Source organism: Schistocerca serialis, chromosome 2, assembly GCF_023864345.2.
Source record: "Schistocerca serialis cubense isolate TAMUIC-IGC-003099 chromosome 2, iqSchSeri2.2, whole genome shotgun sequence".
Taxonomy (NCBI): Eukaryota; Metazoa; Arthropoda; class Insecta; order Orthoptera; family Acrididae; genus Schistocerca; species Schistocerca serialis.
Window position 1 is genome coordinate 32,618,059 of NC_064639.1, and position 576,716 is coordinate 33,194,774.

Consider the following 576,716-nt stretch of genomic DNA (forward strand, 5'->3'; position numbering starts at 1 on the left):
ACGAGAAATGAGGTCTCTGAGATGATGGGTCTCTGCCTTACTCTGGTGCATGTAGTCGAAAAACTCATCCGTTGGTGGACTGATCCATCACAGAAAGAGCCTCTGCGCCAGTCACGACGGAAAAAGAAATGCTTCTGTTCTGCGAAAGGCACCTGCAGTCACGAGACGGGGTTGACGAAGACGGATGGCTTACGGTCGCGTGTCTGCGAAACGCAAGCTGTGTATTCATCCTCCAGAGCACCTGCTCACCACAACATGAGGAACTGCTTCTTAGACGCGGAAGCTTATTTCATATTCCCTCGCAAATGTCTGCAGCCAGTAATCATTCTTAAAAGAAACTTTAATCTTCGGAAAACTGAGAATAGGTCATTTATGCTTCTCACGAGTTCTAAATTCGAGCAGATTCCTCAAGAAATTCTTTAAATATTTTAATTAAGATTGCAGGTAGTCGTGACCTGATATTGACTTAGTTGTTGATATTATAGAGCAAATTTCTAGCACTGCCCCTCCGCTAGAACAAATGTCTAATACTGTTTTTCTATCCACCCATAACTGAAGAAAAGGAAGATGTAAGTATAACGTGCCATCGACATCGAGGTCGTTAGAGACGGAGTACAAGCTCGGATTGGATGGGAAAGGAAATGGCCAGTGCCTTTTCAAAGAAACCATCCTGAGATTTGAAAAGTCAGTTAGATTACTTTCATGCTATTTTCCCCTATTTATTGTTCTTTACGTCATACATTTGCACCTCTAAATTTACTGTCGTATTTCAAAATTTATCGGGGAGGAGACTGAGCATTGGAATATGTTATATTGACACATAAACACCAACAATTTGCCATACAACATTTTCAAACACAGTTTTATATGTAATTCTTATCATACAGTTTCCTATTGAACCCACACCCGTCTCCTTTGCGTAGTCTATATTATGTCTTAAGATATTGTCATCTCCTTCCCTTTTGGTATGAGAGGATGAATGAAAGAGTGAGAGTATTTGTAGTTGCACGCTCGGTGGTGGAAGAGAAGTTGTCTGCTAGAGAACAGTAGGACCAACGTCTGAGTAGGTAGATAAGATATCTAAGGCAGAGGGGTTTGTCTCCTTGGTGTGGTTCTGTCCGCCCCTTGTCAGGTTGGCAAAGGAAGCTACCTCTCTGGTCACTTTGTATTACATCTGTGGGACACCCTCGGATGGGGCCCATGCTAGTCAGTCTGCGGGCGGTTTCTTAAGTGGTAACATCTCCGGCTAAGCGCGTGTTTGGTGAGTCAGAAGGATAATGAAATTCTTAAGTCTTCAGCCTGACTGAAATATTAGTTACTTTTCTTGCAGATCTACATCGAAAATGTTTTATATATTATGTTAACTCGGGATGCAGTGCGATTTCAGTGTTGGTTTCGGAGTGTATTGCGGTAGTTGCTTTGTTTCCACTTCAATAAAGGAAAGTGGAAGAACTTTGTCATGAGGCGTAATTCTGATTAAATCATCGCTCTTTAGTGTGAAAGTGCGTATAAGTGCTTCTCTCGTTGAAATTCTTGAAATTAATAATTTCTCTTTGTGTTCAACCCACGTCGTGTGTGCTTTGTGTTAGCAGTACCACGTGCTCGTAACAATTTTTGAGCCATCAGGTCAATACTATGCCGTTATTAACCCAGTTCGGAAGTTTCTTTTGTAACTAATGTGTTTGGATTTGATTTCGTCATTAAAATCAGTTTTCCTATTTCACAATTTCTAGAAAGATTTTTACAGAGCATTTTGGTAAGATTGTGGATATATCGAAACACGTGATCTTTGTCTAAACTCCCAATACTAGTCTGTGGTTATCCATTGGGAACACGACTGCTTCAGGTGCGGAATTTCTTTGCTTAAATAGAATGGATTGGTGATGGTTCAGTTTCTTTTTTTTTTAAGTGTGTGTGTGTGCTTGTTTGAATGCGGTATCCCATCCTGTTCCCCATTCTTTGTTTCCTATTCTTTGAAAATCACGTTTTATGCTAATTGAGCCCCCTCTGAGTAGCACTTTTCTTAAATAATTCTCAACAGTAAATAAGGCACCAGCTTTGAGGCAGACTTAGCATGTGTTATACGTTTTATGATGATTGATGAATTTTAAAATTTTATCATGTTTGATGAATTTTAAAACAAATATCAAAGTTTAAACTTACTTTACTTTTCTTTAATTTAATTTTCGCCATCATCGAATTACTTAAAATAATAAAACTATAAAAAAATGAGCTGATGGTGTGGGTGAATATTCCATAGATTTAAAAATTCATAACAGTACTAAAACTTTGTCAGTCACCCACGCATACTGTTGTGAATTGGCAGGAGAGCCAACCCAGAAATATTAGAGGAAGCCGAAAGGAACGCCTTTTATCTCACGCAGGCTGGCGTGAGGTCTGAAACAGGAGAAGGAAATTAGAATTTAGAAAAATGGAGGAAGCTGGTGGAATACTTAACTTTAATCCATTAAGGGTGAACGTCGGTCTGACGGTACATGATTAACAAGGTCAATAGCAACTGATAATGGCGCCTTGCTAGGTCGTAGCAAATGACGTAGCTGAAGGCTATGCTAACTATCGTCTCGGCTAATGAGAGCGTATTTCGTCAGTGAACCATCGCTAGCAAAGTCAGTTGTACAACTGGGGCGAGTGCTAGGAAGTCTCTCTAGACCTGCCGTGTGGCAGCGCTCGGTCTGCAATCCTGATAGTGGCGACACGCGGGTCCGACGTATACTAACGGACCGCAGCCGATTTAAAGGCTACCACCTAGCAAGTGTGGTGTCTGGCGGTGACACCACACATACTTTCCACGCTAGGTTTGAAAGGTTTTAAAAACGCTAGGCTCATTATAAATTTGCCTGGAAAGATTTAGTGGAATCGAGGGAAACCTAGATCTGGATGACCGGACGTGGATTTCAGCCGTGGTCCTCTACAATGCGGGTCCAGCGCGCTAACCAATTCGCTCTGTACACCCAGAACGGAATGGCATCCATGAATAAGCGCCGCAGCCGCTAATACCTGCTAGATCCCACTGTGTTCTGTCTCTCAAGCTCATCTTGGCTACTTGTCGGATGTCTGTAACAGTGTTACATTACGCAGTCGAAAAAAAAAACACTGCGTGGGAGTCGAGATCTGTAATTACTCGCTACCTCCTAGTCATTATCCCGTCTTACCAGGTCGGCTTTCATGGTTTGACATATTCTATTTACAATATTGTGTCCTTATTTCTTTCTTGTTGCCACAGTCATCTGTTAAGCTTGGAGGTGTGAAGCTACCGTAGGCGACCATACTTTAAGTAAGTGTAGACTACCGTAATTTTTTCCCAGTAGCTTTGGTCAGTTACGATCGTACCCACGTTACCTGTACGTTGGGCGTGTTGCATACTTATCTGGCGTGAGCTCACAATGATCGCTTTCTTTACGCATGTGATCAGCGTCTTACTAGACTACCCTACAAACGAAAAGCAGTGAAAGTCAACAAACTAAGTGTGGATATAGACTGGTGTTCAAATTAAAGCAACAAACGGAAATTTTGCAAGGTTGTGTTTATTTTGCCACAAAACAGTATGAAGAGGTGATAGTAAAGTAGAAACAATGTAAAGAATACAGATCGTTAACAACTTCAGTATGTATAAAGTTGGACAAAAATGTTCTTCATTTTTTCCAACTTAACGGATTTGCACTCACATTCCGACAACTGGTTATTGTGCTCTGTTTGGCGTGTGACACCTCTGGCAACAGTACTAGGCTGACAACGACGGGACACCCGGTGGATGATATCATCAACTTCATGCTGAGGCAATAAAGCCCATTCTTCCTGCAGAGCTGCTCGCAAGCTCTGGAGTGTGGTTCGTGGATGCTGACGTGATTGCAACCTACCTCCCTGGTACATCCCAGACATGCTCGATGGGTTTCAACTCGAGAGAGCGAACAGGCCACGCCATGCGTGCAGTATCATCCGTTTCCAAGGAAACGTCAACCATGCGTTTTCTATGAGGTCGAGCATTATCGTCCATCAACAACCGCAGATGAGGTCCCAAGATCTCTTCACGATACCTGACAGCAGTTAAACTTTGCCGATTCACCCGTACAACTTCATGAAGAGGTGTTTGAGTGTTCAACATAATCCCTGCCCACACCGTTAAGGATCCTCCTCGATATCGGTCTATCTCTACAATGTTTGGGTTCCGAAATCGTGGCCTCCGTTCCCTCCAGATGCGAATGCGTCGAGAATCACTACAGTCAGACCAAATTGGGAGTCATCTGCGAAATGGACATTGGCCCACTGGTAGACTGTCCAAGAGGTCTGTTGGTGATTCCATTCTACACTTTCCCTTCTGTAAAGACGCATCAGAGGAACACATACAGAAGGTCTCCGACATTAAGGCTAATCTGCCGATGCGTTCTGTACACAACACGTCCAGTGGATGTTGCGAGGTCAGATGCCAGATGCCCTGTACTACTGAGACGGTACCGTCGTGCTGTTACGGCCAAATAATGATCCTCTCTTTTTGATATCACATATGGTCGGCCGTCCCTGGTCTTGGAGACACTGCTTCGGTCTCTGTAAACTGTCACCACATCCGAGAAACAACGGAACGATTCACGTTAAGCCTTCGGGTCACATCAGTTTGCGAGTGTCCTGCTTCCATTCTTCTTACGGCCCTCCACCACAGAGAGTCTGCTAGGCGTCTTCTTTGTGTCACACTGCACCGTCTGTAAGCGTGTACACAGCGATTGTGGATGTGGGACTACCCGGCAAACACTGCCCCGTTTGATAGGTGCCCTGACATCGTCGCTGACGTAGTTGTCCACTGACCGGAATTCCATCTTCCGCGCAGAACACGATTGTAGGGACATGTGTTGACATTTAGTATGATTATAGCGTGAATTAGACACAACGTGGGGAAATAGAGGTTTGTTACTTTAATTCTGGAGACCAGTGTATAAAGGACTAGGAAACCTATGGAACATTTTTGTTCTACATAGTTATCCTCCTATCAGTTACTTAAGAATGAACAGTATTTATAGAAAAACTGAAATTGTCAATGTTTAATTCAGGTTTTATTTCAAATTTGTTGATCTCTAACGTAAAAATAAAGAAAACAATATAGATTTATCATATTGCCATAGAAAACGCAAATTCCTCAACGAAACAGGTTTTCGCATTTTTCAGTAACAACAGGAAACTCTTGCCTGTGATCATGGTGAGGAACTTTCTTTTGAGTACAGAATAAGAATAATAATTACATATACTATTATGTTTCTGCATGTAAACTGTAGTTGTATGAAAATTGATTGCTTTGGTTGCATAAAAGCCCAGAATTTATACGATTAACTAATTTTTCTTACTTATAAAACGCACTTTGTATTCTGTAAGGATATAAAATATGCAGTGGACTAACACTGAATAATATGCGGTTCTGATTATGTACAAAACAAAATCCAAACAAACAAAAAAACAAAGAGAAGCTATCGGCTCCCAGCTCCTCTGTCACACATTCATTTATGTTTCTCTCCCTACCGATTCTACCAAGACTTCCAGTCATCGTACCATTTACTACGTCATGTATGTAATTCGGTAGTTTTGGTAGAGCGGAACTCTGGTTGAGCTTGAGGGAAATTGCCTGCGCCATTTGTCTGTGAATTGTCGTATGTTTTACCGTATCTTCTGACGGTAGATTGGACACCGGCCTTGCATTTGCTAAACGAGCGCGGAAAACAACCATGAAGCACCACATTCGGTCTTTTCGGTCCCACCAAAGCAACGCTCGTAATCCACAGCGTGAATCTGATCCACAACTGGCTCACCTCTCATCTCGTAGGTTAGCGCACTGTGTCTGAAGCTGTACGAGCATTGCCACGTAATTATACCAATTACAAATAATTTCCAAACTCAAAATAAATTACCTTTTGTGACGTGCTGTCTCTTTATACAACTGTCTTAAAAATCAGCCTTCATCCTCAGGCTACAGATCATGTAACATGTGCGTGCGGCACACCTGCTATCCAGGGTGTTCACTCTGCCATGATACAATACCTTCTGTCCAGGTTCTCAACAGCTACTACTGGTCAAGCTTACGACTTGACTCAGCTGTTAAGCTAATTGCTTGCACGCACTCTACTCAATAAAGCAACCTCTGGAAAGCAGAGATTGTGTATTGCTCATGTTCCCAGCATGCAAAGATGTTTAAAGTGACAACTATCCGAATAATATGATAATTTTCATTGTATTTGCATTCAAAAATGCATGAAGTGTTAACATTCCAAACAAACTCTGATTTACTACCACTTCACTTAACATATAAACTTCAAAAGTGAAATGGCGAAGAGATTCCTGATCGAATGTTTACGAAAAGGAAACCTCACATTGCCGCGTTTGCCGTGTGTTACTGTATTCAGACTGGCTGCGATTCGGATCTTCTAAACGCTGACCGGTAAAAATGCTCCTTGGAACACAGTAGTCCCCTTCCCTCGTCTATTCTCTACTCGTTTAACAATGAACGTGCGTTCTACCATTTTACACAGAAAAAGTTCTCACTCTCTTTCCATCTCCCTCTTTGATCGGTGAGACGGTTCCTCACCAGTACAGTCCAGCTTCTCTGTCAAACCTTTAGTTTATTCATGGTAGCCAATTCCAGTGATTCTTAAGTCACGTAAACATTTGCTTTTTGTGAAGGTAAACGTCAAGTGATATCTCGCCCTTTCAAAGGTCCAGAAACTGCGGGTCCCCATTCCGTTCTTGAGATGTTCTTCTGTGCGGCATCCAGTGCCTTCCGGAGAAAAACTCAGCTTTCTACTTTTGTGCACAATAATGTCCTCAGCTGAAGACATTGCTTCTCCTTTCATTCCTGTGTTGTAAATGTTAACAACAGTGGTGCTTGTGCCACAGGGGATCCTATTTGTGTTTCTCCGCGATACTTCGAGCACCCGGTGCGGCATTATCGGCATTACGAAAGGCTTTCGAGCGACTCATGCAGGCGGTTCTCTGCACTTCCGCTGGCACGTCCTCCCAGAAGTGGTTCCAAAGGTGTTGGCCTACTTTACTCTCTGGCTGCCTTAGCGATTCTGCAACATCCCAGATCTGCTTTGAACGCCTTCTCATTTTCATAAGGCTTGCAATTCCAAATAAAGAGTAAATGAAGAGTAAGGGTGCATAAGTCAGATAGCGACAGTTAGTGTTGTTGTTATCTGTTACATCCCTCGGCATGGATTAAATATTCTGATCAAATGGGTCTTTAGTTATGATTTTAGGTATGTTATGGGACTGTTCCCGGAAAAGCGTTCGCATAGCAGTGTCGAATCAAGATGGCTATATCACAGCTATAAAAGGCATGCGTCCTCCATTTCAACAGGTGCAATTTAGTTACAACTGTGAGGCGAAATTTTCGTGGAGAGTGCGACAATGCACCTCATACTGTTCAATCCACTCGACAGAGGCACCATCGGTTTCAAGACACTGGTTGAGCATGTAAGTGGAAGTCTGCAGGACGCTTCCGTGTGCTCATTCAAGGTGGAGAGTGCATTTAAATGCATTTTGCAACTGGTCTACCTGATCATGAAAGTAGAGAATTAGCTATTCTTCAAGTTTCGTGATGCTGGTAAAAACATCGGTTAGAATAGTATGAATTCATTCTCGGCGTGATGGAATATGACAGCTTCCTTTCATGTACAGTGTTCACTCATGAGGTTAAGTTTCATTTAAGTGATAAAGTGAACCACCATAACGTAAGAATTAAATAAACAGAGCGGCCATGTTCGATAGTCGAACACGAGCGAGACTATCCAAAGCTACGAGTGTCTTGAACCGTTTCCCAAGAAATGGTTTAGGCCCGTTCTTTTCTTTGGAAAAGAGAGTTTAGGGAATCATGTGTCTGACTATGTTGGAGATCTGGGTTTTTTCACAATCACGAGAACCAGCTGATTATTTTATTTCTCAGTAGTACACAGATCAACCACATTATCGCCTGCTTGTAAGCGCTTTTCTTAACAGCAAGCTGTCTCCAGGATGGATTCGCCGCAAGGTCGTAGGGCTCTCGCATTCCAACATTACTCTCAAAGATCACCTGACACGGTATGTAATTTTTTGACGTGGTTTGCGAGAGGCTATGTACCTGACCTTGCAACAACTTTGAATAGTTTTCTGAAAGGAATTTCCGTCAGTTGACAGCTAACAGTTCATTTACTGTACACACTCATGATTTCGGCTTTGTAGCCGTTCTCAAATGCTTGCTGAAATGTTAAAACATGTTAACATGCTTGCTGAAATGTTAAAACACGTTAACATTTTACCACGCACTTGACAATGGCTACAAAGCCGAAATCATGAGTGTGTATAATAAATGAACTATTAGCAGTCAACTGATGGAAATTTCTTTCAAAAATTCTGTATGAATGTGGCCCCGCATGAAGGGAAGATCGTTAATATTGATAAGTTCGTATATCTATACATACGGAAGAGATACCTTAGTGAAATCGGGTAGTTCTTTTGAAAACAAAAACTATGTTCGTAAAAAAGCTTTTATTGCTCATATCGTAGTTGATACGCGAGCTGATTACTAGTTTCAGCAAAGTTCTATTGCCATCTTCAGATGATCGGATAGTTGAATTATAATGTCAGTAGGTATGGCACATTGCCATCTGGCGATTTCTGTGAGTTTACCTCCATGTTTTCAATCACCAGATGGTGATGTGCCAAACCATGATTCACGTATCCGTTCATCCGAAGATGGCAATATTGAATGATTACCGTCAAACCTCCTTGCCTAGGGACGCCAGATGAAAGTTGATGTCGTCAAGCCCTGAATGAAAATTGCGCAACGGATAACTGGGGAGGGGAGCTTTAGAGCGCTACCTAGAGAGCGTGCCCTTTCTGTACGATACTAGGCAAGGGGCTGGAGGGCTCACACGCTGATGTGTGGGTCCCTGCATTCTATAGCTTTAATTTTAAATGAATTCCTTTAACCTGACTCCTTCGTGATTTTTAGGATATGTTAAAGATTGAAGACAATTGATTATCTATTTATTTTAAACATTATCACTCGATTTTACAGCGATTGCAGCAATTGTTCCAATTTACAGATATTACCATTTTACAACTTACAGCTGGGGTATATTTTATACTAATCTGCACACACATTTCTACGGGTAAGACGGAATTGCGTTGGCCAAATGTATACCGCCAAAGTCTCCCAATATTTTACAATTGACATCCACTATGTGAGGAGGATAACAGGCAAACTGGCGACCAGACACTATAACACAGGGGGTCAAATTTCCGAAATTAAACGAGAACATTCTTTTCTTTACACAATCCGAAGCTTGAAATAAAAGAATTAGTGCAAATATTCTAATACCTTTCTTCCACGTGTGAACATCGAGACAGATGCACTGAGGAAATGTCTGCTCACTTACCCGTCTTCTGTAACACCCTCAGAATATCGCGGGCACCCTGAGGTCTTCCTGGGCCCCGGTGGAGGGGGTGGTAGAACCACTTGGCCGTGACCAACCTCTCCACCCCAAATCTTGTGACACTGGAACGTCTTTGACTTTTGCCTGCCTGTGCTGTCTCTCTGACCCCCTACCCAGGAGTGAGGTTGGCACTACTATACTACAGAACTACTTCCCAACAAAGATTTGGCCACGCTCTATGGAAAGGTGTGAGGAGGATTAGGAAAGTTCATGTGCAGATTCACATTCACGTACAAGAAATGCATAATACACGACACATATAAATACGTAATATGAAGCCTCACACATTTCTTTCCACCCCTCCACGTGGGTTCTGCTGCACCCGCGGCCGGCCGCGTCGTGCAATAAAATTGGCGGCGGAGCCGCCTCTGTTTGTATTTCCCGGTGCGAGCGACCAGCGAAACCTGCTGCTTATGGAGCGGAAACGACTGTACCGTTTCAATATAACTTAGCGATTTATTTGACGTCCAAAAAGGCGTTTCATTGGCTTCTGGACCGAGGGCGAAGCATTTACGAAGCGGCTAAATTTGTAAGCAGTCTACGTGCCTCCATGGCTAAAGTATACCGTGGTTGGCTAAATGGCGCCCTCCGAAACCGGCACCAAGACGAACTGTGGTGCACAACGGGCCGTAGATGAGGGGGTGAACGAGGGCTGCCGACATGTGTACGGGCGAGCAGACGTGTAACTGTTGAGCAGCTGAAAGCCCCTATAAACAGACTCAACGACCATTCAGCGAACGTTGCTGTGTATGGACGTCTACAGCAGCCGTCTGGTTCATACGTCCGTGCTAACCACTATTCATTGGCGACGAAGACTGGAATTTGCACGCCAATAGCGCAACCGGTCACCCACCGACTGGCGACAGATGGCTTCTTCAAATGAATCACGTCTTATGCTCCATCGGTCAGGTAATACCTGGCGTGTACGTCTGAAATCAAACACCCTGCGAACAATCGTCGGAAGTGCCGAACCATAGGAAGGAGCATTATGGTCTGGGGGAATGTTTTCGTGGCATTCCCTGGTGATCTCATCACTCTGGAAAGCACAGTGGACCAATGGAAGTATGCATCTATACTTGCAGACCATCTTACCTCCAAATGCAGTTTTTTCCTCGGTATGTTGACAATGCAACGTTTCACACAGTGCACAGTGTACATGCATGCTTCAAAGAGCATTTAAAGAGAATTGGAATGTAAACGAGAATCTGTAGGACCACCTCGGTCGGATTGTTCGCGCCATCGATCCTGAACCGAGAAACCTTGTGAAGCTGGCCACGGCACTTGAGTAGGCACGGCTGCACATCCCTTCAGGTGGCTTCCAGAACCTCAGTGACTCTCTTCCTGCACGTCGCACAGCGGTCCGCGCTGTCAAAGGTGGTTTTCCAGCTTCTGCCCGGTAGTCACGTTAATGTGGCCGGACAGTGCAATACTCGCGGAACACTTCTTTGCGCGATCCCCGGTGAACGTTCAAGCTGCCTCGTAGTAACATGTTGACTGTATGGTAGCTCTGCATTTCCCTCATCAGTTGCTGTAGTTCTTTATTAGCACATTTCATTCTTCACTCCTCCAGCACCTTAAATTTTTTAAATGATGTTTACAAAGACAGATCTTGAAGGCTTGATACAACCATGTTTCTTCTCAGAATAAAACCGCACCACTGTTCTATTACGGGGTGGGGCAAATAAAAGTGACCCCGACGAGTCAATACAATTGGACGCGAATTTGTGGCAGCATTAACGGCGAAGGAAAAGACCTACGCTTACTTCCAACTGGATGGAGTTACTGCCCATTCAACCGGCCGAACCTTGAAGCACATTTACCACTCTTCACGCCTGAAGAGTTGTTAGCAATATCAGTCAGGTCGCGGCGCGAGCTGGCCACGCAGATCACCTGACACCTGACACCTGACAGTGTGCAATTACTTGGAGCCCCCAAGTCTAAGATGTGTGGCAGCAGCACTCATAGTCTTCAAGAAATGAAGCAAAACATTTCCGATGAATTTTATCGGTTCCTTCGCTGACCGCTGGCAGCATGGAAGAGTACGTCTCGCTTCAGTGTTCCCGCGCGAGTGCCGCACTTTGGTGTCACGAATGACAGTTACCTTACGTGGGCTGCATGGAATCAGACCGTACCCCTCAGCATGAAGAAATCTACTGACGGCACGCCTATCACACCTGGCATCAAACATGAGGCGATCGACGGCCTCACTAGAGACACCGCACAACGCATCTGCCCAAAGCTTCATTGGGTTGTCATTGTCGTTTTAATGTCGCGACTTTGAAAAGAAAAATAGGCTTTGTAATTTATTTCGCCGAAAACAAAGTTAATTCGACAACTATAAACGTAAAACTTGCATACATGAGAATATTCGCTACATTGTCGGCCATTACTTGGCAAAAATCGCACCTCGCTGTACACTAACTGAAAAAAAAAAAAATTAAAGCACCCAGGAGATATAGTCGAATGGCAGTGTAACTTCGCACACCTACTCAAAGTCAGTGGGTACGTAAATGATCAGAGTGTCTTAATGTTGCTCTTGTTTGGTGTCGTGTCCAAGCGTGATAGTGTATATAGGGAGTGTGAACAGCGTTTGATGTTGACTGAACACTGTGGCAGACACAGAGATGCTGCGTACTCGTGTGAGACACCGTTATCAGCATCTGATGAAGTTTCAAAGGGACGTCACAGTGGATCTCCATTTGGCTGGCAGATTTATGAGGCATCCGCATGTGACAGTGGCAGCGGCCCGGTGTTTCACTGCACGGAACGAGAGGACAGGAACTCATCATCGAGGATCCCATCGACGACGTATGACAACCACAGAGGAGGGTCGCCGCACTGTCCATCAAGGACACTGTTGCCCCTCAACATCCACAACCGCCACCTGACAATAAGTAATGTACCATCTGCAACAATCTGTGCCAGCAGGCACCACTGGCCGGAGACCAGTACCAGGAGGCCTGGAAAACACCGTCCGGTATTTATATTTAAAATTAACATAAATAGTCACAAGCGCAATGAACTGTTTCTTGTATTTTTATTTTGTATTTGTAAGAACTTAAAATGAATTTCCAATATTGCTTCACTGTTTACTAATTTTTGATTATCACAACAAATATTGTGCGACTTTTATTTCTACAAGCAAGTTAAAATCTTTGTAGAGCGCTTTCAGACTTGTTCGTATTTGATTGACAACGACGACAAGTTGCTTCTCGTGAAAATGCTATTAAAATACATTCACTCTTAGATCACCGAATTGCGGCATCAGTATTTACGAAAACGTTGCATTGCACATTGTTTGCATCAAAATTGTCGGAAGGAAGAGAAATTTTTCAAAAAGTCAACGAGCTTCGTTTTTCCTTACAAGCTCTGTACTCACACGAAGTGTTGAGTGCTTTTGACAAGAGATATCAACTGGATTCCGTATCTCTACATTTCCAGAAGGCTTTTGACACTCTTCCTCGCAAGCGGCTTGTAATCGAATTCGAGGCTTATCGATTGTCGTCTCACTTATGTGACTAGATTAGTGACTTCCCGTCAGAGAGGTCTCGGTTCGTAGCAATTGACGGGAAGCTGTCGAGAAAAACATGTAATTTCTGTAATTCGCCAAGGCAGTGTTATAAGCCTTATATTGTTCCTTATCTACATAAACGATTTAGGCGACAATCTGAGCAGCCGTCTTAGGTTTCAAATAACTTCCGGGAATTCAGCCAGGTAACACTTTCAGCGACCGCCGATATTTCGGCGGGAGAACACCCCGCCATTTTCAAGGCAAACTGCAACGGACAGGCGGCGTACATGCAAATTCAATACCTCGGTTCTCGGACAGAAGCAGGAAAGATAACACACACATACACTGAACACTAGTGCCACCAAAGATGACCAAAGTCAGAGCTATCGATAGTGAGACTATGAATTCGCAGGTGAGGTAGCATTGACTCTGTCGCTCTGTTTTTTGACAAGGGAGAGAGCCGGATTCCAAACAGAGTTCAAACAGAAACCTCCATCCCTGTTAACGAGGTTGCTCGCTAATTTAATCTCAACTGCCTCCCTAATAACACTGTCCCAATGGCTGGACGTGCATGCCAATATCTCGGTGTTATTATACAACATGGGGTGACCAGTATCCAAGCAATGTTCGGCAACAGCAGATCTATTTGGCTGCTGTAATCGTGTGTGCCGTTTATGCTCAGTACATCGGTCCTCCACGGTCCTGATAGTTTGACCAATATATGCCACGCCGCAGCTACAAGGAATACAATATACACCCGCCTTACGCAGTCCAAGATCATCCTTGACGGAACTCAAAAGTGCTCTAATTTTGGATGGAGGTCGGAAAACACATTTCACGTCGTATTTCCGTAAAATACGACCGATCTTGTTGGACGTGTTTCCTACGTAAGGCAAAAAGGCAGTAGACTTAGGTGTTGACTCAGAATTATCATCAATCACCCGATGTACAGTAGGTCGATAGCGCAACGCATGTTCAATCTGTCTATCACTATAACCATTTTGACGAAATTTAACAACAAGATGGGACAGCTCAGCTGGTAAAATCTCAGCGTCAGAAACGACATGTGCCCTGTGTACCAAGGTACGAAGTACCCCTTCACGCTGAGCCGGATGGTGACAACTATTAGCCTGTAAGTACGAGTCGGTGTGAGTACGTTTCCTGTAGACTGCATGTCCCAATGATCCATCATCCTTCCTCCTAACCAACACGTCAAGAAAAGGAAGGCAACCATCCTCTTCCACTTCCATCGTAAAACGAATGTTCGGGTGGATCGAGTTCAGACGTTCTAAAAAGACATTCAAATTCTCCCTACTGTGAGGCCAAACAACGAAGGTGTCGTCAACGTATCTAAAGAAACAGGCGGGTTTCAAAGGCGCCGACTCCAATGCACGTTCCTCGAAGTCTTCCATGAACAAATTTGCGATCGCAGGAGACAACGGACTACCCATCGCAACTTCATCTGTCTGCTCGTAATACTGGTCATTAAATAGAAAGTAGGTGGAGGTCAACACATGCCTAAAGAGATCAGTTAATTCAGCACCAAACCTGGCCTCAATTAACCGCAACGAATCAGACAGAGGAACACGAGTGAAGAGAGAGACCACATCGAAACTCACTAAAATATCAGAGCACTTTTGAGTTCCGTCAAGGATGATCTTGGACTGCGTAAGGCGGGTGTATATTGTATTCCTTGTAGCTGCGGCGTGGCATATATTGGTCAAACTATCAGGACCGTGGAGGACCGATGTACTGAGCATAAACGGCACACACGATTACAGCAGCCAAATAGATCTGCTGTTGCCGAACATTGCTTGGATACTGGTCACCCCATGTTATATAATAACACCGAGATATTGGCATGCACGTCCAGCCATTGGGACAGTGTTATTAGGGAGGCAGTTGAGATTAAATTAGCGAGCAACCTCGTTAACAGGGATGGAGGTTTCTGTTTAAACTCTGTTTGGAATCCGGCTCTCTCCCTTGTCAGAAAGCAGAGGGACAGAGTCAATGCTACCTCACCTGCGAATTCATAGTCTCACTATCGATAGCTCTGACTTTGGTCATCTTTGGTGGCACTAGTGTTCAGTGTATGTGTGTGTTATCTTTCCTGCTTCTGTCCGAGAACCGAGGTATTGAATTTGCATGTACGCCGCCTGTTCGTTGCAGTTTGCCTTGAAAATGGCGGGGTGTTCTCCCGCCGAAATATCGGCGGTCGCTGAAAGTGTTACCTGGCTGAATTCCCGGAAGTTATTTGAAAGTTGTATACGCCAAGACAAACTCAGCTCTCACGTCTTAGGTTGTTTGTAGATGATGCTGTCGTTTATAGTCTAGTAAAATAATCAGAAGATTAAAATAAATTGGAAAACGATTTAGAAAAGATACTTTATCGTGCGAATATTGGCAACTGGCCCTAAATAATGGAAACTGTGATCTCACCAACATGAGTGGTTTACACGATAAATCAATCGAATCTAAAGGCCGTAAATTCAACTTAATACCTATGAATTACAATTACGAACAACTTATATTGGAAAGAACACATATAAAATGTTGTGGGGAAGGCGAACCAACGACTGTAATTTGTTGGCAGAACACTTAGGAGATGCAACAGATCTACTAAAGAGCTTGCCTACACTACGCTTGTCCGTCCTCTGTTGGAGTAGTACTGCACGGTGTGGGATCCTTATCAGATAGGACTGACGGAGTACATCGAGAAAGTTTGAAGAACGGCAGCACGTCTTGTGCTATCGAGAAATGGGGGAGACTCTCACAGTCATGATACAGAATTTGGGTTGGACATCATTGAAACAAATGCGTTTCTCGTTGTGGCGGGATTTTCTCACGAAATTTTTGTCACGAACTTTTTCATCCGAATGCGAAAATATTTTGCTGACGCCGAACTACATAGCGAAAAACAAAAATCATAGTAAAATAAGGGAAATCAGAAATCGCACGAAAAGATATAGGTGTTCATTTTTCCGTGCGCTGTTCGAAAGTGGGATAATACACAAATATTGTGAAGGTCGTTCGATGAACCTTCTGCGAGACACTTAAGTGTGATTTGCAGAGTATCCACGTAGATATAGATTCGTTGTCCTTGCGGGAATTCTGCATTCATTCCATGTAGTAAATGCCGTTTTCATTTATGTTTTCCTTGTCTGTGAAAAATATCATCATGCAACTTGTAATATCGAAAGCACATCCGACAATTAATCGCACATTACCGTCGTGTTCTGTCATTTTGTAATTCACTGTTTCACTGAATATACTTACTTACATTTTTATTGATCTATGTTTGAAATGGACTTTCCATGCCGTCCCTCATCATTGAAACTTGTGTCTGCAAATCGAAGCGTCCAGCTGTAAAACAGTTCTCGGTGACTCATCCGACTGCAGGTATGAAGGATTTCGGAAATCACGAGAGATATACATTATTAGGAAAACTTTATGCGTTTGGTCGTTTAACTGTCGATAGTTTTTGTTGTGACAATAAAATTTAGCAAACAACCAAATAATATTGGAAATTCAATAAAAATTCATGTAAATACACGTATCTTTTCATCATATTGCCTTTGAAATGTAATATCTATGTAACGATATGGCTGGTGCTGAAAAAAATATAAATAAAAAAATGACTCGACCCAGCAGCTCGAACGCTAACCACATGACCGCTGCCATCTTATCTTCAGGGTCGCAACTCACATGTGCATGACTGACCAGTAAAACTTCTCTTGGCGATTTTCTCGAAATTGCATAAGTAGTACGCCTTGCATATTATGTTGTCCTAACGGGCTCCTAAAAGTGTACAACGTTTAAAATAAATTCGTGATCCGAACGTCTTGGCCTCCCGTTACCATTGCAAATGCATGAAATTATCTGAGAGAGATCAGTCACGAAGCAGTAAAATAAAAGACATAGGTACGGCAAGTCTGCAACATTACTAGGAAATTCCAGAAACTTTTATTGGTCAACTTCAATGTTGGAAATCATGATTCTAGTAAAGGCTTCATGCAGATTTTCAAACAGACGCAATGCGAAGTTGCTGGTTCGTATTTATCTTAATTTATCGTAAGAGGGTTGAATGGAAAGTAACGCCTCCATCTTCGTTAATTGGGTTTGGATGGGAATATTTTAATAAATCAAACGCAAAAATAGTCCTTAGAATGTGATCTTTAATTACCAATATTTACTTTTCCACATAATCACCAGCCAATTGGATTCATTTCTGCCAACGATGAACAGGTTTTCTGAAGCCTTCACGGAAGAAGTCGACACACTGTTTCCGTAACCACAGTCCCACAGTTCTCTCAACGTCTTCATCAGAAACATAATTATGTCCCCGCAGATCGTCTTTCATTATCGGGAACAGATGGAAGTCAGATGGTGCTAAATCTGGACTGTATGTAGGATTCCGTACGGTGGTGAGATTCAGTCTCTGAAGTTCCGTTGTGGTGGCACGTGAAGTGTGCGATTTGCCAAGCAAAGCAATAATGTGACCCGCAGCGTTCTTGTGAAATGCCGATTGTGCTTGCAGTTTCTGTCTGAGTGATCCGACGATGGTCCTGAATTAATCTGTCAACATTTTGCTTCACACATACTCTTTGTCATGCAGGACGGATGTTCCCGCCTTTTTTTTAAAAAAAAATCTCATTTTGTTCGCTTCATCTGCTCGGGGCGGACGTCGTAAGACATACGTTTAAGATCGTTTTTGATCGATTAACTCAGTTTTTTTATTTCAGAGGGCAGCTAACCCTCTGACCGAACACGATGAGCTACCGTGTCGGCATCCGCCTCAACATCTTTAAACTTACTCGCCCAACGACGCACAGTACTCACATTAACACAACCACCATAAATTGCTTTCATTCTCTGATGAATCTCCTTTGGGGTGACACCTTTGCCGTCAACAATTCAATGATTGCATGTTGCTTAAATCGCACTGACCGACTGTCTGCGCAGAGTTCCAGACTTTACACTGTAACAACACAACTGTCTAATGCTAAGGCTTCCCGCCAACTGGAGCTGTAGAGAAGAGGCTACGGAACAAGCCAGTACCTGCCGCATACCAATGCTACCAACTGTTGAAGAGTTACGAAGGTGGAGGCATTACTTTTCAGTCAAGCCTCGTAGAAATGGGTAAAGATGAGCGTTGGGTCTGCATTTTAAAAAGTGTACGGCACTGCCTCTACACCCAAGTCGAGAGACTTTCATGGCAACTCTACACCAGCAGGCAACATCGTACGTTAATTGGATTTAAGAGCGTTTTCATGAGTATCGCAAATTTGACATTTTACATAACAGCATGTACCTTTTTTTTTCAAATTAATGGTTGAAATCAGTCATCGAATAATAGGTGAAAGACGGTTGCGTTATTATTCATTTTCTTACGAGTACTTTAGACTTGGCCTTTTACAGATATCCGATTGACTAGTCTAGTCTTTTATGTTTTCAAATCAGTGGTACGTAAAAGTTGTGGAATAAGGTACTGAGTATTGTCCTTTATGGTTGCATAATACCTGAGTGAAATATTACGTACGAAGACGTCACATACAGCGTGGAGAAAAACTGTGTCACGAAATTTTAGCCATGGATACCTCATGCCAGTGGGAACCAAAATTACTAATGTTGTGTGGGTCGACGACGCACCATTTTTAAACTACGGAAACTTGGCGCCAAGCGCTCCGATTGACCGTGGGATTGCCCTGTTGCCGTTCGTCGGTTGACGGGCAGCGCTGTGGTTGTCGGTTCACACATAAAAACGTCCCTCACCCCGCCACTGCCCCAACGTCTTCCGCACGCGTGTTGAACAGGTCTTGCTGTTTGTCTCCACCTCACGTCAGAGGCATTCACACGCAACCTTCGCTTCGGAACACACACACGTCACGTGCGATTTAGTCGTACAGTAGCATGGCGGTACAGTACTTGTTTGAAGAACAGCGAGACACGATTTTTTTTAATGGGCAAGCCGACGGTAATGCGTGCGAAGGTCGATGGTTGTATGAGGAACGGTACCCAGCAAGACGCCACCCAACCCGCAAACGTTTACAGCAAGTGACCGGCGACTTGGCGAAACAGGCTCGTTAGGGGGATTTCGTGATGATGCTGGAAGACCTTGAACACGACGGGATGGTGCATTTGAAGAGACTGTTCTCGAGCGCTTCGAGCAAGCACCTACGACAAGTACTCGAGCATTTGGACACGACATGGGGGTCCCTCATCGGTTAGTCTGGGAAGTTTTGAGGGATGACGGCCACCCTGTCCGTGATCTAAATCCTGTGGCGGACTATGAACACGTATCTTGCCGGTGGTCTCTACGAGGTGTTGCACGAGATCCCGACTTCCCAGCCATTGTGTTGTTTACCGACGAGTGCACCTTCCACCGGAATGGCCTTTGCAACACTCATTACTGGGCAAAGGGAAGTCCTCGCCTGACGTACGCCCACGGACACCTGGAAGGGTTTTCGCTCAACATTTGGGCAGGCATTGTGAATGACCATCTGATTGGACCAGTCTATCTATTTCCTCGACTTACCAGGGCAAATTACCTCCACTATTATCAAGAAACTCTACCCGACCTGCTGGAAGATGTTCTCCTGGACATACGGCTACGCATGTGGTTGCAGCATGATGGGGCGCCCGCACATAACAGTCGTGCTGTGCGCGGACACTTAAATAGACTCTTCGACAATTGGCCAGTTGGCAAAGGTGCTCGTAGGACATGGCCCCCGCGATCACCAGACCTCACGCCACCAGACTTTTTCCTGTGGGGATTCTTCAAGGTTCTAGTTCACCCTCCCCCGCGGACGCGAATCACCTAGAAACGAAGAGGAATTAATGGATCCCGTTCAACATGCCGCCAATCACATCAGGCCAATGCAAGGAATCTTTCAAAGATTTTGGCAAAACACCGTTCGACGTTACCAAGCTTGTGTCGCGTCAGAGGGTCGGCAGTTCGAGCACCTGCTTTAAGTAAACAATGTCCTAGCTACAAAAAAAGGCCCCTTTCAGGGCCGACACAATGAGTAAAAGGCTTTCTGCACGCGATCTAACAGCTGTTGCCCGGTACGTCTTATCATGGAACTACAATGGACGTGTCGGGACCCTGGCGGATTAGCCCCTAGCCCACTAGAGTGGAAGGCGGGCCGCTCTACCACCGAGCGTACGGGCCGCCTTGGATACATCACATCATACGTTGTCCAGAGCGTCCTGCAACAGGGCAGTCCCATGACCAATCGGAACACGTGGCGCCAAGTTTCCGTATTCGAAAAATTGTGCGTTATCGACCTACACAACACTACTAAATTTCTTTGCTACTGCCATCAGCTATCCAGGGTTAAAATTTCGTGACACAATTTTTCTTCATCCTGAATACAATGAACGACACTTTTGTTAACTCCAGTGAAAAACCGTTCGAGGAAGGGGATTTCAAAATCGTGTGGAATCTAAGTTTAAACATAAACAGCACTGGAACTGAATATGACATTTGGATCCACCGTTAGAGACTGAATTACAAAGAAAACGTTGGGTTAATGAATGAACAGGTACACCCAAGAAAACGAAAAGAGGTTTATGTTTGGAAAAGGCGGTGTGGTGTACTTTTGGGCGTCAAAGACCGTTGGGAAAAGACTAAAGCGGTGGCCGTCTCTCATTATAAAATTACTGGACTGTCTTCATAGTGAGTTAAAGCAGAAGTGATCGATAATTTTCTCTTCCATCACGACAGCTATTAATGAGCTCACTATATACTGACAAATGTGGAAGAAAAACATGCGCGAAGTGGATATCGAAATAGTTCCTCACCCAGGCTGTTCCGCACACTCTATGCCACGTGATTTTCTTTAGGTAGCCTCAACAAATTCGCTTAATGCTTTACCCGTGGTGAAAACTTGTATAGTTTTAGAGTTATAAGGTGTAATGATCAAATATCCTTTCCGAATAAATCAAAAATTATTATTTGTTGAACGAAATGCATTAGTCAATCGATATTGTGTTGAGAAATAAGTTATTATTTACAAATAAATGTTACTTGTTAATTTTGCCGTTTGTTAGGAAACGTATTTATCAACTCTCCTATATTCAGAACGAAAATAATTTGGTCACATTTTTTCAACGAAGTATAAAAGGAAATACTAATAACATGGTCAAAATATTACAAAGCTACGTTACAATGATCGACTGAAAGAATGTACCAAGATTCGAAGGTTAAAATGGAAACAATAATCCACGCGTTCGTAAGATTAATCAATAGCTTCAAGGCAGGCAGAGCTCGAAGTCTTGGAGTGGCGCCTGCCTAGGAACGTTAATCCGAAATGGTACCTTCCCGGCTTGGAAGCTGTGAAGTGGCAGCCCCATCACCAGGCGCTCGTAACGCGGCCGGGGGACTTGACACATTCTGGCTCTCTTCAAAAATCACGGACTCGGATGAAAAAGGATGGATCATGGAGACGACCTAGGCAAGTCAAGGATAAATGATTAGGTATCACAGATAAGTTGAAAACTGCTACATAGAGCCTAAGAGGGATTGGAAACAATGAAATGAAGGTAGACCACAAATTAAACAAATTCGTGTAGCTATTATAACAGAAACAAAAAAGGAGTTGAAAAACACAATAGATCTTGATTACTATACTGTCATATACAGTGGAGTACCTCAGAATACATGAACGAAATGTGGGGAGGCAATCTTAGTAAAGAATGAATGGAAAAGATATACACTCCTGGATATGGAAAAAAGAACACATTGACACCGGTGTGTCAGACCCACCATACTTGCTCCGGACACTGCGAGAGGGCTGTACAAGCAATGATCACACGCACGGCACAGCAGACACACCAGGAACCGCGGTGTTGGCCGTCGAATGGCGCTAGCTGCGCAGCATTTGTGCACCGCCGCCGTCAGTGTCAGCCAGTTTGCCGTGGCATACGGAGCTCCATCGCAGTCTTTAACACTGGTAGCATGCCGCGACAGCGTGGACGTGAACCGTATGTGCAGTTGACGGACTTTGAGCGAGGGCGTATAGTGGGCATGCGGGAGGCCGGGTGGACGTACCGCCGAATTGCTCAACACGTGGGGCGTGAGGTCTCCACAGTACATCGATGTTGTCGCCAGTGGTCGGCGGAAGGTGCACGTGCCCGTCGACCTGGGACCGGACCGCAGCGACGCACGGATGCACGCCAAGACCGTAGGATCCTACGCAGTGCCGTAGGGGACCGCACCGCCACTTCCCAGCAAATTAGGGACACTGTTGCTCCTGGGGTATCGGCGAGGACCATTCGCAACCGTCTCCATGAAGCTGGGCTACGGTCCCGCACACCGTTAGGCCGTCTTCCGCTCACGCCCCAACATCGTGCAGCCCGCCTCCAGTGGTGTCGCGACAGGCGTGAATGGAGGGACGAATGGAGACGTGTTGTCTTCAGCGATGAGAGTCGCTTCTGCCTTGGTGCCAATGATGGTCGTATGCGTGTTTGGCGCCGTGCAGGTGAGCGCCACAATCAGGACTGCATACGACCGAGGCACACAGGGCCAACACCCGGCATCATGGTCTGGGGGGCGATCTCATACACTGGCCGTACACCACTGGTGATCGTCGAGGGGACACTGAATAGTGCACGGTACATCCAAACCGTCATCGAACCCATCGTTCTACCATTCCTAGACCGGCAAGGGAACATGCTGTTCCAACAGGACAATGCACGTCCGCATGTATCCCGTGCCACCCAACGTGCTCTAGAAGGTGTAAGTCAACTACCCTGGCCAGCAAGATCTCCGGATCTGTCCCCCATTGAGCATGTTTGGGACTGGATGAAGCGTCGTCTCACGTGGTCTGCACGTCCAGCACGAACGCTGGTCCAACTGAGGCGCCAGGTGGAAATGGCATGGCAAGCCGTTCCACAGGACTACATCCAGCACTACGTCTCCATGGGAGAATAGCAGCCTGCATTGCTGCGAAAGGTGGATATACACTGTACTAGTGCCGACATTGTGCATGCTATGTTGCCTGTGTCTATGTGCCTGTGGTTCTGTCAGTGGCCGGCCGAAGTGGCCGTGCGGTTAAAGGCGCTGCAGTCTGGAACCGCAAGACCGCTACGGTCGCAGGTTCGAATCCTGCCTCGAGCATGGATGTTTGTGATGTCCTTAGGTTAGTTAGGTTTAACTAGTTCTAAGTTCTAGGGGACTAATGACCTCAGCAGTTGAGTCCCATAGTTCTCAGAGCCATTTGAACCATTTTTTTTCTGTCAGTGTGATCATGTGATGTATCTGACCCCAGGAATGTGTCAATAAAGTTTCCCCTTCCTGGGACAATGAATTCACGGTGTTCTTATTTCAGTTTCCAGGAGTGTATTATAGTATTATCCTTTGTCAACGAAAGAATTGTCACAGATAAATTTAAAACTGACAGAGGATATTTGTTGTATGCAGGTTTATATACACCTGAAAAAGGGAAGGGAACAGAAACACATTTGCTCTATGACCAATTGCAAACAGTCCTAAATAAGAGATATCAGGTTCTCATCTGTGAAGACTGAAATGATAGAGTAGGCAACATACTTTTCTCAGGAGTTGTAGGTACAGTCGGAGACACAGTATTTAGGAAGAAAGTGATTCATAAGGATATATGGTGTGCTATGGTTTGTAGATCTGTAACAGACTCTGCAATCGCAAACGACGGCGTATGTAATCAGATGCAAGATGTACATGTGCACCGAGGAAACAATATCTGTTCCGATCACTGTTTAGTTATCGCAACAAGGCAATGACAGCTAAGCAGAAGAAACTTGGGACAAGAAGACAAACAAAGCTTGAGGACGTGTTTAAGGCGTACCTTCTGGTACAAAAGAGTATTGGAAAATTTTAGCAAAGTCGGCTACAGAAATATCTACTAGACATTCCAGCTGTTCAGGATACAATGAAAGAATGGCAAAATACTAAAGAATTCATAGAAACAGCCGCATATGACGCATTGTGTATCGCAAAGACCGTCGAAGAAAAAGATAGTTCACAAAAAATTCCTGCAAAATAAAACACCAGAACGTGGAGAGGAGTATAAGCGAAAACGGAACCGCGCCAAACAAATAACTGGACTAGCACATCAAGAGTCACAGGATCAAAGAACAACATATAAACGGAAGACAAGCTTTTGCGTATAAACTAATGAAACACTTAAATAGAACAAAGAAATATACTGCAGAGCTAAATGTAATTTTTGAAGATAAGTGGAAAGAATTTTATAAAAAAAATTGTGGTAAACAAGAGGTAAAGAACTGAAGGAGGCGGAGGAGACTACGTCACATAGCAGTACGGTGGATTCAATACAGCAGAAGAACTGCAAGTACTTTTAGGTAGTACAAAAAAACTGGAAAGCATATGGACCAGATGGCATTAACATGGAACTTTTAAAATATGCTCCTCACTTTTGTGATTTTAGATTATTACATTTATTTGATGAATGCTTGCACTGGAATAAAATCCTAGACACTTGGAAAGTATCTGAACTGATATTAATTTTTAAACACCGTTAAAGAAACAACTGTGGAAATTATAGCGGAATTAGCCTCCTCAACTCAACATATAAAATATTTGCAAAAATTATGAATAATCGTTTAAGAACCGTTAGCAGGGACTCTGCTATTAGAAGAACAATGTGGATTCCGGAAAGGTCGTTCTTGCAGTGATAATATATTTACCATAAAAATAATTTTAGGGGGTCGACGAGAATTCAGTTTAGACATACACATATATTTTTTATTGACTACGGAAAAGCTTTTAACATTGTGAACAGAAAGAAACTATAGGGCATAGTGATTCAAGCTGGATGTCCTATACATCTTACTGAATCTACACTCCTGGAAATTGAAATAAGAACACCGTGAATTCTTTGTCCCAGGAAGGGGAAACTTTATTGACACATTCCTGGGGTCAGATACATCACATGATCACACTGACAGAACCACAGGCACATAGACACAGGCAACATAGCATGCGCAATGTCGGCACTAGTACAGTGTATATCCACCTTTCGCAGCAATGCAGGCTGCTATTCTCCCATGGAGACGATCGTAGAGATGCTGGATGTAGTCCTGTGGAACGGCTTGCCATGCCATTTCCACCTGGCGCCTCATTTGGACCAGCGTTCGTGCTGGACGTGCAGACCGCGTGAGACGACGTTTCATCCAGTCCCAAACATGCTCAATGGGGGACAGATCCGGAGATCTTGCTGGCCAGGGTAGTTGACTTACACCTTCTAGAGCACGTTGGGTGGCACGGGATACATGCGGACGTGCATTGTCCTGTTGGAACAGCATGTTCCCTTGCCGGTCTAGGAATGGTAGAACGATGGGTTCGATGACGGTTTGGATGTACCGTGCACTATTCAGTGTCCCCTCGACGATCACCAGTGGTGTACGGCCAGTGTATGAGATCGCCCCCCAGACCATGATGCCGGGTGTTGGCCCTGTGTGCCTCGGTCGTATGCAGTCCTGATTGTGGCGCTCACCTGCACGGCGCCAAACACGCATACGACCATCATTGGCACCAAGGCAGAAGCGACTCTCATCGCTGAAGACAACACGTCTCCATTCGTCCCTCCATTCACGCCTGTCGCGACACCACTGGAGGCGGGCTGCACGATGTTGGGGCGTGAGCGGAAGACGGCCTAACGGTGTGCGGGACCGTAGCCCAGCTTCATGGAGACGGTTGCGAATGGTCCTCGCCGATACCCCAGGAGCAACAGTGTCCCTAATTTGCTGGGAAGTGGCGGTGCGGTCCCCTACGGCACTGCGTAGGATCCTACGGTCTTGGCGTGCATCCGTGCGTCGCTGCGGTCCGGTCCCAGGTCGACGGGCACGTGCACCTTCCGCCGACCACTGGCGACAACATCGATGTACTGTGGAGACCTCACGCCCCACGTGTTGAGCAATTCGGCAGTACGTCCACCCGGCCTCCCGCATGCCCACTTTACGCCCTCGCTCAAAGTCCGTCAACTGCACATACGGTTCACGTCCACGCTGTCGCGGCATGCTACCAGTGTTAAAGACTGCGATGGAGCTCCGTATGCCACGGCAAACTGGCTGACACTGACGGCGGCGGTGCACAAATGCTGCGCAGCTAGCGCCATTCGACGGCCAACACCGCGGTTCCTGGTGTGTCCGCTGTGCCGTGCGTGTGATCATTGCTTGTACAGCCCTCTCGCAGTGTCCGGAGCAAGTATGGTGGGTCTGACACACCGGTGTCAATGTGTTCTTTTTTCCATTTCCAGGAGTGTATTCAAAAGCTTATACGTGGACACAAAAATAACAATAAAAGGCGGTAATAATAAAACTGAAGACATCAATACCAATGAGGGAGTGTATCAAGTCTGTCGCCTAACCTTATTTAATGTATATATAAATGATTTGATTGAAAACTGGAGACAGGAGGTAAGTCCGGGTACACAGATTAAGAGAAGTAAATTGTTAATATCCTTAACTGCACGGATGATGTTGCCATTTTGGAAGAAAGTGAAGATGTGCAGAAAGCAGTCTAAAAATTACATCAATTATAGGAAGTAGAATATAAGCTTCGAATGCCAAGAAAGAATAAGATCATGGCACATCTTGGGATATACCATACTCGCTCAAAAATAATAACAGATAATACACCACTTGAGCATGTCTCCAACATTAATTTTTTAAGATGAGGCCTAAGTTATGACAAGGACAAGGACTTAAAACATTAAGATTAATAAATTCAGTCAATATGCAGAATGGTAAATAAAAATTCCAGAACAAAATACGGAAGAAAACAAAAATAAAATTTCATAAAATCATGGTTACACAGGTATTGCTACATGTTGTTGTTGTTGTGGTCTTCAGTCCTGAGACTGGTTTCATGCAGCTCTCCATGCTACTCTATCCTGTGCAAGCTTCTTCATCTCCCAATACGTACTGCAGCCTACATCCTTCTGAATCTGTTTAGTGTATTCATCTCTTGGTCTCCGTCTACGATTTTTTCCCTCCACGCTCCGCTCCAATACTAAATTGGTGATCCCTTGATGCCTCAGAACATGTCCTACCAACCGATCCCTTCTTCTTGTCAAGTTGTGCCACAAATTCCTCTTCTCCCCAATCCTATTCAATACTTCCTCATTAGTTACGTGATCTACCCATCAAATCTTCAGCATTCTTCTGTAGCACCACATTTCAAAGGCTTCTATTCTCTTCTTGTCCAAACTATTTATCGTCCATGTTTCACTTCCATACATGGCTACACTCCATACAAATACTTTCAGAAACGACTTCCTGACCTTTAAATCTATACTCGATGTTAACAAATATCTCTTCTTCAGAAACGCTTTCCTTGCCGTTGCCAGTCTACATTTTATATCCTCTCTACTTCGACCATCATCAGTTACTTTGCTTCCCAAATAGCAAAATTCATTTACTACTTTAAGTGTCTCATTCCCTAATCTAATTCCCTCAGCATCGACCGACTTAATTCGACTACTTTCCATTATCCTCGTTTTGCTTTTTTGATGTTCATCTTATATCCTCCCTTCAAGACACTGTCCATTCCGTTCAACTGCTCTTCCAAGTTCTTTGCTGTCTCAGACAGAATTACAATGTCATCGACGAACCTTAAAGTTTTTATTTCTTCTCTGTGGATTTTAATAACTACTCCGAATTTTTGTTTTGTTTACTTTACGGCTTGCTCAATATACAGATTGAATAACATCGGGGAGAGGCTACAACCCTATCTCACTCCCTTCCCAACCACTGCTTCCCTTTCATGTCCCTCGTCTCTTATAACTGCCATCTGGTTTCTGTACAAATTGTAAATAGCCTCTCGCTCCCTGTATTTTACCCCTACCACCTTCAGAATTTGAAAGAGATTATTCCAGTCAACATTGTCAAAAGCTTTCTCCAAGTCTAAAAATGCTAGAAACGTAGGTTTGCTTTTTCTTAATCTAGCTTCTAAGATAAGTCGTAGGGTCAGTATTGCCTCACGTGTTCCCATATTTCTACGGAATCCAAACTGATCTTCCCCGAGGTCGGCTTCTACCAGTTTTTCCATTCGTCTGTACAGAATTCGCGTTAGTATTTTGCAGCCGTGACTCATTAAACTGACAGTACGGTAATTTTCACATCTATTAACCCCTGCTTTCTTTGGGATTAGAATTATTATATTCTTCTTGAAGTCTGGGGGTATTTCGCCTGTCTCATACATTTTGCTCACCAGATGGTAGAGTTTTGTCAGGACTGGCTCTCCCAAGGCCGTCAGTAGTTCTAATGGAATGTTGTCTACTCCTGGGGCCTTGCTTCGACTTAGGTCTTTCAGTGCTCTATCAAATTCTTCACGCAGTTCCATATCTCCCATTTCATCTTCATCTACATCCTCTTCCATTTCCATAATGTTGTCCTCAAGAACATCGCCTTTGTATAGACCCTCTATATACACCTTCCGCCTTTCTGCAAAATGGTTCAAATGGCTCTGAGCACTATGGGACTCAACAGCTGTGGTCATAAGTCCCCTAGAACTTAGAACTACTTAAACCTAACTAACCTAAGGACATCACACACATGCATGCTCGAGGCAGGATTCGAACATACGACCGTAGCAGTCGCGCGGTTCCGGACTGCGCGCCTAGAACCGCGAGACCACCGCGGCCGGCCGCCTTTCTGCTTTCCCTTCTTTGCTTAGAACTGGGTTTCCATCTGAGCCCTTGATATTCATACAAGTGGTTCTCTTTTCTCCAAAGGTGTCTTTAATTTTCCTGTAGGCAGTATCTATCTTACCCCTAGTGAGGTAAGCCTCTACATCCTTACATTTGTCCTCTAGCCATCCCTGCTTAGCCATTTTGCAGTTCCTGTCGATCTCATTTTTGAGACGTTTGTATTCCTTTTTGCCTGCTTCATTTACTGCATTTTTATATTTTCTCCTTTCATCAATTAAATTCAGTATTTCTTCTGTTATCCAAGGATTTCTACTAGCCCTCGTCTTTTTAAGTACTTGATCCTCTGCTACTTTCACCACTTCATCCCTCAAAGCTATCCATTCCTCTTTTACTGTATTCCTTTCCCCATTCTTGTCAATTGTTCCTTTATGCTCTTGCTGAAAATCTCTACAACCTCTGGCTCTTTCAGTTTATCCCCATCTCCTCAAATTCCCACCTTTTTGCAGTTTCTTCAGTTTTAATCTACAGTTCATAACCAATAGATTGTGGTCAGAGTCCACATCTGCCCCTGGAAATGTCTTACAATTTAAAACCTGGCTCCTAAATCTCTGTCTTACCATTATATAATCTATATGATATCTTCTAGTATCTCCAGGGTTCTTCCATGTATACAACCATCTTTCATGATTCTTGAACCAAGTGTTAGCTATGATTATGCTCTGCGCAAATTCTACCAGGCGGCTTCCTCTTTCATTTCTTAGCCCCAGTCCGTATTCACCTACTATGTTTCCTTCTCTCCCTTTTCCTACTCTCGAATTCCAATCACCCATGACTATCAAATTTTCGTCTCCCTTCACTACCTGAATAATTTCTTTTATCTCATCATACATTTCATCAATTTCTTCGTCATCTGCAGAGCTAGTTGGCATATAAACTTGTACTACTGTTGCAGGCGTGAGCTTCGTGTCTATCTTGGCCACAATAATGCTACATGGAAGTGAGTAATGGAACTTTAAACAAAGTGATAAAAGGGAACTACAAGCAGCAGATTTCTTAGGAAAGTGAGAGGGGTTACTAGGCAAGACCGTATAAGCAATGAAGATGTTAGGAATGAATGAGATACTTACAATATCGATGAAAAAATTGAACAATATAAAACCTAAAGAAAACATCACCTGAAAAGAATTAGTGCAGAGAGATTCGGAGGGCTGGCCATGCTGTACGCACCAAGAGTAAGAAGGGACATAGGAAGACTCTGAATCAGGCGGCAATGAGAAGTGAAGGCGGAGGAGGCACAAGTGTTAAAGCTTCGAAGAGCAGAAGAAGAAGATGCAACTGGATTTACAATAAAGAAATTAATTTAATGATCAAAGGAGACATTGGTGACTGTGAAGTCGTTTACTCTCCGCATTCTCTTGAACATCAACGGTCGTAGCCTGTCTGGAGCTGGCCGCTGCCGCGGCGGCACATTCGCCAGGAGGGGTGGATGTTGTGTGAGTGACCTGCGTTGGGGTCCGCTGCCGCTGCCGCAGCCCTCGTCGCCGCTGGCTGCATTAGGCTGATTGAGCTGCCCGTGTTTCTCGAGCTCCTAGGGGTGTTTGCCTTTTACGCATTATTTGCGTCCCCGAGTGCTTTCTCACTCTGCAATTACACGGCAGCCTCCACACAAGAAGTTTTAGGCCGGCGGGTCAGGCGTAAACACGGCGAGGCTGTGCCACAACCCAGCGCGCGTCGCGTGTACCGCAAACGCAGAGCGAAAATGTTCGTCAAGCAGAGAGAGAGTATTCGTCTCCAAAGTGAAAGAAAAATTCGGAACGTAAAGAGCACAGCGGAAAGTTGTCACTGCTTGAAACGTTCCTTCCGTCTCTGCTCGGAGTTTTCGTGGCATTAGGAGAAGTCCACGCCCACCATCTCCTCCCTCTTCCTCTTAAAAGGTCGTTCTGTCACGGGAAGCGAAAACGCACGTAGACGAGTAGCTGGTGACATGACAACGTGGGATTCCACGTTCCACTTCAATGCGAAACGTGAAACAAAGAGTCTGGTAAGTCAGATTTTTGCCTCGCATAGAGGAACGTCACCAGTAGACTGTGACGCGTTTCACGGTACAAGCAGAACGAAGGAGTTGCCATATTGGATGGCGTTAAATACAGTATTTCGTGAGTTTTCTCCATCGTATGTGTTATGAATACAAGCTATTTCAAAGCATCAACCAACTAACGATCTTTTAAAAACTTGTCGTTTCAACTACGTTTCGTTATGATAAAATAGCGGGAAACTACACTTCGGTAGGTAAACGCTTCCTGTAGTTGATGTTTTTAGAGTTATAATTTGGGTGCTACAAAAGAATAGCGATTCAGTGCTACGGCACAACGACGATTAATCAAAAGTGCGTCTTTTCAGTGCAATTTGAATATTAAATATCAAATAATGACACATGTACACAGAGTCTGCAGACAGTGCATGTCATTTAAGGAGGTCGGTTCGTACGTCGCAGCGTTAGTTCAGTTGGTAGCATCATAGACTTAGTTGTGGCGTCGAAGTTACCGGTTTGGGTCCACCTCCTCCCAATTGTTTTCTTCTCTTTTCGTTTTCTCAAAGATTCCTTGTCTTTCTTATCATTTAATAGAACTATCATCTCAAAAGCCTATGTTGTTTATTACAGGTAACGTATATGCTACAGTTCTTATTGTAAAGGGCGAAGACTGGAATGTTCCCACAATGTCCAGGATCCTTAACCCCACTTAGTTACACACTGGAAGTTTGTTCTATTATGAAACTTACTGTAAAATATATATATATATATATATATATATATATATATATATATATATATATATATATATCTGGTTGACGGACTGGCTCATGTTTGTATCTTGACGGTAAATACGTTTCTCAGTGATGGTGAGAAGTTTCCAAAAAAAAGCTCCTTTTCCATTCGAATGAAAATACGAAGCAAACCTCGATCTTGAAACTTGTGTGAATAAGTATGTTATTTCAGAGTGTTGGTAGTCAATGTAACGTCGAAAATGGATATTATTCATGTGCAAACTGACATTAGACACTACACCTTAACTATATTCAATTTGAAACCGAAAATGGAATGAAAGTTCTGTTGATTTAATGAATATCATCCACTATTATGTTTCTCAGATCGTTGTACAGCATTATGTAGTGTTCCTCTTTCCAGTAATTCGCTGTTCGAGCCATCGACGAGTCCACTCTTCTCTGATATTTGCTAACACAGTTAACGCATCTATTTTACGCGAGTCCACTTCCGTAAAGAAGCTGTGTGGTTTGGAAGCCAAATAAAACCGACGACAGTCGCCGGAGAGCGGTGCCACGGTCTCTCGTGAGGTCGGATAGGCCGTCCACGTCCACGTCAACGTTGGCTGCCTCGTCCCGTGTGTGGACGCCTTAGCGATGTGTGGCGCACGAGACAAACTATGCCACGTATTGCTCTGCGTACAGCGGAAATGTCTATTGGCGAAGCCTGATCAATTCTCTACACTGCTACAATACGGAGTGTAAAAGAACTACGTATACATAACTTCAGAGTATTCAGAGGGGATACAATGAAACACCCCCTTTGTGTGACAAAAACATCTCAGATGCACTACTTCCCTCCTAGGGACTCACAAAGATTTTCATGCTAGTCATGTTCATAGACGGTTTTCTAAACTCTGCGAAATGAGTATTGTTTTAGACATGTTGCAGAATATGTTGTCTGCTTACATTAATGTGCAACTGGCATCTACCGGCTAATGATCAATTAACGCGCAGATATTTCACGAATAACGGCTCCAACTTGTGCCGAACGGACGACGATCTATTCTAGATCGTCTATGTGTGTCTCGTACACAAAACGCTTCATCCCCCCCTCCCCCCCTCCCCCCCCCCCCCCACACACACACAAAACATCGCAGTAAAAGTAACAGATGACCTCAAACTTGCCATGGTTGCACAAGGGATGACTATCATGTGTTTCAGCAGAGCCTTTAACACTGTCGACTTCGACGTTTTACTCGGCAAACTTAGCAGCCTAAATTTCTCGCCAAGTCCAGTGCAATGGTTTCGCTCGTACCTGACGTCTCGCCAGCAATGCGTCATGTTCGGTACCATAAAGTGACAATGCAGGCACTTAGCATCCTGAGCTTTACTTAAGACCACGGTTTTAACAGACTGCTGTCATCTTCAGGTCTTAAACTTTTGGTAGTAAAACATGCTCATTTTAGGCTGAACCTCACGCGCAGGGAGTCAAGTGTTTAGCGAGGACAAACCGTTATAATGTGCTGGTTTTTATCCACTTGAAGTCCTGTGCGTGAGGTTCAAGGTTTACAAGAAGGATTTTAAGACCTGAAGATGACAGCGAGGTCTGTGAAAACCGGTTGTCTTAAATAAAGAAATGTTTTATGCGACCTTGGCTGTTGAATGGTTGTTAACCTCCAGTTGTATTTAAGTGTAAAACCAATAAACCTGAAGACAGCTATCAAAAATGTCAATACCTCTGTATGCACTATCAAAATGGACCAGAAGGGTTAAATCTCAACCCATCGCAAACAAAAACGATACTGGTTCGTCAGTGTAGGCTGCTTAGCCCGACATACAAGGGATCCCTACCATCTTCAATCTTAAATGGGACAAATTTAGCTGCGCGGGATTAGCCGAGCGGTCTTGGGCGCTGCAGTCATAGACTGTGCGGCTGGTCCTGGCGGAGGTTCGAGTCCTCCCTCGGGCATGGGTGTGTGTGTTTGTCCTTAGGCTAATTTCGGTTAAGTAGTGTGAAAGTTTAGGGACTGATGACCTTAGCAGTTAAGTCCCATAAGATTTCACACACATTTTTGGGACAAATTTAAATTTCTCTCCGTCAGCAACAGTGTAGGAGTAATTATAGATGAAAATCTACCACATAAGCGTAACGTGGAAGAAATCAGAATCTCTCCACGCTCTATGAATATATGGAAAGCTTTTTCCTCTTGACCAGAAAAAGAAATTTGTTCAAACATTTATACTTCAAATTATTGGTTACAGCTACGTTATTCAGCAAGATGTTTCTCACCCGATTATAACGACCGTGTTCATTATATCTGTGATGTTCGACTCTTGGAGCACTTTTCACCATCATATGAACAGCTATCCAACCAGATTTTCTTCAGCTTGCAGTATTGTTAGCTGATGCAGTCTCCTTAAATTTCGTTTCCTCAAAACTCGCTACATCAGAAAACATCTGTTTCGTAGGGCTATAAGTCTTTTTATATCTGCCACTATCATTATTGTGGTTACTGTCATTATTATTATTATTGTTATTAGTGGCAGCAGTAGTAGAAGTACTGGCAGTATTAACTTTATTAGTTCATAGTATTGTTTACTAACATTGTCACTATAGACACGGAAATCATATTAATACGATTTGTCTGATGTAAGGAAGGTACAGTGTGTGTTTGAAACACTGGTACGATGTAAGAGATGGCCTGATGATCCTAATCAGATCAGTGTGATTAAAAAAATAAATAAAAATAAATCAATTAGATTGAGATCGGAAGAACATGGTGGCTACAGTACTGGCCCAACTAGTGGCTAGCGTTGCTGCCTCTGGATCGCGGGGTCCCGGATTCGATTGCCGGTCGGGTTGGGGATTTTCTCTGCCCTGGTACTGGGTGTTCGCGTTGTTCTCATCATTTCATCGTCATCATCATCATTCGAGACTGTGGCTCGATTGGACTGTGTAAAGAATAGGGCTGTGTAAAAATTGGGACTTTGTACGGGCGCTGATTACCGCGCAGTTGAGCGCCCCACAAACCAATCATCATCATCATCACTGTCCCAGCTCTCCCAAGCCGACAGTGGGGGAAAACACTGTCCAAAGGTTCTCTGACGTCAACGTCAGAGTGTGACGGGGCCTCGTTACGCTGGACCATCACTCATTGCCTGGCTGCAACCGGGTAATTTCCTCCACCGAGCATGTTAGGCAGAGGATACGGCCCACTCAACAGCAGTACCAGCCTAAAAATTGATGGTACATGTCTGTTGATAGTGGAACACAGAGGTTGCCTTAGAATTTTTTAACTCTCAGATGAGGCTAGTATGGCTGTTCAATATTTCTTATCTTGTGAATGCAGGCTCGTCAGTAAACAAAACACACCTCTGGAAGTAGGGATGTTTTCAGTTTGGTGTACGTAGGATATTAGAATTTCATGGGCTGGAGAAAGTCATATGCTGATAGTTCTTGCACCTATTGACACTTGAATACTGATACTGCCCGTCTCTTGCAGGACATTCCAAACATTGGCGTTGGAGGAAATAAGTTCTTGGCTATGGTGTTGTCCTTAGTTCACCGTAATCCAGCTTCCTCAAATTTAATAAAATGGTTCAAATGGCTCTGAGCACTATGCGACTTAACTTCTGAGGTCATCAGTCGCCTAGAACTTAGAACTAATTAAACCTAACTAACCTAAGGACATCACACACATCCATGCCCGAGGCAGGATTCGAACCTCAGACTGCAGCGCCTAGAACCGCACGGCCACTGCGGCCGGCTCAAACTTAATAATTCGCATACTGCGAAGTCAAGCAGTTTCGCGTCAGTCTGGTCTAAGAAGTCCTTTTTCACGATGACGGCCATCAAATCTTCGAAATGTGACGTGATATGGTAGCCTCCTCCCTGGAACTCACTCTGCATACAGGCACCATGCTGCTCGGCTCTTGCATCGTGCCTCCCTGTAAACGACATGCATGTCAGTGAACTCGACTGGAGTGTAATCATCCTTCAAGAACATGTGAACATCTACAGAAACTTTCATACAAACACAACATAAATAACATAATGTAGTTGTTCCACTGGACTGAAAAAATGTGCAACTATAACAGTTAAGACACGGGCTCCAGCTAGCTACTAGCAAACTCCGTCGATAATTTCGAAGTACCTGCCATGGTTAAGTTGTGCAACACGCGATCTCAGCAACGTATAAAACTTCTTTTGTTGTAGTGCCTAGATCGCTACAATTTCGTCATATAACCGGTTTCAACTCCACTTTGCGATTATCTTCAGGCCATATAGTCGTTACCAACGTGGCTCTACCAAAATCAAAACAATCATTATAGGGGGTCCCAGGAAGAAAATCCTTCAGGGATACGACGGGAACGATCATTTAAAGAAAAAAGTATCATATGGACATATACCCTATGCCGAATGGTTTTCGCGACAGGTATACATTTAACGTACATTGTTATTTATTTTCTGTACTATTCAGTACATTGTCAGGTTTACTCACGTACACACGTACAACAGTTAGTAAATAAGACAACATGAATTTTTCAATTGAAGAATGCGTATTTTTAACACATTTACCTCTAAGCATAATCGTAAATGTAATATTACAGCTTTTGTACAGTTCACAATAAATGTTCGAATAACCCACTGTCAACATCAACGCATTTGTGAATTCTTGGGAGAACATGTTGTTTTTTGATGTAACTCTTCAGGCTTTCCCGGCGATCTAATGACATCTTGGGTTGTCGGATGTTCTACCGGGTATCAGCGTCGTACTTGCACGATATTTCGGTCATGTAGCTCGTAACCTTCATCAGGTGCGACCTGAGACTGCTCCTCGAGTGGACCTGGTCCAGTATTTATGCCTGTGGCCTTCCCCTCCACCAACGGCTGCAGGCGCTTCCTCTGTGGTCCGCGCCTAGAAGCGCAGCGGACGGAAAACGGAGCAGCAACGCTCCAGCAGGTCGCAGGGAATGGGCGCGGCCCACAGAGGAAGCGCCTGCAGCCGTTGGTGGAGGGGGAAGGCCACAGGCATAAATACTGGACCAGGTGCACTCGAGGAGCAGGCACCTCACCGAGCTCCTACTGCAGCACGCCGCCACGAAGACCCAGAGTGTCCACCTATGAAGTATTCAGCTTGCCTCGAGAAACCACACAAAACACCATCGCAACAACCTTCAAACAATTCGCCAGCTCAAATATGAAGGCAAACATTGTAAACATCAATGTCAGGAGAGGCCTCTCCACAATAATAAAATACGCGTCCGAGGAAGCTGCGCCAACCCTGCAAACCTTCTTCCGCAACCACCTCTCCCCAGCAGTTAAAGTGCAACTGCTACCACCCAGGGAACCACTCCAACGCAGGCAGCTGAGCAAGCCCTCCCTTAGCGCAGTAATGAAGGGTGTAGAGCAAGAGGTGGATGAGGAAGAAGTGAAACAACAGCTGATCGAGCAGGGATTGAAGGTCCACAAAACCTGGCGAATCACCTCCCGCGAAACTGGTGGGGCAACGATGAAATTCCGAGTACTGACTCACGATCCTGACACCATCGACAGAATGTTAAACGATGGTGTCAGGATTGACTACAAAGCACGAGCGGTAGAACCATCAAACCTTTTGACCCCCCCCCCCCCAGCCGGCGCAATGCGGTCGATGTTTGTCATTCGACCACAAAACGCACGGCTGCATGGCCAAGCCAAAATGCCCACAGTGCAGCGGCGAACACACGCTCTCAAGGTGTAACGTGCCTCCACACAACACAAAATGCGTGAACTGCGGAGAGAGCCACTCTGCACTATCACTGAAATTCCAGAGCCGACCGAAAGAAGCAGTTAGCACATATGCACAAGCCGTCATAAAAACGATTGACGAACCTGCCCCACGCCCCCAAACAACAGCGGAACTGAAAGAAGAGGCAGTCATGAAGGAAGACTTCATTCGCACACTTGCTACCGTCCTGCTCAACGTCTTCCAAGACAGGAAACACGAAATTAAAACTGTCTTGCGCCAAACTATTAGACAACTCCTAAACAAAGATCTGGAAGTGATACAAAGCAACAGCAGGGTCCACGTCACAATTACAGACACGGCGTAAACAACTCCCCCCCCCCCTCCCCTACAACGGTCAGAAGCACTATGGCGGGACTGGCAGAGAACGACAGCGCCAACATCATGTTTGTGAATGTCCAAGGGCTGCGAAACAGAAAACATGCACTTATGCACAGCATGCATCAACACAAGATACACATCCTTGGCGTGGCCGAAACATGGCTACGCCCACAATACTGCAAACTAAGCAGATACACCTGCCATTCCAAAAACAGACCCGACGGCAGGGGGGGCGTAACAATATACACAGATAGCAACATCCCAGTCATAGAGGTGCCCCTCCCGCAGCAATTACAGGATACGGAAGCTGTCATGGTGCAAATCAGGACACGACAAAGATACAAGCTGACTGTCGCATGTTTGTACAATCCACCCAGACACCCCATCCCACAAGACTTCTTGCAGTACTTGATGACGAACCACAACAAATTCAACCTGCTGACCGACCTGAACGCACGCCACACCCAACTAGGCTGCACAGCAACGAACGACAATGGACGAGCACTCTTTGACATACTAACAACCGACCCGATATCCAGACTTGCACTCGACGAACCAACGTTCATCGGACACCGTGGCTCCTCCACCCCAGACCATATCCTCCATAACCCGATCCTAACCAATAACCTCTCCAATCCCTTCCTAGGAGACCCCATAACCAGCGACCATCTCCCCATCATATTTGCCACAGCCGCTATAAACCCACCACCGCCTCATCCCACACAACGCAATATCCGCCTATATACAAAAGCCGACTGGAGGAAATTCCAAACCATCATACAAGACAAACTAGCACTGCCAACTACCCCGACAGACAACGCTGACTTGGAATACCTAAACGAACGACTAGAAACCACCTTCACAACAGCAATAGACGAGGCAATCCCACAAAAGACAATAGAGAACTGGAGGCCCACCATTCCGGCGGAGGCGCTAGCGATCCTAAGACGGAATAGGCAACTACAGCGCGAAATTAGACGTACAAATAACCCAGACTTAAGACGGCAGTGGAACCGACTAAACGCACAAGCGAAACGCATAATCTCCCAGCACAAACAAAAAGAGTGGGACGACACCTGCCGCCAACTCAACTACAAAGAAGGCAGAAAATTCTGGAACAAATTCAAGACGCTGACTGGACAAAAGAAACCCCCCAACCAGACACTAATAGTAGACAACGAACCAATCACGGACCCTAAAACACAAGCAGACACATTCCAGAACGCCCTCCGAATCATCCACTCCTTCCCAACAGACGCCAAGTTCGACAACGACTTCTACCGACACGTAGAGAACCAACTCCCTGACCTACTAACAAGTCCAACAGCAGAAACAGAAGACACCTCCGAACTGACCAAACCTATAACAGACGCTGAAATCACCAACGCAATACGGACCGGACGAAACTCAGCCCCAGGACAAAACAACATCAAACGTATCCACCTGCAGAACGCCCCCCTCCCTGCCTTAACCCCAATCCTCTCACTGATGTTCAACTACTGTCTAACGACAGAAACAATCCCGACTGCGTGGAAGACAAGTAAGACCATAATGATCCCCAAACCCGACAAACCACGAACGGACCCCCTCTCCTTCCGACCTATCTCACTACTGGACGTTATAGGAAAAACTTATGAACGTATACTGACCGACAGACTGCGAAAATATGTGGACAACAAACAACTACTCCCCCTACTCCAAGCCGGCTTCCGCCCCAACCACTCCACCACAGACCCACTTCTGAAATTGACATGTGACATCACCCAGGGCTTCAACAGATCGCACTGTACGCTAGCCATATTCCTGGACATCGAGCGCGCCTTCGACCGTCTATGGCACAATGGGCTCCTGTTCAAACTGCTCAAACTCGGCACCCCACCGAAATTCGTACGCCTAATAAAAACTCAAATCACCGGACGACACTGCAGAGTACATGTGCAAGACGCCACCTCTGAGCCATTCACCCCAGAGGCGGGAGTCCCGCAAGGTGCAATATCATCCCCGCTACTGTACGCGCTATACACACACGACATACCAACCCCAACAGACCAACACGAAAAAATCGCCCTATATGCAGATGACACTGCATATTGGTGCACAGGACTCAGAACTGACGTAATACAAAGAAAAGCTGCAAAATACCTGACCAAACTAGAGACATGGATGACTAAATGGAGAATCCGACCTAACCTGACGAAAACACAACTAGTCCTATTCCAACACCGCAACCTGACGAGAAAACGACAGCAACAACAAGAAGACATAACACTCCGACTATGGAACGAACCCCTACAACTGACTGACAATGCGAGATACCTCGGTGTCTACCTAGACAAGCACCTCAACTACCAAGCCCACCTGTAATACTTGCTCAACAAAACGAGGAGACGACAACAGCTAATCCGACAAGTGCAAGGACGACTGTATGGCTGCTTCACCAGGACAGCCATACACACATACAAGACATACATACGACCAATATACGAATACGCCGCTGCACCACTAGGCGGAATACCAAAGACAATAGCAAACAGACTGTACTCGACAGAACGCCGACTACTACGCAGCATAGCAAAACTACCATGCCGCACCCCTAGCGACGAAGTATACGAGGCGACAGAAATAACCCAACTGCAAACAAGACTGACAAAACTCAGGGCAAGATACGTCTCACACATCCTACACAAACGACCCGATGTGGAAGACATTCTGACGACCAAGCCACGCACAGCAAGACGCCCGAAAAAGAAATACATTTACCCGGCGCGTACAGTAGCACAAAATACAACAACTGAGTTCCCCGAGTTAGCACCCACAATGACACAACTGACAGGAGGCGAAACCACCCTACCCCACCTAGACAAAAAACAATAGCACAGCAACAAATTACCTAGTGCACCACGGCAGCCCCTCACACTCAACACACAACACACCCCATAGAACAAAACACAATAACATTAAGGAAATCATAGACAAGATAAGAACTATTGTTAACAAAAAAACCAGCTCCAAGTACCACCAAAGGGAAAGGAGAATATGTAAAACTAGATATAAGGCAAAAAAAACATTGTAACAACCAGCTCCAAGTACTGCAAAACAGGAAAGGAGAACTTGTAAACATTAGTATTAAGATTAGTCTAAGCTAGAATATATCATCCAAAACAACACTGCCCCACAACATACTCCATCACGTAGAAGTTTTACAGAGGGAAAAATAAGTGTAAGCGCTGTAAAAAATCCTCCATTAGAATAATGCGTCACTTCCAGTTATAAACTAGTTTGAATTAAGTAAACAATTAGTTTTATTAAGTTAGTTATATTGTTAAACATGTTCAGTTAATGCATAACTAAATCAATCAATATTCTCCCACACTATATACACCAAAAAGTAATGTAAAATTAAAGATACCCAACATAAAATAATAGCATGTAATCAGATATATAAGAAAAATGGAAATAAATAAAATAAAAATTGTACCCCATGGCTGATAAAGGGCAAACAGACAAGTCCTAAAACAGCCCGCCTTCTCCCCTCAGGAGAAGGAATGAAAAGTGCAAAAAAAAAAAAAAAAAAAAAAAAACACTCGAGGAGCAGTCTCAGGTCGCACCTGATGAAGGTTACGAGCTACGTGACCGAAATATCGTGCAAGTACGACGCTGATATCCGGCAGAACAGCCGACAACCCAAGGTGTCGTGTTGTTCCTGCTTGTCTGAGTGCCTCTGCACGTTCCGCAATGCGCGCACCAGTGACCATGATGCGCTCAAGCAGTTCATCTCGCGTGTTCACCTATCTTTTGTACACCTCAGACTTCACCCAACCCCACAAACGAAAATCTAATGGAGTAAAGTTAATTGTTCTACCACGATCAATCTAATTAGGGTAAGTGCGGCTCAGATGTTCCACTAGCCCAAAAACCAATGTACAATAAATGCGTTCCCTCTCGGAATAGGGTATATGTCAGTATGAAGATTTTCCTTCAGATGAGCTTTCCTGTCATATACCTGAATATTGACCATTCCTCTGGGATACCCCGTACAATAATGTCACATACGAGTACTACAATTCTAGTCTCCATGGAAACAAATTTAATCTGTTGGCTTCCAAGTCCGTCAATTTCATTACACACCACGTGCACCTACCTAATGGCTCCACTTTGTGCTACGAGGCTTCTTCTTGCTGACCACGTGCCCGCTCACTAAGCTGCGACATTCACCGAGAAAACCGTAAGATTTAACGTAATAATACTTACAAGTACGGTGAAGTTTTTCCAAGTTTTCTGTACTGGCTACACTCCTGATCACTGAAGATCACTCACTGCTGACTTGATGTACTTAACACTGAAGACATCACACTCACGCCACAGGTCCTACTATTTGTCTCCCACATCTCTCGATTTTGCTACCTCCAAGCCGCTCCATGACATTAATTTAATCCCCTAAGGCGCACCAGTGCAGGCAGTTTCTGTGACTATTTTCTGCTCCCATTAACAGCACTTCTCTGGAAAGTGCTCTTTTCTGTCAGGATTCTTCAAAAGTTTATTTCCAACATTTACTAGAAGAACACGTATAGCAGAATGCTCAGACCACAATCAAGTTATAAAGGATTACGTAAATACTGACGCATTCTCTCCAGGCTCGAGAAGACCCACTTCCTCCAGATACCAGAAACTAGTCGTGGCCAGCGCAATAGCAGCACTAGCAGCATGTTGGTCCAGCTATGGAACGCAATACAGCAATGATTCAGCATGGCAAGGATTCAACAAGACCTCAGCAGATTGCCGGAGATTGTGGCAGCAGACGATCAAGCACAAGTTTCGCAATTCCTGTAAATTATGGTCAGGGATTACTGGGTGTGCAGCTGGTTCCCGATAGCGTCCCAAATGTATTCCTTCGGGATCAGACTACACGCATTTGGCGACCTTGATATCAACATGAGTTCATTATCATGTTCTTCAACCCACTGTAGCAGGTTTCTGCCCGTGGGGCACTAACAGTTATACTGCTGGAAGATGGCATAGCTATCGGGGAAAACATGAAGCATGAAGGATGTAAATGGTCTTCAATAATGTTAACGTACTGCACAGCTGTCATCATGCCCTTGGTTCCTACCAAAGGACCCACGGAAGGCCACGTGAACGTCTCTCATAGTATAATACTGCCCGTGCAGGCCTTGGATCGTGACGCAGTGTATATCTGGAGCAAGCTTTTGCTAGATGACACGACCACCGACCTGATATAACAAGAAATACGATCAATACGACCACGTGGCACAACTCCAACGATCTGTGTCCCAGTCTCTATCATTGTGTGTCCGCTCCAATCGCACCTGACCATGTTGTCAGGACAGCATAGGAACACCCAAGTATCGTCATCGTCTATTGCAAGGCTCCCCTTTCAGCTATGTGTGCTGAACGGTATGCCCCGAAACACTTGTACGTGCACGGGCGTTGTCCTCAGTCGCCAGATATGCCACAGACCGCCGGCTATCCTGCACTACAAAACGGGCAAGCCTCCAACCGCCACGTTCTGCGATGAGGCGTGGGCGAATAAAACCTTTTCGCGTACTCGTGATCTCACAGTCCTTCAGTGTATTTCCATTGATCCTCAAGGCAACTATACGTAAACAGCTAATATGCTTCGCCGTTGCCGAAGTGCTCCAGACGCCAGCCCATAATAACGCGCCCTACGTCAGAGTAGCTTATGTCGGTGGATTTGCGAGCCTGCTGTCGCTAGAATGACTTCCCATTCGTCTCTGCTCGTTTATATCCACTGCACAACAGAATTAAGGGATCTTTTTCTTTTTTTTATAACCTCGTAATTCGCACCGACTGCGACGCTTAAGTTTGAAATTTCGCTCAAAGATAATGGTGCAAAAGTGTGGCGCCTTGCAAAGTCACCCACAGGCTGGGCGTCGCTTCAGACGTTAATAATGCTGGCTGACACATAGGAAGAGAGGGCCACAGGTCAGAAGTTCACTTGGGGTGTAACGCGGGTTACTGAAGTCACATTCGCAAACTTATCAGATGGTGGGCCCGATTTGTCTAAATGTAGCCTTGGGCACAAAAATACAGCCTTGGCACCACTTCACCAAAATTCTACGAACACCTCCGTGCACGTGTCACACAATCGTAACGTCATCAGATCCCGTTTTACCCACATTTCCCCCTTTCTTTTGACGCCTCTGCGTAGTAGGTGAGAACTACGAGTCACGGCTTCGAAATCACGTGATTTTCCTATGAGTGGCCAAGGAAACCATTCCAGACACACCCCTGCTCACAAGGGAGACACCCCATAGCCCAGAGGACAGCCCGTCAAAAACTGAACGCAAATCAAGTATGAAAAGAGGAATAAAACACACACACACACACACATATATATTATTATTATTATAACGATTGTTCCCCTTTAGGAGAGCGATTGAACTTGAATTCATAATTTCATATTCGGATGTTTTTCTTCTTTGCTTCCCAAAACCTCCTCATCCTCTCAGAATGCTCCTTCTTCCGTTCCTCTGTCCATTTTTTACCAGGCTGACGCGATGTTCTTTCCCTAAACTTCACACTTGTGATTTTATGCCGGCACTCGGTGTGATCTTCGATATTTTTTATGTTGATCTGCTGCAGATCCCTCTGGACTTCTTTCAGCCATTCTGTGCCACATTTACTCCTTGTTATAATATTGAATAATTTCTTTGCTGTTCTGGAGTCTTCCATCCTGTAGATGTGTGTATAAAATTTGGCTCGGCGCTTTCTGATTTCATCTGTTACTACGTTGATCTTTCTGTAGAGTTCGTTTTGTGGTCTCTTCATCCAAATGCCATTTTTGTTGATTGGACCGTAAATCTTCCTGAGAATTTTTCTTTCCTGCTTTTCTATTTCCTTAATTTTTGAATGACCTTCAATCAACATTGTTTCAGCTGCATAGATTGCTTCTGGAAGAATCACTGTTGTATAGTGCCTTAATTTTGCGTCTGTCGAAATGCACTTCTTGTTGTAATGCGTCCATGTTAGCTTGTAGGCCTTCTGGAGCTTGGTGATTCTTTGTTCATTGGCAATTCGGTTTAATCCTGAGGACTGTATAGTTTCACCGAAGTATTTAAAATGGCAGACTCGTGCAATTTTACCATATTTTGTTATTAAAGGGTATTTATTTTCTGGCTGCCTTTCCATATATTGGGTTTTTTCATAAGATATCTGTAGTCCCGTTTTTTGTGAAATTTCATGTAGTTTTTCCACTGCGTTAATCGCTTCTGTTCTGTTATTGGTGATAATTGCAATATCGTCAGCGAAAGCAAGGCACTTGACTTTAATTCGGTTCTCTTTCTTGATACCAATTTGGATACCCTTTACGTGAGGTTCCCATTCCCTGATTATCTTTTCTAGAACAATATTGAAAAGGATTGGGGATAGTCCGTCCCCCTGTCGGACTCCAGATTTGATTTCGAAGGGTTCTGATACTGCGCCCATGAATTTCACTTTGGCCGTTGTTCCTGTAAGTGTCTGTTCTGTGATTTTTCGTGTCTTTCGGTCGATCCCAAATTCTTCCATGATTTTAAACAGGGTTCCACGGTCCACTGAACTATATGCTTTCCTGAGGTCGATGTATGTAACTACTGTGTTTCTGCATTTCCTCATTTGTAATATTGTCTTTAAGCACCAGATCTGTTCCGCACATGAGCGTCCTTTTCTGAGTCCGGCCTGGTATTCACCAATTAGTGTATCTGCTTGGGATTCTATCCTGTTTAAAAGCGCTTTGGAAAAGATTTTGTAAGCGACTGGGAGCAGGGAAATTCCTCTGTAATTGTTCATGTCTGTCTTGTCGCCCTTTTTGCGTAGCGGGTGAATTTCCAGTCCTCTGGTATCTGCTCCGTTATCCATATGTCTGACATTATATGGTGGAATTTCTGCATAAGTATAGGATCGTTTAGTTTCCGGAACTCAGCAATGATCCCATCTTCTCCTGGTGCTTTGTTATTTTTCAGCTGCTTGACTATCTCCATAATTTCTTCAAGATCCGGGGCATGTGAGTCTGGGTGTGTGAATACTGGAGAAGAGAAGACGAGTTTTTCTTGGGGTGGTTCGCAGTTGAGGAGGGAACTGAAATATTGGGCTAAGATTTTGCAGCTATTTTTCGTGTTGGTTTCCAAAGAGCCATCGGCTAGGCGCTTGGTATCCCTGTAAGTTTTCTCTGAAAGTCTTATAAAAATTTCTTGTATTATTTTTGATGAAATCCTGCTGGATTTCAGAGAGTCTGTTGTCATATCCCCGTTTTTCTTTTCTAATTATTTTTTAGGTCTGTTTTTGAGTTTTAAGAAAGTTCTCTCAGTTTTCTTCAGTTTTGTGACTGCTAAATTTTTTCCATGCAGTTATTCGGTTGTCGGTTGCCTGATCACAGGTTGCATTCCACCAGCGATGTTTCCTGTTGCGAGGGGGTTGTCCTAATTTGAGGGCTCCCTGAATTTTCTCTGTTAGTTTCTTCCAGTCTGTTGATTTTTCTTGATTAATTTGCATGATGATTTTTTCTTTGTTGAGTTGCAGATATTCCGGATCTGGTTTGGTACTTTTGGGTGGCCTTTTTAGCATTCTGTTGGGTTGGAATTTTGTTTTTATTTGGAGAAGATGATGATCTGATTCAAAGACACCTTTGCGGGTTCTGATGTTTTGAATTTCTTTTATGTTTTCATTGGAAATTGCGACATGGTCTATTTGGTATTCACCCTGTCTAACAATGGGTGATCACCATGTGGTTAATTTATGTGCAGGTTTTTGAAACTGGGTACTCATTATTTTACGTCCAAAGTTTCTGCAGAAGTCGATTAGTTTTTCACCATTCTTGTTGGTACGTTTGTGTTTGGTGTGGGGTCCAGTGGTATCTCTGAATTTTTTTTCCTTCCCTAATTGTGCGTTAAAATCGCCTTTAAGGTTTTCACATGGTGCCTAGGTACTTTATTTGTTGTTTCTTCTAGTGTTTCCCAGAAATTGTTCACTGTTTCAGGGTATATTTTATTGTGATGATTTGTGGGGGCGTGCACATTGATCAGAGTGTATGCTTTTTTAGCTGATTTTACTGATAACAGGGAGACTCTTTCATTGGGAGACGTGAAGACAATAACTGAGTCGAGTACGGAAGTGTGTACGGCGAATCCTGTTCCGAAAAGTGGTAGTTTGTCTCTTACTTTTATGGCAGATTTCCCCTTGTAGATCCTGTAATTCTCTGTGTTAAAGTGTCCTTCATCTGTGAATCTTGTCTCTTGCAGTGCAGTGATTTTCAGGTTAAATTTTCCCATTGCGTTGGTAAGCTGCTTTAATTTGCCTGTTTTAGTGAGGGTGTTCACATTAATTGTACCAATAAAATTTTTACATTTCGTTTTGAGAGTGTGAGGAGTTTTTGAGAAGCTCCGATTCTTCTCCGCATGGTGTCCCTGATCCCCCAGAATCCGATGATCAGGTGAATCCAGTCTATCGACTGGTGCCTGGGGTAGTGATGACTTTGTGGTCGTCTTTTCCATCATGCGTTCAAGTTGAATTTTAGTTGTGTGTATATATATATATATATATATATATATATATATATATATATATATATGGCACAGGGGTGACTTGAACATGGATCTCCCGCTTTGCAGTCCAACATCTTCAAGTTGAACCGTTCACTGTTTCTGCTATGCTTCTTCTTCACACTTCAGTACACCTTCTTCCTGCTTTCGTGCTTGAGCTGTGTTCATTTTTTGACGGTCCATCCACCGTGCCGTCTTACCGCTAAATCTAAAGAGGGTGTGGTGGCGAATTTCCCTCGTCAGAACAGGCACGAAAAGGCCTCAGGGGTGGCATAACGGACCTCAGCGAAACCACGTTTTCTCTGCGGCGTTGATTCGCACACACTTCGCGGTCGACAACAACAGTACGCAGTGCGATGGGTAACAGCAGCACGCCCCTGACAACCTCTGACACTGCACGCACCCCCGGACGTTTTAGTCTTCTATAAAGACATTGTGGGGCTGCATCGTCACCATTAAAAGTGATCGGACCTCTTTGGAGTGCAGCTAGACCACAATTTTTCCTATCGTATATAGCCTGGATCCACCAGGAGCCGTTCAAAACTATTCGATGAAATTTGAAGGTGATCAGAAGCAACAAAGAGTGTTTACGCTTTTTCATCCCTCCTATTTCGCGTCCTCCTGTTGCGTGATCACGGAGAGATGCGACATTCACACATGCGTGAAGAAAACGGTAAAGAGGCCCTGTAAGGTCCCCCACCCCACATACGCCGCCATTCGTTAATAGCCTTGATGAGAGTCCCACGGCTGCAGGCAGGCAGGTTACGCTGCTTCTCTCTCGCCGCTATACTGTCGCTCGTGCGGCCATCCGGAATCGGTGAGTGTCAGAGTGGTTGTCGTTCTGCGAGGAGCCTAGAGTACGTCACGGGTTCTGTCTGTACAGGTACATTTTTAAATTTTCAAAAAGTTGGGTGGGTGCTACAAAAGGTTATGGTGTGCGGACATTTGCCACACAGGACATTTGCCACGATTTTACCTGCTCCGAAGGGTTGGGCCCCTTGTGTCCCTCCCCCCCCCCTCCTCCTCCTCCTCCTCCTCCTCCTCCTCCTCACCCACCACCCGACCCCGTGGGCTGTGTCCAGTCACCGAACCTGCACACTGGTCGCAACAAAAGTCATTACGCTGTTTGCTTTCGAAGTTCCTAACGTGACCATCAGTATGGAAGTTATTACAACGAACAAGGGCAGGCCTCCTGCTCATTACAAAGGTTACGCGTATCTTAAACAGAAGGAATCTGAAGAAGGTGGTGTTACGTGGATGTGTTTACACCGAAAAGCGGATCATTGCAAGGGAAAGCTGCGCTCGAAGAAAAGTGTTGGAGGTATTAGAACATCTCTGTGGGCCACCTGGCGATGCGGCTCTGGAAGTAAGAAAGCAAGTGGTATGGACGAAGAGAAGGTCTCGAGAAGAAACTACAGTTATCGGAGATGTACGAGGATGAAATGGGAAATCTACAAAATAAAGGTTATGACTTTGTTACAGTGATACTTACTTCAGAATCTATGAAGAGGACCATGCGTCGTCGACGGAGTCAAGCGCGGGGGAACCAACAAGAGCCTAAGAACCCTTATGAAATTGAACTACATGAAGATCTATTAAAATGGGAGATGGCAGTAGTTTTCTTCTAGAAGACGATAGATTAGAGGAGAGAATAATGATTTTTAGTGGCAGCAAAGGAAAAGAAAGTTTAAAAACATGTTCCCATTTTTTTTATGGATGGAACATTTAAGAGCTGCAGCAAGCAGTTTGCACAAATCTACACCATACACGTAGACTTAGGAAGCCCGACTAAAGAAACAAACATTCTTCCTACTGTATTTGCATTGCTCCCTAATAAGAAGAAAGACACATATGTTCGTCTGTTTCGTCTGATAAAACAGGCAGGCCCTGAGTGGTGTCCTAAAGAAGTGAATGTCGATTTTGATGCAGCTGCGACATCGGCCATTCGTCAAGTTTTTCCCACAATTGAAATACATCGATGCTATTTCCTTATGAAGAAGAGTTTATGGAGAAGAATTCAAGTTCTCGGTCTAACTGAGGAGTACCGCCAGAACGAAGATTTAAGACTTCACGTCAGAATGTGTGCAGCGCTGGCATTTGTAAAACCGGAGGACGTAAGCAATGGATGCATTGAGATTCATGCAGAAGCTCCTGATAATGGAAGGCTCTCTCAATTTTTTGACTACTTTGTGGACAACTGGCTGGAAAATGAGGATATCAAAATAGAAATGTGGATCTGCTACGAGAAAGGCACCGAACGACGAATGCTGTTGAAGGGTGGCACAACAAAATAAATAGCATTACTGGAAACCCTCACCCTAGAATCACCTATTTGGTGGAGTGCTTGAAAAAGGAAGCAGAGCTCACAAACTGCATGTACACCAATTTGGAAATGAATCTTGAAGGTAAGAAGAGGAAAAAGAAGTACTTGAAGCTGGACGACAGGATAGAGAGAACAGCAAAGAATTATGAAGAGACTGGCAACATTAGGCCTTGCTTGAAAGCCATTGCCCATATTCAGAAACTGGACTAAAATACGTTAAGAATAATGTATTAAAAAGACTCTGAAGACCACTGAGTCCTCGCAGATTACTGATTTAAAATTAATGAAACATCGAAGCAGCATTATCGGTGCTAATATTAAGTTGTGCTGGTACTGCGAACGGCTGAAAGCAAGGGGAAACTACAGCCGTAATTTTTCCCGAGGGCATGCAGCTCTACTGTATGATTACATGATGATGGCGTCCTCTTGGGTAAATGGTCATTTATCATTTTGACAGTCCACAGCCTGTGCAAAGTGTGATAGGAATCAGCCTTTATTGCAAAAATTAAAGAGTGTTTCAAGCCTCACAAAAGTATTCCTAAATAGATTAGCGATGCAACTAGCTGTTCCCAGCTCGGTTCACTGGCGCGTAATCAGGAAGCAGTGAAATTTAGCTTAACGAAGCCAAGATGATCCTCCTGTAACCAGAACTTACAGGTACATCTAACTTTTTTCAATAGCAATTTCCTATTTAAGTAAGAGCTCCTATTGTTCCCCCCCCCCCCCCCCCCCCCCCCCCCATGAACCATGGACCTTGCCGTTGGTGGGGAGGCTTGCGTGCCTCAGCGATACAGATAGCCGTACCGTAGGTGCAACCACAACGGAGGGGTATCTGTTAAGAGGCCAGACAAACGTGTGGTTCCTGAAGAGGGGCAGCAGCCTTTTCAGTAGTTGCAAGGGCAACAGTCTGGATGATTGACTGATCTGGCCTTGTAACAATAACCAAAACTGCCTTGCTGTGCTGGTACTGCGAACGGCTGAAAGCAAGGGGAAACTACAGCCGTAATTTTTCCCGAGGGCATGCAGCTCTACTGTATGATTACATGATGATGGCGTCCTCTTGGGTAAAATATTCCGGAGGTAAAATAGCCCCCATTCGGATCTCCGGGCGGGGACTACTCAAGAGGATGTCGTTATCAGGAGAAAGAAAACTGGCGTTCTACGGATCGGAGCGTGGAATGTCAGATCCCTTAATCGGGCAGGTAGGTTAGAAAATTTAAAAAGGGAAATGGATAGGTTGAAGTTAGATATAGTGGGAATTAGTGAAGTTCGGTGGCAAGAGGAACAAGACTTCTGGTCAGGTGACTACAGGGTTATAAACACAAAATCAAATAGGGGTAATGCAGGAGTAGGTTTAATAATGAATAGGAAAATAGGAATGCGGGTAAGCTACTACAAACAGCATAGTGAACGCATTATTGTGGCCAAGATAGATACGAAGCCCACACCTACTACAGTAGTACAAGTTTATACGCCAACTAGCTCTGCAGATGACGAAGAAATTGAAGAAATGTATGATGAAATAAAAGAAATTATTCAGATTGTGAAGGGAGACGAAAATTTAATAGTCATGGGTGACTGGAATTCGAGTGTAGGAAAAGAGAGAGAAGGAAACATAGTAGGTGAATATGGATTGGGGGACAGAAATGAAAGAGGAAGCCGCCTGGTAGAATTTTGCACAGAGCACAACATAATCATAACTAACACTTGGTTTAAGAATCATGAAAGAAGGTTGTATACATGGAAGAACCCTGGAGATACTAAAAGGTATCAGATAGATTATATAATGGTAAGACAAAGATTTAGGAACCAGGTTTTAAATTGTAAGACATTTCCAGGGGCAGATGTGGACTCTGACCACAATCTATTGGTTATGACCTGTAGATTAAAACTGAAGAAACTGCAAAAAGGTGGGAATTTAAGGAGATGGGACCTGGATAAACTGAAAGAAGCAGAGATTGTACAGAGATTCAGGGAGAGCATAAGGGAGCAATTGACAAGAATGGGGGAAATAAATACAGTAGAAGAAGAATGGGTAGCTTTGAGGGATGAAGTAGTGAAGGCAGCAGAGGATCAAGTAGGTAAAAAGACGAGGGCTAGTAGAAATCCTTGGGTAACAGAAGAAATATTGAATTTAATTGATGAAAGGAGAAAATATAAAAATGCAGTAAGTGAAACAGGCAAAAAGGAGTACAAACGTCTCAAAAATGAGATCGACAGGAAGTGCAAAATGGCTAAGCAGGGATGGCTAGAGGACAAATGTAAGGATGTAGATGCCTATCTCACTAGGGGTAAGATAGATACCGCCTACAGGAAAATTAAAGAGACCTTTGGAGATAAGAGAACGACTTGTATGAATATCAAGAGCTCAGATGGAAACCCAGTTCTAAGCAAAGAAGGGAAAGCAGAAAGGTGGAAGGAGTATATAGAGGGTCTATACAAGGGCGATGTACTTGAGGACAATATTATGGAAATGGAAGAGGATGTAGATGAAGATGAAATGGGAGATATGATACTGCGTGAAGAGTTTGACAGAGCACTGAAAGACCTGAGTCGAAACAAGGCCCCCGGAGTAGACAATATTCCATTGGAACTACTGACGGCCGTGGGAGAGCCAGTCCTGACAAAACTCTACCATCTGGTGAGCAAGATGTATGAAACAGGCGAAATACCCTCAGACTTCAAGAAGAATATAATAATTCCAATCCCAAAGAAAGCAGGTGTTGACAGATGTGAAAATTACCGAACTATCAGCTGAATAAGTCACAGCTGCAAAATACTAACACGAATTCTTTACAGACGAATGGAAAAACTAGTAGAAGCCAACCTCGGGGAAGATCAGTTTGGATTCCGTAGAAACACTGGAACACGTGAGGCAATACTGACCTTACGACTTATCTTAGAAGAAAGATTAAGGAAAGGCAAACCTACGTTTCTAGCTTTTGTATACTTAGAGAAGGCTTTTGACAATGTTGACTGGAATACTCTCTTTCAAATTCTAAAGGTGGCAGGGGTAAAATACAGGGAGCGAAAGGCTATTTACAATTTGTACAGAAACCAGATGGCAGTTATAAGAGTCGAGGGACATGAAAGGGAAGCAGTGGTTGGGAAGGGAGTAAGACAGGGTTGTAGCCTCTCCCCGATGTTGTTCAATCTGTATATTGAGCAAGCAGTAATGGAAACAAAAGAAAAATTCGGAGTAGGTATTAAAATTCAGGGAGAAGAAATAAAAACTTTGAGGTTCGCCGATGACATTGTAATTCTGTCAGAGACAGCAAAGGACTTGGAAGAGCAGTTGAATGGAATGGACAGTGTCTTGAAAAGAGGATATAAGATGAACATCAACAAAAGCAAAACAAGGATAATGGAATGTAGTCTAATTAAGTCGGGTGATGCTGAGGAAATTAGATTAGGAAATGAGGCACTTAAAGTAGTAAAGGAGTTTTGCTATTTAGGGAGCAAAATAACTGATGATGGTCGAAGTAGAGAGGATATAAAATGTAGGCTGGCAATGGCAAGGAAAGCGTTTCTGAAGAAGAGAAATTTGTTAACGTCGAGTATAGATGCGTCAGGAAGTCGTTTCTGAAAGTATTTGTATGGAGTGTAGCCATGTATGGAAGTGAAACATGGACGATAAACAGTTTGGACAAGAAGAGAATACAAGCTTTCGAAATGTGGTGCTACAGAAGAATGCTGAAGATTAGATGCGTAGATCACATAACTATTGAGGAGGTATTGAATAGGATTGGGGAGAAGAGAAGTTTGTGGCACAACTTGACCAGAAGAAGGGTTCGGTTGGTAGGACATGTTCTGAGGCATCAAGGGATCACCAATTTAGTATTGGAGGGCAGCGTGGAGGGTAAAAATCGTAGAGGGAGACCAAGAGATGAATACACTAAGCAGATTCAGAAGGATGTAGGTTGCAGTAGGTACTGGGAGATGAAAAAGCTTGCACAGGATAGAGTAGCATGGAGAGCTGCATCAAACCAGTCTCAGGACTGAAGACCACAACAACAACAACTCCTATTGTTGTCACGTTAAGATAACTTAGTTCTACTTTCTAATATTATGGCCATACTATTAAGTAATTCTGAGTTCTAAAATTATTTTCTGAAGCTTCAGAGTCGGAACTATCACCTACAATATCATGGTTTGTTAAACTGATAGTATACGCTTTTGTAAAAGAAAATGGGAACTGAACCTTTGAATTGCACCTAAAATTGACATCCCAAAATTGATCTCATCTTAAGGTTGACAATTTTGGCACCTCAAATATTTTTTTATTTACGCTTAGCTGCAAACATTTGTATTAGATGTAAATCTACTTGAGTACATTTAGATATAGACCTTTAAAAATTAAAATTTCTTACTAAATTGTTGATTACCTTTAAACAGGCCAGTAAAAGCAACTGAAACTAGGCAAGGAGCTTACTATTGAAAATTAATTGTTACTAAAGAATATCAGAAACAATGTATTAGTCCTACTTTTATTATACATTAGAGACTTTTTGAAAAAATATTCGATCATTTCCTCTGCCACTGACAGTTCAGACACCTCTGCAACATCAGTTATTTGATAGTGTAATTTGAGTTGCTTTGCAACACCAGGAATATCTACTTCTATATTATGTTTGCAGCTGTTCTCATTTCTAATTCTGGAATATTTACTTCGTCTTCTTTGGTGAAGGAATTTTGGAAAACTGCAATTTGTAACTCCACTTTAGTGGCACTGTCATCAGTAACATTACCGTCGCTGTCGCGCAGTAAAGGTACTTACTGAGCCTTTCCGCTGGTTTAATTAACATAGGACCAGAATCTCTTTGGATTTTTCGCCACATTTCTAGAGAGAATTTCGTTGTGGAAGCTATTAAATGCATCTCGCATTGAAATCCGCTCCAAATTTCGAACCTCAGTAAAACTTCGCCATCTTGGAGATTATGCGGTCGTCTAAATTATACGGGCCTTTTTCGGTTCTCCTACAGCAGCTTTCTGTCGTGTTTTGTGTACCATGGGGGATCAGTTCCGTCTCTTATTAATTTATTTGGTATAAATCTCTTGAGTGCTGTTGGTACTATTTCTTTGAACTGAAGCCACATACGGCCTTCACTTACATAGTTTGGAAGGATTGGAGAGTGTGTCTTAGAAAGACGTCGACCGAATTTTTAGCTGCTTTTATAAATAGATATATTTCGTGTGTAGTCTTGGTGAATTTCTTTGTTACGGAATTGAGCCTCGCTACGACTCGGTGTTCACTAATCCCTGTACCCGTCGTGATGCTCAGGATTATTTGTGGCTAAGAGGTGAAGTGTGTTTTCGTAACCATTTACAATTTCAATGGCCTCGTGAACTAATTGTTCAAAATAATTTTTAAAAAAGCTTTTAGAACAATTACGGAAGTGGTTTTCTATCTACAATAGGATCTGAAACTGTATTTTTGTCAATATACGGAAGGTAGATTGAAGTCACTGCCAACTATAATTGTATGAGTAGGGTACCGGTTTCAGCTTCGATAAACCATGGAATCCGCAATTTCTGTAATAAAATGACAAAGACGTTGCGTCGGTGCAGTGATACATCGATATCATCATGTGGATCGACTGTGCAGCCATAGATCTATTTCCATGCACATGCCATACCTCTTTGCCGCCGATTAACGTCCCTGGTGCCTTGTATATCTGTGCTTACAAGGTTCGCTACATCTGTCATACTGTTACTTGTGGTTGCAATGTTTTGTTAAGAATCTAAGACACTGCTCCCACAAAAAAGAACTAAGTGACCTATTCGGTCATAAGATCATCGTGTTGTGTTATATTACGTTCATTCTCGTTACGAGACCTGTCTATTTACAGTAAATTAACCGAATAAAAAAGGTGAAATGTATTTGCGGCGTTTCGTAGTTCGGTTGTCTCTTTTAATTTTTAAGTTTTATGCTTATGTAATAATTCATTATTTTAATTTTTTCTCTTACACTAGCCTTAAGCTAGTTATAAATAATGACGGGCCAGACAAGAACATTCACACCAATTTCGTTCCTTCTTCTTCTACGTTTTACGATTTCAAAGGGATGTCTACTAGATAGGTGTACACGCTATTAGCCAAAACAGTCGTTGTTATCACCACCGTATCATCACTACGCTGTTAAAAGACTCCATCGCAGAATGAACATTGCTCGTTACTCCCATAATGAGAGAAGTGCTCCTCCGCTGAGGGAATGTGTGAGCAATATGAGGCGTACTTTGGCAGCCCCAGGGCCGGCAATAACGCGCTTATACGAGGCAGGGGCGCGTGCGTTGCCGGTACGCGAAATCTGGACCCGCCTTATATTAAGTCCCTTCTGTGCCGTATAAACAGAGCACAGATTCTATCGCGCTCCGGACTACAGTGAAATCCTCTTTATTAAAGTTTTTAATCTTATTTGTGAAATGAAATTCTATACACAGATTTCACTTCAAAAACCAGTCTTCAAAAATTGTGCAGTTAACACGAAACGCATAGTCGGTAGTGAAAATAAAGGAAAAATCGTCTCACAGAAGACGGAAAAAGTGGTGAGGCTCACTTAGATGATACCGCAAAACGTTTCGACCGCACCTACACTTGCTCATGTTAAATGACGCAGCTTCTACATCGACATACATACTGTGTAAGCCACTGTATGGTGGGTGGCGCAGGGTACTTAGTACAACTAACAGTCATTTTCTTTCCCGTAATACTCGCAAACAGAAGGCGGGGGAAGCGACTATCTACAGTATATGCCTCCGTTCGAGCACTAATCTCTCTAATCTTATATTTGTGTTCCTTACGCAAAATGTACATCGGCGGGACTACAATCGTTTTGCAGTCAGTTGCAAATTCCGGTTCTCCAAATGTTCTCAATATGGTAGTGCTCCTCGAATAGAACGTCGCTTTCTCTCCAGTGAGTTCCGGTAACATCTCCGTAATACTTGCGTCTTGTTCGAACCTACCACTAACATATCTGGCAGCCCTCCTCTGATTTGCTCCGACCACTTTCAGATTCCGAACACTCGAAGAGTGTTCAACAGTGGGTCATACCAGTGTCGTGTACGCGGTCTCCTTTACAGATGAACCACACTTTCCTAAAATTCTCCCAATTCACCTTCCCTACTACCGTCCATACACCCTCTACTCCCACCCCTCCTCGTCATACGCACGTGGCGTCAGGAGTACTGTGTTAAGACGCGTACGAACAATCTAGTGATCAAGGACTCACACCTGTTGAGACTTGCTGACGCATTCACACTTGCACATGTCTTATTTTTCATACAGTAGTGATGACAACTGCACATGTGTCGGGTTTCTGCCAGAGTAGGCCAGCCGTGTGCTAGTGCACTTCCACGAATGACTACACAAAAGAGAGTCTGTAATGATACAGAAATAAACGTGTGGCGGATTTAACAATTTTTTTGAGCCATCAGACTGCTTTGAAGCGGCCCGCCACGAATTTCTCTCCTGTGCCGACCTCTTCATCTCGGAGTAGCACTTGCACCCTACGTCCTCAACTGTCTGCTGGATGTACTCCAATCTCTGTCTTCCTCTACAGCTTTCGCCCTCTACAGCTCCCTCTAGTACCATGGAAGTACCTCAATCTCACCTCAGCCACCTTCAAATGGTTCTGAGCACTATGCGACTTAACTTCTGAGGTCATCAGTCACCTAGAACTTAGAACTAATTAAACCTAACTAACCTAAGGACATCACACACATCCATGCCCGAGGCAGGATTCGAACCTGCGACCGTAGCGGTCGCTCGGTTCCGGACTGTAGCGCCTAGAACCGCACGGCCACTCCGGCCGGCTCAGCCATCTTCATCAGCACATGTAGCTCCTGCAGTACAGTTCAATAACGTGGGCTGATACTACTCCCATGACATACCTGTAATGGGAAACAGGCTAAACATAGGGACTTGAAAATCATTTGTTTGTCCCTTATGTACAAGTTTCCATCCAAAGAAGATCGATAAAATAGGCCAATACTACTACAACACGACACACTTGTCATTCAGGGCATCATACAGTGTAACCATGGTGCATAGGATCCAACAAGCTCCAGTTATAGCTATTATATCACAATAATCATACAGCGCTTCGTGAATGAGGCGGTCTCTACCGGCATTTGTTTGTACTGTGGCTGTAACTGTGTTCATTACCAGCTGTAGACTCCCAGATACAATTCTAGCAATTTTTGTCGTCAATCCTCTGACTGGTTTAATGCATCCCGCCTCGAATTCCTCTCCTCTGCTAACCTCTTCATCTCAGAGTAACACTTGCAAGCTACGTCCTCAATTACTTGCTAGGTGTATTCCAACCTCTGTCTTACTCTACAGTTTTTGCCCTCTACAGCTCCCTCTAGTACCATGGAAGTCATTCCCTCATGTCTGAACAGATGTCCTCTCATCCTGTCCCCTCTCCTTCTCAGTGTTTTCCACATGTTCCTTTCCTCTCCGATTCTGCGCAGAACTTCCTCATTCCTTACCGTATCAGTCCAGCTAATTTTCAACATTCATCTGTAGCACCAAATCTCAAATGCTTTGATTCTCTTCTGTTCCGGTTTTCCCACTGTCCTTGGTTCACTACCATACAATGGTGTACTCCAGACGCACATTCTTCCTCAAATTAAGGCCGATATTTGATATTAGTAGACTTCCCTTTTTGCCATTGCTAGTCTGCTTTTGATGTCCTTCTTACTCCATCCGTCACTGCTTATTTTACTGCCTAGGTAGCAGAATTCCTTAACTTCATCTACTTCGTACCCATCAATCTAGATTTTAAGTTTCTCGCTGTTCTCATTTCTAGTACTTCTCATTACCGTAAACACGGGCTACTTTGACCCTAGGGGCCTTCTTGGGCCCAAAAGCAAAATAAAATGAAACAAGTTCTGTTGAGAGATTTGTGGCAGTATCTGAAATGGTTTCTGTGGTTCCGCTAGGTGGTATCATCAATCAAGGTGCCTGATAGTTCAAGTGATACCCCGGTTTGCCGCTAGGACGCAGCAACACAAGTTGTGTGTCTAGTGTAAACACATGGAATTCTAACCTTAAAAACTTCTTCCTGCAGGAGACGCATTTCTTCAGGAATTTCTAATGCACGTCTTTTAAAATTCTTTTTAGTTGTTTATACCGTGCTGTAGTTAGAACTCTGTAAAATACAACGTGTCTTCCCATTTTCATATACCTGTAAATCAGTTCTGGTAAACCATAAAGTATGACCTACTTTGGCCCAGATTTTTTTTTTTTTTTTTTGGGCCAAAGGAAGTTGTACTTTTACAAGCCCAAAAACAGCATGCAAAATGGGTACCAGTAGTGAATATATTTCTGTTGCATGTGTTTGGTTTCAGCTTGTTCAAGATGCCCTACAACTACACCCGTCTTCCTGGGAGCCGAAAATATGCTGACTACAGCAACGAACATCTTCAAACTTGTTTAGAAACCTTCCAATCTGTTGAAATGACACAAAGGCAGGCTGCTGAACGTTTCCGAATACCCAAAAGCACCACTAAAAACAAGTTGAAGAATGCATTTTCACTTTCTCCAGGCCACCCTGAAGTATTTTCGCAAGAAGAAGAATTAGCTTTTGCTAGTCACATCGACAAAATGTGTGAATACGGTTTCCCACTAGATGAACTTGATTTGAAGTATGTCGTAAAATCCTACCTAACTAGTCAAGGGAAGACTGTACAATGTTTTTCTAACAATGTTCTGGGTCGTGACTGAGTTAAGTCGTTTTTAAAGAGATACCCTCAGTTGACAGTCAAGTTTTCGTCTAATATCAAACGAAATCGAGCTCAGATTGATGAAAAAATAATAACAGAGTACATTGAGAATTTGAAAGAGGCTGTCAATAATGTATCGCCAGGTAAAATTCATAACTACGACGAAACTTGTATGTCAGATGACCTTGGAAAGAAAATAGTGATTTGTAGGAGACGGTGCAAGTTCCCAGAACGGATAATGAATCCCACCAAATCTAACATAAGTGTCATGTTCTGAGGTAATGCCAGTGCCTCCTTATGTTATATATAAAGGAAAGCATATATGGAGTAGGTGGACTGAAAACGGCCCTGAAGGGGCACGATATAACAGGACAAAACAAGGATGGACTGATGGTGTAACTTTTGAGGATTTGTTTTCAACACATCTACTTGCTGTTCTAGAAAAACAAGAATGCAAAAAAGTAGTCATCGGTGACAATCTCAGTTCACATATAAGTGTGAATGTTCTTAAACTTTCTGAAGAGAACAACATCCAATTTGTCTGTCTGCCTCGGAACTCTCCGCATTTAACACAGCCACTTGATTTAGCTTTCTTTAGGCCTCTCAAAATCAAATGGAGAAAAGTTCTTACAGAGTGGGAGCAATCAGACAGTGGCAAAGCTGCATCCACGCTATCAAAAGGCATTTTCCCATAATTTTTAAAAAAGGCCTTACACAGCATAGAGTCGAATGTACTGGATAATCTTTTGGCTGGATTTAAAAAGGCTGGAACCCACCCGATCAGCAAACAAGAGATTGTCAAGCGATTGCCATCATACAATGCTTCTGTTAACCTTGATTTAATAAGACAAACATTTGTCGAACACCTTAAGGAAAAAAGACAAGAAGTTGTTGCGCCGCGAAAAACAAAATATCTTCACTTGAAAACCTTCAGTGTCAACAAAAGCAGCAGAATGAAATAGACATGAAAAAGAAAGTAAAAGAAGCTTTGAAAAACCAGAAAAAACTGAAAAGTAAAAGAAGAAACTGGAAAAAATTAGATGGAAACAAAAAGAAAAGAAGGGGTAAAAGATCGGCAAGCCTTTCATTAAAAATTGACGACGATGACAATTTCAGCTTAGTCTCCTCATGTCACAGCGACCTGGTTTTTTCCAGCAGAGATGAAGACTCTTTTAGTGTCAATGAACCAGATAAACCAATTAACCTAGACGATTCAAGACCCAGTACAAGCTTCCCAACTGCAAAAGCTGAAGACCCAAAGGAAGCAATGAAGACATGAAGGAACTTGTAGAAAAGGACAAATTTGTTGTTGTTCATTCGAACGGACTCCGATTCCCAAGGTTGGTGCTCTCTGTGACAGAGGAGGGAGCGACAGTGAACTGTATGGCGCCGACCAAGAAATTTTGAAAGTGGCCCCAAGAAAAGGATACGTTATTTTACCAGTGCTGTGACATTGTAAAAGTTATTCAGCCACCAAAGCTCGTAAAAAGAGGCCTTTTTAAGGTTGATTTCATTTAAACATAAAAATTCCTTTTTTTTAAAAACTTGAACTTTTAAAAAATTTTTTACACTTTGACTTAGCTATGTATTTTTAACATGGTGTAAAATATTACTATAATCGTTAAATAACGTGTGTTTTTAAACACCCAGAGCTTTCTTTGTCACTTGCCTTTATACCACGCTTTTTCTACTGAAAAACTACCTTGGGCCAAAGTTACCCTATCCTTAGCGTAACATTGACGCAAAATCAAAAAATTTCAAGAAATAGAAAAAGTTTAGTTTAAAAAGTGTGCAGCATCTAAAATACAAGATGTTATAGTTGTATAAAAAGGTTACCAGAACTTAAATTAAGTAAAAAATGATTTCTTTGAAGGGTAAATCGTATGAAATTGTTCAAAAGTGGGCCAAACTAGCCCTTGTTTACGGTATCTTCGTCTTTCTTCGATTTACTCTCAATCCATACTCTGTACTCATTAGACTGTTCATACCATTCAGCAGATCACGTAATTCCTTTAACTCTGGATAGCAATGTCATCAGCGAATCGTAGCATTGATATCCTTTCACCTTGAATTTTAATTCCACTCCTGAACCTTTCTTTTATTTCCATCATTGCTTCCTCGATGTACAGATTGAACAGTAGGGGCGAAAGGAGTTTTTAAAATGAGCACTTCGTTCTTGGTCGTCCACTCTTACTATTCCCTCTTGGCTGTTGTACATATTGTATATTACCCTTCTCTCCCTATAACCTACCCCTTCTTTTCTCAGAATTTCGAACATCTTGAACCATTTTACACTGTCGAACGCTTCTTCCAGGTCGGCAAATCCTATGAACGTGTCTTGATTTTTCTTTAGTGTTGCTTCCATTATCAACTGTAACATCAGAATTGATTCTCTCGTGCCTTTACCTTTCCTAAATCCAAACTGATCTTCAGCTAGTGCATCCTCAATTCTCTTTTCCATTCTTCTGTATATTATTCTTATAAGCAACTTGGATACATGAGCTGTGAAGCTGATTGTGCGATAATTCTCGCACTTGTCAGTTCTTGCCGTCTTCGGAATTGTGTTAATGATGCTTTTCAGAAACTCAGATGTTATGTTGCCAGACTCATACATTCTACTCACCAACGTGAATAGTCGTTTTGTTCCCACTTCATTCAATGATTTTAGAAATCCTGGTGGAATGTTATCTATCCCTTCTGCCTCTCTTGATCTTAAGTCCTCCAAAGCTCTTTTAAATTTTGATTCTAATACTGGCTCCGCTATGTCTTCTAAATCTGTTTCTTCTTCTATCACATCAGACGAATCTTTCCCCTTATAGAGGCTTTCAATGTATTCTTTCCACGTATCGACTCCCTTCCCTGCATTTAACAGTGGAATTCCCGTTGCACTCTTAATGTTGTCACCCTTGCTTTTAATGACACCGATGTTGGTATTGACTTTCTTGTATGCTGCGCCAGTCCTATAGACAATAATTTCTTTTTCGATGTCTTCATATTTTTCCTGCAGCCATTTCGTCTTAGCTTCCGTGCACTTTATTTCATTCCTCAGTGACTTGTATTTCTGTATTCCTGAGTTTCCCAGAATATTTCTGTACTTCTAGCATCTATCAATTGAAGTATTTCTTCTGTTACCCATGGTGTCTTCGCAGTTACCTTCTTTGGACCTATATTTTCCTTCCCAACTTCTGCGATGGCCCTTTTTAGAAATGTCCATTCCTCTTCAACTGTACTGCCTACTGAGTTATTCCTTATTACTGTATCTATAGCCTTATAGAACTTCAACTGTATCTCGTCATTCCTGAGTACTTACATATCCCACTTCTTTGCATATTGATTCTTCAGCCTACTCTTCATCACTATTACATTGTGATCTGAGTCTATATTTGCTCCTGGGTGTACCCTACAATCCAGTATCTGATTTCGGAATCTCTATCTGACCACGATGTAATCTACCTGAAATTTTCCCGTATCACCCGGCCTTTTCCAATTATACCTCCTCCGCTTGTGATTCTTGAACAGAGTAATCGCTATTACTAGCTGAAACTTGTTATTAAACTCAGTTAGTCTTTTTCCTCTCGTATTCCTTGTCCTGAGCTCATATTCTACTGCAACCTTTTCTTCTACTCCTTCCCCTACAACTGCATTCCAGTCCCCCATGACTATAAGATTTTCATCCCCCTTTAGGTACTGTGTTACTCTTTCATTATCCTCATACACTTTCTCTATCTCTTCATCTTCAGCTGGCGACGTCGGCATGCATACCTGAACTATCGATGTCAGTGTTGGTTTGATGTAGATCCGAAAAGAACAACCCTGTGATTCAACTGTTCACAGTAACACACTCTCTGCCCTAGCTTCCTACTCATAACGAATCCTACTCCCGTTATACCATTTTCTGCTGCTGTTGATATTACCCTACCCTCATCTGACCAGAAATCCTCGTCTTCTTTCCACTTCACTTCACTGACCCCTACTATATTTAGATTGAGACTTTGCATTTCCCTTTTCAGATTTTCTAGTTTCTACTACATTCAAGCTTCTGACATTCCACGCTCCGACACGTAGAACGTTATCTTTTCGTTGATTACTCAATCTTTTCCTCATGGTGACTCCGACTTGGCAGTCCCCTCCCAGAGATCCGGATGGGGAACTGTTCCGGAATCTTTTGCCAATGGAGTGAGCATCATGACACTTCTCCAATTGCAGTCCACCTGTCCTGTGTATACACGTTCGTGTCTTAAATGCAGTGGTTTCCATTGCCTTCTGCATCCTCATGCCGGTGGTCATTGCTAATTCTTCCATATTTAGGGGCAGTTTCCCACCCCAAGGACAAGAGAGTGCCCTGTTCGCTCCTCCGCCTTCTTTGACAAGGCTGTTGGCAGAATGAGGGTGATTTCTTTTGCCGGAAGTCTTCGGCCTCCGATGCTAATCATTAATCAAAATTTAGGCAGCGGTGAGATTCGAACTCGGTAGCGAAAATGTTTTTGATTATGAATCAAAGACGCTACCCCTAGACCACACTGTTTAAGAGGGTCACTGGTCAGTAATGGTGTGCCGATATCCCCTTTGGCATTTTAGGAAGCGATATGATCATGCCTTCGCTAAAATTTTATGCAATGCCTTTGTCTGGGTCCATCAATTCCTGGCATATGCATGTTAGTTTCGGTAACATTTGGCGTTTAAATCTGCGGTATAGCTCCACCGGTATCCATCTGGGACAGGAGATTTGTATTCTGGCCTTTCTTCAGTGCATTGTCTTACGTCAATTCAGCCAGCAAGCTAATTTCCTCCACGTGGTCGATCTTGCTGGCTATTTCCGGCAGTAGCTCTTCCATCGCTGCCCATTGATGAGGCGGAGGAGCGTAAAGCTTCTCATAATATTTCTTCAGCTTAGCTTTAATCTCTTGCTGTTGCAGCAGCAGTCATCTGTCACCGCTGTTGGTAGTTCAGTGACGAGCTTCCTACGGCTACGCTTTCGCTCCCTAATCACCTGATACACATAAGGTTGTTCACTTTGGACGTTATTTGGACGTTGTGCTCTAATCCGTCACCCTTGTATCTTTTTTCCGTGTTAACTCCGTAATCGTGGCCTTTACTCATTGTATTTTCTGGTTACTGTCGATGAACAGTGATCTCTGGCCGGAATGAGTCAGGGAGGACCTGGAAATAGAAGTTCACCGCGCAGTTGCACCATTCCATTCTTTCACTGGAGTATATCATGAGGGCCTTCCTGATCGCCGGTTTTGCACTATTTAAGCACCACTCCAGCACCGAGGTATTTTGAGGAAACTTTCTTTGATAAGCTGCCCATGTCGTGTGAAAGGTTTCAGGGCATTCCGGTTCGTCCAAGAGCAAGATATCCAACTTCCAGTATCCCATCCCACAGTACGTCCCTTGTCTTTGGAGATTTATTGTACAAATGGGCACCGCGTGGCCAAAAAAAAACTGTCGGTCGTATCTCTGTCTGAAAAAGTTTGTGACTTAACGCTGGCGTCACGTAAATGCGGTCAAGTGTGCTTACTGAGCGCTTCGTGACGTGTGGAAATCCTGGTCAGCGCCATTTACGTGCCCCCAGGTCCCGCATTATAGTTCCAGGCAGTAGTTAAAATGGGACGTCTGGTCTTTCGGGCCAGGACGCTATTGTAGTCATTCCCGAAGATATGTGGTCGTAACTACCAGCGAATAATGGGGACATTTCTCCTTTCATAAAGTCCACCCGTTTACGCCTGCTGCAGAAATTGAAAAGGGCCTCGATGTTAATAAAGCTTGCGTCCTGTGCGATGAGCGCAACACCTCGGGCTGTTGTCAGTACTCCGCGTCTTCCGCCACTATTCCTTCCTTTGTATAAGTACTGCTGTCCCGAGGTCTCGTACCGTTTCTGGATGAGTGACAGTTGTATATCTATTAATCTTGCGGAAGTCTACGTTCGTTACATCTTGCGGTAGGACAACATCTGACTCGGCGGCGTACGACATGTCACATAGAGTCTGGAGTTTCAAGCTGTTGCTTTTACTGTAATTATTGATGTATGCTTGTGCAGGCATCATGAGGGGAGGCTGAGTGTTCCTGAAGCGGCTGTTTAGTTTTTCTCACATCGGCAGGTCATTGCCCCGTCCATGTAACCTCTGACACCTATTGTCGTTACTTCATTCGTGGTTTCACCAGACAGACCACATTCCACTTCATCCGCCTAGCTGCCTGTCGCTCTGAGGCACCTCGGCACCTTCTCGCCGCTGCGTTGCTGCACGGGTAGCCCTTCAGTGTCGCTCCTTGTTTCCTGTCCGCTTCTACCTGGTTTTCTTTCTCGGCCGACTCAGGGATGGCTGCCGGGAAGGTACGTCGCGGGTTTCGTCTTCGTGTACCATGTTCCTCGCACGGTGTGGACGATCCTTTCTGCTATCTCAGACATTTCCCTTGCTTTTTGGCACGTCTTCGGGGCCACTATCCGATGTTGTCTTTTTCTATTTTCGTGGTGAGTGCCGCGGTCTGCCCGCGTCATCATCTGAGAGCGTGCTCGGCTCAGGGGCCTTCGGTCTTCCAACTCCTGTCGCCCGATATGTTCAACAGCGACCCCTTTGAGTTGTTCTACTCCATCGCTGGTAGCCCGCCGGTCCGCTGATTCAGTGAATGATTCTGTCGCCTCTTTGTGATTCGTGTCCATCGGTGCAACGCGGCCTCCAGTGGCTCTCACTCCTATATCCTCTTCCTCGGCTTGTAAAGGTTTTGTTGCCGTCCCCCTGACTGCTTCTCCCACTGGTAACTGGGCCACGCTCTTCTGCACACATACTCAGACCGCACACGTCTTGAACACGTTCGTGGCTGCCCTTCAAACAAAAACTATCGCGTTACATCCACACACGTTAATATATGAGGGTACATGTCACTGGAGGTCAATCTTAACCTGTATAACACCGTTAGGACAGGGAAGATTTGAAAACTTCTCCATTTTTCCGACGTGTTACTCAGGGCGGTGCCGTATGTGTTTGAAACTGACTGATATGCTCTGTAGCCACTCCGAAGAGAAGTTCAGATATCCTTATAGTCTTGATTTCGAATCCCGTCGTTTCTGCTGTTACGTCCCCCACATTCCATTACAGTGTTTGAATTTAAAACGTCCTTCCATTAAGGCTACGGCTCTTCCACAGCGTTCTGTGCTTATCATCTTCACGTAGACCGTGCGACTAACTATCGACAAGAGAATCCCGATCGTTTCTGGAAGCTTAGTTTTACCACATCTCGCAAAGTCATCTCTACTTCTAAAGGCATTGGTCGTGCATAGTGGTCATCAAAAGCAAATTTCAGAGTGTCCTTACAGAACTGGGATGCTATCGGTACATCAATGTTATATACAACATGTTCTAGCAACTTCTTTTCCACCAAGTTTATTCACCACTCTCCTGTATAATGGAATGACGTCAATGAAAATTTGTGCTGAATCCGTACTCGAACCCTGCTGTCCCGATTACCACGACGCTCGCTCTACCATTTGGCTATTCGACCACGACTCACGGCGAGACCCAAATTTCCGTATGCCGTCAACCATGCGTCTACAACCTGTATCGTACATCCACTATCTATATTCCCACACACGGAAGATATTTTATTTGAAAATTGCTTGCACGGTGTCGACAGATAAATATAATATTTCAGTGCCTGTTATAAAATGACTTTTATCTTAATAATATGAGTATGTATATATGTGTTTGGAGAGAGAGGGAGATTGATTTTTGATTGAGATTTTTACTTTAAGTCGTAACTGGTACCTGAATTTTGGTTGCTGCCTCCTTGAATGATCAGCTTCTGCACCAGTTGGTGACGTATTACAATTGGGAGGAAGTTATCGTTCTTTAGGGTTTAAAATACGACTCTGTTAGTTACTTGGCCGGATTGCGGGTAGTTTGGAGCCTAAGTTTTCGTAGCTTTTCATACCTAAGGGACCACTGCTGTAAGTAAATAAGATCAAACAGCATTCTGCTTTTCGTGAGAAAAGGAGATTGCTTGGCACACAAACTTCCTTCAAACTACACGTCTCGCTACATCAAAATTGATTAGTGGACTTCAGCACCATACTATTGTACAAGAACATAATCCAATTACTGTAATTAAGAAATTATGAGAGGTTGTTACTTATTGAATGAAAACTATAGAGAATGCATTTCTTTTCCTGTATTTTAGTGTACTTCGTACACTTACAATTCTGTCGATTAATAGACGGCGACGACAATGAAGTTCACTTCCTATTCCAAAAACAATATATTTCTATTCTTCACTTCCAGAAAATTTGTATACATAAATGTTTGGCAACTCTTACACATACTTTACTCGGTTTTATCACTAAAATATCAATTTTCATTAAATGTAACAATACGTTCTGAGCGACGGCCTAACAACATGTCCTCTTTCCACAAGATACAGATTAACAGTCCTCTTTCTTTTTGTAATAAATCAATCGTCTTTTTTTTTAGAGTCCGTACTCAAAGATTCACAACTACTATCGTTGCGGGGATTGCGCGCTAAAGAGTTTCTTGCTGTCCAGCTGCTCTTCACTTCACTGCAAGTACTTTTTGAATCACATTTACATTTACGGTATTGAAATACATTACTAAGATTCTCGGAATAAAATCAGGCACAAATTAGTTTAAAAAAAGGGCAGTGTGGCTCACATAACATTACACTGTGTTGTTACGAATTATGATGCAGACTCCCTTCGGACATGCATGCAGCGTAAGTCCGCGCAGCTCACCTGCCATAAGCAGACGAGACTTGCTACCCACAGCATAGAAGAACTCGTTAATATGGTTAAGAAGTGATACGCTACAGTTTTTTATGATATGGAAGTGGAAGAGATTAAACATTTAAACATATAACACGTCAGCCTCAGTTGCAAATAGAAACCAATCTTTACCTACGTTTCATCCAAAGTAATTTGGCCTTCTTCAGAAGCCAGTGACACTAAACTATTGCATGCCAAAGTTTGGCCATGTCAAGTATACAACTGTAGCACCGTAGTACCCAGTCGTAAATCTACATTACTTAGCTGAAGAGAAACAGCAGGCCCCACTGCGAGGACGAGACTAGTAGGCCGCGAGAGCCGCGCCGGAACTAATCGCAGCGAGCAGCTTACCGTGCACCGCTGACGGTCATGCGCGTGTGCGCGTGGAAGTATAGATGCATAACAGTAGCTACCTTTACGTTAGGAATTGGATTAATATAAATATTAAAACTGTTAATGGCGCAATATGTAACCGAACTTACTTCTGAGGAGAATTTGAACCCTATAAACGGATTCGGAGCCCATAAGAAAGACTAGCTATTACTCGGCAAAATTATTTCTCAATTTTGAATACATTAATATTCGACTAAAAGTAGAGTCAGGCGTCGGCGACTGCAAAGGCAACGTAACATCGTGGCCGGTAAAGCAAAGGTGAAAACCTTTGAAAAATTTCTTATTTCTCAGTTGTAGCTGGTCATTAAGTAGATTTTCTTTATCAAGCAACACGTGTTTTAAAGATTTGCAACTCCTCAAGGATGTCAAGACTAGTGCCTTTAACCTCGCAATTTAATAGGTCTGTGTTATTTGGTGGATTGGGAGCATGGGCCAGTTGAACAAGGAGCTCGGCAAAAGTCGAGCCACGCGTGCCATCACCACTTTTCCTGGGTATATGTTCTCCATATCTAGCTGAGAGCGCTCTCCCTGTCTGACCGATATAATAACTCGGGCAGTCACTACAGGTGATTTTGTATGCCCCAGAACAAGATAATTTGTCATTAGTATTCTTTAACGAGTGGACCAAGTTCTTTTTGAGGCTGTTATTCGTAGAATATGCAATCTTAAAGTCGTGGCTCTTTAAGAATCGTCCTATTTCATAGATGCTTTGCCTATGAAGGCAATAGAAATGAAGCTAGTGGAGTTATCCTCTAGTGCGACACCTAGTGCAGATGAGGTTGCAGTTTTTCTACCTGTTTTCTTGTTAAAGAGCTGTCTCAAAATTTCTGGTTTCTATCCATTATTATAGGCGATAACTTCTAGGGTTTGTAACTCGTTCTCCATTGCGTCTGCTGAAAGAGGAATGGCGACCGCTCGGTGTATGCAAGAATGGAAGAAGGCCATTTTGTGGGATTGGGGCTGTGAAGAGTCGGCTGGGATGATATTATCGGAAAAGGTATTTTTCCGAAAGATGTTAAATCTAATACCGTTGTCCTCTATTGCCAAATATAGGTCTAAATAATTCATAGATCTATTAGAAGATTCATTTTCCAGTTCAGTGTCAATAGCTTCTGAAGAAGGCCAAATTACTTTGGCTGAAACCTAGGTAAAGATTGGTTTCTATTTGCAACTGAGGCTGACGTGTCGTATGTTTAATTACCACAGTTGGTGATGGGGCTGCACGATGTTAAAAATTCTTATATTCAACATTTAGGCATGAAAGCAAATTCTTTGTGTCTCTTTGTTTTACCACATTGATTCGTCCCTAAATGATGAACGTGTCATAGATGTATTCTTACTTTTGCTGCTCTTAATGGCAGCGGCGAGTGTCAGTGGAATCTGGTTGCAATACGGCGTGTGGTCTCACTACACGAGGCAATCAGTCTATGAAAAATTTATCAGCAGAGTTCATACGTGACTGTGCGAACTATTTCTTCTCATACTTACTCGAATATGAACAGACTATTGCTGGTGGTGCTGTGGAGTTTCTAAGTCCATACAGACAGCAAAAGAGGCCGGTGGCAATAACAGGCTTGTGTCCTAGGCAGAATTCTTTAAAAATATGTCTGTCTAAATAAACAGTAAAAAGCCTGTCTGCTCGTCCTCCTGTTGCTGATGGAACTAAAGCGGTAAGATAGACGTCCATGGAACAACTTTCGTATATCGTTTGCGTTGTCTTTTTGTGTACTTAGACAGACATCCAGCGATCACAGGCCGTGCAGACCACGCCCTGCTTCCACAAACTGCCTCCATTCCTTCCTGTTTTGTGCCCGGTTCCTCCAGGTGTCTTCGATTTCCAGGGCTGCTAGGTCATTCGCCAAGTCGTCCATCCAGCGCTGCCTTGGTCGTCCAATGGGGCGTTTGGTGTTTGGTTTCCCCTCTAGTGCCATCTTCGCCTGTCTTCTATCTGGCATACGGGGAACATGGCCCACCCACTGTAACCTTTTGCTCCTTATCTTCTGTAGGATAGTTGGTTGTCGTATCAGAAGGTAGATTTCCTAGTTTTTCCTCATCCTCCATTATCTAAAACTGGTCCCCCTATCCTCCTCATTACTCTTCTTTCGAATATTAATAGTTTTTCCTTTTCTCGCTTAGTCATGCTCCATGTTTCTGAACCGCGCATTACTGCTGCGCATATCACTGTGTTGTAGATTTTCACCTCAGTGTTCACTGAGATCGATTTAGAGCCAAGCGTCTCTCTGAGGGAATGCATGCATTTCATTCCCACTGCTATTCATTCCTTGATGTCCATTTTTATGTTGTTGTCCATGGTAAACCAAGATCCCAAGTATTTGAACTGGTGTGCTCTCTTCAACCTCTTGCCATCTATCTCAAGAAATTCTTCCTGCTCTTGTCTTCTTCCTAATTGTTTTGTCTCGATTCACTTTGAGCCCTACCTTCTGTGCATAATTGTCCATTTTCTGGTACATTTCTTTCAACTCGTGCTTTGATTCACTTAATAGTACTATGTCATCTGCATATGCGAGACGGTTCAAGTTACCGTCCATCCCTACTGCACTCTTTTATTACTTTCTCTAAGATGGCATTGAACAGAACACATGAGAGAGCATCCCCTTATCTGAGGCCTGTCTCAATCTCGAATGTTTCTGATGTGGCTCCTCGGAAACGTACTGCTGCCTTTGACCCTTCCATACAAGCTTGCACCATTCTCACTAGCTTCTCAGGGATTCTGAAGTCACGCATAGCACTGTATATGTTATTCCTGTGGATGCTGTCATGTGCAGGTTGAAAATCGATGAACAGGCTGTAGATATCTGTATCATGCTCCCAGTATTTTTCAAAAATTAACTTAGTGTGAAAATGTGATCTATTGTCGATCGGTTTGGTCGAATGGTTGCAATTTTCTGAGGATAATTATGGACAGCACCTTATACGATACATTCAACAAGCATTCCATTTTGCTACCCTTCTCGTATATTCGGCACATTCTTGTTTTGCCTCTCTGCCTCAACTTGTTCTAGCAAACTGGGTAGATATAATCTCTTCTCTGCTCTTAGAATTCGCTTTGTCTCCCTTCTGACGTTGATAAAATGTTCCCTTCTCTGCTCTTTCTCCCTGTCAGCTAGCCACTTCTCCCTCGTCTTCCTTCTCTTTTCTGTAGCCTTCTGGAACGTCTCGTTGAACTATTTCCTCTTCTTCATTATCTTCTTTCTCCCCAGTATATCCTCCGTTGCATGGTCCATGGTCTTTATTTCTTTCTGCCTTTCCTCCACGTTCTGTCTTGCTTCTAGGGTCTCTAGGACTTCAAAACGGTTTTTGATATCTATAGCGTATTGTTCTTTAAAGGCATCTTCTCGTAGTTTTTCAACATTCAAAGCAGGTTCTAGTGTCCCCTTTTTCTTATGCATGTAGGTGAACATGAGTCTAAGCCTGCACACAGTGAGGAAGTGGTCTGACGCACAGTCGGCTCCTCTATACGACCTGACGCCCATCACTCTGTGGGTATAGCGCTGGTCCACCAAGATGTGATCTATCTGGTGAGCACCATGTTCCCTTCTGTATTCTCTTGTGTTCGAAGTAAGTCGAACTTACTCTCGGGTTCTTTGAGATAGCAATGTTGATCATCCTCTGACCATTCTCACTGGTCTCATCATGCAAACTGTGCCTTCCTATAGTTAGTACGTAGAATTTTTCTTCTCTTGCTTTTCCATTATAATATTCCAGCACTATCCTGATATTTCTGGTTGGTGTACTCTCAGTTGTTTGTTCTAGTTGCTCACAGAACTCTTCCTTTTCCTCATCTGTTTAATCCTCAGTTACGCCATGAACATTGATGAATGTGATGTCTGACACATGGTTTCCAAACTATGTAGGATATTGTCTTGTTAACAGCTTTGAATTCCTTCACCGAATTTGCTGCTTTGTTGTATTTTACAAAACCGGTGCCGAATTAGTGTTCATCTACGCATCCGCCGTAGAATAGTGTGTATCCATCCTCTTTGTGAGTTCCTTCTCCCAGCCATCTTGTCACTGGTACCGCCACCAGGTCCAGTTTATATCGGTTAATTTCTGAGACCCTAGTCTGGGTGGTTCCTGGTCTATGCAGGTTCTGAACATTCCAAGATCCAAAATTAAAATTTCTAAATCGTATACCGTTTTTCCTTTGCAGTTTTCGTATTCCATTGTATACATCCATGTCCGAGGCAAGTGTGTTTCGTAACAAAGAATTTTTTTACAGTATTGGGTTGTTAGCCCAGTGCCCAACCCTCCTCTTTTATCCGGGCTTGGGACCGGCACTGGCTGTTGTACGTAGTGAATAATAATGATGATGACAGAACACAGTGAATGGTTGTTCGGCCTAATTGTCGAATGCCGCTTTCGAGAATGTTAACCACTGCAAGATGTTTGTGTCCAACATAAAGTTCTTAAACAAAAGGTAAAAGGAATCATGTATACAGGAAATAGATGTACTGTGTATCAGGCTTTCAGTTTATCGCAAATACCACTCATTTATTTGGTCCGGAGCTCTAGTCTTTCCATTCACGTATCCAAGTTTAAGGCAAATTTATACAGTTTTTTAAAGTTAATGTTATGCCTCTTAATCCCTGTCAAGTGGATGTTGGATACCCAAATACGCATAAACTTCCCAGAGCTGTAGCAGGCTTGCAAGGAAAATCACTTTACCTGCATTCTGCAAGCGTTTGAGAAATCTCACGCAGTTGCAGCTTGGTCGATATTAGAGGTTAGCCCGTGCGGTTGAAAAGAATTACATTAAACACTTGCGACATCATAAGCATGTCAGAGGAGATAACTCAACACTAGATCAATACGCCTGAACCATGATCTTACTTTCAAAACCTATTCTTAACAATTTACTTTATTTACTAGCGACTCATCAAGAACATTAACACATTTAATCACACTATGTGAGCGTCAAAGTAGTTGCCAGCGGGTAACTGATGAAAACAAATTAAATTTCTTTCAGCAAATGAAAATTTTATTCCTAAAAGCCCTTTTTTTTAAACAGATTTAAAATTATAATCAGAAAGCACCCTCTAAATATCAAGTTACAATATATTCAGAGGCAGAAAGAACAAATTTTGACAGTATGAGCTTTCGGGCTGAGAACCTTGCCGCTCCCTTTCAACAAGGCCGTAGTCACGACCGCTCACAACAACCTCTGAAAGACTACACTGGTGCAAATCTGCAACACACCACATTACTTTAAACTAAAAATTTTAACAACTCACACAAGCACACAAACTATGCACCCCGTAGGAGCGATGGAAATGGTACAAAACACTACAATTAAAAGATTAACTTGTCAGCGAAGGTGCAACTTGATTTAAAAAAAAAAAAACTCTTACGGTGGAAGGGTGGCAACTTTATGTACTAAAATGACCATTTAAATAAAAACCCATGAAATGCAGTCTTACATTAAATATACAAACATGCTCTACATTAAACATATACCGCCTCTCAAGATGATAGGCAAGATAAAAACACATTTCAGGAATTCGGTCGTTACACTCCAAGCAATAAATTCGTTAACACCGAATCCGACAAACATGACAGAGGCAGCTATTAACGTACGGCAGACCGACCGACAGACAAACAGACACTAACTGCCTAACAAATGCGGACGAGAGACAGACGAGCAAGCTGGGGACGAGAGACTAACCAAGAAAACAAGTAGAATTTAACGAGTAAATGAAACGACGTATCACGAATCACTTAACTTCTAATAAACTGCAATGCCTCCAGAAGACCTGGCGCAACACCCCCAAAACGCTATCCCGAACCGTCCGCTGCCAGTCGCTTCAACGGACGCATGAAGGCGCGCCGATCTCCCGTCTCAAGGCGTCGCAGCTCGCACCGGTCAGACCAATGTTGTGGGTTGAGTCCTGTTGCTCTCGTGTCGGCCGCGAAGCCACTACCCTTCGCTACACGGCGCGGCCCACTGGATTGACGTGCGACCTCACACGCGCCGACGCTCAAGACCAGGGCCGGCCAAACGCTGCACAGTGTGCAGACGTGCGGAAGTGCTGCACATGTGCGCACGTGTGCGACAGCGAGCGACAGCGACATCTGTTATTAGACATGTGTCCTAAATGAACGGCGGCGGCTCCACTTCCATGTTTATGTGGTACAAGCAAGAGCGCAACATACCCAGTCTCGTTTACCCCTAGTAACCGTAACCTTAACAGAGAAGTACTGAGAAAAGGCAGATACTGTGGAAAAGCAAATGACGGGAGATCTATGTTCTCAGTCGTTTAAAAATTACTGGGAACTGCAATTCTTTTTTGTAGCCGTTGGTGAAAACTCACAGTGTTTGCTATGCCGCCGAATAATAGGCGGCCAGCGTAAGTTTTCAATTGAAAGACACTACAATAAATATCACAAAGACGAGTGTAGTGTACTCAACAGTGAAGAACGGCAAGCAAAATTAAATGTCCTTAAGAAAATGGGTGAGACAGATCAACTCATTATCATTTCTCATGACCAGTGATAAACGTGTTTGGATTTATTCCTTTCATAATTAAAAATTATTGTTTACTAACTGTGCATTATTGCCTCATTCTGCTCCATGTTACATTGTTATCAGGAAAGTTGGTCATTAAACCGATTGTTCCAATGTATACTTACATTTAGGGATTTTTTTTTTTTATGTGTGAAGGGGTACGCCAGCTGAAGTCAATCAAGCGCAACATTCATCTAATTGTCGGTTATTATGCAGATTTCAGACGGAACTGATGAAAGATGTAGCAATAATGGTATTGAAATAGCGGGTGATCATCGAGAGGTCTGCGGTTATCATTCTGTTCAGAGGTCAGTGAGACAGAAATTATGTGGGAGTAACTGAGGGCACCGAGAATTAGTTATAGGAAACCTTGCATTAGTTTAATGTTATTTGAAATCATGAATAAGGTTCGTTGGAAGTCGCAAAGTGCTCTCTTTCTTAAATACTAGATCAAAAACATTACGCATATTTACGTGCCGACAGTCGAGCTGCCTTAATAAAAACCCACGGTTGTTAGCTATATTACTTGTCTTACTGGGTTAAACTGTTAATATAAAAGGAGACGTCTCAATGAGTAGACTGTACAGTATTTTAAACGTTTAATACGCGAAATACCTTCCCATGGTTGGCTTGCAAGCTGTGGAATGAGCACTAGAATGCGCCGATACAGAGTATCCCAGCAAGTGGATAATGCGACATCTGTGCGTAGAAACATGCACTGTGGTGTCACCGCCAGACACCACACTTGCTAGGTGGTAGCCTTTAAATCGGCCGCGGTCCGCTAGTATACGTCGGACCCGCGTGTCGCCACTGTCAGTAATTGCAGACCGAGCGCCACCACACGGCAGGTCTAGAGAGACGTCCTGGCACTCGCCCCAGTTGTACACCGACGTTCATAGGAATGGTTCACTGACAATAACGATCTCAATTGCCGAGACGATAATTAGCATAGCCTTCAGCTACGTCATTTGCTACGACCTAGCAAGGCGCCATTATCATTGGTTATTTATCTTGCCATGCCTGTACCGACAGACCGATGTTCTACAATTATGGATTAAAGTTAAGTATTCCAGAAGCTACGTACTTTTCTTTATAGCATTCATTACGTATCCTGTTTCAGACCTCACGCCAGCCTGCGTGAGTTTAAGAGCGTGCCTTTCGGCTTCCTCTCATTGTGTCTAGGCTATCTTGTCTAGACACAACATATTTGGCGACGAGGCTTAAAAGAGGATTTCGCGTTCGTATTGCACTAATTTACTTGTGTCATGGCTTCGCCACGATCTCCAGATGTACTGTCCGAATTTTATCGCTTGCAGAATCAGCAGACGCAGGCGTTATTGGATGCCCTTGGACAGCTCGTCCAGGGTCAACGTGCAATGCAAAACGATGCGGCAGCAGCCGCTCCACCGCTACCGCAGCCACAACACGCAGTTGCACCACCTTTTCGACATTTTGATGCAGAAATGGAAAGCTGGACGGAGTGGTCACGCCAATTTGGATTCCATCTCGCCGCCTACAGAATTCAAGGTAACGAGCGGCAGCCTCACTTATTGGCGTGTGTAGGGGTGCAGACGTACCGTGTGATAGTGAAGTTATTTCCCCGACGCGACGTAGCAACTCTGTCCTACGACGAAATTTTGTCGGCATTAGATGCATATTTCAAGGAATCCGTCAATGTAGTTGCAAAAAGGTATACGTTCTTTCGTACCAAACGTACGGCCGGTCAGACTAATAGGGAGTGGGTTGCAACTTTGCAAGGCCTTACTAGGGATTGTGCTTTTGAGTGTGAATTTGGACTCCCTTATTCAGACACTATGGTGCGTGATGCAATTGCACAGAACGTTTCTGATGTTCGTATACGGGAGCAAATTTTGAAACTAGTCAATCCCTCCCTTCAACAAGTGATAGACATATTGGATAGGCAAGACACACTTGACTTTGCTCAGGAATCATTTGCAACTCCGCCAGCCGTGTGTCACGTTAACCGGCCCGCCGGGCGAGCTGCACGGAACGGTAAACAGCCCTCGCGCACGTCCGCGCAGCTGCCGCCTAGCTCTCTACGTGTGCTGCGCAAGCAGACAAATGCAGTGAAAACATGCCCCTGGTGTGCTACTAGACATTCGCGTGACAATTGCCCGTCACGCCACGCTATTTGCTTTTTCTGTAATAAAAAAGGACATGTTCAGAGTGTTTGCCAGAAAAAGCTCAGAACGGACACTAACAACCATTCCACGCCCTTTGCTTCGCGCCGGAATCGAACCAAGAATACTCGGGCTCATGATCCTTCATGGAAATTCATGTAGTTCATTCCACTCCGCCCAGTGCCACTCTCTCTAACAGTGACTGTGTTCGTCCCATAAAAAGTGTGCGTCGACATCGACGGAAATCACGTCAAGTCGCAAGTGATTCTGAACCAATGTTGGTTCCCGTTGCACGAGACAGTAGCTCTTGTCGTCAGCAGGACAATAAACTTTTTGTAGACTTGGACTTTAATGGCAAGGTCATACCATTCCAGCTCGATACCGGAGCTGCAGTTTCATTGCTCAATAAAGACACATACAAACAACTGGGCACACCTCCCTTGCGTGCCGCAAATGTTAAGTTACATAGTTATTCAGGACAGGCTATCCCAGTGTTAGGACAGTGCAGCCTTCTTGCAACATACAAGGGACAAACGAAACTTGTCATTTTACGTCGTTCGTTCTTCTTCTGCAGTGAACTTGTTTGGTTTCGATTTATTTCAGTTGTTTAACTTGTCTACAGTAAATCAGGTCCTATCAGTGAACCAGACTGTGCCTTCAGCCAGTGTTTTTCGTCTATGTGAAGAATTTGCAGACATTTTTGCACTGGGCCTAGGTTGCGCTAAGAACTATGAAGCACATTTGGAACTGAAAGTCAACGCGCAACCGAAATTTTTCAGAGCGCGCAATGTTCCCCACGCATTGCGTGATGAGGTCGCAAGAACATTACACGATTTGGAATCACAAGGTGTGATTGAACGTGTGCAGGCTTCTCTTTGGGCATCACCCTTAGTAATTTTGCCAAAACCTTCTGGAAAATTGAGACTTTGTGTGGACTTCAAGGCAACAGTGAATCCACAATTAGTGATTGCAACTTATCCTTTACCCCCCGCCCGGAAGATCTTTTTGACAAACTGTGCCCGGGTAAATATTTTTCGAAGTTGGACCTAGCAGATGCCTACCTGCAAATACCAGTGGACGACGAATCCCAGCGCATCTTGGTGGTTAACACGCATCTTGGTTTGTATCGATTCAAAAGACTGCCATTCGGGTGTGCATCCACCCCTGCATTGTTTCAGCAATATCTGCAAACTGTTTGTGCGTCGGTCCCTACTGCAGCAAACTATCTGGACGATATTGTGATCTCCGGAAAGACGGAAGAAGAACACTTAGCCAATCTCAGAACATTATTTCAGGTCTTGCGACAAAATGGTCTTCACTTGCGGAAGGACAAATGAGTGTTTTTTGCTCGTGACTTACCATAGTTGGGACATGTAATCAATGCACAAGGCATACATCCCAGTCCAGAGCACCTCCGTGCCATACAGGACTTGCCTTCGCCGCAGAATTTGAAACAGCTACAGAGTGTGCTGGGTAAAATTAATTACTACCATAGATATATCCCGCATGCCTCTTCCATTTCAGCTCCGCTTCATCGCTTACGCCGTACAGGTGTTCCGTTCGTCTGGACGACGGAATGCGAACGCGCCTTTCGCCAGTTGAAATCGGCGTTGCTTTCAAATACTTGCGTTAAGCCATTCGATCCCCAGAAACCCCTTTTGTTGATGGTAGATGCATCGGATTTCGGGATCGGTGCTGTACTTGCGCACAAAGATGGATCGCATGATCGCCCTATTGCCTTTGCGTCCAAATTGCTCTCGTCTGCGCAAAGAAATTATTCATAGATCGAGAAAGAAGCTTTGGCTCTCGTCTTTGGTGCTACTAAGTTCCATGATTTCTTGTATGGTCGTCAATTTACCATCATCACGGACCACAAACCTTTGACGTCACTTTTGCATCCGAACAAGCCTGTACCTCCGCGTACAGCGCAGAAATTCATTCGCTGGTCTATTTTCCTCTCGCAGTACCGCTACGATATCTTGTATCGGTCCACTGCTAAGCACGGAAACGCTGATGCGTTGTCCCGTTTGCCTGTTACTGAGGATAGAGCATTCGATTCTTCCGAACTTGCTTGCATGTTCATTGATTCGGAAACCGATGACGTGGTCGAATCGTTTCCGATTGATTTTCGTCGTGTAGCTGCAGCCACAGCTGCTGACCCTGTCCTTGCTACCGTTTTGCGTTTTGTTGCTATGCAATGGCCCTTGTCAAAGTCACGGATCGAGGATCCGTTGGTTCGCAAATTTTTTGCTCACAAGGAGAGACATTTTGTACGACGTGGTGTTTTGCTGTTGCGTTCTGATAATGATCAGTCCAGGGTCGTGGTCCCACGTTCGTTACAGTCCTCTGTCTTACGGCTTCTCCACCAAGGACATTGGGGTATAGTGCGCACGAAACAACTTGCTCGTCAGCACTGTACTTGGTTCGCAATCGATGCTGCGATTAGGAATATGTGCTCTTCTTGCATGGCGTGTGCCGAACAACAATCCGCACCACCGCGGAAATTCTTTGCATGGCCGAAAGCCACTTCCCCTTGGCAACGATTACACATAGATTTTGCTGGTCCATTCTGGAATGCTCGATGGTTGGTTGTTGTCGATTCTTTCAGTAATTTTCCTTTTGTTGTACGGATGTCTTCCACGTCGTCAGCTGCCACCATCCAAGCGTTATCGGCTATCTTTTGCATTGAAGGTCTTCCACAGACTATTGTTTCCGACAATGGCCACAATTCATGTCCGCAGAATTTCAGTCATTCTGCAAGGCCAATGGTATTCAACATCTGACATCCGCGCCGTTTTCGCCTCAGTCAAACGGTGCCGCTGAACGATTGGTCCGGACTTTCAAGTCCCAGATGTTGAAGTTGAAAGAGTCGCATTCTCGGGAGGACGCGTTATTGCTCTTTTTGTCTTCGTATCGCTCTCAGCCCCGAGATGGTCGCTCGCCGGCTGAGTTGCTCCACGGTCGTCCTCATCGCATCCGCCGCATCAGGTTCCCGTGCAGCGACAGCCACCTGCTTTTGCTCCAGGCGACGTTGTATACTATCGCAACTATCGAGGTTCACGGCGTTGGCTCACAGGGCGCATTCTTCGCTGCCTCGGCCGCGCTATGTATCTGGTTTTGGGGGCCTCTGGAGAGGTGCGTCGGCATCTCAATCAGCTGCGCCTCTGTCGTTGCACGGGTTCTGCCGCCCCCCGTCTTCTTTCAGCGACGGTGCCGTCCGGTCAGCGCCCTGGGGACCCATCTACTGGCTCGCCTCATCCCCAGGTGTTACCGACGATGCCTTCCATTTTGCCCCATGGCGACGCGCCGCCGCCGCCGCCGGTCCTCCCGCCGGCGCAACCCGCAGTGGACGCTTCGCTGCTGCGGGCGCCTCCCTGGGTCACGCGCCGCCGATCGCTTCCCGTGACCAGCTGTCCTCCGACATGGAACTTTTGCCCGCTCCGGACCAGATGTCGTCTTCGCCCGTCGGGTACCCCGACGCGATGGAGGTCGACCCTTCGGCCCCTCCTGTCTCTCTAAGGGCGCATACACCGCATGTTGGCGTGCACCCTGGACTAGGTTTTCAGGCGTTTCCTAGCTCCCCTCGGACCGAATGGCCGGGTGCGGGTGGCACATCCTCGCCTGTTGTTAGGCTCCCCACCTCGTCGCATACGTCAACATGGGGTCCTCCCCACGGCGGGCGGAAGCCTTATAACACAACCGTTCGCCGATTTGCGGGGGAGGAATGTGGTGTCACCGCCAGACACCACACTTGCTAGGTGGTAGCCTTTAAATCGGCCACGGTCCGCTAGTATACGTCGGACCCGCGTGTCGATACTGTCAGTAATTGCAGACCGAGCGCCACTACACGGCAGGTCTAGAGAGACGTCCTGGCACTCGCCCCAGTTGTACACCGACGTTCATAGGAATGGTTCACTGACAATAACGATCTCAATTGCCGAGACGATAATTAGCATAGCCTTCAGCTACGTCATTTGCTACGACCTAGCAAGGCGCCATTAACATTGGTTATTTATCTTGCCATGCCTGTACCGACAGACCGATGTTCTACAATTATGGATTAAAGTTAAGTATTCCAGAAGCTACGTACTTTTCTTTATAGCATTCATTACGTATCCTGTTTCAGACCTCACGCCAGCCTGCGTGAGTTTAAGAGCGTGCCTTTCGGCTTCCTCTCATTGTGTCTAGGCTGTCTTGTCTAGACACAACATGCACTACATGAACGCTGACGGCTGCGGCGTGCAGGCTATGACCCGGAAGTTGCACATGTGCAGGAGCACCGCACGCGTGCAGAATTTCTGGCCGGCCCAGCTCAAGACGGACAAGTCATGTAGTGTCTCAATGCGCGACCGACCAACCGACCGATCCAACCGCCAATGACCGTTGCCCGAGCAACTCGAGCAGACTGGCGGCCTAACGCGCAGACTCAGATGCAGGAACTCAGCCCCGACCGGGCGACCACAAGCTGAGTTCTGTTACTGGCGGACTGGCAAGACTCTCATTTTCTGGCTTAAAGTTTGATCCCAACGACAGACACTGACTGCCCCACACTGACCCGGCTGACCAACTGAGCGACTGGCGAACTCATAACGCCCCTTAAATGCACGTGAACGGGCAACCTTTCCCCTTTTCCACCAGAGGGAGACACCAAAGCTCCGATTGCCGCAGCGGCGCCACCGCCAGAAACGGCAGGCGGCTGCTTCACACAACGCGCTGCGGAGCGCTCTTCAAAACAGCAATTTTTACTACGGCTCAACGCCATATCTGACGTTAAGCAAAAATCTCCTGAAAACATCCTAATTATGGCCGTCCGTCGTCAATCAGCACCTCGAGCACATTACGGTTAACCGGGAGTCGCCAGTTAGAGTTAAAGAGCAGTGCATGGGTAATCACATTCATAGGTCTATGCGTTTGTCTGTCTACGTTTGTTTCTTATCTATATAAGTAGCAATCAGCGCCCACTATTGTTCAAATGCCTCTGCCAACCTCTTACACTGTTCTCCAGTCCTGCTGTCACTATGACGGACCACCACATGACTGCAACTAATCTCATTATCATCAAAGTCGCCTTCCACTTCCCGTTTTTCATTTGAAGATCACTCTGTTGTTAATTTGTTTGTAAACAATTATAGCAACATCCACACAATGTCGATTCGCATCCAAGTGCTAAAACGTATACGACGGAAACCGGGGTAATATTATAAACCCCATGCAGAAATTGGAGACATTATGCCACAGAAGGGTTGACACAACTTCATTTTCAGTGGGACATCTTGCTAGACTCCATGAATGCATTTTGGTAATGGGAGTGAAAAGTGAAATAATAGTTCGGGACTGGTGGCGGGAAATATCAGGAGGCACATAACAGCGCATCTTGAGACAATATTTTGCCTATCTAGACCAGTGTTATCAGTGCTGAATCGTGGTTCTGCGCTACGTCTGCCGACCATACATTTACATCTACATACATGTTCCGCAAGCCACCGAACAGTGCGTGCAGAGGGTACCTTTGCACCACTACTAGTCGTTTCCGTTCCTGCTCCACTCGCAAATAAAGCGAGGCGAAATCGAATACCTATATGCCTCAGTCCTTGCCCAAATTTCTGTTATCCTATCCTTCGTGGTTCTGACGCGAAGTATACGTTGGCGACAGTAGAATCGTTCTGCAGTCAACTGCAAATTCCACTTGTCTAAATTTTATCAGGAGCGTGTCACGAAAAGAACGTCGTCTTCTCTCCAGGGATTCCCATTTGAATCAAATGGTTCAAACGGCTCTAAGCACTATGGGACTCAACTTCTGAGGTCATCAGTCCCTGAGACTTAGAACTACTTAAACCTAACTAACCTAAGGACATCACACACATCCATGCCCGAGGCAGGATTCGAACGTGCGACCGTAGCAGGAGCGCGGTTCCAGAATGAAGTGGTTAGAACCGCTCTGCCAGCGCGGCCGGCCATTTGAATCCACAAACTATCTCTGTTAATCTCGCGTGCTGATAGAACCTACCGCAACATGTCTAGTACCCTGCCCCTGAATTGCTTCCATGTCTTCCTTCAACCCCACCTGGTGGTGATCCCAAACACTCTAGCAATACTCAAGAACGGGTCGCAATAGTATTCTACACGCAATCTCCTTTACAGGTGAACCACACTTCCCTAAAATTCTCCAAATAAACCCAAGACAGCCATTCGCCTTCCCTACCACTACTCTCACGTGCCTCGTTCCATTTCATGTCACTCTGCAACGTCACGCTTTGATATTTAATCGAAGTAACTGAATCAAGCTGCTCACTATTAATGCTGTATTCGAACATTACGACATTGTTTTTCCTTCTCATCTGGATTAACTTGCATGTGTCTGCATTTAAAGCAAGCTACTATTTATCACATCAACTAGGCATTTTGTTAAGTCATCTTGTATCCTTGTACAGTCACAGAAACGACGACAATATCCCATACACTACAGCATCACCAGCAGAGAACTGCAGGTTGCTCCTCACCCTATCTTTCAGATCAGTTATGCAGACAGAAAATAACAGGCGTCCTGTCAGACTTGCCTGGGCACTTACGACTATACCTATGTCTGTGATAAACACTTGCCGCCGAGGACAACGTAATACTGGGTTCCAATCCCCGTCTCTGTACTGAAGTCGTCGATAAGCTCAAGCCTGTTTGTAGCTACAAGGTCTAAAATACTTCCAGTGCGTGCGAGCTGTCGAATTAGCTGCTCAAGGCTGTTTTCGGAAAACCTGTTCAAAAGTACTTTACACTTGTGAGAAGTAGTTGTGGCACTAGTACCGGTGGCGATGTAGTAGTGTCAATAGCCGTTGAGACTAAAACTTGTAATCAGTGTAATTAGTGTTATGACCACACGAAACTACAATCGTCCGGCCATAACTGAGGGTTCTTTGATTCCTCTGGGAGGTGACTCATTCTAAGTACAAGATATGAAATAATAATTCTCTTTATTACATGAATGATTAAAAAGACTTACTTAACTAGATACAGTCTTTTCCTAGAGGAGTGCTTGATAATTTACAACTGCCAGTGACTATTAAATCATCACATGATGCACTAAGTAATAAACTCTTCTCTTGAAGTGCAATGTAAACATTTACACACGTAGTTTTCCATCTGAGATTTGAATAACTCTTTATTCCTAGTCATTGGTGTTCACTGTTTCAGATGAGGTCACGATCTGGGGCAGCGCGCTACCGTACACGGCTCTATATTGACGTCCGTGCGAGGGCGCTGATGTGCTGAGAGAAAGGTCATGTGTTCTTCAGCCTGTCCTATTCGTCGTTGCGGATTGCAGGGAGTCATCGCTTCAGTGTATAAAAGCACACACAGAAAGATAAGTACGTAACTTGCTCCTTTCTGATGCGTCACCAACGGAGGATAACGCGTTACTTCGGTGTGTAGCTGACCGTTCAAAAGAAATGACAGCTGTGCTACAGACTGAGCGAATCTACAGGTTACAGTTACTGAAACGCGAAATTCCACCTCTTAAACAGAAAAACGCTCAAGGAATTGAAGAGTTAAATTAAACGAAGATACAGAAATAGCTAAATATGTAACTTGCTGTTCTGCTGGTGTGCTGCCCGCAGCTGGAACCTGACTAGGATGAGACGAAGGGTTGTTTGCCATCCAAAGTAGACAAGTGAGTCAGCGATTATGGTGGCGACCTGGAAAGAAATCCAACTCTTCGAACCTTTTGGAAGGCCCCAGAGATGTTACTGCTGGTGTCTTAGTGTGGGAAGACGTCAGGTACGAAGTAGGTCACAGCTGATAGTGGCTGAGGTCAGTCTGACGACACAACGGCACGTCACGGGCATCTTGCATCCTCATGCGTTCAGTTTCATGCGATAGTATCATGATCCTGTTTTTCGAGAGGACTATGCTCGTCCAGAAACGGAAAGTGTCTCTATGAAATCTAGTGATCAGCAGGATCCCCAAATCTCTCCATGATAGAACATGTGTGGCACCAGCTTGGATGTCAGCTTGTGCCACTGCCAGTTTGCAGCATGCAGTATATCAGTGGCCAGTTACACAACCGTGGCACGGCTTGCCTCAGGAGAGGATACAACGACTTTACGAGTCTCTTCTCAACCAAATCAGACCACAGGAGGTGCAGTAAAACGTTATATTTGTAAGTGAACTAATACTGCCAATTTCTTTATTAATTTGACTTAAATTTGTAATCACTGAAATAACATCACATATCCTGTCATCCTGTGAAGTTTCATATCGTATCCTCCTCCCTTTCCGCATGCTTCATTTCCTTCTCAGGCAGCGTATTTGAAGGCAAACACGATCAAGAAGTGAGCTGTAACTACTTGACGGGTATCAGCAGATGTGTGGCAGCACCGTGGAAGCATATGGCGTAAAGAGCACTCTATTCCGCAATGGATTTGAAATGATAGATGATGTGACTGTATGGTCTAAATACACTCCTGGAAATTGAAATAAGAACACCGTGAATTCATTGTCCCAGGAAGGGGAAACTTTATTGACACATTCCTGGGGTCAGATACATCACATGATCACACTGACAGAACCACTGGCACATAGACACAGGCAGCAGAGCATGCACAATGTCGGCACTAGTACAGTGTATATCCACCTTTCGCAGCAATGCAGGCTGCTATTCTCCCATGGAGACGATCGTAGAGATGCTGGATGTAGTCCTGTGGAACGGCTTGCCATGCCATTTCCACCTGGCGCCTCAGTTGGACCAGCGTTCGTGCTGGACGTGCAGACCGCGTGAGACGACGCTTCATCCAGTCCCAAACATGCTCAATGGGGGACAGATCCGGAGATCTTGCTGGCCAGGGTAGTTGACTTACACCTTCTAGAGCACGTTGGGTGGCACGGGATACATGCGGACGTGCATTGTCCTGTTGGAACAGCAAGTTCCCTTGCCGGTCTAGGAATGGTAGAACGATGGGTTTGATGACGGTTTGGATGTACCGTGCACTATTCAGTGTCCCCTCGACGATCACCAGTGGTGTACGGCCAGTGTAGGAGATCGCTCCCCACACCATGATGCCGGGTGTTGGCCCTGTGTGCCTCGGTCGTATGCAGTCCTGATTGTGGCGCTCACCTGCACGGCGCCAAACACGCATACGACCATCATTGGCACCAAGGCAGAAGCGACTCTCATCGCTGAAGACGACACGTCTCCATTCGTCCCTCCATTCACGCCTGTCGCGACACCACTGGAGGCGGGCTGCACGATGTTGGGGCGTGAGCGGAAGACGGCCTAACGGTGTGCGGGATCGTAGCCCAGCTTCATGGAGACGGTTGCGAATGGTCCTCGCCGATACCCCAGGAGCAATAGTGTCCCTAATTTGCTGGGAAGTGGCGGTGCGGTCCCCTACGGCACTGCGTAGGATCCTACGGTCTTGGCGTGCATCCGTGCGTCGCTGCGGTCCGGTCCCAGGTCGACGGGCACGTGCACCTTCCGCCGACCACTGGCGACAACATCGATGTACTGTGGAGACCTCACGCCCCACGTGTTGAGCAATTCGGCGGTACATCCACCCGGCCTCCCGCATGCCCACTATACGCCCTCGCTCAAAGTCCGTCAACTGCACATACGGTTCACGTCCACGCTGTCGCGGCATGCTACCAGTGTTAAAGACTGCGATGGAGCTCCGTATGCCACGGCAAACTGGCTGACACTGACGGCGGCGGTGCACAAATGCTGCGCATCTAGCGCCATTCGACGGCCAACACCGCGGTTCCTGGTGTGTCCGCTGTGCCGTGCGTGTGATCATTGCTTGTACAGCCCTCTCGCAGTGTCCGGAGCAAGTATGGTGGGTCTGACACACCGGTGTCAATGTGTTCTTTTTTCCATTTCCAGGAGTGTACAATAGGAAATTATAGTCTAACAAATAACCATTATGGCAACGGACTTGCCACAGTGGATACACCTGTTCCCGTCATATCACCGAAGTTAAGCGCTGTCGGGCGTGGTCGGCCCTTGTATGGGTGACCATCCAGGCCGCCATGCGCTGTTGCCATTTTTCGGGGTGCACTCAGCCTCGTGATACCAACGGAGGAGCTACTCGACCGAATAGTAGCGGCTCCGGTCAAAGAAAACCATCTTAACGACCGGGAGTGCGGTGTGCTGACCACACACCCCTCCTATCCGCATCCTCAGAACTGAGGATGACACGGCGGTCGGATGGTCCCGTGGGCCACTTGTGGCCTGAAGACGGAGTGCATATAACCATTATGTGTCTGCCTCCGTAGCTGCGTGGTCAGCGTAGATGGCTATCTGGGTTCGATTCCCAGTACTGTAAAGGATTTCTCCGCGGTAGGAGGAATGGTATGGGGTGCACTCAGCCCCGTGACGCCAATTGAGAAGCTACTTGAAGGAGAAGTAGCGGCTCCACGTTCTGGAAAGGCTGCAAAACGGCCGGGAGAGCAGTGTGCTGACCACATGCCCGTCCGTAACGCTGCGTCACGCCTCAAGGCACAGGTTGACACGGCGGCCGGTAGACATTCCTCGGCCATTCAAGACCTGCAGAGGAGTTCATGTAACCATTGTGAAAGGAAGCTCTGATGATTAACTCGGCTCCTTAAGGCTAATGTTCTAAGGAGAATTAAAGGTACTCGCGGCAAGTTGCGACACGGTAGCTTTCGCTGAAGCGCATGCCACTGGTCGTAGTCAATAGTTGAACTTGCTAGGAGTTGGTTATCAAACGATCGTTTTCGAAAGCTGCGACGCGAACTTTGTACTCTGGGCAGGGACACGCCTGCGCATACTAGGAAGTGTATTTAGGGAGCGAACTTGGCCGAGTTCCATCAGCGAGCCGAGTTAGTTTCAGTGGTTCCGGTGTAAATCGAGAGCAGACGACAGATGGGCGCAGCAGCTGCGGCGCTCTCACGGCTAACGGCTGCTGCGTTCGCGCAGAGATTACAGATGTTATACCTGTCGAGTATCGAAAGTTGACGACCAAAACGTTAAAAAATATATCGGCTCAACCACTTGTTTATAGTGTAAAACACTAAGACTGACACGTTTCGGAAGTCGAGCTTGCATCATCAGAATAATAAAAAGTAAAAGAATCTGTTAAAACTCGCTAAAATGGAACATGTACCAGGCACAATAAAATTGTCAATAAAATTAAAACTTCGTGGCTACTTCCCCTGTTGCAGCCGTGTCTTCCAAGGTGCATCTCCACATAGCCGTCAAAATACACTCCTGGAAATGGAAAAAAGAACACATTGACACCGGTGTGTCTGACCCACCATACTTGCTCCGGACACTGTGAGAGGGCTGTACAAGCAATGATCACACGCACAGCACAGCGGACACACCAGGAACCGCGGTGATGGCCCTCGAATGGCGCTAGCTGCGCAGCATTTGTGCATCGCCGCCGTCAGTGTCAGCCAGTTTGCCGTGGCATACGGAGCTCCATCGCAGTCTTTAACACTGCTGGCATGCCGCGACAGCGTGGACGTGAACCGTATGTGCAGTTGATGGACTTTGAGCGAGGGCATATAGTGTTCATGCGGGAGGCCGGGTGGACGTACCGCCGAATTGCTCAACACGTGGGGCGTGAGGTCTCCATAGTACATCGATGTTGTCGCCAGTGGTCGGCGGAAGGTGCACGTGCCCGTCGACCTGGGACCGGACCGCAGCGACGCATGGATGCATGCCAAGACCGTAGGATCCTACGCAGTGCCGTAGGGGACAGCACCGCCACTTCCCAGCAAATTAGGGACACTGTTGCTCCTGGGGTATCGGCGAGGACCATTCGCAACCGTCTCCATGAAGCTGGGCTACGGTCCCGCACACCGTTAGGCCGTCTTCCGCTCACGCCCCAACATCGTACAGCCCGCCTCCAGTGGTGTCGCGACAGGCGTGAATGGAGGGACGAATGGAGACGTGTCGTCTTCAGCGATGAGAGTCGCTTCTGCCTTGGTGCCAATGATGGTCGTATGCGTGTTTGGCGCTGTGCAGGTGAGCGCCACAATCAGGACTGCCTACGACCGAGGCACACAGGGCCAACACCCGGCATCATTTTGTGGGGAGCGATCTCCTACACTGGCCGTACACCACTGGTGATCGTCGAGGGGACACTGAATAGTGCACAGTACATCCAAACCGTCATCAAACCCATCGTTCCACCATTCCTAGACCGGCAAGGGAACTTGCTGTTCCAACAGGACAATGCACGTCCGCATGTATCCCGTGCCACCCAACGTGCTCTAGAAGGTGTGAGTCAACTACCCTGGCCAGCAAGATCTCCGGATCTGTCCCCCATTGAGCATGTTTGGGACTGGATGAAGCGTCGTCTCACGCGGTCTGCACGTCCGGCACGAACGCTGGTCCAACTGAGGCGCCAGGTGGAAATGGCATGGCAAGCCGTTCCACAGGACTACATCCAGCATCTCTATGATCGTCTCCATGGGAGAATAGCAGCCTGCATTGCTGCGAAAGGTGGATATACACTGTACTAGTGCCGACATTGTGCATGCTCTGTTGCCTGTTTCAATGTGCCTGTGGTTCTGTCAGTGTGATCATGTGATGTATCTGACCCCAGGAATGTGTCAATAAAGTTCCCCCTCCTGGGACAATGAATTCACGGTGTTCTTATTTCAATTTCCAGGAGTGTATAAAAAACTCTAAAATGGTGTCGCCTATGGTGTTCAACATCTAACCACATGGCTCTCTCCTCTATCGTCGTAAACCACCCGTGCGTCTTCGTTGATACCACACACCACGTCGCCAAACACGACACTGAAACGAGAGTGAGCTCACGCGCAAGTAAACAAGGAAGTCACAGAGATGTCTATACAAACAGATAAGCCGGCCGGAGTGGCCGAGCGGTTCTAGGCGCTACAGTCTGGAACCGCGCTGCTGCTGCGGCCGCAGGCTCGAATCCTGCCTCGGGCATGGATGTGTGTGGTGTCCTTAGGTTAGTTACGTTTAAGTAGTCCTAAGTTGTAGGGGACTGATCACCTCAGCAGTTAAGTCCCATAGTGCTCAGAGCCATTTGAACCATTTTGAACAAACAGATAACGTATACATGTTCCAAGGACATCATGAAACGATGGTATCCTGCCAACTACTAAAAATATAGTTACTAAAAGAAACCACTGAAATGTTTGAAAAAGTTATTTGTATCGCCAGTTAGCTGTTCATTCAGTGTGTTCTGATTATCCACGCTATGTATCGTAATTTCCAGCTGTTCTAGTAGATCCAGCTTTTTACCTTTGTCCTTTCTATGTAAAATAACGAGATCCTGATCTATTCCCAACATGGGGTGTCCCGTTTCCCAAATATGCGTGGCTACAGCTGACTTTTCGAAATTATTAAGCCGGAAAGCATCGCTATGTTCTTTGTAACGTACTTTAAAGGACCTACCAGTTTGGCCTACATAGCTTGCCTTGCATGTGTTACAATGAATTTTATAGACACCAGCTCTCTCATATTTATCGCTTTCTGCTGTAAATTATTTCTTAGTTTAAACCGCAGCGTATTATTGGTCTGAAAAGCGGTATCAACTTTAAAAGGTTTGAAAATGTTAGCCATTTTTTGCGAAATATCACCGGTATGGATAAAATCAAAATTGACGACCACTTTAATACATTTCTTTACCATGCATAATCGATAGACATACACGATCGATATAGATATTTAATCGAAAAAATGTAAATGAAGGAGCCAACGCTGAGCGAACGATTCATCTGAGTCTCTCGATCTAAATCAATAAACATTCAAAGAGTAAGTAGCAGCAATGATACATAAATTTTGCATAACCGAGTATTTATTTATTAGCTTAACGCCCGCTGTTTCGCTAGCCTACAGAGATTTCTTTCCTTGTCGTGGTGACTGTTAAATAGCTTTCACACATTGCAACACCTTTTAAAATTTTCTCGATAATTAAGGCCATACAAGCGTGGTCTTTCCAGAATGCGCATCTGACCAAAAAGCAGTTTTGATAGCTGAAGTCAGACGTCTTTGGTAACCCTGCCTTTTGAGTTCTTGAGGTGATATTTCCAAAAAAACTTTCATCTCCGACCACATCTCTCTTCAGAACTCAAATACCAATTTTCATACAGTTAATTTTAAAAATGTTTTAATGTGGCAAAATATTTTCAGAAAAAGTTTCATTCCCTATATCGACCCCTTATGGGTTGAATTTCCCGAAAACACGGAAACATGTATTTTTTTTATTTCCATCCCAGAAACCAAATACAAATTTTCGGACATTTAGCTTCAAAAAATATTTCCTGATGAAATATTTACGTAAAAATTTTCATCCCCTATTTGAATTTTCAAAAACACTCGAAAACATATCTTTTGTTAGATTTAACTTTAAAAATGCTTTCATAATAAATATTTTCATAAAACTTGACATCCCTTATTTTATACCATTAGTGCCTGAATTTCAAAAAACGATGAAACGTGTATTTTTTTTAATTTCTAAGATACGAAGCTTTAAAAATGCTTTAGTAGTACTTTCATATTGATTTATTTTTAAGATAAACTTCCACCTACTAGTTCATCCCCAAAAGTGATAATTTTCCAAGAATGCTGAAACAGGTGTTTCTTCATTTCTAACTGAGAAACCAAACAAATTCTCGTAGTTCTAGCTTCAAAGTTGCCATAATAGCGTCTACTTTAAAAAAATCTTTCCTCCCCTACTTCAGCACCTTAGAGGCACAATTTCGAAAAAAGAAAAACGTTCTTAAAGGACGCCTACATTGTAAGATCAACAGCTTTTCCTGATTTCAAGTTTCTATGCTTACAAGTACTCGTGGTCTAGGGGTAGCGTCTTTGATTCATAATCAAAAACGTCTTCGGTCCTGGGTTCGATCCCCGCCGCTGCCTAAATTTTGATAAATAATCAGCATTGGCGGCCGAAGACTTCCGGCATAAGAAGTCAGCCTCATTCTGCCAACGGCCTTGTCAAAGAGGGCGGAGGAGCGGATAGAGGTTCATGGCACTCTCTTGTCCTAGGGGTGGGAAATTGCCCATAAAGGCGCAAGAATCAGCAATGATCAACGACATGAGGATGCAGAAGGCAATGGAAACCACTGCATTAAAGACACGTAACGTGTATCCACAGGACATGTGGCCTGTATTTGAAGAAGTGTGATGATGATCTCTCCATTGGCAAAAGATTCCGGAATAGTCCCCCATTCGGATCTCCGGGAGGGGACTGCCAAGGGGGAGTTTACCATGAGAAAAAGATTGAATAATCAACGAAAGGATAACGTCCTACAAGTCGGGGCGTGGAATGTCAGAAGCTTGAACGTGGTAGGGAAACTAGAAAATCTGAAAAGGGAAATGCAAAGGCTCAATCTAGATATAGTAGGGGTCAGTGAAGTGAAGTGGAAGGAAGACAAGGATTTCTGGTCAGATGAGTATCGGGTAATATCAACAGCAGCAGAAAATGGTATAAGAGGTGTAGGATTCGTTATGAATAGGAAGGTAGGGCAGAGGGTGTGTTACTGTGAACAGTTCAGTGACCGGGTTGTTATAATCAGAATCGACAGCAGACCATCACCGACAACGATAGTTGCAAGCTGAAGATGAACAGATAGAGAAAGTGAATGAGGATAGTGAAAGGGTAATGCAGTATGTAAAGGGGGACGAAAATTTAACAGTCATGGGCGACTGGAATGCAGTTGTAGGGGAAGGAGTAGAAGAAAAGGTTACAGGAGAATATGGGCTTGGGACAAGGAATGAAAGAGGAGAAAGACTAATTGAGTTCTGTAACAAGTTTCAGCGAGTAATAGCGAATACCCTGTTCAAGAATCACAAGAGGAGGAGGTATACTTGGAAAAGGCCGGGAGATACGGGAAGATTTCAATTAGATTACATCATGGTCAGACAGAGATTTCGAAATCAGATATTGGATTGTAAGACGTACCCAGGAGCAGATAGATATAGACTCAGATCACAATATAGTAGTGATGAAGAGTAGGCTGAAGTTCAAGACATTAGTCAGGAAGAATCAATACGCAAAGAAGTGGGATACGGAAGTACTAAGGAATGACGAGATACGTTTGAAATTCTCTAACGCTATAGATACAGCAATAAGGAATAGCGCAGTAGGCAGTACAGTTGAAGAGGAATGGACATCTCTAAATAGGGCCATCGCAGAAGTTGGGAAGGAAAACATAGGTACAAAGAAGGTAGCTGCGAAGAAACCATGGGTAACATAAGAAATACTTCAGTTGATTGATGAAAGGAGGAAGTACAAACATGTTCCGGGAAAATCAGGAATACAGAAATACAAGTCGCTGAGGAATGAAATAAATAGGAAGTGCAGGGAAGCTAAGACGAAATGGCTGCAGGAAAAATGTGAAGACATCGAAAAAGATATGATTGTCGGAAAGACAGACTCAGCATACAGGAAAGTCAAAACAACCTTTGGTGACATTAAAAGCAACGGTGGTAACATTAAGAGTGCAACGGGAATCCCACTGTTAAATGCTGAGGAGAGAGTAGATAGGTGGAAAGAATACATTGAAAGCCTCTATGAGGGTGAAGATTTGTCTGATGCGATAGAGGAAGAAACAGGAGTCGATTTAGAAGAGATAGGGGATCCAGTATTAGAGTCGGAATTTAAAAGAGCTTTGGAGGACTTGCGGTCAAATAAGGCAGAAGGGATATATAACATTCCATCAGAATTTCTAAAATCATTGGGGGAAGTGGCAACAAAACGACTATTCACGTTGGTGTGTAGAATATATGAGTCTGGCGATATACCATCTGACTTTCGGAAAAGCATCATCCACACAATTCCGAAGTCGGCAAGAGCTGAAAAGTGCGAGAATTATCGCACAATCAGCTTAACAGCTCATGCATCGAAGCTGCTTACAAGAATAATATACAGAAGAATGGAAAAGAAAATTGAGAATGCGCTAGGTGACGATCAGTTTGGCTTTAGGAAAAGTAAAGGGACGAGAGAGGCAATTTTGACGTTACGGCTAATAATGGAATCAAGGCTAAAGAAAAATCAAGACACTTTCATAGGATTTGTCGATCTGGAAAAAGCGTTCGACAATATAAAATGGTGCAAGCTGTTCGAGATTCTGAAAACAGTAGGGGTAAGCTATAGGGAGAGACGGAACATATACAATATGTACAACAACCAAGAGGGAATAATAAGAGTGGACGATCAAGAACGAAGTGCTCGTATTAAGAAGGGTGTAAGACAAGGCTGTAGCCTTTCGCCCCTACTCTTCAATCTGTACATCGAGGAAGCAATGATGGAAATAAAAGAAAGGTTCAGGAGTGGAATTAAAATACAAGGTGAAAGGATATCAATGATACGATTCGCTGATGACATTGCTATCCTGAGTGAAAGTGAAGAAGAATTAAATGATCTGCTGAACAGAATGAACAGTCTGATGAATACACAGTATGGATTGAGAGTAAATCGGAGAAAGACGTAGGTAATGAGAAGTAGTAGAAATGAGAACAGCGAGAAACTTAACATCAGGATTGATGGTTACGAAGTCAATGAAGTTAAGGAATTCTGCTACCTAGGCAGTAAAATAACCAATGACGGACGGAGCAAGGACGACATCAAAAGCAGACTCGCTATGGCAAAAAAGGCATTTCTGGCCAAGAGAAGTCTACTAATATCAAATACCGGCCTTAATTTGAGGAAGAAATTTCTGAGGATGTACATCTGGAGTACAGCATTGTATGGTACTGAATCATGGACTGTGGGAAAACCGGAACAGAAGAGAATCAAAGCATTTGAGATGTGGTTCTATAGACGAATGTTGAAAATTAGGTGGACTGATAAGGTAAGGAATGAGGAGGTTCTACGCAGGAATATGTGGAAAACACTGATAAGGAGAAGGGACAGGCTGATAGGATATCTGCTGAGACATGAGGGAATGACTTCCATGGTACTAGAGGGAGCTGTAGAGGGCAAAAACCGTAGAGGAAGACAGATATTGGAATACGTCAAGCAAATAATTGAGGACGTAGGTTGCAAGTGCTACTCTGAGATGAAGAGGTTAGCACAGGAAAGGAATTCGTGGCGGGCCGCATCAAACCAGTCAGTAGACTGATGAAAAAAATGCTTAGCGGTTCAGGCTGGCAGTAATGAGTCAGTCAGTGATGACATTGCCCTTTGTTTGTATAGATTTATTTATTTCACCTGATCTGGTTAGGACCAACAGACCGTCTCCTATATAGGACCAGGTTTGCACACACACCTTAATTACGTAAGACAGGCCAATTTTGATATGATAAACAGTATTAAAATGGTGTCAGTGTCTATGGTGACAATATGAGTAAATAATACTGACTATGGACAAACAACGTTAATAGTGGCAGTGCTTGTACTACTCCTACTGCACCCACTAGTAGTGATAACAGCAAAAATAATACTAATCATAATAACAACAATAATGTTAGTGGCAGATATAAAAATAATTATGGGTGCACAAAATAGATGTTTTTTGATATAGCGAGTTCTGAGGAAACGAAATTAACGGAGGCGGCATCAGATAAGAGTACTGGTTGGAGAAAAGGATGTGCAAGTGTAACGAATGTCTAGAGGGACAATGGTAATCATTATTGTTCCTTTAGTAGATACGATATTAACTGTCTTATGAAGCTGGAGATGTTATTCAGTTCTCTAATATAATGTGGGATTGATTTCAGAGTCGGTTTACTGTTATGGAGAAGGACTTCGAGAACGGTGGAGTGGGACAGAAGGATTTTCCTCTGATAGGGTTTTTCTGCCATGTTCTTCAGACAAGAGCATTAAGGCCGAGGAGAGACATGGCGGAAAATTTACGTTGATAAGACAGTAGAGAAGACGGAGGGTATGGAAATCTCTGCGCTTGTTTGCCCGCAGTCAGTACAGCCGTACATATGACGGTGAAATATGATCAAAGAGTCGAACATCAGAGATATAACGAACACAGGCATTCAGACCAGTTACAGACGTCCTGCGCTTTCCTGAGAAAGGTCTTGCAGGACAACGTCACTGTAGTCAGTATTTGGAAGAATAAGTACTCGTACAAATTTCTTTCCCTGTTCAAGAGGGAAGGGCTTTTCATATTTTTGTAGGGACTGGAGAGATGCTAGTGCCGTCATGCACACAGCAGTCACGTGTTCAGTCTAATTTAGATTTTCATCTGTTATTACTCCTACACTCTTTGCTGAAGTAGACAAGTTGATATTTGTCCCAAATAGGGTTGAAGATGGTAGGAATTTCCGATAAGTCGAGCTAATGCGATTTGGATGGGTTGAGGTTTAACGTTAAATCTTGCTCTCAGTTTGACAGTGCTCACGGGTCGGTATTGAGATTCTCTATAGCTGTCTTCAGATTTATTGGTTTTGCACTTGGATACAACTGTAGGTCATCAGCGTACATGCGGTATTTTCAGAAGGACAAGACTGATGACATATCATTGACATACAACGAAAAGCGGCAGGGCAGTCAGTATTGCCTCGTACGCTGCCTGTCAACCACCTTCTCGTGGCACGGTTCTATGCTATTCCCTTCATTTTAACTATGGCTTACCACTATTAACGCGCTGTTTGTCTATAATTTAACGTGAGCGATGGGGAGTGGCTCAAAGCAGTTACTGTTCCTCTATGAGTTGTTAAACAGAACCTCTGTCACCTAAGGATGCGCCTTCAATCAACGCGAAACGGGTCGTGACTTTGAATAAAAGTATTTTCCGGCCACCACTACGGATCATCTCATTCAAAATGTAGAAATTTGGCTGCGGTTGCCCGCAATTTAAAATAACGAACCCTGTACTACCCTGTACTACCTCTCTCCATTGTGACTTTATGGTGCTGGACAAGACACATTTATGGCAGAATGTCAAGTATGAGCTAAACCATTGCACTGCATTTGGCGAGAAATTTCGACTGCATTGGTTTAACTAGTCACCGTTCCCAGTCCACGGGGAAAACACTTGTGCTTAAGGAGTGGTTGAAGTATATGTTATAGCGGGCGGTAGTGAGCCAGTGGTAAGGCTCACCACTAGGACTGTGATGGCAATCGTGTCCAGAAGATGCTGATCTGATAAGCATGATGTTCTTTTCTTTTTTTCTTCTTTTTTGACGGTATTGCAAGTAAAATTCTTTTGAAAGAATTTTTCGTGGTTGCAGTTGTCTAGCATGTGGTGTAACAATGGATACAGAAATACCACGTGAACCAACTATCGAACTGCGTCACCAGACAGGTCAGATGTCACAATAAATTCAGTGCGTCGAGACCACGACAGTCAGAGACCTGCAGGATTCGAAGGAGCGACAGCAGGACAATACGGCGGAGAAAGGCCTAGAAGCCAACAACATAAAACAGAGCAACTGCTGGCAAAGACGCCACCCAAAATATTCCAGAGCATCTTAGCGATATGTAAGTGTTCGCACTGTCAGCTTGTACGCATCTAAAGACGAAGATCCTTTTACTTTATTTGTAGAAACCAAAGACGAGAACGTAGTCAGCATAAATCTTATGGCTCCTAGCAAGCTTATTGTGTTGGAATGTAGCTCGTTATTCAAATTACTACTGAACAGGGTATCACAAGCAATGTAGAAACCTTGATAACAGAGGGATAACTGGTTACTGAAATTGCATGCTGTGAAGACATTGCAGTGAAATATCAAATGTGAAAGGGGAAACGTTAAGAAAGCCGACACCAATCTGTGTTTTGACTTTTAGACTTCGGTGCGTCTCACAGTTCGTTTATATTAATATAGTTATTTACCAGTGGAGATCTATATTCCGTCCGTTCTGCAATACTATAATGTTTTGAGTTTTGTATATGGTTGCAAACAGTACTGGCGTACCAGAAAATGCCAAGCAGTCTGTATTTATAGAATTGACTAAGTACGAGTACAAGATCGAAGTATTCTCACCGATTTCTGAAAACGTCCGTAATTCTTGATTCGGTATGTTCTTTGCACAGGGTTCTAAACTGCAGTTAAATCTCCATAATGTATCACATTGTAATGATTTATTACTGTTGAGAGTCATACTCTGCATCACGTTGTTGCGTCATTATCTTCGACTATTTGCGAACTATGTTATGTATCGTATCGTATTCATGTGATTCGCGGTGGTTTTCTTATCTCTGTTAGCGACCACAGGTCATTCCATCAATTTCAACCCTCCGTCGTTTTTCGGTTCTACTCACTATTTACAAGAAATTATGAAAGAATAATCTGGCCATTTTTAATCCCTGTTCTGTCTGTTTTTTCCCGTGGATGACTGAATTAAAGGTATTTGTATCGTACTCACTGAATAACTGTTATTAATAATTGAGATTCCTAAGTCATTGTTCATTATTCGGAAGGAGACGTCAGTCGATGAAATTAGTAGTTATTATGCAAAACAATTTTCCACTTGTCCATAAAAAAATTATTACTTATTATAGTATGTGATAAATTTAAGTTCCTATCACAAAGGTCTTATAATTGAGACGAATAAGCATCACTTTCATTAGGGTGAAAATTCGTACCTGCATCTTAGCGAGATTCTTCCAAGAGTACTTTCATAATAGCTTACAATAAAATTGTAAACCGTCACATGGAATAGTCGGATATAATACCATTTATTTTGCTTGCACATACAATACATAATACAATGAGTAAGGAAGTCCTGTAACAACTGTTTACTAACAATGCTTATCACAGTGTATTGCTTAAGAATAAGCAAAGTAAATGCAAAGGCAAGATAAAATGCAGTAATAAAATGAACAATCAGATTTAAATAAGAATTGCAACGGAAAGCAGCAGAGGAAATAGAAAGGAGGAAAGAAGGTTAGGATTTAACAAATCATCTGAGAGCGACGTCACTTTTCTTTTTTGCATATCAAAAAAGGTATTTCTGAATTCACATATTATAAGCAATGCTAAAATGACGCCATTTTTACGCCCTACATCTACTGTCGTTAGAGACGGAACAAAAGATCGAATTGAATGAGTATCGGGAAGCAGATCGGCCGTGGCTTTTTCATAGGAACTGTACCGCCACTCACATTAAGCAATTTAGAAAACCCACAGAGAAACTACATCAGCAAGTCCGGTCGGGGATTTTAGTCCCGCGTCGGCCGGTGTGGCCGAGCGGTTCTAGGCGCTACAGTTGGAACCGCGCGACCGCTACGGTCGCAGGTTCGAATCCTGCCTCGGGCATGGATGTGTGTGATGTCCTTAGGTTAGTTAGGTTTAAGTAGTTCTAAGTTATAGGGGATTGATGACCTCAGAAGTTAAGTCCCATAGTGCTCCGAGTAATTTTTTCTCAGTCCCGCTTCTCGTTTTATGTGCCTAAATACCTTTACCGTTGCGCCACCTCACTCGATAGTCAAGGAACAAAACGCGCTATTTGATTTCAGAGTCAAATTCAGTCCTGTATACGCAATAATTGGGTGTTAGCGATATATGTAGGAATCTCATATCGTATTTATGACTGCGGAGAATGTTCGTACATTGTGGAGTCGTGTCTGCGTTATTAGGGATGTGTGTCGACATCCAGCCTACCGTTTTAGATTTGCGCCAAGGTGACAGCTGGTCTTAACGTATCACAATTAACTGTGCCACATACCCTCACCCCACGTAATACTGAAGACTCGTTTGGAGTCTCACCCACGCCATTCCTGCAGAGTCTAGTGATCAGGAAATTCGGGTTCCCCTGACCGGCCAAGAAGCACAGGTGAAAATTGCTTTCTCCTTCAGGATTCGAAGCGGTTACCATGTTGCAAGGCAAAATTACACGACAAGGTTTACTTGGTAAAGAACAGAAGAGACAGGGGGAGATGAACTCGACTATAAGATGGTTAAATTAAGATGCAGAAAACAAAAATTGGACCGCAAAACAAAGCCAGATATCGATATAGACACAAATCATAGCGTTACAGTGATCAGCAGCAATCAAGAAAATAAATACATGATGTAGTGGAATGCTAAAAGTTTGAGAGAGAATGTGACGAAGTAGAAATCTTATGAGTCGCTTAAAAACGACTTAAGTCAAAGCGTCGAGAGAAGTTCAGTAGAAGGATGGAACATAATCAAGAAGTTAATACGACGGTTGTCCGGAAAGTAAATAACGTTAACACAACATGCCCGGCGCCGACCACGACCGCAAGCGTGCCATACTAGCTCCTTGCCCTGTCTCAGAATGAATCGAATTCTGTCGCCGAGCAATCACTGCTTCTTTGTTCCGTACACTTCCTTAATGGCGGCACCCATCAAAAATCCCGCCAAATGCAAAGTGCATAGTGTTGTACTGGAGCCTACACATAATGTTTTTTATGGCATCAATCCTAAAGGTGGGGAGAGGGAAAATTGTACTGAAAAGTACTGTTTTTTAAATGGTATACAATAGTTTGGTACTTATTTTCTGATAGTGGCTATCGAGACGAATCCAATAATGTGTAATAGTAAGGTCTTTGAAGGTCAACGAAGGTCAAGAAGGTGGCATGAACGTCCATTTACAGAAGGCGTTCGAAGTGATGACCATTGATATCAATGCAATGCTGCAATCTTCTTATCATGGATTGAGTAGTATTCCTTATCACTTCAGCACTTAGCGAAGCACATGCTCTGACAATTCTCTCTCGTATATCATGCAAATAGTAAATATTCGCCGAATACGGCGTATCCATCTAATGTGCTATTGACATGTAAACACAGTTCGACGGTTTAGCAATATAACACTAATAAGAACGGTAAGACTAGTATCGTCGAATCAAGCGAATGTGAATGATGTATTCCTTCGAAGAACAAGTTGATACGCTTCTCATTTACGGAGAATGCCAACGAAATTCAGTGAGAGCTAGAGACTTATACGCTGAAAGATATCCTCAACGTACTCGCTATACAAGTCGTACATTTAAATACGTGTATGGTAAACTGAGAACAACTTGATCTTCAACGCATCGGAAACATATCCAGCAAAGAAAGTTACTAACGACGAAACAGAAATTGGTACTCTTGCCACTGTGGTTCGATATCCTTGTGTTAGTTAGTGTCAGATCGCAAGAGAATCTTGCATGAGCCATAGTAGTGTTGTTCGTGATCTACAGCGACATAAGGATCATCCTTACCATACCAGTCTCCACCAAAAGTTAACTGGTACGGATTGTATTCGTCGCGTTGAATTCTGCCGATGGGTTCAACTTCAGATTCAGGACGACACATTTATTAATTTGATTTTATTTACTGACGAACCATGGAAATGTTAGTTTGCATAACACGTATTATTGGGCAACTGAAAATCCATTTTGGCTACGGCAAATTGCACACGAAAAACAGTGAACGGTGAACGTATGGTGTGCGATTCTGGAGTAGGCCCCTATTTCATCGAAGGAAATCTGAATGGTAGGAAGTACACCACACTCCTGCAAGAAACATTAGGTCTGTTATTGGAAGAAATACCTTTAGGAACAAGGAACAGAATGTGGTACCAACACGATGGGCGTCCGGCACATTTTTCGCTGATGGCTGGAAATGAGTTACATTTGTATGGAGTGTAGTCATGTATGGAAGTGAAACATGGACGATAAATAGTTTGGACAAGAAGAGAATAGAAGCTTTCGAAATGTGGTGCTACAGAAGAATCCTGAAGATTAGATGGGTAGATCACATAACTAATTTTCAGAAACGACTTCCTGACACTTAAATCTATACTCGATATTAACAAATTTCTCTTCTTCAGAAACGCCTTCCTTGCCATTGCCAATCTGCATTTTATATCCTCTCTACTTCGACCATCAGTTATTTTGCTCCCCAAATAGCAAAACTCCTTTACTACTTTAAGTGTCTCATTTCCTAATATAATTCCCTCAGCATTACCCGACTTAATTCGACTACATTCCATTATCCTCGTTTTGCTTTTGTTGATGTTCATCTCATATCCTCCTTTCAAGACACTGTCCATTCCGTTCAACTGCTCTTCCAAGTCCTTTGCTGTCTCTGACAGAATTACAATATCATCGGCTAACCTCAATGTTTTATTTCTTCTCCATGGACTTTAATACCTACTCCGAATTTTTCTTTCCTTTCCTTTACTGCTTGCTCAATATACAGATTGAATAACATCGGGCCGACCGAAGTGGCCGTGCGGTTAAAGGCGCTGCAGTCTGGAACCGCAAGACCACTACGGTCGCAGGTTCGAATCCTGCCTCGGGCATGGATGTTTATGATGTCCTTAGGTTAGTTAGGTTTAACTAGTTCTAAGTTCTAGGGGACTAATGACCTCAGCAGTTGAATCCCATAGTGCTCAGAGCCATTTGAACCATTTGAATAACATCGGGGACAGGCTACAACCCTGTCTCACTCCCTTCCCAACCGCTGCTTCCCTTTCATGCCCCTCGACTATTATAACTGCCATCTGGTTTCTGTACAAATTGTAAATGGCCTTTCGCTCCCTGTATTTTACCCCTGCCACCTTTAGAATTTGAAAGAGAGTATTCCAGTCAACATTGTCAAAAGCTTCTCTAAGTCTACAAATGCTAGAAATGTAGGTTTGCCTTTCCTTAATCTGTTTTCTAAGATAAGTCGTAGGGTCAGTATTGCCTCACATGTTCCAACATTTCTGCGGAATCCAAACTGATCTTCGCCGAGGTCGGCTTCTACCAGTTTTTTCATTCGTTTGTAAAGAATTCGTGTTAGTATTTTGCAGCTGTGACTTATTAAACTGATAGTTCGGTAATTTTCACATCTGTCAACGCCTGCTTTCTTTGGGATTGGAATTATTATATTCTGTTTGAAGCTTGAGGGTATTTCGCCTGTCTCATACATCTTGCTCACCAGATGGTAGAGTTTAGTCAGGCCTGGATCTCCCAAGGCCGTCAGTAGTTCCAATGCAATGTTGTCTACTCCCGGGGCCTTGTTTCGATTCAGGTCTTTCAGTGCTCTGTCAAAGTCTTCACGCAGTATCGTATCTCCCATTTCATCTTCATCTACATCCTCTTCCATTTCCATAATATTGTCCTCAAGTACATCGCCCTTGTATAGACGCTCTATATGCTCCTTCCACCTTTCTGCTTTCCCTTCTTTGCTTAGAACTGGAGCTCAAAATATTGTCTTTGAAATGATAATCGATCGCCATGAAGCGGTTTATTTGAATATATACGTACACGGCCTGTCAAAGAGAAATTATTTATGCACTCTCAGGTGCCTGTGCTGTAAAAATATTAAAACAAATCTTACGGCAGCCAACTATGACTTTTATAGGCACGATTCTTCTGCACTGCTGTAGTCATTGAAAGTTAGAAAAGTTACTACTTTCCGCATGGGAAAGGACTGCGTACTTACATGAAACAGTAATAACTCTTTCTACAATATATTTTAACAATTATTAAATTATTAGAGACATAATGTTCAATCGCCGACCGTTGCGTGCATTCCAGAACAAGAGAAATCTAATAGAGTATTCTTTGGTCTTGTACAGTGATTAACAAATAAAATCTTTTCATTCTAATTACACAGGACAAAGGGTTTCTTTTTTACTATACAGTTTCCATGCCTATTTCATCGATATTATTCTTAAATTAATTTTAGTTCCTTTCTTTCTTTACGCACGGCTCTATCAAGGTCTTTGCGTATAGTCAAAAGTATTTCAGCAAATAAAAATGTCCACTTTATTTCAAGTCATCACCAGGTATGGATAGAGTTTCATTAGTTTTTTGAGAGGAAAAAATGTTCGGCCTATCAAAATTTATAGCCAAATAAAGAATGTGCATGTTGCTAGTTAAATGGAAAGGTCTTCAGTGAGGAAATGAAAACATTGTGTTTAATCAGGGGAGAACCAGTGGGCACGACAAAGACGGAGTGACTGTACAGCAGTCATTACGGCATCAGCATGAACATAACCAGAACTCCAACGTCTGGCGTGTAGTTAGCAACAAGTGATTTTCACTTACTCCTGAAAGATGTGATTGTAGGAAAAATCAACATGGCGTACACCAAGATTAATCGTAACTTCAGGCAGTTACGAGTAAATGCGAAAGTGTTAATCTAGGAGGTGCTGATGGAAAGTTCTATTAGATGAACAACAGAGGGGAGACAGATGACAAGAGTACACCAAGAGCGTGTTCGATGAGAATATCTGTCCGAAATTCTGATAGAAGAGGAGGAAGTAGTTGATTTCGAAGAAAGAGGTGATGCAGTAGTTCTATGAGGAATGGAGAGACCGCAGACTGATCAAAGCACAAACAAGGCAGCTGTCGAAGTCTATGGAAAATAGAAAGTTATTTGGAGTCATTTGAAACAGGTAACTTACCATCAGATTCCTAGAAAAGCATTATCACTACATTACCAAAGAAGGTACATGCGGGAAAATGTAAAAATGTATTGACCCTATAGTCTGAAAAATCATACTTGTAATGCATTAATACACGTAGCAACTGGAAAAAAACTTGAAGATGATGTACTGGAGTAAGATAAGTTTGATTTCAAAAAGGGAGAAGGTACCAGCGAACCAATTATGACTTTGCGTTTGAAAATGGAAGGCAGGGTGAAGAAATACGCTACCTAATATCATGTAGCGCCCCGCGAGCACGCAGAATGGCCGTAATATGACGTAGCATGGACTTGGCTAATGTCTGAAGTAGTGCTGGAAGGAACTGACACAATGAATCCTGCAGGGCTGTCCATAAATCCGTAAGAGTAGGAGGGTGTGGAGATCTCTTCTGAACAGCACGTTGCAAGGTATCCCAGATATGTTCAATAATGTTCATGTCTGGAGAGTTTGGCGGCCAGTGGAAGTGGAGCTCAGAAGAGTATTTGTGGACCCAATCCGTAGCGATTCTGGAGGTGTGGGGAGTCGCATTGTCCTGCTGCAATTGCTGGAGTCCGTCGGAATGCGCAATGGGCATGAATGGACACAGGTGATCAGACGGGATGCTTACGTACGTGTAACTGTCAGAGTCGTCTCTAGACGTATCAGGGATCCCAACTGCACACACCCCACACCGTTACAGAGCCTCCACAGCTTGAACAGTCCCCTACTGGCATTCAGGGCCCTTGGATTCATGATGTCATCTCCATACCCGTACAAGTCCATCCGTTCGGTACAATCTGAAACGAGACTCGTCCGACCAGGCAACATGTTTCCAGTCATCAACAGTCCAATGTCGGTGTTGACGACGCAGGCGAGGCGTAAAGCTTTGTGTCGTGCAATCATCAAGGGTACACGAGTGGGCCTTCGACTCCAAAAGCCCATATCGATGATGTTTCGTTAAATGGTTCGGACGCTGAGACTTGTTGAGGACCCAGCATTGAAATCTGCAGCAATCTGCGGAAGGGTTGCACTTCCGTCACGTTGAATGATTATCTTAAGTCGTCGTTTGTCCCGTTCTTGTAGGATCTTTTTCCGGTCGCAGTGATGTCTGATATCTAATGTTTTACTGGATTCCTGATATTCACGATATACTCGTGAAATGATCGTACTAGAAAATCCCCACTTCATCGTTACCTCGAAGATGCTGTGTCCCATCGCTCGCGTGCCTACTATATCATCACATTCAAACTCACGAATCTTGATAACCTGCCATTGTATTAGCAGTAACCGATCTAACAACTGCGCCCGACGTTTGTTGTCTTACATAGGCGTTGCCGACCGCAGCGCCTTATTATGCCTCTGATGTCTTCTTCCACCACATGCCTGGAGATCAAGCCTTATCGCTGCATTACGTGTCAGTCTCCCTAACCACAGCCACTATGTCCAGCGACTTTTACATCTCGTGCAACTGGCGCTTTTTCCTTTTTTTTTTTTTCTAGTTCTCTCCATCCTTTTTGGCCCAAAATCTCTCTCAGAACAGTATTCGTTAATGTCAGGAGTTTTCTATCTCCTGTGTCATTGTCAATGGTTCTGCTTTGTATAGGATGACAGGTTGAATTACTGTCCTGTAGATCTTAATACTTGTGGATCTCAACAGAAGCCAGGGCTTTAGCAGCTTTCCGGGTCCGAACCTTGACCTGTTTCCAGCTTGGATTCTTGCGATTATTTCCTGGTCTACCTCATTCCTTTCACTGAGTACTGCCCAAGACATTTGAACTCTTTTTCCCTTTCAAAAATTTTACCTTTTGCATCTAAAGGTTTATCATCGTTCTCTCTGGCACACCATCTTCAGCCCTACTCTCTCTGCGTCTTCCATTAGCACTATTGCTATCCCAATCAATCTTGCTCATTCCGCACTATTAAAACTATACCGTCCGTGTAAGCCTGAGTGTTCCTTCTTCTACCCAGCTGTATTCCTGTCTCCAGGTTTGCTACTTTTGTCAGTGTTCTTTCCAAAACCAGATTAAATATAAGGAGGCGGCCGCGGTGGCCGAGCGGTTCTAGGCGCTTCAGTCCGGAACCGCGTGACTGCTACGGTCGCAGGTTCGAATCCTGCCTCGGATATGGATGTGTGTGACGTCCTTAGGTTAGTTAGGTTTAAGTAGTTCTAAGTTCTAGGGGACTGATCACCTCAGATGTTAAGTCCCATAGTGCTCAGAGCCATTTCAACCATTTTTAAACATAAGGGGAGAGAGGCAGTCACCCTGTCGCACTGCAGTCTTCAGCTTGAATTTCTCTGACATCTTTGCATTCATTTTCGCCATGCGTGTTGCCTCTTGCACACATGCTTGTCTTACTTTTATTAGGTTTCTAGGATTCTGCGCTCTTTCGAGTTCTTGTCAAATTGCTTGATTGTTCACACTATCATACGCTTTTTGGGAGGCAGAGATCGTCTCTGAGAAAAATTCCCAGCTGTTTGACTGCCTTTACCTTATTATATGTAGTTGGTATACGGTCATTTTCCATTTCTAAACCCTGTTTATTGAAATCCAAGTACCTCTTCAACGTATGTGTTAGTCGCTTGAGCAACAGTATGTTGAGGATCTTATAAGATGTGCATAGTGACGTAATTTCTCTACATCTGATGCATCTCATCGAGTGTCCTTTATTTAATATTGGGCAGACTCAGACTGCTTCCATTCTGCTGGGATACTTTCTTTCCTCCAAGTTAAACCGATTAGATTGCTGCCAGTACTACTTGTGTTAAATCAAACTTACGTTCTGCATTTGGAGTACTGTAGCGTCTAAGCACTTGTCCCAAAAAAAGCAATAGTGTAGAAGCCACATCCTTCAACACGGAATGGGAATTCTTTTAATTTTCGTGTCGTTTGGTGTTTATATGCCGCGAGCTTGAATCGCGCGCACTGAAACGTCTTTACAAGGCCAACCACAAAGACGATGTGACGCATTTGTCTTCTGACGAACGAAAATGAATGTTGGCTGAACTGAAGGTATCCACTACGGGAAAACTGAGCTAAGAGTAAACAGCGCAGTCGCAAATTCTTTTATGGTCGACATCGCCAGTTATATGAATTCATTAAGTTTCTTAGTGGAAAGGGAGTATCATTTAGTAACATATATGGCAGACAAAACTGGGCTACCAAACAAATATTAATCCTATGCGTGACATTGTTGCACCTCAGTTGCACCATTTACCTAGGTTTCAGTCGGGATAACCCAGCCTTCTTCAGAATAACAGTAACTACCGTTTGTCCGTAGTGGGTATCGTCAATCTAAAACTACAAATTATCGTCAGACTGTAAAAACTTATCTGAAGCTGCCTCGGCCCCACTTCGCGACCGCGATGCGGCAGCCACGAGTGCTGTACTGGAACTCAAACGGTAGTTACTGTTATTCTGAAGAAGGTTGGGTTATCCTGACTGAAACCTAGGTAAATTGTAGGTAAACGGTGCAACTGTTGATTATTAAAATTAAAATTAACATTTATACAGCCGCTGACAGGGCCGCGAAATGTTGAAGATATTTAACAACTGACTACGTTTCAGTAATTCAAACATTTCATCATAAGTTTTCAATGAGATTCCAAGACTTTTTACGACTTGGATTTGGATTTATTTGTCAGATCATTCTCAATTCTCCCTGCTGATGTACCTACTTACTTCAAACTTGACCTGATAGACGAATTGTGTGGCACGCGGATCAACGACCTGTTTGTCCAATGATGAATCTGCAACACTTTCATAAGTGTTACAGAAGGAACGATTAGTTACTGATTACCAATTTCGGAACGATCACTGGAAGCAGTTACTGCGTGGGAAACGATTTAAAGTGGAACGACCACATAATATTAACCGTACTTACAGCAGATGCCGAACTGAGACTCATCGGAAGAATCCTCAGGAAATGCCGTCCGCACACAAAGAAATCAGTTTACAAAACCGTCGTTCGATCAACACTTGAACACTGCTAGTCAGTTTGGCATCTGTAGCAAGTATGATTGGTAGAAGAAATAGAGGAGATCCAAAGAAGAGCAGCGCGCTGCGTTACAGGCTTATTTAGTAAGCAGGAAATCGTCACGGAGATTCTCAGCCATCTCAGTGGCACACGTTGCAAGAGAAGCGTTCTGCACCATTGTGTGGTTTACTGTTAAAGTTTCGAGAGCGTTCGTTCCTGGAGGAGACAACCAATGTGTTATTTCCTCCTACGATATCTCGTGAAAACATCATGAAGGTAAGTTTAGAGGGATTCGAGATAACACGGAGACGGCACACCAGCAATCGTTCTTCACGCGAACCATTCGCGACTGAAACAGACAAAGGGATAAGTGACAGTGACAAACGAAATAGCCTCTGCCACACACCGTAAGGCGGATTGTGGAGTTTGGATGTAGATGTACCCCAATGGCAAGAGCCTCCATCGCACAGAGAAGCCCCTAAAATTATTTCAGTGTTTGGTTCAGCATATGTGTACAAGCATTTTTCTGTATCTGTTATGAAATTGGGACAGTCTCAGCAACATTGGTGTATGACAGCTTTCAATCTGTGTAACTACGTGTGTTTGAGTGTATCACAAGCAATAACTCTAGGTATACTACATATTCTAAAACCGAAATGTGTAAAAACTTGCCGGTCGGGATGGCCGAGCGGATCTAGGCGCTACAGTCTGCTACCGCGCGACCGCTATGGTCGCAGGTTAGAAACCTGCCTCGGGCTTGGATGTGTGCGATGTCCTTAGGTTAGTTAGGTTTCATTAGTTCTAAGTTCTAGGGGACTGATGACCCTAGAAGTTAAGTCCCATAGTGCTCAGAGCCATTTTGTAAAAACTTATAAACATCACAACGATTGTAAAGTTTTTTGTAGTTCTGCTCATTAAACTAGAACTATCTAATGCACTAACTTAAGTAATAAAGCTATTGTTTTGGCAGAAAAATAAAAAGCTGAAAGCTACTGATAAAATCCTGTTTATAAAAGTACGCTGCCATATTCGCCTGTTAGAAACACTCGTGCTGTGCTGCAAACACGTCTTCCTACGTTTCTCGCGTGTTTAGCCTACGCCATATTGCCGTCTTGTTCACACATCTTCTCGGAACAGCGCATTTGTTGGGGAAGCCAGAGCGCTGAGCCGAACCGACTGCGCTTACAGAGTACGAGCGTGATCCGGAAGTGCAAATCTTGGACAGGCCCGATCTACGACATCTACAACACCCAAGTGGGAATAATAAAAGTGGAAGGTCAAGAAAGACAATTTCACCTCAGGAACAGTTTGAGACAGAACTGTCGTGTATCACCAGTGTTGTTTAACTTGTACATCAAAGAAACAGTGAAAGAAACGAAAGAAGATATCAGGAAATAAGTACAAGTTGAATGATAACAGGTTGTTGAAAGTAACTGACAGCACACAGTTCCACGATAAAGTGTACGGCATAATTTTAAATGTAACGCCCGCAGCGTCACCTCTGGTAGTGGTCTCGAATCTGTAGGCAATGCGCTTTTGAGGAGTGTATAGATAAATATATACTTTGAAGCAGCTGTCATATAAAATCAGAGCGATATGGACATCATTAGCGAGAGAATATGCAGAAAATCTAGTGAAAAGCATGCCAGAAAGGTCCCAAGCTATAATCAATAATGGCGCCGATTGGAGTACCGGTAACTATCAGGTAAATGTGCAAGTCGTAGTAACATGTATTTTCATGTAAACATGTGTTTTTATTTTTATTTACACGTCAAGTTCCACTGGACCAAATTGAGGAGCAAATCTCCAAGGTCATGGAACATGTCAGTAAATGAAATAACAACATAAAAGTAATTACAGATAAAAGTAAAATGTTCATCAACCCGAAAAAAGTAAAGCAAACGCAATCAACAGTACAACAAGAATCAGCTTAATTTTTCAAGGAACTCCTCGGCAGAATAGAAAGAGTGACCCATGAGGAAACTCTTCAGTTTCGATTTGAAAGCGCATGGATTACAACTAAGATTTTTTAATTCGAGTGGTAGCTTCCTGAAAATGGGTGCAGCAGTATACTGCACACCTTTTTGCACAAGAGTGAAGGAAGTGCGGTCCAAATGCAGGTCTGATTTCTGCCGAGTACTAACTGAGTGAAAGCTAATATTGTTAACAAGAAATGACAGGAAGGTGTATATATATATATATATATATATATATATCGAGAGGCCAATGTCAAAATACCCAGTCTCGAGAACAGTGGTCGACAAGAGGTTCGTGAACTTACACCACTTATTGTCCGAACCGCCCGTTCCTGAGCCTAAAATATCCTTTTAAATAATAGCGTCTTATTTCATACAGAAGACGGCATTTGATGTTATAGAGTGATATTTTCGGTGTCCCGAAATTTAATAACAACAATGCAAGCAATTTTGGATGTACTCGCAGAATACTCTTGTCGAGGAAACAAGTATACACAGGAAGGCTGAAGTAAGAACAGGCGGGTATCCAGAGTTCAGTTCTGGGGAAGATTGCAGTGTGTTTGTGAATAGGGTAAACATGTTTCTTCTTTGGCGCCTCTAATAGAGCGGTATGTAAGCTACTTTCCTGTGGATTTTCATGTCCACAGCGACCACTGAAAAATGTCTGTATCATGTAATGATTTAAGAACACTGAGGCACAGACTGTACTGCGCAACTATGAGACAGTTAAGGCCTAATCATGAATCAGATTGGCTGTGGATTCCCATTTTTCCTGTCACTAGTAGAATTGAGACTGCACAACATCGTGGAAAATGTTTACCAAATATGTGATCAATTTACGCCCTGGAATGGCACGAAAGTATCCTTCTAATTCGCTTGATAATTTCACATTACTTCAGTGTAGTATTCTGCATAATTCTCCCTAACGGTGTTACATCGAGTTAGTAAATGTAAGGTTTTGATTCCAGAAAAGTCGTTCCTCACACAAGTTACAACTAATCGCATCTACGTTGCGAAATATCTGTTCTACACTTCAATGCGGCATTGAGACAGAAGTGAACACAGGGAAGGCTCACCAGTTTAGTGGTATCAGTGAGGTCCGTGCCACCGTTGGATAAGCAGCAGCCAGCAGCAAGTCGTACTCTTAGCTCATTTATTTGTTTCATAGTTTAATTCCTAATTTCTTTGCGTGTTGTTGGGTACTTGCATAGTTTAATTCACAAATTTCGGCTGTTTTATAGTATTTGAGAGTTGTAACACTGCGTTTTAGTACCTGAATAGTGTAAATTCGCGTAGTCGTCAGTCATCTGTTTGTTTTGAACGGCTTGTGAGATAAAAGCGAGGGAAAAAATGCTAGGGATGGATAGGGACTGCGCCTGTTGCGTACGGATTCAGGGGGGAGGTCACAGTTCGTAGTGATAGACGGTAAATCATCGAGTAGAACAGAAGTGATATCTGGCGTTCCGCAAGGTAGTGTAATAGGCCGTCTACTGGTCTTGATTTACATAAATGATCTAGGTGATAATCTGAGCAGCCCCCTTAGATTGTTTGCAGATGACGCTGTAGTTTACTGTCCAGTAAAATCATCAGACGATCAATTCCAATTACAAAATGATCTAGAGAGAATCTGTATGGTGCGAAAAGTGACAGTTGGCGCTAAACAAAGAAAAATGAGAGGTCATCCACATGCGTACTAAAAGAAATCCGATAAATTTTGGGTATACGATAAATAGCATAAATCTAAGGGCTGTCAATTCGACTAAATACCTAGGAATTACAATTACGAGCAACTTAAATTGGAAAGACCACATAGATAATATTGTGGGGAAGGCGAAACGAAGACTGCGCTTTGTTGGCAGAATACTTAGAAGATACGAAAACTCACTAAAGAGAGAGCCTACATTACACTTGTCCGTCCTTTGCTGGAATACTGCTGCGCGCTGTGTGATCCTTACCAGGTAGGACTGACGGAGGACATCGAAAAAGTGCAAAGGGCAGATCGTTTCGTGTTATCGCGCAATAGGGGTGAGAGTGTCACTGATATGATCGCGAGTTGGGGTGGCAGTCACTCAAACAAAGGCGGTTTTCTTTGCGGCAAGATCTATTTACGAAATTTCAATCACCAACTTTCTCTTCCGAATGCGAAAATATTTTGTTGACACCCACCTACGTAGGGAGAAATGCTGATCATAATAAAATAAGAGAAATCAAAGCTGGAACGGGAAGATTTAGGTGTTCCTCTTTCCCCCGCGCCATGCGAGAGTGGAATGGTAGAGTAGTAGTATGAAAATGGTTCGATGGACCCTCTGCCAGCAGTATGAATTGCAGAGTAACCATGTAGATGTAGATCGATGCCGTCCTCTCATGCCAAGGTTGCATCAGATTTCGGTTCCTATCTGCACGGACGACCAGTACGCTGCGTCAGCATTTTCCCGCGTATTCAATCGAACTACGAGCTGCCAAGTCGAATATTGCCAGAAAGCCCATACACAAAATGTGTGTATGTATGTACAAAATCTCCTCCTAAACCACTGGACCTATTTCAACGAGACATCGTACACATATACACATATCACTTGTTGTACAGCTGTGGGTTTAAAAACCACCTACCTATCAAAGGGATGGGAGTGCAGATGAAAATGCAGTGTAGCTCATAACGCGCGCTTACCTGTACATTATTATGTCGTTATTCCAGATTGAGAGCACATAGTGTCGTATTCTCTTTAACCACTTTTATGTCGTCTCGTTGTCTCTGTAGAGCTGTACCTTGGGATGTTGGTTAGTGGACGGTATCCTCGTTCTATAACACAAACTGCATGCGATTAATAGCTGGGTTCTTTGTTCATAAACAAAGAGCTACTTAAGTTTCAAATGTTCAAATGTGTGTGAAATCTTATGGGACTTAACTGCTAAGGTCTTCAGTCCCTAAGCTTACACACTACTTAACTTAAATTATCCTAAGGACAAACACACACACCCATGCCCGAGGGAGGACTCGAACCTCCGCCGGGACCAGCCGCACAGACCATGACTGCAGCGCCCAAGACCGCTCGGCTAATCCCCCGCGGCACTCAAGTTTCCATGTGGTGTGGTAGTAGCTCTCTTCTTTATAGTCCTCGTAGCCTCAGTGCTGTTGAAGTAGAAGCTCGCTCCGTTCACTACACGGTTGCTATGTGCTGCCTGTCTCTGTGCTAGAGGCTAAGTCTGCGGCTCCGTCTCGGTGACACATTGGAACTCTCACAGCGTACAGACTCAAACTAACTGACGTAACAGGCTCGAAGTAACTGGCTAAACTGGCCATCCAGGACGCGGCGCGTCCGTAAATATTGGCGGGTGACAGGCCGTTGGAAGCATATTTCCTGCGAGTCTTGTCGTTGGCCTCTATTGATACTCTCGTAACCTCTATTATGCCGCATGGTGTTCTAGCGCCAGCGGACGCAGCACATTCCTCCCCCCCCCCCCCCCCCCCCCCCGAAATGCTGCACGGTTGTCTTGAAGTGAAGCTGCGAACGACAACTGGGAGTGAGGCAGGACACTGGACGTCGTGATGAGGCAAGAACCATGGAGCCGTGACTGCGCAACAACAGAAACGTCCTCCGAAAAACTGCTGCCAGGGCACACGTCCAGGACTGAGGGCGTGTGCCTCCTGGGGTATCCTGGAGGCACCAGCGGGCGGCTGCGAAGGCCGCGTGGTCCGGCGAAGCTGTGAATCAGTGAAAAGCAGACACGCACGAATTTGGTTCTGCTGGCGGCGCTGCAAACCATCGGGACCTGCAATTAAGTACATATATGAGCCAATGTGTTCCTGGATTATGTTTCTTTCCCAGCGCCAACGGGTGCCATAAACCCTAAAAAGAACAAGATTATGCGGCGCAAAGCGATACTTGCGGACCACTGGTGACGCCAGATGCTACGGAGAGTGTAGCGAGTGTAGCAGCGCCCGATGGCGGCGGGCGTGCAGAAGTTCCGCCGCTGATGGTCCGTCTCGTGGGTGGGGGCGATAGGAGCCGAGAAAGAGTTGCAGGGACTGTTCCCGGGTGTGGGTGGTGCGAAGCTTGGCCATCTGCAGCTTAAAAAAAGTGTAAGAGGCGTTCTGCTTCTCTGTCGGACTGCAGGTGAAACGGAGGACGTGTTAGATGACGAATCCCATTGCATCCACAAAGCTTTTCAAACTCACGTGAAGTGAACTGTGGTCCGTTGTCCGACACAAGTACTTCTGGCAAACCTTAGATGCAAAATATTGAGGACGACGATTGAATGGTGCTACGTGATGTTAGAAGTCATAGGCAGTGCAAATGGGAACTTGCTAAAAGAGTCTACCACGATGAGCCAACAAGTGCCCCAAAATGGTCCTGCAAAGTCTACGTGTACTGGTTGCCATGGCGATTGAATCTTAGGCCAAGCTGCAAATGTCTGCGGCGGAGCAGATTGGTACTCCGCGCATGTGCGACGCTGTGACGTCATCTGTTTAATGTGGGCTTCCACGCCCTTCCAGATACAGTGTTGGCGCGCTAAATGTTCAGTGCGAGCAATTCGCCAATGTCCTTGATGGAGCAATCGCAACACGTCCTTCTGCAACCCTTTTAGAATAAGCACACGCTATTGTCCACTACTCATTTTAAACTAGAATTACACCTTGTTGAACTGAAAGGGTATGCCGACGTGCCAAATATCGGAGCACAACTGAGTTCCGTATACGGTTCAGTGAACGAGGCAAAGACGTACATATATAATGCAGCAAAAACTTGATGACTGGATCTGCTTCCGTGGGCTGTGCAATTTTTCTGTGGTTCAAGGGGAAAGATTCCAGCAATTCAGAGTCTTCCGCATCGAATTGGCAACTAGATGCGGCAGATGCATCAAAATCAGGGTCTGGGCCTATCAGAAGGCGAGATGGGCGCCTGTATTGCCATGCTTTGCCGTAGGTCTGTACACAGTTTCATACAGACACTGCGAAAGCAACAAAGCCATCGTTGCAATTTTTAGCAGTGCACATAGGTACCGGCTTTGACAGATGAAACAAGGACTGCTAAGACTTGTGATCTGTCACTAAATAGAACTTGCGACCATACAAATAACGATGGAATTTTGTCACACCATACACGATGGCGAGAGCTTCTTTTTGAATTTGAGAATAAATCCACTGAATTTGAGCGAGCAATTTTGAATCAAAAGCAATAGGACTGTTTTGTGCACCTATTCTGTGCCAAAGCACGGCGTCGGTTCCATAGGGAGAACCGTCGACCTGAAGAACTACTGGCTTGGCAGGGTCAAAATGCACTAAACATCTATCACTAAGTAAAGCATTTTTGAGTTTCTGAAATGCGTCTTGACAATCTTTAGACCACACAAATGGCACATTTTTGTGACGCAAGCGATGCTATAGAGACGCGATCTGAGTGGCTTTCGGTATGAACCGTATGTAGTATGTCATCTTGGAATTCAGACACATTGCGAGGAACATGTAGGTCACGGATTACAAGCAAATTAGTCTAGAGGGGGTGCATACCCTGACTGTCTATCACATGATCTAAGTACTGTAGTTCAGTTTGAAAAAAGTCACTTTTCAAGACGACACTTGAGTCCTGCCTGTGCCAACGCTCGAGAAAGAGTACGCTTATTGGCAGTGTGTTTCTCTGGTGTACAACCTGAGACAACAATACCGTCAAGGTAGTTTGAACAAAATGGCACTTTTGGAATCAGCTGCTTCAACTAACGTTGAAAAATGGCGGGTGCGGAAGCACTGCCGGTGGGCAAATTCAAATACTTGAACAGTCCTGTGTATTTACAACAAACACTTTCTGAGATTCTTCATCCAACGGAATTTGCAAGTATGTATCACGCAAATCTATCTTACAGAAGTAACGTCCTGCGCCAAGCCTGCCCAAGAGTTCCTCAGGGCGAGGTAATGGATGTCTGCGAATGCGACCAGAAGCCTTAGGCAACAAATCTAGTAGACTTTCCCATTGACTAGCTTGAATAGAAGGAATTACACCACTATCTTGCAATTATTTCAGTTCACTGGCTACTTTGTCTCTCAAAACAATTGGAACAGAGCGGGCCCGAAAAAACTTAGGTTGTGCATTGTCTTTCAGTGTAACATGCACTACAAAGTTATTAGCTTTTTCCATTCCTTCAGAAAATAATTCAGGAAACTCTTTGAGCAAGCTAGCTACATTGTCTTCATTGTCTTTGGGAGCAAATGTAGAGACTGACAGCACATTGTCGTGGATGCTAAACCCAAACAAATCAAAATCATCTGTAATAATTTTTTCATAATGTGGGCCACAGTCATATATTTCTTTAAAAGTCAGTACCGACATTAGATCTTTTTTTTTTTTGCCGTGTTACATTTACACGATCATGAGTTCGGCTTTACAGTACCATTACCAAGTGTTTTAATGTTATACAATGCCTAAGATGGTATACTGTCGTATTTAAAATATACTATTAGACACATTGTCTAAAGGTCAATATTTCTGGTGAAAGCCTACTGCCATCACTCTAATGGCGTTACTGACTTTAAAGAAATCAAAGGCATCTGTGTTTAACTGAAATTTCACACGACGGCCAGCAGTGCGTAATGAGACACAGCACTAGGGAGGGAATGAGGCTCAATCTCAATCTTACTTTAGTCAGAACCTGTTGTAGGTTTGGAAAACACAACGTTCACTGCATGTGCAAGAGCCTGTTTTTTTTTCTGACAGCGGGCAAAACTGGCGTTTATTGTGCCATTGCAAACGAATTGCTTGGACATGGCCTTTTTTCCACATGTGAAACAAGTTGCGTTACGTGATGGCAGTCTTGTCTCTTATGGCGAGCAAAACATCTAGGGCAAGACTTTACCTAGTTCACCAGTCTGTTCACATGTCCACGTGGCTGTCTTCGTGGCTGTGTACGCGCTCGGTGTTGTGCTTGCTCGGGGACGTCGTGTGCAACGGGCGACTCGACCCGACAAATCGGGGCCTGGTCAAAGATTTGCAACACTCGAGCGAGTGAAGGATCAGAGTACTTTAGGATCTGTTGCCACATTCTACTGTCGGGGACACTGAATGTTATAGCGTCTAGAATCATAAGGTCACTGTAAAAAATGGCACAACTACACTTACATATACACTTCCTAGTCACGCCTGTCAATTCCGTATACCCCTGCGGTAGATCTGTTCCGGCTTTTTCTGGAAACGATGGAAGGGGGGGAGGGGGGGGGGGGGTCCTACCGCATTCCGTAGCATCTAGTAGTCAGGCCTACTAGGTGAGTGGCCTGCCAAGCGAGTGCAATTATTATTCGTACATCAGAAATATTTTCATGATTATCATACCCACCGCAACTATGCTTGAAATATGAGCCCTAGGGATTGTCAGTTAAGCTATAATTTATTCTCGTTCTTACTTCTTAATGCAACGGAATGGATAACGCATCTGACTAATAGCTAGAGCACATTTCTGATGACTCACTTCACCCTGGCAAGGCCACATTTGCTTCCTGTGGTATGTATTTTATACAAAGCTTGGACATCCCAGCAAGAAAATGGAGTTTATGCTAAAATACGTCAACAAAATGGCAGACCGCTATTTGCCTCATATATCTCCTTTTTTATTACTATAAATTCTTTCACGCTAATATTGAAAAATTCCTAGCACTACACTCAAACAGAATAGTTAAACAAGTGATTCTCCACCCAATGGGCATGATATAACATAAGCATTTTACTATCCTATGGTCTCGTAATGTTTCTGTCTATTGCTACTGTGCACATTATGGATTGGTAAGGAATATTTCGCTACTTCATTCTCTCCCACAGTCTCTGAACCTCATTCATTACCAACATAACGAATTTACTGACTTTCGTGCATTACTAGGAAAAATCATGCTTGTCCCACCGTATTTGAAACTAATTTTCTACTGTCTCATGCAAATCACACTGATTAAATACACGTAATAAATCACACTGCAGTATAAAACACATCTAAAAAACAAAATCTTTGGTTTTCTTCTCGTTCTGCTTTCCCACATCAAACACTAGTCATCCCAGATTCACACGTCACTGACCCACTTAATAATTTTCCTACCACAAACTCTGAAGGATTTATGCACATCTCCCTGTGCAATGCAGCCCACATGTAGTTGCCGGGTACATGGCTGACTCACCTTAATTCATTCTCACGAATGTATCTCAGAATGTAAGTTTTGGTATCTTATTTATCTCACACACGGATCCTCAACTGAATACTAGGACAAGCACTTCTCATTCTTTTTATTGTCTCATAGTCAGGTTGAGATTCACACTTTACTCACCACGTGGAAGTGCTTGTCTCTAATTCAAGTTCTGCACACGTAAATCTTCATTATTTTCAACTTAGATTTACACACGCAAGTATTACATCTTAATACTACCACACGCTAGTATTTCGTCTCATGATTACAACACGTGGTTTCTTTGTCACTCCCGAAGAATCGTATGTTCCCCATGAATTTTTACCTGCCTACCTTTTTCAGGGCAATTTACATCAGCCTCCCACGATAAGTTTCTGAAAAGATAAATTATTCGTTCAGCTACTCCTAAATATTCCACATGCATACCATTTTCATTTAACTTTGTTTTTCTGGAACACACATAGAGCACGTCTTCACACCTCAGGAACCAGCGACAGAGCGCTGAAACATGGCCGTTCATCGGGTCACCCCGCGCTTTCGCTGAAGTGGGCAGGTCCTTGCCACCGTATTGGTCAACCACATTCCAGGCCCTCTGGCGCTCTGGTATACTTCCTCTCATTGGTTCGGCCAAAGGTGAACAGAGAACTGTCACAAAGACGATTATAGAATCTATCTTCACTGTCTGTGGTCAGCAGATGACCAGCCATTCATTCAATTCAGAAACATTACCAAACTGGATTCGGGGATCTATTTTAAGGAAGTGCACATCTGAATAATTAAACATACAAATTGCCCTTCTTTCCTACATTGGTAACTGGCTTCGGTGTATTAAATAAAATTGTGTTATTCTACAAAAAACGCTGTTCTGACAAGAACAACAAAGTATGTTGTTGTACATCTTTTATACGTCGGGCAGTACTGTACCCTTTCAACGAAAAAACTGATATCTGGCTGCAGCTACTTGATCTTGCTGGTCATCGTACTTGGTTAATACAGCAATTACTTCGTCATAAATGAGTTCGTCGGAAGACGCAGTTAGGTTGGTTCAAAATGGTTCAAATGGCTCTGAGCACTATGCGACTTAACTTCTGAGGTCATCAGTCGCCTAGAACTTAGAAATAATTAAACCTAACTAACCTAAGGACATCACACACATCCATGCCCGAGGCAGGATTCGAACCTGCGACCGTAGCGGTCGCTCGGTTCCAGACTGTAGCGCCGAGAACCGTACGGCCACTCCGGCCGGCCGCAGTTAGGTTCAAATGGCTCTAAGCACTATGGGACTTAACATCTGAGGTCATCAGTCCCCTAGACGTAGAACTACTTAAGGGGCTCCGGAAAGGCTCAAAATCATGATAAGTTCAATTTTTACTTTTTTTGCGTTTTCTGAATCTGCAGATTATTACCTTTTAATAGATATATAATTTATTCAATTCCGAAGACTACAACTATTTTTAAATTTTTTTTTTGAAATGTGTTCTACATGGGCGTGACCCACTGTGGCGCTGTTAAACTGCTGTCAAATGGTGTTATTATTAACGTCCGTGTTCATCAGGTACATTTTAGTGATGTGAGATAAAGTATGTGTTGTGGCTAACCTGTGATGGTTCAATATATATCGCTGGTGTGATTGTCGATTGTTTCATGTTTATTTACTCTGTCGTTATCTCGAAAATATTCGTAATTAATTCTGTTTATTGAGCCTCTGTTTTGTTGAAGTCTAATAATGAGTAAAAGTAAAGTTATTAGAAATCCTCTGAAGGCTTTTAAGAAAAGGAGAAATGTTGGAAAGCCAAAGGTATGTGTTATTACTGTAAACAATAAAGACGATAACCAAGTGAGTGAACCTAACCTCTCAAGTACACCTGCCCATAGCAGTCAAAGTGGGAAAGAAAATACTTCACAGAAGAAGCTTGGTTCAATGAGTGAAAACTATGAATGTTTTATGGGCGAATCGGATGTGAATGAAATATTTGATATGTCGGTTCTCAAAGGAATTTTTTCAAACTGTGTAAGATGTATTCATTGTAGTGAAGTTGGTCTGGAACTCTCCATAATAAAGCACGTAGGACTTGCTAGTGAAATACAACTGAAATGTGATAAGTGTTCATACATGACCACCTTTTGGAACAGTGTTGCAGTAACTGCAACTGAAGAAAATGGTAGCAAAATCTACGAACACAACATTAGATTTGTTTATTCCTTGCGTTCAGTTGGTAAGGGTGCTACTGCAGGTGCAATTTTCTGTGGCATCATGAATCTTCCAAATCCCCCAACCAAGTTTACGACCTATAATAAATTAATAGGGTCTAAAGTAGAAGATGTCTGTATAGAATCTATGAAGAACGCTGTGGAAGAGGCAGTAATGGAAAATAATGGTAACAGAGATTTGACTGCAGCGTCCGATGGTACCTGGCATAAACGGGGACACACATCTCTTCATGGTGTAGTATCTGCCACCAGTATGTATACAGGGAAAGTTTTAGATGTAGCAGTAATATCAAAGTATTGTAGATGTCCACAAAAATATAAAGGTACACATGAAAATAATTGCAAAGCTAACTATAGTGGCAGTAGTGGAGGAATGGAAGTGGCTGGTGTTGCCAGTATATTCCAGCGTTCTGAGGCATGTGATAAAGTGCGATATGTTAATTACCTTGGTGACGGTGATTCTAAAAGTTTCAAACATGTTCAAGGACTGAAGCCCTATGGTGATGATGTTGTAGTGCAGAAATTTGAGTGTATTGGACACATACAGAAACGAATGGGAACAAGACTTCGGCGACTGAAAGCTTCGTACAAAAAACAAAAACTCAGTGATGGTAAAGGGTTGGATGGGAAGGGAAGGTTAACTGACAGTGTAATTGACAAAATACAGAACTATTATGGAATGGCTATTAGGCAAAATACACAAAGTGTCGACGAAATGAAGAAGGCTGTTTGGGCTCTTTTTTTTCATACTTCTTCAACCGATGAAAATCCCCAACATAGCTAGTGTCCCAAAGAAGAAGACAGTTGGTGTAAATATAACAAAGGATTGCTAACTGGTGAAGTGTACACTCATAAGCATAGTCTGCCTCATGCAATAATGGAGGTGATAAAACCTATTTTCAGAGACTTAGCAGCACCTGAACTGTTGAAAAAGTGTATTCACGGAAAAACTCAAAACCCCAATGAAAGTGTAAATAGTGTTATATGGTCGAGAATCCCCAAGACTGTATTTGTTGGAATAGAAATACTTCACTTTGGTGTGTATGATGCTGTTGCGACTTTCAATGATGGCAACATTGTAAGGTGCAAGGTATTTAGAAATATGGGAATGAAGATAGGTTCTAACAAGGTACGAGCGATGCTTGCTTTAGACAAGGAACGGCTTCGGGCTGCAGACAGGGCTGTAAAGAGTCTAGAAATACAAGCAAGAGTAAACAGGAGGAGGAACAAGAGGAAGCTGGAGGAGGAGTTTGCAGAGGATGAAGATAATCCATCCTATGGACCTGGAATGCACTAAAAAGTTAATCCAATCTTTGTCGCTCGATTCCCAAAACTTTTATTTTCTTATACTAATTACATGTTTTCTAAGGATCTTCCAAACATATTTGTTTCAAACTTTCAGTAAATGTTACACAGTACCTTTTGCATAATTTAACACAGCCTTTTTCCAAAAAACTGTATATTTTTGAATATATAAATAAAAAATTGCAAAAAAATGTTGTGAATTTTCATTACAATTGAAAAAAATCATATTTAATAACTGAACTAAAATTTTGTAAAATCCCTGTGTTAAGTTGTAGCCCATATTCCAATAAATAATCTGTAAAAAGTTCAACTTCCTACCTCAAATACTTTATGAGGAAAGATGTAATTTATAAGCGTTATTTTAACATTGCAAGTATAGGGCGTTCCGGAGCCCCTTAAACCTAACTACCCGAAGGACATCACAAACAGCCATGCCCGAGGCAGGATTCGAGCCTGCTACCGCAGCAGCAGCGCGGTTCTGGACTGAAACACCTAGAACCGCTCGGCCGCAGCGGCCGGTGGAGACGCAGTTAGGAATAGTTTTTGTATTAACCCTAACACTGGGGACTCCGTAGTCGAAAGAAAGTAATGTAGCTTCACAGTACCTTGAACGCGATGAACTGGGCAGTGAGCTTTGAACTGTATCAGGTATTTGTGCCATTCCACTTCCTTGTCGTTAAATTGCCGGAACGTAGGTATGCCAGGCTGCGACACTTATTGGGCGTGTCGGTCGGTCTGTTGTACGGCCGCCGTTGCTTCTGCAGTAGGAAGTTGTTGACCGTCGTCAGCATGGCAGCGATTTGTTGGTTGTGAAATTGAAAAGCTTATGTTAGATTCGTTACACTGGCCGTCCGCGGTTGACGCGCGGGGGCAGGGGGTGGAGGGGGCAGGGTATAGCAAAAAACAAGCAAGCAAAGCTTCTGAAAAAAGAAATTTGATTAGGTCTGAAGCTCCCCTGCTGGGATACCTGCAAGAACACAACAAATTTGCAATTAGAAAGCCCTGCAATCAGGAACACAAGACAAACAAGCAAAGTATGCTTCACTGAAGTTTCCTCGTCGCCAGTTTTATGTCGTCTCGTTGTCTCTGTAGAGCTGTACCTTAGGAAGCTATGAGAGGATGTTGTTGGTTGGTGACCGGTATCCTTGTATAACACAAACTGCATACAATTAATATCTGGGTTCTTTATTCGTAAAGAAAGAGCTACTTAAGTTTCCAAGTGCTGTGGTACGAGCTCCTTTCTGTACAGTCCGCGTAGCCTCAATGCCGTTGAGTTAGAAGTGCAGTATGTGCTGCGTGTCTCTGTGCTAGAGGCTGAGTCTGCGGCTCCACCTCAGTGACACGCTGGAAACCTCAGGGCGTCCAAACTCGAACTAACTGGCTAAACTGGTCCTCTGGTCCGCAGCGGGGATCGTACATACTGGCGGATGAGAGGGCGTTGGCGGCAAGTTTCCAGCGAGTCTTGTTGTTGGCCTCTATTGATACTGTCGTAACCTCTATGCCGCATGGCGTGCTGTTGCCAGCGTATGCCAGCACAATAGCAGGCTGGGCACTCCGTCTTCAGGCCACAAGTCGCGTATCGGGATCAACCGACCGCCGTTTCATCTTCAGCTGAGGATGTGGATAGAAGGAGTGTGTGGTCAGCACACCGCTCTCCTGGTTGTTACGATGGTTTTCTTTGACCGGAGCCGCTACTATTCGGTCGAGTAGTTCCTCAGTTGGCATCACGAGGCTGAGTGCACCCCGAAAAATGGCAACAGCGTATGGCGGCCCGGATGGTCACCCATCCAAGTGCTGGCCACGCCCGACAGCGCTTAACTTCGGCGATCCGAGGGGAACTGGTGTATCCACTGCGGTATGGCCATTGCCAGCAACAAAGCACCTTGCAGAAAACTTTACACATGATTTCAAACCTTTACGAAACGTGTTCTCGCTGACAACTCCCACAAAATTATGGAAGGAAAAAAGTGTATCAATTACCACATTTTTATTGTTAATGTAAAACTACCTCATGAAGCATGACGTTTGAATTTATTACTTCCTTACTAGCGACTCTATTCGCAACACATGAATGTACCTTCAAAGATATGTCATTGTGCGACACACAGTTCAGGAGATAAGACATCAAGTATGCGTCAAAAACTGCCGCATCATGCATCTCGTTTTAATTCATTACTTCTTTCCTACTAACACATTTCGCAGGCTGTAGCCACTAGATGTACCTGCAAAATTGTATCAATGTATAGGCTCATAGTTCAGGAGATCTGACGTCGTAAACATTCGACTATGTGAAAGTCAAACTGCACGGCGAGATTCGTTAGAGACTGTGGAGGAACGCCAAATATATTTACTAAAAAAAATGTTTTTGTATTCTCATGGACAATTCCTCACGTGACGCTAGAAGTGTTAAAGTGCGATGTGTTTTGCGCAACGAACATTAACATTTGGAAGAAAAAGAAATTATTTCTAGAGAACTAAAGATAATGATATCGAACCTTCTTTACTTTATCTGTGTTGGTCAATGAAAAAGAACCAGAGGCATTGTATCATGTTACTCACTCTCTTGTCTTCGATTTTTGTATGGATGAAAGGCGCCATTGTACGCTGGATAGTACTGTGTGTAAGTTCTGTAAAACTATTCAGAATATAAATAATATTTCCATGTTGTAACATCTGCTTTTTGTACAGTCACACCTTTCATATTAGTGAATCAATATTTTGGGTAAATTTGTTGTTATAGCGTGTGCTCAGGAGGGACCCACAATTTCTCTTGCAGCCTAGGTCGGCCATACGCCGGCAAAACAATTATTCCTATTAAATCATTTATTAAATGTAAATGTAAATGCAGTAGAGTTCTCTATTTTTCTCATTCAATATTCTGAAGCCAGTAAAATTAAATTAAAGCTACAATCATTAATATTTTCGTTGCATTGAGTTAAGTAAATTTTCGATTGGCCGCTTAGCGGCTAATGACGAGAATGTCCTTAGTTTGCATTGCTAGTGAAAAATGATCAAAGCAATTTATTACTTTTCATGAAAATATCTCAGGTATTAATTGTCGGTTTAGAATTGGTACATAATTAAAGCAGTTGTCATCAGGCCCCCTGGAAACAACTTTTTATTGCAGCACTTGTGAAATACGTTAAATGTATAAAAAAAAATATTTTTCCATGCTTGTACACGGACAAAGCCATGGTAAAAAAAAAGTCGTCCTAAACCTCTGAAACGATATTAATCAAATTTGGTACACATATCAGTTACGGTATTAAAGTTCTCACATCGGAGAGCAGCTTGATGATAATCTGACGATATTCTAAGGCGGAGCTGATGAAAGGGCGCGCTGATCACTCAATTGCAGGCAGCGAGGCGACGCGAATTCGGCGTCCTCTGCTGGACGGTGCGGCATCCCACAACTACATCTGGCGAGCTCTCTATAGCGGCGTTTTTTTTTTCTTTAATTTATTTTATTTCATCCCGCTTTCCTAAGATGGGCGGAGGGGTGGGGAGCAAGAGGGACGTGGGAGGGGGGGAACTGTCAGCGGTATAATATTCCACTCTTCAGCCAAGCGTATTATAAAAAATATAGACTGAGAAACAAAATTATTTTTCTTATTAATGACTAACTTTGTATCCCCCTTATTTAGGTAATATAAATTCTGATGAAGACTCCCTTAGTTTAGGAGTCGAAACCATGGTCAATTCGACTATAAAATCCATTGCAACCAGTGGGCTGTCTTAACTACAAAAAATATTTTCACGGTTGCTGCACACAGCTATGTTTAAAGTTGTAAAATGTTAGGTTGTTCCTCTATTTTAAATTAAAAATCAAAGAGAGACAGCTAAAAAAGCAAAATACACGTATTTTAAAAACACTTCAGTGTGCCGTTTGGTCTCCTCGCCCGGCAATTTGGAATTCGCTCCGTCGCGACGCCTTGTGTAGTTCCTCCACATCGCACGTGCCCGCTTTACGGTGCGGTGGCGCTAGCGGCGCCGGCGGTGGTCGCGAAGGGTGGTACACGCTTGGGTCGCCTCAGCACAGCGTTCGATAGGCCCACTAAGGCGACGAGACAGAGTTGGTTTTGGCGACGGTTGTGGGTCTCGGTAGCCCCGCCGTAGTCTGGTGGTCAGCTCTGCAGTTGTCCGTAGAGTCAAAATGTTGTTGCTCGCTGTTTCTGGTTATTGCATTGGCTACAGTCCAGGTACAGGCTTGCCTAATTTGTAGCGCAAACTAAACTAAAATCCGCCCGAACACGCCATGAACGCCCAACAGTACCGACCGGCCGCCGTGTCTTCCTCAACCCACAGGCGTCACTCTATGCGGATATAGGTAGGCATGTGGTCAGCACAACGCTCTCCCGGCCGTAAGTAAGTTTACGATACAGAATTTTTAGCCAAGAGTGATGGTCATTCAGTGGTAGGTCGTTCTCTGTTGTATGTAGCTTCACTGTTTCAGCAATGTGGTTAGCGGTATCTTAAAGTGGTGAACAACGACTCAAAAACGTCTACTTCAAGTTTTAAGAAGGGAATCTCGATATAACACGCCGCCGTCAAGAATTTGTGTGGTGCTGCCGTTGTGGACTACTGTAAGGAGTGGCTACCACAGCAACGATATCCTCCCCTCCCACACGGCCCCTCCTTCACCTCCTCTCATCCCGTCCTCCGACCCCTCTTCCTGTTTTTGGATTTATTGCTCTATGGAGCGTACAATAATTTTTTTGTATGACTAGCGTTGGGTTGGGTTGGGTTGTTTGGTGGAAGAGACCAAACAGCGAGGCCATCGGTCTCATTGGATTAGGGAAGGATGGGGAAGGAAGTCGGCCGTGCCCTTTCAAAGGAACCATCCCGGCATTTGCTTGGAGTGATTTAGGGAAATCACGGAAAACCTAAATCAGGATGGCCGGACGCGGGATTGAACCATCGTCCTTACGAATGCGAGTCCAGTGTGGCAACCATTGCGCCACCTCGCTCGCTGTGTATGACTAGGTTTGGATGGATTAATGAAGGGTATGTATAGGGTATAAGTAAAAAGATCGTTGTCTGTAGCGGGCGAGCTCATCGTCAGTTGTGCTGTAATGAGCGCCATGTAGCACATAACGACAGTCTAGGAGGATTACAAATGTTTGTTGCCGCGCGGGGTAGCCGCGCGGTCTGGGGCGCCCTGTCACGGTCCGTGCGGCTCCTCCCGTCAGAGGTTCGAGTCCTCCCTCCGACATGGGTGTGCGTGTTGCCGATAGCGTAAGTTAGTTTAAGTTAGCTTAAGAACACAACATGTCATTCTCAATGGAGAGAAGTCTTCCGAAGTAAGAGTGATTTCAGGTGTGCCGCAGGGAGAGTCGTAGGACCGTTGCTATTCACAATATATGGAAATTACATTGTGGATAACATCGGAAGCTCACCGAGGCTTTTTGCGGATGATGCTTTAGTATATCGAGAGGTTGTGACAATGGAAAATTGAACTGAAATGCAGGAGGATCTGCAATTAATTGACGCATGGTGCAGGGAAAGGCAACTGAATCTCAATGTAGACAAGTGTAATGTTCTGCGAATACATCATTTAGCTACAATATAGCAGGTCAGCAACTCGAAGCTGTTAATTGCATAAATTATCTGGGAGTAGTCATTAGGAGTGATTTAAAATGGAATCACCATATCAAATTAATCGTCGGTAAAGCAGATGCCAGACTGAGTCATTGGAAGAATCCTAAGGAAATGCAGTCCGAAAACAAAGGAAGTAGGTTACAGAAGGCCTACGCTTGTTCGCCCACTGCTTGAATAGTGCTCACCGGTGTGGGATCCGTACCAGATGGGGTTGATAGGAGAGATAGAGAAGATCCAACAGAGAGCAGCGCAGTTCGTTATAGGACCATTTAATAATCGCAAAAGCGTTACGGAGATGATAGATAAACTCCAGTGGAAGACTCTGCAAGAGAGACGCCCAGTAGCTCGGTACGGGCTTTTGTTGAAGTTTCGAGATCATAGGCCTAGTTCCACCGAGGAGTCAAGCAGTATATTGCTTATTCTTACATATATCTCGCGAAGAGACCATGAGGATAAAACCAGAGAGATTAGAGCCCACACAGAGGCATACCGACAATCCTTCTTTCCACGAACAATACGAGACTGGAATAGAAGGGAGAACCGATAGAGGTACTCAAGGTATCCTCCGTCACAGACCGTGAGGTGGCTTGCGGAGTATTGATGTAGATGCAGAAGTAGAGTGTAGGCTTAGGAACCGATGACCTCAGCAGTTTGGTCCCATAAGATCTTACCACAGATAAATTAATTATTAAAAATGTTTGTTACCATTACATTTTCCCATACGGTACATTTAATTTATATTGGTGAAATGCGCCATTTGTGTATATGAATCAGGTGTAAAGATTTACCTTTGAGATTCCTAGAGAATATAATATGCTTCTAGTATCCTGACCAGTCGTCTAATATAGGGTGCCTAGGAAGCTGTTCTCTCCGATCGCTAGACAACAATTCAATCAAATCATATTAATGGAGTTTATTACAGTAAGTTAAATTAACAATACTTCACATATTTACAAGGATGTGCCACAAATAAATGGTGACACGCTAATAATTAGTGTCCTTCGGTACATACAATTTCAATGCAAATAAAACAATGCAGTCCACAAATCACTGCGGTGGCGCTTGAGTGCCGGCTTGTCTCCTACCGCGGCCGCGGCTGTGTGGCGCGGCGCTTACGCTCTCTTCGTACAGATGCCATTCCTGCCGTGGTGTCGCCCTAGTCAGCGTACTATTCGCTCACGTCGTCTCACAGCCCTCTCTGCTCTTTTGTCCTTCTTCGACGTGCAGGAGCTTCTCGTTGCGCTGGAACAATGCTTTTTAAATTGCGTAAAATTTTCATGAGACTATTTTCAAAACATTTCAATGTATCGCCACGTGACGTCTACACAACAAATCACAAAGGCTCTGCGGCGCCTCAGTTTAGTCCACGTGTGGTCGTCGACATGGCGTGTAGTTCTAACACTGTGGGTGCTATGGCTGTTGTATTTTTACCTTTTATTCATTTAAGTACCCATCGGGGACAATGACAAATTATGTGGAGTTTATAAATATATTTCCACTTTGTCAATGACACCTGTAAAAGTTTTTGTAAGATTTGGATAGTTCCGAAAAAAAGATTATATCTTGTGTAGATCACTGATTACCTGTTTTCCTTTAACACAGTGTACTGCCAGTCTGAAGATGACAGCACGACTCTGTCGAACCTAGTAATTGGAATAAAGGTCTTAAAATCACGCGATCTTGGCTTTAAAAATACATATGTACTCGTACATAAACAGAGATCGTCCCAACAATATGTGTAAGTTATAAATTTTGCCCAATTGGCGCGTTAGATTGTCAAAATTCCGAGCTAGCTGGAGCACCCTGCCCTCAATGCTCCAAACGTACTCAAATGGGGAGGGATCCGGCACCTTGGTGGAACAGGCAGGATTCGGCAAGCACGGAAACAAGCAGTAGAAACTACCGCTGTGTGCGGGCTGGCTACGCTGAAATGGAAGCCCAGGATGGCAACAAAATGAAGCGTAGAATATCGTCCACACACCGCTGTGCTGAAAGGAAGCCGCTGATGGCGACCAAATGGGTTGAAGTGAAATGGCACGCAGATCATCACCCCTGGCTGTCAGATCGTATGGTGGCTGATAGGTGGGTATCTCACCACTGTCTGGGCTTCGTCTGGAATCTCACGGTGTCCAGTTGTCTTCAGTATGAGTCCCACTTCGTACTGGGCACCGAGGAGCATCCAAGACGTGTCTAGAGACGTCTCCGCAGAGGCGGGATACCAACCTGTCTGTCTCTCGCCATATGGCCCGACAGCCAGGACCGATTGAGTGCAGCGTCATTTCATTTCATAGAAGGACCCCTTCGATTGTCATGGGCGACACCCTTACTGCGATGCGGTATGCCAACAATATTCTATGTCCCTTTTCCTTTCCTTCAAGGCAACCCATCCTGGCCTTACATTTCAGCAATGTATGCCCACCTGCACATCGCAAGAGTTTCTACTATTTATCTTCCTGCCTGCCAAAATCCTATCTTGGCCAGCAAGGTTGCCAGATCTCTCCCCAATTGAGAACGTTTGGGGCATTACAGGAAGGGCCCTCTAACCAGCTGGGGAGTTTCACGACCTAACTTCACAGTGAAGCTACCACAGTATAAGGTAGGGCGATGGATAATGTTATCAGCCCCTTATACCGCAAAGGGTAAAACAAAAATGTTTGTAACAAAGTACCAAGGACCATACTAATTGAAAGAGTCAATGTCACCAGTCAGTGTCAAGCTTCTGTTGCCAATTAGAACAACGATAGTTCATGTTGGATGTTTACGAACATTTCAAGGCACTCCAGATTCATTTCCTCTCGGATCAACATCCTCAGCAAAGAGAAAAGAGAAAATAAGTGAGAGCAACTGTGATTTATTTTCAAAGAATATTCTTAAGAATTTATTTTATTTACTAGCGATTCATCAAGAACATTAACACATTTAATCACACTATGTAAGCATGGAAGTAGTTGCCAGGAAGTAACTGATGAAATCATAACCAAATTCCTTTTAACAAATGGGAATTTTATTCACTTTAATAGTGCCTAAAAGCATTTTTTAAAAGAAACAGATTTAAAATTATAATCAGAAAGCACCCTCTAAATGTCAAAGTTACAATTTATTCGGAGGCAGAAAGAAACAAGTTTTGACTGTATGAGCATTCGGGCAGAGAACCTTGCCACTCCCTTTTGATACGGCCATAGTTACGACCGCTCACAACAGCCTCTGAAAGACTACACTGGTGCAAATCTGCAACACACCAGATTACTTTAAACTAAAAGTTTTAACAATTTACACAAGCACACAAACTATGCACCCCTGTAGGAGGGATGGAAATGGTACAAAACACTAAAAATTAAAATATTAACTTTGCCACCGAAGGTGCAACTTGATTTAAACTTCTAAGAAAGTCTTACGGTGAAAGGGTGGCAACTTTATATACTAAAATGATCATTTAAATAAAAGCCCATGAAATGCAATCTTATATAAAATTCTAAAGGGTTGGTCAAACAAGTTAAGATGCTCTACAGTACAGAGATACCGCCTCTCAAGATGATAGGCAAGATCAAAACTTGTTTCAGGAATTAGGCCGTTACCCTCCAAGCAATAAATTCATTAACACACCAAATCCGACAAACATGACAGAGGCAGCTACTAACGTACGGTAGATTGATAGGGAGATTAACAAACAACCCGAACCGCAGGTTGCTCTAACCCGCCCCTATTCCACAAGGGAGAAACGGACCACCCAATTTACAAACAATCACCTTCCCGCGGGCGGGCAAACGGAGAAGAATGGTGGGATTACCCCAAAGCAAAACGGCTGGTGACCTCATCAAGAAAACAAGTAGAATTTAACAAGAGTAAATCAAACAACATATCACCAATCACTTAACTTCTAATAAACTGCGATTTCTCGAGGAGACCTGGCGCAGCACCCCCAAATCGTTCTCCCAAACCGTGCGCTGCCAGCCGCTTCAACAGGAAGGCGCGCCGATCTCCCATCTCACGGTGTCGCAGCTCGCACCGGCCAAACCGATGTCGTGGGTTGACTCCTGTTGCTCTCGTGTCGACCGCGAAGCCACTACCCCTCGCTGGACGGCGTGGCCCACTGGACTCACGTGGCGATCTCACATGCGCCGACGTTCAAGACGGACAAGTCATCTTGTGTCTCAGTGCGCGACCGACCAACCGATCGATCCAACCGCCAATGACCATTGCCCGAGCAAACTCGAGCAGCCTGGCGGCCTAACGCGCAAACTCAGATGCAGGAACTAAGCCCCGACCGGCCGACCACTCGCTGAGTTCTCTTACTGGCGGAGTGGAAAGTCTCTCATTTGCTGGCCTTAAGGGTGATCCGAACGACAGACGTACTAGCTCTCCGGACGACAGACAGATACTAACTGCTTAACAAATGCGGACGAGAGACAGACTAGCAAGCTGGGGAAGAGAGAGTGATCCAGACTGACCCGCTGGCGAGCTCATAGCGCCCCTTAAATGCACGTGAGCAGGCAACCTTTCCCCTTTGCCACCAGAGGGAGACACCAAAGCTGTGATTGCCACAGCGGCGCCACCGCCAGAAACGGAGGACGACTGCTTCACACTACGCGCTGTAGCGCGCTCTTCAAAACAGCAATTTTTACCACGGCTCAGCAAAGGTGATCATGAAGATTTTGCATGACCCTGTGTGGGAAATGGCATAATTATGGATTAAGGCCGAGGAAACAAGGACTAATATTGGGTGTATTTTTTGTTATGTTGTAGTGTAATAATGAAGCCTGGTAGCATTACAGGGAGACGGGAAGCAGCTTTGTCTTATGAGAAGGGTGTACAGTTATTGTAGTTTTATGCCTGCGTTTTATGAATAACGTATAAGAAGTATGTTAGGTGACAGCAGATCTTTCTGAAAGAGGAGGGAGAGTAAGTGCGGCCTTCTGTTGTCAGACTGCCGTGCGCCAAGGAAGAGGGTGGCAGTGAGGGTGAAGCTGACCATAGTTTTGGCGGTGCTTCAGTGGCTCACCTAAGGCGGAGTGCGGGCACTGTGAGATCAGCATTTGGAAAGCGCAGTACTTTTTACCAGGCAAGACGCTGGCTCTAGTCGTCAATCATTAGAGATGAGAAACGAGGTGAGGAGAAAATAGGATGTGCTTCGTGTTTACAGTGTGAAGCAGAGAGGAAATGTGAATTAAAAGAAGCATGGATTTGCTGTTTGATCGATGGGTATATGGACAGAGTGGAGCAGCGGAGGCATATGGATTTGCTTTGTGAGCGTCTTACTGTGGTGTGTCTGTGCTCGTTAGTTAAGGCTACATGTTTCCAAGGGAGGTGTGCCAGTAGTGGCGTTATTGGGTTCTTTTGCCACTGTGTGCTTCCAGCGTTTGCCTTTTGGCGCATGTGTCTTGAAAAAGTGCCTGCCACGTGTGTGTAATACACGGACAAGCTCATATTTCCTAATTATATTTCTCCCTTCCTCCCTCCCCCCCCCCCCCCCCCCCCCACCATCCCGAACTGCTCTTAGTTGGCCGTATTTATGTGTGCTGAGCGAGGTGAAGTGGTTTTGTTAAGCATGAGCCCGTTGAGCCTTTCAGGCTCTTAAGTCATTGGTACCCTCTTTTTAATCTGTTGTTCATTTGTTTAAATATTGTTTAAACTGAGAAACACACTTTTGAGTGTGTTTTATTTGCCCATAGCTGCCTTGTGTGTATGATATAGATTAAACCAGAGGCAGAAAAGATTACGACTAAGTAAATTGCACATTTTCGTGGTCCTGTAAATATGTTATTGATACCTCAATGGTATTTAAATTTTTTCCCAGTTGCTTAAATTGGAAATTTGTATTAAGGTCTTATGGGACCAAACTGCTGAGGTCATCGGTCCCTAAGCTTACACACTACTTAATCTAACTTAAACTAACTTATGCTAAGGACAACATACACACACACACCCATGCCCGAGGGAGGACTCGAACGTCCGACGGGGACAAGACCCCCCCCCCCCCCCCCTAGACCGCGCGGCAACAGTTGTTTAAATACTGTTTGAACAGAGAAGTCTTTTTTGCTAAATTATTATTACTCACTAACTAGCATTATCAATCTTTCAGTTCTTTTTTATAATTCTCTGAGCTGTAAGAGCCATTCACCCTGCTGCCACAAGCAAGAGTTTTGTAATAAAACGCGAAGTAGAATATCTGAATATTTGTAGTAATTAATTTTAACTGATGTTTTCAAACAAATACCTTTTCTGGTGCAAATGTTAAGTTGTGCTTCCCAGCACCTTACTGCTCCCAGCTCCCCACTAGCTGCCCCATTTTAGTGATAGCACAATCTGATTGTGTGATAGGGGGAGCGTGCTTTTACACCAAAAGAGACATTTGAGATGAAAATTTTAGTTATAAAGTTGTTTGCGTCTTGTGTCTGCTCTTGTATACTGTTCAAATGGTTCTCTGTTCCCAGGTAATACATTTTGTGTCAATGGAGACCCAAGACGTGCTCAAGAAGGAACATCTTTTTTATAAATCTTCTTAATACATTAAACAATGCAAAATCCATGAGGGAATGTGACAATATTATGAGAAGGACAGTTGCTACTCGCCATACAGCGGAGATGTTGCTGAGGCCTCAGCAGCCAGAGAATGTAATCATGTGTGTATGAGTTGCGTTTGGTGTGTGTGTGTGTGTGTGTGTGTGTGTGTGTGTGTGTGTGTGTGTGTGTGTTCTTACCTAGTTACAGTTATTTTGAGTGCAGGTCCATCTTGATCATTTAAGCAATCGGATACAAGACTTGTGTAAAGTTTACGCCGATACTAAGCAAGGCGCAGAATTTTAGATAGTTGCAAGATAGAGCTAGGGAACTTCAATGTCGCGCTAATTTACTGTAGTAGAAAGAAAGTCATGATGAACCGATAGGGTTAGAAGATTGTTAGTCATTTTCATGCGAACAACCACGAAAGTGTCATTTTGGTTCCACGTGACTACCATTTGTGATGTGGCAAACATCCCACCGATAATCAATTTGTTCCCACACTCGTTGCAGCAAATCGGGCATAGCCTTTAAACAATCAGTCTCATCGAAGTTCTTGTGTCAAGAGTAAATTGTAGGCCTGCTTGGTTCTTTAGCATATTTGGTGAAAAATTTATGTCGAACAGTTGTTGCAGAGTTCCTTTCTTGAAATCAAAACACACAGCGAGCACGCTCCTCACCAGTGAAAGTAGCCATTTTAGGTGTGCACTACACTGGCGCTCCTGGTGTCAGAATGGGATACCGATGCACTATGTGAATCAAAGTTGAAGTTGTTTGCCACAAAATGACACATCTACCGACTCTGTAAGTTATCTTAATAAATTACTATATCATTCCAAAGTTGTTTTGACTCATCCTGTACCTGGATGGAAGACCATTCGCAAGAGATTGTCTCTACTACACCTAGCACCTTTGGCGACTTAGGCCAAGTGTCATGAGAAATACATCGTATGAGTTTTGCTGATAAGAGAAGATTTCTTATTGACTATGAAAACACTTAATCTGGAGCCTTTTCTCATGAATATGATGTGAGCTGCACCTATAGTCTAGCACAGTAGCTCAGCATGTTCAGGCACAGGGTTAGCTGCCCTCTGTAATAAAAAAACTGAGTTAATGGATCAACGATAAACTTGAACAAGCGTCACGGGACGTCCGCCCCGAACGAACATAGTGAGAACAAAAAAAAGGGGGGAGGGATTGCGTCTTTGATTATTAATGGTAGCATTCTCTGTCCCTGGTTCGAACACCGCCACCGCTAAAATTTTGAATGCAAATTATCATGGATAGTCGGCTCTCAGCCGTGGCAGCGTGCGGAACTGCCCCGCGCGCCAGCCTGCGCTCCGCTCTCGGCGTTGTTTACTTCCGCGTCGCAGTATTGTTTTTAAGAGTCCGCTGCCACCGTACCGTACCGTACACACTTACCGCTGTGCAACGATCAAAGTAACGTTTCAGGCCGAACATTTACGACCCAGAGCCTTTGTAGTTGAACATTTCATAAGAGGGGATTTGGTTTGAACCCTCTGGATGTGATCGGAATTCATTTTCCCATCACAGGAAGTGTTGTATACATCAAGACGTCAACGGAAGCGCTTTGCGCTGAAGTTGTCCAGCGACATGCCACTTAACTAAAACTTAAACACTCTGATGGACAATGTAGGTGCAGTGACATGTGGGCCTTGTGGGATTCGATCTCCAAACTCTGCGGCTGTTTGAGCTCCCATTCTAGGTACCTCAAGAAGTGGTCAATGCCGCTTTCCAGCCATATGGAAATGTCTTAGGTCGTCTCGCGGAGAAGTGGCAAACATTTTTGACCTACCCAATGTTAAAGGCGTCCAGCAGAGCAAAATTGAGGTGACAAAACACGTTCCATCGTACCTGATGATTGGCGGTGTGTGGGCCAGCCATGAACGTGCTCCAGATGTGGCCAGGGATGACATGTCTGATGTCTGGTCCAAATGTTCACACTGACATTAGATACAGACACCTCTGCGTGAAGTGACCCCAGCATCGACATTCACGCCCCTCCCCGTCATCTACACAAAGGTAGTACAGAACCATGCCACGCCACTTCAGGATACACCTGAAGCCTCGTCAACGCCACCCACCACGCAACAAAACGCCAACGAGACCAGCATGGCATCCCCCTCCAGTACTTGCCCTGGGACCATCCAATCTCAGGACTGTGCAGACGACCCTGCTCAAACCACAAATGTCGAACTAGATGTCATGCCAACTGCAGACTTTATCCAGATGGATGTAGCGTCAGATGATGGGCGACCATATTTTGATTCGGAATAACACATCAGGAAACAGCAGTCGTCCAGGAAGAGCAAGAAATGCCGATGAACACCCTTCAGACGTCCTTCAGACGGCTTCACGAGATGACGACCAGATATCTGATGGCAACCTTCCATATTGTGTCGAGTCACATGGTGTGACCATTCCTGATGCCCCTCCTGTGATGAATCCTCTCTCAATCCAGAACACTAACTCAATGTTGCCACTACTTGAAGATGACAGATTCCCCACAGCTACTGTCGCAACGACTGCTTCCCCCACTCTGACAATAAATTACTGTCACATGTCTTCGACATCAGCATCCTGGGCTGATGATGTTGAAAAGAAGCAAATCAGACCACCAGCATGTCAGAGCGAGAGCATCCCATGGAGGCGCCTGAGCCATCGCCCTGCCAGTAATCGCGACCACTGCGACAGATCCAGCAGGTCTACACCCGCACGGTGCTTTCAGCACACATTCTGCATCGACTGCAAGGGACCGTACGCAGCAATATCGTGTCGCCACAATGAATCTTGTCACCATCTGCGCCCCACACAAAATGGCCATGTTACGAGACAACGTCTACTCTGCAGATGTTGATATTGCACTCCTAAAGGAGGTGTTGGTCACTGACTTTCCAGTGCCCATCAGGTATGTAGGCTATGTTTCTCATGCCTCTGACACTGGTAGTGGTGCCGCTATCGTCCTACGTGAGAGGATCCCTGCAGAGGATGTCGCATACCTCCCAACTGCACAGAGTATGACTCTCACCCTGTTTGGCGAGCGTATCATTAATGTAAGCACTATCTGATTCTGGCCACCTTCATGACCGACATACATTCTTTGCTCAGGAAGTCACTCCACTCTTCACAGGTCCACAAGATGATTTGGTGCTCAGTGGGGACTTCAGCTTGACACAAAGGCCTGCTGACTAGCTCCCACAGCATTCACCTTGTGCTGCTCTATCGACGGTCATCGATCAACAAAGCTCCACAGAACCCAACCCAGTTACGTATTTTACATCAGTCACTCATCAAGCCACGTGGACTGCATCTTCCTCACCTGCCTGCTTGCTGATGGCACCCACCATGCAGAAGTCTGGCCCATGGCCTTTTCAGACAATAAAGCATACATCTGCGATGTCACCCTCCCCTGACAGTGTGTATAGCACGATTGTGGTCTGTGGAAATTCAGTGTCGCCCACCTAACATCCCAGATTGTCGCCATGTTGTCTAGGATGCACGGGCATGATACTGGCGTCATCGTAACGCCTGTGACTCCGCCTTATCTTGGTGGCTGTCCTGTGGAAAGCAGACCCTCCATAAAACATTGATGAGCTATGGTAAGGAAGCCAAGGCATGGCATACCAATAACTTCCACTTTTATTATTCAATTCTTTGTGACTGTGCAACAATGCCTTTTTCACCAGCGAGACAGATGCTGGTACACCAAAAAAAGGCGCATATCTCCTTGATCACTTGCCATCACCTGGAAGGCACTGTAGTCCAATCTCAGACTTCTAATCGTATAGCTCAAGAACATCCATCGATGCACCACCTGCTCCAGCAAAGACAATGACAATGCAGGGCTCTGGTCCACGTCCTCACTTATGCAGAAGACAACCAGCGTGAGACCCAAGAAACCATAGGCCATGCTCTCCACAATCATTTCATAGGATTGTATGCAGCTGTACCGCATTCTGTGGAACTGATCACAGAGGTCACATAACTTGCTACGAGCTCCCTCACGGTTAAGGTAGCATATGAACTCCAAGAAGAGGTGACCACAGATGAAGTACTTGATGCTACCAAGGCGAGATCTAATAACACATCCACAGGGCCCTGTAGTATCCCCATCGATTTTTAAAAAAGTTTTAACTCTTTGTTGGCTTCCACATGGATGGCCATCACACAAGAGCTGATGTCCCTGATGACAGTGGTCCCTATCACCTTTCTAGAGGCCATCATTGTACCTGTTCACAAACTGCATGGGCGACTGAGTGTCCATGATTATCGATCAATGACATTTCTCAATAGTGATGTGAAAATATTTACATGGCTGCTGGCTCAAGATGGTCACATGTTACATCACCTCCAGCAAAGGCAAAAGTGGTGGTGGCAATTTTCCTTCCTTATTTTTGAATCTCTTTTATGTTTTTTAAACATTACCTGTATCTGCATTTTATAGTGATTTGCTAAATTGTAACACACTGAAAACATTATTATTTACACAGTTGTTTATTCCTTCATTGATATTGTGTGGTATTTTTTATTTGTTGTTGAGTCTGGAATTACTGTTTTAAAAATAAACGTGTGTAACTGTAAAAGGCAACCAATGATAACTGATCACGGCCCCCTCCACAATTGTAACCGATCCTGCCATCCCTTGACTATCATGTTTCAACAGAACTATCCTACATTAATATTACTATTTCTTATATTTTACTTTATTTGGCAAGGAACCATCATTATTTTCTACAATAAGACTTTTTAATCAACAGAAGGTTACTTTCACCTACCTGAAGACAAATATCACCTACCATACTAATGTGGCACTATTCTTTTTAGTTATGGAAAGGGTTAAGAAATGTATATGAAGACAGAAAAGAAAACTTATGTTTCACAACTATCCAGATGAAGGCTCTTTTGTGAGCAACAGCAAGGTACTGCTTGAAATGTAATAGCTCCTGTTACTGTCATTACATTTATCAACAACCTATATTTATATGCAAGACTAAAATAACTTTCAACATGAATATTTTCAAGATTTGAAAACTAACTAGCTTATTGTGGATTAGTGCATTGGTGTGAGGAATACTAAAGATTCTAAAAGACTATTTCATAAGATCGATGCATTGCCAACTGTATACAAGTGATTAATTTATCCTGTGGTTCAACGATGGAAATGGAACAGTTTACTACAAGGAAAGTAGTTCTCTACTTAAAGTATTGTTTGAAAATAAAACCATTGGATATAGTGCAGATGTAAGTTTGATTAATCCTTTACTTAATTCTTATAAATGTTAACTGTATGTGCATTGAATGCATATTTATGTGATCACAAAAAAAAATTTCATATAAAGTAAACTTATGGTGCGGTTTGCACAAAAAAAAGTGCACAGGAGAGAGAGAGAGAGAGAGAGAGAGAGAGAGAGAGAGAGAGAGAGAGAGAGGGAGAGAGAGAGAGAGAGAGAGAGAGCAGGTGGAGGGAAGGAGTACACTGAAGGCCTCTGTTAGGGGGGAACACGTGTCTGATGACATGATAGGAGTATATACAGGAGTCGATATAGAAGAGCTAGGGTATCCAGTATTAGAATCAGAATTCAAAAGAGCTTTAGAAGACTTATGACAATATTCCATCAGAATTTCTTAAATCATTGGGGCGAAATGGCAACAAGATAACTATTCACATTGGTGTGTAGAATGTAAGAGTCTGATGATATACCGTCTGACTTCCAGAAAAACATCATCCACCAAATTCCAAAGACTGCAAGGACTGACAAGTGTCAGAATCAGCTTAACAGCTCATGCATACAAGTTGCTGACCAGAATAGCATATAGAAGAATGGAAAATTAAGGATGTGTTAGATGACTACCAGTTTGGCTTTAGAAAAGATAAAGGCACCAGAGAGGCAATTCTGATATTGCGGTTGATAATGGGAGCAAGACTAAAGAAAAATCAAGACTCGTTCATAGGATTTGTCGACCTATAAAAAGCAGTCAGGAACATAAAATGCTGCAAGATGTTTGAAATTCTCAGAAAAGTAGGGATAAGCTATAGGAAAAGACTGCTGATATACAATATGTACAATGTAGACTGAAGAGGGAATCATAAGAGTGGGAGACTAAGAACAAAGTGTTCAAATTAAAAATGGTGTAAGACAGGGATGTAGTCATTCACCCCTACTGTTCAATCTGTACACTGAAGAAGCAATGATGGAACTAAAAGAAAGGTTCAGGAGTGCAACTAAAATTCAAGGTGAAAGGGTATCAATGATATGATTCACTGATGACATTGCTATACTGAGTGAAAGTGAAGAAGAATTACAGGATCTGCTGAATGAACATTTTGATGAGTACAGCATATGGATCAAGAATAAATCGAAGAAAGACAAAAGTAATGAGAAGCAACAGAAATGAGAACAGTGATCACGAAGTAGATGAAGTTATGGATTTCTAATAGCTAGGCAGCGAAATAACCCATGACGGTCGGGGTCAGAGCAATGATAACATCAAAAGCAGACTAGCACTGGCAAAAAGGGCATCCTGCCCGAGAGAAGTATACTAGTATCAAACATAAGCCTTAATTTGAGAAATAAATTTCTGAGAATGTACATTTGGGGCACAGCACTGTATGGTAATGAAACATGGACTGTGGCAAAAACAGAAAACAAGAGAATCAAAGCATTTGAGATGTGGAGCTATGGAAGAATGTTGAAAATTAGGTGGACTGATAAGGTAAGGAATGAGGGCATTCTCCGGAGAATCAGCAGGGAAAGGAATATATGGAAAACACTAAAAAGTAGAAGGGACAGGGTGGTAGAACATCTAAGACATCAGGGAATAACTTATATGATATCAGAGGGAGCTGTAGGAGGTAAAAATGGTAGAGGGAGAAAGAGATTGAAATACCTCTAGCAAATAATTGAGGAGGATGTAGGTTGCAAGTGATACTCCGAGATGAGGAATTCGTGGTGTGCTGCATCAAACCAGTTAGAAGACTGATGACTCAAAACTCATGGGAGTAAGCAATGTGGAAAAATTTCAAGAGCTGCTTCATGACCCCGACCGTCATGTTATTTTGCTAGACAGTGTCTGCTAGGTCACGGAAAAGTTAATGGAAGATGGTGATTTCGTAAGTGGGGTTGGAGGAGTTGAGCAGGTTGACCGCATGTGGCTTGCAATGAGTTACGCAGAGTTAATAACTCCTCTCTCCCCTTTATTTGTGCTGCTTGAAGCATGAACTGGTTTGTGGACTGCTGGATTCCGGCAGTAATATTCCTTATTGAATTACTCTTGGTATAACATGAATCAGCATATTTCTAAACTTCAAAATTAATGGCCAGACCTTGCCCTTGTTAGGTGAGAAACAAAATAATTTAAGAGTTGGGCAATTCTCATGTTTGGTCAGGATACTGTTGCCAAACAGCTGTCTGATGAATTATCGTTGGGTTGTGATTTTATAGATGAGTCAGGTTGTGCTTTAGACTACTCTGAGAAAGTTCATCCTAAAGGAGAGTGTCAGTTGTGTGGTCATGGCCAACATTCTGCCATTAATAATGTGGACTCAACTTATTTCCTGTTTGATATTGGACATTCAGGCAAATGTAACCAAGTTGTTATTACATTGGGTAGGTCAGTTTCCCGAAGTGCTGACAGGCCAGTTGGGAGTTACAGATAAGGTTGAGTACGAGATCCAACTCACTGACCAGACGCCAGTCCATCTGTCTCCCTACCATTCGCTGCCACCCAAGATCCTAGAACTACGCAAACTGTTGACAAGTTGCTTGCAGAAGGAGAAATTGGACCATCACTGTACGCCTCACCAATGTTTTTGCTTCCAAAGGGCAATGGTGAAGGGGATAGGCCTCTGATTGACTACACTGTTTTAAATCAGGAGGTCATTCTGGAGTTGGTGCCCTTTCCTTATCTTCACACATTTGACGTGGTATGTAGAGTGTGCTATTTCACTGTTTTGGACCTGAACCAAGCTTACCATCAGAAGCTTTTACCCAAAGAGTCAAAGCCTTTGGCTACCTACACAGTATAGTGAACAGCTGCTAATGGTCATTTCTTTGGCATTTTCAATCAGTCCTGAGGCTGAAAATGTACACAGTCCACTGCAGTGGGCAGTACCTCCTGGTGTTGTATCTCACATGCATTTGTAGCCTCATGAGTTATTGAAAAGGTCACAGAAGTGACACACTGAAAGATGTCCACTGCAGTGAAAATCATATGCCACAGTGTTAAGACTACTATGAAAATCAAAGAGCACCTGATATGGCCATCTCTAAATTCCAGTGTCAGGAATGCCAGTCAGCAAAGATAAATCCCAATATTCATTCATGGTTATTGCACTCTAGTTGGAAAGAGAGGCCAATGGATAAATTTTTTGTGGACTATTTAGGGCCACTTCCTCAAACTAAGGGTGGAAATAAGTACATCTCCTCAGTAGTGGATGCATTTACTTGCTTTATCTGGCTTGTCCAAAGTAGGGGAACAACAACCTCTCTAACCACTGATCAATTGGATAAAATATTCTCGTTCTATGGTGCCGCACAGGTACTAGCCAGCAACAATGCTGCTACTTTTATCTGTTATCTGTTTGCCAAACATGTTGATCAGAATCTTAAATCAGCTCTTATTATCTATCGCAGTCACTCTCAGAGTGGCTGGGACAAGTCTCTGGCTCAATTTTGTTGTCAGTTCTGTGGTGCATGAAGTTAATAAGACTACTCTTGCAAAACTGGTGATTCCTTATCTAATTAACTTTCCAATTGCCAATCTTTGGTCCATCAATGATCTCTTGGCAAAGAAAATTGATGCTGATATCACTGAGAAGAACTGGAGCAAAGTAATACACACATTCTCTTCTGACACAGGAAAGAGGCTCGTAGATATGAAGAGGGTAGGCAGCCTGTCTCATTAAGGGTCCGTGACTGGGTTTTTATATAGGATTTTTGGGCTCACAGCAAGGGTGCCACTGAGCTCACTGCTACACTCATGTCACACTTTGTTGATCCATATGAGGTTCTGGAGATGCACACTCAAATACGTCTCATGGTTAAAAATGTCACTATCAGTAAAATACATCAATTGCATGTTAGTCGAGTGAATATGAGTGCCTTGGGTGAGACTTGCCTGGCAATCAAAGGTGGTTGAAAAGGAAGGGTACCTTTCTGTGTATCCCCCCACACATTTTGACTTATACAGGTGGGGGGGGGGGGGGGGGGGGGAGAAGGATTGAGCCATGTGCATTATCAATTCCTCACTGACAGTGCAGGGCTACATCTTTGGCAGTCACTAAGCAACCTCTTTCCTGGTGTCTTGCAAGAGGGCATGCTCAACTAACCACAGTGACTTGACACTGAACTGCTTGGGCTCTTTGTCAGTTCCATCTTGCTGCTAGCTGTAAAAGGAAGTTCCTCAGCAGCTATAACTGGTCATTCTGTGCAAACTGTCAAAGATTTCAAGGTATTCTCCCATCTTGTAAGCAGGTCTCGGATTGCTAAGCTCACTTCTCTGAGAAACATGACACACAAGTTCCAACACAGCCCTGGTTTGCCTTTGTGTTTGGTCCATGGGTATATGGAAGGAATGGAGCAGCAGACACACGTGGATTTGCTTGGTGAGAATCTTGCTTGGTCCTGTGGCATGCTTATTCTCAGTGTCTAAGTGTACCCTCTTCCAATGGAGATGTACCAGTAGTGGTGTTGTTCGGTTCTTTTGCAAACATGCCACTGCAGCACTTGCCTTTTGGTCTTTATGAGTTCAACAAGTATCTGCCACATGTTGTAATGCAGGAGTAAGCTCAAGTTCCCTCATGATAACCCCTCCCCAGTGAACTGGCCTTTGTTGGCCACATTTATGAGAGCTGAACAAGATGACATGGTTTTGTGATGCATAAGCCAGCTGAGTCTTTCAGCCTTTTTCCATGCTTTTTTTAAATCAGTTGTTCATTTGTTTTAGTACTGTTTAAATACAAACAAAGGAAAAACAGTTCCGTGTATAAATTTTATTTGGCCAGTAATTGCCATTTAGTTTTACTTTTTAGCTTTACTTCTTGCATATGTCAATTGCAAATTCTTTTCTCTGTTTTAGTACAGTTTGTCTGATACAGATTGAACCAGGAGCAGCAGTGATTACAACCAAGTAAATAATTCACCTTACATACCACCTGTAATTATGTTAATTGATTTCTCAATCTTTTTAAATTGTTCCTCATTTGCTAAAATACTCTTTGAATAGAGAATCTCTTTGCTAAATTATTATTACTCACTAACTAGCATTATCAATCTTTCAATTCTTTTTTTAATTCCCTGGGCTGCTGCTACTGCTGCAAGCAAGTGCTTTGTTACAAAATGCTTAGTGGAATATCTGAATTTTTATGGTAATTAATTTTTACTGATGTTTTCAAATAAATGTCTTTTCTTGTTCAAATGTCAAGTTTTACTTCCCAGCACCTCAACACTCCCAATGCCCTGCTGGCTGCACCATTTCAGAAACAAAGCAGAAATATTTTGAAGGAAAGACGGAAAAAATAATTGACCATAGAAAGTGATAACAGATAATTGAAGCCAATAGTCCAAAACAGAACAAGTCAACCTTTTGGCGATACACATATTATTGGTATCAGTGTATTTGCACTATGTAAACCACTGACAATCAGAAGAGCACAAAATTCTCAACATAAATGTATTTTATAGTGTCAGTGATATTCATAACAGCACAGGTCCATGAAATTGCGCCACTCATACCTGAATTGTTACTGTGATTTTCCTCATATGGTGTTGAATAAAAGAAAGCAAGATACTGTCTACACACCAAATCAGTAGGTTAAGATAATCAGGGTTGCCACAAATTTCCCCAAGTGAAGTTCCCTGATATTTCCCTGATTTCTAGACAAATTCTTGCATTTTTCCCTGACAAATTTTGAGATTGATTGATTAATTAATTGAGAGGGTTTATGGGACCAACTGGTGAAGTCATCATCCCCGCAGTTCCAAATATACTCACAGAATAAAGAGGGTCCGCTAAAAGTGGATGGATTCAGTCAGGGGAGTCAAACTATTAAACAAGGAAGTTAAAAAACACACACAAACAGTAATATGCATGAAAGGTGAGACCAAATCTAAAAATTCAAAAAAAAAGAGCAGTCGTTCCACAGGGGAGTGGTCATGGGGTCCCAGATGAAGAAAACATGACGAGAGGCCTCAGCCACAAACACACTGCCCCTGCTCCAGGAGTAAAGCAAAACCTTGTTATTGTTGTTGTGGTCTTCAGTCCTGAGACTGGTTTGACGCAGCTCTCCATGCTACTCTATCCTGTGCAAGCTGCTTCATCTCCCAGTACCTACTGCAACCTACATCCTTTTGAATCTGCTTAGTGTATTCATCTCTTGGTCTCCCTCTACGATTTTTACCTTCCACTGCCCTCCAATACTAAATTGGTGATCCCTTGATGTCTCAGAACATGTCCTACCAACCGATCCCTTCTTCTGGTCAAGTTGTGCCACAAACTTCTCTTCTCCCCAATCCTATTCATTACTTCCTCATTAGTTATGTGATCTACCCATCTAATCTTCAACATTCTTCAGTAGCACCACATTTTGAAAGCTTCTATTCTCTTCTTGTCCAAACTATTTATCGTCCATGTTTCACTTCCATACATGGCTACACTGCATACAAATACTTTCAGAAACGACTTCCTGACACTTAAATCTATACTCGATGTTAACAAATTTCTCTTCTTCAGAAACGCTTTCCTTGCCGTTGCCAGTCTACATTTTATATCCTCTCTACTTCGACCATCATCAGTTATTTTGCTCCCCAAATAGCAAAACTCCTTTACTACTTTAAGTCTCTCATTTCCTAATCTAAGTCCCTCAGCATCACCCGACTTAATTTGACTACATTCCATTATCCTCGTTTTGCTTTTGTTGATGTTCATCTTATATCCTCCTTTCAAGACACTGTCCATTCCATTCAACTGCTCTTTCAAGTCCTTTGCTGTCTCTGACAGAATTACAATGTCATCGGCATACCTCAAAGTTTTTATTTCTTCTCCACGGATTTTAATACCTACTCCAAATTTTTCTTTTGTTTCCTTTACTGCTTGCTCAACATACAGATTGAATAACATCGGGGAGAGGCTACAACCCTGTCTTACTCCCTTCCCAACCACTGCTTCCCTTTCTTGTCCCTCGACTCTTATAACTGCCATCTGGTTTCTGTACAAATTGTAAATAGCCTTTCGCTCCCTGTATTTTACCCCTGCCACCTTCAGAATTTGAAAGAGAGTATTCCAGTCAACATTGTGAAAACCTTTCTCTAAGTCTACAAATGCTAGAAACGTACGTTTGCCTTTCCTTAATCTTTCTTCTAAGGTAAGTCGTAATGTCAGTATTGCCTCACGTGTTCCAGTATTTCTACGGAATCCAAACTGATCTTCCCCAAGGTCGGCTTCTACTAGTTTTTCCATTTGTCTGTAAAGAATTTGTGTTAGTATTTTGCAGCTGTGGCTTATTAAACTGATTGTTCGGTAATTTTCACATCTGTCAACACCTGCTTTCTTTGGGATTGGAATTATTATATTCCTCTTGAAGTCTGAGGGTATTTCGCCTGTTTCATACATCTTGCTCACCAGATGGTAGAGTTTACTCAGGACTGGCTCTCCCAAGGCCGTCAGTAGTTCCAATGGAATGTTGTCTACTCCAGGGGCCTTGTTTCGACTCAGGTCTTTCAGTGCTCTGTCAAACTCTTCACGCAGTATCGTATCTCCCATTTCATCTTCATCTACATCCTCTTCCATTTCCATAATATTGTCCTCAAGTACATTGCCCTTGTATAGACCCTCTATATACTCCTTCCACCTTTCTGCTTTCCCTTCTTTGCTTAGAACTGGGTTTCCATCTGAGCTCTTGATGTTCATACAAGTGGTTCTCTTATCTCCAAAGGTCTCTCTAATTTTCCTGTAGGCAGTATCTATCTTACCCCTAGTGAGATAAGCCTCTACATCCTCACATCTGTGCTCTAGCCATCCCTGCTTAGCCATTTTGCACTTCCTGTCGATCTCATTTTTGAGACGTTTGTATTCCTTTTTGCCTGCTTCATTTACTGCATTTTTATATTTTCTCCTTTCATCAATTAAATTCAATATTTCTTCTGTTACCCAAGGATTTCTACTAGCCCTCGTCTTTTTACCTACTAGATCCTCTGCTACCTTCACTACTTCATCCCACAAAGCTACCCATTCTTCTTCTACTGTATTTCTTTCCCCCATTCCTGTCAATTGTTCCCTTATGCTCTCCCTGAAACTCTGTACAACCTCTGGTTCTTTCAGTTTATCCAGGTCCCATCTCCTTAAATTCCCACCTTTTTGCAGTTTCTTCAGTTTTAATCTACAGTTCATAACCAATAGATTGTGGTCAGAGTCCACATCTGCCCCTGGAAATGTCTTACAATTTAAAACCTGGTTCCTAAATCTCTGTCTTACCATTATATAATCTATCTGATACCTTTTAGTATCTCCAGTGTTCTTCCATGTATACAATCTTCTTTCATGATTCTTAAACCAAGTGTTAGATATGATTAAGTTGTGCTCTGTGCCAAATTCTACGAGGCAGCTTCCTCTTTCATTTCTTAGCCCCAATCCATATTCACCTACTACGTTTCCTTCTCTCCCTTTTCCTACACTCAAATTCCAGTCACCCATGACTATTAAATTTTTGTCTCCCTTCACTATCTGAATAATTTCTTTTATTTCATCATACATTTCTTCAATTTCTTCGCCATCTGCAGAGCTAGTTGGCATATAAACTTGTACTACTGTAGTAGCTGTGGGCTTCGTATCTATCTTGGCCACAATAATGCGTTCACTATGCTGTTTGTAGTAGCTTACCCGCATTCCTATTTTCCTATTCATTATTAAACCTGCTCCTGCATTACCCCTATTTGATTTTGTGTTTATAACCGTGTAGTCACCTGACCAGAAGTCTTGTTCCTCCTGCCACCGAACTTCACTAATTCCCACTATATCTAACTTTAACCTATCCATTTCCCTTTTTAAATTTTCTAACCTACCTGCCCGATTAAGGGATCTGACATTCCACGCTCCGATCCGTAGAACGCCAGTTTTCTTTCTCCTGATAACGACATCCTCTTGAGTAGTCCCCGCCCGGAGATCCAAATGGGGGACTATTTTACCTCTGGAATATTTTACCCAAGAGGACGCCATCATCATTTAATCATACAGTAAAGCTGCATGCCCTCGGGAAAAATTACGGCCGTTGTCTCCCCTTGCTTTCAGCCGTTCGCAGTACCAGCACAGCAAGGCCGTTTTGGTTATTGTTACAAGGCCAGATCAGTCAATCATCCAGACTGTTGCCCTTGCTGATGTGTTGGCAAATGTGCCAACACCTTGTAGATAGAGGAGGCCGAAATGCACGCTATCTACCGCAGATGGGCGTGAATTCTGGAACAGGATAAGTAGTGAATTCTAATAAGAAAAGTATGCAGCTCCTCGAATATTTAACTTTTATTCCTTGTGTGAATACAGCATTCTTGATGAGACAATTCATACGATAACTATCAAACTATGTAAGGCTAATGGCGCCTTGCTAGGTCGTAGCCATGGACTTAGCTGAAGGCTATTCTAACTGTCTCTCGGCAAATGAGAGAAAGGCTTCATCAGTGTAGTCGCTAGCAAAGTCGTCGTACAACTGGGGCGAGTGCTATTCCGTATCTCGAGACCTGCCTTGTGGTGGCGCTCGGTCTGCGATCACACAGTGGCGACATGCGGGTCCGACATGTACTAAATGGACCGCGGCCGATTTAAGCTACCACCTAGCAAGTGTGGTGTCTGGCGGTGACACCACACTTGCAACTACTGAAAAGGCTGCTGCCCCTCCTCAGGAACCACACATTTGTCTGGCCTCTCAACAGATACCCCTCTGTTGTGGTTGTACCTACGGTACGGCTATCTGTATCGCTGAGGCATGCAAGCCTCCCCACCAACGACAAGGTCCATGGTTCATGGGGGGAGGGGGGGGGGGGGAGCAAAACCTTATATCTGGAAATAACACTGGGGACCAGTTCAACCATCCATCAATTGTCTGCTGTTATTAAACTTAAGGAAGTCTATACTTCGCGTGAAGGAGCAAAAGAAGGGGACATTCCACCAATATGTGGGATACCATCAGTCTGGCTCCACAACCATATTGTGGGGATGGTTTATTGTGCAGGAGGAAACAATCAGTGAGCCTGGTAGACAGAGCCTGGTAGATGGCATAAAGCAGTGGACTCCTTCTGAGAGAATCGGAAGGAAGAGCACCAAAGCACAGTAGTCTCCTCGATTGTGAGGAGTTTGTTACTGAGAGCAGTAGTGCACCAGATGTCATTCCACTTTTGGGCAAAGAAAGATTTGACATACACTCCTGGAAATTGAAATAAGAACACCGTGAATTCATTGTCCCAGGAAGGGGAAACTTTATTGACACATTCCTGGAGTCAGATACATCACATGATCACACTGACAGAACCACAGGCACATAGACACAGGCAACAGAGCATGCACAATGTCGGCACTAGTACAGTGTATATCCACCTTTCGCAGCAATGCAGGCTGCTATTCTCCCATGGAGACGATCGTAGAGATGCTGGATGTAGTCCTGTGGAACGGCTTGCCATGCCATTTCCACCTGGCGCCTCAGTTGGACCAGCGTTCGTGCTGGACGTGCAGACCGCGTGAGACGACGCTTCATCCAGTCCCAAACATGCTCAATGGGGGACAGATCCGGAGATCTTGCTGGCCAGGGTAGTTGACTTACACCTTCTAGAGCACGTTGGGTGGCACGGGATACATGCGGACGTGCATTGTCCTGTCGGAACAGCAAGTTCCCTTGCCGGTCTAGGAATGGTAGAACGATGGGTTCGATGACGGTTTGGATGTACCGTGCACTATTCAGTGTCCCCTCGACGATCACCAGTGGTGTACGGCCAGTGTAGGAGATCGCTCCCCACACCGTGATGCCGGGTGTTGGCCCTGTGTGCCTCGGTCGTATGCAGTCCTGATTGTGGCGCTCACCTGCATGGCGCCAAACACGCATACGACCATCATTGGCACCAAGGCAGAAGCGACTCTCATCGCTGAAGACGACACGTCTCCATTCGTCCCTCCATTCACGCCTGTCGCGACACCGCTTGAGGCGGGCTGCACGATGTTGGGGCGTGAGCGGAAGACGGCCTAACGGTCTGCGGAACCGTAGCCCAGCTTCATGGAGACAGTTGCGAATGGTCCTCGCCGATACCCCAGGAGCAACAGTGTCCCTAATTTGCTGGGAAATGGCGGTGCGGTCCCCTACGGCACTACGTAGGATCCTACGGTCTTGGCGTGCATCCGTGCATCGCTGCGGTCCGGTCCCAGGTCAACGGGCACGTGCACCTTCCGCCGACCACTGGCGACAACATCGATGTACTGTGGAGACCTCACACCCCACGTGTTGAGCAATTCGGCGGTACGTCCACCCGGCCTCCCGCATGCCCACTATACGCCCTCGCTCAAAGTCCGTCAACTGCACATACGGTTCACGTCCACGCTGTCGCAGCGTGCTACTAGTGTTAAAGACTGCGATGGAGCTCCGTATGCCACGGCAAACTGGCTGACACTGACGGCGGCGGTGCACAAATGCTGCGCAGCTAGCGCCATTCGACGGCCAACACCGCGGTTCCTGGTGTGTCCGCTGTGCCATGCGTGTGATCATTGCTTGTACAGCCCTCTCGCAGTGTCCGGAGCAAGTATGGTGGGTCTGACACACCGGTGTCAGTGTGTTCTTTTTTCCATTTCCAGGAGTGTAGATCTGTGTATCTACAGCTGGAGTTATGAAAGGGAATGGAAGGTGAGTATCAGTTTCTCTAGCCAAATGGTCAGCCAGGGCCCAGAGAAAGAAGACTGAGCAAGCACCACAGCCAAGGGAGGACATAAGGTCGTGGGTAGCAGAGACCAAAGGATGACGAGAGTAGCAGGCTGCCTGTTAAGTCAGTATATTATTATTATTATTATTATTATTTACATTTTATGGCCTTCATTGGACCACTCTCGCCAACTTCACACAAAGAATTTTTCAGTTTCCTGTCAGCCCAGTACTTCTTCACTCTCTCAGATCTCATCCTTCTTTCATCGGAAACCACCCTTCCTGTTGTCTGTTTGTTGATTCTCATTTGCAGTCTGGTTTGTTTGTCTGTGAGTTTCCTGATTTTCCCAGTTTCGTTTCTTAGGTCTTCCAACATAATCTGTAGCTCATCCATATCTTCTGTGATTTCTGTTATCCACTTAATGTTGCACCTACTATTCCACAATTTTTCGATTATTCTCCTGATGATCCTGTTCTCTGGTGTCCTGATTAGACATCCAAAAAAAAAAATGCATTTCTTCCTGATTGTACTCATTACCGGTTATATTTCATTTACACTGTTTCATTTGTAGCTACTCTCCAGTGTTCATCTTTCTGATACAATTTGTTCTTGCACGTTCTGATGCTTCTTCTCTCTATTTTGAGTATTTTGTCTATTTGTGCAGTGTTAGTTGTTTTGAAGATGGTTTCACTTGTGTTTGTTATTTCTGGTTGATTGACTCTTTTGTAGTGTTTTAATTTTGTTGCTATTGACAGGCTCTTTTTGTTGTAGGTGTTCTTGGTGATGTACCGTGCTCTAGTCAATTTGTTTATTCTGTTATTCCATGTTGGCTTTTCATTGAGGTTATATGTTATGATTTCTGCCAGATATTTACAATTTTCATTTCTTGGGTTCCAATGGCAATTTTGTTTATGAGTGGTGGGTAAGTTAGCATGACTGTTTTTTTTTTCAAAAGATATTCCAAGACCGATTTTCTGTGATATTTCCTGTAGTGAGATAAGTTTTTGTTTGGTTTCCCGAATACTGCTGGACATGAGAGCAAGGTCATCAGCAAATCCTAGACAATTTAAACATATGTTGTCTTTGGATCTTCCAATTTGGATGTTCTTTGGGTTAACCTTGTACCATTCCCTCATTATGTATTCTAAAGCACAGTCAAACAGCAGGGGTGCCAAGCAATCTCCTTGTCCCAAACCTGTTTTTATGGTGACTGGCTCAGAGAGTCCCCCCCCCCCCCCCCCCCCCCCCCCCGCCCAAATTAGACTTTTGATACAGTGTTGTTTAAGGTGAGTACTATCAATTTGATTAATTTTGGGTGGAGCCTGAAATTTCTTAAGCTTTTTAAAACTGAAGGTCTACGGATATAGTCATTGCTTTTTTAAAGTCCGCGAATGTTATTACAAGAGGTTTATTTTGTTTCTTGTACGAGGGTGAGTCAAATGAAAACCTTAAATATTTTTTAAAATACTATTTATTTTTGCAGAAGTGGTATAAAGCTGTATCACTTTTCAACATAATCTCCCCCACACTCAATGCCAGTCCTCCAGTGCTTACAAAGTGCATAAATTCCATTAGAAAAAAATTCTTTTGGTAGTCCGCGCAACCACTCATGCACCATGTGGCGTACCTCTTCATCAGAACTGAAATTCTTTCCTCCCATTGCGTCTTTGAGTGGTCCAGACATATGGAAATGACTTGGGGCAAGGTCTGGTGAGTATGGTGGATGAGGAAGACACTCAAAATGCAGGTCTGTGATTGTTGCAACTGTTGTATGGGCAGTGTGGGGCCTTGCATTGTCATGTTGCAAAAGGACACCAGCTGACAGCAATCCACGTCACTTTGATTTGATTGCAGGCCGCAGATGTTTTTGTAGGAGATGATTTTTTAGAAGATCTGTGTATGAGGCACTGGTGGCAGTGGTCCCTCTAGGCATGTAATGCTCCAAAATGATGCCTTTTTATCCCAAAAGAGAGTCAGCATAACCTTCCCTGCTGATGATTCTGTTGGAAACTTCTTTGGTTTTGGTGACGAGGAATGGCACCATTCTTTGCTCGCTCTCTTCGTTTCCAGTTGGTGGAAGTGAACCCAGGTTTCGTCCACAGTAACGATTCTTGCAAGGAAGCCATCACCTTCTCATTCAGAGTGGCAAAGAAGTTCTTCGCAAGCATAAACATGTCATTCACCGATTTCAGGAGTCAGCTGCCGTGGCACCCATCTTGCAGACACTTTGTGAAACTGGAGCACATCGTGCACAATGTAATGTGCTGACCCATGATTAATCTGTAAACATGCTGCAATGTCATTCAGTGTCACTCGGCAGTTTTCCTTCACTATGGCTTCAACTGCTGCAATGTTCTGTGGAGTCACAACTCATTGTGCCTAATCTGGACGAGGATCATCTTCCACTGAAGTCACATCATTTGCGAACTTCCTACTCCATTCGTAGACTTGCTGCTGTGACAAACATGCATCACCGTACTGAACCTTCATTCGTTGATGAATTTCAATAGGTTTTACACCTTCACTATGCAAAAACTGAATAACAGAACGCTGTTCTTCCCTGGTGCATGTCGCAAGTGGGGCAGCCATCTTTATATTGATACTGCGACGGTATGTGTGCATCTGCACTATGCTGGCACCTACAGGCCATTCTGCACACTGTTTGTAGCACGCTTACCAACTTACAGGATAATGGCGCGAAATTTCGATTTGTTATTACAAATTTAATATGCTATGGCTAATTTTAAAGTGATGATCTGTTCTGCACAGCTTCTCCAAGGCCTAAGGCCTCCTTGATATGCACCTAATTCTTTGATCCTCTTGTATAGGGTTGTGGAGAAAATCTTGTATGTGTAGTCTAAGAGAGAGAGATCTCTGTAATTATCTGGGTTACTTTTATCTCCTTTTTGTGGAGTGGGTGGATTATGGCTGTGGTCCAAAGTTCGAGAAACTTATCTGATATCCAGATTTTTATTAGGGCTATGTGTAAGAATGTTTGAACTGTATCACTGGCATATTTCCACATTTCTGCACAAATTTGGTCTTCACCACATGCCTGATAATTTTTCATCTCTCTGAGTGCCATTTTCACCTCTTGGATTGTTGGAGGATTTATGAGATCAGGTGGTTTCTTGATAGGTGTGTCTGTATTAATTGCTAAAAGTTCCTGGGGTTCTTCACTCAGTATATATTAAGACACTGTGGAGGAAGGCCTTGGTAACAAAATGGAGGGTCCTGGTAACAGCTAGCAGCTCTACTGTGAACACACTACATGATTCCAGCAATAAATTGTGCTCTAAGCCAGTAGGAGACCTGAAAGTGTATCCCAGTTTATCTATCATCTTAGAACCATCAATGTAGAAGATGATAGCAAGGATAGAATGTACAAGATACTGGAAGAGCATAGGGAGACAGAGACCTTAGGACCCTGGAATAGGTCGGTCCTAATTCGTGGTCTAGGCACCATACAAGAGGGGGGGGGGGGGGGGGAGGGGGGGATGAGAGGAAATACATGGGACGCATTTCAGTGAGTGACAATAGAGATTCCGACAGCAGGAAGTGAGACGCATTCCAACCGGCAATCCCACCTGTGGGCAGTGATCAGGAGGGAGACGTCCCTCGCTTGTAAAGAGGACAGGATACATGGGATGGTCACGGAATAAGCGAATGGCGACTGCATAAGAAACCAGGTGTTAGCTTCAACGTATTTGTAGAGCGGGAATCCCTGCTTCTGTGAGGGGTCTCTCAACAGGCCTAGTGTGAAAGGCACCAACAATGGTGAATGGGATAAAGTATTTTCAGAGTGGAAGGAGCCGCTGTGCCATAAACCTGACTTCCATACTCTAAGTTTCTTTAATTTACGTCTATGGTCACAATCTTTTTTGTTTAACAGATTACCGGTTTCGGTCTTTAATGACCTGTCAAACAAAAAAGATTGTGACCATAGGCGTAAATTAAAGAAACTTATTACATATACGGGTCACTGTATTTTTTCGCGACGATGTCGCAGCTTGTGATTCCATATTCTAGTCTGAACAAGACCAGGGTGTACAGTAAAGATGGACAAGTAGCATGGTCTGCACCCCAAGATGTGTGAGCCAGGAGGTAGAGGGCATTAAGCTTCCGCATGCATGTGGTCTGTAGGTGGTGAATGTGTGGTAAGCACGTCAGGTTTTTATCAAAAATAACACACAAGACATGGGACTGTGCTGCAACACTGAGGAGCTGGTTGCCTACATAAAGTTCTGGATTGGGGTGTAATAAAATGTGATGGTGAGAGGCCACGTCGTATGCCTTATGTAGGTCAAAGAAGATCATGATATGTTGCTGATGCTTAGTAAAAGCCTGTCGGATTGCAGTTTCCAATCTAAGTAAATAGTCAGTTGGAGATCGTCCTTCCCAGAAGCCACACTGATACAGGGACAAAAGGCCCTGAGATTCGAGTACCCAACATAATTGAAAGCTACCACCCCCTCAAGCAATTTACAAAATACATTCATCAGGCTAAATTGGGTGGTAGCTGTCGAGAGACGTTGGGTTCTTCCCAGGCTTAAGGACGGGGATAACTATGCTATCTCGCCATTGTTAGGGGAAGGCACCCTTGAGCCAAATGCAGTTGAAGACCCTGAGTAGATAGTGCCCTTGTGTAATTTCCAAGTGTTGGATCATCTGGTTCTGGATGGAATCCGGGCCTGGGGCAGTGTCTTGTAAAGAGGTAGGAGCCTGCAAGAATTCCTATTCAGTGTAGGGTTCGGTATAGCATTCAGCTCGGTGAGGGTTGAAACAGAGGGATGGGGGGGGGGGGGGGGGCGTCTGTTCGATCTGTGTTTGTGCTGGAGAAAGATTGCAGAATAGGAAGAGGATGTCGATGCTGTTGCAAAGCATGTCGCGATGTGTTGGACCAATGGATCAGTAGACACAGCATCTTGGAGGAGAAGACCCTGGAGAGTTGACTGTCGCTGGCGGCCCAGATTATTACAGAGCTTAGAACAAACCTGCGATGAAGAGCCATACATCTCCAGGGAGAAAACATAGCACTCTCAGTATTCCTGTTTACTGCACTTAATAAGGTAATGAGCCTTAGCATGGATCCACCACAGTACCAGTCGACGAAGAGGGTGACCTGTGGATAGGCGGACAGCAGTGCCAGCAGCATGAAAAATAGTGGCAGAGATGCCCTGTACGACCACATCAATGCAATTCAAAAGAGGTGTGTCAAAGTGCACAGCAGACGTATATAAATGCCAAGTGGCCTTGTGGAATGCCCAGCATGAGGGCCCGTTTGCCCGGTGGCTGCAGTGGAATGACAGAATCAACGGAAAGTGGTCACTATCACAAAGATGACTACAGGCAAGCCACAAGAGCAGGGGTGGAGATTGTGAGGTCAATAGCAGTAAAGGTTCCATTAGTGGCACTGATGTGTGTAGGGAAACAGTCATTGAGGAGACACAAATCTAAGTATGTAGTAAGGGTGGTGTGCTTTGAAGTCCCCAAGTAGAAGATGCAGGAACCGGAGTTGCTGTATTAAGGTAGATAGTTACCTGGAGAGAGGTAGATATTGCAAACGGTGATTGCGAGAGTCGTCTGCACTCTAACCGCTATTATTTCCAGGTTGGTACGAAGGGGGATCCAGTCACTAATGACATCAGTGCAAACCAAAGTGCAGAGCCCTCCAGACGCTATGCCTTGACCAGCACGGTTCCAACAGTATGCCCAATAACATGAAATGTTGGAGAGTGGTCATCAGGAAAGTGCATTTCTTGAAGAGCAAGATAGAACAAAGAGTAGGAGGAAACAAGGCGTTGTATTTCTGGGAGGTGATGATAATATCCATTCCAATTCCACTGGATTATGGTGTCATGAGACATAAAGAAGCCGAGGGGAGGTCATGTCACTTGGTCAGTGGTCGTCACCAACAGGGATGGGATGACATCCATGAAAACTGGATCTTGATTCTGGATAAGGTGGAGGCGGTGAAGCCTCCTAGGAAGCCAGGGAAGCCTCATCCTTTGACTTGTGCTGCTTCTTCTTCTCCCGTGGAGTGAGGGAGAAGGCGTTATCAATAAGCGAATTGGTGGCAGTGATACCATGATCCGACAGAGAGCAGGTGGCTTTGGGGCCCTCAGAGCACAGGTCCCTCCTCCGGCCTGAGGGTGCAAGCTCCCTGTCCTGAGATCACCAGGAAGGGGTGCTCTAAGACAGAGCCCCATCCCCAGCAGAAGCCAGAGAAGAAAATGTCCTCCCTGACCGAGGAGCAGGCAATCGGTGGTCCATCCTGTGAGTGTCCAGCATTTTTACATTTCCTTTTCTTGGAGAACACTGCCTTTATGTCATGTGCTCCTAGCCATTCTTTCAGAACACACACTTTCTGTGGCGCTATATTCAGTAAAATAGGAAGAGTCCTGGGTAGACGGGATGTAAGACCAATTTTTCATCCTCCTAAGAAAATTAAGGAGATGATGTGCTCTGTTAAGAACAGTCTCAGCCTCAGGGTCCCTGGAATTTATAATATCCCCTGTGAGTGTGGAAGCAATCATATAGGTCACACCATTCATACGATTTCCGACCACTGTGCAGAATACCAATGACATATTAAAAATACAGAAGTAGAGAAATCGGCAATTGCGGAGCACAGCCACACTAATAAACATAAAATACTGTTTGATGAAACAAAAATTTTGTCCCATGCCTCCACGCACTGGGATTCTGTTATTAAGAAGGCTGTTGAAATAAGAATAAGCAAGAAGAACTTTAACTGTGATAGTGGATATTATCTGAGCAGTGCACAGAAACAAGCACTCGATGCAGAGAAATCCTTGCAGTGTTTACATTACCACAGAAGCAGTGGCGCCACCAGCGCAGACACTGACAGCATCTGCGACAGCAGTACATAATCGCTGACCGATCAGAAGCTGTCCATAGGCTATATAAGGCCACCACAGCAGCAGTGAAGACGGTCAGTTGCTCCTGATGAGGACAATGGAGGCTATCATCGAAAGCTCGAGATTTTATCCCAAATTGATGCAGCAAGAAAACGGAGAATGTTTTACATATTAGAGCCATCATAAAAGACTTCTTCCTCACAATACTAACATCTGCTATGTTTGTAAACTGGATACCCCTATTTTCATTCCTCAATGTCGTGTAAGTTGACAGTATTCATGTCTGGCAGCCAATACTACAATTTGATATTACGCAGATGGTAGTGGAGTGTTTATTACTATTACTATCAGAAACAGTTTACTTTGTATTGAAATTGAAATTGAAGTAGATAGATCCTGTTAGTATTGATGGTGGTTATACTTAACTGGAATAAATTAATAACTGATTCAGTTTACTTATCCCCTCCCTGATAAATTCAGTTGCTCAACAGTTCAAAGAAAACTGTGGTAGGCATAAAACACCATCCAAAATCTTATTAAATGGTTTCTCCAAAAAATATTTTGAATAATCAGTTCAGGAGTGGAGACCATTTGAAGTGTAAATGGTTTCAAAAACATACTTTATCCCTTAGCAACAAATAATCCTGGACAAACACAGGGCATTTTGATGCATGTGGGGATTAGTGACCCCAAGGTTGTTGTAACAAGGCTGAATACCTTAAGATTCAAATTCACCAAAAATAAACAGAAAATAAATGTGGTTTGAAAGAGAGAAAAAATTTGGTAGATACCTTCCTGTGAGACACTCTCCACTCCCTGTCTGACTGTGTAAGTGCAGACCAAATGTTTACATTCAAAGAAATACTATTCATAGCAATTGAGAGGTATATACCAAATAAATTAAGAGATGGTGCTGATACACCATGGTACAAAACAGTCAGAACACTGTTATGGAAGCAACAAGAAAGGCACGCCAAATTTAAAAAAATACAAAATCAAAGCTGGCAACATTTCACCATAGCTCGAAACTTAGTGCCAACTTCAGTGTGAGATGCTTCCAATAGTTCACAAAATGAAGTCCAGCAGAAAATAAAAGAGTTAGGCTGTATGTAAAATACACCAACGGTGAAACACAATCATTGCCTAACTGTGCAACAGCAAAGGTAAAGTTAATGATAACAGTGCCACTAAAGCAGAGTTAGTGAACATGGCTTTCTCAAATTACTTCACTACAGAAGTTCAAGTATATATTCCACAATTCAAATAGAGAACAACTGTCAATGTGAGATGATATGTGTGAAGAAAAGCAGCTTAAATCATGCTTTGCAGCCCACGAATAAATATTTCTTTATAAATCTATCCCTTCTATCACAAAAATTATTTAATAAAATTGCAGCCAAATAGCCATATGCAGTTACTTCGCTCAACATTTTACATTTACATATTCATTTATAGATTTCACTCTTTTACTGCACAGTTCTATGTGGTATCGTTCACAGGCTTCGTTATACATTTCACACACACATGTTGTGGTTGGGTCATGATAAGTTTTGTTTTTTCAAATTAGGTGATGAAAACTGCGAGTAGAAAATCTAGTTACAACATGTCGCAGTTCGAAGTTTGGTGCTGTCCATGAGCGGTTCATCATTGCTTCGGTACCACAGAACTCTGGCCATACTTTTTCTCAGTTATCCTCCATGATCTTCAGTTGATTTCTGGAAGCCTTGGTGTGTGGCATCATATATCAAAGTTTGATGTCTTCAATTAGGAATGTCTCCCTCACTAGCAGGTACACTAGACTAGATCTTGTCGTCTCTGAGACATCTAGTGCTCTTTTTAGGTAAGTCGATTTAACCTTTTCTAGTGTATTTAGATTTTTTTCTTGACAGTTGGTCCCATATAACTTCCATCCCATAGGCCAGGATTTGCAATATTTTTGTGCTGAATAATTTCATGGCCGTTTCTAGACTGAGTAGGCGGATGTTTCTGATGTCCTGTATTGATATTATTGCTTGGGCTGCACATTCTGTTGTGTTTTGTGAAGCATTTGGCTGTTGGTTCTGTTGTATGTTTCGTGAAGCATTTGGCTGTTGGTTGCAATGTCACCCCTAGGTATTTAAAGTCTGATGACATTTTTATTTTTTGTCCTCTACAGTTGATCTTGGGTGTTTTGTCTCCTTTTCTGAAAATCACAATTTCTGTTATTTTTATGTGTAGTTTGTGTTCACTGCAACATTTGTCTATTTTCTCAATAATTTCCTGCAGCTTCTGTATATGTGTTGAACGTAAGGCTATGATGTCAGTGTATATGTATACATCATCTTCATTTTCTCCATTCTGCAGTACTTCTTCAGTGGCAAGAATGTACAGCAAAGGGCTCATTGGGTCATCCTGTAAGACCCCGTTCAATTGCAGAATGAGGTTCGAAAAAGAGAGGTTGTCTGATATTGTGATTAAGTTGTGTTCAAGGATTGACTTGATTATTCTTGCCCATACGCTATCTTCTCCCATTGTGTTTTCCAGTTTTCGGACAATGAGATCTCTTTCCAATAGGTCAAAGGCTTTGGTAAAGTCTATGAACACTGTGCAGAACATTTGTTTCTTTTGTAGCGCTTTGTTGATGTTGTTTAGAAGCAGCCTGACTGCTGTAGTGTTGATCTTCCAGATCTGAAGCCCATTTGTCGTTCTGGGATGTGACTGTCCACACAGGCTTTGATTTTTTTGTGTAATTGTCTTCATAAACATCTTGAACTGAATATTTTCCAGAGCTATGCCTCTGTACTTGTTTGTGTCCGTTAGGTTGAAATTCTTCAAAGTTCCAGGCATGTGTTCAATCTTTTTTACATTTTCCTCGTTTACAGGTTCCCACACATTATCTTTTACCTTTGTCTGATGTTTCTCTCTCTTTGGGGGTGTTTTGATTCCCCGTTTGTTCAGTATCTTACTGAAGTGGTCTTCCCATTCCTTCATGTCTATATTTGGTCTTGCAGCTGTGTATCGGTCTTTCTCTGCTTCTCTTTTTTCCTCTCTTTCTATGTATTCTTTTTTCTTCTCTTCTTTTAGTTTTTTGTAGATTCTCCTCTCTTCTGCGTATAGTTTGCATGTTTCCTCGTCATGCTGGTTTCTTAATCTGTTCTTAGAACAGTGTTCCTTTTTCCGTAGCATTCAGCATCGAACCATCTTTTGGCTGTCCTTGTTTTTGGGTTTGTTTGTGTCACTGGTCTCCTATTTTGCCTGTTGCTTTTTCAAGGTCTTATCCTTTATTAAAGTTTCTATTTGTTTTATTTGTTCTTGCTGGTTTGTTAATTTTTCTTTATCTATTTTTCTTTGTGTGACTTGGTGGGTCTTTCTTGCTGGTGGTGACATGACGTTATTTATTTTTATCTTCATTGGAATGTGCTTTTGTATAGGAGTGATGGAGTCATGCCATTGGTTTAATACGTCCTTTTATTTCTCCTCTTGTTAATGCGATGTCAATGCTGCTTTTCCCATTGCGGTATATATATGTAGGTATCCGTCTATCGTTCAGTAGGGTGAAACCATCTTCCTCTAGGGTTTCAATGACTAGTCTTGTTTTATAGTCTCCGCGTCTATTCTGCAGTCGAGATCGCCTGCAATAATGGTGGGTTTGCTGTCATATTGTCTGATGAGTGTGACTATTTCGTAAATTATTTCTACAGCATTTGTGTGCGGTTTAAAATAGGCTGCAATTATATTTATGTTTGCTGCTTCTACTAGCATACTATTTTCTAGTTTTATGATTTTTGTGTGTGTGTCATCCAGGGTTTCAGTAAAATAGATATTCCTCGCATGGGTCGTCGTCCTTCTCCCTTCTTTGCCATTAGGTGAAAATTGTAGAAATCTTTATGTTGCCAGTTGTCTATCAGGAAGGCTTCTGTTAGTATTACAAAAACCAATAATATAATAAATTTGAATTTCATAATAAAACATTTTTGGGAGTTTCACAGTGAAACCACTGAGTCATTATGATGATTTTCATGGCTACTTTTTTTTTTGTAAAATTCAGTGAAACAGTTCTTTGTTTTCATTAAAACACGCATCCACATACCAGGTTGATCTAATTTGATCGGTATTTTGGCAACATTACAGTGTGCAGACCTTTGAGACAGTCCTCTTCCTGGCTAATGAGATGCATTGTCAAGCACTTATCTGGTGCAACGAATGGCTTGAATCTGTTCTGCTCGATCCGAGACCTCTTGTGGTTAGAAGAAGATAAAGATGCTCCAACTAGGTCAGCAGTTACAGTGAGTCTAAACTGTCCTAAGGATATTTGCATGTGACCGCAATGTTCCTTATAAATGATGAAGGCATTTGCAACAGTAAGAAAAGTGACAGAAAATTCTGTCACCACTTTTTCCTTTTTCTACCACTCCGATATGTCTTACAAGTCTAATATAGGCATTGTAATCCTTTACAATTTCTGGACAACTTTCTACACAGGAACTTTACATTTCCAAGATGTGCTTGTTTTCAACACTGTGGAAATTTGAAAGAAACTTTACTGATTGCTGTGATACCCTGGCTGCTACATCAAAACTGGAATTCTCCCCAAAACACGTTCTTTTGATTCTCAAAGTATTTTGGGAACCCAACTCTCAGCTCTCCTTTTCCTCACTGCCCCACAAGCATATGTTCCATTTCCTCAGATCGAGCATGAGGGGTACAGGAGCAAATTAATTATCAAGTACATCTTGTGATATTTTCCTGCAAATTATAAACCGAAGTGTTTCACAACTCGGGAACCGAAACACTTTTCTATATCCTGGCCAATTTTCCCAGTACAGGGCTGAAACTTGGCTTCTAACTTTCAGAATAGCCTTCTCTAAGATAATCCAGTAGCGGGGGCACCTTTAACAGTTTATCGTAGCCTTTCTCCCCCGTTTTCGGCTGCTGATCATTATTCACATGTATATGCCCCAGCAACCACAAAAATCTGATCCAAGGTATGAGAACTGAAATATAGTGATTACAAAGAGCTGGGTGAGAAGACCAATAATTCCTATATGGAGGATATTTCTTGACAACCATTAATAAATTGATGACACTAAATTTCTTCATTTTGTCAAGTTGTCGGTCTGTCTAGTAAATCATCACCAAGTAAGCAGCCAAATATGTCAATGGAGTTGGGTTTGTCAGGAAGGATATTTGGGCCATAATTATGTGAAAATTCAATAGTTTCTTATGCAAGTATCTCTTGCACCCATTCGATACGCTCCAGTAGGTCTCTGTTGTCATTACACACATCACCATCACTTTCAACACCAACACTCACCCACATCTGCTCAAAGTTCAACTATGTTCTTTTCAGGTGAAGTTGTGACTGCTGATCAATTTTGTCACATTCACTTTTGATACCCACAGCAGCTGACTCTGGATCACCTGGAATTTCAGTATGTTCGTTAGCACACCAGTGCTGAGGTAATGAATCCTAAATCATTGGTTTCCTCTTGGTGGTGGTTTACTATCCATACTGACGCTCTATAAAGAAAAATGCCTGCATACAGACTTACCATATGAAAGTTGTTACACCCCGCAGGTTTCAAACTGAAACCATCAGTATTTCTGTGAGAAATGAAACTACTACTAATAATTTATTACTAAAATATCTTCCAAAGACTGTTAAATGAAGTATAATAACAAAGCACTACCTGAAATTCCAAAAGTCTGCTGTAGAGACGTCACAAATTGAGTGTGTAAGTAAGTTTGGGCTGCATGTCCCAGTAATTTGTGCAACACTACACTAAAAACACAGGTAACCTTCAGTAATCACTTTTCTGCTGCAAGTAGCTGTCAGCACGGACGCTAGGTGTGAATAATCAGTGTGTGTGCTGTCTTTGAGATAAAACCAGCGGTCCACATATAGAAGCAAAGCAAAAATACACTTTCAGGTTGAAACCACTGGGCTGGAAAGGGTCAAAAAAATAAACATCTCTCATCCAGACTGTAAACCACTTAGGTTCCTTTCAGAGTACATTGATGCAATAGCTCTATACTGGACAATCATATATATCCACAAACTCAACAGAAGGTCCATGGATCACGACTGGAAAGCTGCACAGATCACATTAATACTCAAGAAAGGAAATAGGAGTAATCCACTTAATTACACATCACTAACCTACATTTGCAGTACGATTTTGGAATGTATACTGCCTTTGAACATTATGAATTACTTTGAAGAAAACAGATTACTGATAAATAGCCATTATGCATTCAGAAAATATCTTTCTTCTGAAATAAAATTAGCTCTTTATTCTCGTGAAGTAAGGGATCTCAAACTGATACATTTTTATGTTTTCAGGAGACCTCTTCCCCGTCCCTCACAAGCAATTTCTGATCAAATTGTGTGTCTACAGGGTATCATTTCAGTTGTGTGACTAGAGTTATAATTTCCTGTCAAAACATTGGAGTTCACAGTAACCAACAGAAAATAATCGAGTATATCAGAAGTAATATATGGTGCTCTCCCAGGGAGTGATATAGGTCCTCTGCTGTTCCTGATCTATATAAATGATTTGAGAGACAATCTGAGCAGCTCTCTTAGGACTGTTGCAGATGATGCTGTCATTTACTATCTTGTAAAATCATCAGATGATCAAAAGCGATTGCAAAATAATTCAGACAAAATATCTGTATGATGAACAGTGGCAACTGACTGTAAACAATGAAATTGTGAAGTCATTTACGTGAGTAATAGAAGAAATCTGCTACATTTCTGTTACACAACAAATCACACAAATCTGAAGGCTGTGAAGTCAACTGAATTCATAGGGATTAAAATTACGAGCAACTTAAACTAGAACAATCATATAGATAATGCTGTTGGGGGAAGCTAGCTAAGATTGCAATTTATTGACAGAACACTTAAAAGATGCAACAGACTACTAAAGAGACTATCTACACTACACGCTTATCTGTCCACATCCGGGAGGCGGGGTGGGGAGGGGTGGGGTGGGGTGGGGAGGGGTGGGGTGGGATGGAGCACTGTGGATATAATATGCAAGTTAATGTGGCACCCATTAAATGATGACACTACTCATTGTGGCAGGACTTCTCAAGGAATATCAACCTCTAACTTTCCCTTCTGAATGCGAAAATATTTTGTTGGTGCCTATCTACAAAGGGGGAGCCCACATACAAAGGGAGAGTTACTCACTGTAATTAAATAACAAAAATTGGAGCTGAACTGGAAAGATTTAAATGCACTATTTGAGAGTGGGACGGAAGAGAAATTTAAGATCATCATCTGGATAACTGAAAGACTTCAATAATGTCAGTTTTCTGGCTCTGAGTAAATTATTTTCACCTTTATTTTTGCAGGCAATATTTTTACTTACTAAGTATTCCACTATCACAGCTTCAATTCTGCGAGTACCTCATTCCTACTTTCCAAATTTAACAAAATCTCTGCGCCACACATTGCTGGAAGTCCAATGTAAAAGTTCTGTCTGCAAAAGGCAAGGAGGCAGGTTCCAGTCTTAACAGTTTTAAATAACCATGCAGTCAATAAATTTCTTTTAAAATTTCTTCAATATTGCTAACTTTCACAGATTTCCAATTACCCATTACAGAGTTTTCACTAAATGCCTTCATGCCACACAGAAAATAATGTGATTGTGTAACTGTAGCCAATTCATAATTATGATGCATCTATTAATGCAAAATAGAGTTAAGAAAACCACAATGCTTTATTTCTTGATTAAAAAAACTTTACCGACAGCCGTATGTTTTCGTTTATTTTATTTTATATGCTACCAGTTTCGGCAGCTCAATATTGCCACCTTCCGGCCCCATACCCTATTATCGTATTAACAATCTTATCGAATGGTGCCTTAAAACTGGTATCATAAATCCGATCGTTACACAACAGATTCCTGTGAATGGGTGACATTGACTGAGCCTACATACAGGCCTCAAAACGTGGTCAAAGATACTACCTTACTCGTGTTGGCAAAGGTTTTTGAATCAAGAAATACGTACCAGCCGAAGTTCCTCAAGCCATAATGGACCAACAGAGAATGCTTCATAGTGCTTTTTGGCCTCAGGGAAAGGGTTTAAAATTTAACATACTGTTTGGAATTTTGAATGGAATAGAAATAAAATGCCCAGAAGGTACGATTAAACTCTATGAGGCCAGGCAACTGGCCTGCAGTAGCTGCTTGTTTTACTTGTGGACTCAACACATCTGCTCCACTGAGGACAGAAAAATATGTACAAACTGGCAATCAAAAATTTTTGATATGTAAATTTTTAACATTATTACTTCATTTGTAACTATAATGATCTCTGAGACAATGAAACCTGTTGTTAGTAATTTTACCAGTCATTTACTGTAACTACTTACATTTGAGAAATTTATGTCTTGGCAAAAATGTGACATACACAATCAGAGTTCTTGTAATTTTAAACAAGTCAATACCAATGAATACTATTTCACAAAAAAAGACAAGAGATCAGTCTCACAATAAACCTGTATTTCTAAAATTTTCATTTTGAAAGGCACTACATTACACCCAATAAACTTGACAGCCCCCTTTAATTTGCGTTTAACAAATTACAAGATAAATTCTTTTTTTACTAAATGAATTAATAATAAATGTATAATTATGATACTACTACAGTCTTTAAATTGTGAGTACTTACATTAGTACTTTCAATAGAATCTACTTAAAATACTGAGCAGGACTTTGGTAATATAAGTTGTACTTTGACAGAAATAAAGAGAAACTTTCTACAACAAACCAAACAATACTTCACAATCACAGCCTAGTCTGCCTAACACTTAGTGAGAGGAACACGGCAGATGATATGAACAATTAAAAAAAAAATGATTTCAGTGACATTTATAATTATTACAACCACAATATTTTCAGTCGCTGAATTTTGTATCAGAACAAAATTTCAGTATGTATTTACATTTCAAAGTAGGCGTAATAATGTTTGATCATAGATAGTTCACTGACTCTTCATCAAATAAAGAAATATGTCATCTGTAAAATAATATCACTTTGGCTTTACAGCATCTGATAAGTATTAACCAAATGCAGAGAATATAACTGCATGATTACCAAAAATAAACAGTCTGATAACCCGTAATGTAAGGGAGAGAGAATCTTATTTCCATGCATGAAGGTTTCCTCTTCTCAATTTCTCTCTTCCTCTACTCTTAACATGAAAGTGAGATAAACTGGAGCAAGATAAATACAATTAAAAGATATAGCACTTCACTTGAAAGACACAGATTATGTACATGTCATGTGTAATTTCAAACAGAGTTGGGAAATCAAATGAAATCTTCACAAGTAATTACTTTTTCTGAGCTTTCCTAATTAATACCACTACGTATCACATGCCATAACAGCATATGAAAGACATTACACACAAAAATAATTATAGCTAATAGAATAAACATTATTGCTTTAGTTTAGACTTTACAAAATTTAACGAAGCACTACATTTGAGTGCAATAATTTTAGAACAGTTCTGAGAATAAATTTGTAAAAGTAATGTCTCATTTCATATAAATTGAGGACACTATGAAAAAGCTAATGAATACAATTATGGTCCTGAGAATACTACAAACAACAATTTGCTTATGTAAATACATTAATTTTAATTTTAACAATGAAATGTGAATGATGACTGGCGAAGACAGATCAATCAATACACTATATAGACAAGAAAAGGCACAAGATCTATTTCTTCAATACAGCATCAAACTTTCTCTGTGAACTTCTTCATGCACTTTCAATAACCAGCTTTACAAACTATGCTATCAAAATTACAAATTTCCTTGTATAAATGCTAATATATTAATCTGTAAAGATCACAATAAACTGAAATTAAGGCTACCACAGACTAATAATTTTAGAAGCACAAGGAAGTAGAGTAACCAGTCTAAAGGAATTCTGATCATCTCCAGATTTCAAAAAAATCATTTTGTGCAATACTACCATTTATCAATAGTCCAAAATTATGCGATGTTTAAAAAAATCTGCCCTGTCAAATAGGAGTACTTATCAACTGTATCAGAAACTTCATGGATGATTATAACTTTCTGTGGAAAGTCTGAAATTCTAATGCTGTGGAAATTCACATTCATTATCTCCAGCAAAGGCTGGAATGAATACATTGTCATCGTGTACAATTATGTATGTACAAACTGTTACACCTGTACTGCACAGAAAAAGGGCATCAATATACTGGGGTGGTTCGTTGTAGGCCACAAGGATGCAAACCACTATTCTGTCATTCAGCATGGCATGTAATAATTATTGTATGCAAAAGTTAACAATAAATTTATTATGCTTACAACAGGACATTCAAAAATAAGTTAAATGAAGTATATGACTGGACACCCAGAAACATCACATCCAGTAACTTGCTAAAAGCCTCCTACGCAGGAGGTAAATTTTCAACTGGATGATTGACAAAGATACAGAATTCTTTGCTACATCCTTCAAATTTCGTGTTTTAAGAAAAGAAATCAAAATGTCGTTACAGATTCAGAAGATCCAAAAGGATTTATTGTAGATGTAGCTTCAGCATTTACTATACACTTGTGAAGTTCTAATCACAATGGTTAACATCGACATCCAATTGTTGAAGTCATATTTTACTACATCAGTAATTTAGAGACAAGTAGCCACCAGTTAGCTACTACTTCTGTTCAACATATGCCTTACTCATGGACATTAAGATATTGTTATCATACATGAAGCTCATTTCACCTCTTATTTCCACTAATTCAGTTTCTCAAGTGAATTTCCACTGATGAGTATGTGCATGTGAGATTTTCATTGTCTTGGTAACTCAATAACTCACTTGATAACTCAATAACTCACTGATAGCTCACAGTCTTGAATGTCACACTTTTAATACAATCAACCATTTCAGGAAATGCAGAGGAGGGAAAAATCAATTAAGCAGACAGATCCTATTACATCTTTCTCAAGTCTATTGCAAAACTGGGAGCCACAAATCACACTATATTCCAAACACAATGTTTTAAAATATTTTTCCACGGATAATTAAAAATTTTCTCCATAAGTAAAAAAGAACCAAAGAAAAAGTATAACAATGCCAAACCAGCTGCTGCATTTCAAATTGCAACAACAGTCAAATGAAATAAATAATTTTCTACCACTGTAATGGTTGTTCTAACAGATTTTTCTTCACAGCCCTAGGATGAGTCTTTTACTGATTCTAAGATAAAAATCATCCTTACATACGAAAAAGACTTGGGTAAAGAATAGTTTGCTTCCACACTGATGAAAACAGAAGATATTATAGAAAAACTGTAGCAGACTTTCAAGTACTGTGTTAGGGATTCTCAAATGGAAAACATTCAGAAAATTATCTATGACAAATGAATGCAACATCCCATTCCAAATACACTTTGTACTCTTACTGCTATATGTTCACTAGAATAAGGAATCTAAACATCAATCTCAGCACAAAATCAAAGAGTTCAAATACCGTACAGACATGAATAGTCTGTGCTTTGTTTTTACCCCGAATTTAAGGATGAAATGCTGGGTTGTGTAGATTAATTGTAATAAGGTTGGTACTGTCCAACTACAACAATAGATCCCTTTATACTATAGTGTTGTCGTGGCCTCAGTCTGTGACATCAATAGCACATTAGAAGTGACATATTAACCACTAATTAATTATGGATGTTCTCAATACTGCTCGTACACAGCTAAAAAAAACTTGAAATTATTGAAGGAGCAGAGAACATTGTAAACCGTGCAGTGGGAATAAAGTAGGATGTGAGCAAGTGTTTTATTTGCGAATGGTGAAAAAACAAAATGCGCCTTCAAGAAATAAACCGTAATCGCCAGGGATTTCACAGCCAAAAAGCAAAGCATATGGACCTCGAAAAAAGGCTCTGCAACTATGTGGGCGAGAAGTGACAATTTGGATGCCCAGTGACAAGTGAAAGGTGCCAAATCAAAGCATTGGCTTCAGCCAAAGAACTAAGCATCACCGGTTTCAATGTTAGCTAGGGCTGGCTATCAAGATTTTTCCATCACAATGGATTAGGCTTCCAGAGCAAAACTACCAATGCTCAACAGCTGCCAAATGATTGGAGGAAAAGTAGTGAATTTTCATCACTAAGTGATAAATTTGCACTGCAAACATTCCTTTATATTATTGCAAGTTGTTAATACAGATCCAAGGGGACTCCAGCGTCATGATACGAACTGGCAGCAATGAGTGGCAAAGGTGTAAAGTGATGTGTGTAACTGGCAATGGATGAAAGCTACCACCTGACGTAAAATGTAAAAGAAACTATTGCAAAAAGATCACTGAAAGCTATATTGGTGACAGTGAATCTGAAGGGGCGGATGCGGTTGACTGGGTGGCATGTTTGGCAATGTCACCTTGTAGTGTCACTGAATTTATGTACCATGTCAGTCCTGGGCAGCTTTTACAGACACATAATTGAGGAAGTGCGAGACAAGTTACAAAAAGGGGAAAATTAGCTGTTATTACCCCTGGATGCATAACATCCATCCTGTAACAACTCGACATGTGTGTTTATATATATATTAGCCATCCAAAGCTGCACTTAAACAGGAAGATACACAATGTATAAACAAAGACAAATTAAAACCAGTCTCCCCCCTCCTTAAAATTTGGGTGCGCAGATTATTTGGTGAAATATATTATTCGCATATATATGTGGTATAAGTAGTCATAGAATAGAAAACTGATTCCGGTAGGTTATGGTGTGACAACTGTATATGTAATTAAACCAATTAAGGAAGTCACTCTTTTTATTTAAGGCTTGCACACATTTTCTGGGGAATTTATGGAATTGTTCCTCACTCAGATCATTTTAACTTTAACTGCTCATATCCAACATTTAAGTGCAACTTTTAGATAACAATAACTTTTTATCAATGAAAATAAAATAACTGTCAAACTTGGAGCAATAACTGTTATGCTATGCAAAGCTAAGAATGTGTGTAGGAGAGAAGTAGATCTGCTACTAAGTTTTTCCACTTAATTGTGCAACTACAACATTCACAAAAAGTTCAGGAACTTCTATAATTCTTTCTTTGTAAAAAGAAGGAGTATATTAATTTTTTAATTATATGCAAGCAATTTAAAGGATTAATATTAATGCTACCTGCATTTGTAAGAGCATAGCCTCAATCTGTTTAAGACAATCTGTATAATTGTCAAGTGTGTTTCACATGCTGTATGAACACAATAATATCCAATACATTCTACTCAACTAGACATGGTATGTCAAAAGCTTTTGTTTTTATTTCTGTGGTTATGATTTCAAATACTAAAATGATTCAAAGAATTTGTGTTGTCACTACTAAATTACTGTCACTGTTTTGGTGTTGCCTAGACCATAACTGCATATTATAACCAGAGCTGTTAGCAAATTATCCTCTTGTGAACATCAACCTCTGACACTTTACACTAACTTATTGGATACAAAATAGCTATTTTGACAATCCTGGAGCTCTGCAATCATGAACGTGGTTGTAAGTGTTCTTATCCGTAAGAGAAACCAAATACTATCAAATCCAGTAAGAACCTCTCCAGTTATGGTCAGTCTCTGTTCATACTGATTGTGCTTATTATAAGACAAAATTAAACATTATACACAAATATACAATTAATAATTGAACATTACCTATTTAGCATTCTTCCCTACTGATAATCAGGCTGTGAAAATCTATTAAAGTGAAGTTCCTCTGATGGAAATTGTGTATATTAAGCCAGTTTATCATTAGGTCGTCAGTCACTGAAGAGATTAAAGCTATTTATTACAATTGCAACAAACAAGTTTCACATACATAACATTTACCCAACAGCTTTTTTTAGATTGGTGTCACAACCTAATAAGAGTATTACAGGACGCTGAGGTTCTTATGTGCCTCAAATATGAATCAAGATGGCTCATTTTCCATGAAAATGATTTTTTTTCCTTAAGAAGTTTTATGGTACATCAACAGAGTCCTGATCTTGTTCTTTTTCCAATTCAAGTGTTCCTTTGCCACATATAACTTGATTCTTCGTGATGGGTATCAGGGCAATGAGAATGCCTGATAAAACAATCCAAACACCAGCTAAGTAGAAGGAAAGATCCCAATAACCAGTCAGATCAAAAACCAAACCTGTAGGCATTACAAAACACATAAATAAAGCAGTACAATGAGAAGCTAAACACTAATTAATTTTAACTGTGCTCTATGTACTAATTAATTTTCATTTCACATAAAGCTTCAGCAGTACCATAAACTTAATGACACTTCAATACAAAATATAGCTCTGACTTGTTAAAACAAATGCATCATTCTCTAACTTAAATAGTTCATAAATACAAGAACAAATATTAAGTAAGACAGTCTCAACATAACATATCACAAATGATAATGCTCATTTGCCTTTCTCATCCTTAACTTCTTGTGAGTCAATATTAGTCAAGTACTGTTTTTTTAAGTGTTATCTTTGTTGTAGTCAAGTTCACAGATTTTATGCTTTTGTGGAATTGTGGCCTGCAAACACAGGAAGCTTACAATTGAGCAAAACCTGATGTTCATCGACGATGTCAAAGTTAATCTCAACATAAAACTTTCAGACATGGAAAAAAAAAAGTATGATTTGGCACAGTCTTCACTGCACCACACCTTTAAAAAAAAAAACAACTAAGCAGTATTAAATATCAAAGCTTGCAATTCCTCTGACTGCAAAAGGAGGAACATTTGCAGCTCTACAATCAGTGATGTGGAAACTATTCTTTTAAAATGGTTTCAAGGATGCAAAATGGCAGCATTCCTGTAAGTAGAACAATTCAACAACTGAAAGCTCAGAAAAATTCCCTGAAGGCCTGTTTTGAAAATTTCAGTGTGTCAAACGAATAGTTAGATCATTTTGAGAAATGTCAGTCTTTCATTTCAGTGTGTAAGAGGAGACAGTGAGGCTCTGGACACAGAAAATTTAGGCCACTGGAGAAACAGTATAATGCTGCAAATAGGGATGGGAGTGAGAAGTTGCCACTATTGATAATAAGGAAATTAAAACTCTTATTTTAAAAATTCTCATGAGTTTTAAAACATTAAGACAGTACCTTGTACTTAACAAGTATAACAGCAATGCCTAGATGACATAACGAATATTTACAAGATTTCTCAGGCATTTAGATGCCAAAATGAGTACAGCAGGTAGGAAAATAGTACTACTGATTGACCGATGCCTGTACATCCAAAGGAAACAACATTTATGAGAAATATTAATGCTGTGTTTCTTCCACCAGACTGCAGAAATCATCTGCAGCCTCTGGACTTGGGCATAATACACTCCATTAATGCCAAATACAAGATAACAGCCATCTAGAAATCAATTACATTCCTTGAGAGAAAGGAAGTGATGAGACTTAACATTTTGCGGGCCATGCACATGTTTATTGCTGCATCGAACTGTGTAATGCAAAGACTGTGTTAAATTGTTTTGCAAAGGCTAGCTGTGGTACATCAGTTGCTGATGAAGATGACATTGTTCCACAGGAAATCACAGATGTTCTTAAAAATGTGACATTCCAGTACTTTGTTTTTGTGACGATGATGTCTTCACTTCTACACTTGAGATGAACGTGACTGAGGTGTGAAATTCTAGTGAAGGAACACTGTGAGGTAGGAAGTGATGGTGGTGCCAACGATCATGTACTAGAGAAGTAAGAGGAGGAGAAGGCGGCTGTTGCATCAAGTTTCACAGGTGCTGTACAAAGACCTGAGACTGTCAGGGACGACATTTCGTCTTTTACTGTAGACTAGTCCATTACAACTGACATCAACAGAGTGGAGTGACAACTTCTATCATTACAGTGTGATGGCAGGAGAAAGCAAACAAGTCGTCTTGAATTTTCCTAAAACACAAAGAGTGTGTTCTGCAAAAATGTGATATACAGGGTAACAATTATTTAACTATACAAAAAACATAAATTAGTTACAAACTGCAGTGTGCACACACTTTATTCAGCATGTAAATGTCACTACAGATATTTGGACTTATGATAGTTTGATATGTCTGCCATCATTGGCGGTAAAGTGGTGCACATGAATTGTGAAATTCTGCATAACCTGCCGAAGTGTCAGAACATAGATGCCATCGATAACCTCCTGAATGGCTGTTTTTGGCTCAACAATGGTTTTAGGGTTATTGCTGTACATCTTTTCTTTAATATGGTCACACAAAAAGGAGTCACTTGTGTTCAGACCCGGAGAATATGGCAGCCAATTGAGGCCCATGCCAGTGGCCTCTGGGTACCCCAGAGCCAGAATGTGGTCCCTAAAGTGCTCCTCCAGGACATCAAACACTCTCCTGCTTCGATGGGATTGAGTTCCATCTTTCATGAACCACATCTTGTCAAAATCGGGGTTATCCTGGATAATGGAGATGAATTCATCTTCCAAAACCTTCATGTTCCGTTCGGTAGTTACTGTGGCATCAAGGAATAATGCACAGATTATTCCGTGACTGGACACTGCACACCACGCAATCACCCACTGGGGGTGAACGGACTACTACAGCACAAACGGCGGATTCTCAGTCTCCCAAATGTGCAAATTTTTCTTATTGGGGAACCCATCCATATGAAAGTGGACGTCGTCACTAAACCCAACCATGAATGCGCATACTAATTCCCGTAATGCCCCACGGCCAACCATGCAGTTTGAATGTTCTAATGCAAACCGTTCAGAAGTCTTGACAATTTTGTTTCATATAGTTCAATAATTGTCCCCCTGTTTGTGTAAACTGTATTTAAATTTGCAGCACATGACACAGATGTGAATTTTGCACAAAATACATGCAAATTTTGCCAGAAATAGACGCTATATTGTCTAGTCCTTAGTCAAGAAGAATGAGTATAAAAGATGGACACATTTCAGCAGAACACAATATGCCGATACATATGGGTATTATCAATGCAAGAATACATTACATTAAAGAAACTTCCTCTCAGTCTCACAGATATGAAGTTATTAAATGGATATCAGTCGACACTTCAAATTTGTCTTCACGTGCTATTTCCATTACAGGAATTATGTCATCGGCATTTATCACCAAGTGGTGTGATGTACAGCCCAGGAGGTCCCACTAGATGCCTGTCTTGAGTGCCACATTTAATTTCAAGGCATTATTATTATTATTATTATTATTATTATTATTATTATTATTATTATTACCCTCAATGAGACATGGGTTAGTACGTTTCACATGTTGACTCACGCCGAGTATACAGTACAGCACAACAACAACAAAATCATAGTCCTCCTTGTTGGCTTTGTTTACGGCTTCATTCCAAACTGTCTTGTTCCCGTAAGTAATGGGACTATCATAGAAAAAAATCCATGCCAGAGTTGTCACAGAATGATTTTCTGATTTTCTATTCCAAAATATCTGTCCAAATTAAACTGTAGTGATTGACAACACGCCAAAGAATCCACTGCATTAGTTAAAGCAATGTCAATGCTGTGCACAACAGCATGTAGAGATAATGTTATATAATGATCAAAATCAGACGTGGTATGATTTAATGGAACTCTGATGCTGTAGCACCCAATAGATCCTAAATAAAACTGGCTAAAGCAGAAAGGTACAGTGTAATACTGCCTCCTTCATACCACACACCAATTTCAATCTGGACAGTGCAAATAATGCAGCTAGTAGTAATAAAATGATTCCGCTCACTCAGTGAAAGAAGCCATGGCAAACAATTCAACTAAGGACAAGCCGTAAGATGTGGACCATATCGTGAGACATGCGTCCGTAAAGAATTGGTAAACACATCAAATGAATGACCATTTCCATCCACTTATCAGTTCCAAGTCAAAATGAGAGCAGCAAACAGTCTTCTTTTGCGATTGCTCTGTCTCCATCACAGTTATTGGCATTTATAAAAGGTAAACCGATGTTTGGCAAGAAGACAAAACAAACAAAACTACTTGATTTAAAAAAAATAAAATAAAATAAAATAAAGGCAGTGTTCTCTCAGAAGTGTAGTAATTGTATATTTACTGCATTTAAATTTGTAGCACAGGATATTGCTAATTTGTAAATAAATAGCAACTGTGTCACTCAAACATGCTTTAATTATGATTCTGGGTAACTCTCTCCATGTACTCTGACAAAATCCCCAATTAAGAATAACCCATATTTAAAGAGAAAATATTTGGGTCCCTACAGATCCGTTAAAAAGGGGTTTTACTGTACTATGTAAATGTGAAGTTGTTATACTAGATGTTGGGCTACTGCAAAACTGAATAATGTTTTTATGAGCAACTTTGACAAATATGTTGAGATAAATCACGTAAACTGAACTTAAGTGGACCTTAGAATGCGATTCTGATTTCACTTGGTTACTGACACAGCTACCTAAATGACAAAGGACCTACAATGGACAATGAGAGCAAAGGTAAGTGATGCTAATTCACTTCAACAAATGAATTGTAACTACTTCTCTATTATATTTTTCTGTTGGATTAACACTAAAGAACATAAACCAGACCCCACATTTAATAAGGTTTGAAGTGACATCATTTATTAACTTTCATAAAATTTCACAACATTCAGTAAGGATTAATGAAGGACATCACAAAGTCATTGCAAAATATTCCACTAATACTGATACTGAACAGTTGTCCATCAAAAATTCAGCTGCACAGTAAGGAGTTTCTAAAACGATGGTCAAAAAAGTCAGAAAAAGTTTTATCCAGAGATGAATGGTTTTGGAATTGATAGGTTATGTGTTCCAAAGCGAATGTGACTAATGCCATGCAGATTAATACCAATTGTTCCTAAAATATTTTTCAAATTCTGTGACCTCAGACCAAATTGGTGAGTTACAACAGGTTCATAGAAATGTGCTCTCTCTCTCTCTCTCTCTCTCTCTCTCTCTCTCTCTCTCTGTCTGTCTGTCTGTCGAGTGTATAGAGTTTTGTTTTGTGTAATTCTAAAATTCACATTAAATGACTGAAGTCCAGATGACGACATTGGGAACACAGGAAATTCAGAGGTGTGCTGCTGCATTTGTTACCAGTAGGTTTAAACAACACCCAAGTACTATGGAGACGCTTCAGGGACTTAAATGGGAAGCACTGGTGGGACGGTGACCTTCTTTTCAAGGAGCACCACTGAGAAAATTTAGAGAACTGTTATTTGAGGCTGACTGGAGAGTGATTCTACTACCGCCAACATACATTTCGTGTAAGGACCATAAACGTAAGATTAGAGAGATGAGGGATCATATGGAAGCATACCGTAGTTTTTCCCTCACTCTATTTGCAAGTGAAACAGAGAAGGAAATAACTAGTAGTGGTACGGTAGTTTGCAGGGTACGTATGTAGATGTAGAACTTGTCAGATTCTTTTGAATATCAGTGTCGCATTATTTTCTGGAACATTAACTCATTCCTCTTCTACCAATAACTTTGCTTTCCTAAAAGTTAAGCAATAGTTAACTTAAGCTCAGCTTATTTTTGATTCAGCTGATATCAAATACAAAGTGACACAGAAAAACAGGAAAATTTCCACAATCCAATACAACAAGACGTGAAGGAGGAAAGAAATTGCATTCACAGTAATTGAAACCTTACACCTTTGCCATTAACAAAACATTGATGGCATTTACCATTTTTTAAAAATTATGTCCTTTAGATGGCATCGTCCTGCACAAATACATTCATGAAATCTGCTGTTGAGATTCCCCATTGACCACTGCAACATCTAAGCTGGGATACTGTGAACTGCATCCCAAATTCTCCATTTTAACTCAGCTAAGATCTTGGTTGAGTCGTGTAGACTTTTCTTTTGAGGTAGCCTCACAAGGAAAAAAAAAAAAAAAAATCACACACGGATAAATCTGGCAATCTAGGAGGCCAGGAAATGTTACCAAATCTTGAGATCACACGGTTGCCAAACAATTCTCGCACATATGCCATCGATTGCCATGCAGTGGGTAATTTCACTCCGTTCTGTTGAAACAAGGCTTCTTGAATGACTGGAAAAGCTGTTCAATGCAGGTGTAACGGAAGTTTGTAACATCTCCACGTAAAGATCAGCATTGACAGTGACTGTGTTTCCCTGTTCATTTGCGAAGAAATACGGTCCAATAATCCCATGTGATGAAACACCGCACCGTACTGTCACTTTACTAGCGTCTAAAGGGTGCTCATGAACGTCACTAGGATTTGTGTCTGCCCAGTAAGGGTAGTTCTGTTTATTCACATAACCTACGAGATGAAAATATGTCTCATCTGACATCCACAACTTGTTTAGAAATTCACTGCCATTGTTTACTTTTGCTATCATTTGTTGACAGAATCCTAATCGTAACTGGTAATCGTTGTCCTTCAATTGTTGCACCATCTGTAGTTTGTACGGATGAAATTTTAAATCAAGATGAAGAATTCTACGAACACTCTCCAGAGACATTCCAACCACTGCTGCTTGCTGACAAATTGTATGCCATGGGCTCCATAAGGCAGACTCGCGTACAACATCAACGTTCGCTGGAGAATGCACACTTCTTGGTGGTCCTGTTGGTCTCTTAAGTTATTAATCCAACATTTTATCTGTGTTTTGATGGAACAGCATCATGCCGTCCTAAATTATAAAAATGTTGAAACTCCCTATGCGCCGCTACCAAACTATCATTGTTTTTATAAAACTTTTTTTTATGGCTAATGCATGCTGTTGTCTGTTCCATTGCTCCATGATTACTGAAATGGCGGACTGTTTACTCACTGTCACGAACCCGCAGTGCTGCCACCAGTCCATGGCTGCCACTACTCATTTCAAACATTCCCGTTAGTCTGTGTCACACTGTATTTCAGGTATGCGACTAGCTAGGTACCCCACAATCAAACAAATGATTCTCTTACCTCTCTGAAAACATGTACAAAGATGGCTACATAATTTTACTCTTTGTAAGTATTTCCTTGAGTACTGGGTTACCTAGTTCTGAATTAGAAGTTGGTGGATTTCAGGTTTTTAGTGGTCTGTGTATTAGCCATAGTGTAGTTCATATTGCGTAGTGCCTGACCTGTGAGAGGAATGTGAAGCCTGTTTGTACTGACGATTAACCATCACAATCCTAATATTATGCAGTAGAGCCTCCAGTAATGTCCTATACATTACATCAAAGATAAGTTGCTACTCACCTTATAGCGGAGATGCTCAGCCACAGGTTAGGCACAGCATAAAGACTGTCACAAATAAAGCTTTCGGTCAGAAAGGCCTTCATCAACACACACAGATGAAACCAGTTGTCTGATACTGCAGACACGTATGTGTGTGTGTGTGTGTGTTGCTGACAAAGGCCTTCATGGCCGGAAGCTATAGTTGTGTGAATCTTTTTGTTGTGCCTATTGTGACTCAGCATCTCTGCTATATGGTGAGAAGCAACTTTCCTCTCTAATATTGTTACATTCCATCCTGGGTTTTCCATTGTTTGTTTTTACTGACAAGATTGCTATTCTGAGTGAAAGTGAAGAAAAATTACTTGATCTCCCTAATGGAACGAACAGTCTAATGCAGGGGTTGGCAACACGCTAATCACGATCTACTGGTAGATGGCGAGTGCTTATTTGGTAGATCGTGTGAGTACTGAGAGTGCAAAAGAAAAATTGTTGAATAAAATCTTCAATTGTTTTCCATAGCAGTAAAAATGCGTGCTCGTTCGACACAAGTTGTTTTCTTTGTTAATAACAGTGTAGAACTGGTACCAACATCTACCTTGAACATCTAAAATTTTTTGCCTCATTAATTACATCAGCCGCCACCTGCGCGCCACTCGTTGCTGCACTGTGTCACTCATCTTTGTGAAATGTGTTCAATACATGTCAGGAGAAGGTAGTGAGTTTTGTGCCGTGTACTACCAACTTCTGTTATGTCACAGAGTGTGGAAAGGACATAGGTAGAACTTTTTTGTGCCGTCAGTAGTCAGCATTGAACATGAGTAGTTGCATACCTTGTTGACACTTTTTGAGAACGTACGAGTAGCTCAGCGACTTAACGCATAATGAGTTGTGTGTGTGTCTATATATATAGTATAATTTATCATTTTCATTCTGAATGGGAACACGAATTTTTCTGTAACAGAAATAAATGGTACATGCATTTGTTTATTGTGTGACGCAAAGATTGCATTTGTGAAAAACACAAACCCACGTGTTAACACCGAGTTTACAGGAAACTCTGAACTGAGAAAAGAGAAAATCAAGAAATTTAAAAGCAATTAAGTGTTCAACAAAGCATGTTTACGAAACTAGTAGACAAAATTGTTGCTGCCTCTCTTACTCCTTATCGTGTTTCGAATATATTGGCGAACAGGAAGAAACCCTTCGAAGATGGCGAATTCGTAAAAGAAGCATTTCAAGACGCTGCGGACGAGTTGTTTCATAATTTCATTAACAAGTCTGAAATAGTTGCTGCCATAGAATCCATTCAACTTTCATCAAGAACGGTCACAAGGAGAGTTGAAAATATGTCTAATGATGTTTTCTCTCAGCTGAAAACAGATTTAGATGAGTGCTGTTATTTTTCAATGCAATTAGATGAGTCCATTGATGCAACAGGTACTGCTCAGGTGCCAGTTCTGTAAGGATGATTTTTAATAACTTTACTGTCAAGGAAGAATTTTTGAAAGTAATTTCATTGAAAGGCCATATTGTTGTTTTTGTGGTCTTCAGTCCTGAGACTGGTTTGATGCAGCTCTCCATGCTACTCTATCCTGTGCAAGCTTCTTCATCTCCCAGTACCTACTGCAGCCTACATGCTTCTGAATCTGCTTAGTGTATTCATCTCTTGGTCTCCCTCTACAATTTTTACCCTCCACGCTGCCCTCCAGTACCAAATTGGTGATCCCTTGATGCCTCAGAACATGTCCTACCAACCGATCCCTTCTTCTAGCCAAGTTGTGCCACAAACTCCTCTTCTCCCCAATTCTATTCAATACCTCATCATTAGTTATGTGATCTACCCATATAATCTTCAGCATTCTTCTGCAGCACCACATTTCGAAAGCTTCTATTCTCTTCTTGTCTAAACAATTTATCGTCCATGTTTCACTTCCACACATTGCTATGCTCCATACAAATACTTTCAGAAATGACTTCCTGACAAATCAATACTCGACGTTAACAAATTTCTCTTCTTCAGAAACGGTTTCCTTGCCATTGCTGGTCTACATTTTATATCCTCTCTACTTCGACCATCATCATTTATTTTACTCCCTAAATAGCAAAACTCCTTTACTACTTTAAGTGTCTCATTTCCTAATCTAATTCCCTCAGCATCGCCCGATTTAATTCGACTACATTCCATTATCCTCGTTTTGCTTTTGTTGATGTTCATCTTATATCCTCCTTTCAAGACTCTGTCCATTCCATTCAACTGCTCTTCCAAGTCCTTTGCTGTCTGACAGAATTACAATGTCATCGGCATACCTCAAAGTTTTTATTTCTTCTCCATGGATTTTAATACCTACTCCGAACTTTTTTGTTTCCTTCACTGCTTGCTCAATATACAGATTGAATAGCATCGGGGAGAGGCTACAACCCTGTCTCACTACCTTCCCAACCACTGCTTCACTTTCATGTCCCTCGACTCTTATAACTGCCATCTGGTTTCTATACAAATTGTAAATAGCCTTTCGCTCCCTGTATTTTACCCCTGCCGCATTCACAATTTGAAAGAGAGTATTCCAGTCAACATTGTCAAAAGCTTTCTCTAAGTCTACAAATGCTAGAAACATAGGTTTGCCTTTCCTTAATCTTTCTTGTAAGATAAGTCTTAGGATCAGTATTGCCTCACATGTTCCAACATTTCTACGGAATCCAAACTGATCTTCCCCAAGGTCAGCTTCTACCAGTTTTTCCATTCGTCTGTAAATAATTCGTGTTAGTATTTTGCAGCTGTGACTTATTAAACTGATAGTTCAGTAATTTTCACATCTCTCAACACCCGCTTTCTTTGGGATTGGAATTACTATATTCTCTTTGCAGTCTCAGGGTGTTTCGCCTGTCTCATACATCTTACTCACCAGATGGTAGAGTTTTGTTAGGCCTGGCTCTCCCAAGGCTGTCAGTAGTTTTAATGGAATGTTGTCTACTCCCGGAGCCTTGTTTCGACTTAGGTCTTTCAGTGCTCTATCAAACTCTTCACACAGTATCGTATCTCCCATTTCATCTTCATCTACCTCCTCTTCCATTTCCATAATATTGTCCTCAAGAACATTGCCCCTGCATAGACCCTCTATATACTCCTTCCACCTCTCTGCTTTCCCTTCTTTGCTTAGAACTCTGTTTCCATCTGAGCTCTTGATATTCATGCAAGTGGTTCTCTTTTCTCCAAAGGTCTCTTTAATTTTCCTGGAGGCAGCATCTCTCTAACCCCTCGTGAGATAAGCCTCTACAGCCTTACATTTGTCCTCTAGCCATCCCTGCTTAGCCATTTTGCACTTCCTCTCAATCTCATTTTTGAGACGTTTGTATTCCTTTTTGCCTGCTTCACTTACTGCATTTTTATATTTTCTCCTTTCATCAATTAAATTCAGTATCTCTTTTGTTACCCAAGGATTTCTACTAGCCCTCGTCTTTTTACCTACTTGATCCTCTGCTGCCTTCACTATTTCATTTCTCAAAGCTACCCATTCTTCTTCTACTGTATTTCTTTCCCCCATTCCTCTCAATTGTTCCCTTATTCTCTCCCTGAAATTCTGTACAACCTCTGGTTCTTTCAGTTTATCCAGGTCCCATCTCCTTAAATTCCCACCTTTTTGCAGTTTCTTCAGTTTTTATCTACAGTTCATAACCAATAGATTGTGGTCAGAGTCCACATCTGCCTTGGAAATGTCTTACAATTTAAAATCTGGTTCCTAAATCTCTGTCTTATCATTATATAATCTATCTGAAACCTTTTATTATTTAGGCCATATAAGAGAAGATATATTTTTTGCCATGAAGCAACTCATTCTATCAGAGAAAATACCTATGCTTGTAAGCATGACCACAGGAAAGTTTTCCACTGTTTGTAAAATAAAACTGTATTTTACGCCAGCAGTATCTGTGTGGAAAGTTTTTAAACTTGAATGAAACTATGATTATGGTTGTAAAGATAATCAATAAAATTAGCACTCACTTCAAAGAAGACTTTTCAAAGATTTGGCAAATAAACTACAACTACAGTATGGAGATTTACTGCTCCACATTGAAGTACATTGGCTCAGCAAGGGAAAAGTGCTGCAACATTACCACAAGCTTTTAATGGCTATCGAACTGTGGAGAGGAAATTCTGGAGTTCTTTCCTCTCCAACCTCAACTCCTTTGGTTCCATCAGATTCACCTGGTCCTATTCCAAATCCCATGCCACTTTCCTTGACGTTGACCTCCATCTGTCCAACGGCCAGCTTCACACGTCCATCCACATCAAACCCACCAACAAGCAACAGCACCGCCATTATGACAGCTGCCACCCATTCCACATCAAATGGTCCCTTCCCTACAGCCTAGGTCTTCGTGGCAAACGAATCTGCTCCAGTCCTGAATCCCTGAACCATTACACCAACAACCTGAAAACAGCTTTCGCATTCCGCAACTACCCTCCCGACCTGGTATAGAAGCAAATTACCAGAGCCACTTCCTCATCCCCTCAAACCCAGAACCTCCCACAGAAGAACCCCAAAAGTGCCCCACTTGTGACAGGATACTTCCCAAGACTGGATCAGACTCTGAATGTGGATCTCCAGCAGGGCTACGACTTCCTCAAATCCTGCCCTGAAATGAGATCTATCCTTCATGAAATCCTCCCCACTCCACCAAGAGTGTCTTTCCGCCATCCACCTAACCTTCGTAACCTCTTGGTACATCCCTATGAAATCCCCAAACCACCTTCCCTACCTACCCTCTGGCTCCTACCCTTGTAACGGCCCCCGGTGTAAAACTTGTCCCATGCACCCTCCCACCACCACCTACTTCAGTCCTGTAACCCGGAAGGTGTACACGATCAAAGGCAGAGCCAGGTGTGAAAGCACCCACGTGATTTACCAACTGACCTGCCTACACTGTGAAGCTTTTTATGTGGGAATGACCAGCAACAAACTGTCCATTCGCATGAATGGACACAGGCAGACAGTGTTTTTTGGTAATGAGGATCACCCTGTGGCTAAACATGCCTTGGTGCACGGCCAGCACATCTTGGCACAGTGTTCACCGTCCAGGTTATCTGGACACTTCCCACTAACACCAACCTATCAGAACTCCGGAGATGGGAACTTGCCCTTCAATATATCCTCTCTTTCCGTTACCCACCAGGCCACAACCTCCACTAATTTCAAGTTGCTGCCACTCATACCTCACCTGTCATTCAACAACTTCTTTGCCTCTATACTTCCGCCTCGACTGACATGCTCTGCCCAAACTCTTTGCCTTTACATATGTGTGCTTGTGTCTGTATATGTGCAGATGGATGTGTGTGTGTGTGTTTGTGTGTGTTTGTGTGTGTGGGCGCCCTAAGGTAAGTCTTTCCGCTCCCGGGATTCGGATGACTCCTTACCCTCTCCCTTAAAACCCACATCATTTCGTCTTTCCCTCTCCTTCCCTCTTTCCTGATGAAGCAACCGTGGGTTGCGAAAGCTTGAATTTTGGGTGTGTGTTTGTGTGTCTATCAACATACCAACACTATCGTTTGGTAAGTTACATCACCTTTGTTTTTAGATGTATTTTTCCCACGTGGAATGTTTCCCTCTATTATATTCATAAGTTATACACTAAATATGATGGACACTGTTGACAAAACAGCTACTCAGATTTCACATTAAATGTAAAATAATTCATGTGTTATTAATGTAAGAATATACTTGAGAATATTACGAAATAAAGTTATTATGTTTCAAATAAATAGTGAAGATTTAAAACTTTTATTTTAAACAGGTGTTTTACAGTACCAGTATCCAAAAATTAAAAATGTAACAACTGAATTTTTAAAAGTAGATTACTTCGATATGCTGGTATGGAATAGTAGATCGTGAAGACGTTGTGGTTGGCTGCCCCTGGTCTAATGTATAGAGAGTATGGATTGAGAGTAAATCAAAGGAGGACGAAAGTAATGAGAATTAGCAGAAATGAGAACAGCGAGAAATTTAACATTACGATTGATGGTCACGAAGCAGATGAAGTTAAGGAATTCTACTACCTAGGCAACAAGTTAGCCCATGATGGACAGATAAAGGACATCAAAAGCAGACTAGTACTGGCAGAAAGGGCTTTCCTGGCCAAGAGAAGTTGGCTAGTATCAAATATAGGCCTCAATTTAAGGAATAAATTTCTGAGAATGTACGTATGGAGTACAGCATAGTATGGCAGCGGAACATGGACTGTGAGAAAACTGAAACAGAAGATGTGGTGTTACACACAAATGTTTAATATTAGGTGGACTGAGAAGATAAGGAATGACAAGGTTCTGCACAGAATCAGAGAGGAAAGGAATATTTAGAAAACACTGACAAGGAGAAGGGACAGGATGATAGGACATCTGTTAAGACATTAGGGAATGACTTCCATGGTACTAGAGGGGGCTGTAGAGAGCAAAAACTGTAGACGAAGACATGAGACTGGAATACATCCAAATCTCCACAAAGGAAGACCTTAAGCTTTTACCTGTGTGAAAACAACTGATTTTACTAGCTTTATATTTTTCCTTAACCTTTTCTGACCTATTTTCCAGCACATAGATGTAGTTACATCAACAAATGCAAGCCTCTAGGTTTCTTCAGGTATTGCTAAAATAAAGTTAGAAAATTGAAGATGTTCCATTTACGTTTATGGCATGTACAATATCATGAAAAGGGTAGATGCTACTCACCATAAGGACGACACTGTGAGTTGCAGAGACAAACAATGAAAGGACATTTACATATACACCTTCAGCCAAAGCTTCCTTCAAAAAATAGGAAAAACACCACACACACACACACACACACACACACACACTCAAAGCAGGGTGAGGCAGGGAAAGGGGAGGGATAGCAGGTTGGGGAAGAGGAATCAGCACAGCTTGGTGGAACATGCAGATACTAGAGGTGACAGCATGGGGCTGACAAGCACAGTGTTAGGAGGTTATGGTTGGTTGGTTGGTTGGTTGGTTGGTTGGTTGGTTTGTTTAGAGGCGGGAGAAGGGACCAAACTACAAGGTCATCGGTCTCTTGGTCCTAATAAAACAATGCCCCAAGTGTGAGAATAAAACGGACGAAACATGTAACACAAAACGGAAAGAAAGGAAAAGCCACAAGAGTGGAGGGAAGGCAACGAATACTAAAAGGAACAAAAGAGGACAATAAAACAACAGAGAGACGCTAGAAACAGAAGAGAGTAAAACATGAAAGCAGATTACAGTGTGGCCAACCACGAGAATAAAAAGGGAAAGCCAGCCACAACGCAATACATTAAAACCTCCACCCTAAAAGCACTAAGGTGGAGGACACAGAGGGACAAAGGACTTGCGCTAAAACCTAGATAGTAGTATAAAACCCACTATCGTGCATAAAATGTAAAACTAAAGATGCTGTGGAGGCATTGTTGCCCAACACCGAAGGCAGGGTGCTGAGGAAGTTAAAAGTCTGCCGGAGAGCAGCTGAAAGTGGGCAGTATAGGAAGAGGTGGACGACTGTCATTTGGGAGCCACAGCGACACTGAGGTGGGCCCTCGCGATGGAGTATGTAACCATGCGTTAGCCACGTATTGCCAATGCGGAGCTGGCAGAGGACAACTGATTCCCTGCGAGAGGCCTGCATGGAAGACTTCCACACATTCATAGTCTCCTTAATGACACGCAGATTGTTGTGCGTGCTGTTGTGCAATTCCGCCTCCTGAAGCCGGAAAACCCTACGGTGTAAGACAGAACGCAGGTCAGTTTCGGAGGTGCATATCTCCAGAAACGGTTTCCGCGTCACCTGTTTGGCCAGCCTGTCGGCAAGTTCATTGCCGGGGATTACAACGTGTCCTGGGGTCCACACAAACACCACAGAATGGCAAGGACTGTTCCAGGGCATAGATGGACTCCTGAATGGACGCTACCAGAGGGTGGCGTGGGTAGCACTGGTCGATAACTTGTAGGCTGCTCAATGAGTCAGTACACAGGAGATATGACTGGCCAGGGCATGAGTGGATGAACTCAAGAGCACGAGATATGGCCGCCAGCTTTGCAGTGAAAACACTGCAGCCAACTGGCATGAGTGCTGCTCAATATGTCCTCCCTGAACATATGCGAAGCCTACACAACCATCAGCCACTGAGCCGTCGCTGTAAACCACTTCATAGCCCAGGAACACGTAAGGAATCGAGAGGAAGTGACAGTGGAGTGTGGCGGGGTTAACAAAAGGTCCAGACGAAGCTGCGGCCAAGGTGTACGTGAACGAACCGCAAATAGAGGTGGAAAAGGGAAGAACTCCAGTTTGAAGAGAAGGGTCCGCATACAAACCGCAATCGTTAGCCTCAATCTGGGCTGCCGGCACGGGAGATGGACGGTCGAGTGTGGGAAAAGGAGACCGTAATTCAGATGCTCAGGGGAACTATGAATGTGTGCCGTGTAAATGGCGAGCAATTGCGCACGTCTGATCTGCAGCAGAGGGACACCAGCCTCCACCAGTACGGTCACCAGACTCTTCCTAAAAGCTACTGTCACTAATCCAACCCCACATTAGTGCACAGGGCTGAGTAAATACAATGCTGAAGGCACTGCCAAACCATAAAACACACTTCCATAGTCAATTCGGGATTGGACAAGGGCTCTGTAGAGCTGCAGCAGCATAGAATGATCTGCACCCTAATTGGTGTTGCTCAGGCAACGGATGGCACTGAGGTGCTGCCAGCACATCTGCTTAAGCTGATGAAGATGAGGGAGCCAAGTCAATCGAGCATTGAAAACCAATCCTAGGAACTGATATGTCTCCACTACAGTGAGTGGATCGTCATTATGGTAAAGTGCAGGTTCCGGATGAACAGTACGATGCTGACAGACGACACACGACTTTGCGGCTGAAAATTGGAGGCCGTGGGCTAGAGCCCGTGACTGCACCTTGTGGATGGCTCCCTGGAGGCATTGCTCAACAACAACAGTACTGGAGCAGCAGTACGAAATTCAGAAGCCATCTGCATACAGAGAAGGTGAGACAGAGGGCCCGACAGCTGCTGGTAGACCATTAATGACCACTAAAAATAGAGAGAGACACTCAATACAGAGCCCTGCAGGACTCCATTCTCCTGGATATGGATGGAACTATGGGAGTCACCAACTTGGACACAGAAAGTGCATGACGTATGCTTTACGTAAGTCAAAAAGACGGCACTCAGGTGTTGCCCTCTGGAAAAAGCTGTTCAGATGGCAGACTCGATGGACACAAGATTATCAGTGGTAGGGTGACCCTCGCAGAAGCCACAGGTGACATGGAGGCAGCAAGCCACATGACTCCAGGACCCAACCCAAACACCGACATATCATACGTTCCAGCAGCTTACAAAGAATGCTGGTGAGGCTGATGGGCCGATAGCTAGCAACATCAAGTGGGTTTTTACCGGGTTTGAGCACCGGAATGATGGTGCCCTCCTGTCATTGCGATGGAAAGATGCCATCACACCAGATCCGGTTGAAGACGACAAGGAGATGTCACTTGTAGTCAGATGAGAGATGTTTAATCATCTGGCTGTGGAAGCGATCAGACCCAGGAGCTGTGTCGCAGCAATGTGCAAGGGCACTGAGGAGCTCCCACTCTGTAAATGGGGTGTTATAGGATTCACTGCAGCATGTAGTGAATGAAAGGACGTTCCCTTCCGGCTGCCGTGTTGTATTGTGCGAAAGGCTGGGTGTTAATTCTCCGATGCAGAGGCTCGAGCAAAGTGCTCAGCAATCGCCTTTGCGTCAGTACATAACTCACCATTTATGGTAACACCAGGGGCAGCTGTTGGGGACTGGTACCCAAAAAGACGTTGATCTTTGCCCAGACCTGGGAAAGTTCCGCGTGGCACCCAATGGTGGAGACATGTCTCTCCCAATACTCCTTCTGCCGTTGATTGATAAGGTAACGAACACGGGCACGGAGCCGTTTAAAGGCTATGAGGCGCTCCAGGAAAGGGTGCTGCTTATGCCGCCGTAGAGCTCGCCAACGCTCCTTAATTGCTTCAGCGACTTCCGTCTACCACCAAGGGACTGCCTTACGCCTCGGACACCCTAAAGAGTGAGGGATCGCGTTTTCTGCCGCAGAAACAATTGTGCTAGTCACCTGCTCAACCATCACATCGATGTTACCAAGTGGGGGAGATTCAGCGGTGACAGCAGAGGTGAAAGTTCCTCAGTTCCCCTTGTCCAAAGCCCATCTTGGATGGCGTTCGCAGGCCTGAAGCTGGGGCAGTGACAGGAAGATGGGGAAGTGGTCACTACCAGACAGGTTGTCATGTGCTCTCCGGTGGATAGATGGGAGAAGTCCGGGGCTGCAAAGTGATAAATCAATGGCCGAGTAACTACCATGAGCCACACCGAATTGTGTGGCGGCCCCAATATTTAAGAGGCAGAGGTCAAACTGAGACAGTGAAGTTTCGACATCTCTGCCTTGGCCAGTAAGCATGGTACCACCCCACAAGGGGATATGGGCATTAAAATCTCCCAGATGTAGGAAAGGTTCAGGGAGTTGATCTATCAGTGCAGCTAGTACATTCAAGAGGGGTTTGAAGGTGAACATGATCACTACAGACCGAGTTTAGGACATAAACGCAAACTCCACCTAACACTATTATAGTCGCTACAGTTCCTGTAATATCGCTTATAGCCGCAGAGGGTAGGGGTCCACACTGCCGCAAACCAGGTTTCCTGGAGGGCAATGCAGATAGCAGGTGTAAAGCTTAACAGTTGCCATAGCTCAGCCAGGCGGTGGAAAAAACCGCCGCAATTCCACTGGAGGATGACATTGAATGTTCCATGCCTTCTCAGTCTCACGATAAGGCAGTTTATGCGTCAGAGTCATCTGCTGCCTCTGATTTGTTGCCTGAGCAGTCTATATCCATTGTGCATGACGGTCTGGCGAGATCTAGGTCCTCGGCGGTCGCCAAAATCTCCACCCCATCGTCAGCCACAGAGGTTGTAGGTAGAGGTGGCATTGGTGCCACCGCAATTTCCTTGGTCTTAGGGGTTTTCTTTTTGGATTTCTCTCGCTGCTCCTTGGGTTTCCTTGGCTGGGAGGACTTCACTGGCTCTGTCTGCGGAACAGAGGATGAGCATGAAGCCCTATGACCACCTGCTTTTGGGGTCTTCAGCAACTGGCAGGTGTCGTCTCTCCCACTAGAAGAAACCTGGGAAGGGAGTGACTCAAGGGACCCCTTCCTAGTGAGAGAAGCCGAAGAATACTTACACTTCTCCAGCTTAGAAGTGGGGACAGACGTCACCGATGATTTGGGGGGAGGGCGAAGGGGGGGGGGGTGTTGTTCCCAAAGTAGGTGGTGCAGGAGCAACAGAGAGGGAAATGCCCCCATCATCAAAGGGGCAGGTATAGTCTTCTGGCCCTGAGAGGTGAGCTGGGTTGGCGGAGCTCATGGTGCCAGAACTGCTTTCTGGAGAATCCTGCAGTCAGGTGAGCACGGCGAATGGTGCTCTCCGCAGTTGACACAGATGGGAGGCGGGGCACATGGAGTATTGGGATGTTATGGGCATCCACAATCTCGGCAAGTGACGCTGGAAATACAGCGGGAAGACATATGGCCGAACTTCCGGCACCTAAAGCACCACATCGGCAGATGGATATAGGGCTTTACATCGCACCAGCAGACCATCACCTTGACCTCCTCGTGTAATGTATCACCCTCAAAGGCCAAGAGGAAAGCACTGGTGGCAACCTGATTATCCTTCGGACCCTGGTGGACACGCCACACGAAATGTACACCTCGCTGCTCTAAATTGGCGTGAGATCATCGTTGGACTGCAAAAGGAGGTCTCTGTGATATATGACACTCTGGACCATACTTAAGCTCTTATGGGGTGTGATGGTTACAGAAACATCCCCCAGCTTGTCACAAGCGAGTAAGTCCCATGACTGGACAGAGGATGCTGTTTTGATCAAGAGTGACCCAGATCTCATTTTGGACAAGCCCTCCACCTCCCCGAATTTGTCCTCTAAATGCTAAACAAAAAAGTGAGGCTTCATCATCATGAAAGATTCCCCATCAGCTCTCTAACATACAAGGTACCAGGGTGAATAAGATCCGCTGCCATCCTTAGCCTGACGTTCCTCCCAAGGTGTGGCCAGGGAGGAAACGATTTGGGGTCGTACTTCTGAGCATTGAATTGAGCTCGTGAACACTTAGAGACTGCTGGTGTTACACCACCAGCAAGAGATGATGGACTACACTTGATCGTGTGTCATCCGTCCTGATGCCACCCACTCCGACCACTCTCCACGGAATTGCTTCCAGGTCTTCTTTCAATTTAACCTGGTGCAAATCCCAAACACTTGAGCAGTACTCAAGAATTGGTTGCACCAGTGTCCTACAAGCAGTCTCCTTTACAGATGAACCACACTTTCCTAAAATTCTCCCAACAAATCAAAGAAGACTATTCACCTGCCCTACCACAATACTCACATGCTCGTTCCATTGCGTATCACTTTGCAATGTTACACCCAGATATTTAATCAACATGACTGTGTCAAGCAGGACACTACTAATGCTGCATTAAGGGTTTGTTTTTCCTACTCATCCGCATTAACTCACATTTTTCTACATTAAGAGCCAGCTGCCATTCACCATACTAATTAGAAATTTTGTCTAGATCATCTTGTATCAACCTTCAGTCACTTATCTTTGACACCTTCCTGTACACAACAGCACCATCAGCTAACAACTGCAGATTGTCTCCCACCCTGTCTGCCAGATCATTTATGTGTACAGGAAATAGTAACAGTTCTATAACACTTCCCTAAGGAACTCCTGATGCCATGCCTGCCTGTGATGAACACTCGCTGTACAGGACAATATACTGTGTTCTATTACTTACGAAGTCTTCGACCCAATCACATATGTGGGAGCCTATCTCATATGCATGTACCTTCCTTCATCAACAGTCAACAGGTACTCCGTCAAATGCTTTTTGGAAATCTAGAAATATGGAATCTGCCTGTTGCTTTTCATCCACAGTTCACAGTATATCATGTGAAAAAAGAGCAAGCTAGGTTTTGCACTAGTGATTCTTTCTAAAACCATGCTGATTTGTGGGAATCAGCTTTTCGGTCTCTATGAAATTTATTATTTTTGAACTCAGAATATGCTATTAGAATTCTGCATCAACAGATGTTAAGGATACTGGTCTGTAATTCTGTGGATCCATTTTTCACCTCGTTATGTAAAGCAGTCACCAGCACTCTTTTCCAGTCACTTGGCACAGGTCACGAGATTTGCAATAAATTCAAACTAAATAAGGGTCAAATTATGTGAGTACTCTTTGTAAAACCGAACTAGGATTCCATCTGGACATGGTGACTTATTTGTTTTGAACTCTTTCAGTTGCTTCTCTATGCCAGGGATGCTTATTTTTAGAAACCTGATTATATGCATTTGCACGTTGCATTTGCATATTTGGCTACTTTTCACCGGTTATTGCATATTTTAACTAAAAACTAGTGACAATGGATATTTTTGCTCTATGTTTACAATATTTTAAAAAATTAGATGGGCAGTATCTAACTCGATCTAGTTTTGATGTCTCACAGATTGACCACAACCTAGAAGTGTGTGCAATTGCTAACCAAGAGGCCATTGCCTAGCGAAATCATTACGGGAGAGCAACACGAACAGGCAGTCAGTCAATGCTCCTGCACCTGCATCCCCGGTTAATCCCCTCTGCTGTCACACCATACACATCGGCAACAATTAAATTACTACGCAAGCTATTAGTCGCACGTCCATTGTTTAAATTTAGCTTGTACACAGTTAAACATGTTTACGACATGAAGTGCGTAATGTGTCGTGTGCCATGCCATCCAAAAAGAAGAAATGTCATTTCATGGATAGCTGACCATCTTACAACATTTACATATGACTTAATTGTTTTATACTGTCGAGTTTCCAAGAAAAACGTTTCATGCAATAAAGTTTCAAATAAACCAGCATGTCAAGACAAGTCTTCATATCGCAGGAATGCAGAAGAAAGGACCACAACAACAACTTCTGACAACAGCAAGTTGCAGTAGCAGGGATCTGTCCTAACGTATACAAAAACGCAAGTTTAACATGGATCTATGTGAAGTATTCATTGCAAACAACATTCTTCTTCACAAACTTACAAACCCTATCCTCAAAGGCTTCCTGCACAAATATTGCTTAAATCAAAATGTACCCGATGAATTAACATTGCAAAAAAATTACATACCGACAATTTACGCAAATGCTGTGGAAGAAATACGCAATGAACTCAAGGACAGCATTATCTGGATTTCAGTTGACGAAACTACAAACACATGTGGCTGTTACATTGCAAATTCAATTGTTGGTGCTTTAAAAGAAAAGCCTTTTTCTTCCTATTTAGCAGCCTGCAAAGAACTTGAAGTAAATCATTCTACAATTGCCAGATTTGTGAATGAGGGTATCAGAAAACATTTCCAGAGTCTTCTGCAGATGAAAGGGTGTTTGTGTTTATTTCAGATGTTGCTCCCTATATGACCAAAGCAGGAAAAACCCTCTGAGCATTTTATCCCAATCTGATTCATGTGATGTGCTTTGCTCATGGATTACACCACCTTGCTGAAGAAGTATGTCTCATGTTTGTGAATGTAAATAAACTGATTTCATCCACAAAGAAAGTGTTTCTAAAGGCTCCTGCTCGCATCAAGACCTACAAAGAAAAACTACCAAATGTGCCTTTACCTCCAGAACCAGTGGTAACTCGTTGGGGTATGTGGGTCAAAGTTGTGTTTTACAAAGAACATTCCGAGGCCATTAAGAGGGGTAGTAAACGACTTCAATAGTGCAGAGGCTTTGGCAGTTTGTCAGTGCAAGGAAGCTTTTAGTGATTCCGGTATTAAAAAAAGACATTGTTGTGATTAGTATTCATTTTTTTCAATATACCTGCAAGTATTAAAAAGATTGAAACCCTAGGTTTGGTGTAGAATGAATCTTTTCAGTTAATGAATAAAATTATTCCAGTGAACTCCTCATTGCCAGAGATACTCCCAAGAAAACTTAAAAGTTTGAAAACATTTTAAACCATAACCCAGGCTTTCAATCCTTCCGCCAAATTGACAGTTTTATTAATGGGACAGGTGAACTTTAACCAGAAACAATAAGTGCCAACATAGTACTCAAATTCAAATACCGCCCAGGTACCTCAGCTGATGTAGAATTGTTCTTTTCTGCTTATAAAAATGTTTTGAGTGATCGAAGACACAATCTTACTACCGAACATTTGGAATAGTACTTGGTAGTTTATGTTTACAATAGCAGAAAAATGTAAAATAAATTGTAAATGATGCTTTGGGCCTATAGTATTAATTATAAGTTAATTCTGTTCAAAAAAATTCATGGCTGTTCTCTAAATAAAATTTTTGAACATGTCCCTCTGCGTGCAATGTATCTTTAAGTTGGTTCTGTACATATTTTTTGTTAAGCTGCGACTCACTCGCATCGCACCTACTCGTTTCTGACAACAGCAAAGAAAGAACAATTCTTGAAACACGGTACGCGTCCCCATTTTGCAATTTTTTAGAAAATAATCCCAGAAATGCTCCATTTCTAACCTCTAACAGAAAGTATTCAGAACAGGATAACAGCGTTTTAATTGTATCGATTTTTCGCATGGCCGGCGCTCTTCCTCGTAACTGATATGCACAGGTTCGACTTTGTCAGATAAAATGCACGGACTAACTACCATGTTTTTTTACTATTTGATCTTGCATATTTCAACACTTTTCATGCATATTTTAAGGTTTTCATGATGCACATAATCCAGTCTCTACTTATTACTATGTCATCCATAAGGGACTCTGTGTGATTGTCAATGACTATGTTTGAACAATTCTCTTGCACAAATGATTTCTTAAATGTGGAATTTAAAACTTCAGCCTTCCTTTCACTATCTTTTATTGCTAAACCTGACTGGGCTACAAGTGACTGGATGGAAGCCTTACATCCGTTTACTGACTTTACATAGGATAAGAATTTTTTTTAGGTTATCCGCCAGATCTTTAGCCAATGTATGACACTGGCAGCTGTTGTATGATTTGTGCATAGATCTTTTCACAGACATACAAATATCTGCTAATCTTTGTCTGTCGTTATTTGCTCGTTCTCTTCTGAACAGAGAGTGTGGCAGCCTTTGCTTCCTCACCATTTTCCGAATTTCATTATTAAACCACGGTGGGTCCTTTCCATCCTTTATCCACTTACTAGGCATATACTTGTCCAGAGCACAATTTACAATCTGTTGAAACTTAATCCATAATTCCTCAATGGCCGTCATTCTGGAACTGAATAACTGAAGTTCACTGTCTAAGTGAGATGCTAACAACTGCTTCTCTGCTCTTTCTACTAGAAACACTCTCCTAGCCCTCTTGGCAGATTTATTAACTTTCATAACCATAGTCACTATGATGACATCTACATCTACATATACATTTATACTCCGCAAGCCACCCAACTGTGTGTAGCGGAGGGCACTTTACGTGCCCCTGTCATTACCTCCCTTTCCTGTTCCAGCCACGTATGGTTCGCGGGAAGAAAGACTGTCTGAAAGCCTCCGTGCGCACTCGAATCTCCCTAATTTTACATTCGTGATCTCCTCGGGAGGTATAAGTAGGGGGAAGCAATATATTCGATACCTCATCCAGAAACGCACCCTCTCAAAACCTGGACGGCAAGCTACACCGCGATGCAGAGCACCTCTCTTGCAGAGTCTGCCACTTGAGTTTGCTGAACATCCTTGTAACGCTATCACGCTTACCAAATAACCCTGTGACGAAACGCGCCACTCTTCTTTGGATCTTCTCTATCTCCTCTGTCAACCCAACCTGGTACAGATCCCACACCGATGAGCAATACTCAAGTATAGGTCGAACGAGTGTTTTGTAAGCCACCTCCTTAGTTGATGGACTACATTTTCTAAGGACTCTCCCAATGAATCTCAACCTGGCACCCACCTTACCAACAACTAATTTTAAATGATCATTCCACTTCAAATCGTTCCGTACGCATACTCCCAGATATTTTACAGAAGTAACTGCTACCAGTGTTTGTTCCGCTATCATATACTCATACAATAAAGGATTCTTCTTTCTATGTATTCGCAATACATTACATTTGTCTACGTTAAGGGTCAGTTGCCACTCCCTGCACCAAGTGCCTATCCGCTGCAGATCTTCATGCATTCCACTGCAATTTTCTAATGCTCCAACTTCTCTGTATACTACAGCATCATCCGCGAAAAGCCGCATGGAACACTATCTACTAGTTCTCTCACACACACACACACACACACACACACACATATATATATACACTCCTGGAAATGGAAAAAAGAACACATTGACACCGGTGTGTCAGACCCACCATACTTGCTCCGGACACTGCGAGAGGGCTGTACAAGCAATGATCACACGCACGGCACAGCAGACACACCAGGAACCGCGGTGTTGGCCGTCGAATGGCGCTAGCTGCGCAGCATTTGTGCACCGCCGCCGTCAGTGTCAGCCAGTTTGCCGTGGCATACGGAGCTCCATCGCAGTCTTTAACACTGGTAGCATGCTGCGACAGCGTGGACGTGAACAGTATGTGCGGTTGACGGACTTTGAGCGAGGGCGTATAGTGGGCATGCGGGAGGCCGGGTGGACGTACCGCCGAATTGCTCAACACGTGGGGCGTGAGGTCTCCACAGTACATCGATGTTGTCGCCAGTGGTCGGCGGAAGGTGCACGTGCCCGTCGACCTGGGACCGGACCGCAGCGATGCACGGATGCACGCCAAGACCGTAGGATCCTACGCAGTGCCGTAGGGGACCGCACCGCCACTTCCCAGCAAATTAGGGACACTGTTGCTCCTGGGGTATCGGCGAGGACCATTCGCAACCGTCTCCATGAAGCTGGGCTACGGTCCCGCACACCGTTAGGCCGTCTTCCGCTCACGCCCCAACATCGTGCAGCCCGCCTCCAGTGGTGTCGCGACAGGCGTGAATGGAGGGACGAATGGAGACGTGTCGTCTTCAGCGATGAGAGTCGCTTCTGCCTTGGTGCCAATGATTGTCGTATGTGTGTTTGGCGCCGTGCAGGTGAGCGCCACAATCAGGACTGCATACGACCGAGGCACACAGGGCCAACACCCGGCATCATGGTATGGGGAGTGATCTCCTACACTGGCCGTACACCACTGGTGATCGTCGAGGGGACACTGAATAGTGCACGGTACATCCAAACCGTCATCGAACCCATCGTTCTACCATTCCTAGACCGGCAAGGGAACTTGCTGTTCCAACAGGACAATGCACGTCCACATGTATCCCGTGCCACCCAACGTGCTCTAGAAGGTGTAAGTCAACTACCCTGGCCAGCAAGATCTCCGGATCTGTCCCCCATTGAGCATGTTTGGGACTGGATGAATCGTCGTCTCACGCGGTCTGCACGTCCAGCACGAACGCTGGTCCAACTGAGGCGCCAGGTGGAAATGGCATGGCAAGCCGTTCCACAGGACAACATCCAGCATCTCTACGATCGTCTCCATGGGAGAATAGCAGCCTGCATTGCTGCGAAAGGTGGATATACACTGTACTAGTGCCGACATTGTGCATGCTCTGTTGCCTGTGTCTATGTGCCTGTGGTTCTGTCAGTGTGATCATGTGATGTATCTGACCCCAGGAATGTGTCAATAAAGTTTCCCCTTCCTGGGACAATGAATTCACGGTGTTCTTCTGAGAGCCTGTATCTAATATTTTCTGGGTCTCATGAACAAATAAAGTGAGTTGGGTCTCACACGATCGCTGTTTCTGGAATCCATGTTGATTCCTACAGAGTAGATTCTGGTTTCCAGAAACGACATGATACGCGAGCAAAAAACATGTTCTAAAAGTCTACAACAGATAGATGTCAGAGATATAGGCCTATAGTTTTGCGCATCTGCTCGATGACCCTTCTTGAAAACTGGGACTACCTGTGCTCTTTTCCAATCATTGGAACCTGCAGTTCAAGAGACTTGAGGTACATGGCTGTTAGAAGGGGGGCAAGTTCTTTCACGTACGCTGTGTAAAATCGAATTGGTATCCCGTCAGGTCCAGTGGACTTTCCTCTGTTGAGTGATTTCAGTTGCTTTTCTATTCCTTGGACACTTATTTCGATGTCAGCCATTTTTTCGTTCGTGCGGTGATTTAGAGAAGGAACTGCAGTGCAGTCTTCCTCTGTGAAACAGCTTTGGAAAAAGGTATTCAGTATTTCAGCTTTACGCGTGTCATCCTCTGTTTCAATGCCATCATCATCCCAGAGTGTCTGGATATGCTGTTTCGATCCACTTACTGATTTAACATAACACCAGAACTTCCTAGGATTTTTTGTCAAGTCGGTACATAGAATTTTACTTTTGAATTCACTGACGCTTCATGCATAGCCCTCCTTACACTAACTTTGACATCGTTTATTTACTGTTTGTCTGAGGGATTTTGGCTGCGTTTAAACTTGCAGTGAAGCTCTCTTTGCTTTCGCACAGTAGTTTCCTAACTTTGTTGTTGAACCACGGTGGGTTTTTCCCGTCCCTCACAGTTTTACTTGGCACGTACCTGCCTAAAACGGATTTTACGATTGCCTTGAACTTTTTCCATAAACACTCAACACTGTCAGTGTCGGAACAGAAATTTTCTGTTTTGATCTGTTAGGTAGTCTGAAATCTGCCTTCTATTACTCTTGCTGAACAGATAAACCTCCCTCCCTTTTTTTATATTCCTAATTACTTCCATATTCAGGGATGCTGCAATGGCCTTATGATCACTGATTCCCTGTTCTGCACTTACACAGAGTCGAAAAGTTCTGGTCTGTTTGTTATCAGCAGGTCCAAGATGTTATCTCCACAAGTCAGTTCTCTGTTTAATTGCTCGAGGTAATTTTCGGATAGTGCACTCAGTATAATGTCACTCGATGCTCTGTCCCTACCACCCGTCCTAAACATCTGAGTGTCCCAGTCTATATCTGGTAAATTGAAATCTCCACCAAGGACTATAACATGCTGAGGAAATTTATGTGAAATGTATTCCAGATTTTCTCTCAGTTGTTCTGCCACTAATGTTGCTGAGCCGGGAGGTCAGTAAAAGGTGCCAATTATTTACCTAGCTCGGTTGTTGGGTATAACCTCCACCCATAATAATTCACAGGAACTATCCACTTCTATTCACTACAGGATAAACTGCCACTAACAGCGACAAACACGCCACCACCGGTTGCATGCAATCTATCCTTTCTAAATAGCATCTGTGCCTTTGTAAAAATTTCGGCAGAATTTATCTCTGGCTTCAGCCAGCTTTCCGTATCTATAATGATTTCAGCTTCGGTGCTTTCTATCAGCGCTTGAAGTTCCGATACTTTACCAATGCAGCTTGGACAGTTTACAATTACAATACCGACTGCTGCTTGGTCCCCGCATGTCCTGACTTTGCCTGGACTGCTATTTGATAGTCATACCAATATAAAAAGCTGACAATGATTGCAGCAGAGCTGGTGTATACCATAGCTGCTTTCATAGGTGGCCCACACGAAGCACTATGTGTGTGGATTGGGCAGGTCTTGCACCAGGATCTTCCTCTAAACAGCCCACAAACAGGTAGGCACAGGAGGGTGTAATGCGGGTGCCCATGGCTGTGCTGCTAATTTCTTTGTATACCTTCTCTTCATAGAGAAGTGGTAGAATGTTAGGAAATAGTATGACATATGAGGAATCAGGTAGTGTGTTTGGAGTCTGAAGGACACTGGGAGAAGTGGTGTTGAATAGCATCAAGACCACGGACAAGTGCAATGTTGGAGTATCGGGAAGTGGCATCAACAGTGACAAGTACGTATCCAGGAAGTAAAGAGGTGGGGATAGTGGGGAGTTGGTTGGTATCTTTGAAGTGGGAGGTTCTGTTTTGGGCAATAGTTTGGCGGTATTGATCAATGAGGACCAAAATTCTTTCAGTGATAGCACTACATCTAGCTACAATGGGGGCATCCAGGGCAGTCTGTTTGCGGATTTTGGGGAGCATGTATAAGGTGGGTATGCGGCGTGTCAGAGGACTGAGGAGGGAAATGAATTCAGGAAAGAGATTCTGGGAAGGGGGTAGTGTTTACAGGTGGAGGTGTCAGACAATTAGCACAGGTCTTCCATCAGTTGGTCAATACAATTCGTAACGACAGTGGTGGAACCTTTATCTGCAGCTAGGATGATAAGGTCAGGATCTGTTTTGAGGTTGTGTACAGTTGTCCTTGTGTCTGTTGAAAAGTTAGTGTTCTTAGAAAGAGACCTGGGGAAGGATGATGAGGCCGAGTTGTAATTAAGGAATTACTGGAAGGTAACCAGATGGTGGTCAGATGGGAGGGGTGGAGGTGGAGGAGATGCCTAAATGACGTTGCCTTGCCACATCCCCCTAAATTTCCTTCCAACACACCACTAAACCCGGAGCCTAAACACTGTTGTTAACCTTTCTACCAAAATCCACAGTCTCGGGGAAGTTTCAGTTGTGTCCAAAGGTCTCACCTTCACCCCTTCACCTAAATTTAACAATAATGGACTTAAAAGACCTAGTCTCCTTCTCCTGACTCCTCCAAACGAAACTTATTTGCCATCAATCCTTCCAACCAAAGCCAACTTAATTCCAACATTGAACCCTGCCTCTCCCACTTCACACCACCATCCAGCTATTATCGTCCCTCTCCCCCCCCCCCCTTCTCCCCCAACCACTCCCCTAGTAACTTTCCAGGAATTTCTTAACTCCAACTTGGCCTCATGATCATTCTCCAAGTCCATTCCTTAGTACATCAACTACCCAGCAGAAGAAAAGACAATCATACACAACCTCAAAACAGATCCCGACCTTATCCTAGTTGCAGACAAAGGTACCACAACTGTCATTATGAACTGCAGTGACTAATTGGTGGAAGGCCTCCACCAATTGTCTGACACCTCGACCTATAAACTCTGCCAGAGTGACCCCTTACCATAAGTCAAACTTAACCTCCAATCCCTGCTTAAAAGCCTTAAGTACTTCAAAGGACCCCCTCCCTGAATCCATTTCCCTCCTCACTCCTGTGACACTCTGCACACCCACCTTCTACATGCTCCCGAAATCCACAAACTAACTACACTGGGCATCCCATTGCAGCTGGTTATTGTTCTAACACTGAAATAATTACAGTCCTAATTGAACACCACCTCCAACCTACTGTTGAACAACACCTCCAATCCCTGCTTAGAAGCCTCCCACATCAATGATACCAACCATTTCCGCCACTGGCTCCTCCAACTCCAAAACTTTTACCTCCTATATCCCTGCTCATTACTGTTGACGCTACTTCCCCTTACACCATCTTACACCAACATCCCTCATGCTCATGGTCTTGCACCATGGAACACTACTTCTCCCAATGTCCTTCGGACTCCAAACCCACTACCTTCATTCCTGACATACCCCAACTATTCCTTTGTAGGAAAGGTATACAAACAAATCTGCGGCACAGCCATGGGCACAAACATGCCGCCTTCCTATGCCAACCTGTTTACGGGTCGTCTGAGAGGAAACCTTGCCAGCCTCCCAAAACCCCTGGTCTGGTTTGGGTTCATTGACAATATCTTCAGGCTCTGGACCCATGGCCAGGACACCCTGTCCTCATTCTTTCACAACCTTAGCACCTTGTTTCCAACCCCTTCACTTGGGCCTTCTCAACCCAGTGTGCCATCCTCCTAGACATTTATCACCACCTCTCCAATGGCTCCATCCATACCTGTCTCGACATTTAACCCAACAACCACCAACAGTATTTGCATTTCAACAGCTGAAATTAGAAACATCCTATACAGGATTCTTCCCACTCCTCCTAAAGTGGTGATCCATTGCCCACCCAACCTCCACAAAGTCCTCGTCTATCCCCCATACCACTCCATATCCCAACCCCTTGTCACAGGGATCATATCCCCATCAAAGACCCAGCAGCAAGACCTGCCCAATCCCTCCATCCAACACTTTAGTCCTGTCACAAGGTTATCCAATAACATCAGAGGTTGGGCCACCTGTGAAAGCAGCAATGGTATACTCCAGCTCTGCTGCAATCACTGTTCAGCCTTTTATGTTGGTATGACTCCCAACCAGCTGCACACGAGACTGAATGCCCACCATCAAACAGTCGCCAAGAGCAATGTGCACCACCCTTTGGCACATCATGCAGCTGCTCATACATTTTTTTCAATGGCTACTTCACAATCTGAGTCATCTTGATCCTCCTCTCCACCAGGAGCTTTTCTGAACTGCACAGACAGGAGTTACTGTTGCAATACATTCTCCACTCCCAAAATCAACCTGGCCTCAACCTATGATAACCTACTTCCTCACATCCTCCATCCAACCATTCTTGCCTCCTGTGGTGTCACCGCCAGACACCACACTTGCTAGGTGGTAGCTTAAATCGGCCGCGGTCCATTTAGTACATGTCGGACCCGCGTGTCGCCACTGTGTAATCGCAGACCTAGCGCCACCACCAAGGCAGGTCTCGTGATACGAGAGAGCACTCGCCCCAGTTGTACGAGAACCTAGCTACCGACCAGATGTACGAAGCCTTTCTCTCTCATTAGCCGAGAGACAGAATAGCCATCAGCTAAGTTAATGGCTACAAACTAGCAAGGCGCCATTAGCCATACAGTGATTGTAATTAAAGTCTCCTGTGTATCGTCAAGATCGATGTACCACAATGATATTAAAGATAAGTATTAATACAGCTACGTACTTTTCTTAATAACATTAATTACGTAGCCTGTTCCAGTACTTCACGCCCGTCTGCGTTAGTCTAGCGTGCATTTTCAGCCATCTCAACTTCACGGTGTCGGCCCAGCTACCGACACAACACCTCCCTTTGTCCTGTCACTTTCTCACCATTCACCTCCAATCACCCTCGTTGTCCGCTGCTCTCTGCCAGTACATCCACCTGTGTCTTTTTCTATTCTGCTCGTCTCCTTTCTGCTCCCCATTCTTCCACCTCCTCTCCATTACCCACAGCCTCCTGATGCTGTGCTTGTCAGCCCTATCCTGTCACCCTTAATCCCCACATGCTTCACCAGGCAGCACTGATTCTTGTTCCTCAATCTGCTATTCCTCTCCTTTCCCAGAACAACCCTTCTCCAAATTGTTGCTGCCGTTCAATGCACTTGTGTTGCAATCTGGCAGGGAGTAGCACTATGTGTGTGTGAGGTGGGCTTGCTTGTGTTAGAGAGAGAGAGAGAGAGAGAGAGAGAGAGAGAGAGAGAGAGAGAGAGAGAGAGCGAGAGTGTGTGTGTGTGTGTGTGTGTGTGTGTGTGTGTGTGTGTGTGTGTGTGTGTGTGTGTTTTCCTCTTTTCTGATGAAGGATTTGGCTGAAAACTTATATGTAATCATCTTTCTATTTTGCCTGTCTGCAACTCAGAAGTGTAATCTTTACAGTGAGTAGCATTCTACCCTTTTCATAATATTGTTGATATTCCAGACTGGATTTTCCATTGTTTTATTGCATGTAGAACATTTTAAAACAGTCAAAAATACAAAATCATCTATTTCATGAGTGTATCTTTCAGAAAATGTTTGAATGTTCCTCTAATCTTTGCATCACAGCATCCCATACAATGTTTGATCTTGTTGTCAAAAGCAGTAATGAAGTGTTGCTTGCTGGTTCACAGTCTTGCTTCAGTATCTGTACATTGTACACTGTCAGTTCTTTTCAGCGTGTAGCTTTAAATCTGAGAAACAAGGTTCTAAATTATTTTTTCCTCTTTCTGTATTGGAGGTGTGGGTATTAACTTCCTTGTCTTTTGGTACTTTTTGCACAGCACGAAAAAAAAAAAAAAAAAAAAAAAAAAAAAAAAAAAAAATAAACACTTCCACTATTTCAGTGATATGACTGACTAAATGATCAGCTCTGTTAAGAATATCCATTGTTCTCATGTATGCTGCAGCTACTCTGTCTATGAATCATTACACAGACACTGTGGTGTGTGTTGCCTGCCATCAGCATCATAATGTATACTCAACACTGCAAATGTCTATACCTGGCACCCAGATAACATTACTGATTTGTCTTAGTGATAGGTACATACTTAACTTTCCTTTTATTTTCATATTATTTCCTTATCTACCAAAGTGCAACAGACAAATTGCTTTGCACAGGTTCTATCAAGTCAGTGTTTTTTCTGCAGTTCATTTGCCAAAACAATACTTCTATGTAACATATCTGTGTGAATATGACTAAGTTTTGGAGTGACAATCACGTTCACAGTCAACTGCAAAACTGTTAGCAATGCCTTTACATTCATTTCTTCAATCATTCCACACACAATGGTCAGCATGTTGCCCAATTTCTTGCAACTAAGAACCACATGCAAAACATGGAAATTTGTTTAGTATGTCAATATTATCACTATTTCATGCAACTTTCACCAGTGTGCCAGCACTTCACTGCATTCACTACGCAAGTCAACATTTTTGGAGAAAATCACTACCCCCTAATTCATTCTGGTATTCACTTCATCTAGATCATTTATTTCACCATTTCACTCATGACTTCTACTGAGAAGTTTCTTAATTTGACTGCCATTATGATAAGTACGTATTAACGTAAATGTTTTGTCCATTGACAACAGCTCTCTAATCACTGTGGAGTAGCAATAAAGTCAACTGATTTGTGTTAGAACTTCTGAACAATCTAAGAGTTCCCTAGGAAAAAAAAATCATTAACTTTAGAAAGGTGTCAAATTTTTCTGTGCATCAGCCTCCTTAATATGTAACTTTAATTGTGATTTTTCTTTCTTTTTTTGCACAAAAATGTGATAGTCTTTCCTTTTTATTACAATGGGAAGATAGGTAAGCAAAATATGAAATACTGGAAAAGAATTCACATTCATATAAAATTAATATTGAACAAAGTAGGCTACATAAATGTGTCCAAAAAATTGAAATGGTACAAAAGTGAGCTTCACTTTAAACCACAAAGTGACTGACTAAGTATACTTTAAGTAAACTTATTACATAATTAAGTTTAGTGTAAATCACAGACCTTTATGGACACTGTCAAATGACTTCAGCAACCTTACAGACTGTACTTTTACACTTACCTCCTAATGGTGGGCCAAGAAGATTTCCAATTCCTTCACAAAGCAGCATCAGTCCATAAGCTGTTGTGAAACGGTCAAGAGGTATTAGCTGCACCAAAATGGCTGGAGTAAATGAAAATGAAGATGCAAAAAATAAACCAAATAGAGCTGAAAGTAATGCCAACATCCAGTATGAAGTAATGACTAGTGGCATTAATCCAGTTGCCACACCACACATCACTAAGCACAAAGCATATGACTTGGTTACATTCACCCAGGGTTTGTCACCAGCCCATCCAAGAGCAATCTGAAAAAGGCAAGCATCAGAGAAATTGATGTACAGAAGGCCATTAACAGTAACAAAACTTCTACTCTTAATTTTAAAAGTTTTAACAGACAGCACTTATAGTAGGTAATTTCCATTCAAAATGCTTTCAACCCATTTCAGTAAATTACTTCCACAAAACAATAATCAATTCTGGAAATCAACAAACTTACTCTAGCTATTTCAGAACCACATTATTTAGCCATTATCATACTTTACTTTGAAGTGGATATTCACAGGGGAAGGGGAGATGGGAGTGAAGGGGCAGGAGGGAGACAGGGAGGAGAAAGATGGGGAGGAGGCAGACAGACAACTGGACATTCCAATCTTTGAGCTACAATGACCTGTCCATTCACAGCCCAAAACTCTCAATCAACTGGTATGCAAAGCTCTATGAAATTTACAAATATATTTAAATAATTTAGGTGTAAAAGAGACAACATATCCTATGGTAGAAACTGAGTTGCCGACAAGTACACAAAAGAGGCACCTAGAGTTCAAAGGGTTTATCTAAAGGGTAGCCAATTTATTCTTTTTATGTGGTTGTCGATGTTTCCACACTTCTATTGTTCACTGAGTTGAGTTGCCTCCTTTACTCCTAAATTATTTACATGTTGATAGAACTTTTCTTACAACAAACACATTTATTGTACTTTCAACTGACGTACCATTCCAATGCAGTTAGTGAGACCAATAATACTGAGCAGGAGTGATGCTTCATTTTCAGTGTATCCATAGAGCATCATGTAATCAGCCAAATAGAAGTATGGGACGATAAACCATGTAAAAAGCAGGATAGTTGAAAGTGATGTAAACAGGAAATGCAGTTCCAAGAACATTGAGAAGTCCACAATGTCCCTCAAAAGGTCCAGTATATCAGAATACCATTTCTGTAAAACATAAAACAAATATGGATTATGGCAGATGGTAGAGTAACATCAAATTTATTTATATGTAAATACTGATAAAAGTTGAATGGTAACAAATGTTTCAAGTTTTCAGAAAATTCTCTTTCAATCTGAAAAGCCTTAAATGTTAACTGTAGCTCTAAGCGATCCACTTTGATTTATCTTTACTACTTTCTAAAGATTTTCACTGTTCAGACCACAGATACAACACACATCTCAATTCATATTTTGCTGAGGAACTAAAACCTACATCATAGACAAATTATATGCTCCTCTGTTTCCATTTTGACAGGTAAGTACTGTTCAAGTTTGACTGCAGAAATCAAACCTCTGAAATACCTAAAAAATAAATTAATGTTTTCTATTTCCACAATTCAGTATTTGTTTCTCACAGCCAATTTCAGAATACCATAGAGTTACACATGTTTTCTTACGATGTTAAATACAAGACACAGTATGGTGGGCTCTGGATTTAGCGTAACATAAAAATTCTTCTTCTAGTATTCAGTTATACACAGACTCGATCCAAGAAATGACAATTTCAGAAGGGTAAAAGTGTCTGTTTATTAGCATAGTAAGAACTCAGTCTCCAATGTTCACACTACTGGGTGGCGCTGATCTAAAGATACAAATGCCAAACTACACACAAAATTGCGTTAACTGACAGTCCGCATGAGGTGTGAGAGCCACACTATAAATAATGTTTCTGTAGCATTTTATTATATTTAAAGACAACTAATGCATTAATGCACGCACTACAAAATCATGTGATACCCACGCAAACAGTGAGAACCAGCAAAGCATAGTAAGGATGCACTTGGTTACCTAACATGTTTGTGTGCACACATGCACGCAAATATACAAGTAAGAATGGCCATGGTGCATTTCAGAGCTTCCATCAACAAAAACAACCACCAGTGTAATTACACTTGACAGAGATGTACCATCAATTAAAAGATGCAGCTGAAGATGTCTGGAATGTTGCAAAGAATAGCAGGTGCCAGCAGTAATCCAGATGTAAAATTCAGCACCTGTGCCAACTGAGGTTTGAGATGACTAGACAGAAACCAATTACAGGTAGTGCCATATCTCTGTAATGTCACGCCCATACATTTGGTGATCTTTCACATGGATCTTCCACACGAATATTGAACTTGTATCACCCATGTAGCATGGCGCTGGGAGTGAGTGTGGCATATGGACTAGGATACTGCATAAGTTGGGAAGGCAATGCCACACCACTTTGAAAGGAGTGGGAAGGGTTGTAGGTAGGACATTCCTCATCTATAAGCAAATGGTAAATAGTTAAACAATATGGTCCATTTGTTCTAGTCTGGAATGAAACAAGAGTGATGATGGGGTGCTCCTTTGCAACTGATCCTTGGCGGTACGCAGACAATTAAAGGGGTGTGAAGATAAATTGCAGGAAATTTATCTGCAGACTAATTTTGGAGTATAGTCTCTGTCTGTGAAGGCCTTAGCAATATTTTTAGTTTGTTGGGCAAGGGAAATTATGCCAATGCAGATGTGGCATCCACAGGTGGTCAGATTGTAAGGGAGTGAATTTTTGGTGTAAGGGATGGCAGCTATAAAAATGTAGGTACTGTTGGTTGAATGAGTTTGACATGGACCGAGGTATGGATGTGTCCATCAGAGAGGGAGTCAATAGAGTCAATATCTAGGACTGTTGCACATTTGGCAGAGGCAGCACAGGTGAAGCAAACGAGAGAAAAGGTGTTGATAAACTTTCAGTAGCCAAGGTAGCACAAATTCATCTTTTATTTTTGACAATTTCAATGGATATCACTGTCATCTTCTGGCCTTCAAAAATTGTTTGTTACTAAAAGTATTCATTGCAAGATAGAGCCTAATGCCATGCTGTCATTACAGCGGTTAAAATACAGCACTTCATACATAGGCTTGTCAGGAATAAAACATTTGCAATTAAAAGGCTCCTTGTGCGCATGGCCATGTTCTTAAACTTAGCACTTGCAGACAATTGTTAATTCTCAATAATCACAATATACAGAAAGATGCATATTTGCCCTTCTGTTTAGATTTGTTTGACTTGTTCCACACACTGAGGATCCACCTTCGATGAGGTATATGATGCAACTATGTGGTTCTTTAGAAATAACAATCATCTATGAGCACTACTTACACAGACACGGCCATGTGCACAAGGTGCTTTCTAACAGTAAATGTTTTATTTTTGACAAACCTTTGTATGAAGCACTATATTTTTCCCACCATAATGACATCACATGAGGCTGTAAGTCGCAATGAACGCATTTAGTACTAAACATTTTCCGAAGACCAGAAGATGGCAGTTATACAAATTGAAACCGAAATAAAGACAAATTTGTGTGTTCTTGTTACTGTTAAGTGTGCTACCGAGTAAAACAGATCATTCCTTATATTCCTCAACATGAGCAAATTCATGTCAAAAGGTGCCGAGTCTGAAGGAACAAGGATAGTGTCTTAGGCCTAGGTCCAGATCATGAAGCTTTAGTGTTAACATTACCAAATTGCTTCACAAGCTATGGAACCAGGTTGTTAGAGGAACAGATTACAATTCACAAAATGTTATGCAAACAAGGGACAAATTTGTATTGCTTAAAACTAACAGTGGGCCATTCCAAATATGGAATACCCTTAGGTTCTATGTTGGGACACTCTTGTTTATTTCTTTATAATGTAATATTCTGTTCTCCGAAGTCTTAAAAATACTGTATGCAAATACTTGAGGTACTTTGATGTATTACCAATGGAATGCTGCAGATTTTAGTAAATGATATCTAAATTTGTACTACAAAGACTGCAATAATGGAGTTCAATATATATTTTTATCCATAGGAAATGATACTGCAAAAAAGAACTGGACAAAATTACTGGGAACCACAATCAAAGATAATCTGAACTGGGAAATAGCAACACAGACTCCTTTACCTGTAAAAAACCTAAAAACAAGTTGCCAAAAATGTGATCAACAAACATTGTAAAGATATGTATGCGTTAAAAACTGCTGTCATCCAATTTCACCCGTGCCATAGAAATAGGAGGTGTACACTTAACCTTCCAAAATCAGGTGTGCTCACCAACCCAAGTGTATATATTTTAAAGCAATGTTCCTTGCAAAAACAATGCAATCAGGTTAAACTGTGACCTGCACCAACAAAATGAGGCAAAAATAAGAACTCCATGTAAGTAGCCCAAGAACGGTGTTACATGAAGAAATGCACTTCATGTTGGGCTGAAGATCGCCAGTGCCTTTACCAAAAATTTCGCACCCCTTCTTTTTATGAACTAGCTGGGGTACCCGGCTTCACTCAGGGAGTTGATAAGAGATTGTGTGGTAGTAGGAGTAAGAGGATACGCTTAAAAAGCTTAAGAGATAAATTTTTACTCAAAACATATTGTAATTATTTACAATATTTGTTTACAAACAACATTTTTCATTTTATCAGGCGTATGTATGTACAAATTTTTCGAATTTCTTACTCCAGAGCAAGATACGAGCATGAGAGAAGCAGGAGTCTTTGAGGTTGACGTCACAACATTTTAAAGTTTGTCCTTGTGCTTTTGTCAGTTGTAAAGCTGTAGGCTAATGTGACTGGAAATTGTAGTCTTTTAAATTGGAATGGCAGTTTAGTAGACATCAGTGGTATTCTGGGAATAAATAGTATGTGTCCTTTGTAATTTCCAGTCGTAAGTTCAGCTTCGATGATATTATTTGATAGCTGTTTGACAATCATCCTTGTTCCATTACACAGTTTTGATAAGTTGAAATTTCCAAGTATCATTATTGGAGATATAAGTCGAAGGCAGTGTAATGGCATTCCTGGTATTTGCAAAGAGATTAGAAATTCTGTAGTGGGTAAGTTCACACTTTCTTCAATGTTTACCACTGTGTCAATCTTTTTGTACATTCTCTCTTCACTGGTAATTTTCTTTTGAATATTAAAGTTGATATAGTCGCCAATATTATTTTTAGTTGCCAAAATTGCCCTTTCAAATAGCCAGTATGGATTGGCATAGTTGTTAACAATGTCCGGATAAATTTGGTAGACAAGTTCATTTTCAGCAGTGGCTATGTTGCAGAAATAACTGTCAAGTATTAAACAGTTGTTTTGTCCACAGGATATGTGCCTTCACCTGTTTGTTAAAGTTGTTGAGCAAAATGTGCTGCTGTTTCATCTTTTGATAGAATTTTCATAATTTCTGTTAGTCAAAGTATTTGAATGTGTTGCCAGAGATGTGATTTTTTTAAGCAAGCATTGGTCCCATCTGATAGTGTTGACTTTGGGATAACTGGAAGTGTTTGTCTAAAATCTCCTGAGAGTATGAGTAGAGCTCCTCCCATCACTTCATTGTTTCCCCGCAAGTCTTAATGTTCTGTCCATGGCGTCGAGTGATTTTTTTATGTGCCATTATGTTTTCATCCCAGACAATAATTTCAGCTCAATTTAGAAGTTCACCCCAATCCAGATGCTCTTGAGATTTTACATACCTATAAGTTTCAAAGTAGCGCCTGAGGAGCTTCTCAGAGAGACCATCCTTCCGAATAGGAGTGAAGATCCAGACGAGGTCACCAAGCTGGTAGACAACAGAGCAGTGGCTCACATCATACCTTCAGCAATCATTTTCTTGAGCCTGCGGTGTGTGGAGTCGAGCTAACTGCCAAGCTTCCTCTGTTCTGGTTGACATCTGGCCAATGTAGTCGTCGTCCACGTCATCAGGATGTAACAAACACAGTTCCATTGTCGTCGTCGCCTCCCACCCATGCACCACGAAAAATGGCATAAATCCTGTGGTGTCTTGTTTGGTGGTGTTGTAGACAAACATCACAAAAGGTAGCACCTCATCCCAGTTGCTCTGCTCAACAATGACGAACATCGATAGCATGTCGGCCAAGGTCTTATTAAGGTGTTCAGTACACCTGTTAGTTTGCGGATGGTAGGCAGTAGTCATGTGATGAATAATGTTGCAGCAACGGTTTATCTCTGTCACAAGATTCAATTGAAAAACTTTCCCTCTATCCGTAATTAACGACCTTGGGGCACTGTGTTTTAATGCAATGTCTTCTACGATGAATTGGGTTACCTCAAATGCTTCAGCTGTTTTACAGCTTTTGTAATAGCATAGCACGTCAGATAATCAGTGCAAACCATAATCCATCTATTGCCACTAGAAGACGTTGGAAATTGTCCAAGGAGGTCACACTGGAAAGGCGTTTCAGCTGGTGGAATTGGTACGAGTCAGCCAGGTGGTTTCTGAGGAACTGCCTTTCTTGTCTGGCACTTTCGACAGTGCGACACACAGTGACTGACAACCCTAAATAAACCTGGCCAGAAAAATCTCTTGCGGATCCTATCACATGTCTTAATAAATCCTAAATGTCCGGCTTCAGGTGTCTCATGGAATTTCTGTAGAACATCTAAGCGCATGTGTTTAGAAATGACTAGTAGCCACCTCTTTCCGAACGGATCAAAGTTTTTCTTGCAAAGTAATGAATTAACTACCTTAAATTGTCCTCTGACCGATTTCAGGCAAGCATCATTTGAGATATCTTGGCATCCTTCTCCTGCTCAGCAGAGAGATCCTGGAGTGCAGCGAGACAGTCACTATCTTCTTCAAAGTCTTTATGTTCTTGCACAGAGTTTCTTGAGAGACAGTCAGCATCTTGGTGTTTTCTTCCACTTTTGTACACTATGGTAATGTCATACTATTGAAAACGTAGTGCCCTCCTGGCGAGTCATCCTGTCTAATCCTCAAGACCCGTCAACCAACAAAGTGAATGATGGTCTGTAACAACTGTGAATGGCCTTCCATAGATATACTGTCTAAATTTGCACATGGCACAGATCACAGCAAGACATTCTCTTTCTGTGGGTGAGTAGTTTCAGCTTTTGTAAGTGTCCAAGAAGCATAGACTATAACCTTCTCTTTTACATCCGAAATCTGCACCAGAAAAGCACCGATCCCATACCCACTGGTATCTGTGTGTAGTTCTGTAAGTGCTCTCTCATCATACAGACCAAGTACAGGGTCAATCATCAGAGCTTTTCGCAGCACATCGAAAGAATCTTGTTGAGCACCATCCCAGATAAATTTAGCACTTGCTTCAAACAACTCTTGGCATGGCCTGGCTTTGATACAGAAGTCTTTGATAAAATGACAGTAATAAGAACACTTTCCAAGGAAGCTTCTCACATCTCTTCCTAAAAGAACAGGAAATTCCGTTATAGCTCCACGTTTTCTGGGTCTAGCTGCACACCTTCGTTTGACACAAGGTGTCCAAGTATTTTGAATTCTTTTGTTCCAAAGAGAGACTTTCTTGGATTAAGTTTCAGTCCGGCTTGTTGAAGGCACTTAAGAACGGCCCCCGGTCATTTTATGTGTTTATCAAATGTCTCTGAGAACACCATAATGTCATCTAAATAACGAAGACACATTGTCCACTTCAAGTGCCTTAGAAGATTATCCATCATTCGTTCAAAAGTTGCTGGTGCATTACACAAACCAAATAGCATTACCTTAAATTCATACAGGCCCTCCGTGGTGATAAATGCAGTTTTCTCACAATCAGCCTCATCTACTTCAATTTGCCAGTATCCAGAGTACATGTCCATGGTTGAGAAAAACTTAGCCCCCTTCAGACAATCTAATGTATCATCAATTCATGGAAGAGGGTAAACGTCCTTTTTAGTTATCTTATTAGGCTTCCTGTAATCAACACAGAAGTGCCAACTGCCATCCTTCTTCCTGACGAGAACCACTGGTGGCGACCATGGGCTCTGCAAAGTCTGATGTCATCCTTCATCATTTTCTCTACCTCGCCGTGAATTATTTGACGCTCCATTGCTGACACACAGTATGCTCTCTGGCTTACTGGTAGATGGTCTCCAGTGCTAAATTCGGTGCTTCACCATCAAATTGTCTAATTTCCTCTTCACCCGTGGATTGAAGCGTTCAGAGAACTTTTGAAGAATGGCAAGTAGCTTCTGTTGTTCCTTAGTGAGATCTGGTGATAGTCAAGTTAAAACATCTTGTCTCGTAGTGGTAGTGCTAATTTGACCCACAGACTCGGCATGGGAGGTTTGTATGATGCTCAGCTGTTCTGCAATTAACAGCTCATCGTTTGCTAAGCACATGCGTCAGAAGGATCTGCGGTTCTCGGCCACACAATTCACTGAATCTGTTCTTAAACGAGACGACAGAGGCTGGGATGGCCAAGTTATTCTTCAGTGTTATGCGTCTCTTACATTCCACTACAAGATCCATGGGTTGATGCATGGCATGACACGACAGCTACCTTTCTAGCACTGACTGCAGGAATGATCACTTCATCGAGCACACAGTCTCCACACAATCGGATGCGCATATTCCCGTCCACAGTATCTCATCTCGTCTAGCATAATCTTCGAGCAACCACAATGTATAATTCCTTGAGAAGCTTTCAAAAAGTCCCACCCGAGAATGACATCATGACTACACTCTTGTAAGATGACTAATTCCAAGGGCTGTGTATGGTCACTTATACCCACACGAATGACACATCTTCCTGTAGGTTTCACATGACCACCTTCAGCAGAGATGTTTTGCTGTCGACGAATACGGTTTTCTGCTACTGGCGACAGTACTTCTCCGATATGACTGAATATGATGCTCCAGAATCCACAAGAGCTTGGGCTGGTCAGCCTTCCATGAGGATATCGACGTAGTTTCCTATCATTTTTGTAGAGATCGACGATGGAGGATTTTTCCCTTCGGTGGCCTCATCTCCAAGGAAGGTCACACCCTTTAGTTTTCCAGGTTGCGGTGGCTTTGTGATCGGTTGGAGCTTCTAAATGGCGATGGAGACCTTGATCAGCATGTTGGTGAGCGTCCTCTCCAGTGGCTAGCTAGCGGCGATGACCACCTACGTCGTGCTGTACCCATATCTTCATGTTCATCTTCGTCATCCCGGAATTGGCATCGGCTAAGATCGGTCTGCTGCCTTCTGGCGCGGGCGTCATCAAATATTCACAGCCTTTCTCGACAATAGCGCACCACATGTCTCGGTTGTCTGCAGTGGAAACATACTGGTTGGTTATCCTGGATCGTCCAGACATCAGTCTTCTTTGGTGCCCGAACAGGTTCCTCATGCGGCATTGTAGGAACATAACTTCGCCTGGGTCTCTACTTTTTCACCATTTTAAAGGGAAATGAAGGACGAGAGACTGGGTTCAATGTCTGCTCCACTTCCTCCCTTATGACCTCTTGAACCGTTTTGTTTTTTGCTCGCCGTGCAATCCAAGTGCCTACTGGACTTCCTATCTCACTATCTGACGAATAACACTTGTGAAATCAGTTTCTGCCTCCATCATAGGCATAGATATGATGTTTGGAAGCCGTTCAAACTTCTTGAGTTTAATTCTTTTTTGGTGCATTGTCTCGATATACTGGCACCATTTTATGAATTCTTCTGCTGTCGAAACCACCTACAGGAGTAGGGCTTGATAGATGTCCTCACCAACACCCTTCATGAGATGTGCAACCTTATCTTCCTCCTTCATTCAAGGATTCATTATTTTACACAGCTCTAAGACGTCTTGAATGTAGGATGCTGTAGTTTCTCCTGGTCGCTGTGCCCTGTACTTTAATTTATCTTCAGCCTTGCACTTTTGTCGTCGTGTTGCCAAAATACTTGCGCAGTTCCGCCTAGAATACTTCCCAGTTTGTGAACTTCTCCTAGTTCTCATACCATTGCTTGGCAGTGCGCTCCAAGTAGAAAAATACGTTAGCCAAACACAAGGGGTCATCCCATTTATTAAATTTGGCTATACGTTCATACCTTCAGCTACTTGTTTGGATCTTGGCCATCGTCACCAGAGAACCGGAAGGATGTCTCATGTGGTGGCGCACACAGTTGCTGTTATCGTGATGTCGTCTTCTGTCTCCGATAGATTGCTATCTGTTGAATATGGCTAGAACTCTGGTTTCTCGCCACGTAAACGGCAGCTCTGTCATGGCCTAATGGGAGCCACTGTGTTGTCGATAATGTGCGGTATCACAAGTTCCAATACCCAGCGTCTCCACCAGAATAATGTCACGTAGAGGAAGGTGTAAGCAAATGAATGACAAACACTAACTTCACTAAAAGGTTTATTCAGCACTTGCACATACAAGAGTGCGGAGGGAGACCATCCCTACCTTAGAAGTAATCTATTCTGACACACATTATGATTTAAAAAAATTATGCACATCATCAGATAAGGTGCCAGATATTGTAAACCCCCCCTACACACACACACACACACACACACACACACACACACACACACACACACACACACACACACACACACAATTAAACGATGGAAAACTCCAGGTAGAAATATCAACAATGTGAGAAAAAACAGATTGCTACTTACTGTAAAGAAGACACATTAACTTGCAGACAGGCACAATTAAAACATGCTTACAGAAAGCTTTCGGCCACAGTCTTCATCAGTAAAATAAAAACAGCATTTATACACACAAGCAAGCCCACCTCAAGCGTACATGACCGCCAACTCCAGCGCCTCGGAACAAGGTGCTGGAGTTGATGGTCACGTGTGCTTGCCTGGAATGGTGTGTTTCTCTTTTACTGATGAAGGCTGTGGCCGAAAGCTTTAAACAAGTATCTTAATTGTGCCTTTCTGCAACTTAACATGTCTAAGCAAGTAGCAATCTGTTAAAAACCACAATTTCTTAACTTTCATCTGTTACTGGAAGTTTATCATTCACGACAGTTAAGATTTGTTTTGAAGGATGGGGAGTGAGATATAAGGGAGATGAGATGAAGAATGGGGCGGAGAGGGGAGGAATAAACACAGAAGCCACACACATCCATTGGAAGAATGCTAAGGAAATTTAATTTATCCATGAACATAGCAGCTTGTTAAGCAGATCTTTGGTACTGCTCCTCAATCTGACCCCATTACAGGTAATATGAAGTGACAGAAGAGCCCATAAAGGCAACAACTTTCTGTTGCAGCATCGTTTAGTAAGAGTGAGAACATCGCACAGATGCTCATCCATCTCTAAAGGCAGACTCTACAAAAGAGGCATGGTACATGGCAGAAAAGTTTGCTGTTAAATTCCTCAAAGTGTATGTTTGAAGAGGAGACTAAAACCATATTACTTTCTCACATGTATATCTCCCAAATGACTATGAGAGAAAAAATCAGAGAACTCAAGCAAGCCCATAAGGAGACTTACTGAAAGTCAACCCTCATCTATTATTTAGATCTGGAACAGGGAAGGGTGTAATAGTATTACCAGGAGTACTCTGTCACACACTGAAAGGTGATTTGGTGAATTTAGACTACATTACAGTTGTTTCTCTACATAACAAAAGAGGTGCAAGAACTGGCAATGTGCAAATACTTTTGGAAAGCTCCACACAAGAATATGGGAAACAAGCACCTTACAGTCACCACAAAAATGCCTGCCTATCAAGCATGTATGCTGGGCACCCTCATGTATAGTGCTGATGCCTGGGCATCTTACACGAAACAAGAGTGTAAGCCCAACACCTTCCACCTGTGGTGCTTACAAAACATTCTAGGCCTAACATGGAAGGACTATGTGGCAAATGAGATGGTCCTGAATGCTGTGAATGTATCAAAAATCACCACCACTCTCAGGGGATGTTGCCTGTGGGGGTTAGGACATTTATGTTGTACAGACTACTCCGTTTTCCCGACGCACACTACTTAGTGTGGTAGCATGGCAGCACATGCCAAGAAACCCCTTGGAAGACCTATTTTGTGCTTTGAAGATCGCGGTAAGCATGATATGCATGTATTTAATATCAGTTGTAACAAACGGGAGAAGCTAGCCAAAGACCTCAGTAGACAGAAGAAACTCGTCAAAGATGGTAGCAAGTTCCACGATAGGGTCTGGTTTGACAAATTGCTACAAAACAAGTGTGTAGACAAGAAGCGGCCTCTGATGAACCATTTCTTCGGTGGGGTACACACTTGCCCCACCTGTGGGCACTAAGTAGGTTCTCGCATTGGACTCTCGAGTCGCCAAAGAAGGCAACTTCATGATGCTACTTCAATCTTCCGTTAGGAAGTATACCAGTGGTGGTGGTGGTGGTGGTGGTGGTGGTGGTGGTATATGGGAGAGGACCAAACAGCAAGGTCATCACTCCCATGATCCAGGATGGCAGAAACCGAGGGACAAACACCACAAACAGCACAGTCCACTCAAGAGGAAAGGATAATATGCAAAACGAAGAGGGAAAAGGGACGTAAGGGTAGCAAGAAGATAAAAGAACAGGAGTGGTGTGGATGGTAATGGGGAGAGCAGGGATGCCCCAGCCACTCTGTGTGTGGCACAGCACCAGCACCACCACCCCTCAACTGTCCTGACACCACACCACACCAGGGGGAGAAAATACAAGAAAAAGGGGAGACAAAGCAGCGTAGCAGAACAGAAGAACAGAACAGAACAGATAAAAATGTAGGGAAAAGTAGATAGAACCCAGTGGGCGTGAAGGCAAGTCAGGGCCTCCTTAACTAACACCTACACTAACTGAGGGACTCAAATTCCAGGGGGAAATTCAAGAACTTACACCTGAGAGTACAAACCACTTTCACAAAGAAAACCAAGGACAGACGTAACCATGTGAGGGTCGTCCTCTAGGACTCGAGACAAGGTGGGAGAGCATATTTAGTGTGAAGGGCCAAAAACGCAAGGCAGTCCAGCAAAATATGGATCACCACTAGCAGAGCCTCGCAACTACAAGGATGAGGGGGTGGGGGACTCATTGTGCAGTAACCCCCATGAGCCAACCTAGTATGGTCAATATACAGACAGTAAAGGATGGTAAATTCCCATTGGGGAGGCAGAGGGAAGAACACCACATCGTGGGAGCCTCCTAGGAGTAGGCCCACAACTGGGCAAGAAGGGATTTGATGTAAAGCCACAAATCTGGCCCCAGAGGGGTTTACAGATAACGGGGTTAGATGGCACCAACCCAGCAGATGATGAGCAAGTTCATTACCTGTTATACTTACATGGCCAGGAACCCAAAAATAGTCAACCGAATAAGCAGCATCATTATGATCAGCCAGAAGCTCGTGGCTGGCAGAGACTAAGGGATGGCAGGGAAAGCACCAAGCGATAGCCTAAAGGCCACTGATTGAATCTGTTCATAACAAAACTCATGTGAGGGACAACCGTTTAATAAAACAGAGGACCCGACAGATGGACATTAATTCTGCAGTGACCACTCAGACATGGCAGGCATGCCAAAAGAAGATATGAAGGCCTGTGCCACATGATTAGCAGATTCAGAGCAATCAATGTAGAAAACAATGTCACCCTCAACTCCTGTGCCTGAGAGGTTAGCCGACAGCATTAATGCACTGCTTCCTGGACTCAGGTAGGTGCGCCGGCCCCGGATTGACGCCCTGCAGATTAACGAAGAGGAGCGGTGTGCCGGCCAGCCTGGATGTGGTTTTTATGCAGTTTTCCACATCCCCTAGGTGAATACCGGGCTGGTCCCCACAGTCAGCCTCAGTTACACAACTCACAGACATTTGACACACGTTTGCACTATTTCACGATTTACACTAGATGCAGACAGTTGAGGTACACTGATTCCATCCCAGGGGGTATAGGGTGGCAGCAGGAAGACATCCGGCCACCCCTTCAAACTAACCATGCCAAATCCGATTGCAACAACACTGACCCTGCTGGACTTGTGGGACAAAGGCATAAGAGAAAGAAGAAGAAACATCCTAAACTCCCCTAAGAGCATTCAAAACAAACAATGGAACAGAACAGCACTGGAGAGATGGAGGCTTTCGGGCCCCAGCAGAGAGCCATCTGAATCTGTGGTGAGGAACTGATCATTGGGTTGTGGAGATGGGGGGGGGATGTGGAAGTGGTTTGGTAGGAAGAGGACGTGGGGATGAGGACTAGGAGGAGAGATGGAAATCAAGGTGGAAAGAAGGAAGATGGAGCCCAACCCATAACCCCACTCTAAGGACAGGCAGTAGGTGGTTGACAGCTCAAAGCTGCAAAAGAATAGGAACGGCGAGCAGCAGAAGAGCGGATAGTGAGGGCACAGGAAACTACGAACTGGGACTGCCAAATCTAAAGTGGAGGGATCCCAGAGTGCCCCAGAAGATTATAGACAGGACTAGTGTGAAATGCACTGGTGGCTAAATGGACACCATGATGGTGAACTGGGTCCAAAAGGAGCGGCATGGAAGAGGTAGCTGATCCATAAACTTGACAGCGACAGCCCAGGTGAGACAGAATTAATGCCCGGTAATCACTGAGAAGGATAGAATGATCCACATCCCAAGAGGAAGCTAAGGACGCTGAATTTACACAAACAGCCAATCTTCGGATAACAGATATGGGGCAACCAAGTAAGCTTGTTGTCAAAAAGAAGAACCAAGAAAAAGAACTGGGGGACCAAGGTCAGGTGTTGGGCATCGAGGTAGAGCTCCAAATAGCTCCAAATCAGGGTAGACTGTAGTACAGCAGCAAAAATGCACCACCCTCGACTTAAGGGGAGAGAACTGAAAACCGTGCAAAAAGTGTCGACATGGAAGCATTTTCGATGGCATCCTGGAGATGTCGTTCTGCAGGGGCCACCAAGTGGGAGCTAGCCCAAATACACACATCATTCCCAATTGAGAGGGAAAATTGCCTCTGAGCCTAATACAGTTAAGCATCTGGAGGGGATATTGGTACTGTGAATGATTGAGGTGTTGAAGCAATTTGTTATGGATAGAATCAGAGCCAGGAGCTGAATCGCTGGAAGAAGAGAGGGCCACAAGAAACTCCTACTCAGTAAGAGGTTCACTGTAGGATCCCACCTGACATGGGTGAAACATAAGCAGGTAGGTTCAGCTCACTGTTTCTGGGGGGTGGAAGGCAGCTGGATAGGGGCCTGAAGCTGATGCCACCAGGTGTTCTGCAACATCTGGTGGATCTGTACAAATGCCAACTGGAGGCAAGGCCTGGAACGGAAGGCCGCCGCTGACAACTTTGGAGGGAGTGGAGTGTAGCCCACACCCGAGGAAGGGACACAAGAAACTAGAGAGGAGACAAAGCATTGTCAACACAACCATTTGCCATGTCTGATTAAGTTAACAGGCTTTGGTGTGAAGATGTTAAATGGTAATAAGACCGGCAGAGAACAGGTGCCGCTTCAGATGTTATTAGACACGATGACAACAATCACAGGTAGCAGTGGCAATGGCCATGCTCCATCACGGAACTGGCAGATGGCGAAAGGGGCCCATCAAGTGGGCAATGGCAAGGCTGGCAGTGCGGATTATTTTAGCACACCGATCACTGATGACTTCCCAACCTGACAAAGAAGGTGGAAACATGACCTGGGAGGTATATAGAGGCCAATCAACATGATGGAAAGCCCAGCGGGTTAACCTTGTCTGCAAGAGGCAGGAAGGGAATAAGAGAAATCAACAGGAAGTGGTCACTATCACAGAGGGCATGGTGTGGCAACTAGTGTACAGAAGGAAGAAAGGTGATGGGAAGAGAGTGAAAGATCAGTAGCAGAAAAAGTGCCATATGCAGCATTAAAATGAGTAGGGGAACTATCACTAAGAAGGAACAGGTCATAGGCTGCAAGAAATTGATCAATTAAGAGCCCCCAACTAGATGAAGAGGCACTGCCCTACAAAAGGTGATAGGCATTAAACTCTCCAAGGAGTAGGAAGGGAAGTGGGAGTCGCTGAAGGGGGCAGTTAGGGGAGCAGATGTAGGGGGGAGACAGAGACTGCTAACTGTGACGGCAGAGTCTATGTAGACGCAAACAGCAATTGTTTCCAATGGGGTATGAAGTGGGATCTGTGTACTAATAATATCCGTAGGGACCAAGGTGCAGACATCACTGGAAGTGCTAGAAGGGTGACCCAGTTCCGACAAAGCACAGAAATCACGAAGGGTCTGTGAGTAAGCATCAGTGAAATGACATTCCTGGAGAAAGACAAGCTATTGAGTAAAAGGCAATACAGGATTGCAACACTGGGAGCTGATGGTAGTATCCATTACAGTTCCACTGAATGACAATGGATCAGATATCCGAATGGCAGGCGAAAGGGATGGAGCCAGTCACACTGCTGGGTCACCATCCATTACCAAAGACAACGCGGTGATATCCATAAATGTCAGACTAAGGTTGTGAGGGGGGAGACGGCACCTCCAGGGGCACTGGGGCTTGTCCAGGGACTTACGTTTTTCCTCCTCCTCTTTCATATGTTGAGGAGGGTGGGGCACGTTGGGGGAGCAGGTTTCTGCACAATCCAGAACCTAAAGAGGGGAAGCGACCGTGGGGCACACAGACTGTGTGTCCCCTGGCTGCAGTGTGCTAGCAGGCTTCCAGCCTGAGACACACTGGGAGGGGACAGGGGACCCAGGAGGGGGACCCATCACTGGCGGGCATTGAAGGAGGAGGGCACATCTACAGCCAGGGAGAGGGAGCGCCACCCTGAAGGGAAGGCATGGGAATCACAGGAGGAGAGGAGAGGGTGAGGGGAGAGTTATAAGGAAGAGGGAGGAGTGGGAAAGGACATAACCAGAGGCAAAAGTAGAAGTCATCACCAAGGTTGAAGTCACTCAAATTTCTGATGAGCCTCAATGTAAGATAAATGATCCAGGGACTTATACTCTTGCATCTTCTTTTCTTTCTTATAAGCCGGGCAATACGATGAGCACAGATGGTCAGGACAACTTAAAAACACTGGTGACCTAACACAGGGGCTCCCCAAATGGAGTGGGTGTCCACAGTCACCACATAAGGATTCCGCCATACAGCAGGAAAACACTGGCGTGAAACGCAAGCACCGAAAGCAACTAATGGGTGTTTGGAAATACGGCTTCACATCACATTGATACATCTTGACCTTCTCTGGGAGGGTATCTCCCTTGGAAGCGAGAATAAAGGTGTCAGTATCAGTGTGGTTGTCCTTACGACCTTTCAGCAAATGCCGAACATAATGAACGCCCCGTCGTTCCAGATTGGCCCCTAGTTCCTCATCATTTTGAAGGCAGTCCATAAGGAAAATGACTCCCTGGATCACATTCAAAGACTAGTAAACTGTAATGAACACCATAATGTCGCCAAGATGATCAAAAGCACGAAGAGCTGCAGATTTGGCAGCAGTAGTTTTGATGAACAGGGAACTGAACCACATCCTACTGAGAGACTTCTCTTCGCCAAACTTGTCTTAGATATTTTGAACAAAATATAACGAGCTTGTGGTGGGGTGTCCCCATCCTTCCTACTACAGACAAGATACTGGGGAAAGTGTTTCACCCTAAGCCTGCAAGTCTAGCCACCCTCCCAGGAAGTAGCCAGGAAAGTGAAGGCCACATGAGAATGCCACATTTTTTGGAGCTTTGTATGCTTACTGCAAAAATCGTCCGCCCTGATACCACCAACTCCATTCAGGGGCTCCCCCCATGGGCACAACCCAGCCACCGCAAGGGCCATCTGGCACAGCAGCCATTTCCTGAGTTCCCTTGCTCCGCAATGACAAGTAACCATTCCTAGCCACACATGTGGGTGGGGGGGATGGGGGGCAACAGCTCAGGTATCAGAAGTGTGATTCCTGTGTTGTCAAGAGGCTCAGCCAGATGGGTGCCTAACAACCTCTACACGTGCTGGTGACCTAGCAGGTGGAGAGGGGCTATGGCAGGGAGGGAAGGAGGGAGGGAGCGACACCAGAGAGGGAGTTCTTCCCCAAATAGCTCACACTACAGACAAAAAAATTTAGAAATGGAGGTCAAACCCCACAGGGGACCAGAAACATCTAAAAGGAAGGAAGGAAGGAAGAGGAAGCCAGGTGGATAGCTAGGTCAACATAAGCAAGAACACCGAGAGAGTAGGAGGGGGCAGCGGGAAGGAGTGAGGATGGGAAGGGAGGGGCACAGGGAAGAAAAAGTAGCCCAGGAAGGAAGACTGAGCTACAATAGCTTGGGGACCCATGCACAAATTCATGAAAGAACCAGGAGGAGGGCGGCAGCAGCAACAACTACAAAAAGCTACATCCCTATGGAAGCATTCTAACCAGTAGCATACAATATTACAATATCAGTACAAAACACTCACCTCCTCTGTTTCCTTTGCTATGGTGGTCATAGAGTTACGATAGATATCAGGGCAGGATGACGCTCTCAACCGATACTTGTGTATTTTCAACATGGCACCTCTGTACATTACAGAATTCCTGCAACAATCAACGAGGAAAATGAGAATTTCATTGTTGCACAACTAATTTAATTTCTCAAATATTCATTTATATGCTCAAACCAATAAAAATAATTAACTTTTATTTAGCAGTATCTCAAATTATCATTTCCAAATCTCCTATCACTTAAGTCACCTTATAAATTGAAATTTACAAAGAAAAGGAAATCATGCCACTATGTAAACAATGCTCCCATTTGATCTCTCTTTAAAAATGACCTGTATGAGTAGCACTGTTTGCAAAATGGTATGCCCCAAATCTTCCTATCATTTACAACGTGAAAAGAGAAAGAAGAGAGAGCTGCTGCCACTACTGGAAGTGTTTTATTTCCTGGCTTGGCACTTGCAAGTAAGGAGGGGAGGGTGTGGGTACCTCTGCATGGCACTAGCCATTATGGAGGGCAAAGTGCATGTGATATGTGGAGTGTTACTGCCTTGTTATCAGCACTGTGGACATCTATGAGAAATTTCACGTCAAGGCTTTGTTAAAAATGGTAGTTAACATTAATTCCTTCACAGCTCTGGCCTTTAATTTCTGCTAAGTGTTTTGTACACTACTGTGACATCATATGCCTGACTTTTTGAACTTTCCTCTGAAGCTAGACCAAAGTCATTGTGGAGGCGACACCAAGATGTTTGATTAAGCTTCGTATACCGCTAAATCTCATGGAAATGCATCTTGGAAAGGCAATAAGATTTTTTTTAAAAGAAATGTGTTGGTAAAGAAGTGATAGAAACTGAAGTAACCATAGCTTTTGTTACAACTGCAAGTAACAAGATCACTAATTTTATTAAATTCTACAAGTGGCAATGCAGATCAGTGTAACCTTGAAACAGAAATACACACTAAAAGTATGCCTTCATTCAAAGGGAATGAACTTTCCATAGCAAACACCTAGATCATGTTGGCACATAGAAGTTTGCTTAATGAAGTTTTGCAAGGCTGACTAACAGTGAAACAAAAAAAATCAAACTGGGTTGAAAACATTACAAGATAGACCATTCACTTGTTAGCATTCTACTCCATTTCATTAAGTCTCCAACTAAGTTCCTATTCATTCCAAGCAAACTACTGCCATATTTCAGCAGCAAACTGCATCTTTTCTGTCCACGGCAAGATGAGCCCCAAAACCAGATGCTCTTAAATTTCATCAATTGACTCTTCTAAATACAAATTAAATATCAGTGGTAACACAGAAACCCTGCCACATACTTTTACTGATTTTGGTCTCTTATCATTCCATCAGTGCTAATTAATCCAATCTCCTTCACATAAGGAGATGGGAGTATACTTACAGCCTTACAGTAGATACCCCACTGCCTACGAATGGAAGATATTTTACTTTGTTCAATATAATCGCCTTCTCTAAACCAATAATGTACTGTACATTTTCTTGTTTTTCCTAAGTCCGTTCTGTCACTACGCCCAGTATTTTTGTATCTCCTACTTCTCATGGAACTACACTGCAGCTCTCCATACAATCATTTTTGCATCCATTCATTGGATAGAATTGTGATTGAGAATTAACACTTGTTATACGCACTAGACATATTATGTGGTAGGTATCTATCCACTTAAGCTTTCTTTGAAAGTGTAACAGTTACATTCTTTTCAGAATCACATGTCAGTTACTCTGTTTACACACACACACACACACACACACACACACACACACACACACACACACACACACACACACACACCTGTGTCAGCTGGAAACACAACGCCACAACTGCAGACTGACATGTGGAACAAGTTGAGGTGGGGGTTGTGTCGGGTGGGGTGGACAGAGGGAAAAGGTGGGAAGCAGTGAGAGGGTAATGCAACAGGGACATGTGGCAAGTGCAAGGGCGAAGCCTGTGATGTACTGATGTTGAGGCCACTGGGAAGGGGTGCACAATGAAGGAGACCAGGAGATGTGGACTGGGAGGGGATGATGGGACAGAGGAAGGGGAAACTTATGGATGCAGGTTGTGGGGACCTGAGACAGAGGCCTGAAGGGTTGTGACAGTGAAGGATATACTGCAAGAATAAATCACATCTGTGTAGTTCATTAAAGCTTGTTGTGGTGGAGAGAAGAATCCAGGTGACCTGGGCTATGAAGCAACCACTTAAGTCTAGCATGTTATGATCAAGCTGTATGTTGTGCAGTCATGTAGTCAACTTTGTTCTTGGCCTGTTCGGCAGTTTACCATTCATCCTAGTCAACACCTGTTTGGTTGTGATACCAACATGAAAAGCTGTGCAGAGATTTCCAAGAGTTGCTATACGACATGGCTGCTTTCACATGTGTCCTGACCTCCAATAGGACAGGATAAGACTGTTACAGAACTGGAGCACGCAGTTTTGGGTGCCTGAACTGGACAGGTCTTGCACCTGGGTCTTCAAGAGAGATCTGATCCCTGTGGCAAAGGGTTGGGTGCAGAAGTGGCATAGAGATGGACTAGGGTGTTGTGCATGTTGGGTAGGTAACAAAACACCACTTTAGGAGAAGTGGGAAGGATCTTGGGAAGATAGGGTTCAGTAGTTCCAGCCGAGGGTCATACTGTGTGACGATGATGTGCGAGAATATGGCATGAGAAATCTGTTTGCCGAGTGGGTTTATGGGGTAGTGCTTGTCTGTGAACACCCTCTTGAGGCCTTCGGTGTACTGGACAATGGAGTTCTTGTCACTGCAAATACACTGTCCATGGAAGGGATTTTTTTCATATGGCAGCTGTCAAGATGCAGGAACTGTTGGTGCTTGGCGGGTTTACAGTATTTACTTGAATCAAAGCCGCACTCGAATCTAAGCCGCACCTGAAAAATGAGGCTCGAAATTAAGGAAAAAAATTTTTCCTGAATCTAAGCCGCACCTGAAATTTGAGACTCGAAATTCAAGGGGAGAGAAAAGTTTTAGTCCGCACCTCCAAATCAAAACAAAGTTGGTCCATTGTAATATGAGACACAATTTAGGCCGAATGAATGACGATACAGTAGTTTGGTTCGAGTCGTAAGCTTAGCAGTTAAGCTTTATCAGGTAGCCATTACTATGTGTCAGGCGCTCCGTCCGTATTTATACGGGTACCCTTCCTTTTTCACGTGCTTCGTTTGGTTTGAATTGATTGCTTATTTTTCTTTGATCTGATAAGTGCCGTTTTCTTTGTTATAGGTTTTTACGTCACTCTAAGCTGAAAATTCATTACTGTACTGGGTCATGCATTGTTTGTTGCATTCCAATAATGAGTGTTTACAACCTGTCACCGCTCGCGGCATCGCTTGCTTTTGTGCGCGCTACCACTGCTTTAAAAAAAAGAGGAATCGCTTCATTAGCGAAACAATGGCAAGAGACTGCTATTTGTTGTTACTTACACTGATGCTTTCTTTGATAATGATCAACAAGAACCAAATAATACACTGCGTATGATACAAGATGTTCTGAACGAGAGTTTAGCGAAAATTTTTCTTTGTTTGAAAATCTTTGCAGACGCCTCTTTAGTACGTTACATTCTGCACAGAAATTAGCGTCATCTTAGATTTAAAAATCTAGTCAATTGCCGTGCTTCATTTCTGACTGTATCACTATTAGGCATAAGAATAATACGAATATATACAGGACATGATATGTATATTCTTCCGCATTTGCTGTTGTCTCACTCTAGTTTCGTAGTTTATTAGGCAGACAGGATTCAAATGAGATAGCAGCAAACACGAAAGAATACATGGCAAAATGTTTATATTCATATTATTCTTATGGTGAAGAGAATACTGCATGTGATTCACAATTCATAAAAGTTCCTATTAGCAACCATCTCTTCTCACAGGTAGGAAAAAATTCAGAACGTAGAGTTGGCCATATTGACAAACATCCAAAACAGTCTTGCCAGTTGGATTTTCGTAGTACAATGAAATGCTGCTACTTTCGAAGATGAACAATACAGAATTTGTATTTACTTCATTGGATAATGTATGAAAATGCAGTGGTCGAAACTCGGGGCGGAGAAAAAAATCTCGTCTTCCACTTTAAGTTAGTTGTGGTGGCACCTACCAACATTTTTAAGAATTTCCGCTTACTTTGCACTCGATTCTAAGCTGCAGGCGGTTTTTTGGATTACAAAAACCGGAAAAAAAGTGCGGCTTAGATTCGAGTAAATACGGTAATGTGGACAGAGGTGTGGTTGGAGCCATCACAACTCCTGGAGGTTGACACCTCGACTTGAGGAGGACCTGGTGAAACAGATGGGAGAATACATGTTGAAGTTGCGAAGGAAGGAGGATAGTGTGTCTTGCTTCTCAATCTAAATCATGAAGATATCATCACTGAACTTCAACCAGACCAGGATTTGGAGTTTTGGAAGGCTAGGAAGGTTCCCTCTAGATGGCCCACAAATAGATTGACCAAGGAGGGTGTCATGCAAGTGCCCATGGCTGTGCCAGATTTGTTTATAGACCTTCACTTCAAAGAAGTAGTAGTTTTGGGTCAGGCTACAGTTTGTATGAGGGGATTTGAAACCTGAAGCACAATAAGAGAGGGGAGTGTTCGGAAGCAGCAAGGCTACAGGCATGAGGGATGTTGGTGAATAGAAATGTGACTACTACTGCAGTGACGAGGTGGGATACTGGAGATACAGGGGTAGGGATGGTGGGGAGTTGGTGAAGGATGTGGTTAATACCTCTAACGTGGGTAGATAGGGTTTGGGGAACTGGTTGGAGGTGTTGGTCAACAAGAGCTAAAATTCTAGAGGAGCAAAATAACCAGCTACAGTGGGGCATCAAGTAGTGTTGGTCTGCACATTTGGCAGCAACTAGAAGGTGAGTGTGTAGGATGTCATCAGGGCAAGTAGGTAAGAGGTTCTGGGATGGGCTGAAGTACAGGGTGATTCAAAAAGAATACCACAACTTTAGGAATTTAAAACTCTGCAACGACAAAAGGCAGAGCTAAGCACTATCTGTCGGCGAATTAAGGGAGTTATAAAGTTTCATTTAGTTGTACATTTGTTCGCTTGAGGTGCTGTTGACTAGGCGTCAGCGTCAGTTGATGCTAAGATGGCGACCGCTCAACAGAAAGCTTTTTGTGTTATTGAGTACGGCAGAAGTGAATCGACGACAGTTGTTCAGCGTGCATTTCGAACGAAGTATGGTGTTAAACCTCCTGATAGGTGGTGTATTAAACGTTGGTATAAACAGTTTACAGAGAATGGGTATTTGTGCAAAGGGAAAAGTTCTGGACGGCCGAGAACGAGTGATGAAAATGTAGCACGCATCCAGCAAGCATTTGTTCGCAGCCCAGGAAAATCGACTCGCAGAGCTAGCAGAGAGCTGCAAATTCCACAATCAACTGTATGGAGAGTCCTACGAAAAAGGTTAGTTATGAAACCTTATCGTCTGAAATTGGTTCAAGCACTGTCTGCAGCTGATAAGATTAAAAGAATCGATTTCTGTGATTTTATCCTTGCTCAAATGGAAACAGATGAATCTTTCGTTTCAAAGATTGTGTTTAGTGATGAAGCAACTTTCCACACTAACAGGAAAGTCAACCGTCACAATGTCTGTATATGGGGCACTGAGAATCCGCGGGAAACAACTCAGTATGAACGTGACTCGCCTAAGGTGAACGTTTTCTGTGCCATTTCAGCCAATAAAGTTTTTGGTCCCTTTTTCTTCGAAGGTGCTACTGTAACTGGACTACAGTATCTGGAGATGTTAGAGAATTGGCTGTTCCCTCAGCTCGAACAAGAAGCACAACAATTCATATTTCAGCAGGATGGAGCGCCACCACATTGGCACTTATCTGTCCGTAACTACCTGAACGTCAACTACCCGAGGCGATGGATCGGCCGCCAGGCAGCCCGTGACAGAGCTCTTCATCACTGGCCTCCAAGAAGCCCTGATCTTACCCCCTGCGATTTTTTCTTATGGGGGTATGTTAAGGATATGGTGTTTCGGCCACCTCTCCCAGCCACCATTGATGATTTGAAACGAGAAATAACAGCAGCTATCCAAACTGTTACGCCTGATATGCTACAGAGAGTGTGGAACGAGTTGGAGTATTGGGTTGATATTGTTCGAGTGTCTGGAGGGGGCCATGTTGAACATCTCTGAACTTGTTTTTGAGTGAAAAAAAAAAAAAAAAAAAAAAAAAAAAAAAAAAAAAAAAAAAAAAAAAAAAAAAAAAAAAACCTTTTTAAATACTCTTTGTAATGATGTATAACAGAAGGTTATATTATGTTCCTTTCATTAAATACACATTTTTAAAGTTGTGGTATTCTTTTTGAATCACCCTGTATTTGAGTAGGGATGGAATCATTATGGTAGAACTTTTATTTGAAGGAGTCAAGACAGTTGGCAGAAGCCTTCTGTCATGCTCATCAAGACAGTTGTGGAGCCTTTGTCTGCAAAGGAGCATTATTAGGTCAGGATCTGTTGAGAGGTTGTGTATGGTTGTCCTTTTGTCTGCTGAAAGGTTTTTGTTCTTTGGAATGGACTTGGGGAAGGATGACGACACCAAGTTGGATGTAAGGAGTTTCTGAAAGGTGATTACGGCATGGTTAGATGGAAATATTAAAGTTGGATGGTGATATGAACTGTGTGAGGCTTCACGTTAGCTTTGGTTGGAGGAGTTGGTGGCAAGTGTTTCCACTGTACAGAATGGCAGAAGGAAAGTGGGTCTTTGACAAGTCCATCATGGTTATACTTCCGTGTGGATCTGAAAGTGGAGCCTATGGAGAGGACTGAGAATTATGTGGGATTGAGGTTTTTGGTGGAAAGATTAACAACAGTGTTTTGTGGGTCTGACTGGGTTCTGGATTTTTTGGAGTGTCGAGAGGGAGTTTTGGAGGATGTGATAAACTGGAAAAGGTCAGCTAAGCAAGATCTGTATCCTATGAGTGGTGGAGCAGGATGTCAACAGGTTGGAAAATTTATGGGAATGGTATCTGGAATTCTCTTCCAGGTACTGGAGAGCAAGGGTTTCAAATGGTTCAAATGGCTCTATGCACTATGGAACTTAACATCGGAGGTCATCAGTCCCCTAGACTTAGAACTACTTAAACCTATCTACCCTAAGGACATCACACACATCCATGTCCGAGGCAGGATTTGAACCTGCGATGGTAGCAGCAGCGCAGTTCCAGACTGAAGCGCCTAGAACCGCTCGGTCACAGCGGCCAGCGCAAGGGTTTCCATTTTGGAGACTTTGTGTATGTAGTGAGGAAGTGATTCTGAAGTGATTCTGAAGTGTCAGGTTTGTGAGTGACTGGCGATGACTTAATTCTGTCAGATTCCATGACTGATTTGTTCTCCCACCTGCTTCACATGGTCCTCCTCAACCCAACATGCCAGCTTCCTAGATCCTGACAACCTCTCTGATGGCTCTATCCACATGTGTGCACTGTGTTTCGTTGTTGTAAATGGTGCATTTCCAAATGCAATTCAAGTTATATTTTGGTTTTTTCTCCACACTAAAAAATTCCTCTCTTATAGTCTGGTGACCCATGCATGGTTTTTCTGCCGTGGCAAGAGCTCCATTGCCCAGTGTGCTGAAGGCCTTACAAAGGCCTTCATAGAGGCATTGAACCCTAAACCTAGCACCCAAAAAAAATTTCCTGTGTCACATCCTCACAGACCCCTAATGCTCCCACTATCCCAAGTATCAGCTACTAAGGAGTGCAATCCCCCCCAAAAGTCACCAAGTGTCGCCCTCGATTGGAACAATGAGCCATACTGTTCGTTAGCACTTTGATAATCTGTACTGTCGCGGAATAGTAAAGACTTGGAAACGTGGAATACTGTTAAAGTTTCGTTGCCTATGCCGAGAGCCAGAGGCAGCAAGTTAGCTAAGAGGATTGCACATATATCGGAATGTGTTGTCACGCAGGGGGGCAATGGCCTGGTTACACACAGCAGGCGAGAGAGAATTTCTTAGCACGCGGGTTTGTGTTAGACGGAGACTTTCGTAGAGTGCAACACAGAGGTATAGCGTCAGCTGTACTGCATTTCACAACTTCGCGTAAGTCTACCGCAACAACACGTAACTCTGTCGCAAGAACACCTACGGGGTGAGAACGACAGATGAATCAGCAGTATAAGTGGAACGAATGCGGTCATTACAAACGAGCATGACGTCAGGACGTTGCTCGTGCTTCCTTTAAATACGCCAGCTTTGATAGCAACAAGGCACTCGCACTCGCAGTTAGATGTGTACTGGGTCGCTGTGTAGCGCTCAGCTCGGTGATCGACATGTTAATCTTTATTAAGGAGATGTTGCAGTAAGGGCGGCCCATCCAGCAGCAGACGTGTGGGGACAGTACCAGCTCTGGTCCTCTCTGCTGCCGCTGTCAATCATCAACCCAGGATTAGCAGACATCGCGGCAGACTCGCTTGCCGCCAATGCTGACCACAGAAGTGAGCCGTCGTCAAGATCATGCGGGGCCTAGGCCCTGTGCATCTGCCGTCACAACCGGGTGAGCCGACGATGTTGGGGGACTGCAGCCCGTTCCGCCCGTCCACCATGGGCGAGCCACCAGGAGGAGCAAGGAAGAAGATGGGGTGGGATAGAGTACACTCCGCACTACAAGAACGCTTCTACGCCTCTACGCGCAGCAGCCTGCTGTCTGGCGTGAGCCGACCGGCCAGTCGGGTGCCGCCAGCCATGCGCAGTCGAAGTAAGGACATTCCTCCGCTACGTCACAGCACACAGCGCTGCGCTAGCAAGACTGTGTGGCCCGGATCTGGTGTCATCGCTACGAGTCACCGAGGACTCGGGGAAGGTCGTTGATATCACCAAGCCACATTGTACTCTGCAGGAATAAAGGTGTTATGAATTAATAATGTTTCTTTGGCGTTTCTGACGCTTCTACAGCCATTTCCTAGCATCCTGACAGCTGGAGAGGTCACCACTCGGCCATCCAGTCCACTGTAGGCGACTGGGACCACCAGGGTGCCTACATATCTGTCATCACACCACGAAATGAGAGACATCTTACCAGAGATCCTTCCACCCCTTCTGAAGTGGTGTTTTGTCGTCCACCCAACCTACACAACATCCTAGTCCATTCCTAAACCACTCTGATCCACAACCCCTTTCAATAGGGATCACATCCCAGTGAAAGACTGATGCAGGACCTGCCCAATCCACCCACTCATCACAACCCACTGCCATCCTTTAAGAGGCTTATCTTGTCCTTCTGGAGGCCAGGACACTTGTAAAAGCAGACATGTTGTATACCAACTCTGTGCCATCACTGCACAGCTTTTATGTCTGTAAGACAACCAAACAGCTACGCATCGGGATAAATGCACACTGCCAAACTGTGGCCAAGAACAAAGCTGACCATCTGGTTGCACACACAACATGCAGCTGAGCATAACATGCTGAATTTCAGTGGCTGCTTCACAACCCAGGCCATTTGGAGTCCTCCCCCCACCACTATCTTTCCTGAGCTACACGGGTGGGAATTACCTTGGCAACGTATCCTTTGTTCCCACAACATTTCTTGGCCTCTATCTTCAGTAATTAACAAAAAATGGAAAAGAAAAATCAGATTTTTTCCAGATTTCCCTGTTCAAAATACACTTTTTCCGTGTTAAGAGACAGTACACTTTCCCTTGGAATTTTATCAATCCTATGAATGGCTACGGTTTTATACAGCGGCATAGAACTTTCCGGCACTGTAGAAAACAAAACCCTGCAAAAATATGATCTGGGAAGATCTCTGATGTTCAGCAACATGTATGCTGCATATTTTTGTATTACGATATGCTGCATATTTCGGTATTATGAAAGTACAAATTTGATTCCAGAGATTGTGATGCCCTTTTGTAAGCCAATCATAGCTCATGTCACGTGATCCTCTCTGCCAATGACAGCAGATATTCAGAGCATATGACATGTGATGTAGTTAGTCTCGGCCAATAGCAACATCACTCTTAAGTAACATGAACACACAAATATGAAAAGTTAATGATTTAAATCAATGTACACAATGTTGTTGTTGTTGTTGTGGTCTTCAGTCCTGAGACTGGTTTGATGCAGCTCTCCATGCTACTCTATCCTGTGCAAGCTTTTTCATCTCCCAGTACCTACTGCAACCTACATCCTTCTGAATCTGCTTAGTGTATTCATCTCTTGGTCTCCCTCTACGATTTTTACCCTCCACGCTGCCCTCCAATACTAAATTGGTGATCCCTTGATGCCTCAGAACATGTCCTACCAACCGGTCCCTTCTTCTGGTCAAGTTGTGCCACAAACTTCTCCTCTCCCCAATCCTATTCAATACTTCCTCATTAGTTATGTGATCTACCCATCTAATCTTCAGCATTCTTCTGTAGCACCACATTTCGAAAGCTTCTATTCTCTTCTTGTCCAAACTATTTATCGTCCATGTTTCACTTCCATACATGGCTATACTCCATACGAATACTTTCAGAAATGACTTCCTGACACTTAAATCAATACTGGATGTTAACAAATTTCTCTTCTTCAGAAACGCCTTTCTTCCCATTGCCAGCCTACATTTTATATCCTCTCTACTTCGACCATCATCAGTTATTTTGCTCCCCAAATAGCAAAACTCCTTTACTACTTTAAGTGCCTCATTTCCTAATCTAATTCCCTCAGCATCACCCGACTTAATTAGACTACATTCCATTATCCTTGTTTTGCTTTTGTTGATGTTCATCTTATATCCTCCTTTCAAGACACTGTCCATTCCATTCAACTGCTCTTCCAAGTCCTTTGCTGTCTCTGACAGAATTACAATGTCATCGGCGAACCTCAAAGTTTTTATTTCTTCTCCATGAATTTTAATACCTACCCCGAATTTTTCTTTTGTTTCCTTTACTGCTTGCTCAATATACAGATTGAACAACATCGGGGAGAGGCTACAACCCTGTCTTACTCCCTTCCCAACCACTGCTTCCCTTTTATGTCCCTCGACTCTTATAACTGCCACCTGGTTTCTGCACAAATTGTAAATAGCCTTTCGCTCCCTGTATTTTACCCCTGCCACCTTTAGAATGTGAAAGAGAGTATTCCAGTCAACATTGTCAAAAGCTTTCTCTAAGTCTACAAATGCTAGAAACGTAGGTTTGCCTTTCCTTAATCTTTCTTCTAAGATAAGTCGTAAGGTCAGTATTGCCTCACGTGTTCCAGTGTTTCTACGGAATCCAAACTGATCTTCCCCGAGGTTGGCTTCTACTAGTTTTTCCATTCGTCTGTAAAGAATTCGTGTTAGTATTTTGCAGCTGTGACTTATTAAGCTGATAGTTCGGTAATTTTCACATCTGTCAACACCTGCTTTCTTTGGGATTGGAATTATTATATTCTTCTTGAAGTCTGAGGGTATTTCGCCTGTTTCATACATCTTGCTCACCAGATGGTAGAGTTTTGTCAGGACTGGCTCTCCCACGGCCGTCAGTAGTTCCAATGGAATATTGTCTACTCCGGGGGCCTTGTTTCGACTCAGGTCTTTCAGTGCTCTGTCAAACTCTTCACGCAGTATCGTATCTCCCATTTCATCTTCATCTACATCCTCTTCCATTTCCATAATATTGTCCTCAAGTACATCGCCCTTGTATAGACCCTCTATATACTCCTTCCACCTTTCTGCTTTCCCTTCTGTACCTACAAGAAATGCTAAGCTTTCACATGTAATTTTTTTTTTTTTTTTTTTTTTTTTTTTTTATGTGTTGCACTTTAACCCTTTGAGTAGTGCAGATGTGATATGCCGTGGCGCTCCACCTTGCCGCGGGGCCTGTGGACGTTGTTTGCTGCTGAAATGGGCTTTCCCATGGGCCCTGCAGACGGCATTCGCCACGCAGCCTGGCCAGTACTTGAGTCCTATGACGGCTTATACCGCAGCCGGTTCCACTGGCTGTGGGCCTGCTGATGTCAATAGCCACTCAGGGCTAGATGCCGGCCTGTTGCAAGTTCTATTGTCCCGTGCACTCCCTGGGATGGATTTACCCTATTTGTTGTTCTGTGCCACTGTCCCTGCTATATGAGAAACACTCTGCTACGGATTCCGCAGTTGCTATTCGACATTCGTGCTAGCGGATTCATGTGATCTTCTGCATTCTTCTTCTATGGTGTTGTTTAGCTATCTGCCATTTCATCAGGATTTTTAGAGTGCTGTCACTTTTGAGTTCCATAGACAAATGGCACATCAGCGTCGTTGCACTGACGAACAGATACTGGAGATACTGACAAGGAGTGACAGTGAGTGTAGAATCTTCAATGAATGTAGTGACAATGAAGATTCATCAGAAGAATCTCGTAGTAATAAACCTCCACATACGAGGGGCGTCCGAGAGATGGCACCACCGGCACGTATCGAGGCCATGTTTAGTTAGTACCATCTCTGGAAAGACAACACCAAGTTTCAGCCATATTGGTCTATTTCTTTGTATTTGGTGTTCGTGTGAATCAAGGAAGTCGAGTCAAGTGTCAAAAAATGGACGAAAAAGAATATCGTGTGGTGATTAAACATTACTTTATGAAAGGCAAATGCCTCAGGAGACTAAAGAGAAGCTTGATAAACATTGCAGTGACTCTGCACCCTCGATTAGAACAGTTTATAAGTTGTTTCAAAATTTTAGGCCCATGTGATGCTGAACGTTCTGGGCACCTGGTGGAGGTTACGACTCCAGAAATCATTGATAAAATCCATGATATGAAGATGGATGACAGAAGAGTTAAGGTGCGTGAGATTGCCAGTGCAGTGGGCATCTCAAATGAAAGGGTACATAATATTTTGCATACACATTTGGACATGAGAAAGCTATCCGCAAGATGGGTTCCACGATTGCTCAAGCTTGACCAAAAACGGAATCGTGTGACTTGTTTCAAGGATGATTTGCAGATGCTCAGGAAGAATCCACAGGACTTTAAGCATCGTATCGTCACTGTGGATGAAACATGGATATATTACTATACTCAGAACAAACAAGTGTCTAAACAATGGGTTACCAAGGGAGACTCTGCACCAGAAAAGGTGAAGACCATACAGGTGCATATTATTCATTGTTAGTGGACCATCTGTAAACCGAGCTGCAAGAAAAACACCAGCAATTGGACCGCAAAAAAGTCCTTTTCCATCACAATGCACCAGCACACACCTCAGCAGTTGTGGTCGCAATTATTGGAAAGAGGATTGCAACTCGTTTCACATCCCCCTATTCTCCAAACTTTGCTCCCTCTGACTACTATTTGCTCCCCAATTTGAAGAAACGGCTGGCGGGACAAAGATTTTATTCAAACGAGGAGGTGACTGCAACAACTAATAGCTATTTTCCAGACTTGGACAATTCCTATTATTCGGAAGGGATCAACAAATTAGAACAGCACTGGACGAAGTGTATAAGTCTAAAAGGAGACTATGTCAAAAAATAAAAAAGGTTTACTCCAAGCACGGAAGTAGTTTTTATTTTTGCATGGACTTTTCAAATGCCCCTCGTACTTCACCTAGCAGAGCTCGCCAGGACAGTTCTTCTTTAGAGTCTGAAAGTGAAGACAAATCAACCCGTAAAAGGCCACTCCACAGTGAGAATGAGAAGTCTGATGGGCACAAACGTGATTTCAGTCCAGTACTTCATGCATCTGATGACTCATCTTCAGGACATAATTGCCAGCTAGTGCCTGATTCAAGCGTTCTTTCCTTTTTCATGCTATTTCTATCAAAATATCTGTTGATATTTGTAGCACTTTAAACGAAGTGATTTTTCACTTTCACCATGGCAAATTCGTCTGAATCCGTTCATTTCTTGGCTATCCACCTGGAAAGATACAGGTTTTGAGGAAATGTATAGCTTCATTGGTATTTGACTTCTCATGGCTAGTGTTAAAAAGGTGAGAATAAAGGAATACTGGTCCAGAGATGAACTTCTGAGTACTCCAATTTTTGGCGAAGTTACGTCTCGTGACTGTTTTAAGTTACTTTTGAGAATGTTGCATTTTAGTGACAACTCGGTCAATCATGGAGATGACAGTTTGTTTAAAATTAGGAAAATAACTGATACAGTTCGTGTGGTGTTCCACAGTGCATTTAATCCATACTAAAAACTCATGTCAATGAAAGTCTATTATTGTTCAAAGGTCTCTCATATTTTTAAACAATGCATTTCTTCAAAACATTCATGCTGTGCGACTGTAGAACTGGATACATCTTTGATTTCATTGTATTCACAGGCACAACAACAGAAATTGAAGTCCATAATTTGGGGAATTCTGGCGATATTGTGGCAACATTAATGAAGCAATACCTTGAACGTGGACTTACCCTGTATGTCGACAATTGGTATACAAGACCAGCCTTGTTCCTCTGGCTTCACAACCAGAGAACAGCAGCATGCGGTACTGTACGTAAGAACAGGCACAACTTTCCAAAGCTACAAAAGAAACTGAAACGAGGAGGAGTTGAGCTTATGTCAACTGACGCAATGCTTGCCATCAAATGGCGCGACAAGAGAAGTGTTCACGATGATTACCTGCAACACTACAGAAATGCGTGACACGGGAAGGACAGACAAGATGACTGGCGAAAAAGTAATGAAGCTGCTTTGTTGATTACAATGCAAATATGGGAGCAGTAGACCACTACGATATCCTATTAAGCTCTGTTGCATCTGTGTGTAAATCTGTTAAATGGTAAAAAAAGTTCCCCCTGCAGGTACATGAATTAGGCGGCCCCAAGGGCAGGCTTGACACGGCCAGCCGCACACGTCGATGCAGCACTCAATGGGTTACAATGTATCACACAAATGTCCCACAAAATTTAAAATGATAACATAAATGACTGGTCTTCTGGGATCGAAATTCTTCTAAGTGGGTGGTCCTCAAAGTATTAAGTCTTAAACGAGAGTCAAATGCTCTGTGATATAAAAAATTCATCGCAAATTCTCATACATAACATAATTCGTGTTGTGTAAAAGGAAATTCACTTTACAGTAATGCTTCTCAAACCACCATTCACAATATTTCACTGTGACCTATTAGAAATAGGTTCATTTCAGCAGTTGCCAGTGAGAAAAAAAAAAAATAAAATAAAAAAAATAAAAAAAAAAAAATAAAAAAAAAAATAAAAAACAGGCGTTGCTGTGCGTGCGCAGCTACGATGAGGGAGGAAGCATATATGTTTATGAGTATAAAGCAGTAAGAGATCTTACATTATGTCTAAAAGAAACAGGACACAAAATGCACAATTTGGTTTTCAGTGCACAGTCGTATGTCCAGATTCCCAATGAAGTACACCCCAACCTGATATTAAGTTTTTCATTGCGGTTTTCAGGATGTAAATTTTCTTGGAGTAGAAGTACTTTATCATCTCATGTTTGGTTCTTTATTATGGCATAATGCTATACATGCAAGAACATTAAAGCATGCATTTGAAATTCAGCCAACAGTTGACACTAGCCAGTATTGTTGAATGAAACACTTCGTTTCAAATAAATTAATTGCCTCAGTGAGAAAGATTAATAACAGCCAAATTTCTTTAGCAACAAACATAAATAACTTCATTGTTTTGCAAGGCGATTAGTGCTTGACTGCCAGAAACGTGGAAATAAAATAAAATCAGAAAACTGAACTAATAACATATTTTAACCTTCCATAATTATGCGAATGTATTTTAATTCACTTGATAGCTCCCAGCCACAAAAATCTATTTTGTTTTCATTTGACGTGAGACCTGTAAACAAAGAGGAAACAGCAAAATCACTAAATGTAAGCATGGATCACATGGACATGGGAGACTAACAGACTTACCACCCCCCCCCCACCCCCCCCCCCCCCCCCCCAAACAACTACTCAAGACTGCTCTGCACATACACAAATCTGGCAGCTTGGGCACACCATAAAATTTTTTCCTATTAGCATCCAGCTGCTTGCTGCTACTACCAATACAGCTAACAGCAACACTTCAAGCAGCCAGAAGCAGAAGGTGCTGCTCATACGTGACTCTACAGCACAAGCACATAAGCCCGCTGGCAACTGCTCAAACGAACCTAATGTAAACAGTTGTGTCATCACACTCATTGGAAGCCATTTGTTGTTATGAAGTATCGCACAGTCTTCATCCTAAAGCCTTTGACATTTTTTGCTGTTAGCACACACACTTGTGCGTGCACTGTGTTTCGTTGTTGTAAATGGTGCATTTCCATTACAATTCAAGTTATATTTTGGTTTTTTCTCATTTATGTTTTACTGCTGCAGTATTATTCTGCAGTAGCGGGATACAGTAATATTCTTTGCTAGAGTACCAGTTCTCACCAGTCAAAATTACAAAAAAAATTGAAGACTGAAACAGTGAAAAACTCCCAGAATTCCAAAAAATTACCAGGTTTTTCCCAGTTTTCTCCTAGATGAAAAAGTTCCTGGGTTTTTCCCAGATTTTCCAGTCATTTCAGGGCATATACAACCTGTCCACTGTCCCCCACCATTCACCCAACAGCTTCCCCTTCCTCATCCTGCCATCCCCTCCTAGTTCGTGCCCCTGGTCACCTTCATTGTGTGCCTCCTCCCCTCTGATTTCAACATCTATGCATCAAATGCCTAACCTATGGCACCTTGGCACCTGTCCCTCTCACATTCCTACCAGCCAACTAGCTACCTCCCCCAGAGCCACTAGCTACCCACCCCAACCCCTCTTCCTGCCTTCTACACCTCCCCCTCTCTACCCACCCCACCTAGCACAATCCTCCCTAACCCTACATTATTTCATGTATCTGCAGTCCTGGCATTGTGCATCCAGTTGACACGATGTAGGGGACTGTGTGTATGTAAGTATGTGTGCGTGTGCATGCGTGCACTCTCTCTCTCTCTCTCTCTCTCTCTCTCTCTCTCTCTCTCTCTCTCTCTCTCTCTCTTCGTGTGTACTCTTACTCTAGCTCAAGAAAGGATTTACTCTGCAAGCTCTGAAGTATTCTTTGTTTTGTATATCTAAGGCAATACTTCTGCTTTTTGGTGAGCGGTCTTTATGCCTTAAAGTATTTAAATTCTACCAAAACTTACCAGTCAATAATTCTTCCTTTGTTCTATGGCCTGATGCCCATAAGAGTTGCATATTATTTTAGCAAACTTTTTCTATCGAGAATTTCTTCTGGTCAACTCTAAAGTTTACCTCAGTGTTTCTTCTATTTCCACTACCCAATTATCTTAAACGTTTTTTCATCATTATGCTCCTTATTCTGTGATCCCCGTGGTTATTATTAAATAGCCTATGTGAAGCATCTTCAGTTCCATGCTTTAATGTAAGTACTTATCTTTGACAACTATTTGCCATCAGCTCTTCTCTAGAATGTCTATATATACAGCTAATTTCATTTCCGGGTGACTTCTTCCCGTTCACTTTCAACATTTTTACTTTTTCATTACATATTAAATCTAGTATCTCAACCATTATTCGTAATGTTTTTTGAATACTAGTACCTTTACTGCTGCATTTTCAACAAATTTAAGGCTATTCCATCATATCTTTAAACATATTTTGTTAGGTCAATGATATTATCATGAGTTTCTTCAATGTCCCCATCATCCACACCCTTGGTTGGTATGTACATATTTGTTTTGCTGTTGTCTTCAGTTGAGAGACTGGTCTGATGCAGCTCTCCATGCTACTCTATCCTGTGCAAGCTTCATCTCCAAGTACCTACTGCAACCTACATCCTTCTGAATCTGCATAGTGTATTCATCTCTTTAGTCTCCCTCTACAATTTTTACCCTCCACTCTGCCCTCCGGTACTAAATTGGTGATCCCTTGATGCCTCAGAATATGTCCTATCAACCTATCCCTTCCAGTCAAGTTGGACCACAAAGTCCTCTTCTCCCCAATTCTGTTCAGTACCTCCTCATTAGTTATGTGATCTACCCATCCGATCTTCAGCATTCTTCTGTACCACCACATTTCAAAAGCTTCTACGCTCTTCTTGTATAAACTATTTATGGTCCATGTTTCACTTCCATACATGGCTACACTCCATACAAATACTTTCAGAAACGACTTCCTGACACTTAAATCTATACTCGATGTTAACAAATTTCTCTTCTTCAGAAACGCTTTCCTTGCAATTGGCAGTCTACATTTTATATCATTTCTACTTTGACCATTATCAGTTAGTTTGCACCCCAGATAGCAAAACTCATTTACTACTTTAAGTCTCTCATTTCCTGATACAATTCCCTCAGCATCACCTGATTTAATTCGACTACATTCCATTATCCTCGTTTTGCTTTTGTTGATGTTCATCTTGTATCCTCCTTCCAAGACTCTGTCCATTCCGTTCAACTGCTCTTCCAGGCCCTTTGCTGACTCTGACAGATTTACAATGGCATTGGCAAACTTCAAAGTTTTTATTTCTTCTCCACGGATTTTAATCCCTATTACAAATTTTTCTTTTGTTTCCTTTACTGCTTGCTCAATATATAGATTGAATAACATCGGGGATAGGCTACAACCCTGTCTCACTCCCTTCCCAATTACTATTTGCCATCTCAACTAATATAGCTGCCATCTGGTTTCTGTACAGATCGTAAATCGCCATTCACTCCCAGTAAGAGAGAAATGCATGTATTCAGAAAACATAATGTGGTTCCCCATTTGCCTATTCTCCCCCATGCAAAATTCACATATTTCTGTTACAACTAATACGGATATAACATTACAGAATTTAAACACACACACACACACACACACACACACACACACACACACACACACACACACACACACACATATATATATATATATATATATATATATATATATATATATGATATGAAAATAATAGAGGGAAACATTCCACGTGGGAAAAATATATCTAAAAAGAAAGATGATGAAACTTACCAAACAAAAGCGCTGGCAGGTCGATAGACACACAAACAAACACAAACATACACACAAAATTCTAGCTTTCGCAACCAATGGTTGCCTCGTCAGGAAAGAGGGAAGGAGAAGGAAAGACAAAAGGATATGGGTTTTAAGGGAGAGGGTAAGGAGTCATTCCAATCCCGGGAGCGGAAAGACTTACCTTAGGGGGAAAAAAGGGAAAAAAGGACAGGTATACACTCGCACACACACACATATCCATCCACACATACACAGACACAAGCAGACATTTTGCGGTGCGGTGCGGTGCCGCGGCGCGGTTTAGGCGCGCTCGCCGCGGATGCGGCGCGCGAGCTGGATGTCCTTGGGCATGATGGTGACGCGCTTGGCGTGGATTGCGCACAGGTTGGTGTCTTCGAAGAGGCCGACGAGGTAGGCCTCGCTGGCCTCCTGCAGGGCCATGACCGCGGAGCTCTGGAAGCGCAGGTCGGTCTTGAAGTCCTGCTGTGTCTGCTTGTGTCTGTGTATGTGTGGATGGATATGTGTGTGTGTGCGAGTGTATACCTGTCCTTTTTTCCCTTTTTTCCCCCTAAGGTAAGTCTTTCCGCTCCCGGGATTGGAATGACTCCTTACCCTCTCCCTTAAAACCCATATCCTTTTGTCTTTCCTTCTCCTTCCCTCTTTCCTGACGAGGCAACCATTGGTTGCGAAAGCTTGAATTTTGTGTGTATGTTTGTGTTTGTTTGTGTGTCTATCGACCTGCCAGCGCTTTTGTTTGGTAAGTTTCATCATCTTTCTTTTTAGATATATATATATATATAGACACACACACACCTGCATTCATATACAACAAGAAAACTTATATCTGTGCAATCATACACTTATCACCTGTGCATACGGATGCCTTTCAGGTAGTTTGATGGCCCTGTAGCCAGTGGAATTATATTCATTGGCTGTGTCACTCCTCCATTAGGCAGCAGTGGTGATGTGGCCAGCTGAGTAGGTTTTTCTGCATCGTTTCCTTCGTACTCACAAGCTGGAATTGATTCTTCTTTCTTGGGAATGTGCACCTCCATTGACACTGGGATACGGTGAGAAACTGAGTGTGATGTTACAGGAAGCTTGTTGATACCTTTATCTGACATACTTCTGCACGAAAGTAGGCTTGGATAATTTTCCATTATTACACTGAACACTCTCCTCTTAGTGCAGAGTGATTCCAGCACTTCCAGTGGAACCTGTAAAACGGTTAACTGTGTTATTTATGATTACTTTAATTCCTCAACTGTAAAACTATGTAGCAACAGATTTGGCTGCGCAATTATTTATGGCTACAACAGTTTCAGATAGTGACAAGTCATGTTTTCAAAAAAGATACAGATGTAAAAAATATTTTAACAAATCATTAAATATGAGATGTACCTCATAAATAGTGCACATAAAACTTTGCAGCTAACAAGCCCACAATTAAGTTCTACAGTTTTCATTATCTACTTTATGTAGCTGCTAACATGATTAAAATATTTGTCTACTGATATATCTGACACACAAGTGTCCTTCAGCAGGAAATGTGCACAGGAATATAATATTACCGTACAAATACACTGTGTTATGTAAGTCAAACAGGCAACTGGAAGCTATTCAATTCCTTCACAAGGCAGCAAATTCTCAAGTACCAGACATTTTCTGTTTCTTGTCATTCAATGGATTATAATGGAACAAACATTGTGGCACACATAACAAACTTCTGCAGTTCCAATGTTGTTGAATCAGTGGTAATACAACTGCCAGAAAACCTGTATTCATCAAAATTATGACTACCACCTGGACACAACCTAGAATGCCGTCACTGGGAAACTTCACGTTCCACGTCACTAATGTTTTGCTGTGATTTTGCAGAATCTGATTCACCTGATATTGATAAGGAGAACTTTCCCCAAGTACACTCCTGCAGTGATTTAGAAGTACCCAACACACGTACCAGTAGGGTCTTAATAGAAGAACTTAACAATACTTTATCAGTGACCAGAAGACTGTGCTGAAATATGATAGGCAATTTCTGACATCCAGCAATTCTCTTGTAATTTAGTAACAGCAGATGCATCAGAGAAAATTTGTAGGTAATTTTGTCAAGTGTTTACATGGGTACACCCTACAATAACATTTCACCTATGGAGAGAGCAGCCACCCTTGACTTATGAGCAGATGTGGATACCACATACTCAAAGCAGATAAAGTTAACATTATGATCAAGCCACGGGAGGTTGGTTGGTTGATTAAAGGGAGCACACTACTAGGTCATCAGTCCCTTTTTCCTTGAACAGAGAGGTCAATGTGTGTCTACATCAGAGATGGCCTACTGCGCAAAACCAATGAGAAGAAAACCCCAAGGTCTACCAAATGTCAACAAAGGGTAGGTAAGGGGGGAAAAAAATGAGGAAAGGGGGGATACAGGAAGAAAGGCGGAAAGGTGTCCTATCTAGGGAGCAGCCGGAAGCCCTCGAAAGCAGACTGCAATGAGAGAACATACATCACCCGTCACTTACCAGAGGTACAGCACTCAGAAATTGCCTAGGAAAGACTAGCAACACAAACAGGGCAAGAGAAGCACAGACAGACATGAGACGAACAAATTGAACGGATCATGCGAGAGGAGGGAAGGAAGAGCAGAAGAGCAGGTAGGGTGATGGCTGGGGTGGATCACTAAGCCCAGTCAGCCACAGCGTGGTCTAGGCAGAGGAGGCAACAGAGTTTTCTGCCAATTAATAAGATGTAAAAGTAAGTCAGCTGCTGAGGCATCATATCCTATCACCAGGGGTAGTGAGTAAGGGAGATCTAGAGTCTGCCGCAGGGCGACTATGTTGGGAAAGACCAGCAAAACGTGGACCACCATCAAATGAGAACCACCACAACAGTGGGGTGGGTCCTCATGATGGAGGAGATGATGAGTAATCAAAGTGTGTCCAATGCTGAGCCAACAAAGGACAGTCTTCCCAAGATGCCTGCTTGCAGGACCTCGACAGATTCGTAGTCTCCTTTATCGCCCGTAGTTAAGTTTGGTGAAGTCGGAATGAGCCATTCCAGATTCCTAAAACTTAATGGCGTAATACTGATTGGAGGTCTGTTTACAGAATACTGAACTCAAGAGTCGGCTTACTGGTAGCCAATTTTGCTATCAGTGAGTTTATTCCCCAGGATCCAAACGTGGCCCAGGTAACAGACACAGGTCACTGATATCCACATTGTTCAAGGGCACATAGGGAATCCTAAATTAGCATGACCAAGGGATGGCGGTGGTAAAACCAGTTGAGAGCTTGAAAACTGTTCAAGGAGTTGCAGAAGATGAGAAAGGACTCACCGGTGCAGAAATGGATACGCTCAAAAGCACAAGAGATGGCTACCAACCCAACAGGGAAAATACTACAGCCACTGTATCTGGCGAGGAGCACAATTCAGCACAAGCAAAGACTACATGACCAACAACCATCGAGCTATCAGTATAGACTACTTCTGAACCCTGGGATGGAAAAAATTGCTAGTGGAGGGCCTTGGGCTGAACCAAGTCTTTCGGACCTTGTGATAGATCAATACAAAGCTGTGGCTGAGGGAGGTCTATACAGTATTATTATGTGACATTATGAAACACTAACACTTTTCACTCCTAACCCTATTAAAGGAGGTAACCAAGAGAATGAGACCACAGAAATTAGTTCCACTTAGGTTGTACAAACTGACCATGATTCACATGGAATTCATGTCTATATGACCTATTCAGAGCACTACTGGAGCATTACACACACAACCTGTATCCATCGGACATGTAGCCTGTAACTGAAAACATGTCATGATCATCTCTCCATCGGCAAAAGATTCCAGAATAGTCCTCCATTTGGATCTCTGGGAGGGGGTTGCCAAGGGAGAGCCGACTATGAGAAAAAGATTCTACACCCAACAAAAGGATAACATTCTACGAGTTGGTGTATGGAACATCAGAAGCTTGGTTGTGGTACAGAAGCTAGAAAATCTGAAAAGCGAAATGCAGAGGCTCAATCTGGGTATAGTAGGGGTCAGTGAAGTGAAATGGAAAGAAGACAAGGTTTTCTGGTCAAATGAGTATAGGGTAATATTAACAACAATGGTATAATGGGAGTAAGATTCGTTATGAGTAGGAAGATTGGGCAGAAGAGTGTATTACTGTGAACAGTTCAGTGATAGGGTTACTGTGTTATCAGAATGAACAGTAAACTAACACCGACAACGATAGTTCAGATACACGTGCCGACATCACAAACTGAAGATGAGACAGAGAAAGTATAAGAGGATATTGAAAGGGTAATACAGTACATAAATGGAGATGAAAATCTAATAGTCATGCGAGACTGGAATGCAGTTGTAGGGGAAGGAATAGAAGAAAAAGTCTATAGGAGAATATGGGCTTGGGACAAGGAATGAGAGAGGAGAAAGACTAATCGAGTTCTGTAATAAATTTCAGCTAGTAATAGCAAATACTCTGTTCAAGAACCACAAGAAGAGAAGGAATACTTGGAAAAGGCTGAGTGATACACGAAGATTTCAGTTACATTACAACATGGTCAGATAGATTCCAAAATCAGATACTGGATTGTAGGGTGTCCACAGGAGCAGATACAGACTCAAATCACTATGCAGTAGTGATTAAGATTAGGCTCAAGTTTAAGAGGTTAGAAAGGAACAATCAATACGCAAAGAAGTACTAAGGAATGACTATATACACTTAAGTTCTCTAAGGCTACAGATACACCAATAAGGAGTCACTCAGTAGGCAGTACAGTTGAAGAGGAATCAACATCTATAAAAGGGGCAAAAACAGAAGTTGGAAAGACGATCACAGAGGGTAACTGCGAAGAAACCATGGGTAACATAAGAAATAATTCAGTTGATCAATGAAAGAAGAAAGTACAAAAATGTTCAGGGAAATTCAGGAATACAGAAATACAAGTCGCAGAGTAATGAAGTACAGGAAAGCTAAGGTGAAATGGCTGCATGAAAAATGTGAAGAAATCAAAAAAGAAATCATTGTCAGAAGGACTGATTCAGCAAATCGGAAAGTTAAAACAACATTAGGTGAAATTAAAAGCAAGGGGGTAACATTACGAATGCAAAGGGAATTCCACTGTTAAATGCGGAGGAGAGAGCGGACGGGTGGAAAGAGTACATTGGACGACTATGAGGAAGAAGATTTGTCTGATATGACAGAAGAAGGAACGAAAGTCTATTTAGAAGATATGGGAGATTCACTATTAGAATCAGAATTTGCGAGTGCTTTGGTGGACTTAAGATCAAGTAAGGCAGAAAGGATAGGTAACATTCCATCAGAATTTCAAGAATCATTGGGGGGAAGTGGCAACGAAATGACTATTCACATTGGTGTGTAGAATGTATGCGTCTGGTGAAATACTATCTGACTAACGGAAAAATATCATCCACACAATTCTGAAGACTGCAAGAGCTGACAAGTGAGAGAATTATCGAACAATCAGCTTAACAGCTCACGCATTGCTAACAAGAATAAGCTGAATGGAAAGAACAGTCTAATGAGTACAGAATATGGGCAGAGTAAATCGAAGAAATGAGAAATAGTAGAAATGATAACAGCAAGAAACTTAACGTCAGGATTGATGATCACGAAGTAGATGAAGTTAAAGAATTCAGCTACCTAGGCAGAAAACTAACCAATGACGGACGGAGCAAGGAGGACATCAAAAGCAGACTAGCACTGGCAAAAAGAGCATTCCTCCCCAAGAGTCAACTAGTATGAAACATAGCTCTTAATTTCTGGAAGAAATTTATGAGAATGTACGTTTGGAGCATAGTATTGTATGGTAGTGAAACACCGACTGTGAGAAAACCAGAGCTGAATAGAATTGGAGCCTCAGATGTGGTGTGGACTTGGGTTGCAACTGCTACTATTGAGATGAAAAGGTTGGCACAGGAGAGGAATTCGGGACGGGCCGCACCAAACCAGTCAGAAGATTGATGACTTGAAAAAAAAGGGCCTTAAACTACTTACAAATTGGCTAAACACTGTTTTTACTCAGTTCTATGGCAAGTAAATGTCCACATCACATTAGAGATCAGTCGTTTACAAAGAAACAGGTCCAAAGCAACAGGTTTAGTAAAAACAGAGCAAAGGCCAAGGAATGACATCTACGGAACTGTTTTCCACTGTTCTCTTCAGACTGGTCTCTCTTGATTGGTATCATACTTTTTCAGGTGGTCAACAATTTCTCATTTAGTTCTGGCATTCCTTATTCCTCCTTTGGTCTAATTCACTCTGCCTCGTTCTTTTTTACAGTGGTCACTCATTACTCTTCTATTTCCATCATACTTTATCCAGTAGTGAGCTATTGTCCATTCCATTCATAGCATTCATCACTGGTCACTCAATTTCAAAGCTTTTATCAAATTCCCACTTCTAGTTCTTTGTGTACACTGTTCAACTTCCACGAGTGAGAGTAAGTAAAATGTGATGACTCCAAGCAATCTTGTACACCTTATGCAGGTCAACAGATCAAAAAGAAGACTGTGATAGATGTTGGCATTTAGAAGGAGACTATCGGATTGCTTCTTCAAACCTAAGCAGATGGACAGTTGTTGATCGCCCCTTCCACAAACCACACTTATAGGGGGACAAAAGGCCCAGACATTCAAGAACCCAGCATAATGTGTGAGCAAAACATCCTTTCCAACACCTTATAGAATACACTGGTCACGCTAATCAACCAGTAACTATCAAGAGACATTTGGTTCTTGCCTGGCTCAAGGACTGGGACAACTATGCAATCTTGCCACTGCAGGGGGAAGGTACATTGGATCCACATACAGTTTAAGACCTAGCAGAGATGCTGACTTTAGCAACGTTTAGGGATCACCTGATTATGAATTTAATCAGAGCCTGGGGCTGTGTCACATGTCGAGGCACGAGCCTGAAGTAGTTCTCAGTCAGTGAATGGTTCATTACGGAATCAGCTGGTGAAGAGTTAAACAGTAGAAATGTAGCAGGTTAGGAAGAGGATGCCTATGCTGGCGTAAAATGGGTCGCCAGGTGTTCTGCAAGAACTGATGAATCTGTACAGAAAACACCCTGTGGGACAAGACCCAGAACAGTAGTTCATCAGTGGTGGCTCATAAGACCCTGGAGGTTGACCCACATCTGAGATGAAGAGGTTGACTTTCCCAGGGAGAAGATACACTTCTCTCAACATTCCTTCTTATTACATTTGATTAAATATTGTGCCTTAGCATGAAGTCAATTAAAAGTGATAAGGTTGGTCTGCAAAAGATATTGTTTGAATTGTTGCAGGGCTCAGCAGCGATTCTGAATAGCTACAGCAATGTCTCTTTTACACCAAAGCACTGGACGACATTAAGGGGGACTTGTAGAAAGGGGAAATAGTTCCAGCAGTCCGAGTGATCACATCAGATGCATTGCACATCTCATCAATACGATCAAACGATAGAGGTGGTGAATGTAACAGCAGAGGCATACAAAAACCAGTTTGCTCTGAAGTGCCAGAAAGTGGTCCCTGTCACACAGGTTATCATGAATTGAACAATATAGTGAATCTGCAAGATTAGAAGAGGCGATCATTTAATCTATAGTTGAAACGGTGCCATGGACAGCACTGAAATGGGTAGAACTATCACCTAGGAGTCACAGATCATGGTCTGTGAGATGTTGGTAAATTATTATTAATAATATTATTATTATTATTATTTATGGGGTTTTAGGGTGCTCAACTACTAAGGTCATTAGCGCCCAGTCACAAATGTAAGTGCACATATAATCTGATAAAACTAGGAGGGGAGGAGGGGGGGGGGGGGGGCACCAGAAAGTTCTTACAAAGACGCAGATAAAATAATTAAAAGAGTTAGATGTCTTTGGACAAGTCCGTCAAAGTAATAAAACGAAGAACACGAGCAGCTGTTCAAGCGTCATCAGCTAAAATTTCCTGTAAGGCAGATGGCAGAGACAGGAAAACACGAGATTGATTAAAACGGGGACACGACAATAAAAATGGCGCACTGTCAATGCATGACCACAAGGGCACTGCGGGGCGGGGTTACTGGATAGCAGGTAGCGCTGGCTAAACCGGCAATGCCAAATCCGCAACCTGACCAAAATGACCTCCTCTCGCCAAGATGGTCGGGAGGAGGTTGTCCAAGCTGTTGGGAACGGTTTTATGGCCCGGAGCTTATTTTCTTGAAGTGACGACCAAGTATCCCACCATAATGACACAAACCTCTTACAAACAACCTCACTAATGTGATGGAACACAAAGGGAGGCTGGCCGAGGCAGGAGGACTGCAGCCTCGGCCGCAGCATCAGCAGCTTCCTTCCCAGGCACTCCTACAGGGCCTGGAACCCACATAAAGCTAACAGGAGAGCCATCAGCAGCAAAAGAATGGAGGGATTGCTGGATCCGTTGCACCAAGGGATGGACTGGATATGGAGTTCCAAGGCTCTGAAGAGCACTGAGTGAGGAGTACATACGGAGAATGGCGGTGGCGGTGGACATACTGAACGGCCTGATAGAGAGCAAAAAGCTCGGCCGTAAGGCTGGAACACTGGTCGAGGAGCCGGTATTTAAAGGCGACGTCGCCGACAACAAAGGCACAGCCGACACCATCGTCTGTTTTGGAGCCATCAGTGTAAATAAAGCTGTTACTGGAGAGCAGCGCACGAAGTTTGACAAACTGTGAGCAATACACTGCATCCGGAGTACCCTCCTTCGGTGGCGTGCTGAGGTCACGATGAATGTGAACCGGAGCCTGGAGCCAAGGTGGTGTCGGGCTCTCACCCTCTTTGAAGGTGGTAGGGAGGGCAAAATCCAATTGTCGAAGCAGGCGACGAATGCGGACCCCAGGGGGTAGCAGGGCAGACACATACAACCTATACTGACGGTCGAGAGAATTGTCAAAGAAGGACTGATACGAAGGGTGGTCGGGCATTGACAACAGCCGGCAGGCATACCGACAAAGCAGTATGTCGCACCTGTAGGTCAATGGTAATTCGGCAGCTTCAGCATAAAGACTCTCGACGGGACTAGTATAGAATGCTCCAGTCGCAAGACGTAACCCCTGATGATGGACGGAGTTGAGATGGCGTAAAAGGGATGGCTCGTTGGCAAATTAAGGCCCCTCTCAGACAAAATGGTACTCTGCCACACGCAGTGGTGTGTGTTCAAGTCCCCAAGCAGGAGAAATGGGAGGAAAGCTGTTTGATTTATGTAGTCAATTCAACATAAGTAGCCCACTTGGAGGTATGTAAACATTTAAAAGGTAACATTAAGCTGTATGAAAAGTACAGACCCTCCAGATGCCCTCTAGGGACCAACACAGTTGCAACAGAACACACAATAACCATGGAGCATAGGAGAATGGTCATCAGTGAAATGTTTTTCTGGAGAGCGATGAAAACTGGAGAAGAGGAAATAAGGTGGTGGTGGCCCATGAGGTGATAGTAGTACCCATTACAATTCCACCGAATGACCCTGACTGAAGCAGGTTACACACGAAAGAGTCACGCTGGAGGCTCACTGCCCGCCACCAGCAGGGATGGAATCACATCCACAAACATCAGTTAAGAATCCAAATGTGTGAGGGAACGTGGCACCTACAGGGGCAATTGAGGAGCCTTAACCCAAGTCGTCATTGTCGTCTCCTCTTCCTCCTCCACAACCTTTTAGAACAACTGGATATTTACACCACGTAACATAAAGAACTGGATACACTCCTCAATGTATGAACTGTGTTTGTACCTAATGCATATTTTAACATTTGTAACAAATTACTTAGTCAAGTTAGTTGCAGATTCCTGCACACATCCTCCAGCTGGTCACGAGCCACCTTGTGAATGAGTGCCACACTGTGCTGTCTGGGTCACGTCTGCGCTTCCTAACATTTACCCACCCAATATGAACACCGTGCAGCTGGAAGAAGAGTGTCAGGGAGCTGCAATAAGAAACTGCCCTGATCGTCCTATGTGCAGTGGTGTACACATCTGGCAGTCTGAAGCACAGCATCACCACAACCAAAAAATACACCATAAAATTGCTATTCTTACTTCAAAAGGCCTCATTTTGTCCTAAATAGATTTTACTGTTTTAATGACATGTATTTACTTTCACAATTTGTGAATAACTGAATGAAATATTCTTGTAACTGTCAGTAAAACTGCTGAGATTTTTCTTATAAGGACACATGCAACTAGTGCAAAGAGTGGGGAAAGGAAAGTATACATGGTTGTATGTCATAATTTCCTGATTTCTGATTTTATATTTAGTTAAGAATTCATGAACTCTTATTCATCAAATACCATCCACAGGTAAGAACCATGTGCATTTTAGTACCACTTTCCTAACTTTACCAGTAGAGATCTACCAAAAATAACTGCACTTATTTTAGGTATTAATTTAAGCTTTTCTATTCTCTATTGTAGCATCTGAGGATAGCCTTTGGAGTCTGATATGGAGAACATTTGAACAACAGAAAGGTTGCAGAAATGCAGTCACATGGTCATAAATTTATGAGTACACCACCTGTGTAAGTGAGGTCTCATATAGAAGAGCTCATCAATATATGAGCAATGTAAAATTCAATCAACTGCCAACAACTGAGCCACCCAAAGACTATTTTTGATTAGTGAAGTTACATATGTGACATACCTCTGGTTAATCATGTTAGCAGTCCAATTGTCATTTTGCATAAGTTCTACAGCTATGGTTGACTGTAGCAAACACTTATGGGTTGACATACAATGGAAGAGCTGTTCAAGAAATGCTGCATAGCCACAGACAATTTAATTTATATTGAAAAGCACAATACACCAGAACAAATCATTTCCATGAGCTTATGACACTTTTGTTAAGCCCAGAGAGGACATATCCACGACTGATCAGCTATCCAATAACAAATAGTAAATATAAGAATTATTTTCTACAGACACCATAAACAACCCCCTGGCACTTTATGTATGATGTATGTACATAGCAGGCATCAAAAGATTTGTCAGTGACTTTTTTATCATCTAATAAAGGTCTATTAGCTAATAAAAACTGCTGATGTAACTGGAATTGATAACTGTCTGGGAAGTGGAAACGTTTGACCTAATTTCAAACATCATAATCGATGTTTTTGGAAAGCTTGCAGCTGCCATTTATTATTTAAATAATGAAATACTGCACTAGTTACGTATTTTGTCATGCTTAATGACGCGTTTCAAGGATTTTTAATTTCAAACCTCATAATCAATGTTTCTGGAAAGCCTGCATCTGTCATGCATTATTTAAATGAAATACTGCACTAGTTATGTACTTTTTCATGCCTAGCACGACGTGTTTTGGGAATTTTTTCTCGTTGTCAAGTGCAAATATGTAAATAAGTATTTTGTATTGTGTTTAAATATGTGTTATTCTGCGTCTCTTGCACTGTACTCGTCTTTTAAGGTTACCAGGTACTGTGCCTCATTAGTTATGTAGAAAGAACACACACACACACACACACACACACACACACACACACACACACACAAACAATCACTTACATTGTTGGTTTATGTAACATCACAAAAAACACTTACGCAAATACTGCACTTGACAACAAGAAAAAATTCTTGAAACACGTTTTGCTCAGCGTGAATACAATACATAACCAGTGCTGTGTTTACACTAAAACCATTTCAGCAACACAAAGTGAATGACTGTGTCAACTAGTGCTCCACGTGGCCATATGCCGAAACCGCTAAATACGCTTTGACAAAGGTATCACAATGATCACAACAATCACGAAACTGCATTTGCGCAGTAGAGACAGTTTGGAAATGTTTGTAATTGGTCATGATATCTTCATTCGAACGAACCTCATTATATACTCCCATCAGCCACCACGCCACAGAGCTTGGCAGCGGCGGGAGATACGGCACAAATTGTTACAACTTTTACTCATTTACCCATTAAAATCCGCTGAATCAAGTGCCCTGGTGTCAAGAAACTTAACCACTTAATATTTGTAAACACTACCGTACTGGACAGCCAACATTATGCCAGCATCATATTTTCTCCACAAACATTTTTTCATAATGCGTAAATCGTGGGAAAATTATAAATATGTTGACGCAAAATCAGGTGCAAATTAATATTGTGGGCATAGGAAATCTGTTGGGACCAATAAAAAATGTCATAAACAATGGGAAAATGTTAATTCTGGGAAGGTAAAAGCGGGGTTCTACTGTATTTATGTGGTGACAGTATTAAACATTCTCATTCTTCCTTTCTCCACTTAAATTATACATGTTAGCAGCGCAATAGCCTTTCTTTCTGCGAAAGTATTATTTTATTTTCCCCAGAAAGAGTGTGTGTGTGTGTGTGTGTGTGTGTGTGTGTGTGTGTGTGTGTGTGTGTGGAGGGGGGCGCCATGGATTATATACATTTCCAACTACAAAAATTCTTCAGAATTACATGTTTGTGGTTTATGGGCATTCACCACTTTTAGAATTCATCTCCTTATGTTTTTTATGGCAAGTAATTTTTAAAAATGTGTAACCATTTTAATATCAAAATGTAGCTGCTTTACAATGTAAAAATGCAGCTCATTCTATTAGAGCAGCTCAAAACACAGACTCAGCATTCACTGATATGGTATCAACTTTTGAAACATGTTCAAAGGATTCTCAGCATGTCACATTAAATTTTGTTCTATTGAGTGATATCGCACAACTTACGAAAACAGAAACCCCTGGCTCCCTCCTGCCAATACTTTTCTCCTATACAGTTGGTACAGCTACACTTTTAAATAAAGTTATATGCAGAACTAAATACTTGTCCCACAAAGTTATGTTTTGAGAAAGATGAAAACTTGTGAAATAACCACATATGATTGTACAATGTAGAAAGATATCTCTATAATTATTAAATTTTAATACTGTTTGTCCGACAATTCTCTGGTATACTAATTCAAGTCATTTCTGAAACATAATGATGGTGAATTCTCTCTTTCAGTTAAAACGATAATTGGATGTTTTAACACAGCCAATAACACTATTATTATGGCACTAGCCCTTGTAACAAGAATTTATTCCATGTTCACATGCAACCTATAGACTACGGAAATTTTTTGAAAGATTGCATATTAGTGTTTCAGTACATACCTTCTCACTTCTATGAATGAATGTGGGGAGATTTACAACTGAACTATAAGCTGGAGTTTTTGTACCATCCACCTCCGATTCTCCTGGGGGTAAGTCTGTGTCCTGCAAATTAGCAGCTAATGTCGTCAGCACATATTCTGGCGAATGGCCACTTGAGAGCATTTTGCGGATCCCATCTACACCCGGGAAGTCACCAGCATTATCTGATCGGCCAGATACAGAGGCACAACTTGAAGATGCTCGTCCAGATTTGTACAAGTGGCTTGTGGCTTGCTTTCTCTGCTCAAGCACCAACCAATCTGGATCACGCATCAGTGCTCCACATACACACATGTTGAAGAATGTACCAGCTAGGAGCAGCGTCGTCCCACGCCATCCATACTCTTCAATAAAGTAAGTCGTCATTGGTGCATAGATGAAGGTACCAATTCCAGTGCCACATGAGCCCAGACCAGTCGCTAATGTCCTCTTCTTATCAAACCAGTAAGCAATGCTAACAATTGCTGTCACGTAACACAGTCCTAATCCCAAGCCAGCAATCAGACCAAATGTAATGTACAACATCTCCACAGAATCAGCAAACGCACTCAATGTAAGACCTATGCCAGAAACAATGCCTCCTATAATGGTCATCCAACGGCAGCCATACCTAAAAAGTTAACAGCCAATGAGAAACATTTTACAAATTATTGGAATTGTCAGAATGAGAAAATGTATTGTTACTGTTATTAAAAGTAAGTTTATTTAGTCTATAAAAATATTTTTTACAACATACTTCCAGCAAAATTAGACAAATTTTGTAGCTGAAAGGGCTTCTGCAAGTATCTTAAGTCACTTGCTTCAGAGGAAAAACAGTAAAATGAACTCTAAGTTCAGGCAGCCAAATGTCCTGTTTCAAAAATTTAAAAAAATAAAAGGTTACAAAGCCTGAAATTATGAGACATTTAGAAATCAAAAAGCAATAATCACAGTCTGCTACATGGAATTTCTACGTTGGCACTGGAGAAGCTGAGAGAGTAACACAACAAAAATAACATACCCTTCCTGACCTCCTCCCAAACATTATTTCATTATTACTATTACACAAAAACGAGCTACAATTGCATTTATGTAAGACTTTTTTTGTTCTTTCCTTAACTGTTAATGAGTCTACAATTGTCTTCCAAAATCATACAGTAACATTTAACAATTTGGCATATGATTGCCTTTTCTGCAGCTCCTGTGACAGAACTAGAGAGTAAGTGGTGATAGCTGCCATGTCGGATGAAAACTTTTAAATAACATTCCCCGAAAAAGAGCTACTTTTTTCCAAAATTAGCAAATGCCACAGAATTCCGACAGAATTAAACATAGATTTGACCACACTGTTAAGTGGATGTTAAAAATCAAAGCTTCTTTTGAGAGATGGGAACAAAATGTACTGAGTAGTGAGAAGATACTGGCAAATTAATGCCCGAACTGACTACAAATTATTCAATATAACAAACACACTGCCAGTCTCGCAAATAATTTCTGTCATTACTCTCTAGATGATATTCATCTGGGGTCTTTCTTGCAAGACATTTAAGTTCCACACACATGCATTTCAGATTACATATTTACACTATAACAGAATCAGAATAATGAATGACTGACATAAGCACAGAAAGGGGTGGCAGGAGACGATTATGGTTCACCGTAGCATGCAAGAGCAATATTGCTCCGGTGGCAGCAGCTGTGCAGTTCCATACTGGGCACGTTCATATGTTTTCTGTTAATGTGTCGTACTGAGTTTACTTTGCAGGCCTTATCACTTTCTAAAGAAATTTTGAAGTTAGTTTCATACACTCTGTAGTACAAAAATATCACACACAAACAAAGCATGCAAGAACAAAACAACAATTACGTAACGAATCACAACTGTTGTCAATGGCTGACTTAACTTGCAGCTGAGATAGCAGAGCAATATGACGTGACTGTGCATGGGACAGAAGGAGGTACAAACACACTCTTGCTTTGGTTGCTGCCACGGTAGCTGTCCCATAAACAACTAGCTGTCACTGTTATTCTGATTCAGGTGTTTTAACTGTTCAAAATCTATTGAGATGAAAATAATATCTGAATAGTACCAACAATATTCAAGAAATTTATTTGTACTCACCTGTCTACCAAAGCACTTCCAACCGGTCCAGATAAAAGTGGGACTGCCATGAACAGACTTCCAATCCAAGATGTTTTGCTCTTGCTCTCACCAAAATGATCCAGCAACTGTATGAATAATAACCCAAAGGAGAAACTTACACCATCAGCAATCATGCTGATGACAAGTGATGCAATCACAACCACCCAGCCCCAACCTCCATCTGGCACTTTGGTCTTCTCTGAATGATCCTTGCTGGAGGGGCTACTGCTGCAGATGCTATCCTTTTCTGAATTTTTGTCTGCTGATGTTTTTGTACCTTCTTCAAATTTAACAGCACAATTTGCTGTGTCACTGATTGCTTTCTGGTCAGTGTGTAATGAAATGGTGGAGATGGGCTCCAAGATTGGAGATGTATCTGACACTTGAGATGGGTAAGAATTTCTACAACCGTTTTTGAAATCTGGAAAGTTGCCATATTGAGCCAGTTTACCATTAAATTCCTGTTTTAGTTTGTCACGAGGAATTATTTCTCTCACATCGAAAGCAATATCTACACCATGGCAACGGGCTGGCAATGACAAATCCACTGACAACCGTTTCTGGTGTGATGCATCTGTAGGTGTTTCCTCTGATGGTGGAGTCACCATAACGAAGCGGGTTGTTTATACACTTATTTCTCAATGCACTAAAAATAAGGAATTTTGAAACAGCAAATAAATAAGATCAGTTATTGGTAACTTGTAGCATCATGGTAATTCTATGTTCTTGTTTAAATCCATTCCCTAATGTTTCCACCATTGGAGCACCAAGTCAATTTAGAGGGATTTTGAACACCATTTCTGTCCATTGTCTGGGCCAGCCCTGCAGTAACTTCGTAATAGGATAACATTTGCCCAATAACTGTGGCCAAGAGCACATAAAGGACCACTGGCGTGGTCCAAGGAGCACGTGAGGCGAGCAATTCACAGTTTTGGTGGCCACCATGCGGTGTGTCTCTGAATGGCAACACCTGCAAGAACAAAGCAATCTTCATTAAACTGTGAAATTTTTAAACTAACGTGTAAATGCTTACACAAAGTAGTATAATTACGAACATTGTAACTCTTCACCAGGTTTCCTCCATGTGTGGTCATATGGCATTCCACTAGTGTTACAGAAGAAATTCTTGGATTTATTTTTGCAATTTGTATGGACTCAGCCTGAATAGAGGCTTGTTTTATCCAACACCCAATGTCAACAGAAAAAAATAATTTTAGTTCTTATTAAAGAGTGATTTTATGTCAACGGTTCTACGTAACTGGCACAAATTGTTGTAGCACAGCAATATTTAATTCAAGTTCATCTATTGACGGTAAGGATTGAACATGGAATAAGCCAGATTTGCCGATGGAACTACTTTCAAAATATAGTTACACAGACCCTCAATCATTGCTAGGACACAGAAGTGTCCTTGAATTAAATAGCACAACATGCTTACTCAAGGTTGCTTTAGTAATTGAAAATGTAAGAATCTGTAACGCGAATAAAAATTCGCTTTTCCATTGGCACTGGGTGTCATATAGAACGGCTGATGAACTGACTACCTAACATTACAAAACCAAAAGTTAAGCAAGTTCTGTACCACAAGAAGAAACATAAAACTCCCTCCAGATTCTGTCGGCACAACAGCACATGAAATAAATCCCCTTCATCCACTCTTTGTTTACTGTTCATAACTATGTTACAACATTTTTTTGCTGTATCAAAAGTGATACTAAAAGTAGTGTGAAGTTTTAAGGTGGTGCCCTAACAGTCAGTCTTATATGTTCCTCTTTTGCATACAAAGTAACATTAAGCTTCAAACATGGTATGGCGATATGACAGTCTTGTGCAACATTTAAATTCAACATACATATTTTTTGACATGCAGGTGATCACTGCTGCACTTAAGGACTGGTGTATGTGTGTCAACAACCAACACTTTCTCGTTTGGTAAGTTACAGCCTAGATGATGTGACTTACCAAACACAAGTGCTGGCAGGTCGATAGACACACAAACAAACACAAACATACACACAAAATTCAAGCTTTCGCAACCAACGGTTGCTTCGCCAGGAAAGAGGGAAGGAGAGGGAAAGACGAAAGGATGTGGGTTTTAAGGGAGAGAGTACGGAGTCATTCCAATCCCGGGAGCGGAAAGACTTACCTTAGGGGAAAAAAGGACAGGTATACACTCCCCCCCCCCCCCCAGACACACACACACACACACACACACACACACACACACATCCATCCGCACATACACAGAGACAAGCAGACATTTGTAAACTCTGCTTGTGTCTGTGTATGTGCAGATGGATGTGTGTGTGTGTGTGTGTGTGTGTGTGTGTGTGTGTGTGTGTGCGCGCGCGCGCGAGCGAGTGTATACTTGTCCTTTTTTCCCCCTAAGGTAAGTCTTTCCGCTCCCGGGATTGGAATGACTCTGTACCCTCTCCCTTAAAACCCACATCCTTTCGTCTTTCCCTCTCCTTTCCTCTTTCCTGACGAAGCAACCGTTGGTTGCAAAAGCTTGAATTTTGTGTGTCTATCAACATGCCAGCACTTTCGTTTGGTAAGTTAAATCATCTTTGTTTATATACACTCGCACACACACACATATCCATCCACACATATACATACACAAGCAGTCTGCTTGTGTCTGTATATGTGTGGATGGATATGTATGTGTGTGCGCGAGTGTATACCCGTCCTTTTTTCCTTTTTTCCCCCCTAAGGTAAGTCTTTCCGCTCCCGGGATTGGAATGACTCCTTACCCTCTCCCTTAAAACCCACATCCTTTCGTCTTTCCCTCTCCTTCCCTCTTTCCTGATGAGGCAACAGTTTGTTGCGAAAGCTTGAATTTTGTGTGTATGTTTGTGTTTGTTTGTGTGTCTGTCGACCTGCCAGCACTTTCATTTGGTAAGTCACATAATGTGTGTGTGTGTGTGTGTGTGTGTGTGTGTGTGTGTGTGTGTGTGTGTGTGTTCTCATTGAGGTGGTGATGGCGCTACATCTGTAGAATGTAGTGTCAATTTTAACCAACTATTGCCACAGATTACTGGAGGTCACACACTGTCCACTGATACCAGCCATCATCCTGAAGGTCTAGTTAGAGACGGTAAGTATCTCATGCACACCTAACTATAGTCCATAAATTTACTGGCAGGTGCTAAAATTAAATATTCCAATAATCATTGCCACAATGAAGTTATAGCCACCATCTCAAAGTACATTTAGATAATGTTCAGATGGCCCATGAAAGTGGGTGCTAATCTTCAGCACAGCAATTATTGCAACTTTGGGCTACTAATTTCCCAATTTTGTCCCCAGCACATATGCAATGTGCAGATTTGGCCACTGCACCATCAATGCTGAGCAGCACCGACTGTCACTGAGCTATTATGAAAGCAGTATGCAGCCCCTAAACACTTCCAACATCCCACTGATGAAATGCAGCACCCTAACTTAGTGTATCACACCTCATGGCAATTTCACAACGTAATGAACCTATGCCAATGGTAAAATAATTTTGAAATAATAATTTTTGCTTGATATAAAAGGTAAATTTTGAAATTTTAAATTTTCTGACTATTCCTCCAGAGAGTTATGTTCTACTGACAGTGTCTCAAAATTTTACTTCAAGTCAGATGGTTACGGAACACAAATGTTATTCATACCACTGCATGAACATCAATTTAATTAATGGATGTCACTGTAAGTCAGTCTTTTGTATAATCAAAGTTCCAGTTGCTTTTCCCCCTGTTGTTTATTCCCAACTTTGCAATGCTTTTTCTCAAGTTATTTATCATCTCTGTCTTCCCCTTGTCTTAAAATAATATAGTTTCCTTCCAACATTTCCCTTACTATTTCTCCATTTCTCGGCATTATAAGCTCACACCTCTATTTTGCAGTATGGATGTCCTATACCAGTTACAATAGTGTGCAGAGAAGTTTTAAGACCATTACTACTCTTCAAAGCAAATTCAATACTGCACGTAAACACACTGTAAATGAATGTAACCAGAACAAGACAATCGGCTGCTAATACAGCACACAAATATAAACCAACAACATTGACCACTACCACGTTTGGCTGTCAGTCACTTTGTTGTTTTGACTGAGGTACAGGGAAAGTACTGTTTTCGAGTAGTGGTGCATAATTTGTAGCAATCAGCACCATAACATTGCTGGAGTAGAGAAACTTGTCACACCTAAGGCTTACATTCTCGAGAATAGTAGAGATATGTCTTCCATCCCTGTCTGTCTCATTTACTTGAACTCTGAATAATTTATGACTTTTATTTTACTTATTTATATTTTATTTTTGCCATACTACGATTTGAGCAGGACTCAAAACTTTCGGAGGTAGTGCACTACAAATTACACAACAGGTGCATGTCTCATGGACTGACAAATTTCAACTTGTCACTTTTCTCTCATACCCTCCAAGGTCCACAGAGGATCTTCTGTCTCACTGCTAGAATTCATACACAGAGAGAAAGGAAAACACTGTAAATTTAACTTCAACACAATGTTATTTTGGGCTGAATTATATCAATTACATCTTTTGCCCCTCAGTGCTAGTCCTCCATCATTGTGGTTGAATTACTGTTGTGACTAAATGGTACTTAAGGGAAACAGAGAAAAGGTAAAACATTCAGTCAAGCCATTGTTTGTTGTTGTGGTCTTCAGTCCTGAGACTGGTTTGATGCAGCTCTCCATGCTACTCTATCCTGTGCAAGCTTCATCTCCCAGTACCTACTGCAACCTAAATCCTTCTGAATCTGCTTAGTGTATTCATCTCTTGGTCTCCCTCTACAATTTTTACCCTCCACGCTGCCCTCCAATACTAAATTGGTGATCCCTTGATGCCTCAGAACATGTCCTACCAACCGATCCCTTCTTCTGGTCAAGTTGTGCCACAAACTCCTCTTCTCCCCAATCCTATTCAATACTTCCTCATTAGTTATGTGATCTACCCATCTAATCTTCAGCATTCTTCTGTAGCACCACATTTCAAAAGCTTCTATTCTCTTCTTGTCAAAACTATTTATCGTCCATGTTTCACTTCCATACATGGCTACACTCCATACAAATACTTTCAAAAATGACTTCCTGACACTTAAATCTATACTCGATGTTGACAAACTTCTCTTCTTCAGAAACGCTTTCCTTGCCATTGCCAGTCTACATTTTATATCCTCTCTACTTCGACCATCATCAGTTATTTTGCTCCCCAAATAGCAAAACTCCTTTACTACTTTGTCTCATTTCCTAATCTAATTCCCTCAGAATCACCCGACTTAATTCGACTACATTCCATATCCTCGTTTTGCTTTTGTTGATGTTCATCTTATATCCTCCTTTCAAGACGCTATCCATTCCATTCAACTGCTCTTCCAAGTCCTTTGCTGTCTCTGACAGAATTACAATGTCATTGGCGAACCTCAAAGTTTTTATTTCTTCTCCATGGATTTTAATACCTACTCCAAATTTTTCTTTTGTTTCCTTTACTGCTTGCTCAATATACAGATAGAATAACATCGGGAACAGGCTACAACCCTGTCTTACTCCCTTCCCAACAACTGCTTCCCTTTCATGTCCCTCGACTCTTATAACTGCCATCTGGTTTCTGTACAAATTATAAATAGCCTTTCGCTCCCTGTATTTTACCCCTGCCACCTACAGAATTTGAGAGAGAGTATTCCAGTCAACACTGTCAAAAGCTTTCTCTAAGTCTACAAATGCTAGAAATGTAGGTTTGCCTTTCCTTAATCTTTCTTCTAAGATAAGGCATAAAGTCAGTATTGCCTCACGTGTTCCAGTATTTCTATGGAATCCAAACTGATCTTCCTCGAGGTCGGCTTCTACTACTTTTTCCATTCGTCTGTAAAGAATTCGTGTTAGTATTTTGCAGCTGTGGCTTATTAAACTGATTGTTCGGTAATTTTCACATCTGTCAACACCTGCTTTCTTTGGGATTGGAATTATTATATTCTTCTTGAAGTCTGAGGGTATTTCGCCTGTTTCATACATCTTGCTCACCAGATGGTAGAGTTTTGTCAGGACTGGCACTCCCAAGGCCGTCAGTAGTTCCAATGGAATGTTGTCTACTCCAGGGGCCTTGTTTCGACTCAGGTCTTTCAGTGCTCTGTCAAACTCTTCACGCAATATCTTATCTCCCATTTCATCTTCATCTACATCTTCTTCCATTTCCATAATATTGTCCTCAAGTACATCGCCCTTGTATAGACCCTCTATATACTCCTTCCACCTTTCTGCTTTCCCTTCTTTGCTTAGAATTGGGTTTCCATCTGAGCTCTTGATGTTCATACAAGTGGTTCTCTTATCTCCAAAGGTCTCTTTAATTTTCCTGTAGGCAGTATCTATCTTACCCCTAGTGAGATAAGCCTCTACATCCTTACATTTGTCCTCTAGCCATCCCTGCTTAGCCATTTTGCACTTCCTCTCAATCTCATTTTTGAGACGTTTGTATTCCTTTTTGCCTGCTGCATTCACTGCATTTTTGTATTTTCTCCTTTCACCAATTGAATTCAATATTTCTTCTGTTACCCAAGGATTTCTTCTAGCCCTCGTCTTTTTACTTACTTGATCCTCTGCTGCCTTCACTACTTCATCCCTCAAAGCTACCCATTCTTCTTCTACTGTATTGCTTTCCCCCATTCCTGTCAATTGTTCCCTTATGCTCTCCCTGAAACTCTGTACAACCTCTGGTTCTTTCAGTTTATCCAGGTCCCATCTCCTTAAATTCCCACCTTTTTGCAGTTTCTTCAGTTTTAATCTACAGGTCATAACCAATAGATTGTGGTCAGAGTCCACATCTGCCCCTGGAAATGTCTTACAATTTAAAACTGGTTCCTAAATCTCTGTCTTACCATTATATAATCTATCTGATACCTTTTAGTATCTCCAGGTTTCTTCCATGTATACAACCTTCTTTCATGATTCTTAAACCAAGTGTTAGCAGTCAAGCCATAACATATACTAAATGTGCTTAACAGCTCACAGCCACAACATTTTGTTGTAGTCAAACTACAGCACAGTTTCAATATGGCATACATGTTCATTACAGATACAGTTTCCTAACAGGGAGGAACATATCCTCTGTGAGGCCACGTATCATGAATGCATAACTTTCTTGAGACTTTCAACAGTGATGAGGGATGCAGAAGATAGAAGCTAGCACCCAAGTGTGTGTGTGTGTGTGTGTGTGTGTGTGTGTGTGTGTGTGTGTGTGTGTGTGTGTGTGTGTGTGTGTGGGGGGGGGGGGGGGGGTGGTATTGATGTTGTTGACAAAGGCCTTAATGGCCAAAAGCTATAATTGTGAGAATATGTTTGTTGAGCCTATCTGCGACTCAGCATCTCCAGCAACTTTCCTTCTCTAATATTGTTACATTCCATCCTGGATTTTCCATTGTTCGATTTCCACTATTTTAATGTAGACATAACTAATGAATGATACGCACCGAAAAGTTGTCATATATAAACATTATAAGTGTTGCGTACTGCTGCATCACAAATGCAGGTTTACAAAAAAAATTCAATAGTGTATAATTTGGCAAATGCACTGAGCCTGCTTGTGCACAGGATCATTTACTGCAAAGCCTGCAAACTGTTCGGACACTAACTCACGCAATTTCTAATAATTTGTCGAGTATGCTATCACCTACGTAGATACACCACAAGCTGTATTATGGAGTATGGTGGAGTGTACTTTGTGTACTACTGTTACCGTCCCTTTTTCTGTTCCAGTCCCAAACCGTCCAAGTGAAGAATAAATGTTGGTAAACCCTTTGTGTGATCTCTAATATCTCTAATTTTACATTCACTCTCTTTTTGAGAGATATACACTGAAGGGAGCAATATATTGGCCGACTCTTCTATAAACATATGTTCTAAGAATTTTAACAGTAAGCCACACCATGATACACCTCCCTCGTAGCATCTGCCACTAGAGTTGTCAGAGAACCTCCCTGACTCCACACTTACAACATGAAACTGGGACAGAACTTGCAGCACTTCTTTGGATCTTCCCTGTTTCCTCTTTCAGTGCTATATGGTGTGGACTCCAAACCGGCAAGCAATTGGTTGAAAGGTTTTGTACCCTAGACCTACCCCTTTTGTCATGGGTCTACACTTCCTGAAGATCCTTTCAACAAATCTTAGTCTGACATTTTCTTCACCCGTAAGTAGTTTTATGTCGTCGTTCCATTTTGAATCACCTTGTATGCACAACTGCCTATTTTTAATATGTGTGGTTCCTTCCAGTGATTGTTCATAATCAATAAGGTCCTATAAACTGGAGAATGACAACGGCAAATCTCCTATAATAGAACCCTCCATAGCAAAGCATTTTACTTCACACCATTCTGCATTATAAAGCATTCTACATCTACATCTATACTCTACAGACCACTGAATTGCATGGCAGAGGGTACCTTATGTCCCATAGAACTAATAAGGTTCCCCTGCCCTGTTCCATTCACGTACGGAATACTGGAAAAATCACTGTTTGAATGCCTCTGTGTGTGTTGTAACTAACATAATCTTGTCCTCATGATCCATATGAAGTGACTTGTAGGAGGGTAGAAGTATATTTGTAGAACCATCAGTTAAGGTCAGTTCTTGAAACTTTGTTAAGTAGGCTTTTTCGGGACAGTTTACATCTATGTACAACTGTGTGCCATTTTAGTACTTTAACATCTCTGCAACATTCTCCAACAAGTCAAACCTGTGACCTTCCATACCCCTGTCAGTCCCCCACACTAACTACATTCCTGGATTTGTCACACAAATGAATCTTAAGCAGTCTCCTCTGTAGACTGATTGCATTTCCCTAGTATTCTACAGCTAAACCTGTGCTATCTGCTCCACCCACGATGGACTACATCAACATTCCATTTCATGTCCTACAAAGTGTTACACCCGGGTACTTCTACGCATTTGCTAATTCCAACTGACATGACGATACTGTAGTGCCAGGATATATATATTTTTTTTTTCTTGATGAATTGATGAATTGCACAATTTTACACTTTTGAATATTTAAAGCAAACTGTCAATTTGTGCACCACTTTGAAAGACTACCAAATCTGACTGAATATCTGTGCAATTTTCAGAATGTACTTCATTGTAGATAAATGTGTCATCTGTGAAAAGTTCTGAGGCTCAGCAATGGATCCAACACACTTCCCTGGGTACACCCAAAGTTACATGATTCTCTATTCAAGATAATTTGCTGCATCCTCTCTACCAAAATATTTTAATCCAGTCACAAATTTCACTTGATACCCCATGGTGGTGGTGGTTAGTGTTTAACGTCCCGTCGACAACGAGGTCATTAGAGACGGAGCGCAAGCTCGGGTTAGGGAAGGATTGGGAAGGAAACCGGCCGTGCCCTTTCAAAGGAACCATCCCAGCATTTGTCTGAAACGATTTAGGGAAATCACGGAAAACCTAAATCAGGATGGCTGGAGACGGGATTGAACCGTCGTCCTCCCGAATGCGAGTCCAGTGTGCTAACCACTGCGCCACCTCGCTCGGTTGATACCCCATACAATCATATTTTTTAAAAGAACCGTAGGTGTTGTATTGAGTCATATTTTCCTTTTCCCCAGAAATCAAGAAATATCGGATCTATCCGACTGTCTTGATCCATGGCTTTCTGTGTATCATATGAAAAAAATGCACGTCAGGTTTTATATGATCGACATTTTTGCAATCCATTCTGGGTATGGAGAAGGTAATTGTGTTACAGATACCTCACTATGCTTGAGCTCAGCTCTAAGATCCTACAACAAACTGATTTCAAAGATACTGGATGGTAGCTTTGAGGATCACTTCTGCTGTTGTTCTTGTACATAGGTGTGATCTGTGCTTTTTTTCCCCAACTATTAGGCAGGGTTATTTGTTCAAGAAATCCGTAGGCGATTAAAGTTAACAAAAGGTCTAAATCAGTGGAAAAAATGGTATACAGACACTGACAGGTATTCCATCGAGCCTTGGGGCATTGTTCAGTTTAACGATTTCAGCTGTTTTTCAACACCTACAACACATATCTACTTCAATCATCTTTTCAGAGCTACGAGAATTAAAACAAGACAATTTTTGTTCAAGCCATTCTGCAAGTTGCTAACTCATACTTGAGAAGTCCACAAAGTTATCCTACATGAACTAATGAACAACAAATTTGGAAATACGGAGTGTGGACAAACTAAATATAAACAAATTTAGACGCCTTGCATAGCTACAACGTGTAAGTGAAGACAGCCATGCATGAATACCCACCCACCTCCCCAGGGGTCGTAACCCCTGCAACCCATAGAAGATAAAGATGCTTCAGTAGCTGATTAGCGTTTTTTGTCTTTTTTAAAAAAAATCTCACAGGATAGAACGAACAGATCAGAAAGATAAATATAATAAACTAAAACAGAAATTCGAGGAAACATAATTAAAATAAGTAATAAGTGTTTTTAAATTAAAAAAAAAAATCTCACGAGATAGAACGAACAGATCAGAAAAGTAAATAAAATAAGATTAAACAGAACTGGAGACAGCCACACTCAAACCAAACTCCGCGCCGTCATGATGTCACATACGACAACACCCTTACGTCACGGGTCAAAGCCGACGCGTGGGATCGGACGCTTCTGTCGACCCACAAATTTTATCTGAGAAACTGAACAGAGTAAGTTTCTATTAGAGGGTCACTGCACTTACAGCAAGAGGCTAAACCTTTGCATAAAGGAAATAAATCAGAAGAGTAGAAGAAAAAGCAGGACTATGAAGAAACTCAATAATACAGAGACACACATCTGAAGTACACACACAGCACAGATTAGCTGAAGTGTTTGATACCACTTCAACTACTGACAACTGACCATTTGCTTTTCAACCTAATCTAGACCTCAGGCTATGGTATAGATCAGTATTGCTGTTAACTTGCCAAAAACTAACACAGACACAAAACAAATATTTACAGTGTGTTATTCTCTTTTTATTTGTACACATATGACACCACATAGCACAATAATCAAATTATGAGACAAAGCCAATATCTGGCATTTGTAGGTTCAGTTGAGCACATACCACCACATGTCAAAGTTTTCAGTACTGTAGAATAATAGAGGGAATGCATTATAGTGGATAGGTTATTAGCTTATATTTCTGAAATCTGTTGCACAAAAACAAATTAAGAGACATGAATGAGTGGCATATAATTGAATTTGAAAGTTGGAAAAATAGTAAAAAGAAAGTAGTAGTAGTGACAAAGAAGTCGATGGAAGACCATAAACAGCAGGAGAGTAGATAACAAGTAATATGGGCTGCTGTTCACTAACCCCCAGGAATTTGTTAAAAAAGTGTCGGTAAGCAAATATTCAATATAGAGCACCAAAAGGTAATTTCAGAAGCACAACATACTTGGGAAACCTACTACCATCATCTGGTGATTCCATTAATGTCATTACCAGTCAGGTGCATCATATGTATTCTATATTATTAGAAATCTATACTACCTTATTATCCCATCTTTCCTATGTAACCATGTATAAAAGCAACACAGCATATGCATTCATACTGGTACTTGCAGCAGTGATTGACATTCACTACACAAATATGTTGAAAGTTTGTACTAACGCCCACACATTACTAGCTTCCAATTATTTAGTAATTTGTACTATACTCAACTGCCGTGATGGGTTATGCTCCAATGCCTAATTCCCCCAGTCCACAACTGAAAATCACCCTAATGAATATCATTCCAACATGCTCGCTATCTTATGTGCACATATCCTTAAAAATAATGGACATTTTTTAGCCAAAAGTTGAGATCATCTGTCAATTTTGTATTGCATAAACAACAGCAAGCATCACAAGTACAAAATACAAACATTACTATTTATGTAACAACCAAATTTACATACAACATTAATTAATTACCTATCCAATACCCATCATTGCAGAGATCCAGCCTTACACATATGGGCTACCCAAAGAAACCATTGGTAGACTGAATTAAGTTAGAACTTTATATCATCATTACAAACACACAGCTCACAGTAGGTGCATGGTACACTTCCAAATAAACATTCTTATAAAAGCTGACATACACAGATTAATATGATCATTTCTCACACATACACGAGAGAGAGAGAGAGAGAGAGAGAGAGAGAGAGAGAGAGAGAGAGAGATATTCTCAAGAGTTATTCCAATTTATGAGTACACAAATGAAGCATGAAGGGTATCAATGACAGATGCATTCTCTTTGAAAGTTGAAATTCTCAGCACACTCGACAGTTCACGTTTGCATTACACTACTTTCAAATTATAAGATGAAGCATTATGAAAGAAAATGGGAAACTGAAAATTATTAACTAATTCAAAGAATAATCACAATAGTAGACAAATCAATTGTTCATTAAAAGTAGCATACACTCCGAAATTATACTCCGGATTCTCCATTCAAGACATGGAGTTATCACAGATAATAAAAATAGTTATTGCAAAATAATGTATGTCAGCCTGACCAGGGTGTCAGAGCTGAGATCCGTCCGAGCAGCCACTGACATAAACATTGCTACAGTACTATTAAAAACCTGGACGTTTTGTGCGCTTGTGTAAATAATATCTGTCACTTAGTTTCTCACATTTTCCTCTGCTGAGTTTCAGTTTACGAACAGTTTTGTTTACCGTCCTGACATCACTGAGGAACTCAACATCACAAACGTTACAATACACTGTCAGTTTCGTAGAGTTCGAATAAAATTTAGCTACTTACTGATGCAATATGTATTTCCTATGTGGAAAGAAAAGCTATACTGGGCGTACTATTCAAAATATTTCGCTGCGCATCTCAGAGTACAGATCAACAACAATAAAAGAGTGATTCGAAACTTAGTTTCGTAAGAGCACAAAGTTGTTGATATGTTCACAAAAACGATAAAATATGCCTTGAGATAGTCTTCATAGATTCAAGCAACTTTACCTGCAACATTTCATTGTTGACGTTTCTCATCACACTCATTACCGTACAAAGCACTAATTTTCGCTATAGAAGAATGCACATAAAGCCTTTCTCAAAGACACCACATATCAAGAGGTTACAGTTGTTGGCTAGGCGGGTTGCAGTAAAACAGGAGCATTCAAACACTGCTACAATTAAGTTTAGGCTAATGAAGATGACAATAACTTACGTGGCTCATCCACAAACTGCAGGTGTGCTGCCCTTGACGCTAAGGACGGTTTTTCTTGTGAAAGACCACTCACCTATCTTCGAAACTAGCAACGAAGTGTCACGCACGCAGCAGTGTCAGTTGTTACGACTGACGGCTAGCAAAAGTCGCCGTGGCGGTACTATCGCTGGCGTAGGAGCCTCTGCGGTGACTTGCGGAACTAATTCTTCGATTACAGGCGCGCCATGAAATAATGCGCTGCAGTTTAATTTTCTTCTCCATCTGTAGCAGACTGAGAAATTGGGAATGCAAAGCAATGAATGAATCATGCTGGATCTGAAACCTACGATGTGGCTGTCGGAATCAAATAAGAAGCATCGTATACATAAAGATTATATTCCTCGCGTTGTCGAAGTCAGTTCCGGATTCAGTGTAGACAAGAACCTTTATCCAATAATGTAGTTTTACATGAAATTGTACCCGAAGACTCTGTACAGCATTATCACAACGGTTTAATTATTGTGTCCCAACATTGCTGTCGTTTGTCAATTCACAATAAACGGAAAAATTTACTTTAATGTTCCAAATCAGGCTTCTACGGAAAAATCCGAAAAACCAAAACTGCATCACATGGGCAACACTTGGAATCCTGGTACTTCACGACACCACATCTTTTACTCTTCGCCTTTCATTTTGGCTTTTGTGAGACCACCAGGTCGTAAAGTGAGAGATCTACCGCAGCTACGCTAATGTAACTGTTGTTAATATTTCTTCTAAACGTCTGCCACACACTATAAAATCTTTTGTAGAAAACCAGAAATCCATGACAATCGCAAAAAGCGCTAAGGAATTGTTCAGTTACATGTCATGTCTGATTTCTGTAACTGAATGAAGTCTTTTTTTTCCCTCGTTTGTATCAAAGTACGTTCATATTGCCATACTAATGTCACTTCAGAAATTAGCTGTAAACTCATCTGCTAGACTACGTTTCAGAATTCCTTGTGAAACGATTTTTTTTTTTACTTTGTTAATGCCAGTGATGAAATTTTTTACCTTGTTGTTTCAGTTTCGTGATTTGAAAACTATTTATTTTGGAAGAATGATCGAGTAAATACAGTTACTTTCGTGTCGGTACTTACAACTGTCTCGATTCGTTGTACAAGTGCCTGAAACCATTGGTAACAGCAATCCGTTCTGGAAATATGTAATTCAGAAAAGTAAAATTTTCAGCAAACATTTGCCTCAAAAGAGTACTTAACATGAAAATTGATAAATAAACAGAATTCCATTCATGAACGATGGACAAAGTGCAATAAAAAACATCCAAAACCGAATAAATTTTAAAATTTCATCGAAAGGACTTATTAAGACCGGTCCCGGTGGATGTTCGAGTCCTCCCTCGGGCATGAGTGTGTGTGTTTGTCCTTAGGATAATTTAGGTTAAGTAGTGCGTAAGCTTAGGGACTGATGACCTTAGCAGTTAAGTCCCATAAGATTTCACACACATCTGAACTTATTAAGAAATTCAACATTCATTCTTCCTTATACAAGTGGAGTCAGCGTTCAGTGTCTCACACAGACCTTTTATTTTATAACAAAAATCCTTAGCCTTGTAGTTCAGTGATGACCGTCGTTAAATGAGTCGACGCAGCATAAAATATGCACAGGAGAAATGAAGGTTAGGGCTAAAAGCAGCTCCATATAGAGATCGATGCGGAAAAGGACATAATGAGGAATTCACCAGGACTTTATTAAATCGACCATGGCTTTCGCATGGAGTTCTTTCTTTTCGAAATCACGGAAAAGTTTAACCTGTATGGCAGAATTTCAACATGAAGCTCTGCGTTCCCGAAAGGTTGGTGATTCTTGAAACACTGTGACATCTTGCTTGAAGCACAGTTACAATCGCATTCCTTAAAATGCAATGAGTGTATACCGTCACGCACAATAATCCGTTCTCTGGCAGTCTGGCATGTCTTGAAGTGCGTCTTTTCATTATTCTTTACGGTTAGCACCCAGACGATAGAGAGATCGTTAAGGAAGGATAATAAGGTCTGTGTTGTCTTGTGCAACCAACAGAGAGAACCGGAATTCAAAGCTGACTGCAAACCGATTCTACTGCCACTAACGTATATATCGCGTAAGGACCGTGAAGACAAGATACAGAAATCAGGGCTCGTACGGAGGACATTCGTTTATCCCTCACTCCATCTGTGAGTGAACAGGAAAGGTTCAAATGGCTCTGAGCACTATGGGACTTAACATCGGAGGTCATCAGTCCCCTAGAACTTAGAACTACTTAAACCTAACCAACCTAAGGCCGTCACACACATCCATGCCCGAGGCAGGATTCGAACCTGCGACCGTAGCAATCGCGCGCTCCCTGACTGAAGCGCCTAGAACCGCTCGGCCACCGCGGCCGGCTGAACAGGAAAGGAAATGACTAGAAGTGTCCTCCGCCATTCACCACGGTGGCTTCCGGAGTATGTATTTAGGTGAAGAAAGTTGAACCAGAAAGAACAAGAAAGAGTACAACTGTAGATACGAGTAATACCAATTCCGTTAGTTCTTCGCTAACCTTTGCGTGGGAACTATTCTTTGTATTCCTGAACAATGAAAACTCCAACTAGGAATATCAACAATGTAGGAAAAGACATATTGCTACTTACCGTAAAGACGACACGTCAAGTTGCACACAGGCACAATTAAAAGACGCAATTAATAGACAATTTAAACCATCCGGCCCGAGATGCCGGAATCGGTGGTCGTGTATGTTTGAGGTGTACTTTCTTGTGTGTGTGTGTGTGTGTGTGTGTGTGTGTGTGTGTGTGTGTGAGTCTCTCTTACTGACGAAGGCTGTGGCCGAAAGCGTTCGTGAGTGTTTTTTGTCGTGCCTGTCAGCAACTTCGTGTGTCTTCTCGGTATTATTGGTTAGTTTTTTGAATTAAATAAACACAAGTGGCACACACGCTTCGGTTAACAAACCCAAGATTGGTTTGATGCAGTTCCACATTCCCGTCGCTTGTCAGGCTGAAAGGATATCAGGATAAAGGATACTGCAAGCGGTCAAACGTGTTTGTCAAAATTGATGTTTGCTGTCTACTGGTTTGTAAAACAACGTGTGCACACGTGCAAACCAATTGATCAAACTGAACCTCCGTTTTGGAGTAACTGTCACACTATACGTAAGGTGTTGCGAAATATTTTGACATTAGTGGGTGACGTACGAAGTGCAATGCAAGACACAAAATTTAAATCTTCGAAATCTGGTCCCGCTGACAGATATCCCAAAATATTAGAAAACAGCCCCACAAGCAAATGGCTATTGTTCGATAAACGCATGTGTAAATAGTCTACATCTACATTTATACTCTACAAACCACCGTGAAGTGCGTTGCAGAGGGTACTCTCATTGTGCCAGTTACTAGGGTTTCTTCCATTCATGTATGGAGCGCGGAAAGAATAATTGCTTGAATGCCTATATGAATGCAGTAATTATTCTGACCATATCCTCACGATCCGTATGTGTGTGATACGTAGAGGGTTGTAGTGTATTGTATGCAGCTCGTTGTCGTGCGGTAGCGTTCTCGCTTCCCGCGCCTGAGTTTCCGGGTTCGATTCCCGGCGGGGTCAGGTATTTTCTCTGCCTCGTGATGACTGGGTGTTGTGTGATGTCCTTTGGTTAGTCAGGTTTAAGTAGTTCTAGGGGACTGATGACCATAGATGTTCAGTCCCATAGTGCTCAGAGCCATTTGGACCATTTTTTTTTTTTTTTTTTTTTTGTGGTATATTCCTAGAGTCATCATTTAAAGACGGTTCTTAAACCTTTGTTAAAAGACTTTCTAGGGATGGTTTACGTCTATCATAAAGAGTCTTCCAGTTGAGCTCCTTCACTATCTCTGTGACCCTCTCCACGGATCAAACAAACCTGTGACCATTCGTGCTGCCCTTGTCCGTATATGTTCAATATCCCCTGTTAGTCCTCTTTGGCATAGGTCCCACACACCTGAATAATTTCTGGAACTAGTCGCACGAGTGATTTGTAAGCAATCTCCTTTGTAGACCGATTGCACTTCCCCAGTAATCTACCAATAAAACGAAGTCTACCACCTGCTTTACCTTCGACTGAGCCTGTGTGATTATTCCATTTCATATTCCTACGAAGAGTTACACCCAGGTATTTGTACGAGTTGGCCTATTCCAACTGTGACTCATTGATATTATACGTTCTTTCGTTTTATAAAGTGCACAATTTTCCATTTCTGAACATTTAAAGCAAGTTGCCGATTTTTGCACCACTTTGAAATCTTATCAAGATCCGACTGAATATTTAAACAGCTTCTTTCGACAATACTTCATTATAGATAAATGCATTATCTGCAAAAAGTCTGAGGTTGCTATTAATATTGTCTGCAACGGCATTAATATAAAACACGAACAACAAGGATCCTAAAACACTTACCTGGGGCACAACTGCAGTTACTTCTACATTTGACGATGCCTGTCCATCCAAGATACCATGCTGTGTCCTTATCAAAAAGTCCTCAATGCAGTCACAAATTTCACTTGATGCTCCGTATGATTATACTTTCGACAACAAGCGTACGTGTGGTGCAGAATCAAATTCTTTTCGGAAATCAAGAAATGCTGCATATACCCGACTGCCTTGATCCAAAGCTTTCAGTATGTCATGTGAGAAAAGCACTTGTTCGACGTTTTCGGAATCCATACAGTTCGGCATTGAGGAGGTTATTCTATTCGAGATACCCCATTATGTTTGAGCTCAGAATACATCCTAAGATTCTACAACAAATCAGTGTCAAGGATATTGGACAGTAGTTTCGTGGATCACTTCAGTTACCCTTCTTGTAGACGGGTATGGCCTGTGCTTTTTTTCCTAAGAACTGCTCGTGGTTTTTTGTTCGAGGGATCTACGATGGATTATTAGGTACATATCTATCCATTGCATGGTCAAATATTCTTTTATATTGAACCATAGTTCCTCTACATGCTCCTACCCTGTCCTGAAAGTTTCAAGTTCCTCATTGAGTTATGGCACTACTGATTTTTTACCTATTTTACTGAGCCTACATATTCTTCTTCTTCTTCTTCTTCTTCTTCTTCTTTCGCTGACACCATAGTCCCGCAGCGATCGCAGGGTCGGCGTGGTTAGAACGAATTTGGCAAGGTTAGTTTCGTGTGGTGATTCCACAACCGAGTCATGGTCACTGGCACCAGTTTCGATGTGGACAGCTTCAAAGAGGTTGGGTCTATTTGTTGCCGTTAGATAGAACATATTTTTATCTTGAGTAGGGGCCTCCCCCATGAACCATGGGCCTTGCCGTTGGTGGGGAGGCTTGCGTGCCTCAGCGATACAGATAGCCGTACCGTAGGTGCAACCACAACGGAGGGGTATCTGTTAAGAGGCCAGACAAACACGTGGTTCCTGAAGAGGGGCCGCAGCCTTTTCAGTAGTTGCAGGGGCAACAGTCGTGGATGATTGACTGATCTGGCCTTGTAACACTAACCAAAACGGCCTTGCTGTGCTGGTACTGCGAACGGTTGAAAGCAAGGGGAAACTACAGCCGTAATTTTTCCCGAGTGCATGCAGCTTTACTGTGTGGTTAATGATGATGGTGTCCTCTTGGGTAAAATATTCCGGAGCTAAAATAGTCCCCCATTCGGATCTCCGGGCGGGGACTACTCAAGAGGATGTCGTTATCAGGAGAAAGAAAACTGGCGTTCTACGGATCGGAGCGTGGAATGTCAGATCCCTTAATCGGGCAGGTAGGTTAGAAAATTTAAAAAGGGAAATGGATAGGTTAAAGTTAGATATAGTGGGAATTAGTGAAGTTCGGTGGCAGGAGGAACAAGACTTTTGGTCAGGCGAATACAGGGTCGTAAATACAAAGTCAAATAGTGGTAATGCAGGAGTAGGTTTAATAATGAATCAAAAAATAGGAATGCGGATAAGCTACTACAAACAGCATAGTGAACGCATTATTGTGGCCAAGTAGACACGAAGCTCACGCCTACTACAGTAGTACAAGTTTATATGCCAACTAGCACTGCAGATGACGAAGAAACTGAAGAAATGTATGATGAAATAAAAGAAATTATTCAGATAGTGAAGGGAGACGAAAATTTAATAATCATGGGTGACTGGAATTCGGTAGTAGGAAAAGGGAGAGAAGGAAACGTAGTAGGTGAATATGGATTGAGGGTATGAAATGAAAGAGGAAGCCGCCTGGTAGAATTTTGTGCAGAGCATAACTTAATCATAGCTAACACTTGGTTCAAGAATCATGAAAGAAGGTTGTATACATGGAAGAGCCCTGGAGATACTAAAAGGTATCAGATAGATTATATAATGGTAAGACAGAGATTTAGGAACCAGGTTTTAAATTGTAAGACATTTCCAGGGGCAGATGTGGACTCTGACCACAATCTATTGGTTATGAACTGTAGATTAAAACTGAAGAAACTGCAAAAAGGTGGGAATTTAAGGAGATGGGACCTGAATAAACTGAGTAAACCAGAGGTTGTACAGAGTTTCAGGGAGAGCGTAAGGGAACAAATGGCAGGAATGGGGGAAAGAAATACAGTAGAAGAAGAATGGGTAGCTTTGAGGGATGAAGTAGTGAAGGTAGCAGAGGATCAAGTAAGTAAAAAGACGAGGGCTAGTAGAAATCCTTGGGTAACAGAAGAAATATTGAATTTAATTGATGAAAGGAGAAAATATAAAAATGCAGTAAATGAAGCAGGCAAAATGGAAAACAAACGTCTCAAAAATGAGATCGACAGGAAGTGCAAAATGGCTAAGCAGGGATGGCTAGAGGATAAATGTAAGGATGTAGAGGCTTATCTCACTAGGGGTAAGATAGATACTGCCTACAGGAAAATTAAAGAGACCTTTGGAGAAAAGAGAACCACTTGCATGACTATCAAGAGCTCATATGGAAACCAGCTCTAAGTAAAGAAGGGAAAGCAGAAAGGTGGAAGGAGTATATAAAGGGTCTATACAAGGGCGATGTACTTGAGGACAACATTATGGAAATGGAAGAAGATGTAGATGAAGATGAAATGGGAGATATAATACTGAGTTCGACAGAGCACTGAAAGACCTGAGTCGAAACAAGGCCCCGGGAGTAGACAACATTCCATTAGAACTACTGACGGCCTTGGGAGAGCCAGTCCTGACAAAACTCTACCATCTAGTGAGCAAGATGTATGAGACAGGCGAAATACCCTCAGACTTCAAGAAGAATATAATAATCCCAATCCCAAAGAAAGCGGGTGTTGACAGATGTGAAAATTACCAAACTATCAGTTTAATAAGTCACGGCTGCAAAATACTAACGTTAATTCCTTACAGACGAATGGAAAAACTAGTAGAAGCCGACCTTGGGGAAGATCAGGTTGGATTTCGTAAAAATATTGGAACACGTGAGGCAATACTGACCCTACGGCTTATCTTAGAAGCTAGATTAAGGAAAGGCAAACCTACGTTTCTAGCATTTGTAGACTTAGAGAAAGCTTTTGACAATGTTGACTGGAATACTCTCTTTCAAATTCTGAAGGTGGCAGGGGTAAAATATAGGGAGCGAAAGGCTATTTACAATTTGTATAGAAACCAAATGGCAGTTATAAGAGTTGAGGGGCATGAAAGGGAAGAAGTGGTTGGGAAGGGAGTGAGACAGGGTTGTAGCCTGTTCCCGATGTTATTCAATCTGTATATTGAGCAAGCAGTGAAGGAAACAAAAGAGAAATTCGGAGTAGATATTAAAATCCATGGAGAAGAAATAAAAACTTTGAGGTTCGAAGATGACATTGTAATTCTGTCAGAGACAGCAAAGGACTTGGAAGAGCAGTTGAACGGAATGGATGGTGTCTTGAAGGGAGGATATAAGATGAACATCAACAAAAGAAAAACGAGGATAATGGAATGTAGTCGAATTAAGTCGGGTGATGTTGAGGGTATTAGATTAGGAAATGAGACACTTAAAGTAGTAAAGGAGTTTTGCTATTTGGGGAGCAAAATGACTGATGATGGTCGAAGTAGAGAGGATATAAAATGTAGACTGGCAATGGGAAGAAAAGCGTTTCTGAAGAAGAGAAATTTGTTCACATCGAGTATTGATTTAAGTGTTAGGAAGTTGTTTCTGAAAGTATTTGTATGGAGTGAAGCCAAGTATGGAAGTGAAACATGGACGATAAATAGTTTAGACAAGAAGAGAATAGAATCTTTTGAAATGTGGTGCTACATAAGAATGCTGAAGATTAGATGGGTAGATCACATAACTAATGAGGAGGTGTTGAATAGGATTGGGGTGAAGAGAAGTTTGTGGCACAACTTGAAGAAGGGATCGGTTGGTAGGACATGTTCTGAGGCATCAAGGGATCACCAATTTAGTATTGGAGGGCAGTGTGGAGGGTAAAAATAATAGAGGGAGACCAAGAGATGAATACACCAAGCAGATTCAGAAGGATTTAGGTTGCAGTAGGTACTGGGAGATGAAGAAGCTTGCACAGGATAGAGTAGCATGGAGAGCTGCATCAAACCAGTCTCAGGGCTGAAGACCACAACAACAACAACTTGAGTAGGGTTCCTAACTATCTGTTTAGGTAGTTTTCAGAGAAGGCGTTTAGTTATGTTGTACGCGACGTCTTATCACACCAACCACTAACAAAACTGTAATTTTCCCAATTAGTTGTTGGATGATTAAAGACTCAGCCAATGGTTACAGTATTATTGGGAAACTAACGTACAAGCTAATTGAAGTGTTCTGTACATACAGTTCTCTGTTACATCAGGAGATGAGTGTGGTGGCTGATGGAAGGATCCAGGCACCACTGTGTGCCCACCCCTGATATTGAGTCTTGCCCAAACAATTATACATGCAGCTTCAGTTTCTACTTCGGTGGATCAGGGCGTCTTCTACGCCGTTACAAACACAAGGCCTCCATTTCATATTAGCCTATCATTTCGATACACACTTAAAACTTCCCCAGAAATCTCACTGCTACCAATGTCAGGTTTCAGCCAGCTTTCTGTACCTTGTATTATGTGAGCATCACTGCTTTTCAGGAGCGTTGGTAACTCTGACACTTTGTTGTGAAGACTTCGGCAGTTAACAGTTACAATTTTAATACGCTCACCTGTGGGAGTATTTCTTTCGATCTCACTTTGCCTCTTTCAGGTTTACTACAGCTATCGTTATCTGAATTGGATGGAGAGTCGCCTAATCTGAAAAACCCTTCTGTGCACCCCGCATGCAGTCAGCTACCTAAGTAACAGCCTCCGATTTTTACTGCACACCTAACCCATTTAGGGGAAACCTACAGTTCTCAACCCTATGGCGTAAGTCCAGGAAGCCGAAGTCTAGCTTGTCACAGAATCTTTGAAGTTCAGTCCATCCATTCGACTCAGAACCTAAGGGCCACGGTCAGTTCTGGGGACAATGCTGCAAATTGTCAGCTTCGTAGAAAGTACATGCACAAGACTGGTCTTCTCAACCTTATCTGCTATTCGCTGGAATGACCCAAGGATGACCTAGGAATCCAGACGACAGGCATCATTTTTTCCAAGTGCGCCACAATCTGCACTTGGTTGCACCCTGTTCCCTCAGTGGCTGCTGGAGTAGCCTTTTCAGCATGTTGAATGAGGTCCCAAGGCATACATACCAAGTGCACATGGTGTCCTTTCCTGTCCCTAAGGGGTACCACCGTTCGCTGTACGTTTGAACTGCCGGCGATTAATAAATCCCTACCCATTCGCGTTTGCCTCCTCTTCACACCGGTCAAAACATATGCCTCCAAAACAGATGAAGTGAGTCAGTCCCACTGACTCAGTTTCAGTGAAAGACTGCAACTCAAACTTGTTGGTTAGGGGGATCGGTACAAAACCCCAAGTCCTCCCTGATCCCTGTCCATCCTATACAGGACGCCTAGATCTGCCACTGAGGCGCCACTCGCAGTCAGGTGGACCAGTAATGACAGATTCTGAACTTTCTGCAGAGGAGGCAGGATCCATAGAAGAGGATAGTACTTGAGCTACCTCTGGTACGGGTATCACACGTACGTGACTCTCGGGAGCTCTTCCAACACACCGATTGGCGGCAGCTGCGAATAGTTTGACAGTAGTCATGTCGATTTCCAACCGCTACGGACGTCAACCAACTCATCCCATGTTTGAGAACAGCATTCTCAGTGGGGCTGCATTTTGGTTGGTGCCCCCATGTATTAAAGGACACTGAAAAAATAACTTTAAATCAAGTATACTTATTACAATTTAATCTGTCGAGCTAAAAAAATTGCTAATTTCCTATAAGAACTGAAGCAGACACACAAAACGAGTTGCCTTAAGCGACACAAAACCTTTGGTAATAACTACTAGTTTCCTAAAACGTTTTGAAATTAAGTACAGTTGTTAACAAACTCAAAAACAGAGTTAATTCACGATAAATGTAGGTAATACAGAGGGCTGCTCTTTAAGGGAACGAGATGTAACATAGACAGTTGGAATATCTGCTACAGTATTTCGCCGTATAAGGCGACCTTCAGGTAAGGAGAGGTATAAAATTTCTCGAAAGATACAAGTTTTATCGTTTGCCTACAAGTCGATCCCCAAATTATCAACGACCTGTAAATTTATTTTACAACAGCGATCATAAGAATACTGAGTCGGGTAGTGACCTTGAGTATTTATAAAAGCGTCGTACTGTCTATTCAGTTTTGCGGACATATCCGCTCTGTATTACTAAACAATAGGTACGGTTGCACATATAAATCAAAAGCTTCCTTCAGTATCGTTACCGTTTTGCCTGCAGAAGCACTTGCCGAATAATGAACTCATATGCAACTTGTGTTCAAACAGTTTGTACTGTAAGCGTAATCGGCGTAAAATTTGCAAAATGTGTGTCTAATGACGGAACCTACAAAAAAAAAAAAAAGGAAAAGCGAAGGAACATACAAGTTAAAGGTCCTAAAAAGGCTAAATAATCGAACAACTGTGTTGCAGCAAGGGCTTTCGATATAACGGAGAAGATGATAAGAGATTTGCGATTAATAAAGATGCAATTAAAACATGAAAATATAAAGTATTCTCTTGAGGAGAAGAATAGCTTGCTGGCCAGATTTAGAAAATAGCGTTGCGGAATGGGTTCGAGAACAGAGGCAGATTTGTTATGTTTTTATAAGAAATATGATTAGGGCTTACGCATTGAAGTGGGCACGAGCCAATCCAGAGCACGACAAAAAATTTAAAGCTACAGTTGGTTGGAGCAATCGTTTCATGAACAGAAAAAATTCTGGTAATAGGCAGAAAGAAAGGTTATGCAGAAACTACTAAAAGATCTCGAACATAAAGTTAGGAGTTTTGATAAGTTTGTTAATCATATGAGGCAACAACTAACACGGCACACCACATTAACAGAACGTCTCAATACACAGACGGACTGAAATGATGACAATCGGCAGATAAAACGTCTAGCACAGCTTGGACGCCATTCAGAACTTAATTCAGCTATACTGACAACGCATAATAGCCACAAAGTACGCGCACAGCGTTCGAACAGCCGCGGCTAGAAGAAAACGCTGCAGCCACTGCTATTGCACACCACGGACAGAGCGCCAGACGCGGCGCGGACCGCAGAGGGAACGGCTAGCACAACGTAGGCGTAAATACCGGACTCGTTCCACACTGGAATCAGTATCGGACAGCACCTGAAGAAGACTGCGAGTCACGCAGTTGAAATATCGCGCAGGAAAGAGTCGAATAATCTGCAGAAACCCGGTAAATCAACATGACAACGCTTCGCCGGGAAAGCCTGAAGAATTACTTTTTGAAATTGGTGAATGGACGGTTAATGAATGTGCCATGATGACTGCCATGCGTTATACGTAGTCAGAAAAGCAAGCACAACTTGGATACTCTACCTTTAACTACTTTAAAATCCAAAACCCACTACTATCTTGAGATACCTCCCAATGTCGTGTCAGGTATCTTTTTCCCGGCGCAGCGCAACAACCAGACTTGGTATGGGCTCAACAGGTCGTTGGAAGTCCTCCACAGAAATACTGAACCATTCTGCCTCTATAGCCGTCCATAACTGCGGAAGTGTTGCCGGACCTCTCGATAATGTTTCATAAATATTCGATGGGATTCATGTCGGGCGATCTGGGTGGCCAAATCATTCGCTCAAATTGTACAGAATGTTTTCAAACCTATTGTGATGTAACATGGTTGTTTGGGAACACGAAGCCCATGAATTGCTGCAGATGGTCTCCATGTAGCTGAACATAACCACTTCCAGTCAATGATCGGTTTAGCTGGACCTATGGACGCAGTCCATTTCATGTTCTCAGTCCGCATCTTTATAAGCTACCACCAGCTTCCACAGCGCCTTGTTGACAACTTGGGTTCATGGCTTCGTGGGGTCTGCGCCACGCTCGAACCCTACCATAGCTCTTACCAACTGAAATCGAGGCTCATCTGACCCGGTCAAGTTTTTCCTGTAGTCTAAGCGCCACCGATATGAACACGAGTCCAGGAGGGGCCTCGCACGCGGTGTCGTGCTGTTAGCACAGGCACTCGAGTCGGTCATTTGCTGCCACTGCCCATAAACCCCAAATTTCGTAGCACTGTCCTAACGGATACGTTTGTCGTACGTCCCACGTTGATTTTTGTGGTTATTTCACACAGTGGTGCTTGTCTGTTAGCACTGACAACTCCACGCAAACGCCGCTGCTCTCGGACGTAAAGTGGAGGCCTCCGACCACTGCGTTGTCCGTGGTGGGAGGTAATGATTGAAATTCGGTATTCTCAACACACTGTGGATCTCGGAACATTGTAGTCCCTAACAGTTTCTGAAATGGAATGTCCCATTCGCCCAGTTCCAATCGCATTCAGAGTCTGTTAATTCCCGTTGTGCGCCAATAATCAGGTCGGAAACCTTTTCATATGAATCAGCGTAAACCAACTGTGGATATAATGACAGCCATTCCTATCGAAATGTCCTCATTATGCCATCTACTTCATTCTTGAAATTATAATTTATGAAGGTTAATATAGATTCAATAAAACCTTATACTTCAGGAAATCATTACTCTCCTTTTCTTCAACGTAATTTCCGAAACTGGATATACTGACCAGGGGACTGCTATCCTTTTCATCAAAGAACTTGAAGCCGGTAGAGGTAGTGGCTAGAACTAAATTTTCTCTATTAGCACAACCACTGGGATTTTTGATAGAGATGGCTGACTTTTACTTATCCTTTTATTGTGACATTTCGTGTCAGGTAGGATATTTTTCTATTCCCTCACTTTAATTTCCGGTTTTCATTCGTTTGTGAAGTACAAAATGCTTAGGAATGTGTCATCCTCTTCACTATGCTTTTATACCTCACACTGCACAAAATTGCAAGTAAACCACATTCATGTAACACTGCTCACATACAACTCATTGCTGACAATCAAAAAACTGAGAGGTAGCTTCATTAACTGCCGACAACAATCTGGCATACTACCTGTCAGCTGAGTTTCGTGACAGTGCAAAACAGAGACGTTCCTGCTCACATGTGGTGCTTATTTGAAGCAGAGAGGATGAAATTAATTAAATGAAGGCAGTAGAACAATAATTACTCAATGAGTGCCTCCCATTGTTAGGTCCCGTATGTGGGAAACAGTTCCAATGACGGCGACTTCCTACTTTACCGGCAAGTATCGATCGGCGGCCAAAGGCAATAAATGAGGAGAAATATAACACACTTTAAATTAGCGTCTGATAGTTGTTAATCATTAGATAAATTTTGAAGGAGTAAGCCTTAAGTGTGTTTTGACGTGCAACTGTTTTACACACCAATAGGCGTTTTCCAATTGAGGTTTATGAATATGTGCGTGATGGGGGAACTGGAAGCAGTCGCGCCCACGTGTTTTCTTATCAGTGGGGGCAAAACATTTTTCCCATGAAAGTAATAAAGAAATTTTTAGGACAATGTTACCTGTGCATTCTCGTGGTCGTGCGGTAGCGTTCTCGCTTCCCACGCCCGGGTTCGATTCCCGGCGGGGTCAGGGATTTTCTTTGCCTCGTGATGACTGGGTGTTGTGTGATGTCCTTAGGTTGGTTAGGTTTAAGTAGTTCTAAGTTCTAGGGGACTGATGACCATAGATGTTAAGCCCCATAGTGCTCAGAGCCATTTGAACCATTTTTTTTACCTGTGCATTATTCTCTCTTGGCGTCTACAATGCACTTTTAGTAGCTGGTGGAGGTTATAGATAGAAATAAGCTAGTAGCATAACAGTAGAAAAAACAGCTTTTTTTTACATTCCCATTTTCCTGTCATTTAAGTTCTTTTCCGTTGGTCCTGTTGTTAACCCCTATCCTCTCAATTAATTGTTTTCATATCATTAAACATTTCGTACGGATAACTTTTCCACACTTTGCACTTTCGAACCACGAGCACAAGCTCCAGCATCGGTTTATGTTGAAACTACTCGCTCATCCACAACCTGTAGAATAATGCATAACATAAAACTGTACAGCTTGTTTCAAAATCTAAATCGCTTTGTGTGCTACGAGAAATATAGGTGGCATTTTTTAGAGGTCCTTTCAAAATATTTCCGCCGCGCGGGGTATCCGTGCGGTCTGAGGGCGGTCGCAGGTTCGAATCCTGCCTCGGGCATGGCTGTGTGTGATGTCCTTAGGTTAGTTAAGTTTAAGTAGTTCTGAGTCTAGGGGACTGATGACCGTAGATGTTGAGTCCCATAGTGCTCAGAGCCATTTGAACCATTTATTTTGTTCCCGTCGGAGGTTCGTGTCCTCCCTCGAGCATGGGTGTTTGTGTTGTCTTTAGCGTAAGTTAGTTTCAGTTGTAAGTTAGATTAAGTAGTGTGTAAGTTAGACACCGATGACCTCAGGTCATCCTATAGGACTTACCACAAATTACCATTTCAAAATATTTCCGCAATGTTTCGTCACCTGATTGCACACTATACTGCAATATATCATCAACAACACATTTGAATTTACGATTCCTCTTGAAAAGGCGAGTTATGTAATGTGCAACAGATACACAAGAAACAATTTACTTTGTTACTGCGATTTGGTTTGTACTAATTTCGCAAGATCCTCCTTGCCTTCGTTACGGCGTTCGAAATTTGTATGCATTTTTTTGCATTTGTGAAACTTTCTGAAATTGGTGAATGGGTGACTAACGAATGCGCCATGATGACTGTATATCTGTTGTCGAATAAACTGAACGTCGGTGTAATGACAGCTAGTTCAATCGAAAAGTTGTTTTTATGTCGTCTACGTCGTTTTTAAAATTATGAGTCAGCTTCCAATACATTGAATAAAATCTTATACTGCACGGAATCGTCAGTCTCCTTCTTGTTTTCAGGTGATTCCGGCATCGGAAATACTGACAACGAGACTTCTATGCTTTTCATCAGCTTAGTTTCGTGACAGCGCATTATACAGAAGCTCATGTTCAGATGTGCTTATTTGCAGTAGTGATAGTAAAATTAATTAAATTTGGAAATCTAGGAAATTTATAGTAAGTTACTATGGGACCGAACTGCTGAGGCCATCGGTCCATAGCCTCACACACTGCTTAATCTAACTTAAACTACACACACACACCCATGCCCGAGGGCGGACTCGAACCTCCGACAGGGAGGAGGCGTGCGAACCGTGGCAAGGCACCTGAGACCGCACGGCTACCCCGCGCAGCTAATTAAATGGAGGCTGTTGTACAACAATTACTCCATGAGTGCTCCCACTGTTAGATCGCATAGGTTGGCAGCATTTCCAAAGACGGTGACTTCCTACTTCTCCCGACAAGTAGCGATCAGCGACCACACAGCACAAATACACCCCATCAGCAAATGGAAAGAAATATAACAAAAACCGTTACTTCCAATTAGCGCCTGACATTTGCTAACCACTATCTGAATTCTGAAGGTGTAAACTTTTGTCGAATGTGTTTTGTTGTGCAACTGTTTTGTTGCACCAATAGCCATTTGAGGTTTATGAAGGTGTGTGCACCTAGTGACGTGGAAACTGGGAGGGTGATTTTTTCGTTCCTTAGGAAGGCAACATTTCCAAGATGGAACTTTTAGCGCAGGATTTGGGTGGAGCGTGGTTCAGGTGCGAGCTCAATTTTACTAATAACGTAAGAAAGACAAAGTACTCTGATAAGCCAATACATTGTGACCACGGCCCACTGCAAAGTTCTACATCTACATCTACATCCATACTCCGCAAACCACCTGACGTTGTGTGGCGGAGTGTACCTTGAGTACCTCTATCGGTTCTCCCTTCTATTGTCTCGTATTGTTCGTGGAAAGAAGGATTGTCGGTATGCCTCTGTGTGGGCTCTAATCTCTCTGATTTTATCCTCGTGGTCTTTTCGCGAGATATACGTAGGAGGGAGCAATGAGTGCATTCGCGGGCACTTGACATGGTAACAAAAGCATCTAAGCGCAGCAGACACAGGGGGGATTACTATAGGGAAGATACGGGCTGCTAATGGGGAAATCCACTGAGATAAGGGACTTTTACAGAGGGCGGATTATTGTTACGCAGACCCTGTGAACAAGTATCTCGAAAATGGCGAAGCTGGCCGAATGTTTATGCGGTACTGCTGTGAGCAGCTATGGAAAGAGGTAGAAGGAGAGTGAAACTACAACTAGGCGCCAAGTGGTTGGACGTGCTGTGCGGAGGATTGTCGGCTATGTAAAGTAGGCTAGCTGGCGCTCCGTGGTATCTCTGCCGAAAGAGCACAGTGGTGGCGCACGCGCAACTGGTACGGAGCACATCATTCATCGTACGTAACTGAGGAGTTAAGCCGGACAATTATACGTTTCATCAATTATACGATTATTATGATACAGTAATCATACACGCAACCATACAGCCACAGTTATGAGCGCATGTTATAAAACAATGTAACAGGACTACCTTGCATTTGTGTCTTGTTTACAACATATTCAAAGTTACCCGTATCTGCCAAATTCCCCACTGTCCCTTCTTCTTTAACTAAAAGTAACAATTTGGCGACGAAACTCCTTTAAAGGGAGGAAGCCCGATGACGTCACGGTCCAGGAATAGAAGACTAAGAGGAGAGTGTAACTTCTTGTCTGGTACGGTAACAGTGATGGGCAACATATTTCCCCACTCTAGCGAGCAGAGTCTACAAATTGGACAACATTTCCACTTGATGCAGTGAGTGACAGCCTTCTTTAAATGTAAGCTAATGCCCATAAGAGAGAGGATGAACACGATAACATCTGATTAGAAGATTACCAGTGAAAGTCTTGGGCACGTCACACCATGTAAGTATTTCGAGGTAACACTAAGAAGCGATGTGAAATTAGTATTAGGAAAGGCTTGGATTCTGGGAAAATACCATGCATCTGTAAGGAAACCGCATATAAGACTCTAGTACGACCATTTCTTCAACACTGGAGCCCTTATCGAGTAGGTATTAATCATTCGTAAATGCACTGCTAGGAACGGTATAGCCCATACTAAAATAAAGAATATCCTGTAAACAACCTAACTTTTTATTGCTTAATAAACTACAGCTTTATTGGTGAAATTAAGTAATTTACATATTACTGCAATGTACACTGTCAGTGATTAGGTACGAACTAATGATGTTTCTCAAATATCCTCCACTACATGGCAGGCACTCTCGTCTTTTCGATGTAATTTTCCTTAGTTTTCCGCCTGCTTAGCTGGCTGGTAACGTGCTCGCCTCCCATGCAAGTGGGCCCGGGTTCGATTCCCGGCTGGATTGGAGATTTTCTCCGCTCAGGGATTGGCTGTTGTGTTGGCCTCCTCATCATTTCACCCTCATCACCGGCGCGCAAATCGCCCAGTGTGGCGTCGAACGAAATGACACTTGCACTGGGCCTCTCGGCCAACGATGCCATACGCTCATTACCATTTTTTTCCTTAATTTTTCGGATTACTTACTCCCCCAGTTCCGAAATTACACGCTCAATCTCGGCCTTAGCTCCGGAAGTGACTGTGGTTTGCTGGCGTACGTTTAAGGCACAAACGACACAAGCCTCCGCTTAGAAAGAGCAACGGGTGCCAAGTGCAAGATTTTTTTACATTTCGTATCACAAGTAGTAGAGATAAAATTACAAGGATAATTGCGTACGATGGAAAAAAGGGAAGAATAGGCACAAAATGATAAGTAACTCGTGTGGAAACACGTTCTTGAACCGGCTGTGCGTACACACGATATTTCAAATACCCCTGCAGAAAGAAACACATGGTACACCCCAGGTGTTACATGCTTCACCCACTGTCCCTGCTGTCGAGACATCTTCGCGGGTACCGGGCGCGGTTGGGCCACCCTCTCCCCGAGGGGAGTGGCGGGTTCAGCGGCGTTCGCGGCGCACGAGGCGGAGGGTCAATGTGGAAGCTGGCCGTGTGGCATCGCCCGCTCTGCCTGTGAGTGGACATGTGGCCGCTCCTTCAGCAAGGTCCGAGCAGGCACACGGGGGGAGGGATTTATTAGTTATTGGGAGCTCCAACGGGTGGCAGGGACAAAGAATCCATTGAAAATTTTTTAAGTACTTTATCTGAAAACTATCTTGAGCAGTTAAACAGAGAACCGACTCGTGGCGATAACATATTAGACCTTCCGGTGACAAACAGACCCGAACTATTTGAAACAGTTAACGCAGAACAGGGAATCAGCGATCATAAACCGGTTATTGCATCGATGATTTCAGCCGTAAACAGAAATATTAAAAAAGGTAGGAAGATTTTTCGTTTTAGCAAAAGTGACAAAAAGCACATTTCAGAGTACCTGACGGCTCAACACAAAAGTTTTGTCTCAAGTACAGATAGTGTTGAGGATCAGTGGACAAAGTTCAAAACCATCGTACAATATGCGTTACATGAGTATGTGCCAAGCAAGATCGTTGTTGTTGTTGTGGTCTTTAAATCGTAAGAGATGGAAAAGAGCCACCGTGGTACAACAACCGAGTTAGAAAGCTGCTGCGGAAGCAAAAGGAACTTCACAGCAAACATAAACATAGCCAAAGCCTTGCAGACAAACAAAAATTACGCGAAGCGAAATGTAGTGTGAGGAGGGCTATGCGAGAGGCGTTCAATGAATTAGAAAATAAAGTTCTATGTACTAACTTGGCAGAAAATCCTAAGACATTTTGGTTCAAATGGTTCTGAGCACTATGGGACTCAACTGCTGAGGTCATTAGTCCCCTAGAACTTAGAACTAGTTAAACCTAACTAACCTAAGGACATCACAAACATCCATGCCCGAGGCAGGATTCGAACCTGCGACCGTAGCGGTCTTGCGATTCCAGACTGCAGCGCCTTTAACCGCACGGCCACTTCGGCCGGCTAAGACATTTTGGTCTTATGTCAAAGCGGTAGGTGGATCAAAACAAAATGTCCAGACACTCTGTGACCAAAACGGTACTGAAACAGAGGATGACAGACTAAAGGCCGAAATACTAAATGTCTTTTTCCAAAGCTGTTTCACAGAGAAAGACTGCACTGTAGTTCCTTCTCTAGGTTATCGCACAGATGACAAAATGGTAGATATCGAAATAGACGACAGAGGGATAGAGAAACAATTAAAAACGCTCAAAAGAGGAAAAGCCGCTGGACCTGATGGGATACCAGTTCGATTTTACACAGAGTACGGGAAGGAACTTGCCCCCCTTCTTGCAGCGGTGTACCGTAGGTCTCTAGAAGAGCGTAGCGTTCCAAAGGATTGGAAAAGGGCACAGGTCATCCCCGTTTTCAAGAAGGGACGTCGAACAGATGTACAGAACTATAGACCTACATCTCTAACGTCGATCAGTTGTAGAGTTTTGGAACACGTATTATGTTCGAGTATAATGACTTTTCTGGATTCTAGAATTCTACTCTGTAGGAATCAGCATGGGTTTCGAAAAAGACGATCGTGTGAAACCCAGCTCGCGCTATTCGTCCACGAGACTCAGAGGGCCATAGACACGGGTTCACAGGTAGATGCCGTGTTTCTTGACTTCCGCAAGGCGTTAGATACAGTTCCCCACAGTCGTTTAATGAACAAAGTAAGAGCATATGGACTATTAGACCAATTGTGTGATTGGATTGAAGAGTTCCTAGATAACAGAACGCAGCATGTCATTCTCAATGGAGAGAAGTCTTCCGAAGTAAGAGTGATTTCAGGTGTGCCGCAGGGGAGTGTCGTAGGAGCGTTGCTATTCACAATATACATAAATGACTTTGTGGATGACATCGGAAGTTCACCGAGGCTTTTTGCGGATGATGCTGTGGTATATCGAGAGGTTGTATCAATGGAAAATTGCACTGAAATGCAGGAGGATCTGCCGCGAATTGACGCATGGTGCAGGGAATGGCAATTGAATCTCAATGTAGACAAGTGTAATGTGCTGCGAATACATAGAAAGAAAGATCCCTTATCATTTAGCTACAATATAGCAGGTCAGCAACTGGAAGCAGTTAATGCCATAAATTATCTGGGAGTACGCATTAGGAGTGATTTAAAATGGAATGATAATATAAAGTTGATCGTCGGTAAAGCAGATGCCAGACTGAGATTCATTGGAAGAATACTAAGGAAATGCAATCCGAAAACAAAGGAAGTAGGCTACAGTACGCTTGTTTGCCCGCTGCTTGAATACTGCTCAGCAGTGTGGGATCCGTACCAGGTAGGGTTGATAGAAGAGATAGAGAAGATCCAACGGAGAGCAGCGCGCTTCGTTACAGGATCATTTAGTAATCGGGAAAGCGTTACGGAGTTGATAGATAAACTCCAGTGGAAGACTCTGCAGGAGAGACGCTCAGTAGCTCGGTACGGGCTTTTGTTGAAGTTTCGAGAACATACCTTCACCTAAGAGTCAAGCAGTATATTGCACCCTCTTACGTATATCTCGCGAGGAAACCATGAGGATAAAATCAGAGAAATTAGAGCCCACACAGAGGCATACCGACAATCCTTCTTTCTACGAACAATACGAGACGGGAATAGAAGGGAGAACCAATAGAGGTGCTCAAGGTACCCTCCGCCACGCACCGTCAGGTGGCTTGCGGAGTATGGATGTAGATGTAGATGTAGAGGTGTCGTCAGCGATCTAGATGGCCGAATCACGTTACCGCTCCGAAAAATTACATATTTAGGGAACCTCTGTCGTAACAAGTCCATTGACGCAATTGGTGTGTGTCAGGTTGCTTTTCATTTTGTTGAAAACAAACCGCTTCAGCATTCGCACGACCCAATTCATGACGCGAAAGCTCTCTTAATACGAGGGACATTCAATAATTAAAGAGACAAATTGATATAGAAATGAAACAGTTTGTAGGAGGAGTTTTGTACTTTAATGAGTTTAGGTTGGAATCAGTGAGTTAGGCGAGGATCAGCTGGTGGATGAAAATTGTTTTGTTTATAACCTGAATATTGCATGTAACAATTGTGTGTGCTCTTGAAGTTTCCATATTAGTTCAAGAACGTTCAGTAACCCATTTTTTTTTCTTTCTGAAGGTGAAAAACTGCCTAAAATCTTTTCTCTAATGGTTTTACAGTATGGTGAAAGTTGGTAGAACAGTTCAAAAATGGTCGAACCTCAGTGACTGGAGAGCTACGACGTGGCCAGCCAATTGAGGTATCAACCCGTATTGACGACATATTCGCAAAGACCAGCGTGTTACAGTTGAGCGTATAGCAAAAGCAGCTGCACTAACTGTTTACACAGTCCATAATGTAATCAGTAACAACCTAAGATACAGCAAAACAAGTGTATGGCGAGTCCTAAGGGAATTAACATAACAACACAAGAAAACAAGACTCAAAGCGGGTTCAGACCTGAAAGACCTCTATGAAGAAGAAGGTGACTCTTTTCTAAAAACGATTTTAACGTGGCATGATACTTGGGCTCACCATTTTGAACCGGAGTCCAAAAGACAAAGCAAGGAATGGAAGCACACCAGCTACCTCTCCCAAAGTAATTCAGAACCCAACCATCAACGCGAAAATCCATGTTGACATTTTTGCAGGATGCCCAAGGTGATTATTTGGAAGATCAACGTACAATAAAGAGTGCCTACTACTCAGACATGTCGATGAAGAAAGTAAAGCCACCGATGAGAGAAAAACATCGCAGATCTCAAAGAAAAGGCACGACATTGCTGTACGACAATGGTCGCCCTCACATCGCCCAGTTGACCCCAGAAACCATTGAAGAAAAGGTTGGGAGACACTTCCTAGTCCTCTGTACAGTCCAGAGTTGGCTCCCCAGGATTTTCATTTGTTTGATCCACTCAAGGAAGCATTATGAGGAAAAAAGTTCAGCAATAACGAGGTCAAAGAATTTGTGGGAAGGTGGTTCAAACAATAAGACAAAGACTTATTTCCATCAGGTATAAAAAAAAAACTAGTTCATCGTTGGGACAAATGTATTAGTACTGGTATTATGTTGAGAAGTAGTAAAGTCTCATTTTGTAAAAATACACGTTTTTTTCCTACATCCATTTGTCTATTTAATTATTGAATGTCCTTCGTATATTGCGGTAGCACTCGCCGCCCACTATTGATGCCTGTGCGTCACCAACTTCGAAGTAGTACGGCGCAGTTATGCCCTCAACCCAAATTCCATACCACACAGTGATTCGTTTTGTAATGGCTTCTCCATAATTACTCGAGGGGTTTGTGTGCCCCAAATCCTATAAATTTGCTTGTTCACCAAGCCATTCAGTAGAAAGTATGCCTCATCAGTGAACATTAGTTTCTTTATGAAATTGTTGGTTGCTGGTTCTGGTAATATCAAGTTGCTATAAACGTCAGTGAATAAATTTCGTCGGACTTACATCAACATTATCACTCACCATGGAGATGTTTTTCAAAGAACGACTAACCCGAGGACGTCTGGAGGGTTTAATATCTATAACTGAGGTAATTTTCACAAATTTAGCAATCAGTCATATCACAATTGACCTATTCGGTGCATCAAGTTGACAAAATATTCTACGGAGTTTGTCTCCGATCTCTGTACGACATTTAACACATATGTAAAAATATAAGTTTTAACTCTGACAATACACTGTTCTGTCATAACCGCCCCGTTACTAAACATTAAGAAAACAGTGAAAAATCGTTCATTGGCCAGTGCAGACAAATTACTATAACACAGATCGCGGGCATTCCAAAAAGGTGTGATCTTTACTGGATATCCTTTATAACAGAAATATTCGGGAAGAAAGACGACGCAGACCTCACGAATCCCTGTTGGGTATATTTATGGAAGTTTTGCCATTGTCGCATAACTCGCGTAGAGATCATGTTGTATAAGAGAGATTAAGGAACTTGCAGAAGCCTGCATGAAGTCATTTCTCCCTTGCTCAGTACGTAAATGGAATAGGAAAAAAAAGCCGATAATATGGATACGACGTGCCCTCCGCCACACGTTTGTACAGTGGCTTGCGGAGTAGGTTGTTGTTGTTGTTGTTGTTGTGGTCTTCAGTCCTGAGACTGGTTTGGTGCAGCTCTCCATGCTACTCCATGCTGTGCAAGCTGCTTCATCTCCCAGTACGTACTGCAGCCTACATCCTTCTGAATCTGTTTAGTGTATTCATCTCTTGGTCTCCCTCTACGATTTTTACCCTCCCCGATGCCCTCCAATACTAAATTGGTGATCCCTTGATGCCTCAGAACATGTCCTACCAACCGATCCCTTCTTCTAGTCAAGTTGTGCCACAAACTCCTCTTCTCCCCATTTCTATTCAATACCTCTTCATTAGTTATGTGATTTACCAATCTAATCTTCAGCATTCTTCTGTAACACCACATTTCGAAAGCTTCTATTCTCTTCTTGTCCAAACTATTTATCGTCCATGTTTCACTTCGATACATGGCCACACTCCATACAAATACTTTCAGAAACGACTTCCTGACACTTAAATCTATACTCGATGTTAACAAATTTCTCTTCTTCAGAAACGCTTTCCTTGCCATTGCCAGTCTACATTTTATATCCTCTCTACTTCGACCATCATCAGTTATTTTGCTCCCCAAATAGCAAAAATCCTTTACTACTTTAAGTGTCTCATTTCCTAATCTAATTCCCTCAGCATCACCAGAGTTAACTCGACTACATTCCATTATCCTTGTTTTGATTTTATTGATGTTCATCTTATGTCCTCATCTCAAGACACTGTCCATTCCGTTCAACTGCTCTTCCAAGTCCTTTGCTGTCTCTGACAGAATTACAATGTCATCGGTGAACCTCAAAGTTTTTGTCATCGGCGAACTTCAAAGTTTTTATTTCTTCTCCATGGATTTTAATACCTAACCCGAATTTTTCTTTTGTTTCCTTTACTGCTTGCTCAATATATTACACTAAGGTCCAGAAAAAAACCAGAACACCTTTAACGGCTAGAGATAGGACGTTCATATTCACAGTACATGCACATAAGTATCTTCTGCAGAAATGATTAGCATTTCAGTCACCTCGGTTCAGCGTGCGTCCTATTGCCTAATAGGCTCAAGTTCCGCCATAGGATCTGATAACATGTTCCAAGCGTGATAGCATCGACGTTTGTAAGGCGCGAATGGTATCCTGTGGTATACGCATCCATGCTGCATTCACCAGGTTCAAAGTTCGTCCTACTCTTAATTTTTCTTTTGTTTCCTTTACTGCTTGCTCAATATACAGATTGAATAACATTGTATACATGTGCATGTAGAGATGGTTCTGTCTGCATAGTACGTGCATTTGAGACACAGCAATCATATAGCAAGAACACAGGATTGCACAACAAATACAACTGTTTAGCTTTACGTGTAGTTGGATGCTTATTATTATTAGGAGATTAGACGCTGGTCGTAGTAAGCGTTATTTACCTGACATTTAAACATTGTTTCGCAGTTATGAAGATTACACGAGGGATGCTAATACAGGTAAAGTTGGCCACATGCTAGTACCAAAGGCCAGAACCATTATATTGTTTTAAATGTCAAATGTGTGCAACTGAAAGAAGATTAATGTTAATGAAGTAAAGATCCACGCAGTGGACACCAAGTGAAAAAGCTACTCCTTGTGTTTCTACTATAGACTGCCATAAAAATGCGAAGGAACTGTTAATCCCAACTCAGGGAGAAACTGTAGTCTAATTCACAATCGATTTACTTATCTTAAACATGACAAGACAACAAAAGTATTAAAGAAACATCATACAAAAAATATTTATTTAACAAAAGCCTTACTAAAATGGGATTTATGGTGGACAAAGTGATCTGCTGGCGATCGATTCACGACACTAACCAGAACACTACTGGTTCTATCTCACTTCATACACGTGAATCCAGGTTATGCCATCAAACTACGCCACCACCAAGCATCTATATTCTACCATACAAACAAAAAAAAAAAAAAAAAGGAAAAATATGGTTCGAAAGAACAGGGTGCTGAGAAATAGATACTATAGCCCTACGTCGCAGCAGCAAATACTTCACCATCCTGCTGGTCAAGGCGGTACACCACGATGCGTTCGGCGACTGAAGTCATGGACGGCGGCAATCTGTTATTAAATGCGGGTTCCCGAAAAATGCAAGTACGCCATCTCGCGTTCGGTTAATTCAGAACGCAGGTACTTCCCTAAGAGCCTCTGAAACCCCGATGGATTCCATTGTGCAGGTGGACCCGTTTGCTGGTCTGCCAAACCAATTTGACTCCGTGGCACGACTGTGCGTGTCGGAATACGTCAAATGTTTAGACGGCCGACTCAAGACAAATAAGTACACGCACACGTCACTCGTTGTGACCGTGATGATATAAGCAGTACCTCTAATGGTTCATAAGGTGACTGGCACAGGCTTTAAGTCGCACACTAGCAAAGGACACAAGTCTCACCATTTAAGTAGAGACCTGCAGTTCTTTACTAGCGAAGTGCCAGTACAAGAGACTTGTACAAGAGTGATCTTTCTTCCTTTCTTCCTGTCCCTCCTGAGCTCTGTTCCAGAAGCACATTTCTCTTTTTGACTTTCCCCACTGTCACGTAAGCCAATCATGAGCTGGAGCCTGCCATTCTAAGCTTGATTTGACCAATCAGTGACTTTAAAGTTAATTGGCAGAAAACGGAAAAAATTGAGCTTTGCGGCCTCTTTCCCACACGTTTGCCATGTCTTTTGCTAACACAATACAGGGTGAAACACAGTCCTCCATAAACAGCTTGTTACCTCACCTGCTGCGTCCATTTCAAAGTTTGGAAAGAACGGCGATAAACTCGCATTGACAAAACATGTTTTGAAACAGAGTCTCGACGTCTGGGCGCCAGTCTCCCTGTCCCATGTACATTTGCAGAACGTTTACATTTCTTTTGGCGGCTTGCTCGCTAACAAGGTCTACACTGCGCTGTCAGCGACTTTTAGGTGCTAGGCCATGTACCTGGACGTCTGCCCCCTCTCTGGCGCCAAGCTAATGTGTTTCTGCACAATACGACCACTGCACGCGGCCGTCTGGAAATGTCTCGTCATCGTTCCCCAGAAAAGAAACGCGCTTTGTCGGCCCACCAATGCCGTGCTTTTAATGCAGTCATTTAAGTCGGCATCCTGTTCCTTTGAACACAGGTAAAGCTTACTGTACTTCTTTCCCTAGAGCACACAAACAAGTCACAGTAGATCGTATTCCCTACACCAAATCAGAAGTGAGAGCGCCCTGCAATCTCTCACAACCAGCTAGCTAGAGACTTCGCAGCAGGCTCTGAGTTACATATCTGCTGTCAGACCGTGCATCGTCACCACCGAGAGATTGATCCACATGTCAGAAGAGTTCCAAGGCGCGTTTTGACCCGATGTGTGTGGTGTCTTGGTACTGAGAGTGGATAGCGGGATAGTGCCCTCTTGATGGACAAGACACGGATTAGCTCAAAGAGCGATTATCGACGTCTCTTTATTTGCTGCGCACTTTGGACATCTTATGACCTTTCACCCGTGGTGTAGAGGTAGCGTGTAGTGATCGCAACGTCTTCGGTCCTGAGTTCGAACTTCGCCACAGCTTCAGTTGTGAACAAAAATCAACAATGGTGGCCGAAGACTTCCTGCATAGAAAGTCTCCCTCGTTCAGAAAATGGCCTTATGAAAGAGAACGGAGGAGCGGACAGAGGTTCAGGACACTTTCTTGCCCTTGGGGTGGGAAAGAGCCCCTAAAGGCAGAAGAATCATCAATAATCAACGGCGTGAGGATGCAGAAGCCATTAAAGATACATAATGTGTATCCACAGCACACGTGGCCTGTAACTGAAAATGTATCATGATAATCTCTCCATTGGCAAAAATTCTGGACTAGTCCTCTTTTCGGATCTCTGGGAGGGGACTGCCAAGAGGGAGATGACCTTGAGAAAAAGACTGAGTAACTAACGAATGGATAATAACATCCTACGAGTTGGGGTGTGGAATAAGTTTGAACATGATAGGGAAGCCAGAAGACCCTAGATTTAGTGGAGGTCAGTGAAGTGAAACGGAAAGAAAACACGGATTTCTGGTCAGATGAGTATAGTGTAATACCAATGGGAGTAAGATTTGTTGTGAATAGAAAGGTGGGGCAGAGAGTGAGTTACAGTGAACAGTTCAGTGACAGGGTTGCTCACATAATCGACAGCAAACCAATACCGACAACAATAGTTCAGGTATACATGCCGATGTTGCAAGCTGAAGATGAAGAGATAAAGAAGGTATATGAGGATATTGAAGGGGTAATTCAGTATGTAAAGGGGGATGAAAATCTAACAGTCATGGGGGATTGGAATGCAATAGTGGGGGAAGGAATAAAAGAAAGGGTTACGAGAGAATATGGGTTTTGTACTAGGAATGAGAAAGCACAAATACCAGTTGACGTCTGCAATAAATTTCAACTTGTAATAGCGAATAATCTGTTCAAGAATCACAAGAGGAGGAGGTACGCTTGGAAAAGCCCAGGAAATTCACGATTTGTTAGATTACATTAAGGCCACGCAGAGATTCTGAGTCAGATACTGAATTTTAAGGCGTTACCAGGAGCACGATTTGGTGGTGATGAAGAACAGGTTGAAGTTTATGAGACTAGAGAGGAAGAGTCAGTGCGAAAAGAAGTGGGGTACGGAGGGTATAGGAAATGGAGAGATACGGTTGAGGTTCTCTGAGGCTATGGAGAATGCGATAAGGAGTAGCTAAGTAGGCAGTTCAGTTGAAGAGAGCTTACCGTGGGTAACAGAAGATCTACTTCAGTCCATCGATGAAAGAAGGAAGTGAAAAAAATGTTTAGGGAAATTCAGGAATACAGAAATATTTCACTCAGGAAAGGAAATGCAGAGAAGCTAAGGTGAAATTGCTGCATGAAAAACGTGAAGAAATCTACAAAGAAATGATTATCAGCAGGACTGACTCGGTATACAGAAAAGTGAAATTAAAAGCGAGGGTGGTAACATCAAGAGTGCAATGGAAATTCCACTGTTGATCGCAGAGGAGAGAGCTATGAAGAGGAAGACGTGTCTCATGACGTGATAGGAGAAGAGACAGAAATCTATATAGAAGAGGTAGAGAATCCAGTATTAGAATCGGAATTTAAAAGAGCTTTGGAAGATTGAAGATCGAATAAGGCAGAAGGGATAGATAACATTTCCAAAATCATTGGAGGGAATGGCAACAAAACGGCTATTCACGTTGGTGTGTAGAATGTATGAGTCTGGTGATATACCATCTGACTTTTGGAGAGACATTAACCACATACTTCCGAAGATTTCAAGAGCCGACAAGTGTGAGAATTATCTCAAAATCAGCTTAACAGCACATGCATCCAACTTGTTGACAAGAATAAGAATAGTGGAGAATGGAAAAGAAAATTGAGGTTGTGTTTTATGATGATCAGTTTGGTTGTGGGAAAGGTAAAGGCACTAGGGAGGCAGTTCTGACGTTGCAGTTGATAATGGAAACAAGACTAAAGAAAAATCAAGACCGTTCATAGGATTTTTCGGCCTTGGAAAAAGCGTCCGACAACATCAAATGGTACAAGATATTCGAAATTCTGATAAAAATTGGTATAAGCTATAGGGAAAGACGGGTGGTATACAATGTATACAACAACCAAGAGGTTGCAATATGAGTGGAAGACCAAGAACGAAGTGCTGGAGTTAAAAATGGTGTCAGACAGGGATGAAGTGTTTCGCCCCTCCTGTTCAATCTATAAATCGAAGAAGCAATGACGGAAATAACATAAAAGTTCAAGAATGGAATTAAAATTCAAGGTGAAAGGATATCAGTGATAAGAATCGCTCATGATACTGCTGACCTCGGTGAAAATGAAGAAGAATAACAGGATATGCTATATGGCACGAACAGTCTAATGAGAACAGAATATGGATTGAGAGTGAATCGAAGAAAGACGAAATTCACATGAAGCAGCAGAAATGACAACAGCGAGAAATTTAACACCAGCTTGTTGATAACGAAACAGATTAAGTTAAGGAATTCTGCTATCTAGGCAGCAAAATAAGGCATGACAGGCGGAGCAAGGAGGACATCAAAACCAGACAAGCACTGGCAAAAAGGGCAACAGAAAATGATGACTCAGATAAATAATCGGAAAATGATGACTCAGATAAATAAACAAACAAATAAATCAAGATGCTGCAACATTACAGAAAATGACCAGCATAGTAACTTCAGCATTCTCCTGTGTGACGGCATTATGTTAAGAGCATATACGCCACTGCATGTGTTTCTTAGGGATACTGTGTTTTGTATGGATGCAACGATACATGAAGCATTTTCGCATGCAACGGGATCTGGTGACCATCTAATGGGTGACGTTGCCCGACCACACAGAGCCTAGTGGACGTTACCTGCAATATGATGACATATCGTACGTAAAGTAAGCAGCTCGCCTCCGGGACTTAAATTCAGTTCGGGTTGATTGGCACGAAAATCTGAAGGCCTAACGTCGCCACCACGCAATAGAGTTGGTCAGACGACATAGATAACGGGCGAGTACGCCAGAGTTACCAGCAGTGCGCTCCCTTCGGTTACTTCCGGTGCTACTGTAGCAGCTGACGAGCAATCGGAGACCAAAAGAAGCAGATGGAGTGGGCAGTCACTTGACTGGGGTATTGGTGGTGTGTGAACGCGTTTAACGGGAGGGTAAACTGCAGCTTCCAGCTAGTCTCTCCTTTGTATATGCCGAACAGAGAAGCAGAGAAGACACCTGTTAGTGGACATTAACGTGGGGTGTGTCCAACATTCAGCGTTATGGTGGCTTGCAGTGTGATGAGAAAACTTTCAGTGGAGGGTGAATGTCTGCAGAGGAATGGTAGTCCATTCTTCCTAAAGTGCCGAAACAAATAAAACGTAGTGATTTTGGATGCTGGCGTATGGAGCGAAGCTGACATTCTAACTCATACCAAAGGCTTTCCAATGGGTTCAGGTCGCGACTCTGACCAAGTCGGTCAATTTCAGGAATATCACTGTCGACAAGCCATTGTCTCACCGATGCTTCGGTCCATTGTCATGTCAATACAAAAAATCGTCGTCACCGAACTATTCCTTTATTGTGCGCAGTACAGAATGCTGTAACATGTATTCACATCCTTCTGCTGTTAGCGCTTTCTCAAGTGCAACAAGGGGACCACACTAGAGCAGTGCATCCGCCTAAGCAGCGCTCGCTACTCATAGCTCGCCTCACACGCGTTTCAGAAGCACGAGGGCAGCAGCTTCAGCTCTCGGTGCCATGTGACGCACTCACAGAATGGCTTTGTCACATGGCTACGTAAACATAGACACTGTACAGCTTCGCCACAATGTAGCGGCTCTAACAGGCCCAGCAATCGTTGTAATGCACTTAGAGTTAGAATTTCTTTTTACAAGGGTGTGTTGAAAAGTGTCATCGATCATCCTCCATACAGTCCTGACTTTTCCAAAACCGATTTTCATCTTAGTCAAAATATCCACGGGTGTGCTGCCGGTCTATAGTGTCCAACGGGCACAATATTTCGGCGATCATACATGTCGCCATCATCAGGTGAACTGACGGACTGAGCTCCTGTGAACGTGCCGGCACGGAGATCCGTACGCTATGGCTGCTCAGAGGGAACTGGGTTCGGTCGCGGCGGCGGCCGATTTAAATACCCTCCGCCCGCGGCGCGCTCCCTCCGCCGTCCGCGCCCCGCGCCACGGTCGCGCGGTGGAACAGATTGCGACGGCGTCTGAGATGACGTCGGAGTGATGGCTCTGTCCGCCGTGGTCGTCACAACTATACGTTTGCTCGATTTACTCTTGATTAACCCGATCGCTGGTTCCCAAGCCTTGCTAAGATTATAGCCACAGTCACGGTTTATGAGGTCATCATTGGTGCGAATTTCGATGGCCTCTCTAACAACGCTGTCCCAGTATCTCGACGTCTGTACCAGAATCCTCGTGCGGTCATATTCCATGGCGTGATTTTCCGACAAACAATGTTCAGCGACCGCCGACTTGCTCGGATACATCAGGCGAGTGTGCCTCTGGTGTTCACGGCATCGATCCTCGACGGTACGCATCGTCTGACCAATATACGACTTGCCACATTGACACGGAATCTGGTACACGCCGGCCTTCCTCAAACCGAGGTCATCTTTGGCGCTCCCCACCAGTGCACGAGTTTTATTTGGAGGACAAAACACAGTTCCGACCCGGTGTTTCTTCAGAATGCGAGCGATTTTCCCCGAGAGTGCGCCTGTGTATGGAATAAAGGCAGTGCCTACCTCCTCCCTCGTGACTTCATCCATCTCAAGAGGTTGTGCCGCAGTGGTTGGGCGGAGAGCACGTTGAATCTGCCACTCTGAGTACCCATTTTTCCGAAATACAGTTCTCAGATGTTCCAATTCCTGGGGTAGACTCTCTGCGTCAGAGATAGTGCGCGCCCTATGTACTAGAGTTTCTCTTGGTCAAGAGAAGGGCTGACGGCACCCTAGGTCATGGGGTGTATCGGAAAACTACGCACACTGATCTGTATTTGCACGCAGACAGCTGCCACCACCCTTCACAGAGGAATGGGGTACTTAAAACTCTAGTACATAGGGCGCGCACTATCTCTGACGCAGAGAGTCTACCCCAGGAATTGGAACATCTGAGAACTGTATTTCGGAAAAATGGGTACTCAGAGTGGCAGATTCAACGTGCTCTCCGCCCAACCACTGCGGCACAACCTCTTGAGATGGATGAAGTCACGAGGGAGGAGGTAGGCACTGCATTTATTCCATACACAGGCGCACTCTCGGGGAAAATCGCTCGCATTCTGAAGAAACACCGGGTCGGAACTGTGTTTTGTCCTCCAAATAAAACTCGTGCACTGGTGGGGAGCGCCAAAGATGACCTCGGTTTGAGGAAGGCCGGCGTGTACCAGATTCCGTGTCAATGTGGCATGTCGTATATTGGTCAGACGATGCGTACCGTCGAGGATCGATGCCGTGAACACCAGAGGCACACTCGCCTGATGTATCCGAGCAAGTCGGCGGTCGCTGAACATTGTTTGTCGGAAAATCACGCCATGGAATATGACCGCACGAGGATTCTGGTACAGACGTCGAGATACTGGGACAGCGTTGTTAGAGAGGCCATCGAAATTCGCACCAATGACGACCTCATAAACCGTGACTGTGGCTATAATCTTAGCAAGGCTTGGGAACCAGCGATCGGGTTAATCAAGAGTAAATCGAGCAAACGTATAGTTGTGACGACCACGGCGGACAGAGCCATCACTCCGACGTCATCTCAGACGCCGTCGCAATCTGTTCCACCGCGCGACCGTGGCGCGGGGCGCGGACGGCGGAGGGAGCGCGCCGCGGGCGGAGGGTATTTAAATCGGCCGCCGCCGCGACCGAACCCAGTTCCCTCTGAGCAGCCATAGCGTACGGATCTCCGTGCCGGCACGTTCACAGGAGCTCAGTCCGTCAGTTCACCTGATGATGGCGACATGTATGATCGCCGAAATATTGTGCCCGTTGGACACTATAGACCGGCAGCACACCCGTGGATATTTTGACTATCAAATACGCCGGGAGAAACTCAAGAATCACGATTTTCATCTATTTCTGAATCTTAAAGAAGAGTTTCGAGGGCTTCTTCTTGACAGTAATGAAGCGGCACAGGCAGAGATGAGATTATGGCTCTATTGACAAAGTCAAACATTCTACAGCGGCGTTATCAACAAACCGATCTCTCGTTGGGAGAAATATTTTCGTCGCAGGATGTCTATGTTGAGAAATAAATATATAGACATGAAGAATAAAGACGTAGAATGTTAAAAACGTTTGTTTAATTTAAAAAGCTTCAAGGGTTCCACACAAAAACTCTGAGGCATTACTTTTCAGCAAGCCCTCATAGCTGTCGATTTTCTGTTTCTATGGTGGAAGCGTATGTTGTATACCTGAAATTCATTAATTATTATCACACTGATTGAATACAAACATGTTTAACGAAAATTAAACTGATAGTCGGATACTGAAAGTTACTGAATGTCATTGTTTTAGTTTGGGGACTATAAATGTGCATGAAAGAACAGCCGATGAAATAATACTCTCAATCAATCTTTTGCTAAAATCGCACTGACATTGAGACAATTTGAACTGAACAAACAAAGAAAAATTACGTTGAGGAGTATGGCAATAGATTATAACTGTCAACTTCATTTATAACTAACGAAAAACTTCAGTACACACTGTAGGCACTCGTGCGTAAATTAAGCAAATGAACTAACAGAACTCGTTGTCGTTGCTAATATTAACTGCAATGAACGGATGAAGGAAGGGAGCGCAAGGTCTAGTGGTAAGCAGAGACGGACGTTATTTGTATACATTTCGATCTGGATAATTATACAAATAAGTAGACAATTCAAATATTAGAATATTAGAATATTCGAATTTCCAGATAAGTAAATCATTGAAACACATTTGACGGATAAAGGTTAGTAGGAGTTCTCGGGAGTATGTAGCTTGCCGATATCTGCGTACCATTAAAACCTCGATAACTGCCGACTGAATTATCATCTCTGCTAACAAGCCGTACCTCCACGTCCTTGTCGCATATTCCGGGAAATGTATGGCGTACCGTGCGTGTGCGTTATGCAGCACACGAAAGAGGGCGAAAGGCAACTTTCCAGCGCCTTAAAACTGGAACATACCGACCAGGTTGGAGGCTGGAGGTTAAGTTGTCGTTCTGGCAACCCATAACTTGGAAAGCAATGAATCTGTGGGAACATGACAAATTACTATTTTTTTTGGTATAAGTGTGTAGAATGTTTGCCTGGCAACGTTGGCGTAATATTGTTACTATCTTGGGAATTTAAGAAAAGAAGAAGATTGTTCCTCTGTTGTTGTTGTAATTCAATCTTCATTGTGTGAGAAATAAAAAATAAATAACTGGAAACGTCCGTGTTATATTGAGTCCTTAATCAACTTAGTGTGCAAAAAATTGTTGACCCCGACGTCATTGGCGAGACATTTGCAACGTAATTTGCGGCGATTGTGTTTTAACCTGGATTCGTTGCATTTAATGTTTAAAAATACCCAAATCGTCAACAGAAAATAGACGTGAAGGGAATAATCCTGAATGTAAACTGGAAATTGACAAGGTAAACGTTAAGCTATCGCCTTTCTGGACTGAGAAGCCAGTCATTTGGTTTTGTTAAACGGAAGAGCAATTTACGATTCCAGGTACAGCTATGGAGGCGACTGAATTTCCTCAGTCAGCTGGAGCCAAAATTTGTTGAAAATATGTGGTACCTAGTTACAAGTGACGAGAACAATAAACATTCTCTTGCGAAAGAACGACTTCTGAGCATATTTAAAGAAAGTGAAGAGCGCGAGATTAAAAAAGTAAAACAAGTTTGAAGAGTTGAGAAGTCGTCAATACGAAGCGTAGACAATTATTATGAAAAATACGGGGCTTTGCAGGTACTAACGTGTCGAACAAGATCTTAAAAACACTTTTCCTTGACAAACATCCTAGTAGTAGTCGAAGTATTCTGACGAAACAGTGTATAAGAAAGCTCAAATAGCAGCTCGTATAGTCGAAATGGCACGCTGTTGAGGAGGTTCAAATCGCATCAGTTCAGTCAATTCCGTTAACATTGTAGTCCCTCTCAGTCCATGATCTGCTTTTAGGTACTGAAGAACTCGAATATGAGATTAAGATACTTCGAAAACCAAATAAGCAATGATCACGCAATAGAAGCAGGGCAAAATTCGGAAAAAACGGTAAATATTATGTGTAATATTCTTTTTACTGTCAAGTGTTCAGACCTTCTTCCCCTAGTTCACAGGGATTTACAGGAGTCAAGAAACATGACATAAAGGTGAGTGCTACCTGCAGCCCTCTGCTCTCATGCACGAACAGTGCAATTTGAGTTTCACACGAACTGTTTCTGATTGATATAGAGGCACTGTTCCTTTCCCCAAGATGTTAGCTGTACAAATATTGAGGAACCCACACTGGAGGAGGATGTCTAGCTCTCCACGTCGCTGCGACATGCCGAGACACGTCCATCCTTTTCTCCGAGAAAGTCATCTCAGTACGCCAAGTAGGAGCAAGAGAGCGAATGTCTACAAGGAAAAAATATGTAATTGTCACATTCAGCATTAGAACTATACTAACATTTTGGGGAACTTCACACTTTATTACGGTACGTGAGGCTGATATGAATTTTGCCAAGCATATGGCAATGCACAAATGATTGTGATTACAAAATTGTGTATGATATCAGAGTTTGAGATTTTCGTAAGGTATGAGGCCTGTATGCTCTGCCTGTAAGTGTACTGGTATGGAACAGAATGGAGTTTCCGCTGCGCATGCAAGATAGAAGATACATGGTGCTGTTCTCACAATGTGTGGGTCAGTAGCCGCAATAACTGCATGGGATCCATTTCTTTCATCCCGTTTCGTATCGCAAGCGTCACTTTCGCAGCAACATGTCCTACACGAACATGTCACAGCGTCACAAACACCGGAATTTTTTATAAATGATGTAAACAACTCGCCGAATATTATAATACATCGGTGTAGAGATGAAACACTCTTAGAGGACGAACTGTCGATACAAGGGGCACTTCAGTAGGGTTGAGATTAGCCAGCTCTGTGGCGCCCTGAGTGGTAGGAAAGCTTTTCCCCCTACTGTCTCCTTTTATCTCTGCCAGCAGACTGGACAGACGGGCTTTGAGTATTAACGCACCTCTCATCAGGAGACCAACGACGGTGATGTTTGGTTTGCGGGGCGCTCAGCTGCACGGTCTTCAGCGCCCGTACAAAGTCCCAATTTTTACACAGTCAAATTTTTTTGCACAGTCCAATCTAGCCACTGTCACGAATGATGATGATGATGATAGTGGTGAAGTGATAAGGACAACACAAATACCCAGTGCCCGGGCAGAGGAAATCCCCAACCCGGCCGGGAATCGAACCCGGGACCCCGCGATCCGGAGGCAGCAATGCTAGCCACTAGACCACGAGCTGTGCGCTCAGGAGAGCAAGTGCGGCTAGGTCTGATGAAAATGGTGATGGGGAAAGCACAACGACTGCCTTATATACGGTCCAGTCACATTAATACAAGGGTGAGTCAAACGAAAACCTTAAATATTTTTTAAAATATTATTTATTGTGCAGAAGTGGTACAAAGCTGTATCATTTTTCAACATAACGCTCAATGCAAGTCCTTTAGCGTTTACAAAGAGCATAAATTACTTTAGAAAAAAAATCTTTTGGTTATCCGCACAACCACCCATGCACCGCATGGCGTACCTATTCATCAGAACGGAACTTCTTTCCTCCCATTGCGTCTTTGAGTGGTCCAAACATATGGAAATCACTTGGGGCTAGGTCTGGTGAGTATGGTGGACGAGGAAGACACTCAAAATGCAGGTCTGTGATTGTTGCAAGTGTTGTACGGGCAGTGTGGGGCCTTGCATTTTCATGTTGAATAAGGACACCTGCTGACAGCAATCCACGTCGCTTTGATTTGATTACAGGCCGCAGATGATTTTTTATTGAGATCTGCGTATGATGCACTGGTGGCAGTGGTCCCTCTAGGCATGTAATGCTCCAATAGGACGCCTTTTTCGTACCAAAAGAGAGTCAGCATAACCTTCCCTGCTGATGGTTCTGTTCGAAACTTCTTTGGTTTTGGTGATGAGGAATGGCGCCATTCCTTGCTCGCTCTCTTCGTTTACGGTTGGTGGAAGTGAACCCAGGTTTCGTCCCTAGTAACGATTCTTGCGAGGAAGCCATCACCTTCTCGTTCAAAGCGCCGAAGAAATTCTTCACAAGCATCAACACGTCGTTCTCTCATTTCAGGAGTTAGCTGCCGTGGCACCCATCTTGCAGACACTTTGTGAAACTGGAGCACATCATGCACAAGGTGGTGTGCTGACCCATGAATAATCTGCAAACATGGTGCAATGTCATTCAGTGTCACTCGGCGCTTTTCCTTCACTATAGCTTCAACTGCTGCAATGTTCTGTGGAGTCACAACTCGTTGTTCCTGACCTGGACGAGGAGCATCTTCCACTGAAGTCACACCATTTGCGAACTTCCTACTCCATTCGTAGACTTGCTCCTGTGACAAACTTGCATCACCATACTGAACCTTCATTCGTCGATGAATTTCAATAGATTTCACACCTTCACCATGCAAAAACTGAATAACAGAACGCTGTTCTTCCCTTGTGCAAGTCGCAAGTGGGGCGGCCATCTTTATACTGATACTGCGACGGTATGTGTGCATCTGCACTATGCTGCCAGCTACAGGCCATTCTGCAAGCTGTTTGTAGCACGCTTACCAACTTACAGGATAACGGACCGAAATTTCGATTGGTTATTGCAAATTTGAGGTTTTCATTTGACTCACCCTCGTACCACAACCAACTATGTTCCACGTAAACGTGCAGTAGCTACTCACGGACGGTAGTTGGCAACACTGGCAGTAGAGGGCATACAAAGCATGCATGAGGGAAGCGGAAAAGAGCAGTCGTTGTCGTAATGCAGAAACGAAGTGATTTATGGCGTCTGAAAGGGTGCGATCGTTGGCTTTCGTGCCAAGGGTGGAAGCATATCCGAAACGGCTAAATTTGTAAACTGTTCTTGTGCCGAGTTGGTGAAAGTATACTTTTCATGGCAAAATCGCATTATCGGAAACCGAGGCAGAGGCAACTGTGGTACACCACCGGTCATAGATGACAGGAGTGAATGACAGCTGCAGAGACGTGTACTGGCGAGTGCAACTGTTGAGCTACTGACTGGCCAGGTGAACCAAGGGCTGCCAACAGTGACTCCTCAATGATGGTTGCTGCGTCTGGGTCCCTGCAGCAAGAGCGTGGCTCGCGCACCCACGCTGACGGAGGCTGGAATTTGCACGCCAGTGCCGCAAACGGACGTCCACTGATAGACGAGAAAGATGGGACACGTTTTATGCTCCGTCGAACATAGTCGTTAGCGTCTACGATAGGAAATGTCGGAAAACAAATACTCTGCAATCGGGACTGGTGTTATGGTGCGGGGAATCTTTCTGTGGCATTCTCCGAGTGATCTCGTCATTTTCGAAGGCACTCTCCGACACTGCACTCCCCTGGGCACCAGATTCACCGGATTTAAAACCATCTAGACCCTGTGGGACCACCTCAATCGGGCTGTTCAGACCATGGATCCTCAACGAAGAAACGTGGCGCAGCTGGCCATTGCACTGCGGTCAGCATGGCTCCACATCCCTGTCGGTATCTTCCAGAACCTCAGTGACTCTTCCTGCACGTCCGCACTGCAAAAGGTAGTTGTTCAGGCTTTGTGAGTGGTCACATTAAAGTTACTGGAAATTCTAATAAACCCATTAGTCTAGCTTAGTGTTCCATAAAGCCGACTGGAACATAGGCTGCCATGACGTAAATCAACGGTGGAGGGTCATTTGACCGCATGATACCCGGTTCTGCACCATCTACAACGCTCCAAAGCGACCATTTGGTTGTTCAAGAGAGTGAATAAAAATTTTCTGGGGAGATTATTATATAACCGAATCCTTCTCATCGATATTGCTGCTTCCAGCTACTTAAGGTGAGCTGTCTAGAGATAAGAGCTTGAGTAATGTAAGATCTAGACAACACCTCGAACCACATGTGTTGTGCAGAGACAGAGACAGTGTGAACACAGTAGTGGTCTGAAGAAATAGTGAGAGAATGAGCGAATCGGGTACATACAAAAAATAATGTTGAAGGTTTATCGAGTACTGGCGAAAATGTCTGTCTTCATAGCAATCTTTAAATCCTGTATCCTGCTAAATGTCACTGAAGTTAGATTCGTGTGTCTGAATGTGAGTTTAACTCCACAGAGTCCCCGAGGTGCTGTAGCTATAACACGCATTTCCATTGCACACTCTCCACTGAAGAAGAAGCGACTTATGGAAATTGCACCATGGCCACTTAGAGGTGTCCCCACTCCACATTGGCCACTACTGGAAAAGCGATTAGTGGGCGACGCACCACGGCCACATAGGAGTATGTCAACCTCACAGTGGTTCTTAAAGGACATCATGGTCACATAGAGGCATGCCCAGTAAAGGACAGGTGACTTGTGAGAATTGCACCATGGCCACATAGCCATAGGCCCACTCAACAAGTGATTTGTGGGAGTTACACAATGCTCACATAGTGGTAGGCCCACTGCACATTGGGCGTTAAAGGACAAGCGATTGGTGTGAATTGTGCCATAGCCACACGGTGGTATATCCACTCAAGACAGAACAGGCGACTTGTGGAAGTTGTACCACGGATATATAGGGGTACCCGCATTCTCAATAAGTGACAAGCGACTTGTGGGAGTTGCGCCATGGCCACATAATAGCATGCCCACTCAACATGGTCACTTAAGGACAGGCGACTTGTCGGAGTGACCACGTTGATGTATGCTCACTCCAGAGTGGTCACTATATGACAAGCGACTTATGTGAATGTGTCATGGTCAAATAGAGGTAAGTCTACTCCAACTGGTCACAAAAGGATAAGCGACTTTGTGAATTGTACCATGCCACGTAGAGCTATACCCACTGAAGACTGGTCTCTGAAGAACAAGTGACTTACAGGAGTTGTACCGCGGCCATATACAAGTATGCCCACTCCACTTTCGTTGCTGTAGGGCAAACGACTTGTGACAGTTTCGTTATGGCCAGATAGAGATATGCCTGCTCTAGACCGTTCACTAATGGACAAGCAAGTTGTGGGAATTGCGCCTTGCGCACATACAGGTATGCCCGCTCAAGAGTGCTCTGTGAAGGACAAGTGACTTGACGTTGCACCATAAGCACATCGCGGTATGCCCACTCCACACTGGCCACTAAAGGACAAGCGACTTGTGGGAGTTGTACCATGGCCATACAGAGGTAGGCCAGACTGGCCACTACAGGACGAGCGTCTTACGGAAGTTGCATCATGGCCTACTAAGGGACCAACGAACTAGGCGACGAGCAACTTGTAGGAGTTGCACTACGGCCACATCTGAAGTAGCCAAGCGGCGAAAGCGTGTGCAGGCGGTTGCTGAGCCTCGTGGCAAATCATCAGGATAATTTTTTACAAATCTAACTGAAGTATGACTGACTGCACACAACACCCATGGATGCACTGCATGAAGTGGCGGGGTATTTGATTGCGTTTGCCATCAGTATAAGCTACGATCCTACTTTCTACTGCCACCAGTTATCGAGAATGAGAGGCAGTTGGGATTTGCTGTCCTCTCTGCTTACGTGGATGATTATATCTCCATTGTCTAAGATTCGAGAAACTGTACCATAAAAAACTGCTGTTCTTCCTGGTTACGTGGATGGTTATATCTGTATTGTCTAAGGTTTTAGATACTATACCATAGAAAAAAACATATGGTAAAACATATTAACGGCAACCTCCACCGAACTTTATTGTTGCCATAGCAGACTCAACTTAATACTGCTAATCAGGAATTCATCAAATACAGCACAAACATATCAGGTATATGCATATCAGCTTATACTGATGGCAAACGCAAACAAATACCCCGTCACTTCATGCAGTGCATCCATGGGTGTTGTGCGCAGTCAGTCATACTTCAGTTAGATTTGTAAAAAATTATCCTGATGATTTGCCACGAGGCTCAGCAATATGATTCACCGGTCCATAAACATTCCTGTCACTGCTCCACTCTAGTTTAATAAAATGATGGAGGTTTTTGCAGCAATGCAAGAGAGGCCACGCATTCGATTCCATCATAAGTGCTGCTAGATAGATACACGATCATAAACACCGAGTCCCTGCCGTCTCTTGACGATCTCTTGTGTAACTTAGCCCTGTGCAGCTGAAATGTATGGGGCGTCCTCAGAATTTGGTGACAAGTGTATCAGACGATTCGACTACATATTGAACCTTAAAGATTGGCGGGTCTTGTTAGTTCATTTATTAAGCTAATAAAATAAATGATGGCCTTTAATGTTTTTGCGTGTTTTCAATGATGAATCTGGTCGTAAGATCACAGTACAGTATAACAGTAACTTCTTAAAAAATACAAGAGTCTTTTTGAAGCTCTGTAGGTGGTGTAGAGCTGGTACCGCATAGTAATCCTCCACCTCTGACGCGAGTAATGACAGTGAACTGACGTGTATGTGTCACTCGGCTATGTAGAAACAGTCCAGTAACGTGTGTCGGTGTGGAGACGTCAAAGTATGGCAGAAAGGAGTTATCGTGTTTGGACGTGCCATGAACACACCATTTGTTTGCGTAGCAACGTGATCTGTCCAATATGTCTACAACGAATGGAGTCAGTCACGTAGTCTGGAGTACAACAGAGACTGTTGATAGGTCCTAACCGACGCCCTGTCAATGAAATCGGTTTCATCCGTTGCCAGTGAATGCACATACACCTCAAGCAGTTTCCGAGGAAACACTGCAAAAGTGAGCTCCGCGTGACAGACACTTGGACTATGGTACCTGGCATATGGCCGTTGCTCACAGCACCACATGAAGCTGCACGTCTTGGGACATTGTCCAATCACATTAATGTGACCTCCTGTCGAAAGGCCTGAATATGATGCTCAAGGGTAGGTGCATACTTGTGTTGATCCACTGTGTCTTCTGGAATGACGAAGTCTCTCACGGAATACCGCGAAAACATTTCCCAGGCCATAAAGCTCCCTCCTCCGGCCAGGACGCTTTGGTTTCAGATATGTCACACCTTACACGCTAAGGGCCAGCTGTCCGATGGAGCATAAAACGTGATTCATCTGTCGCCAGTCAGTGGACGTGCAGTCGCGAAACTGGCGTGGGAATTCCAGCCTTCTATACAGTGCGTTTGAAAAAGAACTCCATAGTTTTAATGTGTCCTAGAACTTGTACAAAGTGACATACACTACTCTAGTTTGTGGTGTTTGATTCATCAACTCTCCAAGTTTGGCTGCCCTGCAGTTGGCAGGTCTGCTTGCCCTTGAGACGGCACCAGTGCTGTTTTTTCCTCGGTTCCTTTTAGGTCCAGACGTGCATGCGGTGCAGTGCAGAGCAGCTCAGCAACAATGTGTACTCTGCAAGAGAAAGTGCAGTGTGTTATTTGGCTTGCGAAAACTGAGTCAGCTATAACAGTACAACGTTAGACATCAGTATGGTGATGAACCACCTACAGAAAAAACTATCCGTCATTGGCTAAAGTCTTTCAAGGAAACTGGTAGTGATTTAAAAGCAAAGTCACCAGGTAGACCGAGATCTTCTGAAGATGTTGTTGAACAGATCCATGTTTCGTGTGTTCAGAGCCTGAAGAAGTAATTGGCCAGACGTAGTCTACAATTAGGAGTGCCTAAAGGTACTGTGTATGATGTTGTGCATTGTGTGCCTACAAATTGCAACTGTTACATGAAAAACCTACTGATAAAATCAAAAGGTATGAGTTTGCTGTTGACTTTCTATACAGAATTGATGACAATGTTATTTTAAAAAAAAATTCTCTTTTCTGATGAGGTTACATTTCATATCAGTGGAACAATTAATCGTCATAACTGCAGACTTTGGGGGGCAGAGCATCGACATGAAGTTATTCAGCATCAATGTCTGGCGCGGTTTGAGGGAAGATCATGTGATTGGTCCTTTCATTTTTGTACAAAAAACAATAAACAGGGAAGTTTACTGTGACCTGTTGACAGAGTTGGTCTTTTCCCCAACTGGCAATATTGAGGCGGAAAAGGGGCTTGTGTTTATCTGACAAGCTGGCTCCCCACCTCATTACAGTAGCCACGTGCGTGTGTTGATAGTCGCTTTCCAGGAAGTTGGATAGGCAGGGCTGGGCCAATACCTTGGCCACCACGAAGCCCAGGCTTAACCCCATTGGACTTTTTCTTTTGGGGCCACGTAAAAAACGTTGTGAACAGTGAAAAGATCAGAGACATCAATCATTTATGAAAAAGAATCGTCGTGGCGTGGCGGTTGGGACAGTTACACCTGAAATGTTGGTGAATACGTGGTTAGAAGTGAAGTATCGTCTCGACATGTGCAGGGCAACAAATGGATCCCACGTTGAAGTCTACTAACACTAAACAAAACTTGAATGAATTGTCTTCCATGAGAGATACTCATTGATGTGATTTTTCATTAATTTCCCCATTAAATTTATAGTTAACTAGGGAGGTTTTTTGCAGACACCCTGTACTTCGTCCACTGGTAGTGCTGCCACCTGCAGTCTGTGAGTGGTTATTCCACGTTGACGTCGAATATAGGCGATCGTCACGTTAATATTTTTGGACTGCGTAATATAGGAATTGGACAACAACTGATTGGAGATGTGGTATGTGATCCGACATCTCGCGATTTTGTCTGTTTTCAAATGATACAAGCCTATAACCTTTATTTGTGTCATCACTTGGGTCCACTCATTCTGGTTTCTGTGAATACGAAGCGGGATGATTATTTAAACACTCTCTTTGAGCGAATGTTGCACTTTTCTTCTATATGTTCATGATGACTATGTTTTGGACACTCCCAAGGTGACAAAAACCGTGTTCACAACAATGAATACTTTCCTCGTTTGACAAACACTCAGGCTCTGCATCGTACATCTGTTGTATTGGTGCGTAAGTTCGTAGCGTTTTTGCATATGTTTAATAAACACAACAGATGCACATAACAGAGATTTTAGTCATCACTAATATATTCTCCTTCACTATTTACGCACGCTGGAGTAACATTCGACGCCGCGACTGTAGAAATCACGTGATTTTGATTGGAAAAACTCGTCGAGCCCTGTTCAGAGTGCATGTTCATCCAGAATGGAAGTTCCTTCAAGCCTGTTCGATAGAGAGCGGCAAAGGTGAAAACGTGAGGTCGGAAGATCGCGTGAATAAGATGGGTGCGGAATGACTTCCCAACATAACTCCTATATAGCGTTTTTGTCAGTCTAGCAGAATGTGGGCGGAAGTTACCCTGGAGTAGCATCACTTCACGCAGTCTTCCTGGTCGTTGTTCTTGGACTGCGTCTGCAAGACGTCTTTGTTGTTCACAGTAAATGTCAGCACACATGGTTGCACTGCGGGGAAGCAATTTGTAGTGCTCCACAGCGTCGCTGTTCCACCAGATGAATGACATTATCTTTTGTGGATGCGCGTAGGTCTTCCTACGGAATGTTGCTGCTTTATTTGGGCTCAGCCATCCCCTTTTTTTCTTTATGTTAGCGTAAAGACACCATTTCTCTTCACCAGTGACGATACTGGGTAAGTATGACCGGTGTTGTTCACGAGCCAACTGATGACGAGCGAACAGTGACCCTCATATGGCCACCCACAGAATGTTGTGATTTTGGTTTAGAGCATGCAGTACCCAAACACCAGATTTTTGAATCTCGACACTGCATGCAAATGTCATACGATAGTGGAATGATTGCAGTTCACCATTTTTGCCAGTTATCGTGTACACTGACGGGAATATTGTGGATAAATGATTTTGAACGATCTTCGTCAAACCCCGAAGGTCTTCCTGAACCTGGAGAGTCATTGATGCCAAAACGATCCTCCTTAAAACTACAATAACATATTCTTGTGCTCTGTCCAATAACATTATCCCCACACATGACGCAGATGTTTCTGGCTATCTCCGCTGCTGTCAACCATCTATTGAACTCAGACAGAAGAATATGTCGAAAATGTTCCGATTTCTCCATTTGACATTCTATTTTCTAGCGTCTACAGCTCCACTCACTATCTCCAGATGACAAAATGACAATATGTAAACTCAAATAGCAACAGTGAACTACAAGTAAAAAATGACAATCGATAAATAAACCTATAGGAACCGGAATATCAACATACAAAACGATAAAGATACGAACTTATACACCAACCTAATACTATCCCACTAAATCATTCGAGATAAATCCCATACAAAATGTCTGGGACTGTTTGGAACAGCAGATCGAATGTAGCAATCAACATCCCCCTCCCCAAATTCGTAGCTCTACATCAGCGGTTTGCAAACTTTCTGAGACCTTTACTCCAGGGCCGCTCAGAGTGGCCGCGCGTTCAGAGGCGCCATGTCACGAAACTTGCGGCCACTCCCGCCGAAGGTTCGAGTCCTCCCACGGGCATGGGTGTGTGTGTTGTCTTTAGCGTAAGTTACTTTAAGTAGTGTGTAAGTCTAGGGACCGATGACCTTAGCAGTTTGGTCCCATAGCAATTCACACACATTTGAACATTTTTTTCACTCCTGACTGCAGTCATATATTAGTTAATACCTCCCCCCTCTCTCCCATTATCAAAATTAGTGCCTAACTGAACTTCTGTTTCAAAAGAATTTTCTCTGAACGCTTTTAATTTTAAAATGACGTGAGATACATGATATTCAGTTTTTGTAGGTGTTTTATTAAACCTAGAATTAAAGAGTCAGTGACACAGTTGGCACCACCTACTTCTAACAAGTCCTTTTTTTATACGAGGATCATTCAATAATTAAAGACACAAATCGGTCTAGAGAAAAAAGCGTTTATTTTTACAAAACAATACTTTTCCTACTTTTCAACATAATCCTCTTGAATATTTATGCAGTTGTTCCAACGGGCTACAAGCTTTTTTATTCCGACTGCAAGGAACTCTTTATCTTGATGTTTGAACCAATTTCGCACAATCTTTTTCACGTCCTCGTTGTCCTGGAACCTCTTACTGTGTAATGCCTCCTACAGTGCACCAAACAAATGGGTGCTAAGTCAGGACTCTAAGGGGGATGAGGCAGTACTTCCCAGACCATTTTCTCGATGGTTTCACGGGTTAGTTGAGCAATATGAGGACGTGTGTTGTCTCGCTGGAGAATCACACCTCTCCTCTGAGATCCACAACGTCTCTTTCTCTCACAGCTGGCTTCACTTCTTTTAAAAACAAATTCGAGTAGTATTGGCTGTTCATTGTACGCTGCTCTTCTAGCTAATCAGAAAATATTTGGACCTTCAGAATCCCAAAACGCCGCCAAATGACTTTTCCTGCTGATGCTTGGGTTTTGACTTTTTTTTTTTTTTTTTTTTTTTTTTTTTTTTTTTTTTTTTTTTTTTTTGAGCAGTGAGTTGGTGTGCTTTCGCTCCATGCTTTGTCTTTTTCATTCTGGCTCATAACAGGGAACCCAAGTTTCATCACAAGTTAAAATTTTGTTGAGGAAGTGCTCACCTTCTCTTTCATAATGTTCCTTTAGTTCTGTGTTCTGTGCACACTCTCAACTTGTTTCCTTGTGTAGGCTTCGTTAACTCCTTTGGGACCTATCTTGCACAAGTTTTGCGGTACTTCAGCTTGTTACAGATAATGTCATGAACTGTACCAGTACTAACTTGAACCTTATCAACTATTATTTCCACAGTCATACGGTGGTCGGCACGAATAATACCATCAATTCGACTTTCAAGTGACGGAGTTGAAACTGCAACTGATGGGCCTGAACGGTGTTCGTCAGTCAGTGAGTCTCTACCCACATGTAAAAATTTGCACGATTCATACAACCTTCACCATATACTTTAGACATTCACGGGTTTCTAGCCTTCAGCAAGTAAAAAACGAATAACAGAGCATTGTTAAACTAATGTGGACGTTTCAAGCGGACTCACCATCTTGCAATGTATTTTTGAGGTTATTAACAAAACAATGTTGATACATCAGCTGATCAGTGCTCATCCCAGTGATGCCAACTTAAAGCCATAAAAGTACCAAAGTAGCCCTACTAACAGTTTTTCCCCAGACCAATTTCTCTCTTTAATTATTGAATGACCCTCGTAGAATGATGAAGCAGGTCTCAGTGAATCGCAATTATTACCTGCAACTCCTTCTCAGTAAAGAAAGCTTACTATCCACGTACAGGGTCGACACTTGTTTCAAAGCATGCTTCCTGTGTACCACTCCTCTCCCAAGGACACTTGCTTCACCCACTTAAAGTCAACCAAGCTAAAATTTGTGCACTACACTTACTACTTGTAAATCACTTGACAGCTGACTCCTAACTTCTGAAACGGTAGGAACTGCAAGCCTTTGTCTGTTACTAACAACAATAACACTGTGTAGGTCCTACAGAAGTGTAATAGCCATTAAAACTGCTGTGTTGTGTTGTCAATTTTTTCATTTATTGCTGCCAAGAGTCCATTCTCAAGATATACTTAGGCATACGTGATAAATAGGTCGCAATTTTACTGCCATAGATGCATGGTACAAAGTACAAAGTTTGTGTGTAGTAGGTGGACTGTGCGATTTTATTCCCGGCGTGTAAGTGACGTCAGCGCAGTAACTATGGCGGCAGCTTGAAATGACAACTCTAAACAACAGATGTGTATTCGACCATCAGTTAGGGGAAGGCAGAGTTAAGTAGTGGATGTGTGATCGTAGTGTGTCAATGTTGTTGTGTCACATATCGCAATGGAGCGACACCTCTGAATAAAGTGTTGAAGACATTCTCAAGAATTTTTTGAAGAACAAGGAAGTGTGTGCAAGGTTTATCCCATACACCTTGACTCCAGAATGAAAACGATGGCTTCTGGACATCTGTCGCTATTTCTGAAATGCAAGTCAGGGACAATTTTTAAAGAAAATATCACCACGGGGACGAGACTAGGTATTATCAACTCGAACCTAAAACACTACAGCAAAATGCAACAATTCACGTGAAGGGCCAATGCTTTGACGTCATAATGGACATTCAAGCCAAAGTGACACGCGAGTTGAAGAACGTCCCAAAGAAGGACTTTTCTAACAATTTCCAATTTCATATGGGCGTATGGACGTACCGTGCATTGTAAGCAAATGAGGGGATACTGTGGAGAACACCTGAAGCATTAAAACCATCGCCGCGTGGGATTAGCCTTGCGGTCTAAGGCGCTGCTGTCATGGACTGTGCGGCTGGTCCCGGCGGAGGTTCGAGTCCTCCCTCAGGCATGGGTGTGTGTGTTTGTCCTTAGGATAATTTAGATTAAGTAGCCTGTAAGCTTAGGGACTGATGACCTTAGCAGTTAAGTCCCATAAGATTTCACACACATTTGAACATTTTATAAAACCATCATCTTAATAGTTCCCTATTTTTTTATTAATCCAGTGTCGAAACTTTTTGGGCCGATGTTTCACAAGCTGTAATCTCCACCACATTGGGTCACACGATAATGCTAGTGTTTAAATAAAATGTAACTATTGGTAACTTATGTAATCAGTATTCCATTCTTAAAAAATAGAAACAATAGTAACGATCTTTTAAAAATAGTTTTGTGGCTGAAACACAATTGAACCCTTCAGAAAATTTCATTTTACCTCTCTTGGGGCATATTAACCTAAGGTTGGGAACAAATGAGCGGCCTCGGCAGTATATGGCGTACCTCAGTAAACTTGTGGTCTGTCTTCTTCGCTGATCTGGAACCACTGTGAAGATTAGAGGCAGCATTGCACACTATTAGCGTGATGCCTTCTGGGGAGACTAATCTTCTGTGCGGTGTGCTTACGTGAAAACTCTTTGTTGAAACGCTCAGCATGTGATTTTGCTCCTCTCGTAACGCTGTAGTTCACCAATGACTTCATACAAGTAAGAACATGATGTCAATATTTTGTGTCTGTGTTTGTGTACTCCGGGACCATAACCTAGTGCTACACAGAAAACTTTCACGGAAAATGTGTGTATATGTTTGACGACGTAGAGTAACTCCTTCTGCGGGAGAACAGGGAGAGAACTTGTGTTGTTCTCACGAGAAGACTACCTGCGCCCTATCGCGTTAGCTTCTGTTGTTTTGATTCGGGCCCGGTGCGCGAGCCCCCAAGTTCTGACGTCACACGGGAGAAATAAGCGAGCAGAGAGAGTTACGGCAGAGGACACTCCACCCACCGACGTCAAGCCGCGCAGCTCTGGAAATAGCAACACGCGCGCCCGGTACAACTCTAATTCTGTTGACAGCTGGCAGGGAATATATGCACCGTGGCGATATAAAGGTTGGCACGCCTGGCCCTGGCGCCTTGTACCGCTTCTCCACTGTTGCCGTCGAACTGACTGCCAAATCCAAGACAAAAGGGCAGTGACGTAACTATCGAGTGTTTACCGCTCTGGATTCAGCTCTAGAATGTAGTCTTTCGACCAGTGGTCAGATTATATAATATGGAAGGTAGTACGTGGTATCACTGAATTTAGTTTCGGAAAGCATTTACTAATAGTCTTCCACCGAATTCTTCTTCATATTCTCACGAACGCTGTGCGGCGGAGGCATTGCAAATATGTTGATAAAAATCGGGTTCTCTGTATATGTTCTCAAACCACTACGAATTAATGCTCACTGGCCAGATTCCCATATTTCTGGAAATGAAGCCCACAGTTCATAAGCCGCGAACGCAGCATAGAAACTTTTATTGGTCTAAGATGACAGGTTTCAACAGTCGAGGATGTTATCAAGTGTGTGCATTGTATCAGCTGTGTGTTTTTTGTCAAGATATGTCAATGCGTGGAGTACCCTTCGTGATTTTACTTCATTTGACATAACTTGGCGCTTTAAGAACAAGTTCCGTGAGATCAGATGATGGCAGCATAAGACGTTGAAACAGTTTTCTTGGAACAATAAAAGTTCCTACCTGTAACCGCGGCGCACGAAGTGTGTGCTTCATTTCCACCCATAGAGATCGCCCCACACCACAAAATGTATACCTTACAAAATCCCAGATTTTTCCTGTACAGTTAGCACAGATACATATAAAATGAAACAAACCGTTGCATACCCAAGAACACATGCTGAATAGGTGAGATAAGTTGAACGGCAAGTAAAAACTAAATTTAAAGACGTATTGAACACGATTTTAAGCAAATCGACTGCAGTCTAGAAAGTAAGTCCATACAAGTGTGTTGCGTTTAAACAACAGTTAAATCACATCAACGAACGCCAGTGATGGAGTGTGAACAATTCAATAATTACCTTTTTAGTTTCAAGGATATTTTCTTACAAATTTTGTATGTTTCTTTACTCGCGGTGAGTTCTTTATGTGTCTTCTCAGTTATGCAGAGCTGCAACAGTTTTCCGTAAATTACGTTGTTCCGTTATGTTCGGACGTGTTGTTGCCTGTTATGTTTCTTTGTGAAGAAAACACTTTTATGAGTTCTGCGAAATGGAAAACAAATTTATTTCCCTGCGCTTGACCACAAACGTGGTGTTGCCTGATGGCTTCTACAGCATGGGAAGGAGGAGATGGCGGTGTAGTTAGCACACTGGACTCGCGTTCGGGAGGATGACGATTAAAATCCACGTCCAGTCATCCTGATTTAGATTTCAATGATTTCTCTAAATCCCTCCAGGCGAATGCCGGCATGGTTCCTATGAGAGGGCACGGCTAATATGCTTTCGCATCCTTGAAGCAATCTGAGTTTGTGTTGCGTCTCTAAGGGCACGTTAAATCCTACTCTTACTTATTCTATTATGGGCTCTATCTTATGGGGACCACTAGAACTGTGTCGAAAGGAAATGAGAGGAAACTCATCGTATTGATTGAACTACCAGTCTGGAAACAAAGCCTGCAGCACAGGAAAAGCGGTCAGGGTTCCTGCAAACTAAATCGTTTCTGCATAGCCTGCAAGTCGTCCTCCAATGTGTCTACACAAAACATTACCCAAGTACACGCGTGTTATGTTACAGAGCTTCTCGACCAAGACGGGAATAGTACTTTAAAACTTTTTTAAGAACCGGTAGGTCCTCTCCCACTCCTAATCACATTAATGATGATCACCTGTGTTCTGTCCTGTACTTCAGACAATACCGGAATGGCTACTTCATTACATGTTCCTGTCAGTCAACAATCTTATCACACGTCGCTCTAAGTTCAGCCTCGGTTATTTGTAGCAATGTAGTGACATTTCATAGTAAGACAGAGTTGTGCATCACTCATACAATAACGAATCTGTTTTATGAAGTTACAGACTTTGTTTATCAGAGAAACACTTCACTAAAAGCGAAGTTACCAGCGACTAGAGCGTTCCTACGTGCCGTTTCTGTCGCATGGCATTCTTTTTTTTTCCAAAACAGAGCGAAGTGATCCAGTGGACTCGTATTGGGAAGGAGCGACGTTTGAATTCGCATGCCGCCATTCTATTTTAGGCTTTCCCCGGTTTCCCCACGTAAACTCTGGCAACTGCCTGATTGCTCCATCAGACTTGGGGCGGACTGGTATCTCTTCACGTACTTGTACGAGTGTGCTGGCGCTCTCTCTCCAATGATTTTGACGTCGACGCAGCTACAGCCTGTCACATTCCTGCTTATTTACCACAAAGACTGCTTGCCGAATTTATCATCTAAAGAGTCATTTTCACGATCCTCACAGTTGTCCGCTCTCCCCAACATCTTATATTGCTTTGTTTTTCTCGACTACGAGGAAATGACTAAGAATATGCTTGTATTCGACCGAATCAGAGGGATAGTTGGCAGTGGATTTATATCATTAGTCATTACAGTCTCGTTTGATGTAGATAAATCGTGTGATTTATTCGAGATTCTAATCAGGGCTTGAGTGATTAATTACCGTTGAGGGAAGCTACGTTGTCGAAGTCCAAGAAACGAAGATCAGTGGAATAATACTGGACTTATGCATTTTACGATATTGCAGTGCTTGTGTTCTTCTGAATTACGATACAAAGTTCCTTCATCGTAATTCAGAATAACACAGGCACTGCAATATCGTGTTTATCCGCAGTCACTGGGCAAGCGACTTTCAAGTAAAATGTCCCACCTGACTGGAACATACCTAATGGATGTACGAGTACAGGTTGTAGGCGCATGATGGACGACATGTGCAAGTTTCGGTCTGGCCGTGAGTCGTGTACGGATAGCCAAATGGTAAGGCGACCGCTCGCGATAAGCGAGAAATCCCGGTTCGAGTCCCGCTGTGGCACAAATGTTCATTGTTGTCATTCCATTCTACAGCTGATGGTTGTCCATATTCGTAACTGCCAATACATTTAATACATTAGCATTTTAAGTCATACAGGCAAAGCGGCTTCAGAAACGGTATGGTACTCAATGCGAAAGTTACAAGCAAGATGTTATTTCGTTCACGGTCAACGCCAAGTAACTGCTTTGTAGTGGTCGTAGTTTTCTACGCCATACTTCTGAGGCCATGCTGACCCCACCTAAATGCGTTGTCCCTCGCGACCTGACGTGTTTGTAAGTCTCGCCTGGTAGAACTACAACATCGTAAACCGTTAATGACATTTTGCTGAATATTTTTGGAACATAGTTTGATGGCTTCTGTTGAGTCAAATCATCTGTTGTGTTGGACTGTGCACATGCATTGAAGAACTACAATCGGCCTCTTTATTCACAGGAGTCGATGGGTAACTTGAACGAAGTGGAAGTTGCGTTTCTGTACTTAAGAAAGGCCCTTGATACTTTTCTGCATTATCGGATAATCAATGAGGAATGCGGTTACGTAATATTCTCTGGGACACGCGACGAGCTAGACGGCTTCCTAACAGGTAAAACTTAATCTGTGGTTCTCGACGATGAATAACTCTCGAAAAAAAAGGGTGACATCCAGCGTATCTCAAGTAATAATAGCAGAGCCACTACTATTCACAAAACATCTGCTCAGCTGAAAGTAACAAAAGAAAAGTCAATCGCATAACTCAAAAGGTATTGTCAGTAACGCGTTCCGATATGTCTATAAATCCACAGACATAAAAGGGATGCATTCGCAAACGGCGAATATGATTGGACATAAGCTGTACAATTTATTAGTAACATTAAAATTGGCTCCCGTTGGGAATAGAACCCGGATTTCCCGTTTAACCCGAGCGGTCGACTTAACCACTTCACCTTCCAAACTGATCCAAACCCCGGTAAGGCACTATGTCCACGACCCTTAGTGTTCGCACACATTACGTCATTCCTGCGCAGGGAGAGACTGCTATTATTGTCATTTTGGCCCGTCTAGGAGTGTAATACAATTTTGCCATGTCTGTATTTTATAGAGTCCGTGTATTACTATGCAATGTCATTCAGACTGCACGCATGTCACTGCGCGATAGTGATGATAACGTTACTAATGACAGTGCCACTAAAGCGGGGCTACTGAACACGGCTTTGCGAAATTACTTCATCAAAGAAGACGAAGTACTTGTAAATACTTCAGCATTCGAATCAAGAGGAACAGCCAACCCGAGAAACTTAGAAGCAGATATCGTCGGTGTAGCGAAGCAGCTTAAATCACTTAATAAAGGCGAGGTCACTAGTCAGCTTGTGTACCATTAGGTTCCTTTCAGAGTATGCTGATACAATAACTCCATACTTAGCAATCATATTAGCATCATATTATATCATATCATCGCTCGTCGAAAGATCTGTACCTAAAAACTGGAAAGTTGCATAGGTCACACCGATACCTAAGAAAGGAAAGAAGAGTAACTCGCTGAATTACAGACCCATATCACTAACGTAGATTTGCAGTAGGATTTTGAAACATACACTGCGTTCAAACATTATAAATTACCTCGAAGAAAACGATCTCTCGTCACATAGCTAACACGGATTCAGAAAATATCGTTCTTGTGCAACATAACTAGCCCTTTTCTCTCATGACGTAATGAGTAGTATCGATAGGGATATCATAGTGATTTCATATTTGTAGAGTTCCAGAAGGCTTTTGATACCGTTCCTCTTAACTTCTAATCTAGTTGTGCGGCTGATTTCGTGATTTCATGCCAAAAAGATCACAGTCCGTAGTAACTGACGGAGAAACATCGAGTTAGAAGGGAGTGACATGTAGCGCCCCGCAAGGCATGTTATAGGTCCTCTACAGATCCCAATCTGTATCAGTGATTTATAAGATAATCTGGAAAACCATCTTAGATTGTTTGTAGAAGATGCAGTCATTTACCATCTAGTAAAGTCATCACAAGATCAAAATCAATTGCAAAATTATTACGAGAAAGTATACCGGGTGATCAAAAAGTCAGTATAAATTTGAAAGCTTAATAAACCACGGAATAATGTAGATAGAGAGGTAAAAATTGACACACTTGCTTGGAATGACATGGGATTTTATTAGAACAAAAAAAAGAAACAAAGTTCACAAAATGTCGGACAGATGGCGCTGGACAGCAAAACGTCAGTGACTGCGCATGACAATTGCGTATAAAAGGAGCTGTAATGAGAGAGAGAAGCCACGGGTTGTTTAGACGATATACCCCGTAGTGGCCGACAGAGCACAAGGCGTAATGCTGCTGAGACAGTTCGGGAAGAAATGGAGACTGTAGCGGGTTCGTCTATGCACGGGGAAGTCAGCGTTCGTGCAGTAGCACGTCGCACCAGCATTCCATACACTACTGTTTGGTTGGCACTTAGGCGTACCCTCCGATGCTATCCGTACAAAATCCATCGGCATCATGAACTGTTACCCGGCGATTTAGTGAAGCGGAGGGTATTTGCGGTGTGGGCGTTTCAAAAGATGGCGGAAGATGACGATTGGTTGAGTAACGTGTTGTGGACCGTCGAAGTTCATTTCACGCTCCGAGCGTCTGTCAACGCCCACAACTGCAGAATTTGGGCTACCGAAAATCATATAACTGTCGTGGAAACTCCATTGAACGACGAGAAAGTCATGGAATGGTTTGGATTTACCATATCTACCGTTATAGGGGCTTTTTTCTTCGGGGAAATGCGTGGTTCTGGTTTTGTAACCGCTACCGTGACGGGTGAGAGGTACGCCGATATGTTACAGAATCGCATCATCCCCAGCCTGGCTGATAAACACCTGCTGGAACGTACGATGCTTATGCAGGATGGCGCTCCACCCCATATTCTTAGACGCGTGAAAGATCTCTTGCGCGCGTCGTTTGGTGATGATCGTATGCTCAGCCGCCACTCTCGTCATGCTTGGCCTCCCAGGTCCCCAGACCTCAGTCCGTGCGATTATTGGCTTTGGGGTTACCTGAAGTCGCAAGTGTATTGTGATCGACCGACATCTCTAGGGGTGCTGAAAGACAACATCTGACGCCAATGACTCACCATAACTCTGGACATGCTTTATAGTGCTGTTCACAACATTATTCCTCGACTACAGCTATTGTTGAGGAATGATGGTGGACATATTGAGCATTTCCTGTAAACAACATCATCTTTGCTTTGTCTTACTTTGTTATGCTAATTATTGCTATTCTGATCAGATGAAGCGTCACCTGTCGGACATTTTTAAAACTTTTGTATTCTTTTGGTTCTAATAAAGCCCCATATCATTCCAAGCATGTGTGTTAATCTGTACCTGTCTATCTACATTATTCCGTGATTTATTCAGTTTTCAAATTTATACTGACTTTTTGATCACCCGATTTGTATGCTGCGAAAGGTGGTAATTGACCCTAACTAATGAAAATCGTGAAATTATCCACATGAGTACTAAAAGCAAACCGCTAAATTTGGATTGGACTATAAATCACACAAATCTAAAGGCTGTCAATTAGACTAAATACCTATTGATAACAATTACGAAAAACTTAAGTTGGAACGGTTACTCAGATAATGTTGTGGGGAAAGCGAACCAAAGACTGCGTTTCATTGTTAGAACGCGCTTATCTGTCTTCTGCTAGAGTGCGCGGTATGGGATCCTTACCAGACAGGGTTGACGGAGGCCATCGAAAAAATTCGAATAACAGCAGCTTGTTTTGTATTATCTCGAAATGGGGGAGACAGTGTCACAAATATTGTTCACAAGTTAGGGTAGCAATCATTAAAACAAAGACGTTTTTCACTGCACAAGACCTTTTCACAAAATTTCAATCTTCAACTTTCTTCGTGGAATGTGAAAATATTTTGTTAAGGCCCACTTACACAGGGAGGAATTTTCGTTTTCATAATGTAAGTGAAAGCAGAGCTCGCACGAAAAGATTTAAGTGTTCGTTTTTCCCGCAAGCAATTTGAGAGTGCAACAGTAGAGATTCAGTGGGAAAGTGATTCGATGAGTCTCTGCCACGCACTGCGTAGTGATGTAGTTGTAGATGTAGATGTATCTTGCGTCTATAGGCTGCTTACTAGATTTCAGCTGGCCGGTGTGGTCGAATGGTTCTAGGCGCTTCAGTCCAGAACAGCGCTGCTGCTACGGTCGCAAGTTCGAATCCTGCCTCGGGCATGGATGTGTGTGATGTCCTTAGGTTAGTTAGGTTTAATTAGTTCTAAGTCTAGTGGACTGATGACCTCAGATGTCAAGTAACATTGTGCTTAGAGCCAGGTTTCAGTTGTGCACGTTTTAGGGGTTTGGTAGTGTTCCGAACAATTGCTGATCCAAGATCTCACTAACAATAAATAAGGATCCTAGATCGACGAACAAAACCCGAGAACTAATTGACCTCTACTGTGCGCAAACTATACCTTCTTGGAATCTTCTTCTTCTTTTTCTTCTTCTTCTTTTTCACTTCATGCAGCAAGCTTACAGGCTGTTTCGTCTTCATTGTAGCCATCTGTTCCTCAATCGCTCTAATCTCTCTCTCTCCTACCTGTTTATAATTGTTACTTGTTTAATTAATCCGTCTTTGCCCATTCTGATGATTGTTGTTTCACTTTTAAGCATCCTTGACAATTCTTTTCATTTATGTGGTATTATAAGATTTTTTTATAATATTGTTTTACCTTTAATCTTTGAGGAACATGCTTTAACATTCCGTAAAATTTCGTTTCAGCCGACTATATTCTTCTTTTGTCTTTCTTAGTTAATGTCGAAGATTCGTTTCTATATATAGGAACAGGGGTAGCTATTACTTTGTATAAAATTTCAGCTTTGTACGCTTCCTTGCGCCGTCACTCTGTGTTTTTTTTCTTCTGTGCCACATATCGTTTGTAACTTAATTATTAATGACATAATTTTCATCTCCATAGCTCACATAGCGGTTTAACGGCTGAAAATGTGACAACTGTTTTACTGATTGTTCACCTAGTACTATTTATGAGCGTACTGGAAATTTCCCTTTGTATGCCATTCCTCTAGTTTTATACTGAAATTTTTAGATTGTAGTTCTTATATATTTGATTTAGACGATGTACTGCAAACTGGGGGTAATTTTCTTTGTTCCGAATAATGACTTGTTCGTCGGCAAATAGCAGACTATTTACGTGTACGTGTGTGTTTCCAGTTATTACGTGACGTATTATTTCCTGTTTCCACTTTCCTTGTCATCTAAGGATATTTCGATCTATGTTGATCCTGTCTCCTTTTTCCGTGTATTTACTATAATTTCTGTGTGTTGATGCAAACTACTTATTAGCTGTATAAAATGTCTCGAATACCCTCGTTTTTTACGGTTTCGTACCTCAATGTGTCTGTTTGCCTGTCTCGTTGTAAAGAACCCTTTTTCTCAGGAACAGGTAGATGTACCAAGCTCAAATTTTTGTCACATATAAAGCACTATGATCCCTTGCCGGTGTAACAGTTTTAATATTCTAAGTCAATTCAATCAAAAGACGCGATCGTTTATGTCAATTGTGATCGCTTTTCAGTTTCGGCTATTGATAACTTGATACCAGTATCTAAGTTTAATTTGTACAGCACCGAAGATGATCACTATGTGATCGAAAATCGATTCTGCTATCAACGAAACACCAATATTACGGCCAACGCTGACCTTCTTTTTAATTTAACATATATGGTCGTTGAGCACATAGCACTCCATGGAGTCGCCAATCAACACTCTTAAAATATATAAATGATATGATAAAAGGGAACACATCAAAAAAAGGTAAATGTAAATACAGTATTTTTTTCTCTTTACAAATTCTTATTTCATTGGCTAGCCTACGGAAGTCTGACCTCTATTATATGCAAATTTACGTAATTTATAGGCAAGCTTAGAGCCGGAATATGAATCATTAACGGACGCGTAAGAAAGACTAAAACGAAATAGTTCCGTGCCCATCACTACATGAGGTGTGGCTAGTCTTGGCTTGCCGGTGTTTGTTCCTTCGCATTTCCACTTCACACTCACGTGACCAACAGCAGTCTTGGGCAGCTTTAGAAGGCTAGAAATGTCGCTGGTGGATCCGATATTCAGGTGCCTAGTCCACATTCGGAGACACTGCTCACCTCACAGATCCAAAAATGGCTCTGAGTACTATGGGACTTAACTTCTGAGGTCATCAGTCCCCTAGAACTTACAACTACTTAAACCTAACTAACCTAAGGACATCACACACATCCATGCCCGAGGCAGGATTCGAACCCGCGACCGTAGCGATCGGGCGGTTCCAGACTGTAGCGCCTAGAACCGCGCGGCCACTCCGGCCAGCTCACCGATCCGTTGTGCTGTTGCTGCTTCTCTGCTGACAACACACATCATACCCCGCATCCTTCTATACTGGCGCATCCACGTGCCCTGAAGTCTTGTGGTCCATTCCTTATCGCACGGGTGTGTCCAGACATTTCCGATCATACAGTTTAGTTCTCAAAGACACGTCTCTTACTCGTTTTTTGCAGAGCGGGGCATCACCTCCTCTGTCTTCCGTGATTCCCCGGCGGATTGGTGTCGAGGTCCGGTGTGCCGGTCAGTCTGTGGATGGCTTTTAAGGCGGTTTTCCGTCTGCCTCGGCGAATGCTGCCTGGTCCCCCTTATTCCGCCTCAGTTACGCTATGCCGGCGATTGCTGCGCAAACACTTTCTCCACATACGCGTACACCATAGTTACTCTACCACCCAAACATTGGGGTTACACTCGTCTGTTGTGAGACTTCCCTGGGGGGGTGGGGTGGGGGGTGGAGAGAGGGGGGGGGGTGTGGAGGGGGGGCCGAACCGCACAATAACATTGGGTTCCGTGTGGGGCGGCGGTGGGGTGAGTGAAATCCTGTAGCCTGTTGTGGGGTTGTGAATCACTGCGGGTTACGGCGGGGACGAAGCTTCTCCGTCGTTTCTCTGTCCCCGGTTCAATACAGTACAATACAATACAGCTATGTGCGGCCGGCCGGCACTCGGAATATCGGACAAGTTTGCGTGACATTGCGATAATGACAGACTCCTCGCCGAACGACTCTCGGCGCTCTTGTTCACTGCCAGGTCTCCGTAGACATTCTGCAAGCGCCTATGAAGATCTGAAGCGCTGTGGTTTTCAGCCGGAAGGCAGCCGTAATTTTGAAGTCTTCGAACTTCATAAAACTATAGTGCCTGAAGCGGGAATATTCCACGATTTCCCACAACAAATTCTGCATCTTTTCCACCGAAATTTTGGGTAAAAAAATGTGGACTTACTGAACGCATCAATACCATTAACATCAACGTAAAATTAAGTTCAATTTTTTTTTCGTTTGAAACTGATAGCAGAATTTAAAAACTGAATGCACGTGACCTTTATTACAAAATTTATGCCAAAACCGTTGATTGTAATAAAGGCCACTTGAATTTTAGTATCAGTCTTATACAAAAAACTAAACTGGTAATTTGCTTTGATGTTCGTAGTATAGACGGTATTGCTCTACCCATATGATGTAAGCTGTGGGCCGGCCAGTGTGGCCGAGCGGTTCTAGGCGCTTCAGTCTGGAACCGCCCGACCGCTACGGTCGCGGGTTCGAATCCTGCCTCGGGCATGGATGTTTGTGATGTCCTTAGGTTAGTTAGGTTTAACTAGTTCTAAGTTCTAGGGGACTAATGACCTCAGCAGTTGAGTCCCATAGTGCTCAGAACCATTTGAACCATTTTTTGTAAGCTGTGGCTGCTTGCACTACTCTGTAAACAACAGCATCAGTTCGGCTCTGGCTATGTACGTGCTAAAGTCGTATAGTAACATGTGTTGTCGCAAGCTTGACAGGCGTATACGATGCAGTTTAAACGGTGCATTACCTAATATGTTGTTGCTATTGTAGTAAAACATTGTTTTACTTTACATTTTTAATTACTTATTCCTGTATATTTTCTTGAATTTTTATCACAGGGGATAGCTATTCATTCACTTAATTTAATTTGTGGTAAGTTCCTATGGGACCAAACTGCTAAGGTCATCCGTCCCTAGGCTTACACACAACTTAATGTAACATAAACTAACTTACACTAACGATAACACACACTCATGCACCAGGGAGGACTCGAACCTCCGACGGGGGAAGCCACGCGAACCATGGCTAGGCGCCCCAGACTGCACGGCTACCCCGCGCGGCTATTCATTCACTAACTGAACTCTAGATCTGCAATGAAATACAGATTGGATTTGTGCTTGATTACCGAATTCATTTCCCTCTGCGGAATATACCACAGTCGCTGCGCAATACTGTTCCAATGGAATCAAAATCGGTAACATTTATTTGCCTTAAGAATCATTGACAATATTTGCAAAAGTCCTTGAACATCTGCTGGTCTCTCTGAATTTCCCTATATGTTTGCAACGATGTTACGTTTCCGTAGACTTTTGTGACATGTGGGTACAGGCTTCATATCAATTTTGTCATCTATTCTTTCATTAACTCTCGCAGTGCCAAGCCGATAGATTTTACGGGCCGCACTACCTTCCAAAAGCGCAAAGCCCGTAGGTTCTACGAGCCAGCGTATTCTGTTGATTAAAAAGAACTGCGCGTTGTTTTCGCATCTCTATCGATGTACGATGTATACACTGTTATTTATTAGTTGCACGAATTATGGCGTAATGTGCGTCTTGTTTTCGCGGTATTTCGTACGCTATGAGTAATTGTTTTTGCCCGCGGTTAGAGTGCTTTATCGGCATTCTTTGTAAGAGAAATGGCTCGCCGTCGTTTATCTAATAAAGAAATTGACGATTTGCTGAATTTTTGAGACATTATCTATGCTCTAGATAGTAAAGATGATCTGGAGGACACAGGTGTCTTTGCAGGAGTTGCAGTACAATGTGTTGAGGCACAGAACTATAAAATGCTGGCGGAAACTTTTTTTTTTTTCATTTGCTCTTACTAGGAGTATCGAATGCCTTTTGGTTACACAGTTCATTTCAGACCAATAAAATGACAATAACTGATTTCATTACCAATCCTGCCAACAGCTTCAAATAACCAAAACGGATCTGTAGGCTGCCTGACACAAACATTTCCTGCAACATTTACCACCCAGAAGCAAAAACTATACTTCCCGTGTATTTTATGTTCGTTCTTTAAAATCAAAGATAGAAAGTGGGAAAAAATCTCGCAAGGATACACGTTATCAGTACGAACAGTGCTGTGTGGCACTGGTATGGAACACTGTTTTAAAGTATTTCATTTGAAAATACAGTATAAATTGATGTATAAAGTGGTATTGTATGTAAATATGATATTCATCGCTGAACATTATAAATTTATGACTATTTTAATTTTACGAAAACAAAGTCGTGTGTGATAATATGATTTGTTCATGTTGTACCAGACAGGATTTTGTTCGTAGTTGCATATTAAATAAGATAAAATGGGCTTAAAATAGCGTTAATTTTGCATTTATATGTTCGGTATTTTCCAAGATATAAATTTTTGAACACAGCTTAAATTACCTGGATTCTGCGGAAACGGTAGTAAGAGTGTTATGCGAAAAATGCCTCCCTGAACTTCTATAGGACGTTCAACACGCAGGTCGAATTATTAACCGTTGTACCTGTCAGTAAATCGCTTATAAATAAACTCGACGATTTTGCAGGTAGCTTTCTAAGAGTGTTCGTGGGACTAGTAGCCTAGGACGAAATCCTACGGAGGGGCACATATCTGCCTGGAAGTTTCGATCCTCTGAAACACGCTGCACGCCGCTTCAGAGTTACGAGTTTCTGTGTAGTAACGAACATTAAGCTATTGTTACGCCATTCTCTCGCGAGTGTGCTCATGCCGAGTGCTTCTCTATACACGAAAACTGTTCTTTTTTTTCCTTTATTGAATTTTTATTCCTAGCCCCCGCATAGGGGGAGGGGGGGCGGGGAGGAGGCTGGCAGTAGCTTAATATGTTGTTCTTCAGCCTACAGAAGAATTAAGAAACATAATGAGAAGATAACAAACAATAGAAACAGCGCGATAAAACGGCGACCTTTTAAAAACTGTAAAAAGGCGGAAAGTTGTGGAAGTTAAAATATAAAAACAAGGGGTTGACGATGCTAATTAAGACACACAGTAAGTAGACAGGCATAATTAAAAAAACACGGCGACAGTCTGGTTTCTGTTTGCAACACTTAGAAAAGGAGATGCACAACATCTAACACTCACGTAAACACTGCTCTATAGAGTAAACACGAACATGACACACCACAGCCTAAGGCAGATGGGGGAGGGGGGGGGGGGGAGGACCCAGACAGATGAGGGGAAAAGCGGAGAAGAGGAAAAAGCAAAAGGGGGGGAGCCAATGGAGGGAGAGGACACATACAAAGGGGGCAGGGCGGACGAGAGAAGGAGTAGGGAAGGCAGATGAGGGGGAAGTAAAAGAGATCGGGGGAGAGAATGGAGGCAAAGAGAGGGTAGGTGGGGAAATACATGATCACGATGGAAGGGGGGGGGGACAGGGAGACATGGAAAAGGACAGAGGTAGAGAAGGGGAGATGATGATCAGAGTTAATAGGAGGGGTAAAGGGAGAGAGGACATCATCCAGGAGGGGGAGTTGACAGAAGCCACATTGGGAAAGGAGATGAAGGGTCTAGGGGTGGAGGGTGGAGGGGATGCAACGGTGAAGGCTCAGCAGTGGGCGGGGTTGGAGAGGAGCAACCAGGGGATAAGGGGGCTCAAGTCTGTGGGATGTATAGAGGACTCGTATATGTTCGAGGTAAAGGAGCAGATGGAATCAGGTCATAGAGGATCCACGTGGGGGACAGGAGGCGTATACGGAAGGCGAGGCAGAGTGCATGGGGCTTGAGGATCTGGACAGACTTATAGAGTACATATCGCACTCCTCCTCAGTACAAAGAAACCATTGACAAAATCCATGAATGGTAATACCATGTGCGTCATTCCCTCAACAGTGACAAAATGGTGGAGGAGTTTTCTGATAAAATGCAGTTAGTGGTGATGCAGCGCCTTACATCAGACACAGCAAGCCAACTGGGTCTGGACGAGTCTACTGCGTTGTACCCTGCATTCTAGTGAAGCAATAGATGCAAGTCAGGTTTTTTTGTGTGTAAAATGGCTACGAAATGTGCTAAGAAGCTAGTAGTGCATTTCAGTGTTGATGAAGATGAACTGTGTTAAAGATACTGCGATGGTTTGATAAGTTTGGTAAATTTCCCTGAAAGAATAGAACACTTTTGTTGTACTTTCATGGATGATTGTTGTTATTGTGGTCTTCAGTCCAGAGACTAGTTTGATGCAGCTCTCCATGCTACTCTATCCTGTGCAAGATTCTTCATCTTCCAGTACCTACTGCAACGTCCAACCTACATCCTTCTGAGTCTGTTTAGTGTATTCATCTCTTGGTCTCCCTCTACGATGTTTACCCTCCACGCTGCCCTCCAATACTAAATTGGTGATCCCTTGATGCCTCAGAATATGCCCTACCAACCTATCCCTTCTTCTAGTCAAGTTGTGCCACAAATTTCTCTTCTCTCCAATTCTATTCAATACCTCCTCGTTAGTTATGTGATCTACCCATCTAATCTTCAGCATTCTTCTGTAGCACCACATTTCGAAAGTTTCTATTCTCTTCTTGTCTAAACTATTTATCGTCCACGTTTCACTTCCATACACGGCTACACTCCATACAAATACTTTCAGAAACGACTTCCTGACACTTAAATCTATACTCGATGTTAACAAATTTCTCTTCTTCAGAAACGCTTTCCTTGCCATTGCCAGTCTACGTTTTATATCCTCTCTACTTCGACCATCATCAGTTATTTTGCTCGCCAAATAGCAAAACTCATTTACTACTTTAAGCGTGTCATTTCCTAATCTAATTCGGAATAATTCTCTTAGATTACTTGGAAGAAGACAGAACCATAACTGCACCTTATTATTCTTCATTCTTGGACTGTTTGAAACTTAGGTTGGCTGAAAAAAAAAAAAAGAAAAGAAACAAGGTTGGCACGCAGAAAGGTACCCTTTCACTAAGATAATGCACCATCCTACACATCAGCGATAACAATGCAAAGGTGCATGAATTGGGCTTTGAATTGATTCCTCATGCACCTTATTCACCAGATTTAGTTCCAAGCGACTTCTTCCTGTTCCCTAACTCAAAACTCTGGCTAGCTGGGAAGAGCTTTTCATCAAATGAGGAAGTCATAGTTGCAGTCAAGAGTATTTTGCAGAGTTTATCAGAATCCATTATTCCGATCACACGGAAGAGCTGGAGGATCGAAGGACTAAGTGAGTATCCCCCAATGGAGACTGTGTCGAGAAGTAAGGTGAGTTTTTTACGAAACAAACCCAATTTCTTGCTTTTTTACCAGGCATATCGAACCACTCTCGTATACTGCTGCCTGCTCTTCTGCACTTTGCATAAGTGTGGAGTAAATAACTCTCTTTTCCATCGTCCACCGTCCATCTTCCAACCCAGGAGTTTCTTTTTCCTTTTTCACAAGCTTTTCATCAATACTGTACAGTATATTAGCACTTTGTTTAAAGTAAGAACACTTTGCCTGAACGCTGTTCCCAGATAGCGCATGTAGACTGAAAAGTTAATGTCCTCGCGTTCTCTTTCTGGGAAAACACAAATGGGCAACGTATTTAAGTTGTGCGTCCCTGTCCTCCCAAATCGCCCTTCCCTGTTCGCGTGGGACAAAATTCCTTCTCCACGAAAAACCCGGCTTAAGGGAGAACGAAGTAGAAGTAGACCAGTTACACACAGTAACCATCCAGAAGCGAGTGATATGCAGTGGAACATTGGGCGGGTCTCAACAGGAGAGTACGTTGTATACAGGCAGTTAGTTGTTGACGAAGGTCGGAGTGCACGGTTTAGATTCACAGATATGTGTGGCTCGAAAACTTTTAGGTAACAGAACCCAGTCTGTTGTCCTAGACGGCGGACGTTCATCAGAGACAAACAACGGTATCGTCAAGACTGCCCCTGGGAAGTGCGACAGAACCGGTTTTATCCTATGCATACATAAATGACCCCACGAACTGAGTCAGCAGCAATTTACGGCTGTTTGCTGATGACGCTGTGGTGTATGGGAAGGTGTCGTCGCTGAGTGACTGTGGGAATACACAACGTCACTTAGAAAAAAATTCTAGTTGGTGTCATGAATCGCTGACTGCTTAAACGTAGGAGAACGCAGGTTAATGCGGATGAGTAAGAGAACGCAAGTTAATGCGGATGAGTAGAAAAAACAGTTCTGTGAAGTTCGAATACAGTGTTAGTAGAGTGCAACGTGACACAGTCACTTCGATTAAATATCTAGGCGTAACTTTGCAAAGCGATATAAAATGAAGTGAGCATGGCAGTTTGGTTGTACGAAAGGTGAATGGGAGACTTTGGTTTACTGGGAGAATTTTGGGGAAGTGTGGTTCACCGGTAAAAGAGACGGCATATAAGACATTAGTGCGACTAATTCTTAAGTACTGCTTGAGTATTTGGGGTCCTCACCAGGTCGAAGTAATTCAAAAGCTTGCTGCTAGATATTTTACCGGTAGGTTCGATAAGCATTCAGGTACTCCGGAGATACTTCGTGAACTCAAATGGGAATCAGTGGAGGGAAGACGATGCTCTTTCAGCAAGACACAATCGCGCAAATTTAGAGAAATGGCATTTGCGGCCAACTGCGGAACGATTCAGCTGCGCGCCAAAGTACATTTCGCGTAAGGATTATGACGATAAAATGCGAGAAATTAGGACTCATAGGAGGGTTTTAGATAGTCGTTTTTCCCTCACTTTATTTACGAGTGGAATAGGAGACAAAATAGTTATGGTACGAGGTACCCTCCACCATGCACTATACGGTGCTTGCCGAGTATGGATGTAGATGTAGATGTAAGCATAATTTAACGCGGGTCTCACTGTCGATTGCATTATATCGATTTTCAAGTACTTATAACATAAGACAGCACACACTGCGGGAGAACAACTTCCAATCTACCTAATATGGCATAATTTACCTACAAAAGTGTATTGCATATTGGGTATTGTAAGGACAAATTAGTTAGTATTAAGAAAAATCAGAGCATTCGTAATAATGCTAATATGGCATAATTTACCTACAAAAATGTATTGCATAATGGCTCTTGTAAGGACAACTTAGTATTAAGAAAAATCAGAGGCTTCGTAATAAAGCTAGCTATCGGAATAAAATAAAAATGCTGCTGGCGAGCATGAAAGGGTACTTCGTTACAAAAGCTAGATAATATAAAAACAACCACCCATCACAGCAGTGAGTGAAAAATAGATTACACAGTATTACTTTAAAACATGTATTATAGAGCTTACAAACAGGAAAAGTAAGTTCATAACAGTAATAAGTTCTCAGACACTACTCAAAAGAGCAAAACAGCAACGCTATTATTACTTCTTTCTGCGAGGCTTGTATACAAAGCCGGATAACAGAGAGGTGGATAGAAATTCTGCTACAATGCCATTATGAGATAAACGTAGATCACAAACATGAAATGCTTTTTACAGTACTAGACTAGAAATGTACACACAAAAATAATAGAAAAATTGCTCAATTATGATAATTACAGATTAAAATATGTAACACAATAATCATTTAATCTTACGCGCATGACTTCTGGTTGCCATAAGTGTGCTTATGTTTCAAGTTCTTCTAATACATTCATACAACTGCCCTTTTCATTTCTATGAAAGATGGTGAGGTTGTCCTCTGTACGTAAGTGGTATAACTTTCTCTGATAAGTGCACAGTAGAAGATAACGAAGATCTCTGTAGCTTATGTTAAACCTTCGACTCGTCTGGTTCATATAACAACTTTTACAACTACTGCACTTTATCCTGTACATGCCAAATTCGTTTTATTTAGCGACTTTATCCATTTTATGCACAAGCCACGAATACAGTGGCTATCAGTAAGAAAATTAATATTTGCTTTTGTCTTACGGAAGGCGTATGCTATTTTGTCCAGCCCATGCAAAGGATTACAGCGTACGGTATTTTGTTTTGCTGTTACGGGATATAATATTTTTCCAAAGTTGTTTGTATCAGTTATCTGGAGGTAATTATAACATGATACAAAGATACATCCACGTTTAAAAATTTATAGGAAAGATACAATGACCAACAACACAATACCTGGAAATTCATGTCACCTAAACGTTCATGAAGAAGCAGTAAAAACGTCACTGTTGCACATGGCAAATGAAACACTTTTGAACCGAGAAAACGTGCTGCATGAAATGAACAAATTGGAACAGATTGCAACTGCCAGTGAATGCACTGCTTCCGTGTTTGACTCATTACTAAGCAAAGTACAGAAAGATCCAGATACAAATCTCACTATAGGAGAAAAAGGTAAAAAGAAATGTATGCCTAGCATCCCATACACTGAAAATATATCACAAAAGATCAAATGTATCTTCAAAATACACAAGGTAAAAAGTGGTTTCTTACGTCTAAAAACCGACAACAGAAGCCTATAGAGGGTGCGAAGCGTAATCATGACGTGAATTCAGATTCAGAAATGTACAAAATAACAGGAATGGTCTATGTGTTATCTAGGACAAGCGGAATGAAAATTCCGCAATAGATATACAAAGCACATTAGAGCCTGTAGGCAGAACAAATACCCAAAGCAAAATCTTAACCACCTCGTAGTTAGCGCTGCTGACTCGCGATCAAGGTGCCTGGGTTCGATTCCCGGGCAGGTCGTGGAATTTCTCCGCTTTGGACAGTTTGTACGAGTTGTCGTCATCATCATCGGCGGGCAAGTCGCCGAAGGGGCTTCAAATAAGAAGATGCCATATGACCATCTCATTTTTCATCAGAAATAGTCACACACGTGAAGAGTAGTCCCACGACAAAATGGGTCTTTTGGAAGAGCTGGAGATGCATTCACACGGCAAAAAACATGAAGACAAAATAATGAATGAAAAACTGCGAGGTGCCTCAGTGAATTTAATCTGATGATTCTATAGTATCAAATAATCAATTACAATAGTGATACATAGAAATAAGTACTTTTGTAAGTAATATATATTCAAATAATGATTCAGATTACAAACAAAAACTATCTTGTGCACTAAAGAATTGCAGATATACTCTCTGGGTGGTCTGTAACGTTGTCTTTGTTGACTGTGTGCAAAATACCTTTGTGACGTTGCCGTTATACATTTTCTATTTTTAACGTGTATTGTGCGACATAAATTGTGTGAGTTTCTGCGTAAGTCGGCTACAAGAAAATCGCAAGTTAAAAGTTTTTCTCGAAATTCGTCACTAACTCCTGATTAGTACTATTGCGTCTTAAAATCTACGATTTCTGTTCACGTCAGTCTCGTATTATCAATATAGGATGTAAAACAAGACATTTTGTACTTATTTTGTATGTGACATACCACTCAAGACTTTATAATTGAAATTAACCGGTCCATGAACTATAAATTATGACTTACTTTGAATAAATGCTGCAGTGGTAAAATTTACCATGGTTTAGTAACAATGTAACATTTTCCCCAATTTAATGCTCTTGTATTAACTATACATGCCGTATACTTCACTATGAATTACAAAATTGCGCGTGTTCATATGCTACAGTACAGGTAACAGAAGAGTGGATCATCTTATACGTCGAAAACACCACACATAAATTCCATAGTACACGAAATAGTGCACTTTAAATTGGAATCATTTGACCAAACGCGTCGTGCAAAAGATAGATAAAGGACAATCCTGATTGACAGTAGGAAAAGTTATTTTATAAACAAACACATTTTTTTTACGGTCGAAGGTTTTCAGCAGCCATTTCTAGTAAATGATAAAGAAAACAACATCTAGTGGTGAGATCATCATTCCATGTCACAGTCTCGAGAAACCGCAAACACTCAAATGTGTAAGTCAGGGGTGTCCAATCCGCGGCCCTTAGGCTGCATGAAACCCAACAAGAGAGCATCTATCACACGGTAGGAAAAAAAACATCTGTAAATACAACCAGTATAGTAAAAATGCTAAAAGCCCGTACTGTGAGAAACGTTACTGGGCCTTCAGTTATACTGAATAGCGACTGTTTAACTCCTAGTGGCAGTTTAATATTTACTTGAATAGACTGGTATTTTTCAACCAAACTAGTTACCTACATCTGTAACAGTACTGCGTATTTTGTAGCTGCACAATGAAAACTAGCATTTGCCATATAGTTTCCAGAAGTTTTTAGTTGTTGAATCTAGATAACAGTATAATTTTTAGAACGAATGACTAATGAGGTATGTGTCTATTTTCTTTGGGACTGGTAGGGATTCCCATTTTTTTGCTTTATTTTCTGTTTATTTTAGCCCAGATTCCTATAATATTCCAGAAACGATAACATGTTACTCCAGGACTGTTACTGGATTGATTAATTTCGTAATGGCGATTTTGGTGTGTGTGGCAACTCAATAAACATTCTCAATAAACATTTTAGCTTGTCGAATGCATTTCCAACAGAATCCACATCTCTGATCTAAACCTTAAATAAGGAGACAAAACCTACATGAAAATTATTTTCGTGTATTGTACTGTGATTGTGAAAATCGCCTCTTTATGGAATCGAAATCGTGTTGGATTGAGTGGAAAATTTTAAGGCAAAAATCGGAGTGACTTACAAACGGTTTATTAGGTATCACGAGCGTGTTATGGAGAGGCGCAGTTAAATCTATTGTGAGACCCTGTAAGAGCCTGGCTCATGCATTTTAGACACCTGTTTCTGCGGAAACAGGAAATTTAAAGGACACGCTAGGTATGTATCTTGCAAAGATTGTAAAGAGAGAAAAGGTAGGAAGATTAGGTCATTTACAAAAGTCTACACATCATCTGTCTTCCCTCACACTATTTGTGAATCGAATGGAAAGGTATGCTGTAGCTTACGAAGTTTGAACGTTGCCGAAGGCTTGTGTGTTGCACATCTCGCTCTCGCCGAGGCTAAAGCCGTGGTTAACTTGTTGCTCTCTGTCCGAAGACAGGTAGAAAGTAATGTTCTCAGGAAATGATGGAATGCAGATAAGGAAGACCAACTAGTCCAAAAACACTTACCTTTTTAAAAACATTCGTAGCTTAATTTTAACGAAATATTGTTGGAGATTTCCACGTAGAGAATGATTAATTACTTGGGATGGGAAAGACTCACGTCACAACAGCAACAGTTGTAAAATGAAGTCGCAGTGGAACTACACTAAAACTGCAATTCAAACCAGGGAAAATTTTTTAGGAAGCTGTGTTGAAACACTTACATATCACTTACCTCCTGCATTTAACAGGATACAATTTTCTTTGTTTTTTCTGGACGAGAAGATGAATAGGATACGAAGTCCCGTGGGCATGTAAACTGCTAGATATTGTGAAATATCTCAGGTGGATAACAATAGGAGGGGCTGGAATTGTCTGTGACTCTAGGTGCGTGACGTAAACAACAAGAACACTAAAACAGGTTGGACGAGAGGTTAGATGAAATCAGATCCCCACATTCTGGTGACAGGAATTGTACCACCTCACTCAATCTGGAGCAATTAGATGTTCTCCTGACTTGGCCCACAAGCATTCCGTTTTTAAGCAAGCAGTAGCTGGAAGTTATTGTTACATTAAGGTTTATCAAAATGACAATGATCACCGAGCCTAGGTCCAAAGACTTGTTGCTGTACAGCCAGACAGCTTCTCGTTAGTTTAGAAGATTGCGCAATATCTCCAAACAGTTTCAGAACGTACGTACTGGCGCCAGTTGTAATGTGTGGCGACAGTGCACGCTGAGGTTCCGCGGGCAGGTGAGCGTTTGGCCTTGCATCGGTCGCCGAGCGTGTCAGCAGATCGTAAAAGCGTAACTTGGTGCAATCACCACAGGGAACTCTGCCAAAAAAATAGAAAGAGTTGGCAGTTCTCTCACTCACGACACGTGACAAAAACCGCGACGCATCGCTGAGGACGTACGACCTAAGATTTCTAAAAGGCCTGAGAAACACAGAATCGGCGAAAAAATGTAGCAACTTTGCTACAAGAAGTTGGGAACGATAAAATGTAAATCTGCAACGTCAATCGCCTACACCTATAAAGATGAAATCAACAATTCAGCATCGTTTCGTCAATAAATACGAGTAAACATCTGACGCGTCTTATGCGTATGAACGCATTCTTAACACGAGATACAAATTGAGACAAAAAGTCAGAAAATGTTGCGAATAAAGAAATACTTGTGCGCTCTTGGCTTTAGAAAGTTGCTACCAAGTAAAACGGATCGCTTCTTGTGATTTCTCAGAAAACATTCAATCAGGACGTATGAGGTGATCTGCCTCTCAGCATCCTAAGACAAAATGAACGCTCTTCAAAACGAAGGCAAAAGTCTGTGAATTCTCTTATGCGAACAAAACATATGTGTACTACCTGAGAAAAAATTGCAACGATAAAAAAAATCAGCACTATATACAAAATGCTTATCAAGCTTGACTAAGAGTGGCACAAATAAGTTACTGAACTGTTAGAACGCTGCAAGTAGACTGAATATTAGTGTTTCGAGAAATCCCTTTTATGTCCAGTAGGGACTACTATCTGTAAAAGTCTCATATCAGAAACAGATGATGTTTCTTTCCGAGATATATTTTACACTGACGTATCCACGTGGTGCTATAGTTGACAGATACTGACACCTGAATGATATTTTAGCTCGGTTATCAAATGACCGTATCCAATAAGGGGCCAATAGTTAGCATATTAGTCGATAGACGCCGGCCTGAGTGGCCGTGCGGTTCTAGGCGCTACAGTCTGGAACCGAGCGACCGCTACGGTCGCAGGTTCGAATCCTGCCTCGGGCATGGATGTGTGTGATGTCCTTAGGTTAGTTAGGTTTAAGTAGTTCTAAGTTCTAGGCGACTGATGACCTCAGAAGTTAAGTCGCATAGTGCTCAGAGCCATTTGAACCATAGTCGATAGACAAATCAGAGGAAAAAAAAAGAGACAAAGTAAAAGACTTTGACATACGAAGAGCTGATTTGTAATATAGTATTATTAACTTTCTGAAAGCAGTATGTGGTTTCGCGTTCTAGTAGATTACAGATAACTGCTTTTTGGAACATCCACAATTAGTCTAACGCAGAGTGACATCCACGATACACTGCAATTATATGTTGCCTGTCTAATGTGGCGCTTCATTGTGAATACGTTAAACATAATACGAATGCAGTCATCGTTTCAAACAAAAGTAAACGAGGGCTGTGTGTCAATTATACCCATTCGATACTGACTGTATACTTTCTCCTGTTATAATCTACAGCACCATCAGTTCAGAGTCATATAAAAGCGTGCTTTTTGGGAACGGAGAAGGAAAAGGAAGGAAATAGAGATGAGGCCGGTGAAGCCATGTTAGGAGAAGATTGTGACAGAGCTCTGAAGATGAAGTCTAAAGAAGCCTTCAGAGTAGACGACATTCGCTCAGAATGGTTAAGACCCTAGGGAGGACCAATGACAACAGTCGTTTAGGTAGTACGCAGGATATATCAGACAGACGAAATAGCCTCAAATTTCACGAAAAATGTAATAAGCCCAACACAGATAGTGCATGCAGTTCAATCAGTCATTAGTGCACTTAACTGATTTTTGTACAGAAAATGGAACGACTACGAGAAGGAAATTGGTTAGGGTTCCTGAGAAACGTAGATCTCTATGAGTAATTGCTTACCCAAATTATCTAAGAAGACAGGATGAAGGGAAACAAACCCACAGTTACAACATCTGTAGATTTGGGAAAGCATTTTACAGTGGCGATTAGAACATATTCTTTGAAATGAAGAAGTAACGGAAGACAAGATGCAGACAGTTAAAGATAATCTGCATGTTATACTGAAACTAGGCTGCAGTTACAAGACTCGCTGGTCTTGAAAGTAATGCAATAGTTGAGTGAAACAGGGTTGAATTCTATCGTTCGTGTTGTCCAGTCTGTGGATAGAACAAGCATTGAAGGGAACTAAGGATAAATTTGGAAAACTAGTTCAGGGGAAAGGAACGAAAAGTTTTGGCAGTTAAACTGTAATTATGTCACACACAGAAAAGGATCTCGGAGATCAGTTGAACTGAATGGCTAGTGTCTTAAAGAGACACTACTCGTATAACATGAATATCAGTAGAAGCAAAACAGTGATAATGGAATTTAGTTGAATTAAGGCAGATGATGCTAGAGGAAGCAAAATAGCTAATAACAGTAGAGGTAATGAATAAATGACATATAAATTTTCAATTCGTAAGTCATTTCTGTAAGTATTTGTCTGGAATGTAGCCATTTACTGAAGTGAAACGTGAGGGGACAGGAAGTGACTAGAGCAATATACACCGACGATTTTCAAAGATAAAAATAAATTTGAAAGAAAAGGAAATAAAAAAATTAAAATGAAATGAATGCACAGCAAAAACTGCCGAATGATTATTTCTATGTTGTACACATGTAGGTATATACATGTGAAGCTTACTTGTCTCTTACCACTTCTGATTTCCACGTCACGACGGGTGAAAGCTGCTGTAGCTTCCCTTTCAACCAGTATAACGTTTCTTGTTTAATTATAATAGATTAGAATCCTGTGTAAAAGAGGATAGAAACACACAGAAGTAGTAAAGCCTACTAGTAATTACAGCTGAAGTTTGCGAACGTTCATCTTATATAAGTGACGTCATGTGGAGCTGTCCGATTATTATTTTGTTAAAGACTAATGTGACAGAAACATGCATTTGACAAGGTAGTGGTGGGTTTCTTGGGAAACGTCTACACGTCTGGTTTAGCAAAGACAAGCACGCAGCTGACCAGATCGTTATCCGTACACTGAAGTGGAAAACCAGAGCGTGGCGCAGGAGTTTCCCGTGCCGACCTGTTAGACCTGTTGCAACCAGTGACGTGACCTGGTTTGAAGTCAGTGGTCTCCGCAGATCGATCAATTCAATTAGCTAACGCTACCTGAGTGATTTCACGTCCTCTGCATACAGCAATTTCCTCTAAGGGTGGCGGTGTTTTCTTAGTGTAATTATTAGCTTATCTATCCCGCGGCAAGTGAAGTGTGACAACTGCGTAACACATCCACCCGGCAGGTGCTCCGTAGCGAGCTAGAGATTCTAATCGGCTGCTAAACCAGATTCTCTTATCCGTGTTGGGCTTTGGGAGAGGGGGGAGGGGAAGGAGGGGTGATGACTGTCTGAATGTGCGTACATATACATACAAAAAAAGTGCATTATACAGTTTTCGTTGCTCTAAGATCATAAGCAATCTTCACTGGAAGCTAATGGAGCGGATTCTTCTTCGTAAGTAACAGAAACATCTTCTCTGTTAAATTTGTTTACATCACTTAAAATCGTTGAGGCACAATTGCAGTTAAAAGAAAAACATTATCTCACATCTTGGTTTGATTCTAGGGCACTGCCACCCCAAGGAAATTTCGTCCGTTGGGGAAACAAAAGGCGAAAACTAATGAAAAACGTGAAGTAGCTGTCTGAAGATGAACCTGTCGGCTCGAAACCGGTAACGGCGCTGTTTAAATAAATAAATAGCATTGTAAAAAGTGGTTGGTTGCTGTAATATTCTATGTAAGAGTCAACCTGTATTCTCTTCTCTCATCCTCACGATCCCTCCTCGATATACACACTGAGGAGACAGAAGTTATGCCATAGAGGCCTGCACATTTACAAATGGCGGTACTAATTTTCTACACAAGTTATGAAAGGGAAGTGCATTGGCGGAGCTGTCATTTGTACTCAGGTGAGTCATGTGAAAAGTTTTCCGACGTGTTCATGACGCACGACGGCAATTAACTGACTTTGAACGCAGATTAGTGGAGTTAGAGGCATGGGGAATTTCATTTTGAAAATTGTTAGGGAATGTAGTATACCGAGATCCAAGAGTGTGCAGAGAATAACAAATTTCAGACAGTATCTCTCATCTCGGACGACCCAATGGCCAAAGGCCTTCACAACAACCAAGAGCAGTGAAGTGCTTTTGTTGACAGCACGACATCGGCTGCAGCGCCTCTCCTGGGCTCGTGACCATATCGGTTGGACCCTACCGGACTAGAAAACCGTGGCCTGGTTAGATAGAGTCCCGATATCAATTCGTAAGACATGATGGTACGCTTCGAGTGTGGCATAGACCACGAAGCTATGGTCCAGCGTTATCAACAAGGCACTGTGCGACTTGGTGGTTGCTCCATGACAATGTGGGCTGTATTTACATGGAATTGACTGGGTTCTCTGGTGCAACTGAACCACTCATTGACTGAAAATTATGTTCGGCTACTTGGAGACCGTTTGTAGCCGTTCATGGACTTCATGTTCCCAAGCAAAGATGGAATTCTAATGGATGACAATGTGTCTTATCAGCGGGCCACAATTGTTCGCATTTCGTTTGAAGAACAGTCCGGACAACTCGAGCGAATTATTTGGCCACACAGATCGCTCGACACGAATCAAATTCAAATGGCTGTGAGCACTATGGGACTTAACTTCTGAGGTCATCAATCCCCTAAAACGTAGAACTACTTAAACCTAACTAACCTAAGGACATCACGCACGTCCATGCCCGAGGCAGGACGCGAACCTGCGACCGTAGCGGTCGCGCGGTTCCAGACTGTAGCGCCTAGAACCTCTCGGCCACTCCGGCGGGCGCTCGAAACTAATCCCATCGAACATTTATGGGACATAATCGACAGGTCAGTTCGTCCACAAAATGGCGCACTGGCAACACTTTCGCAATTATGGAGGGCAATAGAGGCAGCATGGCTCAATATTTCAGCAAGAGACTTCCAACGACTTTTCATGTTTATGCCACATCGAGTTGGTGCGCTACGCCGGGAAAAGGGGTCTGACGCGATATTCGGAGGCATTCCATGACTTTTGTCACCTCATTGTAGTTGGTAGTAGCATAATGGTCGCACGATCCTCTTCTAACCGAGCAGGTTTCGAGAGAAGTATGTCGTTTTTCTCCCAAGGATTCCCATTTAATTTTACTGAGCCGGTCGGATAGACGTGCAACGGCTGAGCAACTGACCGTCCCGATGAACCGAGGGTCTATGAACAGTGTCTCCACAACGACCATCAGCGGACGTTGCAGTGTGTGAGTCTCTGCAGCAGGCGCCTGGTTTACGCACCCATGCTGATCGCCGTTCATCGGCCACAAAGTCTGGAATCTGCACTCCAGTACCGCAAGAGGACGGCCGCTGGCTTTTTCAGGTGGACAACATGTTATGCTCCATCGAACAGAGGCCTTCAGCGTGTGCGGCGAGAAGAGTCAGAGAGTAAACAACCTTGAAAGGTCTCTGTTGGATTCCTTTCATGTTAATTCTTTAAAACTGTTGTAATTTGCAGCATACATTCCACTTCTAAATTTACTGTGGTGTTTCTGACTATCTGGGAGGAGACTGAGCAGTGGAACGTGTTACTTTTACACATAATCAAGAACGATCTGTCACACTACTACACTTTAAAACACAGTTTATATGTAATTCTTGTCACACAGTCCCATACAGAACCTACATCTGCTTTCTTTTATATGCTATATATGATAAGATACTGTCATCCCCCTTCCGTTCTGTGTGAAAGGATGAATGAGAAAATGTATTTCTAGTTTAGTTGCATGCTTGATGGTAGCAGACAAGCCTGTCTGCTAGACAACAGTAGGACCAACGTCGGAACACGTAGCTACGCTTTCTAAAAGCAAAGAGGTTTCTATTATTAGTATGGTCCTGTTCGTCCCTTGTCATGTTGGTATAGGAAGCTGCCTCTCTGGTCATAAGATATCCGGCTAAGCGCGTCTCTGCTAAGTCCGTAGGACAATGGATTTCTTAAGTTCAGCCTAACTGAAAATTTAATCACCTTATTTCAGGTTTAGATCTAAAATATCTAATGTTATCTTAAATTGCAACGCAGTGTAATTCGAGTGCGAAGTTCAGAATATCTTCCAGTAGTTGCTTTGTCACTACTTTCTGAGTAAAATGGGACCACGTGTTGATCATCCGTAACTCTAAGATCATCAATCTTAAATGCGAATGTGTGTGAGATTATAACGTCTCGTCTTGACAATATTTTTCAATATAGCAACTTTTCTTTATGTTCAGCCCACGTCGGGTGTACTTTGTGACACCAGTACCACGTGCTTATACAATTTTTTGACCCATCAGGTTAATAGTAAGACGATAGTAACCAGTTAGAGGTTTTTCTTTTGTAATATGTGTTTCGATGAATTTATTTTAATTATCAAAATTATTGTGGAGTTACACTCTTTGTGTAAACCAAGTTGACCACGTGAAGCATGTGGAGTAATCATCAAAGTAGCCCTCAGCTATTCTTTTCGGGAAGATTTCACACAGAGTTAGTATGAATTTAGTATACCAGTGTGTGGTAATTTCATGACGGACAGGATTGCGCTACGAACGTAACTTCTTTGGGTGAAAATTGAATCGGTTGGTTGTGGTTAATTTCCTCTTGCATATGTTTCAACGTTTTTCGTGTGTTATTTTATGAATGCAATGTTGTACGCACTCTCCCAATCTTGGTTCCATATTTGATGTGTTCCGTAAGATTACAAACTCACATTTTCACAATCCTAAATAAGGCACGAGTTTAGTTATGAATCAAGTTTAATATGCTGAAATTTTAACGGAACAATGATCAATGTTAAAATCAAATATAAACTGATTTATTTCTTTTTATTTAAATTGTCTTTATATATATATATATATATATATATATATATATATATATATATATATATATCACCGGTTACAGTAAGATGAGTACTAAAAGATTATAATTAATGTTATCTGGTTGGGAATTTGGTAAGCTAGACTGGATACCTGGTGAAACAGTTGCTCAGTGATGCAAGGTTAACGTCCCCAGATAGCTCACAGCTTTTAACCCGCTTTTATTGTTTTGAATATCAGCACAGCTTTCAGCACAACTTAATGCATCAACATTACAACCTGTAACAATTATCAGAAAGGTCCAGGCTGGAGGAGAGAGCGTTATGGTCTGGGGAATATTTTGATGGCATTTTCTGAGTATCTCGTCATTCTGGAAGGAACAGTGGATCAACAAAAGTATGCATCTATCCTTTGGGACTATGTCCACCACAACATTGTTTTTTTCCTCGGCACATTGGCATCTATCAGAAAAACAGTGCAACGTCTCACACAGCTTTCAGTGTATGTGCATGGTTTTAAGAACACCAGGGTGATTTTGACATACTTCCCTGGCCACCGATCGCCCTGGATTCGAATCCAGTCGAGAATTTATGAGAGCACGTGGATGGTGCTGCTCAACCTAGAGACCTAGCAGAGCTGGTCACGGCACTCGAGTCGGCATGGCTGCACATTCCTGTCGGTGGCTCTCAGACACTCACTGACACTCTTTCTGCACGTCTCGCAGCCGTCCGCGCTGCAGAAGACTGCTATTCAGACTTTCGACAGGTGGTCACAGTAATATGACTGGACAGTGTAGAACAGTATGCCATAACGTGCCGTGTACTCCTCAGGCGGCGTACGAAAGCTTGCATCACGCGATTCTGCACTTCGATGGGATTTCCCTCACACCTGCACGTTTCTTTTCCTTGAGCTTCACTCTTCTGGTATCTGCACAAGGAGTAGCCAGTTCAAGGGACCCTACTGGTCAATTAATGGTCCCCAACGTGGAAACCAACCGACCAGGAAAATTACGCTGCAAGACATGAGCGGTCTGGCGAGCCGTATGAGCTGTTGCCCCATCCCATTGCAACCAAATGTCGTACAGTCTTTGAAAGAGGAAATCATTTAACATTTTGACATGGCGATCGCTAGTAATAATTACTGGACGGCCATGGAGATCCTCAGAAAACGTATGTCTTCCTTTGCACGCTCTGTGGTTGTTTAGTGGCTGCAGGATTGCGGAACACGTGCCATTCATTAGCAGAGAATTCAATTATTAATTTTATTTGTGAATAATAGATTTCAGCTATGAGTCATCCTTTGGAATTTTTATTGGCAGATCTAGATTTCAGCTAGCAACTAGCCATTTTCAATCCACTATCCATGCAGTTCCATGAAGTGTGTACAACAGACCAACAGGCATTACATGCATTGATCATAAAATGAATAGTGCATTGAAAATGGCTACTTGCTAGCTGAAATCTAGATCTGTCAAGAAAAATTCCAAAGGACGACTGATAGCTGAAATCTATTATTTACAAATAAAAATAACGGCCGCTGCGTGCAACAGCCTCTGAATGGAGGTTAACCTGATGAATTATTAATTTATTGTCCGCCCCGGTAGCTGAGTGGTCAGCGTGACAGACTGTCAATCCTAAGGGCCCGGGTTCGATTCCCGGCTGGGTCGGAAATTTTCTCCGCTCAGGGACTGGGTGTTGTGTTGTCCTAATCATTATCATTTCATCCCCATCGACGCGCAGGTCGCCGAAGTGGCGTCAAATTGAAAGACCTGCACCAGGCGAACGGTCTACCCGACGGGAGGCCCTAGCCACACGACATTATATATTATATTAATTTATTCTACTCTGAAGCAAATAGTAAAAATTATACATAATTTTGTTGCCTTGGCTGCAGCGTAAGTTGTCAACAGTAGGTTTGAATGTAGACATGTATGCAGATACAAAAGATTTATACATCTGTCATGTATCACTACAACATCTATTCAGATGATGTCGAGCCCTGGTCACTGTAAAGTCTGTAAATGTTATTAAACTCACAAACACAAAAAGAGGGCAGTCCATGAGTGTTGGAATTTAAGTACACACGCCACTGGAGCTGCGAAGAGAGGATGCCTGCACCTCAATGGAAGTGGCTAATCGTTCGTGGCAGGCAGCGCCCCCGTGCAGTGGTGGCGGGTGTAGGAAACGCGGCGGCACAACTGGCGCGAGTGTATCTGAAAGTGGGGCCGACCGGATAGCGGCAGAACGATGATGACGAACAAAGCCATTCCGAGCTACAAACCACATGTTCATAGTGCAGGGACTTCTCTTGCAGCCGGCGAGTATTATGCTGATTATGTGGCCCCTCCAGTATCTATAATTATGATTATTTTCACCATTGTCTAGATCAGGGTGGAACCGCGTGACCGCTATGGTCGCAGGTTCCAATCCTGCCTCGGGCGTGGATGTGTGTGATGTACTTAGGTTAGTTAGGTTTAAGTAGTTCTAAGTCCCATAGTGCTCAGAGGCATTTTTGTCTAGATCAGGGGTTCCCAACAAAATTTTCTCGAAGATCCCCTCATCGAGCATGATTGGTACCTTGTTATCACCTAAAACAGCCAAATTAAGAGTCTTTTTATACGTTTTCTATTTTTGGTATCTAGAAAAAACATTGACATATTCATTACTGAAAAAATATTGAGCTTAAAAGTTTTTCAACTTATCCCTCATTGTTATTGTTAAATTTTTGATTATTGCTCAAAATCTTTGTCTTCAAATCTGGGTGTTTACTATAACAAGATCTTTAAAAAAATAAAAATTGAGTATGAACTGAAAATGACAGGAAAAAATTAAAACTGAGTGTATTGGTCTTTCAAGTGCATTGAGTAGACAATTGTGAAAAATAATAAAACACTAATTTCATACAAGGTATAATTTATTTGAAATAATGCAGTTACAGCAGAGTACTCCATCAGTATACAGTTAGTTTTAATTTTCATTTTTTAATGAGATGAGCTCAATCTGACCTTTATGAGTCCATTAATTCTGAAATATTAGGTTCCAAACTTGAAACTTTCACCTGAAATCAGACTGCATGTCGAGCCGATTCCTATATTTGTTTTTCATGAAACACATGGAAGAAAATGCTTGCTCACACCGATGTGTGGTTGGAAATGGAAGGATCTTTTTCATTTCGAGTTTCTGTGTAAAGTGACTGTCAGTTGTCAGCTGCATAGAGGCAGAGCGCGCAGTTAGCGGCATACAGCAGAACTATTTCCCTCTATCTAATTCTAGTTTTGCGCTAGTGTGTGCTAGTCTCAGTTGGCTCTAGGAAGACGCTAGACGCAGAAGTTAGCGTTCGCTAAAGCTCTGCTCATGTAGGAAGCGGCCAAAACAAAAAATCTGTTATCATACGAAATATATTTAATATGATTTTTATTCTAACAGCATCTTGCGGACCCTTCTGGCAATGCTCGCGGACCCCTGGCGGTCCGCGGACCACCTGTTGGGAACCACTGTTCTAGATGAAAACGGGCCTTATCCAAAATCAGTATGTTGTTCCCATCTCCATATCGCCTGGTAAAGATTCCAGAAAGAGTAAGGCGAAAGTTTGTCTGCCAACTTTATCTTGTTCGTTTAGTTTCTGTACGACATGCAATTTGTACGGTTGGAAGTGCAGGTTATCACGGATGATGTTCGCACGGAATGATTCAATATTATCAGTGCCAAGCCAAGTCTTGTAGCACAAGGGTGTGGACTTCGAATCAGTGTCTGATGTACCTCTTCAACTCGTTCCGTGGTCCGCGGTGTTTTTCGTCGTCCTGGACTACTCTTCTTTGCAAAAGATGGAATAATCCGAAGTTATTGAACCCACCATACAATCGGCCGACTATCAGGGCTTTATCACGTCTTTTCAACTCGAAATGGCGACGAAAGATTAGGTTGACTGTAATGGGAGACTCGTTTATTTTTGACGTACGCCTCCACTTCAAATGTTGAAGCTCTGAGCTCTATAAGGCCATAATTAAAATGGCGATGCAAAACGTGCATACTTTTTTGACTCAGGCGCAACAGCGACTTTGTTCTACGTGACTCAAATACAACTATTCATTCTGCCGGATCCTCTACTACAACGAGGAGCCAAAGAAACTGTTACACCTACCTAACATAGTATTGGGCCCCCACGAGCACGCAGAAGTGCCGCAACATGACATGGCATGGACTCGACTAATGTCTGACGTAGTGCTGGAGGGAACTGACACCAAGAATCCTGCAGGGCTGAGCATTAATCTGTGTGAGTACGAGGGGGTAGAGATCTCTTCTGAACAGCACTTTGCAACATTTCCCAAATATGCTCAATAACGTTCATGTCTGGGGAGTTTGGTGACCAGTGGAAGTGTTTAAACTCGGAAGAGTGTTCCTGGAGCCACTCTGTAGCAATTCTGGACGTATAGGGTGTCACATTGTCCTGCTGGAATTCTCCAAGTCAGTTAGAATGCATAATGGAAATGAATGGATGCTGATGATCAGACAGGATGCTTACGTAAATGTCACCTGTCAGAGTCGTATCCAGACGTATCAGGGGTCCCATATCACTCCAACTGCACTCGCCCCACACCATTACAGAGCCTCCACTAGCTTGAACAGTCCCCTGCTGACATGCAGGGCCCATGGATTCCCTGGACTCGTCCGACCAGGCAACATGTTTCCAGTCATCAACAGTACAGTGTCGGTGTTAACGGGCCCAAATGAGGCGTAAAGCTTCGTGTCATGCAGTCATCGAAGGTATACGAGTGGGCCTTCGGCTCCGAAAGTCCATATCGATGATGTTTCGTTGAATGGCCCAGCATTGATATCTGCAGCAATTTGCGGAAGGGCTGCACTTCTGTCACGGTGAACGATTCTCTTCCGTCCTCCATTGTGCCGTTCTTGCAGGATCTTTTTCCGGCCGCAGCGATGGCGAAGATTTGATGTTTTATCGGATTCCTCACATTCACGGCACAGTCGGGAAATTATCGTACGGGAAAATCCCTACTTCATCACTATCCCAGACATGCTGTGTCCCATCGCTCGTGTGCCGACTGTAACACCACTTTCAAAGTCACTTAAATCTTGATAACTTGTCATTGTAGCAGCAGTAAACGATCTAGCAACTGCGCTACACACGTGCCTTCTATAGGCGTTGCCGACCGCAGCGCCGTGTTCTGCCTGTTTACATATCTCTGTATTTGATTTTTTTTTTTTATTTTTTTGGTTTGATGCGGCCCGCCACGAATTCCTTTCCTGTGCTTACCTCTTCATCTCAGAGTAGCACTTGCAACCTACGTCCTCAATTATTTGCTTGACGTATTCCAATCTCTGTCTTCCTCTACAGTTTTTGCCCTCTACAGCTCCCTCTAGTACCATGGAAGTCATTCCCTCATGTTTTAGCAGATGTCCTATCATCCTGTCCCTTCTCCTTATCAGTGTTTTGCACATATTCCTTTCCTCTCCGATTCTGCGTAGAACCTCCTCATTCCTTACCTTATCAGTCCACCTAATTTTCAACATTCGTCTATAGCACCACATCTCAAATGCTTCGATTCTCTTCTGTTCCGGTTTTCCCACAGTCCATGTTTCAGTACCATACAATGCTGTACTCCAGACGTACATCCTCAGAAATTTCTTCCTCAAATTATGACCGGTATTTGATATTAGTAGACTTCTCTTGGCCATAAATGCCTTTTTTGCCATAGCGAGTCTGCTTTTGATGTCCTCCTTGCTCCGTCCGTCATTGGTTATTTTACTGCCTAGGTAGCAGATTCAGAAGGATGTAGGTTGCAGTAGGTACTGGGAGATGAAAAAGCTTGCACAGGATAGAGTAGCGTGGAGAGCTGCATCAAACCAGTCTCAGGACTGAAGACCACAACAACAACAGGTAGCAGAATTCCTTAACTTCATTGACTTCGTGACCATCAATCCTGATGTTAAGTTTCTCGCCGTTCTCATTTCTACTACTTCTCATTACCTTCGTCTTTCTCCGATTTACTCTCAAACCATACTGTGTACTCATTAGACTGTTCATTCCGTTCAGCAGATCATTTAATTCTTCTTCACTTTCACTCAGGATAGCAATGTCATCAGCGAATCGTATCATTGATATCCTTTCACCTTGTATTTTAATTCCACTCCTGAGCCTTTCTTTTATTTCCATCATTGCTTTCTCGATGTACAGATTGAAGAGTAGGGGCGAGAGGCTACAGCCTTGTCTTACACCCTTCTTAATACGAGCACTTCGTTCTTGATCGCCCACTCTTATTATTCCCTCTTGGTTGTTGTACATATTGTATATGACCCGTCTCTCCCTATAGCTTACCCCTACTTTTTTCAGAATCTCGAACAGCTTGCACCATTTTATATTGTCGAACGCTTTTTCCAGGTCGACAAATCCTATAAAAGTGTCTTGATTTTTCTTTAGCCTTGCCTCCATTATTAGCCGTAACGTCAGAATTGCCTCTCTCGTCCCTTTACTTTTCCTCTCTCGTATTTGAATACGACTGCCTATTGGATTGGATTGTTTGGGGGAAGGAGACCAGACAGCGAGGTCATCGGTCTCATCGGATTAGGGAGGGACGGGGAAGGAAGTCGGCCGTGCCCTTTCAAAGGAACCATCCCGGCATTTGCCTGGAGCGATTTAGTGAAATCACGGAAAACCTAAATCAGGATGGCCGGACGCGGGATTGAACCGTCGTCCTCCCGAATGCGAGTACTGCCTATTACAGTTTCTTTAGCGCTTCAATGTAGAACAGTAACCTAGAACACATCGCACTAGCATCTTGTACCGATTTGCTTTACAGAAGTACTGCATTTTCCCAGAACACTTCCAATAAATCTAAAACTAACCCTAATACCCGTAAATACTCATACGATGTGACATGCTCAAGATGTTCACCATCAATCTTGTAATCGGTTACTATCGGGGTTTTTATTTCTCTTATAGGTATTATCTTACATTTATAAATATTTAAAGAGGGCCACTATTCATTACAAAAAGTGAAAATTTTGTACGTGTCTTTCTGCAACTCCTTATGTTGGGCAACGACGATACATTCCTGTATAAGACAGAATCTTCAGCGAACATTCTTCTAGTGCTGCAGGTCCTATCCGACAAATCACTCACGCGTTTGACAACATTATGGATCTTATTCCGCTTCCGTATGGCACACCAGACGTTATTTTCAATTCTGTCGAACTATCCCCATCCAGTAGAACGTACGGGGTTCTGTTAGTTAAATATCCATCGAGCTAATCACATATTTTCAAAGACACTGCATATAATTGTATTTTGGTTAGAAGTCAATGATGCAGTACTATGCGGAAAATATTTTGGCTCTTGATCGAAACAAATCACAGCAGCAAAGACCCCTGCAGCAACTTCATGGAGGTTAATAATGACTTTCTTCAAGATACTGGAGAACGATGCTTTCAGCAAATAATAATAGAATGTTACTTCTTCAGATTATACTGCGATATTTGGTCGTGAAAGAGAGTCTGCCTTAGTCCCTACACTGCATGGTGCAAAAATAAACAAACAGATTCAAATGAAATTGTGCGGTTCTTTTTGGCGCCACGATTTAAAATTACTTTGAAAAAAAATTGCTTGTGTAATTGTTAATTTATTCTGTAGCGACTTCAGTTGCAACAACCATCTTCACAGGAGAAAAACAATACTATAGCTGTTGATGAAGCTTCACAGTCGTTCGCTATACCAAGCAACTGATTTAAGCACCCACATGGGTAAAGCCGTTTCGTTTGGAGCGAAATGTTATTATTTTCTGCACTACAGTGTAACTTTGAATCATTATCGGAGGCCTTTGATACCGTTGACAATAAATTCTGTTAAAAAAACTAGAATGATTTGACTGAAATGAATATCTAGTGATCGGTTTGGAATGTATCTGGAAAACAGCGTGTAGAGGGTAGAAATACTATAGACGTAAAAAAAGCGAAATATTTAGGGAAATACGTATCAGATTCAAAATATATAAATACTGAGTCGCTCAGGGTAACATATTACGACCAATACTATTTTTGGTACAAGTCAATGGCTTTAGAGGTAATGTTAGATACAGGCAAAAAGATTCCACTTAAAATTCCGCAAGTGGCACCATCTAGAATGTTTAAAATTGGTGAACTAGAGATAAACTAACTTTAAGATATCGTGGATCATGAATTTTTGCTTTAAGCGGGAATATAATTCTGTAAAAGTCAATGTAGATAACAATTCCATACATTGTATAATGGACAAAAAATTTTTAGGGATGAATACTGACAGTCTCCTGAAGTGAAATGAATACAAAAAGGTACTGTCAAAGAGAATGTTAACAGTATATTGTGCCGTTAGAGTCCTGTCACCAGTTTGTAACATTTAGTGCCTTGTAACTAATGTCACTTCTCTATGCACTCAGTCCCTAGCTGTGGAATCATTCTTTTGGGGAACCAGTACTCAGAGCACAAACACAGTTTTCAAACTACGTAAAAGGATCGTAAGCACAACAACCAAAAATACTATCTGGGCTAACTTTACAAATCTGTTTATATGGCTCGAGATTCTAACTGCACAAATTACAAATATGTCATGCACATTCAGAAGAACATCAGTAATTACTATACTAATAACAATATTCCGGAACACGAAGCAGAATTAACTTACATTTAATGAAAAGAAGATAACGTCATTTTCTAGCGGGAAATAAACTGCTGAAGGAGATTAAAGAGACAACTATAAGTGTTACATTAAATCTTAAATAATGCATACTGTACAGTTAAGGATTATTTAGAGAACACAGAGAAGAGACTGGTAAGAAATTAGAATAAATTAATAATGAAAACCTAAACAGTTAAAATATAGCGCATCTATGACCAAGTTTTGTATTGGATAATGTAATAACTACCGTTTTGCTGACGTCAACAACTTGTCCACATGTATAGGAGCGAGGGGGGGGGGGGGGGGGGGGAACGGACGGGGCTGCTGACTCAGTTTTTCTACTTCGGACGACAGATGGGCCGGCCGGTGTGGTCGAGCGGTTCTAGACGCTTCAGTCTGGAACCGCGCGACCACTACCGTCGCAGGTTCGAATCCTGCCTCGGGCATGGATGTTTGTGATGTCCTTAGGTTAGTTAGGTTTAAGTAGTTCTAAGTTCTAGGGGACTGATTACCTCAGAAGTTAAGTCGCATAGTGCTCAGAGCCATTTGAACCATTTTTGAAACTCGTCTAGCGTGAAGGGGGAAACCAGATGGCGCTATGGATGGCCCGTTAGATGGCGCTGCCAAAGGTCAAACGGATATCAACTGCGTTTTTTTTTTAAATGGGAGCCCCCATTTTTTATTACATATTCGTGTAGTATGTAAAGAAATATGAATGTTTTAGTTGGACCACTTTTTTCGCTTTGTGATAGATGGCGCTGTAATAGTCACAAACGTATAAGTGCGTGGTATCACGTAACATTCCGCCAGTGCAGACGGTATTTGCTTCGTGATACATTACCCGTGTTAAAATGGACCGTTTACCAATTGCGGAAAAGGTTGATATCGTGTTGATGTGTGGCTATTGTAATCAAAATGCCCAACGGGCGTGTGCTATGTATGCTGCTCGGTATCCTGGACGACATCATCCAAGTGTCCGGACCGTTCGCCAGATAATTAAGTTATTTAAGGAAACAGGAAGTCTTCAGCCACATGTGAAACGTCGACCACGACCTGCAACAAATGATGATGCCCAAGTAGGTGTTTTAGCTGCTGTCGCGTCTAATCCGCACATCAGTAGCAGACAAACTGCGCGAGAATCGGGAATCTCAAAAACGTCGGTGTTGAGAATGCTACATCAACATCATTTGCACCCGTACCATATTTCTGTGCACCAGGAAATGCATGGCGACGACTTTAAACCTCGTGTACAGTTCTGCCACTGGGGACAAGAGAAATTACGGGACGATGGCAGATTTTTTGCACTCGTTCTATTTAGCGACGAAGCGTCATTCACCAACAGCGGTAACGTAAACTGGCATAATATGCACTATTGGGCAACGGAAAATACACGATGGCTGCGACAAGTGGAAGATCAGCGACCTTGTCGGGTTAATGTATGGTGCGGCATTATGGGAGGAAGGATAATTGGTCCCCATTTTAACGATGGCAATCTAAATGGTGCAATGTATGCTCATTTCCTACATAATGTTCTACCGATGTTACTACCAGATGTTTCACTGCACGGCAGAATGGCAATGTACTTCCAACATGATGGATGTCCGGCACATAGCTCGCGTGCGGTTGAAGCGGCATTGAATAGCATATTTCATGACAGGTGGATTGGTCATCGAATGGCCCGCACGTTCACCGGATCTGACGTCCCGGGATTTCCTTCTGTGGGGAAAGTTGAAGGATATTTGCTATCGTGATCCAACGACAACCCCTGACAACATGCGTCAGCGCATGGTCAATGCATGTGCGAACATTACGGAAGGCGAACTTCTCGCTGTTGAGAGGAATGTCGTTACAGGTATTGCCAAATGCACTGAGGTTGACGGACATCATTACAGGTAATCATGCTGTTACAGCATGCGTTCTCAGAAATGATAAGTTCACAAATGTACATGTATCACATTGGAACAACCGAAATAAAATGTTCAAACGTACCTAAGTTCTGTATTTTAATTTAAAAAGCCTACCTGTTATCAACTGTTCGTCTAAAATTGTGAGCCGTATGTTTGTGACTATTACAGCACCATCTATCACAAAGTGAAAAACGTGGTCCAACTAAAACATTCATATTTCTTTACGTACTACACGAATATGTAATAAAGAAATGGGGGTTCCTATTTAAAAACGCAGTTGATATCCGTTTCACCTATGGCAGCGCCAACCATGGTGCCATCTGGTTTCCCCCTTCAAGCTAGACATGTTTCGTTCTTTGTAGTGTTTTCGTTTGACGCTTATTTCGGGAGATATTTGGCCCGTTCGCGATCAATGGACCGCCCTGTATAAGGGAAATTCAGACGTCAGCTGGAATCGGGCATTCAAATAAATCCAATGGCGACAAGCGAAAATTTGTGCTGGACCGTGACTCGATCCTGAATTTCTCGAGCGGTCGCACCAACCGCATCGGCTGTCCAGCCAAAATTCTCAACTCGTCCACACTACACATGTAGCGGCCACTGTCCATTGCTTCAACTGATTCCCGCAAGAGTTTGGACGTAGTGTGCACCCACACTGAAGGTATCATTGTTCGCCTTCAGACACTTATCTATACTGATCACATAATTGCCCTCAAAATGGACGAAGTCAGATTTCATGTGACATTCGCGTTTTGATGCTACTAATAATGTATCGGTTATACCGCAAAATTCGTAAGCCGGCTAGCAGTAAATGGTAGTCAATGCATTCCTGAGGCTCCTCTTATATAGAAATTCATTAGTACCTAAACCTTTAATGGTTGTTGTTAAGCTACTGGAAATGAGTATTCCAGAATAATGAACACCTTTCTGCACCAAAGTAAATGACTTTGAATCTTTGCGAACATTATTCTTACTTCTAGTTCGTGTGGGTGCGTGCAAGCGCGCAAGCGCTCTTGCCTGCGTGTGTATGTAGTGGGAAAAAAATGGTTTGAGAGTATCAGTTGGACGATAAGCAGGACAAGAGAAGAAAACAGCTTTTTAAATGCGGTGCTGCAGAAGAATCCCAAAGATTAGATGGGTTATCGAATAACTACTTGAACAAGTACTGAGTCGAACGTGGGAGAAAAGAAGTTTATGGCACAACTTGACTAAGAGAAGAAATCAAATGATAGGACACATGATGACACCTCAAAAAAGTAATGAAGTACGAGGGGGTGGGATGAAACTGTAGAGGGTGATCAAGGCGTGAGAAAAGATGAAGAGGAGTGCACAGGACAGACCAGTATGGAGAGCTGCACCTAACCAGTCTAAATGCATGAACTAATAAACCTTCTGATTCTTTATCTCTTTGTACTAAAATGAAATGTGAAGTACCATTGCATATATGGCCTACGAACGAAAAAATTAATTACCTAATTGTTGAAACTGTTTTCACTTCAGAAGAATTGTCGCACGTGTACACTCCCATGCTGATTTATCATTAAACAGCGATTAAATTCCATTGAATTCACTGGAATAGGTGCTGAACGTGACGGGTCGCCCCGAGGTGGAGAGTTCACGCGGACTTACTGTGGACAATCTTTCCGCTGAAAGTTCCTGACCCTGAAGACAGTCAGAAAACACACAGAGTCATCACCAGAACCGACCTGCAGAGTAATATGCGCTCGAGCTCTCCGTAGCAGTCCTGCATCTAGAACAGAGTATTTATATCCCGCTCGTGTGCGCAGCCGACTCAGCTGTTTAGGAAAGACTCTCTGTTTTACCGCTGGCGTCCGTTGAGGCTTCAGCCTCACTGTCAGGATTCCGTACCTCAAGCGTTAAAAACGGATGCCTTAAAGGGTCACTTTGTTGTCCGTCTGCTTGTGTGTCTTACCCGACTGTTAAGAGCCCTTTTTCTCAGGAACGGGTAACGTATCAAGATGACGCATCGAGTTGACATTTACGTTACATACCGAGGGTTGTTTGGGGCAGGAGACGAAACAGCGAGGTCATCCGTTTCATCGGATTAGGGAAGGAAGTCGCCATTGCCCTTTAAAAGGAACCATCCCGGCATTTGCCTGGAGCAATTTACGGAAATCACGGAAAACCTAAATCAGGATGGACGGACGCTGGATTGAACCGTCGTCCTCCCAAATGCGAGTCCAGTTTGCTAACCACTGCGCCACCTCACTCGTTACATACTAAGGTCATGGCAATAAAAATATACGCCCGTTTAAGTCACGTATTTTAATACTCGCAAAGTGACTCATCGAAACCTATAGGGTACTTCCCGTTGCCCTAGAATCTCGAAATTGGTCAACTAAAGGAGAAAATCCGACAATTGTTAATTTGTACATACATCACATAAAAAAAATATTTTGTCGCATTATCCGACAGGCTTTTCTGTCCATCTGTTAAGACCCCTTTTTCTCAGTAACGGAAAGACGTATCAAGTTGAAATGTGTGTCACACACTGAAGTCTTCGCTCCCTTGGCGGTGCAAAAAATCTAAGTCTCTGAATCAAAGCAATTAAAAAACAAGAAATACGGCCACATATGTCACATGTGTTGATGGCTTGCCAGTATCGATATCAATAACAGGCAAAATACGTTGAAATCTCGATTCCTGGGACGGACGAGCAGTCTGTAAATATAATTGTAAGGAACAATCGGTGCGGAAGTTCTGCTTGAACTCATCCGGATTTTCTAGATCACATGATTCTCTCGCATCAATGTAATATACACTCCTGGAAATGGAAAAAAGAACACATTGACACCGGTGTGTCAGACCCACCATACTTGCTCCGCACACTGCGAGAGGGCTGTACAAGCAATGATCACACGCACGGCAAAGCGGACACACCAGGAACCGCGGTGTTGGCCGTCGAATGGCGCTAGCTGCGCAGCATTTGTGCACCGCCGCCGTCAGTGTCAGCCAGTTTGCCGTGGCGTACGGAGCTCCATCGCAGTCTTTAACACTGGTAGCATGCCGCGACAGCGTGGACGTGAACCGTATGTGCAGTTGACGGACTTTGAGCGATGGCGTATAGTGGGCATGCGGGAGGCCGGGTGGACGTACCGCCGAATTGCTCAACACGTGGGGCGTGAGGTCTCCACAGTACATCGATGTTGTCGCCAGTGGTCGGCGGAAGGTGCACGTGCCCTTCGACCTGGGACCGGACCGCAGCGACGCACGGATGCACGCCAAGACCGTAGGATCCTACGCAGTGCCGTAGGGGACCGCACCGCCACTTCCCAGCAAATTAGGTACACTGTTGCTCCTGGGGTATCGGCGAGGACCATTCGCAACCGTCTCCATGAAGCTGGGCTACGGTCCCGCACGCCGTTAGGCCGTCTTCCGCTCACGCCCCAACATCGTGCAGCCCGCCTCCAGTGGTGTCGCGACAGGCGTGAATGGAGGGACGAATGGAGACGTGTCGTCTTCAGCGATGAGAGTCGCTTCTGCCTTGGTGCCAATGATGGTCGTATGCGTGTTTGGCGCCGTGCAGGTGAGCGCCACAATCAGGACTGCATACGACCGAGGCACACAGGGCCAACACCCGGCATCATGGTGTGGGGAGCGATCTCCTACACTGGCCGTACACCACTGGTGATCGTCGAGGGGACACTGAATAGTGCACGGTACATCCAAACCGTCATCGAACCCATCGTTCTACCATTCCTAGACCGGCAAGGGAACTTGCTGTTCCAACAGGACAATGCACGTCCGCATGTATCCCGTGCCACCCAACGTGCTCTAGAAGGTGTAAGTCAACTACCCTGGCCAGCAAGATCTCCGGATCTGTCCCCCATTGAGCATGTTTGGGACTGGATGAATCGTCGTCTCACGCGGTCTGCACATCCAGCACGAACGATGGTCCAACTGAGGCGCCAGGTGGAAATGGCATGGCAAGCCGTTCCACAGGACTACATCCAGCATCTCTACGATCGTCTCCATGGAAGAATAGCAGCCTGCATTGCTGAGAAAGGTGGATATACACTGTACTAGTGCCGACATTGTGCATGCTCTGTTGCCTGTGTCTATGTGCCTGTGGTTCTGTCAGTGTGATCATGTGATGTATCTGACCCCAGGAATGTGTCAATAAAGTTTCCCCTTCCTGGGACAATGAATTCACGGTGTTCTTATTCCAATTTCCAGGAGTGTAGTTAATGACCTCTGCTCGGTTATTTGTGTATCACGAATGGAGATGAAAGTCAAGATACTTCGGAGCAGATTTGCAAATTACTAAAAAGATAGCTGTATGCGACTGTGAAATGTAGAGGTCTCACTTCTGATTACGCTTTCTAACACTTAATTACTCTTTGTAGGTGTTAATATGTTGAAGATCTGCCAGCGTTTGCTCCATTAGCGCCAAGATTTTTAACTGTGTCCCATTATTTAAATATTACGTACGTCGTTGCGCAATTAACCTAATAACTTTGCGTTCACTGTGTCGCTGCCCTATAAGATAATCAGATTATTTGCTTTTCCGTTTGTGTGTATTAGGTTCATGTTCATGTTTCTCAAAGTCTGAAATACCTTCATTTTTATTTTCATCATGTAGAGCTGACGATAGCTGTAAAGCCGAAACCGAGTAAATAAAATAAAACGCGCCGGTGATGGTGAATTTCACGATTATATTACATACCAAGCTCACCGATCGCTTCCAGAAGTAAAAGAGATTTCATTTTATCTAAATGCAACGAATTGGCCACGATAATGGAGTTTACTGATCACTTTTGTCATAAGATCTTACTTGATTAGGTTCAAGGGTTTTTGGCAAACAGAATACAGTATGCCATTCTTAACGGGGAGAAATCCTCAGGAGCAATAGTAGCTTCAGACATATCACAAGGGAGTGTTTATAGGACCATTACTTTTAGCAGCGGGCAACGTCAGAAGTTCTATGAGGCTATTCGCGGATGATGATATATATGGATAACGCTAGAAAATTGTAGCGAAATGAAAGAAGATCTGTAGAGGATCCACGATTTGTGCACGGACTGGTAATTAAAGCTCAACATAAAAAAATGTAAAGTATTAGGCATAATTAGACAGCAAGACCTGTTACTGACTGTACTACACCGAAGAGCCAAAGAAACTGGTATACCTGCCTAATGTCGTGTAGTGCTCCCGAGAGCACGCAATAGTGACGCAACACGTCATGGATCCTGCAGAGCTGTCCATAAATCCATAAGAGTACGAGGGGGTGGAGATCTCTTCTGAACAGCACGTTCCAAGGCACCCAAGATATGCTCAATAATGTTCATGTCTGGGGGGTTTGGTGACCAGTGGAAGTGTTTAAACTCAGAATAGTATTCCTGGAGCCACTGTGTAGCAATTCTGGACGTGTGGGATGTCGCATTGACCTACTTCCGTCAGAATGGACAGTAGACATGAACGGATGCTTATGTACGTGTCACCTGTCAGAATCGTATTTAATCAGGGGTCCCATGTTAGTCCAACTGTACAAGCCCACACCATTATAAAGCCTCCACCACCTTGAACAGTCTCCTGCTGGCATGCAGGGTCCGTGGATTCATGAGGCTGTCTCCATATCGGTACACGTTCATCCTCTGGATACAATTTGAAACGAGACTCGTCCGACCAGGCAACGTGTTTCCAGTCATCAACAGTCCAATGTTGGTGTTGACGGACCCAGGCGAGTCGTAAAGGTTTGTGTCGTGCAGTCATCAAGAGTACATGAGTGGGCCTTCGGCTCCGAAAGCCCATATCGATGATGTTTCGTTGAATGGTTCACACGCTGACACTTGTTGATGGCCCAGCACTGAAACAATTTGCGCGAGTGTTGCTCTTCTGTCACGTTGAACGATTCTCTTCCATCGTCGTTGGTCCTGTTCTTGCAGGATCTTTTTCCGGCCGCAGCGATACCGGAGATTTGATGTTTTACCGTATTCCTGATATTCACAGTCCATTCGCAAAATGGTCGTACGGGAAAATCCCCAGTTCATTCCTACCTCGGAGATGCTGTGTCCCATCGTTCGGGCGCCGACTGTAACAAGCCGTTCAAACTCACTTAAATGTTGATATCATGACATTGTAGCAGCAGTAACGGCTCTAACAACTGCGTCAGACTCTTGTTGTCTTATGTAGGCGTTGCCGGCCACAGCCACGTATTCTCCCTGTTTACATATCTCTGTATCTGAATACGCATGCCTTTACCAGAGTCTTTGGCACTTTAGTGTAATATGATTACTTGTTTTTCCGTTTGTATGTTAAATTCGTGTTTATGTTTCACAAAGTCTGAAATCCCTTCATTTTTATTTTTATCATGAAGAGCTGATGATGACTGTAAAACCGAAACTTGTTACCTGAGCATGTAAAATAAAACGTGTTGATGATCGTGAATTCCACGATTCATTTAGATGCAAATGTCACCGGTCGCTTCAAAAATGAAAGAGATTTCATTTCATCTAAATGTAAGGAAATGGCCACAATATTAGAGTTTACTGACCACTATTGTTATAGGATGTTACTTGATTAGGTTCAATAGTTTTTGGCAAACAGAATACAGTATGTCATTCTTAACGGAGAGAAATCCTCAGGAGCAATAGTAGCTTCAGACATACCACAACGGAGTGTTTATAGGACCATTACTTTTGGCAATGGATAACGTCAGAAGTTCCATGAGGCTATTCGCGGATGATGATGTTGTATACTGTGAAGTCGAAACGCTAGCAAATTGTAGCGAAATGAAAGAAGACCTCTAGAAAATCCACGATTGGTGCAAGAAGTGGTAATTGAACCTCAGCATAAACAAATGTAACGTATTACGCATAATTAGACACGAAGGCTCGTTACTGTACTATTACGCTATTGTAGAACAATAGCTGGAAGTAATTATTTCCATAAAATATCTGGGAGCGATTTAAAGTAAATAGACCACGTAAAACTAATCGCAGGAGGGGCAGATGCCAAACTGAGATTCATTGGAAGAATTCTCAGGAAACATAGTACCACAAAGAAGATAGTTTACAAAACCCTCGTTCGACCAAAACCTGAATTCTGATCGTCACTCTCGCGTCTTTATGACATATGATTGGTAAAGGAAAATGAGAAGAACCAAAGAAGGGCAGCACGTTTCGTTACAAGTTCATTTAGGAAGCGCGAAAGCGACACGGAGGTGCTCATCAACTTCGGTGGAAGACCTTGCAAGAGAGACGTTCTCCATCATGGTGTCATTTATTGTCAGAATTCCGAGAGACTATGTTTCTATAAGAGTCAACGAATATATTGCTTTCACCTACGTGTATCTCAGGAAAAAGACCATGGATGTAAAACTAGAGAGATTCGAACCCACTCGGAGGCTTACCAGCAACAGTTCTTCCCGCGACTGCAACGGGGAAAGGGGGAAGTGACAGTGGTACACGAAGTACCCTCCGCCACAGACCGTTAGGTGGCTTGCTGATCGTAGATGGAGATGTAGATGTAGGTGTGTTGTATTTTTCTATGTTCGCGTCGGAGGGAAGCGATGCCTACATAGTGCAACTTAATGAGGGCGAAGATTGGTCACTCGAGCTACTAACATTGGTAGCCTGACGAAACAACCACAACGAGACAGTAGAGCGATTAATACTTTGGATTCGAGTTCTGGATACCTGGGTATCAAATACCTGGGCAGCTGTCCTAATTTCGGTTCGCGGTTGTTTCCCTAAATCATTAAACAGGGACAGAAGTACGGTTTGCTTTAGTAAGCCATGGCCATTGCCCTTCCCCATCCGAAAAAAAATGTTCTGTTATTAATAACAAGGCCCTTCATTCAAAATACAGACGTAATGATTTATCTTAAGGTCCTTAAAGCACAATAGTGAATTTGTGCTTAAACTACAGGTAGATGCCCCATGTCTTGGTGGTGATAAAAGCTTTACTATCTGGCAGGTCAGGAGATTGCGCGCTAATGTCTGATAGCGTGATGTGTGTGTGTGTGTGTGTGTGTGTGTGTGTGTGTGTGTGTGTGTTGTTAGTAGTAATTTTATTCGTACACGGATTAAATTTACAAGAATACTGAATATGTCGTGGTATTACAGTTTAAGAACAAAGAAAAGCACATTTCACATATGCAGACATGTACAGATCTAGTTTGACAAGGATGGAATAGGCAATCGGCCGTGGCCATATAGAAAGAACCACCACGACGTTCGCCTGTAGTAGTGTAAGGGAAATCACTGAAAACCTAAATCAGGAGGGCCAGGTGGAGACTCGAGCCTCTACCATACATTGCCGAATACAAGGCCAGTCTATCTGAAACACAGCAACCTCATTCGTTTTATCGCTAGTGTACAATACTGTTTTGATTACACATTCTTCCAAATACGTTATTTAATAACGTAAAAAGCTAGTGCCATACAATTCATTAATCTTTCAGTGTCGATCACCGTACGCAGTACACACGCTGTACACACAACACTGCATAATGTAACTCTACACGTCCGTTAGCTGACATCAGAAATAAGGAGACGACCTATGGTTTGCATTTTGTGTACCACGGCTTCTCATTTGCTTGCCTGAAAAATTGAATCAACATACCTCTATAGGGAGTGAGATGTTAAATTCATAAAGAGCGTAAGTTCCTAATACTTTCCATTGCAGAGCCTTGGAATAAGAGTTTCCAGACAAAAGGGAAAAAAAACTCTGGTGTGAAATGACACACATTTTCATTATTGTAATTATTTACTTGCGACACATTTTTTTTACCAAACCTCTCATTCTGAGTTATCTAAACAACCCGTCACTGCACAGATTGTATTGGTTAAATGTTCTGTTTAACTGTGTTTTTGTTTGTTTTAGTAATTTCTGTAAAATTTTTAGACAATTTATTGTTTTATTCCTCGGTGGAAAATGTCGTTTTGAGCTCTATCTTTTGTGTTTATTGGTACTTCTAGCTAGTATTCAGAATTTTTCTTGAATGCTCGCGAAAGCAGATATCCACGCTCAAGTTCGAACATCTGCGAAGACGACCTTTACGTACACATTTTTCCGATATTTTTCATATTATCAAACACGTAAAAGAAAGAAATATTTTGCGCTCTGAAACGGAATGAAACAGGACATTCGCCCAACACAGTGAAGACTGCCTGTTGCCACAGATATTGATTGCGACTTGGCCGGGAGTGGAGGGTGAGCGGGTATTACGCTGAGTGCTCGCGGGCATTGTCCGTTGGAGCTGCCATTTAAAAGTCAGTTCAGTTAGCTCCAGCGGTTCTGATGGGTCGTTTTGTGAGAAAATAACAAGGCGTTAGTTTCCATTTCGGAGCAAATCAGACGCGAGAACGACGCTATGCAAGGGAAAGTCTTAGCTTACTCCTTAAGTAGCCAGAAGATACTCAGCTGGAATTTCAATAAAAGAAATGTAATTTTTATGGACGCATGCCCGAAATTTAATAAATTATTTATCACGCCGTGAACAGTTGCTGATGTTACGTGTTAGTAGGAAGGTCTCTCAGACTATATTCCTCATCAAAATATTCCTTAGCAGAATACAGTCACTTGAAATTATATGCCAAGTTCGATCGAAATTGGAATATTAAACGTTAATACCTACTATGAATTTCTAACATTTTCAATAAACAGCTGTTTTTGCATCATCATGTAACCCAATTTGTTATGACATTATATCCTATTATAAGCTTTTAACTTCTAACTGTCTGGAATTTGTAATTTAAAGGTAACAGACGAATTCGTTTAAGATCAAGTTAGGACGGTAATGCTGTTATAATATGAATGCGATGTTCTGCAACTTTTATTACCTTCACGTGATGGCAGTAGTAGAAGCTCAGCTGCGTTATTTTTGCTGTTATTTGAACTAATTGTCTTTTGTAACAGCGTGACTTATTATCCGTTTCACGAAACATTAAAATATCGTCATTTTATGTTATCGTGAGCCCAATGCATGCACTGATTTTCACGAAAATCGTTTATGGATTTAGTTCTTGACTGCAAGTCAGTTACATTACGATACATAAATGTTTTTTCCTCAGTAGGGCCTGCAGCATGAACTACGACAGAATACATTTTACAAGAAGTCAGAACCAGTAGCTGCAATGTAATATTTTTTTGTGTGTGCGTGTTGCTGCACGAAAGTCTTGCCTGTCTCGGCTTACAATGCCATTTTCAAGTGCTCGTCTAGGTGGAGCTGATAATCATATGGCATCCATGGGCCAGCTGTGAGCTTTCTTTCCACATGTCAGACCATTATTATCATGAAACAATTTCATATTTTACACTAAGACTTCATATTATGCACTGAAGCTCTGTATTTAAATACAGAGATATGCAAACAGGCAGAATTCGGGGCTGCGGTCGGCAACGCCTATATGAGAAAAGAGTCTGGCGGAGTTGTTACATCGCTTACTGCTGCTACAATGGCAGGTTATCAAGATTTAAGTGAGTTTGAACGTGGCGTTGTAGTCGACGCATGTGCGATTGGACACAGCATCTCCGAGGCAGTAATGAAGTGGGGATTTTCCGATACGACCATTTCTCGAGTGTACCGTGAACATCAGGAATCCTGTGAAACATCAAATCTCCGACATCGCTGGGGCCGGAAGAAGATCCCGCACGAACGAGACCGACGACGACGGAAGAGAATCGTTCAGCGTGACAGAAGAGCAACCCTTCCGCAAATTGCTTCAGTGCTGGGCCATCAACAAGTGTAGCGTGCGAACCATTTAACGAAACGTCAACGATATGGGCTTTCGGAGCCGAAGGCCCACTCATGTACCCTTGATGACTGCACGACAGAAAGTTTTACGACTCGCCTAGACACGTCAACACCAACATTGGACTGTTGATGACTCAAAACATGATGCCTGCTTGGACGAACTCGTTTCAAATTGTATCGAGCGGAAGGACGTGAAAGAGTATATGAAGACAACCTCATTAATATATGGATCCTGCATGTTTGCAGGGGACTGTTCAAGCTGGTGGAGGCTCTGTAATCGTGTGGGGCGTGTGAGGTTGGCGTGATATGGGATCCCTGATAAGATACGAATCTGACAGGTAACACGTACGTAAGCATCCTGTCTGATCACCAGCATCTATTCATGTCCATTGTGCATTCCGATGGACTTGGGCAATTCCAGCAGGACAATGTGACACTTCACGCGTCCAGAATTGCTACAGAGTAGCTCCAGGAACACTTTTCTGATTTTAAACACTTCCCCTGGCCACCAAACTCCCCAGACATGAACATTATTGAGCATATCTGGGATGTCTCGCAACGTGCTGTTCAGAAATCACCACTCCGTGGTACTCTTACGGGTTTATGAACAGCCCTGCAAGATTCATGGTGTCAGTCCCCTCCAGCACTACTTCAGACATTAGCCGAGTCCACGCCATGTCGTGTTGCGGCACTTCTGCGTGCTCGTGGGGGCGCTACACAATATTAGACAGGTGTACCATTTTCTTTGGCTCTTCAGCGTACGTATACGTTAAGCTTCATCTCCGGCAAACAGGGTCGCTAACGTAGTAACAAGAGTCAAAGAGGTCCTCCTATATTCCTGGAGTATCTCTGTCCACGTTTTTTGTATGCAACTTCAGCGGATACTGCTAAAAATCAACCACGTTTCGGGCATTCTCTCACTCAAGTATGACAAGCAGACTTGACTGAAGAAACGTAATCAGCACTCTGGGATACTAAACCATTTGGTGTAGTGTGTTACCCATTCTGCTTACCCTCGAGACGATGGAGCCGGTATTACACTATTGTTACTTGGCGCTCGTTCTCTGTGCCGCTTATCAGTGCAGCCTGGCAGGGTGCTTTCACAAAAGCAGCACTCGAGGCTCAATTCACACAGTGGCGGCGTGGCGTGGCGTGGCGCGCTCTTCCGGCGGCGGCGACGCTGAAGCGGCGCTGTCGGAGGGCGGTCGTGCTACCACTGTTCGCTGTCGAACCACAACATGCTTTGCTGCAGCGAATAGCTAGCAAAGTACAAAAGGCTTGAATAAAACAAGGTAACGGAAAGTTAACATTCGTGAGTGGAAGCGTAATAAATGTATGGCACTGAGTTATAGTGCCTATTCTTACATTTAGAGGAGACTTGCGGTAAATTTCCACTTGATGGTCTGTGTGGAACAACGCTGTGGCTGCAACTCGTAATGAGAAAAAAAGTTTCTCATGTTTCGCATAACCAAAACGTTGTGGCTGTATGTTAAACATTTGAGAGTTTAAATGTAGTTGTGAACATCTAGCCGAAACTGGAATGTTTTGATTATAATTCCTATTTTTCATATGATTTTTCACATGAATGTAAGCCTTAATATCACAGATTTTGCGATAGGTGTTCAAAATATTAGAACCCTTTTCCACAAAAGTACATCAGATATTACTCGTTACAGAGTACAGTTTCCGAGCATCTGATAGTAATTACTCCTTTATAGACAGGAACAAAAGATCCTTTTACATATGAAGGGCTTATTTGAATAGTGGTACAAGTCAATTTTTGTTCATTATCACATACAGAGTCCTAGTTAAATGAGCGCTGAAAAATCTACAGATTTAACTTTAGGACTCTGTATCTCAGAATGAACAAAAATGGACTTATACCAATATTGAAATAAGCCCTTCATATATCGCCCAGACGATTGGATTCCAGTAGTTGCTAACGTCAAGAATAACCGATTCCTTGACTACAAGATGTGACCACAGGATTTCAGGATCTTTCGCACTAGGCAAAAGGTTACATAGAGGCACATTCAAAATAACTCAGTATGTCTGGCTACACATTTCATCTGATGACCCTGCAGCACTAAACGGAAGAAAAAGGCGTAACGTCCTGCAATTGTGAGTTTTTCAATGCATTGCACAGAAACCGAGAGTTACTGGGAAAGGAAGTCCTCCGCTAGATAACATTTCAGTTTTCTCTATCTTGCATGATAAAGTTCTGCCAATACAAAGCACCAAAAGAAAGCTTTACTTGACATGTGGGAGTATATCTCAGCTGAAAAACAGAGTTTTTATGAGCAACTACCAATTGAATAGTGGATTTGAAGGTCTGTCTCGTAAATCCCATTGACTGAGGACAGAAAATGAAATGCTGACTGTATATATTTAGTGCAATTGCAACATGAATAGTGCTAGATTTTTTGTACCTTCTGCTGCTGCTTGTGCAGATCTGTATTGCAATAAACATTACGTGTGTTGACCTGTGTTGTTGCACTTTCTCAAAATAAGCGTCCTATTTCTCGAATAACTAGCACAGAAAAAAACAGTGTATTTGTCTGATGACATGATAGAAGAAGAAACAGGAGTTGACATAGAAGAGACAGAGCATTCAGTATTAGAATCAGCATTTCAAAGAGCTATGGAAGACTTCAGAGCAAATAAGACAGAAGGGGTATAACATTCCATGAGAATTTCTAAAATCATTGGGAAAGTGACACCAAAACGACTATTCACCTTAGTGTGTAAAATGTACAAGTCCGCAGATATACCACCTGACTTTGGGAAAAACATCATCCACACAAGTCCGAAGACTTCAAGAGGAGACAAGTGAGGGAATTATCGCACAATCAGGTCACCAGCTCAAGCGTTCAAGTTGTTGACAAGAAAAATACACAGGATGTAAAGTTCTCACATGTTTTCTGCTACTGTAAATAATTCACCTTTACAGTACTGAAACAAAGACGATTAAGCGCACGGTATGACTAGTGACTAAGGTCTCTAGTTTACTTGCTAGTCAGTCAGTTATGGAGCGCTGTGATATTCTTATTGAGCGAGCAGCTGAATTTTTCGGTGAATGAGACCTGTTTTCTGTGAATTTGGGAGAATTTATCTGGAGTACTTTATTGTGAAAACGAAAAATCATTTATATTACTTTATTTTTCTTTACATTGAAGGAGAATATTCTGGAGGAATCTTAAGGGCAACGGAGGCATGCGCAAGGATGAAACGTTGGTCAGAATCTACACTTACATCTACATCCATACTCCGCAAGCCACCTGAAGGTGTGTGGCGGAGGGTACGTTGAGTAACTCTATCGGTTCTCCCTTCTATTCCAGTCTCGTATTGTTCGTGGAAAGAAAGATTGTCGGTATGCCTCTGTGTGGGCTCTAATCTCTCTGATTTTATCCTCATGGTCTCTTCGCGAGATATACGTAGGAGGGAGCAATATATTGCTTGATTCCTCAGTGAAGGTATGTTCTCGAAACTTCAACAAAAGCCCGTACCGAGCTGCTGAGCGTCTCTCCTGCAGAGTCTTCCACTGGAGTTTATCTATCATCTCCGCAACGCTTTCGCGATTACTAAATGATCCTGTAACGAAGCGCGCTGCTCTCCGTTGGACCTTCTCTATTTCTTCTATCAAACCTATCTGGTACGGATCCCACACTGCTGAGCAGTATTCAGGCAGTGGGCGGACAAGTGTACTGTAACCTACTTCCTTTGTTTTCGGATTGCATTTCCTTAGGATTCTTCCAATGAATCTCAGTCTGGCATCTGCTTTACCGACGATCAACTTTATGCGATCATTCCATTTTAAATCACTCCTAATGCCTACTCCCAGATAATGTATGGAATTAACTGTTTCCAGTTGCTGACCTGCTATATTGTAGATAAATGACAAAGGATCTTTCTTTCCATGTATTCGCAGCACATTACACTTGTCTACATTGTGATTCAATTGCCATTCCCTGCACCATGCGTCAATTCGCTGCAGATCCTCCTGCATTTCAGTACAATTTTCTGTTGTTACAACCTCTCGATATACCACAGCATCATCCGCAAAAAGCCGCAGTGAACTTCCGATGTTATCCACAAGGTCATTTATATATATATAGTGAATAACAACGGTCCTACGACACTGCCCGGCGGCACACCTGAAATCACTCTTACTTCGGAAGACTTCTCTCCATTGAGAATGACATGCTGCGTCCTGTTATCTAGGAACTCCTCAATCCAATCACACAATTGGTCTAATAGTCCATATGCTCTTACTTCGTTCATTAAACGACTGTGGGGAACTGTATCAAAGGCCTTGCGGAAGTCAAGAAACACGGCATCTACCTGTGAACCCGTGTCTATGGCCCTTTGAGTCTCGTGGACGAATAGCGCGAGCTGGGTTTCACACGATCGTCTTTATCGAAACCCATGCTGATTCCTACAGAGTAGATTTCTAGTCTCCAGAAAAGTCATTATACTCGAACATAATACGTGTTCCAAAATTCTACAACTGATCGACGTTAGAGATATAGGTCTATAGTTCTGCACATCTGCTCGACGTCCCTTCTTAAAAACGATGACCTGTGCCCTTTTCCAATTATTAATGAAAGAAAATCTTTGAACTTCAAATAACTAATAACCCTCATGATTAATGTTAATTTGATCTCCGAGTTTTCCATTATGTCACAAATAACTCAACTGATTGAAATGTTCTAGATTTTTTGTAATGAGAGAATTTTTAATCGTTAAAGTCTTCTTATGCTGTGAGCCTTTTCGTCAATAATCAGGGTTTCATTCCTCAAGAACGATTTTCTTTAGAGTAAAACCTAACTCCACGATTCACAGTAAAGTTGTCGTGTGTGCATTACACCTTACGCAACACACAGTCACAGATTGTTTCTGAGAAGGAAAAAGAAAGATATTAGCAGTTATTAGTTTATTTCCCCTGGTACAATTTTGGACAGAACATAATTCAATAATATCTAACACTTGGCTTAAGAATCATGAGAGAGTGTTTGGTACGTGGAAAAGAGCTGGAGGTCCGGAAGGCTTCAGATTGATTATATAACGGTAAGACAGAGATTTAGGAACCAGATTTTAAATTGTAAGACATTTCCATGGCAGGTGTGGACTCTGATCACAATCTATTGGTTATGAACTGTAGATTAAAACTGAAGAAACTGCTAAAAGGCAGGAATTTAAGGAGATGGGACCTGGATAAACTGACTAAACCAGAGGTTGTACAGAATTTCAGGGAGAGCATAAGGGAACAATTGACAGGAAAGGGGGGAAGAAATACAGTAGAAGAAGAATGGGTAGCTTTCAAGGATGAAGTAGTGAAGGCAGCAGAGGACCTAGTAGGTAAAAAGACGAGGGCTAGCAGAAACCCTTGGGTAACAGAAGAAATACTGAATTTAATTGATGAAAGGAGAAAATATAAAAACGCAATAAAGGTAGCAAGCGAAAGGGAATACAAATGTCTACAAAATAAGATCGACAGGATGTGCAAAAAGGCTAAGCAGAAATGGCTAGAGGACAAATGTAAGGATATAGAAACGTATATCACTATGGGTAAGATAGATACTGCCTACAGGAAAATTAAAGAAACTTTTGGAGAAAAGAGAAAAAATGCTCAAATGTGTGTGAAATCTTATGGGACTTAATTGCTAAGGTCATCAGTCCCAAAGTTACACACTACTTAAACTAAATTATCCTAAGAACAAACACACACATCCATGCCCGAGGGAGGACTCGAACCTCCGCCGGGACCAGCCGCACAATCCAAGACTGCAGCACCCAAGACCGCTCGGCTAATCCCGCCCGGCGAGAAAAGAGAACCTCCTGTATAAATATCAAGAGCTCAGATGGAAAACCAGTCCTAAGCAAAGAAGGGAAAGCAGAAAGGCAGAAGGAGTACACAGAGGGTGTATACAACGGAGATTTACTTAAGGGCAATATTATGGAAACGAAAGAAGACGTAGAGGAAGATGTGAAGGGAGATATGACACTGCGTGAAGAATTTGACAACGCACTGAAAGGCTTAAGCCGAAAAAAGACCCACGGACTAGACAACATTCCGTTAGAGTTGCTGATAGCTTTGGGAGAGCAAAACCTTTGCATCTGCCGAGCAAGATGGACGAGACAGGCGAAATACTCGCAAACTTCAAGTAGGATATAACAATTCCAATTCCAAAGTAAGCAGGTGCTGACAGATTGATAATTATCGAACCGTCACTTTAGTAAGTCACGGCTGCAAAATGCTAACACGAATTCTTTACAGAAGAATGAAAAACTGGTAGAACTGGACCTCGGGGAAAATCAGTTTGGATTTCGGTAAAATACAGGAATACAGGAGGCGATATCCTACGCCTTCTCATAGAAGATAAGTTAAGAAAAGGCAAACTTACGTTTATAGCATTTGTGGAGTTGGAGAAAGCTTTTGTCAATGTTGACTGGAGTACTCTCTCTCAAATTTTAAAGGTGTCAGGGGCAAAATACAAGGAGGGAAAGGCTATTTACAATTTGTGCAGAAACCAGATGGCAGTTATAAGAGTCGAGGGACACGAAAAGGAAGTAAGGGTTGAGAAGCGAATGGGACAGGATTGTAGTCTATCCCGAATATTACTCACTCTGTATATTGAGCAAGCAGTAAAGGAAACAAAAGAAAAACTTGTTGTAGGAATTAAAGTCCAGGGAGAAGAAACAAAAACTTTAAGGTTTGCCGATGACATTGAAATTCTGTCAGAGACAGCAAAGGAGTTGAGAGATATTTTGAACGGAATGGACAGTATCTTGATATCAGGATATAAGATGAATATCAACAAAAGCAAAACGAGGATATTGGAATGCAGCTGAATTAAATCAGAATATGCTGAGGAAATTAGATTAGGAAATGAGACGTTTAAACTAGAAGATGAGTTTTGCTATTTAGGAAGCAAAATAACTGATGATGGTCGAAGTAGAGAGGATATAAAATATAGATTGGCAATAGCAAGAAAAGCATTTTCGAAGAACAGAAATTTATTAACATCCAGTATAGATTCAAGTGACAGGAAGTCATTTCTGAAAGTATTTGTATGGTGTGTAGCGATGTATGGAAGTGAAACAGGACAATAAATTGTTTAAACAAGGAAGGAATAGAAGCTTTCGAAATGTGGTTCTACAGAAGAATGCTGAAGATTGGATGGGTAGATCACATAACTAATGAGAAAGTACTGAACAGAATTGGAGAGAACGTTATGGCACAACCTGGCTAAAAGAAGGGATCTGTTGGTAGGACACAATCTGAGGCACCAAGGGATCACCAATTTAGTACTGGAGGGAAGCGTGGGGGTAAAAATGGCAGAGGGAGACCAAGAGATGAATACAATAAGGAGATTCAGAGAGATGTAGGTTGCAGTAATTATTCGCAGATGAAAGGCTTGCACATGATAGAGGAGCATGGAACCACTCTTTGGCCTGAAGAGCACAACAACAACCGTTTAATTTCCTTTAATAGAACCCAGTATGTTGTCCTCGATGGCGAGTGTTCATCAGAGACAAGGGTATCGTTAGAAGTATCCCAGGGAAGTGCGGTAGGACCGCTGTTGTCTGGTTTTGCGGATAAGGTGGCAGCAATCTGCGCTTGTTTGCTGATGATGCCGTAGTGTACGGTAAGGTGTCGAAGTCGAGTGACAGTAGGGAGATACAAGACGACTCAGATAAAATTTCCAGTTGGCGTGAAGAATGTCAGCTAGCCCTAAAAAGTGCAAGTTAATGTGGATGAGTAGGTACATCAAACCTGTCATGTTCGGATGCAGTATTACTAGTGTCCTGCTTGACTCAGTGAAGTCATTCAAATGTCTGGGCGTAACGTTGCAGAGCGATATGCGATGGAACGAGCATGTGACAACTGTGGTAGGGAAGGCGAATGATCGACTTTTATTTATTGGGAGAATTGTAGGAAAGAGTGGTTCACCTGTAAAGGGGACCGGATATAGGGCGCTGGGGCGACCTGTTCTTGAATATTGCTAGAGTGTTTGGGAGCCGTACCGGGTCGGATTGAGGGAGGATGTCGAGGCAGTTCAGAGGCGGGCTGCTAGATTTGTTACCGTCGGTTTCGAACAACACGTAAGGGTTACCGAAATGTTTCGGGAATTCACATGGAAATCCGTGGACAGCAGGCAACGTTCTTTTCGAGAAACACTACTGAGAAAATTTAGAGAACCGGCATTTGAAGCTGGCTGCCGAACGATTCTACTGTCGCCAACATTCATTGCGCGTAAGGACAACGAAGATAAGATACGATAAACTGGGACTCATACGGTGGCATATAGATAGTCGTTTTTCCCTCGCTCTCAATGCGATTGGAACAGAAAAGGAAATGACAAGTAGTGGTACAGGGAACCCTCCACTACGCACCGTACGGTGGCATGCGGAATATCTATGTAGATGTATATGTAGCTGCTGGGTCTGCTGATTAGTGTTTGCTTTCTTTGCTTTCGAGAACGTCGGTACAAAAGACACAAAACAAGCAAGCTGAGCTGCTTCTGGGCACATCTCACCTTGCTTTCTGGAGCAAACAGTGTATAGTAGGGACTGTCAGGTGTCGTGATTGCAAGCAACTTAATTTTCAGTGAACAGTATTGGTAATTTCAGACACTTATTTTCTTCCCAGTAGATTACTAATTTATTTTTGTGAATGCTGCAAATCGAACATTGCACTTCATGTCACACAGCATTCATACTGTACTTCAGTACTGAGTTTTAATTACATGGTTGTAGTTGAGCACACAATTAGATTCTTTTGGTATTTAACTGTATACATTATCCTTATTTCCAATTTAGCGTTTCGTTAAGTTTTAAGTTTTATTTCACCACACTGTTCACATGCCACACAACAATCAGTTTTGCTCACCAATTGAATAAGATAGCTAAAGTACATGTTACATGAGGTGAAAGTTTTTGAAAGCAATATATTCAGTTTCCTCACATACACAAATTGTTCATATAAAAGTTACAAGAAGAGTGGAAAAGAAAATTGAGGATTAAAGGTAAATGCACTAGAGGGGCAATTCTGGCGTTGCGTTTGGATAATGGAAGCAATACTAAAGAAAAATCAAGACACTTCCATAGAATTTGTCGGCCTGGAAATAGCATTCGACAGTGTCAAATGGTGTAAAATATTTGACATGCTGAGAAAAATAGGGTAAGCTATAGGGAAAGACGGGTAATATACAATTTACAGAAGAACCTAGAGAGAAAAATACGACTGAACGACCAAGAACAAAGCGCTCGGATGAAAATGTGTAAGACGGGTATGCAGTCATTCACCCCTGTTGTTCAATCTGTACATCGAAGAAGCAATGATGGAAATAGAAGAAACTTTCAGGAGTGGAATTAAAATTCAAGGATATAAATGATAAGATTCACTGATGGCATTGGCATCCTCATTGAAAGGGGAGAAGAATTACAGGATCTGCTGAAGGAAACGAACAGTGTAATGAGTACAGAATATGGATTGAGAGTAAATCGAAGAAAGACGAAAGTAGAAGTACCAGAAATGAGAACAGCGAGAAAGTGACACCACGATTGATGATCAAGAAGCAATTGAAGTTAAGGAACTCTGCTACCTAGACAACAAAATCACCAATGACGGTTGGAGCAAGGAGGAGATGAAAAGCAGAGTAGCCCTGGCGAAAAGGGCATTCCCGGCCAAGGGAAGTCTACTAGTATCGAACATAGGCCTTAATATGAGGAAGGAATTTGTGAGAATGTGCGTCTGGAGTACAGCAATGTATGGTAGTGAAATATGGACTGTGTGAAACCCGGAAAAGAAGTGAATCAAAGCACTTCAGATGGATGCTGGAGAAGAATGTTGAAAGTTAGGTGGACTGGTAAGGTAAGGAACGAGAGGTTCTCCGGAGAATCAGCGAGGAAAGGAATTTATGGAAAACACTGCCAAGAAGAAGAGAAGAAGGGACATGATGATAGGACATGTGTTATGATATAACAGAATAAATTGCATGGTGTGTAGCGTCCGGAAAACAGAAGCAGGTGCAGTGGCACGTTTACCACAAATCCACTACGCACCTGACGGCTTCCAACAGGTGCAAATTCTGCGCAAATCTGCGGTTTCTGGCCAACACCGTGCGGTCACACGTGGTCACGTGGACAAGACCGCGAGCTCGCCCAGCTGTGCCCTCGTCGCGCGCTCCAGGACCTTCCACTCGCTGTGTGCGACCCTGTCGTGCACGCCACTCACTGTCGCACCAACATCTCCATTTGTGTGTGTCATCAGTCTTCTGTCTCATTCTCGTTTCATGCGGCTGTGATATTCGCTATTTTTGGCTTCATTAAAACAGCAAATAGTTAATACTTTCAGCCAGAAGGCAAATACTTGTTTATAAAGGATGATTAATGTATACTAAGGCGTCGCATAGCGATGGTGGAATTTCCTAAATACTGTAATTCGTCGTCTTTGGGCGGAAACATAAACTGTAGAATACGGATGGGTATGCGATCCTTCACTATTTTGTTCGCTGGAGAACAAATGAAGCCTTGAGCGCAAAAGACTTGTACTGTTTTTCGTAAGTAAGACGGACGCCGATTTGTGGCGGTCTGATCTAATTTTTTACCAAATTAAAAAAAAAATGTTTTGTCTAAGTTTCAGTGAAGTGTAAAAAAGAACAACTGTTATAACTTATCGTGACGACGCACGAGCGACTCGAGAGGACAATATCTATATAAAACAGCGCTCAATAGACATGAAACGGACATAAAAATCTACTGTCAATGTACTACTAAGCTTAAGGTACGATATATGTTTTAGTTATAATAAATATTAGTTCTGGGAATACTGAATCATTTAGCAGTGCTCATTCCTATCATCTCCTCAGTATTATTTTCATTTTAATTATGCATTTTGCTAAGATTACAGACACCAAGATCAGCAGTCCAATGTGCGTGTTACATTGACAAAAAGAAAACTGTTTTATCGTCTTCTTGCATCAGCTTTAATATTAAATTTCCCTTTTGTGTGATGTAACAGTTGTTTTTGCGCCCTTAAGAACTTTCTGGTACCTTAGGATATTGTTTTGTTAAAAGAATAACTTCACGACCGGGTATGATCGTATCTACGATCACGAAGTAATTAAAAAAGACAATAATGCAATTTCTTAATCAGTAGCACACTAGCTGCGACTGCTTCAAGCCACAAGAAACTGCAAGTAAAGACTATTCACATTTCATGATGCTGTCTTTAGGTTAGTTAGGTTTAAGTAGTTCTAAGTTCTAGGGGACTGATGACCATGGATGTTAAGTCCCATAGTGCTCAGAGCCATTTCATGATGCAATATTTTATGACAATGGTCAATCCAAGATTCTTACGCCAATTGTGATTGATAAAACAGTAAGCAAAATCTCAAATTCCAACTTTTCCATTGAATAACATCACTTTTATTTTGTTACATCACACGACCCACCACGATTTATTCTACGCTCCCATTCTTACAATCGCAGAGTAGCACTACACTAAACATCCACAATTATTTGTTAAATATATTTCAATTTCTGTCTTCCCCTACAGTTGTAGCCCCTAAGAGTCTCTCCAGTACCATGGAAACTATTACCTAAAGTCGTAACAAATGTCCTGTCGTGTGTGTCCTATGCGATTCGCAATGTCGAGGTACGACAAATCCAATTCCCGCAGACCGATCATTCGGTGCTGTTTGACACATGCTGGTATTACGTCCTTGGAGGTTGACGAGAAAATCACTTGCAAGTGTCCCCTTCGTTTGCCGCTCTTCAATTGTTGAGCCTGAGGTTCCCAGAAACGTAGAGGGTGTTCCTTTGCCCTGATGGAACGTCATCTGTCTCAAGTCATAATTACTAGTTGCTAATACGCTGCTCGACGCATCTTCTGAGTTAAAATTTATTTGGACTATTCCCTCTGGTTGTTGCTAGTTTCACAGAATTTAGTGTTGTTATGTCACATCTGTTCCATTGCTATCGTGTAATGTTCTTACTATTTTGAAGTTATTTGTATTACATTGTCTCGCACCATGTAAGTAGACTTGGGAATGTAGCGTTACAGAATCTATAGCTGCATACTCCGCAAACCACATCACGATCCTTGGCGGAGGGTACATTGTAGCACTACTATGCATTTCCTTTCCTTAATTTTTGAGAACATGTTTCTTGAAGAGCAGCGGTTTTTTTACTACATAAAAAATTAACATGAACAATCACAACCGCAAGACTTTTTTTTTTACGTGGTTACCGGCTTCGGTCTGTTTTAGACCATCCCCAGACCTCTCACCTTGCTGGTAGACGGTGGCTGTGAACGGAGCAGGCGCTACAACTCCACCACTAACTGCAGTTTCATTTCTTGTTCCACTCGAAAACAGTTGTTGTTGTTGTGGTCTTCAGTCCTGAGACTGGTTTGATGCAGCTCTCCATGCGACTCTATCCTGTGCAAGCTTCTTCATGTCCCAGTACTTACTGCAACCTACATCCTTCTGAATCTGCTTAGTGTATTCATCTCTTGGTCTCCCTCCCTCTACGATTTTTATCCTCCACGCTGCCCTCCAATGCTAAATTTGTGATCCATTGATGCCTCAGAACATGTCCTACCAACCAGTCCCTTATTCATGTCAAGTTGTGCCACAAACTCCTCTTCTCCCAATTCTATTCAATATCTCCTCATTAGTTATTTGATCTACCCATCTAATCTTCAGCATTCTTCTGTAGCAGCACATTTCGAAAGCTTCTATTCTCTTCTTGTCCAAATTATTTATCGTCCATCTTTCACTTCCATACATGGCGACACTCCATACAAATACTTTCAGAAACTACTTCCTGAGATTTAAATCTATAATCGATGTTAACAAATTTCTCTTCTTCTGAAACGCTTTCTTTGCCATTGCCAGTCTACATTTTATATCCTCTCTACTTCGACCATCATCAGTTATTTTGCTCCCCAAATAGTAAAACTCCTTTACTACTTTAAGTGTCTCATTTCCTAATCTAACTCCCTCAGCATCACCCAACTTAATTCGACTAAATTCCGTTATCGTCCTTTGGCTTTTGTTGATGTTCATCTTATATCCTCCTATCAAGACACTGTCCATTCCGTTCAACTGCTCTTCCAAGTCCTTTGCTGTCTCCGACAGAATTACAATGTCATCGGCGAACCTAAAAGTTTTTATTTCTTCTCCATGGATTTTAATAGCTACTCCGAATTTTTCTTTTGTTTCCTTTACTGCTTGCTCAATATACAGATTGAATAACATCGGAGAGAGGCTACAACCCTGTCTCACTCCCTTCCCACCCACTGCTTCCCTTTCATGCCCCTCGACTCTTATAACTGCCATCTGGCTCCTGTACAAATTGTAAATAGCACGTGTTGACAGATGTGGAAATTACCGAACAATCAGTTTAATAAGTCACAGCTGCAAAATAATAACGCGGATTCTTTACAGACGAATGGAAAAACTGGTAGAAGCCGACCTCGGGGAAGATCAGTTTGGATTCCATAGAAATGTTGGAACACGTGAGGCAATACTGACCTTACGACTTATCTTAGAAGAAAGATTAAGGAAAGGCAAACCTACGTTTCTAGTATTTGTAGACTTAGAGAAAGCTTTTGACAATGTTGACTGGAATACTCTCGAAAACAGAGCGAGTGAAAAACGACTGTCCAGAAGCCTCCGTAAGGTCCCTAATTACTCGCACCTTGTCGCCGTGGTTCTTATGCAAAATGTTCGTTGGCGGCAGTAGAACCGTTCTGCAGTCGTCCTCAAACGTCGGTTCTCTAAATTTCCGCGATACTCCCTTGCGAATAGAGTGTCATGTTTCCTCCAGGGACTCCCATTTGAGTTCACGAGGCATATCTGTAATACTTGCATGCTTATCGAACCTCCCGGTAAAAATTCTAGTAGCACGCCTCTGAATTGCTTCGATGTCTTCTGTTAATCCGACACGGTGGGGAGTCCAAACACCCGAACAGTGCTCAAGAATGGGTCGCACTAGCATTCTATAACTGTCTCCTATATGATGGAGCTACACTTTCCAAGAGTTCTCCCAATAAGACGAAGTCGAGCATTCGCCAACTCTTCTACCAGTCTGACGTGCTCATTCCACCAAATATCGCTTTGCAAGGTTACGGCCAGATATTTAATCGACGTGACTGCGTCAGACAGCACCTACTAATGCTGTATTCGAACGTTACAGGACTATTTTTCTTCCACTCATCAGCATTAAGTTACATTTTTCGACATTTAGAGCAAGCTTCCATTCAACACATTAACTACAAATCCGGTGTACGTCATCTTGTTTACTTCTACAGTCACTCAACGATGACACCTTCCCGTACACCACAGCGTCATCAGCGAACAGCCGTAAGCTGCCGCTCACCCTGTCTGTCGAGGTCGTTTACGTGTATAGAGAGTAAAAGCGGTCCTGTCACACATCCTTGGGCACTCCTGACGGTACTCTCGTCTCTGACGAACTCTCGCCGTCAAGGACAACGTACTGGGTTCTGTTACTTAAAAAGTCTTCGAGCCACTCATCACGAGGGCAGCAATCACAGTCCTTGCCCTCCTTTTAGTGTTTGCATTTGGCAATACCACTGCAAACTACTTTGCGTTAGCCGCGCTGTCTGAGGCGCCTTGTCACGGTCCGCGCGGCTCCTTCCATCGGAGGTACGAGCCCTCCCACGGGCATGGGTGCGTGTGTTCTCCTTAGCGTAAGTTAAAGTTAGATCAAATAGTGCATAAGCTTAGGGACCGATGACCTCAGCAGTCTGGTCCCATAAGACCTTACCACAAATTTAAAAAAAAAAAATTGCGTTATAATGACTGCGATAAATACCTATGTCCTGAAACATCAGTATTAATGATAGATTCCCAGAAACATGGACATAGTATGATTTTATGCCGCTTAAGATGTTATTCTTTTGAATTTAGAGTCACAGTAGTGTCATACAACCAGTAAAGGTGCCACCACAAGTAAAACAAAAGATAAGTGCAACTGTAAACACTGTCTTCAAATATTGCTTGCCTAGCTCCTTTATATCAGTTCAGTCGCTGTGTTTCGAACTCGGATTAACAGTAAATCAAGGCTCACCATTGGCAGTACTGAAACGTTGAGAGATTCCATGCCCTCTTTTGCATGTCGTCTCTCATTTTCATCAATTTCATTAACGTTCTACGTCACTGCACGGTGGTAACAGACCGAATAAGGTTAATGAAATGAGAGTATTTGTACTGAGAGCTCAAAAAATACCTCTGCCTGTTGGGTTACTTCCCTGTGTGGCGTGTGCGAGGCGAGCATGGGACGACGTCGCACACTGCATTTCCGGTTGGGGGCTGCACTTCCCCGAATTCTGACGGGTTCATACAGTGGGCTTAAGCGCCTGGCGGAACGACTGACGTCGGTCGAGTTTCGCCTATTTTATGCACGGCGAAACGACCTGCGAGACCTCTGAGTGTCACCACAGTTTATATGTTTACCGTTCCGGCGCGTCCGGAACGAAGACTCCTGTCATCGATTGGCTGCATTGTTCTCTTGGCTCTGAGAATACTTGTGGACCGTGCCCTGCTGGGTGAGACTGTCTGGTGCCAGATGGCCGGTTCTCTAGGCAGTCAAACGGCAAGGTCAGTGCCCTCAGCTGAGGCGTGACTGGTCAACTTAAACTGAGTCTAGTGGACGTCATAAAGCCCTGCTCGAAATTGGAGGGAACGGTCGCTATTGGAGCGAATGATGTTCTGAGACAGTGTGGGGGAATTTTGGAACCAGCACTGAATGCTGATTCGCGGTTTTCGAGGAGAGTAGGGAGTGGAGCAGTGTTGGCTTCGCTCTTGTGTGGTGAGGGAGCAGAAAAATTCGGGATATGATCTTCGTTGGAGTCGGACGGTCTTGCGACTTAGTCGCACTTTTTCGGCAGAGCTTAGAATTCTCGGACAGTCTTCGGGACCAGTGGTTGAAACAGAGTTGGTGCACAGCAGAAGTCGCCGCCTTCATCATCAGGACGCTGCCTACCGACGACGTGCTGCAGATTTCACGCCTGGTACAGCATTTTGCGGCTCCGGCATTGTAGGACCTATCAGTTTTATACTGAAGTCCTCAGTAGCAGGCGCTCTCGCGTTTCCACAAGTCCACCTTGCTTGTTTCTCCGTGTGATCCCATGTGAGCTCTCAGTACTAGTCGTGATTCTGCAGTGTAGTCGAGAGAGTAGTATCTGATTGATTAGGACCTCCAGTCATTATTGTCAACCTATTGCATCACAAAGAGTAGGAGCACTTGTTCTCGAGCCAAATTCACATTATGCTTCAAATACCCTATCCTTTAACCTACTGTTTGTATCGAAAATCATCTGCCTTTATGTTATGATGTATAATAAATCTTGTTGTAATATTTAAGCCGCATATCATTTCGTAGATATATGCAGAATCCCACTTCCTGTTGTTTATTATGACAAAGTTCGTTTTTTTTTTTTCTCTGAGTAGATTACGATTTTCATTAAGTTATCGTGAGAGTGCACTCCTTATTTTACCAACTAGCAGGGTCCATCATCATTTCCCTTCGTTACCGTTGGTCGCATAATTAATTAGCTGGTAGGTAAGGAGGGCGGGCCGGCTGCTGTGGCCGAGCGGTTCTAGGCGCTTCAGTCTGCACCCGCGCGACTGCTACGGTCGCAGTTTCGAGTCCTGCCTCGGGCATGGGTGTTTGTGATGTCCTTAGGTTAGTTAGGTTTAAGAAGTTCAAAGTTCTAGTGGACTGATGACCTCAGATGTTAAGTTCCATAGTGCTCAGAGCAATTTGAACCATTTTTTTTAAGGAGGGGATCGAGAGCATGTCTCGTTCTCATGCAAAATTCGTCAGAATTAAAGAGGTACAAATTCGTCTCCATCCCGGCATCTCGCAAAGTGTTTGGCTGAAAATGTAAAATTACGTTATTCTTTAAAAATACATGATTTGTGAAATTCTTACTGGTAATCAGCCAGCTCTTTTCTCTGACTTCCACCAAAACATCGGTAATAACTGGTTAGAAGTAAAATATTTTCGAGGGAGAAAGAGATAGATGGATAGACAGATAGATAGATAGAGAGACAGAGAGAGAATAAGCGTGCTGGCACAATGGGGGCGATATATCCAGATTGATCTTTGTTCCCAACGGGTAAACACGAACTTTTAACTGGTCATTAGCTTAATGGTAAGTAATAAGAGATAGTATTGATCCCCCGTGGTACAAAAAAAAAAAAACAGAACACTGTTGCAGAAACAACGAAACACGCATGCCAAAGTTAAAAGAATGCAAAATCTCCAAGATTTGCGAAGTTTTACAGAAGCTCAAAATTTAGCGCTAACTTCAATGCGAGTTGCTTTTAATAGTTTTCACAACGAAACTGTCTCGAAATCGGGTAGAAAGTCCAAAGGGATTTTGGTCATATGTAAAGTACTGCAGTGGCAAGACGCAGTCAATACTTTCGCTACGCAATAGCAGTGGTGACGTTACTGATGATAATGCCACTAAAGAACAGTTACTAAGCATGGTTTTCCGAAATTCCTTCCCTCGAGAAGACGAAGTGAATATTCCAGAATTCGAATCAAGAACAACTGCCAACAAGTAATTAGATGTAGATTTCCTCGGTGTAGCAAATCAGCATAAATCACTTGATAATGGCAAGGCCTCCGGTCCAGATTGTATTCCAGTTAGGTCCTTTTCAGAGTATGCTGATACAATAGCTTCACACTTAGCAATCATATACAGCTGTTCAGTCATCGAAAGATCCGTACCTAAAGACTGGAAAGTTGCATAAGTCACACCAATACCCAAAAAAGGGAGTAGGGGTAATCCTCTGAACTATAGACCGATGTCGCTAACGTCGATTTGAAGTAGGATTTTGAAACGTATGCTGTATTCCAACATTATGAATTACTTTGAAGAAAACGACTCACTGACAATAGCCAACACGGATTCAAAAAATATTGTTCTTGTGAAACAAAACGAGCTCTTTGTTCTCACGAAGTAATGAGTCGACAGGGGATGTCAAAGTATTTGCATATTTTTAGATTTCCAGAAGGCTTTTTACATCGTTGCTCACAAGCAACTTCTAATCAAACTGCGTACCCCAGGTAAGTGTTATAGGCCCTCGGCTGTTCGTGATGTAAATACTAATAAAAAAAGACAATTTGAGCAACCGTCTTAGATTGCTTGTGGATGAGGTTGTCATTTACCACTTTGTAAAGTTATCGGATGATCAAAACTAACTGCAAAGTGATTTGATTAAGACATCTGTATGATACGAAAAGTGGCAATTGATTCCAAATAACGAAAGTGTCACTTCATTCACGTGAGTAGTAAAATTAATCCGCTAAATCTCGGAAACACGGCAAATCACACTTCATGTAACAGAAATTTAACGGATTCCTTTTACTACTCATGTGAATGAGCTGACAAAAATTTGCAAATGTGTCTGAAATCTTATGGGACTTAACTGCTAAGGTCATCAATCCCTAAGCTTACACACTACTTAACCTAAATTACCCTAAAGACAAACACACACACCCATGCCCGAGGGAGGACTCGAAGCTCCGCCGGGACCAGCCGCACAGTCCATGACTGGAGCGGCCCAGACCGCTTGGCTAATCCCGCGCGGCAAAGGTTTTTTTTCCGTTGTGAGAGTATTTTCTCATGAAATTTCAATCATAAACTTTCTCCTCAGGGTGCGAAAATATTTTGATGGCGTCCACTTACATAAGAAGAAATGGTCATCATAATAAAATAAGAGGAATCAGAGCTTGCACGGAAAGATGAAACTCTTCTTTTTTCCCGGGTGCTGCTCCAAACAGGAGAGAAATAACTTGAAGGTTGTTTGATGAACCCTCTGCTAGGTACATAACTGAGAAATGAAGAGTAATCATGTAGATGTAAATACCTCGTTCATTACGATGTGTTAATTACTGCATCGTAACTACAAGGTTTCTGCGAGTGTTTAGCGAGACAAAGTATCAGCCTCCGACAGACCATTCCACAAATTGTCTCAGAAATAGGTGCGTGTTACTTTACTATACAGTATACTTTACAGTAAGGCGTCTATAAACCTTAAGAACCAACTAGCCGCCGGAATATTAAACCAAGAAGCCAGCAGCACTAACGTCAATAGTATTTTGAAATAGATACAATGAGCTCTTATATAGTATGTTACAGTTTTATACCAAGGTGAAAGGAAGAAAAAGTCCCAGTTTCAGGATCTTTAACATGCGGGATATTTCTCGTACATGCAAAGGGAACCTTTTTAGCTCACGTAGCTTGTGGAAACTATTTTATTATTTCTAAAAGGTATTGGTCCATGAACACGAGGTCAGATAATTTATACAATTATTTTTTTTTTTTTTGCTCCTCAAATCTTAAATTCATTTATTCCTATTTATTTATTTTCCTATTACATATAGGCTTGAAAGGACAGCCAAGAAAATTTTGATATCCCTTCATGAAAATTAATTACCTCTTTTCCTATCAACAGTTGTTGAAACAATCTCATGTTTGGTTTTTAGTTTATTCGTTCCTTACAGTTCATTTCCTAGGAGGGATTTATTTTTCAGAAGACATGCTTCAAGCACTGCTGACGTCGTTATAGGACCAATTCCAGCCGGGCGAAATTAGCTTGGCCCGATAAAGAAAGAAAGAAAGCTCACAAAGAATGAACAAAAAAGAAAAAAGAAAATAAAATAGAGTAAAAAGTGGTAAGACAAAAGACCCGGATTTGGGAGGACAGCGGTTCCATCCCCAGTCCGGTCTTCCCAGATTTGGGTTTTCCACGGTTTTGCTAAATCGTTTATGGCAAGTGGCAAGATGGTTCCTTTGGCACGAATACCACAGATTTACTCCGCCATCCTTAGCCAGTGCGAGCTCGGTCTCCGTCTTCAGTGAGGTCGTTGATGGGACGTTAAACACTAATGTTGCTAGCTTTTGAGGGTTTGGCAGCACCTAAATACGTCCGAGGCCAGCCTATCGGAGAGCACGCGTGCGTCGCTTCCTCGCCTATTGTGCTCGGCCGCAGTATTTATCGAGAGGCGCAACATAATGGGCGGGGATTCCAGACGAGACGAGACGAGGCCAGCCAGCCGGCGCGAAGATAAGGGCGACCCACATGGACTGCGACCCGCGCGCCCGCGCAGCTGTCTGACGTCACGCGCCAACGGCACACGCGCCGCTGTCTTCCGAGCGCCCTTTGTCTCCCCTTCTGGGGGATCGCACACACGCGTGGCGTCATCAAAGTCGTGGCATTCAGAAGGTCAATGCGGAAGTAACAGCCATCGGCGAGGCCAGTAATGTTTGCCATAAACAAGAAATAATCACAATCTGGCTCTTGTAACACTGTATAGAACGAACTGAAGACCGGGCAGGGGTGGCTTCACGTGGTCGTGTTTACGCTCCAGAAACGTGGAAGGGCACACAAGTGGGCCACTGTTACACGCTGTAGACTGTCTGTTCACGGCCGGCCGTTGTGGCCGAGCGGTTCTAGCCGCTTCAGTCTGGAACCGCGCGACCGCTACGGTCGCAGGTTCGAATCCTGCCTCGGGCATGGATGTGTGTGATGACCTTAGGTTAGTTAGGTTTAACTAGTTCTAGGTTCTAGGGGACTGATGACCTCAGAAGTTAAGTCCCATAATGCTCAGAGCCATTTGATCCATTTTTGTCTGGTCAAAGGTATCCGGACACTCCCGTTTAGTATGGAACTGCCCCCCCCCCCCCCTCCTCCCACTTTCAATAAAAATTTGATTGCTAGAGAAAGGTTTCTCAAAGTGAAGAACTGGTGTAGATAAGTTAGACCTACAGTGTAGCAAAGTTAGACGACGCGATCCGAGTGTAGCAAACTAGTACCTAACATTCGGAAGTGTACACCAAACCCCCCCCCCCCCCCCCCCCATGAACCATGGACCTTGCCGTTGGTGGGGAGGCTTGCGTGCCTCAGCGATACAGATGGCCGTACCGTAGGTGCAACCACAACGGAGGGGTATCTGTTGAGAGGCCAGACAAACATGTGGTTCCTGAAGAGGGGCAGCAGCCTTTTCAGTAGTTGCAGGGGCAACAGTCTGGATGATTGACTGATCTGGCCTTGTAACAGTAACCAAAACGGCCTTGCTGTGCTGGTACTGCGAACGGCTGAAAGCAAGGGGAAACTACAGCCGTAATTTTTCCCGAGGACATGCAGCTTTACTGTATGATTAAATGATGATGGCGTCCTCTTGGGTAAAACGTTCCGGAGGTAAAATACACTCCTGGAAATTGAAATAAGAACACCGTGAATTCATTGTCCCAGGAAGGGGAAACTTTATTGACACATTCCTGGGGTCAGATACATCACATGATCACACTGACAGAACCACAGGCACATAGACACAGGCAACAGAGCATGCACAATGTCGGCACTAGTACAGTGTATATCCACCTTTCGCAGCAATGCAGGCTGCTATTCTCCCATGGAGACGATCGTAGAGATGCTGGATGTAGTCCTGTGGAACGGCTTGCCATGCCATTTCCACCTGGCGCCTCAGTTGGACCAGCGTTCGTGCTGGACGTGCAGACCGCGTGAGACGACGCTTCATCCAGTCCCAAACATGCTCAATGGGGGACAGATCCGGAGATCTTGCTGGCCAGGGTAGTTGACTTACACCTTCTAGAGCACGTTGGGTGGCACGGGATACATGCGGACGTGCATTGTCCTGTTGGAACAGCAAGTTCCCTTGCCGGTCTAGGAATGGTAGAACGATGGGTTCGATGACGGTTTGGATGTACCGTGCACTATTCAGTGTCCCCTCGACGATCACCAGTGGTGTACGGCCAGTGTAGGAGATCGCTCCCCACACCATGATGCCGGGTGTTGGCCCTGTGTGCCTCGGTCGTATGCAGTCCTGATTGTGGCGCTCACCTGCACGGCGCCAAACACGCATACGACCATCATTGGCACCAAGGCAGAAGCGACTCTCATCGCTGAAGACGACACGTCTCCATTCGTCCCTCCATTCACGCCTGTCGCGACACCACTGGAGGCGGGCTGCACGATGTTGGGGCGTGAGCGGAAGACGGCCTAACGGTGTGCGGGACCGTAGCCCAGCTTCATGGAGACGGTTGCGAATGGTCCTCGCCGATACCCCAGGAGCAACAGTGTCCCTAATTTGCTGGGAAGTGGCGGTGCGGTCCCCTACGGCACTGCGTAGGATCCTACGGTCTTGGCGTGCATCCGTGCGTCGCTGCGGTCCGGTCCCAGGTCGACGGGCACGTGCACCTTCCGCCGACCACTGGCGACAACATCGATGTACTGTGGAGACCTCACGCCCCACGTGTTGAGCAATTCGGCGGTACGTCCACCCGGCCTCCCGCATGCCCACTATACGCCCTCGCTCAAAGTCCGTCAACTGCACATACGGTTCACGTCCACGCTGTCGCGGCATGCTACCAGTGTTAAAGACTGCGATGGAGCTCCGTATGCCACGGCAAACTGGCTGACACTGACGGGGGCGGTGCACAAATGCTGCGCAGCTAGCGCCATTCGACGGCCAACACCGCGGTTCCTGGTGTGTCTGCTGTGCCGTGCGTGTGATCATTGCTTGTACAGCCCTCTCGCAGTGTCCGGAGCAAGTATGGTGGGTCTGACACACGGGTGTCAATGTGTTCTTTTTTCCATTTCCAGGAGTGTAGTTCCTCATTCGGATCTCCGGGCGGAGACTACTCAAGAGGACGTCGTTATCAGGAGAAAGAAAACTGGCGTTCTACGGATCGGAGCGTGGAATGTCAGATCCCTTAACCGGGCAGGTAGGTTAGAAATTTAAAAAGGGAAATGGATAAGTTAAAGTTAGATATAGTGGGAATTAGTGAAGTTCGGTGGCAGGAGGAACAAGATTTTTGGTCAGGTGATTACAGGGTTATAAATACAAAATCAAATATGGGTAATGCAGGAGTAGGTTTAATAATGAATAAAAAAAATAGGAGTGCGGGTTAGTTACTACAAACAGCATGGTGAACGCATTATTGTGGCCAAGATAGACACAAAACCCATGCCTACTACAGTAGTACAAGTTTATATGCCAACTATCTCTGCAGTTGATGAAGAAATTTATGAATTGTATGACGAGATAAAAGAAATTAATCAGGTAGTGAAGGGAGACGAAAATTTAATAGTCATGGGTGACTGGAATTCGTCAGTAGGAAAAGGGAGAGAAGGAAACATAGTAGTTGAATATGGATTGGGGGGAAGAAATGAAAGTGGAAGCCGCCTTGTAGAATTTTGCACAGAGCATAACCTAATCATAGCTAACACTCGGTTCAAGAATCATAAAAGAAGGTTGTATACCTGGAAGAATCCTGGAGATACTAAACGGTATCAGATAGATTATATAATGGTAAGACAGAGATTTAGGAACCAGGATTTAAATTGTAAGACATTTCCAGGGGCAGATGTGGATTCTGACCACAATCTATTGGTTATGATCTGCAGATTGAAACTGAAGAAACTGCAAAAAGATGGGAATTTAAGGATATGGGACCTGGATAAACTGAAAGAACCAGAGGTTGTACAGAGTTTCAGGGAGAGCATAAGGGAACAATTGACAGGAATGGGGGAAAGGAATACAGTAGAAGAAGAATGGGTAGCTCTGAGGGATGAAGTAGTGAAGGCAGCAGACGATCAAGTAGGTAAAAAGACGAGGGCTAATAGAAATCCTTGGGTAACAGAAGAAATTTTGAATTTAATTGATGAAAGGAGAAAATATAAAAATGCGGTAAATGAAGCAGGCAAAAGGGAATACAAACGTCTCAAAAATGAAATCGACAGGAAGTGCAAAATGGCTAAGTAGGGATGGCTAGAAGACAAATGTAAGGATGTAAAGGCTTGTCTCACTAGGGGTAAGATAGATACTGCCTACAGGAAAATTAAAGAGTCCTTTGGAGAGAAGAGAACCACTTGTATGAATATCAAGAGCTCAGATGGCAACCCAGTTCTAAGCAAAGAAGGGAAGGCAGAAAGGTGGAAGGAGTATATAGAGGGTTTATACAAGGGCGTAGTACTTGACGACAATATTATGGAAATGGAATAGGATGTAGATGAAGACGAAATGGGAGATAAGATACTGCGTGAAGAGTTCGACAGAGCACTGAAAGACTTCAGTCGAAACAGGACCCCGGGAGTAGACAACATTCCATTAAAACTACTGATGGCCTTGGGAGAGCCAGTCATGACAAAACTCTACCATCTGGTGGGCAAGATGTATGAGACAGGCGAAATACCCTCAGACTTCAAGAAGAATATAATAATTCCAATCCCAAAGAAAGCAGGTGTTGACAGATGTGAAAATTACCGAACTATCAGTTTAATAAGTCACAGCTGCAAAATACTAACGCGAATTCTTTACAGACGAATGGAAAAACTGGTAGAAGCGGACCTCGGGGAAGATCAGTTTGGATTCCGTAGAAATGTTGGAACACGTGAGGCAATACTAACCTTACGACTTATCTTAGAAGAAAGATTACGAAAGCAAACCTACGTTTCTAGCATTTGTAGACTTAGAGAAAGCTTTTGACAATGTTAACTGGAATACTCTCTTTCAAATTCTGAAGGTGGCAAGGGTAAAATACAGGGAGCGAAAGGCTATTTACAATTTGTACAGAAACCAGATGGCAGTTGTAAGAGTCGAGGGGCATGAAATGGAAGCAGTGGTTGGGAAAGGAGTGAGACAGGGTAGTAGCCACTCCCCGATGTTATTCAATCTGTATATTGAGCAAGCAGTAAAGGAAACAAAAGAAAAATTCGGAGTAGGCATTAAAATTCATGGAGAAGAAGTAAAAACTTTGAGGTTCGCCGATGACATTGTAATTCTGTCAGAGACAGCAAAAGACTTGGAAGAGCAGTTGAACGGAATGGACAGTGTCTTGAAAGGAGGATATAAGATGAACATCAACAAAAGCAAAACGAGGATAATGGAATGAAGTCAAATTAAATCGGGTGATGCTGAGGGTATTAGATTAGGAAATGAGACAAAGTAGTAAAGCAGTTTTGCTATTTAGGGAGTAAAATAACTGATGATGGTCGAAGTAGAGAGGATATAAAATGTAGACTGGCAATGGCAAGGAAATCGTTTCTGAAGAAGAGAAATTTGTTAACATCGAGTATAGATTTAAGTGTCAGGAAGTCGTTTCTGAAAGTATTTGTATGGAGTGTAGCCATGTATGGAAGTGAAACATGGACGATAACTAGTGTGGACAAGAAGAGAATAGAAGCTTTCGAAATGTGGTGCTACAGAAGAATGCTGAAGATAAGGTGGGCAGATCACGTAACTAATGAGGAGGTATTGAATAAGATTGGGGAGAAGAGAAGTTTGTGGCACAACTTGACTAGAAGAAGGGATCGGTTGGTAGGACATGTTTTGAGGCACCAAGGGATCACAAATTTAGCATTGGAGGGCAGCGTGGAGGGTAAAAATCGTAGAGGGAGACCAAGAGATGAATACACTAAGCAGATTCAGAAGGATGTAGGTTGCAGTAGGTACTGGGAGATGAAGAAGCTTGCACAGGATAGAGTAGCATGGAGAGCTGCATCAAACCAGTCTCAGGACTGAGGACCACAACAACAAACAACACCAAACAGCCACACTGAAACACCTGCTAAATCATTCTATTATTAGATAAGTGAAAGCCGGCAGAAAATGGAATACGAACAAAGAAGAAGGCAGACGTCATAAGAGACCAGAAATACTTCTAAGACGGCTTCTTTACGTAATAGTTCTGTTCATTTAACACCTTTTGACTTTTTTTAATTAATAAAAATTTCAAGCACTTCCACTGTATCGAAATCATATCTTCTGGGAGAAGCGCCACCGTCCTCTAGGTTGTGCCGGCACGGTAACTCAGCGTGTTCGGTCAGAGGGCCAGCTGTCCTCTGTAATAAAATAAAACTGAGTGAATGGATCAACAACGAACTTAAATCGGTGTCATGGGACGTCCGTCCCCGAACAATAACAAACAAAATGAGATTTGTTTTGAAGCCTGGTGGCCAGTATTTGGCCTGCAAGAAGAGGAGGAGTGGTGACGTAACGTTTCTGGTACCACAGACTTTGGACCGATGTTCTGGTTTAAATACCAAACCTCTCCGCAGTGTCACATGAAGTGAGGGCATGTGAGACTGTTGATGGTTATCCTCCGTCGAATGTAGACGTTAAGCTCACCGGCGCCCTTGGAGCTCTCCCAGAGGAGCAGGCTACGTGCCGGCACCGGGTTATCACCCCCTCTCTCCTCTCATCGTCTCCAACACGAACGTGGCACACACACGGCACACACACACACACACACACACACACACACACACACGCATTAGTCACCTACAGTTAACACACGTACGTACACAGATGTCATACTTTGTGAAGCAAAGGTGCCTGCGGGCGCGACGGATAGGGAAAACCTTTCCAATGGCGGCTGAACCTGCCGTTCGGGGTCTCCTAACCATTCATGCCACTCAACTTTATTTCGTATCTTCTAGGAACAGAACGAGAAACGTCGAGATGCTCATCCATGCGTCCTACACTACTGGCCATTAAAATTGCTACACCAAGAAGAAATGCAGATGTAAACGGGTATTCATTGGGCAAATATATTATACTAGAACTGACATGTGATTACATTTTCACGCAATTTTGGTGCATTGATCCTGAGAAATCAGTACCCAGAACAACCACCTCTGGCTGTAATAACGGCCTTGATACGTCTCGACATTCAGTCAAACAGAGCTTGGATGGCGTGTACAGGTACAGCTGCCCATGCAGCTTCAACACAATACCACACTTCATCAAGAGTAGTGACTGGCATATTGTGATGAGCCAGTTCGTCGGCCACCATTGACCAGACGTTTTCAATTGGTGAGAGATCTGGAGAATGTGCCGGCCAGGGTAGAAGTCGAACATTTTCTGAATCCAGAAAGGCCCGTACAGGACCTGCAACATGCCGTCGTGCATTATGCTGCTGAAATGTAGGGTTTCGCAGGTATCGAATGAAGGGTTGAGCCACGGGTCGTAACACATCTGAAATGTAACGTACACTGTTCAAAGTGCCGTCAATGCGAACAAGAGGTGACCGAGACGTGTAGCTAATGACACCCCGTACCATCACGCCGGGTGATACGCCAGTATGGCGACGACGAATACACGCTTGCAATGTGCGATCACCGCGATGCCACCAAACACGGATGCGACCATCATGATGCTGTAAACAGAACCTGAATTCATCCGAAAAAATGACGTTTTGCCATTCGTGCACCCAGGTTCGTCGTTGAGTACACCATCGCAGGCGCTTCTGTCTGTGATGCAGCGTCAAGGGTAACCGCAGCCATGATCTCCGAGCTGATAGTCCATGCTGCTGCGAACGTCGTCGAACTGTTCGTGCAGATGGTTGTTGTCTTGCAAACGTCCGCACCTGTTGACTCAGGGATCGAGACGTGGCTGCACGATCCGTTGCAGCCATGCGGATGAAATGCCTGTCATCTCGACTGCTAGTGATACGAGGCCATTGGGATCCAGCACGGCGTTCCGTATTACCCTCCTGAACCCACCGATTCCATATTCTGCTAATAGTCATTGGATCTCGACCAACGCGAGCAGCAATGTCGCGATACGATAAACCGCAATCGCGATATGCTACAATCCCACCTTTATCAAAGTCGGAAACGTGATGCTACGCATTTCTTCTCCTTACCCGAAGCATGTCAGCACGTTGTAGGTGTCGCCACCGTCGCGAACCTTGTGTGAATGCTCTGAAAAGCTAATCATTTGCATATCACAGCATCTTCTTCCTGTCGGTTAAATTTCCTGTCTGTAGCATGTCATCTTCGTGGTGTAGCATTCTTAATGGCCAGTAGTGTATTTTACGCTCGCCTTTCTTTGTAAAACGAGAACGAAATGCTGTTTTATTACTACCTGCGTTACAATGTTCTCTAAAGCGGACACCAAATGTTCTGCACGTTTGGCCTACGTTAAATGTCAGACAAGCGCCACATTTTGTCTTATACCCATTTAACTCGATAAGTATTTAACGAATTCAAGTGGTTACACACTGCGCGACCACAAGTAGATGCCCGTATGTGTTGCGAAACTTACAGCCAGACGTCAGGGGAAGGCTAATCTGCTAGCGTAAAGGAAGGCACTACTCTCAGTGCAGAAGCAGTAACGGCAAAATGGCAGTGCTAAGAAAGCTCAATCACTTCGAACTTGTACTAGCCTCTGGATGTCACCTAAGTAACAAATCCATCAGTAAAATTTTACATTAGTCTACTGTTGGTGACGCGATTGTGACGTGGAAAAGAGAAGAAGGAGCGCAGCTAAATCAAGAACACGGATACAAACAGCGACCGTCGAGTATTGTGGAGGCTGGGCATCAGTAAAACTAATCATGCGTGACTTCCATAGTGCTACCGTAGTGCAGCCGGTACAACTACTGCGCAGCCAGTTAAAAAAATGGCTTGCAGTGGTCCAGTAGTTCCCCACAAACCACGCATTTCTGTACTCCGCGCTGAGCTACTCTTGAGGTGGTGTCCAGAGCGAAGCCACTCCACAGTGGGTGACTGGAAACGAGTGGTTTCGAGCAGTGTTACTTTAACATCGGTACTTGGCACATCCGATATTATCAATCGTATATTTAATAACTATCGATGTATCGATTAACTATCGATAGTTTCGTGCAGGTGTTTCAAATGAAAAATAGCTTTCTAAGAATTTTTATTGCTTAAAATACAACGATACGTGATGTCAAAATTTTGTTTTACAAAAAGCAAGCTACTTAAATTCTACTCCTATAGTCTGTTGTTTAAAATAGAAGTAAGATGTTTAAATCCTTCTCCTTTAGTCTGTTGCATTTTTAAGTAATTATTTATCCTGCCTTTGAGAAAACCCTCTCTGCGACATACTATTAGGTTCTGTACAATACACAAGCATGTAATACACAAGCATGCTTGTCTATTACAGGATTCTCACAATATTGATGCAGGTCAATTATGGAATCCCTGACTGGTGTTAAAAATCGACGTTACGCTGTTGCTAATTGGCAAAAAAAGTAGATCATCCAATTCAAACTGATAGAAGTATCAGTAGACGTATTAGCACTGCTCGTGGATGCTTCTGTTTCAGGTATTATTCTTGTACTTGTCGCGGTGATAGCAGCATACTCTTTCTGAAGTGCTTGTGCAGCGTTCTCTGCCTCTTGAAATGTCCTGAAACAGGTTTTTAAGCCTAGGATCTAATAATGTCACACGCATATTAACAATCAATGTGTTAAATGGTTTCACACTTTCATTAACAGATTTAATCAAGGAACACAGAATATTTCGTCCTTGAATAGTTCTTAAGTAGCTTTGCAAGTCTGAAAGCTTTGCAGCGATACCTCGTGTAAGAGGTATAATTAAGGAAGCAGTGATACATGACTCCCCTGAGATTCTTGTTGTTGCTACTTCAAAAAGTTCAGGAAGAACTATTATCTCCTGTATATCTACGTAATTTTCTGCTGTGAGGGTAGGCAGTGCTTTTGAACTTTCATTGATCGCAGTCTCAATCTCACTTTGTATTTTCAAAATTCTTTTGAGCGTTTGGCATGAGCTGTATCAGTCTCAGTTGTTCCTTGTTTGCTCTTTTTTGAACATTGCGCACTTTGTCACTGGCTAGTGTATAGCTACGAAATAAAATCACAATAGCGTTTGTTTTCAATAAAAATTTGCAAAACGTTTCTGTTTTGAAACAGTCTTGTACTGTTAAGTTGATGCAGTGGGCAAAACAGGATGAAACAGCCAACGTACAAATAAAAAAACTTGACACTCGACGTGTTGTGCTTTTACTGTATCTAGTTTTGCTAGAACTAGTGTGTCCGGTGATCGAACACAACACGGGTAACCAACATATGAATGATATTTGTGCTTCTACAAAAGCAGAAGTGACTTAGGGGCATTGGGATTACGTCGGTTTTTTTGTGTTTTCCATCCACCTTACACGTTAACATATAGAACCGAAAACACTTGTAAATATAATGAGGACTCAGAAACAGATAATGACAATAGCGGGTGCGTTTAATTAATAACGATAATACTTGTATTTACTTTAAAGTGCATTATACAGTACAATCACAAATACTTAACAAGTCTTAAAAAGGTCATTTCTTTCCTTCTACTAACTGCGCTGTATTACAAAAGCCTTGCATTTTTATTCCTTGCTACAAATAAGTAAACTGGCACATTTGAAGATGACAATCTGTATAAACCGCATGCACGAATACATGTTATTTACGTGTCTAGTTTTTACCATAAGCATCAGATCGCAACGACATGCGCACGACCGTGACTTGTCATCAGTGGAAGACAAACAAGAAAATTCCTTCTCTCATGACCCCTCCCCCACAGAGACTAGTCTATTACCAACATACTTGTAAACAACATAGACTGGCTGAGGCGCCACGACATTTGATGTTGATTAACTACCTCTATACAATATACTTTACCTATGCTCTCCAAACTCCACTGAGGTAATAGGAACCGAGAATTTTTCAGGCGCCAATTAAAAAAGAATTATATTATAAACGACAGGACTATCGATATTTAAACCCGACTACCGTTAATAACGATCCTGTAAATGATATCGATTAATCGATAGTTTATCGATGTTTAAGTAACACTAATTTCGAGTGATGCATCACGCTATTGCTTGTGTCAATCCGATGGAAGGGTTTGGGTTTGTCCAGTGCCTGCAGAACGTCGTATACTAGCACGTGTAGTGCCAACAGTGAAGTATGGAGGAGGTGGTATTAAGGCATGGAGATGTTCATATGTACATGTGTGTGAAATCTTATGGGACTTAACTGCTAAGGTCATCAGTCCGTAAGCTTACACACTACGTAACCTAAATTATTTTAAGGACAAGCACACACCCATGCCTGAGGGAGGACTCGAACCTCCTCTGGTACCATGACTGCATGGAGATGTTTTTTGTGATTAGTTTGTGGTTCTGATATTTTACTATAACCTGCTCTTTTGTTTGCCCTTTTTAAGAGATCATTTGACGATGACTTTGCAATAAGTCTAAACCGTTAATGACAACTTTTGTGTCACCCGAAGCTGAAATATATAATAAATTATCCATCAGGTCACCCAAGGGCCTTTGGCAGCGGTAACATTGAAGGTTTTGAAGCAGTTGTGACTGTAGGTGGCTGTTAGGAATACTTTTCAAAATCGGACTTGAGAGATGGAGTTTGTTAACGGGAAGAAGTGTCGATAGAACGCTCAATAGTACCCTACACACCCTTAAGTTAGGAAAAGTCTGACGTAGTAACCGGTTACGATACCTATATCTGCAAGGAACGAAGATAGCAGTATGAAGATGGGCATTGTGCTGTTGGAAAAGAGTGGTGGCTTTGACGTTCTCATACGGCAGAACCACGGATTGGTTACCTGGTTGGTCGGTTGGCTTGGGGTAAGGGACTAAAGGCGAGGTCATCAGCCCCTCGGTCGAGGGTTCTTTCATGCGGAGCTAGCGACGTCCACCAAGAATGTGCTCATCTGAGGAATGTAAGTCGAAGTGGTAAAAGCAATGGCAGAACTGAGAAGTAGATGGATCGGATCGGTGCGTAAGTCAGAGCAGACAAGTGGTCCCCCAGGGCTCAGCTGTGGCGAGAGTAACTCAACCTGCATTCCGACCGCGCAGATCCGTTTAATTGCGAAGGCAGCTACAGAATAAAGAATACCTTCTAGTCAAGAGATCCAGAAACGTAAAAGGGAAGAGCCTAAAAATGTAAGGGACATCAGTTGGACCGTCAAAAGTAAAACAAGATAAGAGAAATATTAAAGAGTGCACACAGTTGCCCCGAGCTCTGCACATCCGAAGGGAGCAGGCCCTCCCAAAGCCGTCTCACCGCCGATCCGTCAAGGCAAAGCATTAACGAGATGTATAGCACACGCAAGTCAACAGAGTGCAACCCATTAAATGGAAAATTAGATGTGGCAGAAAAAGAGTAAAACCGCTTAAAAACAAATAAAACAGAGGAAAGGAAGTATGGCAGTGGCAGCAGCCAAAGGAGGCGTGGTCGAGGAGACGCCCCCAACCCCAGCCCTTCCAAGAAGGTGGTTTAAAAGCTATGTTAAGTTGAAATCTACACCTGCTATAATAAAACGACGGATTTCGCCGTCGCTTGCTGTTCTTTTGTCCATTGCCTGTAGATTGATGCGTTATGTCTGAGAATAAAAATCAGTGTCAGCGGAGGAGGCGGAAAACCAGTTCATTTGTGCTGTGAGTCGCCGCCAACATGAAAGACAAAGAATTCGGGAGATGGCGCTCACCATGGAGAGCCAGAAGGAGGGCAGAGCCAGGAGTTACTGGGACTCATTAACCCTCACAACCTAAGGATGGGGAGGGGGTGTTTTATGACCACTTTTTGAAAATATTGTAATCTATTCAGGTACTTTAAATTTTTAAAAAAGTGAAAGAAATATTTCTGTTTTTTAATGATTTTTATATCAGATTCTGTTTGCAGTAAAAATTAACCGAAAAATTTAAGTCCTAAGACATTTTGCAACAAATGTCGTTTCCGTATTGTCAGGCTCAGGACACTGCAGAAAGTATGTTCTTAACAAAGGTCATCGACGACGATAATTAAAGAAACTTGTATTCTTTTTAAAAAAAAATGTGGTGATCATAAAGTACCCCTCCCGTTGGTGTACAGTGTACTCATTACGAAAAATGCGTTGGTTTTGATAAGATTGCGCTGAAGGATATTTTCAGTTTCTGGACCCAACTTAAACGATAGTATCAGTTTAAAAAGTATGTTTTTAACGAAAGTTAACAACAATTAACGAAATTTTTTTTTTTTAATTTTAGTGGTGCATGTTATTGAAAATGCGTCGATATAGCAAGGAATAACACAACGTTGTGTTGTCCAAGCGCCGGCGATAAGAACCAACAGCGATTGGAACACGAGGTCACTCTCCACAACATCACGTCAGCATGTTGGAAAGTGTGACATAAACTTCGTGAGTGTGCTTACGTCGTTCACCCAAGCGTCACGCCTCTGTAGTGTGTTTACATTTTGCGGCATGCGGTTGCAGCTGCAGCCGTTATAAAGTAAGTACTGACAAAGTTATTTGTGCACTGTTATACAGTTATTACATTTAATAGTTTCCGACGGTGTTCGTCCTGTTTGTAGCGAAATAACGATTTAATAAACTTATGGAAACGTTCGCTCGCTGTGTTTTTTAGAGTTTTCTGTTCGTTGAAGTCGTTCAGTAAATTTCGTGCTTTAGTTTTCAGCTGATGTTTCGTATTGTTTCTAGTGAAATATTTCAGTAACATATTCATTCACTGTTATAACTTCGTTGAGTGTTCCAATGGCCGCTTGAATTTTTGGTTTTAGATAATAAATTTTGTGAGGTTTTGTAGGTATAGGTATTAGTTGTGGTTTAGTAGTATTAATAAAAGTAATTGCTTTCGTAGTAGAGAGAGAATTTCGAGACCGCTATTGTTAGTTCTATAAATAGTGCTACAGGTGTAACTGAACACAGGTAACGTAGACGTTTAACGTTTTTCAGTAACTGTAAATTTTTACAATGAGTGAGAAGTGTGAGCTCTGTCGCAGGTTTGTGAGTAGTGGGTTACGGTGTTGGATGTGTTCAAAATATTTTCATTGGAGAGGAGGGGGGGGGGGGGAGGGGGATGCAGTGGGGAAGTCAGTGGGCATTCTAGCGGGATCCTCTCCTGGGAATGCACAATCCATAGTAGAAATAAGTTGATAGAGAAGGAGCTTAAGATCTGTGTCCTTCAGGTGCAGTTACAACACGCAAAGGAGGAACTAGATAGGTTGAGGATGGTGAAGGGTGCTGGGGAATGGGAACTGGCAGTTGGCAAGAACTAAACGGGGTACTACCAGTAAAAGGCAGCCTGGGTGGCTGAGTAGTGCGATAAGGATATTATGAAGAACAAAGCGGGAATTATATCAAAATGTGAGAAGTATTAACAATCACGCTACAGTAGCCCATTACAGACAGTACTGTAAGGTGCTTAAAAACGTTATTTGTAAGGCAAAGAGTATGTGGTATGCAAATAGAATAACTAATTAAAACCATATGGTCAGTTGTGAAGAAAGTGTCTGGTCAGCAGCAAAATGTCGATGATATAAAGTCAGTTAGTAGTAAAAATATTTCTGTTACTGATAAATTAGATATGTGTACAGTATTTAACAATCATTTTCTGAGCATTGCTGGTGAAAAAAATCAAAATTTAGTTTCTACGGGGTATCATATAATTCTCTTGCCAAATGTCTTTCCGAGATTGATTCCTGAAATACTCCTCTGTGTTACAGACAAGTGGGAGACTGAGTCAATAATTAAATCACTGAAGGCTAAGGACTCGGTTGAATATGATGGAGTACCTATCAGAATATTAAAGTACTGTCTGCACATGTTAGCCCTGTATTTAGCTATATTAGTAATTTTTCCTTTAGGAAAGTGCAGTTCCTGAACGATTAAAGTACTTAATAGTAAAGCTGCTTTATAAAAAGTGAAAAAGGGATCATTTGGATAATTTTAGATCTATTTCAATGCCATGTGTTTGCTAAAGTTATTGAGAAGGCTGTGTATGTAAGGAAAATTGGTCATTTTATATCACACAATTTGCTTTCGAATGTACAGTTCGGCATTAGAAGTCGTTTAACATCTGAAAATGCTATATTCTCTTTTCTCGGTGCGGCACTGGATGGGCTAAACAATACGTTTCGGACGATAGGCATATTTTTTGATTTAACTAAGGCGTTTGATTGTGTTGACAACAAAATATTGCTCCAGAAGCTGGACCATTACGGAATACGGGGAATAGCTCACAATTGGTTCAAAGTGTTGAGAATGGCTGTGATATGGGGTCTGAGTGGGGTACGGTCAAATGGGGGGTGCCCCAGGGATCAGTGTTGGAGCCACTCCTGTTCATTATTCATATAAACGATATGCTCTGTAGTATTACAGGTAACTCTAAAATATTTCTGTTTGCTGATGACTCTAGCTTGGTAGTAAAGTAGTAAAGTAACGTTGGCTCGGTTTCAAATACTGCAATTCATGACATAAGTTTATGGCTTGTAGAAAATAAACTAACGCCAAATCACAGTAAGACTCAGTTTTTACAGTTTCTAACACGCAATTCAACAAAACCTGACGTTCTAATTTCACTGAATGGGCATACGATTAGTGAAACTGAACAGTTCAAATTTCTAGGTGTTCACGTATATAGTAAACGGTCATGGAAAGCCCTCGTTCAGGATCTGGTTCAAAGACTTAATGCTGCCATTTTTACTATTCGAACGGTATCTGAAGTGAGTCATCGTTCGACACGAAAATTAATTCGCTTATTTTTATTCGGTTATGTCGTATAGTATTATATTTTGGGGTAACTCTTCCCATTCTAAAAGAATATTTGTGGTTCAGAAACGGGCAGTTCGGGCAATGAGTGGTGTAAGTTTACGAACTTCTTGTCGATCCCTGTTCACGGGTCTGGGTATTTTGACATTGGCCTCTCAATATGTATATTCCTTACTGACATTTCTTGTTAACAATATCAGCTTATTCCCAAGAATAATCAGCTTTCACTCAGTTAATACTTGGCAGAAATCAAACCTGCATTTGGATCGGAAAGGTGTGCAGTATACTGCTGCATCCATTTTCAATAATCTACCATGAGAAGCAGTAATCCACGCGCTTTCAAATTGAAAGTGAAGAGTTTCCTCATTGGTCACTCCTAATCTGTCGAGGAAATGCTTGAAATTTTAAGCTGATTTTTATGTTGTATTATTGATTGCGTCTACTTAAACGTATGGCTTGACTTTTTTTGGCTTCACAAACATTTTCTTTTATGTCCATTATTGCTTCTTTGGTGTACAGATTGAACAGTAGGGGCAAAAGACTACATCCCTTTCTTACACCCTTTTTAATCCGAGCACTTAATTCTTGGTTCCACTTTTATTATTCCCTCTTGACACTTGTACATATTGCATATTACCCGTCTCTTTCTACAGCTTACCCCTATTTTTCTCAGAATTTCTTAACATCTTGCACCATTTGACATTGTCAACCACTTTTCCAGATCGACAAATCCTGTGAACGTGTCTTGATTTTTCTCTAGTCTTGTTTCCATTATCAACTGCTTCGTCAGAACGGCCAGTCTGGGACCTTTGCCTTTTCTAAAACCAAACTGATCGTCATCTAACACATCCTGAATTGTCTTTTTTCCACACACATTTGAACATTTTTTTCAGAAACATTTTATTTTTATCTGTTATTACTTTTACGTTGTAATTTCATGTACTGACACGTTCCATAACCTTGGAGATTTGCTCTTCAATTTGGTCCTGCGGAACTTGACGTGTAAATAAATAAATCACAGTCCTTAACACTGATCACTTTACCTCGATACGTACACACATACCAAAACGAGAGAAACGGTGTCCATTCCTGCAGATGATCAGATATTATTCCGCAAGGCTCGACAATAGTGGTTCATGATTTCACGATGGCATTGGGATCCGTGGGAAACAAAACAGTATGGCGTTGTTGCCTTGTAGACTATGAGGATTAGCTTCACGGCATGTACTGTATACATTTTATTTCATCAAGACACACACGTTGCCATCTTGTCTTCGTGAAATAGTGTGTTCCGCGTGTAATAGTTCAGTATCTATTAGTCTATGAGTAGAGGGGCCAGGTTCCGACATTATAATACAGTTGTAAAACCTGAAGACTTATATGCGTCCGAAACTTTGACCACGAATAGACAAGATCAAGCTGAGCGGCTGTAAAAGCGAGAGCGTAGGATATTAAGGAAAATTCTAGGTAATAGATGGGCTGATGGACAATCGCGAATGAGAGCAAATGAGGACTTGTGCAACAAGGCAGAACGTATCACAGCATCCATTAAGAAGAGACGATTGTTATTTTACGGTCATCTCATGAGGAAGGACGGTGATCGACTAACAAAAAGGATATGTTCATCCGATCTAAGAAAAAAGGCCAAGCTGCTTCGAAGAATGTGAAAAAAATCTTAGGCAGATTGGTATCTCAGAGAGAGAAATTCCTGACAGGAACAAATTTAGAAGATTGGTGTACAACTACCAAGGTTTTAAAATGGCATCAACGTCCAAAAGACGGAGAGGACCATTATCCGAAGAGCATAAAAAGGCACTTCTTGGTAGGCTCAGAAGATACTGGCAGGAAGTCAAAGCTGGAACAAGACACTAGAGTGAAGTTGGTTGTTACCACGCAGTCCATAGAGGCCCAACTCGATAAAAAAAAAAGTTCAGTATAGGTGACTGATATGAATGCGCTTATAAGGCATTATCGGGTTTGTATTGTCGACGATTTCCAGAAGGGAAGGTCTGAGGAGGAAACAGCCCTCAAGTCGCCATTGAGACTGACGTCCCGATGCGACAGGTGGATCAACATCACCAGCATCACTTCTCCATCACTTGACGAGACGCTGTGGAGACGTGTGGTGTTTACTGCATGACATTTTGACCCATTCTGGTGATCAGCATCCCTGTTAGTCCGTCTCTCCCGTTGACCATGTACATTCGTCCCTGATAAGAACACAACCGTGTAAGCGTGTGTTTGCGTCTTCGGCTAGTGAGAAGAACGCTCGTGTGGTATGAAGCATATTCGTTATAATGGTCGCATCCAGTTACTCCCGCGTCGTGTAGCCGTTTGGCAACGGCCCTGACGCTCAGACTGTGCCGTAGGCAGCTCATGAGTGTTCGCTGAACCGCAGCAACGGTAGTGTTTGCGGCTCTTCATTCTTGCCGGACGATTCTGTGGTCCGTTCTGCCTGTGGTTCGTGTTGGTAGCACAGATGTGGCACGTCGGTTGCGGGATGCTCCTCCCTATTCATAGCGGAAAGTTTTATTCACTTCGATGTCTCCAATCCTGCTCTGACCTTATCACCATGTTGTTTTTCTGCACCCTTTATCATTAAATGGTTCAAATGGCTCTGAGCACTGTGGGACTTAACATCTGAGCTCATCAGTCCCCTAGAACTTAGAACTACTTAAACCTAACTAACCTAAGGAGACATCACACACACCCATGCCCGAGGCAGGATTCGAACCTGCGACCGTAACGGTCGCGCGGTTCCAGATTCAAGCGCCTACAATGGCTCGGCCACATCGGCCGTCCTTTATCAATATATTTCCCATGATTTCCCCAGATCACAGAAGATAAATGCCTGGGCGATTAGTTTGAAAAGGACACGTCCAGTTTGCTTATAGTATTTTCTGGTGTCCGGACTCTAATGTTGCCAATGGGACGTCAGACTATGTATTACGGAGTGAAAAGTGGTTCAATAAAATTTCACGTTACGCTCGTTTTTTCTTCTTATTTTATTTACCGTGATGCACGTATTATTCCACGCACAATATGTTGGCTCATTTTTCATCTGTGATTGTTCTCCGCAAGGACAATGAAGGAAGAAAGGAAGATTGTGTTTAACGTACAGTCGACGTCGAGGTCATTAGAGAGGGAGCACAAGCTCGGATTGTGTCAAAGATGGGGAAGGAAATAGGCCGTGCCATTTCAAACGAACTATCCCGGCATTTGCCCTGACCGATTTAGGGAACCCATGGAAAACCTAAATCTCGATGGCCGAATGTTGATTTGAACCGTCGTCCCCCCGAATACGAGTCCAGTGTGCTAACTACTGCGCTACCGCGCTCGGTCCCAGAAGGGTAGTGTTAGTAGTGCATCCGACTGATCGATGAGCAGCTAACTTGAGATGTTTTTTCTGTTAAAATTACCTCCTGTAGTTCGATTAATACAGTTGTCATTTTTTTCTAGTGCTAATTAGAGACATGCTGCGTTACCATTTTTGTCCTTGTGTGACGGTGGACCCAAGGCGTCGGATTGAGGCAGACGTCACAGCACCCGTGTGTGGTCTGGCATTGTCATTACTCTTATATGGTAAGTGACTGAGTAGCCGCGCGGTCTGTGACGTCTTGTCACGGTTGGCGCGGCTCCCCCCGTCGGAAGTTCGAGTCCTCCCTCGGGCATGGGTGTGTGTTTCGTCCTTAGCGTAAGTTAGCTTAAATAGTGCTTAAGCTTAGGGACTGATGACCTCAGCAGTTGGATGCCATCAGACTTTACCACAAATTTCCATTTTCAGTTACAGTTTCACGTTCATTTCCAAGACTGTATTATTAAACTGATGTTGAAAACAAAACTGTCTTCCTGAAGACATCCTTTTGGATCACTCACTGTGTATATGTATGTCGAGGTAATTGGTAGCCTATTCTAGTTACACCAAAATCTTCCAAATGGGAAGTTTATAAGTCATGAATTTGTTCAGAGAAAATTGCATGCGATTAATCGGGAATTCGAGAGTAGGAAAAGGGAGAGAAGGAAACATAGTAGGTGAATATGGATTGGGGGTAAGAGATGAAATGTGAAGCTGTCTTGTAGAATTTTGCACAGAGCATAATTTAATCATAGCTAACACTTGGTTCAAGAAACATAAAGGAAGCTGGAAACATGGAAGAAGCCTGGAGGTATTAGAAGATATCACATAGATTATATAATGGTAAGACAGAGATTTAGGAACCAGATTTTAAATTGTAAGACATTTCCAGGGGCAGGTGTGGACTCTGACCACAATCTATTGGTTATGAACTGTAGATTAAAACTGAAGAAACTGCAAAAAGGTGGGAATTTAAGGATATGGGACCTGGATAAACTGACTAAACCAGAGATTGTACAGAGTTTCAGGGAGAACATAAGGGAGAACATAACATTGACAGGAATGGGAGAAAGAAATACAGTACAAGATGAATGGGTAGCTCTGAGGGATGAAGTAGTGAAGGCAGCAGACGATCAAGTAGGTAAAAAGACGAGGGCTAATAGAAATCCTTGGGTAACAGAAGAAATACTGAATTTAATTGATGAAAGGAGAAAATATAAAAACGCAGTAAATGAAGCAGGCAAAAACGAATACAAACGTCTCAAAAATGAGATCGACAGTAAGTGCAAAATGGCTAAGTAGGGATGGCTAGACAAGTGTAAGGATGTAGAGGCTTATCTCACTAGGGGTAAGATAGATACTGCCTACAGGAAAATTAAAGAGACCTTTGGAGAAAAGAGAACCACTTGTATGAATATCAAGAGCTGAAATGGAAACCCATTTCTAAGCAAAGAAGAGAATGCAGAAAGGTGCAAGGAGTATATAGAGGGTCTATACAAGGGCGATGTACTTGAGGACATTATTATCGAAATGGAAGAGGATGTAGATGAAGATGAAATGGGAGATACGATACTGCGTGAAGAGTTTGACAGAGCACTGAAAGACCTGAGTCGAAACAAGGCCCCTGGAGTAGACAACATTGCATTGGAACTACTGACGGCCTTGGGAGATCCAGGCCTGACTAAACTCTACCATCTGGTGAGCAAGATGTATGAGACAGGCGAAATACCCTCAAGCTTCAAACAGAATATAATAATTACAATCCCAAAGAAAGCAGGTGTTTACAGATGTGAAAATTATACAACTATCAGTTTAATAAGTCACAGCTGCAAAATACTAACGCGGATTCTTTACAGACGAATGGATTAACTGGTAGAAGTCGACCTCAGGGAAGATCAGTTTGGATTCCGTAGAAATGTTGGAACACGTGAGGCAATACTGACCTTACAACTTATCTTAGAAGAAAGATTAAGGAAAGTCAAACCTACGTTTCTAGCATTTGTAGACTTAGAGAAAGCTTTTGACAATGTTGACTGGAATACTCTCTTTCAAATTCTAAAGGTGGCAGGGGTAAAATACAGGAAGCGAAAGGCTATTTACAATTTGTACAGAAACCAGATGACAGTTATAAGAGTCGAGGGGCATGAAAGTGAAGCAGTGGTTTGGAAGGGTGTGAGACAGGGTTGTAGGCTCTCCCCGCTGTTATTCAATCTGTATATTGAGCAAGCAGTAAAGGAAACAAAAGAAAGATTCGGAGTAGGTATTAAAATCCATGGAGAAGAAATAAAAACTTTGAGGTTCGCCGATGACATTGTAATTCAGTCAGAGACAGCAAAGGACTTGGAAGAGTAGTTGAACGGAATGGACAGTGTCTTGAAAGGAGGATGTGGTGTCACCGCCAGACACCACACTTGCTAGGTGGTAGCCTTTAAATCGGCCGCGGTCCGTTAGTATACGTCGGACCCGCGTGTCGCCACTATCAGTGATTGCAGACCGAGCGCCGCCACACGGCAGGTCTAGAGAGACTTCCTAGCACTCGCCCCAGCTGCACAGCCGACTTTGCTAGCGATGGTTCACTGACAAATTACGCTCTCATTTGCCGAGACGATAGTTAGCATAGCCTTCAGCTACGTCATTTGCTACGACCTGGCAAGGCGCCATTATCATTTGCTATTTATATTGTGATGCATGTACCGTCAGACAGATGTTCACCAATTATGGATTAAAGTTAAGTATTCCAGAAGCTACGTACTTTATTTACTAGTCTCAACTCCTTTAACTGTTCCAGACCTCACGCCAGCCTGCGCGAGCTTTAACGCATGCCTTTCGGTTTCACCTCAAAGTGGCTTGGCTGTCTTGCCAAGTCACAACAGTTGGCGCCGAGGATTTTGCGTTCGTCTTGCTCTGGCCCTGATTTACTTTTGTCATGGCTTCGCCACAATCTCGAGATGTACTGTCCGAATTTTATCGCTTACAGAATCAGCAGACGCCGGCCTTGCTGGATGCCCTTGGACAGCTCGTCCAGGGTCAACGTGCAATGCAAACCGATGCGGCGGCAGCCGCTCCACCGCTCACGCAGCCACAACACGCTGTTGCACCACCTTTTCGTCTGTTTGATGCTGCACTAGAAAGCTGGACGGAGTGGTCACGCCAATTTGGATTCTATCTCGCCGCCAACAGAATTCAAGGTAACGAGCGGCAGCCTTTTTTGTTAGCATCCGTCGGTGTCCAGACGTACCATCTGATAGTGAAATTATTTCCCCAACGCGACGTAGCAACTCTGTCCTACGACGAGATTTTGTCTGCATTAGATGCATATTTCAAAGAATCAGTGAATGTAGTTGCAAGGAGGTATACCTTCTTTTGTACAAAACGTACGGCCGATCAAACTAATCGGGAGTGGGTTGCAACCTTGCAAGGCCTTACTCGGGATTGTGCTTTTGAGTGTGAATGTGGACTCCCTTATTCAGATACTATGGTACGTGATGCAATTGCACAGAATGTTTCTGATGTTCGTATACGGGAACAGATTTTGAAACTAGTCAATCCCTCCCTTCAACAAGTGATGGACATATTGGATCGGCAGGACACACTTGACTTTGCTCAGGAATCATTTGAAACTTCGCCATCCGTGTGTCAGGTTAACCGGCCCGACGGGTGAGCTGCATGGAACAGTAAACAGCCCTCGCGCCCGTCCGCGCAGCTGCCGCCACTATCTCAACCACGTGTCCCGCGGCAGCAAGCAAATGCAGTGAAATCATGCCCGCGGTGTGCTACTAGACATTCGCGTGAGAATTGCCCGTCACGCCAAGCTATTTGCTTCTTCTGTAATAAAAAAGGACATGTTCAAAGTGTTTGCCAGAAAAAGCTCCGATCGGACACTCACACCCATTCCTGGCCCTTTGCTTCGCGCTGGAATCGGAATCGAACCAAGTATACTCAGGCTCGTGAAACGCCGCCCTTGGAAATTCATGCAGTTCATCCACTCCGCCCAGTGCCACTCTCTCTAACAGTGACTGTGTTCGTCCCACAAATAGTGTGCGTCGACGTCGCCGGAAATCCCGTCAAGTCGCAAGTGATTCTGTACCAGTGTCAGTTCACGTTGCACGAGACAGTCGCTCTTGTCGTCAGCAGGACAATAAACTTTTTGTAGATTTGGACATAAACGGCAACGTGATACCGTTCCAGCTCGATACCGGAGCTGCAGTTTCACTGATCAATCACGACACGTACAAACAGCTGGGCACACCTCCGTTGCGTGCCGCAAATGTTAAGCTAACTACATATTCCGGTCACGGGCTCCCTGTGTTAGGACAGTGCAGCCTTCTTGCAACATACAAGGGACAAACAAAACTTGTGTCATTGTACGTCCTTTGTTCTTCTTCTGCAGTGAACTTGTTTGGTTTAGATTAGTTTCAGTTGTTTAACTTGTCTATAGTAAATCAGGTCCTATCAGTGAACCAGACTGTGCCTTCAGCCAGTGTTTCTCGTCTATGTGAAGAATTTGCAGACATTTTTGCACCGGGCCTCGGTTGTGCTAAGAACTATAAAGCACATTTGGAACTGAAAGTAAACGCGCAACCAAAATTTTTCAGAGCGCGCAATGTTCCCCACGCATTGCGTGATGAGGTCTCAAGAACCTTACACGATTTGGAATCACAAGGTGTGAGTGAACGTGTGCAGGCTTCTCTGTGGGCATCACCCTTAGTAATTTTGCAGAAACCTTCCGGAAAATTGAGACTTTGTGTGGACTTCAAGGCAACAGTGAATCCACAACTCGTGACTGCAACTTCTCCTTTACCCCGCCCGGAAGATCTTTTTGACAAACTGTGCCCGGGTAAATATTTTTCGAAGTTGGACCTAGCAGATGCGTACTTGCAAATACCGGTGGACGAAGTATCCCAGCGCGTTTTGGTGGTTAACACGCATCTTGGTTTGTACCGATTCAAACGACTGCCATTCGGGTGTGGATCCGCCCCTGCATTGTTTCAGCAATATTTACAAACTGTTTGTGCGTCGGTCCCTACTGCAGCAAACTATCTGGACGACGTTGTGATCTCCAGAAAGACGGAAGAAGAACATTTAGCCAATCTCAGAACATTATTTCAGGTCTTGCGACAAAATGGTCTTCGCTTGCGGAAGGACAAATGTGTGTTTTTTGCTCGTGACTTACCCTATCTGGGACATGTAATCAATGCCCGAGGCATACATCCCAGTCCAGAGCACCTCTGTGCCATACTAGACTTGCTTCGCCGCAGAATTTGAAGCAGCTACAGAGTGAGCTGGGAAAAATCAATTATTACCATCGCTATGTGCGCCACGCCTCTTCCATTTCAGCTCCGCTTCATCGCTTACGCCGTAAAGGTGGTCCATTCGTCTGGACGACGGAATGCGAACGCGCCTTTCGCCAGTTGAAATCGGCGTTGCTTTCCAATACTTGCCTTACGCCATTCGATCCCCAGAAACCCCTTTTGTTGATGGTGGATACATCGGATTTCGGGATCGGTGCTGTGCTTACGCACAAAGATGGTTCGCACGATCGCCCTATTGCCTTTGCGTCCAAATCGCTCTCGTCTGCGCTAAGAAATTATTCTCAGATCGAGAAAGAAGCATTGGCTCTCGTATTTGGTGTTACTACGTTTCATGATTTCTTGTATGGTCGTCACTTTACCATCATCACAGACCACAAACCTTTGACGTCGCTTTTTCATCCGAACAAGCCTGTACCTCCACGTACAGCGCAGAAATTCATTCGCTGGTCTATTTTCCTCTCGCAGTACAACTACGATATCTTGTATCGGTCCACTGCTAAGCACGGAAACGCCGATGCCTTGTCCCGTTTGCCTGTTGCTGAGGATAGCGCATTCGATTCTTCCGAACTTGCTTGCATGTTCATTGATTCGGAAACCGATGACGTGGTAGAATCGTTTCCGATTGATTTTCGTCGTGTAGCTACAGCCACAGCTGCTGACCCTGTCCTTGCTTCCGTTCTGCGTTTTGTTGCTCCGCAATGGCCCTTGTCAAAGTCACGGATCGAGGATCCGTTGGTTTGCCGATTTTTTGCTCACAAGGAGAGACTTTTTGTACGGCATGGTGTTGTTGCGTTCTGATAATGATCAGTCCAGGGTCGTGGTCCCACGTTCGTTACAGTCCTCTGTCTTACGGCTTCTCCACCAAGGACATTGGGGTATAGTGCGAACGAAACAACTTGCTCGTCAGCACTGTACTTGGTTCGGAATCGATGCTGCGATTACGAGTATGTGCTCTTCTTGCATGGCGTGTGCCGAACAACAATCCGCACCACCGCGGAAATTCTTTGCATGGCCGAAAGCCACTACCCCTAGGCAACGCTTACACCGATTTTGCTGGTCCATTCTGGAATGCTCGATGGTTTGTTCTGGTAGATTCATTCAGTAATTTTCCTTTTGTTGTCCGGATGTCTTCCACTACGTCATCTGCCACCATCCAAGCGTTATCTGCTATCTTTTGCATTGAAGGTCTGCCACGGACTATTGTTTCCGACAATGGCCCGCAATTTATGTCCGCAGAATTTCAGTCATTCTGCAATGTCAATGGTATTCAACATCTGACATCCGCGCCGTTTTCGCCTCAGTCAAACGGTGCCGCTGAACGATTGGTCCGGACTTCCAAGTCACAGATGTTGAAGTTGAAAGAGTCGCATTCTCAGGAGGACGCGTTATTGCTCTTCTTGTTCTCGTATCGCTCTCAGCCCCGAGATGGTCGCTCGCCGGCTGAGTTGCTTCACGGCCGCCCTCATCGAACCTTCATGTCTTTGCTACATCCGCCGCATCAGGTTCCTGTGCAGCGGCAGACCCCTGATTTTGCTCCAGGCGACGTTGGATATTATCGCAACTATCGAGGTTCACGGCGTTGGCTCGCAGGGCGCATTCTTCGCTGCCTCGGCCGCGCTATGTATCTGGTTTTGGGGGCCTCTAGTGAGGTGCGTCGGCATCTCAATCAGCTGCGCCTCTGTCGTCGCACGGGTTCTGCCGCTCGCCGTCTGCTTTCAGCGACGGTGCCGTCCGGTCAGCGCCCTGGGGACCCATCTACTGGCTCGCCTCAGCCCCAGGTGTTACCGACGCTGCCTTCCATTTTGCCCCATGGCGACGTGGCGACGTGCCGCCGCCTGTTCTCCCGCCGGCGACGCCCGCAGTGGACGCGTCGCTGCAAACGCCGGGCGCCTCCCTGGGTCACGCGCCGCCGATCGCTTCCCGTGACCAGTTGTCCTCCGCCATGGACTTCTTGCCCGCTCCGGACCATATGTCGTCTTCGCCCGTCGGGTGCCCCGACTCGATAGAGTTCGACCCTTCAGCCCCTCCTGTCTCTCTACGGGCGCATACACCGCATGTTGGCGTGCACCTTGGACTAGGTTTTCAGGCGTTTCCTATCTCCCCTCGGACCGAATGGCAGGGTGCGGGTGGCACAGCCTCGCCTGTTGTTAGGCTCCCCACCTCGTCGCATACGTCAACATGGGGTCTTCCCCACGGCGGGCGGAAGCATTATAACACAACCGTACGCCGATTTGCGGGGGAGGAATGTGGTGTCACCGCCAGACACCACACTTGCTAGGTGGTAGCCTTTAAATCGGCCGCGGTCCGTTAGTATACGTCGGACCCGCGTGTCGCCACTATCAGTGACTGCAGACCGAGCGCCGCCACACGGCAGGTCTAGAGACACTTCCTAGCACTCGCCCCAGTTGTACAGCCGACTTTGGTAGCGATGGTTCACTGACAAATTACGCTCTCATTTGCCGAGACGATAGTTAGCATAGCCTTCAGCTACGTCATTTGCTACGACCTAGCAAGGCGCCATTATCATTTGCTATTTATATTGTGATGCATGCACCGTCAGACCGATGTTCATCAATTATGGATTAAAGTTAAGTATTCCAGAAGCTAGGTACTTTATTTACTAGTCTCAACTCCTTTATCTGTTCCAGACCTCACGCCAGCCTGCGTGAGCTTTAACGCGTGCCTTTCGGTTTCACCTCAAAGTGGCTTGGCTCTCTTGCCAAGTCACAACAGAGGATATAAGATGAACATCAACAAAAGCAAAACGAGGATAATGGAATGCAGTCGAATTTAGTCGGGTGATGCTGATGGAATTAGATTAGGAAATGAGACGCTTAAAGTACTAAAGGAATTTTGCTATCTGGGGAGCAAAAAAACTGATGAAAGTCGAAGTAGAGAGGATATAAAATGTAGACTGGCAGTGGCAAGGAAAGCGTTTCTGACGAAGAGAAATTTAACCTCGAGTATAGATTTAAATGTCAGGAAGTCGTTTCTGAAAGTATTTGTATGGAGTGTAGCCATGTGTAGAAGAGAAACATGGACGATAAAAAGTTTGGACAAGAAGAGAATAGAAAGTTTCGAAATGTGGTGCTACAGAAGAATGCTGAAGATTAGATGGGTAGATCACGTAACTAATGAGGAGGTATTGAATAGAATTGGTGAGAAGAGGAGTTTGTGGCGCAACTTGACAAGAAGAAGGGAACGGTTGGTAGGACATGTCCTGAGGCATCAAGGGATCACAAATTTAGTATTGGAGGATAGCGTGGAGGGTAAAAATTGTAGAGGGAGACTAAGAGATGAATACACTAAGCAGATTCAGAAGGATGTAGTTTGCAGCAAGTACTGGGAGATGAAGAAGCTTGCACAGGATAGAGCAGCATGGAGAGCAGAATCAAACCAGTCTCAGGACTGAAGACCACAACAACAACAACAATCGGGTATTTGTGATTAACATACGAGGGCGTGCTGAAAGTAATGCCTCCGAAATTTTTTATGTGAAAACTTTTAAAGCATTTTAAATATAGCAAACTTTATTAAAATTCTACATCTTTATTGCTCACGTCTACATATTTATTTCTTAACGTAGTCACCCTGGCGACGACACGTTTCTCCCAACGACAGACCAGTTTGTTGATATCGTCGCTGTAGAATGTCTGACTTTCTAGACGGAACTACAACCTTACCTCCGCTTGCACCGCTTCATTACTATCGAAGGCGTTCTTTAAATTCTGGAAACAGATGAAAATAGAATGGGGCAAACTCGGCAGTGTGTAGAGGATGGAAGATGACGGTGGACTCGAAGCGTCGGATTGCTGCAGATGTCGTAGCACTCGTGTGTGGTCAGGCTTTGTCATTCTGAAAGAGAGTGTGATCCATGTGTGGACGAACTCTTCGAACTCGAAACTAGATTACAGTTCGCTGTTTCTCACACACCGACGTGCGTTACACTACAAAGCGACATGTTACTCGCTACAGTTCGCAGCCCTCAAGGGTTACAAATATGTAGACGTGATGTAGGATGCCAATAACGTTTGTTTCATTTAAAAAAATGTAAGAGAGTTCACGCAAAAAATTCGGAGCCATTACTTTTCAGTATACCGTCGTAGTTCCTTCTCAATGGTAAAGGATGTTCTTCGTTCGCCTCACAAGCCCTTTGGTTGGCGTACGTACCAAGACGTCAAAAAAAGTCAAACAACTTTGTATTGTCACTTTTGTAGTTGTTGTAAGAGGACGTCCGGTACAGATCTGAAGCAAAGATGAAAGATCGCACGCTATATGCTGTTTTCGGAAACCACTGATTTAATACCGTTTATTGCACGTATTAAATTAATCGCTTTCTCTCGCGCATTAACTTCGTATCTCAGGACCGTTGTCCAACTTATTCTATTGTATTTACGAATATCTTACAAGGTTTTTCCATGAAAGCTGGCCCGCATCTCGTGGTCGTGCGGTAGCGTTCTCGCTTCCCACGCCCGGGTTCCCGGGTTCGATTCCCGGCGGGGTCAGGGATTTTCTCTGCCTCGTGATGGCTGGGTGTTGTGTGATGTCCTTAGGTTAGTTAGGTTTAAGTAGTTCTAAGTTCTAGGGGACTGATGACCTAAGCTGTTAAGTCCCATAGTGCTCAGAGCCATTTGAACCATTTGAACCATGAAAGCTGATAGGCGTCGAGCACCGTGCGTTGCGTATCACGTTCTGTGTGAAGTAGTGTTTACGCTTAGAGAAGATTTATTTATCCCGTGATGTGTTGTGACATGACGGCAAGCCGTGTCGGGTGAACCGACAACCTCAGCTGTTGTAATCGTGGACGTGTAGTAAGAGGTAGTGGCGGCACACACACACACTGTACACTGCTTTGAAGCCGGCGCCGCCAAGCACCTAAACATTAGCAGACTACTCAATACAATACTTCACGTTCTTAATTTCTGTCGTGTCCACGCAACAGTTGTTTTAAATGGTAAGTGTTACAGTGCTTTCGACAAATACACAGCGTCAGAAAGGCATTTTTAGACCTTTTCCTGGTCTTAAAGGCATATTTGATACAGAACATGACGTGTATGGCCTCGTTAATGTAACTTCCTTTCAGTCACATTTTCCGAATAACCAGGAAGAGAAGTCTATGAAGTGGAAAGGTTGCTTTCGTAATGCAGCACTTTCCTTACACTGAGCTGAAAAATCCATGGGGTACCTCCTAATACCGCGCCTCCTTTTTCCCAGGGTAGTGCGCGAACTCGACGTGGCATGGACTCAAAAGTCGCTGGAAGTCCAATGCAGAAATTTTGCGCTATGCTGCCTCTATAGCCGTCCACAATTGCCAAAGTGTTGCCGACCTCTCGATTATGTCCCACAAATGTTCGATGGGATTCATGTCGGGAGATCTGGCTGGCCAAGTCATTCGCTCGAATTGTCCAGAATTTTCTTCAAACCACTCGCGGGCAATTGTGGCCCAGTGACATGATGCACTGTTCAAAAATGGCTCTGAGCGCTGTGGGACTTAACTTCTGAGGTCATCAGTCCCATAGAACCTAGAACTGCTTAAACCTAACTAACCTAAGGACATCACACACAGCCATGCCCGAGGCAGGATTTGAACGTGCGACCGTAGCGGTCGCGTGGTTCCAGACTGTAGCGCTAGCCGGCTGGTGCACTGTCATCCATAAAATTTCGATCATTGTTCGGAATATGAAGTCCATGAATGGCTGCAAATGGTCTCCGAGTAGCCGAACATTACCATTTCCAGTGACTGATCGGTTCAGTTGGATCAGAGGACCCAGTCCTTTCCATGCAAACACAACACACAGTATTATGGAGTAACCACCAACGTGCACGGTGCCTTGTTGACAATGTGGGTCCATGGCTTCGTGGGATCTATCCTGCACTCGAACACTACCATCAGCTCTTACCAAATGAAATCGGAATTCACCTGACCGGGCCACGCTTCTCCTGTCCTCTAGGGTCCACCTGACACGGTCACGAGTCCAGGAGGGGCGCTGCAGGTGACGTCGTGCTCTCAGCAGAGGCACTCGCGTCCGTCGTCTGCTGCCACAGCCCGTTAACGCCAAATTCGCCGTATTGTCCTAACGAATTCGTTCTTCGTATGTCACACATTGATTTCTGCGGTTATTTCACGCAGTGTTCCTTGTCTATTACCACTGAAAACTCTACGCAAACAACGCTACTCTCGCTAGTTAAGTGAATGCCGTTGGCCATCACATTTTCAGTGGTGAGAGGTAATGTCTGAAATTTGGTATTCTTGGCACACTCTTCAGACTGTAGATCTTGGAATATTGAATTCCCTAACGATTTCCGAAATGGAACGTCCCATGCGTCTAGCTCCAACTCCGATTCCGCGTTAAAAGTCTATTTATTCCTCTCGTGCGGCTATAATCACGTCGGAAACCTTTTCACACGAATCACGTGAAAACAAATGACAGCTCCGCCAATGTACAGCCCTTAATAACTTGTGTAGGCGTTACTACCGGCATCTGTATATATACGAGCGTGATCCCAAAAGTATGGTCTCGTATTTTTTTATAAGTACATAGACCTGTTTATTTCTACAATGTCTTACATCAATTTACAGCTTGAACATTTAGCTGTTTTTCGATATAATCACGATTTCTGACAATGCATTTTTGTAGGCGCTGTGGCAGTTTTGTATGCTCATGTCATACCAGCTCGCCGCCACGCTTTTCAGAAAGTTATGAACTACTTCTTTCATCTCGTCGTCGGAGCTGAATCGCTGGGACCAAAATTAACGCTGACAGGTACTATGAGACTCTGAAGAAACTCAAACGCGCAATTCAGAACCGGAGAAGAGGAATGTTGAGCAAGGGCATACACATTCTCCACGACAACGCTCGCCCACACATCGCTCGGAAAAACCGTTGCTCTCCTGCAACAGTTTCAGTGGAACATAATCACCCCCTATAGTCCTGACCTGGTGCCCAGTGACTATCACCTATTCCCTAGGTTAAAAGAACATTTGGCCGGAAGGCGATTCAGCTCCGACGACGAGGTGAAAGAAGATGTTCGTAACTTTCTGAACAGCATGGCGGCGAGCTGGTATGACATGGGCATACAAAAACTGCCAAAGCGTCTACAAAAGTGCATCGACAGAAATGGGGATTATGTCGAAAAATACCTAAATGTTCAAGCTGTAAACTGATGTAAATCATTGTAGAAATAAACAGGTCTATGTACTTATAAAAAATAGACCTTACTTTTGGGATTACCCTCGTACATACTGCTATCCATGACTTCTGTTACCTCAGTGTAATACGGAATGACGAAACTGATGCCGGCCGGGGTGGCCGAGCGGTTCTAGGCGCTACAGTCTGGAACCGCGCGACCGCTACGGTCACAGGTTCGAATCCTGCCTCGGGCATGAATGTGCGTGATGTCCTTAGGTTAGTTAGGTTTAAGTAGTTCTAAGTTCGAGGGTACTGATGACCTCAGCTGTTAAGTCCCATAGTGCTCAGAGGCATTTGAACCACGAAACTGATGTGCCGTCTATATCCTCTTTCCGAAAATGCTGAAAACACATTTCGCTATGTCTGGACGGTTTGCATTATTTTCTTCTCACAGCGTTCAACCAGAGTTCTCTTTGAGTTGTATTGATAGCAAATCTAAATTCAAATTACTGAAATAAAACCCCTAAAGTAAAAGCAACTAGCGCAACTAAAGTCCATATATTTAAAAGAAAATATCGCTTTAAGGAGTTCACTTACGAATGAAGTGTGATTACACTGTAGACTGTAATCAGAGCGACTAGAGCACCTGCACATGACGCAAGGTGGCTTTTTTTTTTTTTAAATAAAAAATCCTCCACCACAAGTTAATGTTTGAGGCTACCAACGTGGCGGATGTCGGCTTCAAGTTGCGACGTCACGACACCTCCCCATATTATATCTCCATGGTGGCCGCGCGTGCTGACCTCGCGGTTAGAAGCGCCATGTCATAGACTGCGCGGCCCATACCGCCGGAGGTTCGAGTCCTCCCTCGGATATGGGTGTGTGTGTTGTCCTTAGCATAAGTTAATATAAGTAGTGTGTAAATCTAGGGACCGATGACCTCAGCAGTTTGGTCCCTTAAGAATTCACACAGGTTTGAACATTTCCTCCACGGTCACAACACTGGCCGAGCTGCACGTTGTGCCCGAAGGAGCGGCTCAGTGGGTGCCCCACACAGCACGCCTACAGGCGGCGCTTACTGCCCCAGAGGCGGTTAACTGAGTCGGGATATTATATTTGTCTAATGAGGCCGCGGTGGTCTCGCGGTTCTAGGCGCTCAGTCCGGAATCGCGTGACTGCTACGGTCGTAGGTTCGAATCCTGCCTCGGGCATGGATGTGTTTGATGTCCTTAGGTTAGTTAGGTTTAAGTAGTTCTAAGTTCTAGCGGACTGGTGACCTCAGAAGTTAAGTCGCATAGTGATCAGAGCCATTAATGAGGTGGACCTTTCTGGGACAAGGCGGTAGAGTTCTGTTCACAGGTTTCGTGGATAAACCCTCAGGTGACTTCGACAAATGGTGGCTGCAGCGTGCGAAAGGGCTGACCATTTTATCTTGCAACAATCAAATTGTGTACGAATCCTTAATGTTAAGCAGATGTTTTTATTCGCATAAATGAAGCGAGATCATGGAAAACCCACAATAGTCTGTATGATGAAAATCGATCAAGTTACAGCATATGGACGTCTAACACCAAATAGTAAAACTTGGATTACTATTACATCTGTATAGTTACAAAGACGTACGGTGCTTCAAATGGTAGCTACTGTCAAATGCTACAACTGACCAAAATATTTCGGCAATTCACTAAGCGATTAAGATACTAAAAAACGAATCAAAAGTAAGCAATATGCAAATTCAGCCAGAAAGCCATAAAGCAGACATGTCCGCATAGATGGTGACATTACGTGGCAAACATACACATCCGCTATATTCGTATGTAGAAACAATACAAACGTAACATTGATTTCTTTGTTAAATTAACGCTTAATTGAAAAGTTCTTCATAACATCAATTGTAATTAAAAATACGTAACGTGTAATGACAGAACTGAAAAGCGTATAAAGAGTCGCTTTAAAATGAACTACCGTATTAGTCAGTAGAATACTATTTAGACGTGTTTTATTTGGTATATCTTCAAATATGGTTCAAATGGCTCTGAGCACTATGGGACTTAACTTCTGAGGTCATCAGTCCCCTAGAACTTAGAATTACTTAAACCTAACCAACCTAAGGACATCACACACATCCATGCCCGAGGCAGGATTCGAACCTGCGACCGTAGCGGTCGCGCGGTTCCAGACTGTAGCGCCTAGAACCGCTCGGCCACTCTGGCCGGCTTGGTTGATCTGTTCTGATGAATTAATATTTACGATTTTATTGTTCGGGAGAGAAGTAGCAGACTGTAAGCTCTCAGAATGACCGACGTCGGAAAGTGAAAAAATTGTTTTAATTGTCTCAGCGTAATGATTATATAAATTGGAATGAATAGTAATTTTCTAAATTTTACACTGTTGGTTGAGGCAAGTCACTACAAGCTAGTAGTGCGGAGGAAGTGAGTCTAAATGGCTTTACTCTTGGAGCAGCGAACACTGTGTCAGTGGCAGCGGCCTCTGGACTTGGCAAATTTTCAGTGTGAGATATGCAGTAGAGTGCCTTTTCTGAGCGGATCGTTGCGTAGTGCAACCTAGAAATTTTCGCGTGTGTCGTAGTTTGACTCAGGAAATGGCGCGTGAATGCTGTACTTTGAAATTTTCACGAGAGTTGGGCTGTGTGTATGTAACGGACTATGTGGGCTTTTGCTTTCTGAAGCTTAAATTGGACATAGTCACTTTTACAGCCAGAGACTGAAAACTAAACTTCTCACGATACTGTATATTAAGCTGTGGCCCACGACAGCATCGAAAACTTTCTACACTGTTTCGAAACAAATGCTCGATAGTTATTTTAGAATAAATTTGTGTAAGCTGAACTTGATAACACGAAAAAACTTCAACTTGAGGACCTGCAATCAGATGTAATTACACTGTAAGACAGAAAAAAGTTCCCAACCCCGAAGGACTTATTGGAACGGGACGCAGAAAACTTGTATGATTCACTCAAGCGAAAGAGCTTCACAAATAAAGAAAGTCAATAACGCGTTGGTCCACTGCTGGCTCTTACGCAAGCAATTATTCGGCTTGGCACTTATTATAAAGTTGTTGGGTTCCTCCTGAGGGATACCGCGCCAAACTGTGTCCAATTGGCACCCGAGACCATCACTCCTGCTTGTCGCGCCGTATGGCAATTTCCCACTACCATCTGGCGCGTTTCGAGACACGTCTTCGCTAGTTATAGGGGTTCAACTAGAAGTGGGACTCATCACTGGAGATAATTCTTCTCCAGTCAATGAGATTCCAGGTCGAGACTCGTCTGGAGACTCCCCAGACAGCGATGGGGTACCGACCAGAGTGGCGCCCGACAGCCAGGAGGTGTGAGCGACGGTGTGGGGTGCCACTTCACTGCAAAGCAGAATCCCTTTGGTTGTCATCGGCGACACCTTACAGCACAGTGGTATGCTGAAGGTATTCTACGGACCAGTTTGTTGTCCTTTATGGCAGGCCATCCCAGGCTTACATTGCTTCCACGCATGGCGGGAGTTTCTATTGCTTGGTGTTTGTGCTTCCCAAGTCCAATCTTGGACAGCAAGGTCGCCGGATTTCTCCACAGTTGAGAATTTTTGGAAAATTACCTGTAGCGCCCACCAACCATCTCGGAATTACGACGATCTAGCACGCCAGCTGGACAGAATCTGGCACTATATCCTTGAGGAGACTTCCAACAACTATATCAATCAATGGCAAGCAGATTACCTGGGTACTCAAAGACCAGAGGTGGACCATCGCGTTGTAGAGTTGCTCAATTTGTGAATCTGTTTTTCTTGAATAAACAACCCAATTCCTCTGAATCTGTTATCATCTGGTAGTCTGCATACTAACATCAAGTCTCAATTTTCGTCCCTTTCAGATAATTCGTTCATGGTGCAGTTTTTTCCCTTAGAGCCTATCTTTTTGGCCAGTATTGTCTGAAAATGAATGATTAACGAACAAACTATGTTATTCATTCAGGCTGTTCATGCTATACCGCCTGCGTTTACACGTTGTGAATTATTATTTGTAGAGCAGATCTCATGAAAATCCGTTTGGAGTTACGCACGTCTATTAACAAGAAGAGGAATGAATGTGCGTAAGGGCTTCGGACGGTATGTCGCTCCACGTTAAGAGCACTGGGCAACAAGAGTGACACAGTGTCAGAAGGGACTACGTGTTTCAGGTTTCCTGCACACACAGTACTGATTCGCCACCTTTAGCCGGTGCACCGCCGTGTGCGACTGAAATGGGGCGGCAACTGGAAACATACTCCAAAGATGAAGTACGCGGGACAATACGATCCTTGAAAGCAAAACGTCTAAATTTTACACAGATTCACCGTGATATTCGTACTGTGGGCCAAATGCAAATGCAGCAGCGAATAGATTCCAGCAACTTGACCAAGCCCGCGCAGACTTGGGCGATGCTGTTCGGGAAGATCAGATCTCACTCCACAACACACGTTAGCCTAGCAGCGCAGAGAGTGATTCTAGTCCGTTTTCGCTTAACCAGATTTTAAAATTGTGTAGCATCTGAAGGGTCCTTTTCAGTCAGCCTATAAAATAAGCCATTTTTACGATTTAGCTGAAAAAAAAAACTAATGATGCAATCAACATAAACCTTTCTATATATTTTTACTGATTCTTGGACAAAATTTTCTGAATTTTTTTCAACAAATTTAACCATCATGAAGCCCCCCATCCGAAGTCTTAAAGTTGCTCTGTCCAAAATGAGGTGTGTCCATGACCAAATCCTGCAGTTGCAAGTCTTATCTGAAATCAGAAAAACAAACAATTTTCTTAGTCTTAAGGATATTGCGCACTGAGTAATAACACAGTTTTTTGAAATTCGATGAAATAGTGAAATGGCGGACGTTCGAAAGAAAGAATTAGTTTTGTCGTGTTTTTTGGTCACGTTTTTAGCAATAACTAACGAATAAATTAAAATAAAAAAATCTGCGATTTTATCGTTGCGGACACGCCCGAGGGGCAATACAGCAAAATTCCAGAAAAATATACTTATTAATGTACCTGAAATTCACTCCGTCAACTTGAAATACACTGTTTCTAAAGCTGACGGAATGGATTACGGGCACAGAGCAACTCGGATAGGGACTTAATGATGACTGAATTTCTTTAAAACATCTGAAAATGTTGTCCAAGAAACAATAAATAATGTGCAAACAGGTTTACATTAACTACTTCATTAATTATTACAAAAAAGCCTAATAATTGTCTTTATTATGGGCTGACTGCGGAGAATGGACTTCTAATGTACGAGGAAATATCCTGATACTTCTATTAGCGATAATGGCTACCTCTGATTTTAAAGTTCACCGTCTTTTTAAAAATTCCTTCATTGGTTAGCGGGTTCTAGGGAAGCTGTAAAGAGACATTTGCACCAGCACGCCGCACAAGTGCAAACGAATCGTGTCCTCTTCCGTTATCAGCAGGGAAAGTAAATGAACCCAAGCACGTGTTTCCCGTCACTGATGTTATCTCGCTTTACATCAGACACTTTTTTAGAGTAGAACTGCTTATCTGAGCGGCTACTGTCACTCGAGAAGTTACGTAAAGTCATGATTCAACAAACTACGTGCAACAGGTTGAGAGAGGAACACGTGTCACGTCAAAAGATAACGAACTTTAAAGACTTTGGCTTTGTCATTGATTTCAGGTAGATGGGATGCACTCAAACAACTGAGCCATTTCAGAACTGCAACTATGTATCAATAATAGACTACGAGCTCGAGTTTAGCCTCGAGATCCACACTGAACTTTTGTATGTATTTTGGTTTGACGGTATCTTCCCTATCCCGGAATTTCGATGTTGCTTTCTTGCACCTTTTTGGTTAAACGGTACACAAAATAAACGATAGCACCAACGAAGGGAAGGTATAATGATTTTAAAATAAAAAATTGTGTGGCAGAAAGAAAACAGAATTCAGCATACGTCTATATTGGCGATATAACACTAGAAGTCACTCAGATTTTGTGCAGAGATATTCATAGATCATGCACAACATAATGACTACAAACCCAACTGTGTGTTGGTCAATTGTAACAGCTGCGGTTCTACATCAACATATAGATTCTGCATACTACCACAAAGTACATCGCAAAGAGTACGCCCCATTGTACCATTTGCTATGGCTTTTTCTCGTTTCATGCGCCAATGGACAGCGCGAAGTATGACTGCTTGCATATCTATGCGCGCTCTGTAATTAGTTGAGTTGCAGTGCTACCGCAGCAATACGCAAGGTGTTGTGGATTCCTTGCTTACAGCTGGTTCTTGAGTATTTACAAGTAGGATTTCGCGGGATAGTGTGTGTGTATCTTCAAGCGTCTGCCATTTCAATTTCCTCAGCAAATCCGTGACGGTCTCCAAAGCGTCAAACAAAAAAGACCATTCGTGCTGTTCATGTTGTATACGTTCAATACCCCCTGCTACGACTCCCTTAAACTACGATGGTTCGCACGACTATTTCTTGAGCAATCTCCTCTGTTGATTGATTAAACTTTCTCAGTAACCTGGTAAAGATTCGTACTTTGACACTTGCTGTGGTATCGTCCCATCTGATATGCCTACGAAATATTACATTCGGGTATTTGTACTGACTTACTAATTCCATTGGTGATTCATTGTTATTATAGTCATAGGATACTAGTTTCTTTTTTCATTTTGTGCAGCGCACACTTTTACATTTACAAAAATTTGAACCAAGTGGTAACCTTGGCATCACTTTGGAACTTTACAGATAAGAGCATCGTCGGCGAAAGGTATCACACTTTTGTTAATGTGGTCTGCCAGGTGATTAATATATAATACGCAAACAAAGAGTCTCAAAACACTTCCTTAGGGCATCCCTATTCCTTCCTACCAAGAAATCCTTAGTCCAATCACAAATTTCGCCTGATACCCATTAAGATCATACTTCCGATGGATGGTGTACTTAAAACACTTGTACCTCCCACTTGATTCCATTCTAATTTTAGTTCAGCGACATATTCTGCTTGATAAATGTCTCTATACTAATATTATGCCATTTACTTTCTTTTGACCGTCACAGAGAAACAGATATTGGCACAACTCACAACTTTTTAAAATATGACTATGGCACTCCACCCTCTATTGCTGAATGCGAGTAAGAAACTCTCGGAATGGGTAATTGTAGTTGTAGGCTGCCTTCAAACACTTCGAAATACATTAGGGCTCTTTTTTATAATCACATTCCAGTAGTTTTATTCATTATTTTGATTGTGGTAATTTTCTAAGTGCACTACGTAGGTAACTACATTGTTATAACGTTGTTAACTACCGTAATATCAGTGACTTGGTCAAGCTCAAAGAAAATGGAATAAAGCGATGCCACATAGTAGTGGAACTTCCTGTAGCACGAATGGAAACTCGCCTGTGTGATATTGGAAATTTTGCGAGTAGCTGTATAAGTTTAATATATTTTATTATTCCATTCTGAAACGACAGCATTCACTATGTGTGTACTGCCATATTTTTCGGAAACTTCAAAAAATTACTCTGGAAAAGTAAGGTCTTTCAAATGTGAAAAACTGTTCCGAGGTACAACATGGTCCAGTACCTACAAACAAATATTCTATTCAAATTTAAAAGATTGCAATCGAGAAAATCTTGTTAACATTGTATTTAACGGTCTATGTTTTCCATTATTATTCTATTACACTATAAAAAAACTGTAACCGCAGTCAAATTAAGTAGAAGTACTATCAAAAACCAGTTACAAGTTAAAGAATTTTGAAATTGAAGCTACTGGCCACTACGGTAATTTACATTTTTTAGACACGAAAAATTGTTAATTCACTAAATAAACTCAGTTAAATTGCTAACATCACGTGTTTCATGGTAACAATACCTTCCGTTTCGAGGCCCAAGATAGTGCAATCCTGACGAAATCTGGTTTAACAGTCCACACTTTACTAAGTGATTTTAGAAATATACCAAATTTTACCCACCATAAAATTCTGTGACTGAAGAATTAACAATATCCTCAAAATAGCTTTTTTATATATTACACGATACTTAATTATGCGAAGTTCGTAATATTTAAACGCCGCACGAACCACAAATTTGTGTCTCACCATAACAAAAGCTGTAGAAAATACCGAACTGCTTATGGCGGTCTCTAGCGCGCGTTCCTTCATGTGATACTGGAACCGGTCACTAAATTAAAACACTCATCAGGAAACATCATGTATACCTAGGTACACTGTCCTCGAGGTGCAACACTCCCTCGCCGGCCGGAGTGGCCGTGCGGTTCTAGGCGCTACAGTCTGGAACCGAGCGACCGCTACGGTCGCAGGTTCGAATCTTGCCTCGGGCATGGATGTGTGTGAATGTCCTTAGGTTAGTTAGGTTTAAGTAGTTCTAAGTTCTAGGCGACTGATGACCTCAGAAGTTAAGTCGCATAGTACTCAGAGCCATTTGAACCAATTTTTTTTTTAACACTCCCTCCTACTACTAAAATCGGAGATATGTAAATAACTGTTAGTAACGTAAAAAGCAGAAATTGGTAGTAGTGGCACAGCCTGTTTTCATAATTAGATATTGGACATACACTATGTGATCAAAATTATCCGGACACCTGACTGAAAATGACTTACAATTTCGTGGCGCCCTCCATCGGTAATGCTGAAATTCAAACTGGTGTTGACCCACTCTTAGCCTTGATGACAGCTTCCACTCCCGCAAGCATACGTTCAGTCAGGTGCTGGGAGGTGTCTTGGGGAATGGCAGCCCATTCTTCACGTAGTGCTGCACTAAGGAGAGGTATCGATATCGGTCGGTGAGGCCTGGTACTACGTTCCAAAACATCCCAAAGGTGTTCTATAGGATTCATGTAAGGACTCTGTGCAGGCCAGTCCATTACAGGGATGTTATAGTCGTGTAACCACTCCGCCACAGGCTGTGCATAATGAACAGGTGCTCGATGGCGTTGAAAGATGCAATCGCCATTCCCGAATTGCTCTTCAACATTGGCAAGCAAGAAGGTGCTTGAGACATCAATGTAGGCCTGTGCTAGGATAGTGCCACGCAAAACAACAAAGGGTGCATGCCCCCTCCATGAAAAACACGACCACATCATAACACCACGGCCTCCGAATTTTACTGTTGGCACTACACACGCTGGCAGATGACATTCACCGGGCATTCGCCATGCCCACACCCTGCCATCGGATCGCTACATTGTGTACCGCGATTCGTCACTCCACACAACGTTTTTCTACTGTTCAGTCGTCCAATGTTTACTCTCCTTACACCAAGTGAGGCGTCGTTTGGCAATTACCGGGGTGATGCTTGGCTTATGAGCAGCCGCTCGACCATGAAATTCGTTTTCTCACTTCCTGTCTAACTGTCATAGTACTTGCAGTGGACCCTGGTGCAGTTTGGAATTCCTGTGTGATGGTCTGGATAGATGTCTGCCTGTTACACATTACGACCCTCTTCAACTGTCGGCGGTCTCTTGTCAGTCAACAGACGAGGTCGACCTGTACGCTTCAGAGCCGTACGTGTCCATTCATGTTTTCACTTCACTATCACATCGGAAATAGTGGACCTAGGGATGTTTAGGAGGATGGGAATCTCGTGTACAGACGTGTGACACAAGGCATCCAATCACCCGACCACGTTCAGAGTCGGTGAATTCCGCGGAGCGCCTCATTCTGCTCTCTCACGATGTCTAATGACTACTGAGGTTGCTGATATGAAGTACCTGGAATAGGTGGCAGCACAATGCACCTAATATGAAAAAAGTATTGTTTTGGGGGGTGTCCTGATACTTTTGATCACATAGTGTGTATGACGTACTGTTCTAAGTACGATTAGGAAATTATAATAATTTCAGTACTTCTCGTCTCTGACTGTGCTTAGGAGGTATGTTACACCTCAGAATTAAAGTTTTTCAGTAGCCGGTATATACTGTTGTTTTCGATGTGTTTACGGGCGAAAACTATTCTGAACAGAAAAAAAGTAGAGAGTTTTAACGGAGACAGTACAATTTTCAGTTCTGAGATAAGATAACCTAGGTTAAAGAATAATACAAAGAAGGAGACAGAATCGTTGTAGCACACATGAGACTGGTAAAATAAAAAGATATGGGCACTGCTCTGAAAAGACCTAAAACTGTTTTTAGTATTCAAAATAGTTGGAAGAAATGGGAGTAGGTAGAGGCGGTTTAGGTTTTGGATACCACACATCTATAAAGAGCAAAACGAGGAGTTACAACGAAATCATAGAAACTTACGAAAAACGGTTGGAAGATAATTATCTGGGGGTTGTGGTCCTCAAAGATTATAGTGGCGTATTTTCAGTGATAGCGCAGGCTCTGTTTTGTATCAACGATTTAGTTTTATTGAATTTCTGTCAATGGATGGTATTTCCATTGCCACATCAGGAGTATGGTGTAAATTCGATTGTGTGTAATCGCTTTTTATCAGGTTGTACGTTATGTAAGCGATATGTATTTGAGAAACCGGTTTCCTATTTACTTGGATGTGTACGGGTATCCGTCTACAGCACGCGTTCGGGCTGGCGAGTCGTTAATTTGGTGCACGGGTTCGTCTACATCTACATGGATACTCTGCAAATCACATTTAAGTGCCTGGCAGAGGGTTTTCTAAGTGTCCTGCCAATAAAACGCAGTCTTTGGTTAGCCTTCCCACAACGTTTTCTATGTGTTCCTTCCAATTTAAGTTGTTCGTAATCGTAATACCTAGGTATTTAGTTGAATTTACGGCTTTTAGATTAGACTGATTTATCGTGTAACTGAAGTTTAACGAATTCCTTTTAGCACTCATGTGGATGACCTCACACTTTTCGTAATTTAGGGTCAACTGCCTATTTTCGCAGTATTCAGATATCTTTTCTAAATCGTTTTGCAATTTGTTTTGATCTTCTGATGACTTTATTAGTCGATAAACGACAGTGTCATCTGCAAACAACCTAAGACGGCTGCTCAGATTGTCTCCCAAATCGTTTATATAGATAAGGAACAGCAAATGGCCTATAACACTAGCCTATAACACTACCTTGGGGAACTCCAGAAATCACTTCTGTTTTACTCGATGATTTGGATGATTTTCCGTCAATTACTACGAACTGTAACCTCTCTGACAGGAAATCACAAATTCAGTCCCATAACTGAGACGATATTCCATAAGCACGCAATTTCGCTACGAGGCGCTTGTGTGGTACAGTGTCAAAAGCCTTCCGGAAATCCAAAAATACGGAATCGATTGAAATCCCTTGTCAACAGCACTCAACACTTCATGTTCCGAGACTGAGAAGGCCGTAGTTGTAATCATGAACAGTGCCGACGTGTCCCCATTTTGTGTTCAGTCATTGTCACTGGTTTCCCTGTTAACTCCCTTGAAATCAACAAGACTTTTTTATGAAGTAAAAGGTAAACATTTCAATAATTTCTTTTACGATGCCATTTAGTAACTGGAACAGAGTCAAAAGTCCCATCACTTGCAACAACAACTGAATTGACTTTTATAACACATGCAAACCGAACATCCTCATGAGTTCCTTCCATACATTATCTGATTAAAAGTACCCGGACACCTATTCTACAACTACATCTACATATACATCTGTGCTCTGCAGACCATCGTGAGGTGCCCGGCAGAGGGTACATCCCATTGAACGAGTTATTAGGGTTTCTTCCTGTTCCCTTGACGCATGGAGCGCGGGAAGAATGATTGTATGCATGGCTCTGTCCGTCCAGTAATTATTCTATCTTATCCTCACGATCCTCCGTAGGGGGTTGTAGTCTATTCCTAGCGTAATAATTTAAAATCGGTTCTTGAAACTTTGTTAATAGACTTTCTCGGAATAGTTTACGTCTATCTTCAAGAGCGCTTTAGTTCAATTCCTTCGTTATCTCTGCGACGCCCTCCCACAGATTAAACAAACCTGTGCCCATTTGTGCTGCCCTTCTCTGTATACGTTAAATGCTGGTAGGGGTCCCACACACTTGAGCAGTATTCTAGAATCGGTCGCATGAGTGATTTGTAAGCAGTCTCCTCTGTAGACTGCTTGCTCTACCCCAGTATTCTACCAATACAACGAAGTCTACCACCTGCTTTACTTACGACTGAGACCATGTGATCATATCATTTCATATTCATGCAAAGTGCTACACTCAGGCATTTGTATGAGTCCCAACAGTGACCCATTGTTATTATTGTCAAAGGATACTACGTTTTTTCGTTTTGTGAAGTGCAAATTTTACATTTGTGAACATTTAGAGCAAGTTGTTAATCTCTACACCACGCTGAAATCTTATCACGATCTGACTGAATATTTATACAGCTTCTTTCAGATAGTAGTTCATTATAGATAACTGGTTCACCAACAAAAAGCCCCATTTTAGTGTTAATGTTGTCAGCAAGTTCGTTAATATAAAATACGAACAGGAAGATCCCTGGGGCACACCCGAAGTTGCTTCTACATGTGACGATTAGTGTACATTAGTAAGGCGGGTGTACACCCTTAACCTTTTGATAGCTTGACCTCTGCTAGGGACATTGTTAATGAAATGTCCGAATGCCGCCGGCCGCAGTGGTCTTGCGGTTCTAGGCGCTGCAGTCCGGAACCGTGGGACTGCTACGGTCGCAGGTTCGAATCCTGCCTCGGGCATGGATGTGTGTGATGTCCTTAGGTTAGTTAAGTTTAAGTAGTTCTAAGTTCTAGGGGACTGATGACCTAAGATGTTAAGTCCCATAGTGCTCAGAGCCATTTTTTGTCCGAATGTCTTTACGGGAATAGCAGTCTATTTTTCCTTAAGAACCGAAACCAGAGAAGACTGCGGAATTAGACGCTGGGGTCTGGAGCGAAGCCGAAGTTCTCACTGATTTCAAAGGGGTTTCATTGCGTGTAAGTCGGGACCCTGGGCGAGGTAGGCCGTTTATGGAATGTTATTGTCTTCAAAACACTGACTCAGGGGGCGTTACCATACTGATACAGTCATATCAACTGTACGCAGTGCACAGCCTCCTCTGTAATTCGCTGTTTGCGCTACACAAGATGGCAGGTAAGACTGTCCAGACTCAGACCCATCCATCGGATTGCCACAGGGCGTAGCGTGATTCATGAACCCAACTCAGTCGTTTTCAGCCGTGAGTGGCGCCACTCAGCACCGACTGCAGAAATGTGTGCCTCCTGAGGAGCTGCTCGGACATTGTATCCTACTCCTTTTTAACTCCCTACACACACACACGCTTGCTGGCTGGAATGCTGCGAATCGCTTTGCGTTTGATATTTACAAGCTTCGGAAAACGACATTGTCCGCGGGTTTATCATTATTTAAGCACTAAGGAGTATGAAGTTTAAATTCGCTATCATCTACAAAAATCAGGTAAAAATTCTGATTTTCAGTTATGGTACTGGTGTCTATACGTCTCCGCTCCACTTCACTTCACAGTGGACTTGAGCAGGCTTTAAAAGGGTTCAAATACCGGCGGTGGATTTGTTACTCAGGTGACATCCAACGAATAGTGTACGTTCGAAGACATTGCAGTTTGCCTGACCGAACCAATCTGCTATTACAGCTTCTCCGCTGACAACACAACACTCTCCGTCTCCTTTTATACTGGCAGCTCCGCTTCCCGTGACGTCGTCGAATTCACATTACTTTGATCAGATTGTGTACATCTTCTCCCTATTCCAATCCTATCCATTCTTATGATTCTGTTTCTTCTTCGACCCACACCTCGCTCTTCCTCTCCCCTTTCCTTTCTGCCTCTCCTCATTTTTTTCGTCTATTACAAAGCGTGCTCCCACGGAGATAGAACCCAGAGCCCGCGTCCCTGCTAGTAATACCTACACTCTTATTTTAATTAGTTGACATCTGACGTTTGAGCTCCAAGGCTGCGACGTCTGTAGGTAGCCGCTCTAGCTCCCCTCTCCTGCGTAAATCACGTAAAATAGACTAAATTCGCGCCTGGTGTAGATTTCAAATGTTCAGATGTGTGTGAATTCCTAAGGGACCAAACTGCTGAGGTCATCGGTCTCTAGACTTACACACTACTTAAACTAAGCTAACTTACGGTAAGAACAACAGACACACACTCGTGCCCGAGGGAGCACTCGAACCTCCGGCGGGAGGGGCCGCGCAATCCGTGACATGAAGCCTCAAACCACGCGGCCACTCCGCCGGGCTGTAGATTTCTAAAGTGTCTCTAAGCCTATTAGAAACCCATTCATAGCTTTAATTAAGGACATCAGCATTTCTGAGATGAATGATTTTTTTCTTGTACTGGAAACAGCGCCAAACTTATCGCGTTTTATCTCGAAATATACGGAAACAATCCAGAATGAGATTTTGACTCTGCAGCGGAGTGTACGCTGGTACGAAACTTCCTGGCAGATTAAAACTGTGTGCCGGATCGAGACTCGAACTCGGGACCTTTGCCTTTCGCGGGCAAGTGCTCTACCAACTGAGCTACCCAAGCACGACTCACGCCCAGTCCTCACAGCATTACTTCTGCCAGTACCTCGTCTCCTACCTTCCAAACTTTACAGAAGTTCTCCTGCGAACCTTGCAGAACTTTGGAAGGTAGGAGACGAGGCAGAAGTAGAGCTGTGGGGACGGGGCGTGACTCGTGCTTGGGTAGCTCAGTTGGTAGAGCACTTGCCCGCGAAAGGCAAATGTCTCGAGGTCGAGTCTCAGTCCGGCACACAGTTTTAATCTGCCAGGAAGTTTCATACGGAAACATTGTTTTTTTGCTTATTTCCAAAATACGTCGCTTGACAACTGATGTATCCAAAATTGCGAATAGCATTTCGTTTCATATTTACAACTTTCGAAAAACTGCGTTGTATCGCATGTTTGTCAGTATATAAGTAGTAAGACGTATGAAATTTAAAATCTTTATCTTCTACAAAAAATTCTGTTTCCACTTATGCCTCCCGTTGTGCCCCTGTTTCAACTAATTGTATGGCAGATCGTAAAGTACGCGGCATTAAACATGACAGGAATCTTTCAATGGCTCACTAAGAACTGGCAGGGGAATGCTCTGCGCAGCGGGAGTGGTAACAAAGTGGAGCCGACAATGCCAGGCTCCTATTGGTGCATTCCTGACAGCAGCAATCGAGCCCTCAAGCTGTCAAATTCGAACTGCATTAAATCGGTCTATGTTTACACCACGGAGCACGGGCGTCGGTAATTTCTGCAAAGCAACTTACTCACCGATCCGGTCGAACTGCTCTGGAAAAAGCAACTTCTGACGGTGCGCGTGTTCGCAGGTACGTAGAGGTGAGTTTCCGGGATGTGTGCGTCGGCCTCGGCGCTTCCGCACACCGGGCTTGCGTCGCAGCTGGACCGCGCGCGCTGGCTGTGCTGTTGCGTTCCGCGCGTGCAGGCAGCAGCGGCAGAGGCACCACTGCGGCGCACCTGCCGGGCAGCTGCTGACAGGCGCGTCCTCCAAACTGCCCGCGGAGCCGCCCACCACAGCTGCCTGCCGCTGTTTGCGTGCGCGCGTCCCGCCAGCGGGCGATAACCGGCGCGGCGCGGCGCCGCCCGCAAACACACTAACGACCTCCGGAGGCCGATACCGGCGGCCTGCCCGGCGCGGAAACAGCGGCACGGCGCTGACGACTGGGAGACGACTGGGCAGAGGCGCTCAGTCCACCTTGTCATTCGCAGGCCCAAGCGGAAGAGGGGGGATGGCGTCGCGAGGCACTCTCCAAAGAGCGTTTTACTGAAACGCTTTATACCGTACTTTTACATACTTTAGGTTTCAGATGAAGGGTTTTCTCTTTAACTTACAAAACAACAGTCAAACGAAAATTTATTTAGATAGTTAAACGTATGAAACGTTACTACACTGCCAGAAAAAAAACCGTACTCCTGCAGACGACGTCGATTTTGATGTGATGTCGGCACATCTCACCTGGCGGAGAGTAGGCGTACCGATAATGGTTTCCACGTCGTCCGCCAACCGATAGCGTAGTGGCGTAGCTGGCAGAGCGCCGTCGGTGTATACCTTTTAATAGGGAATTCTCACAGCCAGAAGGCTCAGTGTGGGGCGGCATCTGAAGCAAACAGGCAACCGTCCCACTGAGACTGACTTGTGCTTCCTACAGCCATCTGAGCAAACTTGAAAAGAGTGACATTGCGGTCTTTCGAGTGGCGGCATGGTCTTTTCGGAGAACTGCCATAGAAAATGGAGTCAAGTGCGCAGCGATGCTGGCATCATTGATCACGTGAAAAGTTCTCACACTCGTAGACGAGGTTCTGGACGTCCACCCAGCACAGGCGCCCGCCAGGATAGTCGTACTGAGAGGGCAGCAGCGGCAGATGGTACAGCTGCCACAGCTCAGGTAAGAGGGCTCGTGAGTCCAGACTTGTCAACACCAACTGTTGCGAACCCGTTATTAGCAATGGGTCTGCGTCCATTCAGACCACAGCAACGACGTACGCAGCCCCTGTCTGGGGATACGCTGCGCACACACGCCTGCGCCGTCTGCAGCTCATAGAGAACAAAGTACTCAGAATCATAAGCAACGCTCCGCGCTGCACACGCACCGCGGATCTTCACCGGGAATATCGGCTAGATACCATCTTGCAGGTATTCCAAAAACTCTCCACACGACTGCACAGTAACACGAGACACTAGCGTAACCCGTTTATCCTTTCTCTGGATAACTACGACCACAACCATAGATGGAAACATAATAGACCAAAGACAGTATTAGCGAGAAACTAAACATCTATGGTCCATAGCTCGCTAACTCGACAGTACTGGCGAGCCCCTGCAACACAGCTACTACTGGCAACCCCAGATGCTCGACCCGCCGAAAAACAGGCAATCGCAGGGAAACCGTGCTGTACACAGCACGCAAACCACACACACACACACACACAGACACACACACACACACACACACACTCACTCACTTTACACTATGAGCTGAACTGTGACCGATGGCCCACTAATGTATGACGACCTTGAACTGTTACAGGTTACACAGCAGCTGCAGCAAGCCCTACAACGAGCTTCCGCAACGACAAAGGTAACGATGCACGATACCTCGCACTAACATAACCACACCTTGCATGCACTGTCGCAGCTAGCAAGCCGCTACTGCCCTTATTCCCCGTCCTACTGTCGCAGAGGTATTTTTCTCTTGGCGCTTACCTTGTCACTTTTTTCCCTCTGCCCTTACAAACCGCTACCCTTCGATCGCTTTCGTCCACTTTCTGTCTCCTGATGGGCCATGTCAATGAGTAATCCTACCCAGACGCATGGATGATATCACAGCCCGCATCCTGTGACTCACGATTTGAAAACTAACATGTTGTACGGAGGTGACAGTAGAACTTTTGGTTTGGTCACCACGTTGGTGTGGGCGTGGAGGGGCCCCATCCTATACGGAAAAAAAAAATCGACTGGTGGCATCAGAAGATTACTTGGAAAGTGGAATGGCTCGCAGCTGTCTTCATCGATGAAAGCAGATTCTCCCTGCACGCAAGTGATGTCATTTACCCTTACTACGTAGACCTGGTTAGTTCTGTCGAGTACAGACAGGCCTAATGTTCTGGGGTGCGATAAACTTCAACTCTCGTTCACCTTTGGTATTTCTTGAGGGGACGCTAGCCAGTGCTCGGTAAGTGCATAATGTTGTTGGACCAGTCCTTTTGTCGTTCTTGCAACAGGAAGGAGATGTGTTGCTCCTACAGCATAATGCTCGCCCACAGACTGCCCACAATAAATCCGAGTGCTCTGCAAGACACGCAGCAATTTCCATGGCTAGACGATCTGCCGACTTGTCTCCAGTCGAGCAAGTGTGAGATATGATGGGACGAGAAGCGACCAGTGCGACTCGTCAACCAACGACTCCCACAGAACTACGTGAACAGGTCGACAAGGCGTGGCATAATGCAACCCACGACAGGACTCACCATCCGTACGATCGACTGGACGCCAGAGTCAGCGCCCGCATTGCCGCCCGTGGAGCCTACACCACGAACTATTATAACTCAGAACTGCTTACGCTATTGACCTGCAAGTGTAATCATTTCGCGTACCACATATCCACTGTTACAACAAAAATCCTTGAGTGAAATGGAAACAACTAAGAGGGTGTACTACTTTTTTCCCGTCAGCGTGTTTCCTGCAAATTCATCTACATATACCGGGTGATCAGAAAGTCAGTATAAATTTGAAAACTTAATAAACCACGGAATAATGTAGAACGAGAGGTAAAAACTGACACATATGCTTAGAATGACATGGGATTTTATTAGAAAAAAAAAGTTCACAAAATGTCCGACAGATGGCGCTGGACAGCAAAACGTCAGTGACTGCGCATGACAATCGTGTATAAAAGCAGCTGTAATGAGAGAATCGGATGCGCCAGCAGTCGCTGCACGTTGACGTTACCTGAAAAGGCGCTTTTAGTGAAGCTGTATTATCAGAATGGCGAATGTGCTAGTTCAGCGTTACGATCCAATCGCCATAGGAAGGGGATTCGAGCGGGTAAAGGTCCGTTGACAAATGCAGCTGTGGCGAGAATGATTTCAAAGTTCGAAGCCACAGGTTGTTTAGAAGATAGACCCCGTAGTGCCGACCGAGCACAAGGCGTAATGCTTCTGAGACAGTTCAGGAAGAAATGGAGACTGCAGCGGGTTCGCCTATTCACGGGGAAGTCAGCGCTCGTGCAGTCACATTCCATACACTACTGGTTGGTTGGCACTTAGGCATACCCTCCGATGCTATCCGTACAAAATCCATCGGCATCATGAACTGTTACCTAGCGATTTAGTGAAGCGGAGGGCATTTGCGGTGTGGGCGTTTCAAAAGATGGCGGAAGATGACGATTGGTTGAGTAACGTGTTGTGGACCGACGAAGCTCATTTCACGCTCCGAGGGTCTGTCGACGCCCACAACTGCAGAATTTGGGCTACTGTAAATCCTAGAACTGTCGTCAAAACCACGGCACGACGAGAAAGTCACTGTATTGGTTCGATTTACCACATCTACCGTTATCGGGCCATTTTTCTTCGAGGAAATGCGTGAATCTGGTTTTCTAATTGCCACCGTGACGGATGAGAGGTACGCCGATATGTTACAGAATCGCATCATTCCCAGCCTGCCTGATAAACACCTGCTGGAACGTACGATGTTTATGCAGGATGGCGCTGCACGCCATATTGCTAGACGCGTGAAAGATCTCTTGCGCGCGTCGTTTGGTGATGATCGTGTGCTCAGCCGCCACTTTCGTCATACTTGGCCTCCCAGGTCCACAGACCTCAGTCCGTGCGATTATTGGCTTTGGGGTTAGCTGAAGGCGCAAGTGTATCGTGATCGACCGACCATCTCTAGGGATGCTGAAAGACAACATCCGACGCCAATGCTTCACCATAACTCCGGACATGTTTTACAGTGCTGTTCAAAACATTATTCCTTGACTACAGCTATTGTTGAGGAATGATGGCGGACATATTGAGCATTTCCTGTAAAGAACATCATCTTTGCTTTGTCTTACTTTGTTATGTTAATTATTGCCATTCTGATCAGATGAAGCGCCATCTGTCGGACATTTTTTGAACTTTTGTATTCTTATTGGTTCTAGTAAAACCCCATGTAATTCCAAGCATGTGTGTCAATTTGTACCTCTCTATCTACATTATTCCGTGATTTATTCAGTTTTCAAATTTATACTGACTTTTTGATCACACGGTACATCAAGGTCTACATCGCTATTCTTCAATTTACATCCAAGTGCTTGACAGAGTGTTCACAGAACCCCTTACAGACAATTTCTCGGCCGTTCCGCTCTCGCATAGCACTTGGGAAAAATTAACACTTAACTCTTTTCGTGCGAGCTCTCATTTTTGTTATTTTATAACAAGTAGTCATTTTGCCCTCTGTAGTTGAGGTCAATAACACATTTTCCCATTTGGAGGAGAAAAATGGTTATTAAAATTTCATGAGAAGATCCTGCCGCGATGAAAAGCGCCTTTGTTTCAGTGATTATCACCCCAACTCGCATATCATATCTGTGGCACTCACTTCACTATTTCATTGTAACACAAAAGCAGCTGCTCTTCTTTGAACTTTTTCGATGTCCTCCGTCAGTCTTATCCGGTAAGGATCCCATGCGACGCAGCAACACTCTATCAGAGGAAAGGCAAGCGTAGCGTTGTTGTTGTGGTCTTCAGTCCAGAGACTGGTTTGATGCAGCTCTCCATGCTACTCTTTCCTGTGCAAGATACTTCATCTCCGAGTAACTACTGCAACCTACATCCTTCTGAATCTGTTCAGTGAACCATGGACCTTGCCGCTGCTGGGTAGGCTTGCGTGCCTCACCGATACAGATAGCCGTATCGTAGGTGCAACAACAATGGTGGAGTATCTGTTGAGACGCCAGACATACGTGTGGTTCCTGAAAAGGGGCAGCCGACTTTCCACTAGTTGCCGGGGCAACAGTCTGGATAAGCCACTGACCTGGCCTTGTACATTAACAAATGGTTCCAATGGCTCTGAGCACTATGGGACTTAACATCTGAGGTCATCAGTCCCCTAGAACTTAGAACTACTTAAACCTAACTAACCTAAGGTCATCACACACATCCATGTCCGAGGCAGGATTCGAACCTGCGACCGTAGCAGTCGCGCGGTTCCGGAAAGCGCCTAGAACCGCTCGGCCACTGCGGCCGGCTGTGTAACATAAACCAAAAAGGCCTTGCTGTGCTGGAACTGCGAACGCCTGAAAACAAGAGGAAACTACAGCCGTAATTTTTCCCGAGGGCATGCAGCGTTACTGTGTGGTTCAATGATGATGGCGTCGTCTTGGGTAAAATATTCCGGAGGTAAAATAGTCCCCCCATTCGGATCTCCGGGTGGGGACTACTCATGTGGCCGTCGTTATCAAGAGAAATAAAACTGGCGTTCTACGGATCGGCGCGTGGAATGTCAGATCTCGTAATCGGACATATAGGTTAGAAAACTTTAAAAGGGAAATGAGTAGGTTAAAGCTAGATATAGTGGAAATTAGTGAAGTTCGGTGGCAGGGTTATAAATACAAGCTCAAATAGGGGTAATGCAGGAGTAGGTTTAATAGTGAATAAATAAATAGAAGCGCGGGTTAGCTACTACGAACAGCATAGTGAACGCATTATTGTAGCATAGATAGACACGTAGCCCATGCCTACCACAGTGGTACAAGTTCATATGCCAACTAGCTCCGAAGATGAGGAAGAGATTGAAGAAATGTATGATGAGTTAAAAGAAATTATTCAGATAGTGAAGAGAAACATAATTTAAAAGTTATGGGTGACTGCCATTCAATAGTAGGGAAAGGAAGAGAAGGGAAAGTAGTAGGTGAATATGGATTGGGGGTAAGTAATGAAAGAGGAAGCCGCCTGGTAGAATTTCGTACAGAGAATAACTTAATCATAGGTAACACTTGGTTCAAGAACCATAAGGAAGGTTGTATACGTGGAAGAGGCTTGGAGACACTGGAATGTTTCAGATAGGTTATATAATGGTAAGACAGAGATTTAGGAACCAGGTTTGAAATTGTAGGATTTCCAGGGGCAGATGTGGACTGTAGATTAAAACTGCAGAAACTGTAAAAAGGTGGGAATTTAAGAAAATGGGATCTAGATAAACTGAAAATACCAGAGGTTGTAGAGATTTTCAGAGAGACCATTAGGGAACGATTGACGAGAACGCGGGAAAGAAATACAGTAGAAGAAGAATGGGTAGCTTTGAGAGATGAAATAGTGAAGGCAGCAGAGGATCAAGTAAGTAAGAAGACGAGGGCTATTACAAATCCTTGGGTAACAGAAGAGATTTTGAATTTAATTGATGAAAGAAGAAAATATAAAAATACAGAAAATGAAGCAGGCAAAAAGGAATACAAACGTCTCAAAAATTAGATCGACAGGAAGTGTAAAATGGCTAAGCAGGGATGGTCAGAGGACATATATCAGTAGGGTAGATAGATATTGCTTACAGGAAAATTAAAGAGACCTTTGGAGAAAAGAGAACCACTTGTGTGAATATGAAGAGCTCAGATGGAAAACCAATTCCAAGCAAAGAAGGGAAAGCAGAAAGGTCGAAGGAGTATATAGAGGGTCTATACAAGGGCGATGTACTGGAGGGAAATACTATGGGATCGGAAGAGGACGCAGATGGAGATGAAATGGGAGATATGATACTGCGTGAAGAGTTTGACAGAGCACTGAAAGACCGAAGTCGAAACAAGGCCCATGGAGTAGACAACTTTCAATTAGAACTACCGATAGCCTGACAAAACTCTACCATCTGGTGAGCAAGATGTATGAAACAGGTGAAAAAACCCCTGACCAAGAGGAATATAATAATTCCAATCCCAAAGAAAACAAGTGTTGGCAGGTGTTCCGTAGAAATAGATAGGTTAAGGCAAGGTAAACCTACGTTTCTAGAATTTGTGGACTTAGAGAAAGCTTTTGACAATGTTGACTGGAATACTCTCTTTCAAATTATGAAGGTGGCAGGGGTCAAATATACAATTTGTGCAGAAACCAGATGGCAGTTATAAGAGTCAAGGGGCAGGAAAGGGAAGCAGTGGTTGGGAAGGGAGTAAGACAGGATTGTATTCTATCTCAGATGTTATTCAATCTGTATATTGAACAAGTAGTAAAGAAAACAAAAGAAAAATTTGGCGTAGGAATTAAAATCCATGGAGAAGAAACAAACATTTTGAGGTTATCACTTCTGTCTCTAAGCTGGTCGTAGGTTGTGTTCCACAAATGAACAGCATAGAGACAGAAATGATGACACTTTCTGCCGGACCTGACCATCATTTTGCAGGACAATAATGCCCAAGCACGTCCAGTGCAAGCTGTTACTGATTTGTTTGACTGATGGCGCTGCTAAGTGCTATACCACCAACTGCACTCCCCTGACTTAAGGCCTAGTGAGTTCAACTCGATTCCGAAACTGAAGGAAACACTTCACAGCATTCGCTTCAGGACTACTACAAATTCGTCAGGCAGTAGACCGTGCCGCTCGAACTGTCAACACAACTGGCACTGCTAAGAGTATCCTACAACTTCCACATCGCTGGCAACGGTCTATACACAATGCTGGTGACTACTCTGAAGCTAGTAAGACTTTGAAACACGTATCTATTTTGCACGAGCTGTAAATAAATAGTTGCCACTATTAAAGTTCCAACCCTCGTACATTTAACCATCACAAACTGTAGGAAATTTAATACTCTACAAGAAAGGTTCAAGTGCTTTCCTTCGTAGTACGCAGACGAGAAAGGGAAAAGAGGAAAAAAACTGCTCGATTTTTCGGCTTTCATTAAATTAGCAAAGGGTTTTCACTGTCTAAAACTTTGGATGAGTATCACAGACCACTTACATACTACACACTAAAAGTTTAGAACATTCGGATGTTGTCTGTAACGTCCAAAGTATCTGCCGACTGGTCTACAACGACAACGCTGGACTCAGTGTCACATTTTCAGAAGTGTCTCGGGTCTGTGTACAACACTCTTATGGACGTAACGGTATGGAGGTGCCGAGGAGAACGAGGGCTGCCACACTGTGTTCACGACAATCGTAACGTGGCCATCACCCGGTACGGCCGCACAGGGTGCCAGTGGTTACACAAACGCCCACCTCTGCTTCACTTAATACGCAGTTCGGACAGCAGGAGGTTCATTTCCAGCGTGTGAAGGCAGTCGGCTGTTCTCTGTCTTCGAGATGTCTGTGACGTTATCTGTCAACACGATAGCGCAAGTCCGCGTCTTTCGCGTGCTGTCCTGATCTAATTCGATACAGAGCTTGATTGACCATTCACCTGGCCAGCACGGTTTCGGGATCTCTCAACCAATGAGAGCATCTGATTATGAGTCCCAACAATTTATGAACCCTTCGCAGCGTCCAAGCACAGCTCGGCTCTGTGCTTATCTGGCTTAGAACAACAAATGTTACTACGACAGGTGGCAGCCTTATGCACTGAATTTCTCACCCTGTGTAACGGCAAAACACTTACAGACATCCGTTACATTTCGTGCATGTATCTGCGCAAATAATACTTCAACTGGTAATTCACCCACGTATCGTCCGGCCATCCTCAGAGTGAGTCGCAAGACTGACGACAGGTTTCTTTTTTCTTCATTGTTATTTAAATTGCGCACAACTGGCGCGGGCTGGCAGCGGACAAAACCGATCTCAGCTAAAGGTTACAAAAACTGTATTTTAAAATGGTTGAAACATATAAAAGGTGACAATAACAGATGATTTTGGAAGGAATACGTAGGTGGACGATAGTGACGATTTTTACATAAAAATAAGTGGCAACAAACGAGGATTTCCAAAATAAAACATAGATGAAAATACCGATGGTTCTTAAAACTCGTTAGATGATTTTATACTACACTTAAATTCAGTAACTCGTGAACGTGAATGATACCATGGTGTTATGGTGATGCGAGGTGACACATTAAAAATTGTCGTAATGAAGGTGCGAAGACGAGTATGACCATGGAACCCTGTAGAATCGCAGGTAGCGACTAGAAGTCAGCAACGTGGGTGGAGGGGAAAGGGTAAAACTGGAGGAACGTTGTGGTTAGGGTATATCTCGGCACGGATTTCATCGATGGGGACTCGGAGTTGGTTGGAATTCCGGCGGGAGAGGGTGGGTAAGGCATGGAGGTGCATGCAATGTGGAATATGGATGTAGTGGGTCAGCAGGATACCTGGATTGATGATTAGTGGTGGGAAATTGGGTACTGGGACTGGGTTTTGCGATTAATGTATAGGATTCGAAGGCGCTCTAGGAAGTGAAGAAGGCGTGGGAAGTGGACGAGTTGGTGTGGGATGCGAGTTGGTGAAGGCAGGCGGATGTAGAAGGCGAGGCGGTGTGCATGTATTTCCAGTACTTCAAGAAACTTATAGAATTCAGGTGATTCGGAGATCCAGGCAACTTCAGCGTAGGTTAGGACGGGGCAGACGAGGGATTTATAGATAACGATAGTGGTAGAAGGATACAGACCCATGATGCGGCCTGTTAGTAATTTTAGTTGGTGTTGGTCTTTTTGTTGGATGTAAGGAGATATGTGTTTCATGTTAATTTTCTGCTGAGAGTTAGTCAGAGATCCATGGGTTGGTTATAGATGGAGAGATAGATATCTGGATGATGGGAACGTCGAGATGTTGGCTTGTCATTTCTGCAGGTCGACTTGAGGTTTCCATGTAGTACACCACTCGATTAGGAGATTCAGGTGGCGTTAGAGAGAGGCATGGAAGAGTTGAAGGGTATAATCATTGGCTAGGTAGGTGGTGTCGATAGGAGGTACGTTGGGGGTGGCGGTTCGCGAATGTCTGCAGTGTACAGTTTGTAAAGGAGAAGTCAGAGGGCAGAGCCCAATGCACACCTGCAGCAGGGTGAATGACGTGGGAGCAGGCATGGTTGGTTGTGACATGCGTAGGATGGTGTTGAAGGGAAGATGCTCTAAGGTGGACATAGTTAATAGGGAGTGCATAGGTTTTGCAGCTTGAACAGCAGCCCAGAATGCCATATCTGGTAGAAGGCCTTTTGGATATCAAAAGAAGCAAATGCGGTGGACTTCCGGTTATTTGGCTGATGGGAGACTAGGTGGGTAAGGTAAAGAAGTTGGTCGTCCGTGGAGTAGTTGTGACGAAAGGCACACTGGATGTTGGGAATGGGTAGATGAGTTGCAAGGTGCTGATGGATTGATTGGATAAGAACAGTTTCAAAAATTTTGCTGAAAACTGATGTGAGGTTTGGTATGATGACTCTGCGAAAGTGGTTTATCAAGTCTCAGGAAGAGGAGAGCTTTGGACACTTTCCACATCTACTGTGGTGCGCCTCAAGAAGTTGAACGATACAATGGCAATGGAGTCAGGACGGGTTTGGACAGAGAGATCGATATTGTAGCCATTGAGGATGTTGATAAACTGACGCCATGGCCGTTTTTCTGGAGGTATGTAGTAATGAAGGTTAAGATCAGCTGTGATTATGTATGTGGTTAAGGTTCAGTCTAAAAATGGTTCAAATGGCTCTGAGCACTATGGGACTCAACATCTTCGGTCATAAGTCCCCCAGAACTTAGAACTACTTAAACCTAACTAATCTAAGGACATCACACACACCCATGCCCGAGGCAGGATTCGAACCTGCGACCGTAGCAGTCCCGCGGTTCCGGACTGCAGCGCCAGAACCGCACGGCCACCGCGGCCGGCGGTTCAGTCTACATGGGCCAGTAAATCGCAAGGGGTGAGATGGTTAGGGCACATGTAGATAGTGACAAGTGTTAAAGTGAGTTTTGGGAGAAAGATAGTGAGGATGAGGTGCTCAGTTTGGATCATTGAGGAGCGGTTGGGGAGTGAGGGGATATTTCGAAGATGGCGGTGGCCACTGTGCTACGTGCAATTCGATGGGTAATGTCAGTGTGATGCAGGATGTAAGGAGACATGCTAATGGAATGGTGTTGATGGAGAAAGGTTTCGTTGAAGAGGAGGGTATGGGTTTCATGTTGTTGGAAGATATGGATAAGAAGATGTTTATTAGAGTGAACGGAGTGGATATTTTGGTAGATGATGTTGGATGTCTGCTGCGCCACTTTCAGTAAAACAAGAAGGTTGAGGGATAGGTTAGACTGGTTTTTCCAGACGATCGAAAATGAAAAGGACTTGATTTTGGAAATATGTGACGTAGGTATTGAGGTAGAAGATGGTAATGGTGCCGAAGGTTATTTGTTGCAGAATATGGGGTCTTTCAAAAGGTTGTATGTTTTGCTGGATTAAGGTTATGAAATGGATAATATCTTCAGCTGTGGGTGGAGAACGGAGGGAGTTGTTTGCGTGGAGCAGTCGATCAACTGTGCATATGGGGACAATGAGTTCAGGCTTTTGGGGAAAGGGCTTGGATTTGCATTTGTGGGAGTAGTTGGAGTGAGGTAAGTCGCAGGTGTTGCAAGTAGGTGGGGAGTTTAGGTTCAGGCATTGTTTGTGAAGGTGGTTTTGCTTGCATTGGTGACAGGCGGGTGGGTCGCTGTCCAAGATGCTACTCCAGGCTGGTGTAAAATGAATATGCACAACGGATAATAATGGATGCTAAAATGAAAACTTGGCGCTGACTGACTGCCCCCTGAAGCAGATCTTAGGATTTATTAATGATGATATCTCCTCCTTCTTGCTCTTTAACATGTAAATTACAACATAAACATAAATGGAAGGGAACTAGTAACTTTAAAATAATAAATGCTGTTTCTGTCTGTACATTTATTGCATATTAAAACCCCTTTCTATTACAACTGTTTACATATTAATGTCCAATGGACATAAATAGATACAAATGAATTTCCTTACCAATACGATTGATCAATTGCCCAAATTTGCTCCGTTTTTCGGCTACGTAATCTAATGTAAATAACGCGAGACGACTGACATCATCTACGTACCAAACACTAGAAGACACTACTTTCAAAGATGATCTACAGTGGTGTGTAACCTCATTGGAAATAAAATTTACGTGATCACAGCTGTTTAACTTTAAAGCCCTAATAGCCCGTCCGGTGTGTCGGAGTGATGGTTCTCGTACACGTCTGTGACGACGAAAGAACTCCAGCCACAAAATATATAAAAAAAACTCATTCAAACACTAGGATGGCACAAGACGGTTCTCTGACTAGTATAATCTAATAATGTCTTCTCCTTTCTGTTCTACAGACGAGAACCGCGAACTCCCAGCCACAAGGACGGAGTTCAGATAACGTCTCAACGTGAGTATAGGCAGAAGAAGTGAGCGCAGTCACAGAACGCTGCATACTCAACGACGACTCCCAACCCGGAGGCGAAGTCCAGAATCGTATAAGTTCGCGACTGTACAGTGCCTAACGATTGTAACTATAAAATCTCCTCAGAGCAAACACAGAAAGTCCGTCTGTACCAACAAAGCTGATACTGAACGACCGTCAAATCCGGGTGCTCAAAACGAAAGACCTCTTCTCTCCACTGCTGGCTTCCCAGCAAAGCTCAGCTCCCCTCCCTCGTAACTCAGAAGGAGAATCATATTTTCGAAACCACGGAATATTCTCCCTCTCTACAGATTCTCCGAATGCCGACCAACCATATTTTAGTCTTTTGTCGTCTAGCGCGGAAAGTTTGCGAGGAAATACTTACGTATACAATGGTACGCTTCTCAGAGTAAGAAACCTCGGAAATAACCCAGCCTGCGATTTTCGAGGTAACGCTTCCTCGTCGCTCTCTGCTGCATCCAAGATTTTCAGTTTCCAAAGTATTATCCGGTTATCGTTCCTGCCCCACTACACCTTGGCCGGCCGCCGCTGTATTGTGTTTTCGCGCGCAGGTGCTCAGACCGTCCATGTTGGCTGCTTCCTGTGTAAAGCAGGACCAACACATCTGTGCTGGCTTTTCCACTCAGGGCTTGTGTTACGCCTGCCGGTTCATTTCCACTGGCGTTCCAACCGCTACTAGTATAGGAAATCATCCACTACGCCATTTTGATAATAAAGGCACTCTGTCACCTTTCATGCAATAAGGTGTACGTGACAATGTCAGTATTCTTTAAATATTCATATCTACGATATACAACCAATCAAATGATATTAATTGCGGTTGTAAATCATGGCAAAGAATGTAGATGAGTGCTTGTAAGGTGTGAAATTATAGCCACCTTACAGCTGTAATGTTCTGTCACATGGTCATTGTATTGAAGCAGCACTGAATCTGTACGCTTGTGTGGTGGATCGAGATGCTTGTACAGGATGCTTCCTGCCGTAAATCAAGATCTCATGCTTTATGAGTGAGTCAGGTGATTCGGAGAACATATACTGAGAAGCAAGGTGCACTATCACTTTGAATACGGAGTGCCGTGTGCACATTGATTCCCAGTTGCGAGCTGAGTTCACTTTAGCACTTTAGATCTCTTCGTCGGTGCCCTCTCAGATGGGAGTTGCGGTTGTTTAGGCGGAGGGTTTGTAAGAGTTGTAATGGAAGCATTTCCAACACAAGAGGTCCGTAGGAGGGAAGAATGAGATGAGGATCGTTGGTTTTAATGTTGATGGAATCTCTAGGAATGAGGTTCTGGAGTTTCATTGTTGGTATGTAGCGCTGAATGTGGGTGTTGCTGTTCTGGGATGATTTCGACCTGCATGTCGTCAGCATCTGAGAGAGTTAGCTGGGTCCTTTTAGTTTCACCCTGATGACCACTAGTACTCGGCCTTTTGTAAGTTTTAGCCATAGGTGTTTGCTGAGTGTGAAGGGAGGTTGTTGGATAACTGGAGGTAGGGAACGTGTAGATTGTAAGTGGTGTTGTTGGGCTGCCCCTGGCGGTGGTGTGGCAGCTGCCCCTGGTGATGGTGTGGTTGCTGCTGTTGCTGACGATGCTGTGGCTGATGATGCTGCTGGAGATGATGTGTCTGGTGCCGGTGCTGGCGGTGATAATGATGGTGCTGCGTCCTGGACTGTTGGCGGGGCCGTTGGTGGTGCTGCAGTGCTGTTAACGGACGTTTGACAGGCAGTTGTTGCCCATGTTGTTGTCCAGGTAGAAGGCGGTGTTGTGTACATTGCAAATGTATTTGTTGTGGGAGCAATTCTACATCTACATCTACATTTATACTCCGCAAGCCACTCAACGGTGTGCGGCGGAGGGCATTTTACGTGCCACCGTCGCTACCTCCCTTTCCTGTTCCAGTCGCGTATGGTTCGCAGGAAGAACGACTGCCGCAAAGCCTCCGTGCGCGCTCGAATCTCTCTTTCGTGATCTCCTCGGGAGGTATAAGTAGGGGGAAGCAATATATCCGATACCTCATCCAGAAACGCACCCTCTCGAAACCTGGACAGCAAGCTACACCGCGATGCAGAGCGCCTCTCTTGCAGAGTCTGCCATTTGAGTTTGCTAAACATCTCCGTAACACTGTCACACTTACCAAATAACCCTGTGACGAAACGCGCCGCTCTTCTTTGGATCTTCTCTATCTCCTCTGTCAACCGAACGTGGTACGGATCCCACACTGATGAGCAATACTCAAGTATAAGCCGATGGAGTGTTTTGTAAGCCACCTTCTTTGTTGATGGACTACATTTTCTGGGGACTCTCCCAACGAATCTCAACCTGGCACCCGCCCTTTTTCTTTTTTTTTTTTTTCCATCAGTCTACTGACTGCTTTGATGCGGCCCGCCACGAATTCCTTTCCTGTGCTAACCTCTTCATCTCAGAGTAGCACTTGCAACCTACGTCCTCAATTATTTGCTTGACGTATTCCAATCTTTGTCTTCCTCTACAGTTATTGCCCTCTACAGCTCCCTCTAGTACCATGAAAGTCATTCCCTCATGCCTTAGCAGATGTCCTATCATCCTGTCCCTTCTCCTTATCAGTGTTTTCCACATATTCCTTTCCTCTCCGATTCTGCATAGAACCTCCTCATTCCTTACCTTATCAGTCCACCTAATTTTCAACATTCGTCTATAGCACCACATCTCAAATGCTTCGATTCCCTTCTGTTCCGGTTTTCCCACAGTCCATGTTTCACTACCATACAATGCTGTACTCCAGACGTACAACCTCAGAAATTTCATCCTCAAATTAAGGCCGATATTTGATATTAGTAGGCTTCTCTTGGCCAGAAATGCCTTTTTTGCCATAGCGAGTCTGCTTTTGATGTCCTCCTTGCTCCGTCCGTCATTGGTTATTTTACTGCGTAGGTAGCAGAATTCCTTAACTTCATTGACTTCGTGACCATCAATCCTGATGTTAAGTTTCTCGCTGTTATCATTTCTACTACTTCTCATTACCTTCGTCTTTCTCCGATTTACTCTCAAACCATACTGTGTACTCATTAGACTGTTCATTCCGTTCAGCAGATCATTTAATTCTTCTTCACTTTCACTCAGGATAGCAATGTCATCAGCGAATCGTATCATTGATATCCTTTCACCTTGTATTTTAATTCCACTCCTGAACCTTTCTTTTATTTCCATCATTGCTTCCTCGATGTACAGATTGAAGAGTGGGGGCGAAAGGCTACAGCCTTGTCTTACACCCTTCTTAATACGAGCACCTCGCTCTTGGTCGTCCACTCTTATTATTCCCTCTTGGTTGTTGTACATATTGTATATGACCCGTCTCTCCCTATAGCTTACCCCTACTTTTTTCAGAATCTCGAACAGCTTGCACCATTTTATATTGTCGAACGCTTTTTACAGGTCGACAAATCCTATGAAAGTGTCTTGATTTTTCTTTAGCCTTGCTTCCATTATTAGCCGTAACGTCAGATTGCCTCTCTCGTCCCTTTACTTTTCCTAAAGCCAAACTGATCGTCACCTAGCGCATTCTCAATTTTCTTTTCCATTCTTCTGTATATTATTCTTGTAAGCAGCTTCGATGCATGAGCTGATAAGCTGATTGTGCGATAATTCTCGCACTTGTCAGCTCTTGCCGTCTTCGGAATTGTGTGGATGATGCTTTTCCGAAAGTCAGATGGTATATCGCCAGACTCATATAGTCTACACACCAACGTGAATAGTCGTTTTGTTGCCACTTCCCCAAATGATTTTAGAAATTCTGATGGAATGTTATCTATCCCTTCTGCCTTATTTGAACGTAAGTCCTCCAAAGCTCTTTTAAATTCCGATTCTAATACTGGATCCCCTATCTCTTCTAAATCCCTCCTGTTTCTTCTTCTACCACATCAGACAAATCTTCATAGAGGCTTTCAATGTATTCTTTCCACCTATCTGCTCTCTCCTCTGCATTTAACAGTGGAATTCCCGTTGCACTCATAATGTTACCACCGTTGCTTTTAATGTCACCAAAGGTTGTTTTGACTTTCCTGTATGCTGAGTCTGTCCTTCCGACAAACATACCTTTTTCGATGTCTTCACATTTTTCCAGCAGCCATTTCGTCTTAGCTTCCCTGCACTTCGTATTTATTTCATTCCTCAGCGACTTGTATTTCTGTATTCCTGATTTTCCCGGAACATGTTTGTACTTCCTCCTTTCATCAATCAACTGAAGTATTTCTTCTGTTACCCATGGTTTCTTCGCAGCTACCTTCTTTGTACCTATGTTTTCCTTCCCAACTTCTGTGATGGCCCTTTTTAGAGATGTCCATTCCTCTTCAACTGTACTGCCTACTGCGCTATTCCTTATTGCTGTATCTATAGCGTTAGAGAACTTCAAACGTATCTCGTAATTCCTTAGTACTTCCGTATCCCACTTCTTTGCGTATTGAATCTTCCTGACTAATGTTTTGAACTTCAGCCTACTCTTCATCACTACTATATTGTGATCTGAGTCTATATCTGCTCCTGGGTACGCCTTACAATCCAGTATCTGATTTCGGAATCTCTGTCTGACCATGATGTAATCTAATTGAAATCTTCCCGTATCTGCCGGCCTTTTCCAAGTATACCTCCTCCTCTTGTGATTCTTGAACAGGGTATTCGCTATTACTAGCTGAAACTTGTTACAGAACTCAATTAGTCTTTCTCCTCTTTCATTCCTTGTCCCAAGCCCATATTCTCCTGTAACCTTTTCTTCTACTCCTTCCCCTACAACTGCATTCCAGTCGCCCATAACTATTAGATTTTCGTCCCCCTTTACGTACTGCATTACCCTTTCAATATCCTCATACACTTTCTCTTTCTGTTCATCTTCAGCTTGCGACGTCGGCATGTATACCTGAACTATAGTTGTCGGTGTTGGTCTGCTGTCGATTCTGATTGGAACAACCCGGTCACTGAACTGTTCACAGTAACACACCCTCTGCCCTACCTTCCTATTCATAACGAATCCTACACCTGTTATACCATTTTCTGCTGCTGTTGATATTACCCGATACTCAACTGACCAGAAATCCTTGTCTTCCTTCCACTTCACTTCACTGACCCCTACTATATCTAGATTGAGCCTTTGTATTTCCCTTTTCAGATTTTCTAGTTTCCTTACCACGTTCAAGCTTCTGACATTCCACTCCCCGATTCGTAGAACGTTATCCTTTCGTTGATTATTCAATCTTTTTCTCATGGTAACCTCCCCCTTGGCAGTCCCCCCCGGAGATCCGAATGGGAGCCTATTGCGGAATCTTTTGCTAATGGAGAGATCATCATGACACTTCTTCAAATACAGGCCACATGTGCTGTGGATACACGTTACGTGTCTTTAATGCAGTGGTTTCCATTGCCTTCTGCATCATCATTGCTGATCGTCGTTGATCATTGGTGATTGTTCCGCCTTTAGGGGCAATTTCCCATCCCTAGGACAAGAGAGTGCCCTGAACCTATCCGCTCCTACGCCCTCTTCGACAAGGCCGTTGGCAGAATGAGGCTGACTTCTAATGCCGGAAGTCTTCGGGCGCCAATGCTGATTATTTATCAAAATTTAGGCAGTGGCGGGGATCGAACCCGGGACCGAATACGTTTTGATTATGAATCAAAGACGCTACCCCCTTTTTTTTTTTTAACATTTTGTTCGTTATTTTTGGTCGTTGCGGACGTCGCAAGACATCCTGTTCAAGTTCGGTGCTTGATCGTTCCACTCAGTTTTTTATTACAGAGGCCAACCGGCTCTCTGACCGAACACGCTGAGCTACCGTGCCGGCCACCCCTAGACCACGGGTGCACCCGCCTTACCAACAATTAATTTTATATGATCATTCCACTTCAAATCGTTCCGTACGCATACTCCCAGATATTTTATAGAAAGTAACTGCTACCAGTGTTTGTTCCGCTATCATATAATCATACAATGAAGGATCCTTCTTTCTGTGTATTCGCAATACATTACATTTGTCTGTGTTAAGGGTCAGTTGCCACTCCATGCACCAAGTGCTTGTCCGCTGCAGATCTTCCTGCATTTCGCTGCAATTTTATAATGCTGCAAGTTCTCTGCATACTACAGCATCATCCGCGAAAAGCCGCATGGAACTTCCGACACTATCTACTAGGTCCTCATTCAGAATCATTGGTCGTCGTACAGCAGTCCGGCCATGGACGTAGCGCCCGTCCGCGACAAAAGGAGCTGACGTCACGATGACGATTTTGTAAACATAGACCCCCCCCATGAACCATGGACCTTGCCGTTGGTGGGGAGGCTTGCGTGCCTCAGCAATGCAGATAGCCGTACCGTAGGTACAACCACAACGGAGGGGTATCTGTTAAGAGGCCAGACAAACACGTGGTTCCTGAAGAGGGGCAGCAGCCTTTTCGGTAGTTGCAGGGGCAACAGTCTGGATGATTGACTGATCTGGCCTTGTAACACTAACCAAAACAGCCTTGCTGTGCTGGTACTGCGAACGGTTGAAAGCAAGGGGAAACTACAGCCGTAATTTTTGCCGAGGGCATGCAGCTTTACTGTATGGTTAATGATGATGGTGTCCTCTTGGGTAAAATATTGCGGAGGTAAAATAGTCCCCCATTCGGAACTCCGGGCGGGGACTACTCAAGAGGAAGTCATTATCAGGAGAAAGAAAACTGGCATTCTACGGATCGGAACGTGGAATGTCAGATCCCTTAATCGGGTAGGTAGGTTAGAAAATTTAAAAAGGGAAATGGATAGATTAAAGATATAGATATAGTGGGAATTAGTGAAGTTCGGTGGCAGGAGGAACAAGACTTTTGGTCAGGCGAATACAGGGCAATAAATACAAAGTCAAATATAGGTAATGCAGGAGTAGGTTTAATAATGAATAAAAAAATAGGAATGCGGGTAAGCTACTACAAACAGCATAGTAAACGCCAAGACAGACACGAAGCCCACACCTATTACAATAGTACAAGTTTATATGCCAACTAGCTCTGCAGATGACGAAGAAATTGAAGAAATGTATGACGAAATAAAAGAAATTATTCAAATAGTGAAGGGAGACGAAAATTTAATAGTCATGGGTGACTGGAATTCGGTAGTAGGAAAAGGGAGAGAAGGAAACGTAGTAGGTGAATATGGATTGGGGGTAAGAAATGAAAGAGGAAGCCGCCTGGTAGAATTTTGCACAGAGCACAACTTAATCATAGCTAACACTTGGTTCAAGAACCATAAAAGAAGGTTGTATACATGGAAGAAGCCTGGAGATACAGATTTCAGATAGATTATATAATGGTAAGACAGAAATTTAGGAACCAGGTTTCAAATTGTAAGACATTTCCAGGGGCAGATGTGGACTCTGACCACAATCTATTGATTATTAACTGTAGATTAAAACTGAAGAAACTGCAAAAAGGTGGGAATTTAAGGAGATGGGACCTGGATAAACTGACTAAACCAGAGGTTGTACAGAGTTTCAGGGAGATAGTAAGGGAACAAATGGCAGGAATGAGGGAAAGAAATACAGTAGAAGAAGAATGGGTAGCTTTGAGGGATGAAGTAGTGAAGGCAGCAGAGGATCAAGTAGGTAAAAAGACGAGGGCTAATAGAAATCCTTGGGTAACAGAAGAAATATTGAATTTAATTGATGAAAGGAGAAAATATAAAAATGCAGTAAATGAAGCAGGGAAAAAGGAATACAAACGTCTCAAAAATGAGATCGACAGAAAGGGCAAAATGACTAAGCAGGGATGGCTAGAGGATAAATGTAAGGATGTAGAGGCTTATTTCACTAGGGTTAAGATAGATACTGCCTACAGGAAAATTAAAGAGACCTTTGGAGAAAAGAGAACCACTTGTATGAATATCAAGAGCTCAGATGGAAACCCATTTCTAAGCAAAGAAGGGAGAGCAGAAAGGTGGAAGGAGTATATAGAGGGTCTACACAAGGGTGATATACTTGAGGACAATATGGAAATGGAAGAGGGTCTAGATAAAGATGAAATGGGAGATATGATACTGCGTGAAGAGTTTGACGGTGCACTGAAAGACCTGAGTCGAAACAAGGCCCCGGGAGTAGACAACATTCCATTAGAACTACTGACGGCCTTGGGAGAGCCAGTCCTGACAAAACTCTACCATCTGGTGAGCAAGATGTATGAGACAGGCGAAATACCCTCAGACTTCAAGAAGAATATAATAATTCCAATCCCAAAGAAAGCAGGCGTTGACAGATGTGAAAATTACCGAACTATCAGTTTAATAAGTCACGGCTGCAAAATACTAACGCGAATTCTTTACAGACGAATGGAAAAACTAGTAGAAGCCGATCTAGGGGAAGATCAGTTCGGATTGTATAGAAATATTAAAACACGTGAGGCAATACTGACCCTACGACTTATCTTAGAAGCTAGATTAAGGAAAGGCAAACCTACGTTTTTAGCATTTGTAGACGTAGAGAAAGCTTTTGACAATGTTGACTGGAATATTCTCTTTCAAATTCTGAAGGTGGCAGGGGTAAAACATATGGAGCGAAAGGCTATTTACAATTTGTATAGAAACCAAATGGCAGTTATAAGAGTTGAGGGATATGAAAGGGAAGCAGTTGTTGGGGAGGGAGTGAGACAGGGTTGTAGCCTGTCCCCGATGTTATTCAATCTGTATATTGAGCAAGCAGTAAAGGAAACAAAAGAAAAATTTGGAGTAGGTATTAAAATCCATGGAGAAGAAATAAAAACTTTGAGGTTCGCCGATGACATTGTAATCCTGTCAGAGACAGCAAAGGACTTGGAAGAGCAGTTGAATGGAATGGACAGTGTCTTGAAAGGAGGATATAAGATGAACATCAACAAAAGCAAAACAAGGATAATGGAATGTAGTCGAATTAAGTCGGGTGATGCTGAGGGTATTAGATTAGGAAATGAGACACTTAAAGTAGTAAAGGAGTTTTGCTGTTTGGGGAGCAAAATAACTTATGATGTTCGAAGTAGAGAGGATATAAAATGTAGACTGGCAATGGCAAGGAAAGCGTTTATGAAGAAGAGAAATTTGTTAACATCCAGTATTGATTTAAGTGTCAGGAAGTCATTTCTGAAAGTATTTGTATGGAGTATAGCCATGTATGGAAGTGAAACATGGACGATAAATAGTTTGGACAAGAAGAGAATAGAAGCTTTCGAAATGTGGTGCTACAGAAGAATGCTGAAGATTAGATGGGTAGATCACATAACTAATGAGGAGGTGCTGAATAGGATTGGGGACAAGAGGAGTTTGTGGCACAACTTGACTATAAGAAGGGATAGGTTGGTAGGGCATGTTCTGAGGCATCAAGGGATTACCAATTTAGTATTGGAGGGCAGCGTGGAGGGTAAAAATCGTAGAGGAAGACCAAGAGATGAATACACCAAGCAGATTCAGAAGGATGTAGGTTGCAGTACGTACTGGGAGATGAGGCAGCTTGCACAGGATAGAGTAGCATGGAGAGCTGCATCAAACCAGTCTCAGGACTGAAGACCACGACAACAACAACAGCTATCAATAGATGTCGCGGCGGTGGAGGCAGTCAGATTCGATAACAGAGTGGTTTTGATTAACAGATTCCGAATCTACAAGTGTAGTTCTAGTAGAGTTAAGAGACTCCAGCCCTTGCTGTGTGGACGACAAGGTGCCAAGCACGGCCTTATATAGGCCTAATCCACCGGGGTGGTACTGCGCATCGGCTCACAGGTGCTGATCGGCGGCAAAGAGGTACTATTACACACACGCCAGGCGCTCCACCTGTGGTGTAAGCATTCAGACGTTCAATTCACGTATTCGGTGGCGGTAACACCTTTGACCACTTCTCTGCAATTTAATTATCACGAGCCGGATTCCATGCCTTATACAGATTAAAACCATTATCTCTATTTATTAAGTTATCAGTTAATCTAATTTCTGTGGATTCCTTGAAAATAGAATCCCAAAAGGAAGAAGTGAATATTAAAATCTTCACATCACTCTAGTTCATCGAATGACCCGTATCTGTACAATGTTCTGCCACAGCTGGCTGTAGTAAGCGTGTGTATCTCCGATGTACCACGCAATTCTCATGAACGACGCGTGTTGTCTGACCTGTATATGAGTTATCACAATTTCCGCAAGGAATGTGATGCACGCCTGCCGTACGAAGCAATAAGTCAGTCTCCACGGAACCCAGTAAGGCTGCAATCTTCGTAGGAGGGCGGAAGATCACCTTAACACGGTGTTACTAGAGAATACGGCTTGTCTCCGAGGAAAGAGCGCCCACAGAAGGCCAAAACGCTCTTGGTCTTAGGGTATCACTTTCTTTTTCCAGATCACGTGCTTGCAGCATCTGTGACCCGCATGCGCAGTACGGCGGCTGTGGAGTACATGAGGCCGCGCCTGGCACCTTGCGACTCACTCTGAGGATGGTCAGACGATATGTGGGCGAAACATCAGCTGAAGGAGTAGTATTTGCGCTGCTGCATGCCCGAAATTTAGTGGATTATTCATTACGTCGAGAGAAGTTAAAATGCATACTTACAAATTTCATTATTGTTCTTTCCTTCTGTACTCTGTATGGCCGTCCGCACTGGACGAGCGGTTCTAGGCGCTTCAGTCTGGAACCTCGCGACCGCTACGGTCGTAGGTTCGAATCCTGCCTCGGGCATGGATGTGTGTGATGTCCTTAGGTTAGTTAGGTTTAAGTATTTCTAAGTTCTAGGGGACTGATGACCTCAGATTTAAGTTCCATAGTGCTCAGAGCCATTTGAACCATTTTTTTGTACTCTGTATGCACAATAAGGAAAATTTCGTTATTTGCTATCTTTCCTGGTGTTGCAGTTTTAATGACCATCAGTACGACAACAATGCTTATGGTTGCGTAATTGTGTGGGTTGTGTAGGCATGAACGATTTTTCGATCGCCCCATCACAGAACCGTTTTGCAAAGACGATGGAAGTATGGAAGTAGCCACATTCTCGATCGAAATATCTACCGACAAAAAAATCTGTAGCAAGACACGAAGTTATCGGCCGATCCACATCGGTCGAAGGAGTGATGCATACAATATTGCGTGCTGCAACCAGTATTTGTTGTCCATTACTGCATAGTGTGACACTTTCTAAAAATGGAAAATATTAACCGCGAGGAATTAATTTCCTTGGTAGAAAGTCGACCCTCGCACTCGCACACCTCGAGGTGTGCACGGTTATCGGCCGTTCATACCCGCCTAGTCTAAGACTGCCACGTTCAAATGTCCCCCCAAACATAACACTAAACTATACACTTACATACACTCTACAAATACACCTTACGAAACCAAATAAGCCAATGTTATGAAGAGGGTTGCTTTTCGGTGATAATGAAATATGCCGAAGTAAAACCATATCTCATATAGGGATGAAGAGAGGTCAAGCGAAATTACCATCGTACCTAAAACCTCTCGACCCCCGTCAAATCGGACACTTCAGTACAAAATATTCCATTATCCTAAACAACCAGTTTGGTTTTTGTGGTATCAGCCGCCACCCTGCCTGCCGCGCCTTCATATACGCACTCCGCCAGTTCCGCCAGCGCGTTTCCTACAGCCGCCAGCGCGGCACAAACAATTAGCCGCTGCCAATGAGGTGCAGGCATCCCTTCTCCGGAGCTACAGCGGCGAACATTCAAGCACTGAACCCGTTTTGTGTGTTTGACAGTTGAATAACACTTACAGGCTTTCATACTGGCCGGGACTCGACGTCTTCCGAACAGACATTGCGTTGAAGAGTGATAGATTTATAAATCTTTTGTATCTGCATATATTTCTAATTCAAATGTACTGTTAGCGACTGACGCTGCAAATACAGCAACAAAGCTATGTATTATTTGTACCATTTGATGTTACATGTAGAGTAAATTAATATCTGAATTCTCTGTTCATGGACGGCATCTGTTCTTTGCTCCTGTATCCACTAAACAACCACAGATGGTGCAAAGTAAGCCATAACGGTTCTCAACAAGGAAAAAAACACCACAGACGCAGTAAACAGTTCTGTTGAGAGACTAAGCACATCATTAGGCAAGCGCAATGAGGTGGTAAGAACCATCTGCGCCCTCACGAAGGCGATGGATTCTCCAAACCATGCGTGGCTTATTAGCCAACATGACAGTTGCGACATTAGGGCCCCTGCAATGGCTTCGACCCTGCTTATCAAACAAAAAGCACATAATGCAACTAAATACCGAACTATTAAAATATGCGTGGATTAAGGTTATTCGCAACAATCAAGTCATGGAAGAAATCGGCTCAGTCCAATTCTTAGTATTAAATTAGTATCAGCTGGCATCTGAGCAGCTGTGCATTTTCATTGCAAATATTATCAACTGCAAAATGGTTCAAATGGCTCTGAGCACTATGGGACAGAACTTCTGAGGTCATCAGTCCCATAGGACTTAGAACTACTTAAACCTAACTAACCTAAGGACATCACACACATCCATGCTCGAGGCAGGATTCGAACCTGCGACCGTAGCGGTCGCTCGGTTCCAAACTGTAGCGCCTAGAACCGCTCAGCCACCCCGGCCGGCTATCAACTGCAGTTAACGTGGGCATGTAAAAAGTAATATATACAAAGTAACATATACATGTCAATTTGAATTAATTATTAGGTATGATATTGTGTTTTGGGGACACTTGGCCAACGAAGTACGGATACCAGACACAGAAAAAAAGCATTCGGAGCACACGCAGTACAAATCGTAAGGAACCATGTCACCCATTATTCACAAAGCTACAAATTTTAACTCCCCCATCCCTACATTCTTATGAGAATACTATCATTTTTTGTAACAACAGGAGTTATTTGAGCGAAACCATTTTGTTGTGTGCTGTCCTTAGGTTAGTTAGGTTTAAGTAGTTCTAAGTTCTAGGGGACTGATGACCATAGATGTTAAGTCCCATGGTGCTCAGAGCCATTTGAACCATTTTGAGCCATTTTGTTCACACACGTGATACAATAAACAAAGAAAACTTGATACTTCCTAACAAACTGCCTCAACACGATGTCCAAGTACCTCAGTATATGGGAATGAAAATTTATAATAAATGAAAAGGAAGAAAGTTAATAGAGATGAATTTAGGTCCACAGAAAAGAAAGCCATATGAGACATTGATAATGAAATACGATCACTCAGCGGATTAACTGCTTATTTGATGTGGATATAGCTTGTTACACATCCCACTAACAAGGAACACCTTTGACCTCGAACACTCGGAAGCACACGAAACCAGGCTTAGACTAACACTCGATAAAAAAAGAAACCAGTGGTCTGTGTCATTTCCACGCAAGACGTTGCACTCTACCGCAAGTGACATTTTAATGGAGAGAAACAAAGTAACAAGATATCAATACCATAGGAGGGAAATTATGCGTAATTCGATGGCGTCTGATTAAAGTAATTACAATAGCGCAAAACATACATATCCTACACAAGTGATACTGCTTATATTAGTCCTCATTGTGCAAATGTGGGAATTCGATGAAGTAGTTGAAACAAAGTGGAAGACAACACTGAGCACACCTTAATAAAGCCACGTATTTACCTTCGAAATCACTGTCGCATTCAAGCAGTCCACTATAAAAAGCCACACTAATTACGTTTTCAAATGATGATATGGGTATGTCAGTTCATAACTTGCCTTTCACGAAGCATATTGCAACACAGGGGTATACTCTGGTGCAGGAAATAGGTTTTAAATCATAGAGTGAAGTTTGATGAATTAACGATAATGTATTTTCACGTGTGGTTTAGCACATTGTAATCTTATAAGGTCAGCAATTCTTCTGATATAGACCTTATATTGTCGAAAGAAGTAAACAGCAAAGGTTTGGTAATATTTTGTTGTTTTAGTTGGCAATATCTTCAGCATAACGATTTTGTTAAGGAAATTTATATCTAGAAGGGTACGTTCAGTATGACCTGATCAGGAATCACACAGCAATAAGCTCTTTCCACTTGGTACATGTTCACCAAGGATTGAAGACAGAAAACGTTCACTGTGTCATTCTTCCACTTTTGCTTGCCTCCACATGAATGTATCTAGCGAGGTGGCGCAGTGGTTAGCACACTGGACTCGCGTTCGGGAGGACGACGGTTCAGACCCGCGTTCGGCCATCCTGATTTAGGTTTTACGTAAATCGCTTCAGGTAAATGCCGGCATGGCTCCTTTGAAAGGGCACGGCCGATTTCCTTCCCCATCTTTCCCTACTCCGATGGGACCGATGGCCTCGCTGTTTGGTCCCCTTCCCCCAAACCAACCAACCACATTAAAGTTTCTGCGATGCTCTGGTTTCGCACAAAAAAAAAAAAAAACCGCAATGACAGCTCTCTGCTTGGATCGCACCTCCTCTACAGTTGCCATTTTGTAGGCTCTGTATACCGCCGCCATTTGTTGGAACTTCATGAAACTATATGGGCTGAAACGGGAATATTCCACAATGTTCTGCAACAAATTCAGCATTTTTTCAACCGATGAAGAAAAAAATTGTTGCACTAATTATCGAACGCCGCCGGTGTTTGGTAATGTTGGGAAGTGTGGACGTACAAAATGTGGAGATGCTGGCTAGATTACCGTACGTAGTTTGATATGAATGTAGGGTGCAGTAATTCTGAAGATATCAAAGGATTCGCACAAGACAATCGTTGAATACCTTCATCAAACCAGTCTTTGGACAACCGGTGACGTGGAATATTAGACAAAAATCAGATATCAGAGATCCATTTCGCTGATGTGTTTACGTTGTGGGATTTTTGCTAGTTCTGTCAGAATGGAGTTTTGCGAGTGGCAATTGTATTTCCCCAATTTTCTCTGGAAATCGAAGATTTAACGATCAGAGCTCCAGTGTTGACAGATGAGGTTATCTGTATTTTCTAGTATTTTTAATTCTTTACGAATGTCAGTGCACTCCAGCTGGATGATGAGAAGATTGGTGAAGAAGAGATGTTCAAAAATCTTATCTACGCCAATCAATGCCTGCGAAACTGTTTTATTGCATCCACCAAGAAGGTGATGACTGGTGGCATATCATCGTACTCCAACATGCTGGAGAATGGCTAGAAAACTTATAAAGAAAGAGACATTGCTACTACTGTATACTGCTGCAGAGTACTTCGTCGTTAATCACTTATTTTGTCCTTTCGCTTATTCAGCAATCATATCAGCATCTTCATGTAACAAAACTGAAATTTGCTTCGCAACAGTTACATAAAAAAAGAATCACTCCCTGATCAGTCTAGTGCTGCTTTTTTTCCTTGATTCTACACAAAATCACTTGATTTCAAAAACAGGAACGTGATAATCAATCGAATCACAACGCGTTTGCTGTAGATCGTTTACATGTAGCGTAAACCGATTGTGATAGTTGAAATGCGATATATGCAACTGCATTTCCAGGATCGATCAGTTTGTTCTTATTTAATCAGAAGCGGTACTGGGAATTAGGTGTAAGGCATACTGGATTTGGGAGCCGATGTAAAGTTGCCAAGTTGCGTCTTTCTTTCGCGAAGTGCGAGTGTTTTGTCTTTAGGGTACCTGTTGAGTAAAGGAGACTTCATGAGTGCTAATAGATTGGCTTGGCACATAACCTGTTCCAAGATTACTACAGCCTAATACTCTCGAATGGCACAGAAGGTGGCGAGGTGTTTGGAATTCAATATAGAGCACTGGCGTATGGTCTGATGGTCACTGACTGTACGCCCACGTGTGTTAATGGCCATGGACGCGAGTGCATGCGGGGAGCTGGCTGTTGGTTGCACTCCGTAAGGTCTTTGTAGCTGTACAATAGGCAATGTGTGACGGCAAATCTTAATGGGGCTATTCACAGGCGCACTTGATCGGCGGCCCGTCGCCACGACTGTGTGCCCCACTGCCGAACAGTTTCACGGGTCTTACTGCTTAGCCTTAGTTTGTGTGCGGTACACCCGACGAACTCGGGACCGAAGTACGTGAGCAGGTGTAAACCTGTTTACGTGTAAAAACGTTTACCCTGACCCAGACACTTAATTAAGGGCTGGACACATCTTTGAGACCCTGGTTGTAATTATTGTACACAGTGCAGTGGGTAAGGCGACGGCTTTACAGTCCTATCTATGGATCCTAAAGTAGAGAGTTACGACGATAAAATTTGATATGAATGGAAGGTGTTAACAGAAACTAACCTTGTATTCAATTAAAACACACATTAAGTGGATCTGGCTCTGGGAGAATGTCACTTTACTGTGCAATATCTCCTATGTGAATTTTCTCTCTCTCTCTCTCTCTCTCTCTCTCTTCTCAGCTGTCACAGGCCCTGTAGCCCACGCGCTGCATCAGTGATCTGCTTCCACAGCCTTCTATCTCTCGTAGTCTCTCTCCACCCTGCGGAAATTCCTAATGCTGCGATGTCCTTCTCTGTGTCATCTTCACACCTTGTAAGAAGTCGGCTCAATGGTCTTGTTGCCTGGAGAGTTCCTTTAAATGCTTTCTTGGTGATTTTGTTGTTTCCCGTTCTAACCATATGTCGACCCCATTGCAGTCTCCTACCTTTTAATTTCTTGATGATAGTGGGTTGCTTCATTAACTGATAAATTTAATTGTTCTTCCGAATTCTCCATAAATCATTCTCCAACGCAGGTCCCCAGATTTTTCTCATTACTGTTCTTTCAAAACATTCAGTTTTTCTTCTTTATTCTTTGTAAGCTTCCAGCTTTCTAAACCGTACAGTACTATGGGGCAGGTCATAGTGTTGTATATCTTCATCTTTTTGGTGATTGACAAAGCTTTACTTTTGAGTGGGTTGCTTAGTGAGTACAGACATCTTGACCTTGACGCTATTCTTTCGTTTACATCTATTGTTATGATATTTTTTACTGTTGAAACGTGATCCAAGGTATTTAAACTGACGTGAATTTTTGATTTTCAGCGTTACTTGAACGAATGAGAAAGCATGTCCCTTAGATGCAACTGCCGTTCTAAAAATTGCTCACAAACTTTTATCTGAACGAATACAGCGGATCTTGCATAGATAGTTATTGAGATAGTCATGCATCTAGCAAAGGAATGCTGGACTTTTTCAGAATGATGATCTCAGTGACTTGAGCAAATGCAAACAAGAGTTGTTCTGCAATGCCGGTTCTGCTGCTTATGCTCACCACAATTAATCAGCATGAGATTTGCAGACCACCGCCGTCATGGACGTGGCTCTGCAAGTACAGAATGAGGGTCGAACTTCCGTTGACACGGACTCTGGAGCCCATTCGTCTGCTACAACAAAATGTTGGTGACGTGCAGAAGATGCGCACACCTCCCCGTCTCCCAGTGAACTACAAGATTTTTAGCTTCACCGTACAGCCTACGATTCCTTCCCACCGAACAGGACGCGCCTGCCACTCGCAGAATATGAACGCCCTGCTGGTGAATGGCGACGGTCCTTCACGCACAAAAATCCTGCCAAGAAAAAGGAGCCGTGATAAAAAACCAATGACTTTCCGATTCTTCTTCCAAAAAGCTGCTGCCTCTGCTCTGTCTCCACGAAGTCACAAACATTTTTACCAGCCGCGTGTTTCCACGCCTCGCATCAGAGGTCCTCTGAAAGTAAAAAAAAAAAAAAAAACTGCGCCCGAGGCTAGGCTCTTATCTTCGTACAAGCCGTGTTTCTCTAGGGGAGCGAAGATTATCTGCTGAAGGCACTCTTCAGAACACGACAAAGGGCCAGCCTCCCTGGCCTGCGCTTGCCCACAGCGCAGCACTGCGTCGTACATGCACAGTCCAGTAGGTAAGCATTACGTACTACACAATCAACACAGAGAAAGTATCGATGCATCACAAAGCTCTGGGTGCAGCAACAAGCAACACTTGCCGCCATATTTTGTGACGTCAGACACACCGAACGTTTCTGCTGGACAGACCCAACAAATCTTGGAAAATCATATGTTTTGTCATAGAAATATAAATTAAAAGTATTGTCGATAATAAAACATGGCCATTGTATGGACAGTGCACAGTTGTATTTATCGCAGTAATGATGCAGTTGGAATTTAGAGCTTTGGCTAGGTACCAGCATATCCTCACACACAAAATTTTATATATTTAACTGTCGTACCTGCCTATTTTCTATACCGTGTTTTCTGGAACTTCATGCTCATTTGAAATGTCAGGCAGCTGACTGTACACTTCCCTATTGCATTTAGTGTGTCTTAGCGTATCGATAATGCATCATTGTGTCCAGAATAAAATTATGTGTTGAACAATAGTTAGAATTAGCATAAGGGCTATGCGTGTATATAAACTCTCAGCTAGTGTTTATTTTTTGAACAGAATTCCTTTGAAAAACAAGGAGCGTGAGGTGGGAACAAGTGACAGCCTAAACAGTACAGTTACATACGCTCTTCTCATCTTAGGGCTTCTGGTACATACTCTTTTTCCGAGAAACAAAAATCCTAAACGAATATGAAAAGAAAGATGACAGTCCTATATTCCATTAGAACTGCTGAAAGCCAAGAAAAAAAAGAAAGAAAAACATGAGGGTAGAACAAAAATCTGTAGCCCACATATCTGGAGTTCTCAGTAGCAACGATAATTAAACCTTCTAATCGCGTATTAAAATGTTTATTTACTGTGACTATCGTATGCTTCCTCTAAAAATACCAACGACCTACACAGACATATTTTCTTGATATATACAAAAGGCAAACTTCCTGGACTGAAACACGCTAAACATTATCCAAGTCAAAGGTGTATTAACTGTAAGTAAGAGTTGTACAGAAATTCGCCAGAATCTGTAGGATAAGATACATCGGTAATCACAGAAATATGCGTGGTTACATGAAAGTAACTAGAATAAAGGAGCAGCTCACCCATCGAAACATCACGCCTTAGATGACATAGTGCACCAAAAACGCTCTTAAATGTTTGAGAATTATTTACCGAAACGAGTCGTGCGGCCAAGTAAACAGCGATTGGCAGTAGGAAATTGCATGACAAACACCACAGGACTCCTTGCTAGCAGACGACTACATCGCTTAACATGACGCTGCAAAGCATGGAGCCTAAGTTTTCAATTGGCTTCAAATATGGCGGCGCCTTGGCCAGTCTATGTTAGTGTAGGTCGTTGCGCACAATAGCTGACCACCCCTTGGCTGGCACGGCGTCGAGACACCACCAGAGGCTCCCCGCAGGTGCTGATGCTCCACGGCTGCTTTTTTCGTTACTTCGGTCACTGTCTTGCCTGTCCCGGATCTAGCGTGCTTCCTGTTCCCACGCACTGAGAGAAAGTGTAGAGAGAAACAAGGAAGACCTTGTATTTGATACAAAGTTAGTTACAAGTCAGTACGTACTGTCACTGAAATCCAGTTCACTTTAATAAAACGTTATTATTGTAGTCCACTCCATCATTATCGGCTAATCAGTGTATTATTCTCATATTAAATGGAAAAGTGGAAATGAAATGGCTTGCCGCTTTTCACAGCTACGTTTCTAGCGACCAGTCAGTCCGGTCATTACATCTGTCCGGCCGGGTCGGAGATTTTCTCCATTCAGGAACTGGGTGTTGTGTTGTCCTTATCATCATCATTTCATCCCCATCGACACGCAAGTCGCCGAAGTGGCGTCAACTCGAAAGACTTGCACCAGGCCCTAACCACCCGGCATACATACATTAGATCTGTGAAATGGCGCCTTTACCAGAGACAGGCAAACAACAACACGGAACTGAAATAACAGCATAGTTGAAGAACTACAATGTGGCAATTTATGCCGTCGCCATCGAATTCATTAGAGACAGAGAGGATCACTGCCTCAGCTGGATCAGGCTGAATTAAGCAGTTCGCGTAGATGTCACCGAAAGTGTACGTTGTGGGTTTGATTCTCTGCATCATCCTTAATGAAAGAAATAGAAATGTATCTTTTGAATATGAACGTAAGAAAGTGACAGAATTATATGGAAATGAGACATTTCCAAAACAGTAATGAAATGGGTGAACCACTAGGTTGTCAACTCCAGTTAAAGAAAGGATAAGAACACAAGACAATAAACAGCTATAGTCAGTTCAGAGGTGCCATTTTTGAGTAACCACACAATCTAAATCAGGGTTGCCAAGTATAGGATTTGAGCACCGCTTCCTCAAATTCGACGTCAGTATCATAACCACTGCAACTAGCTGGATGAGCATTACCAATCTGAGTACACACACACGTCTCATGTTTTGTAGACTACGCTTGTGTTCCACAAATGGTTCAGTATCGAAGCAGTGGGGTCGCCAAATGCTAGTACGCAGTAGGTCGAGTAATATTCTGTACATTTGCTTTCTAATTTTTTACCACGTATAAAATGAAACTACTACTGTCTTTGTAAATGGAGTAGGGCTTGCTGATCTAGTGGCAAAACCTGTGCCTGAAAACCGAAAGGTCTTGCTATCGAATCCCAGTCAGAGAACGGAGTTTTCAGTCTGCCTTTAACGTAGCCTTCACCTCTAAATGACGTGAAGATTCTGGTTAGGATTCCACGTTAAACTATCGGTCTCCAAATCGTGATAACATTACTAGGGTGCATGAGGGTCATGCAAGTCATCCAAATAGCAAGTTTTTCACCAAGCCAACGGAATTATTGGTAAAACGAAACAGTGCTTTTTTTTTAGAAGGCACTGAAGTTAAAAATAAGCGTAATATAGTGTGATGCTTGTTAATATACGCTGTGACACTTTTGCTGTAAAAGCAAATAAACAAAATGTGCTAGCCTATCAGTGGTAAGCCAGTGACCTTGCCGCAGTCGTAACACCAGTGCCCGTCAGATCAGCAAAGTGAAGTATTCTCAGACTTGGCACTTGGATTAGTGACCGTTCAGGCTGCCGAACACTCTTCACCAGCCTTGTGGGGACAGCTGAGGAGCTACTTGATTGAGTAGTAGTGGGTCTGGTCACGAAAACTGGAAGCAGCCAGGAGAGCAATGTGAGGTCCACATGCTCGTCCATATCAGCATCCAGTGATCCCTATTGACATTGTGGGCAGTCAGTACCTTTGGGCTTTCCGATTTCTGTTTGGATGGAGTATCAATGGTAAAGAGCAGTTTCTGCCTCGTAATCCAATGTGTAGATGGCAATGACTCTGGTATCATCTATCGATACCACCTCATTGGCATCATAGCAACTGTACTACAAGTTTCCGTCTGACGCCGACAGCTGTTGCACTGGCTCTGCTGGACCCAATGGTGCGCGCCCACAGAGCCACACCTTGGCGGCTCTGGACTGTCAGCACCCTCTGCCACCGCAATGCAGGATGGAGGAGTGGGAGGAAATGGAGATAGAAAGTGGAAATGAAGAGATGGGCAGAGAGAGGAGGCAGGAGGAAACAGAGAGAGAAGGAGGAAGAGATGGACATAGAAGGGGGGAGGAGGTGCTTGAGAAAGAGGGAGAGAAGAAGATAGAGGGGCTGTAGGAGATGGAGAGAAAGGAGGGAGGAGAACGTGGACAGAGAAAAGGGGAAGAGTGTGATGAGCAGAGAGAGGGGGGGAAAGCAGGAACGGATGGGTTCAAATGGCTCCAAGCGCTATGGGACAACATCTGATGTCATCAGTCCCCTAGACTTTGAACTTCTTAAACCTAACTGACCTAAGGACATCACACACATCCATGCCGGAGGCAGGATTCGAATCTGCGACTGTAGCAGCGGTGCGGTTCCGCACTGAACCGCCTAGAACCGCTTGGCCATAGCGGCCGGTGAAGTTATGGGCGAAGAGAGAGGGAGGAGAAGATGAACAGAGATGGGGGTGGAGATTAGGATGTATATCCGATTCTCATACATGTTAGAAACGTGTGCTTTCTGTTTTCTTTCCTTACCATTTTACCATACTGAGCCACAGCAGCGCAAGGCCGCGAACAGATAGCCCAGGAATAAGAAGATGAATCATTAGTAGAAGTTACTTGCGGCAGAAAAAAGGAACGAGTGAAAAGATGTCAAACGTAAAAAAGCCACTTCCTAGGCGGAGCTCTCTCAACGTGGTTTCTGACGCACCATTTTGTACTGCTGTAAGAAAAGACTGGAACACACGTAGCAAGTATTTCTTATTTCTTACCCATACTTTTGGGAAGGAAGTACCAGTGGCGCTTACAGAGCTATAATCGCTAAAAGTTACATCTCATTAATGATGGAAATGATTACGACTGTTACTGTTCCTAACGCTACGGTGATGTATAAAATCTGCGTCAGTCAGTTATATTTTCTATATAAAAGATGTGTTTCAAATACTTCCCACTCATCGTCAGGTGGCGCTTACAGCCGTACTACAAACTTATGTTTTGGTATTTTCTGTGCCTGATACGAAAACAGTTTTCTCAGTTTACTACATTTTTAAATAAACTTGGAACGTACTTTAAATATATTTGAAAATACAGCTGAAAGTACACTTACGGCAAATACGTTGATATTTGTATGTATGATTATAGTAAATATCGGATTTTTTTCTAAAAAATGGCTAATTCATCTGAAAAGAGTGTCGTCAAAATGCCTCTTCGTAGAAACGAAAGTTTGACGCCGAACATAAAGCAAGATAAGAGTAAAAATGATATAAAGCTACATTTACTCATGTCAAGTAACCTACTACAAGTTTCAGAAGCTAACCTCCGTACACTTTATGTAGACAGAAGCTCACACACGTTTCAGTGAGCCCTTGGATTCATTTAGACTGAACCGTTTTGCTAATGTAGCAGTAGCTAAAACTTGTGGACATACAGAAAAAGATATGAATGAGAGCCTAAGAATTTTAGCAACTGGAAGCAAGGAGAAGAATCTTCATCTTTTTGAAGAACTGAAAATATGGTTAGGGCCTACCCTTCCTAAAAGCAGTAAATGACACGACTAATATAAAACTGACTGTAACAGCCACACTTTTTCAAGGAATTTTACTGATATGTTTGTAAAAACAAAAAAATATCCAAAAACCAAATTAAAAAATTATTTCTCTGTATGTCTAGCTGACAGAGACAACTCGTCTGTCAAGCGACAGTAACTAAAATTCTTTGCAACAGGTATCTCTGTCGTTCCTCTCTAACATGTTTTGGCCGCGCGGGGTAGCCGTGCGGTCTCCGGCGCCTTGCCGCGGTTCGCGCGGCTGTCCCCGTCGGAGATTCGAGTCCTCCCTTGGGCTTGGGTGTGTGTGTTGTCCTTATCGTGAGCTAGTTTAAGTTAGATTAAGTAGTGTGTAAGCCTAGGGGCCGACGACCTCAAGAGTTTGGTCCTACAGAACTTAACACAAATTTCCACATTTAACGTGTTTTATTCTTTCCTTTTTGTGATAATCATTAAAGGAGTAACAAGGTGTTTACGTCTTATGTTAAATGTCATGAGCGTAAAGCTGCTCGAAAATTTTGCTGCAAATCTTATGTGTAATTTCAGCTTTTTATTAAAAAATCTGTTACGTATGTTTTAAATTTTTTGTAAAAAGTTTAGTAAATTTATATTATTTTCATTAGAGGTACATTTATGACCAAAGATAATGTTGTGGCTGTAAGCAGCCTCTAAAGAAGGACCCACAGAATGTGAAAACCGTTTAAAAAACCATTTAATGACTGAAGGCAGATAAGATGTATTTACGGTAGCTAATTTGCGACATTGTACATGTTATGCATCAAAATACTGGCAGGAAACTTTTCTATAATGTGGATAATACTACGTCTCTGGATTTAAGTCCTGCTTTTAGTTATTGTTGTAAGGAAACACGTGTTAAATACTTAGTTATTTATTTTGTATAAAATATAGAATCAGCGCTGATAATGACAGACTCTGACCGAAATTAGGGAAGTTTGAGCCTGTCATAAAGCTGAATTCGATGCCATTATAATGACATGTACTATTGATTATAGAGCAAGCGATTCGGAAACGCTACAGATCATTCTGTCATCACACACTTCGGTGTGTTTGGGGAGGTGTGGGAGGAAGGAAAGGAGAAGGAGGAGGAGGAGATGGGAGGACGAAGAATGAATGAAGAGGAAAAGAGAAGGTGAAGTAGTGGACACTATACTGCACACTAGAGTTCAACTGTGCATAAAATTCAGGTTTCGCTACGTGGTGTTTTTTTTTTTCCAGAATCGATGCCGGTGAATTAAAATATTTCACAGGTTATTGAAATCGATCGCAATAACACTGATAGATGCATAAACATCACAAAAACATTTCTGTTCAGAAAGTTTCCTTAGATATTTACTGAAATTCCATATGGTAGTGTCTCGTAGAGACTCCCATTGTTGTCAAACACAATGAAAGTCGATGTTAAATCAGTAGTGCTAGACTGTTGTTCAAACTGAGACCGTTCCAGCTGCGTTACAAGAAAAGAAGGCATCGTTAAGAACTCTTGAGAAATCGCGTTAAGAGCTAAAGTCAAGTTCCGTTCTGGCAATCTTCTACGAAGGTTAATTGCAGCCACTGTGTTTACATACGCAGACCAGGCGTACTGCCGTTCATAAACACAGTGGCAGTCTTGTAATTTTTTAATATATTTCGGCCTCGTGTCACACTTATAACCAAGCCATCACCACACAGCACGAAAATGATTTTGGAAGAAAGTCTTCTCAAAGTGAAAATTATTAAAAAACTCTTTAACGGCTGGTGCAGATGTGCTAGATAGTCACTAGGAGCGACATAAATGACGTTCGCCTCCAGATGCGATGAGCAAAAAGCAGACCAAGTAGCTGGTGGTCATAGTCAGAATGGAACAACTGCTAAATCATACTACTATTATGCAAGTGCAAACCGGAAGGCAAAAGAATATTAGAATTTAAGAAGTGCCAACTTTATACTGTTATTAGTTGACTGTAGTCTTCAGTTACATCTGTCAGTGGGCAGATATGTTTATATTTTGAGGGTATCTTCAACTGATGAGATAACACGTAACTCATTCAAGTACGTATTGTTGTCTATGGACGTTAGCTCGATTTGTAATTTAGTTTCTTTGTATTTTACTACCTCCTTTTCTTTCTTTTTAAGCAGATAATCGGGATGATGACCCTGTAATAACTCGACCCCGATAATGGAACACTTTGTGTGACATGTGGCTGAAATATATAATGTAAGAAAATCTGTTTGTACTTCTGTGCTTCCTAGTAAAAGTGCATTTGTTATCGCAGCGATGATACTTGAGTTATCACTTTGAGTTTAGTCTGATTAAATTCCAATAATGTCATACATACAGAAATATGACATCACCACCAAAATCAATGTTTTAAGGCATTTCGTTTGACACTTGTAGAATCTAGAAAATATATTAATCTTTATATATTTGTTTTATGGTGACCTCGGGCAGCATGTGTTGTATCTGAGATGAGGAGTTGCTAGGTGGTAGTTTGAAGCGTCCCGCTGCATTTGTCAGACGAACGCGAAGTGCCTAAGGTTAGCTCAAAATTGTCTCGACACACCTGGAGACTGCTACGAACACCTTCTGCGCTTCGCTGTACACAAATAGAAGTCGCCCGGGACGCAGCACGTGTGCCCGTGTTACATAAAGCTGTATCTACCTTCACATAATCCGTTGTGAGGTTTCCATGCGTCTCACTAATGCTAAGTCGCTAAGCAGTGCTGGCGTGAACTACAGAACGAATACATATTTACTAACAGTAAGTAAACAGTTATTACATGTGTCGAAGTTCTCATTACTTTCGTCTTTCTTCCACTTACTCTCACTGTTCATTCCATTCAACAGATACTTTAATTCTTCCCTTGTTTCACTGAGGATAGCAATGCCATCAGTGAATCTTATCACCGATACCTGTTCTGCTTGACTTTTAATCCCACTCTTCAATCTTTTTTTTATTTCCATCATTGCTTGTTCGATTTATGGATTGAACAGTAGGAACGAAAGGCTGCATCCCTGTCTTACACTCTTTTTAATTCTAGTCCTCGTGGTTGATCTTCCTCTAGGATCTTGTTCGTTATACTATTCGTCTTGCCCTATAGCTTGCTGCCATTTTTCTCAGAATTTCGAACATCTACGTCTCCTCAGTTTTCGTAGCTTCCTCGCTATACGCTGTTTCATCTTCCAGGCGTCTGGTGGTATAAATCTGTTCCAGAACGCGTATTACTGGCGCGAAACAATTTATTTGGTTAAAGTATCTTTCATAAAAGTTACAAGTGGCGTTGTATGTGGCTTTCAAGACAAGACAAACAAGAAAAGTTGGTAGATTCAGCGTTAACTGTTACATGAGCTTGTCTGGTTTAAATGTTACTCACAACTCCGCAAATTTATAATATAAAAGGAACATGTAAATTGCTTGATAAGTATGTATGTACAGTGTATTTTTTATACTAAATTGTCTTCTCTCTATGCCTGAGCATTCAGACTGGTAATATCTCTTACACATTAACTGTATATTATTCACTGTGGCAATTACTGGTACTTCCACGTTATGCCTTTGATACAGTAGATGTTGATAACTTCAGAAGCACATGTGCTCATTACATCTACTATGTTTACATAGGAAAACAGAGACTGTGGTCAAAAATTTAGACTTAGTAAGTTTAGAGGCGTTACAGAAACATAATAGACATTGTAAATTATGACAACTAAATTGCTTGATGGTTATGAAACTACACTGTCATTTACAATATTGCTGGTTGCTGCAAAGTTATAAAACGCTGCAATCACTGTCAACGTTTTCTTTTCTTTTTTTTTTTTTATACGTGTTGTGAGGAGACAGTGAAGTGCAGCTTCTGTTTTTAAAATTTTTTATTAAAGATGTGTAGAAATGACTTGTTTGCAAGGTCTATTTGTTCTTTGAGAATGAGGTGTCATGAGTTGGAGCTATGGATGTAAATTTCGAGCTCCTCTTTCCTTTGCTGCAAGAGTGTAGTGTCTGCAGGTTGTCTTTAAAATTGTGGTTGAGTGGCCATATAGTATTGCAATAGGTGATTTATCAAGGTTATTTAGCTGTAAGGCATCCATGTGCTTCCGGTACCTTATAGTGTAACTATTTCCTGTCTGGCCTACGTAGAACTGTGCGCAATGTATTGTCACGCAGAAGTTTGTAGATACCCAATTTGCTGTGATACTGGTCACTGGTAGCGGTTATTATTCTACACCTTGCATGGTTTTATCGTATATAGATATGCACATACAATTCAGCGGAACTTATCGGAATTACATTTAAGGTTTGCATTTACCTTTCATAAATTTTCAGTGTGCTCTCTACTGGATGCGCGTCAGATATCCATGTAATAGTCAGACTCATCCCATATTTTTGCGAGCGGGCGTGCAATTATTATATTCGCTGCTGTCGCTATGTGATCTCGTTGCTCATTAAGTTTGTTGGAAGGTGAGACATGTTGTCGGAGGCTTTCACAAAGGCATGAACTAAAATCACATAGAGCAAGATCGGACTACCTTGGAGGTCAATGGCTCAATGCGAGACTCATACTCTGTACATTGCTTGTTGTCGATCATCGTCGAGGCAGTAACTGCTGTGCCATGTTCTCGACCGAACCACCGACGCACGGTTGTAACTGAACTGAACCTGTTGAAACTGCAAACGCAAAGCGCTTTTGGTAGCCGTGTTATCGCCACCTAGATTCAACGCAAACTGTGTAATGAACTAGCGAGCTGTCTGCAGAAGGGACACTCCTACCCACAACCACATGAACCAATACCCTACAAATGTCGCCAGGGTAAACTGTTATTTTTGATGTGTGTGTTAAAATTCACCCCGCCTTTCTATTTTCACTCACGTAAAAAGTAGATGAATCATTCTGGAACACCATCTACCTCCATATTTATCCCCATCCTGTATCAGTAAAAAACAGAATACTGCTGAGAGACGCAGCACTGACTGGGTATCATTTATGGCTGTACCCGAGACTTCGTACGCATGGAATTTATTTTGGACTTACAAATCTTCTTTGTGTACAGCATTTGAAGTCGTAATGAATGGAGACATGAATGAAGAGGTTGTTTGGTTCAGTCACACAGAAGAGAGCCACGTAGAGCAGGCTGTGCAAAAAGCAGCTGACGCAAAAGTCCACGCCCGCGACACGTAGCATCTAGCCTTCTGCTTTGACCACAACAGGAATTGTTCACGTTTAAAATGAAATGGTAAATTGTTAGGAGTAAACAGGATCCGGATACGAAAAATTGCTCGCCTGCGTCACTTCCTGTCAAAATTTCCGCTTCTATGTTGTTACGTTGTAGAGAAGTAACTTCAGGCGTCTGTGAGGGAAGGGCTCTGAGGAGCGGTATACTGCATGACGCTCTCAATCAGAGTTACGCCGCGGCTCGCTTTCGGATGGAGTTTCCAAACAGCGAATTAAAGCCTGAAGTTCTCGAACTAAGGCAAGTGTCGCCTCATGACCTTCAATGGATTTTTCAGACTCATAGTCTTCGGCCTTTTAGCTGTTCTGGTATATTCAGAAAGACTCGACCGACTTATAGGCATTTTTATTCGTAAACAAAACGGCATAAAATATATTATTGTAGTGGTTCTTTGGCGTACAATGCCGTATTGATTAAATACCTGAACTACAGCGTTTTTGTGTGATCTAATTTTGATGAAATAATACCTATACGTTACCCCAAGATACGCTCAAGTTAGCTGCGAAAATCCCATGAAAATTAGTCTTGTAGTTTCAGAGGTTCGCGTGTTCAAATAGATAGACACGACGTTGGTATTGTTTCTTGGTGAAGAACGCAACTAGTTAGAAATACTTTTCTAAAAGCTTTATTTTTATGTTATTTTTGGTTTCGTGCTATCATATCGATCTTCAGAATGCTAACTTTCCAGTAACATTAATGTCGTCAGTATTACGTTTTCCGTCGACCTTTATTTGCTTCCATATTCTTGAAGATATGATCGATCTATGCAACTAAATGGAATGCTGTTTTTATTTTGTACCACACGTGTTTTTCTTCTTTTTATTTATGAAGCATCTACAGTGACCGTAATATATGTACGTTTTATGTATATAGTAATTGCGCTATTGTATGTGATTGGGAGGAGAGAGATTCCTCGGTAATTATTAACATCGTTCCTATCACCTTTTTTATCCAATGGATGAATTCTCTCGCAGTGTTTAATTGATCGAGCCCAAGAACAGCTAGAACCTAAAATTGGTGAATACCAAGCAGGCTTTAGACCAAACAGATCCTGTCCGGAACAAATTCCAGCTTCAAATCTAATCCTCAGATACCAAAGGATTTGTAGTAACAATATTTTATGTACATTTGTCGATTTTAAAAAGGCTTACGACTCAGCTGATCGTGAATCTCTTTTCCAGATTTTAAAGGAACAAGGGATAGATAATAAAACTCTAACACTGAATAAGAAAACGTTAACTGACACTAGATCTAAAGTTAAATTCATGGGAGAGATTTCTGAACCATTTGAAATAAAGACTGGTGTTAGACAGGAAGATGGACGCTCCCCATTACTGTTTAACTGTGGTTTGGAAAAGGTAATTACAGAATGGCGAGAGTTAAAGTCGAGTCAAAATACACATCAATCAATCAACTTAAGTAGAAGTAATATTAGACTGCCTCGCCTTTGCAGATGATCTGGAAATTTTAACTAGGGATATTACCTCAGCTCAATTTAAAAAAAAAAAAAAAAAAAAAAAAAAAAAATGAAATTCTTAAAGAAGTTGCGGAAAAAGTAGGACTGCAAATATCATTCGAAAAAATGGAATGTATGACATGCAACAAACAAGCACCGAAGCTTTTGAACACGAAATATTGAATAATAAAAAGCGGTTCTCAGTTTAAATACTTGGGGGAAATTATACAATAAAACGGTCTGGAAAAAGCTGCAAACGATGTTCGATGTCAAAAAATGGCAACTGCATTCAGATCTACACAAAATATTTATAATAAAAAATCACTTTCTAAATTCAGTAAACTTAGGCATTACAGCACTGTAATCAAACCTGAATGTCTTTATGGAGCAGAAACTTTAATTTTAAATAGAAAGACGAATACTGAAGAAATTCAAGAGAAATAAAGATTATACGGAAAACATTAGGCTCCAAATTACTAATGGAGAAACTTATAGGCTGAGAAGTAATAAGGAAATAGAAGAATACACAGACATACGTGGTGACATAGAAGAATATCGAGATATACATGGTCGCATGTGAAAGTGAAGACTTAAACTTTATGGGCACATTAAAAAACTGCACCTGCTAGGTTGACACAACAAAATGTAGAATTCTACGAAAACAGAAGTAAGGCCAAAACTAAGCCAATTAAATGGATCGCTGCGATTAAGGAGGATCTAAAAGTAGCCGGTATAACTCAGGCGGACGTTACAGAAGAAAAACATTCAAAAGATATGTGACTGGAAAGTTGGTCAGAGGGAAATTAGAAAACGGACTGGAACACTGGTCTAATGAAAGAAAGAGACTTCATTTTGAAAGCGTGAAACAAATTTGGACACGAAGGAAGGCCAATCATCAAAAGTGGTCCTTTTGGGCCAATACATGAATAATAATAATAAATTGCCCTATAGCCTATAGTGATTCCAGATATGTCAGTATTTTACTGCATAGTAACATATATGGAGCAATTACGTGATGCAGCTATTATAAGGGACAGTCAACTGAAAACGGGATGGAAAAAAAGTGAATAAATTTTCTATGATTTCAAAAGTAATAAATTTAATATATTTATTCCACTACGCAACAAGACGGTCAATGCCTTGATGGAAGCCGCGCGGGGTAGCCGTGCGGTCTTAGGCGTCTTGCCACGGTTCGCGCGGCTGCCTCCGTCGGAGGTTCGAGTGCTCCCCTCGGCATGGGTGTTTGTGCTGTCCTTAGCGTAAGTTAGCTTAAGTTAGATTAAGTAGTGTGTAAGCGTAGGGGCCGATGACCTCAGCAGTTTGGTCCCATAGAACTTACCAAAAATTTCCAAATTTTGCCTTGATGGAAAACTTTTTGCTGTTATCTGCGGAAACACGACCGTGCACCTCTTCGTCCGAACTAAATCGACGGCCAGGAATATCTTTCTGGAGAAACAGCACGTGGAGAGATCGGGACCGCACAGAGGATATGTAAAGGCTTCCAAGCGAAATTTCTGCAGAGAACTTGAAACTACCTGCCAACAAACTGCTCACCCAAATGTTCCCAAGCTGCAATGCTGAATTTTCGCTGGGAAATCATCACAAAACCTCCATACAGTTCCGGTCCCTTCCCACGCGAATTCCTCATTTTTAGAGCTCTACAGAAAGATGTACGTGGCCGTAGATTTGTTTCGGACGACCGGCTGCACGCCTGGGTATAACCTGTTCTGTAGGCAATCGCAAACATTTTTCCGTGTAGGCATTGACCTTCTTGTCTCACAGTGGGATAATGTATTAACAGTTACCGCGATTACTTTTGAAATGATAAACGGTTTACTTACTTTGTTTGCACCTGGTTCGTTTCCATTTTATTATCCCTTATACATACATAAACATGTGTTAGAGGCCATTGAAGAGGCTTCATAAATTACAAGATGCATAACGCGTATGGCACAGAACACACGGCATTTTATTTAGTTCCATAGACGGACCATATCCTTAAGAATACAGTTCGTCCTTTTCTGCATTGCACAAGAATTTTAATGTATTTTGCGTCACTTCGTATGTTTTGAGGATCTAAAAAAGCATGTTAAAGTGCCTGTATTTAATATGATATAAATTGGAACCGCTGTATACACTTATACAGGGTGTTACAAAAAGGTACGGCCAAACTTTCAGGAAACATTCCTCATACACAAATAAAGAAAAGATGTTATGTGGACATGTGTCCGGAAACGCTTAATTTCCATGTTAGAGCTCATTTTAGTTTCGTCAGTATGTACTGTACTTCCTCGATTCACCGCCATGATTTCATACGGGATACTCTACCTGTGCTGCTAGAACATGTGCCTTTACAGTACGACACAACATGTGCTTCATGCACGATGGAGCTCCTGCACATTTCAGTCGAAGTGTTCGTACGCTTTTCAACAACAGATTTGGTGACCGATGGATTGGTAGAGGCGGGCCAATTCCATGGCCTCCACGCTCTCGTGACCTCAACTCTCTTGACTTTCATTTATGGGGGCATTTGAAAGCTCTTGTCTACGCAACCCCGGTACCAAATGTAGAGACTCTTCGTGCTCGTATTGTGGACGGCTGTGATACAATACGCCATTCTCCAGGGTTGCATCAGCGCATAAGGGATTCCATGCGACGGAGGGTGGATGCATGTATCATCGCTAACGGAGGACATTTTGAACATTTCCTGTAACAAAGTGTTTGAAGTCACTCTGGTACGTTCTGTTGCTGTGTGCTTCCATTCCATGATTAATGTGATTTGAAGAGAAGTAATAAAATGAACTCTAACATGGATAGTAAGCGTTTCTGGACACATGTCCACATAACATATTTTCTTTCTTTGTGTGTGAGGAATGTTTCCTGAAAGTTTGGCCGTACCTTTCTGTAACACCCTGTATATGGGATGGACAAAAATACGGAAGCACCAGAAACACAGCACGTTACCATGCATAATACGGTGTAGGGAAACCTATGGCATTCAAAACAGCTTCCAGGCGTCTCGGAATGGTTAAGTACAGATCCTGTATAATTTTCAAGGGAATCTTACACCTTTCTTCCAGGAAAATAGTGGAAACTTCCGGTAAAGGTAATGAGATGGATAGCGATCGCGCACCATTCTTTCCAAAGTAGACCACAAAAGTGTCCAGGGGAGATGTGCAAATTATCCTCGTGCCCACAAAATCTGTCCTGTGCGACGCGAGCTGTGAAAACAGGGGTCCATGGAATAGCGTGACATGGCTGACAAAATCATCACCGAGTCACCGTCCCTTCCGGAGGTTGGACAGAGTGTGAAGCAAGATTCATCCGACCAAATGACTTTCTTCCACTGGTCCACAGTCTAGCCCTTATGGCTTCGGCACCACGTTTTCCTGTTAGGGGCATTTGCATCACTGGTGTGTAGGTAAAGAATTCCAGTTCACTGTGCAATTCCCAACCACGGAGCTCCCATCGTGTTGTTTTGGTGCTGTAGTGTTCGCGAGTGCGACTTAGAGGTCTGCAGTGACTTTTTCAGCTGTCGTTCTCTTATTTCTCGTGACAATCCTCTTCAATGACCGTCCGTCACGATAGCTTAACACACTCTTTCGTCCGCGTTGTGGCTTAGCGAATGGTGTTTTTTTCGGCTTTTCCTGTAAGCTGTTTAAATCTTCGGTCTGGTGTATCTTAAAACACCAAAAACTTCGATACCTTGGTTACGAGAACACTCATCGTACGAAGTCACTTACAAGGGAAACTCCCCATTGCACCCCCCTGAGATTTAGTAATAAGATGGCCCAGAGGAAAGCCCGTTAAAAACTGAACACATTTCAAGCATGAAAACACAGAGAATGTGTACTGAACTGTGAAATAAAAAGCAAAATAGAAACAGTGAACGGTGGAAGTGCAACATCGAGGGCCACCCGAGTGCCATGGGGCCGTGGTTAAGTGTTCACGGTGTTGGACTATAAAGCAGATGAACTGTGTTCAAAACTATGTAGTGCCACTATTTTTTCACAATATTACGAACTGTCCGTCCGGCCATTGAAGTGTTTGTTCTGTTTCTGTAGTTCAAATGGCTCTGAGCACTCTGAGACTTAACTTCTGAGGTCATCAGTCCCCTAGAACTTAGAACTACTTAAACCTAACTAACCTAAGGACATCACACACACCCATGCCGCGAGGCAGGATTCGAAACTGCGGCTGTAGCGATCACGCGGTTCCAGACTGTAGCGCCTAGAACCGCTCGGCCACCCCGGCCGGCGTTTCTGTAATCTTGGCAATTAACATACCATACACTGGTTATGGAATATGCGTCATTTTGGTAAGAATACATTAGTGTTACAAGAAAATGTGATGGATAGTGAGAGCATCTTTTTTAGATTGAAGTCAGCTGACATGTATTCCTGCTTAAGGGAAGTCTCTCTAACAAAAGAACCACTTTTGACAAAGCTTAGGTATCCGAGTAATGAGGGAATTAGTATATTTCATCAAAATATACAAGGTATTAGAGATAAAGTTAGTGAACTGCTTATAGATGTTGACTCTGAAATTATTGGTATATCTGAACACTTCTTAAATAAGGAGATAATTCAGAGGCTTCCTTTACCAGGATACAGGTTGGCTGGCAGCTTTTCGAGGAGCTCTTTGTGGTGTGGGGGGTAGCCATGTATGTGAAAAACGGCATACCATTTGAGTCAATTGATGTTTCAAAGTACTGCACTGAAAAGGTGTTTGAATGTTGTGCAGGTGTGGTTAAATTTAATGGAGCTAAACTTCTAACTGTTGTTATTTATAGATCTCCAGACTCCGACCTCACAACACTTTTGCTAAAGCTAGAGGAGGTTCTTGGTTCATTTTATAGGAAATACAAAAAGTTAGTTATATGTGGTGACTTCAACATTAATTGTATAAGTGATTGTGCAAGGAAGAGGATGCTGGTAGACCTCCTTAATTCATATAATCTTATGCAAACCGTATTCTTTCCAACGAGAGTGCAAGGGAACAGTAGAACAACCATAGACAACATTTTTGTTCGTTCCTCATTACTAGAAGGGCATTCTGTTAGCAAAAAGGTGAATGGCCTTTCAGATCATGATGCACAAATTTTAACTCTAAAAGATTTTTGTGCTGCATTACGTGTTAAATATAGTCGTCAGCTGTTTAGGAAAGCTGATCCAGTTGCTGTAGAGACCTTTGTAAACCTCATCAAGGAACAAGATTGGCAAGATGTTTATAGCGCTGATACAGTAGACGATAAATATAATGCTTTTCTCAAGACTTTTCTCATGCTCTTTGAAAGTCGCTTTCCGTTAGAACGTTCAAAACAGGGTACTAGCACAAACAGGCAGCCTGGGTGGCTGACTAGAGGGATAAGAATATCTTGTAGAACAAAGAGGCAATTATATCAAAACGTTAGAAACAGTCAAAATCTAAATGCAGCAGCCCATTACAAACAGTATTGTAAGGTGCTTAAAAATGTTATTAGGAAGGCAAAAAGTAAGTGGTATGCAGATAGAATAGCTAAGTCTCAGGATAAAATTAAAACCATATGATCAGTCGTAAAGGTAGTGGCTGGTCTACAGAGACAGGTCGAGGATATAGAATCAGTGCGTAGTGGAAATGTCCGTGTTACTGATAAGTCGCGTATATGTACAGTATTTAATAATCGCTTTCTGAATATAGCAGGTGAACTAAATAGAAACCTAGTCCCAACAGGGAATCACACAGCGCTCTTAGAAAAAAGTATTCCGAGTCAGACTGAATGGGCATATTATAAGCGAGACGGAACAGTTCAAGTTCCTAGGCATTCGGATAGATAGTAAGCTGTTGTGGAAAGCCCATGTCCAGGATCTTGTTCAGAAACTAAATGCTGCTTTATTTACCATTAGAACAGTATCTGAAATAAGTGACACTTCAACACGAAAAGTAGTCTACTTCGCATATTTTCATAAGCTTATGTCGTATGGTATTATTTTTTGGGGTAATTCTTCTAATTCAAAAAGGGTATTTTTGGCTCAAAAACGGGCTGTTCGAGCTATATGTGGTGTAAGCTCGAGAACCTCTTGTCGACCCCTATTCAATAGTCTGGGAATTCTGACATTGCCCTCACAGTATATATTTTCTTTTCGTTTGTTGTTAGCAATATTAGCCATTGTTGATTTTCTTTATTTAAACTTAAGACTTATCGCCTGAATGTGTTTTTTATATTTCATTTTATCTGTTTCTACTATTGTGTTATAATTCCATGTATTGACTCGTTCCATGACCATGGAGACTTCTCCTCAATTTGGTCAGACGGAACAATAAATAAATAAATAAATAAAGCAGGTGAGATACCACATACACATCCCACAGGAACAACAACAAATAAATGGCGATATACTAGGTTACAACAAAGTGATTCAGGGGTCAAAACTTCCAAAACTGAACGCAACTTCAAAAACGTTACAAAACATTTGTTTTGGTAGAGCACAAGGAAAACTGTGATTGTGAAACTGTTGCGATGATTAGTTGCAGCTTATGTGACTAACTATTACATTTTCATCATTTCTTTGGGAAAAATGTGTGATTGTGAAACTGTTGCGTTCATCTGTTGCAGATTATGTGACAAACTATTACATTTTCATCATTTCTTTGGGTGTTATAACATTCACATTCATACGAACATCTAAATCGGGGAAGGAGGCATATCTTACTCACCAGGCGTACAAGTTAGGTGTGTCGATAGGAGACTCCTACCATATGACACGCGCACTGTCACAAATGCCGCGTATGACACACCAAACGTGTTTTCCGGTGGAGGATTCGGTTAACTTGTCACCTCGTCATCAAACGTTTGCCGTTCCCGTTCGAAATCAAGAAAGGGTTATGCCGGCTGGTGTGAGGGACTGGCTGAATGGGGTGGATGCTGCCCCGACGCCGACATTGTCGAAAGAGCAGGACGATATGCCCACGGTGCGTTCTGAGGGAGCGCCTGCTGTGAGCTATTCCGTTTCTTCGCGGAAATTCGGTAAACACACCTTCTGGCGAGCTACGAGGGGAGGCGTGGGAACGTCATGAGTTTCCAGGCAGTTTTCGCCGGCAAATTCCTGTGTTTCCCGTAAAAGATCACCTTTGATTGGCTTGCTCAGGGAAAAGTTCCGTGAAGTAGCAAAACCGTCGCAGAAATTGGCACCAAGTATCTCCATTGGTGTAGTAGAAGTGCTTCGGAAATTGAGTGGAATTTTCCACTGGTTATCAAGTTGCTGATTGGTACGTTTAGCCACGACCACTGGGGTGGGGGTGGTAATGTACTGTGTTCAGCTTGTGCAGGTGCTCTTGAGGGAGTCGGCTCTCGCCATTTGGTAGGAGTAGGTTACAAGACTGAGCTCTCGCTGCTCTGGACAGCCTGACTTCCGTTGGCTGTCTAATATACTTTCATTTAATTGTAACTGTTTGACGAAGTTGCTGAAGTTTCGGCTTCAACGTAACTTTCCGAGTGCAGTTGGCAATTGAGCGTTCTGCATACAAACGGCCCTTGTTGTCCGTCTTGAGCAGTTTTGGCTCAAGTTGACTGTATCGGAGTTACTGTGTGACTTCGCTTGTTAAAGTCAGTCACTGTACCGTCAGTGATTGTGTGACGTGCTTTCTTCGTCTCCCTCAAGGCGCATTTGAACTGCTAGGAAGTCTTCAATCTGAAACAACCAGGCCAGGATAATTAGTATCGGGCAACAGTCGAGACATTATCATCACCACGATGGGACGTCGAAGCGACCAGCCATCGCCTCCGGTACGCCAGATCGTGTTCTTGCAGTTAAGAGGACAGCCTGGTAATGTATGTCCGCAGCATCGGCAGATTATGGAATTTTGCTACGTGATAATCAGAGCTCAGCAGAGCGCGCCTGTTGTTATTTTTTCTGTCTTGGTTCTGTCTTGGTTCTGTCTTGGGTTTTCATTGTTTGAGTTCTCACTACTATTGCAGCTTAATTAACGTCGGGTTTGCTGGGTGTTTTTCTTAAGATTTAGGTTGGAAGTAATTGGCTCCACATACGACTTGGTCATAAATATGACAAGCTAGTTTATGGACAACTTCACCTTCACAGCAATTATCTGTGTATCAAATAGACGTATCGTATATGTTTCATGTGTTTTTCATTTTGAATTTAGTCAGAATAAATCCAATTGTTGTCTTGAACAGAACTTTCATTCTGTAATTATGTAGAGCAACCATCTCAACTGTCACGACATTAATTAAAGCTTCCATTGTCAAATTATTTTTCATCAAATTAAATTATTGCAGGTGCCACTTAAAGGATCGGTTACAATCGGTTCGCGTTTCCTCTTTAATCCATGTGGAACAGCAAAGGTTGGAGTTAGGAAAGGGGGTCATCATTTCCATATGTAAATTCTAACTGAACTTAGTGCTAAACACACTGCTGGCCCCGGCACCTCGCAAATGTGTCAAATTACTGGTATAGCGTCACCCGACATCTGCACAAGAATAGCCGCAGAAACTGAGAAAAATTAGCAGGAAACCGACCCCAGGCATCCCCTATTCGGACATGAAGCATGGCGTCAAGGAGGAGCTTCATGCACACAACATCGGCAATTCCGTCAGCGTCTCGAACTTGTCGAACGGAGCTATGGCAGGATCCATTAACTGTTGGGGACAAGAACAAGATGAAAGAGGAAGCTGCTCTGGGCTTTCGTCTACCATATGCAACATGGAATGCTCTGCACCACTGGTTCCCAGTATTTCTTAGACCATTACCCCTGAGTGCAACCAGACATTAGTTCGCACCCCACCCTCCTCCTCCCCCATTGCCGTCTGTAACTCCCCCTCCCCTCCCCTCCATCACATCGTCACTAACTTAAGCACCTACCTAAACTGTAGAATGAAAGACTTTTATTTTTAAAATTACGAATGGCAAAGGAATTCGTGGTGCATCGCCAGTGCTGCCCACAATTCCTTCTCAGATAAGAAATCTAACTATCCACAGTGAGGGCAGACACTTGTTACAAACATACTTCCCCTGCATTACTCCTCTCCATTGCAACACTTGCTTGACCGGAGCACTGCAACCCCATTTAAAATCAACAAAAAATTTGTGCACTATACTTACTGTTCGTAAATCACTTGACTGCTGCACTCCTTACTACTGAACTGGCAGCGATTGGAAGCCTTTGGTGTGTTAATGCTTTGTGTCTGCCAACAGCCACTAATTGTAACAATAATAATAATAATAACTAAATTATTTAACAGTTACATTGTAGACCCATACACATTCCCTGATACACTTACACAAGGAATAACTTATCTGAAACCTAAAGATCAAGCAGACACAGCAAACCCAGCAAAATATCGCTCCATAACATGCCTACCAACAATATACAAAATATTAACTTCAGTCATTACACAGAAATTAATGTCACATACAACACAGAACAAAATTATAGATGAAGAACAAAAAGGCTGCTGCAAAGGAGCACGCGGATGTAAAGAGCAACTGATAATAGATGCAGAGGTGACATATCAGGCTAAAACGAAACAAAGGTGGCTACACTACGCATACATTGATTACCAAAAAGCTTTTGATAGTGTACCCCACTCATGGTTACTACAAATATTGGAAATATACAAAGTAAACCCTAAACTGATACAGATCCTAAACATAGTAATGAAAAATTGGAAAACCACACTTAATATCCAAACAAATTCAAATATCACATCACAGCCAATACAGATTAAGCGTGGAATATACCAAGGAGACTCATTAAGTCCTTTCTGGTTCTGCCTTGCTCTGAACCCACTATCCAACATGCTAAATAATACAAATTATGGATATAATATTACTGGAACATACCCACACAAAATCACACATTTGCTATACATGGATGACCTAAAACTACTGGCAGCAACAAATCAGCAAATCAGCCAATTACTAAAGATAACAGAAGTATTCAGCAATGATATAAATATGGCTTTTGGAACAGACAAATGTAAGAAAAATAGCATAGTCAAGGGAAAACACACTAAACAAGATGATTACATGTTGGATAACCACAGCAACTGCATAGAAGCGATGGAAAAAACAGGTGCCTATAAATATCTAGGATACAGACAATAATAGGAATAGATAATACAAATATTAAAGAAGAACTAAAAGAAAAATATAGACAAAGACTAACAAAAATACTGAGAACAGAATTGACAGCAAGAAACAAGACAAAAGCTATAAATACTTATGCTGTACCAATATTGACCTACTCATTCGGAGTAGTGAAATGGAGTAACACAGACCTAGAAGCACTCAATACACTTACACGATCACAATGCCACAAATATAGAATACATCACATACATTCAGCAACAGAAAGATTCACATTAAGCAGAAAGGAAGGAGGAAGGGGATTTATCGACATAAAGTACCTACATTATGGACAGGTAGACAATTTAAGAAAATTCTTTATAGAACGAGGAGAAACTAGCAAAATACACAAAGCAATCACTCATATAAATACATCGGCTACACCATTGCAATTTCATAACCACTTCTACAACCTTTTAGATCACATAACACCAACAGATACGAAGAAAGTAAATTGGAAAAAGAAAACGCTACATGGCAAGCACCCGTATCATCTAACACAGCCACATATCGATCAAGACGCATCCAACACACGGCTAAGAAAAGGCAATATATACAGTGAGACGGAAGGATTCATCATTGCAATACGGGATCAAACAATAAACACCAGATATTACAGCAAGCATATTATTAAAGATCCCAATACCACAACAGATAAATGCAGACTTTGCAAACAACAAATAGAAACGGTAGATCACATCACAAGCGGATGTACAATACTAGCAAATACAGAATACCCCAGAAGACATGACAATGTAGCAAAAATAATAAATCAACAACTTGCCATACAACATAAACTAATAAAACAATACGTTCCCACATACAAGTATGCACCACAAAATGTACTGGAGAATGATGAATACAAATTATACTGGAACAGAACCATTGTAACAGGTAAAACAACACCACATAACAAACCTGACATCATACTCACCAATAAAAAGAAGAAATTAACATAACTAATCGAAATATCTATACCCAATACAACAAATATACAAAAGAAAACAGGAGAAAAAATTGAAAAATACATCCAACTGGCTGAGGAAGTCAAGGACATGTGGCATCAGGATAAAGGTGACATTATACCAATTATACTATCAACTACAGGAGTCATACCACACAATATCCACCAGTACATCAACGCAATACAGCTACATCCAAACGTATATATACAACTACAGAAATCTGTAATTATTGATACATGTTCAATTACTCAAAAGTTCCTAAATGCAATGTAGCATTAAAAGGAAGTCACGCTCGATCAAGGGCCGCGTCACTTTCGATTTTTAGCCAGACATAACGTCTGAGAAAGGAAAGAAATAACAGTAATAATAATAATAATACTATAGTATATATCTACTTTAGTAGCCACTATGTAGTTACTGGTATGTCGTGCTGTCAATTAATTCATTTATCTGTTTCGAAGACAGTAATGAAGCGGTTTCTGGACTACAGCAGGCACTATCTACAACTCTGAGAAGACATTTTCTTGAGATATTTAGCGTTTGTTACGTGTACGTCTCACTTTTATCATCTGCTATGTACAGAACAAAGTACGAAATATTTTTATACTGGGTGGACTATTTGAGGAACCTGTAACCTCCATCGCATTAATGCCAGTAATTGAAAAAAGTAATTATTGATGATTATATAAACAGTATTAGAGTCTTAGAAAATTGTAATAATAGTAATGATCTTTTGAAAATAGTTTAGTTTCGTGATTGAAAGAGAATCGAATCATTTAGGTGTTAACCCTCAGAAAAATTCATTTTATCCGTCAGGAGGAAATCAGCCCCAGGTTGGGAAGCACTGCTATAAACCGACTGAGGACACGAGTGGCGAGGTGCAAGGCGCACATCAGGAAGTGGGGCTACACCACTGACGAGGAATTACGTGAGTGTGGGTGTGGCGACCTACAGGACACGCAAAGTCTCTTGGTCTGCGGAAACCTGCCCAGTCCTTGCACCGCAGAAGATCTTTATGCACCAAATGATAAGGCTATCGAAACCACGGAATTCTGGAGTAAAAACCGCGGAATTCTGGAGCTCGCGGTCCATTTAATAGAAAATCATATGTACCTTGCTGTGTTATGTTATTACTTTCAGTATCTTATATTGATGTACTATACTTTTATTTATCATGTTGCATTTTAATTATTTTGTACATCTAAGTCCTGGACACGTAAAATAAATAAGATTACCGGTGGTCCCCACCTCGGGATGTTCGGCCACCGAGTTGGATGTATTTTGAGTAGAGGTCACAATGGGTGTCTTGCGTGTCGATGATGATGAAATGATTATGACAACACAACACCCAGTCCCCGAGTGCAGAAAATCTTCTACCCGGTCGGGAATTTAACCACGGTCAGTTGCTTGGTAGTCTGACGGGCTGACCTCTCAGCACAGTGGTTCGTTGGTTGGGGCAGGGGACCATCGGTGCCATCGGATTTGCGAAGGATGGGAAAGGAAGTTGGCCGTGCCCTTTCAAAAAAACCGTCCCAGCATTTGCCTGAAGCGATTTAGGGAAATCGCGGAAAACCTAAGTCAGGATGGCCGGACGCGGGTTTGAACCGTCGTCCTCCCGAATGCGGGTCAAGTGTCCAACGACTGCGCCACCTCGCTTGGTTCAGTTAGTGGGACGGAACTGATATTCCTAATGTCAGTTTCAGTTTCACACATCCTCTTTACATTCTATGCTTTTATTTACAATGGAACAACTACTCACTAAACAAAGATATCACTGATATCCTATTACGCACAGTTCTCAACTACTTTACGTGAAACAGAGATAATGTGTGGGAGGTGCAACACGCTAACGATGAAAAATGCTTTCCCTCTATTGGTGAACTCATTAAAATCTCCACCGCTTTGGGTGTCACAGTGCAGAGTGACTTAGGGAACCCACTAGAACCTCCTGTTAGGATGGCTGGACAAGGAGGCGAACCCCGCTCCACGTGAAGACGCGCACCAAGTTTTAGCCAGTGTATAATCCCACCCTGAGGAACTGACTCGCTTTAGACAACTGCCGTTCCTGAACTTGTATATCATCGTACAGAAGGAAGGTTTAGTAAGAAACTGGCGCCTTTGTCGTCGTACGCGTAATCTACAGTCGGCTACTTAACGCCCTTAACTCGTTTTCCTGATCTAACAGCAGAGAAACGTGACGTTTTCAAGCCGCTGACGTGTCAGGCTCGTAGGAGGAAGTATCATCAGTTATTATGCAAGTGTCGTGCCACGGGTCTTTGGCGCAAACCCTATAGTAGTGTGTCATGTTGAAACCGGTTCCGCCGTTTGACTGCAGATACCGAACGAGCAACAGACGAAGCGTAGCTGCTTTTAGCCGGTTTCTCCTGAGCCTCGATCCAGCCGCAGGCCCATTCATAACTCGCGAGGTGACTGTTCGAGGACAAACATGTTTACGGCCGGGAATAGGAACGCCCTAGCCCACGCAAAATTGAGGACGAGCCGTACAGAAACGTGTTCCAGTAATCGTTCGCGCTCGGCATATATACACCATCAAATATGTCAGTAATGTGTGTCAGGCATTTGTCTTCTTTCTGTCGTACCACATTATCTCTCAAGCAATAATCGATAAGGCATTTAAATGGAGTAGCAGTGAAATCACAAATTAAAAAATGAACTGAACAAATGATTGGTAAGCATTTCACTTACGTTGCTTGTATTATGTGTAGTATAAGAATAGTCTGTATAAATAGTTAAACTAAGTACTAAAGGCTTTCATAAAGTTTAAATTATCATCTCAAAAACATAAAGTTAAGCAATTTTTTTTTTTTTTGTTCAAGTGCATGTCTCCAGTCCTGATACACATCGAAATACCCGCCCGCAGTACCGTAGCATCGCGCTAGAGGAGGCAAGTGAAAATAGCGCAGTGAAGTGGGGGTCTCGTGCGATGATTCGTTTTCGGTACTTGAAGGATGACAACGCTACAACAATCCATTCTGAGTTGTTGGAAGTATACGGCAATGCACCATCATACGGCCCAGTACCCACTTTCAGATCTACATACATAGTCCACCAGCCACCGTACGGTGCGCGGCGGAGCGTACTCTTAGCAATAATACTCATTTCCTTTCCTGTTCCACTCGCAATCAGAGCGTGGGATAAACAATTGTCTATATGCCTCTGTACGAGCCCTAATTTCTCGTAGCATATTTTCGTGATCCTTAAGTGAGATATACGATTGCAGCAGTAGAATCGTTCTGCAAACAGCTTAAAATGTCCTCTAAATTTTCTCAGTAGTGTTCCTCGGAAAAGAATGTCGCCTTCTGTCCAGGGATTCCCCTTTGACTTCCTGATGCGTCTCCATAATACTTGCCTGTTGTCGAACCTACCAGTAACAAATCTAGCAGCCCGTCTCTGAATTGCTTCGATGTCTTCCTTTAATTCGACCAGTGTGGATCCCAAACACTCGAGCTGTGCTCAAGAGTGGATCGCAATTGTGTCCCGTATGCGGTCTCCTTGACAGATGGACCCCACTTTCCTAAACTTCCCCCAATAAATCAAATGCGACCATTCGCCTTGCCTACTGCAATCCTTGCAAGCTCGTTCCATTTCATATCGCTTGGCAACGTTACCCTGTATATCGAATCGAAGTGGCTGTGTTAAGCAGCAGACTACTAATGCTGTATCCGAAGCATACGGGTTTGTTTTTCCTACTCATTAGCGTTAACTTACAAAAAATGGTTCAAATGGCTTTAAGCACTATCGGACTTAACATTTGAGGTCATCAGTTCCATAGACTTAGAGCTACTTAAACCTAAGTAACTTAAGGACATCACACACATCCATGCCCGAGGCAGGATTCGAACCTGCGACCGTAGCAGCAGCGCGGTTTCGGGCTGAAGCGCCTAGAACCGTTCGGTCACGACGGTCGGCGTTAACTTACATTTTTCCCCATTTAAGGCTAGCTGCAACTCATCACGTCAACTGAAAATTTTGTCTAATTCATCTGCTGTCGTCCTTCAGTCACCTCCCCGTACACCACAGCATCATCAGCAAACAACCGCAGATTGCTGCTCACGTTGTGCTCCAAATCATTTATATATATTGAGAATAATAGTGTTCCTATCATATTTCCCTGGGGCATTCCTGATGATTCCCTTGTCTCTGATGGATACTCGCCGTCGAGGTCAACATACTGGTTTCTATAACTTACGAAGTCTTCGAGTCACTCACGTATCTGCGAACCTATTGGATATGCTTGAACCTTCTTTAACGGCGAGCAGTGGGCACCGTGCCAAATGTTTTCCGGATATCTAGAAATATGGAATCTTCCTATTATCCTTAATCCACATATAGCAGTATATCATGTGGGAAAAGAGCAGGACGAGTTTTTCATTAGCGATGCCTTCTAAAACCGTGCTGATTCGTGGACACAGGCACTTTGGTCTGGAGAACATTTTGGTATTCAAACTCAGAATATGTTCTAGAAGTCTGCAGCAAACCGAAGTTAAGGATACTGGTCCGTACTTCAGCGAGTTCGTTCTTTCACCCTTCTTATATACAGGAGTACCAGCGCTTTCTTCCAGTCGCTTGCGACTTGACGCTGGGCGAGATATTTGCGATAAACGTTAAGTTGACTAAGGGGTCAGTGCCATAGAGCACTCTTTGTAATTGGCGCAGATGTTTCCAGTGACACGAGACAAGTGTGAATGAGAAAGAACTGAGAGGCTGCTTATGTCTCTGGGAAGAATCGGGAATCGCGAGACACGCACTTGAGGTCAATGATCGGCGTATCAGAATCGAGGAGATTTTGGAAAACTGAAAATCAGTCATGGATTAGAAGAGATTTTCACTCTGCATTGGAGTGTGCGCTGATATGAAACTTCCTGGCAGATCAAAACTGTGTGCCGGACCGAGACTCGAACTCGCGACCTTTGCCTTTTGCGGGTAAGTGTTCTGCCACCTGAGCTACCCAAGCATGACTCACGCCCCGTCCTCACAGCTTCACTTCTGCCAGTACCTCGTCTCCTACCTTCCCAACCTCACAGAAGATCACTGCAACATTCTTTCTTTCAGGAGTGTTAGTGCTGCAAGGTTCGCAGGAGAGCTTCTGTAAAGTTTGGAAGGTAGGAGACGAGGTACTGGCAGAAGTGAAGATGTGAGGACGGGGGGTGAGTCATGCTTGGGTAGCTCAGATGGTAGGGCACTAGCCCGCGAAAGGTAAAGGTCGCGAGTTCGAGTCTCGGTCCTGCACACAGTTTTAATCTGCCAGGAAGTTTGAGTCATGGGTTAGTTTTCAGCATATTGTACGACATTTTGAACATGACAAAGATCGTCGCCCGCTTTGTTCCATGACTGCTCACAACCAATAAAAAAAAAAAAAAACTGCCGACCCAAGGCAATAGTGGAGACACTGCAACAGTCAGGCCAGAAGATTTACGAGACAAAGGAGCATTGCAAGCAATGGAAACATACGGATGAATACTTGAGGTGAAAGGAATGGAAAGGAAACAGGATAGGAACGAGGTAGGAAGGAAATAATTAATTCCAACTGCACAGGGCACTGCGACAATGCAACGGCGTGAGTTGAAAATTTGCGCCGGACCAGGACTCGAATGCGGGTGCTCCGTTTCTCTAGCTCAGTTGCCTTAACCACGTCCACCGTCCGGGCACGATTTCCACCACACCCAAGCTCCCAACTTTTCGTTGCCCGGACCCCACTGTCCCACTCCCATTAACCCCTACTAGCACATTTCTGGGTCGCGTAGGACTTCGGACATTAGCTTTGCATCCGCAACCTTATGACATAAAAAAGTCTGAGAAGCGCTTAGAGATTGGCTTTCTCAGAACTGTATCCGCCAGAAGGAAACCCACTGAACAACTTATTAAGCATTTGCCAGATTACGTTAGGGTTTGCTGTCTTAAAAAAAATGATTTCGTTAGCCAATGTTTAATGAAACCTTCTGATTGCTGGAGTGTTATTTTGCACGTTATCTGTGCAGAGTAGAGAGGAAAGACAGAAGTTTTTGGACACTCTGTAATATTTGGGGGTATTTTTCGTCGCATGACTTGGATCTGTACTACAGGCTACTTTGAACGTGTATCACGATGTTTATTTCAACATTTCCAGTAACTAAGGTGGCAGTTTCCTCTAAATCTTCTTGTTGAATATTCTGTGGGCTCTCCCACCCTACAAGATGACAACAGTCGTCTTCACATATGCTCAGGTTTTGACGAACGCTAAGGTACCCATTCACATCTCGGCTAGCCTGCTGAATTATCAGGTCTTATCCCCACAGAAAATGTCTCGGGGTATTTGGAAAAGTAGGTGAAGCACAGCGTTCAACATCCCCGCAAAATGAGATCTACTCTCGAAAGGAAGACTTCAAGTGGATGTGACATACCTGAAGAAACTTGTGTGTCTCCTTCTTGTTTAACGGACGCCGTTATCATGAGGCTAGAAGTAGTGTTTCATGGTGTTAGCGTGATGGCCCCTGCGGATGACGAATTTTTTGTTTTCAAAAGGTTTCCACAAGAAATTAGGACAGTTAGTAACAAGCAAGCTATCAAATGAATAAACGTGTAATGTTTCCTCTCGACAAATATGTAATAATGTGTGTGTGTGCGTGTGCGTGTAAGTGAGAAAATACGAACAATAGCATGAATATGTTTCTTTGGAGGAAAACTGTTGAAACAATTAATCCAGGTGGACATTTCACAAAAGTTGCATTCTGACACATTTTTATACTGCAACCACATTAGTACAATTTTATAGCTGTGAATTATTGTTTATCCTAGGACAACTCACATGTAAAGCAACATAACATATTTCTTGACGAAAGCATGTAAGCTGTCTGATGATGAATTACCACAATTCGAAACCAGTAACAGTAATCTTTCAATAATGTAATGTTACGGGACAGTTTATGCCCAACTAATCACATAACCTATTTGTATAATGTAATATACAGGTCCCATGAGTCAGTACAGTTAGTTCTTTAACTCTGCATTAGAACTGCATTTACTTTCAATTACTGCACTGTTGATCACTTACTTTCTTCTTTCCTCTTACTCCAGGGAGAGAGACCTGCAGTCTTGCGGGCTCGACAGGGAAGTTAACGTAGTGGATCGGAGTGTCATAAAATTGTCTGGTGTTGAAAGTCATCTCCAAGTAAGTATACAACAGAGAAATGGCGGTCCCTTGTTCGCGCAGTAGGACCATAGGAGAGCGTGGAAATGTTTGTTGAAACCCTAGTAAAGAGTTTAGAGATTGGTTCACAGTAATTATTTGGGTAGAAGAGGCGATTCCCCACACGTCCAGATTCACAAAGCTTTTGATTGGCTGTGGCTGGAAATCCATCATATTGTGAGAAGGATTTTTCTACGTTCTTTCCTCCGCCGTACAATTATTGGTTAACCGAGACAAAATCCACGAGAGTAGGAAATCGTTAAACTTGTTCATAAAATCATTACTGATTGGGACTTACAAGATCTGCTGCAACTCGTCACCGAGATTTTGACACTGGTGGAACTAGCTGAGTGTCATAAAGAAAAGTCAGAAAACACTTGCTGTCGAGAGATCGAAGATCCGCTTGGTTCAGGGACACTGTCTAGAATGTGCACCACCTTCGGAAGCCATAGAAGATACTCACAGAGAGAGAGAGACACCTCCCCCTTAGTGCAACGTACGGGGACCGAGTTGGACTCAGAATTTGCAGCCGCTACCGCAACCACTTTCCACACTCACACCGGTCACGAGTGGTAAGCGTGCGCCGTTCTGAGTGGACGAGGACGTGGAGCTCGTTAATTTGCATCACGGTTTCATCATACAGGTTTCAAAACTGACAGCCAGCTAACTGCACCCACCATATGGTTTGGTGAAAGTATGTGTGTTCGTTCTTAATTTTCTGGTGATAGTTATTTAAATAACTAACCATTTTCACAGTCATTTGCTGTATCCGCAGTATAGTTTCATATTATGCTTTCAGGTGTCTACCCACCTATGACAAAGCTATAGTTCATATTTATGGTGTATGACACGGCAATAGTTCATATTTATGGTGTATTGTAAAAGACTAGATTATTTTAGGAGGAGTTCGAGCAGATGTTAAAACATCGATACAAACTGTTAGTGATTTATTAAAATGTGGGCGTAACAAATACTCAATTTTGGAAACAGTTATTGTCCTCTCAGACGACGTGTATATGGTAGTCTGGTATCACCGCCAGACACCACACTTGCTAGGTGGTAGCATTTAAATCGGCCGCGGTCCGTTAGTATACGGTGGACCCGCGTGTCGCCAGTGTCAGTGATAGCAGACCGAGCGCCACCACACGGCAGGTCTAGAGAGACGGACTGGCACTCGCCCAGGTGTACAGCCGACTTTGCAATGAACGGTTCACTGACAACTACGCTCTCATTTGCCGAGACGATAGTTAGCATAGCCTTCAGCTACATTTGCTACGACCTAGCAAGGCGCCATATTCAACTGATATTGAGATTCTATTAATGTATCATAAAGAGCGATGTTCTACAAATGTGGATTAAAGTTAAGTATTCCAGAAGCTACGTACTTTTCTTTATAGCATTCATTACGTATCCTGTTTCAGACCTCACGCCAGCCTGCGTGAGTTTAAGCGCGTGCCTTTCGGTTTCCTCTCATGGTGTCTAGGCTGTCTTGTCTAGACACAACATATTTGGCGACGAGTCTCAAAAGAGGCTTTAGCGTTCGTATTGGCCTAATTTACTTGTCATGGCTTCGCCACAATCTCCAGATGTACTGTCCGAATTTTATCGCTTGCAGAATCAGCAGACGCAGGCGTTATTGGATGCCCTTGGACAGCTCGTCCAGGGTCAACACGCAATGCAAAACGATGCGGCAGCCGCCCCTCCACCGCTACCGCAGCCACAACACGCAGTTGCACCACCTTTTCGGCCGTTTGATGCGGCGATGGAAAGCTGGACGGAGTGGTCACGCCAATTTGGATTCCATCTCGCCGCCTACAGAATTCAAGCTAACGAGCGGCAGCCTCACTTATTGGCGTGTGTAGGGGTGCAGACGTACCGTGTGATAGTGAAATTATTTCTCCGCCGCGACGTAGCAACTCTGTCCTACGACGAAATTTTGTCTGCATTAGATGCATATTTGAAGGAATCAGTCAATGTAATTGCAAAACGGTATACGTTCTTTCGTACAAAACGTACGGCTGGTCAAACTAATCGGGAGTGGGTTGCAACTTTGCAAGGCCTTACAAGGGATTTGAGTGTGAATGTGGACTCCCTTATTCAGATACATTGGTACGTGATGCAATTGCACAGAACGTTTCTGATGTTCGTATACGGGAGCAAATTTTGAAACTAGTCAATCCCTCCCTTCAACAAGTGATAGACATATTGGATAGGCAAGACACACTTGACTTTGCTCAGGAATCATTTGCAACTTCGCCAGCTGTGTGTCACATTAACCGGCCCGACGGGCGAGCTGCACGGAACTGTAAACAGCCCTCGCGCCCGTCCGCGCAGCTGCTGCCACTATCTCAACCACGTGTCCCGCGGCAGCAAGCAAATGCAGTGAAATCATGCCCGCGGTGTGCTACTAGACATTCGCGTGAGAATTGCCCATCACGCCAAGCTATTTGCTTCTTCTGTAATAAAAAAGGACATGTTCAGAGTGTTTGCCAGAAAAAGCTCAGATCAGACATTCACAACCATTCCAGGCCCTTTGCTTCACGCCGGAATCGAACCAAGAATACTCAGGCTCGTGACCCTTCGCCCATGGACATTCATGTAGTTAATTCCACTCCGCCCAGTGCCACTCTCTCTAAAAGTGATTGTGTGCATCCCACAAAAATGTGCATCGACGTAGCCGGAAATCACGTCAATTAGCAAGTGATTCTGTACTGGTGTCTGTTCAAATTGCACGAGACAGTCGCTCTTGTCGTCAGCAGGACAATAAACTTTTTGTAGATTTGGACATTCATGGTAACGTGGTCCCATTCCAGCTCGATACCGGAGCTGCAGTTTCCTTGATCAATAAAGACACGTACAAACAACTGGGCACACCTCCGTTGCGTGCCGCAAATGTTAAGCTAACTACATATTCAGGTCACACGATCCCTGTGTTAGGACAGTGCAGCCTTCTTGCAACATACAAGGGACAAACAAAACTTGTGTCATTTTACATACTTCGCTCTTCTTCTGCTGTGAACTTGTTTGGTTTAGATTTATTTCAGTTGTTTAACTTGTCTATAGTAAATCAGGTCCTATCAGTGAACCAGACTGTGCCTTCAGCCAGTGTTTCTCGTCTATGTGAAGAATTTGCAGACATTTTTGCACCGGGCCTCGGTTGTGCTAAGAACTATAAAGCACATTTGGAACTGAAAGTAAACGCGCAACCAAAATTTTTCAGAGCGCGCAATGTTCCCCACGCATTGCGTGATGAGGTCTCAAGAACCTTACACGATTTGGAATCACAAGGTGTGAGTGAACGTGTGCAGGCTTCTCTGTGGGCATCACCCTTAGTAATTTTGCAGAAACCTTCCGGAAAATTGAGACTTTGTGTGGACTTCAAGGCAACAGTGAATCCACAACTCGTGACTGCAACTTCTCCTTTACCCCGCCCGGAAGATCTTTTTGACAAACTGTGCCCGGGTAAATATTTTTCGAAGTTGGACCTAGCAGATGCGTACTTGCAAATACCGGTGGACGAAGTATCCCAGCGCGTTTTGGTGGTTAACACGCATCTTGGTTTGTACCGATTCAAACGACTGCCATTCGGGTGTGGATCCGCCCCTGCATTGTTTCAGCAATATTTACAAACTGTTTGTGCGTCGGTCCCTACTGCAGCAAACTATCTGGACGACGTTGTGATCTCCAGAAAGACGGAAGAAGAACATTTAGCCAATCTCAGAACATTATTTCAGGTCTTGCGACAAAATGGTCTTCGCTTGCGGAAGGACAAATGTGTGTTTTTTGCTCGTGACTTACCCTATCTGGGACATGTAATCAATGCCCGAGGCATACATCCCAGTCCAGAGCACCTCTGTGCCATACTAGACTTGCTTCGCCGCAGAATTTGAAGCAGCTACAGAGTGAGCTGGGAAAAATCAATTATTACCATCGCTATGTGCGCCACGCCTCTTCCATTTCAGCTCCGCTTCATCGCTTACGCCGTAAAGGTGGTCCGTTCGTCTGGACGACGGAATGCGAACGCGCCTTTCGCCAGTTGAAATCGGCGTTGCTTCCAAATACTTGCCTTACGCCATTTGATCACCCGAAAGCCCTTTTGTTGATGGTAGATGCATCGAATTTCGGGATCGGTGCTGTGCTTGCGCACAAAGATGGTTCACACGATCGCCCTATTGCCTTTGCGTCCAAATTGCTCTCGTCTACGCAAAGATATTATTCACAGATAGAGAAAGAAGCTTTGGCTCTCGTATTTGGTGTTACTAAGTTCCATGATTTTTTGTATGGTCGTCACTTTACCATCATCACAGACCATAAACCTTTGACATCGCTTTTTCATCCGAACAAGCCTGTACCTCCACGTACAGCGCAGAAATTCATTCGCTGGTCTATTTTCCTCTCGTAGTACCGCTACGATATCTTGTATCGGTCCACTGCTAAGCACGGAAACGCCGATGCGTTGTCCCGTTTGCCTGTTGCTGAGGATAGAGGATTCGATTCTTCCGAACTTGCTTGCATGTTCATTGATTCGGAAACCGATGACGTGGTAGAATCGTTTCCGATTGATTTTTGTCGTGTAGCTACAGCCACAGCTGCTGACCCTGTCCTTGATACCGTTTTGCGTTTTGTTGCTACGCAATGGCTCTTGTCAAAGTCACGGATCGAGGATCCGTTGGTTCGCCGATTTTTTGCTGACAAGGAGAGACTTTTTGTTCGACGTGGTGTTTTGCTGTTGCGTTCTGATAATGATCAGTCCAGGGTCGTGCTCCCACGTTCGTTACAGTCCTCTGTCTTACGGCTTCTCCACCAAGGACATTGGGGTATAGTGCGCACGAAACAACTTGCTCGTCAGCACTGTACTTCGTTCGGAATCGATGCTGCGATTACGAATATGTGCTCTTCTTGCATGGCGTGTGCCGAACAACAATCCGCACCACAGCGGAAATTCTTTGCATGGCGAAAAGCCACTTCCCCTTGGCAACGCTTACACATAGATTTTGCTGGTCCATTCTGGAATGCTCGATGGTTGGTTGTCGTCGATTCTTTCAGTAATTTTCCTTTTGTTGTCCGGATGTCTTCCACGACGTCATCTGCCACCATCCAAGCGTTATCTGCTATCTTTTGCATAGAAGGTCTTCCACAGACTATTGTTTCCGACAATGGCCCACAATTCATGTCCGCAGAATTTCAGTCATTCTGCAAGGCCAATGGTATTCAACATCTGACATCCGCGCCGTTTTCGCCTCAGTCAAACGGTGCCGCTGAACTATTGGTCCGGACTTTCAAGTCGCAGATGTTGAAGTTGAAAGAGTCGCATTCTCGGGAGGACGCGTTATCGCTCTTTTCGTCCTCGTATCGCTCTCAGCCCCGAGATGGTCGCTCGCCGTCTGAGTTGCTCCACGGTCGCCCTCATCGAACCTTGATGTCTTTGCGGTATCCGCCGCATCAGGTTCCTGTGCAGCGGCAGCCACCTGTTTTTGCTCCAGGCGACGTTGTATTCCATCGCAACTATCGAGGTTCACAGCGTTGGCTCGCAGGGCGCATTCTTCGCTGCCTCGGCCGCGCTATGTATTTGGTTTTGGGGGCCTCTGGTGAGGTGCGTCGGCTTCTCAATCAGCTGCGCCTCTGTCGTCGCCCGGGTTCTGCCGCTCCCCGTCTGCTTTCAGCGACGGTGCCGTCCGATCAGCGCCCTGGGGACCCATCTACTTGCTCGCCTCAGCCCCAGGTGTTACCGACGCTGCCTTCCATTTTGCCCCATGGCGACGCGCCGCAGCCGCCGCCGCCGCCGCCGCCGCCGCCGCCGCCGCCACCTGTTCTCCCGCCGGCGACGCCCGCAGTGGACGCTTCGCTGCAGCCGCCAAGCGCCTCCCTGGGTCACGCGCCGCCGATCGCTTCCCGTGACCAGCTGTCCTCCGACTTGGAACTCTTGCCGGCTCCGGACCAGATGTCATCAACCGGCGGCTGCCCCGCCCCGATGGAGGTCGAATCTTCGGCCCCTCCTGTCTCTTTCCGGGCGCATACACCGCATGTTGGCGTGCACCCTGGCCTAGGTTTTCAGGAGTTTCCTGGCTCCCCTCGGACCGAATGGCCGGGTGCGGGTGGCACAACCACGCCTGTTGTTAGGCTCCCCACCTCGTCGCATACGTCAACATGGGGTCCTCCCCACGGCGGGCGGAAGCCTTATAACACAACCGTTCGCCGATTTGCAGGGGAGAAATGTGGTGTCACCGCCAGACACCACACTTGCTAGGTGGTAGCCTTTAAATCGGCCGCGGTCCGTTAGTATACGGCGGACCCGCGTGTCGCCACTGTCAGTGATAGCAGACCGAGCGCCACCACACGGCAGGTCTAGAGAGACGGACTGGCACTCGCCCAGTTGTACAGCCGACTTTGCAAGGAACGGTTCACTGACAACTACACTCTCATTTGCCGAGACGATAGTTAGCATAGCCTTCAGCTACATTTGCTACGACCTAGCAAGGCGCCATATTCAATTGATATTGAGATTCTGTTAATGTATCATAAAGAGCGATGTTCTACAAATGTGGATTAAAGTTAAGTATTCCTGAAGCTACGTACTTTTCTTTATAGCATTCATTACATATCCTGTTTCAGATCTCACGCCAGCCTGCGTGAGTTTAAGCGCGTGCCTTTCGGCTTCCTCTCATGGTGTCTAGGCTGTCTTGTCTAGACACTACAGGTAGCATCACTGTCACTTGTTTTCCTCTAAGTTGATTGTAATAATGCTTAGCCGTAGCCTTACAAAGGGCTTGTATATGGATATTTCTGGTGTGAAAGGATCATCCGTCATTTCTTGACGCCCAGTGTACGTCCGATAGCTTTTCTCAACCGTAATCTTCGGGGAGGCTCCTTTCATGTGAAATCACTCGCAAGTTAAAGACAGAATGGTCAGGAGTTAAATCGCAACAATGTGACACTCTAAAATACCTAGGAATAAGATAGATCTTTGGCTTTCAAAAACATTGCATAAATGTCAAATGAAAAGTCTCCACTAGGAACAACCTACTGAGAAAACTGGTCAGATCACAATGGAGCAGTCAAGCTGAAACCATTCAAACATCTGTAACGGCATTATGATACTCTGCTGCAGAGTACGCCTGTCATTTTTGGTGTAAGTCAACACTTACAAAACAGGTGGATATTGCCCTAAACGACACATGCAGAATTATAACAGACTGCTTTAAGTCAAGTTCAGTCGAATGGTCCTACCACCTTGCAGGTATTGCACCACATCCCGTTCGAAGAGAAATAGCAGCAAACAGGGAAAGGACGAAACTGGAGCAGGAAAAATCGCATCATACTATGTTTGGGCAGCAACCCTACCCACAACGACTAAGGTCAAGGAAACGTTTCCTCAGAACATCGGAGAAACTAAAAACCGCTGATGAAGAAGCCAGGCTGCAACTATGGAGGACTGAGATATTCCACCCTCCTGGGTGGAAAAAGCTTTCAGAATATTTACCCTCTCGTCGCGATGAGAACTGGCCAATCTGGAAGTCCTTGAATAGGCTGAGGTCAGGAGTGGGCAGATCACGGGTTAACCTGGAAAAATGGGGATATATTCAAGAACATGAATCACAATGTGACTGCGGGGAAGAACAGACGGTTCAACACATGCTCCAGTGTCGACTGTGTCCAGCCCCCTGCCCAGAAGGTGAGCTTCACCAGGCGACGGGAAATGCACTGGAAATGGCCACATTTTGGTCAAAGATTGTATAAACTGTGTTGATCTATCAACAATTGTATAAACTGTGTTTTGCGCATGTTTCTGTGAATAATAATAATGACCGACATTTAGCACTTTTTCATTCCAGAAATCAGCTTCACGTCAGAGTAAAATTCTCTATGACATGATATAAAGTTCTGAGTAGCCGGTCTACTAGCACACAGCTGGATCTGTGCTGAGACAAACTGTGACTGAAAGCGATTGTTACTGGTGGTCGCTGATTATGTAGAGACTGGGACGAGCAGCACTGCGCTCGGACAAAAGGAAGCAAATGGAGGCGCGCCTAAACCGACGTCTCCTAATCGTTGATGCCCTGTGGTCCGAGCACGGGACTCACAACCCGAACCACACGCCGCTGTTAAGCACTAATGAAGGACTGGGTCCCTTACTTCGACTGCACATGATTCATTAAGGTCAATCCAACACATGTATTTCAAATACATAAATGAAGTTACATTTGAATCTGTCTGGCATTAAACAGGAATAATAAAAAAAAGCAATTTCAATATCAGCTGAATTAGTGCGTGAAGCGTGAGTTAAACCAATAACCAGGTAAACTAAATTTGAATCTGTCTGGCATTAAACAGGAATAAAAAAAATTTCTTTATGTGTTTAAATTACAGCATTAAGGAATTCCAAATCTTTCCCCTTTCTAGGCGGAGGCTGAGCCAGAAACACAGAATGCCACAAAAACACAGTTTTGCTGTAAAATCTTCCAGTACACCCGGAAGCAGTAACAGACAAGGGGTCGGCACCCACAAATAATACAGGCTAAGAGTCAGGCTGGGAGCACATCCTACGAGAACTTGTTCACACAATGCTCACCACAAACTGTAGACATTCCGGCCGAACATCCGCTTGCGGTGGCTGCCAGAAGGACGAAGCAACCAACAGACCCACGCCGTGCTTCTCACACAGGCACCTCAATTTGTACAAACATCTGGGCCAACACCAACTCCGGACTCCCCTCTCACTGCGAGGCTTGGCAGAGTTTATACGAAATGCCTTCCAGGCAACCAGTAACCGCCGCAGGCGTTTCACGATTAGCAAACAGACCCAGCATAACAGAGCCACAACTCCGCCATTCTCACCGACTGCCCCAAACCGACCGCCTCTAGCCGTCCCGCGCGCCCCAGCCGAAAACGCAAAGATGATTATGCCCGGGGACGCGCCAAAGATAACAAGCCGATCGCTGATGATCGACCAGCGATCTAGCTCACGCTGGCAGCGACTGTCTTTACTTGTGATGCCCTTGTGAGGTACCAACGTTTGCTAGAGACCTCATTGCGCGGACAACACTATAGTATTTGTCATCTCTTGCCCACTTATTACATGTTTATATGCTTGATCCAATGGATAAATCAGTTTGTTTGCAGATGCAATGTATACCCAAACAAAGTAATGTGTCAGAGTTCTGTTACAATGTTATGTAAGAGTACCCAATTCAGAGTGACACCTTTGAAGCAGAAACGTATATATTTTCCTAATCACTTCCCTTGCACCTTACGCTACATAACTGCCTAGAAAGCTGTGTGTTGTCAACAGATATAAAATTATGCTATGATATGAAGCTTACAACCGTTATAGCTGGAATGCATTATGTCTGATTAGTGCAAGGCAGTCCGGCTTGTGGATTTAATCGCCGGCCGGAGTGGCCGAGCGGTTCTAGACGCTTCAGTCTGGAACCGCGCGACTGCCACGGTCGCAGGTTCGAATCCTGCCTCGGGCATGGATGTGTATGATGTCCTTAGGTTAGTTAGGTTTAACTTCTAGGGGACTGATGACCTCAGCTCTTAAGTCCCGTAGTGCTCAGAGACATCTGAACCATTTTTTGAGGATTTAATCGCACCAACGGCCTTAGCTCACATGTAAACAGTGTGTTAGAACATCGATTTTTGGTGATTTACGGGAAGGATATTAACATTGGTAGCATTTCATGTAATTTATATCATTTAACGAGGCACAAATCTTTGCACTTGTTAGATGTTATTTTAGTTTTGTAGTGAAAAGAATTGTTTTTGACGAAAACATGTATACATGTAGGAGGACTGTGAAGTTTGACATGTGCTGAGGCAAAATATAAGTGATTATTTTCACAATTTGTGTAATGTACTACTGTCTACATGACATGTTTGTGGAGTTATGTATACGAATATACACTTTGTGCTACATTTTTGTATTCTTTTAGCTTCTGTAGTACCAATTGAAAATGCTCAAAAGCCGAAATTGTAATTCTGAAATTAATAATTTCTACAGTCAACGGCGAATATGATGTCCTTTAAAAAATTCTACATGACTGTGTGCACCGCCCATGAGAAGTGAATCAATAATTTAAATTAGTTATTAATTGCTTTCACTGTGTTGATTTATACTTGTCTTACAGCAAGAAGAAGTCAGGTGAGCAGAGCTACTCGTTGTCCTGAGTTTTGATGTTGCACTTTTGGGATATAGCTTTAAATGTGTCTGTCTTTGTAGTTGTACATTTTTTTGGTGGTGGATATAGGCTAGAAATTTGGTAATTAGGGGGAGTATTTTATTTGTAACAGTGCTTGGCAATGCCAAGGTTAGCCCATCTAGAGCACACAGTTTAGAAAAGATGAGTAATACTGCTAGGAAAGAAGCGTGTCCATCTGCAACTGTTAATTTTGAACTTAATGTGGAAGTTGAACAAGTCAGTTCACAGAGTACTGAAGTTAGAGATGATCGTGAGGTAATTTGGAAGGGTCAGTAGTGATGGATAGTCAATTCAGTAACATGCATATTAACAGGGAACAATTCGAGACTGAGTAGTTATGTGAGGAGAATGCGACGATGGCACTGACAACTGGAATCTCCGGAGCTGCTGGATACGAGGACGCGACATGGAATGTTACCGGTCGTGCACCAACTCGCTCATCACCTACAGCCTTTGATCTCCAATTCTTCTTGATTGACATGGCATTATAAAACAAGAAATAGCACAATAGGATGTTCAAAACGGCAGAAGAACATCACAAAGAAGAAGATCAGCATTATAAAAACATGGAGGAATTTTTCAAAAAAAAAAAAAGCAAAGACAAACATAAAAGTTCGGAAGATTATTACAAAAAGGTAGGTGACATATAAAAAAATGGAACAGTTTTTCAAAAATACACAGGAAAACTTAGCGGCAATCACGCTAAGCAGGATGAAAGTAAGGATGCGTGATTGAAAAGAATAGAAGAACAATTTGAAGAACATAAGGAAAATTTTGAGAAACTAGAGCAGCAGTTAACGGTTCACGTACAAAGATGTGACGAAAAGATGATAGACTGAGAAAAAAGATCGGGATAAAATTAAGAAAACCGAAGACAAGACGCAACAGATAATTGAGGATCAAGTCAGCATCTGCGCCAGTAAATTAGGCGCGCTTTCTCAGGAAGTGAAAGGCACGACCGACGAGTTGTGCAAGGACGTTGATGTCCTTAAAGAGTTGGCAGACGAGGTATAGAACGACGTAATACAAGTCAAAAAACAAGTAGGGCTGTTGTCGTTACGCAGTAAAGCGTGTTCAGGTACAACCATTCCAGTACACTTGAAAGATCAGGCGGAAGTAAGAGTGCTGTTCCAGTTTGAGGAAATACAGATGTACTCAGCCGTCGTAACCGGGAACTGCTGTAAGAATTACCTAAGGAGAGAGAACGTAATAGTAGTTCATGGAATGTTACGACTATCGGAGAGACATCAATGAGTGAAGAGGATAGGCGGAAGGAAGCGGAGGAATTACGTCAATTAACCAACATTCTGTCGTATACGCTGCGATCCCGTATCACCATACGTGAACGCACAACTAGCCGTAACAGTAGGAAAAGGATATCGAGAGATCGAAGAGGACGAAATTATAAAACATTTTGTTTTGGTACAGAAGTACACGTTGCGCGCAGACGGATCGAACAGTTTGCATCCATAAATTGTGATCAACCAGTTCCAAGAAGGACTTACAAGGTCATGATGGACACAAGTCCAATTTAGACGCAGCCCACATGATGCTAGCGATCGTCGAAAAATGCAGGAATTACTAGGAATTTAAACAGGCGTATTCTCCGTGATTTTTAAACGCAGGAGAAGCAGGAGCGCGTCAAGCCAGGAATTTTGATGATGTGCCTCACGCAAGATCACAGTTTCGTAGTCCGTCTCAATATTTCAAAGAAGTGATGAAAAGAAAGCTGTTCTTGGACACGCTATTTGAGCAGAAAGAGTTAAAAAGGATCTGCCAAACAAAAGTACTGAGAAGGATTATAAAGGTACCGCACTAGCTGGTCGTGGAATGAATGACCTAAGCGCGCTTTTACACTTACCGGATGAGCGTGGGTGTAATCTTGAAGCTGATGCTACAGAAATGATGCACTACGTGCAAAGCCATTAAGAGCCGGAATAACGTAGAGTGCCCAATGCGAACTGGCGAGCGAGGGACCCACTCCACAAAAATGGGAACAAGTGGCACAGGTACGGTGCTCTTGGTTTGTGGCAGCCACCGTGTCGCACAGCTGAGAGACGAAATTACGGAGGGTACGATGACCACAAGGAGAGGGTGCGGCAATCTTAAAAGTGAACGGTCCAGATCCGCGAAAGAATCCGCGAGAAAATAATTAAAGGAGAAATATGAGGTGAAATTGACTTGTAGGTGAAGCTCCGACTTCAACTTCACAGCCTTATTCGTAAATTGAGAGTCTTTGTTTCCCTGCAAATAATGTAGTACTAGGAATTAGTTATCCGCACTGTAAGTAGGATAGAACAGATTACGCATTAGTTAGTGATAGCAATTTCGACACGTGTATGAGCATACATTAAACGGCGTAAAAACCGTAGAGCAGAATGAGGCAAACTAAATTTGCTGAAGGCGATGAAGTTATAGTTAAGACAAGAAAAAGACCGAGCAAGAGCCAATTTATGAATCATAAATTATTTTACATCTGTTGCCAACCATATCGAGCGAAGAAAAAGAGCCGCAAATGAAACGGACGACGACAAATTTCGCACCTCAGAAGATTTATTGAGTAGGCAATGTTGGAGACTAAGCAACCAGTCTCAAAACCGTGGACGAGTGTACAACTGTGGATTAGAGAGAGTGATGTGGAAGGGTTTCTGTTGCGAGTTACTTATGTACCACTTCCTGGTAAGCTTTAATCCATTGATACAGTATTCTAACACGACAATGATGAACGCATCGGATTAGATAAATTTACCCTAAAAGAATGATTTGTATGTTTCGGAGCCGAGCCTTTTATGTTTTGCTGTACGCGATGGGGTGCAGAGCCTTCGGGGATTGTTTAAATTTTTTCATTTTTTTAAAATTACGTGTAAGAAAGCCAGTAGCATGAGGCACTGGACGATGATACAGGGAAGGGTAGATTACTAACACACTACGTTACGTAAAGGTACGTGAGTCACATTAACTCAAAGTACAAGATTTATTTGTTTGCGCATTTTGTGTGTACTGTTCGCAGGGGATGCAACTGTCAGCTGGAGGAAGTCCGTAATTGCAATACTGAATATCTTAAATGGTTCAAATGGCTCTGAGCACTGTGGGACTTAACTTCTGAGGTCATCAGTCCCCTATAACTTAGAACTACTTAAACCTAACCAACCTAAGGACATAACACACATCCTTGCCCGCGGCAGGATTCGAACCTGCGACCGTAGCGGTCGCGCGGTTCCAGACTGAAGCGCCTAGAACCGCTCGGCCACTCCGGCCGGCCGGCAAGGACATTGAGTGTCGTTGTTGTTATACAAATTTTATTTCTGTGTGTCTAAAGTTCCCATGTAACGCTGTTTCAGTGTAATATGGTTGACACGACTTGCACGAGAAGGCAAGACGAAACACCTGACCCTGAACGCAGCTGTCCAGAGAGAGCCAGGCGACCTTGACACGCTGGTGCTGGGCGAGGACGCAGGTCACGTTGTACCGTTCCTGTTAGCAGGGCGCCGTGTCCCTGAACCCAGCTAGGCCGGCGCCCAAAGGCACTTACCTGTCGGTATGTGGCTCATGCCACCTCATGCCAGGTGCGGCGAGTCTCGCCTGCACTACCGGTTTCTACCGCCAGGCGACCCGAGAAGGACTTTGCCGCAAGAAATTACTTAAGACATCCTCGGTGACAGCCGGCGGTTCGGTCACAAAGCCGCGTTACAAAGGACATCAAATCCACTTCCACAACACTAATTAACAGGGAGACTGTAAGTCATGAGTCATTAGCGAATCTTTGTGATGGGACTGCATGAAGAAGTACTTATTATGTTGCCCAGAAGGGCATGCTGCGTACACTAACGGAAAGAATTCGCAACACCAGTAATGAGTTGTGGGACACAAACGAAAGTTGGCAGGCTTGTTTCTTCATCTGAAGATGATGTCTGTTCAAATTTCGTACGAGTTGCATAAGAGCGGCGATAGTATGAACACCTCACAGAGTTTGAACGATGTCGTGTAATAGGGCTACGAGAAGCTGGATGTTCCTCCTCCGACCTGCAAAAAAGACTTGGCAGGGTTGTAGCCACTGTACCTGACTGCTGGCATCGGTGGTCCCGAGAATGTACAGTCGCAAGAAGACACGGCTCCGGACGGCCACGTGGCGCTACCTAGAGGGGAGGCCGGCGTGTTTGGCGCATGGTTTCTGGCGCATCGCTCTCTATCTGCAGCAGTAATTTGAGCGGCAGTTAGCACCAAAGTGACAAAAAGAACTGCCACAAATCGGTTACTTCACGGACAGCTCCTAGTGAGACGCTACGTAGCGTGCGTTCCACTGACCAGAAACCACCGCCATTTGCGACTTGAGCGATCTCAAACGAGAGCTCATTGGAGGGCCGGGTGGAGGGTGTTGTGTTTTCTGACGAAAGCTGGTTCTGGCTGGTCTGCAGCAGTGGCCTAGTATTGGTTAGGAGGACGCCGGTTGAGGGCGTGCAACCATCCTGTCTGTGTGCTCGACACACCTGGAGCTGTGGTCTGGGTTGCGATTTCGTGTGACAGCAGGGGCACTCTCGTGGGTCTCCTACGCACCCTGGCTGAAAATCTGTGCGTCAATCTGGTGATTCGACCTGTTGTGCTCTTATTGACGGACAGCATTCCAGGGGGTGTTTTCCAACAGGATAACGCTGGCCCACATACCGCTGTTATAACCAACATGATTTACAGAGTGTCAACATGTCGCCTTGGCCTGCACGATCACCAGATCTGTCTCCAGTCGAGCACGTATGGGAGATCATCGAACGACAACTCCACAAACAGCATTAACCGTGTAAGTAGGCTGTTTAGGTTTTTATGTTGGTAACGCCACGTAGCGCTCTATATGAAAATCACTGACTATGCTGTGTGAAGTATGTGGCTGGTTTGCATTGTTGGAATATTCGCTATTGTAGCGTTGGGCAGTTGGATGTGAACAGCGCGTAGCGTTGCGCAGTTGGAGATGAGCCGCCAGCAGTGGTGGATGTGGGGAGAGATGGCGGAGTTTTGAGAGCGGATGATCTGGACGTGTGTCCATCAGAAAGAGTAAATTTGTAAGACTGGGTCTCATTAACTGACATATATATATATATATATATATATATATATATATATATATATATATATATATATGAACACTATTAAGGTAAATACATTGTTTGTTCTCTATCAAAATCTTTCATTTGCTAGGTATGCCTTCAGTAGTTAGAATCCTTTATTTAGCTGGCAGTATTCGCGCTCGCTGTACTGCAGTAGTTCGAGTAACGAAGATTTTTATGAGGTAAGTGATTCATGAAAGGTATAGGTCATTACTAGTCAGGGACATTCTTTTGTAGGGATTATTGAAAGTCAGATTGCGTTGCGCTAAAAAACAATATTGTGTGTCAGTTTAGTGATAATCAGAATAAGTAAAGAGAGAAATGTCTGAGTACGTTCAGTTTTGCTCAGCTTTTTGAAAATAAAATAACGTAAGAGGTTTTCCAGCACAGTAATTCATAGATTTTTCTAAGGGGACGCTGCAACCGTACCTGTATTGACCGACCAAGGGCAACAGGCATGGAACTCTTATCTCTCAAACTGACATCCAGCGCCTGCACATCACAATGCATACACGTTTGCATGCTTGCATTTGCCATTCTGGCGGTTACACCGGTTATTAATGTACCATCCTTTCACATCTGCAATGGCTTATCTCGCACTTATATTATCCTGTGATCTTGCAATGTTAATCTCTTAAATATGTTACCTAGACAAATGTATTCTCGAAATTTCATTACTGTGCACTAATTACTTTTTGGTGTTGTGTCAAGGCCCCACAACCTTCAGGATTATAACCATTTAACCTGTAATATTGTGTAGTTTAATTATTTATTGTGTTTAGTAGTGTCATTTATGTAAAGTGTAATGTCAACATTAAAAAACAACTTTGATGGACAACACTCTTTGCAAGTTGATTGTATCTATGCTTATACTGTTTTGCTTCTTAAGAACTTGTGTCCCTTCCAGATACTTGACAGTTGTTTCCTAAACATGGCCTAGTAAGCTGAAAACTAGTTTGAAAGAAACAAAAACTCTAGAAGAAAAAGTGTATCTACACTCCTGGAAATGGAAAAAAGAACACATTGACACCGGTGTGTCAGACCCACCATACTTGCTCCGGACACTGCGAGAGGGCTGTACAAGCAATGATCACACGCACGGCACAGCGGACACACCAGGAACCGCGGTGTTGGCCGTCGAATGGCGCTAGCTGCGCAGCATTTGTGCACCGCCGCCGTCAGTGTCAGCCAGTTTGCCGTGGCATACGGAGCTCCATCGCAATCTTTAACACTGGTAGCATGCCGCGACAGCGTGGTCGTGAACCGTATGTGCAGTTGACGGACTTTGAGCGAGGGCGTATAGTGGGCATGCGGGAGGCCGGGTGGACGTACCGCCGAATTGCTCAACACGTGGGGCGTGAGGTCTCCACAGTACATCGATGTTGTCGCCAGTGGTCGGCGGAAGGTGCACGTGCCCGTCGACCTGGGACCGGACCGCAGCGACGCACGGATGCACGCCAAGACCGTAGGATCCTACGCACTGCCGTAGGGGACCGCACCGCCACTTCCCAGCAAATTAGGGACACTGTTGCTCCTGGGGTATCGGCGAGGACCATTCGCAACCGTCTCCATGAAGCTGGGCTACGGTCCCGCACACCGTTAGGCCGTCTTCCGCTCACGCCCCAACATCGTGCAGCCCGCCTCCAGTGGTGTCGCGACAGGCGTGAATGGAGGGACGAATGGAGACGTGTCGTCTTCAGCGATGAAAGTCGCTTCTGCCTTGGTGCCAATGATGGTCGTATGCGTGTTTGGCGCCGTGCAGGTGAGCGCCACAATCAGGACTGCATACGACCGAGGCACACAGGGCCAACACCCGGCATCATAGTGTGGGGAGCGATCTCCTACACTGGCCGTACACCACTGGTGATCGTCGAGAGGACACTGAATAGTGCACGGTACATCCAAACCGTCATTGAACCCATCGTTCTACCATTCCTAGACCGGCAAGGGAACTTGCTGTTCCAACAGGACAATGCACGTCCGCATGTATCCCGTGCCACCCAACGTGCTCTAGAAGGTGTAAGTCAACTACCCTGGCCAGCAAGATCTCCGGATCTGTCCCCCATTGAGCATGTTTGGGACTGGATGAAGCGTCGTCTCACGCGGTCTGCACGTCCAGCACGAACGCTGGTCCAACTGAGGCGCCAGGTGGAAATGGCATGGCAAGCCGTTCCACAGGACTACATCCAGCATCTCTACGATCGTCTCCATGGGAGAATAGCAGCCTGCATTGCTGCGAAAGGTGGATATACACTGTACTAGTGCCGACATTGTGCATGCTCTGTTGCCTGTGTCTATGTGCCTGTGGTTCTGTCAGTGTGATCATGTGATGTATCTGACCCCAGGAATGTGTCAATAAAGTTTCCCCTTCCTGGGACAATGAATTCACGGTGTTCTTATTTCAATTTCCAGGAGTGTATTATTCAACCTTAAATATGGAATTGTTCTGCCTAGAAGCAACGGACGAATTCATAGACAGACATTGAATGTAATATGAGAATGAATCACCTGCTGTCACGAGCTGGCTACAGACGTGATCTTTTATACCATCCAACCCGTTTACTCGAACGAGCTCCTAACTTGAACAAGTAAATCTCGTTTCTGCGAGAAGATCTACGAAAACTATAAACATTAACTCTTCCCAGCGTGTTGGAGTAGCTTGGGTCAGCAACTTCTGTTAACCAACAGAACGAAAAACCAGTCCAAGTTGCAAATATTTTATTTTTAATTCGAGGAATATTTTCGCGTGGAGGCCCATTTTCAAATCAACACAACAAAGTCGAAAATGGCATTTTCGAAGATGTCAACAAAGTGTGTGATGTACATTCACAGTGCATACAGATAACTCTTTTTGTTTATCTGTCATTTCGTGTGTTGAACTTTTTTCTGAACAATTCGTGTGACGGACAGTGTGTTTGTCCGATAACGGTGAACTGTACTCGTATTAATGTTTCTATTGTGTTTTCACTTGTAGTTTTTTAGGGATTACCATTTGTGTCGAAAACTGGCATTCAGGCCCTATCAGTAGGAACTCATTCATGGGATGATGTCGGCGTGCGCCATCAGCGGTGTTGCAGTTTGTACATATTTGTAAAGTTATGGAATTTTAGTATCAAGATATGCTGTAACAGTTCTATTAATTTGTCTGAGATTGTCAATGTTTAATGTCACAATTATGACACTTATTTAGCTATGCCTACCTTAACCCGCTTTTACAGTGACACAAGTGTTCGTATATGAGAGTTTGTTTATGTTTGTAATATGCAGGATGTTATCTTAGTACAGTTTAGAAATTCATACTTCCACCAGATCATACAGCAACTTAAGTGTGATGTAATTAATTTTCTTTTGCTTTGACTGTCACTTACATGTGCTTCCATATATGTCAGTATATTCCTATTAATATTCTTGTTCAGTGTGATGAAACATATAGTAGAATATGTTCCTAACGGAATGAATGATTTGGTGTTGTGAAACAGTAATTGTGAATGTAGCATCTAACGGTTAAATTGATTTCGAGTACGTGTGTATTTTGAACACAAGCCATCCACATGTGTGTGAGATCATCAAGACACTGCGTTGTTCGCAAACATTGTAAAACCAATTAGTGTGTGTGAGTAGAATTGGTTTAGGTGGTTTTGATCTTTTAATTACATATATTCCAAACAAATATACCTTTACACCAGAGTAAGTGAATGAATGTGAAGAAAAAAATGGTTCAAATGGCTCTGAGTGCTATGGGACTTAGCAGCTGAGGTCATCAGTCCCCTAGAACTAAGAACTACTTAAACCTAACTAACCTAAGGACATCACACACATCCATGCCCGAGGCAGGTTTCGAACCTGCGACCGTAGCGATCACGCGGTTCCAGACTGAAGCGCCTAGAACCGCTCGGCCGAATGTGAAGAGGATTGTGAATAAGTGTGTATGTGTATTTCCATGTTGTCGCCTTGGTGCCAAGTTAACGTTTTTCACCCGTGATAAAATTGAGGATAGTATGCCGCGCGGAGTGGCCGCGCGGTTCGAGGCGTCCTGTCACTAATAGTGCGGCCCCTCCCGCCGGAGGTTCGAGTCCTCCCTCCGTCATGGGTGTGAGTGTTGTCCTTAGCTTTAAGTTAGTTTAAGTAGTGTATAAGTCTAGGGACCGATGACCTCAGCAGTTTGGTCCCTTATGAATTAACACACATTTGAACATTTTGAGAAGAATTGGGGAGAAGAGGAGTATGTGGCACAACTTGACAAAAAGAAGGGACCGGTTAGTAGGACATGTTCTGAGGCGTCAAGGGATCACAAATTTAGCATTGGAGGGCAGCGTAGAGGGAAAAAATCGTAGAGGGAGACCAAGGGATGAATACACTAAGCAGATTCAAAAGGATGTGGGTTGCAGTAAGTACTGGGAGATGAAGAAACTTGCACAGGATAGAGTAGCATGGAGTGCTGCATCAAACCAGTCTCAGGACTGAAGACCTCAACAACAACAACACCCATAGCCCAACAAAAACGTCTTTGTTGAACTTGTGCTACTGATTCATCTCAGCACAATTTCATTGACATCCATTTTGAACACTACGGGGAGGTGATGTTAAGTGGAATTTTATGTCCAGACTGTCATGAAAACTCGTATTTCTATAATGTAATATGCAGATCCCAAGAGTCAGTATGGGCAGTTCTTTAGCGGTGCATGAACACTGCAGACAGTATTCACTTCTACCAATGATTGCAGTGCTAATTACTTCTTTTTCTCCTTTCCTCTAAATACGATGAGGGAGACCTGTTATTTATTTCTGCAGCTTTGGGGACCTCTTTTTTAGCTGGCTCGTGACAAGGAAGTTAACCTAGGAGGACTGTAGTGTCGTGAAGTTGTTTGGTGCTGTAACCAGTCTCCGAGCAAGTATAGAACAGCTTAATGGCAGTCTCCAGTGCCAGCAAAGCAGGAGCATAGGAGAGGCTGGACTGCATTCCATAAAAATTGCATTGCATAAAATACTAAAAGGAATATCTTTGGCTGGATAAGATCTGAAAGGCAGGTGAAAACACAGAGCTTCAGACCATGGGACCAGCCATTGGATGCTGCCGCACTCTGCAGGAATATTTGTTCAAATTCTAGTAAGGGATCCTGTGATTGGTTCATAGTAATTATTTCGGTAGAAGGGACGATTTGCCAAAGTTCATACGTGCTAGGCTTTTGCTTGGCCGTTGCTGTCAGTCCGTCGTGTAGTGGGAGAGATTTTCTGACTTCTTTCCCCCTCTGTATGTTTACTGGTTAACCAGACGAAATCCACAAGAGAAGGAAATCGTTAAACTTGTTTATAAAATTATTATTGGTCAGAACATGCAGGTTCTGCTGCAACTGGCCAGATGGATTTTGACGCTGGCGGAATCAACTGCTTTCGTAGAGGAAAGTCAGAAGACACTAACTGTAGGGAGGTCGAAGAAGCGCTGGGTCCAGCGATGCCTTTGAGAATGAACTTCACTTCACGCAACTGTAGAAGATGTTCAAAGAGAGGGATGTCTCCGACTTGAAGAATGTACACAGGCCGAGACAGAATTTCCAGCTGCTACGGCAGCCGTTTTCCACACTCATACCTCTTCTCCGATTGGAACGTATTTCCGGATTCATTATCGTCATTCCTACCACTTCCTCGTCGTCGTAATGAACATATAGCGCAAACTGTGCATTCCCTGTGTTTTCTCCTGTTATTTTATTCTGTTTGTTGTTGTCGACGTTTACCATAAATGGTGGAAAACTGTATGATTCCTATTAACTAGGCGCTCCCTTGTAACGAATCAGTTGAAGAGAAATACATCCTGAATTGGTGCTTTCACAGGAGTTGCTAGAGGCCTAATTTTTTCTGATTTAACTCGAAAGCAGTAGTGAAACCAAGATTAACTCTGTCACAAGACTGTACGAAAAATTAATACCTCTACTTCATACGGGGTATGGTTCTCTTGACATCCAAAATAGCATGGATCATCCTGCAAACTGATACATATGCATACACATACATTGTCAGTTGACAGCTGGCGATATTGATTGCCTGATAACATATAAGTGGAATTCGGACCAACATGTGCATTTTTTTCGTATATGTGAGCAGAAGAAGTGGCCTTGTAGCATGCAGCGTTATAACTTTCAAACAAAAGTAAGCGTCACTGTCTCATGACGAAACTGATGACTGAGTTGTTGACAGAGGACTTTTCGAAAATACTTTATTTTCCGGCAGAGTCAAGCGCAGTTTCAATAAAAAAAAAATGCTGGTTTTTGGGGGTCACCAGCTATCTTCAGATGATAAGAAGAATGTAGCAGTAGTTCACTCCACTGTAGTTGAGAAATGATCTGAACGTCCTTGGTGACGTCACGAACGGCAAATTTCTTATTGAAATTGGGTGTGGTTTTGCCAGAAAATAATTTATTTTCAGAACAGTTATTTGACTCTCAGTACAACCTAACTGTTCTTTCCATGACGTCATTTTACCTCACAAAATTTGATATCTTGTGGAGGAAGGCAAATACGTTAAAGAAAGTTTACCGATTAGAATTTATGTAAATAGAAGAGATGCATTTCGCAGTAACGAAGATGAACAAGTAAGTGCTCATAGCTCTTAAAATAACCTACGAAAACCAAAGACCTTGCAGTAGAAGAGATGTGTTTCACAGTATCGAATATAAACAAAAGCTAGAAGCTCTTAGGATAGGCATTTTAGAGTCCATGGTTACAAGGCATTTTTTGATTGTTTTGGTGTAAGGAACCTGTTCTCAAAGTCTGTAAAGGGAATTTAGTAACAACCTGTATATGATTCTTTACGTTCCCAGGCTTCTACGTTCAGTATCGATTTGTATAAAATCATTTCATGTGTTAGCACTCTTCATTATAAACCACGAAAATAGCTAACGCTCAAAGTTATTTTATTCAGATTTTCACTCTCTGTTCGAGTAAGTTCCATTGAAGAGTTACCGACGACTGTGCCGCTAAAGCGGAGTTATTGAACGCAGTTTTCCGAAATTCCTTCACCAGGGAAGACAAATGGAATGTTCCAGAATTTGAAACACGAACAGCTGCTAGCATGAGTTTCTTAGAAGTAGATACCTTAGGGGTTGCGAAGCAACTCAAATCGCTTGATACGGGCAAGTCTTCAGGTCCAGATTGTATACCGATTAGGTTTCTTTCAGATTACGCTGATATAATAGCTCCCTACTTAGCAATCATATACAACCGCTCGCTCACCGATAGATCTGTACCTACAGATTGGAAAATTGCACAGGTCGCACCAGTGTTTAAGAAGGGTAGTAGGAGTAATCCATCGAACTACAGACCTATATCATTGACGTCTGTTTGCAGTAGGGTTTTGGAGCATATACTGTATTCAAACATTATGAATCACCTCGAAGGGAACGATCTATTGATACGTAATCAGCATGGTTTCAGAAAACATCGTGCTTGTACAACGCAGCTAGCTCTTTATTCGCACGAAGTAATGGCCGCTATCGACAGGGGATCTCAAGTTGATTCCGTATTTCTAGATTTCCGGAAAGCTTTTGACACCGTTCCTCACAAGCGACTTCTAATCAAGCTGCGGGCCTATGGGGTATCGTCTCAGTTGTGCGACCGGATTCGTGATTTCCTGTCAGGAAGATCGCAGTTCGTAGTAATAGACGGCAAATCATCGAGTAAAACTGAAGTGTTCCCCAGGGAAGCGTCCTAGGACCTCTGCTGTTCCTGATCTATATAAATGATCTGGATGACAATCTGAGCAGTTCTCTTAGGTTGTTCGCCGATGATGCTGTAATTTACCGTCTAGTAAGGTCATTCGAAGACCAGTATCAGTTGCAAAGCGATTTAGAAAAGATTGCTGTATGGCGTGGCAGGTGGCAGTTAACGCTAAATAACGAAAAGTGTGAGGTGATCCACATGAGTTCCAAAAGAAATCGGTTGGAATTCGATTACTCGATATATAGTACAATTCTCAAGGCTGTCAATTCAACTAAGTACCTGGGTGTTAAAATTACGAACAACTTCAGTTGGAAAGACCACACAGATAATATTGTGGGGAAGGCGAGCCAAAGGTTGCGTTTCATTGGGAGGACATTTAGAAGATGCAACAAGTCCACTAAAGAGAGCTTACACTACACTCGTTCGTCCTCTGTTAGAATATTGCTGCGCGGTGTGGGATCCTTACCAGGTGGGATTGACGGAGGACATCGAGAGGGTGCAAAAAAGGGCAGCTCGTTTTGTATTATCAAGTAATAGAGGAGAGAGTGTGGCAGATATGATACGCGAGTTGGGATGGAAGTCATTAAAGCAAAGGCGTTTTTCGTCGCGGCGATATCTATTTACGAAATTTCTGTCACCAACTTTCTCTTCCGAATGTGAAAATATTTTGTTGAGGTCAACCTATATAGGTAGGAATGATCATCAAAATAAAATTAGAGAAATCAGAGCTGGAACAGAAAGGTTTTGGTGTTCGTTTTTCCTGCGCGCTGTTCGGGAGTGGAATGGTAGAGAGATAGTATGATTGTGGTTCGATGAACCCTCTGCCAAGCACTTAAATGTGGATTGCAGAGTAGTCATGTAGATGTAGATGTAGAGTCAGGGAATCTCCTGCCAAACGGCTATCGACCCGGTACAGCGGCAGACGGGATCCCGGTAAGGATTATTTGAGAGGGGATTTCCCGTTCCATCATTTCCCTTACAACCAACGGAAACCTCCCAGAAACCTTGCTCGCAATCAGGAAGTGGGAATTACACTGAAGAGCCAAAGAAACTGGTAGACCTGTTTAATATGGTGTAGGGCCACAGTGAGCACGCCGAAGTGTCGCAACACTGCTTGGCATGGACTCGACTAATGTCTGAAGTAGTGCTGGAGAGAACTGACACCATGAATCCTGCAGGGCTGTCCGTAAATCCATAAGAGTATCCGAGGGGGTGGAGATCTCTTCTGAACAGCACTTTGCAAGGCATCCGAGACATGCTGAATAATGTTCAGGTCTGGGGAATTTGGTGGCCAGCAGAAGTGTTTAAGCTCAGAAGAGTGTTCCTGGGGCCAGTATGTAGCAATTCTGGATGTGTATGGTGTTGTATTGTCCTGCTGGAATTTCCCAAGGCCGTGGGCATGCGCAATGGACATTTATGGATGCAAGCAATCAGACAGGATGTTTACGTACGTGTCATCTGTTAGAGTCGTTTCTAGACGTATCGGGGGTCCCATTTCGCTCCAGATGCACACACCCCACACCATTACAGAGATGCTACCAGCTTGAACAGTCCCCTGAAGATATGCACCGTCCATGGATTCATGAGGTGTCTCCATACCCGTACACGCCCATCCGCTCGATATAATTTGATTCGAGACTCGTCCGATCAGGCAACATGTTTCCAGTCATCAACAGTCCAATGTCAGTGTTGACGGGCCCAGGCGATGCATAAAGCTCTGTGTCGTGCAGTTGGGTTGGGTTGTTTAGGGAAGGAGACGGGGCAGCGAGGTCATCGGTCTCATTGGATTAGGCAAGGAAGGGGAAGGAAGTCGGCCGTGCCCTTTCAAAGGAACCATCCCGGAATTTGCCTGGAGTGATTTAGGGAAATCACGGAAAACCTAAATCAAGATGGCCGGACGCGGGATTGAACCGTCGTCCTCCCGAATGCGCCACCTCGCTCGGTATGTCAGGCAGTCATCAAGGGTACACGAGAAGGGCCTTCGGCTCCGAAAGCCCATATCGATGATGTTTCTTTGAGTGGTTCGCACGCTGATACTCGTTGTGGCCCAGCATTGAAATCTGCAGCAATTTGCGGAAGGATTGCATTTATGTCACGTTGAACGATTCTCTGCAGTCGTCGTTCGTCCCGTTGTTGCAGGATCTTTTTCCGCCCGCAGTGATGTCAGAGATTTGATGTTTTACCGGATGCCTGATATTCGCGGTACACTCGTGGAATGGTCTTACGGGAAAATCACCACTTTATCGCTACCTCGGAGATGCTGTGTCCAATCGCTCGTGCGCCGCTTCTAACACCACGCTGAAACTCACTTAGATCTTGATAACCTGCCATTGCAGCAAAAGTAACCGACCCGACAACTGCACCAGACACTTGTTTTATACAGACGCTGCCGACCACAGCGCGGTATTGTGCTTGTTTACATATCTCTGTATTTGAAGACGCGTTCTTATACCAGTTTCTTTGGCGCTTCAGTGTGTTTTTAATTTAATTCCGGGACAGTATATCCCAGCCACAAATTCTGAAAGCCCCAAGTGTGTATAGGCGCTTTTGTCTATGTGTGCACACAGTAAATTCGATGACGTGCTTGAAATGTGCAGCGTTGCAGTTTAGAATCGTAACGCACTGTCAAACTTCCGCTAATTTAAAATTAGTATTTCCCGCGTATATCGCCGAAAATAATTTTCAAATCAATGACGTTGTCGTAATTGGTGGAAGCGTTCACCGGTGTAATAGCGCCGGAGAGGTGGGTAGAAGGGGAGGGGGGAGGAGGAGTGGCGATTTTTAGTGTTGGTTTTTGCATTCTCTCGCAGCGTCCTCGTAGTACCTAAGGGCAGACAACTATGCAGTCGGCCGCCCAAAGTAGACGTCACGATTAAAAATATTTCGAGCGTTTCAGAATCTCGATTGCCTCTCCTACTTCCCGTTGACACTGGAGTGGTGCTTTTGCTAAAACGTGAACATCAGCAAAGTCTATTTCCTGGCCGTCTGTTTCACTATGTTGAGGCGCGGCTGACTTGCTGGGTAGCTTGAGTCCTACATGTCGATCGTGCTCTTTTAGCCGTTCTTCACCTGTACGACCTCTGTCTCCTATGCATACTTTATCACACTTGCACGTAATTTCGAACACTCTAGCAGTCACTAAGGTTTCTGATTCGCATTTCGTCGTACTTCAGACGCCTTTTATTTTATAGCTGCTTGGAAAAAAAATTGGCTTTACACCCTGACGACGGAGAATCTTTCCATTGTGCCCGGTGATGCTCTTCATGTATGGCAGAAACAGAAGTTGTTATAGAGCTGAGTCCTCTTTCTCTTTTTTGTCTGATACTTTTTTTACGCTTCGGGGGACTGTCTAATGTCTTTGTGTCATAGCTACTTGTTTGCAATGTTTTTGTATGCCTTAATTCTAGTTTTAAACTGGTGGCGTCACTTACAGTATGAATCACCTAAACCTTGCGCCATAAATATTGCCGGAAATGGAAAGCGCTATTGAGGTTCGGTTTTCATTGAATGGATTAGTGGGCAGGGGCCCGTATTCTTAGCTAATCAGCAGACTGTAACAACACCTAGAAATTGTATTTTTGTGCAGCCATCCACATTTTTGAAAGGAACGATGCCTGACGACGTTAACAAACTAAAAATAGGGTAAAGTGGAATGTTAGTTGCGTTTGTTGCACGATTCTAGTGCGAACCGTTTACGATCTGTCGTATTGTGCATAGTTTCGACACTGACACTTATTTGTGCCATTCAGCGTGCGTAGTTGGTAGGTACGACGTTGTTACATTTCGTTACAGTGCGTTTGTGTGCTCCTTGACTGCATTTCGACTTGCTAGTCGGTTAGTGTGCGACGGTCCAGTCAGTAAGTCGTCACTTGACAATGTGATTTACCAGTGCAGAAAAAGACGACTTGCTCATCGTGTATGGAGAGAGTAGTAAGAATGTAGTTCGATCTAGTATGGTAAATGAGCCAAGATACACCAATAGACGTCAACCAACTCGGCAATTATTTATCGGCCTGTTGAACTAGTTTTGTGAAAGTGGTAGTAAAACACCTAGACAACGTATCAGAAGGCAACAAGTAACGGCAGAAGAGGGGGAAATTAATGTTGTTGCAGTTGATCCGCACTTTAGCTTCCACGAAATCGCACGAAGAAGTGGCATGAGTAAGGCAAGCTTCCTACGTATTATCCATCAACATAGGTTCCATCCTAGCACATCTCTCTCCATCAAGAATTGCTTGGAAACGATTATGAGAATCGTTTTAACTTTTGTACATGGACATTAACACAGGGTACTCCAGATGAGATGAAACCATATTTACCAATCGTGGCCAAGTAAACCACCGAAACATGCGCTATTGGTCTGTTGACAATTGCTTTGGCTTCGTCAGATGGAACAGTCAGCCGTCCATAGAGTGTAACCGCGTGGTGTGGGATAGTGAACCACCAGTTCATTGGCCCTTTTTTATAGACGGAAACTGAACGCGCACAAGTATGGCAGCCTCCTAGCAGACCATCTTACACGGATGCTAGAAGCTGCAGCCCAGGAACCTGTGGCACTAATACGATGGCTGTCCAGCCCAGAGTGCAACAAGTACTACAGCATGTCTTCACGAATTATATCCGGATCGTTGGACTGGACGTGGAGGACCTGTCCCCTTGGCCGGCCCGTTCCCTGCATCTGGCGCATGTAGACTTTCTCTGTGGAAAAAACTGAAAGTCGCTGTCTAGAGGGACATACCAACTATACCCAATACGACTTATTACTGCAGCCGGCTCGGAAATCTCCGCAGAAATGCTAGCACGTGTGCAACTGCAAGACTGCAAAGTTGCACAGGTCACACCAATATTCAAGAAAGCTAGTAGGAGTAATCTACTAAATTACAGGCCCATATCGCTAACGTCGATATGCAGCAAGATTTTAGAATATATATGGTGTTCGAACATTATGAATTACCTCGAAGAAAACGGTCTATTGACACACAGTCAACATGGGTTTAGAAAACATCGTTCCTGTGAAACACAACTAGCTCTTTATTCACATGAAGTGTTGAGGACTATTGGCAAGGGATTTTAGATCGATTCCGCATTTCTGGATTTCCGGAAGGCTTTCTACACTGTACCACACAAGCGGCTCGTATTGACATTGCGTGCTTATGGAATATCGTCTCATTTATGTGACTGGATTTGCGATTTCCTGTCAGAGAGGGCATAGTTCGTAGTAATGGACGGAAAGTCATCGAGTAAAACACAAGTGATTTCTGGCGTTCCCCAAGGTAATCTTATAGGCCCTTTGCTGTTCCTTATCTATATAAACGATTTGGGAGACAATCTGATCAGCCGTCTTCGATTGTTTGCAGATGACGCAGTCGTTTATCGACCAATAAAGTCATCAGAAGATCAAAACAACCTGCAAAACGATTTAGAAAAAATATGTGAATGGTGCGAAAAGTGGCAGTTGACCCTAAACAACGAAAAGTGTGAGGTCATTCACATGAGTGCTAAAAGGAACTATTTAGACTTCGGTTACACGATAAATCAGTCTAATCTAAAAGCCGTAAATTCAACTAAATAGCTAAGTACTACAATTAAGAACAAATTAAATTGGAAAGAACACATAGAAAACGTTGTGGTGAAGGCTAAAAAAAGGCTGCGTTTTACTGGCAGGACACTTAGAAAATGTAACAGACCTACTAAGGAGACTGCCTACACTACGCTTGTCCGTCCTCTTTTAGATTACTGCTGCGCGGTGTGGGATCCTTACCAGATAGGACTGACGGAGTATATCGAAAAAGTTCAAAGAAAGGCAGCACGTTTTGTATTATCGCGAAATATGGGAGAGAGTGTAGCCGACATGATACAGGATTTGGGCTGGACATCATCAAAAGAAAGGTGTTTCTCGTTGCGACGGAATCTTCTCACGAAATTCCAATCACCAACTTTCTCCTCAGAATGCGAAAATATTTTGTTGACACCGACCTACATAGGGAGGAACCATCACCACGATAAAATAAGGGAAATCAGAGCTCGTTCGGAAAGCTATAGGTGTTCGTTCTTTCCGCGTGCTATACGAGATTGGAATAATAGATAATTAGGAAGGTGGTTCGATGAACCCTCTGCCAGGCACTTAAATGTGATTTGCAGAGTATCCATGTAGATGTAGATGTAGATGAGCAGTTGTTTGATATCAGATTGGAAGCGTGTACTGACGCTGCCGGTGGTCATTTCGAACACGTCCTGTGATGGTCAGTTGTCTCATTACTGATCAGAATCCACATAACTAGTGTACGCAGTCGTGTTGTTCTTTAGTGCGTGCTACCACAGGTATAGCACAGGTGTCCGCGTAGAATCTTTCCAAAATACAATATCTCATAGACCACGCGTACTAGAATTCTGCAAGAAACACGACTGACATTCTGATTTATCCTACTTTTTGTCTGCTAATATCAATAGGCATTGTTCCATTTAAGAAGTGTATGTTCCCACAAAAAATGCACTTTCTAAGTATTATTAGAATCTGTTGATTGACTGACAATACGAGCCCTGACGAGCCCCAACTACTAATCCATTCTGTGAAAACCGCAAGTTGGTAACACTTTCCATCTCCACAACATTAGAGGTGCAGGTTGTATGTCATTTACGCTGTATACTGTATTCTTTTGATGCCAGCATGCTGATAACAATTTTTTTTAGCTGGGTGGTGGTGACAATAATTATATCTTAAAATTAATTTTATGTTTATATGTTACATAAATGAGTACCTCTGGACATGTAAATATCAAGACAATAAAGGGCAGCTCATCACTACCAATTAAATTTGATTAGAATGGTTATGTCGGGCAGTTACACTTCTCATTCCGCAGCGAGAGAAGTCATGTGAGCGGGATGTCTCTGTGTTTACACTTACTCCTGGGCGGTGGGCTGCAGTTCATCACGCGATAAAACGTCGCAGATAAGACGAGTGGAGGGCAATGAACTGCCGAAAGTGAGATACGCTGTGTGCTGTGTCCTGAGCAGAGGACGAAAAGACGAAATCACGTTTCACCTTTATTCAAGCAAGATGGTTTTAATCTTCGCCTAATGGTGACAGCGTATGGCGAAGTGAGATCAATTAATTGCTGCATTTCACCTTTTCATTTGCATATTTCAACTCAACCGATCACTCATCCAAGTTTTAGAAGAACTTTCTGAGGATTGGTCTCGAACATCATGACCTACCTGGAAGAAAACTATGTTTTCCACGAAAATCACCGATCATGCGAAAACTATCGAACAGTCTTCACGTATGATAATTAAGAAGCCACTGGTAGAGATAGTAACGTGCAGTCGGTGTTTCTCAAGTTCTAAAACAATTCAAAATAGTGCCACAACGACTCCTACTTAAGAAAATGTGGTAAAATCGGATGTAGCCTCTGCCATATACTTCACTGTGGTTTTCAGAGAATGGATGAAGGGTGCAGATGTCGATGAAGGTAATGCATTTTTAGAGCACAGACACACAGGTTTGTGACTCGATCAATGACTTCTTATAACTACAGATACATTCGTGCGAAAAGCAAAAACAGCAAGTAGCCATTGATACATATCCATTCATTAAAAAATTACAACCAACAAGTTCATTTCCCAAAGGTTTTACAAAAATGGTTCAAATGGCTCTGAGCACTATGGGACTCAACTGCTGAGGTCATTAGTCCCCTAGAACTTAGAACTAGTTAAACCTAACTAATCTAAGGACATCACAAACATCCATGCCCGAGGCAGGATTCGAACCTGCGACCGTAGCGGTCTTGCGGTTCCAGACTGAGGTTTTACACGTTTATATTATTTAAATAGTGCTGATCACAGTACATCGCCGGTTTCCCGCCATAATGAGTTTCTCGGCATGGAGGTGCTCTTCAACAAAGACATATGAGTATCGTAGAAAATTGTTTGTTTTTGTGAACCAAGTCTAGTTACTATAATAATTAGCTCCATAAGTGGGCAAATTAATCCATTTGTGTACGTCATACATCGGAAGTGCTGTACCACTTGCCCGCGAAAGGCAAGGGTCCCGAGTTCGAGTCTCGCTCCGCCACACAGTTTTAATCTGCCAGGAAGTTTCATATCAGCGCACACTCCGCTGCAGAGTGAAAATCTCGTTCTGGAACCTATAATCTTAATTGCCTTATCTTGCGCACCATTCCTTTGTTCCACTTCCTTGAGTCACTGTTTGGTTTTTATGTTTTTTACAATGTCTCCAATTCGTTGCCAGATATAAATTTTACTACGCGAATGTTTAGCAACAAATGGCTACACTGAGGTGACAAAAGTCATGGGATATGAACGTAAACAGATGGCGGTAGTATAGTGTGTACAAGGTATGGAAGGGCAGTGCATTGGCTGCACTGTCGTTTGTACTCAATGTGGAACTGTTTCAGCGTCACGATCGGCTTCGTCTTAATACAGCCGTCAGGCGTAATAACATGAGACTTGGGGGTGCGCTGATGACAGAAAGCATGGGTCACTTTTCAGTGGTGTCGGTGGAGTCTATCAGCAGGACGGGTTTCACTAGACATGGCCTGCACCTCAACAGATATGGGAAGGGGAGGTTGGCAAAGCTTATAGGTGACAGCATAGGTGGGGTTGGTGGGATCACTCATGGGAAAATTCCTGCAGGAGTGGGTGTTAGAGCTGCACCTTTTTTAGATTGAAGTCAGATGATAGGTATTCCTGCTTAAGGGAAGTCTCTCTAACAAAGGAACCACTTTTCACAAAGCTTAGGTATCCGAGTAATGAGGGAATTAGTATATTTCATCAAAATATACAAGGTATTAGAGATAAAGTTAGTGAACTGCTTATAGATGTTGACTCTGAAATTATTGGTATATCTGAACACTTCTTAAATAAGGAGATAATTCAGAGGCTTCCTTTACCAGGATACAGGTTGGCTGGCAGCTTTTCGAGGAGCTCTTTGTGGTGTGGGGGGTAGCCATGTATGTGAAAAACGGCATACCATTTGAGTCAATTGATGTTTCAAAGTACTGCACTGAAAACGTGTTTGAATGTTGTGCAGGTGTGGTTAAATTTAATGGAGCTAAACTTCTAACTGTTGTTATTTATAGATCTCCAGACTCCGACTTCACAACACTTTTGCTAAAGCTAGAGGAGGTTCTTGGTTCACTTTATAGGAAATACAAAAAGTTAGTTATATGTGGTGACTTCAACATTAATTGTATAAGTGATTGTGCAAGGAAGAGGATGCTGGTAGACCTCCTCAATTCATATAATCTTATGCAAACCGTATTCTTTCCAACGAGAGTGCAAGGGAACAGTAGAACAACCATAGACAACATTTTTGTTCATTCCTCATTACTATAAGAGCATTCTGTTAGCAAAAAGGTGAATGGCCTTTCACATCATGATGCACAAATTTTAACTCTAAAAGATTTTTGTGCTGCATTACGTGTTAAATATAGTCATCAGCTGTTTAGGAAAGCTGATCCAGTTGCTGTAGAGACCTTTGTAAACCTCATCAAGGAACAAGAGTGGCAAGATGTTTATAGCGCTGATACAGTAGACGATAAATATAATGCTTTTCTCAAGACTTTTCTCATGCTCTTTGAAAGTTGCTTTCCGTTAGAACGTTCAAAACAGGGTGCTAGCGCAAACAGGCAGCCTGAGTGGCTGACTAGAGGGATAAGAATATCTTGTAGAACAAAGTGGCAATTATATCAAAACGTTAGAAACAGTCAAAATCTAAATGCAGCAGCCCATTACAAACAGTATTATATGGTGCTTAAAAATGTTATTAGGAAGGCAAAAAGAATGTGGTATGCAGATAGAATAGCTAAGTCTCAGGATAAAATTAAAACCATATGGTCAGTCGTAAAGGATGTGGCTGGTCTGCAGAGACAGGTCGAGGATATAGAATCAGTGCGTAGTGGGAATGTTCGTGTTACTGATAAGTCGCATATATGTACAGTATTTAATAATCACTTTCTGAATATATCATGTAATCACTAAAGACCAAGAACTCTCATGGATACGACGGGGTATCTAGCAGAATACTGAAGTACTGTCCTATGTATGTTAGCCCAGTACTTAGCCATATCTGTAACTTTTCCTTTAGGAGTGGTCGGTTTCCTGACCGATTAAAGTACTCGGTAGTGAAGCCACTTTATAAAAAGGGAGACATTGATAATGTTGACAATTTTAGACCTATTTCTATGCCATCAGTGTTTGCTAAAGTTATCGAGAAGGTTGTATATACAAGGTTACTGGAGCATTTAAATTCACATAATTTGCTGTCAAATGTTCAGTTTGGTTTTAGAAATGGTTTAACAGCTGAAAATGCTATATTCTCTTTTCTCTGTGAGGTTTTGGACGGATTAAATAAAAGTTTGCGAACGCTAGGTGTTTTCTTTGATTTAACGAAGGCTTTTGACTGTGTTGACCACAAAATATTACTGCAGAAGTTGGACCATTATGGATTAAGGGGAGTAGCTTACAATTGGTTCGCCTCTTACTTTAAGAACAGAAAGCAGAATGTAATTCTCCGCAATATTGAGAGTGGTAGTGATGTTCAGTCCCAATGGGACACTGTTAAGTGGGGCGTTCCCCAAGGGTCGGTGCTGGGGCCACTGCTGTTTCTTATTTATATAAATGATATGCCTTCTAGTATTACAGGTGATTCAAAAATATTTCTGTTTGCTGATGACACCAGCTTGATAGTGAAGGATCTTGTGTGTAATATAGAAACAGTATCAAATAATGTAGTTCATGAAATAAGTTCGTGGCTTGTGGAAAATAATTTGATGCTAAATCACAGTAAGACTCAGTTTTTACAGTTTCTAACTCACAATTCAACGAGAACCGATATTTCGATCAGACAGAATGGGCATATTATAAGCGAGACGGAACAGATCAAGTTTCTAGGCGTTCGGATAGATAGTAAGCTGTTGTGGAAAGCCCATGTCCAGGATCTTGTTCAGAAACTAAATGCTGCTTTATTTACCATTAGAACAGTATCTGAAATAAGTGACACTTCAACATGAAAAGTAGTCTACTTCGCATATTTTCATAAGCTTATGTCGTATGGTATTATTTTTTGGGGTAATTCTTCTGATTCAAAAAGGGTATTTCTGGCTCAAAAACGGGCTGTTCGAGCTATATGTGGTGTAAGCTCGAGAACCTCTTGTCGACCCCAATTCAATAGTCTGGGAATTCTGACATTGCCCTCACAGTATATATTTTCTTTAATCTCGTTTGTTGTTAGCAATATTAGCCTGTTCCCAAGAGTTAGCAGCTTTCACTCAGTTAATACTAGGCAGAAATCCAATCTGCATGTGGAATGCACTTCCTTGACTCTTGTGCAGAAAGGAGTGCAGTATTCTGCTGCATCCATTTTCAATAAGCTACCACAAGAACTCAAAAATCTTAGCAGTAGCCCAAACTCTTTTAAGCCTAAACTGAAGAGTTTCCTCATGGCTCACTCCTTCTATTCCGTCGAGGAGCTCCTGGAAGAGCTAAAAAAGTAAGCAAATTCCAGTGTTACATTGTTGATTTTCTTTATTTAAACTTACGACTTGTCGCCTGAATATGTTTTTTTTTTTTTTTTGTATTTCATTTTATCTATTTCTAATATCGTGCTATAATTTCATGTATTGACTCGTTCCATGACCATGGAGATTTCTCCTTAATTTGGTCCCACGGAACAATAAATAAATAAATAAATAAGGAATTGCTGAGGAGTGAATAAGTCGTTGGAAGTCCCCTGCAGAAATACCGAGCCGTGGTGCTTCTATAGCCGTCGAGTTGCTGCACAACGCAAAAGGAGATCCGACGTAATATTGGGAGGTATCCGATGACTTTCATCACCTCAATTTGTTACGCGTTTTACAAAGTTGTTCTACAGCACGGTATAATCTGGGAGGACATATGAAGGTGTTATAGGCCGAAAATATCATAATACGGAAGATAAATAGTGCGCAACATGCAGATTTATTGTTTTGAATGGCCGGCCATAGTGGCCGAACGGTTCTAGGCACTTCAGTCTGGAACCACGCAACCGCTACGGTCGCAGCTTCGAATCCTGCCTCGGGCATGGGTGTGTGTGATGTCCTTAGGTTAGTTAGGTTTAAGTAGTTCTAAGTTCTAGGGGACTGATGACCTCAGACGTCCCATAGTGCTCAGAGCCATTTGAACCTTTTTTTTTGCTTTGAATGATAATTTTTAAGTGTACAATTGCTCTCGAAAATGCCAAGTTAACAAATCTGAATAGAGAAGAGAAGGGCTCTCCTTCATCTCCTTTAAACAACGATTCAGAACCGGATGTGGACAGATCGTGTGACACTTTTGTCTTTGCCCATCGTCCTTCGAAAGACTTTATTGAGCAATACTCTAAACCATTTTCTTGATTTTTTTTCCTTCCACCTCCACTTCCACCATATGTTTAACTTGAAATGTTGATTGTAGGAGACTGTACGTTAAAGACGTCTCATATCAACGCCAGTACATTCATATTTCCTTTTCTTCGTGATACTTTTAACACATTCCCTGTTCTACTCGATATTTCGTAATTTTTTCATTCTAGGACACTCTGTGTCCATCCAGTTGGTCCACATGTCAGTTTTCTCATTGCCGCGTCGTTCAGTGTCCCTGCTCAGATCTGCACGAAAGAACTACGAAGAAGTAGCGTTTAAGGAGCGGCAGTCTCGTCTGAACTCAAATTATTGTTTTCTAGGAAGTAATGAAGATTTACGAACTTAAGATGTGCCCAGCCATTATGTCGGCAAAAACCTGTTTGCAAGTTTCCATTCTGAAGTGATGATGGTCCTACAGATGTTATGCTCCTAACTCTCCCACGTCCACCAGCCTGCCCTAACGTTTTCCTACGTGCAAACATCTATTAATTTTGTTTGTATATCACTCATGACTAAAATATAAATCTCATCAACTTCACCTGTTCTGTTTAACAGTTTTTGAGGGCTTTCCATAGAGCACGTATCAAGAAGTTTCATTGGTGTATGTAATACTAGTGAGACAGTGATGATTGACAAGAATCATTTGATCTGTCTCTGAGAGCGCCATGAACAATTACCTCTGACACTTAGAGTGACAAAGCTCCGTGTTGAAATATGATCTGTTGTGAGTTTGTTCTTTCAACATTAAAACCACAACAATAATAATAATAACGCTGGCAGAAAATGCAAACGAAATCACGAGTAGGGCTACAAAGGAGGAATATTGCGGTATAGAAATGAACGTCACGAACACATCATAAAAAGAAAGTCAGGCTGATTGCCATAGTTAGGGGCTTTGCAACATGGAAAAGATAATTTCGAACAGGAGGATGTTTCGCCTCTACGGTGTAAATGATACACGTAAAAATGACAGACATTTTTGGAGGTTTAGGAGCTAGGTCATTAGCTGTCATTTAAGATCAAAGATATGAATGAGTTTTAAGATATTTTGAGGGAAATCATCCAAAAGTCTGGCTCTTGCTCCTGAAAATGGAAAATATCGAGATGGAGGCTGTGCGATGGAATGGAACAGAAAGACTTTTGCTCTAAGGGAACAACTGTTTCTGGTGTGCTGTTCACATAAGAATGTTATGGTTAAGGAGAGGTAGAACGATGAGTATATGTTCATCTTGGCTGAAGGAGACATAGCCTATAGAAATCCCTGCGCCTATCTACACATAACCAGGATTGTTGTAGACAAATTGGTGACATGTGAACAAACTGATGAGCGTCACAGATAAATCAAGTGCTGTCATAACCTGGCGCCAGCACATCACTTTGCAAAGAGGTTGCAAGAAGATCAATAGAGGCCAATGGCAGACTCGCAGGAAACAAGCCGCCAACGTCCTCTCGGCCGCCAGTATTTAGATCGCCTCCGTGGACTGTACGGCCAGTCTGTCACACCCAACGAGTTCCAGTCTGGCATCAGTCGCGGCCCAGTGTGAGTCGCAGCAGCAGTTAGGTTCGCCGCTTGCTCAGGATCAGGCAGCACATAGCGACCAGAATAGTGTACGTAGCGGACTCTGTACTTGACCAGCAGTGAGGCTAACGTGGACTATTACAGAGAGCTTGTACCACAATGACTGTCTTTAGATAAGTAACTTTCTAATCTTATGAATAAAGATCCCAGTTAATACACATGTGCAGTTTGTGTTATAGAAAGAGGATGCCGGTCAGCAATCAACATCCTCTCCTTGGTTCCCTTGGTGCAAGCGCACAAGAGAAAATGAGACGACATAAAAACTGGCGACGAGTATAATTCATCAGATTTTGCTTGCTTCTCTTATGTTTTAGCTTGCAGGGGTGCTCATTACTAATTTCTTGTTGTGTTCTTGCATGTGTTCCAGGAGGGGAGCCGCAGAACTAATCAAATTTGTCTTTTCAGAGGCTTCTCTTGCTTTTTGCTATATCGTATTTGTGTAAACCATGGCTACCCCGCCCCCTCCACCCCCTGCCCCCGCGCCTCAGCTGCAGACGGCCAGTGTGGTGAATCTAACATCAGAACCAACAAACGGCTGCTTTTCCGGCGACAGTACAACTTCTGGGTGCGCAAGCCGCGTCGGCCGCACAACAACGCACGACCGACTGACTAGCGCGACAAGTGCCGCCGACCAGCATACCAACGTTCCGGCAATCTAACAACACAGAAGAGGAATGGCTCGATACCTGACACAATTTCAAGCAGATTGTGACGTTCATCGAGTTCAAGGTGCTGTAAAGCTACAATACATTCTGTCAATTGTGGGGTCCCCAGGTTAATACAAAAACTATTCATAACGTTCAAACGTGTGTGAATTCCTACGGGACAAAACTGCTGAGGTCATCGGTCCCTAGACTTACACAGTACTTAAACTAACTTATGCTAAGAACAACACACAAACCTATGCCCGAAGGAGGACTCGAACCTGCGGCGGGAGGGGCCGCACAATCCGTGACATGGCGCCTCAAACCGCGCGGCCACTCCGCGCGGCTATGACAAAAGTAAGATCAAGCTTGTGCCCCATTCTCGCCCTACTGCTGTGCAATGACGTTGTTGCAAACTATTTGTCTCATTACGTATTGCTGGCCGTCGGGTGAACTTTCAGTTAGACATAGGTGCCTCAGTAACTTCGCTTAATCGTGCCACGTACAAACAGTTAGGCTCATCACGCTTTTCTAAATGTAGCAAGCACCTCGCTGCCCACAACGGACAGGAAATGCCCGTGCTTGGAGAGTGGAGTTTGCCTGCAACTTACAAATCTCACACTAGAAGAGGGAATTTTAATGTGTTGAAATCAAGAGACAGTGAGAAAATTTTCGGTTTAGATGCCTTTGATTTGTTTGGCCTTAGCATCCACGACAACGTATTTTCAATTTCGACTTGTGTTCCAAATGACAGTGTCGCTAGCTTGCTCAAAGAACTTCCTGAACTATTTTCAGAAGGAAAGGGAAAAGCAAATAACTTCGTAGCGCAGGTGACATTGAAAGACAATGCTCAGCCTAAGTTTTTTCGGTCTCTCCCCATTCCAATTGCTGTAAGAGACAAAGTAGCCAGTGAACTGAAAGAATTGCAAGATAATTGTGTAAGTGCTCCCATTCAAGATAGTCAATGGGCAAGTCCTCTCGTTTTGTTGCCTAAGAATTCGGTTGCCTGGTCCCATTCGCATTTGTGTTGACTTCAAGTCTATAGGCAACTCACAGACAATAGTTGACTCTTATCCGTTTCCTTGCCCTCAGCAACTCATGACAGGCGTGGTGTAGGATGTTACTTTTCTAAGATAGATTTTCATGATTCCTACTTGTAAATTCCATTAGATGAAGAATCTATAGGCAACCCACAGACAGTAGTTGACTCTTATCCGTTTCCTCACCGTCAGGAACTCATGGCAGGCGTGGTGTATGATGTTACTTTTCTAAGATAGATTTTCATGATTCCTACATCTAAATTCCATTAGATGAACAATCTATAGGCAACCCACAGACAGTAGTTGACTCTTATCCGTTTCCTCACCGTCAGGAACTCATGACAGGCGTGGTGAAGGATGTTACTTTTGTAAGATAGATTTTCATGATGCCTACTTGTAAATTACATTAGATGATGAATCACAGAAAGTGTTTGTCGCAGATACACACTTAGGACTGTTCAAGTATTTGCGTTTGTCTTTCGGCAGTACTTCCACACCCCCAGTTTTTCAACGTTACTTGGAACAGATGACTGCCTAAGTGCCGTTTTGTTCAAACTACCTTGACCATATTGTCGTCTCGGACCACACTTTGCCAATACGCGTACTCTTTTCCGAGTGTTGTCAGAAGCAGGACTCTCGAAAAGTGTGACTTTTTGCAAGCTGCAGTACTTAGTACAGTCAGGCTCTGCACCCCCTCCAATCTCATTTACTTGCATTCCATAACCTGCCTGTTCCTCGCGATGTATCTGAGCTGCAGTCATGCTAGGCAAGGTGACGTACCACATTCGGTTCATTCCGAATCCGCTCAGATCGTGGCTCCATTGCATCGCTTGCGTCGCAAAAATGTACGTTTTGTGTGGACTAAAGAGAGTCAAGACGCATTTCACAAACTCAAAGATGCTTTGTTTTGCGACGGATGTTTAGTACATTGTAACCCTACCAAGTCAGTAGTTTTGGAAGTCACGCTTCTTCCTACGGAATCGGCGCTGCGCTTTCGCACATACCTATTGCTTTGCGTCCAAGTTGTTGACCCAAGCGCAGTGCAATTATTCTCAAATACAAAAAGAAACTCTCTCTATTGTGTATAGTGTGACAAAATTACATCACTATTTGTGTGGTCGTAAGTTCTACTTAGTATTTGATCACAAGCCTTTGCAGTCCTTGTTCAAAAACATGGTTCAAATGGCTCTGAGCACTATGGGACTTAACAACTATGGTCATTAGTCCCCTAGAACTTAGAACTACTTAAACTTAACTAACCTAAGGACATCACACAACACCCAGTCATCACGAGGCAGAGAAAATCCCTGATCCCACCGTGAATCGAACCCGGGAACCCGGGCGCAGGAAGCGAGAACGCTAACGCACGACCACGAGCTGCGGACAGTCCTTGTTCCATCCGTCAAAGCCGTTTCCTACATGCACTGCTCACAAATTGCAATGCTGGGCTTTGTTGCTTTCGCAGCATCAGTACGAAATTTTGTACAGACCTACGGCAATGCAGGCGCCCATCTCGTCTTCCGATTGACTAAGAGTCTGATATTGATGCATCTGCCGCATCTGGTTGCCAAATCGATGCACAGGGCTCTGAATTTCTGGAAACATTTCCCTTGAACTACCGAAAAATTGCACGGACCACGAAAGTAGACCCATGTCTTAAGATTTTGTTGTATTATATTTACACGTCTTCGTCTCGTTCATTGAACAGCATCCAGAACTCGGCTTTGTGTCGACATTTTGCACGTCGGCATAGCCTTTCAGTTCAACAGGGTGTGACTCTGGTTCAAAATGTCAGTGAACAACCCCGTGTGCTCAGTCCCGAAGTGTTGCGAAAGGATGTGTTGAGATTGCTCCATCAAGGACACTGGGGAACTGCTCGCACTAAATAGTTCGAGCGATGGTACTGTACTTGGAAGGGCATCTTTTATGTCGTCTGGTTGTCTCTTGTGCGCTTGCACCAAGGGAACCAAAGAGAAGGTGTTGATTGGTGGCCGGTATCCTCTGTCTATAACACAAACTGCACATGTGTATTAACTGGGATCTTTATTCATAAGATTAGAAAGTTACTTATCTAAAGACAGTCATTGTGGTACAAGCTCTCTGTAATAGTCCACGTTAGCCTCACTGCTGGTCAAGTACAGAGTCCGCTACGTACACTATTCTGGTCGCTATGTGCTGCCTGATCCTGAGCAAGCGGCGGACCTAACTGCTGCTGCGACTCGCACTGGGCCGTGACTGATGCCAGACTGGAACTCGTTGGGTGCGACAGACTGGCCGTCCAGTCCACGGAGGCGATCTAAATACTGGTGGCCGAGAGGACGTTGGCGGCATGTTTCCTGCGAGTCTAGCATTGGCCTCTATTGATCTTCTTGCAACCTCTTTGCCAAGTGATGTGCTGGCGCCAGGATACGACAGCACTTGATTTATTTGTGACACTCGTCAGTTTGTTCTCATGTCACCAATTTGTCTACGACAATCCTGGTTATGTGTAGATAGGCGCAGTGATTTCTATACGCTATGTCTCCTTCAGCCAAGATGAACAACAACATGAATTCTACCACGTCATGTAACACCATTCAAGTATTGTCCTCAATATTTTGCATCGAAGGTTTGTCAGAAGTGCTTGTGTCAGACGATGGACCACAGTTCACTTCATGTGATTTTGAACAGTTTTGTGAACCCAATGCCATTCGCCACCTGACAAGTGCTGCGTTTCACCTGCAGTCCAGCGGAGAAGCAGAACAAATCGTACGCACTTTAAAGTAACAGATGGCCGAGCTTCACACTTCCCACACACGGGAACAGGCACTGCAACTCTTTCTCGCCTCATATCGCACCCACCCACGAGACGGGGCTTCACTGGCTGAACTTCAGCATGGCCGCCGCCATCGGATGCTGCTACACTTGCTACACCCACCGCAGCAGCTGGCGCTGTTAATGGTCCGCAAGTATCGCTTTACACCATGCGATCTTGTTCTTTTCAGGGTTTATGGCAACCTTGGGCGCTGGGAAAGAGGCGTATGCCAGAAGTGCATTGGCTCTTCTACGTATCTGATTGCAGGTTCTGACGGTTTGCAGCATCGCCACCAGAACCAAATGCATGCATGCTTTTCTTCCCCCAGATTCACAGCTTCATTGGGCCGCACAGACATCGCAGCAGATGGACGATGAGCCCTCGCCGCCACCGTTCTCACTGGTCAACCCCATGAACCTGGACCCACCACTGCCATCGCCATCACCATCGCTATCACCATCGCCGTCGCCGTCATCGCCACCACACGCCCTCAGGCCTGGACATGTGCCCTGGAAGCAGTTTTCTGCAGGATGTTCCTGCTGCCTCTCAAACCAGATGGCGTGTTAGCATAGGGAGTAGGCTGCCCTCCACAGCTACGGCGCGTGGCTCATTTCTATGTCCAGTGTCCTGGCTCCCTCCCCATTGTCGTTTGCAGCGTCAGTACTTGACAGCGGTGCAGCATTTCGGGGAGAGGAATGTGCTGGCGTACGCTGGCGCCATCACACCACGTGGCAGAGGTTGCAAGAAAATCAATAGAGGCCAATGGCAGACTCGCGGGAAACGTGTCGCCAATACCCTCTCTGGCGAGAGTATGTACGATAGCCGCTGTGGACCGGAGGGCCAGTCTGTCGCACCCAACGAGTTCCAGTCTGGCATCAGTCGCAGCCCACTGTGAGTCGCAGCAGCAGTTAGGTCCGCCGCTTGCTCAAGATCAGGCAGCACATAGCGACCAGAATAGTGTACGTAGCGGACTCTGTACTTGACCAGCAGTGAGGCTAACGTGGACTATTACAGAGAGCTTGTACCACAACGACTATCTATGCTTATGAATAAAGAACCCAGTTAATATACACTACTGGCCATTAAAATTGCTACACCACGAAGATTACGTGCTACAGACGTGAAATTTAACCGACAGGAAGAAGATGCTGTGGTATGCAAACGATTAGCTTTTCAGAGCATTCACACAAGGTTGGCGCCGGTGTCCTACAACGTGCTGATATGAGGAAAGTTTCCAATCGATTTCTCACACACAAACAGAAGTTGACCGGCGTTGTCGGCTGAAACGGCGTTGTGATGCCTCGTGTAAGGAGGAGAAATGCGTACCATCACGTTTCCGACTTTGATAAAGGTCTGATTGTAGCCTATCGCGATTGCGGTTTATCGTGTCGCGACATTGCTGCTCGCGTTGGTCGAGATCCAATGACTGTTAGCAGAATATGGAATCAGTTTGTTCAGAAGGGTAATATGGAACGCCGTGCTGGATCCCAACAGCCTCGTGTCACTAGCAGTCGAGATGACAGGCGTCTTATACCCATGGCTGCAACGGATCGTGCAGCCACGTCTCGATCCCTGGGTCAACAGATGGGGACGTTTGCTAGACAACAGCCATCTGCACGAACAGTTCGACGACGTTTGCAGCAGCATGGACTATCAGCTCGGAGACCATGGCTGTGGTTACCCTTGACGCTGCATCACAGGCAGGAGCGCCTGCGATCGTGTACTCAACGACGAACCTGGGTGCGCGAATGGCAAAACGTCATTTTTTTGGATGAATCCAGGTTCTGTATACAGCATCATGATGGTCGCATCCGTGTTTGGCGATACCGCGGTGATCTCACATTGGAAGCGTGTATTCGTCATCGCCATAATGGCGCATGACCCGGCGTAATGGTATGGGGTGCAGTTGGTTACACATTTCGGTCACCTCTTGTTGGCATGACGGCACTTTGAACAGTGGACGTTACATTTCAGATGTGTTACGACCCGTGGCTCTACCCTTCATTCGATCCCTACGAAACCCTACATTTCAGCAGAATAATGCACGACCGCATGTTGCAGGTCCTGTACAGGCCTTTCTGGATACAGAAAATGTTCGACTGCTGCCCTGACCAGCACATTCTCCAGATCTCTCACCAACTGAAAACGTCTGGTCAATGGTGGCCGAGCAACTGGCTCGTCACAATACGCCAGTCACTACTCTTGATGAAGTGTGGTATCGTGTTGAAGCTGCATGGGCAGCTGTACCTGTACACGCCATCCAAGCTCTGTTTGACTCAATGCCAAGGCGTATGAAGACCGTTATTACGGCCAGAGGTGGTTGTTCTGGGTGCTGATTTCTCAGGATCTGTGCACACAAATTGCGTCAAAATGTAATCACATGTCAGTTCTAGTATAATATATTTGTCCAATGAATACCCGTTTATCATCTGCATATCTTCTAAGTGTAGCAATTTTAATGACCAGTAGCGTATGTGTGCAGTTTGTGTTGGTTGGTTTGTGGGATTGAAGGGATCAGACTGCTGCGGTCATCAATCCCGCAGTTTGTGTTATGGAAAGAGGATGCCGGCCACAAAACAACATCCTCTTCTTTCTCCCTTTGGTACAAGCATACAAGATACAATGAGACGACATAAACATCATACACAGGCGCTCATCGCCACAGCTAAGCACTCTGGGCTTTCTTGAGAAAGATTTGGCTGTGTAACATCGCTGTTATCAAAAAATGGGCGAACAGATATTTCTATTTTTTTCAGGTCCAGAAGGAAGAATTTTCTGAATTTCTGTACTCCGGGGAAGGCGGCAAGATTATTAGCGAATATTGGCGAACGGAAATCGCCGTTTCCTTTTCGAAAGAACTTTTCCTGCATTTGCGTGAAGCGAGGTACAGAAACAACAGGAAACCTAGATCTGGATGGAAGGACGGGTTTAAGTACTGTGGCACCTTCCTCGGTGTCTAGCCTCTTCTTGTACGTTGTATCTGTCTGTTCGAATCAGTTTAGGTTTTAGTCTCCTTGACTCTTCGCTGAGTGAGAAAAAATTATGTTTGTGCCATTTAGGACGAAAGGTAGGAGGGATTCCATAAATTCCTGTCTAATGACTCTGGAATGAGAACCCAGAACCATTTGTGTTTCGGATTAACTGACTTTTAATTCTATATTCTGTGCCCATTATGATAATGCATGCATGTCACGCTTGACATTATCGTTGTCCTCGAGTTAATTAGCTTTGTGCTAAGTATTAACCGGAGGTCAGCAGCATACATCTAGTACTTACAGTGGGACAGAACTGATGACTCACTGTTGACGTACAGAGGGAAGATATTGGACCTAATACTGAACCTTGGAGAAGCCAGTTATTATCTGTCTCCGTTGTAGGAGTACTTATTTAGTCACAGACATTATACACTGCTGGTGGAAGGAAAAAACCTTCTTACTGGGCTTGGAGAAATCCTTAGGGTAAAAAGTATGGCAAAATGTCACAGCCAATACCATCAAAAGTTTTTTTTTAAAATGACAATAGTACGTGGTAGTCGCCTCTTCTTATGACCAACTATTACTTTTGTTAAAGCAGATGTGTTTGCGAAAGCTTGATTGGTATTCATCAATAATGTTATTCGCCGTAGTATTCGGTAAGCCTGCCATCGACATACGGGATGTCCCAAGCCCTCATGCTCGTAATAATAAAGATAGAAAAAGATCCTAAACTGAGCATCTTGAGATAAGAACTCAATGATCAGAAATGAGGATTTCAGGTAGCACACAGCAACTAATGAGCAATGCAAATGAGTCACGTGCAAGTGTTTGTAAATCGCCTACGTTTCTACATCGATGTATGTGGCGGTACTTTGAGACATAATACACGAAGTTCCGGAATCTGTCCACAGCGGATTTTTTCCTGTGAGGTAGCATGAAGTATTTAGTGAATGAACATTTTTTATTCGTTTCGTGTAACGATGCTGTCACTGAGCACTTCGCGCGCTGTATCTTTTTTTTAGAACATTCTTCAAAAATATTTTATTAATAAATGCTTGTTACAGGCACTTGAGCATCTCGTTATGTGTTCAGTAACTTCCGTTGCTTTCGCCGCAACTGATCCACCATTGTATCGTGCGTAGGTTCACTTATGCCCTTATTTACAGCAAGATGTTTTAATAATCCCCGTAAAAGTCGGTCCGTATAACAGTTGTGTACGTTAGTTTCAGTGGTTAAAAGTTAACACGTCACGACCTGAAAAGTCAGAGACTACCGTGCTAAGTGGTGTGCAGTAACAGCCACATACTACGAAGCTTAGATGGAAGGATAGCTGCAGTATGTCACGACATAATTGTAGCAGCAATTAACCAATCTTCGCTGGCCTGTTATTTCCACTTGCGTAGACCTACTTCTACCGTTAAGTAATACTCTCACTCCTATGTTACGCCCATTCTCCCACACACTTCCCGCTTCCTGTGACGTACAGCCGTGCCACTCACTGTGTTGCTGTGTGTGCAGCGTACTTTAGCAGAAACGGTTCACCTGTTGGTAACGAATTCACGAAATTCCCATACCTTACAAGATAATACAATACGAAGCTGTAACATACTGCCGTTACGCCGAGCAAATGGACTGGCATATCTGAAAAAACTTATACATGTCTATGGTATTCGCAGACGGAAGACAGTATTTCCATGGTAGGCTTACACACAAAATCAGGAGCCCTATTCCAAATGTTACCAATTGTTACACAGTGTGTTTCAAAAAGATTAATCCGATTTTACAAAAAAAGTCTTCTACATGAATTACATGTACACTTGTGACAAAAGGCTATTTTGCTATGTTAAAAATATGAATGAATATAGCGTTTAAATAACACTTTCGCTCAATATTCTCGCACTGTATCTGTTATTTTTATGTAATTAAAGATCTGAAATCATTAAATTTCAATATTTGGTCACGTATCGAAGACGCTCTGTTATTGGCTGAAGCTCTGGTTACGTCACGGTCTAGGAGCAAAACGAAGCCAAACTGTATTATAGGAGTGCTAGCCGAAGTCACTAGAGCTTTTCCGTATTTTTTGTGCAAATAGTTTAGTTATTTATTGAGGGAAAATACATTTACAATTTTTGAACAACAATGGAAAGGAAATACAAGTTTTATCCATTATGGATGTGGAGCACTGCTATTGTGATGAATAAGGGTTTCCAGAAATTGCTGCAACCAGTCGCCCTTTGTTTTATTCTTTAATTTTTATTTTCCATTACCAATTCCGAACCGCCCAACGATTCGTCATCAGATGGTACATCTTTATTGCGTGTAAAATTACAATAAATATTTGTCATCCGATGGCCAGTAATGCAAAACAAAAATTGAAAAATGAAACAGAAGGCGACTGGTTGCAGATATTTTCTGGAAACAATGGAAAGGAATTTTGTCAAGGCTGATAGTGGAAAATAGTGGTAACCTCCCGAAAGGATGCGTTTATGGTCTCTTCGTTCTTCAATAACAAGTCAGATTTTTGTGTTCTGGGGGTAAGAAACGTGAAAACTGCATTTCGTGGAGCTCGGAATGAAAGTACTGTGACACATCAGTAAGTCGCAGAATTGTCTTAGCACTGTAGGTATCTGGAAATGGATTATTTGTTCGGCTCATGCTGCAAAGGTTTTCCAAGACAACTTGTGAAAGCCTGCGCAATAAAACAAAGTGGGAACTTTTTCATTCAGAAGATAATTCTGATTCATAATTCCTGTGATTGTTGCCTGAACCACTGCTGATTTCCAGATGCCTAGTTTTTTCAATTTTCAAATCTCCAGTTGGCATAATAACAGATTCACACATTGCAGTTTTTCTGTTCCTTCGGGTCACTAATTTAAACCAAAGGAAAATTCTGTCTATAAAATATTTAGCTGATGCAACGGAACCTAAAGAACCTCTTGTTCCACTGCGTACGTAACTGCTGCAGAAACGCAAAGATTTAAAGTTAGTTAAGCAGGAGCAATTTCCATCTTATCGTAATGCACTGGTCTTATTACATTTACTCTTAGGTTAGAAGCAGTGTCAAATTTTTCTCTTTGGTAAAATCATAAATCTTTATAACGGGCTAGACAGAGACAGGTAGACGTGGCAAATTATGGTTTTCGACGACTTGTTTATGAGGAATAATGTGTCTTGTGACCAGACGAAACTACAACATTCCGGCCACAGCTTTGGGTTCTTTGAGTGCTCTGCGAGGTGATTTAAAGCAACTCTAACAGATGAAATGTTAGTTCACTTTATTACGTTACACTTCCTCGCGACGGGTGTAGCTCATAATTTATAACTGTCGTAGTCTACGAATGCATCACTTGATGCACGCAATCACAAACTGTTCTCTTAAAGTGCGATGTTCGACTCAAGTACCTGTTCCACTGAGACTTGGACTAACATTGCCCTACTAGATGGCGTTGATTGCTGTAGCTGAGGTTTCTTATATGCTCAACTCTAAATTGATCTCAGTGTGAGGACCTTGCTACGCTGATAGGAGAGGCGAGGTCTTCAGGGCTGTCTCTCTTTGGTTGTTGCTTATCGCAGTGAGCCCACTCACTCTCTGTGGCATCGATTCACATTGCCGACTCCGGTGTGGCACACCACTCTCTGGACGATACCACAATGTTCAGAGTAAGAGCTACATCAGGAATGAAATACAGTTTCCTAAAACCAGCTTTGTGATACATCCCAAACTGATCAGTGAAAAATGAAGCTAATAAATGAACATATATTATGATGTAGCATTTAAAGCTCTTGCGGAACTGTACGGTGAGGTGACAGAACCCATGGGATACCTCTCAATACCGTGGCTAACCTCTTTGCCAGGAGTAGTGCCGCAACTCGACGTGGCATGTGCTCAGAAAGTCGTTGGAAGTCCCCTGCAGAAATATTGAACCATGCTGCCTCAATAGCCGTCCATAATTGCGAAAGTTTTGCCGGTGCTGGATTTTGTGCTGACCTTTCTATTATGTCCCATAAATATTCGATAGGATTCATGTCGGGCGATCTGAGTGACCAAATCATTCGCTCGATTTGTCCTTCAAACAAATCACGAACAACTGTGAGCCCGTGTCACGGTGCATTGCGATCCACAAAAATTCCATCGCTATTGGGGAATATGAAGTCCATGAATGGCTGCAAATGGTCTCCAAGTAACCGAATATAGCCATTTCCAGTCAATTGTCGGTTCAGTTGGACCAGAGACGACCCAGTCCATTCAATGTGAGGACAGCCCACACAATTATGCAGCCACCACCAGGTTGCGCAGTGCCTTTTCACAACTTGGGCCCATGTCTTCGGGGGATCTGCGCCGCACTCGAACACTACCATCAGCTCTTACTAAACGGAAATGGGGACTCATCTGACCAGGCTACTACTTTCTAGTGTGGCTAGAGTCCAACCGATATGGTCACGCGTCCAGAAGAGGCGCTGCAAGCGATGCCGTGCTGTTGGCAAAGGCACTCGCGTCGGTTGCCTGCTGCCATAGCCCACTAACGCCAAATTCCGCTGTATTATTCTAATGGATGCGTTCGTCCTACGTCTCATATTGATTTCAGTGGTTATTTCACGCACTGTTGCTTGTCTGTTAGTATTAACAATTCTACGAAAATGCCGCTGCTCTCGGTCGTTAAGTGAAGGCCGTCGATCACTGCATTGCCCATTGTGAGAGGTCATGCCTCAGATTTGGTATTCTCGGCACATTCTTGACTCTGTGGATTTCGGAATATTGAATTCTCTAACGATTGTCGGAATGGGATGTCCCGTAAGTCTAGCTCCAACAACGATTCCCCGTTCAAAGTCTGTAATTCCCGTCATGCGGCCATAGTCCCGTTGGAAACCTTTTCAAATGAATCATCTGATTACAAACGAGAGCTCTGACAATGTGCTGTCCTTTTATATCTTGAGTACGTGATACTACCGCCATCTGAACATGTGCACATCGCTACCTCATGACTTTTGCCACCTCCGTGTATTACCAGTAAAGTAAACAAAAAGTCCGCCTTGGTGACAGTTGTTAGCTGCCGGTTCTCGTGCTTGACGGTAAGTGTCCTGCGTTGACGCAGCTAGTTAGCTCGCCCGCCCCTTCGCTACCCAGTGATACGGCGAGAACAGAGCAGCTAACCAGTATGGATGGAAGAGTACTCGTAAATGTTCCCAGAATGAGATTTTCACTCTGCAGCGGAGTGTGCGCTGATATGAAACTTACTGGCACATTAAAACTGTGTGCCGGACCGAGACTCGAACTCGGTACCTTTGCCTTTCGCGGGCAAGTGCTCCACCATCTGAGCTACCCAAGCACGACTCACGCCCCGTCCTCACAGCTTTAGTTCTGCCAGTACCTCGTCTCCTACCAAACTTCACAGAAGCTCTCCTGCGAACCTAAGCCATGTCTTCGCAATATCCTTTCTTCTAGGAGTGCTAGTTCTGCAAGGTTCGCAGGAGAGCTTCTGTGATGTTTGGAAGGTAGGAGACGAGGTACTGGCAGAAGTAAAGCTGTGAGGACGGGGCGTGAGTCGTGCTTGGGTAGCTCAGATGGTAGAGCACTTGCCCGCGAAAGGCAAAGGTCCCTAGTTCGAGTCTCGGTCCAGCACACAGTTTTAATGTGCCAGTAAGTTTCATACCAGCGCACACTCCGCTGCAGAGTGAAAATCTCATTCTGGAAACATTTACTAGTACTCTTCCATCCATATTGGTTACAGCTAGTGTATGCATTAAACTCAGATGACAATGGCGTATGTTAAAACTCTGCAAATGAAGCGTTGCAGCAGGATGATGACATCCTTGATCGTGTAGGGTTTGGTGATGGGGTAGCTTTTCATCTAAGTGGGAAGGTGAATGTTCCACATGAAAATGTAAAATCTCAAAGAGATTCCCTAAAATAAAGCGTTTTCTCTGCTGTGTCCCGACGTCAAGTGTACGGGCTAATATCAGTGGCCATACAGAGCAGAACAGTCGCTGCTACACATGTGATCAATTCTTTACTGCAAGTTAAACTAACATCTTGATCTAGGCCTATTACGTTCAAAAGATTAACTTAATAACTTTATAATGAATTTTTGCATATGTGAGTCAACTTCTCATACGGAAACTTTGTACTAAGATGTATAACTTTGAGTAACTTCTGTTTAATGTTTGTACCTATTTACGATCCGACTAAAATCTTATCTATACACAACAATCTCATGACCAGTACAGCCCCCTGAAAACTTAAGCGATCAAAATGGAACAATAAGAAAATATAAAATATTCAAAGAACTTATATATCTTTGACATATGTAATTAGATTATGTAACATACCAAAGCATTGTTTAGTGTGCTGAATCTTCCAATAGAACCTACAGAAAAAACATAAATTTCGAAAAGCGTATTACCCGACCTTCCCCTACGTTTTATATGGCTTTTCTTTGTTCATTAAGGTGGATGGTGGGATGGTTACCTTGAAAATGACACTGCTAATTCTCAGTTCATGCTTGTCTTATCCTAGCTTGTGTTCCATCTCTCTTGACCTTGTCGTCGATAAGACGTTAAATTCTAAGTTGCCCATATATTTCAAAGCCGTGGACTATTTTAACCCCCACGTTCTATCACATTTGATGACGTCCTGTCTCTAATAGCTCCATAGTACATCTTCTACTACCTAAATTGGGCCAAAAAGCAGGTGATTTAAGTGTACTGGGTAATTTCGAGAAGGCGATCATCCTCAAACGGGTAGCTAGATTCCTTTCTGGAACGCTAAGACAGATGTGCTTATACAAGTAGTCTGTCATCTGAAAAAAGTTCTGTTTCCACAGTTTTGCATGGTCGTAATTCAGGAAGTTGTCTGTCTGGGTAGCTATCATTCCGAAAGATGATAGCCAGCCCACCTTTCGTGTGATTTTGTAACTCTATTAAGTTTTGGAGAATGTCTTTTATCTATCTGTATTTTCTCAGATTTTTTATCGTGGCAAGAAGTGGGAGGGGGAGGGAAGTTCCCATTACGAATTGATGTAATTGATTTTTATTTTCATTTTTATTACACTTGATATTTAGCATCCCATGGACATTATCCACTTTTCCTAAACATGGATGATTGCTTGATTATATGAAAGTGAGTGTAACTGCAGGTTCATGTATGCTGATAAATTCAGGCAGACATTCTTGGTTTGGCCTGGTAGGAGCCCCTGGGAACGGTCGTTGGGTTTAAGTCTTCGAGTCTAGCCTGAGGCACCGTTTTGGCGGTGCGTCTGTCTGCTCGTCGTTTCTTAACATGTGGCATCGCCATTGGTTATTTCAGACCCACAAGCAAGGAAAACGGTTGTTCGGGTTTTACATGTTGAGTCAGTGTTAAATTCGGAACGGAGGCACCAAGCGTTATGTCTCCTGTCTCCTGACTGGAGGAGACGCCTGGTATCACTGCAGATTCGCTCCGCTGATTAACCAGTTTGTCACTGACACAGTGGTGCGGCTTGTTGAGTTTTGTTCAGAGTTAGTAGTCGCTGTTCGGGGCTTTGGAGAGTATGATATTCCACTGCTGTGTGCACTTCGAATGTTATTTTGGGTGGGAGTTAGTTTTTTCGGGTTAGGAAGCTTCGATAACTGTTAACCAGCGGAAAAAATACTCCTATCGGAGTACAAAAAGGCGAATATGCTCCTGACTGAAAATGGGGTACCAGCTGCCTCATTCTACCTTCCTCAGCACCTTTAAAAATCTTCCAAAAGATTTTGGCTTGTGAACATATTTGCGCTTTTTATAATATGCAACTCACATGAAAGTCTCACAAGCTCCCCTAACTGTAAGTCACGACACCCACTAGACCATCGCTGTAAGTCGCTCATACCCATCCCCTCCCAGTTGCGCATTTTCACTCACTCGCTCCGCTCAACTCACTGTCATTACCACTTTGTGTCTCTCTAACTGTCCCCTGTCTCACAGCCTCAGCCTCCTTCATTCTATCCTACTACTACTGCCTCCTCGCTCTCCCTCTTGCTTCTTCTTACTGCTACGATAGAATTCATTCCTTCCCACTGCTGTTGTCTCTTCTCACTCTCTCTCTATCTTCCTCGTCGTCACTGCCACATACCCTACTTCTCTTTATCACTGCCTCTCACCCACTTCCACTTCCTCTCTCTCTTTATTCCTGTTCCACTGGAACTGTCTCCTTTACTCTTTTCCTAGCACTGCTCTGTCACTTTCAGCTATATTCCACTGCAACTATATCCCTCTCTTTCACTCACATTGCCATTGTCTCCTTCGTTCTTTCTCTATCGCTAGCACTGTGTACTATCTTCCAGTACGTATTGCTTTTCCATCTCTTTCCCACTGCCACTGCCGCCTTCTCTCTCAGCGTAAGTAAGCGCAAATACGTTACCATTTTTTTTGGAGAATTTTTTCAGGTACTGATGAGAATAGAGCACCGCAACCGGTGTCCCACCTATCAGTCAGGGTCTTTTAACAAACAGGAGAATATTCGTCTTTTTTGAGCTCCGATAAGAAGCGTTCCTACGCTGGTTTCGCTGCTGCAGCAGGGCATGTCGCTCGCATGTCAGTAAAATATTTGAAGTTTTCTCATGTGAAATTGAAATGATGCAGAACTATATAAATTTACATATCAGATTGGATTCTATGTGCATGAAAATATTGCAAGATCCTTAGTGCTACAACATGATGTAAAGGAGAACTTTACAGCATATTTCTTCTTTCTTCGTCACTTTATAAAGTAAGTTTTCGCCTCACACCGGATTTTATGTACGTATTTTGCTTGTACAAGTAGGCTAACTTTGAACCTCTGTTTCTCAGAAACGCATAAAGATATCAAGAATATTTCAAGATTGTTCGACATCAGGATCTTAGGACCACATCGTAAAAATGGCAGCAATTTTCTGTGCATTGCCGTCTTGGAATCCGCGGCTCGGATTCGATCTCCAAAAACAATGTTTTTCGAGAGTTTCTCCTTAATGGTTAAAGATTTTTGTAAAAGAAAAGATGGCGCTTCTAGATGGAAGCCTAGGGAATGTAATAGTGAAATTTGCAAAATTTTCTTCTCTTATTTATTATTTATATTTCGCCTCACACTGGATTTTACCTGCGTATTTTACTTATACAAGTAGGGTAAGTTTGAATCTCTGTAACTGGGAAAGGGTCAAAGATAACAAGAAAATTTTCAGAACTGCTCGACATTAGGATGCTAGGAACATATAGCAATAACTTTAGCCATTTCTTGTGCACAGCCGTTTTGGAAATGTGGTTCGCTTTTGGTACCTGAAGCTGTCTCTTCCAGGCTTTCTCAGGAACCGCCCATTAAGGGGGTCTGGAACGGGGAATTTTTTTTCATATTTTCGGATTTTTATCTCATTATAAAATATGCAATTTTCCAAATAAAATGATATATACATCACTTTTAAACTCACATGGGAAATATTTTATTTTTTTAAATATAATCTACACCGGTTGATAATGTTAAAATTATTACATGCATTACTTCAAGATCTAATAAAATCGGTAATGTTTTATGTAGAGGGCTGTGGATTGCTGTGTTATAAAAGTTAAATTACGTGTTTGTATTGGTAGCACTGTCCAAAACTGTATCGTATCGTTTCATGGTACAAACACGCGTTGTATGTCGAAGTGCTAACGTTTTTCCGAGGAAAAGTGACGAATAGACAGATAAATCTCTCAAAAAGTAAAGTATGACGCCAAAACTAAGTGTTTTAAAAAACGTGGGTTTCATGTTAATAGATTTTCGAATAAAGGGAAAAATTGTGTTCAAAATGTGGCGTGTGAAGTTACAGACAATGAAATACAGGTAAACTCGTCAGTATCTAGAGAAATACCCATTAGTCCTTCGAAGATTAAAAGAAACGTTGTGATACACCGTTTTCTCAAAACGAAAATGATGTAAATGGTAGGTTAGATTATATTCTGATAGATTTACACATCCTAAAAAGGGTGTTAGGTGAATGTGTGTGTTGTAAAATATGTGGAGGACCAGATAGTTTACATGGAGACAGTGAGATATCAAATGGACTAGCCAGGGAACTTACCTTTAATTGTGCTAGTTGTAAATATACTCCTTCATTTTGGAATTATGATAAGCTTAAAGATAATTGTTTTGAAGTAAATGTTAGGTGGTTTTATGGATTGAGAGCTATTGGCAAAGAACAGACTGCAGCAGAAACAATGTGTGCCATGATGAATATGCCACGCCCAACTAGTGAAATCGACAAGTATGCAGGATTTATTGGAGCTGCTGTGGAATCTGTTGTATGTGAGTCAATGAAAGGTGCTGCAAACGAAGCTGTTGACATAAATGATGGTATGACTGACATACCAGTAGCTTTTGATGGCACTTGGCAGAAGCGCGGCTACAGTTATGAGAATTCTGTTGCTACTGTGACCAGTGTGGATATTGGAAAGGTAATAAATTTGCAGGTTTTAATCAAACATTGTCATAAGTGTAAATCAGGGAATGAAGAAGGGCATATCTGTGACAGGAATTATGAAGGAACAAGTTGTAGTATGAGGCCTCTGCAACTACTGAAATTTTTTGTCGATCTGTGAACGAAAGGGAAGTGTGTTACACTAAGTTCTTAGGTTACGGAGACAATGTAGTAGCCGCTCAGCCTTGTGGGCAGAAGATTATCACAAAACTGTAAAGTGTTGGTCATGTCCAGAAGAGGATGGGCACCATGTTGAGGAATTTGAAACAAAGTTTGAGAGACAAGAAACTTTCTGATGGTAAAACCATACGAGGCAGGCTGACAGACAAAATGATTGATGAACTACAGCAGTATTATGGGATGGCCTTAGAAATAATACTGAAGATTTGTTGAAAATGAAGCAGGCAGTATGGGTTACCTTCTTCCACAGACTGTCAATTAATGAAAAACCAGTACACCACCTTTGCCCTCCTGGACTTGATCCATGGTGCAATTGCCGGCCGCGGTAGCCGTGCGGTTCTGGCGCTGCAGTCCGGAACCGCGGGACTGCTACGGTCGCAGGTTCGAATCCTGCCTCGGGCATGGGTGTGTGTGATGTCCTTAGGTTAGTTAGGTTTAAGTAGTTCTAAGTTGTAGGGGACTTATGACCTAAGATGTTGAGTCCCATAGTGCTCAGAGCCATTTGAACCATTTGAACCATGGTGCAATTATCCCAAAGCCCAGTACTCAAACAGTTCATACAGCCATAAACATTCCATCCCAGCAGCAACCATGGAAATCATAATACCTATTTACAGAGACGTGGCAAATCCTGAATTACTGAAGAAAAGTCTGCATGGTCAGACTTAAAATCACAATGAGTCGTTCAGTAATCTTATATGGACTTGATTACCAAAAAGATGTTTTTGTTGGAATAAAGACGCTAAAGCGAGGGGTCAGTGATGATGTTATTGCTTTTACTGATGGCAACATTGGCAGGGAGAAAGTGCTACAGCGTATGGGAATTAATCCTGGAGCAAAATCCGTCAGAGAACTTGAACGGATGGTCAAGGTTCGCATTGATGAAGTAGAGTATGCAGCACAGTTGGCCACTAAGGAGTCCAGAAAGAAGAAAAAAACTTGGAAAAAGATCAAGAGGATGATATACAGTATGGTGCAGTGACGAAAAATAAAAAATTAAGCATATACTAAGTAAGTTACAGTTTTATGAAACCTTAGAAGCCATTCCTGAAAATTTACATTTTCTGTTGCATTTTTCCCTAAATAAGTAATGCAAAATAAACAATCTATTTGCTCCATTTTCCTAAACTGGAGGAAGTGTGTAAATTCAAGCTTTGATGCTGTACTGTATTATAGTTACAGTAAGACGATCCTTCTATTGTGTGTACAAATAGTCCCTAGCTCAACGGCTAACCAAAGCACTCTACCCTACCTTTCTATCGCCAACAGAACCCGAGGTATGAGCCCCGGGCGGAAAATTTGTATTTATGCGCGGCGTTCTGAAACATATTGCCGCGCGGAGTGGCCGTGCGGTTAGAGGCGCAATGTCACGGATGAGGCGGCAACGCCCGCCGGAGGTTCGAGTCCTCTCTCGGGTATAGGTGTATGTGTTGTCCTTAGCGTAAGTTAGTTTAAGTAGTGTTTGAGGGGCTCTGGAACGCCCTATACTTGCAATGTTAAAATAACGCTTATAAATTACATCTTTCCTCACAAAGTATTTGAGGTAGGAAGTTGAACTTTTTACAGACTATTTATTGGAATATGGGCTACAACTTAACACAGGGATTTTACAAAATTTTAGTTCAGTTATTAAAGATGATTTTTTTCAATTGTAATGAAAATTCACAACATTTTTTTGCAATTTTTTATTTATATATTCAAAAATATACAGTTTTTTGAAAAAAGGCTGTGTTAAATTATGCAGAAGGTACTGTGTAACATTTACTGAAAGTTTGAAACAAATATGTTTGGAAGATCCTTAGAAAACATGTAATTAGTATGAGAAAATAAAAGTTTTGGGAATCGAGCGACAAAGATTGGATTAACTTTTTAGTGCATTCCAGGTCCATAGGATGGATTATCTTCATCCTCTGCAAACTCCTCCTCCAGCTTCCTCTTGTTCCTCCTCCTGTTTACTCTTGCTTGTATTTCTAGACTCTTTACAGCCCTGTCTGCAGCCCGAAGGCGTTCCTTGTCTAAAGCAAGCATCGCTCGTTGTTGTGTTCGTAGATTTTGCTACCATTTTCTTCAGTTGCAGTTACTGCAACACTGTTCCAAAAGGTGGTCATGTATGAACACTTATCACATTTCAGTTGTATTTCACTAGCAAGTCCTACGTGCTTTATTATGGAGAGTTCCAGACCAACTTCACTACAATGAATACATCTTACACAGTTTGAAAAAATTCCTTTGAGAACCGACATATCAAATATTTCATTCACATCCGATTCGCCCATAAAACATTCATAGTTTTCACTCATTGAACCAAGCTTCTTCTGTGAAGTATTTTCTTTCCCACTTTGACTGCTATGGGCAGGTGTACTTGAGAGGTTAGGTTCACTCACTTGGTTATCTTCTTTATTGTTTACAGTAATAACACATACCTTTGGCTTTCCAACATTTCTCCTTTTCTTAAAAGCCTTCAGAGGATTTCTAATAACTTTACTTTTACTCATTATTATACTTCAACAAAACAGAGACTCAAGAAACAGAATTAATTACGAATATTTTCGAGATAACGACAGAGTAAATAAACATGAAACAATCGACAATCACACCAGCGATATATATTGAACCATCACAGGTTAGCCACAACACATACTTTATCTCACATCACTAAAATGTACCTGATGAACACGGACGTTAATAATAACACCATTTGACAGCAGTTTAACAGCGCCACAGTGGGTCACGCCCATGTAGAATACATTTCAAAAAAAATTTAAAAATAGTAGTAGTCTTCGGAATTGAATAAATTATATATCTATTAAAAGGTAATAGTCTGCAGATTCAGAAAACGCAAAAAAGTAAAAATTGAACTTTTCATGATTTTGAGCCTTTCCGGATCCCCTTAAGTCTAGGGACCGATGACCTCAGCAGTTTGGTCCCATAGGACTGCAGCATTTTCACGGGAATCTCGCAAGCGATAATTTTCGTACCGTTTAACTGGATTCAGTTGGGGGTCGATTTTGTTCCTTATCCAGTCGCAATTCACTTCATGCATCGTGATCCCGATTAAGTTTCGTGATTTCGTTTCTCTGTGGGTCGCAGGCCAGGCACAATTCGAACTGCACTGGAAGTGTGACCGTTGCCTTCCGTCATTTTTCGGTGTCTGAATTTTAGTAGCACTCGAGCGTCCATGTTCCGGTCTTCACTTAACCTAATCCTCACTGAATAATGATTATTAACTTTGTGGAAAATAGATACCCGTTACTGGAAGGTAGTGACTGGATTTTATACCTATTAAATATTTACTGAAGTTGAGGTGTTCGCTCCATTTTATGAACAAATGTAACTTGGAATCAGCTTATACACTGAACTTCTCCCTGATGTGCATTCCGATACACCATCTAATATTCCTGTACTCATTAATCTCAAGTATCCTGTAGCGAAAATGTATGAAATTTTATCCCGAGGGAGAATGATAGGTTATTTTTGTTCAAAAAGAAAACCGCAACTACGAAAATGTCCATATTACATGGGGAAAGTTCATCCCATAGCAAATTGTCACCAAAATTTAGACGATATCAGTAATTTATAAACAGTGGACGGTTTTTACTACCACAATCGACTAGCTGCAATGGCATTCCAGCCAGTTTTCAAGTAGGGATGGCGGTCACAGTTGAAACAACCAGTCTTCAGTTATATCGTTTTTTTCCATGCCAGTTTAATCTGTCTGATAAAACCGCTCAAAATAATTGGCTTCCGAAATAATCGCTTTTCGGGTTTTTGTTTCTATTACTTCCTGCAAATTTTGAGTCTCTCAGTTTCAGGATACGCTGAATCAAAATATTAAATGAAATAGACAACTAAAATCTTAGTCTATCCACCATTTGCTGCTTTCCTGGGAAATACATAAACGGTTGAAAACTACGAAAAATCACCAACATTGTCCAATTTTTTTAAACTCCGCTCAAAAATCATGTTGTAATAGGGGTTCATAGCTCTATTTGGGCATTACGAACAGTCAGCGCTGATAACGGGCGCACGCTGAAGTTGCAGAACTCTGTTTCTCGATTTACGTTGTCTGTTTTCAAGGGCTACAAATAAAATAAAGGCATATTACATAGACAGAGGCTGCAGATCAGCTATCTTCTATTTTTGTTGCATACTGTGAATGAATTGTTTTTAATTTATTACTGTTACCACAATTTCCTTCCTCTTTTATTAATTCATAGAAGTGGCAGTCAAATCGTTAACCTTTTAAAGCAAATGAAGCATTGCACTGCATTGGTATGTCACTTTGTAAACGTATTTCCAGACTAGGATTGCTGCTGTTCTGCAATATAACGGAAGGCCAGCGACGACAGAGAGAAAAAAATGGTTCAAATGGCTCTGAGCACTATTGGACTCAACATCTGACGTCATCAGTCCCCTACAACTTAGAACTACTTAAACCTAACTAACCTAAGGACATCACACACATCCATGCCCGAGGCAGGATTCGAACCTGCGACCGTAGCGCGATAGATAGAAACTAGCATATAGACGTGGTGTGTGTGTCTGTGTGTGTGTATGTGTGTGTGTGTGTGTGAGAGAGAGAGAGAGGGGGTGCATTATTGTCTCACGCCAGCAATGCTGTACAAATTATTATGCCATGTGTTTCTGTCGGTACTATTGTTAACATAGCACTGATCGCTTTCGACATTTTCTATAATAAAGCAGAATTTCAATCCACTGCAAGTCACGAACAAAAATTATTCGTCATTTAAAAATGCTTTATTTAAAAATGAAGAACAGTAGCACTGTTGCTACGGCTAATTGCAATTTACGTTTTCTACTCTGTTACTAGAAGAAAAACCTGTTATAAGAGAGATCACACATATGTCCGCCCCCCGGTAGCTGAGTGGTCAGCGCGATAGAATGTCAATCCTAAGGGCCCGGGTTCGATTCCCGGCTGGGTCGTAGATTTTCTCCGCTCAGGGAATAGATGTTGTGTTGTCCTAATCATCATCATTTCATCCTCATCGACGCGCAAGTTGCCGAAGGGGCGTCAAATCGAAAGACTTGCACTCGGCGAACGGTCTACCCGACGGGAGGCCCTAGTCAGACGACATTTATTTACCACACCAATACCGAAAAATACTGGTTATTCAGAACTAAAATACCGGTATCGGTTTTAAATAGCTGGTTTTTCCCGTCCATACAATGCAGGTAGTATCTCTGCGTGTCTGCTGGCTCCACCGAGTGCTGCCAACTCCGCCGCCGGCAGGCCCGACAGAAGACAATAGACTCGCGATAAGCTAAGTGCTGTGCACGGGCTCATGTATCTCGTCTCTCTGGCCTAAATCTGACGAACGTGGCTGATGCTACACGCTCTGTGGGTTGCCAGCTTACCGTCGCAACGCAAAGTAATAAAATGTACTCGCTGTTTGAGAGACTGCGCTAAGCCGCTAGTGTCTGCAGTCGACGATGTTTTCGCCACAGTCGCAAAGTGCTCTGCAAACGTTTGCATTCCTTATCAGCAAATGTGCTCACGTCACCAGAGCTATTGCAAATTTCTGACGTCCTAGAAGGGAAGTTCCATTTTTTCCACGCAAAAGTATGTCTTCATTGTGTACCTAGTAAAGCGCAGCTCTTAATGAACAGTAATTTTGCAAGATATTCTTACGGATCGAACACGATTTACAACGCTAGCCACTTGACTCGTACGTCAGAGAAACTAGGCTGAAATAAGATAACTGTCGCCCCCCCCCCCTTTTGTCCAGATTTAGGTTTTCAGGTATTTCTCTAAATCATTCGAAATAATTTCTGGTATGTTTCCTTTGATTAGGCCTCGACCCCTTTCGTTTCATGGGAAAACTAAGCGAGTTAAATACACTGATGAGCCATACGATTATGACCATTTGTGTAATAGCGTCTTGGTTCACCTCTGAATGGCTATTCTGCGTGGCGTGCATTCGACAAGTCCTTAATAAGTATCCGCAGGTGTGTGGTGCGAAATATCTATCCACAAGTAACACAGTTCCCAAAATTATGGGACGCAAAACAGCGTCCCAAATGTGTTCCATCGGGTTCCGATAAGGCGGACTCGGTGGCCAAAATCTCAGCGTGAGTTGACTATCACGCGCCTCCAATCAATGTAGCACGATTCTGACTTTGCAGAACGAACGGTTATCCTCGTGGAAGATGCCATCACCATCGCACTCGTAACTGAAGATGTCGTCGGTTCAACATGGTGACACGCAGTGGCCGCCTTCTGCGGGGCCCTATGTTCAACAATGAACATTCACCAGTGTCATCTGAAACACTTGTGCCTGCACCGGCATTGTAATCTACCAAACTGCCACCGATCGTCGCCTGTCCTGCTTTTAGAGCTGGCAAGCCTTTGACATCGCCCCACGTTCTGTGATGAAGGGAGGACATCCATCACCTTCTCGCCTACTCCGGCCGGTTCTGAAATGCGCGTTCCCAGGTGCAGGGCCATCACACTCAGTCAGAGTCGCTTATGTCAGTGGATTTGCAAATTTGCGATCTGTATCGTGATTTACCATTTGTGTCTGCTCTACTTATACAGGGTAAGACGGGAAGAAAGGTACATGCTTGTACACGCTTTGAGGAGTGGGAGTATTGTGGTTTCTGAACAAAAAATTTCAAATGGACATACGTCCCGTATCCCACATACATATGTTCGAAAATTGCGGACGTCAGTCGCCTGTTTTACTTCACCAACATTCACATACGAATATAACCAAGCAACATCAGGCTATGTAGCGAAGACGTCTTGGCTGACAATTTCAATGCCCAGGAGTCACCTGCGCTTTTTCCGTCGTCCCACCATGTGCAAGTGAAGTGCGCATTGGGCGTTGGATCGGTCGCCGTGGAGTCATTTTTTGGCCACCGAGGTCACTCTGTCTTACTCCATAACGTTACTGTTTGTGAGGTTGGCTTAAGAGCGAAGTCTACAAAAGAGGAACTTCTCGCTCATGTTTTGCATGCTTGTTCTCAAGTAAAGGGCCGCAGGAATTAGTTCAGATCAGTAGCACAGCAGCTGTCTACAAGTTGCAAAATGCACTGCAGTTGATGGTCTCATTTTTGAACATCTTTTGCGAGTAAATTGCCGTGTCATATACACACGACGCCACAAGGCGGCATTCTGTCTCACGACAGGAAGTGCTGCTGTTTTGGACATCACTGTCTTACAACACAGACTGACGAAAAGCAAACCTACTTCTATAGTGTTTACAAATTTAGAAAAAGCTTTTGACAGTGTTGACAAGGGCAAATTTTCTGAAGTTCTGAGGCTAGTGAAGTTAAAATACAAGGCGCAAAAGAGCTTATTCACAACTTGGACGGAAGCCAGAATGTGATTATAAGAGTCGAAGACCGTGAGGGAGTGACACAGCTCTGTAGAATATCACCGATGTTATTCAGTCTGTATATTCCGCAAGCTGTGAACGAAACAAAAGAGACATTCAGGGAGAAGAAATAATTTGGGTAAGAGTCTGTAAAGGAGTTGCTAAATCAGTTGACCGAAGTAGTTAGTATCTTGAAAAAAGGTGGACATCAACAAAAGTAAATCTAGTATAATGATATGTAGTGAAACTAAGCTAGGTAGTGCTTTAGGAACACGTGTAGGGCAGTTAGAAATTTAAAGCAGCACATGAGTTTTGCTATTTCGGTAGCAAGATAACACCCAAACTAGAGAGGGTATGAAACACAAACCGGCAACTGCCAGGAAAGCGTTTCCTAAAAAGAGAAATTTGTCAACATCTAACATAAATGTCAGTGTTAGGACGTCTTTTATGAAATTATTTGTCTGGGCTGCAGCCTTATAAGACACTCGACCGTGCGCAATGAGCGGTATGGACAGGTAGAGAATAAAAGCTTCTGAAATGTGGTGCTGCAGATGACGACTGAAGATGGGTACCGGTATGTCTATTACCTGACGATGATAAAGTGGATCGAACGGGAAGGAAAAGCGATTTATGACAAAACGTGACTGAAGGAAGATATCGGTTGGTAGGACAGGTTCCTTGGGGGTGTGGAGGAACTGTCACCTTGCTAATGGAAGGAAATGTGGGGGGCAAATTGTAGAGGGAGACCAAGGGTAAAATACAGTATACAGGTGAAAATGGATGTAGGTTGTTGCAGTAATTTGGAGACGAAGAGCCTCGCACAGGATAGAGTAGTGGGGAGAACTACATCAAACCAGTCTTCGCACCAGAGATCAAGACAACAACAACATCTCCCCATGTACACTTTCCCGGCGTATTAGTGTATCAAATTCTTGTCGGGTTTCCAGCCAGATCAAACTGTCGTCTGAGCACAGTATTTCAGCGGTCCACCTGGCCGCCATCATCAGGTGAGAAAATCTACGCTGCTCTCGCTGATAACTGATAAGACTCGTTTTTTCCCCTTTATTGTTATTTTATACCTGCGCATACAACAGGTAGGCTGGCAGCAGCATTCTACGCCGCTCTTCAGCCTTAGAGAGACAATGATAAAAGACAGAAGGAATATTCAGAAATGACAGAATGGTGGGTAAAAAACAGTAGACATAAAATACAAAACATGGAGCCGTTCACACTCGACGAGAAATCACACCACAAGGTGTTGACACGACGCACAAATATCGATGATTGCGATGACACATGGGAATGATGGAGCGTGACGGTGATCACTGAACACAAAACACGATGGCACACACACGAGACACTGATGGCGATGATCTCCGGCGCGCGAATGTCCACGTAACGTGTGCGAGTCCGGGGACCTGCCAAGAGGGGTAGAAGGGTGAGGGGGAGGGAGAGGGGAGAGCAAAGATGCCAATGGCAGAGGAGAGGGGTGGAGGAGTAGAGGGACGGGGGTAGGGGAAGCCTGGGGGAGGAGTGGGGAGAAAGGGAGGAGGGAGGGAAGGGGGAGAGAGGGTGCCCAAAGGAAACAAACACAGGATGATGGAGGGAGGATCAAAGTTGGTAGGAGGTGTAGATGGAAGGGAGGAGGGCATCAGCAAGGAGGGGGAGCCGGCGGAAGCCACCTTGGGAGAGGGGGTGGAGAGTGGAGAGATGGAGAGCAGGTGGGACATGGAAGTACAGGCGCGGCAGCGGATGGGGGCGGGAGAGGATGGGAGAGACCAGCGGGAGAGGAGGATCGAGTTTGCGGGAGGTGTAGAGGATCCGTACCTGTTCGAGGAAAAGGAGGAGGGGGGGGAAGGGAATTAGGTCGTACAGGATCCGCGTGGGGGAGGGGAGACGAACGCAATAGGTGAGGCGAAGAGTATGGCGTTCCAGGATCTGAAGGGATTTGTAAAAGGTATAGGGATCGGAGATCCAGGCAGTGTGGGCGTAGCAAAGGATAGGACGAGTGAGGGATTTATAGGTATGGAGGATGGTAGAGGGGTCCAGACCCCAAGTTCGGCCGGAGAGTTTGAGGAGACAGAGGCGGGAGCGTGCCTTGACTTGGATCGTCCGGAGGTGGGGGGTCCAGGAGAGGCGACGGTCAAGTGTGACACCAAGGTACTTAATGGTGAGGGCGATAGGACGGCCGTAGATGGTGTAGAAATCGAGGAGGTGGAAGGAAGGAGTGGTTTTGCCTACTATGATCACCTGGGATTTGACAGGATTGACCTTAAGTAACCACTGGTTGCACCAAGCGGTGAACCAGTCAAGATGGGATTGGAGAAGGTGTTGGGAGCGCTGCACGGTGGGGGCAAGGGAAAGGAAGGCAGTGTCATCGGCGTGCTGGAGAAGGTGCATGTGGGGTGAAGGCGGCGGCATGTCCGCCGTATACAAGAGGTACAGAAGAGGGGAGAGGACGGAGCCCTGGGGCACACCGGCAGAGGGGAAAAAGGTGTAGGAATCCATGTTGTGGATGGTGACGTAGGAAGGACAGTGGGAAAGAAAGGAGCCGATCAGACGGACGTAGTTAACAGGAAGTGTGAAGGTTTGGAGCTTGAAGAGGAGATTCCACTCGCAAATGACTGCACCTTTATATGCATCGGAAGTACAACAAAGCATGTGTTAGATGCAGTGCGCACGCGCTCAATCATTCCTGCTGCCCCATGGCGCAAAAAGAGTTGCAGCGCCTCCGGTGGTGAATACTGTCGAAAACGATATATCGTTACAAATGATTATTCATAGCCGGCCGATTCAGATGCCGTCCGTTCTTCATGTCTCATAAAACAGGATTCCACGTTTTACTTAGCAGGTATCCATTATCACGATTAATGATATCTGCTAGTCTGATTTCTACAGATTCTTTTACAACACAACATTGCCTTACAGAGGGACACAGGATGCTATATAAAGAGACGCAAGTAGTTGCAATGTTTCGTGGTACTGGGATGGCGATTGCATCTTTCAACACGACCGAGCACCTGTTCCTAATGCACTGCCTGTGGCGGAGTGGTTACACAACAATAATATCCCTGTAATTGACTGGCCTACACAGAGTCCTGACCTGAATCCTACAGAACACCTTTGGGATGTTTTAGAACGCCGACTTCGTGTCAGGCCCCACCGACCGACATCGATACCTCTCCTCAGTGCAGCACTCCCGTGAAGAACGGGCTGCCATTCCCAGCACCTGATTGAACGTACGCCTGCGAAAGTGGAAGCTGTCATCAAGGCTAACGGTGAGCCAACACCATACTGAATTCCAGCATTACCGATGGAGGGCGACACTAACTTGTAAGTCATTTTTAGCCAGGTGTCTGGATGCCTTTGATCACATAGTGTATCTACATCGAATCTCGCTGCTGGTATCGTTTCTTCTTTCCCACACAATTATAAGAACAGATTTTTTAATGACTGCAAACTATCAATATTTTATGATTCATTTATTATTTACATAATATTTTCTTCATGGCTAGTTTGCAGATGACATGCTATCAAAAAAAAGAAAAAACGAAAATCAGCAGAAAAACCGGTGTATAATAATTCAGCTAATTTAACAATGTAATTTTGAGGTGAGCTTCTAAACAAAACAAAGCAAATTACACATATTGTAATTCTTAGGCCTACGAGAGTTAAATTATTATATTTCATATTGTACTTTACAGAAATCAAAATTTGATTCACAGAAGATGATACATACATGTCGAAACATGTCTGGGTAAATACAAAAATAAACAAATTCTGTTTGCATAAGGCTGATTTTCAAAACAAACTAATACATAATATTTATCCATAAAAAAGAGAAAAAGCTTTTTTGTAAAGAGACTGGAAATAAAAAAAGGATACAAGAGAACTTTTAACCAAATCAGTATAGTCTTTTCGTATCTGTTACTATATTTACACCTGTGACAAGTAAAGTAGGTAACTTGCGGAGTGCTGCACGAATCACGATGATACTGATCGCAGAAACATAGGAAACCGTAATTATTGCGACGTACAGCACATCTGATAAATGTCAAATTTTTGCGTGTGAATGGTTTTTCAATGTCTGTTACAAAACAAACTTGGTTTTCTTTCATAAACGGTTCTCGGTCATCACACAATTAAGCGTCGTACCACGCATGTCGCAGCATGTTACCGAATATTGGTGCACACGACTGACCGTGTACTATTGATGAATTTGTATGCAATCTTCTCTAGGAATTCTCTCCCTATCTTGTTCGATGATGTATGCACCATTTTGTGGTCGTTTTCGCCTGCATGTAAAAATAAACACGCAAGGATGAACCAGCGGAGTGCGTTCGGGGCGGCTTGCTTTAATATTGCACTTTCGTAGAACAATGTGGGAGTGAAAAATAAAAGGAAAGTATCGGTAGCCAGATGCACTCCAGGGACCTCGCGCTTACGAAACAAACCGCTTACTCTCTGAGCTGCGGACTCCTTGGATGCTCGCGACCATACAAAGTATGTAAGCAGGTTTAAAATTTTCAAACGCGGTTTTCTCGAAAACGGTTGAGATGTGCACCCTCCTATTTACATACGTTGAAGACCAAGTCGTGCCCTACATGCTGTCAATACGAATTAAATTAGTGAGGGGTAGTTCATACTGTTCCCTTGTTAGCCATTCTAAAAATGGTATTCGCTGTAGCTGTAACTTACCGTTCGCTAACTTGCCCACACGTATTTACCAAGAATCTAATTGAAGGCTTGATAGTCCTCTCTTTTTGTGTAGAGAAGACACCATGGGATTTTCCTAATAACAAACTAATTTTACTGCCTATATACTAATGACAAATTATTTAGAAGTACCGTTTTGTTTCACAGCAGCTTTATTATCGTACTTTGAGTACATATTGAAAGGGCGTCTGATGCTACTGCTACACACTGGCTGTGCACTTCCCAATCTTTAGCTCTAGGTAAGACAAATTAAAAAGAAGAGAGCTTTATTTTCCGGGACGCGAGCGAATGAACTGTATCGATCTCTTTCGTTTTGTTCTTAATCTTTGTCTCCCTCGAGCCTTTGTCCTGAACGCCAAAGAAAGAAAACAATAGACACCAGTGTACACTGCTCTTCCTTTCTTTTAGCAGATAATCAATGCTCATCAAGTCGCTTTGTGATCCATTCAGACTAAGTTAAACTTTTCTTGCAGATGAATTAATAGGAAACACCTCACGGAGATTTCTTTTAATGAACACAGAATAGTAAGTAATTGATGTTGAAGAAATATTTCTCACTTCCATTATCTTCATCTGGCTGCAAATTTGGATTTGCACGTATAACACAACTGCAGTTTCAGTGTCACAGCTCCGTAAGTGCAGGTGACTGTCGATTAAAATATTAGAATTGTCGACTTAACTGTTACAACGAATTTGTGAAAGTTGATGCTTTGGATACGACTGCCTGCAAATAGTAGAGCTAACATGCTAATATCTCTTGTCCCGCAGGTGTACACCGCCACTGTCCTATCACAATGGGTGTCGGAATAATCTACATCCACATCTACATGGATACTCTGCAAATCACATTTGAGGGCCTGGCAGAGGGTTCATCGAACCACCTTCACAATTCTCTATTATTCCAATCTCGTATAGCGCGCTGAAAGAACAAACATCTGTATCTTTTCGTACGAGCTCTGATTTCCCTTAATTTATCGTGGTGATCGTTTCTCCCTATGTAGGTCGGTGTCAATAAAATATTTCCGCATTCGGAGGAGAAATTTGGTGATTGGAATTTCGTGAGAAGATTCCGTCGCAACGAAAAACGCCTTTCTTTCGATGATGTCCAGTACAAATCCTGTATCACGTCAGTGACACTCTCTCCCTATTTCGCGATAATGCAAAATGTGCTGCCCTTCTTTGAACTTTTTCGATGTACTCCGTCACTCCTATATAGTAAGGATCCCACACCGAGCAGCATTATTCTAAAAGAGGACGGACAAGCGTAGTGTAGGCAGTCTCCTTAGTAGATCTGTTACATTTTCCAAGTGTCCTGCCAATAAAACGCAGACTTTGGTTAGCCTTCCCCACAACATTTTCTATGTGTTCCTTCCAATTTAAGTTGTTCGTAATTGTAATTCCTAGTTATTTAGTTGAATTTACGGTCTTTAGATTTGACTGATTTATCGTGCAACCGAAGTTCCATGAATTCCTTTCAGCACTCATGTAAATGAACTCACATTTTTCGTTATTTAGGGTCAACTGCCAATTTTCGCACCATTTATATATCTTTTGTAAATCGTTTTGCAGTTTGTTTTGATCTTCTGATGACTTTATTAGTCAATAAACGACAGCGTCATCTGCAAACAACCCAGACGGCTGCTCGGGTTGTGTCCCAAATCGTTTATATAGATAATGAACAGCAAAGGGCCTATAACACTACCTTGGGGAACGCCAGAAATCACTTCTGTTTTACTCGTCATTTTCCGTCAGTTACTACGATCTGTGACCTCTCTGACAGGAAGTCACAAATCTACTCACATAACTGAGACGATATTCCATAAGCACGCAATTTCACTACAAGCCACTTGTGTGGTACAGTGTCAAAAGCCTTCCGGAAATGCAGAAATACGGAATAGATCTAATATCCCTTTTCAATAGCACTCAACACTTAGTGTGAATAAAGAGCTAGTTGTGTTTCACAAGAACGATGTTTTCTAAACCCGTATTGACTGTGTGTCAATAGAACGTTTTCTTCGAGGTAATTCATAATGTTCGAACACGGTATATGTTCTAGAATCTTGCTGCATATCGACGTTAATGATACGGGTCTGTAATTTAGTGGATTACTTCTACTGCCTTTCTTGAATATTAGTGTGACCTATGCAACTTTCCAGTCTTTGGGTACGGATCTTTCGTCGAGGGAACGGTTGTATACGATCGTTAAGTATGGAGCTAATGCATCAGCATACTCTATAAGGAACCTAATTGGTATACAGTCTGGACCAGAAGACTTGCTTTTATTATGTGATTTAAGTTGCTTCACTACTCCGAGGATATTTAAGGTTACTCATGTTGGCAGCTGTTCTTGATTCGAATTCTGGAATATTTACTTCATCTTCTTTTGTGAAGCCAAGGCTGTGTTTAGTAACTCTGCTTTGGCAGCGCTGTCTTCGATAGTATTACAAACACAAGTAAAGCGAGATGTGTGTTCCACCATTTTCCTTTTTTCTTTTTTCTTTTTTGGTCCTGCAATACACAGTCGTTGTGGACGCTAATCGCTTGACAAATGACAACTTGTCATAATGTGAGGCAACTTCAAAGAGTAAGTTAAACATTATTATGGAAGATCAAGCAAATTTTATTCAACTTTGCGCTACAGTTCAAAGTGACACAAACACGTGACACTATTTTTCACATATTCACCAAGTCTCTGCAAACGACGGTCCAAACGTTCTACCATTAGTTCAGTTTCTCGACGATAGAAATCCGCTCCTTTTTCACAAACCCATTCGAGAACCGCTGAATGGGCGTCATCACCGTCAGAAAATCTGCGACTGTTGCGAATCAGGTCCTCGTTTGCCTGGACACGGTCGTCCGTAGTCTTCCTTCCTGATCAGCATCACTAACGCGCGTGTGTGTGGCCTTGACCGAATTGTTGGCACCATTTCACTACGGTTGGAGGCGACACTGTATCTGGCCCACACACCGCCAGAATTTTACGCCGCCATCTGTGTGAAACTGAGACGTTTTGCCTGCAAGAATCGTGCTGTCCCGCTCACTGCTACTGTGGACTATGTTTCTAGTTGCCTCACCATTTCAGTACATCTACATCTACATCTACATTGATACTCCGCAAGCCACCCAACGGTGTGTGGCGGAGGGCACTTTACGTGCCACTGTCATTACCTCCCTTTCCTGTTCCAGTCACGTATGGTTCGCGGGAAGAACGACTGTCTGAAAGCCTCCGTGCGCGCTCTAATCTCTCTAATTTTACATTCGTGATCTCCTCGGGAGGTATAAGTAGGGGGAAGCAATATATTCGATACCTCATCCAGAAACGCACCCTCTCGAAACCTGGCGAGCAAGCTACACCGCGATGCAGAGCGCCTCTCTTGCAGAGTCTGCCACTTGAGTTTATTAAACATATCCGTAACGCTATCACGGTTACCAAATAACCCGGTGACGAAACGCGCCGCTCTTCTTTGGATCTTCTCTATCTCCTCCGTCAACCCGACCTGGTACGGATCCCACACTGATGAGCAATACTCAAGTATAGGTCGAACGAGTGTTTTGTAAGCCACCTCCTTTGTTGATGGACTACATTTTCTAAGCACTCTCCCAATGAATCTCAACCTGGTACCCGCCTTACCAACAATTAATTTTATATGATCATTCCACTTCAAATCGTTCCGTACGCATACTCCCAGATATTTTACAGAAGTAACTGCTACCAGTGTTTGTTCCGCTATCATATAATCATACAATAAAGGATCCTTCTTTCTATGAATTCGCAATACATTACATTTGTCTATGTTAAGGGTCAGTTGCCACTCCCTGCACCAAGTGCCTATCCGCTGCAGATCTTCCTGTATTTCACTACAATTTTCTAATGCAGCAACTTCTCTGTATACTACAGCATCATCCGCGAAAAGCCGCATGGAACTTCCGACACTATCTACTAAGTCATTTATATATATTGTGAAAAGCAATGGTCCCATAACACTCCCCTGTGGCACGCCAGATGTTACTTTAACGTCTGTAGACGTCTCTCCATTGATAACAACATGCTGTGTTCTGTTTGCTAAAAACTCTTCAATCCAGCCACACAGCTGGTCTGATATTCCGTAGGCTCTTACTTTGTTTATCAGGCGACAGTGCGGAACTGTATCGAACGCCTTCCGGAAGTCAAGAAAAATAGCATCTACCTGGGAGCCTGTATCTAATATTTTCTGGGTCTCATGAACAAATAAGGCGAGTTGGGTCTCACACGATCGCTGTTTCCGGAATCCATGTTGATTCCTACATAGTAGATTCTGGGTTTCCAGAAATGACATGATACGCGAGCAAAAAACATGTTCTAAAATTCTACAAGAGATCGACGTAAGAGATATAGGTCTATAGTTTTGCGCATCTGCTCGACGACCCTTCTTGAAGACTGGGACTATCTGTGCTCTTTTCCAATCATTTGGAACCCTCCGTTCCTCTAGAGACTTGCGGTACACGGCTGTTAGAAGGGGGGCAAGTTCTTTCGCGTACTCTGTGTAGAATCGAATTGGTATCCCGTCAGGTCCAGTGGACTTTCCTCTATTGAGTGATTCCAGTTGCTTTTCTATTCCTTGGACACTTATTTCGATGTCAGCCATTTTTTCGTTTGTGCGAGGATTTAGAGAAGGAACTGCAGTGCGGTCTTCCTCTGTGAAACAGCTTTGGAAAAAGGTGTTTAGTATTTCAGCTTTAAGCGTGTCATCCTCTGTTTCAATGCCATCATCATCCCGTAGTGACTGGATATGCTGTTTCGAGCCACTTACTGATTTAACGTAAGACCAGAACTTCCTAGGATTTTCTGTCAAGTCGGTACATAGAATTTTACTTTCGAATTCAATGAACGCTTCACGCATAGCCCTCCTTACGCTAACTTTGACATCGTTTAGCTTCTGTTTGTCTGAGAGGTTTTGGCTGCGTTTAAACTTGGAGTGGAGCTCTCTTTGCTTTCGCAGTAGTTTCCTAACTTTGTTGTCGTACCACGGTGGGTTTTTCCCGTCCCTCACAGTTTTACTCGGCACGTACCTGTCTAAAACGCATTTTACGATTGCCTTGAACTTTTTCCATAAACACTCAACATTGTCAGTGTCAGAGCAGAAATTTTCGTTTTGATCTGTTAGGTAGTCTGAAATCTGCCTTCTATTACTCTTGCTAAACAGATAAACCTTCCTCCCTTTTTTTATATTCCTATTAACTTCCATATTCAGGGATGCTGCAACGGCCTTATGATCACTGATTCCCTGTTCTGTACATACAGAGTCGAAAAGTTCGGGTCTGTTTGTTATCAGTAGGTCCAAGATGTTATCTCCACGAGTCGGTTCTCTGTTTAATTGCTCGAGGTAATTTTCGGATAGTGCACTCAGTATAATGTCACTCGATGCTCTGTCCCTACCACCCGTCCTAAACATCTGAGTGTCCCAGTCTATATCTGGTAAATTGAAATCTCCACCTAAGACTATAACATGCTGAGAAAATTTATGTGAAATGTATTCCAAATTTTCTCTCAGTTGTTCTGCCACTAATGCTGCTGAGTCGGGAGGTCGGTAAAAGGAGCCAATTATTAACCTAGTTCGGTTGTTTAGTGTAACCTCCACCCATAATAATTCACAGGAACTATCCACTTCTACTTCACTACAGGATAAACTACTACTAACAGCGACGAACACTCCACCACCGGTTGCATGCAATCTATCCTTTCTAAACACCGTCTGTACCTTTGTAAAAATTTCGGCAGAATTTATCTCTGGCTTCAGCCAGCTTTCTGTACCTATAACGATTTCAGCTTCGGTGCTTTCTATCAGCGCTTGAAGTTCCGGTACTTTACCAACGCAGCTTCGACAGTTGACAATTACAATACCAATTGCTGCTTGGTCCCCGCATGTCCTGACTTTGCCCCGCACCCGTTGAGGCTGTTGCCCTTTCTGTACTTGCCCAAGGACATCTAACCTAAAAAACCGCCCAGCCCACGCCACACAACCCCTGCTACCCGTGTAGCCGCTTGTTGCGTGTAGTGGACTCCTGACCTATCCAGCGGAACCCGAAACCCCACCACCCTATGGCGCAAGTCGAGGAATCTGCAGCCCACACGGTCGCAGAACCGTCTCAGCCTCTGATTCAGACCCTCCACTCGGCTCTGTACCAAAGGTCCGCAGTCAGTCCTGTCGAAGATGCTGCAGATGGTGAGCTCTGCTTTCATCCCGCTAGCGAGACTGGCAGTCTTCACCAAATCAGATAGCCGCCGGAAGCCAGAGAGGATTTCCTCGGATCCATAGCGACACACATCATTGGTGCCGACATGAGCGACCACCTGCAGATGGGTGCACCCTGTACCCTTCATGGCATCCGGAAGGACCCTTTCCACATCTGGAATGACTCCCCCCGGTATGCACACGGAGTGCACATTGGTTTTCTTCCCCTCTCTTGCTGCCATTTCCCTAAGGGGCCCCATTACGCGCCTGACGTTGGAGCTCCCAACTACCAGTAAGCCCACCCTCTGCGACTGCCCGGATCTTGCAGACTGAGGGGCAACCTCTTGAACAGTACCTCACTCTGACGGGCCTGAATGGATTTCGTTTGACCTGCAGTGTGCATACATGCAAAAACAGTATTGAGTGAGCACTACTAACACACACCGCATCACTTACGTTCTTCACCACAAAACTCAAGTTCCAGACGGCAGGAGTCCCGTTAGGAGAAATGTTTCAACGGATGCTCCTTTGCATCTCCTTTGATTCTGGTATTACTTGTGTCGGTCGCCTTAAAGTGGGAGGTCGGCAAGTTAAAGGCGGGGGTAGGTAATAAATACTTGCTTTTCTTTTCAACATATCTCTTTCTTTAGGTATAAGACGAGTTAAAATGTAATAAGCCTATAGCGCGTATTGTGAAAAATATATGTTTTTGTAACGTTCTACTTCTGCGAAACTTGTTTTTCAAAAATACTTAATTCAACGAGAAATATACTCTCATGTTCAGAAAAACAGAACATTTTACGGCTAGAAGTAGGTCGTTCGTTTTCACAGGACATGTACATTAGCATATTCTGCAGGAATTATTAGCATTTGGACCATGTCGACCAGCGCGTTCGAGGTCAACATCGATATCACGGCGCAACGTTACTTACCGGTAAAATGACCCTAGAGCTCTCGTTGTCGCTGTAAGCCGAAGGTAATAGATCAGCGCAACTTGAGCAGGCGTGCAGGATACCTCGCAGACGTATTGAAGAAAACTCTTTAATTATTTTTTTATTAATCACAGACCTACAGAATTTTCCCTGACAAAGACAACTCAGACTTAACCTATTCATTTATTACCCACAATATAGGCTACAAGACCAGAGCAATCTGACTGCTATACATTGACATCATGACTTCCAACAATTGACACAAAAGAATATCCCTGAATTGTAAGAAATCCTAACAATAATACAAGTCTAAAAAATATGAAATTAAAGAAATATGAAACTACTTCCAGCTCTGTTAATTGCCTAACCTCATTTGGATTACGGATGCCGATGGTGGAAACCTCATTCTTTTTCTTAAGTCACTTACCTCACAGAAAATCTTCATAACATAAACTACAGCAATTACAGTAAGTAGCAACAACAGCCAGCTAAATAAAAGGATTCTAATTACTATAGACTCTGACTACTATAAGGCATATGGTTAGCAAAAGAAAGATTTTGTTGAAGAGCAAACAATGTATTTAGAAAATGTTACCTTATTCATGTGACATCCAGTTCCAAAAACTATATAGTTGTAAATAATTCCATTACTGAAACATTATCAACCATACATCCATTATCAAACCCTTCCTTGCATATTTTATTATAAGGAATTTCATCTGACTTTACGTTACGTGTCCCTCCACTAAGAAAGAACATGTCCATACACTTCTCTATCCACTCGCTAACTACTAGTGCGTCTAAGCACAGAATCTCTTGCCGAGGGCGCAGAGCGCTGTCATAGATATTAACGCAGTCTATAGCATTGCCAACATAAAAAATGTTAATTACAGTATGCGCGAAACGCACCGTCAAATCAATGACTTTGAAAGACGGAGCATTATTGGAAGGAGAGAATGTGAAGCACCCATCTGGGAAACTGCTGCTCGTGTGGCACGAAGTGTTTCGGCAGTGCAACTGGTGTGTGTCGAATGGGCCAGGTAGCTCCATTTACAAACCTCCCGAGACGATCGACGCCTCATCCGAATGGCATTACAGGACAGACATGCGTCCTCCTCGGCTCTCGTGGAAAAACGGAACACATCGTACACTATCAGGGGTGACAACTGCAGGAAACAATGGTTGCAGCGCTCTGACCCAATGCCAACCACCATAGATGAACTTCAAACCAGGTGAATGCAGCATGGATGGATATACCACAAGACGCCATGCGCCCCTTATAGGCGTTGTCACCACCACGCACAGATCTTGTCATCAGGGCCCTTGGAGGACGCTGTGCCTACTCGACAACAGGACACATGCTGAACCGAGGTGACTGAAATGCGAATCTTTTCTGAACGACACACCAACGTACATGTTCTGTGAATATGAACATCCTGTCTCTAGTCATTCGGAATATCCTGTTTTTTTGAACAAGAGTGTAAATGCACTCATTTTGCTTTTCGATTAAAAACGGGACCGTTATGCGTCGCGAATTATTTTCTCGGGACACCAGTGCATTTATGTGAATACTGGGCTGTTCCGCCAACACCGAGACGTCTGGTCAGCCTAATACGGGCACCAGAGATGTCGACGAGGTGCTACATCCGTAAAACGAGGTAATCAACAATTGCTCGCGGCGGTTCCAATGGAATCGTGAGCAACGCGTTCCTGTATACTGCCCTTCAAAAAGAGATAGAGACCGAACGCATGCCTGGAAAACGTATTCTTTTAGATATCCCAAGATCGGAAAGCAGATGGATCCAGATCGAATGTTGTTGCAAGCCATGCATCTGGAAAACATCTTGAGATAATACGTTCGTGGAAGGTTGCATTAAGCAGATCTTTCACTGGGCGAGCGACATGAGATATTGCCCCATCTTGCTGAAAACAGTGGTTTCCAGACAGATGAGCTCTTCAAAAGCAGGAATCACATGCTATACAAGGTCTCGATAATATGTTGACAGGCCCTCTGGATGTATTCTCTTCAAAGAAGAATGCACTGAATATAAAGACGCTTGTGAATCTATACCATATAGCCACATACGGAAACTGCAATGGCTCTTCGTGCACAAGGTGTGACAGTACTTCAAATTCGGGAGTTATGTGTATTCACTGCATCCTAATGTGTAAATTGTGCTTTGTCACTCCACAGAATAATGCCCAGCCAGATGTCATCAACTTCGAATCGTGCCAGAAACCGAAGAGGAAATTCAGAATGTTGCTGTGGGTCACGAGGTTTCAATTGCCGCACTGTCTGGATCTTGTACAGGTACCACTGTAGTATAGATCGGAAAACTTTCCGCACTGTTGACCGGGGTATGGACAGCCCATGTTCCACTGCACGATAACTAGCACTGCACGGGCAGGCGCTGCGTGGTCAGCCACAGCGTCAGCAACCCCGTCAAAAACTTTCACCGGGATACGATGCCTTCCTCTTCCAGTTGCACTAGCAGCGCACCGTCTCTCTTCTTAGCCACACTGTTCACTCACGCCATGGCTTGTCAAATGATAGCGTTGATTTCATTTTGTCATACAAACTGTGTACAGCGCCATATTTGCACCTGGTGGCCGAAATTGGAACTATTTTTTCTTTTTAAATTTCATTTTTAGAATAATCGGTTCCGCGTTAACGCGTTAGCATACCTACCAAGTTTCACAGCCATACAATTCCAGCCCACATTTGACTCTGCGAGTACCTGCACTTTAATTGTAACCACCCAGTACTTGTTACTTTGCTTTCGGTATGATTATTCGTGTTGCGGTTTTGTTAAGGTTTCCGTGTCAAACATTCAGTGTCATATGGTCACACGCGGAATATTTATGCAACAGACTGTCTTTAATGATGTTTAAAATGACTGATGGCTTCGGTAATAAACCGCACATTTTTTGATCTATTAACAGTCACCAGCCTCTATCCGATTCCTCTGATTATCAGTAAATGCAATAAATGTGTAGTATACTGTGATTCACAAAGTAAAGATTAAAACGTAGGCATGTAGATTTGTGTACAAATTGCAAATCAAGAAATATTGATTTTTTAAACTGATGGGCCACTTTGCACTTTCAAGAATGAGGAAAACCCCTTTTAAGTAATTTTTGATTAATGGGTGTTAGCCCATGGTCCAAGGCCTGTTTCTGTCACCAGCGTGCCGGCTCCTAATGCTGGTGACATCGTAAGAAGCTGTAAAGAGTCAGGTAGCAGTTTCAGAGTTCAACAGGATCAGCACTGTTTCAGCTCGCGAAGACGTGCCGACGCATGTTTCGGAGATTGTATGGGAATGTACACTGAAGAGCCAAACAAACTGGTACACCTGCCTAATGTCGTGTAGGGCCTCGCGAGGACGCAGAAGAGCAGCAACACGGCGTAGCGTGGACTCGACTAATGTCTGAAATAGTGCTGGAGGAAATTGACACCATGAATCCTGAAAGGCTGTCCATAAATACGTAATAATACGACGGGGTGTAGATCACTCCTGAACAGCACGTTGTAAGGCATCCAGGATATGCTCAATAATGTTCATATCTGGGGAGTTTGGCGGCCAGCGGAAGTCTTCAAACTCTGAAGAATGTTCCTGGAGACACTCTGTACCAATTTTGGACGTGTGAGGTGTCGCTTGTCCTGCTGGAATTGCCCAAGTCCGTAGGAATGCACAATGGATATGAATGGACGCAGACGATCAAACAGGATGCTTACGTACCTCTCTCTTCTCTGTGTCGTATCTAGACGTATCAGCTGATCTATATCACTCCAACTGCACACGCCCCACACCACTACAGCTTGAACAGGCCCCTGCTGACATGAAGGTTCCATGGAGTCATGAGGCTGTCGTCATACCCGTACATGTCCGTCTGCTCATTAAATTAGAAACGCGACTCGTTCGACCAGGCAACATGTTTCCAGTCAGCAACAGTCCAATTTCGGTGTTGGCTGGCCCTGGCGAGTCCTAAAGCCTTGTGTCGTGCAGTCATCAAGGGTACATGAGTGGGCCTCCAGATCCGAATGCCCGTATCGGTGATATCTCATTGAATGGTTCACACGCTGACACCTGTTGATGGGCCAGCATTGAAATCTGCAGCAATTTGCGGAAGGGTTGCACTTCTGTCACGTTGAAAGATTCTCTTTCGTTGGTCCCGGTCTCGCAGGATCTTTCTCCAGCCGCAGCGATGTCGGGGAGTTGATGTTAACCGGATTCCTGATATTCACGGTACGTTCGTGAAATGATCGTACGAGAAAATCCACACTTCATCGCTGTCTCGGAGATGCTGTGTGCCGACTGTAACAACACGTTCAAACGGACTTAAATCTTGATAACCTGCCATCGGAGCGCTGTAAGCAATCTAACAACTGCACCAGACACTTGGTGTCTTATATAGGCGTTGCCGACCGCAGCGCCGTATTCTCTGCCTGTTTACATATTTCTGTATTTGCATACGCTTGCCTATACCAGTTTCTTTGACGCTTCAGTGTAGTTGGCTTTGTTTGTAGTATTTGCACTAACGTATACAACTTGCCCAATTTCACACGTTTAAAAGCCCAAAAACATCTTTAACAGGAAACAAGGAAGACTAAACTGAGACAAGTTGCGGGTCTTAGCGCTAAGTAAAGCAAACTGCGCCAACACGTCAACACTACAAACTCCACAACACAAGTTGGCCCCACTCCGAGGCAGCTGCTTGGGACCGACACAGTCCGATCGTTGCGCGGATACATGTAAACAGATCGGCTTGCTGAAGTTGTTTGGATTAGAAGATCAACATACGACCTCTTTATAGCGTCTGACGATGCCTCTATCGTTAGGAAACTCACTCGTTGGCACAGAAACATGCTTCGGAGCACAGTACAATGTCCAAGCCCGCCCGGCTAGCCGCGCGGTCTAACGCGCTGATTTCCCGGCAGGAAAAAAGTTAAAATGCAAACAAAATTCAAATTTGGCGCCACACTCTTTAGTGAACAAATGAACACTGACTGGGTGGGATGCATAACAAACCACAATCACACTGTGTTCTGGTGTAGTGAAAAATGTTTTACTACGTTATTTGTGGAAAATATTTGTTATAGTTACGTATGCATCACAACATCTCAGCATGATGCGGAGAATGGAAGTGTTTGCCACACGAAAACGTAAGTAAATACGAAAATAGGGGCGAAAACATCGCCAAAAACTAAATTACATTCTAGAAGATAGGTTAATTCCCACCAAAAAAACTTTCTCATCAACATCGTTGGGTTGCAGATGACAAGCTACCTGTAGTAAGTGACCCAG

At 43.1% G+C, this 576,716-nt stretch overlaps 1 protein-coding gene and 1 pseudogene across 5 annotated transcripts; both read right to left on the bottom strand.

Annotated features, from left to right (window-relative positions):
- Positions 1-123,557: 123,557 nt before the first annotated feature.
- LOC126458781 (5S ribosomal RNA) lies at positions 123,558-123,675 on the bottom strand (annotated as a pseudogene).
- Positions 123,676-165,824: 42,149 nt separating this feature from the next.
- LOC126456745 (uncharacterized) lies at positions 165,825-436,861 on the bottom strand. 5 transcript variants are annotated; one of them, XM_050092491.1, is made up of 9 exons: positions 436,729-436,855; positions 313,251-313,420; positions 257,664-258,654; positions 255,524-256,172; positions 243,226-243,575; positions 223,402-223,519; positions 206,031-206,252; positions 205,059-205,344; positions 165,825-171,858 (listed from the first exon to the last, which is right to left on the bottom strand). In XM_050092491.1, exons 3-9 carry the CDS (start codon positions 258,290-258,292, stop codon positions 171,680-171,682), a joined length of 2,433 nt encoding a protein of 810 aa, XP_049948448.1. In that variant the 5' UTR covers positions 258,293-258,654; positions 313,251-313,420; positions 436,729-436,855; the 3' UTR covers positions 165,825-171,679. The 5 variants fall into 5 exon arrangements, with proteins under 5 accessions (XP_049948448.1, XP_049948449.1, XP_049948447.1 ...); XM_050092492.1 differs by lacking the exon at positions 313,251-313,420 and having other exon boundaries at positions 436,729-436,861; XM_050092490.1 differs by lacking the exons at positions 313,251-313,420; positions 436,729-436,855 and adding an exon at positions 270,878-271,012.
- Positions 436,862-576,716: the final 139,855 nt, after the last annotated feature.

Bases quoted from the DNA above. Each gene is read 5' to 3' on its own strand.
- LOC126456745 (XM_050092492.1), bottom strand. From the start codon at position 258,292: ATGGTGACTCCACCATCAGAGGAAACACCTACAGATGCATCACACCAG. The intron at 256,173-257,663 runs GTGAGTACAAAT...TTAACTTTTTAG, and splicing joins GGAAGTGCTTTGGTAGACAG to GTATGGCTGCCGTTGGATGA. The intron at 206,253-223,401 runs GTGAGTGTTTTG...TATGTTTTACAG, and splicing joins TAGCAAAGGAAACAGAGGAG to AAATGGTATTCTGATATACT.